At 38.6% G+C, this 576,716-nt stretch overlaps 10 protein-coding genes and 1 long non-coding RNA gene across 20 annotated transcripts in view; 5 read left to right on the forward strand and 6 right to left on the reverse strand.

Moving 5' to 3' along the window:
- Positions 1-33,881: 33,881 nt before the first annotated feature.
- ddc (dopa decarboxylase) lies at positions 33,882-53,038 on the reverse strand. Its single transcript, XM_042490306.2, has 14 exons — positions 52,930-53,038; positions 50,872-51,079; positions 49,574-49,687; positions 49,356-49,475; positions 45,797-45,931; positions 44,742-44,885; positions 44,125-44,191; positions 43,332-43,426; positions 41,470-41,537; positions 40,111-40,187; positions 38,952-38,971; positions 38,733-38,831; positions 36,299-36,400; positions 33,882-35,855 (listed from the first exon to the last, which is right to left on the reverse strand). Exons 2-14 carry the CDS (start codon positions 51,070-51,072, stop codon positions 35,655-35,657), a joined length of 1,443 nt encoding a protein of 480 aa, XP_042346240.1. The 5' UTR covers positions 51,073-51,079; positions 52,930-53,038; the 3' UTR covers positions 33,882-35,654.
- A 4,758-nt stretch (positions 53,039-57,796) lies between these two features.
- On the reverse strand, positions 57,797-136,343 carry grb10b (growth factor receptor-bound protein 10b). Of its 2 annotated transcripts, XM_088084034.1 has the most exons (18): positions 135,908-136,343; positions 134,500-134,608; positions 117,444-117,565; positions 106,812-106,908; positions 100,138-100,432; positions 97,007-97,151; positions 74,669-74,825; positions 68,865-68,980; positions 68,201-68,275; positions 66,353-66,490; positions 65,953-66,063; positions 65,498-65,596; positions 65,318-65,395; positions 64,913-65,029; positions 64,520-64,586; positions 64,332-64,419; positions 64,096-64,189; positions 57,797-62,867 (listed from the first exon to the last, which is right to left on the reverse strand). In XM_088084034.1, the coding sequence occupies exons 3-18, from the start codon at positions 117,492-117,494 to the stop codon at positions 62,721-62,723; spliced, it is 1,875 nt and encodes a 624-aa protein (XP_087940160.1). In that variant the 5' UTR covers positions 117,495-117,565; positions 134,500-134,608; positions 135,908-136,343; the 3' UTR covers positions 57,797-62,720. The 2 variants fall into 2 exon arrangements, with proteins under 2 accessions (XP_087940160.1, XP_042345561.1); XM_042489627.2 differs by lacking the exon at positions 135,908-136,343 and having other exon boundaries at positions 64,520-64,583; positions 134,500-134,754.
- A 3,137-nt stretch (positions 136,344-139,480) lies between these two features.
- Positions 139,481-204,171, reverse strand: cobl (cordon-bleu WH2 repeat protein). Of its 6 annotated transcripts, XM_042490030.2 has the most exons (19): positions 204,022-204,171; positions 203,645-203,772; positions 186,995-187,189; positions 183,610-183,820; positions 180,449-180,677; positions 178,371-178,415; positions 177,495-177,583; positions 177,059-177,130; positions 171,333-171,515; positions 157,113-157,722; positions 153,197-153,355; positions 148,672-148,993; positions 147,246-147,364; positions 146,829-147,020; positions 145,150-146,741; positions 144,802-145,035; positions 144,323-144,439; positions 142,819-143,130; positions 139,481-141,402 (listed from the first exon to the last, which is right to left on the reverse strand). In XM_042490030.2, exons 2-19 carry the CDS (start codon positions 203,671-203,673, stop codon positions 141,319-141,321), a joined length of 4,794 nt encoding a protein of 1,597 aa, XP_042345964.2. In that variant the 5' UTR covers positions 203,674-203,772; positions 204,022-204,171; the 3' UTR covers positions 139,481-141,318. The 6 variants fall into 6 exon arrangements, with proteins under 6 accessions (XP_042345964.2, XP_087940162.1, XP_087940163.1 ...); XM_088084036.1 differs by lacking the exon at positions 178,371-178,415; XM_088084037.1 differs by lacking the exon at positions 177,059-177,130.
- Positions 204,172-204,741: 570 nt separating this feature from the next.
- LOC148188216 (uncharacterized) lies at positions 204,742-228,293 on the reverse strand. Its single transcript, XR_015777880.1, has 4 exons — positions 227,830-228,293; positions 216,001-216,051; positions 214,901-215,012; positions 204,742-204,943 (listed from the first exon to the last, which is right to left on the reverse strand). It is a non-coding gene; the product is annotated as an uncharacterized LOC148188216 (long non-coding RNA).
- On the forward strand, positions 206,049-210,729 carry LOC121945183 (C-C chemokine receptor type 5). Its single transcript, XM_042489223.2, has 3 exons — positions 206,049-206,207; positions 207,378-207,545; positions 207,693-210,729. The coding sequence occupies exons 1-3, from the start codon at positions 206,201-206,203 to the stop codon at positions 208,598-208,600; spliced, it is 1,083 nt and encodes a 360-aa protein (XP_042345157.2). The 5' UTR covers positions 206,049-206,200; the 3' UTR covers positions 208,601-210,729.
- On the forward strand, positions 212,385-217,904 carry LOC121945184 (C-C chemokine receptor type 2). Of its 2 annotated transcripts, none has more exons than XM_042489225.2 (4): positions 212,385-212,579; positions 214,844-214,989; positions 215,170-215,342; positions 216,642-217,904. In XM_042489225.2, the coding sequence occupies exons 2-4, from the start codon at positions 214,848-214,850 to the stop codon at positions 217,347-217,349; spliced, it is 1,023 nt and encodes a 340-aa protein (XP_042345159.1). In that variant the 5' UTR covers positions 212,385-212,579; positions 214,844-214,847; the 3' UTR covers positions 217,350-217,904. The 2 variants fall into 2 exon arrangements, with proteins under 2 accessions (XP_042345159.1, XP_042345158.1); XM_042489224.2 differs by having other exon boundaries at positions 214,847-214,989.
- Positions 218,527-227,011, forward strand: ccr8.2 (chemokine (C-C motif) receptor 8.2). Of its 2 annotated transcripts, none has more exons than XM_042489219.2 (3): positions 218,527-218,704; positions 220,786-220,866; positions 223,196-227,011. In XM_042489219.2, the coding sequence occupies exons 1-3, from the start codon at positions 218,664-218,666 to the stop codon at positions 224,280-224,282; spliced, it is 1,209 nt and encodes a 402-aa protein (XP_042345153.1). In that variant the 5' UTR covers positions 218,527-218,663; the 3' UTR covers positions 224,283-227,011. The 2 variants fall into 2 exon arrangements, with proteins under 2 accessions (XP_042345153.1, XP_042345154.1); XM_042489220.2 differs by lacking the exon at positions 218,527-218,704 and adding an exon at positions 218,787-220,576.
- Positions 228,294-230,656: 2,363 nt separating the features above from the next.
- On the reverse strand, positions 230,657-348,752 carry triob (trio Rho guanine nucleotide exchange factor b). Of its 2 annotated transcripts, XM_042490614.2 has the most exons (61): positions 348,400-348,752; positions 335,553-335,606; positions 305,689-305,763; positions 302,953-303,067; positions 300,080-300,272; positions 298,854-298,958; positions 298,191-298,661; positions 297,078-297,200; positions 287,863-288,054; positions 286,344-286,475; positions 285,432-285,662; positions 283,888-284,010; positions 283,372-283,563; positions 280,705-280,874; positions 280,045-280,219; positions 273,573-273,768; positions 272,299-272,465; positions 269,670-269,789; positions 268,548-268,646; positions 268,337-268,429; positions 267,945-268,094; positions 267,669-267,783; positions 267,336-267,451; positions 265,666-265,788; positions 265,120-265,314; positions 264,512-264,627; positions 263,820-263,886; positions 263,364-263,473; positions 263,150-263,219; positions 262,871-262,960; positions 262,591-262,683; positions 262,311-262,422; positions 261,757-261,947; positions 261,345-261,446; positions 260,133-260,272; positions 258,659-258,758; positions 255,201-255,453; positions 245,123-245,409; positions 244,866-245,036; positions 242,565-242,660; positions 241,957-242,105; positions 241,712-241,778; positions 241,515-241,618; positions 241,285-241,354; positions 241,030-241,119; positions 240,828-240,920; positions 240,660-240,710; positions 240,429-240,506; positions 239,887-240,078; positions 239,492-239,669; positions 238,359-239,245; positions 237,027-237,277; positions 236,778-236,907; positions 236,650-236,677; positions 236,246-236,408; positions 235,978-236,099; positions 235,667-235,745; positions 234,681-234,881; positions 234,424-234,562; positions 233,710-233,896; positions 230,657-233,588 (listed from the first exon to the last, which is right to left on the reverse strand). In XM_042490614.2, the coding sequence occupies exons 1-61, from the start codon at positions 348,467-348,469 to the stop codon at positions 233,161-233,163; spliced, it is 9,480 nt and encodes a 3,159-aa protein (XP_042346548.2). In that variant the 5' UTR covers positions 348,470-348,752; the 3' UTR covers positions 230,657-233,160. The 2 variants fall into 2 exon arrangements, with proteins under 2 accessions (XP_042346548.2, XP_042346550.2); XM_042490616.2 differs by lacking the exons at positions 302,953-303,067; positions 305,689-305,763; positions 335,553-335,606; positions 348,400-348,752 and adding an exon at positions 300,719-300,853.
- On the forward strand, positions 293,168-296,479 carry LOC121946160 (uncharacterized). Its single transcript, XM_042490617.2, has 5 exons — positions 293,168-293,513; positions 293,624-293,704; positions 294,295-294,372; positions 294,610-294,704; positions 294,832-296,479. Exons 1-5 carry the CDS (start codon positions 293,201-293,203, stop codon positions 294,895-294,897), a joined length of 633 nt encoding a protein of 210 aa, XP_042346551.1. The 5' UTR covers positions 293,168-293,200; the 3' UTR covers positions 294,898-296,479.
- A 2,910-nt stretch (positions 348,753-351,662) lies between the features above and the next one.
- Positions 351,663-469,859, forward strand: dnah5 (dynein, axonemal, heavy chain 5). Its single transcript, XM_088084040.1, has 87 exons — positions 351,663-352,505; positions 364,087-364,221; positions 364,888-364,972; positions 365,206-365,387; positions 366,729-366,947; positions 367,419-367,556; positions 369,060-369,236; positions 369,453-369,566; positions 369,776-369,883; positions 370,533-370,655; positions 371,076-371,291; positions 372,158-372,265; positions 372,670-372,755; positions 373,210-373,417; positions 373,549-373,662; positions 373,877-374,083; positions 374,331-374,411; positions 375,878-375,968; positions 376,205-376,350; positions 377,456-377,633; positions 377,953-378,207; positions 378,533-378,729; positions 378,881-378,974; positions 379,521-379,663; positions 380,053-380,129; positions 380,251-380,375; positions 380,565-380,800; positions 381,214-381,432; positions 381,759-381,821; positions 382,170-382,408; positions 383,627-383,774; positions 383,956-384,048; positions 385,310-385,509; positions 385,672-385,825; positions 386,625-386,788; positions 386,994-387,150; positions 387,381-387,593; positions 388,617-388,841; positions 389,908-390,080; positions 391,703-391,773; positions 392,314-392,421; positions 392,563-392,750; positions 394,459-394,653; positions 395,739-395,873; positions 396,181-396,288; positions 396,838-396,991; positions 397,249-397,395; positions 398,984-399,225; positions 399,689-399,865; positions 400,154-400,358; positions 400,598-400,740; positions 407,130-407,264; positions 408,248-408,370; positions 408,649-408,862; positions 409,128-409,351; positions 411,277-411,475; positions 411,622-411,794; positions 412,593-412,723; positions 413,772-413,925; positions 419,869-420,136; positions 420,858-420,981; positions 421,426-421,533; positions 422,442-422,556; positions 423,463-423,639; positions 426,927-427,130; positions 428,692-428,871; positions 431,445-431,582; positions 433,796-433,931; positions 434,388-434,569; positions 434,893-435,027; positions 436,268-436,423; positions 439,798-439,980; positions 441,889-441,993; positions 442,387-442,525; positions 443,525-443,639; positions 445,224-445,414; positions 446,895-447,016; positions 450,400-450,549; positions 451,620-451,865; positions 453,086-453,305; positions 454,837-455,042; positions 457,359-457,562; positions 461,090-461,305; positions 463,501-463,713; positions 464,796-464,948; positions 466,836-467,067; positions 468,183-469,859. Exons 1-87 carry the CDS (start codon positions 352,416-352,418, stop codon positions 468,332-468,334), a joined length of 13,977 nt encoding a protein of 4,658 aa, XP_087940166.1. The 5' UTR covers positions 351,663-352,415; the 3' UTR covers positions 468,335-469,859.
- Positions 469,860-469,993: 134 nt separating this feature from the next.
- The window catches only part of adcy2a (adenylate cyclase 2a), a 116,408-nt gene continuing 9,685 nt past the window's right edge, over positions 469,994-576,716 (reverse strand). Inside the window, exons 4-27 of the mRNA XM_042490759.2 lie at positions 574,196-574,393; positions 560,174-560,335; positions 534,604-534,753; positions 531,436-531,584; positions 531,129-531,240; positions 530,860-530,987; positions 529,908-530,066; positions 529,462-529,594; positions 529,195-529,371; positions 529,047-529,090; positions 528,773-528,853; positions 526,685-526,754; positions 526,344-526,441; positions 526,075-526,159; positions 522,298-522,435; positions 521,086-521,205; positions 520,800-520,984; positions 518,294-518,378; positions 479,245-479,403; positions 477,631-477,777; positions 476,937-477,047; positions 476,700-476,814; positions 475,336-475,460; positions 469,994-471,401 (exon numbers count right to left, since the gene is read on the reverse strand). Coding sequence (XP_042346693.1) covers positions 471,249-471,401; positions 475,336-475,460; positions 476,700-476,814; positions 476,937-477,047; positions 477,631-477,777; positions 479,245-479,403; positions 518,294-518,378; positions 520,800-520,984; positions 521,086-521,205; positions 522,298-522,435; positions 526,075-526,159; positions 526,344-526,441; positions 526,685-526,754; positions 528,773-528,853; positions 529,047-529,090; positions 529,195-529,371; positions 529,462-529,594; positions 529,908-530,066; positions 530,860-530,987; positions 531,129-531,240; positions 531,436-531,584; positions 534,604-534,753; positions 560,174-560,335; positions 574,196-574,393 — 3,084 coding nt within the window. The 3' untranslated portion in view covers positions 469,994-471,248. The remainder of the gene's footprint in view (positions 471,402-475,335; positions 475,461-476,699; positions 476,815-476,936; positions 477,048-477,630; positions 477,778-479,244; positions 479,404-518,293; positions 518,379-520,799; positions 520,985-521,085; positions 521,206-522,297; positions 522,436-526,074; positions 526,160-526,343; positions 526,442-526,684; positions 526,755-528,772; positions 528,854-529,046; positions 529,091-529,194; positions 529,372-529,461; positions 529,595-529,907; positions 530,067-530,859; positions 530,988-531,128; positions 531,241-531,435; positions 531,585-534,603; positions 534,754-560,173; positions 560,336-574,195; positions 574,394-576,716) is intronic.

Raw genomic sequence — 576,716 nt, forward strand, 5'->3', positions numbered from 1 at the left:
TTATGTTTTATTGACATATGACTGTATTTGCGAACACTGGTCTCACACATTTCACTCACAACACTGTATGTTGTACTGTTGTATTTTACTGCATTATATTATATTATTGTATTGTTCGATTATAATACATTGTAGTATAGTATTGTATTATTGTATCATTATATATTTTTGTAATGTATTGTTTGTATCTGTGCTGATGTGAATTAATGGAGATGAACAAACTATTTCAGATTAGGAATACTTGGACATTGTTTGTTTAATCGCAAAAATCCACCCTGCAGTGAACTTAATGGTTGTGGGGTGTATTAAAAATCTCATTGGATGTTCTCCTCTTAAATGAGGTAAATAAGGTTAAATAAGGTAACAAAATGATGTTGTTTATTTTATTAAATAATACATTAAATTAAATGAGATTAGATTAGATAAAATTAAATAATTAATGCAATAAGCAACCAGATGGCTTTTTAGCAATATAATATAAATGCACATTTTTGTAAAACCTCCCAAAGGGTGTCATTCCAATTCATTTACTCTTGAAGTTTCCTTTGTGTAGATCAGATCCTGTATGTCCCAGTGGAAGTTGTATGTTGCAAAAATGGCCTTAAACAGCTGAAAACCACATAAAATAGCGAACCGAGACACGCCATGACATGGAATGTTGCAAAAACGGCAAAAACCCCATAATATAGCATCACAAAAAAACAACTGAAAATACCATACTATAGTATGGCGAAAAATGTCAAAATATGACATGTCCCAAAAACAGCTGAAAACCAAATTAAAATAGTGTGCTGAGGCGCCATAGCATAGGATGTCAAAAAGACCGAAAATACCATATTATAGTATGACAAAAAAATGTCAAAATATGACATGTCCTTTAAACAGCTGAAAACTGATAGCGATCCAAGACACCCCGTGGCATAGAATATTGCAAAAACAACCAAAAGCCCCATAATATACCATGTTAAAAATAAAGCCAAAAATACTACACTATGGCATGGTAGAATTTACATCCATTTTTTGGACATGTCAGAATTTCAGATTTTTCACCATACTATACCATGTGGTTTTTGGCCATTTTTTCAACATGCTAAATGATGACTTTTTGACCTTTTGTTGGCCTTATTTTCAACGTCCTTTTCAATGGCATGTGTCTGTGAGCTATATTAAGTGCTTTTCAGCCATTTTTTGGCCAAGTCAAAATTTGAGAATTTTTTCGCCAGGCTATACTATGCGCTGTTTTGCAATTTCTTAAACATGCTCAATGATGACTTTTTGACCTTTTTTTGGCCCTTTTTTCAATATGCTTTACTAAGGCGCATCTCTATAAGCACTTTACAACCATTTCTGAGACATGTCAAAATTTGAGAATTTTCGCCATACCATACTATGCGGTTTTTTGCAAATTTTTCAACATGCTAAATTATTACATTTTTGCCTTATATTGGGCCTTTTTTCAAAATCATTTACTATGCCGTGTCTCTATGAGATATAATAAGCACTTTTCCACCATTTTTAGGACATGTCAAAATTTGACATTTTTCGCCATACTATACTATGCGTTTTTTTTGCAATTTTTCCAACATGCTAAATGATGACTTTTTGGCCTTTTTTCCCCTTTTATTTCAATATGCTTTACTATGGCGCGTCTCTATGAACTATAATAAGCACTTTTAAGCCATTTTTGGGACACGTCAAAATTTGACATTTTTCGCCATACTATACTATGCGGTTTCTTGCCATTTTTTCAACATGCTAAATGATGACTTTTTGGCCTTTTTTTCCCCTTTCTTTCAATATGCTTTACTATGGCGCGTCTCTATGACCTATAATAAGCACTTTTCCGCCATTTATGGGACATGTCCAAATTTGACATTTTTCGCCATACTATACTATGCGTTTTTTTGCAAATTTTCCAACATGCTCAATTATTACTTTTTGGCCCTTTTTTGGACCTTTTTTCAAAATCATTTACTATACTGTGTCTCTATGAGATATAATAAGCAGTTTTCAGCCATTTTTGGGACATGTCAAAATTTGACATTTTTCGCCATACTATACTATGCGGTTTCTTGCCATTTTTTCAACATGCTAAATGATGACTTTTTGGCCTTTTTTCCCCCTTTCTTTCAATATGCTTTACTATGGCGCGTCTCTATGACCTATAATAAGCACTTTTCCGCCATTTATGGGACATGTCCAAATTTGACATTTTTCGCCATACTATACTATGCGTGTTTTTGCAAATTTTCCAACATGCTAAATTATTACTTTTTGGCCCTTTTTTGGACCTTTTTTCAAAATCATTTACTATACTGTGTCTCTATGAGATATAATAAGCACTTTTCCACCATTTTTGGGACATGTCAAAATTTGACATTTTTCGCCATACTATACTATGCGTTTTTTTTGCAATTTTGCCAACATGCTAAATGATGACTTTTTGGCCTTTTTTCCCCTTTTATTTCAATATGCTTTACTATGGCGCGTCTCTATGAACTATAATAAGCACTTTTAAGCCATTTTTGGGACATGTCAAAATTTGACATTTTTCGCCATACTATACTATGCGGTTTCTTGCCATTTTTTCAACATGCTAAATGACGACTTTTTGGCCCTTTTTTGGGCCTTTTTTCAAAATCATTTACTATACCGTGTCTCTATGAGATATAATAAGCACTTTTAAGCCATTTTTGGGACATGTCAAAATTTGACATTTTTCGCCATACTATACTATGCGTTTTTTTGCAATTTTTCCAACATGCTAAATGATGACTTTTTGGCCTTTTTTCCCCCTTTTTTTCAATATGCTTTACTATGGCGCGTCTCTATGAACTATAATAAGCACTTTTCCGCTATTTTTAGGACATGTCAAAATTTGACATTTTTCGCCATACTATACTATGCGTGTTTTTGCAATTTTTCCAACATGCTAAATGATGACTTTTTGGCTTTTTTTCCCCCTTTTTTTCAATATGCTTTACTATGGCGCGTCTCTATGAACTATAATAAGCACTTTTCCGCCATTTTTAGGACATGTCAAAATTTGACATTTTTCGCCATACTATACTATGCGTTTTTTTTGCAATTTTTCCAACATGCTAAATGATGACTTTTTGGCCTTTTTTCCCCTTTTATTTCAATATGCTTTACTATGGCGCGTCTCTATGAACTATAATAAGCACTTTTAAGCCATTTTTGGGACATGTCAAAATTTGACATTTTTCGCCATACTATACTATGCGGTTTCTTGCCATTTTTTCAACATGCTAAATGACGACTTTTTGGCCCTTTTTTGGGCCTTTTTTCAAAATCATTTACTATACCGTGTCTCTATGAGATATAATAAGCACTTTTAAGCCATTTTTGGGACATGTCAAAATTTGACATTTTTCGCCATACTATACTATGCGTTTTTTTGCAATTTTTCCAACATGCTAAATGATGACTTTTTGGCCTTTTTTCCCCCTTTTTTTCAATATGCTTTACTATGGCGCGTCTCTATGAACTATAATAAGCACTTTTCCGCTATTTTTAGGACATGTCAAAATTTGACATTTTTCGCCATACTATACTATGCGTGTTTTTGCAATTTTTCCAACATGCTAAATGATGACTTTTTGGCTTTTTTTCCCCCTTTTTTTCAATATGCTTTACTATGGCGCGTCTCTATGAACTATAATAAGCACTTTTCCGCCATTTTTAGGACATGTCAAAATTTGACATTTTTCGCCATACTATACTATGCGTTTTTTTTGCAATTTTGCCAACATGCTAAATGATGACTTTTTGGCCTTTTTTCCCCTTTTATTTCAATATGCTTTACTATGGCGCGTCTCTATGAACTATAATAAGCACTTTTAAGCCATTTTTGGGACATGTCAAATTTTGACATTTTACGCCATACTATAGTATGCGTGTTTTTGCAATTTTTCCAACATGCTAAATGATGACTTTTTGGCCTTTTTTTCCCCTTTTTTTCAATATGCTTTACTGTGGCGCGTCTCTATGAACTATAATAAGCACTTTTCCACCATTTTTAGGACATGTCAAAATTTGACATTTTTCGCCATACTATACTATGCGGTTTCTTGCCATTTTTTCAACATGCTAAATGATGACTTTTTGACCCTTTTTTGAGCCTTTTTTCAAAATCATTTACTATACCGTGTCTCTATGAGATATAATAAGCACTTTTAAGCCATTTTTGGGACATGTCAAAATTTGACATTTTTCGCCATACTATACTATGCGTTTTTTTTGCAATTTTGCCAACATGCTAAATGATGACTTTTTGGCCTTTTTTCCCCTTTTATTTCAATATGCTTTACTATGGCGCATCTCTGTGAGATATAATAAGCACTTTTCCGCCATTTTTAGGACATGTCAAAATTTGACATTTTTCGCCATACTATACTATGCGGTTTCTTGCAATTTTTCCAACATGCTAAATGATGATTTTTTGGCCTTTTTCCCCTTTTTTCAATATGCTTTACTATGGCGCGTCTCTATGAACTATAATAAGCGCTTTTCCGCCATTTTTGGGACATGTCAAAATTTGACATTTTACGCCATACTATACTATGCGTTTTTTTTGCAATTTTTCCAACATGCTAAATGATGACTTTTTAGCTTTTTTTCCCGCTTTTTTTCAATATGCTTTACTATGGCGCGTCTCTATGAACTATAATAAGCACTTTTCCGCCATTTTTAGGACATGTCAAAATTTGACATTTTTCGCCATACTATACTATCGTTTTTTGCAATTTTGCCAACATGCTAAATGATGACTTTTGGCCTTTTTCCCCTTTTATTTCAATATGCTTTACTATGGCGCGTCTCTATGAACTATAATAAGCACTTTTAAGCCATTTTTGGGACATGTCAAAATTTGACATTTTTCGCCATACTATACTATGCGGTTTCTTGCCATTTTTTCAACATGCTAAATGATGACTTTTTGGCCTTTTTTCCCCCTTTCTTTCAATATGCTTTACTATGGCGCGTCTCTATGACCTATAATAAGCACTTTTCCGCCATTTATGGGACATGTCCAAATTTGACATTTTTCGCCATACTATACTATGCTTTTTTTTGCAAATTTTCCAACATGCTAAATTATTACTTTTTGGCCCTTTTTTGGACCTTTTTTCAAAATCATTTACGATACTGTGTCTCTATGAGATATAATAAGCAGTTTTCAGCCATTTTTGGGACATGTCAAAATTTGACATTTTACGCCATACTATAGTATGCGTGTTTTTGCAATTTTTCCAACATGCTAAATGATGACTTTTTGGCCATTTTTTTCCCCTTTTTTTCAATATGCTTTACTGTGGCGCATCTCTATGAAATATAATAAGCACTTTTCCACCATTTTTAGGACATGTCAAAATTTGACATTTTTCGCCATACTATACTATGCGTTTTTTTTTGCAATTTTGCCAACATGCTAAATGATAACTTTTTGGCCTTTTTCCCCTTTTATTTCAATATGCTTTACTATGGCGTCTCTATGACCTATAATAAGCACTTTTAAGCCATTTTTGGGACATGTCAAAATTTGACATTTTAAGCCATACTATACTATGCGGTTTCTTGCCATTTTTTCAACATGCTAAATGATGACTTTTTGGCCCTTTTTTGGGCCTTTTTTTCAAAATCATTTACTATACCGTGTCTCTATGAGATATAATAAGCACTTTTAAGCCATTTTTAGGACATGTCAAAATTTGACATTTTTCGCCATACTATACTATGCGTGTTTTTGCAATTTTTCCAACATGCTAAATGATGACTTTTTGGCCTTTTTTCCCCCTTTTTTCAATATGCTTTACTATGGCTGCGTCTCTATGAACTATAATAAGCACTTTTCCGCATTTTTAGGACATGTCAAAATTTGACATTTTAGCCATACTATACTATGCGTGTTTTGCAATTTTGCCAACATGCTAAATGATGACTTTTGGCTTTTTCCCCTTTTTTCAATATGCTTTACTATGGCGTCTCTATGAACTATAATAAGCACTTTTCCGCCATTTTTAGGACATGTCAAAATTTGACATTTTTCGCCATACTATACTATCGTTTTTTTGTAATTTTGCCAACATGCTAAATGATGACTTTTTGGCCTTTTTTCCCCTTTTATTTCAATATGCTTTACTATGGCGCGTCTCTATGAACTATAATAAGCACTTTTAAGCCATTTTTGGGACATGTCAAAATTTGACATTTTTCGCCATACTATACTATGCGGTTTCTTGCCATTTTTTCAACATGCTAAATGATGACTTTTTGGCCTTTTTTCCCCCTTTCTTTCAATATGCTTTACTATGGCGCGTCTCTATGACCTATAATAAGCACTTTTCCGCCATTTATGGGACATGTCCAAATTTGACATTTTTCGCCATACTATACTATGCGTTTTTTTGCAAATTTTCCAACATGCTAAATTATTACTTTTTGGCCCTTTTTTGGACCTTTTTTCAAAATCATTTACTATACTGTGTCTCTATGAGATATAATAAGCAGTTTTCAGCCATTTTTGGGACATGTCAAAATTTGACATTTTACGCCATACTATAGTATGCGTGTTTTTGCAATTTTTCCAACATGCTAAATGATGACTTTTTGGCCTTTTTTTCCCCTTTTTTTCAATATGTTTTACTGTGGCGCATCTCTATGAACTATAATAAGCACTTTTCCACCATTTTTAGGACATGTCAAAATTTGACATTTTTCGCCATACTATACTATGCGTTTTTTTTGCAATTTTGCCAACATGCTAAATGATAACTTTTTGGCCTTTTTTCCCCTTTTATTTCAATATGCTTTACTATGGCGCGTCTCTATGAACAATAATAAGCACTTTTAAGCCATTTTTGGGACATGTCAAAATTTGACATTTTTCGCCATACTATACTATGCGGTTTCTTGCCATTTTTTCAACATGCTAAATGATGACTTTTTGGCCCTTTTTTGGGCCTTTTTTCAAAATCATTTACTATACCGTGTCTCTATGAGATATAAAAAGCACTTTTAAGCCATTTTTAGGACATGTCAAAATTTGACATTTTTCGCCATACTATACTATACTATGCGTGTTTTTGCAATTTTTCCAACATGCTAAATGATGACTTTTTGGCCTTTTTTCCCCCTTTTTTTCAATATGCTTTACTATGGCGCGTCTCTATGAACTATAATAAGCACTTTTCCGCCATTTTTAGGACATGTCAAAATTTGACATTTTTCGCCATACTATACTATGCGGTTTTTTTTGTAATTTTGCCAACATGCTAAATGATGACTTTTTGGCCTTTTTTCCCCTTTTATTTCAATATGCTTTACTATGGCGCGTCTCTATGAACTATAATAAGCACTTTTAAGCCATTTTTGGGACATGTCAAAATTTGACATTTTTCGCCATACTATACTATGCGGTTTCTTGCCATTTTTTCAACATGCTAAATGATGACTTTTTGGCCTTTTTTCCCCCTTTCTTTCAATATGCTTTACTATGGCGCGTCTCTATGACCTATAATAAACACTTTTCCGCCATTTATGGGGCATGTCCAAATTTGACATTTTTCGCCATACTATACTATGCGTTTTTTTGCAAATTTTCCAACATGCTAAATTATTACTTTTTGGCCCTTTTTTGGACCTTTTTTCAAAATCATTTACTATACTGTGTCTCTATGAGATATAATAAGCAGTTTTCAGCCATTTTTGGGACATGTCAAAATTTGACATTTTACGCCATACTATAGTATGCGTGTTTTTGCAATTTTTCCAACATGCTAAATGATGACTTTTTGGCCTTTTTTTCCCCTTTTTTTCAATATTCTTTACTGTGGCACGTCTCTATGAACTATAATAAGCACTTTTCCACCATTTTTAGGACATGTCAAAATTTGACATTTTTCGCCATACTATACTATGCGTTTTTTTTGCAATTTTTCCAACATGCTAAATGATGACTTTTTGGCCTTTTTTCCCCTTTTATTTCAATATGCTTTACTGTGGCGCGTCTCTATGAACTATAATAAGCGCTTTTCCGCCATTTTTGGGACATGTCAAAATTTGACATTTTACGCCATACTATACTATGCGTTTTTTTTGCAATTTTTCCAACATGCTAAATGATGACTTTTTGGCTTTTTTTCCCGCTTTTTTTCAATATGCTTTCCTATGGCGCGTCTCTATGAACTATAATAAGCACTTTTCCACCATTTTTAGGACATGTCAAAATTTGACATTTTTCGCCATACTATACTATGCGTTTTTTTTTGCAATTTTTCCAACATGCTAAATGATGACTTTTTGGCCTTTTTTCCCCTTTTATTTCAATATGCTTTACTATGGCGTCTCTATGAACTATAATAAGCACTTTTAAGCCATTTTTGGGACATGTCAAAATTTGACATTTTTCGCCATACTATACTATGCGGTTTCTTGCCATTTTTTCAACATGCTAAATGATGACTTTTTGGCCTTTTTTTCCCCTTTCTTTCAATATGCTTTACTGTGGCACGTCTCTATGAACTATAATAAGCACTTTTCCACCATTTTTAGGACATGTCAAAATTTGACATTTTTCGCCATACTATACTATGCAGTTTCTTGCAATTTTTTCAACATGCTAAATGATGACTTTTTGGCCTTTTTTCCCCCTTTCTTTCAATATGCTTTACTATGGCGCGTCTCTATGACCTATAATAAGCACTTTTCCGCCATTTATGGGGCATGTCCAAATTTGACATTTTTCGCCATACTATACTATGCGTTTTTTTGCAAATTTTCCAACATGCTAAATTATTACTTTTTGGCCCTTTTTTGGACCTTTTTTCAAAATCATTTACTATACTGTGTCTCTATGAGATATAATAAGCACTTTTCCACCATTTTTGGGACATGTCAAAATTTGACATTTTTCGCCATACTATACTATGCGTTTTTTTTGCAATTTTGCCAACATGCTAAATGATGACTTTTGGCCTTTTTCCCCTTTTATTTCAATATGCTTTACTATGGCGCTGCGTCTCTATGAACTATAATAAGCACTTTTAAGCCATTTTTGGGACATGTCAAAATTTGACATTTTTCGCCATACTATAGTATGCGTGTTTTTGCAATTTTTCCAACATGCTAAATAATGACTTTTTGGCCTTTTTTTCCCCTTTTTTTCAATATGCTTTACTGTATGCGTCTCTATGACCTATAATCAGCACTTTTCCGCCATTTATGGGACATGTCCAAATTTGACATTTTTCGCCATACTATACTATGCGGTTTCTTGCCATTTTTTCAACATGCTAAATGATGACTTTTTGACCCTTTTTTGAGCCTTTTTTCAAAATCATTTACTATACCGTGTCTCTATGAGATATAATAAGCACTTTTAAGCCATTTTTGGGACATGTCAAAATTTGACATTTTTCGCCATACTATACTATGCGTTTTTTTTGCAATTTTGCCAACATGCTAAATGATGACTTTTTGGCCTTTTTTCCCCTTTTATTTCAATATGCTTTACTATGGCGCATCTCTGTGAGATATAATAAGCACTTTTCCGCCATTTTTAGGACATGTCAAAATTTGACATTTTTCGCCATACTATACTATGCGGTTTCTTGCAATTTTTCCAACATGCTAAATGATGACTTTTTGGCCTTTTTTCCCCCTTTTTTTCAATATGCTTTACTATGGCGCGTCTCTATGAACTATAATAAGCGCTTTTCCGCCATTTTTGGGACATGTCAAAATTTGACATTTTTCGCCATACTATACTATGCGTGTTTTTGCAATTTTTCCAACATGCTAAATGATGACTTTTTGACTTTTTTTCCCCCTTTTTTTCAATATGCTTTACTATGGCGCGTCTCTATGAACTATAATAAGCACTTTTCCGCCATTTTTAGGACATGTCAAAATTTGACATTTTTCGCCATACTATACTATGCGTTTTTTTTTGTAATTTTGCCAACATGCTAAATGATGACTTTTTGGCCTTTTTTCCCCTTTTATTTCAATATGCTTTACTATGGCGCGTCTCTATGAACTATAATAAGCACTTTTAAGCCATTTTTGGGACATGTCAAAATTTGACATTTTACGCCATACTATAGTATGCGTGTTTTTGCAATTTTTCCAACATGCTAAATGATGACTTTTTGGCCTTTTTTTCCCCTTTTTTTCAATATGCTTTACTGTGGCGCGTCTCTATGAACTATAATAAGCACTTTTCCACCATTTTTAGGACATGTCAAAATTTGACATTTTTCGCCATACTATACTATGCGGTTTCTTGCCATTTTTTCAACATGCTAAATGATGACTTTTTGACCCTTTTTTGAGCCTTTTTTCAAAATCATTTACTATACCGTGTCTCTATGAGATATAATAAGCACTTTTAAGCCATTTTTGGGACATGTCAAAATTTGACATTTTTCGCCATACTATACTATGCGTTTTTTTTGCAATTTTGCCAACATGCTAAATGATGACTTTTTGGCCTTTTTTCCCCTTTTATTTCAATATGCTTTACTATGGCGCATCTCTGTGAGATATAATAAGCACTTTTCCGCCATTTTTAGGACATGTCAAAATTTGACATTTTTCGCCATACTATACTATGCGGTTTCTTGCAATTTTTCCAACATGCTAAATGATGACTTTTTGGCCTTTTTTCCCCCTTTTTTTCAATATGCTTTACTATGGCGCGTCTCTATGAACTATAATAAGCGCTTTTCCGCCATTTTTGGGACATGTCAAAATTTGACATTTTACGCCATACTATACTATGCGTTTTTTTTGCAATTTTTCCAACATGCTAAATGATGACTTTTTGGCTTTTTTTCCCGCTTTTTTTCAATATGCTTTACTATGGCGCGTCTCTATGAACTATAATAAGCACTTTTCCACCATTTTTAGGACATGTCAAAATTTGACATTTTTCGCCATACTATACTATGCGTTTTTTTTGCAATTTTGCCAACATGCTAAATGATGACTTTTTGGCCTTTTTTCCCCTTTTATTTCAATATGCTTTACTATGGCGCGTCTCTATGAACTATAATAAGCACTTTTAAGCCATTTTTGGGACATGTCAAAATTTGACATTTTTCGCCATACTATACTATGCGGTTTCTTGCCATTTTTTCAACATGCTAAATGATGACTTTTTGGCCTTTTTTCCCCCTTTCTTTCAATATGCTTTACTATGGCGCGTCTCTATGACCTATAATAAGCACTTTTCCGCCATTTATGGGACATGTCCAAATTTGACATTTTTCGCCATACTATACTATGCTTTTTTTTGCAAATTTTCCAACATGCTAAATTATTACTTTTTGGCCCTTTTTTGGACCTTTTTTCAAAATCATTTACGATACTGTGTCTCTATGAGATATAATAAGCAGTTTTCAGCCATTTTGCGGACATGTCAAAATTTGACATTTTACGCCATACTATAGTATGCGTGTTTTTGCAATTTTTCCAACATGCTAAATGATGACTTTTTGGCCGTTTTTTCCCCTTTTTTTCAATATGCTTTACTGTGGCGCATCTCTATGAACTATAATAAGCACTTTTCCACCATTTTTAGGACATGTCAAAATTTGACATTTTTCGCCATACTATACTATGCGTTTTTTTTGCAATTTTGCCAACATGCTAAATGATGACTTTTTGGCCTTTTTTCCCCTTTTATTTCAATATGCTTTACTATGGCGCGTCTCTATGAACTATAATAAGCACTTTTAAGCCATTTTTGGGACATGTCAAAATTTGACATTTTTCGCCATACTATACTATGCGGTTTCTTGCCATTTTTTCAACATGCTAAATGATGACTTTTTGGCCCTTTTTTGGGCCTTTTTTTCAAAATCATTTACTATACCGTGTCTCTATGAGATATAATAAGCACTTTTAAGCCATTTTTAGGACATGTCAAAATTTGACATTTTTCGCCATACTATACTATGCGTGTTTTTGCAATTTTTCCAACATGCTAAATGATGACTTTTCGGCCTTTTTTCCCCCTTTTTTTCAATATGCTTTACTATGGCGCGTCTCTATGAACTATAATAAGCACTTTTCCGCCATTTTTAGGACATGTCAAAATTTGACATTTTTCGCCATACTATACTATGCGTGTTTTTGCAATTTTGCCAACATGCTAAATGATGACTTTTTGGCTTTTTTCCCCCCTTTTTTTCAATATGCTTTACTATGGCGCGTCTCTATGAACTATAATAAGCACTTTTCCGCCATTTTTAGGACATGTCAAAATTTGACATTTTTCGCCATACTATACTATGCGTTTTTTTTTGTAATTTTGCCAACATGCTAAATGATGACTTTTTGGCCTTTTTTCCCCTTTTATTTCAATATGCTTTACTATGGCGCGTCTCTATGAACTATAATAAGCACTTTTAAGCCATTTTTGGGACATGTCAAAATTTGACATTTTTCGCCATACTATACTATGCGGTTTCTTGCCATTTTTCAACATGCTAAATGATGACTTTTGGCCTTTTTCCCCTTTCTTTCAATATGCTTTACTATGGCGTCTCTATGACCTATAATAAGCACTTTTCCGCCATTTATGGGACATGTCCAAATTTGACATTTTTCGCCATACTATACTATGCTTTTTTTTGCAAATTTTCCAACATGCTAAATTATTACTTTTTGGCCCTTTTTTGGACCTTTTTTCAAAATCATTTACTATACTGTGTCTCTATGAGATATAATAAGCAGTTTTCAGCCATTTTTGGGACATGTCAAAATTTGACATTTTACGCCATACTATAGTATGCGTGTTTTTGCAATTTTTCCAACATGCTAAATGATGACTTTTTGGCCTTTTTTTCCCCTTTTTTTCAATATGCTTTACTGTGGCGCATCTCTATGAACTATAATAAGCACTTTTCCACCATTTTTAGGACATGTCAAAATTTGACATTTTTCGCCATACTATACTATGCGTTTTTTTTGCAATTTTGCCAACATGCTAAATGATGACTTTTTGGCCTTTTTTCCCCTTTTATTTCAATATGCTTTACTATGGCGCATCTCTGTGAGATATAATAAGCACTTTTCCGCCATTTTTAGGACATGTCAAAATTTGACATTTTTCGCCATACTATACTATGCGTTTTTTTTGCAATTTTGCCAACATGCTAAATGATGACTTTTTGGCCTTTTTTCCCCTTTTATTTCAATATGCTTTACTATGGCGCGTCTCTATGAACTATAATAAGCACTTTTAAGCCATTTTTGGGACATGTCAAAATTTGACATTTTTCGCCATACTATACTATGCGTTTTTTTTGCAATTTTGCCAACATGCTAAATGATGACTTTTTGGCCTTTTTTCCCCTTTTATTTCAATATGCTTTACTATGGCGCGTCTCTATGAACTATAATAAGCACTTTTAAGCCATTTTTGGGACATGTCAAAATTTGACATTTTTCGCCATACTATACTATGCGGTTTCTTGCCATTTTTTCAACATGCTAAATGATGACTTTTTGGCCTTTTTTCCCCCTTTCTTTCAATATGCTTTACTATGGCGCGTCTCTATGACCTATAATAAGCACTTTTCCGCCATTTATGGGACATGTCCAAATTTGACATTTTTCGCCATACTATACTATGCGTTTTTTTGCAAATTTTCCAACATGCTAAATTATTACTTTTTGGCCCTTTTTTGGACCTTTTTTCAAAATCATTTACTATACTGTGTCTCTATGAGATATAATAAGCAGTTTTCAGCCATTTTTGGGACATGTCAAAATTTGACATTTTACGCCATACTATAGTATGCGTGTTTTTGCAATTTTTCCAACATGCTAAATGATGACTTTTTGGCCATTTTTTTCCCCTTTTTTTCAATATGCTTTACTGTGGCGCATCTCTATGAACTATAATAAGCACTTTTCCACCATTTTTAGGACATGTCAAAATTTGACATTTTTCGCCATACTATACTATGCGTTTTTTTTGCAATTTTGCCAACATGCTAAATGATGACTTTTTGGCCTTTTTTCCCCTTTTATTTCAATATGCTTTACTATGGCGCGTCTCTATGAACTATAATAAGCACTTTTAAGCCATTTTTGGGACATGTCAAAATTTGACATTTTTCGCCATACTATACTATGCGGTTTCTTGCCATTTTTCAACATGCTAAATGATGACTTTTGGCCTTTTTGGGCCTTTTTTCAATATCATTTACTATACTGTGTCTCTATGAGATATAATAAGCCCTTTTAAGCCTTTTTTAGGACATGTCAAAATTTGACATTTTTCGCCATACTATACTATACTATGCGTGTTTTTGCAATTTTTCCAACATGCTAAATGATGACTTTTTGGCCTTTTTTCCCCCTTTTTTTCAATATGCTTTACTATGGCGTCTCTATGAACTATAATAAGCACTTTTCAGCCATTTTTAGGACATGTCAAAATTTGACATTTTTCATATACTATACTATGCGTTTTTTTTGCAATTTTGCCAACATGCTAAATGATGACTTTTTGGCCTTTTTTCCCCTTTTATTTCAATATGCTTTACTATGGCGCGTCTCTATGAACTATAATAAGCACTTTTAAGCCATTTTTGGGACATGTCAAAATTTGACATTTTTCGCCATACTATACTATGCGGTTTCTTGCCATTTTTTCAACATGCTAAATGACGACTTTTGGCCTTTTTCCCCTTTCTTTCAATATGCTTTACTATGGCGGCGTCTCTATGACCTATAATAAGCACTTTTCCGCCATTTATGGGGCATGTCCAAATTTGACATTTTCGCCATACTATACTATGCGTTTTTTGCAAATTTTCCAACATGCTAAATTATTACTTTTGGCCCTTTTTGGACCTTTTTTCAAAATCATTTACTATACTGTGTCTCTATGAGATATAATAAGCAGTTTTCAGCCATTTTTGGGACATGTCAAAATTTGACATTTTACGCCATACTATAGTATGCGTGTTTTTGCAATTTTTCCAACATGCTAAATGATGACTTTTTGGCCTTTTTTCCCCTTTTATTTCAATATGCTTTACTGTGGCGCGTCTCTATGAACTATAATAAGCGCTTTTCCACCATTTTTAGGACATGTCAAAATTTGACATTTTTCGCCATACTATACTATGCGTTTTTTTTGCAATTTTGCCAACATGCTAAATGATGACTTTTTGGCCTTTTTTCCCCTTTTATTTCAATATGCTTTACTGTGGCGCGTCTCTATGAACTATAATAAGCGCTTTTCCGCCATTTTTGGGACATGTCAAAATTTGACATTTTACGCCATACTATACTATGCGGTTTTTGCAATTTTTCCAACATGCTAAATGATGACTTTTGGCCTTTTTCCCGCTTTTTTCAATATGCTTTACTATGGCTGCGTCTCTATGAACTATAATAAGCACTTTTCCACCATTTTTAGGACATGTCAAAATTTGACATTTTTCGCCATACTATACTATGCGTTTTTTTTTGCAATTTTTCCAACATGCTAAATGATGACTTTTTGGCCTTTTTTCCCCTTTTATTTCAATATGCTTTACTATGGCGCGTCTCTATGAACTATAATAAGCACTTTTAAGCCATTTTTGGGACATGTCAAAATTTGACATTTTTCGCCATACTATACTATGCGGTTTCTTGCCATTTTTTCAACATGCTAAATGATGACTTTTTGGCCTTTTTTTCCCCTTTCTTTCAATATGCTTTACTGTGGCACGTCTCTATGAACTATAATAAGCACTTTTCCACCATTTTTGGGACATGTCAAAATTTGACATTTTTCGCCATACTATACTATGCGGTTTCTTGCCATTTTTTCAACATGCTAAATGATGACTTTTTGGCCTTTTTTTCCCCTTTCTTTCAATATGCTTTACTATGGCGCGTCTCTATGACCTATAATAAGCACTTTTCCGCCATTTATGGGACATGTCCAAATTTGACATTTTTCGCCATACTATACTATGCGTTTTTTTGCAAATTTTCCAACATGCTAAATTATTACTTTTTGGCCCTTTTTTGGACCTTTTTTCAAAATCATTTACTATACTGTGTCTCTATGAGATATAATAAGCAGTTTTCAGCCATTTTTGGGACATGTCAAAATTTGACATTTTACGCCATACTATAGTATGCGTGTTTTTGCAATTTTTCCAACATGCTAAATGATGACTTTTTGGCCTTTTTTCCCCTTTTATTTCAATATGCTTTACTATGGCGCGTCTCTATGAACTATAATAAGCACTTTTAAGCCATTTTTGGGACATGTCAAAATTTGACATTTTTCGCCATACTATACTATGCGGTTTCTTGCCATTTTTTCAACATGCTAAATGATGACTTTTTGGCCTTTTTTCCCCCTTTCTTTCAATATGCTTTACTGTGGCACGTCTCTATGAACTATAATAAGCACTTTTCCACCATTTTTAGGACATGTCAAAATTTGACATTTTTCGCCATACTATACTATGCGGTTTCTTGCCATTTTTTCAACATGCTAAATGATGACTTTTTGGCCTTTTTTCCCCCTTTCTTTCAATATGCTTTACTATGGCGCGTCTCTATGACCTATAATAAGCACTTTTCCGCCATTTATGGGGCATGTCCAAATTTGACATTTTTCGCCATACTATACTATGCGTTTTTTTGCAAATTTTCCAACATGCTAAATTATTACTTTTTGGCCCTTTTTTGGACCTTTTTTCAAAATCATTTACTATACTGTGTCTCTATGAGATATAATAAGCAGTTTTCAGCCATTTTTGGGACATGTCAAAATTTGACATTTTACGCCATACTATAGTATGCGTGTTTTTGCAATTTTTCCAACATGCTAAATGATGACTTTTTGGCCTTTTTTTCCCCTTTTTTCAATATTCTTTACTATGGCGCGTCTCTATGAACTATAATAAGCACTTTTCCGCCATTTTTAGGACATGTCAAAATTTGACATTTTTCGCCATACTATACTATGCGTGTTTTTGCAATTTTGCCAACATGCTAAATGATGACTTTTTGGCCTTTTTTCCCCTTTTATTTCAATATGCTTTACTATGGCGCGTCTCTATGAACTATAATAAGCACTTTTAAGCCATTTTTGGGACATGTCAAAATTTGACATTTTTCGCCATACTATACTATGCGGTTTCTTGCCATTTTTTCAACATGCTAAATGATGACTTTTTGGCCTTTTTTCCCCCTTTCTTTCAATATGCTTTACTATGGCGCGTCTCTATGACCTATAATAAGCACTTTTCCGCCATTTATGGGACATGTCCAAATTTGACATTTTTCGCCATACTATACTATGCGTTTTTTTGCAAATTTTCCAACATGCTAAATTATTACTTTTTGGCCCTTTTTTGGGCCTTTTTTCAAAATCATTTACTATACTGTGTCTCTATGAGATATAATAAGCAGTTTTCAGCCATTTTTGGGACATGTCAAAATTTGACATTTTACGCCATACTATAGTATGCGTGTTTTTGCAATTTTTCCAACATGCTAAATGATGACTTTTTGGCCTTTTTTTCCCCTTTTTTTCAATATTCTTTACTGTGGCACGTCTCTATGAACTATAATAAGCACTTTTCCACCATTTTTAGGACATGTCAAAATTTGACATTTTTCGCCATACTATACTATGCGTTTTTTTTGCAATTTTTCCAACATGCTAAATGATGACTTTTGGCCTTTTTCCCCTTTTATTTCAATATGCTTTACTATGGCGCGTCTCTATGAACTATAATAAGCACTTTTAAGCCATTTTTGGGACATGTCAAAATTTGACATTTTTCGCCATACTATACTATGCGGTTTCTTGCCATTTTTTCAACATGCTAAATGATGACTTTTTGGCCTTTTTTCCCCCTTTCTTTCAATATGCTTTACTATGGCGCGTCTCTATGACCTATAATAAGCACTTTTCCGCCATTTATGGGACATGTCCAAATTTGACATTTTTCGCCATACTATACTATGCGTTTTTTTGCAAATTTTCCAACATGCTAAATTATTACTTTTTGGCCCTTTTTTGGACCTTTTTTCAAAATCATTTACTATACTGTGTCTCTATGAGATATAATAAGCAGTTTTCAGCCATTTTTGGGACATGTCAAAATTTGACATTTTACGCCATACTATAGTATGCGTGTTTTTGCAATTTTTCCAACATGCTAAATGATGACTTTTTGGCCTTTTTTCCCCTTTTATTTCAATATGCTTTACTATGGCGCGTCTCTATGAACTATAATAAGCACTTTTAAGCCATTTTTGGGACATGTCAAAATTTGACATTTTAGCCATACTATACTATGCGGTTTCTTGCCATTTTTCCAACATGCTAAATGATGACTTTTTGGCCTTTTTTTCCCCTTTCTTTCAATATGCTTTACTGTGGCACGTCTCTATGAACTATAATAAGCACTTTTCCACCATTTTTAGGACATGTCAAAATTTGACATTTTTCGCCATACTATACTATGCGGTTTCTTGCCATTTTTTCAACATGCTAAATGATGACTTTTTGGCCTTTTTTCCCCCTTTCTTTCAATATGCTTTACTATGGCGCGTCTCTATGACCTATAATAAGCACTTTTCCGCCATTTATGGGACATGTCCAAATTTGACATTTTTCGCCATACTATACTATGCGTTTTTTTGCAAATTTTCCAACATGCTAAATTATTACTTTTTGGCCCTTTTTTGGACCTTTTTCAAAATCATTTACTATACTGTGTCTCTATGAGATATAATAAGCAGTTTTCAGCCATTTTTGGGACATGTCAAAATTTGACATTTTACGCCATACTATAGTATGCGTGTTTTTGCAATTTTTCCAACATGCTAAATGATGACTTTTTGGCCTTTTTTTCCCCTTTTTTCAATATTCTTTACTGTGGCACGTCTCTATGAACTATAATAAGCACTTTTCCGCCATTTTAGGACATGTCAAAATTTGACATTTTTCGCCATACTATACTATGCGTTTTTTTGCAATTTTGCCAACATGCTAAATGATGACTTTTGGCCTTTTTCCCTTTTTATTTCAATATGCTTTACTATGGCGTCTCTATGAACTATAATAAGCACTTTTAAGCCATTTTTGGGACATGTCAAAATTTGACATTTTTCGCCATACTATACTATGCGTTTCTTGCCATTTTTCAACATGCTAAATGATGACTTTTGGCCTTTTTTCCCCTTTCTTTCAATATGCTTTACTATGGCGTCTCTATGACCTATAATAAGCACTTTTCCGCCATTTATGGGACATGTCCAAATTTGACATTTTAAGCCATACTATACTATGCTTTTTTTTGCAAATTTTCCAACATGCTAAATTATTACTTTTGGCCCTTTTTGGACCTTTTTCAAAATCATTTACTATACTGTGTCTCTATGAGATATAATAAGCAGTTTTCAGCCATTTTTGGACATGTCAAAATTTGACATTTTTCGCCATACTATACTATGCGTGTTTTTGCAATTTTTCCAACATGCTAAATGATGACTTTTTGGCCTTTTTTCCCCTTTTATTTCAATATGCTTTACTATGGCGCGTCTCTATGAACTATAATAAGCACTTTTAAGCCATTTTTGGGACATGTCAAAATTTGACATTTTTCGCCATACTATACTATGCGGTTTCTTGCCATTTTGCCAACATGCTAAATGATGACTTTTGGCCTTTTTCCCCTTTCTTTCAATATGCTTTACTGTGGCGTCTCTATGAACTATAATAAGCACTTTTCCACCATTTTTAGGACATGTCAAAATTTGACATTTTAAGCCATACTATACTATGCGTTTTTTGCCATTTTTCAACATGCTAAATGATGACTTTTTGGCCTTTTTTCCCCTTTCTTTCAATATGCTTTACTATGGCGGCGTCTCTATGACCTATAATAAGCACTTTTCCGCCATTTATGGGACATGTCAAATTTGACATTTTCGCCATACTATACTATGCGTTTTTTTGCAAATTTTCCAACATGCTAAATTATTACTTTTTGGCCCTTTTTTGGACCTTTTTTCAAAATCATTTACTATACTGTGTCTCTATGAGATATAATAAGCAGTTTTCAGCCATTTTTGGGACATGTCAAAATTTGACATTTTACGCCATACTATAGTATGCGTGTTTTTGCAATTTTTCCAACATGCTAAATGATGACTTTTTGGCCTTTTTTTCCCCTTTTTTTCAATATTCTTTACTGTGGCACGTCTCTATGAACTATAATAAGCACTTTTCCACCATTTTTAGGACATGTCAAAATTTGACATTTTTCGCCATACTATACTATGCGGTTTTTGCAATTTTGCCAACATGCTAAATGATGACTTTTGGCCTTTTTCCCCTTTTATTTCAATATGCTTTACTATGGCGGCGTCTCTATGAACTATAATAAGCACTTTTAAGCCATTTTTGGGACATGTCAAAATTTGACATTTTTCGCCATACTATACTATGCGTTTTTTTTGCAATTTTGCCAACATGCTAAATGATGACTTTTTGGCCTTTTTTCCCCTTTTATTTCAATATGCTTTACTATGGCGCGTCTCTATGAACTATAATAAGCACTTTTAAGCCATTTTTGGGACATGTCAAAATTTGACATTTTTCGCCATACTATACTATGCGGTTTCTTGCCATTTTTTCAACATGCTAAATGATGACTTTTTGGCCTTTTTTTCCCCTTTCTTTCAATATGCTTTACTATGGCGCGTCTCTATGACCTATAATAAGCACTTTTCCGCCATTTATGGGACATGTCCAAATTTGACATTTTTCGCCATACTATACTATGCGTTTTTTTGCAAATTTTCCAACATGCTAAATTATTACTTTTTGGCCCTTTTTTGGACCTTTTTTCAAAATCATTTACTATACTGTGTCTCTATGAGATATAATAAGCAGTTTTCAGCCATTTTTGGGACATGTCAAAATTTGACATTTTACGCCATACTATAGTATGCGTGTTTTTGCAATTTTTCCAACATGCTAAATGATGACTTTTTGGCCATTTTTTTCCCCTTTTTTTCAATATGCTTTACTGTGGCGCATCTCTATGAACTATAATAAGCACTTTTCCACCATTTTTAGGACATGTCAAAATTTGACATTTTAGCCATATACTATACTATGCGTTTTTTTTGCAATTTTGCCAACATGCTAAATGATGACTTTTTGGCCTTTTTTCCCCTTTTATTTCAATATGCTTTACTATGGCGCGTCTCTATGAACTATAATAAGCACTTTTAAGCCATTTTTGGGACATGTCAAAATTTGACATTTTTCGCCATACTATACTATGCGTTTTTTTGCAAATTTTCCAACATGCTAAATTATTACTTTTTGGCCCTTTTTTGGACCTTTTTTCAAAATCATTTACTATACTGTGTCTCTATGAGATATAATAAGCAGTTTTCAGCCATTTTTGGGACATGTCACAATTTGACATTTTACGCCATACTATACTATATGCTTTTTTTTGCAATTTTACCAACATGCTAAATGATGACTTTTTGGCCTTTTTTCCCCTTTTATTTCAATATGCTTTACTATGGCGCGTCTCTATGAACTATAATAAGCACTTTTAAGCCATTTTTGGGACATGTCAAAATTTGACATTTTTCGCCATACTATACTATGCGTTTTTTTTGCAATTTTGCCAACATGCTAAATGATGACTTTTTGGCCTTTTTTCCCCTTTTATTTCAATATGCTTTACTATGGCGCGTCTCTATGAACTATAATAAGCACTTTTAAGCCATTTTTGGGACATGTCAAAATTTGACATTTTTCGCCATACTATACTATGCGGTTTCTTGCCATTTTTTCAACATGCTAAATGATGACTTTTTGGCCTTTTTTTCCCCTTTCTTTCAATATGCTTTACTGTGGCACGTCTCTATGAACTATAATAAGCACTTTTCCACCATTTTTAGGACATGTCAAAATTTGACATTTTTCGCCATACTATACTATGCGTTTTTTTTGCAATTTTGCCAACATGCTAAATGATGACTTTTTGGCCTTTTTTCCCCTTTTATTTCAATATGCTTTACTGTGGCGCGTCTCTATGAACTATAATAAGCGCTTTTCCCCCATTTTTGGGACATGTCAAAATTTGACATTTTACGCCATACTATACTATGCGTTTTTTTTGCAATTTTTCCAACATGCTAAATGATGACTTTTTGGCTTTTTTTCCCGCTTTTTTTCAATATGCTTTACTATGGCGCGTCTCTATGAACTATAATAAGCACTTTTCCACCATTTTTAGGACATGTCAAAATTTGACATTTTTCGCCATACTATACTATGCGTTTTTTTTGCAATTTTACCAACATGCTAAATGATGACTTTTTGGCCTTTTTTCCCCTTTTATTTCAATATGCTTTACTATGGCGCGTCTCTATGAACTATAATAAGCACTTTTAAGCCATTTTTGGGACATGTCAAAATTTGACATTTTTCGCCATACTATACTATGCGGTTTCTTGCCATTTTTTCAACATGCTAAATGATGACTTTTTGGCCTTTTTTTCCCCTTTCTTTCAATATGCTTTACTGTGGCACGTCTCTATGAACTATAATAAGCACTTTTCCACCATTTTTAGGACATGTCAAAATTTGACATTTTTCGCCATACTATACTATGCGTTTTTTTTGCAATTTTGCCAACATGCTAAATGATGACTTTTTGGCCTTTTTTCCCCTTTTATTTCAATATGCTTTACTATGGCGCGTCTCTATGAACTATAATAAGCACTTTTAAGCCATTTTTGGGACATGTCAAAATTTGACATTTTTCGCCATACTATACTATGCGTTTTTTTTGCAATTTTGCCAACATGCTAAATGATGACTTTTTGGCCTTTTTTCCCCTTTTATTTCAATATGCTTTACTATGGCGCGTCTCTATGAACTATAATAAGCACTTTTAAGCCATTTTTGGGACATGTCAAAATTTGACATTTTTCGCCATACTATACTATGCGTTTTTTTTAAAAATTTTTCCAACATGCTAAATGATGACGTTTTGGCTTTTTTTCCCGCTTTTTTTCAATATGCTTTACTATGGCGCGTCTCTATGAACTATAATAAGCAGTTTTCAGCCATTTTTAGGACATGTCAAAATTTGACATTTTTCGCCATACTATACTATGCGTGTTTTTGCAATTTTTCCAACATGCTAAATGATGACTTTTTGGCTTTTTTTCCCCCTTTTTTTCAATATGCTTTACTATGGCGCGTCTCTATGAACTATAATAAGCACTTTTCCGCCATTTTTAGGACATGTCAAAATTTGACATTTTTCGCCATACTATACTATGCGTTTTTTTGCAATTTTTCCAACATGCTAAATGATGACTTTTTGGCTTTTTTTCCCCCTTTTTTTCAATATAATTTACTATGGCGCGTCTCTATGAACTATAATAAGCACTTTTAAGCCATTTTTAGGACATGTCAAAATTTGACATTTTTCGCCATACTATACTATGCGTTTTGTTTGCAATTTTTTCAACATGCTAAATGATGACTTTTTGGCCTTTTTTCCCCTTTTATTTCAATATGCTTTACTATGGCGCGTCTCTATGACCTATAATAAGCACTTTTCCGCCATTTATGGGACATGTCCAAATTTGACATTTTTCGCCATACTATACTATGCGTTTTTTTGCAAATTTTCCAACATGCTAAATGATGACTTTTTGGCCCTTTTTTGGGCCTTTTTTCAAAATCATTTACTATACTGTGTCTCTATGAGATATAATAAGCAGTTTTCAGCCATTTTTGGGACATGTCAAAATTTGACATTTTTCGCCATACTATACTATGCGTTTTTTTGCAGTTTTTCCAACATGCTAAATGATGACTTTTTGGCCTTTTTTTCCCCCTTTTTTTCAATATGCTTTACTATGGCGCGTCTCTATGAACTATAATAAGCACTTTTCCGCCATTTATGGGACATGTCAGAATTTGACATTTTTCGCCATACTATACTATGCGCTTTTTTGCAATTTTTCAAAATGCTAAATTATTACTTTTTGGCGCTTTTTTGGGCCTTTTTTCAAAATCATTTACTATACCGTGTCTCTATGACCTATAATAAGCACTTTTAAGCCATTTTTAGGACATGTCAAAATTTGACATTTTTCGCCATACTATACTATGCGTGTTTTTGCAATTTTTCCAACATGCTAAATTATTACTTTTTGGCCTTTTTTCCCCCTTTTTTTCAATATGCTTTACAATGGCGCATCTCTATGAACTATAATAAGCACTTTTAAGCCATTTTTGGGACATATCAAAATTTGACATTTTTCGCCATACTATACTATGCGGTTTTTTGCCATTTTTTCAAAATGCTAAATTATTACTTTTTGGCCCTTTTTGGGGCCTTTTTTCAAAATCATTTACTATACCGTGTCTCTATGAGATATAATAAGCGCTTTTAAGCCATTTTTGGGACATGTCAAAATTTGACATTTTTCGCCATACTATACTATGCGCTTTTTTGCAATTTTTCCAACATGCTAAATGATGACTTTTTGGCCCTTTTTTTCCCCATTTTTTTCAATATGCTTTACTATGGCGCACCTCTATGAACTATAATAAGCACTTTTCCGCCATTTTTAGGACATGTCAAAATTTGACATTTTTCGCCATACTATACTATGTGGTTTTTTCTCCATTTTTTCAAAATGCTAAATTATTACTTTTTGGCCCTTTTTTCGGCCTTTTTTCAAAATGCTTTACTATACCGTGTCTCTATGAGATATAATAAGCGCTTTTAAGCCATTTTTAGGACATGTCAAAATTTGATATTTTTCGCCATACTATACTATGCGTTTTTTTTGCAATTTTTCCAACATGCTAAATGATGACTTTTTGGCCTTTTTTCCCCTTTTTTCCAATATGCTTTACTATGGCGCGTCTCTATGAACTATAATAAGCACTTTTAAGCCATTTTTGGGACATGTCAAAATTTGACATTTTTCGCCATACTATACTATGCGCTTTTTTGCAATTTTGCCAACATGCTAAATGATGACTTTTTGGCCTTTTTTCCCCCTTTTTTTCAATATGCTTTTCTGTGGCGCGTCTCTATAAACTATAATAAGCGCTTTTCCACCATTTTTTAGACATGTCAAAATTTGACATTTTTCGCCATACTATACTATGCGTTTTTTTGCCATTTTTTCAAAATGCTAAATTATTACTTTTTGGCCCTTTTTGGGGCCTTTTTTCAAAATCATTTACTATACCGTGTCTCTATGAACTATAATAAGCGCTTTTAAGCCATTTTTGGGACATGTCAAAATTTGACATTTTTCGCCATACTATACTATGCGGTTTTTTGCCATTTTTTCAAAATGCTAAATTATTACTTTTTGGCCCTTTTTGGGGCCTTTTTTCAAAATCATTTACTATACCGTGTCTCTATGAGATATAATAAGCGCTTTTAAGCCATTTTTGGGACATGTCAAAATTTGACATTTTTCGCCATACTATAGTATGCGTGTTTTTGTAATTTTTCCAACATGCTAAATGATGACTTTTTGGCCTTTTTTCCCCTTTTATTTCAATATGCTTTACTGTGGCGCGTCTCTATGAACTATAATAAGCGCTTTTCCGCCATTTTTGGGACATGTCAAAATTTGACATTTTACGCCATACTATACTATGCGGTTTTTTTGCAATTTTGCCAACATGCTAAATGATGACTTTTTGGCTTTTTTTCTCGCTTTTTTTCAATATACTTTACTATGGCGCGTCTCTATGAACTATAATAAGCACTTTTCCGCCATTTTTAGGACATGTCAAAATTTGACATTTTTCGCCATACTATACTATGCGTGTTTTTGCAATTTTTCCAACATGCTAAATGATGACTTTTTGGCCTTTTTTTCCCCTTTTTTTCAATATGCTTTACTGTGGCGCGTCTCTATGAACTATAATAAGCACTTTTCCACCATTTTTAGGACATGTCAAAATTTGACATTTTTCGCCATACTATACTATGCGTTTTTTTGCAATTTTGCCAACATGCTAAATGATGACTTTTTGGCCTTTTTTCCCCTTTTATTTCAATATGCTTTACTATGGCGCGTCTCTATGAACTATAATAAGCACTTTTAAGCCATTTTTGGGACATGTCAAAATTTGACATTTTTCGCCATACTATGCTATGCGGTTTCTTGCCATTTTTTCAACATGCTAAATGATGACTTTTTGGCCTTTTTTCCCCCTTTCTTTCAATATGCTTTACTATGGCGCGTCTCTATGACCTATAATAAGCACTTTTCCGCCATTTATGGGACATGTCCAAATTTGACATTTTTCGCCATACTATACTATGCGTTTTTTTGCAAATTTTCCAACATGCTAAATTATTACTTTTTGGCCCTTTTTGGGCCTTTTTTCAAAATCATTTACTATACTGTGTCTCTATGAGATATAATAAGCAGTTTTCAGCCATTTTTGGGACATGTCAAAATTTGACATTTTTCGCCATACTATACTATGCGCTTTTTTGCAGTTTTTCCAACATGCTAAATGATGACTATTTGGCCTTTTTTTCCCCTTTTTTTCAATATGCTTTACTATGGCGCGTCTCTATGAACTATAATAAGCACTTTTCCGCCATTTATGGGACATGTCCAAATTTGACATTTTTCACCATACTATACTATGCGTTTTTTTGCAAATTTTCCAACATGCTAAATTATTACTTTTTGGCCCTTTTTTGGGCCTTTTTTCAAAATCATTTACTATACTGTGTCTCTATGAGATATAATAAGCAGTTTTCAGCCATTTTTGGGACATGTCAAAATTTGACATTTTTCGCCATACTATACTATGCGCTTTTTTGCAGTTTTTCCAACATGCTAAATGATGACTATTTGGCCTTTTTTTCCCCTTTTTTTCAATATGCTTTACTATGGCGCGTCTCTATGAACTATAATAAGCACTTTTCCGCCATTTTTAGGACATGTCAAAATTTGACATTTTTCGCCATACTATACTATGCAATTTTTTTGCAATTTTGCCAACATGCTAAATGATGACTTTTTTGGCCTTTTTCCCCTTTTTTTCAATATGCTTTACTATGGCGCGTCTCTATGAACTATAATAAGCACTTGTCCGCCATTTTTGGGACATGTCCAAATTTGACATTTTTCGCCATACTATACTATGCGGTTTTTTGCCATTTTTTCAAAATGCTAAATGATGACTTTTTGGCTTTTTTTCCCCCTTTTTTTCAATATGCTTTACTATGGCACGTCTCTATGAACTATAATAAGCACTTTTCAGCCATTTTTAGGACATGTCAAAATTTGACATTTTTCGCCATACTATACTATACGTTTTTTTTGCAATTTTGCCAACATGCTAAATGATGACTTTTTGGCCTTTTTTCCCCTTTTATTTCAATATGCTTTACTATGGCGCGTCTCTATGAACTATAATAAGCACTTTTAAGCCATTTTTGGGACATGTCAAAATTTGACATTTTTAGCCATACTATACTATGCGCTTTTTTGCCATTTTTTCAACATGCTAAATGATGACTTTTTGGCCTTTTTTTTCCCCTTTCTTTCAATATGCTTTACTATGGCGCGTCTCTATGACCTATAATAAGCACTTTTCCGCCATTTATGGGACATGTCAAAATTTGACATTTTTCGCCATACGTATGCGTTTTTTTGCAAATTTTCCAACATGCTAAATTATTACTTTTTGGCCCTTTTTTGGGCCTTTTTTCAAAATCATTTACTATACTGTGTCTCTATGAGATATAATAAGCAGTTTTCAGCCATTTTTGGGACATGTCAAAATTTGACATTTTATGCCATACTATAGTATGCGTGTTTTTGCAATTTTTCCAACATGCTAAATGATGACTTTTTGGCCTTTTTTCCCCCTTTTTTTCAATATGCTTTACTATGGCGCGTCTCTATGAACTATAATAAGCACTTTTCCGCCATTTTTAGGACATGTCAAAATTTGACATTTTACGCCATACTATAGTATGCGTGTTTTTGCCCCTGAAGACATAATTACTGCGATAAAGGAGCTAAAAGCGGAAATCAAGAAGGGCAATGAAGGTGTTAAACATGAGATAGTCGGCCTGAGACAAGAAATTAACGGCAAACTCGACAAACTTGCAACGGAAGTGCAAGGTTTATCTGACCGCGTAGAAGAAACGGAGTCCCGCGTGGGGCAGATGGAGGACTGGGCAGAGGTAGCATCCCGGGCGCTCCTCACCTGCCTGGAACAACAAAGAAATCTCCAGCAAAAAGTTACTGACCTCGAATCTCGTTCAAGAAGAAATAATGTCTGAGTCTTCGGAGTGGCGGAGGGAGAGGAAGGCGACTCGACAATGCAGTTTAGTGAATCTCATCAAGAGTGAGTTGACAATGCTGCGAGATGTGGATCTGAAAATACAGCGGGCTCACTGTAGCCTGGCCCCGAGACCTCCGACTGGTGCCCCCCCGCGACCCATCATAGTGAACTTCCAGGAGTTTTCCACCAAGGAGATGGTTCTGAGAGAGGCTTGGAAAAAGGGGAAAATCCTGGTGGGAAACCGGGCTCTTCACTTCGACCATGACTATGCATCAGATATAGTCAAAAAACGTAAGGAATACAACGAGATAAAGAAAGCTCTGAAATAAAGAGGGATCCGTTTCCAAACACCATACACCCGGATGAGGATTCACTGGGACTCGGGGGTCCGCACTTATGACAGCGCGCAGGAGGCACGGAGAGATCTGAAGAGACGAGGTTTCCAAATAGAGGAACCAGTGGCGACCGAGGGGGAGAGCGGTCTGGAGAAAAAGCTGGCGGAGCGGCTGGGATGGAAGCTGGCAGCGAACACCCGGGAAAGGAGCCCGTCCACGGCGCAGAGAGCGAGAGAAAAACTCCTCGGGTTCCGGAGGAAACAAGCGGAGGAATCAGGAACTGGGACGTAAGTCGCACCGCTTAGTGTGATTTTTTTTGGCCTTTCATAAATACACAACACCTGGGAGAAGCGGCTTCTCTTAAATGAAACTTGTTGGACCTGTAAGATGGTTGAGTCTTTGTTACCTAACTCTTTTACCACTCTTGACTTTGGGCCCTCTCTAAGTGAGAGGCTTCACCCTGGACTCACCAACGGAGTCACAGGCGAGGAAGGCTTCCCTCCATGTTTGGAGACCTGTTTAAGTTCACGTTCACTGTTCTGTGTTCAGATTTTATTTTGGGGGATTTCTGGCTCAGCTGATTTTTGGACTGTATATGATAGGGTCACATGATCTGAGGTGTGCTTCTTTGAATGTGAATGGTCTGAGTAACCCGGTAAAAAGGAAAAAGGTTCTTGCTAAAATGAAAAAAGATAAAGCACAAGTGATATTTCTTCAAGAGACACATATGTCTAAAAAAGAACATGAAAAGTTGAAAACATTTGGTTATTCGAATTCTTTCTTTAGTTCATGTGAAAACAGTCGTAAAAGAGGAGTGGCAACTCTGATTTCTAACAGTCTCAATTTTGAACTGATCTCAGAAAGGTGTGATAAGGAGGGCAGATATGTAATTATTAAAGCGAGGATAGATAATGTACTCGTCACATTTGTTAATATATACGCCCCTCCAGAAAGTGACAGGAAATTCATCAGGTCTTTATTTGATTCGTTAAAATCAGAAAGGGATTTTAGTTTGTGCTGGGGACTGGAACACAATTCTGAAGCACTAAAAAGCAGAAAGTACATAAATCGGGTGACCTTAATTTTCTGATCAAAGAGATGAGTCTATTTGATGTTTGGAGGAGCCTCCACCAACAGGAAAGAGATTTTACCCATTATTCAGCCACTCATCGTGTTCACTCCAGAATAGACTTTTTCTTGATGAACAATATCGATAGACACAGAGTGAAGGATTTCATTTACTATGCCATGTCTCTATGAGATATAATAAGCAGTTTTCAGCCATTTTTGGGACATGTCAAAATTTGAGAATTTTTGCCATACTATACTATGCATTTTTTTGCCATTTTTTCAACATGCTAAACTATTACTTTTTGGCCATGTTTTTGGCCTTTTTTTCAACATCCTTTTCTATAGCACGTGTCTGTGAGCTATATATATGCTACATCATGGCACGACTCTATGAGCAACAATAAGTGGTTTTCAGCCAGTTTTTGGACATGTCAAAATTTGAGATTTTTTGCCATAGTATACTATGTGGTTTTCGGCCATTTTTTCAACATGCTAAATTATGACGTTTGGACTTTTTTTTGGCCCTTTTTTCAACATGCTTTATTAGGGCATATCTCTATGAGCTATAATAAGCGCTTTTCAGACATTTTTTGTACCTGTTAAAATTTGAGATTTTTCGCTATACTATACTGTTCAGTTTTCTGCCATTTTTTCAGCATGCTAAATTCTGACTTTTTGGCCTTTTTTTTGGCCCTTTTTACGTCATGCTATACTATGACGCTTCTCTTCAAGCTACAAAAAGTAGTTTTCAGCCATTTTTTGGATGTGTCAAAATTTGAGATTTTTCACCGTGCTATTGCATGTATTTTTTTGGCCATTTTTTCAACATGCGAAATTATGACTTTTTGGCCTGTATTTGCCCTTTTTTCAACATGCTTCACTATGAGCTATAATAAGTGTAGCCATTTTTTTGGACATGTAAAATTATGACTTTTTGGCCTCTTATTTGCTATTTTCTCAACACGCTATACTTTAGCATGTTTCTACAAGTTATATTAAGCGGTTTTCAGCCATTTCTTGGACAAGTCCAAATTTCAGATTTTTCGCTATAATATGCAATGCAGTTTTTGGCCATTTTTTTTACTTTTTTGCCTTTTTCTGGCCCCTTTTTAAACATGCTATACTATGGCACATCTCTATGAGCTATAATACGCTATTTTCAGCCATTATTTGGACATGTCGAAAATTGAGATTTTTCACCATACTATAATATGCCGTTATTTGCCATTTTTTCAACATGCTATATCATTAATATTTTTGCCTTTTTTGGAACTTTTTTCAAAATCCTGTACTATGGCACATCTCTACAAGCTATAATAAATGGTTTTCAGCCATCTTTTCTCAACATGTTATACTTTTTCATGACCTACAATGAACAGCTTTTAGCCAATTTTACAACATGCAAATAATAATGCATGTTGAAATAAACAACCAAAAATGTCAAAATATGACATGTCCCAGAAACCACTTAAAACTGCATAAAATAGCATGCTGACACACGCCATAACAACAAATGCTGCAAAAACAGTCAAAGCCACCATAATATAGCATGTCGTTAAAATGACTGAAAATGCCATACAATGGCATTGCAAAAAATGCCAAAACGCCATAATAATGCATGTCAAAAAAACGATTTAAAATGCCATACTTTACTATGGCTAAAAATGTCAAAATATGACATGTCCCAAAAACAGCTGAAAACCGCATAAAAGAGCGTACTGAGACATGCCATAGCATAGAATGTTGCAAAAATGGCCAAAAATACCATCATTTAGCACATCAAAAAATGGCCATAAATGCCATATTATAGTATAGCAAAAAATTTCAAAATATGACATATCCCAAAAACAGCTGAAAATGGCATAAAATAGCTTGCCAAAACACGCCATAGCATAAAATGTTGCAAAAAAAGGCCAAAATCACCATCATATAGCATGCTGAAAAAACAACCAAAAATGCCATACTCAAGTATGGCAAAAAATGTCGAAATGTGAGGTAATCATCAGATGGTGCCACTCTGACAGGACCCTCCTAATCAATAAGCGAAAAGCAAAGCAAGATATATTTTGTTTAAATCTAAAAAAAAATAATTCTTTCTTTAGATTATGTATATTTGGTCTATCTTATGACCAAAACACACCAACATTTTTTTTTCCAACTGGCATCATGATACGTACCACAGAGGGTTAGAGTCTCAAATTGATAGTTTAGAGTACTTTATAAGACTGATTTTATTGATCAGCTATCATTTTTCCCTACCCACAAGGTGATTTAATGTAAATTACGTCACATTATTTAACGTAAATAATAATGATTTTAATTATTATTAATTATTTCTAATAGCCATACTTTAACAGTTGGTGACCCTTGCGCGAGGCCTAATCAGATAAAGGGCTGTCCCGTGTTAAAGCCAAGTATAGTATGTTGCCCAAAATGGCCCAGAATCCCATGAAAATGTCATCGTATGGTATGCCCTCCAAAATGGCCCAAAGTCACACAGGAACATCATAGTATAGTATGTTGACCAAAATCACACAAAATGATTATTTTTGAGCAACATACTATACTATGATGTTTTTAGTGATTTTTGGACATCATACTATACTACGACATTTTTCATCATTTTTGAGTGACATGCCATACTATGACATTATTTATCATTTTTGAGCGACATATTTTACCATGATAGTTTTGATTATTTTTGAATGACATACTCGTTTTTGGACCACATATAATACTATGTTTTTGATGAAAATTGAGCAGCATGTAATAATATGACATTTTTGATTATTTTCAGATGACATACTATACTGTGACATTTTTGTATGATTTTTCTGTAACATACTATTTTATGACTTTTGCCACATGCCATGCTATAAGTTGTATGACGTTTTGTGTATCATTCTACTGTATTTACTTTTTCTTTTTTTTTTTTTTTTTACATTTTTTGCAACAAACTTTATTTTTCCTTCTTCATTATGATTTTTGCACCTTAAAACACAATGACATTTTTTCCAATACATTTTCTGCAACATTCTATATTTTCACTTTTATATCACATTTTTTTGTACCATACTATTCTATGACTTTTTTCATCACATTTTTGCAACATCCTATACTTTGACTTTTTCAATGGCATACTCTACTATCAAGTTTATGTCATACTACAGCATAAAATTTTCTTGGTATACTATACAATGACTGTTCATTTGTTTTAGGTTCTCCATCACTGTACACTGACACCATATTTTATATTTCACATAAGCCATAAAATTGTTAAATTAATACATTATTCTGGAGACAATTTTTGTTTATCATAAACAATTCTTGTTTTTAAAAAGTATCTGCAAATCTTAATTCTCTTAATTCTAACAGCTATTTAAGTAAGTGAATAGGCATGTCAGTACTGTTGAGCAGTATCTGTGCTTGCGCTGTGACCCTGCCTTTGGTTGTGCTCATGCTGTGGCTGTACTGATACTGTACCCCCCGCTCGCCCTGATCGTGGTCTTGGTCCTGGTTGCGCAGATGCTGTGATCATGCCTTTGGATACCTCCCTATCAATATATGCATGAGACTTTTATCAACACCCACAATATCATCATAGCGTGCATTTGATAATTTCACACCTATCGTTATTGTAATATGACATGCATCTGCCCCCCCCCCTTTCCTTTTTGCCACAAATGTTTTTTATTTGTTATTTATAACATCTATTGCACATCTGTTCGTCCTGGAAGAGGGATCCCTCTCTCTTCCTGAGGTTTCTGAGAGAGTGAGAGTGACAGAAAGAGAGTCTACACCTGTCATCAGTACTAATGTACTGGGAAACATAATAACTGATTGCATCCAATAAATATGGCTGCTCCTTGATAGTGGTCTTTGTTTGAGCCATAGTTGTGTATAGGGGTTGCAACAGTTGTGTCCAATATAAATATTTACCGAAGTATACTGAAGCCCCGTGGATTCCAAAACTGCAAAACTGAAAACAGCACCCCTTTAAAAAATGTTCATGGCCTACATAGATTGTAAACCTTTAATGTGATTTGAGAAAACAGAGAGATCCAAGCACCATGCAGACTACAGAGGACTTTATTGAAATAAACCGATATCATTGGATGCATCAGACAGCAAAGCCAAAGAAAAAACACCTGATAAGCAACAGCAGCATCCTTTGACACAATCATGTGAATTTAACAACAAGGTTTTGGTGGATTTACATAGTGACTAGATATGTGGATGTGAACAACGAGCAGGAGTCTTGTCAAAATAAAATACAGATTACAGCTGCAAGCAGCAATGAATGGGCCCTCAAACTCCCACGCATGTCGGCGTTCTGGTGAGACTCCGGCTGAAACGGTCATTCAGTTTAGTCAAAGTCAGAAAGTGCATGCAGAGAATTTGGACCCTTGAGTGAGATATTTCACATGGTGTAGTACTTCCTGCGACCACAAGGTGGTGCTGGAGGCCACACAAAAATCATCTTGGTCTACATCGTTTGTGGACCAAACCATGAAAATTTCATGTAAATCCAAGGCTAATTGTTTTAGAAGGCATAGCCTACTTCCTGATGCCAGTAGGTGGCGCAGTGAGTTATTGACATGCTGATGTCTTCAGGCCCACAGCCTGATCTCACCCGAGAAGTTTGGGAGCAATCGATTGATGCACAGTGAAGTTACAACAACTTCCTGTTTGGTCGCGAATACCGCGTCGCCATGGCAACGGCGTTCAAGGAAACCCCATAATCTTCACATGGTGGCATTATCAAGGCCTTGATATAATGGTAATTATGTTATATCTATGTCAATAATAAATTTCCGCTAGAACTGTAATGGTTTGGAATAAGTTCAGTAAAGAAGCAAATAGTGGTTCTGTATACACCCAGAAGTAGCATCATTTCATTCTTATTGAACTGACATATAGTAAAAGAGTCATGGCTTTGTTCTTCAATTTGGGGAATTGCTGGACTTTGAAAAAGACACTATGTAAATTAATAGGAAATATTTAAAAAGAAAAAAAAAAAAAAAAAAGAAAAGAAAAGAAAAAAGGCCTTGCCTGCCGTTTTATATTAAACTTAATTACCTATGTCATAAATAAATAAATGCACTTATAAAACGGATTTGCCCTAATTACTTGGAGTAATGTTAGAATCATTTAACTTCACAGGCTCTATGAACCCTTTCATAAAATATATAGCCAAACTACAGTAAGATAATGTGATAAAGTAATTTTTCCTCAGACTTTCACAACTCATTTGTTTCTAATCCTTCACTGAAACATATCACTAAACATAGACATAAAAAAGCTGTTTCTGTATGGGCTCCCACAGAGAACTGATGACACACAGACTCAAATAATCATTCTCACACAAAATGTGCAATACATTCATTGCAGAATCACAAAAAAATCATCCCATGTCAACCAAATTCTTTACATAAAAGACACAGAAGCGGCATACGCAGTAAAGACATCTGTGCAGCGGAATGACTGCATTACGATGAGGACAAAAACAAAATGATTAGAGACTGACAAATAAAAAAAGTCAATAGAGGGAGAAGTTGCACATAGAAAATGTAATATTTAGAACCTGCCCTCTTTACTTTTATACACCTTTGGGTTTTTTTGTGAAATAATACATTAAATCAGCAAAATATTTACCACTACTTACTAGACTGGATAACCTGGATACCGCTTCAGGTAGAAAGATGCCTGACTGCTAAGATTGTTGTGAAATCATTGTTTATTCCCTTTTTGACATTTTACATTTGCGACATGGAACTCAGAATCTTTGTCCTAACTTTGGTCCTCATCTTGGCATCGGTGTGGACAGCCCCTATTAAGCCTGTTGGTCATTTATTGTGTTCCTGCAAAAGCTCAAAGGTCAGCTGGGTGATGTGCCGCCACGCTTGTTGGATGTGGTATGACTCAGTAGTGCGTGCGCAGATGGCAAGGCGCAGTACAAAGCGGCCTGAGAGCTGGCAAGGCACCAGGTGGATCTCTCTGCTCTTGTTGATCTTTTTCAGCAAGAGCTGGTTTAATTCATTGGAGCCCTGCCAGGCGGGGACAAGGAGATTACCCAAACTTTCCATATTTTTTCAATATGCCATATCACATTCAAAATATAAGGTAATATTTAAACCCCACTGGCCACATCGTAACACACCTGTAGAGTTGCACATGCTTAATAGCCATTGGAATGATAGGTAATGCAATGTGTATGGTAGTATAAAATTCAGTGTATGTCACCTTCTGATACACCATATTCAGTATTAATAAAATAATTTATAGACCTCAGCTTTTCTCTGCTAACAAATGAGGAATTTTGATTTAGGTTGACTTCTGCAGTGGCAGTTGAACCTCCCATTTCAGATCTGTGAGCTCATCCTTAGTGTAATCTATCTACAGTGGATGTGAAATGTGTTTTACAGGCTAATGAAATTCAACACAGGACCACACTGAATTTATCAAGGTCTAAGATGCTGAGTGTTGTTACCTTGAGCCTGAAACAGACCAGTCCCATGATGACCTCAGCGCAGATCTCGAATCTCTTGTCCGCTCGTACAAGACTCTCAAACTCTTTGGCCAGTCCCACTTGCTGTTAAGAGAATTACATAGATTATACTGTGCTATGACTCAAGTACAGTTTGTAAAATGGAACAAAGGATATGAGATGCATGCGGATGAAAGTACTCTTGAACTGTTATAAAGTCCACATGTTTAAATTAGTTTGCAGAAGAATGTCTAATGTTCACTTAAAGGGTTAAAAAAAACTGCATAGTTATAAAATGTAACAGATCATTTCCTATAAAACAAAATTAAACAGTTGCTTGCCTTTAGACATGACCTCTGCAAGAAAACAAGTTGCATGTTAGTGACTCCACTAAAGGCTGTAATTTCTATCATTTTCACTAGATGGCAATGCTGTATCATTACATGCCACAGTGCACTCAACCATAAGGATCACAGGATTTTCCCAACTGATTCACTCTGTACCTTGGTACCAAAACCCAGGAGTGCAAATGTCACCATCTGTAACTATCGATAACCAAATGCATTTGATTTAAAGAGCATGTTGAGTGATATTACACCGCCTGGTTGGAAGCACTGCCTAGGAAATGTACTGGAAAATACAGCCTTATAGAGCCTGAGTAACCTTATGTTCTAGCATATAGACACAGAGTTCTTAATAAGCAAGTGCAGCAGCTTGTCTTGAAGCTTATCAGCAAAGACAGGACTCCATGTATGAGTTCAAACAAATCTGGTGTCTGGATTTGGTAATCATGAAATAGTCTTTATCACAGTCTTTTCTCAAGAAATGTCATTGCATTCCTTTTAAGTTATTTTCAAACGGCACTCCTAATTATCCATTTATGACCAAAGAGCCCACCCAGACACTGAATGAATTGTGAAGTGCTAGATGTACATTGCTGCATCTGATCACAATTATATGGTAAAATTTCAACTACCCTTTTCCTGCCTCTCTAATGAAGCTGAACAGTGTCATAAATGTACAACTGGTTGACCACCACCTTGTTTCCTCATTCCCAGCCAGTAATTCACCATCACTCAGAGGTTTTAACAAGCCAATATATTATAATGACCCCATTTGTCTGTTTGGCTAACTACTGTATATTAGACACGACTCATATTGTGCATGCCTTTGTCATTAAAAAGCTTCATTTTACAACTGTGTTTACTCATGGGAGGATAATTAATTGGCGTTCATAAAGAAAAAGAAGCAAAGTAATATTTTAATAATTTCATTCTGCACTATGAAAGAGGAAATGCACAAGCAGTACATCAAACATACTGCATTTCCACTTGAACACACTGTAGCTGAATCTCATAGAGTCAGACAGACAAACGGCCAAAGCTGTTTTATCTAATCTAAAGGGCGGATGTACAGTAGAGCTGTGTGTCTTGGATTATAGCTGCAGGGATCACTGCTGCTTCTGCCGCTTCATTTCAAATTGAGAATAAACACAAAACAGGCTCATTTGATTGACAGGCCAGACTGGAGGGAGGGAGAGGAATGAAGCATGGAGAAAGAAATAGCTAGGGGGGAAAGGATGGCATGGTTGCTGGTGCTGAGGTCAAAGGAGGAAAAATAGGAAAATATTGCTATAAACAGAAGAAATAGACTAGACATCTATGACTGACAGGATGTGCTGATGGAGGCAAAGATGAGAGCAGTGAGGGGACTTAAGTGTTAAGGAGGATTAGGTGAGGCGAGGTGTTGGAGGGAGGAGGGAGATGACATTTACCTTGAGGACCAGGCATATGGGATGATCAGAAGTGTTTATTTATTTATTCATTTATTTATTTTTTAGGGTTGATTAAGTAAGAGCGAAATTCGCAAAGACTGACTACTTACCAGTACTAGCAATTTGCTATTCTAGTAATTTATTGTCATGTCAGGATTTGGATTAAGTAAATAGCACTACAGGTTTACCACAAGATAGTAAGGCAGTAATTATAATATATATATTAACTCTGTGCTAACTTATGCTTGGCAGTATTTATTTTAATTAAGGTGATTTCTATATGAAAGAAGAATTTTAAAAAGAGCTAAAAGCAGAAATTATTGGAATTTTAACCAGGAACTTAAGGGCAGAGATACATGTTTTATTTGATTTTATTTAACCTATATTTAACCTTGTAAGTCTTGTAAAGATCAACAATCTTTTTTTCCAAGGGATTCATTCACCCTTGTGCTTATGACAGCTTCATCAGGCAGAGACCACTGCTCTACGTTTCAGATATTTTTCAAGGCTATTCAAAGTGAGGAAAGCTGAGCACATGAAAGTTTTCTTTTCATGCTCAGTTAGTTCACTAGAAACAGACCACAAGATTAAATTTTGAGATCTCAGACGAGTCAGATCTCTGTTTATTCAAAGTGTACATGATGTACTCAGTTGGTTGCCTACTTTGCGTATATGAGCCTGCAGGCCATGGAGTCCATAAATACGGAAGACGAACCACATCTTTAGTGAGCGAAACCTTCTTCCCAGTGGGATCTGCCAGTGCTGCAGGAAGAGAGGAGAGTGATTAAAGCTCTACACCTCTGCAACTTTGAGGCTGACTGTAACTGTTTGATTTTCCTTGGAAATTTTGGAAACTGAAATAATAATAATAATTTATCTTACCCTATAATCTGTGACTAGCCCTGTTGAAAGAAGAAAAAACACTTCAGGAAGCAGTCAAAACTATCACTAAAAGTGTGTGCTATTTGTGTAGATTTTTCAAGCTGTCGTATTGTCCATGTGCTAACCAATAAAATATCATGTGAAAACAAATACAAAAGAAAAACAATTTGCATCAATAAAGTTGAATCATACAAGCTCTGACGAAGGACATTATTAACTTCAGAAAATCCATCTATTGTAAAGCTGTTATATTTAGGATTGCCTTCCACTGTCCAAGTGTTGCCGTCATCTTGCCCACCCCCTTTATCTCCCTGATCACAGCACACGTCAGTCCACACAGACCACCGGCTAGAGACAGCTCATCTCTACAGAATGGAGGCTCATGTTAGCTGGTGCTAATAACCACTAATTAGATTGAAGAGTCCAGATTGAATGAGCGAAAGGCTTTTGTGAGGTGCCTCAGTGTGGTGGGAGGTAGCTGTTTGTCTTTCTCTCTGTCTGTTCGCCTTTCAGACAATTATAGTGCAGATCTGAGCCCATCTGCACGCTAGGAACATGCAGACCAGTAAACACAGCAGTAGTGATACATATACGTAGACACTGGATCATATTGTGGGATTTTTCTAATTTGTGTTCAATTAAATATTGATTTTTCAAAATATATATATATATATATTTCAAGACAGAGCAATGTCAGTAATTGGGTGTATTAATTAAATCAGGTAACACATATAGTAAATCATCACAAATTCAGCACTAACATAACTTTTTTGCATTCCGTGAAATTGTAAAACCAAGTCTAACAATCAAAAATGTCCTACATCTCAAGGTCTAAAACTCAGATAAGCCCTCACAAACATAGATGCACAAGAGCTCTCACACACACCTGCCTGGCCATCACAAAGTCACCTTCATGCCTGTGCTTATCTGGTTTTGGCCACACAACACTGCATTTGAAGACGATGCTGCAGTGCTCAAGCAGTTATTGTTGAATTGGAAATGTGTGTATTTTGGCTCAAATGGGTACACTAACCACAGAGTGAACAGTAAACAAGGTCACAGCTGTTCATTGCTGTCAGAGTTGTGCAGAAGACCCCATGTTTATCTGACTTGACCTGTGATCTATGATTCAAATACATTAGGTGAAATGACTCTATACCTGACTCCTGGTTTTCGTGTTTCAGGTAGAGTGGTTCCATCTTGAAGGCTCCGATAATGTCCTGTCTTTTCTTCACCCTGTTTAGGTAGGCAGATTTTTTTTCACACCAATTATTACTGGGCCATTTAACAGAGCCAGAGCAGGGGGGGGGGCTTCTGAGGTTCCAGTCCTGAATGTTTTTTTCAAAACTATATTGTATACTGAAGAAATCTTAGAAGTATCAAAGATTTACTTGGCATTGTTAGGGATCCTTGTTTTGTAGTTGAAGCACCTCAGATTAATATGATATTGATTCAAATGTAGCAGATTCAGTTTGTGAACACTACAAAAAAATAGGTTCCTTTTTAGGAGGCAGCAGTAATCCTCAACATTTGTTGCTTTATGGTTTCAGAAAAATGTAAAATCACAGATACAAAATAGGACATAGGCTCAACAGAATCTTTTTCCCCCTTAGCAACTATCATGGTGCTCAAAAAACTATGTTAAGAACCAAATGATTTTAATGCAAAAAAGTGTGTGTATAGCTGCCATGAATGAGGGAAAAATAAAATAAGCACAACAGTAATAACAGTAATACATTTGCATGTGCCAGACAACTAAAACAGAAAGATATTTCAATGGCAACAGGTATCATGCCAGGGTGACAGACTGAACCAGAGGTGATGGAAAAAGAGTTTAAGAACCTCTTCCCTTCACAGTATGTCGAGGTTTGAAACACCTCTTTTCACATTGTGTGGAGGGTGTCTCACTTTGTTAGCTACTGACAGAAGGGGCAGATGGGAGGCGTAGTTCTATTTTTACTGTGCAAATAATTGAGGTGTAGATGGATATTAGTTAAAAATGGACTACTCATTGTTACTTTATGGGACCATGAGTCACTCTGAAGTAAATTGGTAAATACTCTGGCACATTACAAAAGAAAGAAGATCTTTGATGCTTTAATAAAAAGCAAAACATTGATTAACTCATATTTTTTAAAGAGGTCTTTGTGTCACATAATACAACTGCCAGAATAAAATTTTAGGCATTGTATGTTCCTGCAAACCACGGATATGTTACATTTGTATGTTTCATATGCAGTGGCATATGGCCTTTCAATTTTTAATTTTATGTTCTGACAGCACTGTGGTTATTGTGGGGCATGTGCGGTTTAAAATGCACAGTTTGGTTGCTATAAACACAGCCGACGTGTCCCAAACTCGTCCTGAAACTCAGCTCATATGCATGTAAACTGGACTGTCACTTTAGAAATGTGGATATGATACCTATAACACATGTATGCAATCATGGTTTGCAGAAACATACAAAGCCAACATTTTATTCTGGTAATCGGGCTGTATATTGACAAACATAACTTACCACATTGCAGAGCAGTCGAAGTTGACTAAAAGCCATTTGTGTGGGTTGAAGTTGAAAGAGTCTGCAAACTTTTTTAGAAACAGGGGAAAAATATATCATTCAGCCACATTGTCTCTCTGCTATGAAATGACAAAAGTGAACATGATTTCTTTTAACAACGGTGGCTATCAAAGAGGTATACATAGTAAGTACTGCTGTATTTTTGAGAAGCTGTACGAAGTTGCCTAAAGGGAATGTGACGATCCTGTTTAGAGAGTCGGGTCCAGTGTGCCACGTGGAACCTACTGCATGATGAGGAACACCTGGCCATTGCTCCTGATTGTTTAACCCGTGCTGCTAATGGTCCCATTGTTACTTCTACCTCGCCGTCAGAGAGCCTCACCGCCCTGCACCCTGTTTTCCTGTTACTTTCTTTGCTCCTACAACACGCACCACACATTATCACAGCAGCCACTCACCTGCGGACACCACTGACACACGTCCACACCCCATTACCTGCTCCTTCAGTTATATTAATAAATATTGGTTCGGTTTTGCTTCACTCCTGAGCGCATCTCTTTTATTTGTTTGTAAATGTAATTGTTAAAAAAAAGTTCTAATATTTCTTATAACATTAGCACAATTTGAGAAATGGCACTATAATATGTTTTCATTTGCCATTACTGACGCAGAGACAACCTTTTCACCAACAGTATCATCTGGACTTAAGCAGGCGCAGTTTATTTGAAATGCAAAAGAGGGAAACGCAGTCAACGTCTCGCAGAGCGCAGGGAGAATAACCCTTTCCTGGCAGTGTTCTCTCTAAGAGAGACGAACCTTTCCTAATCTGTTTTCATCTGCTTGTTGGCTATCTTTTGTAATATCCTTTTCTCTATCTTCTCAAATGCAATAACACAGTGTAGAAAGACAATGTGAGACAGATTCGTGGTTGACAGTTGCCATGCTGACTGATTCAAAGGGGGCTGGTTTCCTGCTCGCCTATTACTCATATCCTAGCAACCAACCCTCTGGCAAGGCTGCACTCTCTTCCTAAAATACTGGATGCCTTCTTCATTTCATCACCCAATAATTTCCATTGAACTTGTGATGCATCACAGTTATAGCTATACAATAATCACTGCATAAAGATAACTGCATGTGGTTTTAATAAGTTTGTGAAAAAATACAAGAAAATGTAAAGCTGCAAAATAATGACAGGAAAATATATTACTGTACATATTCAAAGGCTAATTTTAATGTTAACTATCAGTATGAGAAAATATGAAACAACAGTTGGTCCATTTATAGTCAAGTCAGTTTTCTCTGTCTCCCCACCAACATTGTTTGAACTTGTGTGTCTAATAAACAGTGATATATAAAGGTCTAATGCTGCCTCAGGAAATTACTCTGTCCTTATCTCTGCGTCTCTGCACAGCTCAGGGAGCAACAGCTGCCTCGGCAGCCTCAAAAGGCAGATTGATGCTCCTGCGCTAATGCCGATTGTTTGGCCTATTACTCACTCATGCATGCTTCCTCCTTGACATTAACATTATGCCAGTTTCAAACAGAAATAAAGCAGCCGGGTAAACTCAGTATGCCGTTATTGTTTCCTTTCATAGATGCAATGAGAGATATTTTACAACCAACTGAGCAGAAATCAGTTGTCTTGTTATTCAGCAGCAATGTGTTGTCATACAGATGGATGCACAGTTCAGGTTTCTGACCACACTTATATTAAATTCTTATGAAACACATTTGGATTATCAAGGTTAAAATCCTATCATGTCAAAACTTGGTTACCAAGTCACTGTAACTTAATGTGTTATGGTGTTTGTGCACTACATGAACTACATGAACATGAATGCTTGCATATTTTTACACACCTCAACGCCATTCAACAGAGGCCTAAATTCAGGGCAGATGAATGCACTCCCGGCATATGCTGCATCAATGTGCATCCACATATTTTCCTCATTACCTAAAAGTGACAAGAAACAGAGAGGTTATTAACATCTGTAAAATGTTTACTTTTGTGAATCAATATTGAAGTACAAAGCTATAACGCTGAAATAAGTTGCTTTAGCTGGGTGTAACTGAAGATAATTTATTTTGAATATTTGTAGAAGTGACTGAATACATCAATTTTTGTTTCTCAATCATAATTACACAGAATTATGTTTAAATATATCCATTCCACATAATCATGGAGGTCATGTTGGTTTGATTTCAAGAAACTTGGTGGAAGGCTATATCATGGAAAAGGAGGAACCCATCCAATTTTGGAGTGGATCCTAATCATAGGGTAAATACATTAATTATTTTTCACTTTGGTTAATATTGCACAAAAGGGCATTTCAGTTTAAACACAGATTATGTACCTTAACAATATGATTTAAGGATTGAAATTTGCCTCGTGTTTTTTTCTTTCCTCACTGTCGGCCATGCTCATTAAAATCGGGGCATGGCTGATATATATCACTGTGATTACCTTACAGACATCAAATAAACGTGCATTTGGGGGAGTCAGATGACAGTGATAATAGATCTAGACATTCTAGAAAAGTTACCATTTGAATGATTTGGGAGACCCAAACGATTTAGAGTTTACCATTGTAAAACCAAAAAACACAAAAAAAGAAGGAAAATGAGTGTGTGCTGATCCAACAGTTGACTCACATATGGGCCCAAGCTCAGTGATGCGATCAAAAGCACATGATGGCGTGGTGCCGAGAGTGGCACAGAACTGAAATAAACAAATACACAAATAGTTAACACCCTAAAGTGTTTCATTTTCTATTTGCACTGTCACAACAACGAGTTCCTGGTTCATAATAATTTTGTACAAGAAAATAAAATAAATTGCATTGCAGCTAACAAACTGTTTTGATTTAAGCACATTTATAGTTTGTTATTTAAATGTAGAGCTAGATACACAGATAAATTAAAGCTGTTGGATGATTGTAGCCTCTCTAATATTGTTCACTGATAGTGATCTGTAGGTCCAGCTGAGACAGGGATTATTGTCCTTAACCAGACAGATATACATTAGGTCCAACACAAATAATATCATCCTTCAGCAGAAGCCTCAGGGTGCATCAGACACATTATATCATCAATGCTTTCAATTCAGCAAGCAGTTGTGAGGATAGTTGCAAGATTTACATGTGTAGCATGTAATCCAATAACAGATGCATGTAACTCAATGGAAAATTGAATCTAATGTTGGAGATGTATGTATGTATGTAGCTCTGTGATAGTTTTGTGGATGGAACTTCATTTTTGTCTTTTCTTACATAGAAGGGGATGAGTCCAGCTGCTTTGTCTTCCTCCAGCATCTTCTTCAGCATGGCCCCCCCGACAGCATAGCTGTTGTCTGTGGGAACCTTCTTTATCATCGTGCCGGCAATCAGAGACGCACGCTCCACCGAGCAGTGAGCCTTAGGAGGAAAGATGTACAACATTTGTGAGAAATGTAAGCCAGTCATTAGATCACAGGGTTATATCGCAACAGTTTATATGGTGTTACAGTTCGTTCGCTAGGATTTGATAGTGTTCATGTCAAACTTTATACAACCTTAAACCATAAAATGGCATAAAAGTAAAACACACTTGCACACACACACAGACACACACACACACACACACACACACACACACACACAACCACTCCAATTATGGGAAGGACTTTAACTCAGCTAATCAAAGTGACACTTTTATCAAAATTACTGCGGTAATACTGGGAAAAAAAGGACTACAAATTATATCTTCGTACTCCTCCTTGTGACTGTTGAATTTCTTTTGTACCATGTCCTCAGAGCTTCTATTATATTTTTTTAACATCTACATATAGTTTACTAATCAAAAAGAAATACATTCATATACTTTAGAAATGTACCAGCCAGTATTAAAAGGGTGTTCTTCAGTAGGAAAACAACAAACTGCTCTCTCTATAAAGGTCCATGTGGCCCTCAGGCGACTCCCTAACCCAATCACACAGTCAGCCTGGTATTAAACCTGATCAGAGCGAGCTACGAGCTGCCTGGCTGACCCTCTGTCTCACTAAATCACTGAAAAACTCCCTGTTACTGAGGTAACCTTCAGGGATCTGGGTTCACATGGATAACTTGTTGTGCGACACTTTAAACTGAACTTTATATAAACCTTGCCAATTCATGCAGTAAAAAAAGACATTCATCTATGCATTTTAAAACCACATGATGTACTTACAGCTGAAAATTGAAAATAACAAAATGTTAGAAATCTGGATAAAATTAATGGTACCAGAGTTAACATAGCCTTTATATTAAATGGGTAAAAAATACGATTTGAAACAGATTTTTGTGTTTACCTGCTCAGAGGTGTATGCCACCAGTTTGGAGAGGATTTCAGCCTCTGATTTTTCTGGGTTGAGAGCTTGACCCCTGCGGACTGCTTTACAGCGGGCAGCGAGCATGGACATCAGGGTCGCTTCGCTGGCTGTACCCTGTTGGAGAATTAAAGGGAACTTGTAAAGTGATTCTTCTTTACTCTTGCAAATATATAAATCATACTTGATTTTTACCTATGCAAAAGCAAAAATCAAAGATAGGTCGCATTTCAAAGAGCAAGCAGCCTTGATTTCTTTACATCGGCTTAGTGGTCTGCGCTGCCAGGGGGAATAACAAATGCAGAGGGACGTGTGGACTAGCTCAACTGAACCAAATAGAAGGACAATTTGAAACTGTCAAAATAAGCAGACAGTAAGCTTCTAAACTACCCTTTCTAACAAAGTATACCAAGTACTAATTTGAGATATAATAATGAGCATGTTTAGCCTCTGAACCTAGGAGCCTTTATAAAAGTTCACCAGCTGTCATTTGTCCTCCTACCATTTTATGAGTTGTTGCAAATGTTCCCAAAGACAAACTTCACAATAACTCTAAAGGGTAAGAAGTAATGATCCAATGCTAAATATGACGCATGCATCAAGACCATGTCCAGTCAAATTAAAACTTAAATAATCAAACGATAATTTGCTGGATGTCCTGTTGTAATTCTGAGGATTTCCTGTTGAAGACCCATTACCCTTATTCCACACTCATGCTGGCTTGGGCTGTTTTTTAATAAGTTTTTTTTCTTTTAAAATGTATCTAAAAATATATTAATCCAACTCATTAGCAATTATTAGCCAGCACAACAGACCAGCCTTTCTCCTGAAAGCCTGAAGTGCAGCATACAAGCTTTAAGTAAAGGACACTGAAGTTAGCTTATGATTCGCAGCTTCCAAAACAGCAGTTAAGGGGAGATTTAAAGGGAACGTAATTTGCAATGCTGAACAACCAGTTCTCAGCTTTTTGCTCCTCCTTCTGTGGTGAAAGAATGTTTGACGGTTTAATTAAAACCTCAATATCACCTGAAACCGACTTTGAAATCTGTGAAATCTTCTTCTACTTGAAGAGGGTGCACTGCTCTTCAGGCTTTGGGGAGAAAGGCTGGTCTATTGTGCTGACTCTCTGTAACGTTACATAATGGAACACAACTCAAAACGAGGGAATTAATCCATCAAAAATAGAGAATAAATAGACCCAAACAAGGGAGTAAATTAACCAAAATGAGGTAATGAATTAATCAAAATGAGAGTAGAAAATGCATCTTGAAGCCACACAATAGTATCTTGTGCACTTGATTTAGTAAAATGTGGCCTCTATTGTATGTACTCTATTTGTATTTTTGTCTCAATGGCACCTTCCATGCTTCATACAAAAATGTATGAACATTTATTCAGAATTTGGTGCCGTTGGATATTCTCTTGGATATGACACTGTGACACCTCCACATTCTTAAAAGAGAAGAAAGTTACTGTATTAAGAAATTGTGTCATGAGTCATCATCCCGCCAGCCTGATATAATGAGAATTGTTTGAGGCAACATAATGAAGCAAAGTGTCTGAGGTATCTGAAGGCATTACCACCAGGAAGTCAATAAAATACATGCAAGTTATTCAATCAATAGGCTCAAATCACTCACCAGACCAGAATGCCATTAAGTTGTTTGTGTCAAAACAAATGCCAAGTAAAATTAAGCCTTTTTTTTTTAGAGATTAGGGACTCACATAATGGATGAATCAATCAACCTATCCTTTAAATCATTGCTGTTTAAAGGGCACAAGCTCGAAGGAACTTAACCAAATAAAAGCACCATCTGAAACCAACTGCCAAAACAAGAAAACATTCAGCTTCAAAACCTACCCAAGTGTACAACCTGGCCTTACCCTGCGTGCAATGCACACAAAGCAGTAACCCGGGATGTACCCTGTAGCCTTTATGAAAATTCATCATCTCTCATTCATCTCTCTACCCACCACTGGTATGTGGCTGTCCCTGCATGTTCCTGTTACGTTTTTAATATAAGCAGGATTTTTGGCACAATAAGCCTCAAACGTGTTACAAATGTTTCCAAAGACAAACTGCATGATTGCTCTTAATGAGTACAAGTGATGATCCACTGTTAAAGATGATGCATGTATTAAAAGTCCAGTGTGTAAGATTTAAGGGGATTTGCAGATTGCTAATGATCCCGATTTAAGGTCAGTAGTTCAGGAGGCTTTTATTGGGAGCCAAATTATCTGCAGAGGTCACCTTATCTTTGGAGGTCAGGTGATTAAATCCGATAAAAACACTGAATAAATCAGTTTCAAGTTTAAAGTATTTTTCCCATCACAGAGGGGCTTCTAACTGCCGTGACCACGGGAAACACGACTGGCCCTATCTAGAACCAGAGTTTGGTTTGTCCATCCAGGCTACTGTAGAAACATGACGGTACAACATAGCAGACTTTATAGACCAGGACCCACTCCTTAGGTAGATAAAAAATGGCTCACTCTAAGGTAACGAAAACATAGCAATTTATATTTTCAGTTGATTATATACCAAAGAAAACATACTTATTATATAAAATTCAATTTCTGTAATATATCCCCCTACATCCCACACACTGGACCTTAAAGAGAAAAACTGAAAATCTTTGTCTTTAACACTTTTATGCAAATGGAAAAATAGATTGCACACAATTTTTTTTTCGTGTGTGCGTGTGTGTGTGTGTGTGTGTGTGTGTGTGCATGGGGGGTGGGGGGTTATTTATTTTAATCATAGAGAAACTGTCTTTTCTGCTACCAAAGTCCAATGAGTCACACTGGGTTAAAAAGGAAAATCTAAGGTCACCAGAGTGTCTTTTTGAAACCATTTCATTCCCCCTTTGTGTTGGTATAAGCTTTATATTAATAGGCTAGCAAATTCGCTGTCACAACACTAATTAGCCCTGCTGCAGCGAGAAGAGCCCCATCCGTTGCCATAGTGAGCCGGTAAGCTGCACTCTAAAAGGATAGTGGCGAGACAGAAACAAAAACAGGATGAACTAGATGAGCACACACACATAAGCACACCCTCACACTCAGGTGGTGACAATAGAAAAGGCATGAAATGATCGGTCATCAGAGTGCGGTCTCATGCTCCACTACTCACCATCCCACTTACACTTTTACACACACACACACAGATAGCATCCTCTGCTGCTCTGACTGCGTTTCTGTCAATATAACACTAAACTAATGCTTAGCCTTTGCCACACGGAACAATCACAGCCCTGTCATCTCTGTCTGCCTGTGGGTGACTTATTAAAAGGCAATTTCCTGACAATTTTCTGCTTTTGTGAACCAGGGAGGGAAAAAGATGACAAATCAATGGTACACAAATTGCTGATGAATATGGTCTCAGGGGCATTCAGTTGTGAGTCATCCTTCCTATACGCCTATAAAATTTGAGCAGCTGACAAGGTTTCACACGTTTCAGAACCACAGAAGTGTATAAATGTGGGCAGAAGTTGGTTTCATTCCTTGGACTGCATGATACAAAGACTCAGAAGATATTCACCTGGATGACACCTCCTCCGTGGCCATCGGTTCCGGCTAAAAAATGCTCAGGCAGTTTCAGCATCTTCCCCAGCCAGTCTAACATCACTGTCTCCAACTCTGTACAGACTGGACTGGCAGCCTGAAAACACACACCCAAATTACGGACGGAAATCCAAAATGTTTTGTGTTCTCATATAAATATGAAATGAAAAGATATAGAGACAGAGCGAGTGTTACCCATGAGAATCCAATACAGCCAATGGCTCCACATAACATGTCGGCCAGCATGGCAGGGTAAGAGCTGGCAGCTGCAAAGTAGGCAAAAAAGTATGGGCTGTGCCAGTGGGTGACCTGAAAGACGGTAAAACATACAATACTTTATTAAAAACAAATAATTTAAAAACAAGACCAACCTCTGTGCATCACTGGGACCAAGAGGTTGCCAAATTTATTGTTTACTATACTGCATTTTAATAATACAGATACTACCATATACAAAATACTGCTGCTGAATTCTCAGATTGTGTTTTTTTCAAGTGTGATTTATCTGTTAGGAAGAGCATGCCCCAAGAATGAAGTTCAACATCATCCTGTTTTGTTTGAAAGCCAATGGGATTTTTCCATTGGATTCTGGATTATTGCAGAAAATAAACTCTGTGGCAAACAAAAGTTTGTGATATTTACATGTTTAGTTCAGCAAGATGATATCCACAAATAAACAACTTTTTTTTTTTTTATCATACTATGGTCGCATGACATAGCATCCCCATCACAACGACGCTGTAAAGCTATGTTCTATGTGATGACATTCTGTAGTCTCATTTAGCTACTTCTTAGAAACCACCTTGTTATGAGATATAAAAGTTTCATGTCTCTTCTGTTTATATTAACCACAGACCTTACTTAAAGCATCTAAAAAAAAACCCAAAACATTCAAAAAACCCGATGACTTCCAAACGACGGAAGCGTAAATACAAAACTGCTAACTCACCCTCTGGGTTATAGGACTCACTCCTGCACCACACTTTACTGGTGTAAAAGACATTTCCCTTGTGGAATCATGTGCATTAATTTAAAGAATGTATTAAGTCATCTGATTAGAAGACACAGCAGTGTCTCCCTGACTAAAAATAAATAGACATCAGTGTTAGCTTGTTCAGTCCAAATGTTCAATTTACTTTAGCAATTATGCTTTGCAACCAATAAATCCCGTGAATAATGAAATTTATTTTTAAGCATTTCATTGTTCATTTGTGAAGATAATCTTGCTGAAAAAAACCTGTAAGTATCATAAACTTTTGTATGCCACAGAGCTTATTTTCCTCGAAAAACTGAAAATCCAATAGAAAAATCCTATTGGCCTTTTGTCGAGGGAATTGGGGGATTAATTATTTGAGGAAATAACAACTTTATCCCTGCACCACTCTTTTACTTTCCAAAATGAGCTTAAAGACTAATCTGAATTACACCATTAGAAGAGCCTTGGAGTATCTACATCACCATGGTGTGCATCAACAACTAAAGTTTGAACTCACCCCAGGCATTATGACCCTCTCCACATCTTTAATAATTTCATCATAACTGTCTGGCTCCAGTGGCGCCTCAGTGGGGATCAAAGAACGGAGATACCCCGGTTCAACATCTGGGTAGACTGATCGCTTTTCAACATTTTCCAGGTAGTCAGCCACATAGTCGACCATCTCCTTGCCTCTGCGCCGAAACTCTGCTGCATCCATGGCACCACTGGAATACAGCATAGAAACACTTTATTTCTCAAGCACTGTTACCAACACAGTGTCAAAGTTAACCACTTATCTCAACGCAAGGAATGACTCGATCATTGTGGGATTAAAAAGCTTTGTGATGCCAAATGCGTACCTTGAATGAACTGTTGTGGAAATAAAGTCAACACTTACTTGCACTGAAATGTGAATTCTGACAACCAAATTAATACAGACATTTCCAGCTAAATTCAAAACACTTTCAAAACACGGACAGTTTCTGTTAAAGCTGTTTACTACATTGTAGAAAAATGTATAAAGTCACTCTTAAATTGTTAAAACATATTTTCATATAGACCTGACATTTACAACTAGTACACACCAGAACACATTTTTTCTCTAGTTTTAAAATAAAAGCCAATCGTGAACATTAATCACAAAGTAGTAAACACAGAGTGTTCTATCCCTCTTTTTGTATGATGTGTTTTTAAATGGAGAGTGCCGTTAGTTAGATGTAACATTTTTTTATCTGTACCTCTGTCTGAGCTATAACACCTGTTGCCAGATGTTTTATGTTGATTTGCCTCCCAAGTGACTGCTGATGACATTTAGCTATCTAGCTAATTCTGGGACTGTCAGTGGCTGTCCTGTTAAATAAACTAAATAAATAAATGTGTTCAGAGCTTGAGCCATCCCTTTTTTTCATCCTTGCCTTTTTCTAGTATAAACCAAATATATTTTTAAAACATTTTACTCAGACTGTGATATAATAAGCAACACAGAAAAAACGCTAAACATCACAAATGTATCGTGCAAGTGGATATTCGGGAATGGCACGATATGAGCTGATACCGTGATAATACTGAAGCCATCTGTTTTTATAATGTTTAATATGTGCCAAATGATTTTGGACAAATTCATCCAGTGAGCGATTAACACTAAGCTTACATTGTTGACAACCTCAATACAAGAACAAAAAAAAAAACTAAAACATTTGTGGGGTGGATATTTTCAAATATTAGATATAACATTTAATCTGGCTTTTTTTTTTTTTTTTTTTTTTTTTACATTGGAGACAAGTGCCTCATGTAATCCCTATATTCACTGTGGGGACACATTATCAACGGTTGGTTACATCTTAACATTAGAGCAATATACACTACCAGTGTTCTTTTTAGCAAAGTAATAAGTAATTTGATGTTTTCATTTATAGAACAGCAGCAGTGCAGCCACACACAGCCTAAGCCACACTCCTTGACAGTTTGTATAACCTTGCACAATTGTATGAACCCTTGACCCTCTTAACAACACATAAAGCCAGTCTGATCGTAGCCTAGTTTTCTTTCATTTTATGGACAGACATGAACAGAAGTGCTTGGTAGCAAAAAACATTTCCACATCTATCTATGATTCTGTGAATCATGATGCAATGTGCCAAAGGACAGCCTCATAAAACAAATAAAAGCCAGCCTCGTCACAATCTCCTCAGTGCATTGACATACATTAATGAACAAAGGAAAGTTCAGCAGCCTGACCTTATGAGCCTGTGTTAACCAGGAACATGCCATGCATTGGCAAATACAACTGTTGCAGTCCTACATCAATACATCAACTATAATCTAGCAAAAAGCTTTAAACATATTCCTATACAAATAACTGACAGTGTCAATTCAAATGGCACAACATATGAACATTGTCCCTTTTCCAACACTAGTGCCTTGTCATTCAACAAGTGTTTGACCCTGCATGTCTCTTTCCCTCGTTGATAAGCAGAGCCCTTATCCTTTGCCTTATCTCAAATAGGATTAGACATGTTTGCATGTATTCGCGCACGCCAGTTGTGTGGCTGTATGTGTGTGTGCCCATACTTACATTTTCAAGTGAGAGCTTCAGATGCTGGATTTTCTCCTCTTTGTTAGCGTCCACAAACAGACGGGCAGACGGCCAGGCATGTGGTGGTGAGTGTGTTTGTGTGTGTAAGCAAAGAGACATTTGCTCCTTTTATCTTGCCACTAACCACCCCCACCCCACCAACCCCACTAGGCCAGCCAATGGGAACAGGGCTCACGGCCGATACAAGTGTTGATTGATTTACAAGGAGTTCCTGAAGCTATGCATCTGTACACATTTATTCATAAATGTGCATGACACTTGCAGTACATGTACAATGATAGAAATATATAGCATTAAGAACTCACTAGTAGAACCACCAATAATACATTAAATATAATACTGGGGTATTGGCTTTGTGAAATCTGGCTAAATAACAAAACATAATTAAAATGTCTCATAATGAAGCCAGATTAAAGAATAATGTTAATTTGGGGTTTAGTCAAAAAGTTTTCCAAATTGCACAATGCATGGACAGATGCTGGGCAAGATCATTTTTGACAATAGCCCAGTGATGGCAGTTTTGGCTGCTGGAAGTGAGGCAGTTTATTTGGCCTGATTCTGGGGTGTCATTGATGGAAAGTTTCAGAGAACCAAATGCAGCCCAACTTATTGCCTCCAGCATGACAAGATTAGGCTGATGCTGGACCAGGTCCTCCCCCATATGAAGGGAGCAAAGAAGGAAGTCAGGTCATGTATAAGGGGAGGCTGTTGGGGTGGATGGATGGGCCAAACAAACACAGGACTTCGGCCCAAGAGATCGGGGTTCAAGTCCAGTGTTGCTACCTGATATGTTCTGGAAACTCAGTTTGTTCTTAGATTTGCAAAAATGGTTGGGCGTAAAGTCGGGACAGCCTAAACTCAGGGGATAGGACCTGAACAGATCAGGTTTCTAGCACTGCCAAAGCAGTGACATCCAGTGTGAATGCAAAAGTCAATGTGGAGTCACATACATAGTCACATACATAGTCACGTACATACAAAGCGTCATACTGTCAAGTTACAAATGCCCAAACACAATTCTTTTGCTAAGCAGGCTGGAGCGCTAATTTATAAAATATTATAGATTGGTGCAGGGGTGACTTTTTTTGGGATGACTAACCCCTAACCCCTAACCCTAACCTAACCCTAACCCAGCCAAGAAGTGAGAATTTTCAATAGTATTTACTGGATTTTTGATCAATGCAGTATGAAAATCTGTGGTAAACAAAAGGATATGCCATTTACCCATTTTTTTCAACAAGATAACCTTCACAGATAAACACCACTTTCATTGTTTTAAGAAGCGCAGATGCAATTGCAAAGGCAAAAAGCTAACATTAGGTTATTAATTACAACACAGTCAAATGACTTCAACCTCACCACCATAACGAAGCAGTGTTTGGCATCATGACATTTCTCTCTCAGTTAGCCACTTGTTAGCAATGAACATTTTTAAAAACATGTAAACGCTTCAAAATTCATGAGTGGGTTATTTACTGATGCATTTTATGTCAGAACAAAGCATGAAAGCCTCTTAAGGTTATGATAACCACAGACCTAATTTTTTTTAGGCATCTAACCAAGAACTTAAAATGCAAAAATACCAACTAACTTCTGGATTTTAGGATCGATTTTTGCACCACTTTCTCTCATCTGTTGTATGTGGATACATTGAAATTTTCAAACAGCAGTGCTCAGCGACAGTTTTGTGCATTAAGATGATTTCACTCATGGATAATCATTTGAGTAATCGGTTAGACATTATCTGAAACAGTAGACAAAGAAAGGCTTTGTTGTCTTAGAGGCGTGTTTTGTTTTTAAAGGAATCAATATTATTTGAACTTATATGAATGTTCTGCTGTGTGGAGAAAAAAACACATTTAATAACATACACAAACTACACAGTAGGCAGAGGCCAAGAAAGATCGTCTGGGATTGTGAGCATCAGTTATCTGTCTTACGGGACCTTTATGAAAGCCCCATCACTATCAAAACTGTCAGCTACTGTACATTCAGACACACCTATAACATATGAGAGGTGTACTGGTAATGTGGTATGAAATGTGACATAGGACAGGATTACTCTGTCAGCTGAGAGGATTTGACATGTCTACGTTTGCCAAGCCATCGACATGGTTGGGTGACACATCACCACGACATCACCTGTGTTAACTCAATGATGATCAAAACTCAATGATCTTTTCACAAGAAGCTGGCAAACATTGTCACGTCATTTCTCCTCTCAGTTAGCAAAGTAATTTACTTTAATGTCAGTTTTCTTGACCCTAAACTGGTACCTTGGCAAGAGGAGACAATGTGTACTTGGGTCAGCTGTTGAAGACAGTCATTTTTTTAGCAAGATCATTATCCAAAAATTGTGTGTCTCTGCAGAGGCTTTGTCAAAACAAAGAAAATTGTGCTAGATACAGATTTTTGACACAAGCCCTGCATTACAAAAACACGCAGCCTCCATCACAATTGGGTTTAAAGGAAGATGAAGACAGATGAAGAAGGCAGTGACCAATGCATTATTGGAAATGTACAATCCAGCAATTTTTTGGGCTTCATCTCAGTTCTAGGGACTAAAACGTGGGTTGTTTGAGCCTCTGCTGTATTGATTTTTAACCATTCTTTTTCAAAATCTGTCTTTGAGTCCAGAGTACCCATTTTCAGTCTTTATATGTTAATTCTGTGTGTGTGTGTGTGTGTGTGTGTGTGTGTGTTGTGTGCAAGGTACAAGGTAGATTTATTGTTATTTTTCTTAAATGTGGTTTAAGAAGAAATTAAATTGAAGTTGATCCTAAATCTTGCTTCATCTTTTTGGCGTCGAAGGAGGAGTTGAGGAGTCTCACAGCCTGCTGCTCTGTAGTCTGGTGGTTCGGCAGCGGATACTTCTGTATCTTTTTCCAGATGGCAGCACGGTGAACAGACTGTAGCTGTCTTTCAGTATCCTTTGGGCTCTGTGCAGACACCTCACGTCACCGAGGTCACTGATGCTCTGTAGATGGGAACCAGTGATGTTCTGGGTAGTTTTAATCATCCGCTGTAGAGCCTTCTTGTCATGGGCCATGCACAAACCATGCCAGTTTGTGATGATTGTATGTGTGTGTGTGTGTGTGTGTGTGTGTGTGTGTGCGTGTGTTTGAGAGAGAGCGTACACATGACACAAATGATCGGATCAAACTAAATAACAGGGGTTCACATAATACAATAAATAACAGAATTAGAAAATAAAAATAAAAAACAAACAAAAACTTATTGCAATAAAAGCAAAGCGTAAAGGAAACAACACAGTCAGCCTGATCTGATTTGATGGCAGGCTGTTATGCACAAAAAAGAAAAAGATGTCTTTAAAATGTACTTGAAACACAGACATGAGATATGGTTTTTGTGTTATCCTATCACAACATGACTAATTCTGCAGGCGTTATGGGTTTGATCTGTTTAAGGTGGCCAGCCAACAAAGAGTCGAAAGAAAATCTCAGGGACAACCATATACGGACAGAAACACTCTAAATACTCATATGCTGATGAACATGACAGAACACAGAATACAATTCAACAGCTTATATTTAGTCCATTGGAGCTATAACAATACAAATACCAACAAGATTCAAAATAATGCAGCCCACCCCAGAAACACTACAAACTAGAAAGTGACTAGTTAAGTTACTGAACACTGCAAAAGCATCAGAGCTGTTAATCTTTTGACCACAACAAACCTTTAAGCCCTCAAACCTCACTACTTTTGCATGACTGATAATCCAAAGGGTGTGACACAGCAGAAAAGAGGTAGGGTCAAAGGGTCAGTTCTCAGAAGGATCAATGCAGTGTTCTTTCAGTGGGAGCCCCACATTAAACTGATTTCCTTTGCATCAGCATTTTTCTGTCACATTATGAATCATTTGCAGGATTTATTGGTGCATTGTTACTTGTTACTAACTTTTATCAGCCCTTCAACTTGTTGTGATATTGCACCATCTAGTGGAAAAGTGTTACACTTTTGGTGGGCTTTAATTTAACATTACAGTTGGGTGTTTTTTTTATATGTACAAATGCTAACATCCTTTTGTTAAGTCTGTAGTGACATTTACAAAACTCTTAACACAATTAGCACAACTGCCTGTTATGGAAAACACCATCAGCATAATTTATGTGTTTTTACAGAATATGCAGTCAATTAAAACATTTCTAAATTGCTTAAATTTACTTTAAATACAAGCATACCTCATTACAAAATTACGGATCTTTCAAGTTTTACTTATAAATGTTTGCACCTGGCCTTCAAGAGATGACAGCCTAATGTTCAAAATGCTAAATATAGCATTAAGTCTCTATTTCTACAACAACAGCAGCTAAAAAGCTAGACTGAAGCAGCATTTTTAATGAGCAGATCATTGAACCACTGAGAAAAAGCTGATTCAAGCTGTTAGCCAGGTGTCGAAGTTCTTTCAATTACATGGACCTAAAACAGTAAAAAGAACTTTTGGAGCGATGAAGTTCAATGTGGATACAGAACAACACAGAGGGGATTGTATAGATTATAAAGGACTGTTTGGAACTGTTCGTATTTTGCTGTTGTTGTTGTTTTCCCATTTGTATGTATTTGTAAATTTTATTTTTACATATTTGGAACCAATAGCCATAATATTTTTGTCTCACTGGCAGCAATTTTATGTTGCCTTTAAAGCTTTTACTGTAGCAATTCTAAACCACATGTTTTTCTGCTGTTAATCTTATAAAGTAAAGATGACGTGTGGTATTTTGGCATATTTGTGCAAATTTGACAATCAACTAGAAAATGTGAAGTGGTTTACAGTAAAAAAAAAAAAAAAAAAACCCTAAGTAAAGACAAACACACTTTAAGTTTATATATCAATGTATTAATGTTTTATTCTAATTACAATAAACAGAATATATCAGTCCCTTATTTGTACAAAAATACCTGAAAAGGTTACAATTAAGATTTTATAAGCCATTCAACTATTTACAGATTGAAGCAAAGCACATTTTGAATACAGGAGCTCTCTCTTTTAAAAAAAAAGAGATAAGTTACTGTTTTCGTTTTTGCATTCCCTGAAATACATAATAGTTTATATTTTTATATATAGATTTTTTTTTTTTTTTTTACTTTACTCATTTGTACAGCCACGGTATCTTGCATTGTGATATGAAAATGCATGAGTCAAGATGATAATCAATCAATCCATCTTTGCAGGAATCTGGGACACTTTCAAGTCCAAAAGTAAACTGCAACTGAAGAATACAAGCATTCATTCCCAATCACCTCTCGCCAGAATCATTCAGAGTGCTGTTTTCTGTTTTTGAACTGTATTCACTGAGTACTTATTAAAACTGATTGGTTGGTTTCTGAGTGTGAACGGTCCCCTCTTAACAGTAGCTTTGTCTGCCATTTGGTCCACATGTTAGGGGTCTGGTTTGTGCAGAAACAGCAAAGTCATCAGAGGCACCATCTGTGGTTACAGGTTACCTGGCAACCAAATGTGACACTGTGCTCCACTGTGGCTTATTTTGTTTACATGTTTGAGTGTCTAATATGATGAAATAAATCAGATTACAGTTTCTAATTAATTGCTTGATGGCATAAAAATTAAGAATGTTTTATGAATTGGTCACCTGTTGTTGCCAAGGAGAATCAGCTCAGGTAGCCACGCAAGTAATTTCGATTTTCTTTTTTACGCACAATAGGATGAACAACACTTAATTTAAAATAGAACTTTCTAATCCATTTTGCTGCAAGAATATGTTTCAAGTAATCACAACTAGCAGATTGGTGCTGCACATAATGGAGAAAAGTCTAACAAATCTTAACGAAACTAAAATATTTATGAATCCATCATCATCTTGTACAAAACCAGAGAGAGCTGATGGACCAGTAGTTAACAAGCTCCAAGTCAACCCTGAGCAACCAGTTACATTCATTTCTGTTAAGTGTAAAAAATGCGGATATCCCCTGATTGAGTTTTCATGCATTCGCTACTTGGATTTACTTTCTGACTTCGTGCAGTTAGGGTAAGTGAATAAGACCATTTTTTTAAATGCAAACACTCCCTCCATCTTAAAGGCTACCTGCCCCTCACATGTTGACATCTGCTACCATTCACATCAAGAAGAAAAAAACTCATAATATTGGGACTTTGAGGATGAGTGCAGAGTTGGAACTGAGAGGGGTGAGATTAGGATTAACAAACAGCTAGCATCATTATTTCAGTGACGTCTCAATAGCTTAAGATGACTTTCAGCAACTACAAAAAAATGTGTTTTGTGATAATCCAGATTCCTCTTAATGTAGCATATCAGACAGAATATCTACAGAATAAAATCCACATTCAAGCAACTGATAAAAATGTACATACTGAGTTAAGCTCTTCATTCTGATGAACGGAGGTCAATGCCATAAACCATCGAACAATGTTGCTCTGGTGTTTAAATTACACAGGATTATCACATCCCTGTTCATTGCAGTTTTAGGGGTATTTTAAAATGTGACTGTGTCTGTGTGTGTGCGTGTGTGTGTGCAAGGGGAGTTGGTGGGTTTCTGTAATGCATTTCTTTAATTATATCTAATCTAAGCATTAAAAAAATCCAGGTTTTACTTGAATATTAGGGTTTTTTTTCCTACATTAAAATTTCTAAAATTATTTCTTCAAGGCAAAGTGTTTAAACGGTGAATTATGAGAATGTTGTAACTTACTTGACCCAGTTTCCCAAAACATTTGTGGCTTTATTACTTGAATTCTTCTTATTTATTTATTCATTTATTTATTTTTTTGCTAGTTAAGTGTCTTTTCAACATAAAAGGGTTGGAAATCTTAACAGAAGATATTTTTATAGTTGTGGGAGAAATGAGAACAGTAATTAAACTGGCAAAAAAAAAACCATGACGAATGCTTTGGGAAACTTAGTTTTCAATTTCTCAACATTCCACCTGTCATCTACTGGAATGACAACATTAACACCATGAATGCCAGTGTGCTTTGAGACATCGCCTCATAACAATTGTTGATAATGACTAAAACTGATTTTGAATAAAATAAAATTAAAACAAAACAATAAATGCTATGTCATTACAACAATAGTAATTATAATAATAAATCACACTGGTCAATCATTTCATGGTAATGACAATAGAAAATAGTACAGAACAGCGCTGAGAAAAAGAAATCTAAAATTTTCAAGTAATCAGTCACATCCAGATAAATAAATACATTTTGCTGCAACAATACTTTTTAAAAAAATGATTAAGTCATTGCATTTTCGATAAATAATAGTGACCATGCACAGAGAGTCAATATGGTGTGGCTATTCTGCATCTCAGATAATAAATTTAAGATAGCCTGCAGGTAAATAAATCATGGCTATTGATGCTGCATAACAGGTAAGTACAAACAGAACCCAATTGTCTGCTGGCTGGTGACGTAAACAGAGCTACAACTGAAGCTTGGACTAAATAAAACTTTAGAGAGAGACGTTTTAGAAATTTCATCACGGAATAACAAAAAAATTAAGCTATTTGTGGAACAAATGGGGAATTTACCCTGAATATCATCAGAAATGCTTTGAATAACTTGGGGCATGGCTGTGTTTTGCCCTTCATGCGCGTTGTTCCATTCTGCCAGACCTGATCAATGGGTGCTAAAAACAGTATCCCTATCAATACAAATTGAAATTTGATGCAGGTATCTAGATCTAGAATCTAGAGACACAGTGCTGAAATCGTGGTAGACTTGGCCAGAACATAAAGGGTATTCCATTTAATTTTTTCAGGCTTTTTTTTTACTGACTTTGGTTGGCATTAGGAAAACAGTTGATTTGTGCTGAATTTGCACTGTCAGGTACAAAATGTAGGGGTACTCAGTGACCTCAAACTTACTCAGTTTTACATCCCCTGTTTTTGGTCTGATGCTCTCATTATCGCCAATCAAAAAGACAGCACAAGTTAAGATAAGTGGGCACTGTAGTACTTTTGCAGTCAGAGATCCGAGTCCTAAAAGTTTTACGTTGCTGCCACACCACTAACATTTTCACTTTGTCCAACAGCAGGCAAAAGAAAGTATGATGAGACTGGGTGAGACAAGCTGGGAAGAGGAAGAGATAGAGATCATTTCAATACTCTTCCCTCTTTATATATTTACCTTTACATATACTGTAGCAACAGCTAACTTTTGATAGAAAGTCTGCCTGAATTTATCAAGAGGTGCAGTGGGCAGCAGGCGAACTGCTCGCTCACAAGTACTTCCAGGCAGAAAAAGGCCGCATTATATGGAATGTAATGCACTGAGTCTACTAGAGCACACTAAACCATGCTGGTATAGCCAGATTTATGTCTGACAGAATATCACTGACTTCCATCAAATACAGGAGGCCTTTTGTGGAACAATATATGAAGAGAGGGTACAGACCCATGCAGGATAAACATTTACCACATGACCCACTGTATCTCTGGGGGTGATCTAATTTTGCTTGACAAAAATGACAATTTTTAAAGTTCCTTTGATTTGCTATCATTTGAAGAAAACCTGAAGGAAATGCTAGTGGTTATCCTTCCCTGTGCTGTGGTAACAAGAACCTAACAAAGACGGGTACTCCTCATTGTCCCACAGCTTCCACCATGCCTTTGCCTCCCCTTTTAACTTTGTAATCACCAAAACTGTATACCTGATTACAAAATTCATCTAGCTATATTATTTGTTATTTCACCCTGAATGACACCATGGTTTGTTCAAATGCTTATTCGATTTTGTGGAAGTTGCCGGGGACACGCTTTGGGGAAATGGAGCATGCAATAGGATAACAAGTACAGAATGACCTTATTGTAGCATATGTGAATAATGAAGAGTTGCAAAAGGTGGGCTTTAAAAAAATATATTATCAAAGAGACTATTAATAATAATACATAACTGCAATGTCTCAAGAAAAGAAACCCTGCCTGGTGAGATATGAGCAAATAAATTTCTGGGATGGTGAACAATTCAAAATTTGTTTTGTCCCCTATTTAAAAAATACTTTTTTTTCCAACAGTTCCAGACTTTCCTGTAGCCATTTTCATCTGATGTTTCAAAACCTCAAAGAGGATTTAAAAGCAACACTCTTTCTGGCACCTCCAAATCCCATCCATGTTGAATTTTGACATGTCCTTGAATGCCTATGACACTAGGGGGCGGTGGCACCATCTCAAAGTTAAGACAGCTGAGAAGTCATGCACCGTCAAAGGCCACTCCCAGTTCGATGAGTGCAAAACTAAGACAATCAACTCTCCATCTACAGTATATTCTTTGAGGACGTGTGAGGAAGTTTGAACGAGACTACAGTTTGTTCTCAGAGAGCGGAGTGGTCCACACGAGAGTTTGAACTGTCCTGCTGATTGTCCAGTTGAAGGGAAACACAGACTAAAACCGAGCTGTGTGATATGAGGGTCACTGTGTCCAAGCTTATTGATGACTATGGGTAGCAAGATTGTGGAAGATTTTGCGACAGCATTGACACAAACGGCAGTGTTCATTTCCTGTTTCTTCTCTCTTCTTGACCTAGGAGCCTCACAAGCAACTTGTGCATCCGGCTCCTCAAACATCCATGCAAAAGGAATCCAACAAGTCAGCAGTCTCCGGCAGACTCACGACAATATAAACAACGAAATCAGTCAATTCACCAGCTTCTTGTGAAGGTAAAAACAAAAAAAGAACCAACGAACAGAAAGATTCTTGTTGTTTTGTTTCAGGCAGAGTCACGTCAAGTGATAGGAGGTCATGGAGTCAGATAATCCGAAGGTGTCATAAGGCCACGACGGTGCACGGGTGTTTGAGTTTACAAGGCAGCACTCCTCTGTTGAGCTGGTAGAACTCCACCAGCTGAATCAGGTCGGTGAATTTGGTGGCGCCGTCGTCAAGGCTGAAAAAGGCTTGGCCGTCCTCTTCACACTGCAGGGGTCAAGAGCGAGCAGGGACACACCGCAAAGCAAGGACAAAGGACCTTAACAATGGTTCTAGATGTTTGGGCTTTTTAGCAACAAATCACATATATAACCCATTACTACTCGCCACTATATTATCTATCAATCTTTTGATTTAATTCCTAAATTCTAGAGAAATCCTGGATTTGAACAACCTTGTATTAATTCAAGACTAAACATAATTTATCTTTTTAATGGCTAAATGGTTTGCCTTCTGGGACTGACACAGATCACAAATACAATTATTTTTTGTCGACAGTTAGTTTACACTATTGGGCTAACTGATGCACCATTATGATCTGTGAGGGAGTGCAGCAGCCTTTTGCCATAAATCATTTCAATCAATGCATGTCACAAGAGACATATTGATAAATACAACACCTTTTAAACAGTTTTAAAGGTCAAGTGTGCGGAGGGGATATTTGCAGAAATTGAATTTTCTATTTAGTATGTTTTCTTTAATGTATAAATCACATTAAAATAAGAATCTTCGTGTCTTTGTTGCCTTAGAATGAGCTTCTTTGGTCTAAACAAGGATAAGGTCCTCATCCACAGAGTCCGTCATGTTGCACTAGTGTATGGACTTTATTTGTTCTTTCACATCTGTTTTTGCTAAGTCCAGCACCTAGTTTTTATCACTTTTGGGTGTGCGCACTGCTTGAACTTTTTTCCGTCCTGTTGCACTGCCATGTATCTTCAGTAGCTCAAAATGGACAAACCACACACTTGCTCCAGATAAGGCCAGTTACATTTTCGTGTCAGACACCATGGTTAGCAGCCCCGCCGTGACGAGTAGCATTGGAAAAACAGATTTTTAATATGAAACCATTTTATTTAGTGTTTTTAACAGTTGATATCATCTTATATATTCATTTTGGAGAGGAAAACACGTCTGTGGATAATTCAGTGCCCAGTAAAAACCTCCTGACTAATGAACACTGAAGGAATCCTAACCGAGAGTTAAGACTTGGCACATGGGGGAAGTCTGCCACTAAATCCTATAAATCCTACAGACTGTTCCTTTTATTATACCACCTACTACTTTCACCATTCAATGACCATTTTTCCCACTAAATGAATATATATATATATATATATATATATATATATATATATATATATATATATATAAAGTGTGTCTGTGTGTGTGTGTGTCTGTGTGTGTGTGTGTGTGTGTGTGTAAAAGCAATGCATACCGGTAGTATCTGGAAATGTTTGATTTTCTGGTGATGGCACAATGTAAGCACGAACGCCTTGGGGTTACTCTGACTGACTCTCAGCAGAAACAACCTGTGCACCAAGAGAAAAATATTCACTTAACTTGATTTTAATGATGCAGTAAGGAAAAAATTAAAACATTTCATATTTTATTCGTATTCAGTGAAGAGGAAATCTGCCTGTGTAAAATGAGTTTTAGCTCCAGCTCCCTTACCCATCCACTTGTCCCTGTTGGTGGATAATGCGATGGGATTCTTCTCTGGTTATCCTGCCGTGGTACCACAACTGAGCTATGTGGATGACTGCAGAGAAAGTTTAAAATGCATGTGAAATAGTTATTTTTAACTGAAAGAAAAACTGTGAAAAGAAGTTCACAATACACAATTTTGTCTTCGCTTTTACCTGAGCTTAGCGAGGAGTGGTGTAGTGGACTGTGGGAGCCGATTATGTTCATTCGTTGACTCCTCTTCTGAGAGAGATGCCACACAGAGACAGAACAACAGGGATTAGTTCATGGTCTGGTATACATGACAGTTCAAGGTGATAAAGCTTTAAGAGTTTAAATCTGACAGCCTCCAGATTTTGCCAGTCACATCACGGCAATATCACTTTGATGAGTAAACAACTTTTTCTTTAGCTCACAATAACAGAAAAAATAAACACTTATGGCCAGAGGAAAATTAGCTCTGTATGAATATTGAAGCAAAAATAAATAATGCCATCTGTGGAGATGTTTGGAGGTCCGCTCTGAGCATTGTTGACAGAGACAGTATAAAAACTGAGGTTGTGTCTCACCCTCCATGCATGTCCCTCCTCCATGGCGGCGCTCTGAGCTTCTACAGGGTTGTCAATCACCCTGCCTATCCTCCCTGAGAAATCCATTGCCACAAGGGAGTTCTCCGATACACTCCGCTAGGGGGAGACAGAGACACATTATGGACAAAATGTGTGGATACAAAGGCAGCAGCTGAAGTGCAAGCTATGTAAAAATGTAAGTAAAGACAGCGCCGATATAAAGTGGGGTTGCACAATTAGCATTTGGCTTCCCTTCTCCTACACTTGTCATGTGAGTTAGTCAGCTGTTGCTACTACATGCATGACAATAGTATTTAAAGTGATGTTGTTATGCTGAAACAGTCATTTCTGTGGTGTAGGTTTTAAGGTGCTTTAATTGAGTTTTATGCAAAGCAGTAAACTTACCACAGGTGCTGAGAAGTGTGAAAGCAAGGTTTTCCTCTGTTGGGGAATCTTATAATTCTGGTACAACACGATCCCGTACTGTCAACAAAGAGGAACAAACTGGTCAACCAACACTAAATTCTTAATGTGTATTGTACACGTCATCAAAAATCGGCAATATATATTTTGTCAAGGGTTTACCTTAAAGAGCCGGAAGGCAGTCATCCAACAGGTCCTGCCCTGCTCATCCTCTGCACACAGCATCCTCAACTCCTTCAGCTCCCCTCGACATTTGTTGGGCTGCGAAATTAACATTTGTCAGAATCAGAACAGAGATAATCATCATTATTACTGCTAGCTCCACCATCCCTAATAACTAAGCCGATAATGATAATACAACTGTCATATGTTACACTTGGGATATATAAAGCTTAGAGATGAAAGAAAACATGAAGTAAATGTAAAAAAATAAAAAAATAAACATAGAAGTGTATAGTAATACAGAAATAAACCAGAACATCAGCACTAATATGTATGTATAAATGCCGGCGGCCTTTTATTGAAACAGGGATGCACAAGATGTCAATCATTCCTCAGCTCATAATATTTCATTAGAAATCAGCTTCATCTCACTTCATCTGTCATCTGAGACTCACCTTGATGCAGAACCCGAAGTCTGTGGGTGCACCGTGCTGCTTCTTGCCTGTGATGACAGTGAAGATGTTGCTGTCTTCAAGGTCTGCTAGAAACTGTAGATGTCTAGGCTCCTGGAGACAGAAATAATTAATAAGTCAAAACATCACAGGGAGACACAGCCTGGAGGGATACTGACAGACACAGACACACGCAGAGAGACCACCATAAAAAAAACAAAAAAAAAGCAGATTCTTGGGAAGGCAATTACATTTAAGCTGGAATATTTAATATGTTATTACTATAAAATGTCAATGTAGTATGCATTGGAATTCTTTAATGATGAATAATGACTGTAATTGTAAAGTTAAAAAAGAAAAGTTTTTGTGTCCCCTGAGGATGAAAAGATTGAGTGGCTGTTACCTTTGAAGTTCCTTTTGTAGAGCAGTAGAGTCCTGAGCGCCGCAGGAACATGTAAACTTTCTTCCATGACTTCCTGCCCACCTCCTTCACATACAGATAACCCTGAATCTCTGGACAGCTACTAGTTGCGAGGAAGTTCTGTGGGAGGGAGCGAAAAAGACAGAAAGCGGGGGATCAGCATACAAAAGTTTGGATTTATTGGCTTTATAATGTCCTTCATGGAGGAGGGCTCCTCTGCCTCAGAGGGGCAATGCTGGATCAAATCTGAAGCCTCTAAGCTCTCTGTCACCGTCACAGCACGATACCGAAAGCCACAGTAGACACCATCTGTAGAGGCACCACAGACAGGAGATAATTGCTTTTTGTCAAAGAACACAGTGTCATCTGGGCTTCTTGCATCAGCGTAAGACTGACAGCTGATGATGAGATGGGCGGCAGCTTGAATTCTTACACACATTTTGGTAGAGACCACAAAAAGGCCAGACACTGTGCTACTCTCCGAAAAATCAAAGTGTGTAGAGTACTGAAGAGAAGTGAAGAGGACACAAACATCAATATGTATGTTATATACATTATTAACAGTTAAATATGGTCTGCAAGGAATTTCAACATTTTTATTTTCTATTTCAAATAGAAAAAGTAAAATAATATATACTTGAACAAAAATTGACGCGTTATGTAATGTGCCTGCCGAGACTAATACAGTACATACATTGACTCAACATACGGTGCATTCCTTTTGAAAGCTGAAATTGTCTTGTGGGTGTGTAAAGTATTTGGAGTTGGTTTCCATGTTTCACAAAAATATTGCACCATGAAGTGGCAGGTTAAGTTATTAGAGCTGATTTGGACTCTGTGGCTTGCGGCTGGAAGGTAAACTGTTCCAGAGGACTCTTCAATATTTAAAGCACATGTTTCCCAGTGTTTTGGAAAAAACCCACAAAGGGCCTCATGCATGAGCATTTTCCGACATTCGCAGAGTTCACACGCGACATTCATTCAAAAAGCTTTCTTTTTTGAGGCGCTACACCTCGGCTGCTCCGTGTTGACATGTGCTTCTCGCATAAATGGGAAATATTGCAAACACCTGGCTGAGCGCGGGTCAGAAACCGTCTTGGTTTGGAGAGCACACTAATTGAGTGCAAAGGTCTTGTGTTTAGAAGAAGTCAAACACTGGGGATTCCTGACACAACTCAGCCTCACCGCATCCCCATTCATTTATTGACTCCTCTATGTAGAGCAGAACGTCTATATGATCAGCAGGGGAGTTAAAAGCTTTCTGTGAGCGGCAAGGATGAAGGGATGGATTCCACTTGTGGTTCGGTCTCTGACAGCTCCATTACTTGATACAAGAGAGAGCCAGACTGCATGTAAACCCTCCATCCATTAAGACCGAAGCTCTTCAAAGTCCCAAGAATCTTTTTGTCTGGTCTCCTCCCAGAATTGTTTTTGTTTCCTTCACATCTTTTGCTGAAAGCAGTGGATGGCCCGTGAGCAGTCTGTGCAGCAGGTAAGTAGCATGACACAAGTGTGTGAATTTGTACTGTGCAAACAAACGGTAGGTATGTGAGGCACTGTATGTTCTATTTCTGACTGCCTAATTCTATCCATTGCAAGCGTGAGGCCTGCGGTGCGTGTGCCGAGACAGTCGTGTGTCAACAGGGGATCAACGGTAGTTATTACTTCAGGCTCTGACGAGACACACTGTCTAAGGGTCAGAGTTGAGGTATGTCAGCTTGATTGTACAGTATGTCACGGCTGCTGACTCTGAGGTAAACTTAACTGTGTGCATGTCAGGGTGAGGAGACAGAGACAGACAACGTGTGCCATTGTGTGTGCTGCATGTACCTGAAGGAGCTGAGACGGTGGAATTGTACGATTGGTTTCCTGGCACCACGCGACCATTTGCTCCGGGAAAAATGACTGGTAGAAGGAGAAGGTGGAGAGAGGCGGAGAGGCAGACAGACAGAGAATATCAGCCACTGTGACATTAATCATGGGGTAGGAATTAGTGACAGAAAAAGAAACGCAAATCTCATTAGTGCAGTCAGCTGTCATAATATTCACAAGAATAGAAAATGTAGAGATGTTTATGTAACATGTCATTCATTTGATTTATGAAGCAAGTGGCCACTCATTTCACTTGAACATCTCTCATCATTTAACTGAATGCTCTATAAATACAAGAAATTAGGGATGCATGACATTGGATTTTTTGATGATATGCAAAAATATAACAACTCATTAGGCCAATAACCAGTAACGATATCAATATATCTATCCCCACCCCACTTATTTTATTACTCATCAAGTCTCTTCTATAGTGGAGTTAACATCATATTATGCACACTATTATCATGATGCCCTACCAGCAGACACTGAATGTGTGTTAAAAATCACAAAAATAAAAGAAGCTGTTGCCGCAGGAGTTTTTTTTTTTTAAACAAGCAACAGGTGTCACATATTTCACAAAATGACGTCAAGAAAGAAATTTCTTAGAAAAAGCAATTACCAGCGGGTTTCTGAAGAATTCATATTTGGCATAGTTCTTCCTGAAGAGGAATCTGCTGTCGCTGCTCATGGAGGCCTGGACCTGAACCACCAGCTCATGGTCTTCTAGACAGCGCTCTGGTGAGACAGACAGAGCAGAGGAGCAACAACAACGAAGGATGTTAGCATTTATTATTTAAACTATTTCAGAATTTTACAACAACCACACCTCCTGCAAGGTTATACTAATTATAAAAAAATACTTTGCAATAATATAAAATGCTTTGTGACGCTAGTGGATAGAAATATGTGAGTGTTTTATTCTTGTCTGGACACACTGTAGTCCTTAAGATTACAATCACATTTTTCTTATTATGAAACACAAGTGCCATGGGAATCTCTAATGAGCTGTGCAGATAGTAGAATTCTAGGGAAGGCTCTTTATCAGTGTTTCTCATACGACAGAAGAAGAAATGAAACTGAAAGAAAAGTACAGTCCCTTCATCTCAATGAATAATTTACCCATTTTTATGAAGTAAGAATTTTAGTTCCATAAAACAGCTAAACTTTTCTTAAAACAGGTGTGTAAAACCTTCCCATCTTTACATGTCAAGTCAGGTGTTTTTTCCAAGTGTAGCTCAGCCACCCAAAATGTGTCTGACACTTTCCTATTCAAGGTAAATATAATAAACATTAGGGATGCTCTTAACAACTAAGTTCCCTGATGTTTTAATGGAAGTTTAAACTTAGACTAATCGGCAAGTCCAAAAGTAGGAAAACATTTTTTTTAAAGTCAAAACTGAGCTCAATTTAATATGCAAGGCTAAATATTGTCTAAAAAAATGCATATATCATTTGAAATCCCTAATCACATTTTACAACAACCAAATTGTATCTTAAACAATGTTAAAATGTGTGGCACTCTGCACCCTGCATTATGAATATTTCACATGATAACAGCTCACTACATTAAAGTTATAATAAATAAGATTTGCTAAAAAAAACAATGTTCTAAATAATAAACCTTAGGAATAATACCTGATTACTGTAACAGCATTTTAATTGGATGAGAGCAACCTCAGAAAATAATAATTTTATCAAAAGTTTAACCGACTAGCATTTCCGGTGCCGGGCAGCAACGTGTAGTCGACATACCTAATGAGTGCCAAAAAGATCTTAGAGTTGCACACATTTGCACTTGAAAAACAGCAGACTTCAACTCCACCTCAAAACAGGTTTAAAGGATGTACTATATATGACCAGTATGACAACGTGCCGAATTTGACCATGAATAGTTTTGGGTGTGATTCAACTAAAGGTGCGTCCTTGTAAGGATGTGGTCAGTGATTAATATTCTGTGGCTGTGATGCTGCAATCGGTCATGACTCACTCAATTCCAACAGCCTTACAAGTTCTCTCTGTCATGTCTTTAATGAGAGACATCCTTCCTTTCCCCAGTAGGTCTAATTAAAATGCTTTAGCTTAACTAACGTGTGCAATACCAGTATTTGCTCTGATATCTGTTTCTGATGTGAAATGGAGAACATCAAACAATATCTGACTGTACAGCTCTATCTCACATCATTATCTCATTTCACATGTCCCCCTCTTTGTCCCTCTTTATCCCGTCTGTCTCAATCTCTTTAACACTGTCACGACTCTTTCTTTTTCGTTTTCATTTCATCTCGTCGCCTGTCTGATGAGTCACTCATGTTCGTGACAGTGACTCACCCTGGCAACACTACCTCACTGTCCCAGAGCTGTTAACCTTTTCAGGGTGACAAGTAGAGGTCAGTGTTACTAATCTCAAAGGGCCGTTTTATCCCATTCAGCAGCGTACCAGCGAGTGGGCGGCGATGTACGGGAATAGGCTTCTCTATTCAAACACACTATTGTTCGGGTCTCTCTGAAACTTCTATTCTCGTCCACCGCCAAACCACATACGCACACATGGAATATCACAGCACATACATGTGCGGTGCAGGCGTACAGGCTGTGCACACATACACGGACACGTACACAGGCGAGCAGGACTTTCACATCCTGCAAAAAGCACTTCATATATACAACCCTGATTGCAAAAAAAGTCGGTACGCTGCGTAAAATGCACATAAAAACAGTGCGATGATTTGTGAATCCTTCCTAATGTTCAGTGGATGAAATAAGTATCCAAAAAGTCTAGATGTTTTTTACAAATGGAGAAGAAATTGTAACATTGCAGTCTATACAGAATTATGCATAATAAAGTTGACTATAAAGAAGCCTTTGTTTGCAATGTCAGCATCAAAATGCCTCTTGCATGAAGAAACTAATCTCTCACTGTGTTTGGATGGAATTCTGATCTATTCTCCATCACACACAACCTTTGTATCCTTCAGATTTTGTGGGGCATGCTTGTGAATCCCGAGAAAGACGTTTCATTTTCAATAATTCTGAAATGACTGCCCCGAGTTCCTAAATGCTATTATAAGGTGATGTAACACAGTGGTAAACATGCCCCTGTTGTGACTTTTTAGGAATAAAAAGAATGGCTATATATTTACAAAAAAACATTAAAGCTTATCAGTTTGAACATTAATTGTGTTGTATTTGTACTGTATTAAACTGATTATATTTAGAAAAGGATGTGCATATCATTGCATTCTGTTTTACTTTGTTTTTCACAGCGTCCCAGCTTTATTGGAATCGACGTTGCGCTTGTTTCTCAAGTATTGAAGCTAGCAACTCCAGTATCCTGAAAACATTCGTGCACACATCTACAAACACATGGGCACACACACATTCAGTCAGACAGTTGCTGGCTCTGTGGTGGAAAATACCATAAGCCTTCAATTTGAACCATCAACAGTGCCGCTTCATCACATCTCATTTTCTGAACTCCTAAACATAAAATACTACAGGTAGTTATTCCAGAGCTGGAAAGAATACAGTTGCAGTACAGGTGCGCCACAATAGAAGAGAGGCTGCAATAGAATAGAGTCGCTTCGAGCCAAAAATGATGTCATTCACAACAAGCCGACCTAACTGTATTTGGCAGCATGGTGTTGGCAGCCCTGATGAGAAATGTAATCAGATCGTGATGGATGGTGAAATATTACGTGAGAGCTTTGGGACAATATATTTTCCAAAAGTTTGACAGCATAGCAGCCAAAAATATACTGACACAAGTTGTAATTCGTAACGACAGAACTGAAATGTTTTTTACACATTTTTATCCGTCTCTTTCTACAGTGGGTTTCACTACCAGGACCACTGCTCTATATTAAACTACGCCCACCTCTCTCCCACATCTGTTAAACTGTACAGACATGTGCACAGAGCACAGGCTCAACTTGTCTTCCATAAGTGCTTTATAATCGCCCCTCTCCTCAGGGGGAGGTTGGGTTTTCTAACGTTCAGCTGACCACAGCTTTCCAAACTCACTGCTATACGGCCAAGTCTAACACAAGATCACGCTGGCTGAAATGCAAAGCTCCTTTCTTCCTTAATGCAGACACAAGTTAAAATTCCTCTACTAACCTGTGGAGGAGAGCATCTTTTAGCGACTATTGTTCTGTAGTTTTTAGACTTTAGACTTTAGAATAACTCAATTAGGGCTGTTGCGATGCGATTAAGGTCTGTTCATGACGCATTGTTTTTTTTGTTTTTTTGTTGTGTTGATCACCTGCTAACACTCCTGTCTTTAAGAGGCTGTACTGGGTTTTAAAGCTAAAGTGGTAGTGCTGGTATCATATGAAACTGGAAGACCTGAGGAATGATAGTGACACCAACTATGTCATGCTACCTTCTTAAGGACGAGGGCTGAAAAACGCTCTAAAGTTCGGATACATTTTGGCAATGGAAGAACAGCATGATCCCTTGACCTCAAGACATATGAATGATAGTTAGTCATTTGATTCCTAATCAATAGTTCTGGTAAGAATTGCGTTACCTTGTCATTATGGACTTTAAAACTGTTATGAAATGCAAAATAATGGAAATGAAAATATGATAATATAAAAAGTGATTAATCCCAAATAACTACTGAAATTCTGCAATAAATTTAAAAAAAATCATTTGACAGCCCTAAACTCAAGCAACATTTATCCCTAAATACATCCATAAAGAATCTATAACATGCTGCCCCTCTACTGCAAATGACTGGCCAGATAAAATGCAATTAATGTTCTATATATAACATTATTCCTCATTTCTGAGTAGGTCCCGCCATCACCATTTTGACCCTTTTGCACCACATTAGCCCCGAAGTCTGTCTGATGCAGCGAGGGCTTCTATTTTCAGGAGAGTGGTGTCAGTCTAAAGAACCTTTAACATGAAACATAGCCTTTTAAACTGTTCATCAATCATCTCCATCACCTCTCTGCTGTGTCATTTATAGTACTGGATCGATAACATTACACCGTCTCTGACACTGAGAGGAGCACAAGTCGGCAAAGGTTTTGTTACAGTTCCATCGCTACATCTCCCGATCCATAACCTTCAATTATCACCTTCTTTTCCTTCAGCTGCTGACTACCACTCTGAGCCCTTCATGTCGTCCCAATTTTAAAAAAAAAAAAAAAAAAACCATCATAACATAATTTTCTGCATGATAATCATTCTTAAAAAGGTACTTTAGGACACAAAAAATACTATCCTTGTCCACACCCAGTATGATATTTTTGGTTTACTCTGGAGTCTCAAAAAAAAAAAAACCTAATTCCAAGCTGTTTCGTGACCTTAAATGAGTTCCCGAGTTAAATATATCAGTGAAGGGCAACAGATACCATACACGATACTCTCTGTTTCTCTCACCATCCTCTGTATAAGCCATAAACTTTCCTTTCAACCAACAATACCAAATTAAATAACTCTAATGCTCAAACAAGTCTCAAGAGGTAAGCTTCGGGCTATAACATTTATCTATTGCTGTGTTTGTGTAATTTATGAGTGGAGACCAAAGAGAGTTTTTGTCCGAGGTTATTGGTAAACCTTACTGAGGACTTATGGAAAACACTGTATCCACTTATGTTAATTCTGTTGTTTACTTGTATGCAGTAACTTAAGGAAACCTGGAGCTCATGCATACAACGCTCTTTATTCTGCTTTAAGCGTACAACACACTGAAGCTGGAATCTTCATCATCCCTATGTAACTTAGCAGGACGATAATTCAACTAATCTCAACACACCTGTTATCGGCATCAGATTTTTATGAAGACAACTTTTAGGATTATCCATCATCTCACACTCAGCAACCGTTTAATCTCTCCTACAAATGCATGAAGATGCATCCTGCGAGTTCTTTTCTTCCAGTTGCCTCTTCTCTATTGAGTGAAATAATGGCAGTGTTGAAGTAACTCTGACCTCATGTGCAATGCATTGGGTATGTCGATCATTTTGTTTTGCACCAAGTGGATCGATGCGTTTAACCTACATGTTTTTCGATGGCAAGCAGCTCAATGTGTGTGCTCAATGTCTGTCTCAGTTTGTCACGAGGTAACAGTCCCCTGCCTCGTCTGCACTGCTACACTCCAGGAGCGTACTGTGTTGGACTTGATTAGATCATTGGACATTATAGCTCTGTGCGTGCGTATGCTGTATAGTATGTGCATGCACTCATGCTTGAATACATGCCTGCGTGAGAATATGCGCCTGAACTGTCTCCCCGAGTATGCGGGCATGCATGCATGCATACATATATGTGAATGCACCTGTGTATGTCAGTGGTTGTATTGCATGTCTCAGCCCACCCAAAAATCCATGACTTTCTGTGTGGGCATGTGAGTGTCTGATCATGTGTGCTTTTGTGTGTCTGTGAACAGGCCTGCAGGGCTCTGCCCCTTACCTAGCCCTAGCAGCGGGTGGTGTTCAACAAGTGCCCAACTGTTGTCGTCCAAACAATGGCTTTTATAAACCAGAAGCTGGCACAGGTCCCTGGCTGTCATGTCGGCTGGGATCTCCACAACTTTACCCATACCGTCTTCACTGAAGATCTTCACAATCTAAAGGGAGAAAATATATTAGAGTTCACTTATAATACACAGAGACAATTTCAAGGCAGTTTGGGAAACTAGAGACTGAAGTGTTTCTGTTTAAAAAGGCGGGAAAACGACAAAACGCTTTCAAATCAGTTGCAAGGTGTCCTTGATGTGATAAAATGAAGCAAAAGACTGATCTTTCCAACTGTGACGGATCATTTTACAATACGATGACACTTTAAATATGATTTTTTTAAAATGGTAGTCTCACAGGGAGCACTAAGTTGTGATAAAGTCATTTAACACAAACCATTTTTGAAAGCTCAGCCTAATAGGTGGGTGAAGCCAGCTATTTACTTCAAACTCTAGCACAGTGTTTATCATATAGCACCCCGTACACTATAGCATACACAGGCCTGTAATTACAGCACACAATATAAAAGAGAGCAGACATTCAAAAACTGTGTAGCAATTGTGGTGTTAGAAATCACAGACAAGCATTTCTTACAGCAACTTGTTGGCGTAGTATAGAAGCAAATATACAGTAGTGTTTAACAAGTGCCTGCTGTTGTAAACACAAAGCAGGACAGTCTAAACCCAGTGGATATAGTACACTGTAGTGCAGCTTAAGAGGTAGTATGCATGATGTTTCCAATGGTTATCAAGAAAATGTATACATCTGTCAAGAGATAAGACACGGACATCGATTATGCTTTAAGCTCAAATTCAAGTTTTTTTTTTTCATGACTTGATATGCTGCAATCGGGCTAGTAATAATACAACCCATGAATGACAGCTGTTTCCATTAATAAGACTGACTCACGCACGTACTCACACACATATTGAGCCACTACTGATATGCCCTTAGATGCTGTATAGCAACAGTGCATCAAGCTAGGATCTCACCCTTGTAAGATATGTCCACATATTCTTGTGTATCCATACATACTGCGAGAGATCAACAAAAATTGAGGAAATATAACTGCCACTTCTGTTGTGAAATATGGTCCTAAATCTAAGTCCACAGGTTGTCTCTTCAAAGGCAACCCATGCAGTAACACATTCACAAGATACACACCGAACAGCCCACAGAGAGAAACTAGAGCAGCCTTCTTAACCTGCAGAGGAATCCAGCCGTGTTAGCCTACACAGGAATCCAGCCTACTGAGCCTACACATGTCATGTATGCACTCTTCCCACATAATATATCATGACAAAGAAATTCTGTTCTTGAGCAAAGATGCCGCTTACAGCATCACAGTTTGCACAAACCAGGCCTGAGGCGCTCTATCCATCCAAAATTTTCAAGACGAAAAAGGCAAGGGAAGCCTCAATCAGTCAAAGCCGCTGACGTATTTGACTCTTTATTTATTTATTTTTTTAAGTGCTCTGCTCACATCTTAAAAAAAAAAAGACAAACTGTCCTTGAGCCTTTAAGGTATTTACCCATTCTTGCCTCTGGTTAATCATAGCAGTACTTCAAAGAGAAATGGTCTTAACAGGTTAAAAAAAAATAAGAAGAACGAGGCGAAAAGAAGCAGAGACACACAAGGACAGATAAGAGACACAAGAAAGAGAGCGGTCTTACCTCCACGGCCCGCAATAGGCAGCAGTCCGGGGAACACGAAGGCATTTTTTGGAGTGAGCCCGGCTCTCCCCCCCCACACACACACTCTCTCACACACAGTCACTAAAACAGAAACCCTTGCTGTTAATTCTCCTCCAGAGAGAAAGATAGAAATCTGAGTTCCGACAGTTGACAGTTGTGCTACCTGTCACATAGCCTGCAGACTAGTCCTTCAGTCTATCTAAGCTGCCGGCTCTGTCCTTAAAAAAAAAAAAGAAACTGTCTGTGTGACCTAAAGCTGCTGTCTGTCCAGCTCACAGGACAGACACACAGAGACAGTGAGTGATCGGATGGCAGCAGGTACAGTACAGTGCTTCCAGTGCCGGTTGAGTCTGACAACTATCTTTCTTTCTCTCCCTCCCTCTCTCCCTCTCTCTCTCTCTCTCTCTCCCCCTCACAAAGGGTTACAGCCTCAGCCACGGGCTCCGAGGCACACTGAATCAAACCACACGCTCAGCAACCAATCATAAGGCTGCAGCAGGCTGATGTAATCATTCCCACACAGACCCAGGCGAACACGCACACACAGAGGCGCACACTCTCTGAGAAGCATACGCACTCCAGTAGAAACACAGACGCACAGTCATGCACAGACGCAGCCAACTTTTTCAGACCTCTTGCAAGCTCCTCTGCTTCAGCTTCTTTTCAGCAGAGGGTTCATTTGAGAAGGGTGTGGGGCAGCGAGGAGGAGGAGCAGGAAGAGAAAGAAACAGTAAAGGAAGGCGGAAATTAAAAAAAAAAAGTTTGCTTTTGTTGCTTTTTTTTGTCTCCATGATGTTCAAAGTTTTCAAGTGAGGGCTTGTTGGCTTGTATTTTTTTCTCTTCTCCCCTCCCTCCTTTCGTCCCGCCTTTCCTCCCTCCCTGTGGCTTAACTTTGAACTCCCCAGTCAGATCTCCCTTCTGCCTCTCACAGCAGTAACAAGACTCATTACAGAGCAAATGAAATGAAACAAACCTGGAGCAGCACTTGAGCACTCCGACCTTCTCCTCCTCCCCTGGTGGCTAGCTTCGTGCCAACATTCTTTTTCTCTAAAGAACAAAAAAAAAAAAAAACCTGCAGACTTTTGCACACGCATGCACAGCCCCCCACCCCTCCTTTTAACTCAGATATTTAATACGGCATCAGACAGACAAAAGCCTTGACACACCCCGTCTGGGAGAGGTGAGAACAGCTTTATGTTGTCCTTGAAGCAACTTCTTCTTGTTTTCCCTAGTTTTTTTTTCCCGGGAAAAAGAGGGTGTGTGTTTGCACAAGTGTGGGTGAGGTGTAATCCAGGAATAAGCACAGTTCCACTGAAGGAAGGAGGAAATGGTGGTAAAAGTGGCAGCAGTCATTGAGATACGACTTCAGTTACTATAGCGGGAAACTTTAGGGAGGGAGGGAGCGGGGGTCTGTGGCTGGGGAGGGACAGAGAGAGAAAATGCGTGCGTGTGTGTGTGTGTGTGTGTGTGTGTATGACACACACACTGTGCACATGCACACAAGCATGTATGTGGGTGTGTGTGTGGGAGTAACAGGAGACAGACAGACCGGAGAAGTGAGGGGAAAAAGAGTGGGACGCAGAGAGAAGTGAGGGAGAGAGAGAGAGAGAGAGAGAGAGAGAGAGAGAGAGAGAGAGAGAGAGAGAGAGAGAGAGAGAGAGAGAGAGAGAGAAAGAGAGAGAGAGAGAGAGAGAGAGAGAGAGAGAGAGAGAGAGAGAGAGAGAGTCTGGTGACACACTGCAGCAGAATGTGTAGTATGAATGCTTCCTACTGTTAACTACATATCTAGCCTGCACAGCTGTCTTTCCCATCCCCTCCCTCCCACTACACTCACACAGACCAGGACTCACACCCTCTTCTACGTCACACTTAGTCAGCCAGAGGGGAAAGCCCCAAGAAGGCTGCACACATCACATGCTGCAATACAGGTTTTTACACACACATGCTGCAATTATAAGAGTTGTTGAATCAGTCCATAAACCCAAAACCATTTGTCACAGGAACTGAGTTGAAATTGGTCAAAAGGTTTTGGAGGTATGCTCGACCTTTTGCCATGATGTCTAGAGGACATCTGATAATCCAACAATGACAGGTTCAGCATAGGTTCTTATTCAACATAATATCTACAGGATTATCCTAATCCAGAGGTGGGGTCAAGTGTTTGTTTTGCCACAACCCAGAGTCAAGTTTTGCCAGTCCAAAGTCTGGCAAAGGCAGGTTTCAAGCCCTACAGGTTTGTTTAACTCATGATCAAGATGTTTTGTTAACTAATTTGATGCTGTTTTATAAGGTAGATACCAACAAGTCATAATTTGTATTATGTCAATAACATTTTTGCTGGTGTGTGGGTAGCATAAGGGTAAACGCAACAGGTTCAGTATGGCAGTGATGGTTACTGGGAAGCCAGTGAGGGATCACCATCTTATTACTGAACTAGCAGCTCTTACTGGTTAGTCAAAGTGAGTCCGCAGACTGGGGTGGGATCTGGTTTCCTTGCACAGCAGCTAGATTCTCACAATACTGGGGGGCGAGGAGCGTGGGAGCAGAAAATCAGGCTCAGGCTTTAAGTCATGTATTTACTATTAGCACATTGGCAGCTACAGGCATCGTTTAAGCATGTATATGACTGCACCAAGTGGTTAGCTCTGCTCCTGAAAATTGAAGTCAATGCAGGAGTGCCAAAACCTGCGGTTTCTCAAATGGCCACTTGAGGCTGGCTCTAAGAGTGAGGCAATCCCCACAGAATCCCATGTTAAACTATCTGACTTTACAGTAGAAATAAACATGTTTTTGGTACAACAGCCTGGTACAAAAAAGGTTTCGGCCTCAACGGCCAATTTCCCCCTTTACCACAACTGTATAGGGTTGACTTTATATTGACCTCACCCATTTACATTATTAAAGCTTAAAAATACTTTTAATTAGGTGCGGGCTTCCTTGAGTGACAGGCTGTCTGCGAGGTATTGGTACAGTCTGTGAGTCATAATCCCCCTCACTCCTCCACAGCTACACCCTCTGGCCCAAATATGATCGCTTCTGGCTCCAAAACTGGAGTAATATGTTAAAAAAATACAAATTACACAAATGTAAAAAAGGATTCTAGGATTAAATATGAAGTAGTTATACTTTCCAGCCTGGGCTTTAGTGAAAACTGACACAGTCACATGTCAGACATTAGTGTTCGTCCACAACAAAGTGGGCATCAGAGACACATTTAGGGTTATTTGTTGCAAAAGGATGTGTGTGTGTGTGTGTGTGTGACAAAACAGAGACTAAATTGTGTGAACATGGTGCGTGAAAGCATGGTTGGAAAAAAAAACATAAGGCTAAACTCTTCAGTACAGTAGGTAGTAGTACTAAGTACTACTAAGTAGTGCTAATAATAACCAGCATCTGCAGGAGCAGCATGAATCATCAGAAAAGTATCTCCTTGTGACATTAAAAAGATCACCTCATCTACGTCTTTAACTGTGACCGGTGATTTTAACAGTCAGAGGATACTGATCAGCTGAGAGAGTGTGTGACTTCAAAGCCAATGACCAAATGTAGACTAGTTTGGGCGGGAGCCGATCCATCATTAGCTGTGGAAATCTTATCTTACCAAGTGGCAATGCCATAAGACTGCCTCGTGAGTGGAAGGAATGAGGAGGCAGGCGGAGATGACAGTGGACTGACACATTTCAACTGACCTACTCTACTTCTTGTCTTCTTCTTAAAGGCAAAGAATAGACATGCGGGTAGAAAAGGAGGTAGCCAAAGGTGAGAAAGAAAGAAAGAAAGAGAGAAAGAAAGAGAGAAAGAAAGAAAGACACTCTTGACGCTGTTTAATAAAACACCAACAGAAAAAGTGCCTCTCCAATCAACTTCATAAAAACCAACCTCCAATCACCAATACGTGTGTGTGTGTGTGTGTGCTTATGTGTGTGAGCATGTGCATTGGTGAAAGAAAGAAAGAAATAAAGAGAAAGAAAACTCTATCTTCTAATGCTTTTAAGTGTGTCCTCATTTAGATGAAGGAGCAGATGAGAGGGGGGCCTCTCAACCTCTCTGATGACTCAGGTCTGATAACTGCTCTGTGATGTAATCCCCCAGGGAGAGACTGAGAGCTCAGGGCAACACACACACACACACACACACACACACACACACACACACACTGCATCAGACACACAGGCACCCAGATGTGCTCGCTTACACATACATGTCCTGAGATATACATACGAAGACACACATTGCTAAACACATAGACATGTTGTGTGTAGCACAGTATCTGCGTGCACGCACGCACACGCACACACACACACACACACACACACACACACACACACACACACAGAGCCATAAAGACGAAGCTAGACAGAAACTAGACAGAAACTAGACAGACTCAAACAAAGAGAAAGTAAACTGCACTGTATGAGAACACACTTTGTGCAAACTGAAGTATGTACACAAGCGTGTGTGTGCATGCCCAGCAGCTCACACGCATACACACATCCATCTCTTTGAGAATTGGCTGCTGGTCTATAAATAGCTCCACTGGTATTATGTACGAATTACAAGCCATTACATCAGATAGGAGTTACTGCGGCAGATTACAAATCTGAAAGACTATTAGCCATTAGGCATACGATCCTGCACGCACATTAGGATCCATTACATGTGGGCAACGTTGTGGAGCAGGTGAAAAAAAGGCATGCAACCTGGATGACAGCTGCACACAGGAGAGAGAAGTCAAGCTTTGTCAAACAAAAAAGGCTAAGCATCATGAAAAAAATCTAAACATCTAGTGACTAAACACAATGTCTAGTCACACCAAATATTCATATGTAAATTCAACCCTGATGTCAACTCCTCCTGGAATATCGAAGCAACAAGGAAATTCTTTCCAATTAACACGCAACGGGACTTTTTTGCCCTGAGTTCAGCCTTCAAGCTGTGTGCAATTATGGCCTACGCTACCCTTAACCGCTGTCCTTAAACGAACCGTAGCCACCTATAACCTCAACATGTGATCAACAATGCTTGTTGGCAAAAATTTGGAGCAAAAAAGACTTGCTTACTGTTTTCTAAGAGCTCATAAGCTGCACTCTTTTGACCCATTAATGAAGGGGTTACTCATAAAATGATGATTTTAGAAGAGATTGACAAGGTATGATAATGGTTAATGGCAGTTTTAAGATTTATTCATGTGAACAATCCCAGGAGAAAGACTTGATTCTATGAGCAGGAAGCAGGATATAGTTTTTGGAATAAAAAAAGAAAAAGAAAATGGAGGGTATGAAACATTACATTATTGATTATTCCAACAGAACCAAATCAGAGAAAAGCTACAAACTATTATTTCTTTATATAGAAACATTCCCAGTTGTGTCAAGAGCCAAAAATCCACATAAACACAACATTTTGTCTAGTTTCAGATGACTTCATTTATTTATCTTTACAGTGAAATCCAGTGTTGCATTGCCAAGGTTTAAGAGTTTTATCACATAACGTGTCCTGTGTATCAAAACTTACAAGATGCTGGCTTATATACGGTCATAAGTCTTGCCAAGACAAACCCCTCCACTGTCAACATTTAGCTATATCTGCTCTGTCTCCGTCCTACAAAACCCCAGTTAGTGTTGCCAAAAAAGAACTGTAGCCATTGATAAGCTGATTTGGCTCACACGACCCACCCCAGCTTCATATTCCCATTAACAAGTGCTCTCTATAAAGCCCCTCTGACTGTAATGTGGTGCTGTGTGTGGTCTCGGCCGCCCCTGGAAGCTGACGTCCGGATGATGAGATGGAGACACAAAAACCTGAATGGGCCTCGGACAATTGGCGGTCCCCGCTCAGCGCCTGTAGTCAGCAGTAGTGGGAGGCACTAGCCAAGAAAACTCTGCTGACTCATGAGGAAGGGACGGTGAACTGCCCCTTGTCGTCCAATTACCGCGTCAAATTAAGACCCAAGACATAGAGGCCTATCTGGGCTCAGCGAAGCAAAAGAAGGCAGAAAGGGATTTAGTGGGCAGGGGACCCGAGGGAGGAAAGAGGGAAAAGGGAGGAGGGGGGAAAGATGGAGGGATGGTATACATAGAGATGTATGGAGGGAAACGTAGGAGGAAAGGACTCCCAGTGCACACTGACAATACTAGAAAGAGTGGCGGACTGCCATCTCTGCCACTGTGCAGCCATGCATCAAACCATACACTGTATATGGGGTAGTTAGTTGTCCCACAGAGCCTCCTCTGTCTGTAAATAATGGAGTCTTAACACCCACTCTGGGTATTAAGACTGTTCAAGTTGAAGGTTGGATGAATTTGGAGCTGAGCTGGGTCAAATTTAATTAGCAATGCAGGTCAGGTAGCAGGAATTTAGGTCAGACTTTTGGACAAGCCACAAAAAATATTTTATGTATATATATATATATATATATATATATATATATATATATATATATATATATATATACACTGCATCTATTACAACAGGCAAATATTATGAGTCTGAGGGTGGGAGCAAGGTCAAAGGTCTGTCTGAAGTTCAACAGTGGTTGCAGCGCATATTGTATTTCTTGAAAATATTAAGTGCTAAACCAAAGATGGGAAGTTCTGGGATGTGTGTAACCAATGTTCAAGTCTTTCAAGGCCTTTACACACCAGGGGTGGTTTTTGTTAGATTCATTTCAATATCTTTTTTTGAGCTGTTGTTCTTTTTTCACACACTTTCACATGTAGCAGAAATATCATAAAGTGAAAATGCAAGGTCACTTTTCCCTGAACGAGGTCAATTTTTGAGCTTTCACACAACGAAAAAGGCATTAGCCAATCCTGTTGTGCCTATACTTAGGAGAGTTACAAAACAACAACACAGAGGTCCCATAGTCTGAACCAGGACGACAAATGTGAAACCCCATTCAAACTCTACAAAGACCTCCGTTCTTACCTTTCACAGTAAAAGCCCTAGACATATATACTGCATAACTGCTTACCAGAATGCAAATTCAGTCCAAGCATTTAGATAAAAGGAAACTAAAAAAAATAGCTTAAGGTAGCTTAGGCTGTACCATACCTTACCTCATAATGCCAGACACTGCTGTAAGTCAAATCTATCTGACAACCTTTTATTGAAGTGTTGCAACTGTTAATTATTCACACTGAATGCAGTATAAATAGTTTTGATACAAAATGTGCGTGTGTGTGGTGCGTAAAGGCCTTTACTCTTGCTACAATACTTTTAATGGCCCAGTGACCAGTTTTTTTTTTATCTTATCCATTATTGGTTTGTTCAGAGCAGAATCAGACAATTTCAAGATATTTCAATGGAAACATTCTTACGCAGCCACCCTGTCATCCATGTGATTTATTTGTGTTTCATTTGAATGTTATGTTATTACCAGTTGCTTGAGAGGTAAAACGTATCCTTGTTTACTTAATTTAGGTGTGCACATGCACAGTGTGTGGCAACACACTTCCTGAGGGCTGTCAGGACTGGGTTTGGATGATGTAAGAACAATCTCTCCCCTATTTACTGTGACTACCTGCTGAGAGACACCCCGCATGGAGCCAAATATTTTACCAACAGGAGTAAAAGTGGCGGCGGATGCTTAATTGTGCACCACGGCCGATTGCCAGCAAACCCCAGGCAGCGAATGTCCTTTCAGACCACTGCAGATTTGGAGCCATTGTTCAACTACAGCAGGAGGGCATGAGGATGGGACAGGGGAATTGTGATTGGGCAAACAAAGGATGACATCATTGGCATGATTTTGTCAATATACTGGAAATGGTCCACTGGTTGAGTGGCAAGCGTTGGCGCTCTTGCACGGTGGCCTCAGGGCAAGGTTAGACTACCAATGACTACCACACGAGAGATTCGGCTGCTCATATATATTTATCAAAACTTTTAAATTGCAGCAGAAAATTTGTGTTCTCAAGTAACTAGTTCCATTATGGGACTTGACAGTAATAATTGCTAGGTTGTGAATAGGCAATGATTCTAGCTAGCCTGGACATTGTGTTTGAGAAACTAACACAGTAAACATTGCTGTTTATGTTTTTCAGGGATGTTTGCGCTAAACTGTCAGATTTAGGAACAGCCTGCTGAGCTATAGTTAATCTGATGGTTCAGTCACCTCCCGTAGAGACAGTGCACACCAGCTCCATTAAACTGATGGTCAGCTTAATATTTGATGGTGTAAGATTTCTGATATTTCCACAAACTGTTCGCTCAGGTCCGGTTTATGTCTTTCAACCAAACGGTGTTTAAATTATGTTCAGTCTAAGCTGTTTACATTTGGTAATTGTGCTCTATAATTATAGGCTTAGTTTCAATAACACTTTGTAGGTCTAATCTTAGTATGTTATATAGTTATGTATTATTATTATTATTATTATCATTATTATTATCATTCCTGGTATGGGGTAAAGAAACATGCAAGTATTTGCCACTTTTAACAGGTTTTTTGTCTGTAACCATGAGTTTATAAAATATGTCATATGATCATTCTTTGTTACTAACAACAAAAGTGTTTGATGTTTGATGAACACAGAATTATGAGTTAATCTCAAAGACGCTAAAAGCCTCTATCTGAATCTCTGTTGCTCTCTGGCAAAAATGTAGTTTAGCTTTTAAAGATTCTTTAACATCACATTTTCATTATTAAGCTCACATGTAACTGCATAGTATCTTAACTACTAAGAACATAAAGTGACTAAAAATGAAAGCCATATTTCAGCCAAAAGCTGATGCCTGGTTGCCAGTCTGGCAACCACTTTTGAAAGTTAGTGTCGAGCCCTGTAATAATTCTGTGACTGAATGATGATGAAGATCAAATAAAAAGAATAACAGTATTAATACAAGTCCAAAAGGTAAAAGAAAGACAGACATTAGTATGACTGGAAAAAATTTACAGGTTCTTGTGTCCCATGAGTGTAAAAAGAGGCCTACCAGCATCACAGACAACTACAAACAATCATTTCCCATTCAGAGGAAATCACAGTATGTGCCACAGTTCTGTACAAACTGTCCCCAGTAACAGAGAGTTTTCTCTGGAGATGCCAAGATCACAGCGTCACAGTTCTGTCTCTCCCTCTCTCTTTCTCTCTCTACTAAAACAAATCCCAAAGCTGAGCTCTTTGAGTCAGGTCGCCTGTCTGTTTTTGTCTCCAAATGTGTCTGAAGGGGGCTTTGAAGCAACCAAACTTGTTCTTTGACATCAAAACTTTGAAGACTTATGGCCAAAGATACATTTTAACATTATTCTATGCCCCTCCTTCTCTTGTCTTCTGTTTTAAATCTTGAAATAAAAATGACCATCACCTTCTATTATTCTATTAATTCAAGTAAGTGGACAAAACATACTATATTAAAACATGAAAACAAAGTAGCATATTCCTTCACTTTTCCCAGTTGTCTCCTAAGCCAGCTTTGTATCTTGTGCTGTCTCTTTAACCTGATATTCAAGAATAGATTATTTAAATAGCTATCCCATGAATTTGTTAAATAAATTACACACAAGTACTTTCAAACTTCTAAAAATGAATGAACAGTTAAGCAGATAATGCAGTTTGTTGTGGTGCATGCAAGAGGAGCAATTCAGTAATGAAATAATCTAATTAAAATGCATCACGTAACTTACTGACATACCTATTTTTAAAAGTTCCATAACACCAACAAATCAAATTATCACTGCATTTAGCAGTTGTCAGTTTCTCGTTTTCCAATCTTTTTCTGCTTACTCCTCTTTCTTCCCTCTTTTTCTGCCTTTTCACAGCAGCGGCTTCAGAAATCTGAGCTGTCCTACTTTTCCTATGAGAGAGAGAGAGAAAGAGAGAGAGACACACAGAGGAAGAGACAGAGGACAGAGAGGCAGAGAGAGAGAGAGAGAGATGCAGTCTCCATGACCTACATGAGTCCAACAGCTCTCTTCAGCTTTGGCCAGATGAAATGCCTACAGGCAGCAAGACACTGCTCTCTTTGTGAGACACATGGACACACATGAACCTTGATGCATGCGTATACACCTGTGATCAGGCTCATATGAACACAAAACGCACCCTCAAAATCTTTTGCTACAAGAAGGAGGCCACTTGTGTTATTAAAAAAAAAACTTGGTGCAAAGTTTGTCAGACTGTATCATGAAATTTAAATGGCATCATCAAATGAGTAAAATGATTGGGTTTTTTGTTTGGACAATGTTTTGCACAGTCAGTAGATTCCAAATAAATGCAAGAGCGCACACCTTTGATAGTCCGACAACCTAACATATAGAGACAGAGACAGAGGAGAGTGCTAACCCCATCAGGGATTCCCATTAGCTGCAGGAGTAATGGGATCTTGCCCTGTTAGCTGGGTGAAAGTTGTGGCTTCTAATCTTACACTACCCACCCCTCTGGGACATGGGAGTGAGGAATAGACCATTAAAGGTGCATCATCCCCAGTGCCTGGGTGGTCCAGTCAAATTCCTACTGAAATGCATTCATTTTATGTAGCTTAGTCTAAACAAAAACAGATGAAGGTGAAAATGAATTATTGCCCATTTTCTAATATTTAAGGTTCCGTGGCTTCCTGCCAATGAACACTTTAAAATGCTCTGAATAGGATTCCCTGATTAATCTATCATTAAAAAATGAACTGTGATGACATAATTTGATGCTGTATCTGCTGTATCTTTCTGTCAGTCCATCTTCGTGTCTTTATTGATTGTAAAGCATTATTTAAGCTATCTTATGGACTTGCCTGGTTTCCCATGGGCTTTAAGGTGATGATACTCCAAAAGAAGTTTGGAAATGATGTTTCCTCACACTTGAAACACTTGAACACGACTATGATTGTGGTTTTTAGATAGGGTTGGATATTGTTTTTTGTTGGTTTGGCAAGGCTATATTTTGATTCCATAGTGCTCGTGATATGTTGCAGCCTATAGCTGAAGTCACTTTCTGCTACCTGTTAGAAATCGATTGTTCAATTTTGCACCTGGAATTTATTTTATGTGTATACCCCGCTGCTTTTTCACTGGCTCAAGGCTATCATGGGGCATTCATTGCATGCAATTTTCTGCTACAGTGTAGGCAGTGCATGTTGCCTGCAGATGGCTTGGTGGTTGCAGTGACACTGACCTATTTTTGCTGAAAGTGTGTAAATTAATTTAGCATGTAATAGCATAATTTTAACCATTTGTGTCAATGCATGAGCAGCGCACGAAGTAAGTTCCTTTAGGATATTCTTGATTTTGGTGGGACTTTCGTTTTTCTGACATTGTCTAGGTCTTGGTACATTTCACAAGCACTGCCCTTGGTAATATACTAAATGCACACACATGAGCAATGAGATGGTGATCTGCTCCTAAGTAGCTTTGTCCAGTGCCAGCTTTAAAGTTTGATTTATCTAAACTGAGCCATTACTCAGACTAATCACACCAGCCTACTTTAATATTCAGCAACAAGCCATGTACATATGTGTGTGCCTGTTTGTGTGTGTGTGTGGCAGTATCAGGTCGAGGCATGTTTCCATTTAGCAGCAGGGGATAAATATGGCCCTGACACATGAGATGTTCCAGACTCGACCACAACCTGCCTGTCTCTTCTCCAGGTAGCATTTGTTCCAGCAGCAGCCAAATAATTTGTATTTAACAGCACAAAATGCTGAAAATCCACTTAAGTCACTTAATGCAATATGAGTATATGTTGATATATGTCGGCTTGAGAAAGCGAAAGAGAGCAGGGACGTGCATGCTGACAAAGGGTCACTGTACTGCCTGCATGCTCTTTTTACCTCTGCCACACAGAGCATCAAATAACATGCAAGTGCGTGTGCGTGTGTGTGTGTGTGTGTGTGTGTGTGTGTGTGTGTGTGTGTGTGTGTGTCTGTTTGTCTCTGTCTCTGTGTGTAAGTGTGACTGTGTGTGTGTGTGTGTGTGTGCCTTGGGCTCAGAGACTAAATGTAATGTCAGGAAGAATGAGGCCAGCAGGCAGGCATCAAATATACACACATGGATGCACGCACGCACATGCTCAATAAAACATCCAGTTTGAGCACATTATTTATATTCACATCAGTTACAAATAATCACCAAGACATAAACAATCCAAGTGGCATAAACAGTAAAAATCACACACACACACACACACACACACACACACACACACACACACACACACACACACACACACACACACACACCACAAACATATAAACTTGACCAGCCAGTGATTACGCAATACAACAAGTGTCTGTGTGTGTGTGTGTGTGTGTGTGTGTGTGTGTGTGTGTGTGTGTGTGTGTGTGTGTGTGTGTTCCGTATTTCACTTAAAGATCCATTTAAAAGCAAGCTGGCTGCTGGAAGAGTGAGCCAACAGATTTCTGGCACTGTGTCACCTTTGATCTCCGCACAGTGCAGCCTGCAGAACACATCAGTACTACAATGAGAAGCAGAGCGCACACTCACACACACACACACACACAGCCTAAAGCTCTCACATATGCACACACATAAGTATCCCTGCTTGTAAAAACAAACATACATACATTAGGTGCACGCTTACACACGCACAATACACAAAAATTGAACCTACTCACAAACACGCCCTTTTTAAATACACACACCCGTGCACGCGCCCACAGACGTTCCCACACATTGGGGCCAACAGTTTGGGCATCGACAGCATTCCATTCTGCTTTTCCGTTTACAGTGGAAAAATCCACCCTTTGACCCGGAGTATTTCCAACACTGAGGAAGGAGGCAGCCAAGGAATGCCGTGCTCCAGCGTTTACAGAGTGAGAGGAGAGATGGATCGATGCCCATCCTTTATGTAGCGGGTGTTTCTCATTTAAATCCTATTGCCTCATTTTCAGCAACTAGAATATCTGCTTCAAGTTTGCATTGTGTAAAGCTGTCTTGAATCAGTAATCCATTGGTACATAGAAGCTAAAGCTTATACTTTTCAGACATTATTTGGCAATGAACATTTATGAGCAGCTTAAGAGCCATATATTAGGCTTGGGCGGTATCAAAGTATTACAGTACACTAGTGTATTTACAAACCCCTGCTGTATGATTTTCAATACCACTGAAAATACAGGCACTCCTCTGTCTATTTAACTGATACAGAAATTCTGTATTGAGGTAACGTATCGTACTGCACAGAATCTGCCATCAGAGGTCAGTCTCTAGGTGGCAGAGGCACCTGAGATGAGAAGGATGGGTGCTGGGGATAACACAACAGGACTAGGAGGCCTGCCAGCAGAGAGTTGCATATTTTCACATCTATCTCTGTGAATTAAGGTTCATTTTGACCAAACCAGAGTTGGTGATTGATGGAACAGGAACTAGCCAAGATGGTTTTGGTGAGTTTTATTTAGTTTCTATTGAGTTGCAATGAGTTAACATGGCAATTAAGGTAGTCTTAGTTCAGCGGGGGAGAGATAATAGAATTCAGAAGTTGTATGGTTTCTGTTTAGTAGGGAAAAAAAGGTAAAAGATTTTTTCCTTTCTTCACATTTGCTGAGTTTAAGAGACTAAAAAAAACTAGGCAGGGGGACCTGTTTTTTTTTTGTTTTGTTTTTTTTTTTAACACAAATACAGTCATATACCACATACCTCAGTGAAATTTAAGTAAGCTATAAAGAAAAACATACCACCCAAGCCTACCAGATATTTTTCTCACAAAATGGTTGAGACCAAAACAGAACTAAAAGGGAGTGAATACTGAACTTACTTTGATGTGTTTATAAGCCACTGACATGTTTGCCATATCAATTTTATTTAACTGTCAGAGCTGTTTTTAGAGCTTGTTTTGGTCAAAATATTAATTGCTACAGGTTTAAGTTTTGGATGTTATGTGGTGTCTTGGTGTCTATAGGTGGCACCCTTGTGAGAGCTAATCATGCCACCAACACAAGTCATCACATTTTCTCCCTCGACACAGACGCACACAAATGGGGAGTATGTTAAAGAAACTTCCCTCCAATAAAATGTTGCCTACTTCTCACTACAGATTTCTTTCAGCTGCTGGGACGGACTGGCTTAGTAAGTCTATGCAACATTCATATTCTGCAGCATATCAGAAGTCATGATTATGATATTTTTCAGATGAAAGGTAAAGAGACACAGCGTGTTGTCTGTCTCACACTGCATCACAGCTCTGTTACTTCTTTATGCCTAGATTAAATGAATATAGGCTTGTGGTGTGACTTATTCTACTTAATTTACAACATGTTCAGTCTTACACAAACCTTACTGTGGTGTTTAAAATTCGGATTCATTTGAAAACAGGTTGCATGATTTCTGAAAACTGATATGGAAGCTGCTAACATCATGAGTTTATCATATAAATTAGACTTCACTACAGTACAGCTGTGATACTTTTTGATAAGTAGGTGTCACAGCTTTGAAGTCTGGCTTACTCGACTGGAGACACAGTCAAGCAGAGAGACAGGGTGGGTGGGGGGTTGGGGGAGCATCACCATCATGACAGCAAATGTTAATGATCGCTTCAGGGATACTGTGGCTCAGCAAATTCCAATAATAAACTTCAGATATGAAACAGACAGAGAAGGATACTTAGAAAAACACAACAAGTAATCCCACCTGTGGAACATGAAATACAGAAAGCAAAAGAGAAATGTATCATAGCTGTTCCCATTATTGCAAAACAAATATGCAAGAATGTGTATGAACGGGGCGCCTGGTGGCTCAGTGGATACAGGCTGTGTCCTCGCCGCAGCAGCCGCGGGTTCGATTTCGGCCTCGGCCCTTTGCTGCATTTCATCCCCTCTCTCTCTCTCTCCCTTTTTCACACATGTGCTGTCCTATCAATTAAAGGCAAAAACGCCCCAAAAAATATCTTTAAAGAGAAAAAAAAAGAACGTGTATGAAAATGTAAAAATCTATTTGACATTATATAATGTGATTTACAGTTAGTATGTGAAGCATGTACATATAAAAGATTAGAGCAACCTAGATAAATTGCTACAAATATGCACTGTTCAAAAGATGTGTACAAAATCCTATCTAAGCCTGGGTTGGAAGGGGAGAGAAGGGTTAGACAAAAGGGTAACCCCTGGGGTTTCAATACCCACAACATTTGTAAAATATATGTACATGGATGAGATGTGGCTATGTATATAAGAATTATTATTATATTCTGCACAGAAATTAAATAAACATTTGATCACAACAAAAAAGATATCTTCAAAATGCTTCCATGCATATTTTGGCACATTTTGCATCCTGATTACATGCTCCACGTATCTCTGTACATTTTGCTTCCATTTCTATATCTAATGCTTTTATTAGACGCAATACTTGCATAACCCTAAACATTTTGCATACTGTACTTAGATGTCTCCTACTTCCCCTAAAGAGGAAAAAATAAGTGATTATTTTGTTCATGCTAAACAGATTGCCAGCAAGTTTGCTTAAACTTGCATGATACCGAAAGCAGTTGCATTATATCTTAGTCAGACTTGTGCAATTACAACGATGCTGGCACTGAGCACCAACAGCTCATTTGCTAACATTATTAGTGCCAACCCAACCTCCACTGCTTGTCTGGCACCATGCACTATTTTTAGCCTCTTACTTCATCATATGTGAATAAGTACTCATCTAGTGCGCTAATTTGTTACAGGACAAGTGCTTAGTACTCCTGCCTATAAGATCAGCAGGAATTTCAGCTGAACTAAAAGTTTCGGAGTGAAGGACAAAAGGGTGGAGGGATGACAGAGGAAGGCAGACAGAAAGATAAACACTGACATACAGTCCAAGACACACGGAGATAGACAGAGCAATAGAAAGATAATGAAACACAGACTAGAGAGGCAGAGACAGGGCGTGGGGATTCTGCCATACCATAGAGCACTGTGAGCTACAGGACATCCAGTCCAAGCACAGTAAATCCAGCGAGATCTGGCAACCCAGTGATCAAATCAGTGTTCCCACACTAGATTGACTGGGGCAGCTATGGGAACACAGTGTCCGAGTAAGCACAGAACAGCACTTTCTATTGCACGACTGAGGACAGACTGTCGAGAACCTAGACAGGGAATATTAATGGATGTACTACCTAACTGCCTTGAAGTTAAGGCTTCTTATAGGTTTTTCCATTGCACGACATGGATTACACAGGCAAAGCTCCTAGTATTTTTTTAAGTGTAGTGCAGGTTGTAATACCTGCTTTTTGGCCGGTTGGCTCTATGTGGAATGTATAGAGTCCTGGAAAGCCATAAAGCCCAAATTTTGTTTGTATGAATTCTAAGCAGGCACAGGATACGTGCCCATCTGTGCACACTTTCACACGTACCACACTGGACTGGTGCCAGTGCTCATAGATGGCAGCTTTGATGTTCTTAATCATCCTGTAGCTCCCAAATTAAGAAAAAGTACTGATTCTGATTTGACCTATATTTCATTGATGCTATTATTCAGCAACAACAGCGTCATGATTAACTTTGGCACACACGCCTGCTGTCAACACGTCAGAAAACCTCTGCAGGACTGTAAAAAAACGGCTACATTACTTAATCATGCTTTATTTCTAGAAAAATCAAGTCAAGTGACTTTTATGTATATAGCCAACTGTCATAACTAACAAATTTACCACTCTCGCTTTAATTCCCTAAACAGGATACCAAAAAAAGGAGAAACTTCAGGAGTAGCAACAAAGGAGGGGTCCCCCTCCCTGTACCGACAGAAATGCAACAGTTTTTATGTACAGAATAGCCTCAGTCTCTTCCCGAATCACAATTATGTCAGTAGGGTTGCAACAGGTCAGATTTTCACAGAATAACTGTATATAATTTCATGGTATCTCAGCAATACAGAAGTATTATTATTAGTAGTAGTAAGAATAACCATGAAAGGAATGAAAACAGAACAGTTTGTTTTGGTTGAGCAAATGTTTTACAACTATAAATAATAAGACTCTAAACCATTTTTTAATGTAAGTATGTATAAAAAGTCTCTTTTGAAAATGACTAAATAAAGGTGAGATTCTCAGTCCAGACAATTTTTTTTCCAATGCTGTTGATAAGCAAATTTGCACACTATGATGATTGTCAACTTTCATATCACTGCATACCTTAAAACCAGTATATCACTGCAGCCCTATATATCAGCAGAATCCGACTTGACTGTTCAATCCAAATATTCAATAATTTTTTCCTTCTTTTCCATTCAGATTTTGAACAGGTTTCAGCGGGACCTTCAGGGTGAAAGTGGCATTCATGTAATATAGTAAACAAGCCAAGTTCGCCCTCCAAGCTAATGCCTGCAAACTATGCTAATGACAGATCAAAAATGTGCAATAACATTTTTTGCCAACACTAGTAGCCAGAGACTGTATCTAATGAAGATGCTGTGTGCTGTAAATTCACCAGTACATCGTATTGTATCGTATCGTATCGTATCGTACCGTACCGTACCGTACCGTACCATATCTCTGAGCCTGACCGGGAAAAGCCTCTCTTCCTTCCTGTCTCTGTCTCACTCAGACTCACTCTGGGTCTGAGTCTACAGCTGCCTGTTCAGAAAAGCAGTGGGAAAGTGAGGAGTGCTCACTTTGCAGATACATCTGGGGACCAAAAAGTTAAAAAAAAAAAAAAAACAACCGACTGCACCACTTGAGGTATCTCAATTCACTGAGAGGTCTCTGACTGATGATCTGACTCCAACTTTCAGGGGGCAGCCACAGAAAAATCAACACATCTACTAAATTTAAATCACTGAACATACTGCATCCCTATCTGAGATTTGATTTTCTCCTTTAAGAATGTGTAACTACAAAGACAAAAAGGAGAGAGGAAAATGGAGAAAGACAGGAGGGAGAGGAGAGTGGGGGAAAGTGAGGTAATTGGGAGTCATATGGCCATGTCAAACAGCTTGCCCAGCGATTCCTGACAGCCCAGCTCTGCGTCCTCATGCCTCCTGCACAGAGGCCAAGGAGTGAGGTAAGGAGGAACAGAGGGACAGGAGCATGAGATGCTGACAGAAAGCGCCTGGAGGTCGGAAAATTCAGTAAACTAAACAGAGAAACTTCTCACCAGCAGGCTGGCTGGCTGGACTGAATGTTTGGAGGGCAGGGAGAGGGGTAGCTACAGCCACACTGACAATGAAGATAAAGACAGACAAAAAAAAGGGAAAAATAGAGCTGATTTGGTTGAGATGATTATGGTTACAGGTCTTGAGGAGTGGGCTGGGAGCAATAACTGACCTGCCTATTATCCCACTTGTCAACCCTAAACAGATCCCCACTCCTCCAGGTATCTAAACCTGGGGATGAATGTGCAAAAAATCAGCGTCAGCACTGTTTCACATGCTTCTGGACCCCAAAAGCACATGTGTGTAATGAGATGGCTCTGCAGGAGTTTTTTTCTTCTTTTCAATGGAAAGGTGCTGAATTGAATTTCCACTGAAGAACAACCACAATGAGACATACTTTCCATTGCCATCAACAATGGATAGACACTGCCAATGCTTACAGAACTCACAAAGACAAACAGGCAGATGTGAGCGCAAACACACACATGCATCTAAACAACAAAATACACCCATATGCATGGATGGATGCACAGCACACTCACACAAGTTTACGCCAGTGTGAGCACAGTGTGTGCAGAGTAAACACACAAAGGGAATTCAGTTTTCCACAGCTTTTTCTCAGCATTACCCCTCTACATTTCAAAAGTTTGGTGGTCCATGCAAAGTGAAACCAGTAAAAACTTTGTTTTTCCTATATTTAGAAACAGTTTACCTTTAAAGCAGTGCTCAGATCATGGTACATTTGAAGCAGATGTTCGGCAGTGTTTCAACTCATGATTAAAAAAAAAAAATTTACACTCAAAAATTCTTATTTTCTAATATGAGCATTATAAATGTATCTAAATTCATTAAAAATTGGTCAAAACTATCTCATGTTATGCAAACAAACTTTTCATTGTAAAAGGAGCACTGTGCATGTTAGATAAAGTGGAGATAAAGTGGAGTGTGGGTTTACTTAAATAGAAACTGAAAAATAATATATTGAAACGATGCTGATTTGTGGGGTTTTAGTGTGCACACATTTTGTTTTTAGGACAGAAATCCTCTAATTCCTGCTCTCTTAAGGTCTCAAAATGGGAAACAGGACAGCCAGTTGAGTAGCTCAAAACAGCACTCTTTCACAGATATTTCATCATATCACAGAAAAAATTTACCTCTGCCACTAATCTCTAACTCCCAAATCCCCCACTCCACTTCCTGGTTTATACTGCCCTCTTAACAGGCCGTCTGGGAATTCAAAAACCAACAACATTCCCGTCTCAAGCAGGTCACCCTGTCTAATAAATTGGTTTCTGAATATTTACCAGACACGCCTGCCAAAGTTATGCCACAGGCTTTTAATGCAAAACTCATAACCACTTAGTAAGTCATTAATCTTTGACCTCTTTACCGTATGAACTGTGATTTGCCATGCAGTGCTGAATTTATGCCGCAGCTAGTAATTCAAGCCTGTGACATCCCCACAAAGAAAGAAACAACTTTCCCACTTGTGAAGACTAAAGTGAAATCTAATCTTTCAAGACTCCATCCAACATTAACCATTTAGAGGTATACTTATGTCACAGACGGTAATTCAAAGCCACAACTTCCCAACTTTTAAAGCATTTACGGGATGCCACAGGTTTATCAATTCATCCAGTGATTTATGAGCTGACGTTTGAGGAGGCACAGCAGGTCATATTAAACTCAGACTTTCATTTTGGAGAGAAACAGCTGAACTGGAACTGCAGTGTATGATCCCGTACCATAACAGCCGTGACCAGCGCAGGCCAGGATCATAGCCAGGGAGAGTACTTATGAGAAATAGTCCGCCCTCACATTACTGTAAGCTGGTATGTTACTGTTACACACATTGGCTGGCCCCATGTGAAGATCATTAACAGTGACGATGGGGGGAATCCGACTTCCAGGAACAGCCAAACCGGTCTCTAAATCTTTTCAACAAATGAACACACAAATGCAAACAGGCTCGCAGGAGTGCAGCCATGTGTGCAGGTACACACCCACAAACACACGCACGCACGCACGCACGCGCGCACACACACACACACACACATTCTCTGCTCCTCCACTCTTCACCTCGCTCTTTTTCTTCTCAAACAGAGCCCGAAACTCTCTTAAGCACACACATGCATCGCACAGTTCATCGCTGTCACGTGCAAGCAATCAACAAGCCTCAGATGAGCAAAACACAGGGCAGATGTAGAGCAGGGAAAATTCCTAAACGCTTATGTCCGACACACTTGACCACTAAATACAGCTGATTTATGATACTCAAACATTGCATCCTTCAAAACAAGTAACTTGAGTCACATGTCTCAGTTATCAACATAAAAGTAAATCAAAATCAGCTGATGTCTCACATCCTGTTTTCCAAAGGGTAAAGGGTCTGACACGGTCGCCCATATCGTATGGAGACAGTGTTTTGCATCTGATGCAACCACAGCAAATTATAATGTGTAGTAAAATATGAAACCCACAGGAGCCTTGCTGGGAATAATTTACATTTCCTTAATTCCTGAAAAGTTTCTGGAAAGTTTAGGCTATCCAGTGTTTTTGTGGGGTTTGACTTACATATATGCCAGAGGAGGGTTCTCCAGGTGGTAGAGACCCGGGACTAAGGACAGGAGAGCTCGCCGGACTGCAGAGCTCGGGAAAGGGGTTGGGAATGGCCGGGAGAGACGATGTCCTTAGCTGCTGCTCCTCCTCCTGCAGCCTCCTGGACAATCGACAAGGACAGAGGCACAGTCATAAAACATGCTTTCAGTATTTAGCTCATGTTCACCAATAAAAACATTAACTGAAGTCTAAGGTTGTGACCTGAAACAGCCTCCTGAAAAGTGAAACGGGAGAACTTTGAAATGAGAGCCGCTGACACATGTGAAATGTGTGCAGGAGAGAGAGTTGGAATTAATAAAGCATTCCTGTACAGTATCCAGCCTCATGTCTGTTTCCATCTGATCTCACCATAATGAACAGTCTCCCAGCAAGTGGAAATCACAGACCCCCGTAGCGTGCCAGCTAATTTTCTGCAATATTTATCACGCATCAATATTAAATCAAGACTTTAAAGCAGTTTTTAAATTAGGCACATACAGTGTAAGCTTGTGGCCTGGGAGAGGGATGACGATTTAACATCTGATCATGAACTTTTCAGGATCCAGTCTTTTTTTTATTTATTTATTTATTTTTAAATGGGCAGGTCAGCTTGTGAAATTCTAGCTCAGAGAAATCACTGAAGAAGACTCTTTCTCTTAGTGTCTTTCTCTCTTTCTCTATCACACTGTCTCTCTGTAGAACCCAGTGAGTTCAAAAGGGAACGGGCCTTTTGATGTTGTCCCATCTGAGCTTGAGAACAGGGTTATCCAGAGGTCAACCCTGAATAATAAGAACTTCAGGGCCTGAGTCTCTGTGTGTTTGAGAGAGAGAGAGAGCTCATAAGACAGAATACTCCATTACCTGATCATCCCTCCTCTGTTTCTGTCACACACTCCAAATGCGAATAATAGGAGCTGACACCAGCTCTGCTGTGAATGCCTTTGTGTTTGTGTGCACTGTGTGCATGCAGCCATACTTCTGTTGAGGGTATGTGTGAGTGAGAAAACCCACTTTTCAACAGCATACAATAACAGCCTCAAGGAGAATATGGGTTACTACTCCTCAAATTGGGAGAGACATTTGCACTTGGTACTAAAATAAATGAGAAGTTTTCTACCTTTCTCCTTCTGCTGGTGTAGTTTGAGACAAAGAGGGAGTGACAAGGAGGAACGGGTCATTCAAAGGCTACAGATAGGGAGCGGGGAGGAAACGTTATGCCCAATTATCGAGAGGGTGGTGAGGAATGATAGTGTCGAGTGAGGTGCTTCTTTTCCAGTGTTGAGAGAAAGAAAGAACTCTGAATGTGTGTGTGTGTGTGTGTGTGTGTGTGTGTGTGTGTGTGTGTGTGTGCGTGCAAATGTATGAGGCTGGAAGGAGTTGGCTGAAAGTTTAGTGCAAACTTCTGTTGCACTCATGCAGGTATGTATGTGTGCTCAAGTACAACTGACATCTTAATCAGATTTTTTAACTGCTGGTTTATGTGTATTATTGTTATCTGCAAGGGTCTATAATTCATATGGTGCCTAAAGTGTGTTTGATTTCACTGTAAAACACTCAACTGAAGTGCACCTTTTACTGAGGAACCCTTCACTTAAAATTCCCTTCAATCAGGTGTGAAATACATTCAAGAACGGCTGCAGTGAACAACGGTTTTCATTAAAAATGAATCTGCCATTTTTTTTTTGGTTTATTTGTGCGTTTGGTCTGCATTTCAGAAAATTTTGCTAAAGCTCAAGTGACATCAAATTCATCAATTAAATTAAGTGAGGACTGATGGATCATCAAAATAGTCTCAGGTTCATTACATATCTGTTAATTAAGGATTCATTTTGATTAACAGACTATTGATGGCTTTGCATTTTGCAAAAAAAAACTTAAAGAGATACTTTGCTGGCTCAATTAGCTTTGTAGCATATCAATGTGGGCATAAATTAACTATGGTAAACTTCCTTCCATCTTACCAGCTCCCAAATCTGCTGCTCAGACCACAGATAACAGTTCTGCATTGCCCACCACCACAGACACAAAGTGCATAGGAGCAGATCAAGAGAGAAACCCGCCCCTCTCTCTTGTTCTCTCAAACTTGGACCAACTTCTGATGGTAGGACTAGGCAGTGCTGATCAAACATAAACCAGTATTTGGTTACTGTATTGCCTATTTCTCACCTGAAAAGTCATGAAAAACATCTTTTACTGCACTGTCTGGCTGTAATATGAGAACTTATAAACAGGAAGTAGGTACCACATTGTCTTCTGTACTGTAAAAAACAAAAGCTGAAAGAAACTGAGATCAAATGGTAAAACTATGCATAACTGATAAAATATGGGCCATGATGCTGTTGCTTTGTTGCCTATTTCTCTCCTGACATGTTTTCAGAAACATATTTTAGCTCATAGTTTAACTGTTATTCAAGGGTTTGTTACCAGCCAGGCACCATATTGTTTTTTGCGTCAAACAGCCAAGCCTGCATTATGTCACTCAGCAGTGGGAGCATTAATTGGTCCGGTGTGGCACAGTATACTGTACTGTACTGTACTATTGTGTGTACTATTTCTTTGTACTTAACAGGCAGTCTAGTTTTGGGAAAATGTCTTCTTTCCAGGAGTGAAATACTTATTTAACTGTGGTAGTTGTACTCTTCTGTCATATTACAACTACTTTTTTCTTTCTATTTTTATTATTACCACAAATATTTCTGTTACATTACAAGCAAGTTTAGAGATGGCCCCTGTTGGGACACAAAAAATAATGTCTTGATCAAAAGCACTTTGCCATCCAAAACAAGATTCACAGGCTGATGTATATTCCCTTAAACCTTTGGGCTTAAACTTTCAAACCCTGTTTGTGTCACATTAACATGGTAGCACCTATATGTTTTTCCTTAATGCCAGTTTTTTCATTGTGGGAACTCACTATGCTGTGCTGCTGCAGCCAAAAATATGTTTATATACTTTTTCTTGCATTCAAATTGAGAGCTGTCTGTTGGGACAGCTCCCTCTGGGGTTCAGTTCCCTTTCTGTCCAGTGACTGCCACACAACACATCTAACTATGGGCTGCTGAAGCGGGCAAAGAATTACATCAATATTTGCATGTGTAGACACCCACCTGACAGCGAGGATGTGCATGGGTTGCGACCGTCGTAGACTGGTTTGGGGTGAGTCCGCAGACGAGGAGGAGGAGGAGGGTGGCTCCGGGGAGACGTGGCTTAGCGCGTGTGAGTGTTGACCCTGCCGAGGCTGGTTGTGTTGCGTGTGATGATGGTGGTGTTGGTGTGAAGAAGAGGTCTGTCCATTGTGCAGCAGTGGGGTGGACTCTGTCTGCTGACCACTGCAGGTGGAGTACAGACTCTCCAGAGAGGAGTTCATATCATTCACCAGGGCCTCTAGATCGACATCATCCTCTGGAGGAGACAGATAGACAAAGAACACATTATTGACTGAATTTCATCAGAAACTAGTGGTAAAAAGACAAGACAAGCTTCTGTCAAATGAATGAGAGAGGCAGGTTTCCAAACTGTTGAGGACAAGTGGACACAGAACAGTGGAGCAAAAAAAAAAAAAAAAATAGGAGCTGGAAAGAAAATCAAAACCAAAATGCAATAAAACACAATAAAAGAAAAGTGAAAGTCCTATAAGAATGCTACTTTGGTTTTGAATAGTTGAGGCACATACAAAAAAAAGGAAAGTTAAGTCCCTGGATATTGTTGGGACTTTCCCTCTCTATTTCAGTTTCTCTATCATTTGACTGTGGACACAATTTAAACCCTTGACCTCACGTTGCACCACCTTAATTCTAAGTAATACTAAAAAAAGGAGAAAAAAAACACTGGCATGCACAAAACACAAGAGCACACACACACAGAGACACACTGGTAACCAGTTTTGCAAGAGTGCTCAATCAGCAAGACTATCTTGACTGCGTACATTGGGCTGCTGCGTGAGCCAAATCTCCAGGGATAACAGGCACAAGCACAAACCTGCCTGTAACACTTTTCAACTCTTACCACTGGGGTTCACAGCGGAGGCATCGCACTGGCAGCATCTGCTCTAACTTCACCACATCTATCAAGTATTCTGCTTTTAAAAGGTCTTTAAAAGCAGGATGAGGAATCCTCTTCAGAGAGGGGATCTATCCTCAAAGCCTGTGTGAAAACCTCCAGGCACATTTAAATTCATGAAGAGAATTTTTCAACTCCACTCCAGGAGCGTGTTGTATCGAAGTTTGCAGGGAGCTCAATTGAAGGGAAGCTCCCTCTCCCTTTAATTGCTTCATACTGTGAAAATTTTATCATTTGGGTAAACTGGGCACATAACTTTGCTCTTTCTCAATCACAATCTGCAGTAGTGACTCATCTTATGATTAATAATTCTTCGTTATGAAAAGGAGATCTACCTCATGAATTCATCATCAAATCTCTGTAGACTGAGCTGCAGTACACAAACACACCACGAGGGGGAGACAAGCTCTAATTGTACGGCCAAGTGACTCTCAAGTGTGTGGGTTCATGTGCAGGAACCAACACAGCTACAAGGACACTATATCACACTTAAAAAACATTTATTATTATGAAACCCAATAAGGGAAGACATTTTTGATCAGTAATGACTTTGCTACTTATACTAAAGTTTAGACAACTATCTGATCAGATACAGTGTTAATGTACATTTTTATGTGAAGCTTTAATGTCATCACTGTCTGTCCTTTGTTTTTAATTTGATTGTTGTTTGTCAAAGGGGTAGATTTAGGCTAACATTTTGCGTCCTAAGCAAATACAAAAACTTTAACCGCAGTCAGTTATTTATAAAAAAAAAAAAAAAAAAGCTTTGCAAATGAGTACATGAATGACAGATATCAAGCACCATATCATAACTGTCATCACACAGTCCTGCTGTCATGGCTTAAAACGCTCCCTGTGCTGCATGAGTCATGTAACTTCCCTGCAGCTCAGGGCGCAGGACAGCTGACAGCTGGATCATGCGAGGTGGTGCGAGGGTCATGCCACTCTAAAGCAGCTAAAAGTCCCACAGCTCAGCGGAAAGCTGACGTTGGAAAACAGCAATTTGATTGATGTAAAAACTTAAAAGAGCTGGCTTCAAAGTGAGCCCCTGAGCCTGGCGAGGAATCGGTTTCCTATGAAAAAAATGTTCTAGAATGAACAACAACAACAGGAGCCACAGGTTAGCAGGCTAGTAAACATTCCCATCTCTGCACGCAGCAGCATAGCTTTGTGTCCACAAGTGATGCTAAAAGCTCCCTGCTGAAAATGTGGCCTTTGTGGAGCTTTTCCTGAAAACGTGTCAGGTAGCTGTATTACAGGTGCCCGTGAATCACTGGTGGTTAATCTGCAGGTATTAATAGTGACAGGTAAGCTGGAGCAGCTACTTATAGATAGCCTGGAGAGCTAAAGAGCTATATACCACAGGACACAGGGTTCACATGAGGTCATACACAAGGCTAAGGACAGGACAGGACACCTGTAACACAGAGCAACATTACCTGCATTCAGCAGCAGTGGTAACAAAAACATGTCAGAAATGTTTGGGGTTTTTTTTTAAAACCCTTTTCTAGAACAACAAAATCAAATACTTAACAAATGCTATGAGGAAAAACCAGAAACTACATCAAAAGTGAGCAAAATTCTAAAATAGTACTTTTACCCAAACACATCATCTGCTCATCATCCGTTATCCCACTAGGTGAGACATGCACCCTCGAGCTACTGAGAGAAAATAAGTTTCCTCACAAATATGACCTAGTTTGGCCTCTGGAAGGGGATTGGCAGAGCTGTTTGCGCACAAAGAAACACAACCCTTAAACTCAGGCACAGATGTAGGATGTTTGCGTCATTATCAGTCGATACAATCCCAATCACTTGTGCATGTCACAATCGAGCAAACAAAGGTATGCGTCATGCACCCAGGTGTAAGGCTGACAGATTGATGACACAGACAGCATGCAGGCAGGCAGGCAGGCAGGCACGCACACACGTACGTACGCACGCACGCACGCACGCACACACACACACACACAAGATATAAACTAATGAAAATTTAGAGCAGGGAGAAAACTATGGTAGTTCATTCTGACATGAAGGACATAAAACACAAGTTATGCCAGATAATTAGCCATTTATAGATGTCATGGCACACCTGGCCTTACAATATGACTGCATTAATTCAATCTTTTCAAAAACTGCACACAAAGCTACAGATGGTAGAAGAGCTAGAAAATAAACACCTTAGCACAAACACCCTTAAGAAATCCTAAATTCTAACCTTTTTAAACCCGAAGCAACATCGCATTTCTTGTGCTGAATTGCCAGATGGTTTTCACAAGTATTTAAACTTTTGAACGCCAAGAAAATTGGTGGGATTTCTTTCCATAACATGGGAAAAAGGCAATAAGCAACTCGGTAATAAAAGTTTCACAAAATGCAAAAAATTAGATCAAGAAATAAAAAACTAGGGAAAAAAGAAAAACACTGGGGGTGAGCTATATTTGTAATGATCACAATAAAATATTTTAAACACTTTTTCCAGGTCATTTCCTCATTGTTCTTTTTTAAACTTTTTACTAATTTTAGGGTTATTTTCAACTTTTCATTAATTTCTTGCTCATTTTCAGGTTATTTCTCCTGTAATTGCTCATTGCCTTCCTCCCATGTTTTGAGAGAAATCAAGCCAAATCACTCAGGTTTCAAAGGGTTAAGATGTGTGATTATCCTGCATGTTGATCCACGTGGTTTAATTCTTGGTTGATACTGTGCTTTGCTAAGTTAGGGATAAGCTAGGGCTATAACAAACTTACAAGTGATTAATGTGACAATTATTTTCTTGAGTAATTGATTAATCTCTTATAAATTGCCTGTGGAAAATACACATCATGACATCATTATATAGTTTGTTCTGTCTGATAAATGATCCAAAACCTTCTGTTAATTCAGTTTACATACGACATAGAAAACCCATCAATCCTCCACTGAGATGTTAGAACTAGCAAATGTTTGGCATTTTTCCTTGTCCTTGAGTGCCCATATATTATTCTGTTAATCCGTACAGCTCTTAACTGTACTATACACAACACATTTTTCAAATATAATGGCTGTTCACCAAATTTTAACAATAGGTAATACACAAACTACATGAGTGCTTTATCTGTGGTTTAACATGTATAAGTGAAGACATTTGTTTTATCATCAGTCCTCCTCTATCCATTCTGTCCAGATATAAACTTGCTGTGGAAGTCAGCACCAAATCTAAAACTTTGATGGGTCACGGGACACAACTGATATTACTGTTCTCATTTCCCCCATGCTTTAAGTTCATTTACTCCCCTTCTCCTCTGACATGTTTGGCCCCCTCCCTGCCACCTCTTGAACCTATAAGCGGTTAAATTAGGGGTGAATAGGAATAGCCCCAGCTTCCTCTATTGTCTGAGCCACACTAAACACTCACTCCATTCATTCCTGGACCTAGAAAGTTACAGGCAACCAAAAAAAGAGGAGTGCAAATGTCACGACCTCATCACCCCACACAAATGAATACACATATCATCATTAGTGTGTCTGCTGCAGTGTGGAACAGGATGTAACTGCCTCGCCTGGGTCGTACATTCTGGCCAATGAAATTACTAAATAAGCATTACACAGTCACATTTAAGATGATTTCATCTCGCTGTTGTTGGCTTTACACTGAACTCATGACTGAGTATGCTGGCATCTAAAATGCTCACTTATGTCATAACTGAAGTTCAAGACGGGGACCACATCTACTACCTACTCCCATTATCCCTTCTCTCTCGTCTCTATCCGTCTCATTCTCCAGAACAGACCCTCGTCCAGAGGTCATGTTATCCCCAGGGCACATGAAGTCCCAGAACCAGGAGCAAAAAGATCACAGGTTCTTCACCGCCTGCTGTCTTCCTTATACTGGATAATTCAATCAAAATATCTCCTTTCTCGTCCAGGAGTGATTTTCTTGGATGCTGTCTTACTTCAAATATGTTTTACTAACAGAGAAAAGTTGGTAGTTTTTTGACAAAAATCTTAAAGCAAGGTCCATTTACTGTCTTTTTCTGGAGCTTTCAGGTACGTCATGGTCGTTATTGACACTATTTGAATTGACTTTTGTTTCATATTTGTTTGGCTCAGGCATCAGACCATTGGTGTAAGGTCTGAAACAGAAAGGCATGCAAACTGTTGGCTCTGGTGGATCTACTCACTGAACTTTACTTTTAAGGTATGATGAGTAGTCCTGGGCAATATATTGACAATACTGATATGGTGACACAAAACTATTTATCATCTTAGGTTTTAGATATCATATCTTATCCTAAGAGTTTTCTTTTTCTATGTTTAAGGGCTGTATTAAAGTGATGTAATTTTCTGAACTTACCAGACTCTAATATTTGCTTTTACCCACTTAGTCATTATATCCGCACTACTCATATTTTTCTTTTTTTTAAACTCTCTTGTGTACATTTTTTTGAAAGTACCAACAAGCAACCAAGCTTCTCATTCCAAACATATGAAATAATGGCAGGTCGTGTTCCAACAAAGCCGTACTGTTCCCTACAAAACTAATAAGTTTATGGCTGTTCCAGCTTAATGGCAAGCACAGCAAGTAGCTGGTGGCTCTATTGCAGCCTTTTAAGAATGAAAAAGTAGGTTTACTGGAAAACATGTTTAATGGCGTCAGCAAGGATTATAGTCCTAATAATAACACCAAAAGCAGTGGAGCTAAATTCAAAATCTCCTCACAAATTAAACAGACTTTAGGGAGCAGACATAATGAAGCTTGTGAGGCATTCTAAAATGGTAAAAGTATTCAAAAGTGGCAACTAAATTGTCACCCATTACTTGGGGAATTAAAAAAAAAAAGATTGAGACAGGGAAGGAGGAGATCTGACAAAAATCTAAATGGTCTGCAGAACCAGTGCTCATAAATCAGGCTCCCAACACACGTCTGGCATAATCTACTGTTAAAAAAAAACTGGGTATCCATCCAAAATATCATTATTCAGACAGTGTAAGCAAAAAAATGTTCTTTGGTTAAAGTCATCTCTGTTTGTCTGCCTCTCCAGTCCTCCTGAGTTCCCTCCATCCTGGCTGATCCTGAAAAATGACAATGTAATTTCTGCTCCATTTATTTCCCATGCCAGGGCCAAGCGTTCTAATTCAATCGTTGAGTCCTCGCAGACTCCCCGCCCTTACCTCCCATGCTGAGCCAATATTGTGCTTAAATCTCATGCTCCGATTGTCATGGTTGAACCCTGTATGGCACAATTAGATAGACGGCGTAATTATAATGGCACCCTGTGTCCATGCAGATCACCCTTTGAACTGCTGAAATGTTTACAGCGGAAGAGACCCAAATATATATTATCCCCCTCGACCCACCCCTGGCCCCGTGCAGGATAATGAGCATCAAGCCGCTCTCCACACTGTACTGAGACGAGGGACACACACACGCACGAACCTATAGTACATAGTACCAGATTTCCCAGGTAGTTTCTATGACCTTTTTCTTTTCTCTTATGTAGGAAAACAAATAGATCACAAACAGCAAGCTTCTGTTACACCAAGTCAATGTACAAGTCCCAGTAGTATCATATGACATGTCCCACTAATATGTCAAATCATATGTAATTTGATGTCAGAGCATAACCAAGAATGCTTTTCTGTGTCATACAACACCAGTGTAACTCGACTGGTTTAGTGGGCAAGCATCAGCACACACACACAAGCACACACACATTTCCATTGGTGGTGGTGGACCAACCTTGATGGTTAGGAGAACTCCGATTGGCTGACTGCTGGAAGCTCGGACCAATGAGGTCAGCCTGTCTGTGATTGGAGGACCGGTCAATATTGTCCTGCTGTGGGAGAAAAGAAGCAGAAAATAAATGAGCATGTTGCTGCCCCACGGAGAACTCTGTTACATTTAACCAACATTGTTTGATGTGTACAGACAGTCCATGAAGTCCAATGGCATTTTAAAATGGTTCAGAGTTCCTAGACATGGCCTCTCACAAAGTAAACCCACAAACATTGCTCCATTTTAAAAATATGATACGATTTAAAACTATTAGTAGCAGAGGTATAGAAACTTTGGGATTTCTCTGCATGTGAAATCACAATGTTACATTATTTTTCTCTTATTCAAATAAATGAGATTATTTTATTCCAACTAGCTGGCATACATTTAGGGAGACACAAAATTTTTTGAGAAAATGTAGAAGAAACATACATGATGGTAAACAAATTGTCATGCATCGACACATTAGAGCTATGTTACATTGACAGCTGCAAAAATAAAAAATAAAAGATTTGCTGTTATGTTACATTAATGTTAACCATATCTACAGAAATAACTAAAACACTTAATCTTGTTACACATTACAAAATTATGTGACTTTTAGTGAAACTTTTAACTTTCCATGCCTGGAAAAAGAAATTGTGAAATTCCATGACTTTTCCTGGTTTTCCATGAATGTGGGAACCCTGATGATTACATACAGAAACAGAGAATATCTGCACTTGCTATTATGTTTTTAATGCCATTATCTTAAGCGATTGACAATAAATCTGTATCAAAACAAAAAGTAATTATTATTTATTATGTTTAGGATTGTCATGGTAGCATGCGCAGACTGTATCTTGACATCTGTAGAAACTGATATAAGCTGAAAATGTAAGATAAAATGTGATCACATGAACCAACGACCCCATTTTGGGTTCTCCATAATTATATCTAAAAGGAAGAAGCCATTTTTTAATTACATATTATCTTGTTATCTTGACAAATCTGCCTTTTCTTTTCTCGAGTATTGACATAAATTACCCCATTATCACAAGAAAAGAAGCCTTTTTATTTTGAGATAACAAAATAATAAACTCGTGATATAATGCTATTAAAGAAATGACTGAGAGCACGGCTGTTCTCTTTGTTCTCTGTTCTGTCGTGAGGTACATACAACAGTTTTTTTAAGAGAAAAATGCTGTTATGCAGAGATCATAGACCCAGGCCTCCTGATGAGTGCTCACAAATTCAAGCATGTATTTCAAACACAGACTAGTAAAAAAAAAAAAAAGTACTTAGAGCTGCTGTGGTCATAGCAATTGTACAAGTGTACAAGGAAGAAGGGGACACAGTAGTTTGCCCACAATATTTGCTGAGTTTCAGAACCACGTTAAATATTGGCTTTCTAAAGGTAGTATGGCATGCTGGATCCAAAATTCAAAGTGAGGGGTGGACACATGCTGTTTATCAGTACATAACTTAACATTTTATTTAATTTCACTCTTCTGACATTTTTCCTGTTAGAACGCTACAAGTACATTTAAATATACAATTTAGGCTGCACAAATGAAAAAATGTGGTATTGCAATTATTCTAATGGACACTGCAATATACTTCACAATTTTAGACCCATTTCATTTTCAATGAAAAATATATGAAATGATGATGATGTCTGCACTAAACAAGCACGTTACCTCACATCTGGAATATTTTTTGAGGGTCAGAGCATTTCTTAGGCATCTCAGTGCTTCCTTTAAATGTTATGTTGTAATACATTTCACCTTTGTCAAAAAATTGCCGCTCCAATGATTTTGGATATTAAATTCAGCTTTATTGCGATTTTGATAAAATTTGGATTAATTGCGCAGCTCTATATACAACAAGTTCAAAAGAGTTGGAACTAAGATGTCATGTCTACGCCGCTACATCTTACAAACAGTGTGTGAATATGGCCAGGTGTGTATCAGAGCACAGAGGACCAGCATTTTCAGATAACATTTAATGTCCTGGTTTGACCTTTCTTTGTCAAACTGCTCAATAATTATAAATTCAACACTAAAAAGTTTCTAAACACATCTGATTGAGAAGTGGGAACAGCACACGCTGGGGTGGACTAGTGTGTACTCAGCGTCTTGTCCACAGCAGACCTCCTCCAACACCGTAACAAACGCGGTTGCTTGTTCCAGTTAATTTTCAGCAGTAACAGACAATGCAATTTTTTTTTCTAGGATAGATGTTATTCCACCCATCTTTCTATGATAGATGCTTTTTGCCTTGCATTAATTTGAGTTATCTTTGCTGCCTCCGGAGCCTCCAAGTTACACCAATTACATGATGATGGTCCTGGTACCCTTCATGTAATTCTTTTGACTCAAAATCAAATCCATTTCCTGGACAGTGTCTTTTTGTTCATTTTTTAACTGAATGGTGTTTTCCTGCCACAGGAGAACAAAGTTCATCACTGCAACAACTAGGCTTTCTTTACACACTGCCTTGCTTCCCTTGTCTCAGTGTAACACACACACACACACACACACACACACAAACACACACACAAACACACACACACACAAACACACAGAAATCTTGTAATATTCCCGTTGGCAAAATTTTTTATCCATAACAAACCAAAAGAATTGTAAGTAGCAGCTACTTTTAGCTGAATTTGAAAGGTTTTAGATACATTTTACAGCGTTGTGTCTCCTTGCACCAGACAGCTTAAAGACATTCCTGAACAAGCCACTTTCAATGTAAAGCCAAAATTTGTCTACAGACATAATTTCCCAAGTTTTCAAATTAAAACACTTCAAAATTCTACGGAAGCTATTTAAATTTAAAGAAACTTTACTAACAAGACTTAATGAGCAGTTCGAAGACAATGACTCACTGTGAGCATAAAGCTTGAAGTACAATTCCACCCTGATGACTCCATTCTTCAAAATAAAGGCTCGACTAAATACTATGGAAATATATAATCATTAGTGTTTCTCCCTGACGCCTATACTGGTGCCTACATTCGGACTGAACTGGATGTAACTGGAAGTTCAACGTCAGCATATGGTTCTATTCACCACCACCCCCAAACCCCTCTTCTATACCAACTAACCCAACCGCATCCAATCATTACATTGCATTGCATTGTTCAGTCTTTGTATTGTTTTGTGTTCCAGCCGTCTTGGCTTGGATCGAAAAAGGGATCTCGGAGCATAATTAGACTAACCTGCTTTTGAAATAAAAAAAATCGGGAAATAACCACCGCATCACCCCATTTGTTCCCATGACAGCAAACCTCGTCATCGACATGCACCGTCTGGGGGTCCAGCTACCAGACTGTGACTGATCCCTACCCAGTCACCCAAACAGCACTGGGACGCTGTTTGGTTGGTGGGATGGTACAGCACAGTGTTTGTGTGTGTGTGTGTGTGTGTGTGTGTGTGTGTGTGTGTGTGTGTGTGTGTGCGTGTGTGTGTGTGTGTGTGTTCAGGACAGGATGGTCATGGTTCAGCTTCATCGAGCAAAAACGTAGGGACTCTTTCACACCATATACTGGTCTTGAATGCTGTCTTGAATGCTGTCTTGCATGGCTGTCTGGGAGTAAATGAGTTAACACACACACATGCATACACACACACACACTAAAGGACTAAAGGACCTTTAAAGCACACCTTGATCTCTTTTGTGGATCTTCCCAACAAAAACCCCCAAACCCAGACAGCCTTTGATGCCTCTAAAGACAATTCACAGAATGTTAACTTGGGGGTTTAATCCTATAAAAAGTGGCCATTTAGCATAATTCTCAGCCGTGCAACTGGATAACTCTGCATTTGGGTTATAGCTTTATTGAAGCCTATACAATAAAGACCACAAAGGGGCAGAGACAATAAGAGCATAAAAGCTGACATTTCTTCTTTTTTTTGTCTGCTGAAGAAAAAAACACACATGTTCTTGGTCTTTTTTGTTGTTCTTGCATTTTTCCATCTTGCTTCTCAGTGTCTCTCACATTAATTATTTCACGTACAGACACAAAGCATGGGCGTGCGCACGCACACGCGCGCGCACGCACACACACACACACACACACACACACACACACACACACACACACACACACGTTGCTTAAGTTCTTAGAGAGGGGTCAAAGCAGGTCCAAGGGTAGGCCAAGTTTTGACAAGCAGCATACAAGAGCCCTTTCATATTAATGAAGTTGAAAGGAACTCCAAATAAAAGTCAGGGGGTTGAGGGTTCAGCTTTTTAAAAGGGGTCAGTGGAAGGCTAGAGTCAAGGTTAAGGCACTGCAAGCAGGACAGACACAAAGGTCTGGAGATGGAGCATCAAACAAAAAGTTAAAGACTGAGACGCCTGTCAAAGCTACGAGTTTAGAAGAGGTCAGACTGAGGTTAAATGTTATGACCGGGGATTGAATATGAATCAATACTTGGCTTGCTGAGAGACTTTTGGCTATGTAGGGACAATTGAGAATGGTCTTGTTTCATAAGAACATTTCATTTACATTTAGCTAAAACTAAATGTTCTCAGAAGGCTTTAGAGATGCGGAAATCCAATCCAAACAGTACCCCGACTTGGTCTGGCAGAACTTTTTCGTGCTAACAGCGCTAACCATAGACAGTCCTGTTACAACATACATGAACACTAGACAGCAAGAGGAAATCCCTTCTTACATAATTAACTAGAACGAGTTCAGGAGGTCACACTAATGTCTGCTCCAGTGCTTTGTTTATCTGTTTGTTTTTACAGTAGGAATTTAGCTGCTGTCCCTGACCAGCTGAGCTGCTGACAAGCCGTGCTTTGACACTTATTTACATTAGTTCATTTAGGTTTGTCTGATTTTTTTATAAGCTTTTCTTTTAATTCAAATGAATCTATTAAAGTTGGCATCTTTATATATACGTGCATTTAAACATTGGCTTAATGTATAAAGACATCATCTTAAAATACACATGTACTTAAAAATGGCGTATTTATACATTAAGCTAAGTCTGAAAAGCATTAGCTGGAAACGTCACTTCTGGTTGTGCTATTAAATGGCACTTGAGAGAGCTACAGCGTGCAGACTTTTTTTCATGTTTTTTATTGCTATGCTTTTTGTCCAGCGCCTGCCTTTAACAGTTTTTGGATGTGTGCAACTACTTTGCTTTTAAGGATAACTAGGATAGGAATTACACTCCTTAGTTGTCTAAAGATAAGATGTTTTAACAGTGACTGGGTGAGCCTTACCTGTTTTATGTTAATTTATAGCATAAACATCTTGGGTTTATGATGTGAAACAAAGCCCAAACATTTGTTCTCACCTCATTCGGAGTTTGGTGCATTTTTGATTTTGAATAGGGACCGTTTGTTTAAGTGCCACTGACAAAAATGTCATAAAAGCAAAATTAAGTTTTTATAAATGTTGTGATTTTTCTGCTTTCTTTCTTTTTGTGTGTTTTTTAGGCTTCAAAATAACACTTGGTTGATGTAATTATAATAAACTTGTAGATGTGTTATTAAATTGCACATGATGGAGCTAGAGTGTGCAGACTTTTTCTCATGTTGTTTATTCTGGCTTTCCTCAAGTAGGCTTGAAAGAGGAGTCACGGTCTCAGATGATGTCACATAATTTGGGTACAGCACATGCGCAGTGAAATCTGGTCAGCAGTTGTCAGGCAATCAACACATAAGGCCAGGCAGCTGCAGACCACATCTCACTGTGCATGTGCTGTCCCCCCATTATGTGACATCATCTGAGACCGTGACTTCTCCTCTTTCCACCCTCCTTGGTTATCTTACCAACCCTGCAGCGAGAAATTCAGACATATTTCTGCCTATAAATGCAGTGACAGGTATATAATTATGCTGTGATGATCTGTCCGTGACAGTGAACTGTAAAAACTGGGTGGATATGGTGTATGAAGGAACACTTTTGGTGTTGACTATTAGTCACCCCTTCTAACGCTGAGTTTGTGAAGAAAAGGTTGTTTTTCATACTCCATTGGAATTTTTTTTGACCTCTTGCCTCGTACTTTGATCAGTTAGTTATTTTGTGTTGTTGTGTGACTTTGACGTTTTAAAGGGTTAGTTTCAGTTGTTAACGGTCTTTGTTTTGAGGTCAACAGATAAGTTTCACTATCAGTTCAGATCCCAGTCAAGATGGACTGTCTGTTTTGGAAGTACTGTAGCATACGACTGGATAAATGAGACTTGGATTACACTACATGAGTTGTGTGAAAGTCTGTATGTTTTGATATAGTTTTGCTGTTGTCAAACGAGGACCTCTATGACTTGTATTCATCAAGTTTTTGGATTTTTCGTTCCCTGTGGAGGCATGTCAAACAAAAACCCATAATTTTCTTCACCTTTTCAACTTTACACAGGGTGAAAAATTAATATACAAAAAATAATTTGGGGTGGGTGAAGTATTCCTGAAAGTTATCACTAACTGAATCAAAGCTGAAAATGAGTCACCTTGACCTCAAAACCATGTCCACACTGACACAGGATCGAAAGATCTTCTTACAAATGCTATGAAATACTCACATCGCAAAACAAATACAATGTTCTGGTATCTTGGAATACAGATTATGTTATGGGAAAACACACAATCTTGTTAATGTTTAGCCCCAGATAAAACATTATGACTATCTCAGGCTCTCGCATGGCAAAAGTTATGCTCATGTGCTGAACTCTGCTTGTTTATCCAGTGCTCCAGCTTAGATTTCGGGAAGCTTAATACACTGGAGGGCATACAGGACGTTTATACATGACAATATTATTTTTTGGCATAAAGAGACTCCTTGAGCTCTGTTTACACAGCATTTTACTGTGAAATCCACTGATATTTTACTATATATGAGGGCCCAAGTTATTTTTACATTTATGTAACCTTACAAAGTGTATTATTGGAACTGTAGATTTATGGATTAAGGGTTCTTTAATCAGCTATCAACCTGCCACAAACAATCATCATCAGATTTCCATCGCTCCGCACATACCATCATTTATTCAACGGTCACGACCATACAACAGAAACGAGATTAAAGTGGCGATATAATCCCTCGAGTTTAGCATGAATGTTATCTTCACTTGAATCTGTTTTGAATTGCTGCTGCAGTTTTATCGGGGAAAATCTTCCATAAGCCTGGAATTTCACAGTGAATGGGTTTTCTCATTCAGCAAGTCAAGCAGCAGTCAAGGTACATCTGTTATAGCTGAATGCTTTGCAAACAGACGAGTGAGTGTGTGTCTGTGCGCGCGCACGTGTGTGTGTGTGCATGTGTAAACTAGTGTGTGTACATTATGGTCTGTATACTGTAGCTCCAGCAGCATCCATCCAAACCATTGGCAAAGATGAAAGAGCAGAAGGATCCCTCACTATTCAGATTTTAAAGCCACCTTTAATAATGGGATAGTCCATGTCTGCCAAACAAAAAAAGAGTGAATTTACAACAAAATCATCCAAAATGACAAAAAAAAAATGCTGAGGGCTTTGTGTGTTTGAATGGTAGCTAGAGCAGTGTGAATGCAATAAATACATGTGGTGAGCAAAGCAGATTAACCTCCACATATTTATACTGCTCTATTTTTGGACACTATATAGGATTCACTGTGCCAAAGGGGGTGTTGCCTCAGCTTCAACTGAAGAACGATTCGTGGTGGTTTTGTTTTTGTTGGGTCACTTCCTTAAACTGATCTGTTATTAAACGTATGGCTCATTACAAATTATGCACTGAACAACATATGTGGATTAATCTTTGCAGCTGAAGCAATGAGGCAGAAACACAGACACAATTTACAGACAAGCAACCCTGACACGCACACACGCACGCACGCACGCACGCACGCACGCACGCACGCACGCACACACACACACACACACACACACACACACACACACACACACACACACACACACACACACACTGCCTTGTGTGTATCTTTGGTTTCTGTCTCTCTAAGCTGTGGAGATCTGGGAGACTTGAGCAGGCTGAACTCTCTGTCCTCCAGCTCTGCGGTCAGAGGTCACAGATAAAGCCACAGCCCAGATGACGAGCAGACAACAGGCTAACCTCCGATTAGGCTAATAGTGCTACTGCCCTAATACAAATGTTTGGAAGACCTTTGCACCACGGAGGCTGGTGGGAACAAATCAACCAAACCTAAAACCCTATTGATGTCCAGAGGTCAGGTCCGCCCTTGCTCAATTACAAATCAGATCATCAGAATAAAGCTGCTGTAGAGGCCTTTGTTTGTACTAAATGCTCAAAGTAAAATGGTTTACTTTATCCTGAATGTAATCCATATACTCTCATACAAGAATATTGTCAGTGAAAGTTCAATGTAACCAATAAAGACTGGATTCGCAGACAAAGGGTGTCTGCATCTTGATCTCACACAGTGATACAATTTGGTTGCGCACAGTTTTAAAAGTTTAAAAGACATATTTCTGACTCCGAGACTGAATTTAGGAATTAAGAAGAATATATCCTAAATTTATGCAAACTTTCTGTGTCCAGGATACACAATTCAGCACAACTTGTTATTCTCAAGTCTGGACAATGGCTCCATGGTAACAACAACAATAACAATAGGATGCCACTAACCCTGAATAGCGAAACAAAAACAGGAATAGTGCAAGAGACTGAGTGAGCTTCTTTAGTTAATATCTGCAAGTATGTTTCTATCCATATTCACTATGTCATGTGCTTGGTTTTGTTTTGCTATACTGGGGTTTAATCACTACTTTGAAGCTCACAACTGATTATCTTGATTAGCATGTCATTACATTTGGATGAGGTGAATTTCCTGTATCTTTTTGCATTATTATCAGGTGAGCTACAGTTAATCGCCCCACCCTGGAGCAGAAATACAGCACTGTTTGACAAGTGAAAAACACTTGTGTTTTAAGAAAAACTATTACTTTATAGTTATGTTTTTTAAATAACGCATTTTTCATTCAGATCCACTGAGGTAGCTGTTGAAAACTTGGACTTACTCCCGGAACATGAAATAGGATTTCCACTGCACCAGAAAAATACACTCAGTACAAAAGGTCCTAGTGTACGTGCTTGTGTTTGCATGTGTTTGTTTGTGTTTGAGTGTGAGTGAATGGGCTAACCATAGAATCAGAATGAAAAGAGCAGCCGTTACCTGGGGGTGTGTCATCCAAAAGATGCTTTTGTACCTCTGTTGGACCAACACTCTTTAACAGCCGCTGCCCCTGCAGCTCTTTGTGAATTCAATGTGTTCACAGTGGTGGAATGTTATGACCGTATCAGTGCCTTTCACACACTCTCTCCTGAGTACGGACTAAACTTAACAGGACCAACTATAACCAAAGGCCATTCTTTTATTCCCTTCTACAATTCATACATACCATATATACACTTAAAGCAAGACTTCACCCACAAAATGATCATTTGCATATCAGTTATTAACACCATGATATCTTGAATTCATGAAGAAAATTGAACGAAGAATCGAAAACTGGCGGAAATACTTGATGAATTGAAGTTATAGGGGTCCACGTTTAACAAGAGGAAAACTATATCAAAGTCTTGTTTATCCCTGTTTCATACTTTTTTCCAAAACACATGCATTTTTGCTAAACTTTACTATCTAAAACACTTCCACACAAGAGTGCGTCTGGGCAAGCGAGTGCCTTTAAACTGTGCATTCCATTTAGCTGAGTTAAAATGCAAATGCTTGCCCAGATGTGCTACTTTCTGTGCTTGAGACTGTTGATGTTTAAAAAAGTACTGAACTTACGACTGAGGTTACTGAGACTTGGCTTTTACTACATGACTTATATAAGAGTTTGCAAACAAATGTTTTCATACGGTTTTGCTGTTGTCAAACGTGCCCCCCATGACATCAATTCATCAAGAATCTTCTCAGATTTTGGACTCTTCGTTCATTGTGGAAGTTTGCAGGACTACCAAAGTTTTCTTCACGAATTCACCATAACACTGACTACATACATTGATACATACATGATTATTTAGTGGGGGAAGTAGTCTTTTAAGAGCATCTACAGGGCTGATGAAGAGAGGCTGGCAAAGGGTTGACTGTTGGCAAGGACCGTAGTGACCTGAATCCACACCCTCACTATTCCTTAGAATAATACCAAAATCTACATTGCCTCAAGTCCCTCTTGAATAGTTTATATTAGTTTTCCATGTAAAACACATAAATAATAAGGTGCCTGGTTTGTACAGGAAAGAGTTCGGATTTCATAATCTCATCCAGCTAAAATTTCCTAGAAGTCTCATTTATGAATTATGTTAGTCATGCATTCCCTGTAAGAAAACAAGCCCAATGCTGTGACCGGATCCAACATCATTTCATGAGGACACTGGCACATTTCTACTTTAGAAGTATCAGAATTCCTATTTAATAATGTTATTTTGGGTTAGGGATCTCAAACAGACATCCAGTGACACCAACTCTGTAGAATACCTTCTACTGACATCACAGTCTCGATTTGCACACTAAGTCTTGGCTGTTTCATTTCTAGTCTACAATGGCAACATTTCATTTCTACAAATACCAGGTGACCTGTTAGTCTAATTCTGCTTTCAGATAAGATTTCAACTAATCAAAAAAATTGCCATCTACCTGATAATTTGGATGATGCAGGAAATAATCCGGACATCCGGCCACAGCCATGTTTTGTGTGTCTCGGCTCTTCTGGACAATTTGCTCGGCTGGATCAGTTTTGATGCAAGATGGAGCAGAACCTGCGGAGGAAGAAGAGCAAACAAATGGAGGTTAGGGGGAGGGTGGGAAGGCCCAAGAGAGGAAGGATGAAGGAAGGAGAGGAGGATGACAGAGGGAAAGGAAGATGGAGGTTCTGAGTAGACAGATATAGCACAGAGCACTTCTTAACCCACATAGACCCACAGTAAACAACATCAACAAGCAACCGGGGAGGAACAGTTGTTGGTTATAGGTGTGAAGCAAAATAACTGCATCTTATTCAAAATCTATATTAGTGCTGATGTACCTCCTGTTGTACCAAAATTGTGATTTGTAACAGACTCCACATCTGAAAAACAAAGCTCTGCACTATGATAATATAATCATAATTATTTTATAAATGGACCAAAGAAAATTAACCTCTCGGTCACTGGATTTGCACCAGTTGAAATCAGGGGAAAGTGCATGAATCGGAGCCAAGACAAACTGTAATGGATTATATCTGGATGATAAAAGAGCTGATTTAACTTTGCACTGTTGCAAGTTTGCTCTAAAGAAGTTGTACATCTTATGCAAGTCTCTAGTATGGAGCCAGAAGACTCTAAAAATGAGATCCTTCCGTGTAGGTGTTGTCATTTAGAGTTCTCTGAATTATTTACCATTCTGACAATGACCCAACCATCAGTCTCGCCATAGTTCACCATGCTCCGACTGGTGCGGCCTTTGTAAATGAACAAAGCTGTGATAAAAGTTGCTACTCGGGGGGCTTTAAAGGTGTTCTTCTGCTCTATGAAGCCTCCCTCCCAGCCATCCTTGGGTCAAAACAACCACAAATTCAACAACATGGACTTTAGTCTATTTGAACTTCTTAAAGTGGGTATCCTATTAACCTCTTGGCACTGCTGCCGCTGAATAAACACCTGTAAACACTGACCCAAAAATACCCCGCAGGCACCTCTCCAGATCTTAAGTTAGACCCCCGGGTATATTTGGAGCCAAGTAGCTCAGGCTCATAACTATGATGGTCTTTTATGCAGCAGTTCATGACCCCGTGTTGGTATTTTAAAAATATGACCTGCCATTTTATAGACGGCTAATATTATCTCTTGTTTGCATTAGCGGTGGCGAGCGGGCTGCCCTTGTGGCTGTAGAGTGTGTATATGTGTGTGCACTTCTGCCTGTACATGTGTTTCTGTGAGCGTGTATGTATTCTATGTGGGCGTGTGTGTGTGTGTATGGATGTTTACATATGCTGTGCATGTGTGGCTGTGCATGGGTGTGTAAAGGCTCTATTTTTAGGCGTTTTCAGGGTCTTTGAGAAGGTCTACTTCTGTTTACAGAGCTGTGCGTCTCTGACAAGTCAGTATACAATGATAAGACCACTCTGCCCCAGTAGAGCCAAAGACCACATTGCACACTGGACACACCGTTAAATTGCAAAACCTTCTGGCAAAGGCGGTGCAAGCAAATTGACAACATGGCAGTAAATTGAAACAACAAACCAAACCAACACATGACAGCACCTACTGTAAGGAATGAGTTACACTTAAACTTCGTTGACTACGTCAGAAGGCCAAACTCTTTATAGCTCGGCTGTTTACATGAAAATAGCAAAAATGTGTTAAAAAAAAATAAAAAATAAAAACAAATAAGGGGAGTTTCAAAGATATGCTCAAACAATGCATACTTTCTAACCAATAACTGCTTCAGGGGTGACAGTCAGATTGTGGGAAAGTTATGGACATGGTCTGAGGCAATTTTGACATCAGAAATGTGCGGAGAAAGGGGGTCTCTGAAGCGTTTCCAATGAGCCCTTCAGACTGTAAGAAGAAAATTAGAGTAAAGATCACATAAAGACATCTATTTTAGTTGTAATGTGCTACAATCAAGTTAGTTAACTTTTTCATGACAGTCTTTGACATTTAATCAAACCTCCACCTTTTTCTTATTTAAACACTATGCAGGATTTTGCAGTTACTGTTTGTATCACTTGCAAAAGTGAAAGCCAACCCCAAATTCCCTATATTTGCGTTTTTTCCGCCCTGTGTCCACGATTTTCATAGCTTTCTCTTGGAAGCATGCTGCCATTAGTCTGCCACCTGGTCGCTACCTTTTTGTATACCATGCTGGTACTCAATTCTGATTGGCTGCAGGATATCCGTTAAAAACTGATAATGGACACCTAGTAAATTGTTCTGGTGAAATTGTCTGTTTCCTAAATTTATTAGCTGGCTATATAATAGCATAAGCTTGCATCTAAGTTACCATAGCAGCAGTTGTATCCATGATTCGTCCTACTTACTGGACAAGTTAATAGCGTGTCCATAAGAACCTTATGGGTGGGTCATGATTGTTCCTGGTATTAGATAATCCCTTCACAGAGGGGCCACCATTCATGCCTCAAGAGGGCCATTAATTCCTGATAATGGACACCTTGTTGTCACATTATCCCTTACATAAACGCCTGACCTCACCTGCATGCTGTGTCCAGGAACGTCCCAAACATAGCAAAATAAAAATAAAATAAGAAATAAAAGCAGTAGGTAGGGCCTTTTGCAAAAAGATACACCGCCACAAATTCCTGGTGGGGTTTGTATGAGTCTTTACATTTTTTTTACATTAGCATTTCTGCATGATGTACATTATATTGTCTATTGTGGCAGGCAGATATACACTTAACAATGGCCGCCATAAGTTAAGCATTTTCCCATCTATTCCAAGATGTATGTTATTTTGAAAATGAGATAACTAAAACTGTCACTTAGAGCTCTCCCTTTTAAATTTAGGGCTGTTCTTATTTTCATTTTCAAGAACCAAAAATGAAACAAGTTTAAAAACCTCCAAACTTGGGCTCACAAATAATGAACAAACCAATCTAAACCAATGAATGCAATCTAAACAAAGAGCTTGGCACCCCGATCACTGGGACTGCTGAAAGGGCTCGCTTGTAAAGTGTGTGTGTGTGTGTGTGTGTGTGTGTGTGTGTGTGTGTGTGTGTGCGTGTGCGCGTGTGCGCGTGCGTGTGTGCGTGTCTGTTATTGTGTCACTCCGTATGTGGCCCGGCCGGCCGACTGGCATGCAAGGACAGCTCGTCATTTACACATTATTTACAGACACACAGTTTACAACAAAAACAAAACAAATTAACATCAGCCTAAACTCTCTGAGCGGCCCCTCATTAGGCGCCACACACCGGCTGACTAGCTGCAGCTGAACATTATGTTTATTATATTTCAGGAGTCAGGCGATTGTGCAAGAGGGACAGCAGCAGATTTTAACTAACTACATAAGAAGCTAAACGAAATGCCTCACTGAAGCTTAGAGGAATACTTCATCCCCCCAAAAATCAGTTACTCACCCCGTGTTACACTGAATTCAGAAAGAAAACTCTTTTTCTAGCATGCCTCCACAGTAAACAAAGAATCCAAAAACTGAGAAGATTCTTGATAAATTCAAGTTAAGGGGGTCATTTCACAGCAGAAAACCTATATCAAAACACATGATTACAAACTTGCACAAAATTCGTGCAGCATAATCCAAGTCTCATTTGTCCAGTCGTATGCTAACCATATGCGCTACTCGTCCTTGGGTGACCGTGTTTATGTGGAAGTGTTTTAAATTGTAAGGTTTTAGGGAGAATGCATGTGTTTGGAGGAAAACAGAACATAACACTGGATAAATGTGACTTGGATTACATGGCTTACTGAGTTTGTAAATGGATGTTTTGACAATGTTTTGCTGTTGTTACACATGGACTCTTATGACTTCAATTCATCAAAAAAATCATTTTTGGATTCTTTTTTCACTCTGGAGGCATGCGAGAAATACAAAGTTTCTTCCCAAATTCAATATAACATGGGTTGTGTAACTGATAAACAAATGATCACTTGGGGGCTGAAGTATTTCTTTAAAACTTTATGAAAACTGCCCCTTTCATTGAGGATTAAATAATAGTTATTACCTACCAATGAATAGATGTGCAGCCTTTCAACATCACTGGTTTAAATTCTGCTTCATGTGTGCGTGATAAAAAACATGGGGAAAAGCTCAGGCGTTCCATGTAGCATTAAAATACCATGCAACCCAAGTTTCAAAGTGCTCATATGTGCCACAGTGACTCTCAGTGACATATTGACCAAACACACACGCACCTATGCTTAATTGCTCCCTGACACAATCAAAGCCATTCCAGTCCAGGGATTAGACCCTCTCAGAGCCCTTTGATTCGATTCTTTCCACTTGAACAGTGCACTGAAACTTAACCATCTCTGACCTTGACAGTGCAATTATCCGGACAGTGTCGCCGCACTAGAAAGGGGGACTTTGGGGTACGACGGCTGTACCCAGCGGTGAGGTGACTGCATCTGGATTAATTAAAGTGATTTTTGCACAAACTTGCATGAGGGGGAATGTTAGCTTGCGGACTTCAAACGCAAGGGCCTTAATAATTCCTATCGTGCGTCATAAAGCCTTTCCAGCACTATCCAGGGTAAAACTTCACAGCCAATACACGACACCCTAACAGGTGCTCTGGCTCTTAAGTTTTACTACCATCCAACTGATGTTGTGGGAAATATTGGTGTGCGACTAATATTATCTCAGAAAGGTCCATGCTGATGGTTTTAACCCACAACCTACAACTCTCTGTAAATGATGTAACTCAATCTGAGAGATGAGCATAATGCAAACATGATCACATTTAATTGTTAGTTATTCCGTTTATTATTTTCTTGATTAATATATTCATTGTTTTGTTAATAAAATGTCAGAAAATTGTGAAACAGGCCATTTGAAATTTCTCAGAGCCTGAAGTGATATTTCCAAATGGTGTTTTATCTGTTCTTCAGTCCAAACATCCAAAGCTATTCAGTAAATTCTCATGTATGACCAAGAAAATCATAAATTTCTCACATTTATGAAGCGTGAAACCAGCAAATGTTTGGCTTTTCTGCTTAAAAAATATTACCACAATAATTATTCCATTATCAAAACAGTTGCAAATTAATTTTCTGTTGATCGACTTATCAACTGATCTCGCAGCTCAAACGATCTTTGTAAAAAAGAAGAAATTATTCTCCACTGTCAAAGCTCTAAGTGTCATACATCTGAGTTTCACACAAACACACCTTAAAGACAGCTTCTAACTGCTTTTCCTCATGATGCCAATGTGATAATAATGACAATGACTATGATGAAGTCACAAAGTCTCTCTGCTGCCAAGATCACAGCAGATCCCTCAAAAGATTCACCCTTCAGAAAAATGTCAGCAGCAATGTAGTGATATGGATTTGTACTTTATGAGCTAGAATATGCAATGTTATCGCCCGAGCCAATAAGCCATAAAAATCCTCAAAAATTTCATGTAAATGTAATAGTGTTAGTGCATGTATGAACCTACAACAAACGTCCTATAAAATGAGTCACCATTGTTGTAAAACTTGACTTCTGCTGTTAGTAAAAATATACACTTTGACCTCTGATTGTAACACACTGTACAGGACACTGCAACACGTTAACGATGAGTCATAACTACAGCGAAACTAAACAATCATGGCCTTTGCCCCGTCTGTATTTCCTCTGAGTTCTGTAAAAACAATCAACAGATGCAGCAGTAAGTGGAACACCGTAGCTGCTCTGGTTCACGTACTGGTGGGCCAGCGTGCTTAGTCAGTCTAGCGGTTAATGTGCTGATATGTGCTCGCGTCTCAAGGGTCCAGCTTTAACATCCAAAGGTGATAAGCCCCGCAGAGAAGCCAAAGGCGAGGCCTGGGATCACCAGAGCCCTGGGCTATTTAAAGTAAAGCCTAATTGAAACAGTAGAAACATTTCCCTGAACAGTTCTCCTCTTTTACACGGCGGCGGATCAGCGGCTGACCGGATCACCAGACCAAAGATGGATGTTAAGGACTGGACTTTGCAGGACCGTGCATCTGTTTGCAACCTATACCATGACAGTAAATCTGGCATACAAGGCAAATGTACAGATCCAAAAACGAAGAAGGGGATGCAATGCACCAAAAAACAACTTTCGGACACACTTTCGCAAATGATAAATATACATCTAGAATCATGTATATCAACTCTCATTATGGTTTTAAATAGTCATTACTTGTTTAGGCCACAACTTCCTCTCATATTAAATAACAGGGTCATTAGGTTTTTACCCTCCTTAAGCATTTCAAAGGAGTCAAATAAAAATACCTATAGTGGGAAATGGAAATATTAAACTTTTAACCTCTCAAACTGTACGTAGGCCAAACCTGAAATAAATGAGTGTCTTGTGAGCTGCACTGCCAAACACAAGCTGTAAACTAAGGAGTTGGCTTGATTTTTTTTTAACCTGCTTGCCTGCCTGTTGGTCTGGTTTGTCTGTCTCAACTGTCAACCTGTCTGTCTCTTGGGTTTGCATTTGTGATTCTCTGTCTGTGTTCCTGCTTGGCTTTTTGCCAGTCTGTCAGTCTGTTTGCCATCTACTCATTATCTATACCTGCCTGCCAGCATTCACTGCTCTAAATGTATATTCCTGTCCTTTCCTAATTGGGGAAAACATTCTAAATAGTGCAGGTTATTTATAGCGGGGCATCCAAGAAACATACTGTGGAATAAACTTGTGCAGTCTATGAGTCTACTTTGATGCTGGAGGAGCTCTGTTACAGTTTGTAAAAACACATTTATTAATATAGCAGGAAAGAAGGTCTCCAACTTTAAATCTTCCTCCAATATTCAGTGTTACTGAATAAAATCAAATATGTGCCACGTGGCTTCGGTATTGAAGGATCATGTGTAACCAAAGCTATTAATGAACCAAGACAGATGGAGTACAATAGAAACGTTGTACTACAGCATCTGTGTTGTGTAACTTGTTGGAACATAAATGTCTGAATTCAGCGTAACAGGGTTTCAAATATGCAGCATGCACTGATGCATGCAGGGTAAGATTTGCAGAATCATAAACCCGTCTCTAATGTGGAGCGAGCAGCAACCGTTGAGGCTGAAAATTGCCGAAACATGCAGTTCCTAAGATGGCCACTTGAAGCTGGCTCCACCAGTGATTAAACCCCATAGACCCCTTTGTTAAAATGCCCGACTTCACAGCAGAAATAAACATGTTTTGCCTGGGACAAGAGACATTTCAAAATGAATGAAAACTGGAATTGGAGTAGAAAAGCAGCTGTTTGCAGGTAACTCATGCTGGTAATTAATGTACACAAATAGCAAACAGCGAGGTCTGAGAAGAGGTCGAGATCAACAGCCATTTAACAGGGATGGTAAATGATTGTTTTTGACATGTTGTGCCATTATTATTGCTTAGAAAGTGCTGCTGATGCAGATTTTTTATGTCACACTAGAGGCCTCCTTTGCTTCTGGGATGCTGGCATGCTGTCTAAACTTGCACACTAGAGCAGAATGATGCTGCTGTTGTCTGGTTCTGTGTAAAAACGCAAAGCCGGACCTCTTCGCGACCCTATAGCACCATTTCAGTGTAAAAGCCTTATGAGTCAGATCCACCCCTCGCTCCTCCCAAGCTTCACCCTCTCGTCCAAATATGATATGAATACTTGCGACATGCATCTCTAGAATGGGCCTTTGGGCAAAAATAGCACCAGTAACAATAATGAGGCATTCACTCTCAAATCAGATAATTTAGGAGGGTTTTTTTCCCATCAAACCTGTCCCAAATAGAGAGCACAGAGCCCCTGTGGTTACATTTGAAATTGATTAAACCTGTTTCATCCACAGACTAAATCCCAAGAACACTCAATGGTAGCATCTGTACAGCTCAGCTGTGCAGCTGTGTCAACTACGTTCCCTGTGTATAGAATTGTAAAATATGTTCATCCCAGTCAACTTGACTTCAGCTGATTGGACTGGACACAGCTTAACACAGGGCTGCTCAGCTCGGCTCAGTCATCTTTGGAATGCAGAGAGCACATTCTTTCCATATAGGGCACTAAAAAAAACGTGTGCAATATAGCCAACCCCGACCTCACAAAATGGCACGCATTGATTTGTGGGCCAGCCAGGGAGAGGGTGGAGGGTGCTGAAAGAAAGTGGGGAACATATGGCAGAAAATGTCAGTGTGTGCATGCATACAAAATACTAACAAAACACACACTGATTGTAAGCTTCCTACTTAGGTATCATGAGGTCAAAAGGGCACTTTTTTACGCTTCTAGAGGTTAGGTCGTGTCAGGGAACAATTGTTTTATGTCCTACACCCTGGGGTAGAGGTCCGCACGGGTTGTTTTTTTCTATCACACACCCAACTGCTCCTGCAGGATTTCTGATTATACGGCCCGCTAATGCAGATGCACCATCCCACCGGCTCCTGTAGGGGTCTGATCATCCTCTGAGCACATTAGTAATACTAAATTCTGTGTGCCTGACCTGACAAGGAAACTGTGCGTAAAGCGTAATGACGTTTTCATGAGAAATGCTAACAGGGATGCTTAATAAGCCACATTTATAGGTGGTGATCTAAAACAATGTCATTAAAAGTAAAGAGTTAAGCTTCAGCTTGAGGCACAGTGAAGGTTAGAAGGGAAGAAGAGTATAGATCATATCTGGTTCTACTGGAATTTCCTCGACTCATATGATTTCCTAGAAGGCTGCATATAGTATCTTGGAAGACGGTGCATTTACATACAAGGTTAAGCCCAATAATAAACAGTTTCTCATATTTTCATATATGAAATTTCATCCTGTGGTGATAACAACGCTGACGGCACAAGAATGAATATGTCCCACGCCCGCCGCATTTGTGTTGGGTCCCTGTGTGATTTTTGGAATCCCACTGCAGCTCGGGGCGTCACTGAGACAGACAGTGCAGCTGGAACAAGCTCGACATCACTTATCTTCAAATGGAAGTGTCAAAGGCCCCAAGAGAGTCACTACTGCGCCTTGGGGGAGCAGAGAGCATGAGCGTGTCTTCAACTATGATTTAAAGTGGATCTTAACTGTCTGGGTTTGTCATAATTCTTTTAAGAAGTCAGAAAACACAAGAAAGTTACCCCTTCCATTGATGAATGTCCTACAGTCCAACTCCAAACGGTTCCCTACATCTTTAGGTTGTCAGGAAGGTGAGAAAGTAGCATTTTAAGGAATGTTTGCAGCAGAATTAAAAAGTACACTGTGGCTTTTATAATACATCCATGGTTTATACACAAGAGTAGCACTACCTGAAAAAGAGACAACTGTGCTGATAAGACAAGGGCTGAGGTATATGTATCTCCATTAAGAAGACGGCTTTTTAGCTGGCAGCTGGCACTTATGACTTGATGCAACTCTAGCTATAAATTTGATACATTTTCAGTCAACACCCACAGCTAGTTGAGAGCAGCCATTCCTATAATCTCAACAGACCAATCACAGGTGAAATGAGTCGTGAAGGATGATAGAGGATAGCCGGGTGACAGAACAGATGCTCCTCGTCTTACACTGGTTGTTGTCATGTGTATAGGAACATAAATTTAACCATCTGAAACCTGAACATGTTTTTTTTTTTGTTGTTGTTGTTTTTTAAAACACGAGAGGTCGACAAACAACTTCACAAGAAATAGCCCAAAAATTAGCAAGAAATTAGTAAAAGAAGTTTAAAAAAAGACCTCACGAAAAATCTGAAAATAAATAAATAAATGTTTTTTCTTTTTTCTGTAACATATATATAGTTTTCTGGACATTTTTTTCTCATTTTCGATAATATGTTATTATAAAGATAGGATCATTCAGATCATTTTTTGTCACCTTTTACCAATTTTTGGGTTTGTTTTGTTTTTGCAGGACATTTCTTACTAAGTTGCTCATTATGTTTTTCCCATGTTTTTGAAGGTTTCAGAGGTTCAAATGTGTGAAAGGCATCTGAACGCAGCACAACAAAACTGATGTTAATGCACGTGTTTAAGGCTTTAAGCTGCTCTAATCAATATTATTGTGTTAGCAATGGGTCAGTTGACTATGTGTTAATGTGACAGCAGTCATGAGTTGTGACTACAGCCCAGAGAATTATCCTTTGATTCTGTAGTTTCCCTCAGCTTTTTAGCATCTACCAGCTAAACATTTGGTTAAACAGCCTTAGGGCAGCTTGACTGTTATGATTCACTCCCACAGCTGCAGGTCCCTGACACTGGACACACCCCTCTCTCAAGTGCCACACCCAAAGCATCCCTATCCCCTGATTCCCACTGTTAACCCATGCTGCACTGTACCGCAACAGCTACCTCCCTCTCTTGCAAACCCTCTCTCAGCCCCTCCCCTCCTATCCAGCCCTTACTCTCATCCTGCCCCGCTCCAGTTCAGAACATAAACAGTGTCTTAATTCAAGAAATGGCACAGATCCAACTCGGTGTCTGGGGACCTGTGGAGAGCCCATTGAAGTGAATGTACTGACCTTAACCCAACCCCTACAGAGGAGAGGTCAATTATTCTACTGTATATGTTTAAACTAGCCAGACGTCTTAAGTGAGAATATTTAGCCTGACGCTGTGAGTTATCAAAACTTTGTATGTAAGGGGCAACCTATAGAAATGTGCTATGTGAGACGTGGGGTGGTGTGGGTGGAAAGATAAGTTGTCTGTATTGGGTGCTGTGGGCTGGAGATTCCCCCCATAATTCCTACCAGCCTTTGGCTCTGTTATTATATTGTGTGTGTTTTTATAAGTGCAACTGACAATCATCTTGAGCTCTGACCTAAAAATTATCTAGTCAAGTCATTACAGTGAAGTAGAATAAGGAATCTGAAAATGATCAAAGCGTTAGAATTTGCTGTAAGCACTGTAAAGTATGATATTACGCTAACAAACAGCACTAACCACTCATCAAAACTTCTGGTATTCCAGATAACTCTCAAATAATTCCAATTATGAACTTTCAGGCTTCTCAAATGAGCTTGCCAGAGTATAGGAGTGTACGTGGTTGTGTGTGTGGGCTGGCTGTTGTTTCTGCAGCAATGCAACACTGAAAGACGGGAGAGAGAGTCGAACAGAGCATCTCTGTCTTCTGTTTTAATCAGCAGATTAGATGGTAGTCACTCCTCACTGGATGTGCTTGTTGCACATGTTGATTAGTCATTAATTGGCAGCTTTCATTATTTGAGAGCAGCAGCGTAAAGTGGGGCTATAAGAGAGGGCCTGATGTCATGCCGGGGGAGGCTGAATAGCACCAGTCTATGAGAGAAAGGCCTTTTGGAAACATGGACAGTGCCTAATTGGATGAGGATTTCATTGGGCTGCTTGGGAGAACCAGTCTTATGCAATGGCATAGATGAATGGACGGAGCTTGGGAGCAATTGTGCTTGTGCACAAGTTGCCTGTAATGGTGGCCCCAGAGGGCTACGTTAGATGGATTCACCTTCTCATGACACCATCTTAACTACACCTGTTGGTTGCACATAACCTCTTCAAATGACTGATGCTGTATAAAACACAGAACTGTCACACCCGAGAAGTATAGTTCAGAGAAGTATAAAGCTGTCTTGTGGCTAGAGCTGCAATGATTAATTGGTAGGTCAATCAAAGGAAAATTAATCACCAACTATCTTAATAATCAATTTGCTTCAGTCATTTTTCAAGCAAAACATATCAAATATTTGCTCATTTCAAAAGTGAAAATTCACCATTATTCTTTGTGATTTATAAGAAGAATAAAGTCTTTGATTTTTTGGCTGTTGGTTAAACAAAAGAAGCAAACTGAAGATGTCACATTGGGTTCTAGGAAATTGTGATAAGCATTTTTCACAATTTTTTGACATTTTATAGACTAAACCATTAACCAATTAATAGTGAAACACTGGCCAATAATGAGAATAATCATTAGTTGCAGCCCTAGTTATGGTATGGCATCATTTTCATCTCTAACAAAAGGAAACATTACACCCAAATAAAACTGACCATGTAGGTAAAGCATTTAACTGGTATCAGAAAAGGAGTTTTATGTGACCACTTGTGGGGAAAGGGGAACAGGATTTACTCTTAGGAATGCTAACAAACTGACTGAAAAAAAAAATCATATTAAGAAGGACTTAACGAAAGTCCTATTCCTAAGTACCAAAGTACACCACTCTAAGCCCTGATCGCTTCTAAGTCTGGGTATAATACGAGAAAACCAGAGGGTGGAAAATGCAATTATGTACGATAAAAAATACATGCATACCGGGTCAGAAGTGCTACATTCAGAGCGTGAGAGGGAATCAGAGTGCGGTTTAGGGACAGTGCTATAATTCAAGAACAGATAAATGCCTGTATTGTTCTGAGGTTTCACACTGGGATTTTTTTCTGGGGGGAGAAAAGCTCTTTTTGTCTGTAATCGTATGGTACATCTACCAAAGCCAACTAACCGTGGTTTGTTTTGATTTTGCATTGCAGATTTCAGCTGGTACAGTGAGACACAGATCAACAGACAGAGACAGACAGAGATATGGGAGAGAACCTAGGAGAGAGAGGCGAGCCGAAGGAAGAGGGGGGCAGACAATGGGGCAGACAGATGGACAAAGAGACAAAGATAAACTGAGGGATGACAGACATCTAGAGATAAAAGCAAGAGAACATGAGAGCGGGGGTGAAAATAGTGTAGGACATATAAGAGATTTTTTTTTCTGACACATCGCCATGCATCCATACCACATTACCCACCCGAGCATGTGGTCCCTCAGGTGTTCAGTTACCTTCAGAATAAAGGCAACATTCTTGCCTCTCACGCAGGCTTGGGTTTCAGCCACATTTGGACCAACACCAGACAGTGAGAAACTCAATCCACTGTACACTTTGGTGGTTAGACAAGCAAGCATTGCATCACCTTCGGTCACATGTGGAAAGCGGTGAGAAACGGGTCCGTATAGGTCCATATTTACAGTATGGGGGAGGAGGAAGAATAATACCACAAAGTTTTTCCTCTGGCAAGAGTCTAGGTTCTTAGAAATGACTCGGTACAAGGCAGAACATGATTACTCGGTGGTTGAGATACCAAGTACATAAAACATTAATTGGGCTGTAATGTCAACAATAAGTGGTCCCATGAATCTTAGGGACTTTTAAGTTGTGGTTAAGGACCAATTTAAACAACCAAATGTAAAAGTTTGTAGCTTGTTTTAAGGCCAAACCCCAATGTAGAACATTTTAAGTGAAGAGCATCTAGAAATGATGCCTGATTATGCAAGAGAACAAACTTAACCTTTAGCCAAAAACAAATAGCAGTTCCTAACATTTCTGGATAACTTTTTGACCACTGACAGCCCAGCTGAGTCTTTTGGTACAGCTGGTAAAGTTGCTCCACTTTTAGATCCAGGCAGAGTCAGTCGACTGATATGAACTGTGCTGTGGTCCCCCAGCAGGCCTGGGTTAATGGTGTCATGACATCAGGGAGAGGGTATTAACAGTGTATAAGCCTAGACTAACCAGTGCTGAATGACTGCTGGCTGACGCAAGACCCAATGGAATGCTGCCTGGAGCACGACCACAGGCTCTTATACCACCAATACCAGCTAATAGGATATCTCTGCCGCTTTTCCCCACGGATGGCAGCTGAAACTATATGCATACAAGCAGAAGCACAAGGGGGGCTCTCCGACCTTATGTGCATTTGCAGATCAAGAAAAGTGCTTATGTTTAAAATGAGGCTCAGGTTTTAGTTATGCAACAAATCTCTGGGGTGATCCCTGCCAAGAACACAGTATTTCAATCAAAAACCAACGGAGCATGAGCAGCACAACCAAACGTGTTTTAGATTCTCAGGAGTTTCTAGAAAGACCAAACAGGTCCTACAGCGAGTTGAGTATAGCTTATTGTAAGTATAATTATGCGCAATATGTGCAGTCAGCAGCCTTTTGGCAGGCTGTCGTCTTGCAGAGTTCATGCCCCGTCATGCCTGTGCTTACTGAGCATGGACTTGAAATAGCAGAACTGGTGCTGAGGGGGTGAAAGAAACCGCAGCAAGAGCGGTTGCCATGTGCACAGAGATGTGACCACAACATAATTAAATGAAAGAAAGCAGGAAATAATGGGCAGGGGCAAGGAAGAGAAGAAATCCTCTTTGGCTTTGAATGGGAGAGTGTCAAAAAAATGACATGCTTGAAAAGACACAACTATAGCATGAAGCAGACTGTATGTAGCAGCAGCCACGTGATCAGACTACTGCATATTCAACCACACTTTAGAGGTTAACATGCAGAGGGCTGTGCATGTGTGCAGTATCCAAAGTACTGCAGTGTGGGTTGCCAAGTTGAGTGGAATATCAGTGGTTGGCCAGATCATGTGTTTTACTTCGGTGACTCCAGAAAGGTTGCTGACTGGGCTTTGCTTGCCTTCATTCTGATGGTATGTTAAGGGCTACATCTAAGACACAACACTGCATCTAAGTATACAGGGTTTTGATTAATCCAATAATAATGTGTACACTCAAAACCACCAGACACAATATCAAGACATGCTTACAGATTGGTTTTGTCCAGTATTTTCCTAATCACAGAGGTCCCACTAGGGCCAGTCAATATATTGACATTATATCAACATCATGATATGAGACTAGATATAGATTTTGTATAACATAATATAATACAGTAAAATGTTGTAATTTTCTGAGCTAACCAGACTGTTTTAGCTGTTGTATCAACATTATTTATGATTATTTATCAAAAATCACAATGTGTAAATATCGATAGAGATATTTGGACAAAAATATTGTGATATTTGATGTTACCTAGGGTCCAACAATATTTGTCTATATTGTCAGACCTTAGGTCCCACCTATGGAGATGGAAGATCAACATCTCTATCTTCATAGTTGACAAACCCCAAATTTTTTAACACTTGGGACGCACTGTTATCTAAAGATTTCAACAAGTTTGTCTCTTAAAAATGTACACTGACAGAACAGATTTGGGATGCATTACCAACAAAATCTCACCATGTGCATCAGTCCCTATGTGCACTTCCTTCCAGTCTAACCTCACATTCCCAGTGAGAGCCCTGATCTGCATTCAAAACACACGGGCCGACGTCGATAGTTCCCAGAAACAGAATCATAAATTTGGGTGGTTATGCAACCTTCTGCAGAGACCACATGCAGCCAATAAAGGAATTGATTTGGAATAGAGCCCAAATGACAGAGCTGATTAGGCTATCTATGAAGAGTTGCCTTGTCAAGACCTTTACACATAAAGCTAGATTAGATAAAGATCAGGCTCTCTCCCACTCACGTACCCTTTCTATTAGAGTTACCATCATTACACAGAGTTTCTCAAAGTAATCTATAACTGAGAGAAAATACTGTAATATTGAGTGGATACATAAGTTGTGGAAGGCTTTTAAAACAAACATCACAGTGAAACAATAAAGGAGTGGTGCACTACAGCTAGTACCAGTATGTTTACATGCACAGTTAAGTCGAGCTATGGTTACAGCTTGATAAGGCCATTTAATTGGACTAATGTCCTTGTCCCAGTATACAAGTACTTTGGGAGAACTAATTTTATTACTGGAAGTATGCCCTGCTCCCCCACGCTAGGTGGCAATGTGCCCCCTTTCGGCTATCTGCTATTGGACCTTCTTCCGATTGACCTATCACGTCACATGTCAAACAAGTTGGCAAACAGGAAACAAGTTGCATGTCGAATGGTAAAAACAAGGATAACTTTTCGTCACTGTACATTTCATACTCAACCCATGACTTTTTACCTTCTTCTAGTTTTGTTTTCTGCCCTTCTTCTTCTTCTTTTGTTTTTCTCAGCTTTCTTCTATGAATTTATGCACTTTGATTTCCAGGTCAAAGCCCAGCGTAGCAACTAGGAGTATGCGCAGAACACCTAGGCTAGTTCAAGTGCGGTTGAGGTGTATACATAACGGGGGGAAATTGATTTCCAAACTAATTGTCTCAGAGCGCTAGTCTGACTTTCAGAAATTCGATTTAGTAGATTGTAAGTCGGACTAACATTTATATGTATTGGGGGTCAAATTTTAGCCGGACTAAAATAATAATTCAACTTTTTCTAACATCATGTAAACAAACAGAGTGTGCTTTAACTGAATTTAGTAAAAACTTTAAGTTGAATGAGTTGGCCGGGGATTCGTAAAGATTTTTACATCAAGCAACCCACATCACGGAGCCCAATTTGATAAGACTTCCCAGCACACTCCCTGAGGGAGCGCTGTTATTGATGAAGTCCTGCAGACCTGCTTAACAAGTGCACTGATAACACTTTTTACAGTCAGCTCAGGAATAAAAAAAACTCTTCCGCTTACTGTGTTAAGGTATGGTGGCTCTGAAAACTGATTCAATTCCTCACTTTACTTAGTAGGGACCCCCTGGAGCCCATCCAAGGACCACATGGGGGACCTCAGAGCCAACTTTGGAAACCGCTGCAGAAGGGCTCCATGAGTATCCCTGGGAAAACGCCTCTTTCTCCCCCTCCCCACCCCCAAAGCAAATGCTGCCAAAAGGATAAGGCGATAAGGCGAGACTGGCGAAACTCTCACAGTTGAGTTGGGTTGGAGGGTGTGGGGGTCAGCGCGGGGAACTGGAGTCCTACTGGATAGAAAGTAGGCTTTGGGCCACTGTAGACTGCTGTTACGCAATCGTAAACAGGCAGGCTGTTGGGATCAAAATACTGTTCCCCAAGAGACAGCAGGACACAGTAAAGGTTGGGAAAGGTGCAGAAAAATGCACGAGATTCGGCAGCTTTTTGGTTCGCGCACTATAACCCGGAACAGGCTAACGGTGGGAATACAGTAAAGTGAATAAATGCAACAGCCCGCTCCGATGAATAAACTTGTTTTCAAACTTCAATGACTGGCTTGTCAGAGAGGAAGGCATGGACACAGGTCCCGCTGCACGCACATGTGTTCCGAAAACCCGCAAAACAGCGCGTGTCAACACGACAGCACGTTAAACTTTTATTACACGCTGCCCACACTCTCCGCGGACTTTTTTCACTATCCCCCCACGAGGAGCACGAGAGCAGCGTCTTCATCCGGTAACATGCACTCACCTTCCAGCCAGTTGAGGCAGGCTGCGACCCGCAGAGACAAACAAGCAGTGAAGAGATGAAGGGACAGTCGGCGGCGTTGGATCAGGACACGGTGGTCAACATTCCCGGACTGGACAGATAGACAGAGGCAAGAAGAAGAGATGGAGGAGGAGGAGGCGAAAACAGTGGCCGCAAAGACTGCAGGCAGCTCATCTCATGCGGCCGGGGAGGACACACACACATACACGTACGCGCATACAAACACACACACACACACACACACACACACACACACCACACGCTCGCAAACAACTCCTCCCCCCCCAGAGGAGGCCACGCCCATCACCGAGGGGTGATTAATGCGGCGTTCATGTCTTATGGGAATAAGGGCGTGTTCAGAGCACTCCGCTGTTTTTTGAAGAGCTGCATCACTGAGTGAGTGTGTGCTGTTCACAAAACACACAGAGGAGCTGTAGCCTGTCTGTATTTTAAAGTGAATCAAGACGAATAAAAGAGGGCGAAGTGTATAAATTGGCTTATACAATATTTTTACAAGCTTGTGAAGTCAAGCATCCTAGTATGGGATACTTTCGGTAGATTACTAAGAAAACCACCTAATATTGTACAGATTAACAGTGTTACTCTTATTACGTGCTATAGTTCTAGAATTTTATACAAAAAAATACATTGTTGAGTAAAATAATTCAGAAACTTTGGACCTTCAAAGATATGGACTATCTCGACTTCACTCCGATGCCATGTTTAGGTACTATGGGACAACTGGTAAGGTAAAATGGGACAGTCATGTTAGTTTGTTTTTACAGTGGTTAAATTAATTCATCATCAATTCATTAAAAAAATAATGTAGCCTGTGGCTATCCATTAAAATAAGTCATTTTTTTTCTGCCATGCTTTTCCTGTTATTTTGTTGCCTGTTTCCTGGGTGCGATATTGTCTACAATGGACATTCATTCATGTGTAACAATTATGACTAGTTTTGGAGTACTGTGGCTGACACGGAGTCACATCATATTTAATATTTTTTAAGAGACAAAACACTTAAAATGTCTGAAATGTGACAGGGTGGCACACATTAGCATCTCACATGTATGGAAAACACACTGAAGTTCTGCTGTCCCCCATCAGTCTTACAGATGTGAAATTATCAGATTTATACATTTGGTGATGCTGATAATACTCATTTCCCCCTTAGTTTTAGAACAGCTTTTAATAAGATCCTAGAAACGCGTGATCAGCACGCTGCAATTCTAAAGTTAACATTTATTTTCCCGAACTTGCAGGTTAAAGGGACAGGCTACTTAAATGTACTTTGGAGTTAGTAGAGCCCGGCATAGTCGCCTGCGACTAAACTGTGTTCCACTTTATGTAAAGTGTCCTGACCCTGAGACCGTAGGTCGCATCGTCTTACTTTTTTCGGCAGTGTTAAGTTCCCGGCTGTGCCTTTCACGGGGACGTCTCCGCATCGTAGCTCTTTTAGAAGCCTGTCTATTCATCCCTGGAGAACGGGTGTTTTTACGGGATGTTGTTCAATAAATCCGTGATGACAGATCCGATATTGGGTGTCTTCCGTCCATATTTTAATCATATTTCGGTGATAAAAGAATAAAAGCATCGATGCTAAACGCCATATTGGTTTCCCACAGTTCCCCTCGAGAGAGGTCAGAGGTTTGTTTTGGTCTTGTCGTCCAATCGGAAGACCGACCGACGCTTTTGTATTCGCTTTCACTGCCATACGTCATCTGAAGCAAACTGCACTGTGATTGGTCTAATCCTGCTGTATCTATCGCTCTGTGTTATTGGCAGCGCCTCCTGCATTAGAATACACGCTGGTAGCCCCTACAATAATAATAATAATAATAATAATAATAATAATAATAATAATAATAATAATAATAATAATAATAATAATAATAATAATAATAATAATAATAATAATAATAATAATAATAATAATAATAATAATAACAATAATGAGACAAGGGTAGATCAGGAGACAGTGTAACAAGCAGCAGGGCCTCATATGGATGTAAACTCTGTGTTCACTGCAGGCAGATCAGACAGGAGGATCAGGGCCCTCTCTGAAGTGTCAGGAGTGTGATGTGGCCCTCTGTAGCATCACAGAGAGGAGCTGCTTAGCAGAATGGCACAGATAATGGGATACACAAACAACTGCAAAACAAAAAACGATAGTACTTTTTTTTGGAAAAGTGTGTCCACGTTTTGAACTATAATAGTTTTAATGTTTTTTTTTCACTTTCTGATTACCAGCACTTAGGAGAAAGGTTTTCTACAGCAAAAAAAGCTTGCATATAATACTTTTGGGTGATTTATCACTCAAGATCTGTACAATTCAATACAACTATTTGTACATTAAAGTGACATCACTGCAGCCTAAATATTTTTGATAGCCAAGGTTGTCCTGAAAAAAATGTAAATAACTTCATTGTGCCTTGAGAGACTGAGGTTTTAAGTGCATTATTACACAAAAAGTCCAGGCAAACCAAAACTAGGTAAAAACGGCTTAGGGCTCAGAGGGTTAAACCCCTTTTGATATTAATGAAATGGCATCGCACCTAACATAAGCAGCATTAATGGCTTGACTTTGATGTTTACCTTTGTCCAGGTTTAAGTTTTTATAAAGTTTTATTCACAGTTTGCCTTCATTTTATTGTGGAAGGACATGGAGGACAATGTGATTAAAGATGAATTGAACTTTAAGTTGGTTTCCTTTCTGCCTCATGAAGACTTGTGTGACACACTCAGAAGAATGCATGTACAGTAAATGTTTTCAGAACTGCGGTGATGTTTGTGTTAAGTTGTTCCAGCAAGAAGCAAAAGTTCTTGTATCTAAATGTCAGCGTTACAGATGATTAACTGAAAATACTTTACATGACTAAAATGGTAAACCAAGGTGGTAAAATATCGAAAATACTTTTATGGTGCACCATGCGACTAAAGTTAAGGACAACACTTTTAATTTAAAGCCCAGCTCCGACATGCAGTCACAAATATAAAAACTGTTAGCTGTGAGGTAATAAGAAATGTATATTGCACAACTGGGGGTCAAATCTCATTGCACCACAGTAACCTTCCAGGCACTGTTGTGTTTTTATCCTTCTGAGCCTTGTTAGGATATTGCATAAGACCTTCTGATATTATATGACTGACAGCAGCAGGTGTACATTCAGCTCATGTGTTATTGCAATTTAGACTGATCACCAGTTTAAAATACATGAGATTACTAAAATATTTAAGTGTGACATTCACTGAAGGCTTGACTTAAAGCCCACAGCACTGTCAGATAAAGCTCTGCCTCAGGCTGAACCGCCACCAAGGATTACCCAGCGTTCCCCTCATTTTTCAAACTGTGATATTTCTGACTTGGATACGCTTAAGTGATGAGAACACACCATGGGAGTCTCAAGTGCAAAAGGTCATCAGTCCTAAGATATGTGTATATGTCTAGATCAGGACAACAGGGGGCTCACACTGTGTGTCCCCTCACTGTGTAAACACACACTTAAAGAGCATTGTGCAATCATTGCACACCCTTACATACAAACACACAATATCATGTCACTCATATTCATGGTGCCTGCATGCAACAAAGCGTTTTTTCTGTAAGACTGGCACTGAGACATGAAACAAACACACATTATGTTGATTACTCCTCATCAGACATTCAGCATCAAACAGGCCTTTGTTGAAATTGATTGATCAGATACATAGTAGACTTCCCAACATCTGAAAACAAAGTCAAAACAAACCCCTGCTGGTAGTGGGTGTCGCTGTGTCCATCACTCATAAGTCAGTCAGTCAAGACTAACAAAGCTGTGTAATATAAGCCAAGGCAGTGGGGGAATGGCTTTCACCAAAGCGGTCTGCCTCAGGCCTTACATGTGAAACTGTTATGGCAACAAACTTACCCATGAGGTCGGTGAAGGCATAACCAAAGCCAAACCTAAATTAAATTATTTCTGCTGTATTATGTGGTGTGATCTTCTGGTAATTCTTGATTTGGAGGTTGTTTACGTTGGCGGTATGGTTAAAATGGTTTGGAACCATAACACAGGCACAAGCTCAAACTCAAACACACACACAACAAAAATATCACTCACACCAACACACACACACACACACACACACACACATACACAGAGACTAATCCACCCATTTGTACACACCCTTCAGAGATTTAGATTTAGAAATAAAGTGAGCATGAATTGTGACCCACAAATGAGCTTGTGGCCCTCTTTTTTTTTACACTTTCTTTGACCAATGCAACCAAAATTACAATTACGCACTCTCTGACTTATTCCATGGATAGAACATATTTAACATTCAATATCCCTGAAAACCTGGTCATAAAATTGGAGCAATTCATTCATGTTATCTGATAAAACATTTGCCCTCCAAAGAAGACAGGTATTTAAAATATGTGTTATGGTGGGTGAGCTGATAGAAAGTGCACCATTGCACACATGCTAGCAAATGAGATTAAAAGTGATGATTTTAACCGACAGATTTATGACTTCTTAGATTTCTCTACCGACACGTGTATCTACACCTTATATTTCCATGTGATTTTGCAATTAACGTGGATATTGTCACAATTCAATTGTTTCTGGGAGGAGTTGTAGGGGCACAATGACAAGTGTTTCAGGAATCAGGAATGCAGGTTAGGTTCTAGTTCTGTGAGAGTCATTTTGTGTGACCACACTGTGATGAGTCAGGGTCATGAGCTGCTGCCTGGAATAGTAGCTCATCTGTGGTGTGGCAAAGAGAGAGAGAGAGAGAGAGGTTGCAATATATTTCATGAGGACAGCAGGATGACCACAGTGCTGGGAATGGCACAGGTTTCCAGAGCAAGGTTCATACTACCATGTCTCCAATCTAGCTGCTACGTGGGAAGGAGAAAAAAAAGAAGGAAATTCTAATTATTGAATAGAGTTAAAATGCATGAATGTCAGCTGCAAGTCAGTTGTCACTTGATTGCAAAATTATTTATTGAATCAAAATTAGGGTAGACAAAAGAAAAAACTGTGCAACCTTCCCCCCAAAAAATAATGTGCACTTAAAACTTAAAAAGCAATAGCTTATAAAATGTTCACACTATCAGTGAAATACGTAGCTCTCTATCAAAGATTTCAATCAAATCTTTAAAGGCGATGATCTTTAGTTTACAAAATATACAATGCTACAACGTGCTGCAGGCTATTGCGTGTAGATGGAACCATCTAGCAGAAATGAAATAATCTCTCCTAAAAGAAAAATATCATGACAGCTCTTAAGGTTGTCACTCTCGGGGTAAAAACATACAACAATGAAAAGATTTTTTTTGAGTGTGTTTGAGTGAAACTAAATATGAATGAAAATAAATCTCTATTAAACTAGAACTTCAACTCCCTTTTTCAGAGTTATCTCACAATCCACAGCAGCAAGCATTTACACCTGAAATATGGATGCTCTAGGTTTGTCTTCATTCTACAGATGATTCAGCGTGGACATCCTGCTTTATCCATAATGATGTCATTTAATGACAGTGGTCCACTCTTTCTTTATCAACCATAACTACTCCATATTGTAAACTTCACCTGCAGTGGAGCAGAATGCAATACCACTTGCCTAAATCAAGGCCATAGATAATCTATAGTACAGCTTTCCTACAGCTGATGGTTTCTATTATATAGGCATTAAATATTGGTAGTGACTTTTTTATTAGTTAGCTAATCTTTTTGCTCATGGTGTCATCCACCATTAAGATACTACAATAACAGTGCTTCAAAAATGTTGAAATGTCAAAGAAAGGTTCATCTTAATTTTTCTGTTAAACAACAAAGGCACGGTCAGTCATATCGCTACTGTACAAGTTTCTGCACTGCACTGACCATGTATGACAAATTCTTCATACAGCAGCACAAATGAAGGTTAGAAGTTAAAACAGGAGTATATTGAGCTAAAAGGCACGAGTCAGTCACCGCCATCTTAGTCCTGCTTGATCCCAAGAACTGTAGAAGTTGGCATTATGGACCAGATCTGGATTAAAATACACTTTTACACACAAAAAAATCAACATTGTCAATGGATCCATCCATCATTTTCTTAAGTTTTCAGTTAACTAAATTTGTTAAACAAAAATGAAGTAGTAGCAAATCTGGAAACATTATCAGATCCAACTTATTGCACCCCATATAGAATTTTTACAGCAAACATCATATACATAACACTGACTGTGCAATAGTATAAGGCATCCATAACTTAACTGTGGTAAAAAAAAATAAAAGATTAAAAAAAAAGAAAAGAAAAAGGAAATAACATAACATAAACCTTTTAAATTTGCTTTCATTGGCACACATTTAGTACAATATTCCAGTTCAAACTGCTGAATTCAAGTACAGATGGCAAGATATGTTTAGGGACAGCGATATGTTATAAAGATGCACATAAACTTTTTCCAGCAAGCTATTATTAGAAGTTGACTGAGAGATCTGATATTATAAATGGAATTAACTGCAAACTTTTACCTGTCACACCTGTATAAAAACAGATGTTACAGGTTTTTGGCTACTAAGAGAGCCACAGTCCTCTTACACTTTAATCTAGTTTGTCTAGATGGCGTGTAGAAATCATTCTCATTTTATTCTGTGTCATGCATTAGATAAAGTTCCCCCGAAAACTTTCAAATTGCACTTACTCCAAATGTGACTCCAGTCTTCCCAAATGTCTGCTGCAAAAGCACAATGGCAAACACATACTAAAATTAATTAATAATAATGATAGTTAATGTAGTCCTTGCTGCTGTGATGTGGGCTTCCCCTCCTATTGCTGAGGGAGTGTTGAGGAGGTTGCTTGGATTGTTCCCAGTCTGCCATTCACTTGGACTGTCTTTGTGGGCACAGCGACCTAGTTAAAAGAGACACAACATGTCATGTTTGTAATTCTCTACTCTGGTAATGACAGGGGTAATAGTTCATGGCATGCTAGACAGAATATATCAGCTTCTGTGGTGTCTAACTGTTACTGAATACAGAAAAAACCTTAACTAAACAGATTTTATTATTTTTTGCCCTATCAAATCTGACAGGAATGTGGTCAAAACTTCTCCTAACACTACATATATTCTTTACTATTGTCTGATTTAAATGATAATAAGAAATTTTACACAGCTGCTGAACTGAGATTGAACTTCTTGAAAATATTCACACAGCGGTACAGTATGGCTGTCAGATGAGTCTGTGAACGTGTTACAATCTGCAATCCATTTCCAGTTTCCCGGCTGTTGCACTGCAGGAGAGCTTTGTTGTGCCAATAATGTCTTCCAACAAGGCAAGACGTGAGAAACCAGACCAGAGATATGAGAAGAAAAAGGCATACTGGTTCAAATCATATGGTTTGTTTTTTTTTTTTTTTTGTTGCTGACTGTGGCTTTCTTGCCTCTTTCAGCTCAGTCTCTGCATATTTTCCTGTCTGTCTCATTCTTTCTCCCCCTTTCTATTCTTAGATAAGAGTCTCTCTGGGTGACATTATGCCGTCTTGTGCATCATGACCAAATCAAATCATTAAGATATATTTATCACTGTGCCAACGCTAAATCTTAATCTGCAAAGGCTACCTTTGTTTTACTTTTAATTTTTTTCACCAGTTTATGTATTTTTCTCTTTTATGCAGACAGAAATGATGACACAGATAGATATTTGGAAGCCAGTAGCCTCTGATGCAATGTCCCAGCCTATAGGCTACGGTCTGACAATGATAAAGCCACTGGGGGCGACGGCCAATATTTCAGGAGATCCGGTGTAGCCGTTGTGTATTGCTAAGACTCTCTGTTCTGTGCACCATTAATTGTTTACAATATGATTAGCAGCTTAAGACAGGTCGATAAAACATTTAAGTTATCTCTATAGACAGATATCTGCATATGAATGAAAATAAATGCTTAACTGTCAAATTATAGCTAATGAGTTCTGAGACTGCATTTCAGCCAATGCATTTCACCTCTTTTGCTCTCAACACAAACTGTTTACCTGCAGGCAACTGAGGCATGCTCAAACATAGCATCAGTGCTACTCAGAATATGGTAACCAGAATGCTGGCATCATTGCCTGTGTATTCTTCCCACATATGCAGATATCTGCTTCTGGGGATTACCTCTGATGTAATTTGATCCAGCGGAAGGTGTGCAATATTTAAGTCTGTACCCTTTGCTGATTTTGAAGCAACTGTAGAATTGAAAATGCAGAGTGGATACGGGATGTCAGAGTGTTCTGCAACAACTTTCACTCTGGTGTAAAGAGATGGAGTGTTTTTGTGTTTTAGTACCTTTTTTAGCCTCTCAGCAGCAGATCCAGAGCGGATGGCCTCCAGCATAGCCTCCCTTGCCAAGGCAGGGTTCACGGGGGCGTTAGCACTTGGATATGTCACAGTGCTAGGCTTTCCCTGGGGCAAGGCAGGGGGAGGGGGTGGGGGTGCAATCAGGGGGGCTGGGGGTGGGGGGGGTGGGGGGGTAAAGACAGGAGGGGAAGTGCAAGTTAAGGAGGGAGAAGAGGGAGATGAGGGAGTGCTTGCACCTCTCTCCTCCTCCAAAGCCACCTTCCTGAACTTCTCAAGCTCATCAGCAGCCCCAGATTTGGTCTGTAGGACACAAAGAAGAGAAACAATGGTAACTCTAGAAACATAAACACAGGCAGGAGGCCAGCTGCTCTCACAAATGTACATTTGAACGCACACTCACGGCTGAACACACACAAGGACATCTACTAACAACCTATGACATGTACAGATGTAAATTATTTTCTGTTCAACTTTCTCTGCATTTCGTCTTTCTCACATTATATGATTTTATCTTGTTTTTTTTTGCATTGTACAGTTATCTAGTTCTCTTTTTTTATCCATTTTTTTTGAGACGTTTTTGAGTCAGATTTAGTCACGCAGCATTCCTGAGATTCCACTTCTGGTAAGGAACCTCCAGAATAGAACCGCAGATGTTTCGGCTCCAGCAGCACATTTTCTGCCCCTTTCATTCCACATGGGCTCTTACATGACAGCAAACCACAGCTCACAGTCCTCACAGAGGGATGGAAAAAGACACCCATGCCTGCATAACTTGGTTCATGCATGGTTCTTTGTGTTGCTAACTGGCTAACAACAAAGACAAACAGCTGAGAATTTACATACCCTATCAAACCAACTTCTTATGCTAAGTTTAATTGCAATTGCAAAATGTTTGTTCCCTTTTAAGTGCAGCAAGACAAAGAGTATACAGCCAAGCTAGCCGCTCTGTGAGACTGTATTAAATGATAGAGGCAGCGTGACAACATACTAACAATGACAAGGCTAACATGCTGATGTTTAGTAGGTCTAATGTTTATGTTCAGTATCTTAGTTGTGCATTTAGCATGCTAACATTTGCTACTGGAAATGTCAATGGTTTCACAGCACTTTGACCTGACAGTGGCGCTACAAGAAAAGTCAGCGTGTTGCCAAAGCCAGTCGGATTCATCCTCTAGGAACTTTGAATATCTCAACCAAATTCCATGGTTATCCATCCAATAGCTGTCAAGACAATTCTAACGAGACCATAAATGTCAGCCTCATTATGATGTTTATGGAAAAGGCACAGGATCAAAAAAGGGATTGGGATTCATCTTCCGGGGACTATGAATGTCTGTGCAAATGAAGTAGTTTGGCTTAAAAGAATAAGCACTTATTCGAGGATTCATGTGGACACATGTGACACATAAGGAGTCATTCAAGGAGCTGCCCAACCCCTTGATAATGACAGACATAGACTGATACAACGTAATTATCATTGACAGTATTTTACCTTCCGCAGTCTTCCGGAGCTGCTCTGGGCTCTAATGGCAGCCAGAAGTGCAGACCTCTCATTCTCCTCATCAACATAAGATGCTTTCTTCATGTTTCTGGGCTCAGAAGTGGTTATCTAATAATGAAATAAAGAGAGGAAAAATCAATAAACCTTTCTTGTTGTCCAGGCAACAGCATCATTCCCCGTTATAGAGTGTTTTTGGGGGAGTTCTTCCTTAGTTACTATGAGGGTCCAAGGACAGAGGGATGTCATATGCTGTAAAGCCCTCTGAGGCATATTGTGATTTGTGATAATGGGCTTTATAAATAAAACTAGACTGAAGTGAATTATCCTTAGCTGTCATTGTTAATTAAGAATGCATTTCTATTTCTGTTAGTTGGGTAAATGCTACCCCATAGTTTTCTTCCAGCTGGCACCATAATTGCTCTCATTCTCATCCATCCATACATCTATAAACTGTTCTGTGTTTATCTCACCTTTTTAAGCCTGTCCCTGCCTGCGCCTGTCTGGATTGCCTCCATCAGGCTGCCATGCAGAGATGTGTCTTTCTCAACAGATCTTGAGATCACTGGTCTGAACTTTTTAACTGGCCCAAATAATGTCACTGGCGGAGGCCCAGGGGGGACACCGGTGTCTGTCACTGTGACAGAAGGTTGTGGTTCTGCGTCAGGTGTCAGATGGGTGGCGTCTTTCGTCAAGTCCTTCGTGTTCTGAAGACAAGATGTAATGTATTAAGTATATGTATTTTACAGTAACAACACAGCTGTAAAAACTCTATTTTGAGACACACATACCATGAAATATTTTAAACAGGTTTTACTTACACTTGTCTGATCTTGACATACAGTCTTGGGGGCTGTGGGTGGTTTGGCAGATGAATGTGGAGGACTGCTTTGTGCAGGGCTGGGGCTGCTGAGCTGAATATGTTTAATATGATCGCTGTCATTATTGGCGATCGCATTTTTTTGGGTGGGGCCATTAGACTGAATGTGCTTATTCTTGGCTGTTTCTTTTTCCAGTGTATTAGAGCTTCCTTTGGTGAATCCAACACAACTTCCAAATCCTCCCCTGTCTGGTCTCATTTCTCCAAAATCTCTCTGGACATCTGAGACGTACTCTGGGAAGCTCATAGACCTTTTAGGACCAGGCGGGTTGGATTTAGAAGCAGAGTCATTCTCCTTATTATCTGACAAAGATGACTGGGAGGATTGGTGTGGATTCACTTTTATGGACCGACCTGATCTCTGGAAACCGATAGGAGCAGAGGACTCATGTACATTTGGGGTGAGGTTGGGTTTAAATGAGGTCTTTGGGGTGTATTTATTGATGGCAGACGCCACATATTGGCTTGAGGTTCGCCTGGACGGTTTGAGGAAGGATAGGTCTCTTTTCAGGTCTGGAAGAATAGGAGGGGGAAGGGCAGGTTTATTACTTGGCTGTTGAATGGTTTCGGACACTGGAATCTTGCTCTCCACCTCTATCTGCTCTTCTTTCGCAACATTAACGGCTCTCGCTGGTTCTTTTTCTTCTTTCACCACGTCTTTAGGCTGAGCTTTCTCTACATGTTTATCAAATAAGGTTTGCACCGTTTTCAGGTTCTCAGTGTCACTGCTCTTCAAAGTAGTTGCTGAGACTACAGTGGGAGTACTTTTCGGGCCATCTGTTCTCTCTTTAGCCTTATCAATGTGATCTTTGCTATGGAGCACAGAATTTTCTTGTCTCTCATTTGAGCTCCAAAAAGCTTTGGCTTTTCCAAGAAGAGGAGACCCCTCACTGGATTTAACTCCAGACTCTGATGAACCACCTACTCTGTTTTGGGAGATAACTCCTTTCACCATGTTTCCTTGATCATCAATCTTAATGGCACCGATAGTTAATTTGACAGATGGCTCTTCTGTAGCAGCGTGCAAGACAGAGGGTTTGGGAGGGACCACAGTGAAAGTTTTCATACCGAAGCGTGATGTGACGTTACGAGTGATTTTACCATGTGAAGTATTCTGGCTGGAGTTATTTTGGTAAAGTCTGTTCATCTCTTCATTTCTTTCTGAAGACACTGCACTCTGACTGGTTGTCTTCTTCTCTTGAAAAGACTGTGCGTTGCTTTTCACAGATTCAGGTTTGATCTCAGTTCTTTTGCTGAATTTCTGCATGTCAACACTAGATTTTGCCGCTGATGTTGCTTTTTGTTTATCCTCTTTCACACTGTTGGTGTCAGTGATGCTCGCCTTTTTGATTTTTGTCTCTAGCATCTTGTCTTCCTTTTTATCACTTTTAGACTTGTTCTCCTGCGACTTCCTATGCTGCTCAGGTTGAGACTTAGTATTTGTACTGATGCTTTTATTAGTGTCAGCAGCTGTACAAGCATTGTTGTTTTTGTTCTGTGGCTCCAAACTTGACTGGTCACATAAGCCTGGACCTAAGATGGGGTAAGAAAAAGTCAATATAAATAAAATGCATAGCTGTTTATTTTAACTGTATTATATCAATAACACCGAGCCTGTACCTTTGCTGCCAGCTGACTCAGTCCTGATCAGTGACTTTGTCTCATGTTGTACAATGTGATGTTCATAGTCCTCCAGTACTTCATCTATGGCTGTGACTGGCACATCCATGTCAACGACAGACACCGGCACATCATTACTGTCTGTAGACATGGTATAGGGGGTCTCCTTTGCTGAGACTAGATCTATGTGATCTGGAAAAGTGGCACAAATCAAGTTTAATAGGTTAGTAGGTAATACTTTGAGCACATTTTGATATTTAAGATGATATCTATTACTAATCAAATTCCCTTGGAACAGTCACTTTTGGTCAGAGTGGTCATATGAAATGTCTCAAACCCATTGTACTTCAAACTGCACATTTGTGAGATTACTTCAAGTATATGACAAATGACTTGACCTGTGCCATGGTCCCTCACCTGCAAGGTCTGCTTCAAAATCTGCCAGAGTCTGATGGAGCTGGGCTGTGAGCTCTGGGTCGTCTTCATATTGGTCTTTTAACCTTCCTGGCTTTGCCTGTGGGCTGATGTCATCGTGCCTGTGGATGGTAAATACAAAATGTGTGTTAAACGGCACACGCACACACATACATATAAAAACACATGAGAAGAGTGCTACTACTCCATTGCAAAAAATAAAGTGGCCCACAGGAGCAGCCATAACACAAAACTCGCCATGACACCATAACTCTTATTAACAGTCAACCAGTCACCACCTTACAGCTGTTATGAACTATTGTTACATCCGGCACCCTTACCATTACTACACTGCCTCTGCACCAAAAAGGCAAAATGCAGAAGGAAAATAAATGTTAGTTTTAAATATTTTGTGCTTGTTCAAAGTTGAGTTTCATTTTTATTGGAGCATGCTGGCTCTGAAACATGCAGCTGTAAAGATATTATTACCACAGTTTAAACTTCCTTTGCTCGCTTCAAGGGTTCAACAAAGCATTCTCATGACTTACTGGAAGATTAGCCATAACAAATTGCACCAAGAGGGCCAAACCAAATAGAATTTGTCTTCTAAGAGACTTGGATTGGTCCTCTTCTCGACGATTCTGAGAAAACCGGGTTATACTGCTTTCCTGGAATACTGAGGAGCCAGCAGAATCAGGCTCTGGATTCATAAAGTTTCTGTGAGTAAGAGCATCGATCCAGGATCCCTGGTCTGGGCACATTACCATACACATTTCACAACAACTTAAAAGGCAAAACGTGATCTGGGGCAGCCTTCATTTTCCACAAAAGCCTTTGAATGAGGGCCTAGAACCATAACTATAAAAGTCCAGCACTAAAGATTGAGGGTGCCAGCTTTGACTACTGCTCAAATAAAACACATGGTGGGAACTATTGGTTATTACTGCTGGCACAGTAAGAAAGTGTGGAAAGACTTCTATAGTTAGCTCAAACAGTGATGGATCAAACATCAGGTGAAAATGCAGGTGTCAAAACTAAACCTGATCTGCAAATGCAAGAATCTGAAGTAATCATTTTTATTATCTTCCCTGCCAGGAAACCAGGATCTATTAAAAATGGATTTTAACATAAAAGGTGACAGCAATGGGAAAGATTTTGGATAGGAGATAAGTAGGAGTCGGCAAAAAGCGAATAGTGGGAAGCATGAGGCCAAAAAGATGAATGAGTAAGGTAGACACTGTGAGTCATTTCTATTCTCTTGAGGGCAATGCAGCTCTCTTAATGTGCCTTACCATCTTAAATCAGACTTTCCATCATTTAAATGGGCAAATATCACAAATTAGGTAAAAATAGATACAAAGTATATGCCTGTCAACTTTCCTCCCTCACTCTTGTTTCCTCCCTCCTCCTTCTGTGACTTCCTCTCTACCTGTGTCTTGATCCCCAGGTGGCACATCCCTCATCGCTGTCGCTGGAATTGTCCCGCACTGGTCCTAGCATTCTCTCTGCTCCACCTCCGCTACTTCCATCCAGAGACAAACTCCCATCTGGGGATGTGGGCTGGGTGTCAGATGGAGAGCTGACCATGCCTGAGTCCTCGCCCTCTGCCATGCCCTCAGAGGCAGCGTAACCCTGGTCGGGTAGGCTGCTGCCACCACTGCTGCTGCCCAAGGATGCCGTCTCCTCCTCGGGTGTTGCAGTTTCTGGTTTCGGGCAACTGGCTGTGGAGCTTTGCATGGAGTGGAGCCAAGCTGAAAGAGGATAAAGATAAATCTTAGCATCAGTATTTAAAGAATGAAAGGGTTTCCAATGTGTTGTGTATGGTGAAAGTAAGGAAATGAGAATGGGCTTGTATTGGGGTAGAAAAGTTATTTTTACTCATGCCATGCATTAACTTCAAAAAGTTTTAGACGGACTTTGTTTTTCTAAAAATCCACAAACCTTAACACTTTTGATACCTGGGAAAACACTGAGAAAAAACAGCTTAAAAATCATGAAGACACTTGAAAAGAAGCATGCAGAGCAAGCAAGAAGATCAAGAGATGGGAGAAAAGAGGGGAAAAAAAACTAAGCAAGTGTTTACGTTAGTTTCAACATTCAATATGACACCACACACACACACACACAAACCAGAAAACACGAGCCAAATATACAAACACAACCCCGGAGCACAACCACTTGTGGCTTGATAAAACAACTTTAATGATGTGTGGGTGGACTAACTGTAAACAAACCCTTTTAATTAGATTTTTACAGTACTGTTTTAGGTTCCAGTGAAAGATAGTATTGCTTCGTACTCTCTCATCTCTTTAGTACAGTCATGCCCTGGTCAGTCCTGCGGGTTTTGGAGAACTTATTTGGTCTGTTACTGATCCCATTGAACTCTAGACCAAAAGAATTAAAATCAATGTACCATTTGTTAGGTTTTCAGCAGCTCAGACAGTGTGCACAGCACTGGGAACTCAACAGAGGATTCTTTAAAACGAGTTTAACAGTGAGTGACCTTGCTTGTAATACCAGGTGTTTGAGTGTGTGCATGCATGCTGGCATTCATTGTGTTCCAATATGTCTTTCTGTGTGTGTGTGTGTGTGTGTGTGTGTGTACTAGGCCAGTCAGTTTTGGGCCTGGTCCTAATGGTGTGGAGAGAACAGTCAGTTCCAGGAGATGTGGTGATGACTCACAGGGCTGTCCTCCCAGCTCCTTCCCAGCAACAGCTTAGTCATGCCAGCTACAGCCACAATCAGCACACACACACAAACACACACGCACGCACGCACACACACACACACACACACACACACACACACACACGCACGTGCACGTATACACACACTGTATTATGCACATATACACACACAGTATTATGCTCTCATACCTTTACAGACGTATATGCTTGCATTACGAACACACAAGTAAACATCCACACACAGTTTTAAAACTTCCAGTTCAATATGACCTCAGGCACATGCTTCAGTTAAAGCCAAACAAAAAGTGTCCCACGCAAATCAATACCGTGACGTGTTACTTGTCAAAATCCAACCACGGCATCCCGTGCACAAACCAAAAACCAAAGACCTTAAAGCTTGCTCAAGTCTTCAACTGTTTAATTGAAAAATAGCTTTCAAACATACATTCTGTGTTTCAATCACAACACTGATTGCCTTTATAGATAGGTTTGTGTTTATAAGCACAGGGTCAATGAGTGCACATCCCCTTATAAGGTCACACATTTGTACCATAACTCAATTGCTTAGAACTTGCAAAAGACAAATCATATTTTACATACATAAACTGAATAAAATCTGTGACACCACAATAGTTGCATTCATATGGTAACAGCACAAGTCATATGATAAACACAAGGGCTCCACTCTCTAAACACAGTCACCACACAAAAAGAGCATTTTGCTTAACATGAATCTAATAATATGGTGCTCAAAACTGTAAACAGCTTTCATGAAACAGTTTATGTTTTTCAGCCAAAGATCCAAATGATACCATTTTTTCTTTGAATCCCAAACACAGAATGTAACAAAAAAGGGTAGTTTAGGATCCCTACCCATCATATAAAATCAAGCTGTAAAGCATCTATGCAACTGTAAGGCTCTGCAATACAGAGTTCCTACACATTTTCCATTTCAAAATGTCTCTGTATATTTTTCAGACCATATTTGACATCGGAGTACAGAATAGGCATCTGAAAACATACATTTACCTACTCTAACTGTTAAAGCTACACTCCTATGCAAAAAGATGGACAACTTTCCATTGTCAAACATACTTACACTATTATCATATTCATAGTAATACTGTAATGTTTTTCATATCAATAAGAGGATAGAAAATAAGTTAAATAATTTAATTTTCAGGATCTGTGTAGCTGTTTTTATTCACTGTGTCCACTAAAACAATGATAAACACAGCCTTAAAGGTCTCCTCATACATTAAAGACAGAAGTCTTTTTACCTCTCTAATAAATGCAACACTTATTAACTCATGAATGATCAAACAAGCTAAATATTTGGTTATTTATGATGCTAATTATATGTGCAATTCAAAGATATTGCTTTAAAACTAATGTAGTCATGGATGTCTGGATTTGGTATAGTTATATGGCTGGCTTTTGACGACATCCATCTCCCTCTGGTCCACACTGTCTCACATATTGGTAAACATTTTGGCTGCTGGATGCCAAAGCTGCTCACTGAGCAGAATCGTTATTATTTTTAAGGTGGTATTGGAAGATAGAATAGATGTTGTGGAGATGTTCTGTGTATTATTATTATTGTTATTATTTCCCCTGGGGGCAATACTCTGGAAACACAGATATTTTTCCGTAATTTTTCAAATCTAGAAATTACTAAAATAATTCCATACTTTTCATACCTGACAAACGTCCTACAACAAATCAGTGTGTACCTCCATTCTCTTTTCTAAGTACACAGTTATGAGCTTCCCTTGGAAAGAGCTCTTTTATTTCATACACTCATCTTTAAAATACATGAGGCACAACTACCTAAAAACAACATGCCATTGAAAGATCATCCTGTCCACAGTATTGCCAAAGGCAGCATGCATTCAGGTCTCAGATTTCTAAACCAAGCCACAGCACCAAGCACAGAGAGAGAAACATACACTGTCCAACTATTGATCCAGATATCATGTCACCAAAATATTGGCGGATAGATATCGTATGGCCTTGCCTCATAGCCTCATTTGAGCGCGTCACTCATCAATCACGCTGTAACTGATACGTCCAGGATTTAGCTCATCTGTCACTGTATCGTCCTCTAACCACATTCTGTGTTCACTTTTAACTCAGCTCCGATCTCATGCATAATTGATAACAACCAGCAGATCAGGTTGAAATACAAAACCACCAACAGTATATACATACATTTGTAAAAAAGAAGAAGAAATTCAATGCAAAGGTTTAAGAGTGAAACTTAAGAGCACTTCTTGCTTTCACTTCATTTTGTGTCCTCATCAGGATGAAATCTAAACCATCACAAGGACAGATGCAATTAGGCTGCTGCAAAGTGGCTTCTGTGAGGCACTGTGACGCCAAGTCAAAGCAAGTGATAACATAAATGAAACCAATAAAATCATGATAGCAATGAGATCATGACAACATATACAAGAGTACAGAAGAAACAGTGGAAAATTTCTTAAAAAGAGTAGGAGGAGGAGGAGGTGAACATGAGAGGGAAGTCCAGCAGAAATAAGAGGAGACGACAAGAGGCAAAGGTAACGGATTGGATTGGGTTTTCGGATGACGGAAGGGTCAAGCCAGAGAGAGACTTCAGGAGTGTTTGGAGCGTAGACGCACAGGCCCACAGCAGTACACTATAAAGCAGGGTGCGGGGTTTTGGAGTGAAGAAAAGAACAGATGAGATTTAAGATAGATAGATCATGAACATCACATTTAGCGGGGATGGCACTGAAAACAGTATTCAGAGAAAAACCTGTAAGTGAAGGAAGAAATCGAAGACAGTAAGCAGTGAAATGAAAAACAATAACATACAAAGACACTAGAAGTGGCTTACATACAGTTCTCCTCTATTAGAAATCTAATATTCCCCTGTACAGTATAAATGCAACAAAAAGCCACTCCAGCTGATTGGAGCTGACCCCAGTCTTGACCTTTTGGACCCAGAAGAAATAACTAGGCTTGCAGGTTGACATTTATAGATATGAAGAACCTTGACCTCACATGGACCCAGTATCACTTAACAATTCAGCTGCCCAGGTCGTTGATGGAGAAATGGAAAGAATGTAAGGACTGAGTGCACACATGCGCAGAAAAAAAGATTTGGCAGAAAGGGGTAGTTACAAATACAAGCTCTGATTGGAACAACTGAAATAAACGTTAGAGAACCAGGAGAGCGGCTTCTAGGAAAGAAAAGAAGTGAAAGAGTGAAGGAAAAGGAGACGCAGTCCATCTGGAACCTACACTGGGGAGCTGCTTCCTCCACCTCCGTAAGACTCTGCAGGGAGCTGCTCTCTGTGGGCTCAATGGGAGGGGGGGGCAGGGTAGGGGGTGAGACAAGCTGTGGTGGCTCCTGGGCGGGGGAGCGACGAGGTTTGGGTGGCACCGGTCGATCAGCAGTTCCTGGAGGAGAAACAGCATGCAGGCAGGGAAGGCACTGATTGTCATGTTTGTAATAAAATGAAAGAAAGAAACATCTTACATGCAAACTTCTTATCAAACTCAATGTAGCACAGAAAACATTATGTAATCATCAACATCTTTGTGTTTTATTTATTCTGGCAACGTCTTCTGTGTTTTCGTGCTGCATTTTTTAGAGACTGCTTGTTATTCAAACAGTGGTTTCTTTATCCGCGGATTTTCTGGTGATGGAGTTTGAGTTTCTGTGGGCAGAACTCCTTCCTTTGTATGCTGAGCCATGGAGGTTATCATGGCTAGAGTGCTCTTAGCTACTCGTGTGTTTATAGTACATTCATTTGGAAGTTTTTTTTACCATTTCTCCTGTCGAATTTCAATATTTACTTGACTATTTTATGCAGTAGAGGGCCTAACCTTGGCAAGAAAAGTCTGTCAAATATCAGCTGAAGTTTCTAGAAGAGTGACAGCAACAACAGGCTCGTAGCTACATTTCAGCTCAGATAAATCCTGTTTCCTGTAAAAACTTAGATAACAATAAATGTGTGCCCAGAGCAGAACTGTTGCTTTATTTATTAGCTCTATGCTCAGGCCACTTTCCTACTTGTAATTCAAACACTCACAAATGCTTGTGAAACGTTAATACATTTTTGGAATTCATAGTCATTATGATATTGAGAATGAATACATTTTAAATCTGGCTGTTAAAGGGTTACTTTGTATTTTTCTTTTTCATCTGGACTCTATTTACCCATGCTGTTGTTTTCTAAGTGACTAATCACAACAACAAAATTTAAAATTGAGTGAGACCACTACAGCTGGCACCTGCTTATTTTTTGCCGCCAACAGACTCAGATAATTGTTCATAATGTCTGAGAAAGCAACCAGACTACCTTTCAATAAATAATTATTATATCATCATAAAAGAAACTTTGACAAAAACAAAATAAAGCTCACAGAAACGGTCTCAGTTCATCTTTCCATTGTTCTAACATTCACCAACTCTGATATGATTAAAATAAAGCCTTAATCGACCCAGTAAGATATGAAAATATGCTGACTCTTAACATGCTAAAATTACTATTTATCTTATGGAGTCTGGTGATTTTGGAAATGGCGATTTTGGGGGTGTTTGTAGTTAATCAAATCTTACTGTTTAACAAAAAGGTTCATCTCTGTAGGAATCCTATTTATAATATTGTTACACTGCAGCCTGAATTGCAGCTGCTGGCTGCAGTCCTCTTGCTCAATACTGGACTAATAAAAAAAAAAAAGTTTTTCCTTTCTGCCACTTCAATCAAAACTGCTTTGTAACTGAATGCCTAGGTTAAGAAAAACAAAATACAATAGCATTCATGAACTGTTAAGTTGCCAGAATGGCCAGAATAGCTGCAGGTGATGTCCATCAGTAATAGAAAGTAGCCTGAAGGTGAAATCAAAATGTTACACGTGATTATTACTTAAAAGGCAAGCCCACGCCCAAGTCATAACGAAACCAACTGAGTTAATTTAATGAAGTAATGTGGCTGTTAATGTAAAAGAGGCATAAAGAAAGGAAGTAAAGAGATGTGTAATATAGCAGACTATGATACACAAAGCACCAGAGACAGGTGACGCTAAAAGGAGTGTGGACTGATGAATGGGATAAAGTCAATCTGGATAACATATTGCATTGCAGGGGCAAAAGCACAATTACTATAAAACAGCACTGTTGAAATACAGCTACCTAAAAGTCCCTCTAAGACCAGTGATACATCAGCATGCTGTGTCTTAGTCAGCAGGTGCTGTCGATGTGCTAGTTTATCTGTTTACTCTGCTGTCGACAATAGGAAGGAACTGAAACAGCATGGAGGGCTGAGATGATAAACAACACCATCATAACCTTGACAGCTCCTGGAGCGCGCGCGCACACACACACACACACACACACACACACACACACACCCACACACACACACACACACACACACACACACACACACACACACACACACACACACACACACACACACACACACACACAGAGTTGACTCCTTTCCTGTAAAACCCTAAAATTGCCCTGATGCTAATCTTTCAACGAACTGTTTTTTTTCCTCACGTGTTTCTCATAAAGAAAGATCTGAATAAGCACACACGGACATACTCACTGCACTGATGCCTTCACTAAATAACAGTATGCTTAATGTCAACGCAGTCTCAAAAACACAAGCACTATATCATGTTGTCAGTATCAACCAGTGGAGGTTGCTTGACTAGATTTAACCACTTATTTACATTTGAGCCTGTCCTGCTTTAGAATTAGAGATCATCACAAAGCTTTCCCAAAGCAACAACATACAATTTACAGTGTGACACACATATCAAGTCTTGCTTAAATGAAACCTACAGAAGTGAAAGAGTAAATAAAACTAGTAAATGTACTCCCTGCATTTCCTCTCTGCCTATATTGGCATGATCGCACTGCCCTACACTGTACATGCAGGCTGTAGCTGTCTAGCCCTGATGTGTGAAGCAGCACTGCAAAATATGTTCTGTTCATGTATAACAAAGCACAGTTGTCAGATTGCACTGAAGAACATCCAGTTCATAGTTGCTGCATGTGAAAAGTTGATGTTGAGGTTGTGTGTAGGATACAAATGACTGTTTGCGAGAATGTGCCTTTCGTAATAAAACAATTTTTCACTACAAATACACATTTGAATTGGGGAATACTTTCTATCACATTGTAAAGTTAAAGCAAAAGAGAAGAGAGAAGGTGTTGCACTGTCAGCAGTGTCAGCAGAAAGGAAAAAGAGAAGAAGCTAGGTTTATAAATTTATTAATGATCCTCGTGCTGTCTCTTTTATCCTGACTAATGCAATAACCTCCTCATACTTCATCCTTTCTCTTGCTTTCATCCGCCTGTCCATCATTCTCCTCTCCTTAAACCCCTCTAGTCCCCTTGTTTCTACCTTGCTATGCTGTCATGCAGCTGCCAAAACCTTCCCATGCTCCTTTCTCTGAACTCTGTTCTGGTACCCTCACCTTTCTCATCCCCTTTTCTTAGGTCTACGGCTCTCTCATCTCTGCTCCTGTCAGACACCACCGCCCTCCGCTGCAATCTGACTTTGCTACGGAGAAAGATCTAGGTTATATAGAGATCAATACAAGGCCAGCTGAAGTTCAAGTAGATCCGGTTTAAATCTATGATGGCTCTGTCTGTCTTTGTATCTGCCAGCTTTGACGGTTTGTGTGAATGTCTGCATGCATATGAGAGAAATAGAGAGAGAGAGAAATAAAGAAGGGGTTGAGAAAGACAGAAAAAAGAAAGAAAGATAAGTAGAATGTGAGAGATTTATAAAGGCAGGCGTGAGACAAGGACTGTATTGTCTCATAGGCTGTGATGAAAACCAGCTCCACTAGTTCCTGTACTTCACCCATGATGCACGCACACATGCATGCACGCACGCACACATGCACGCTCGCTCGCACACACACAGCACACGCACGCACGCAGTGCACGCACACACAGTCTTTCACCAGGTAATATACGTCATTCTTAGGTTTCAGACATGTGACAGTTCACTTCTCCAGGGGAGAACTGCTTTGCTGCTTTCGAGGGAGAAAATGTCTTCAGACTGTTTCCCGTCTTTGACATACAGAGAGTGTTTACTATCACTGTGATCAACGGCAAGTTCATTTAATCTAAAATCTGTGCCAGGTGCTAGTTTTTGAGTGTCTGTTGTAACACTGTGTAGATATTTACCCATTGTGCTGTGTCTGTTGTTCTCAACTTCATCCAGTTTCAGGTTTATGGCCGACTCAGTCTCCGACCTGGAGCTGCTGGTCGAGGTTGCCTCTTGATTCAATTTGGCAGCTGTGCTGCTGGCCTTTTCCGATCCCTCCACCCTGCTGCTGAAGCTTTTCGTAGCAGGTTGGACGGGCACAGACCCACTCGCTGTGCTGCTGGTGAGGGTGCTGCAGTACGAAACAGCTTGGTCTAGGTCAGCGTCTGAGTCGTCAAGGCCATGGCTGAGGTCAGAGCTAGAATCCTGGACAGCTAGGCTGTCGGTGGTGCTGCTGCTTGGGGTCGGGGAATTGGCAGTTGGGGTGGCAGCGCACACAGGTGGAGGTTGTACTGCTGTTTTCGAGGGGACTGGTTTTACTGTTTGCATTACCACAATGGTAGCAGGGACAGTGTCTGACGGTGCAACCTTGCTACGAAAGGCTGGGGTAGGTGTTTCAGTAACATGGCTATCAGGGGTGGGAGCAGCAGAGGTTGAAGTGTGGCTGAGGCCTGGGGTGATGGAATCTGGGGTGGGTGGAGGGGCTGGAGCCTTTCTTTTCCTCTGCTGGCTTTCTGAGCCAAGGCCCATCTGATAGAAAATAAGTGGTAAAAAAGGAGAGAGACAGTAGAAAGTTAATTTATAAGAGCACCTTGTGTTTGTGCATGTGTGTGTGTGTGTGTGTGTGTGTGTGTGTGTGTGTGTGTGTGTGTGGTCTAACTATAAATCAGCCTGTCTACTATAACTGAAGTAGAGTTTACTACTGAGTAATTAAATCAAGTGCAGTTCTGGCAGGCATCTGAGTCTTCAAATCCATCAGAGTGCCAACATTCCTTTTAAATTATCCTACAAAACATATAAGGTCTGGCAGAGACATAGTTAATGTGACGCAGTAGTATTGCGACAGTACATCGTGATACTGTTTGTGTATTTTACTGCAGTGTTTCTCATAATATTTCGCAGGGACATTAAAGCACGATTCGCATGTAATGCTGTCTTGCTGTCTTGCTACTTGTAACACTGAACCATTGGTCACCTCAGGGGATAAAGCGACAGCTCAGTTATTAGCAAAATTATGTAATTTCTTGTGTGAAAACACAAAACAAAACCATTTAGACACTCTTGTCATGTTGCTCCTGGATCTCCAAACACTCTGTCAGTGCAGCTCAAACACAATTATTTGCAAGGTACAACTTGAGTCACTCAGCAAGAAGTCAATGATAGGGAAAAAGCGAAATGGCATCAAGTGAAATTTGGCTCAGTGGGAACAAGTAGTTCAACGGAAACCTGTCAACGGATATTTCATAACATTAAGATTGTTTTCTGTTTTTCATCATGATTGGGATGGTTGGAGTTTTGGGGTTTTTTTTACATTGAAGTCTGCTGGTGAGGAAGGAGAGAGAGAGAGAGAGAGAGGGAGAAAGAGAGAAAGGGGGGGAGGGTAAAACCATGAATCATCAACAAACTAAAAAATGGGAAATTATCTGTCTTATTCCATAGGGAGATGAGACCATTCACACCTGCCTGTGCAAGTTGATCTCACTCACTGTGAAGTCAGTTTTCTAAGAATTGATTTATAAGTGCCATTGGCAGGTTTCAACAGCATACATGTCCTTATTTCTAAGAAATCCCAATCACTGCTGCTGAGTTCAACTTTTCTTCACTCTGTAACTCTAAAGAGAGAACATGCCTGGAGCTGCATGTAGCGTTGCATCATGCAGCAGGACAAGTGAGAGATCAGGCCACCTTGCTTTCCTGCAGGCAAACTGGGTTCACACATGTGAACTCGATGAACTCTCTGCATGGCATGCTATGGAAATCCAAATGGGCCCCCAACTGGTTGTCTTTCTCTTCCTTGGTCTCCCGCTTCTCTCCCTCTCTGGCATTCATACATACATGAATACAGACATACCAGTGGATGTGGGCCAAAGTTGAAGCTGAAATGGATGACTGACTTGCCTATGAAGATAGATGTGTGTGTGTGTGTGTGTGTGTGTGTGTGTGTGTGTGTGTGTGTGTGTGTTTGTGTTTATGTATGTGTTCCCCTGCAGAGTGAAACATAAGACTGCAGCCAAGCCCTGCTATGAAAGGAAGAGAGCGGTGGCTTCGACTCACTCATGCACACACACTTTTCTATATGACGGTATGAGCACATATGCTCTCTGTGCACACACATGAGAAGGTGTATATCTTATATCTCAGTCTGAGTCAGGGTGTATGGATTAGGGAGTTGTTAAGGGTTGCAGGGTTAAGTGTGTGCTGCTCTCATGGTCTTATTGGCGCCATGACTGGGAACACAGCATGTACTTAAGATTGTTAGAGGCTAAAGCCAAGTCTCAAAACTGTATTATACCACATTCAAGGTCACACTATACATTAAGTTAAGCTGACTGTGTAATATGATTATGAAAACACTGTGTTTATGCGTGTTGTTTACCGATTTTATGTATTCAGCTGTTTTTTTAAATATGTTACACAAAAATAGAACAGTTGTATGTCACCCAGAAAGCTGTTTTTTAACAGCATGTATTGCTGCAAGCTAGAGACAAGATATGGCAACTTCTGCTCATGTCTCAAGTCAACCTCATGCCATGACATCACAAGTCAAGTCACAACAAAGAAAAGGATAACCAAAGTGTCAAGTGGATTCTCAAGTCCTGACGCCTTAAGTACAGTCAAGTCATGTTGCATCAGATCACAGGCAGAAACAATGTCAAATGAAATCAAGGCAAATCTGTGGAAGTGAGTGATGATTTCACTTTAGAGCTGTTTTTTTCACATTTTACTACTAAATAGAGTATAATGATTACAGATTGAAGTGAAGTGATAACTGTGAATACACAGAGATGCTTAACACCTCTTTTCACTCTCATTTACTGGTTTTAAAATGCATCAATTGTATAGTAGGTCAGCCATTGAAATGTTATTGAAAACTTCAGTTTGTTATCACAAGGAGCCAAATTCATGGATCATATATTAAATATCTGCAAGGCTCAAATAATCAAAGTCCTTTCTCACTGTTTATCCTGATAGACTCTTGCTACAAGAAACCCTCAACAAGTCACCAGAAGTCCATTTATTTCTGATGATGAATAAAGGATTTTGGGACATCATCAGCAACCATCTGATTACCTGGCATCTTTGTTAGCATGCCAATGTGATTTTGTTTGTTCTACAGGAACTCCACTAACGAGAGCAAGATAGAAAGCATGATGACAGCTGCTCTTTCCTTACCAGCTTTCCTGTGCTCTGCAGTGTTTTGTCTCATAAATGGTGCTTGGACAGAAGACTGCTTAGATCTATTATTGAGAGCAATGAGCTCTGTGGTTAAATGCTGTTGTTTTGTTTATTATTTCATGCTCACTTATATGTTAGTTAAAAATGTAGTTAAAAGAATGAAACAAATACATTGCAGACATTTTTTGGACAATTTGGACACGTAATCACTCACAACTGGTCAGGACAGAGCACCAACACCAATCAATGTACACATCCTCCACAAGCAGTTATCAACCAACATCCTAATTTGCTTGAACACCTTCTTATTTTTCTCTTCTTGTTTGGTTTTGTATAGCCTCTAATTGAATAATGACTGAGAAACAACAAAACATATGTGGACATGGGCATATTTTAAAGGGAATGCGACTTTATACAAAAGCACACAGAAGGCCATGCAAGGACATACTGGTGTGTCCATTAAATTTTCCACTCCATGGTTTGAGAGGCGAAGGGCCCCATGTTGGAGCATGTTGATCAGATAGGGCCACCCATGGAGGCTTCAACCTGGTGGCGTGACCACTCATCAGTTGTTTTGAAGGACTCTTGATGGGTGAGGGGCTTTGTTACAGGGCAACATTACAACGCTTATGTGGAATGTGAAATAGAGTATGTGTGTGCATGAGAGGGGGTTAAATGGTATATGTGTGTGCTTGTGCATGCAATCATACATGCGTGTGTGTGTGTTCACGGCTGTATGTGTACGTATGTGCGTGTCATTGATAATAATAGCAGCTGAACTGTCTCAGCACAGAGGGCACAGAGGTCAAAAACATCCTAACAGTAGGCTGGAAGACAGTTAGCGTGTTGTAGGATTATTGTGGGTCTGTATGTATTATAATGAACATGCGTGGGCATGTGGGATATATGATGAAAGGAGTTGTTATAAGTCCTAACAATGTGTGTGTGTGTGTGTGTAGGGGGTGGGCCTAGGGGGTGGGGGGAGTGGGGCTAGAAGCGTGGAAGAGGCTAGCTGAGGATAAGGAGACACATGGCTGACCCAGTTCCATTGTCGTCTACTTTGTCCTACTAACCCACTGAAATTTAATGTTTTGTTTAATGTTTAAAGTTTTAGGTAAGGTGTTAGAGGATCAGAGTAGAAATAGCAAGTTTTCACATTTTAATGTAATAATTTTGCTGTGACATATTACATGAGTGATTTATCAACCATCAAATCAAATTAAGATAGTGGATTCAGATAACACGTATTCGCCATGTGGATAACGAAGGGTATTATTCACTGATTGCTTTCTAATTATAATCCATTATAGATCAGTAATTACCTCTCTAGAACTGCAATACATCCTGACTGTGTGTGCCATAAATCCCCCCCCCCCACACACACACACACACACATTAAGATACAGCCAGTTGACACACACATACATAACTTCATTTGTTTGTCCCATCTGTCCTGCCTGGTTTCATACACAAGATGTTTTGACAGCTTCAAGTGCAAATAGATCCTGTCCTACATAGACAGCATGGCAGTGGGACGAGTTTCCCTATCCCAGGCCCCCACCTCACACTTTCACATCTTCAAGGTCAGTGTGTAAGAATAGAAAGCTTGTAGTGCCTACCTACTGTACACTTAAGTCTCCACAACCACAAGACCAAGCACACAACACAGGACACTTCCTGCAGTGATATGAACAGTATTAATGTTTTTAGTAGGCATCTGATGACAAAGGCCCTAATCAGTAACAGTATCAGTAAGTAAATTAGGTAGGAAAAAAGATTATGTATAATATTTAATTAATTACTGTAATTTTTGTCATCTGTGTTATTCCATTGCATCAGTCAACTTTACACCCACACTCCTCTGATGTTCAATACGCGGGGGTACAACAAACACACTGCAAAAGATCTAGTGTTAAAGGAATACTGCACCCCCATGTCTTCATGAAGAAAATTTTGTTTTTCTCACATGCCTTTAGTGAATAAACATCCAGAAACTGGAAAAAATCTTGATGGATTGAAGTCATAGTTGACCATGTTTAACAACGACAAAACAAAGTCAAAATGTCTGTTTATAAACTCTCACACACAACTCGTTCAGTATAATGCAAGTTTCATTTATCAAGTCCTATGCTCATTATTGTTATATTTAGTCTAATATTGTGTGACTTTGGTGAACCCAAACTAACCCTTTAAAACACCAAAGTCTCACAATAAGTCTCGCAATAAAACAAACAAAGTGACTGTGTTCAGTGAAATAAAATTACTGTTTTTGTCAATGGAGTTTGGCTTTGAAGAGAGTATAGATAAGTTTCACTATCTGTTCAGTTTCCATTAGAAAAAGCACCACTGCATAAATAAAACTTGGTTTATATCGCAAGAGTTGTGTGAGAGTTTGTAAATGGGTATTTATCAAGAATTTTCTCTATTCTTGGATTCTTTGTTCACTAATCTTGTTTATATTCATATTATGATCAGAATATAACATTTTATATTACATCTTTTTGTTGATTACATTGAGGGCTTTATATGAGTCGTATATATATGTACATTGCCATACTAACACCAGAGCACCTGCTGTTTTCAGCGATAGAACCAATTAACAAAAACAGCAGCTCTATGGGAAAGATGAAGAAGAAGCACGAGAGGTGAACAGAGGAAGGACTGCCTGTTTGCCCTTGCAGCAGTAGACTCCTTTTGTGCTTTCTTCCATACTGAATACATGCAGAGATACACTGGAGCCTTGTGGCATATGGATAAAAATCCTTCTCAACATAATTCCAGACCTCTACTGATGTCTTACATCAGGAACACCAGAGTTACCTTCCTTCTCTCCGTCTTTGCACTGATTTTCTTACTTTTACCCTCCCTTATTTTCTCTCTTGTTCACACAGATTCTTATCTGAACAAGGCTAAGCCTTTCTAACCACATAATGCAACAGGGACTAACAGCGATGACACCCAACAGCTGACCGTCTTTGTTGATGTTGTAAAGGGGGCCATGAATTCATTGGATGGAGCTGTGACCAGTCAACAAGTGTTGTAAAAGAGACAGAACAGAGGGTGTGCAGCAGAGGAAAGCCACATATCATGGGGGGACAAAATATTGAAAGAAAAAAGAGACAGATGGGTAGCAAAACAAAGACAAAAAAAGGAAGGAAAAAGAAAGAAAACCTTTACAGGAGCACTCGTTACTGAATACAGATGCAGTAGCAATGTGTGTTTTGTCTGGTTGATTGAACCAGAGCTGTGCATTAGAGCAGATTAAAGTTAGCTACCATTGTAGACAATTACAGGACTGATGGATGGCTGTGAAAAACAAGCCTCCCTCTGCTGCCAACTCTCTACTTTCACAAAGTGACAGATCATCAGGAAGAAAAACGTAGCCAGCTCGATCAATCAAGAAGCCACACAGACAGGCAGGAATGCAGCACCTACAAAAACAAATTCATGCAACACAGAATACTGTGGGGACAGTATCGGGCAGAAAGATCCGGCCAGCATATTGTTTAACACACATGTACAACTGACTACAATGCATGCACAACACACATACATCCTGACAACAGCTGTAACAACACAAAAACATCTAGTTTAGACCAAACAGAAAGATTAAGAAGTAAACACCGTCCTCTTAGAGAACTGCAAACTGCCATAATTAAGAGCTTATCAACAATCAATCACATAACAATGTCAGAGCTATCTTAGGCAACCCTTTGTCAGATCTGACAGCTGGAATTCCCTGTAGACCAAGATTTCCCTTGTAATATCATACAGTTGCAACAGTGTTTCTGCTATCATGGTCCACTGATGTTCTTCCAACTGAAAGACAGTCATCAATTTTTAATTCCCACCTCAGGATTCACTCGCCTCAGCTAACAGATGTGGTGTAAATTATGACTTTCTCCAAATGTCTTTCCTCTCCTCTCTGGCTGGAGTCAACCTTCCCTAGCTTTTCACATGAAACTCTGCATAGAAATAGAAATGGTTTTGTTTTATATTGAACCATGCTTGATTGGCTATCAAAAATCCCCTTAAGGCATGTTTTTAAGCAAGCCATACTTACATTTAATGTCTATGTTTTAAATTTTGTTTAACATGGTTTTCACACATAAAAAGTAAAAAAAGGGGGCTTGAACCAGATCTATCTTGAGAAATTCTGGATCTTGCCACTGTTGGAGCAAGGTCTTTGCTTTCATTCTCTGCTTTCTACAGCACTGGTACAGCACTAAAAGCAAGTGTGGAGATGGATATGGCTATGTGAGATTAGGGCTAGGTAGACCAATCAAGATGGCAAACATTATCATTAAAGCATGGGTGCTCAACTTTTTGTAACTAAAGGCCTATTTCTGACCCGAAAAAAGACCACATGATCTAAAGACCGGCTTCCCAAAAACCGAGAAAAAAATGTAGCACAGAAAAAAAAAAGTGTTATGCTTCTATCAGCTGCAATGACCCATATAAATATGCTACTTACATATTTAAACTCACCTATCACTACCTTCCATTATTAATGTAAAGTTAATGTACTCAGGGTCATATTTTCTCACTCTGCGCTTACCTCTCATGTAACCTTTTCATTTTAAAAAGCCAACCCATTTTGTGTGACTGCATCCAATGGAACATTAGCTAGTTAACTGTGGCAAAAACAGTGGTCTCTCCCTTATGATGAGTGTGATGATACTCAAATGCAACTGGTTATTTAGAATTATACATTTTAATCTGACATGTTTTCATTTCTGTGAATTTTTTGAGCACATCTATATATAAAATTACAGAAAGTAAGCTTTGTTATTCACCCCCAAAAAAGTACCATCACGGCTCACTAGATGGCGGTCTGAGGCCCACTGTTGAAGAATAGCTGTGTAAGAGGAAACTATGAAGAATGCATGAAATGCAGTTTCAAACATGTTTGAAACTGCATTTCATGTATTAGACAGGATCTGGCTCTCATATTAGTGACGAATCTAATCCAGTTTGCCAGGTGGTGCATTTGAATCTCAGATTTTAGAGAGATGCACACGTATCGCCCCCTTCAGTAGAAAACATTTTTCTACTGACAAACTTTGCACAAATAAAAGTCAGTAAAATCACAATCATTTTAGGGGACATGAACAAAAGAAAACACACTTTTGAGTGTAGGGGACCTTTAAAGGTTGTTCCAGGTCTACATACATGTATGCTGCCAATCACCTAATTTCTTGGCTGACCGGGGAGATCACTTCATTATAAGTCTGGTGAGAAATGCAGAAAGCCTTGTCACTTGCTGTTCCCTGTTTAAAACACCTGTTAAAATGTGCTTTGGCAATACTGTTTGATTATGGTCATACCAATAAAGCCTCCTTGAACTGAATGGAAATTGCAGAGGAGTTCAAAAATGTGAGTAAAAGTAAAAAATGGGAGCAAAGAAAGTGCAATAAAAAAACTGAAAGTTTGTATTTAGTTGCAGGTAATCCATTTTAGAACACTGGTAAACTTTTCTTACAGACAGCCTGCTTACTGCCGCTGATCTTATTACTCCTTCACCTTCTGCTCTTTAATGCTACTCGTCCTTTGTTGAACTTTTCCCCTGTCGTGTTCTGCTGCAAGGTGAGGGTGGTGCTAAGGGCATGCCAACCAGATTTCACGCTATACTGCTTTCTGGAAATATGATCCCATAGCTTATACATTGTTAATGTTGCACAACCCAAATACATGCACCTTTCTAAGACCTGATGCTACTTCACTTTGACTTTCTGTCTCTCTCTGTGACCCTTTAGGTCACTCAGTTTCTCTCTTTTATTCTGTCTTTATCCACTCTCTCATTCTTTGCTTCAGTTGCTCTGTCTTTATCTCTCAGTCTGCCTGCACACACAACACACATGGGCACAAATGCACTTACTCAAGAAGCACCTTCTGTTACTGTGCAGTGAAGCAGAAAGCTCAGAATTTCTCTGAACTCCTTTATCACAAGAGGCAATGTAGACATGGCTTGCTTTCCAAACCACAATAACAGATTGCCTATCACTGCTGGAAAAAAACACCCCAAAAAACAAAGTTGTGTTTCTCCGAACTCAATGTTCCAAAACATAATTTAATTCAGTGCTGCTCTCATAAAGACAGTCACAGATTGTTGATTGTTAGGCTAAGGAAACTAAACTGTAAACTTCTCGGCCTCCATGATGACTCCAGCATGTGAAAACATTTGATTCTGCTGCAGTCGAAGAAGATGGCTTAACACTCTTCCTGGAATACTGCGTCATCTGTTTTTAGTGCTGTTGCTATTCCCATTCTCACTAATGCATATAGCAATTTGTCCCTCAGACCCGAAAAAGGTCAAACATCTTCTTTCATTATTGTAAATGAAAGAAGAATTGTAAATTGAAAAGTTAAAGTATTTCTTTCAACACCCTGAAAACAATCCATATTGTGAATGAAAGACATGAAAGATAACATAAAACACTGTTAATGGTCACTCACACTGGTTAGTAAAAATATACCTGAGAAACAATGTGCTATTGACAATCTGTATCAATTTTTACAAAACTTATCCTACAAACATCCCCTTTCTTTCAACTTTCAAAAAAGTCATTGCACTGGCATTTCTGCTTAAGACAAGCTGTATGCGACCTCCAGAGCACATCAAAGTTTCAGAGTCGGAGCTGAGATTGCCTGCACATGGCTCTCAACATGGAGGTGGCTGTGATGGTGGCTAATAACTAACGGTGCTAACAGCACCAACAGTGATAACAATGGCAACAATGCTGACAGAGCCAACAGTGTTATTCTAGGATAGAAACAGGGGGTGGGCATTAGCATTTTCAGAAGCAATGTTGTCACCTTTACCCCCAGTAACGAACTGTAACCACCATGTTAGTGCAGTGAAGAGTGGTGGCAGTTAGCCAGTAGGATACACTTACAGGGACTCAGATACACTAATGTACAATCGGACCATCTACCACAAAAACAAAAAGGGAAGCTCAGATTTCAAAACACACAGCGTGATTTCATTACATGCTCAGGGCACCATTACTCCTCTTTAGAAACAGGAATCAAGGGCTGGTTCCAGTTGTGAACCTTTTCCAAATTGAACAATCCATCAAAATCATACAGAGGCAAGCTCATCAATTCCTTTTATCAATGCTGGTATGTTTTTTTTCTGACAGCTGTGTGTAGCAAGACAATAAGTCATGCATCTGTACTGCTTAAAAAACTTGCAACAAGAAAAAGTCACTGCGTAGTGGAAGAAACGGTCCAAAAGTGGCTTGATTTCACTAAGAAAGATGACAACAGAGCTGCTTATAATATCTCTAAAATTGTAATTTTAAGTCAGGATGGAAACGAAGTCAGCTATAGCCAGCTATATGCTGAAACATTGTTCCACACAATATGGGCTTGAATTCCAGGAATGCTATGTGTTTGTCACTCTTCCTATGAGTTCAACTGCTTCCCAACTAAGCATCGCCTCTGTTACCAAGGGTAAATATCCAATATTATAGTAATATTAGTGCCACACAGGCAGTATTAGCAGATTCTGACTGAGACAATGGGTAAACAGTGGCAATTTTGCACATGTGGATCATCTGTCTGCCTTTTATCTGTTTGTTTCTACACTGTGTTAAGACTAAGAAGCAATAAAACAGTTGTGTTGACACCTGGTAGGCCTCTTTTTCAACACAGAAAATTCATCAGGAAACAATAAGGGAATTTATAAAGAACTGGACCAATGGCAATAATGGCATTGGTATCAGTACCACTGATTCTTGTATGTCTAATATAAATAGACACCAACATACAATAGTGTAAGCCCAAACAAGAACATCCATAATAATGCATAAGTTAAACTTAGAGTTATGTTTCAGGTATTTGGTTCATCCAAACAAATTGGAAAAATTAAATCAAACATAAATTTTGCTTCAATTCACAAACATTCGAAAAGCAAAAGCAAAGAATACAAGGGATAGAGCCACACTGAAATGTTACATAAAAAACAACACGTTCACTTATCCTAAACTGATCATTTGAGATACACACAAAGGAAGTAAATCTTGCCCAAAATGTGGCCATGAATACAACAGTTTCCACAGTCGACTGTAGAGAGAATCTGGCCTGCTTAATTTTGTCAATGATATTAATCTAACTATGTTCCTACTACAGTTTAAATGACCTCCCTTACTCATCTCTGCTTTCCCAAAGTCTATTAGAAGCATTTAGCTTCATTATAACGATCTCATCATCTTTATATCTTATAGTATAATGTCAATGTCTATTACTGTGTCTTGTAAGTCACAATTAGTTGACTACCTAAGCTTGTTCTGCTCAGAGGGAGGTCTGTAATGAGGACAGCCATCATAGAGAGCTGTCCTCAAATGACTGGCTATCATGTGCCTAATCCCCCTCTATCTTAAACAGGAACACACATTCTCGTACTTTATAAACAAATAGTATCTCCATAAGTTGGGGTAGACTCTATCACAGACCTGCAAGCACAACAGAATAGAGAAAGTGTTTTTAGTGCATGATACACCTGAGTGAGCAAAATTCAACAAATTAATTTGGTGACCAATTGCGTGGGAGGAGAGCTTAACTTCCAGTCCATGACTTGTGGACAAACCTGCATCTGACCTATTATGTTTGAAAAGGATAGCGTGACATCTGCTCTGGCTGGAGCTTAAACTTTTTGAAGATGATGTGCTCCGTTACTTACAAGAAAAATGTTTCCCAGTGTAGCCTAATATTGCCTCCAGCAGCTACAATACCAAATTTCATGTAAACGTGAAAGTACAACTTGGATTCTGATTGTGATGTGATTTGTTTTGACGTGTACAATTGTTTCACAGATCCAAGTCATGCAGATCCCTTTAATGCCAATGCCCCTGAGAAATTGTCCTGACAAGACCTGGCTGCAATGACTCCCTTCACTGTCATGAAACTAAATCCTTTTTAATCACATTCAGACAACAAACACAGGCCAGGCATGCTGCTAATCTTGAACACCTCACACCTCCATGGTGTCCTCAGATGACACCAGCTATAATCACATTTACTCTCCTTATATAAGAGTATCAACCAATCATTCAATCATTGAAACTTTACATAAAAAAAAATGCACATAAAATTAAGTTCCACTTTTAACAGACTTGGATACACGTGACGAGAAAATTCTGTCAGTCTGTTGACCTCAGACTGAACTGTTGATAAGACCAACAGAACACATCGACAGCCTGTCTTCAATCTCTCTGCTCAAAAAACAACCCTTGTAAACAGAGTGGTGAAACATGAGAGGTGTCCTGCAATGAAGTATGACCTTGCAATGAGTGGACGACGTGCATGAATATACATGAGACTTAGTGTTTGGGCAGGGTAACAGTTCAGAGAAGGCATAAGAGCAGGATGGAGAAATCTATTATTAGACCAGTCATCGAGTCCTCAGATGACCTTCCTAACTCCTGTTCTGTGAAGCTGCCCTTGTGACTCCCAGTGGTGTCTCAGTATCTCAGCTCTGGTGTCATAACTCAGTCTGACTGGGGGACAGATAAGTGACTGTCTCACTCTGCACAACAACAATACTAAATCACAGTACTAAATAATTACAGCATGTATAAGTAGCTTCTTCATAGAGCCGCAATTCAGAGCAAAAACAACAATCATCTAATAACTGATTTGAAATAAATTACATAAAAAACGGACACATGCAGGATTTTAGCAGACAATGAAAACTAGACGTATTTATACTTTTTTAAATGATCTACTGGCAGCTAAATAATTGTTAAATTTACTAAAGTTCAATGGACAGATAATGTAATATTTTGGTTTAGCTCAACTCTGTCTAGTGGGGCGCCTGGTGGCTCAGTGGATGGAGTTGCGCCCCATGTGCAGAGGCTGTGTCCTCGCCGCAGCAACCGCGGGTTCAAGTCCGGCCTCGGCCCTTTGCTGTGTGTCTCCCCCTTTCTCTCTCTACCCCTTTTCACACTCACGCTGTCCTATCCATTAAAGGCAATAAAAGCCCAAAAATATAATCTTAGAACTCTGTCTAGTTAGATTTACCCAAATTAGATTATCTGTTGGGATATACTTGGACTGAAGCAAATTATGACCCATGTGCTTTTGCTGCATTATTCAACTACAGTCCATCGTAGTTGTTTGAAATGCTTAACTTATGACTATTTTTTACTAAGAACATGAGACATTGTAAATCAGGGTTGTGTTTGTGCATTCATTAACTTTCTATTCTCTTCATACATTTCTCAGAAATGTTTTCTGCTCTTTCACTCCCAGTTCAGTTCAGTTAATTAAGCTAAAGAGGGAAACAACACTCTCCATGCCATCCTGCAAGCAAAAAGTCCTCTCAATAACATCCAGCATGAACACTAGCTCCTCCAAAATAACAAAATGTATTATCAGAGGGGGAGAGGAAGGATGTTGGTTGCTTAACAACATTTCCCAGCATGCCGCCATAACACTGTAATGAGACTGCAGGGAGCTGTTGCTCTAATGCAGACGATACAGGTTGCTGTGACCGTGACAAGCTGAATCTAAGGCCAAAACATTGACAGATTACAAGGATGTACTACTTCAGGTCAGTCCAGGATTTCAATATTTTACAAAATAGGACAGTTTCTTAGATGAACAAAATGGGTTATGTCATCATTAAAATCCCAAATATAAACTATTTTTTGGAATTTCTGTGCATGCAGTCAGTCTTCAGACAATCATTAATCCAATGCATTTTTACATGCGTGAGATGGTGAGATTTTGTGTTTGTCATATAGGTATTAATTACCACAATGGGTATGTATTGTAGGTTTTACAATGGAGACAAAAAGTGACTATTTAGAACAAAGTTTTATGTAATGATGTTAAAAAAATGATCCATTATTATTGGAAGTTATCCACGAAGGCTATGTTTTCAAGTTAGAATACATCATACCATGAGCATTTTTTAAACTTACATGCACAAATTCTAAAAAGCTCTTTCATCCCCTCACCTGATAGCCCTCAAAGCTAGTGTGTCCAACGGTGGGGGTTGGAGCCCCAGGTAGTGCTGGGGCCCTCCTTTTCTTGGTCTCAGCCTTAGGAGACATCCTGTTTATGTTCATGGCCGACTGAGACTGGCCCAAGGTGCTGGGCCGATCCTCTACGCTGGGGACCCCTGACGCAGTGGACAGACCCTGTGGGTGATGTCAAAAATAAAGAGGTTGAGACTAGATTTACAAATGTGTATGTGAGTTTATGAAAGCTTTTAGGACATTTTCATACTCTGTTAATTGTTTTCTTGATTAACTGATTAGTTGTTTGGTCTATAGAATGCCAGAAAATGTGTTTCCTCAAGCCCAAGATGAGGCCCTCCAATGTCTTGCTTTGTCCAAAACCTGATATAACTGATATTCATTTTTTTTTGTCATAGACAAGTAAAGGAACCACAAAATGTTCACAACTAAGAATCTCAAATGAAGAAGAATAGTAATGAGTTTACTGTCTCCAAGGCCTGGCCTTACTGATCTCTGCCTCTCCAAAGGCCATTCAAAGTATTTAGCTGTCTTATACCAACGTCATCGTACTTATAGACTATATTATGATGTCAATGTCTATTACTGTGTCTTGTATATACAGTATATATATATATATATATATATGTTACTATTGGTACTATACCTTAAAGACATGATAAAATATACTAACTAACTAACTACCACTAACAATGCCAGGACTCATATAATCGACAGTGAGTTTTTTTGGGGTTGATGTTATCATTAAACTGAATTACAAATGTGTATTCTGTATCTTAATTAATTTTTGAATGGACAGGGAGATCCCCACTCCCCTTATCCCTTAATTTAAGTGTAGTCAGGTTAAAATATTATAAACATGTCCACATACTCATACTACACATTCAACTGATACCCACTGTAGTCCTTTCTCCAGTCACAACAATTATTGCAACATTTATTTGACCATGTTAAAAGTTCAACCCAATTTTCAAAGGGTGGCTGCTCCTGACCAAAGCACTGGAACAAAAAATGGTTCTCAATAACTGATCAAAGAGAGCCCAAAGTGCTCCTGAAAATCTGAATCTCCCCGTGGCTCAGCTTGGTACAGAGCCTTGGAACAACAGGGGTAACCAAACCATGACTCACACGGCCATGATCTAGAAAAAACACTGTGTTTAAAAGCAGATTAATTGATGCATTCAGACAATGTCTGGATACAGCATAAAAGCAGAGCAAAACGGAACATAAAGTTCAGGTCATTAGAATTAATTGGACCCAAGGTTAGAACATCTCACAGTGGGGAGGGATGGGAAAAGAACAGTTCTCAGAAAAGGCCTTGAGCGAAGCAGTCCAGTAGATTTTTTATTTTTTTTTTTTCAACACTGGGGACATTTCACATGTGAGTATATGCTTTGATTGTTGATGATATTTTAATTTTAACAGCATGCTAAAAATAACATTTTATTTAGGACCCCGTGGCGTTGCTGTGAACTTAAAGAGATAGTGTAGCAAGACAGTTTTGTACTTTTTGTACTATTGAGCAAGGAGAAATCATCCACCAGGCTTGTCATATACATCTCACCTCTAAGCATGAGTGAAAGAGGAAAACAACAACTTATCCAAACATTTTCACCTTTGTGTTAAGAACTTATAATGACTACAACACCTAGTATATCTATGATTCATAAAAAAATGAACATTACAAAAACAAATGGATAAACAACACTCAACACTAACATGAAAGTAACCCATAAAGAAAGTACAATGTAAGCCTGCAGCAGAAAAAAATGCCCATCTACAACATTAAATAAAAATATTTGCTGTCAGTGCTGTGTGACTGATGGGGGTAAGAGCAGGGTAAGGGGGAGGTGGGGCAGATGGCAGATGGGGGTCGACAGGACAAAAAAGAAATGTTGGAAGTGAAAGATTGATGTGATTTCTATTTGGGATCCTTAAAAAAGGAGCTTGCTTTCACTTCACAAAAATATAATGTTCAATGCTGGAAATTCACATGAACTCTGTGTGACTTTTTCACCTGCTCTCTTCTACTCCTTCCCTCTGGTAAACAATCTGATATCTGTCAAAACAGCAAGAGGGGAGAAGGTAGTTGTAACAAACGCACTCCAGCAAGAGGGGGGAACCCAAACTCACAGTGTCCTCATGATTACAAAGAGTGCAACTTAAAATGAACGTATTGAACTTCTGCTGAACTTCTTCATAAGGAACATGACTTACAAACTGTATCCCTGGGGAATTCCTTTTAGCACTTAAAGGACTGATCCTACTACAAAACCACACATTCAAAGCTCTAGCGGCCTATCAAAATGTCAGAATCACTCCCGACTAATCACATTGAAAGTTCATCTTACTTAATCAAAAAGGAGACTTCTCTGACACTGGCTTTGAGCAAGAACTTCTCATTTTAGAATTTAAAAAACACATCGCTGTATGACTGTTTGAAATTAGTGACAACTTATCTACATCACATACATGTAATGTATACAGGCTTAGATTAAAAAAAACATGATTGAGGTACAAAAGATGAAATACAGGAAAGATCAGAATGTGTGGGTGCATGACAAACGCTTTAAAGAATAACTTAACACCTGGCTAAATATGGGTTGTTTCACTGCCTGTTACGGCTAAGAGTTTCAGTCTGTTTCACCTCTGACAACGCCCAGCATCACCTCTGGCTGGGTGTGGGTGGGTGTTGTCAGAAGTGTGCAGTTTTGTACCTGTAACCACACCCAATAACGATGTCTTGGTGATTTGATACAGACTTGAGTACATTTTTAAATCACTGCAGCAAAGATTACAAGGACAAATGGAGGTCTTAAAAAACAAGATTTTCAGGGGGTGATAAGTCACTCTTTAAACACAAGCACATAAAAATATATCTATTATCACCAAGTACTTTAAGGAGCCATAAACAAATGACAGTTCACCTGCAATTAAGATTGATTTGGCACTGTCTTGCACACAACATGTGAATGTTTGTTGGCTACAACATAATAATCAAAACTATTCATTCACTTTAATATGCAATCATGTTTGCTGGTGGACAGATAATTGAATATGAGCTGTATTGACGCTTTGGGTAGACTTAATAAACTTCATTAATCTGGTTTACTCCTATCCCTTAAAGTGGGACCAAATTCATACCACTTTGAGAATGTTTGTAAAGGTCAAATTGCTACTCTAAGATATTTGATGAATATGGGCCAATCAAAAAATAAATATATAAAAGTTATCTAAAACAAAAAAAGGCCCATTTTCCCTACTTTAAGTCAGTTTGCAGAATTAGCAATGCCCAACATGATGCTCTCGGACTGTGTTAGTGTTTTAAGACCACACAGACTGACTGACACACACACACACACACACACACACACACACACACACACACACACACACACACACACACACACACACACACACAGAGTAGTTTAGCCCCCAGTGAACAATTAGAGATAAGAGGCTGGGCTTTTAGTGCTAATGTAGCCAAGGTAGGGTAATCTGATGCCTTCAGGCTGATAACACTGTGTGTGTGTGTGTGTGTGTGTGTGTGTGTGTGTGTGTGTGTGTTTGCTTGTGTGCATGGATGCATGTGTGTGGTCCGATAACAGTCACTGGCCGAGAAACAATCATATCAGAGAGAAAAAGCCCAGCTGCATCAAAGCCCACTGGAAAGAGCAACATGGCTGAGAAGAAGCAATAAGGATAAATATATATTAGCTCCCACCGTCTTTCAGAGTTTAGAATATATTTCAGATCAAAGCAAAAGCTACATACTCTGTCTTTTTTTAGGTTGAATGTTTAATTCAGGCTCTGCTGTCTTCTTTTCTTTTTAATTTCCCTGTTGCAGAGTATCTGATGCAGACATTAAAAGATGAGGAAGACCAGACAGAAAAACTAAAAGAAGAGTACAATAATGGTGACGATGAATATGATTCAATGTTGATGTTGGTGCTTGATATCAAAGAAAACACTAAGAACAAAGAGGTAGAAGGATGGGGTAGTCGATCCAGAAGCTTTGTGCTTGGCAGGACAGGGAAGTAAACCTAAGTGAGCCAGGCAGTGTTTTTCCTGCTAATACAATCAAACACCATATTGATCTGAGGTGAGCCACAGATGGCTGCTGCTGAACTGAAGTTCATGGCTTCAGAATCAAATTAATGTGATTGAATTATGGATATAACAGGTAGAGAGCTGCTTGATGCAGTGTCTAAATGCACGTCTGGTTTAACATGGATGTGCGCTCCAGCTCCGCACACACTGGGGTGATTATAGGGAGATAATATTGAGGTTCCAGTTTATTATGAATCCTCCAAAGTTTAAAGTCGTATAATCTGCTATGTATTTGAATCCTTCTGGGTCCTCAATTGTCTGTGAGGACTGACTGTATACTTCTTCATTCATGTGGACTTCAGGATAAAGGCTATTTATGTCAGTATCACGAATTGCAGGTAGCACTGTTGGTGCTCCCCTTTGGACCTGTGAGTGCGAACAGACTGCTGACTAATCTTTTGAAGACACTTACTGCCCTCTAGAGGACCATCTGTGCACGTGATCACAACTCAACAGTCAACTGCACAGAAGCAACAATTCTGTATATTTTTAAAGAAATATTTCAGTCTGACATATTTCCTATAGATTTGGCTTTTGTGTTTCTGTGGTAATGCTTACTTTGCAGCTGCCACCTCCGCTTGGAGACAAAGATGAAAAGTTGACAGAAAAGTTTAACAGGTAATTCATTAATCATTTACTAATATCCAAAATACCAAAAAATGTGTTCAAGTTACTTAATGACAAAAAAAAGCATGTTTAAATTTCAGCAAAGATGTCACAACTTCTAGGGTCATGCTTGTTAAGCTGACTTATTTTTTCATTTCATTCATTTCAAAATTTCACTGATCAGAATGGAAACTTAAGCGAATACATTTGAATACAGGTTTATCAGACTGAGTTCCATCCAGAAACTCTTAGCCAAACGCTATTAAAATCCTGCTGAGGTTAACACAACAAGCAGATTGGTGGAGACATGTACAGCAGCAGCCTCATTCTGTTGAAGCCTACACAACACGCCCCTACAAACCCCGCCCACCACCAGTACAAGACTCTGAACAAGTACAGTACACTATTAATAAAATATTGTGTACCCAGGTTTAAACAGATAAGGCTTTTATATTAATGCAATGACAAAGTATCAGCAACCATGTAAGAAATGGACATAACAACAGGAACTCCCCATTAAATTTGATGAAATCCAACACTACAGACATGCAACCTTTGTTTAATGGAGCTGCATGTAACTCTGAAAGATAGTTGATTGTTGAGTCTCAATTCCAGGTCATCAAATACTGGCACTTTGGGTCGGTACCCAGACAAACCACCAATTTGACAATCTAGAAATTAGACTCAACAATCAACTATTTTCTTCCAAAGTTACATTCAACTCATTTAAATAGTTCAATTCCTGTTGCAAGTGCAACAAAAGTGTCAAAGAAGTTTTGACTCAATCCTGTGGTAATGTTTACGGTTTGTGTTTGTACTGACACTGCTTTTTATTATATTGTACCCATGTTCTTGGTAATCTGTTCACTCATAGTAAATGATTAGAATGCTTCAGGAAAGAGTTAAAGTGATTAGTTTGTTTAAACCAAATCCCACTTTGATTTGATTTATCACATCTGGACACTGTCAGATGTGTCAGTAATACTTACATTGGATTGTGTGTCTGTATTTTGAGTTACTTTATCATCACAGTCATCCATGCCCAAAGATGTTGTTTCTTTCTGCAAACAGAAGGCACAGCTAACATGCAGCATTCAACTGTTCAGCCATGCATTTAGCCTGCCGTGGCTATCAATCTGTATGAGCATGACTGGCATGCACCACTCAAGGTTAGTTTGTAAATTATTACACCATCAGAAATTGCTCAGGGCACTTGTGCAATTAAATCAATGCTAAACTTTGTGGATAGTTCTGGTGAATTTAAAGCTATTCTTAAATTAATAATTCAAATTTAATACTGTGTTTGTATGACCTATAATAACTTTGATAGTAAAACTACACTGTTAAAAGTGAAATAATTAGAGTGAGACAAATACAAAAACATTAAAAAAAGCAACAACAGCAATCAGCAGACAGCAGTCTTACCTTGGTTTTCCTCCTGCTGAACTGAAAGATACCCAGAAGTCCTTTCTTCTCCGCTCTGCCCAAACTGGTAGTACTGGAGCGAAGTGAGTCTATAAAAAAATAAGGAGGGAGAGTTGGGTATTATGGTGTCTGTACCTCATGAAAGCAAAGCAATGGAGTCAGGTTCATTCTTTGACAAAAATATCATGAGGAATTCAAATGATCCCAGCATGCATAGGTTAGTTAATTAAGTTACCAACAAAATTCATAGTGAGTTTGTTTTTACAGTAGAATACAGTGAGTTTAAAGTACACTCTCTCATGTAAGCCAATTTGGTTTTGGTTTTATTCCTATGATGCTTTACTTTATTTGTGTGTACTTTAATTGGTCATTTTAAAACATTTTGCAATGTTCTCAATATACTACCTGAAAAGAATAATCTACCATATTTCAACAGCAGAGGGCGCTATAGCTTCATTTTTCTTAAAGCCCACCCCCTATCTAACCCTGACAGTCCACAAAACAGCCCATAAGAATGTGTCATGATAACAGTGTTGTCTTGAGGACAGGGAGGGAAGGTAAAGTAACCATTAGAAAAATCACGCAGCTATAATACTGGGTTAATTGGATTCGTAAAAAAAAGTGTAAGTACACTACGTTAAAAAGAAATAATTCCAACCTGACCGGCATTGATTATATCAACACAAGTATCAAAATTACAATGACATTAAACCAACAAATTATTTCTTTGAAAACAGGGGGCTAAAAAGCAAACATGCATGTTCTACACAGTAAAACAGCAGGGTTAATAAGCAAGCAACAGTACGCTGGGTTAAACAGCTACATTTGGTTGGAACCGGGAACACTATGACAGACAAGACATTTCATGACTAATACCTGAGTAGTTAAGAGCAGGAGCAGAGGCCATTTTAGGCTGAAGAACTGGAAAACATGAGGTTTAAAAATCACAAGTTATTTATGGATAAATGACCTGCATTAAAAAATAATCTATTGTATTTGCACTTTTATATCACCACAACACAGCTGGTTGTGTTTCACAAGACAGAAACAATCTGTGAATTTCAACTGATCATGACACAAGCTAAATAAAGTGTAGATTTTCCTCGATAGACCAGCTCACATGCTCTTCATGATAACAGTGTAAATTACAATAACAAAAAATAACATTATGTAATAGTTCTTGACCATAAAAATTGCATAATGTTCTAAACATCCTTATATCCTGCATGACCATAAACTGCAAGCTTTTCCTCTAAGATCACCCTCCGTGACAAGGACAGTATCTGTAAATATCAATGGGTGTGGACTGTTACCATGGTAATGAGCCACAATATCAGATCCTAGACAATAATTTAACTTCCTACTAGATTCAGGATGTTGTATTGTAATTATTGTATCCTTGGGGACAAATCGCACTTAGCAGGACTCAGATAAACATAAAACAAAAAACACAAGCCTATATTTTTGTTTCTGCTCTTTTGTACCTGTTGCTGGTTAAGCCAATATAAACTCTAAAGACACAGAACTATGTCAACAAAATATTTACATGCTTTACATGCTGCACAGTAGAATACAATGTATTGTTGGTTTTGTGGCTCACTGCACTGGAATCTTTTAATAGTTTGTAATGTCTGGGTTTTTTCATGAGATCTAAACTTCGCTCAGCTTCCGTACGCCATACAATCTGGTTTAAGGTGGTAACAGAAATTAAAGACTGATGATGTTGAACTTCATGTTCCCTGAGTAAGAAAATTCTTTCCACCTGTGCTCAACCTTGAAAAGGTCACAGGGCAGCATGCTCTGTAGATGGTAGAGATTCAGGCTCAGTCGCAGTGCAGCACATCCTTGTTCTATACAGCCCACCTCTATTTGCAAATCTGTGTAGAACCATGATAATCAGCTTACATTCTGCATGCAAAGCCTGGCCCTCCAGTTTTTTTCATTTATAATGAAAATAAATTGATTCAACCTGGGTTTTTTTTTTTTACTTTGAATGTAAATAAGGTTCTAGAGTTCATTAAAAAAAGTGACAGGATTTGTCTTTGGTCAAAAATGAGTGTGGACAATAAACATCAAAAGGTTGAAAACAATTAATTAATTAACAATTATTTTTCTATATATATATACTGATAAATAATGTTGTTTGTTTAATAACTGACCCCTGGCTTCCTTTCCCTTTGTAAAGTAGCCTCCAGAAAAAGCAAGTTGAGATACCCCGGGTGTAGAGGCTTTGGTTCATAGAGAGCTGTCTTATCACTAGGGAGTGGAGGTGAAAACCAGCATTTGTGCTCATCTACTGTCCTTAAACAATTACTCATATGACAGAGAATAGAGAATCATTATTAAATTCTGTTGCACAACTTCCTTATTCTAATAGATGTCAATAAACTTTTGATATATTCACTGCCTCTTAATGATGATTAATAATAAAGCAGTTTGAAATTGTAGCTTAGTCAAAACTTTAATTTTTATTCCCTAACTTAACTCAATATGTATCTATTTCTATGTATATGTATTAATACATTTTTTCAAAGACATTTCAATTCACTAACAGCATATGCTTTTTCAATTACTATTCAGATGATGGTAATTTTCCAACCAACATCAGATAACAACATAACAACTTGGCAAGCAAAGACACCAATCAGTATCCGTGATGACGTCTTTTATCTGCTTTAATTAGCTTACAAACATTAGCTCTGTTCATATTTAATATAATCAATTTTATTTTAAAAACTCTATAAACAATATAATAAATACTTTCTTTTCATTGACACTCAATCTACAAATTTTTGATATTGTATTTATAATTTTGGCTCTGTTATGGGTACTTCAGTTTCAGTATACTTTGTCAATTGATCTACATTGATTTGATCAGTTTATTAAACTAAAAGTAATTAAACGGAAACAGAAAACAGAAAAAAAACAGACAGAATCAAGTGCTTAAGATTTACCTAGACTCTGATCATGTACATAGAGCTCCTTGATCCCCAGATCTGTCAGAGATTTATTCAGTGGCAACTCGTGGCGACTGATGCTGTCCTTCAGGAGCAGGACATGCGCAGGGTCAAACTCACACTTGTCGCAGATGACCGGTATCAGAGCCTGGAGTGGCACAAACGGGTTGACCCGTACCACTGCCTTCTGGCTGCCGTGGTAGTTCACCATCAAACGCACTGTTTTCTAAAACAGAGACGGGAGAATGAGACATTAGTGTATAACAAATGAATGAGATAAAAGGCTATTTAGGGCTCACTGTTCTAGCCACCGTGGAAATTTTCCCATTCTGGAGTCACAGAAGTTGCGGTGAGCTAGCAGGAAACAGAGAGTAAAAGCTTCACAAAGTCAAGGTCTTACAGGGAAAAAACAAAATGTGTGAAAAGAAGTCATCCAAACACGCAAAGACACTTCAATAATGAATAACTTAAGGTTAGACTTTGGTTGCTGACAGAAAAAAAGGAACATTTAATAGACTAAAGATGATGATGTCTGTGTTTATGTGCATACACTCATACATTCATGTGATCTTGGATATGTGTGCACATGTGTGTGTGTAGGTAGTCTTTCCAGCAACATTACATAGTGTTCTATTATGGCGAACAGCACTTTTCTCTATACAGCAGTCTTTATCACTGTGGTTCACATCAACCACCATAAAAACACTCCGAGGTCAAGAGCTTGAAAATTCATAAAATGCCTCTTCAGCTGGTGGCACTTCAGTGGCTTTTGTAATTCAAATAAGAGACATTCGGTATTATGTATCACCACAGGGAATGGTGCTTCAGATACATGAAAGCACACAGGCTTCTGCCAAGGTCTCATAACTTCTATAGTGAGTCATTTGTTTCAGTCAAAGCTGTTCCTGATTGATGACAGAATAGTAATAAATAAGAGTAGTACAAAAGGAGTCCATTGTGCAACTAAAAGTTGCTTTAGGTGGTTGATGCTACATGAAAGTCATGGGTTTTGCTAAATCAATAGTTCTTTTTAGATTGGGGAGAGTGTGCATATGTGCCAAAATCTTCTGCTAATCTGACAAGTAGTTTTCCAGGTGCTGGTCACAGACAGATAATCAGACAGATAAACAAACAGACTGACAGATGCATGCAGTGAAAGTCCCTCTGCTCCTTAAGTTCTTAGGTGTTTATTCCAAAAGTTAGCAGATGCTTGAGGTTTAAGTTTGTCTTCTATGAAATATTTCAGGGATGCAGGGTTTATATTTGATGTTAGTGTTAGCTGAATCACTTTAGTTGCTTTTCACTTTGACTGTAACTAATGATTATTTTCACTGTCGATTAATCTGTCAGTTATTTTCGTAATTAATTGATTAGTTATGTGGTCTATTAAATGTCATAAAATAATGAAAAATGTCAATAAGTGTTTCAAAAAGCCCCAGATGATGTCTTCAAATGTTCACAACCCAAAGATATTTAGTTTACTGCAACATTGTTGAAGAAACCAGGAAATATTCACATTTAAGCATCTGAAAATGTGTACTTTTTCCCCTTAAATTACTCAAACTGTGAATTGATAATTAGGGATGTCCCACTCAAGTGTTTTTGCCCCTGATTCCAATTTGAGTAATTTGATATTGAGTATCTGTTAATACCGTGTCCCAATTCGATATTTGTATTTACCTAGATAATACAGCATTATAATAAAACTAGTTCACTAAAAAACTGTAATTCAATTTACAGTGTTGTAGCAGCTTAAATTGAACATGAAAAAAGTTTCCACTTGTTGGAGCAGCAGAATCACAACAAAATCTGAATTTCTGCTGCAAATCATGCTCTCCGTTTACAACTCCTGTGTGATGGCTGACGTACACAAAGCATCGGACGGGGTGCTGGCTCAAAATAACCAATCCCGATCCTTAAAAAATGTGTTCATTAGGCCCGATACTTATCAGATTAGTTTGTGATAAACTTAATAATTGACAACCAATCATTGCAGCTCTACTTGTGATGTTACACTGATGTTAAAATCATACTTTCCTGTAATGTGAGGGTAGATACTAGAAACACCTCTAACACAATCCAGTTCAATACACTACAAATGTAAGTCTCCAAAATTATCATTAAGTTAAATCAATACCTTTCTAAAACATTTCCAACAAAAACTGAACATTATAACCTTCATGGAGATAGGATATATTGCACGGCTGTCGTATTAGATGGTATTAACTTTAGCTGAGTGCATCTGATAAACAACTGAGTGTTCAGTAAATCACAGTTAAATAACTTCATCTTAACAGCAGAGACTGGCGGCACAATGCAAGGACAGATAAAATAGAGTAGAAGAATGACTGACAGCAGTGTCTGAAATAGTGTCAGTCTCTGGCCTGAGGCCAGGAGAGTCAAAGGGAGAGAGAGCAGCCAGTGAGCCCTGAGAAGAGCAGAGAAATAATGCATGGTAACTAAAGGTAAGGCACTCATCAAATATTCAAACTGTAGGAGGAGAGCAGAGGAGAGGCAGAGAAAAAGGGAGAGACAAAGAGACTAATGCTCAGTAGAAATAAGTTCAGATCGACAAGTGAGTTAAAAAAAAAAAGATCAAAACAGGATAGATGATAAAGACTAAAAAAGGCACACTTGGACTGAAAAAAAGCAATGTAAAGAATTGATTCAAATGTCATGCTGGCAAGTTATTCCCACAGGCTTCCTACCTTAGCATGGGCTCTTACAGGTTTCACTGGCCTTGCTTTCTGCCAGCAGTCAGAGGTAAAGGGCAGAGAGGCGAGGGACGGACATTACGTAAGGCTCCAGGGTAAGGAGCTATGCATATAATACATGCAAACAGCACAGCAAATATATTAAGGGCTTTTTCACTGGACTACATAATTCTACTTTACAAAATAACATGCATTGCTTTGGGATATATTCTTCTAATTTGTTATCAAATTAACTTGTAACTTGTTATCATGTACACGCTAATTGTTAAATTTGCAGTTGTTGTTAAAATATTAGATTCTCTGTCCCAAAACACGCAAGACCCCAAGCCAAGCCTATTAAAACTAATATCAGCAGGTTTAAAATGTGCTATGACATGTTTTAAATCCTAAATAAAAAAGGAGACAAAGATCCAGTTGACAATATCAGGCTCTTCTGTAACTCACCTCTGGCACTTTGGGTGCCAGCCTGCGTACCACTTTCTCCTCCAAAACTTTCTCCTTGATGAGGACACAGGCCACGTTGAGGGAGCCCAGCAATGCGTTGGGCTTGAACCCCAAATTGTGGCCCTCGGGTGACAGCAGCTCCAGGGTGTGCAGTGCTGGATTCAGGTGGTAGCGGCTACACAGCTCGACCAGCAGGTCCATCAGCGCCTTACTGTGAGAGGAAGAAAGAAAAAGAGAAGGGGAGAGAGAGAAAGTGAAAGAGAAGGGGGAAGAGGGTGGGGAGGAGGGAGGAAGGGAGGGAGTTTAGAAGAAAGAACCACAGGAGGAGATGGGGAGCGAGAGAAAGAGAGGGAGGCAGAAGAGAAGATAGGGTTACAATGCCTACATCGCATTAGCTCTGCTAAAGAGAATAGTAATTACTTCATACAACAAAACCGAGACTCACTCACACCTGATGCACTTAGAAAAGGATGGCTCATTGACAGACGAAAAGGTTATGATTTGAAATACTGAGCAGTTTTACCAGAGATACTGTAGACTGAACAGCAATAGCACTAATGTTGACATTTAGATTAAAAGGCTGTCTTTGTTTTTTTTTTCAACTCCTTCATGAATATTTCTTGGTCATTTTGGGCTCATGATGACAGGATTTGCCTATCTGAAAATCCTCCTAACTATCATGAGCACCCACTAAAATAAATCCATATGATGACTAAAAACTTTGACTGTGACTTTGTCACCAACCGATTTTGGGCAGATGAAGTCTCACTTGTTTGAAGCTGATATCCACTCTTTTAACCTTAAAATATATTATTTGTTACTATGATAATAATGGTGATCTTGGATGTTTGATTAATTTGATTATTCTTTATACATTTTTAATGAGATTTTTTTAGATTATTACCTATTTCACTTCTTTTTCCTCCTAAAACTTAAACCTAAACTTTAATCTCAGTTTATTAAACAGAAAAATGTAATAAGCTGTTTAAGAACATCATATAACTATTTTTCCCTGAAACCTCAAGACTGAATATTTTTTATAATTAAGTAAAGATGTACAACTTTTTTATGTGGTGATCTCTTAATATTTTTATTCTACGTTCTTCATCAGTATTTGTGTCCCTTATATTTTCATTTGCACATGCTGCTTTTGTTTACCTGATTTTTTGATTATTATCCATTCATTTAAAAAGAAAGTGGTACACCTAGATCAGTCTTTAGTTACAATATTGATATTGACTAAAAATTTACATTATGTGAGAGGGGACTTAAAGCTGAACATAGAACAAAATAATATTTAGAAGAAATGTTTTTTTAAAATGATCAAGAAAAGGTCTAGTATTAACAAGGTCTTACTCTAACTTGTGTGGGAGACTTGAAAACAAATGCCAAAAAAAAAGAAGGCAGAGAAGCCACTTATCATATACTGTAGATTTAATCTGTATGGCTTATGTAGGCAGAAAGTCTAAAGAGCCTCCCACAATAAAAGGGCAATGACAAAACATGGAGAAAGAAAAACGACAGGCAAATTGCAGAGTACATGTTGATATGACTAACTACTTCTATCCATTAAACCACAGAAGGAGCTCTGAAGTCTGCTTCGATGCTTTGTGTGTTTGTAAGTCTGTGTGTGCGGGGGGGGATGCAGCTGATGAGGAGGCCTGCAGTACAACCTGTCAATCCTCAGATAAAGAAACCAAGAGACAGTCTCCAATGTTTTCTGGGAACAGCCAGATCAGATGACAGAACTGAGAGAGATACCGCTACAAAGGATACCATTGACAATCACTAACACACAGACAGAGTCTACAACTAAAACGACTGTCTGCAATCAGCAGACCCAGTGTCTTGTGTTACTATGTGCTTCTTAGGCTGATTTTGCATGTCTGTTCATCAAAAACAAGTCACAACACAATCAATATCCAAAAGGAATGAAAAATGTAAAATTAAATGCAACATTATGCATTAAATGCATAATGTTACATTTTAACCTGTTGCCCCCCCCATCCTTGCTGAACTTTAGTTTAACTGCTGTCTGCATCATAAACTGCTGATGACAAGTTACTTTATAGGGGCATATGTTTGAGATTATGCACAAGGCATCTACATATAATTTTTCATTTGATGGACTGTTCCAGTCATAAAAATGACAGCTTGGGTTTGAATATTAATCTAAGTGTAATAATGATATTAGTAGAAACAATCAATGACATAAACAGATAAGGAATGTATAGGAGAGCGGAGGTAATGCATTATCTAACTTTACCGCTACTTAAGGAGTTTAGGTCTCGTCAGGGTACACTGGGGAGCAGAAAATGGCCCCTAATAGAGATGTGCAGCTATAAAATGTATTCTCTGTATGCTGAAGTCATCACACATTGAATGGAAAAGCAAACTATGTACTACTATGACACAATATTAGCTATAATCAGATACGTATTTTACTACAGTATTGGCATCAACTTACAATTATTCCACAACAGAGCTACAATTAGTGAGAGACTGTCTGGGGGGGGGGGGCGGAGGGGTTGTACAAGTTATTATCAGCTACTAATGGCACATCTGTGTGTTTATGACACCTCAGCCAAATCTTATCTATGACCATATGAACTATTACAGTGTCAGGCCCTGATGTTACTGTGTAAACACAGCTCAGTTCTATGCTGTCATAAATATATTCAAAAAAATGCACATATATAAAGGTATGCTATGCTGTTTGTTACTGTTACTGTTTGCAAACATGCACAACAGCAAAACTGGAAGTAAGAGCGAACCCCTGATTCACTCTTGTTTGGCATTTCGCCTATTTGTGGTTACATTGTTTTGAGCTTTTTTAAGAAAAATCCTGCAGTTAAATTTAAAAAAGATACCAACATTCTGTTACTATTAGTGAGAAGTAGCACAGAGACATCTATGGGCCTATAGTTTGTCTATAGTTACTCAAAGAGCGCCACGTTGTTCTGAATAAGGGAGGCATCCCTGATTTTCTGCCCCAAAGAAGAGAGCCTCATTAGAGGCAGAGAGCGTTAGCAGGACAGCCTTCATCTGGAAGCGCTCTGTGACAAAGCTTATGCTGAGACTGGGAATGGGACCCCTTGACAAGGCCCCACTGGCACAGCAACGAAAACAGACCTAGAAGCGACAAACAGGTCTCCCACTGTTTGTCAGGTGACTGGCCAATGAAGGTCAGCCAGACATACAATAAAATCATACTGTACAGCAAAGCAGCACAAAGATCCTCATATTCATAGATAACAATAATTTCATGTAGGTATGGATGGATAGACATTTTGCAGCCCACAGTATTCATACGCAAACAAATGATAACAAGACATTTACAGACAATGCAATGTAAAGACAGCAACAAAAACCTGTGTCCTCTCACCTGCCATCCTCAGTTACAGAAGTCTGATATCCCTGTGGTAGGGTTAGCTGTAAATCCACAGCGGGTCTCAGTACATTCTCCTTGGTGTCTATGCCTGATGTCCCTCCCCCATCAGGTACAGTGTTTCTGAAGATATGGCGTGGGGCAGGTAGAGGGGCCTGTGGCGGAGGTGGGGCACGTGCCTTCATTCTCCTCCTGAGAGATTACAATGATAAAGATACAAAGAGGATAATTTTATTAACTTTTTAGGTGTTTGTTGTAGTTTGCTACATTGTATAATTTTTCCATGAAGGCCTTTAGCACAGCATGCTCAAAAATAAATAAAAACACATATTGTCCTTGGGTATCACGTTTACAATTTGCATATCAATCCGTTATCTGATCCAACAAAGATTTATGATGTTTTGATTATGTTAAGTAAACAGTCTATCGATTATTTAGTAAAACACCTCATTCCATGCAAAGTTTAACTTTCTGAATCATTATTATTAATTCTTAATACAACAAATTAAATTATGAGGTAAATTGGTTCAGCTGAGTCATTTGTCTTTGTCTTGAGTTCAGTCTTAGTTACACAGCATGACACACTGAACAAAACCCACTGCGACCACCACAGGAGCAGCCTGAATATCAATGACTTTCCTCTATTTTTCTGTTTTTGACACCACCTTTTCTTTTCACTTCGATTACATAAAAGTCTACAGATATGCTGATCTGATCCTTTTAGTCATCAAGACGATACAACCCTGAGCAGCTGCTTATTACATCTGTTTCATAACAGATGTAATTACACCCTTTCTAATATCATTTTTGAGCATTCATACTTTTAGAAAAAAATGCAGTGTCAAATAATCAATGTGTGCTTTCAGAAGTCAAAGTCTAAATAGCTTTTTGCAGGTGAGGAAGCTCAGTTTCAATAGTTCAATTGACGGGTGAAATAAATTATTATTCTCATATCCCACTTGACACCATGCAGTCTATCTTTTTAAATAATAATTTGAAAACATAAAAGACAGTTGTCACAGCATAAAAACAATGATTTGATGAAAATCAAAGTCCAACTGAATCATGAATTTAGAGAATCATGTCTGACAGCAGAAGAAACCTCTATAAAACTATATGGGGGGGCTGAGTTGCACAAAATTGACTAAATCAAAATGATAAAATTAGAATTTTCTATTTCTGGTAGCACCAGAAAAACTTTCAAAACAGCAATATTTATTGGTTTGGCTCAGGTGTATACATTGCACAATTTAGTTTTGAAAACAAGGTAATATTTTTTAAACAGACGAGAATGAAAAGCACACTCAAAGCACCGCTCCCATGGGCGGAGATGTGGCAGATGTCAATGACATGCTGCTATCTGCACATTTGACCTCGGCTCAACATAAACTGTACTTAGCCTGACAGAGACAGCTGATTAGACAGAAATCAAACACTTCATTCTGCTAAAAATGACAAACAGCTATTCTATAGCACACATTTCAGCACGCACGCCCTCTCTGTCTTTGCTGCACAAATATTAGCCTTGGATAACAAATGGAAAACACCCCACTCACGTCAAATACAGTCCTTGTGTTGACTGAGTGTCCCAAACGTGTTATGTATCAGGCTGTTTATAAATCCAGTTTCAAGGATAAGGCATGCTCTCGGAGAGAAGGTGAGTGTTAAATCTAGTGGTGTATAATCCAGTCTCTTTCAAGGTACTCCTGCCCAGTGTAAGGGGTGAAGAGAGCACAGCGTAGGAAGAATGCACATGAACATAGCACAGTGAGCGGACTCTAACCTGGCTGAAGTTAACTATTAACAGCTGAGTCGGATATCAACCAGCTCTCACCCACAAGACCCAGAGTCACTGACTCATTATGCAACACATAAAGTGTTTTTCAATGGATGCATTATAGGGATGACAGACTGTACTTCAAGGTTTGACAGCATTGATCATAATCTACTTAGGAGTCACACTGCAGATAATTTCTAATCACAAACTGCAAGGTGCTCTGAGTAAAGATGTGTTTAAAAACGCCTGCTTTGGTCACAAGAAATTAAGAGAGGAAAATTATTTCAAGAGCACCATATAGGAATAATTCACCCCCAAGTGACCATTTGGATATCAATTACTATCACTGTTGTGTGACTTTGGTGAATCCACAGGTCTCTTTTTAAAAAACCAAAGCCACACAATAACACAAACAAACTAACTGAATGAGGCAGCGGTAGACCAGCAGGTTCCATGTTCAGCTAGGTAAAAGTACTGTTTTGTTTTGGGGTTTTTTCTCAGTGAAGACTGGTTTTGAAGAGAGTATAGAAAAAGCTTTATTTTCGGTTTGTAAATTGATGCCTTGCAAGGATTTCACTGTTGTTAAATGTGGGCCAGTTTTACTTAGTTTCATTAAGAATTTCTTTTCATATCTGTATTCTTCAATCACAGGAGGCGTGCAAAAAACAAAGTTTTCTCATGAATTCAACATAACACAGAGTGGGTGATTGATCCACAAATTGTCATTTGGGGGATGAAGTATTCATTCAAAATTATGTATATGTGTGAGATTTTTGTACTTTTCTGTTGTGCGTGTGTGTGTTTCGAAGGTAAACAGAACCAGGCTCTGTGGAGCTGTGGGACTGGGTCCTAGCCAGGCTTAACACAGTCAGCTAGTATCCTTCTCTCCCTCTCGGTTGCTGTTTGTCTCACCATAACATTTCACTCTCCCTCTCTCTCTCTTTCCCTCTCTCGAACACGCACAAAGACTCCTTTAGGAAAAGCCTCGTCTCCCACAGAGTTAGAATGAGCGAGTGTAAACCAAGAGAGAAAGAGTGAGAGAGTAAAGGAGAAGCAGGGAACGAAAAGTAGAAAACCCTGCCCCGGCACGGGGGGGTGGGGGGTGGTAAGTGCTGAGCAGCAACAGGGACTGAGTTACAAATGGGCTAAAACACACACGTTACTAATGGACCTCTCAAAACCACTCAGGTCTTTCCACTTGACTAACCAGCGTTAAAAAGGATATATTTCTTTCACTATATTCTTTTAAAGCTGTTTAAGGTCAAACTAATGTTTCTAAGATTTTCAAAACATCATCCAGGACATCATGTGAGCAGCTATGAAACAGAGTGAACAGAGAGATCTGTCAATACAATTTGGGGTCCACAATTTAGATAAAAAAAATAATACAACCAAGAGCACCCTGGGATGGGAACATACACTAATTCATCAAAGTTTCTCCAGTAAGTAATCCACACAGCATATCATGCTAACACTGGCATACAATATATAGATAATGTCTCATGATTGCAAAGAGTAGGATTATTATTACAGGTGAGCTGCACATATCTTCCATCAACTGCTACACTAAATTTTAACAAAAAAAAGTAGTCCCTACAAGTTTGTTAAACTTGTTATCTATGTATTACACTGAAAGTAGTATATGTGGTTAAAACGTATTCCTCCTTCTCCAGCATAGAGGCGTGGCTGACCTGACTGCCATGTTAGAAACAGTCGAGCCAAAATTGAGCACTGGCACCGGCTGTGGCAAACTCTATCATTTTAGTTTCTGAAAACATTTGAGGCAAGAAATAAGCGATGCAGTAAGAAAAACTTCATATCATATTTGATAAGCGCTGCTACAGTTTGACCACATTTAACGAGCAGTGACTGACATGACTGACAGCTGCGTTAGAGAGACTCCTGTGCTCTCATTGGTAGTTTGCATGGAGCCACTCTAGCAAATGCCATTGGAAGCACTAGGAGGAGGCAGAGAAACCTGACTTCTTTATCATAGATTATCTGTCTCATTTACTTCTGTCCAGATGTAGTGACAGTTTCAGCAAATGAGACAAAGTTATAAAAAAAGTTATTTTTATACAAGTTGCCAACTGTAGCTTTAATCTATAGCTACAGTAAAACGTCTGGCATCCTCTAAAAGAAAAGGCACAACCTGACAGGTCAATCACCATTTCTTAAAAGCAGGGAACTCTATTTTACATTTATTTACCCACGATAAATGTGACTGTACAGACAACTTTGTGTTTTTTTTAATACTCCATGAGTACATAAGATTAATTAGGATTTTCACTCCTACTACAGCTTTCTCACTTCTGAGACAATGCTGGTTGCCAGCTATTAGTGAACATGATTTTATAGTATTATGTTGAAGTAACAATCTTGCAACTTCACAGGTGTCTAGAGGCGCGTTTCCACTACATGGTACCGGCTCTACTCTACTCTACTCTACTCTACTCTACTCGCCTTTGATATCAAGTACTTTTCTGGGGGTCATTTCACATTAGCTAATATCCCCTCAGTGTAGCTGGTCATCATAGCAACACTGCGTGAAACTGTCGTGATGTCATCTTCAACGCAACACACATCCGCACAGACTCACACTTGCTGGATACGTTTGTCAGCCATCAAGGTGAGGAACGTTTGCACCTCCACGAGTGACCACGGCGTGATCTTTCTCTGCCATTTTGGGAAAGAAAAAAAAATGATACAAAATAGCTTGGCTGTTTAAAAATGGTGGGCATGAGTTTGCACTGTTCAGGGTATTCCTGTGCCACGCATTGATGACATAATGACGCAGTGATGCAGTGATAATTCCCTCTGACCAATCGGTGGTCTGCAGAATTTCCACGTCACCTTTCAGTACCTCATAGTACCCGGTTGGCTTTTTTTGGAACCCCAAGTAGCAGGTACCAAAAAAGGTGGTACCAGGTACTTTTCCCTAATGGAAAACCAAAAAAGGCAAGAGTAGAGTAAAGTAGTGGTACCATGAATTGGAAACGTGCCTTAGGTGTCACTCTGAAAAATACAAACTGCAGTTCAATCTTCCAAAACACAACACACCTAAAGTGCGTTTCTTTAAGTCAGTAGGTGGGTTTCCATTATGGATTTCTGCAAAACTTAAGCAATATTTTTGAAATTTTGATAAAACACAATTGTGAGATAACTGCATTTCCACTGAGTGATATCATGCGACTTCTCTCGCAATGTTACGCAACTTTCCTCATGCGATAACATACCAAGACGCATGGCGATGGATGTCCAAAACATAGGTAGCTTTATTTCTATAGCAGCCACTCAATACAGCCAATCTAATATCGCCATAATTTCTTTGTCTTGTGTAAGAATTAAGGAGATTTCTGTCTCTTCCTCCATCCACACATATCGAGCCATGCTTTGTAGAATGTCATGTGACTTTGTTACTTTTTTTCTTCTTTGGGTTTACTGGCAGTTGGCATCCATAAAGTTGCATTACCGCCACCCAGTGTTGCACATGATATGACCTTTAAGTGTTTCCATTTCAGTTTTGTGAAATATAGCTTTTCTGAATCGCCTGAAATACCACCTCATGCGAGCATAAAAAAAGGTTTTTGCGAAAAATGGGACTTCTTTTTTGATTGATTGCCATTTTTCCCTCAGGCGTATTTTGTATTCACAATTTCAATTCACACAATTTGAGGGTTGATGGAAACCCACCAGAGATACTCTCAGTCTGACTGGTGGTTATAAGTAGGAAGACTTGAATGCTGTCTCAAATACACATCCATTTTTTTTTTAAATAAAATAAAAACTGTAAAACTGACAAAATCATTATTAAGCATTTTGTGAACTTTAGCATATTGACTACATACAGAATCGACTATATGTCAGTGCAGTGTCTGAGTGAGCTCAAGCTGTTTTAACCTTTCCTTTGTAAGTAGATGTAGGCCCTACCAGTCATCCTATTTGACCGTCTGTGTGTTAGCCTCTTTAACAGATTAGTCTGAGTGTCTCCATGACTGTCTATGCATGTGTGTGTGTGTGTGTGTGTGTGTGTGTAAGTGTATTTGCAGTGAGTGTCTAAGGTATAAGGCTACCTCCTCCCTGACCCAAATACAACCTTGCTCCCTCCTGATCAAGTCACTTGGGATAAATCAAGCCTGGATGTGTGAGCAGGGCTGTTTGTGCACATGTGTGGTTGTGTTTGTGCAAAGATACAGATCAGTGTGAATGCAGGATTAAATGAAAATTGCCCAAAATTAAAACTGTGCCACGGACAGATGGAAAAGGTGTCAGATGATTTCAGTATGCAAGCAAAACTTAAATCCTCTTCAAATTACAGGTTTGGTGAGATCACTGCACACACAGCGCGACTGAGTGTGCAATGCAAATCCATGAGCTGCACACACTCAGATTGCTGTTGTTAGTGGACAAGTTAAATTACATAACAGTGCTCAGACACACTGGAGACTACCTTAAGGATTTTGCTGGGGAAAGAAATAACAGTCAGTGGCTGTATTTATCCAAGCCCTGGAAACACAGCCTAAAAAGTTCCCACCCTGGAAGTCTTATAAAAAATAATGGAATATATTTGTTTCTGTTCTGAACTGTGCTCTGTCAGCACAACCCTCACCAGAACTTATTCCAAGTTTTTTTAGATGAGAACTATTTTCTGCTATGCCCATATCCTTCTAATCTTCTCTTGAGCCTTAAAAGTAACCAGATACAATTCAATTACTTTGTGTTAATCATATTTATCTTGCTTTCTTAAGGATCCAGGCTAAAATTCTGATATAGTAAAAACTGTCAGACAGTCTGTTACTAATAATAACAATTCGTTGGTGCAGAATGCTATTAATGGGACTGCAACTGAGAAAAGAAGACAGACGGGTGCTGTCTAAAAAAGTCTGCTGTTGATGTGAGTAAACACAACTATGATTAAGGCAGCAGACAGAGCCACATCAACTCATGAAGTCAGTAAGTCAGTCAGAGAGACAAGACGGATGGACAGCCAGACGTGTCTCCAGTCTGGAACATAGACATCCCGTCAGATGGGAGTCTGTTTAGTGTCAGACAATAGGATCACAAAAACAATGAGCCACTATCTACTAATGAAGCCAACCAACTGGGAATGGAGCAGATTAATGGGCCAAAAACACAGAGCCGACTGGCCTACATTCACTATGACGTGCTGTGTGCATCCTTAGAACATAAACAGTGGATGAAACCAAAATTCTATGGCAATAATAAGGGTTGGTGTAAAAATAGTCTACATATCAACATTACATTGTTTGAGTAACAAACAAAGAAAAGACTTCAACACCGGCTGTCTTCAACACCGGCCAAATTATTGCCTAACCTTTTCCAAAAGCTGGGAGAAAGCTGGTGTTTCAGATCTATTCTGTCCTGTCAAACAGATGTTTGAAGAGTGTAAATTCCTAAAACTTTGTAGTTAGCCTTGTGGAATTAAACCGAGCATTCACAATACTTGAAATGATTCTGACTGAAGAAATACGATCACATTTATATACATAGCTCTCTGAAGCAATTTCCTGTCAATAGCTTTAAAGACAGTTTGAGAACAAAAAAGGCAGCAATAGATCTGAGGTTGGCTATCAATTGCAGTGTTGATGGTTTGATCACAGTGAGTGAGACCTATCTTTAAGCAACACCCTGAACCCAAAAGCCTTCTTCACTACTACTGCTAAAGTTTAGAAGTAGTACTGTAGAAGTATACTATTCTAAAATTCAGAGTTAAAATGTAGTCAAAGAAACACTGCAAAATCATTTTGATTTAAAAAAAATTATAGCTCCAATCTGTCAAATTACTGAATGTTTACAAAATCAAAATGGCCTCACTTCATGTTCATACCCTCAAAACTAAGAATATTATTGAGAAGGTAAATCAGTAGAAACATCAACAAAGCAAGCATGTTTCATCCCCGAGTGCCACTTAAAGAGCACACCCACCCACTTGCGTGGAAGTACACACACTTGTCTGCGCACACACTTGAGTTTTAACCTTCCAGTAAGTTTTAACCTGCAATGGACAGAGTGTGGTTGATTCACATCCTGGACCCTGAGCCACTCCCCTCACACTCACACACACTATCCTGCTACCAAGCCAGCAGCATACCCCTCGGGTGTCATGGTGTCACCATGGCAACCTATGTTTACACCTCTTGACTGCACAGAAGAGTGCAGAGCTCAATTTAGTAGCAGCTGTCGATATTGGGTGCATGCACACAAGAGGTGAGTGACCCAGAGACAGAGAGGCAGAAGTGAGCAGGGACAGAAAGCAAGAAGAAGACACAAAGAGTGTGAAAGACTTTTTGCTTTTGAGGTGAGTAAATAAGATATATGAGCTCAGTAAAGTGTTTGTTTGCAGTTGCTAGGCATATATTTTCCTAATTCAGCACATGCCTTAATGCTCATATGCCACACTTGGTTAAAGCCTCACCCCAATGCAATGCCAAGTAAACTGGCTTGTATTATTGATAATGATAGTCTGACCCTCTGTCTTCACACTACTTAGACAGTCCACCACGACTTCACCACTGTCCAAAAAAAATAAATCAAAATATAAGGGCACATTGAATTACATCTGATTTTCTGCATGTTTTACTTTGAAAAGAATGACACCAATTTTGAGGCATTTCAAATTTGTTTGGTAATCCAACATTCAAATTATGCATGCAGTGAATGCCATTTGAGCTAAATCAAACCTGCATCCTCGTACTGGTGAGGAAGGATAGCCGGACCGTCAGACTGGGCTTTCAAATCATAATGGTAAGCTCAGTGGCTGGGGACAGACTGCCATCAGTGATGGGCAGTCGCATCGACCATGGGTCCAACCCTACCTGGTAGAACTATGTATGGTGTCATCCATTCATCAAAAAACAGCTTCATCGCGCTACTAGAGGTCTTAAAGTCTACTGGGAACCTTTTACAATGCTGCATTTGTGGAAAAAAATGAAATTATGGCATAGGAGACCAGATGATATTTACACAGGCAACCATTTCAATAGCATTAACATGACTTGATACAAGATAACCTGCTAAATCCATTTTTGACAAACATACTTCCTCAGTAATAGTTACATAATTCTCTAAAATCGATAAATCCTCCAAAGTTATACAGGTCCACTAACAAAACGGACCCAACCTCAATGATTCTCTGCGAGGCTGTACCCCTCTGTGTAAAATTACGGGCTATTATGCTTTTGTATTGGAACATCAACAACATTTGGCTCCACTCATGGCCAAACTTCACTTAATTACCAAATACCATGCGGTGGCAACAGGCTGTGGTTGCAATTTGTGTGCAATCATAAACCTTTCTTAACATTTGAATGATTAAGTAATATTTTGGAACTGGACTGCCCTAAATGCAATAATTTCACTACATTTGCAAATAAATAACCTGGATCACAAATCATCTGAAGGCTCTGATGGACTTAAAGTGTAGGAAAATCCCAACTCTTTCTTTATTTGTATCAGTGGAGGTACAGTTAAGTTGCTTTTCAGAGGCTGCCGCATTTAGTTTTATCATTTTAAATGAGAATTAGTCTTGAGATGGTTCATCAGGTTGCATGTGACTTCTCTTCTACTATTAAAACAACCAGGTTAGAGCTCAGCACAATCTGTTCAATAGGAGTGCAGCGTTAGTAACAGTAACATAATAACCCTGGGGAGATTTTTTTTTAAAGACAACACCACACCTGAGGTGCTAAATGAACTGTTACTCATTGGGATCAATTAGGTTGCTTACACTCCTTACACTTATTTGAAGGGTTCACATTCAGGATGTATTTGCAATGATGACCTCAGGTAAAGCCAGTGAGTCAGTCAGTGATCCAGAGGTATCTGTTTCACACCTACTTAAAGAAGAGAAATCCACTTACTTTAACAGCACCCCCACCCATCCTCTCCTCCTCTTTTGTCACATTTAGTCATCTTGTCCAATTGTGACCAGTGACACACAGGCATGCCGACAGACATGTTCCAAGACAACAATAATTCTCCAAAAATAGGAGCAAGACGCCAACTTGCCACTCTGTCTGAACAGCAGGAAAAATCCTGTCTAACTTCCCTTTGGAGACCTTACTTGACCAAATATGACTGACCCGTAAACCTTTTCCCATTCCTTTTTCTTAACATCTAAATTGTGTCAAGCCTATTTCATCTTAGTCATCTCAAGCCATATTTTAATAACTGAGGTTTGATTGAGGCATTTGTGGAATGACATCAATAAAGGGCCATCATTTTCACCTGTATATTCCTGGACATTCATGGATAAACCCGGTGTTCTTAACATTTATTACGATAAGTGTACAAATCAGGCACTCAGGTAATGAGCCAATTCCTTTTGCAGATCATATTTATTAGTTGATGTATGGTCTCGATTCTCTGACATTTTAAATCAACTCTAGATCGTCAGTGTCAAAGCAAGACCCCTCGTTTCCTATTTAATACATATTCTAACTTTAAAATGAATCTCATAAGGGGGGCCTAATATATTAATTGTTGAGTGATGTGAGCATTTACAGTGTAATTATTGTTTTTACAGGTACAGCAAGAGAAGCTGTACACTGTGCACCAGCTAAAGAAAAGCTCCTGGGTGGCAAAGGAAGGAGGACAACCAGAGGGGGGAAAGGGAAGGAGGGATAATGAATGTTGGTAAAAGGGAGGGTTAAGGGAAAGCTCAGGTGGCACAAAGCCCCATATGGCTGGAGAGCAACAAGAAAGGGAATAGAAAAGGGTAGATGGGTGGAGTCCAACATCAGAGACCAAAAGGAGGGAGAGATGGAATGTCGAAGCAGAACAGCAGGAAATAATAATTAGTCTGTTCTCTATTCCCTAAGCTGTTTGTTCAATTAGAGAGAGCTCCTGCTGGAGAAACAAGAGGAAAAACACTTAGCTTACAGATACTGTGGTTTTTTTGCAGACAGGCACAGCTTATAAACACCCCAGGATACTTTGATTTGAAAATAATATACAACGTAAACATATTTTCATAGTAACATTGTATGTTTTCTACATATTTGTACACTAAAAATTAAAGTTTGTACCATTTCTTGATTTACAGTAATTAAATATATCCACCACAGGGATAAACTGTTTTGGATTTGATGGTCTTTTATTGTTATTTGCTATTTGACAGTTTTTTTTAACTGTAATTTATTTATCTTTTTTAGATAACTTTTAGCTTTTTGCCTTTGTTACATAGAACACCTTCAGCGTGGACAACACAGCCTTTTTACATGGGGCGCCCACTCTACCAGGTGAGCTACTGGGCACCCCTCCTGTAAATTCTGCAAACATTTTTTTTACAGTGTTCAATAAAATTATGTCCAAAATATCTGCAACAAAGTCTTAACCACTGGATCTAGTTTTGGCAGGGAAAAGGCTACAAATAAAGAAACATATTTTTGCATGGCCCAAGCTTGCTCTTTTACCATACTATCAGGTCTTAGCAAAATACATATTTTTTTAGCATTCATTAACGCTGTTTTAATAGGAGGATGACAAAACAGCCATGCCACCATTATTTCTTGAAAAGGACACCTGTTGCTGATTACTGACAGAGTGGTACAAAGCAGTTATGGTCCACTATAATAGAGATAGCAGCAGTGTTTAAGGGTTTAACACTTACAAAAACACTATAATCTGTGCAGGAGAAAGTGCACTCCACCACCTCTGCCTTATCAGGCGATACCACTGCTATAGCACGTCAGTTAATGTTGGAGGAGTCATTCCAGTCTGTGCACACACACACACATGCAGTCCGTCTGTCTTTCCTCCCTGACAAACCCACATACCACAGTGACTAACATATGACTGCAGGCTTCCAGAAATAAATCTGCGCAGCCCATAACAGCTGCATAAGAAGAGTACAGGGAGATAGACTCACTGTACTACAGATACTTGAGACTGATACACGGGCACACTTTGTTGATAAAGGTGTGTGCCAAAGCTTTCTTTCACCATGGACTGTAGTTTGCAAATAGCAGAAACTAGGCTGGATAAAAGTGGGGCCTAAGGAGCACAGCAATCTATAAATACAGCCAGTCTGGATGTCTCAAATGTTTCCGATGGAGTAAATATATTCAGAGTGCCTGCACTAGTTTGATTTGTGCACAGACCAAGGAGCCATTAATTAATCCTGCTGTGCCTGGCCTTATAATAAACTCCTACTTGGAGTATATAAGCCACACTACACTACAAAAAAGATTGAAAGTTCTCATAAAATGCGAACAAGGGCAGCACTCAGCACTTCATTAAGAAGTTAACTACATTATCTCCTGTGTTCAGCATATTTAAAGGTCTAAATAACACATGAAACAAAGTTTAACCCTTGTAATCCTAACCCTAACCATACACTTTATCAGTTGGTCTTGTGCTTTATTTCTACCATACACCGACTCCTTATTAAACGGACAAATTGAGCAAAGTTCATACTCTATGCTTTTGATCTAATGCAGTCAGTGTATACTGTGGTAAGGCTTCTATCCGTGCTGAACATTGCTAGTGGAAGCATTGCATCCACACCCTGTCTATTTAAAACAGGATGGCCTGTGAAGTGAACGCAGATATTACCAGATACACTCTGTACGGCTGCCAACAACGCATAGCCTCAAATGTTCTCCCTCTTGCCCATCTCAGTTTTCACAGGAGTTAAATTTAACAAGACATAAAATAACCCTAAACAAACAGATGTGACCGCATACACTAAAACATTTTCCTCTTTGCAAAAGTACAGTATAGCCTTCAAGTAAAAGAAAAGAAAAAAAGAGGGAGCTCCCTTAGTCAGCAGGACAGAGCTTGCAACTGACCACTTGAACCTTTAACTTCTAAAAAAGGTAGATGTTGTGAAGGATAGGGTGGGGAGCTTCTGTCTGCATCTGTCTCAAAATCTCTCATCATTTGAGACCCCAGCAGAAAAAGATACAACACTGAGGGATAACATTATCTTACAATACCTAGTCTATCTCTCTAATCTATTTTAAGAAACTGTGTGAACTGACAGACACATATGGCATTCAAATACTATGCAAAGGATGAGACTGACACTTTAGCCCAGTGGGCGCAGCTTTGAATTAATGAGCATTTACACTGCAGCTAGCAAGCGGTGTTGAAATCCCTCCATATACAGTACTCAGGAGCGCACACAAGCATGCATGGACAGGACAGTTGGTAGCCAATAATTATCTCAGGGTGTGTGCTGAGGAGGATAAACAGACCGTTATTTGAAATCCCATACTGTATTTAACTGTAAAATCTGCCAGCCTTTACCCGTGGGTGAATTTTAAAACTGAACAGAAACAGAAATGAGGCTACCACAAACAGCAGATGGATTTTGAAAAAGAAAAAGAAAAAAGTGTGACCTACCAACAGTGAGGCAGATGGCAGCACAAATCAGTAGATTGAGAATGTAGAGGCTTTTTTTATTTAACTATTCTTCGCACTTAATAAGCACCTTGAGGCAAAATTTAGAAATAAGACATGCACCAAGCCAATAAATGGAAACTAATGAGTTTTTCTACATCTGGGTGTGGTGTAGTTGATCATCACTGGGTGACTGAAACATGTGACCAAAGTAAACTCACAAGGCTCTGACGTCACATATGATTGCGCCTCCAGAAAAGAAAGAAAGAAAAAAAAATATCTATTAAGATTAGTAAAACAAAAAATTAAAAAACACAAAAACACAACTGAGTGATGCTGTGAATTTAGAGTTATTTTGAGCAGTTCCCTCTTAATCCTCCCTCCGTTTATTTAAATTAGTCTGTTGCTTTTTTATTGCTTTTGTGGGAGTGCATACTAAAACTAAAGGCATTCAACAAAACCACATTAATCAGAGGCTTGTGGACTAAAGCTTACTCAACACACAAACAAGCATGTAGGCAGACACAAATAAACTCAAGATCCAGACATGTAGAGAAAAACACCACTGTGCTAATTAAGACTATTTTCTGCTGCAGACGAGAAGACAGAGGATTATAACTACACTAGTCTAAATGCAATTACCATAAAAGATGCTCCAACTGACACAGGGGACGAAAAATTTAATCAAGAGACTGTTCAACTCAGAAACAGAAATTTCATGTACCACAAATGTATTCTTGAGTGGATCATTTTTATCTCAGTGCACTGAGAGAAATCAGCACTCATTGGAGATGTTCCAATTCCAGTTTTGGAAATGCATCTGATACTGCCCAAAATGCAGGATGGGATATCAGCACGTGTGGTACTCTAAGCACCAATCCAATACCACTGATAACCTTTTAAGAAGTTTAATAAAAAACAAAAAAAATAGCTGTTTTCCTGGAAATCAGTTCCTTTTAACTGCTTTAAATCAGTCACCTACACAGCTGTTGTGCTGTGCACCAGGGAAAACAATGAGTTTCCTGTAGATACCTTAATGTGAGCCGTTGTCAAAATGTCGGTAATATTAACCGTATTTTACACTGATAAGTCCCACGTGTAACAAGGAAACACACACAATATGTAAGGCTTTGGTTTCATGATTACTAGTATTTTATTATTATTTTTATTTTTTTAAAACACAATGGTATCAGATTAGCACTCTATACTGGGGGGCAACCGATATCGGTTTTTCAAGGCCAATACCAGCTATTATTAGTTAATGAGCACGATAACTGATATTTGGAACTACCATTTACAATAAAATTTAAAATCTTTCTGTCAATATTAAGAATTTGGCATATCAGAAACTCTAACATAAAACTTTGTTAAAAAGCCATTGGCAAATGTTAAATCAAAACTGAGACCTTCAACATCATGTACAGAAAGATCCCAGCAACTTTTTATAAAAGGGGATTAATAACAATAGCTCCCTGAGGTTTTACAAAGTAAAAGTTCTATGCTGACACTTTCTTTGCACTTTTTAATTAATTCTATGGGCGATCATTAAAATATAACGCTGCGACAGAAAAAATATTGGCCCCGATAATCAGCCAGGCCGGTAATCTGTCAACCCCTACTCTGTATTGGCCAAGTTAGTGTCTGGAATGAGAGGAAGATGCCTTTTGTTTTCCATGCTTAATTACAGGCTTATAAAGCTCAGAACTAAGGCTTCATTAAGCGATCTCTCCACTGCTCCTGATGTACACACACTAAACACTGACACATTCACACACACTCACACACCCACTACTCAGATTTCAATGGCCAGGTACAAACAAATTTCATTTCCCTCAAAAGAGCAGTGTCTTCCTTCCTCATTTGCTTGCTTAGTGACCATGCTGTCTGTGTGTGCATGTTAAGTGTGTGTGTGAGGGTGAGTGTGTTTGTGTAGTTTTTATGAGCTGTGTTTCATTAGAACTGGGCGTATAGTAAAGAAGCTACTCCCTGTGTGATGACGAAAAAGAAATCCCAACACAAAGGGAGTTGTCATGGTAATTTATATGGAAAGAAATGTCACACACTGACCGGATAAAAAGGCATTTTGGGTCCACTGCCAGCTGACTCTGTGACAAGTCTACTTTGTAAATTGGCCAAAAGGCTCTTGAGTATCTGAAATCACTGTATTTAAGAGTATCTGGTTAAAGGGACCTTTACTTGAAAGATCAGGGGAGAAATAGACCGAGCCTTAATTCACATCATCAACACTCTTTCTAGAAGTATTACACCCTACTCGGGTTGCCACACAGGAACACCTGTATTGTACTTTTTATACACTGCTGTCAAGCCTTCACCACACACCTGCAGCGTAGATGGACTAGTTTAAAAGGGTCCTGAAGAGCTAATACGATAGATAAAAGGTGTGAGTAATCTCAAATAACAGCACACACATAAACCCCATGTTTAAACCATAATTACAAGGCTGACTTAAGAATTGCACTACGCAGCCATTAACATAAGTAACTTCAGTTAGATGACTACTCTCGCTACATCTGAGCTTACACAAATACCTACATATACCACATATCCCGCAGAAATGTCAGGAAGGTATGATGGTACCAAAGAATAGATACCACCAAGCCCTATGAGAAATAATGAAAAATTACCAGATATGATAACACACACTGTACTCATATTTAACAAAAAAAAAAATCCATAAATCAGACACTGACTATAAAATGCATGTATACTTTATATTAGATTAAAAATCCCTTATTTGTCCAATCACAATAACATGTGAAAGACCAAGAGCTGTTTACCACCGACATAAAACAGCAGCATTGGCCGTCATTTACAGTCAGTGATGATGCTGTTTATGTGATAAGGTGATATTTCTCCTTACAGTCCCATGCCATGTAATTTAAAAAAAAAAATAGGATTCTGTGGTAAAACATCATTACTGTATAACACTGTCCTCACAGCTCATATTGGGATTAAAGTGAAGAGGCACAAACTCTAGCTGCACCCCAAACAACACACCACCAGCTAGTTTCTCTCCACTATAGCAACCAACCACACTGTTGCACTAAGCTTTGCTCCAAAGCTGTTCATGCTTATTGTCTGTCAGAGGCGGAGAGACAGTAAGCAACAGTGGAGCAGGCTGACCTGGCTGCTGGAACACTCTCTGTGTTGTCAGTACTGACTAAAGGCTACAAATGCTTTCTAAGTGTTTGGTCATGGGGCTGCCCCATAATGTAGCCCAAATAATTTCAGTGTCAAGACAAACACCTATCACTGGAGACTTTAACAGTATCTCACAACCAGAAATATATGCATATATGTTAACTGAAAATATGACAGGCAAGGCTTAAGTGGTAACATAATGCAAAGGCAACAAATGTCCCGTTTGTTTAATGGCAAGGCCTTTCGGTTTTTTCCGAGCTGAAATTATTTTAATTCTAAGGTCATTTCAAGTTATGAGAGCATGAAAATAAATGTTCAAAAGTGTCTGTTTTTGAAGGACTTACCCTGAGGGCGGTTTTGAGGACTCAGTCATTGCAGTGATTACGATATCCAACTTCAAATGATAGCTGTCCTCGAGCTCTCAAAATCCGCTGTTGTTCTTAAACTCGCTGGATATCCATTTCACTATCACCTGCGAGTTGGCATATCACAGTTAAATTCATTTGCATGAGTCGGGTTTTCCAACATATCGCAACCGAAACAACGACCTGTATTTTTGGAGAGAAAAGAACAACTTTGTGTTTTCTGTTACAGGTCCAACAAGTGACAGTGCGCAAAGATGACAGTCCACCGTGACCTGAAGCACAAACCGCAAAGTGTCCGTGAGCTCTAACTACGACACAAGAACCGAAAAATGTCTAGTATTTTAAGTCCAACTTACTTTAGTCAAAACGGCCTTGCTGCCTCATTATCATGGACTGAGTTCCTTGTAAAATACACTTGATATAATCTTCGCAGTCCCCCGCGGCTGATTTTCCCTCGAGCATTGTCAAGGCAACTGGATTGACAAAGTGAACTTCCGGTATGATTTTCCAAAGTACAGGTTCATAAACACTCGCATTCACTGTTTCCACCTTTTCACGTTTTCTCTATATTTGCCAAGCCTATATACCCTATATTTGAGGGAATAAAAACTTTTAACAGCACATCTAGCGTACTACAATGACCATCTTATAATCCTATTCGACCACTGAAAATTTTAAAACAAAATTAAAGATGCATCTTTATTTCCACTTACTTTTAGCTGTCTGATGCTCATGCATCTTTTCTAACCGTTTTTAATATTTTCTTTTTTACATTACTCTTGCTTTTATCTCGTGAGTTGTTTTAGCCTCATTTAATTCACCAGAGTTCTTTTTTACTTATTGTATTGCATTATGTATCGCTGCCTTTCATGCACCTTTTACGTCTTTAATCATATAAAACTGTGTTGAGACAGATTCTAACCCATCTGCCTCAACTAGAAAACTGCTTTTGTTTTTTGATTCTGCTATGTAAATAAAAGTGACTTGACTTAAAGAGAAGGATATAGCCAACAAGAGGGTTACAGCTCAGAGAGACATTACATCAAGTCTTTATTCATGTTTTCCGTACTTTGATGTGTTTAATACATAATGTTTAAAACATGCAGTCGGGCTGTCTGTCTCGGTTGCAGCTCCTGAGTGCGTCCTCTCTTTTATTTGGAAGGCAATGCTACGTGGTTTCCGGTAATGTGTGTTCTACCTTGACGTAGATCTCTCCGGCCCGCCTTCGTCAGCAGCTCTAACGTCAATCATCCTCATTGGGAATTCACTGAGCGCCAGCTGGAGAGCGACGGCACCAGTACACAGAGATACATACAAACAAAACGTTAAACATAAATAAATAAAATTCATTCATTTAAAAAAAGGGTTCAAAGCTGAACATCCAGCGATACGCAAACGTTTTTTTTGTTGTTGTTAGTATTATCAATCAGCAAACGTTATTATAATTGTTAAATATTGTTGTATCATTACTAGAAGTAGCAGTTGGCTATCATCATTGTTATTGTACATTGGGTTTATATATGAGATAGGCCAAATCAAAGTTTGAGAGGCACTCTGAAAAAGTTTCTGTGCATAAATGTCTCATTGAAATTCAGCGATGACAATTCAAATCTTTCCTCCCGGCATGTTTCTCCCGGCATGCTTTGGGCTGTCTTGCCCCTCTGCAACACCTCCCTGCGCAACTTTGGTTTGACTCTCCACCACAAGAGGTCACTCGTAGACCATTCTACAAATTTACTCCAAAGTTGATCTGTTTTGGTGCTCTACATGGGTTAAGATTTTGGATAATTAGGGGTGAAAAAAACATTAATAGAATGATGATGGTAGTAAGAACAAGACAAGGTCTAAAACAGTATCATAAGACAGACAGTAATTGCCCTTTAAAAACAGTTCCTAATGATAATGATATATTTTTCATTTAGCTAAATTAAAGTAATACTCTGTGATGTAAATGTAGAAAACAATAGGGTAGCTCGGTCGCCCAAATTTGACAGAAATATGCAATCACTTCCTAATTGATGGTGAGATCTTTTTATAATTATAATGGATATGACTAAATTTAGATTATTACTGCGCAGACTGTACCACAGATTTGTTTACATTACAATGGAGTAAAAAAGTATCTTTGATTCTAACTATAACCAGTTGTTGCACCCATTCATGCTCACTTTTCATTAAATACTCGAACCCTTTACTTTTTATATGAATCTATGTGGTAAAACGTGTTGTTGGAGCTCTTCAGCTAAAATCATTTTACGTAGGTGTTTTTTGGCTGTCTTTATATCAAGGGTGAATTGTGATCTGTGGCTCCTGATAAGGATCTTGAAGTCATACTTGGGGACTTTCAGGAAGTGACAGCTGCATTTCTGCTTGTCTGCTAGTCATAAATAGGGGACTGCAGACTTTAAGACTGTTAGTTCATCACTATTCTTTTGAGGACATCGTGTCCATAAAGATCTGGCCAGAGAAATAAGAAGCCCCGAAGTGCAGCCGCTGACTAGACCTGATAGAAAAAGGGATCACTGAGATATCACCATGTCAGGTGAATGCATTTCAACAACTGCACTTGCGTTGCATAATGTATATATATTTCAACATATTATTGACTTGTAGCAGAAATTTGTGACAATCTTTGATGGTTGCCTAATACACTGCTGTCAGTTGTAAGTCCTATTCTCCACTTAAATGCAAACTCTGTAATGAAGTACACTTAAGAATTTATTTAGATTTCCATATTGATCTTTACTAAAACAGGTCCTGAGATGGTTTTATTAAATTATTATTATTTTATTAAAACTGCCTCAGAGGAAGGAAATATTATGTAGCCATCAAAGTGTCTTTAAAAATTGCTATTTGTACTCACCAGACATATAACCTACAAACACGTACGAACTGAGGTAGACCATATGACAATATTCAAATAAACTAAAATCTGAAGTAATCTTGTTTCCATTTAAATACTCAGTGATATATTTCAAACTATTTTATATATGTAAAACATCTCTAACAATGGACAGTATACAGCAAGTTATGATTGAGACATGTAACCACATATGAGAAACTTGACACCAGTGTTTGCACTGGTGTGATACATTCAAGACCCTTTCCATACAGTCAGTGTTTACATTATTTTGTCTTCCCCTTATAAATTAATGTGCAGATGTGACAAATTTTATTCTGACAGAGGATTAAGTTACCTGCAAGGACCAGCAGAGGGCATAATAACCTCCATTATCCATTCACTTAGAGGGCCTATTTGCCCAAGTAACAAATGATCATACTTTCCCACTCAGTGATTACAATCCCCACAGATCATTTGGGATTTTGTTTGCAGATTTTTATTGTATTTATTTATCTATTTTTATTTCTGTTTTTTAATAAGACAATTATATCTGAGAACTCTGCCCTAACAAAAATACAATGTTTGTGGTGTTCAAAGTATTAAAAAAATTACATCTAGCCCTGTTTAATGAATAATCACAGACAGGTGTGAACAGCTTTCACTGAAACTACTTTCTGCCAAAAAAAAAGGTCCCTTTGAAAACTGCTACAATTTTGCTGTTACAAAGTATTATTTTAATTTTGTGAGCATCAACAATTTCATGTATACATGCAACCTTGCCATTTTAATGTGTATAGTACATCCTAATGTATTAAATCTCAAACAAGGTTTGATTTTTGCAAATTCTGAAATCTGAAAATCTGTCTACAGATGACGGAGAAAATGCCACTACACCGAACTACTATAACTACGATTATTCAGCTTATTATGGTGAACTCGTTCCAGACTTCACTCCTTGCAGCAATGCCAATGTGAAGGAGTTTGGCAAAGTGTTTTTGCCCACCCTCTACAGTTTGGTTTTCATCCTCGGCTTTATAGGTATGTGTGTGCGTGCGTGTGTGTGTGTGTGAATCTGAGTGTGACAGAGAGAGAGAGAGAGAGAGAGAGAGTGAGTCAGAATGCAAGACCATTACATATGATGCATGGTGATCTGACACATTTAACATTTTCCCTTCCTCTATAAAGGTAATGGCCTGGTGGTGTGTGTCCTGGTGAAGCACAGCAAACAGACCAACTTTACAGACATCTGCTTCTTCAACCTGGCTCTCTCTGACCTCCTCTTCGTCCTCACGCTGCCTTTCTACTCTCACTACTCTGTGGTCAGTCAGTGGACTTTCGGAAACTTCATGTGCCGTTTCGCCACTGGCTCCCACACAACTGGGTTCTACAGCAGCATCTTCTTCATGGTTGTCATGACACTGGACCGCTACATGGTCATCCTGCACACATACAAGGTGTCACACTATCGCAGTCTGAGGGCAGGCGTTGCTGTGACCTTGTTGGTCTGGATGCTGAGCTTTTGTGTCTCTCTGCCAGATATCATCTTCACAAAGGTGAAGAATGAGTCTTTCGGGTTGGCTTGCATATACAGCCCTGAAAATTATGCCTGGAGGAATTATAACATCTTCTCAATAAATGTGCTCGGTCTGGTGATCCCCTTGTTGGTGATGATAGTTTGCTACGGCAGGATCATCCCCATAATAATGAACATGAAGACTGCGAAGAAGCATCGTGTTGTTAAGGTGATCATCACCATTGTGGTCATCTTTTTTTTGTTCTGGGCCCCATATAACATTTCTCTCTTCTTGGGGTTTCTGAAATCTGAAGGTATATTGAAGAGCAACTGCAACCTGGAAGCAAATTTAAGACTTGCAGCAACAGTAACTGAGACGTTTGCTTACAGTCACTGCTGCCTGAACCCCATCATATACGCCTTTGTGGGACAAAAGTTCATGAAACGAGCCCTGCATCTGCTGAGGAAATGGGTGCCAGGGATTAACCTTGTGTCCACCAGAGATTTTTCAGATAGCTCATACAGAAAAAGCTCAGTTATGACTAGGTCCTCTAATGCCAGCTCCACTGTGATCATGTAAGAGGTGAAGTGCAGATGAATGTTGTATATGTTGTGCTTTATGGAGATCACTTGCAGATTTGACATGTTTTTATCCAGGCAACCTTATTACTGCTACCACTGCTAATCAGATTATCAAGCAGCATATTGTTTTGTCACTTCCTTTTTCAACCTATGACAGTGTTATTCAATATCAATGTCTATCTTAAAAATTTGCCTGTACCTCTATATATCATTATCTGTAGACCTTATTGATTTTATTTGCACTTTGAATTTACACTGTAATGTTTAGTTTTGACTAGAGCTGCACAATAATATAGCTTTTTATTTTGTTTTTTAAAGTGTCATTGTGATATCAACGTGTGATAAACACATTTGGAAATATCAGACTCTAAAAACAGTAACATATTGATACTATCTGTGTGAAGGCCTATTTTGTATGATATGCGCAATGCTGTTAACTCCCTAGCCAGTCAGAGTCCTTGTCTGATTCCGCATGCACACGAGTGAGGTTTGCTGCCTCACTACTCTGCATGGATGAAGGAGGAAAGTGTGACAAGATGAGTGCAAGCAAAAGTGCAAGCACAGAAAGGAACCAATGCCTAAAAACTAGCACATAGCCCAGAGTCCTGCATCAGGTGACTGACAAAAAAAGGTGATTCACAGATGGCATTTTGTCTTAATGTATTTCTGGTTGGGATCTGGGTGTAAAAATGAACTTGTAGGCTGGGTAGCAGGTGTCCAATAATAAAGAGCCTATATCAAAATAAATATGAATAATTGTAATTTCATTCAATGTTTTAACACTTTCTCTCTCTGACTGCTGATCAAGCGGCAACCTCCTGAATTGAAAAATGAAGCCAACACGGGAGTGCCACAAATTGCAGTTCTTTGACCGGCCAATAGAGGCTTGAGGCTCCAGAAGTGAGTCCATCCCCAAAGTAACCCATGTAAAAATGTCCAAGTGAATTTCATTCACATCATATTAAGACTTATTCAAAATTAGTGGCAGACTAGTTTGAGTGACAGGTTAGGCTCTCTATAGATAGTGTCTTCTGGCTCTCAGTCACATCAGCCATCTGGACAATATTTTGGATACAGGAGAGACGATGAGGCAAAAGTACAGCTACTGTGCAGCTCAAGTACTGAGTGCATGTATCTGCATATTGCAAATATTGTTATCACAATATTCAATAATGTTACTACATATAATATTGTGCAGCCCTAGTTTTGACCATAAGATGTCTGTTATCTGAGGAGTACCATCATCTTCTATATGATCTCAGGTATTTGCTAAATTCTTTGCAATGCTCTTCCTTTTCCTGCTGAGCAACACTGATTGAAACTATGAGCGTCTTGTTTATATCAGCCTGTAACCACAATGTTTGTTTCCCCTTGCCTGATGTGTTGAAACTTTTACACTTTAGCTGATGAGCCTGCAATTTGGAGAAAAACATTCATACTATATGGAAAAGCTACCATTTAGAAGAAACATAATACTTTTACAAGATGAAATTGGGGTATTTTCCACTTTCCTGAGGAAAAAGTTGTTCATTCAAATGTCAAAGATAAATCAAAGCCACAAAGTTGAGGAAACAGGTTATTCGTCACCTTTAGCACTTTCAGCCGTCAATCTTGGGTATAAATCTGTTGATATGGAACAAAGTTTGGCTCATCATGCACGCCTGGAATTTTTCATATATTTTCTTGATATTGTTGTATGCCTAACAATTGTACATATGTACAGTATATTGCAAGTTTGCATTTTTCTAGAGTTTTCATATTGGATGTATTCTTTTTTTCTCTGTTATTTTACTGCCATTTCAGATGTTACTTAAAACACAAAATATATACTGTCAATTTATTCCCATATATCAACTTAATGATCAATGCTCTTGTTTAAGCTTTTGTGTGCATGTTCATGTTGTGATTTGTTGTTATGGTTTAGTTTTCCTGCGGCGATTATTAAAGTTTTACATGTCAAATAATAAGAATACCAATGATATGTCATATAGTGCTTTTCTGAGGACACAGAATCCACAGCACAACCTGTGTTCATTCAAGATAAATCTCATTTTATGCACCTTGGGTTCTTTAATTGTCTATGTGACTGTGACCTTATAAAGATATTAAAATTTACTGCACAGTTAAGTTTTGGGGTTTTTTTGTTGGCGATTACTTTTCACATGCTGTAAATTTTTCATGTTCAACTTTGTCTTATTGTAACTTTTTTTAAGTGAGGTTGAATGAGACACCTCTACCTTTACCACTGCCTAGATCAGTTGTGTTATTGTGCGACTCCAAACTAACGCTTTTAAATACCAAAGTCATACAATAACACAAACAAACTAATCGATCTGTAGAGCAGACCGAAATATATTCTCAAAGTGGTGGCTTTGAAGACAGCATAAACTATTGCTTCAGTTCTTAGATGGAAGAGGCAGTCTGACAGCAAGATAAAGAGGTAAAAATATTCTAAATATGGCAAAAAGCACTTTTACACTTCACATTCACACATTCACATACTGGTGGTCCAGGCGGTCACACAAGGTGCCAGCTGCTACGCAGTAACGATTTACATTTACTCACACACCAATGGAACAGTCACTTGCAATTTGGTGTTCAGTATCTTGTCCAAGAAGACTTTAACACGTAAACTTGAGGAGCCGAGGATCGAACCATTAGTCTTCTACTAGTGGACAAACCGCTTTCCTGGGCCACAACCAGCGAACTCAAACAGATAATGATTTTCTTTGGTGGCTAAAATACATTTGCTGCTTCCCCGATCTACAACAGTACATTGCTTAGCTTCGGTAATACACTTACAGTGGAGAAGTCTTTCAAACAATCCCACATCAAAAAATATTAATTATCGCTTCAATGACTGATCCTCAGGCCAATACAGGCAGCTTTTTAAAATCATATTAAACAAATTTTCGTTCCACAAAGTCATTAAAAGATATTAAGTGTGTTAAAAAAACAAATGATATTGTCACAAATCAAATAAAAATGTAGGCGATTATTTATTAGTGCTGAATAAGTTCCATGATAAGAGCAGCTTGTTATATTGATAGTTGAAGAGAATCTACTGTAAAGATGTCATTAAACATAAACATATTAAAGTCTATAGCTCAGTTGATCCGACTTTATATTAATTAAGATATATATCATGTTTAAATAGTCCAGACAGACCTTTTTTTATTATATTTTATTTATTCATCCTATGATAAAATTACATTACATTAATTGCATTTTGAAAAATACATGAATACATATATTCAGCTGAAAGTTAAAGTCAGTGAAGTGTCATTAGGGTCCTTGCAGTGCTGTGGTATAATCAAGGAAGGGTTGCCATATCTGTTTAAATCTCCCTGCTTTCCCTGACATCTCATATCAAATTTTCTCCATGTATGAAGTATTAAAGAGCCAGGTTTTAAAACAGGGGGATATCCCCCTGTTTTAAAACCTGGCTCTTTAAGATATGGCAACCCTTCCTTGATTATACCACAGCACTCTTTGTTCCAGACTTAAAAGATAACTTTCTTTGCAATGACCATTCCATACTGAATTGACAAAATTTTCCATTGACTTAGAGAGACTGACCTATTTTGAACTAAAAGTCGACAAAATGAGTGAATATTGTTTTTCCTGTTGAGCTGAATGCTATTTTCAAAAGTTTATATCACCTAAAAAGTCAGTTTGAAAAGCACAATGAAACAGAGAAAAGCTCCTCATTAGAATACATCTCTCCCTGCTATTCTTTTCCGCACATGTTAATACACGAAGGGACATTTCTCAGAAAACCACATTCGACACCTCTGTGCCGTCTTAACAGAATGCGGAGGAAACAACAAAACCCAACGTTCACCTTACGAGAAATGAGCCCTGCTGCAGGATTCGACACAAAAGTGAGCAATGCAAGTTGACAGGATGACATGTAAGCTTGGCATGCAGCACAACAGCATACACATTCAAGAGCAGTGATTCTGGCAGACAAGGCGGTAAGCACAATAAAATTTTAATTTTTTAAAAACTTTTACCAGACATCCCTCACCTCTCTTACCTCCAACATCTATAAAAACAGGGGGAGTAGAGGTTTTTATGTGCACGCGCATGTGTATGAATATCAACCACAGGAAGTGAGGGTCGGCATGGGTGTCAAAGCAGGTGGTTGTGTATATGTTGATAGCAAGAAGAAGGTTCGAGATGTGGTTTTAAATAGATGACATGAATATGATTATGGTCAGAGTAGGAGGAAGTTTGTGAAATTCATAGACAGATGAAAATTAATTCAACATCTCCACTGGTGATGGCGTTTGATAATGTTGCTTGTACCTCAAGCACACTGTGCATTCAGTGGGGGGAAAATAAGATAATGTTAAGTTATAATCAGTTAAAGTGACCAAAAAAATAGTTATTGCAATGGCTGTCTTCCAGATTTGGAAAATTGTTTCTAGGTTTTTAGTAACAGCAGACACACACACCTTTCAGACATGACTCATTAAGTGATGATTATATCTGAAAAGTTCAACTTAAAGGGCAGGAAAGTCCACTAGCATCCCCTGAATTCTGTCACATTCATACATAAATGTTTTGTTTTTTCAAATTATTATTTTTTTTAATCTTCTATTCGTACGAAATGTTCAGTGTGGCACATATGGACTTCAGTCATCACAATGATGGAGCATCTATCATGATGAAGGAAAAACACATCTTCTTTTCCTGGGTTTTTTTCTGTGTGTGAGTGGAGGCTTCAGAAAAAAAGTTAAGAAGATAGAAGCTAAAGAGTCAAAAGATCTTATTGTGAAAACGCTGTAATTTGTACTATATACCCCTTTATATTTGAATAATTTGGCCACTTTGGCTTCAGCAAGGTGTCTCTTCATGTTGCAAAAACAGATTTTATTTGGATCGATACCTAGAAATGTCCTAGATCATTTGTGCCCAAACTTTTTCCTTAAGGGACTCATTCTCTATCACTTAGTAAAGTGACAACTCTGTCAAATAACATATTTTATGGATATTTCATATTATATTCACTGCATAACTATTCTATCTAAAAACTGTACAACTACCTCAAATAGTGAAGGCAATAACTACATGTTTGTGTAAAACAAGCTCATTTTGAGCATATTATTTCTGGAAAACACTGTGTTAGAGATACATTTTCCTGATATCTTCATTTAACTTTTTACACTATTATTTGTCTGTATTATGGGTTGTTTTTTTTGGCTTTTTTTAACAATCATACATACTTAATATGTTTCTTTTTTGAAAAATTGAGATATATGCTTACTAAATGTTTAAAAACTTTTTTTACACCTTAAAATCAAGGAGGCCTTGCAACCCCCTGGAAAGGTTTGGAGACTTCTAAAAGGGGTCGGGAGTGAAAAAGAGTGTCCTAGATGGTCACATTTTTCTACTTAACCGTCTTTGATTTTTTTTCTAGTTTATGTCTAGGAGACAGAAGTCCAAGTGAATGGAGCATGGTATTCAAGGCACTGAGAAAAGTAAACAACAGAATTAGGTTTTTGCTGAGAAAAATTGAATTAACTGAAAAAGAAAACAAACTGGTGGGCAATTCTCTTGTACTATTGTCTTTAAAACTTGTTGAATTGAAGGTCTAGGAGGAAGTAAAAATTGCACCCTGAACAACTCAGGGCCATTATAGGTTTGAACTCAAGTGCATGTTGCTACAAGTCAAACAGCATGGCCTTTAGTTTTGATTAACAGCACTGTCCAAACACAACTCAATGTATGACATAGTTTATAACCAAAAAAAAAGCCCCTTGTTTTGTCCCTTAAGGGGAACTTATGCATACCAGGATGGGGCAAGTGTTGTAGACTTGTGGTCACCTTGGCTTTGTACCAAGTACTTGTTCATTTAGGTTGGTAGGTGTTGGGTGTGGGGAAAAACAACCACCAAAAGAAAAAAAAAGTGAAATGGTGGCATATGGAAAACTTTAAAGTGTAGTATTATCATATCCATAATATGACTTGTATGTCACTTAAATGATATATTTTTTGTTGTTTGACTTGGACTGATTTCACTGATGTTAATTCTGGTATTCACTTGTTTGTTCAGTATGATGCCACTGAATCACCCTGACACCTTTTTTTCTAAATTATGTTCTTTACATCATGAACCACAGTGGTTTTATGCATCATTTGAACTTTGTGTGGGTTTGTACCATTTCTGACATCCCTTCTCATAATGTGTTAACCCCAAATAATCTGAGGGTTTTTTTTGTCCCTCCTCACACAGCAGAATGAACACATCAGAGAGTGAGCTAAACTACTTGGACTATGATTACAATGGCACCTGTGATCAGGTTCCCGGTCCAGAGTCGCTCGATGGATCCTCGGTCTTGTTGTTTCTCTACTACACGGTGTTTTGTCTCAGTCTGCTGGGTATGTTCAAAGAGACCTAAATCCTAAACAGAAGAGGAAACATGTATTGCTCTATTTGCACATTTTAATACACATTTGCATTTTAAGCGTTTATCTGAAACTGGAATGTGCAACAGTTCTACAGTCACAAGAAATGATAAGCAACCGAAAGATGATGAACAATTTGAATCAATTTCACAGGCAACAGCACAGTTCTCTGGGTTCTCCTGCGGTACATGAAGCTGAAAACAATGACGGACATTTGTCTTCTTAACCTGGCCCTGTCTGACATCATACTGGCAGTGTTCCTGCCCCTCTGGGCACACGATACTCAGAACCTCGCATCATGCAAACTGATGACAGGAGTCTATCAGGTGGGGCTTCGATTGTTGCCATTGTTTCATTACTTAGAAGTTGTAGGCTTGAGTAACATGATTATCACTCAAGGAAGATTCGAGCCATAAATTTGTTGATATTAGACTCAGCTTGACAAAAAAAAAGACTTGTAATTTAACTTTGACATTGATAAAAATGACTTGTGACTTCACTTGGACTTGCGCGTTTAGACTTGAAAATACTTGATACCTTCCCCTAGCCAAAAAAAAGAGAAAATATGTATTAAAAAAATGTGTCTTGAGTCAACGCACTTTCCTTCATCTCCTGAATCAAGTAACATTAACATTTTCCATTTCCAGCACGTTAGAAAAAAAGGAAAAAGTGGAACCAGAGAGAATTTTGCATTTTCATAAAAAAAAACTACAGTTCATCAAAGACAAACTTCATTATACAAAACAAGCTCGCAGAAAATTACAGACAGAGATGCAACAACCTCCAACAAACTTGTTTTAACAAATAAGTATAGATTTTAAAAGCAATCATGATTTTTTGTAAATTGAATAGATATTATATATTATATATTATACATTAGGCTACTCTGTTGTTAAAATGACTTTCCATTTGTGAAGTGCACATTATAATTTTTTAAGGACTTAGAACTTAAGTTAGGGACATGGGACTTGACTCTGGACTTACCTGTCTTGACATGTGACTTGACTTTGGACTTGAGTCTTGCTTGACCTTCCTCTGCAAAAAAAACAATTAAAAAAATCACTCATTATTTGATATTTGAAACTGGATGTTTAGAGAGCAGATGTAAAAATTTAAAAAAGACATGCAGCTTTCTTTTGTATTTATTTTAATGTATTAATTTACACGTTTACTTAATAAGGACCCTGTATCTGATGACTAAACAGAGATATAGCTAAAAGCTCATTTTTATCCAGGTGAATATGTGTGAAAAGTTATGATTAGGCTAGTCCAGTAACATCCTAACCCTAACACTGTATCTTAACTATTAGTGTATAAATGTAACACTGGAATGTATCATTAATTCTATTTATTTTTGTGAGACATTATGCCAGTTATTTCCATTTCTTGCAAAAAGCCTAATTTAATCAACGTTACTGTACAGTCTGCATGACTAGGTTGTGCAGCAATGTTCCACTCTTCTGGTTTTCTTTATAATAGAAGAGATATTCTGGCAGTAACCGAGGTGAGATCAGGTATAAGGTAACAACAGCTGTGAAACAGCTGCTGTGTAATGTGGGCCAAACCACAATGAGGCCAGTAAAACCTGAGTCTGACTTTGCTTCCACCTCTGCTCCTCTGCACAGTTGGGTTTCTACAGCGGCACCTTCTTTGTGACCCTCATGAGTGTGGACCGCTACCTGGCCATCGTCCACGCTGTTGCAGCCATGCGAGCTCGGACACTTCGCTACGGAATCGCAGCCAGCACTGTTATCTGGGTTCTGTCTGTCATCATGGCGTTACCTGGGGTGACATTTGCATCCTTGGAGACAGAACCAGATAACATCTCCCAGTGCCAGCCACTGTACCCAGTGGAAAGCCAGAACTTTTGGAAGATGATGCGAAACTTCAGTGAGAACACAGTGGGCCTCTTCGTGTGCCTCCCCATCATGATTTTCTGCTATGTGAAAATACTTGTCGTGCTGTCCAAGTCCAGGAACTCCAAAAAAGACAGGGCTGTAAAGCTGATATTCACCATTGTGTGTGTGTTTGTGGTGTGCTGGGTCCCCTACAATGTCATGGTTTTCCTTCAGACGCTGCAACTGTTCCTGGACACTCTGAACGCCTGCGAGCCTTCACAAACCATCAACTCTGCCATGAGCTTTGCTGAGATCATCGCACTGTCTCACTGCTGTATAAATCCAGTCATCTATGCATTTGTTGGAGAGAAGTTTAGGAAGGCACTGGACAAAGTGCTGACTCGATACCTCTGCTGGAGACAAGAGAGCAGAGGGATTCACAAAGACACCACAGAGAAAGAGACTTCCAACACCCCTGTCAAATCAGATTACTAAGAATGATGAACACACCTTGCTGCAAAAATGGCAAAGTGTGTGTGTACAAGTTACAAGGTAGATTTAGAAGTCATTTTTCAAAAGTAGTTTTTTTTAACGCAGTTTAATAAATGAAATTAAAATTTGTTCTTAAATCCTGCTATGTCTTTCTGGAGTCAAAGAAGGAGCTGATGACTCTCACAGCCTGAGGGATGAAGCCGCTCCGTACTCTGGTAGTATGGCACTTACAGATGTCACTGATGTTGATGGGAACCAGTGAAGTTCTGGTCTGTTTTAATAACCTGCTGTAGAGCCTTCCTGTCCTGGGCAAGTTAACCAGGGTCTTGCCCCTGAATTTAGCCTAAGTCTCTGAGGAAGCAGAGCCTTTTCTGTGCTTCTGTTAACCTGGCGTGTTGTTGTGCATGCGTGTCGTTCTTTTGAGAACTTTAAAAATGTACTCAGACTACTGAAAGTGTACAGAATTTTATGAAACAATGATTTAACTTGTATAATTCAAAGTGTAAATGGTAAAACTATATTGTTTTGGTAAAATCAAATAAAGAAAATAAAACTTGATTGCTCCCTTCTTTTAGTGAGAGAAAAAAGTCCCTTGATGTGTGAGTTGAAACCATTTTTCTGACATGTGTAAAATGTCACTAGCAGAGAATCTTGACGCTGTGTCACATCACCATACATCCATTTCAGGCAGCCATTCTTGGCAACAAGTAATTATGTGACAAAAAGTGTTGCAGAGCAGAATCCCTGCGTCATATAACAACAACCTACCTGACTAACAGGCTGGCGTTTGGTCATTCTGGCCTACAATTTAGCTGCTGACTGAATCAAAATGATGCAACAAATTTTTAAGAACTCTAAAATGCAAGAGTCACATCTCAATTTGAGCTTCAGATTTTAGTCAGAGCTTTTTTTTTGCGGTTTTGAAATAGCTATCAGTCTCGACTGCAATGACGGCAGTGTCAGTAGTATCACTTTTGCCAAGCATAAAGGTAAAAGTGTGCTCTGCAAGCCTCCAGCTGCAAGAGGTTGCAGGTTTGGTCCAAGTTGCAGTGCATCTTGCCTAAATGGACCAGTGTCTCTGCAAAGCTGCGGGTTGTAAGCATTTTGAAAGTATCTGCAGGAAGTAACAATACATACATCTCTTACCCACAAGCCCACCTATGGTTAAGGAGGGGGTGGGAGTATTTTTAAAAGGTTAGCAGACCACAAACAAGAAGGTGTGAGAAGTACTGTTCATTTCTCGCGCACATAATGAGCTTGGATGAACAGCTGATAATTTCTTTGATCTGGCCGTCCACCTCAGTCTTTTGATCCGGAATGAACACCACCATCAGCAATATTTTTAACATCACCACCAGGTAATGCTTTTTTTTATTCTTTATGTGACATATCTGTACAATTGTTATTGGATGAAGCTCATGAGCTGAACTGATTAACACTGACCCTAATTTAACTCTGGGTCATTATGGACATAAGGTCATTACTAGTCCAGCTGTAAAAAAAAAAAAAAAAAAAGGTTAAGTTGTGGTTATGAGGTTTTACAATGCAATTTAAGAACTCTAATTCATTTGACTGTGACAAAGTGCACTTTATCCTAATGGCTCTTAAAGACATAGTGATGACTGTTTTTGACTGTGACACTTTCGAGAACTTAATAAGCGAGAAGGAAGATCTCCTCTCAGTTTAGTTTCTGTATTTGAATCATTTTAAGAATTTAGATTCATATCACTTACATTTCTGGGGTCCCCCCCTTCATACTCGTCTTGCTATGAGTCCATGACAGAGGACGTTAGTTCTCCTCACACCATATGTTTAAACTTGCTTTGTAGAAAGGATGCATCTTGATCATCAGTCAATTCTACAACCAATGAACGATCCCTCACTTTAACAATGGATCAGCATTTGATGGACAGCAACAGTATTGAGGCCATCACCTAACACAATCGCACAAAATAGGGAACCTGTAACTGTGCAAAAATAGCAGTACTAACTCTTTAATAGGGGTTGACCGATCTTGGTTTTGCACAGCCGATACTATTATTAGTTGTTAATGAGACTGCTAACATAAATATTTATGACCAATATGCATTTACAATTAAAAGGAAAATCTTTCTGTCAATATTAAGAATTTGAAATATAACAAACTCCAACACAAAACGTTGTTTAAATGCCTTTTTCAAATGTACATATATATACAGCAAGTTCCCAGCAACAGTTTTTATAAAATCATGTGAAAATTTTAAGAAAAAATGAATAAATAAAAATTGCTTCCCAATGCTTACAATTTCTTTGCACTTGCTAATTTTTTTTTTTTTTTTTAAAGATTATTTTTTTGGCATTTTTGCCTTTATTGAATAGGACAGAGTGATAGTGTGAAAGGCGGAGAGAGAGGGCACAACATGCAGCAAAGGGCCATAGGCCAGAGTCGAACCCATGGCCGCTGCAGCGAGGACATTGCCTTCTTACATGGGGTGCCCCAATTAATTAATTTTAACGGCGATCATTACAATAAATTTTACATGTAACACGTGCATGTACATGTGCTGAAAACCATCTTTTAAAACAGGGGTTCACAACTTGGGGTTGACAGATTATCAGTCTGTCCGATTATTTGGGCATATATTTGGCATTTTTGCCGATTATCTGTATCTGCGTTTTACTTTAATGATTGCGGATAAATGAATGAATTCACGTGGCTTGTCTGTAGATCCGTATTCACAACACAACAAAGTAAGCAATGTGATAATAAACTGTGTGAGAAAAGAATCGTGGAGATGTGGCGTTATACCTATGTCATGGAATGCATAAAAAAATTGCTGTGACCTGTGGAAAGCTCTGTAGTTACACCACTTCATGCAAGGATCCCTCGAGGAGAGAGGAGGCGAGGAAGCATAGGTTAACATGATGAAAAGGACTCAGAGTTAACAGGTGAGCAGTGAATGGGGATGTCTAAAGGCCTCTGGTGGACAGGTAGGGAAAGGCAACAAATAATTTCTGAGGAAGTTGGGATGAGGCTGAAGAGGCGGAACAAAAATTGTGACAGGCCCTCGATTGTGATGAGGAACAGATTTTCTCTTCCTTCTTTTACCCCATAATAAAGCTGACTGCTGTGAAACTTAAACACATGGTATGTGGACTTTCAGCTCTGGCACTGCCTTTGGATCCACTATTTAATAGTTATACTTAAAAAAAATTGATATAAAAAAACTGATCCAGCTGAATCACAGAAAGTAAATGGACCTTTTAACTTTATTTTTAGTTTTTAACTTTGATTAAGAAACAGATCTAATCATTTAATGTGGATTCACCATCTCAACATTGCTAGAAACATTAAAATGTGTCAAAGTAGTGGAAAGAAAAAAAAATCCAGGCCAGGGTGTGTGTATGTTTTTCTCTTTTTCCCCCTAAAGTAGGTCATGTTTTTTTTTATCATTTCCAGGAGGCTGACCATGGCTGCAACAACCCCTGCTGTTGTGGCTTTCACCGCAGTGAGTGAGAATTCATTTACGGTCTTACCAAGGTAAGTTCAAACCTCCACATACTACCACTATTTGTTATTTATGTTGCTCAGATCACTCGGTCTCAAAGTCTGCAATGCATCTTTGTAAGTCTGTGCCTCCCTGGCTTCCACTGTTTCTACTTTTTCATAAGATGCTGACTGTTTCAGTTCCATTCTGTGTCATTAATCCTAACATCTGTTCTGCTGATATTTACTCCTAAACTGAGCCGAAAGAGCTCAGCTGCATTGCTTTTGTTGCACTTGTTTGACAGTGCAGCTTATCTTCGTGAAAATGTTTCTTTTTTTTATTGCATTCCCTTTTGTGTGACTAAATGAGAATGGATGAAATTCGGGACAGGGGAGTTGGGGTGGGCTTGACCACATGGCTGTGATGGCCGAGGTCTTGGGTGCATCAGAGCTGACCACAGTAAAGCACATAAAGTCAAAACTCAAAGGGACAATCTATTAGTTTTTATAGATGAACTCAACTGCCTACTATTAGGAAAAAAGAAACAATGACTGTGTCGTATGTAACAGTGTGTAAATCATTTTCTGTTACAGAAAATTCAGGATGATATGAAAGACACTATCCCAGCTGTGTTTACAAGACATTATGCACAGGCGATAGGTAGCCTGGAATCATTCTGAATGTGTTTCCAGCAGCTAAGATTGTCACTGAGCTGTGGGAAATAGCAAACATATTTTATCACTGCAGCTATAACAAATTCCTCCTGCAGAGGCGGCTGCACTCTCAGTCATATGGTTTAAAACAGGTCAAACTAGAAAAGTGCACTCAGCAGAGTGCAGATCTCAGCTAGGGAACCAAGCTCTCTCCCAGGCTGAGCATGGCCACTCTAGACACCTCTTGTAATTCCAGCAGACGCAGCACAGTGTAATATGACGCAGTGCGGAGGACAGAACAATAACAGAACAATAGTGCATGTCCAGTGGAACTGTCCCTTCTGTCTTCCTTACAGTTAAAACAGCAGCGAAAATAACAAAAAATGGGGGTTTATTCATCCCTTGACGTGCCTGTCTTTCATGGATCATGACATATTGGGTATGGACTCAATATGCAGCTGCTCTGGTTCAAACTGAGACCAAATGTTTTTAATGGATGTCAGTTTTTGAGCCAAAGTGTCTTGTAACAGATGGTAAGGCTCATAGTTTTCAGCTGAGACAATTTCCAGAAAACCTGGCCCCCCACCAGTCCACTAAAATGAGTAAGGAGTCAATGACGGCATAAAACAGTCAGTAAGACAAGTTATTAAACAACTGTGAATAACGACAACCACCACAGGTTCTTCAGTATACAGTTATGCTCAAAAAAATGATTATGCCGATTAGTACACTAGATCACAATAGGAGTTGAAAGATTATTGGCCTGGACAATTATTGGGGCAGATATTTGGCATTTTGCTGATTATCTGTATCTGCTTTTTGTTTTCATGATCGCTGCTAAAATGAATTAATAAAAAGTACAAAGAAAGTGTCAGCATAGGAGGAACTTTTACCTTGTCCAACCTGTGGGAGCTAATTTCATTTTTGTATTTAAATTTTCACTTGACTTTATAAAAAAGTTACTGGGAACTTGCTGTATATGATGTCGAACATTTCAGTTTTGATTTAACATTTGCTAAAAGCATTTAAACAAAGTTTTGTTTTGGAACAAAACAAAACTTATATTTTGTTATATTCCAAATTCTAAATATTGAAAGAATAATTTTTGTTGTAAATCAGTTACAAATATCGATTATCGGTCTCATTAACTACTAATAATCGATATCAGCCCTTACACAGCCACCCACACATGCCAAACTCATACACACACAACTAAACGCATGATCCCCTCAAGGCTTATGGCTGGTGGAGATAATAATGACATCAGTAAACTGTTATTTATAATTACCTAATCCATGCAATAGACAAGCATAACACATCAATAATACTCTTACAAATCTTACGAAAACAAACAGGACTTTTTTAAAAAAAAATAACTGCAGGAATTACAGCCTTACTAATTTGTGTAGACTGATAATTTAATGAAAATCAAATCATGAATCAAATCATATCTCATTTCAATCTAAACCCTTCTTTGTTCAGCTTGTTGCGCTCTGAAATAAACAATAGTTCAGTGCAGCATTTTTCAGTATTACTGTCACCAGGTCGGGCGGTCAGGTCATTTTTGCCTTAAAGTTTTAGGTCCAGCCTCTCAGCATGCAGACAGGTCATGTTTTAGCTCGTTTCTATTATATATTAATGAGTTACAGGTCCAACAAAGTGGCCTGACATAAGGGGATCTTCCTAATCATTCTTTGCTCCTTGCTTTTGTCCCTCTGTTTCTCACCAGCTCCACAGCAGCACCCTTCACCGAAATCACCACAGAGAACATCTCAGATTACTACGCTTACTCCGACTACCCTGAGGGTGACTTCGGGAGGTGTGTGTATGAGCATCATGGGGCCAAATTCCTTCCAGCCCTCTACGCCATTTTCTTCATCTTCGGGCTTCTGGGTAACTCTCTGGTCATCTGGGTCATTGCTTGTGGGGTGCGCCTCCGCAGCATGACTGACGTGTGCCTCCTGAACTTGGCGGTTGCTGACCTCCTCTTGGTGTGTACGCTTCCCTTCCTCGCCCACCAAGCCCGGGACCAGTGGCAGTTTGGGGATGGGATGTGCAAAGTGGTCCTGGGTATCTATCACATTGTTTTATACAGTGGGATCTTTTTTATCAGCCTAATGAGCATCGACCGCTACCTGGCTATAGTCCAGGCTGTGTACGCTATGAGAGTGCGGACGAGGTCCTTTGGAATGATCGCAGCGGCTGTCACATGGGTGGCTGGATTTTTTGCTTCTTTCCCTGACATGATCTTTCTCAAACAGCAGACTTTTACTTACTCTCAGTACTGCTCCCCTGAGTATCCCACAGCTGACTACTCTGAAGGCAGATCTCACTTTTGGAGGGTCTTCAGCCTTTTTAAAATGAACATTTTGGGTTTATTTGTCCCTGTCATCATCATGGGCTTCTGCTACTCACAGATTGTGTGGAGGCTGCTGTACAGCCAGTCATCCAAAAAACAGGCCATCCGTTTAGTTCTCATAGTTGCGGCTGTTTTCCTTTGCTGCTGGGTCCCCTTTAATGTCGCATCTTTCTTTAAAGCGCTGGAGCTACTGCACATCTATTCAGGATGCCAAAGCAGCAAAGCTATCAAACTGGCTTTACAAGTCACTGAGGCCATTTCCTACTCGCACAGCTGCCTCAACCCCATCCTGTACGTGTTTGTAGGGGAGAAGTTCAGGAGGCACCTGCTGAGGTTGATAAACAGGGCTCCCTGCAGGCTCTGTAAGATGGTCATGGTCTGCATACCTCAGGACAGAATGGCCTTATCAGTCTACTCGCAGACGTCCAGCCTGGACGACAGGAGCACTGCTGTGTAATGTCTGTTTCTGTCTGTGTCGTCAAGTCATGACGAGAGCATTTTTCTTGTGAAGAAAAAAAGAGGAAATTCTGGCCAATTCTCACTTCTTATCATCTATTTTAGGACTTTACTTTAGTCTACAGTTGGGTGTAGGCTAAAGGCGTGTGCTGCAGGATTTATTGCTTAGTGTTTATGAGAACAACATTCAAACTGGCCCCATCCACCTGAGCTCAACAAGACTGAGAAAGCAGCGAGGGTCAAGCGAGCCAGAGAGTGAGTAAAGAGAGGAAGCAGGAGCAAGAAAAAAAGCAGTGAATCTGAGGCATAAAACATGATTTTCTGACTATTTCAAAGCAGTTCAGCACAAATTAATAGATTTGGGTGAATTCAGCATAAACAAACGCTTCACTGTGTCCGCTTGGCTTCTTTGCTCTGCTCAGACTTCGCCTTTAACAGAACATTTTAGGAACTAAGTGAAGGAGTGAAGGATTATAACAGGGAAGTACATGTGACTATGAGTCAGCTTGGAAACAGGAGCTTTATTGCCTAGTTACATGCAAGCAGCACACCATATATGTATATATCTTTAAATAAGTTTTATTAACATACAAATATATGATGGAATTTTACTGTGAATACGGTTTTTGATACTTTAGAAAATTCTTTTGCATAGTTGAGAATTAAATAGATTGTACCTACACCTGTATTTTTAGTTGAGAAACTGTTTATAAATGAAATGTATCGCTTTTTCATCGTGCCTCTGGCCACAGTTAAATGAAAAACTGTGAAAAATAAAACTGTAATCGATCCACAGTATAAAAAGCCTCAGTAACCTCATTTAAGCTATCGAAAGAAACAATATGTGTACAGTACTGCAACAAGCCAGAGCTGAACTCAGATATTGACCACTTGCACTCAGTCACAAGAAACACCAATAAGAGAAGGGAACTGAATATTATATGTTATTCGCCCGTGACAACCACTCTTACATGCATCGGTTTTGTGTGTATCAAACTGTTGCACAGCAAAAGGTCCCCGCTACAGCTGGAAACTTTTAATGCAAGTTTCATAGCATATGTCACAGCAAATTTGCACCTAACCTCAACATAGAAAAAAACCACAACCAGCACGGGAGGAAGTGTATAACAAAGCTGTCAGCCTAACCTTTGCAGTCTTTCTGCACGAATGAGCATTTCACTGCCATTTTTGAAAATGTTTCTGCAACATTCTTACTGATATTAATCAGCATTTCACACAAAAAAACACCTAATTTTCAGATCACTTCACTCTGTCATGCAGACTGAATAGGCTCCCCGTTCGTTCAACTCACAGTTAGTATTTAATTTATATCAGCCGGGGGATTGTAAACTCATTGAAAATGCAGAAAGTTCCTCCCTTCTTCTGAGCTTGTTCCTCCTATTTTCTACAGAGCTTTCTTTCCTTACTGTAGCATAGTTGCTGGTAAATTTGAACTGTTTTGCGTTTAAGTGAAGATAAATCAAATTTTATGTTAATGTCCTTCATCTCCCATTTTTTATGACACAGGATTTATGTCAGAACCTCATGGGAGATCTTTTTGTGTAGTGTATTTCCCACAGAAATCAGCAAGATTTTTTTTGTAAGAGATTTTCTTTCAGCATTTTTATGCTTGACAAACTTGAGAAAGACTGACTTTAAAAAAAAAAACAACTACTCTGTGGTAATTTGTCTAATTGCTTAAGTTTGACCTGATTAACACTGAGTGAATATGGGGGGTTTTACATAAACAAGTTGTAAATGTATGGTAATATTATTTGTGTTATGGAGACAGTAGAAGTTTAAGTTTTTCTTTCATAACATGTAAATATTTAACAATCTTGTTTATGAGAATTTGTATACTGAGTTATATATTGAGTTGTATGAGTTTGTTATACATTTACTGTTTATTTTATTTGCTATTCTTGTTTTGTTTTTCTCTTATTTATTTATTTTTACACTTGAAGTAAGAAAAAAATTAAAACAAAAAATTAGATCCATAAACATTAGATGCAGGAAGTATCTGGTGTGGTTTTCCTTTGTTTCACCCCTGCTTGGTAAATGTTCTTGTCTGTTAAACTTCCTGTTCGCAACGCAGATGCAGACTTCCTTATAATACATCCATGCACAGACTAAATGCACAGTCTCAATTTACCCTGATGACATCATTATGACATAATCAGGATGATATTCTCAGATTACAAGTACCCACAGACAGGTTATGATGTATACTGCAACTGTAACATCCTGTTATTAATTTGAGCTGGGGATATTTGTTGCATGCGGCCCTTCTCTCTCTCCCTGCATTTCCTTTGAGTAGCTCTACCATCAACAATACATAAACATCAAATAATGGCAAAATGCCATTATTTTAGAGCCATGACATGAGGCAGAGGGAGTTTTTAAGTGTATAAATATTTGTGAAATTTTTAGTTGTAGGCAATGTGAAGCTTAAGTAAAATTTCCACTTGAGTGTACAATGAATAAATAAATATGTCTATTTTATTCTATGCTATTATTTTTTATAATGTTTTTTTATATATTCTTTTTTATAAAGAGAGGCATTACTGTATGGACATTTGTTGTGGTTTTTGTCACAGCAACCACACAGATATGCAGTATGCAGACTGAATGAGCAGACATAAGCAGAAAAAAAAGCAGATATTTTTGAAATGTTGTTGCTGTGCTCAATATTTATGCATCTTTTTTTTTCAATTAAAGATTATAATTATACCACAAATATCTAATATATTTTCTTTGGTAAACTAATGTGTTGTATTTTGGGGATGTCTTCCTTTGAGAATTTATATTATGGTCCCTTTTTGAACTTCATTATTCACACAATATTTGATTTTTCTTAGGTGGTGATTCTACTGAAGCCTTGTGACACCCAGTTCTGTGCAGTCTGGCTCTATTCATGAGGATGTGCTTGTACTGACCAGAAATCAAATAATAAATTGAGGCACATTGTGAATCTATCAATCTATGTACGTTTATGTAATCTATATGATATGACGAGTTAAATAAAATAAATCTGCACACATCACACTACAAAGCAATTATGACCAAACCTAAAATATATTATTTTTCCATAGATGCCACTCGCAGTCTGGGCATACAATTGATAATCAATTACACAGTCAATTTCCTCTGTGCAACCTCACTAGAATTAAACAGAGAAAATAGACAGAACTCAGAGAATTAAACAAAAAATTGCAAAAGAAATGAAATAAAAATTCTATGGACACTGAGGAGGGTGCAACAACAATCATTTAACCAAATCATTTAAATAATCAGCACTTCATATCTATCTTCTATAGAATCAACAGCAGAATAACAAAAACATCACCAGAGCAGACAACATGTATACAAACTAAGCTCCACAGCAGCTACACACACACACACACACGCACGCACACACACGTTTCAAGCAGAGGAGTGAATGTACAGATTTGACACAACTTGCAGTGCACACACATGCAGCTCAACAACGCTGACGCTTCCCTCTGAGGACAGTCACGTATTTCTCACAGGTGGTTTGCAGTACTCACCATGATGAATCGTGCACCACGAAGTCCTCCTTAGTCTAAGCAACATTCAAACTTCAGCCCCTGTTGAAGTTTTCAAACATGTTAAGCTCTGCAGAGGCCAGAGCAAAAGGAAACAGCAGCCCACTGATTCTTCTGGTTCTCGGGCTGTCTGTGCAGTCACAGCTGCGAAAGGGTTAACAGTCACAACAGGAGAAAGGCCTCCACAACGAAACGTTTCTCAGTGGTCGCTGAAATCACCGCCGGGGGATGAATATTTTAACATTTAACATGTTAGCCACAGGCCACAGGCCACGCCCACAAGCCCCACCCAGCATGCACCTGTTGGTGGGTGCGTTTGATATGAATCACTTGGCATGCTGGCTGGGTGGTTAACACACACACAGAATAAGAAGAGCATATTTCATTTTTTAAGCTGACCCCTGTCTAAAATGACTTCAAACGGAGGGATCGAGAGTGGGCTCGTGTAAAAGGAGAAGGAGAAATGCCAATGGTGGTATAAAATCTCCACCATTTTACTGTAAAAGATTGCAGATTGCCTTTTTTGTTAATAAAATTGATTTGACCTGACTTGTCTTGCCCTGTTCTGACATACGATTAAAATAATCAAGAATAAAAACAGACTTAAACTAAAGAATAATCTCAACTAAGGTCTCTTATCAGGAGGAGGAGAGGGGTGTGAGGACAAATTTTCAAGTCAAGTAAGACTAAAAAAAAAAAATCGATTGCCTTTTTGAAAAACTTCTTTATCTATTCTAAATAAAAGTGTGAACACTTGTGAAACTTTCCACTGTGGGACTTACCCTGAATATTTCATATTATATTCAAGGCTTTTAAGTAAACAGGGTGAGAGATTTGAAGCAGCCAAGGCAAGTTGCCTACTTAAGTAATTCACTCAAAATAAAGGGTGCTGTAAGCAGGTGTATTATTATTTCTCCATAATACATCTGAACTCCTTGTTAATCTTAAAATGAAAGCTGACTGGGGTTCTTGTCTACCTCTCTAGGATGTATTGAAAAGAAAAGAAGGAAATGTTAAATGTGTTTTATAAAAATATACTTTTTTCACAGACCCCTTGGGGTTGTATACATATAGAAAATGACACAGTTTGTATGATTGCATCGAAACAAATAAAAACTTAAATTTAAAAAAAGAAAAGAAAAGTGATTGGTTTCTGTTGTTTTCCACCATGTGAGAGACTCTGTCCTCTCTGCTACTGCACTGTATGTACTGCTGACCTCACTGGTGCTACCTTAATCAAGCATGATGATCAACTAGTTTTCGTGTCTGTGATCATGTAAGCATGATATACAACATCAGTTCTCTAGCGCCATCTAGTGGTCATATAATCTAATATAATAATCTTACAGTCCCTGTTTGCATAAGCTGTCTGAGTAGCTGACAATAACATCATTTCCCTGCAGTGAGATTGACTTTCTAAGTATTTGTCAGAGAGTACTGAGAAAATCTGATTCACTAATAGGCTGAGATGACTTTGTATCTTGGAAATTTTACTTTTACAAGAGGTTTCACTTATTAAAACCACAAAAAGCTGCATCAGACAGGGATTTCAGTATATGACTGAATGCTGAATTCAGTGGGTGACAGACAGAAGGATGTACTTAAGCTACTGTGGCAGAGCCGATACAAAATGGGGCAATATTGTTTGGGGGCTGGAAGAAATGTCAAAAAAACAACCCAACAACAATTCGATAAATCGATATTGTTAACATCATGCAGCATTTGGCAACAGGCCAACAATGCCATGAAAACCACTACACCAGGATGTAACAGCTTTACACTTAACAGCTCATGCGTGAAATGTAAAGCACATGATTGAGATAAACATGTCCTCTGTGGTTTCATGCAAAGTATTTGCTGCTGCTGTTCATGAAAAAAACAAAACAGATTTAATACTTGATAAGGAGGTGTTATTTCACACCTCCGTGTACAAACACATTGCTCTGAACAGTTGCTCTACAGAGACAGGTACTGCAGGTGAACTGGTAAATTAGCAGATCGACAGTTAGAGGTAAGCGTGATAAACAAAGCTTCGATTTAGTAAATATTTGAATTTGTTGAATTTGTTGAATTTGTAAGACTAAAACTGCCCATTAAATGACTTTCTACTACAATTTTTGCTGGTCCTTCAAGTTACATCTGCAAGAATGAAAATAATTATATGTACACCAAAGCATAAGAACACTTCTGGTAACTTCTTTTTGATTTATAAAAACACCAGGAGCTGACATTTGAAGTGGGTTAAGGAGGTGGGGAAATTGTACAGTCTACTGATTCATGCACGGCAGCAACATCTGCAGAGGGCCGATAAGATCAGCAACAGCTCCTTTCTGAGTTTTTTTATGGGTTATCATCGACAAAGATCTTCATCAGAGTAAAGACATTTGCATAGTATTGCTGTACACATCTCTGTTCTGCTGTTATCGTATAATCTTGGTTTTCATTGTTGACAATCAAGGATTTCCCCTGACTTGATTTATCAGATTCATCATGGTTTTCTGTGTGCAAAATAAGCCCAAGTGATGCATATGCGTTGCTTTTCTCATGGGTTCTAGTGCAAAATGAAAGCAAATATTAAATATCATGTCACATATTTAAGTTTTTATTATTATTATCGCTCTTTTCATTCATCTTTCTTGACCTGTTCAGGGTTTCCCCTGGCCTCATGCTGGGAATACAGCGACGCCTCGCCTTCCAACCCTTGAAGGTTATGGGAAATTATGAATGAATATCACAAGTTTGAAGCCTACATTTTCATGTGTGGGTGAATGTGAGTAGACTGTGCATTCACATACAGTTTCACAGACACTGCTTGTTCCTTGTACGTTTAATGGCAAAATAACAGAGGACAAAATAAAATATTTACAACACTTAGTAACATGTAAACACAATCTTCTGTACAAAGAAATATACATGCAAAAGTAAAAATAAGTCATAATAAGACATTCAAAATGACATTGCTGCAGTCTTGTTCTATGTGTATTTAAAATAGGACATAGTTATGAGGTTTACATCCTGGGTGTGTGGGCAAACTGCCCAACCCTCTCTGTACATCTTTACATCATGTATAGGCTGGGTTTCCCAAAGGCATTTTATTACTTGGATCATAATTCTTCCATGAATAGGCTTTAATAGGATTTGATAAACTGATTAACACCATGATTTTGGGAAACCTAGATCCACACCAATAAATAAAAATGACACAAAATGAGAGACTTAGACTGTACAGACCATACAAGAGTCATTGAACTCAACACGTTATTGACTTCTTTAACACTAAATCAGACAGCAACGCTTACAGCCTTCAAATAAAATACGAGATAATGTGAGATTTTACTTCCACCCACCTTTCTAGGTTGACTCCCTCAACTGGCACTTAAAAAAAAAACAAGACGTTTTCAAAAACTTTGTAACCAAAAGACATCAACTCAAATGAAAATAAGTAGAAGAGACCTCTATGATGGCGGACACCTGCTAATGCTGAATGCTATCTATCAAAGGGTTTCATTTGAACCATCGGTGGTAAAAGATTTGGGTGTCTCCTCAAAGGTTTACTGCATTCTCCAATAATTTAATTTGTGGTGAACAGGCCACAATAACACATTTTTCCAGAACTTATTGCTTGGAAAAAAATGTCAACCAAGTCTGTCTTATGATGTCAAACTGAGATGCTAAAAAAATCTAGCGACATACACCAGTATCTACCTACAAAAGCCAAACAAAGTCACACAGCAAACCACTTTGTGCACAGCTTCAAAAAAGACAAGTGAATTATTAGTGTTATTTTTTTCAGCAATAAACCACCAAACAATTTCTTATTACAGTAAGAATAAATAAAGCCACACTGAACCAATGTAAACACTCACATGTCCTGGTTCAGTGAGGCCTGTTATAACTTAACATGAGAAATCATAAAATAAAAACACATTTTAGCAGGAAAAGAAAGCATAGTCAACTTTGGTATTGTTACAGAAAATAAAAACAATGACAAAATGAAAGCGTAAGTGCCTATATTTTTTATAGATACACATTTTTTATACATCATTTCTGAAAACCCGCATCAAGTCTGAGAGGGTTTTGCAGATATTAATACTGAACTTAATACATAAGAGTTAACACAATACAGACATCTATTGCAGTACCAGGTACGTACATGCCTTTTTAAGAATACGGCTACAACACAAAGTCTTCATAAATAGTTGCATAAATGTTAAAGCTGCAACATTGCACATGGGAATTGATGCAAAATACGAGTGCATTTCTAGTAGCGGTTTGCTCATAGTGAAGATCCTGCTGGCGTGGGTCCGCAGGGAATGACTCATCTCACCAACTGCACGGACTCACTGATTCTCGGCAAATTAAATAACATTTGTTCATCTGAGACAAATTCTTCAAAATGAGAATGAAAGGCAGGAATACGTTATTTACAAATAAGGCGGATGCAGGTAAAAATCTGAGAAGTTTTGCCAAATAGCTTGTTCAAGTTAATTTAGCTTCTCTTCGTGTCACAAACTGAAATGATTTCACCTTCCAAACTGACCTGGGGGCATAAAGATAAGCAAACTATTGCACTGAATGTAACTATAATGTGTTTCCGGAAAACATGGTTTTGGTCTTCATCTTGTTCTAGAGTAGGCGGACCCTGCTGATGGGTGCCGCTTTGTTCAAACGCTTCATTTGTTTTCTTTCTCGCTAATTTGTGTTCTTTCTCGCTAACTCACCTTTGTTTTCCAAAAGTTATGAATAAAGACAGTTCTCTGTTTCCTCACTGTACATGGTTTCATTTACAAAAAGTAATCTCTCGTTAGAAAAAAAACATATTCTTGTGTTCAACTGAAAGCAGCCTGAATTACTCTTATTATACAGTATTCTATTTCCTCTTTTTTTTCTTTTTTCTTTTTTTAACACTGTCCGAAACGCAAGACTTGCCCAAACTTGCTGAGGAAGCTTGGTTTTCTCTCCCTGCAAAGTCAAGGTTTGAAATCTCAAACAGATTCCATCAGTTCGTTTGTTGTGCAGGCATAGTGACAATATGCCAAGGTTCGGGGGGAGGGCGGGGGTGTTAGGAGAGAGTCAAAGGGTTTATCAGCAGAGGTCGATCAGTCAGCAGCAGCAGGACTTTTGTGGCTTTGTGAGGGAAAAAGGGATCGTTGTGGAAATGTTGCTGGTGGTCCTCTCAGTCACACAGCTCAAATGAACAAACTCGTCCTCCATAGTTTGCTGGACGAGCAGGAATTCCTTCTACACCACATCAATGCAGGAACCAGAGTCTACAGTGCTAGTTGCTGTCACATCTACCAGGTGAGCTATTTGTCAGATGTGGTTGAGCAGGCGGCTGTGGAGGAAGGCCTTAATGGTGGCAATGGGCCGAACATCGTTCTGGTGTTTCCGTCTCTCGATGAAGGAGATGAGTCTGGACGTGTCCAGATGTGAGGTGTGATGATTCTGAGATGTTGGCAGCGCCGGTGGCTGCGTGTGATTCATGGTGGCGTGGCTGACGTCTCTGTTTATCACACTTCGAGGCTGGAGCCAGGGCTCCTGCAGGCAGTACGCTGCAGAGGGCCGTCGCTCCGGCTCGCCCTGGAGCAGCAGGCAGACAAAGTCCCTAGCGGCTGAGCTCACACCCTGGAAGTAGTCCTCGGGGAAGCTGAAGTCCAGGCGACAGATGTTCAGACACGTTTCCTCCAAACTCTCATCCAGGAAGGGAGAGGCGCCGCTTAGTACAACGTAGGTCACCACACCTGTAAATCATCCAGTACACCACTACAGAAATCAGTGCATTGGCCACTCACCATGCATTGCTTAATATGTTTCCTATTATGTTATATAAACGTTACAAACTACTTGTGTTGAGTTACAGACCTAAGCTCCAGAGGTCAGACATCAGACAGGCAGGCTGACCCAGGACCAGCTCAGGAGCAGAGAACTCGGGGCTCCCCAGGAGAGGGTGGATGTAGAAGGAGGGCGGGGTCAGCTGAACGGCATCACCAAAGTCTGTCAGCTTGATCACTGGCTGGGAAGACACATGTTCCACCATGATGTTCTCTGGCTGCAGGAGCAGGAGAATGTAACGTTAGACGGTTAGACCCACAGAAAGATCTTTCTTAACACCAGCACATCCCCTGGGCCAAACTGAGAGAGCTTTTATTGTTTTACAGTAGGTGATTTGCTGACTCTTGTGATGCTTAAATTGCACAAAAAATACAGTTTAGATTGCAGGTATGAAAACACCTAAAAACCATCATCAAAGAGGTTTCTTTACAGTGACCTATTTCAATTCTCAGAGCCCACAGAGATGTCCTTAAATGTGTCTTTTTGTTGACTAGCGCTCCAAAACCAAAAAAAAAATGTCTTTTTCCTTTCACATTAGATGAAGACAATTTGAAAATATTGACATTTAAGAAGCTGGAACCTAAGAATTTTGGCAACTTTGCAAAAAAAACCCAAAAACATAATTAAATAAACTGATGACATAATGAATTATCAAAATACTCACCAATTAATTTTCTGTTGATTGACTAATATATGAACATAATCATCATTTAGCTTTACACTAATTTATTTGTGTGTCTTTACTTTGAGATCCAGGTGTGCTATCCTCCAGCTGTGCAGGTAGTGAAGAGCTTCAAGAATATCTCTGAGGTAGAGCGCCACCTTCTCCTCTGTCAGGTTGCCCCAGCTCACTATGTAGTCCAGGAAACGGCCCTGGTCTGCCCTGCAAACACAAACACATAATGCATTTAAGTAATATTAGCCACTTGAAATTCACAGAGACAAACAATTCATATTTTTCAAACAATGGGGAGTCGCAGCAGCTACAGGGAAACACTTACATCTCCTGAACAAGTACGTAGCTGTTGGCCGTCTCATACGTGTCCAGCAGCTTGACCAGGTGAGGATGGTCCAGAACCTGAAGGAGTCTGACCTCCTGCAGCACCTGCTCTCGGCGCAGCAGCTTCTTGTTAATGTGTTTTGCCGCAATTGTCCGTTTACTTCCTCTCTGGTCACACCGCTTAGTCACTGAGAACCTGCCCCTGGAGAGCAGAAACAAAGGTTAGACGAGCATATGAGTACCTTTTTAAATATTACTTTAGTTACTTTACCCCTGGATCTCAGGTTTCAAAACCATTAGTGAATGTTACGTATCTGTACTGTATCTGTGTTGCATTTGCCTGTTGTGGGTCAGTTCAGAATCAGTTGGGGATACACCTGAATTTGTCGCAATCAGTCCATCATAAGAGAGCAGACACTGAAATTAGCAGGAAATTCAGATTCCTCCTCATAAAAACTTTTCTTTTTCTTCTTCTCTTTTTTCCATTTTTGTATCTCTTTAAATGTATTATCATTGTTTTGTTTTATACCTATAAGTATATGTATGTGTGCATACATGTAAGTATTAGCGATTGCCCTTTTGTGAATTTACATTATTACTACTACCACAAATGGTAATAATGACTCAAATATTTTTTTGGTCCAAATTATATCCACAAAGCAGCTTCCTACAGTAATCATTCAAATCTTGACCATGCACAATTACAGTTAATCTCCCTACTTTGATTTTCTATATGTAACTAACCCGTACCTACCCCCCACCCCCTGTCTGTGTGTCATCCTTTTGCCTTTGTGTCTTTGTTAATGCAAATAAACAAATAATAGATAAATACGTTGAAAAAACGTTCCACTTCACCACTACCTGACTAATACCATTAATGCCACTGGTGACAATTTCAGTAATACTAGGAGTGTATCAACTTTTTTGATCACCATCTGACAGTCAAACAGTGAGTTAAAATGAAAGGGAGTTTAATCAGTATTTTACCTTCCTAGTTCAGTGATCTCTGTGTAGTGAGACTCAAAGCTGCTTTTCCAGAGGACTTCACTGCCATCATCAGGGGTTCCTGAGAACACATTTTACAGCATATTCAGACTGGATAACAAATACAATACAGAAACAAATCAAGCACACCTAATTTGTGTAGGATTTCTTTCTTATTTGTTTGACATAAAGTCAAGTTCAGCTGAATTGATGTTAGTACCACAACATATCCAATAATTTAGCTTTACAGAGCAAATCTCAGTGGAAAATGAATAGTTAAAACCTTTATGTGTTTTACGTGACAGGACTCTCACCTGAGACTCTGAGGCTGGCGGAAGAGGTGACAGAGCCTGCTACATTTGTTGCAACACAGGTGTACACACCACTGTCCTCTACAGACACTCCCAGGATACGGAGAGCTGCCTCTCCTGTCTCACTGCAGAGAGACAAACCATCAAACAACACGCACCACGCTAGAGATTTTCTCCATTTGGCAGCACTTTGCTGAATTGCACGTGGTGAGTTAAAGCTTCCTGTACCACAAACCTGATGCTCAGATCAAGTCACAATATATGCCGTCACCTGTAAGTGATGCTGTAGTGTCCGTTGTTGCTCAGAGTGGTGTTGTCAGGTCCCCGCCAAGTGATGGTGGCCCGAGGTCGACCACACACTTTACACCTCAGAGTGACACTGTCGCCACCCTCACATGCTACATCGCTGACAGGGATGAGGAACTCTGGAGGAGCTGAGAAAAAAAACATAGGTCAGAGATGAAAGAGAAAGTGCACCTTGAACCCTAAATCAGCTTTAGACATATTTCTATACATGCTAACGGACGGGACAAATGTGGGAAATTTTAAAATACCATAATGCTGATTTGAACATGTAGAGCGGTAAGGTTTATGGGTTCATTTTTTCTTTATCTTTCCTTTATTGCACACCCACACTCATCCACTCCATGGTGAAAAACAACAATGTGTACATACCATCATGGATGAAGTTGGGATTTAGAAGCTGTAATGTAAATGCAGGGACACAATTAGATTTCTTGTACAAACAAAAAATGCAAGAAGCAAATTCATTTGGTTCATAAAATGATCTTCACACTCTCTACCTTGACAGAGACTTTGTTGGCCAGGCCATCGTGAGACTTGCGATAGCCATTCTCCAGCTTCCTGCCCTCCTTGTCTCTTTTCTCAGACTTTCGGCGGATACGGAGCGCTGTGTGCCATGATAATGATTTCCTAAAACAAACAAGACCAATAGGGAATAAAACTAATTTTTGGCAATATCATGATGAAGACTGTCATTTGCACTTGCTGGTTTTTGTCTTGAGAACAGGAGAAATGTCTTGTTTTCTTACTTGATGGTTCCTTCAGGGAGTTCGGGTGTGATGGAGGTTGAGGTGTGTCCTAATACATAGCCAGGGATCCAGCCCTCAGCGGCAGGGCAGTGCTCATTGGACGCCCGGTACACCAGGAACATGTTTTGCTGGTTGCTGGCTAGCATTTGGACCACCTCCCCCTGCACCACACTGATCTCATCCTCCTTCACTGCCACGTAGTCCTGGGTCACCAACATGGTGGACACACTGCTGCTGCTACTGCTTTCACTCTGTCAGAGAAAAAGATTGTAAAGTTTTAGATTCATGGATGACACTGTATAACAAAGCACAATATGAGACTTCATATGCACGCACACACACATGCATGCACGCACGCACGCACGCGCGCGCGCACACACACACCACACACACACACACACACACACACACACACAGACACAAATATACACATGCACAAACATCCATGAAACAGTAGTACAGAAGTGAATAAGTAGCTCCAAACCAATCAAATGCAGGATTTGATTGACAGTAAGACACACAAATGACCCTGCTATTATGCTTGATGCATGCAGGACGCATTGTAAAATGCTTTTTTCTTGCATAGATATGGTTAAAGCAACTGTTTACATCTACAGTGATAACTGAGAAATTGTTTCATCAGATAGAAGTTATGTTCTGAGAGGGTGTGAAGCAGAAGTTATGATCCTCAGGTCAGATGCTGAAATACAAAACTTTGTGGTTTCAAGGGCAGGGCAAAGTTGAAGTGTAAAAAACAATTTTGAAGAAGGAACAAAGAAGACATTCTTTAGCTTGAAGAAAGCGAGCAGGTTGAAGTGAAGTAAACAGCAACTGGCGTCTAACCATTACAGGGAAAAAAGGAGAAAGAATGTAATGTATGATAGAGCTCCTCATTCATGACCAAGTTCTGAACAGAGATCACTGATTAACGCATGAAAATGTTTTCACGGAAGTATGAATGAAAGATCAAAGAGAAATTGTGGGTTTTTTTATATTATTTTGAAGTTGTTAGTATCTATTAGCTGCAGTAGAGAAGCAAACACATACTGAAGCTTGGAGAGTTGAAGAAAGCAGATTCAACAGCTGCTCTATGAGTCAGATCCACACTGTTAGTACATTCTTTGAGAGCCAGAAAAGTCTCTGTCACACACATTGTCGGTGAAGTTAGTGCACTCAGAGAGCCGTTAATCTCCAGTGTGGTAGTCGTTGCATGTACAAGCCATTCTCAGAGCCAGCGGCAGGACGACTGACGGACAGCCAGTCAGTGAGGGTTAGTGACTGGTGAGTAGCTCTAGGCCTCGCTACAGCCTGGGCCTCGACTTGGCATCTTACCCCGTTACTCTGGGTGGAGTGTATGGACTGCTCGCTGGTGGAGGAGCAGGTGCTCATGCGGTCTATGTCTTTACTGTGGGTGGAGTGGCGGTGATGAGAGGGCGTCCCATGGCTTCCTCTGCCCAAAGAGTCCCCTCCACCACCACTGTCACTGGGGTAGGAGAAGGAACCAGGCCGGCTGGCGGGAGACGGAGGCACAGCAGGGACCGTAGCCCAGAAAGAGTTGCCTTTATGAGCTGGGCTGGAGGGGACAAATGCTTCCTTTCCTCCGCCTCCAGGGGACTGAGGTGAAATCAGAGGAGAAACTGTCCCGACTCGAGGGCTTTTTAGGGGCAGATTCAGAGGCGCCACAGCCATATGAGGTATACCAGCTGTTTGATGTTTCTGGGTTTCTTCATAGCCCCCCAGACCCGGTCTGACACTTGCCTCCATGCTGTCTGATGGCCTGTTACTGTTATTACTGTTACAGCCATGAGGACTATCCAGCATCCTCATCTTAGGGACCTCTGAGGCAAACACCTCTCCGTTTGTGGTGCTGTCTGAGTTGGGGTTAGAAGGGAGGGACTGAGGGTGGCAGGGTGACCACATACCTGCTGATCGGTCGGGCCCCTCAGGGCCCGGGGGATGGTGGTGGTGGACAGGTTGGGGTAGACGTGAGGATGGCTGTGGGATGCGGGATGGTCGGGAGCGAGGGCCACACAGTGAGGAGGAGCTGCTCCCTGACCCTCCAGAGCCGCCGCCACCCCCTCCCCCTCCCATGTTGGAGGCACTGTTGGAGCTGCTGCCTCCAGGCAGGCCTCCAGTGCTGCTGCTGCTACTGCTGGGTGGACCGCCGGGCCCGCCACCACCCACGTGGTTCCTCTGGTACTCTATCGGGGATGTCAGAGCTGTGGGAGAGGGTGAGAGGCTCATGTCACAAAAGTATACTTGAGTAAAAACTCGTAATTAAAAACCGAACCCTTACTAGTATACGACAGATAATTCAGTTCAATGTGGTTGAAAAAGTTCTAAAATAATCCTGTCAACTTAAAAATAATGCTTAATCAGCACATTGCAGCTAAAGGACCAGGTCCAGCATCATTGTAGTGTAAGCTCGTGATTTTGTATGCAAAGCAACATGTACATTCTCTTACCATTGAGGAAATTTCGCTGGTTCTCCAGTATCTGGCTGACCTGGTGGACCCAGACCTGGCTGACTCCAGGGCTCATTGAGTGGAGAGTGTACCTCTCCAGGTTGCCACTAGATGATCTAGAGGTGAGTGTGAACTTGCAGGGGTCATCCGCATTTTCTTCTAAACCCAACCAGCTCACCTGAAGTGATGAAACAAGAAAGGAGGAAGAGAGAAAAAGAAGGAAGACAGAGGAAGAATGTCAGGGAAAAAAAGTTAAAATAGCAAGGGGAGATGTTTTGATGAAGAGGGTACTGTGCATGAACATGCAGTACATAGATGGAAAAATTTCATCAATTTTGGGGGGCAATAATTTGCTCAAACAGTTGCTGTCTGTGAATTAACTGAGCTGCACTTACCTTGATGCTGTTCTTGAAGAGGTAGCCAGGAGTAGAGAAGCCCTTCTTTTTGTCTATGGGCTCGCTGAAGATGACAATCTGCTCAAACAGGAAGAGTCTCCGCTCTTTCATCCTGGACAGAAGTCCTCCATCCTGGTCTGACACCATAAAGGTGTCTTGGAGGAGCAATCTGCCCTGTGCCACAATTTTACCCTGAAGAAAGAGCAGAAAGAAAGAAAATCAGAAGAATGGGACAGTGCAGGACAGCATCCTCTTCTTTTATCCATAAGTTTTTACAAATTAAATTTTGAATAGGCAAGAGAAAAAAACCCAAAACAAAACAAAAGCAATATCTAATACCAATACACAAACTACCCGCAGAACTTACATCTGCAGAAAATGAGTGCACCCTGCCACCTAGTGGCGATTGACTACATTTATAGTTTGATTTCTGTATTGAAGAAACTATTTACGTTGACACCTTGTTTAATTTAGTACAGTTGTCAAAGCACACACACACAGACACAGACATGCACTGGCTTATGGATGAAGAGCCCTCTTACATCGAAGCCTTGAAGGCGCCCAACATTCATCATGTCATTGCAGCGCTTGGGGACCACACACATAACCTCTACAGCTTTCTAAAGAAGAACAAGAGCATAAAACAAATTTTAGGAAATTGCATGATTAGGAATGAATTGCAAATTTGAATGTGAGTCTTGTCACGTGCAGCTCAGGTATTCACAACAGATTTACATTTTCACTTCAAGAAACCACACCGGGCTTCACATTACCTCCAGCTCTGTCGTATCCACCCCAGCCTTCTTAGAAAGTTTGAGAAGATCCTGTGAAAATGCATGAAAAATGTTGATTATGTTGATATGTGCTGCATGTTCAATATGAAGAGTGCTTTTTATTAGCTTGAACATAGCCAGCAAAGTAAAACCCTATGGTGGATCTACCTTCAGTAGTAACTGGTACTTCATTATACGCTGGACGGGTTTGATTAGCAGGTCAGTGATTTGCAATCTGTGGCCCAATCGCTGCTTGAGGTCCTGATGAAAGATAAAATTATTGTTGTCTGTATATTGGAATACCTATCACCTGGACAATACAACATAGAGGACATTCTATAGGTTCGGGTGGGTGTAAAAACCATCTTACTTCAAAGTAAGTGTCAATGTATTCTGACACAATGTGCTCAGATTTAGGTTTGTTCTGGCAGTACACAATGTACATGTGAAGCCTCCGCTCCTGCAATTGGAACAAAACCAGAAGACAAACAAAGCTTTTAGAAGTGAGAAAAATATGACAGCTGAGAAAGTATTACTTCTATGCACTCTTTTAAATTCAATACATTGTATGTGATGATCAACCTTTCAACAAAAAGATGTAATGCAAAATAGATGTTTCAATCACCTGTTTGACAAATAAAGGAGCCAGCCTGTCAGGATCCTCCAAACACTTCTCAAGCTCTCCCAGGAAAAAACTGTGGAGAGAGAAACATATGACTTAACCTGCCAAGGAACATGGTGTTGCCTGTTTTTTTTAAAATTGTATTATTATTATTATTATTTTTACTGGAACAGATTATACAACTTAAAAAAACATTTGTAGTGGATTTTGTGAGGCAAGACTGCCAGCATTACTCTTTGTGCCAGTCATAGATTTGATGGATGTTTCCAAAGACGATCTTGTCTTTGCCTCTCATGTCATCTGGAACTCCTTCCTCTTTCATCCTGCTCATGTAGCCCTGAGGGGAGGAAAGTCGACTCCTTTGTAAAGCAAACAGTAAACACTGACCAGAAAACAGTCTCTGAAAGCTCATGTTAACGTCTGTTCTTACCTCCACCACTGATCCCAGATCTCTGACATAGTCTCTCTCAGTCTCCACCAGCTCCAGAAGGACGTAACTGAGAGACACAAAACAGAAATTGTCACTGTGTTATACAAACGTTATGCACTCAGCTGTGGATGATCATCAGAAATGTTCCATATAAGCACACAAATGAAGACAGACTTGATTAACGGCTTGAACTCAAGTAGCCTTTGTTTATCAAAACACTAACACGACAGGGGCTCATAACTCACTGTCTCCTCTTGAAGAAGCCAGACTTGCGTTCATCCACCTCATCGATGGGTGAGGAGGAGGAGAGGAGGGAGTTGTCTGAGGGGTTGAGGGAAGGAGAGCTACTGTCACCCTGCTCTACTGACAGAGAACTGGGACGATCCTCAAGTGACTGAGGAAAGAGGACAGAAGAGAGGAGGAACAATGTGTAAAAGGGAAGGAAACATAGGGATGAAGAAAGAAAGAACTGTCACTGAGCTGAAATAACAGACTGAAAGAATATTTTACAGTATGTAATCTCATCTTTTCGACAGCATGTTTCATTTAACTGTATTATCTTAACTTTGGTATGTACTGTATGACAGCCAGTGGGCATGTGTGTGTTGGGGATATTGGCCAGAGTGCAATGCCCATGTGTTGGAACAGTGGACAGCTGGCATAGTGAGTCACTGTCCTGACAGATGACAAGTAGGCCATGATGCCATTCTCTGTCAACAACACCAGGAAAAAGAGTGATTTGTGCATGTGCGTGCGCGCGTACGTGTTTTTGTACTTCAATCAGAATTATGCTGCATACAAATGTGCCAGATTTGTGCGTACTTTTGAGTTTTGTTTATGATTTTTATCTCACCATCTTGCTCTTCACCAGCTCTTCGATGGCACTGACCAGTTCAGCTGCGCTGGGTGTCTCTGAACTATTGGGACGAGCGGACAGACGGGACGCAGACTGGAAAAGAGAGACAAAATGGAGAAAAGAAAAAAATCAAGAGTTGAGGTGTGAAACATGTCAAGTGTAAAACTTGGCAGAGCTGCATGCGTGCAGGAGTCATTCAATCTCAATGGCTGCTACTGTGTATGTGATCAGGCTCACCATTGTTGAGTTTGGACCCCGATATTCCACATGTCCAAATAAGGACTTGGTGGGTGTGATCTCCTTAATAAAAGGGTTAACTGAGGGCCAAGTCGGAGCCAATCAAAGGCTGGTCTCAGGGAAACAGGGTTAACAGTAATGAGGAAGGTTTAGGTCAAGGGTAAACTCTGGGGTTCGACTGCTCTTAAAGCACGAGCACCATGATTGGTCAGACAACTTATATACAGCAAACAGTGTTGCTTAATACTCCATTGGAGGGAAAGTTTGCCTCTGCAACAGAGTCTGAGGCATAGTGGCAGGCATTTCTTTAAAAAGGATCCCTGTTCCAAACCAGACTTAATGGGATTTCACCATTTAGTCCCACAAGCACCTAACCACTGCAGCAACACATGAATGGAGTATTCACTTCAGCAACAGTAGAACAATTACACTCCATGGGAATGACATTTAGTTGGTGAGAGAAAGAAAACAAAAAAGCAAGAAAAAAAGTTCAATAAAGAAGTGGAGATGATGAAGTGGTTTTACATGGAGAGATAGGGAAACTGGGAAAGAAGAGAAGCAGAGCAGAAATCAACGTAATGCTGGAGGAAGGAACATGCAACCATCAAGAAAATAAGAGAAAAAATAGAAAAGTCATTAGTGCCAAAGAAAAAGCTTAGTGATGTTATTGTCTTTGCTTTGACTGGAAGTACAGTCATATTTTTATGAACTAGATGGAATCAAACACAGAAACCTAGCATCTTAAATCAAAATGAATGTGGATAAAATATTTAAGAGGACACCCCCCACCCACCCTTTCTGTCAATTTTTGGCTGTACTATCATTAAAGGCATGAAAACGCCCCAAAAATAATATTTAAAAGAAAAAAGATTACTATAGGCATATAATTACTATAACCAATTGTAATTTTAAATTGTTGTTACATTTGTTGTCATGTATGAAAAGATCCACAATTAACACTGAACGTGGACTACTTGATTACCATAAGCTCATTTTTGTATTATTTAGTATTTGTATAGGAATGATTCTGTCCCAAGCATTTGAGTAATATGAGTGGCTTCCATTGTGTATTTTTACTCAAGATTTACAAGTCGAAGTTTAAAAGTTCAACAGTTACACTGTAAAATCTTACTAGTTGATTTTACTTTTTAAAAAGATCTAGGAAGCCAATAACCTTGAAAATTTTAATTAAATATAACTAAAAGTCTTGATGTTTACTTTGTATCGATTGTTAAGTTTACTTAAAATTCAGATATATTCAATTAGTTTAGTGGAGTTGTTGCAACTTAAAAATGACAAATTCAAATGAATCAATCTTTCTGAGTTTTAGCGACTTCAGTAAACCAAGTTTACTGTGCTATTTTTATGTACTCTGCGGGTTGCAAACTAGTCAATCATATTTGTATTTTCTTAAGTATGTTTATGAAACAGAACTCACAGATCTCTTAACTTCATCATTTGCAATACCTCCTCTGTCATGATTGAGTTAAGTGAGACTAACTTGGTTTATTGAAATTGCTAATACTTGGAAAAAAAACGTGGTAATTTTACTTGTCAATTTAAAGATCGAACACCTTCACAAAATTAAGTAAATACAGCTAAATTTTAAGTAAACATCCAACTTTGATAAAAAGATTAACATAAATTAAGATTTAAAGTTACATTTACTTTACCTTTTTCAAGAAAAACAGTTTCCAAGATTTTTTTTAAGTAAGATCAACTTCAATTTTACAGTGTATCTTCCTATGAAGAGTAGCTTCTTTTGTGTTTGCCTGCATGTTGTCTTATAATGCATGTGCAGCTCTCCTCCCTGTTAACGCACAGAGAATCTGTATTTGTGTGCCACGATATTGTGGATGAAGTAAAAGCATGTGTGGCCCATTTTAGCTACAGTACAAAAACACATAAATCTATTTTGTTTGTCTGGTTAAGATTAAATGCAAACCACAACCCATATGAGTCTTGGGTGGTATTGTGCATTGTGTTTTCTGCATTCCACTGCCTGCGACCAAGTATAGTTATATATGCCTACATGTATTTAGATTGCCCTGTGTGACCAACCTTGTCGTCTTGGGAATCGGGTTGCAGCAGGCTGTGCTGCTGGATTGCCATAGGAGGAGGTAAAGGGACAGCGTCGGCCCCTTCCTCTCCTTCCTCCTCGCCGCAGCTCTGCATGCCTGATGAGGAAGACTTGGAGAGGGTACCGCTGCTCAGCCCCTCATTACGCATACGCTGGACAGAGAGAAGGAGAACAATGATTGTAAGACAGAACCAAAACTGTGTCTTTGAAAGCTTTCTATTGCTTTATCCGTTCTTACCTCCTCAAGTGTCTCGTCCTGTGGTGTGGCGGCACTGTCGTCAGAGTCCTTCTGGGAGCCGGCCATTGCGTCCATGTTCTTCCTTGTGCCATCGCGGTTCTTCTTGTGCTTGTGGGCGAGCTTCTTGACGTGGCCATCAGCCTTGCCTGAGCTCAGCCGCCGTACGGGGCTGGTCAGCCACTTCCTTAAGGTGTTCCCTGGACGTTTGGGCCCCGGTGAGCTATGAGGACCGAGGGTTTGACTGGAGCCCGGCTGAAGGGCGTCGTTACTGGATACAGACAAGGTGTCTAGAGACAGAAAGGGAGAAAAGAAAAATAAGGTTGATAATGATATCATGAGTATCAAAGCATAACCTGATACAAATGTGCACAAAAGGTTCAAAATAAAAAACTCTAAAACTATCTGATTGATTGTCAGGTCTTCTAATTCAAGGACTTACACTAGACAACAACTAACTCATTTAATTAAAGTTGCCTAATGCTTGACTACATCACAAATGCTTGTAAACACAATAAAAACAGTCCTATATTTTGAAATCTATTTAACTGAGAAGTTTGAAATATGTTATATTCCCACCTATATCCTCTTCAGTTATCAGTATACCCGAATATACCATTTGGGCATTGTAGTTGTCAGCAGTTGTAAGAATCCATATGTCTTCTTTCTGCACTAAAGCTCTGATTATATATTAAACTAGATTCTTAAGTACCTAATGAATGCTACAAGTTGTGTAACAGACCATAAACAACACTATAGTCACCATATATGCATATGGGAGTCTGCATATACAGTAGTGAGAGAACATTGATAAAAAAAAAATGTGTGTTCTTTTGTTTGTTTGTGCAGGGCTTGTATGTGTTATGTGCAGTAGGCAGGACGGCCTCCTCCTCACAGAGATGGCGGCGCCTTAGGGAATCTGTAGGAGGAAATCTCTTCTTCGACTAGTTATGGAGCGATCGAAAAATAATACAGGATGAAGGGATGCTTGAGGCTTTGTCTGAATACCTCAGAGTTACATCCACCTGTCTGTCCCACCTGTTTCCTCATTCATTCCAGTTCTCCTCCTCCTCACTTTAACCTCCTCTCTCCTCCATTACCTTGACATTACCAAGTAAGTTGTCTTTGGCATCATCAAAAATGCTGCTACAAACAAAACCTCTTGACTGACTAAACAAGCTATCTGACCAGGGAGTCCTGGGGTGATAATGTGGGATTTCTTTGTGAGCTGTCACACTGTGCAACAGGACTCCATCTCTGACTCCACACAGCATTTCTTGGATAAGACTTCCAGTAAGACGTCACGGTTCAACAACAGGTAACAGCATGATTTAAGAGGATCCCCTACTCTGCTGCCAATACAAGACGCGAGATAAAGAAAATAAGTCTTATGACTACGGGTTCTGGCAATCACCCAAGGATGGGGACAGTACCTCTTATTAACTATCAAAAACTCAGACTGGGACACTTTCCAGGGATGTAGAGCTCTCATCAAAGCCTCCAAAATCACTCCTGAACTGATGTCTTTTAACACTTCAAATGCAAAGCTGATCAAAGTTGCTGCTAAAGTAAATCAAAAGAATCTTTTTCGGTGCAGGAAGATCTCAGGAGATGATGTTCTCCATGTGCAGGTTAGCACATGAGGTCCACTGAGGGTATAACTGCAAAAACAAGTGCATTTCTATGGGGGCTGAGGTTGACTCCAGGACAATACTCTCCTCGTGTTACATCACATGCACTCGTGCATTGTTGAGCTTCCAGGCTTAACATGGAACATAATACAAATATATCTATATTTTAGGGCACCGCAAAGTAGCTTGGTTAAAGAATAAAAGGTTCAAGAGATTCAGGCTTCAGCCTCTTCACCATTTATATTAAAGTGGGTAAAATGATGCAGCTGCAAAGAATTAAACCATGTGACCAAGCTAAATGGCTCTTATGAATGGCAGGTGTGGAAATTCTCTCTTTCTTTACTGGACAGTTTTACACAGCTTGAATGAACACATCTGCATGTGAACGTGCATGTCAGTCATTCAGCCTCTGGGAGACTTATTTTAACTGCGCTGTGCTAATACAAAGCATGTGTTCTAACATTGCATGCAAGAGAAGAAAAAAGCGCGGCTCCCACAACAACAAGCATCTCCTACACTATTAAGACTCTGAAGCCATCTTATCTGAGACTCCTCACCAGCTCACTCTGGCAAAGCCCATGTCACGTGCAGATATCTTCAGTATAACCTGAACGATAATAGTCATGATCTTTCACTGATTCTGCAAGTTGCCTCGTGCAAGATTTTCTTCACCATGAGTCAGGTGAACAATAGCGTGAATAAGTCAAGGCAGAGCAGGTGAGAACACATCTTTTTTTATCCTGTTTTCATCCTGCAATTTATTTTCTGTCAGACAGAAAGTCAGAGGGATACTGCTCCATCTCCCAGGGAAAGGGAGAGCTTGAACTGCTCTGGGGATCTATAAATTCCAAAGGGCATATTAAAAGACTGAAGGGGATTTGCAGGGGTTGTACGTCTTGCTTGAGGGCAAGCTGATGAAAATACCTTTTGTTGGCACAAAACTTTACATGCAACCTCACTGTTAAGTATAGAATTCATGGAAGCTGTATGATTTGCATACATCCATTATTCCCTGTGCGGTACTAAATGAAAACCAGAGTCACAACTGTTTGTTACAGCACTGGCCTGGAATGTTTTAGTCATGGGTACAATCACTGAGGCTATTTTAGGCTGTAATTCTGATGATACAGAATACCTTAGCGTTTACTATTTTTGGATTCCCAGGACTATTAAAGCCTTTCTTTATAAGTTCTGTATATTGTTACTTGTGTAGATAACACCAGCACATTTTATCCATTATTCATACTAAAATCAAGACGTATAAGTGCTGACCATAGGATGTATAAAAGTGGATGTGGCCACTGTGTCATCACCCATTGATTTGTGAACTTGCACTTTGGCCGTCGCCATCTTAGATTTTTGAAGGCAGAGGGGAGCCTATTTTGACCAGTTCAAACAGGAGAGTTACTTAACAATGTACCCCCTATACAATTATTATGCTCGGGAAAATTATATATAGAGAACACTTTTTGGTACCAGGCTGTAAATATGTACGTATGTAAATATGACTTGCTTTCCGAGGCTGCCTGGAGTGGCAAATCAAGGTACTGCAGTTTTTGGCACCTCTGCGTTGGCTTTATTTTTTAAGCCCCGAAGGTTGTTGTGTGGTGCTAATAAGGCCTTTAAATAATTAGGGCTATAAGTCCTGAATACTTAGGGTATTTCTGTAAGTGGACACTTAAGCATCACACAACTGTTATTTTCCAATGCGGACCAGGCCCCTTTCTGCTATTTTTATTGTAACTGGCAGACAACACTGACGACCCAACAGCACACACCTACTTGCGGACATGATTCATGATTTAACACCTAGGTGGAAACTTGTGCTTTTAAAGGGAATGCGTCAGGGAGACAGACACAGGACTCAAGACTTCTCATGTAGACCAAACAGACCATGCTTCCTGAAGACACACTGAGGTCACAACCTAACATGTAACCACGCTGTTAGCAAGTATGTCACAGCTATAACATCAAAGGCTGCGCGGCAAGTTAAGCAGACAAAACTTGTACACTGTCATTTCACACCTATTGGGTTTCTAGAAAAATTCTAAAAAAATACTTTTATCTCTATAACCATCACTAAATGTAAAAATGGGATTGCTATCTTTGTGGTTCAAGTTGTAAGGGTACTCCTCAATTAGTTGCCAGTATTAAAAATAGAATTCCAGTCATTTTGAATATAATAAATTAGTGTAGGAGAAACCTCACTCCTCTTATTTATTCAGAATAAATGCAAATGAATATGAAATATAGTTATAGTAATAATTTAACCACGACTAATGTGGTGCTTTGGGCTAAAAAGCATACAAAAAGCGTAGAAGTCCACCTTCTGTTCTTCATGTGTCATGACTAAATATTCTCACTTAGATAAGCATTGGATGCTATCTATGTGCTCCGATTAGACTGAGGAGGTCGTGTTAACAGGGGTGTGAATGGGTGAAACATGGGGTCAGTGGTCTTGACACATTCCTCCTCAGTAGAATATAACCCCCTGCGACACACACACACACACACACACACACACACACACACACACACACACACACACACACAGAGGGAATGACCTTTGCTCTTTGCCCTGCAGAGTGTCACCTCAGGAACAGCTGGTTAGGCTTACACTCATGGGAAAAAAAAATGGGGGACACATAGTCTGTTACCGGGGGCGACTCTAGATTTGCCGTTGTTCTCATTAGACTTATAAACCCTGCTTTGTAAGCATTAAATGGACATAGAACTTCGAAATAAAATTTAAAAAAAACATTATTTACTGAACTGACATAGAAAACTTGGGAATGTTTCCTTACTCATCCAATATGCTTCTTTAGTTCTTAGGTGGATAATTCAGTCTGTCTGGATATTGATACACAAACTACTGTATTTATATTAATAAAATTATGAGCAATTTCACATTTGGAATTTTCACTCCGATCAGTTTGTAATTACAAATACATAAGTCCCAAATGTGAAAACATTGAATACATATGCAATTACATATTGGTGATAGGCTATCACTTCATACAAACATTTTAGTGTTTTCCTGACAGATATAAGCTGGAAGATACTAAATAAGACGGATCAAAAAATTTGTAGGATAATTTATCAGTATCTCCTCTATACATCTACAGTAGCTATACCTATCAACTATGTCTCACCTTTATCAAGTCAACATCATTATTTCAAAACCTGAGAATTCAGACAAAAAACTCTAGTTTGCCTTTTAAATGAAACATTAAGACTGACTCAATTAGTAAACTGGCATCTCTGCCTCTGGAGCAATATTGGATCTAAGGTGCCTAATTCACTTCATGTTTAATTCATTCGGTTATCTCATTAGAGCATCATAGTGCTGAGACAACTGTTATGATCACTGGAGTCATACATTTTAAGATATCATGTATCATTAGTGTTTGGCACAGGGTACACAAACTGCATGTGTACAATAAGTGCACATGCATGCAACATATACCATACATGCATGTAGATATTCACACTTTAAATATCTACCCATGGCCTCCACCATCTGCTCAAACATGCAGATGTCAGCATTGAACATGCAAAGGCAAATCTGATTGTATTTGACCTCCTAATAATACCATCCTCTCAGTTTAACTCTGTGGGCTGATATTCCTGAGAAGAGACCCACAAAGAGTCCACCAGATGCTCTCCACTGCGTCAGATGTTAATTTCTCTGCAAGCTACTGACACTCTCATAATTCAGTCACTGCCCATTCATGCTACTGCAAAGAGCATGTTAGATTTACAGCTTGGTGTGTGTGTGCCTGTGTCTCAGAATAGGAGGGAGGGGCATTCTACAACTGATCCCAAAAGTCTGCACAGTTCCACAGAAGCATGCCAGGGATTCCAGAGGTGTCACCAGGGGACCATCTTTCGTGTGGTCTCATCTTCCCCAGGAGAAGTGATACAAACACACAGACACACACAAACATCAGTCGGTGTGGTTGGAGATGAGCTTTTTAGGGGTGGAGGTGCAGCGTGTGGGAAAGCTCCAGGGGGTTTGGCTGGCTGATCTGTAAAAATGTGGACAATGCTGCAGCGGGCTTGCCACCAACAGCCGTAGTTAGCGAGGGCGTGGAGTTGGGATGGGAGGTATGGGAGAGTTTAGAGACCACCCGCTACATATTCTAAAACTGGTCGGGTATTTTGTGCTTTTTTTTTCATACTGTACAGACAATAAACAAGAAAAAGGATTGGTAATATAGGGGAAGATCTGTATTTTCCATTTCTATTCTTTCTATTTGACCTCAATATTGTCTGTTCTCTCTGGGGTCTACAATAACGCCCTCTGCCCATCTGTGCAGTACCCGCCGGACTTGCCATACACATAGGCACAGAGATATAATCTTGTAAATGTGATTTCAGTAGATTTAATATCTCATCACATAACGGTGCATTCACCAAATTACTTTCACTGCCATAATGCCATAACATAATCCACACTTGATCAGTGAATGTTCTCTGCATTCAACCACTTTGAAAATAGCTGACAGAAAAACTACGACAAACAAGGACAAACTGTCAAAAAAACATCTTGAACGTATTATAAAGAAATCATATTACCAAGCTGGTAAATTAGAGCAACTTCTCAAATATGTAATTTTCCTGTCTTAACTTTTCTGTCTCTTTCCACTGTCTAGTATTAAAGCAGAAATTGCAATGTTATTGCCATATAAGAAGCAAGTGCAGCATTTTACAGACATGTTTCCATCTTCATACCACACTATACAGCATAGAAAAACAAAATTGTGTTGTCCTCACTGATATAGTAGAAGAACAAGAAAACGAAATGTTCTCTACACATGCTGTTGCTCATGTGCTACACATGATCAGGGCACCTACCGAGGTCCAGCAACCAGAACTTGCAGTTGTCAGTGTGTCCTCCCGGTGCTGAATCCATGGAGCAAAATGGGTTTAGAGACACTAAGGACTCAATTCCACGGGCCATGTCAGACGAATATCAAGCCTCCAGAATCCTGGCTTGAAATATCCCCTCACAGCATCTCCACAGCTGTTATGACTGACTTTCAATTCCTGTGCAAAACCTTAAGTTTCTTTTGAAATGACTTCTAGTTAAAAGTAAAAAATAGTGACTGCGTCGCTTTAATTCCAGAGAGTGAAAGTGTGAAGTCCAGTGTGAGGAAAAAGAAAAAGTCAAATGCAGCATTAGAGAGTATAATGTTTTTTTTCCTCTCTCTCTCTCTCTCTCTCTCTGTATCTCCTTCCCTCCCTCTCTCGTGAGTGGGCTGATGTGAAGATATTGGGCAAGCCTCCACTGTGCCTCTCTTTTCGAAGGGGATGTCTGTAAACATGCAGCACATCTACCGTATTACCCTTTGTAGAAGCGCCCACTCAGTTTGTGTGGGCGGGGGCATTTTTTTTTTTTTATTTTAAACAGGCATTAGGATGCATACAAGTTGTGCAGTATGCTTGGAACAAATATAGACTTGGTTATGAAATCCAAGAGAAGAAAAAATTTTCAGAAGAAAAAATCAGTTTCATATTAAGAGGTTGATTAAAAATTTCAGATCATTTTTCTGGAATTTAAAATCTCAATTGGGGGGAGGGTTTAAGGGTCTGGGCTTTTTTTTAAATGACTACTATATAAATTATATTCAACACTAAACTCTATTTTCCTACATCTTCACTTCCTCTGTCACACTCTGCAGTCCAAAGACGCTATGCAGGCTAGATGCACAAAGATCTCCCTGTTTAACTGTGAGTGTATGTGTGTGTCTCCCTGGGCTCTAAACACACTCTTTCCTGTAAGAACCCGCACACACTTGTGCACACACTGGTCTCCACTTACTCTCTGCTCCTCGCAGAGTCCTTTTATCAATAACACTGTCATTAAGTGTGTACCTTTGTATTCATTTCATTTTGAGAGGCACAGAGAGTCAGTGCTTTGGTATACAGGGGAATTCCAGTAAACAAACTGCAAATGTGATCAGTGTGTAAATGAAAGTGCTCTTAACTTAATTTAAGAGGAATGTGTAGGTTTGCACAGGTTTCAACAGCTAGCTGAACAGCACAGGACAAACACACAGAACACATGCTACACATGTGCACCGTTATTTCACACATCCTATAATCAGAGCAGACAACCAGCTGTCAGCTTTACACTTTGCAGGCTAATCCTACTGTATGTGAATTCGATTCAACTCTATTCTGTTATTCCTGACACAGACATTGGCCCCCAGCAGTCAATTATTTCTGCTTGTGAGACACAGCATGAAAAGGGGAGATTTCCCGGAGAACACTAATCCCCTGAACCGTCACCCCTCCACAACTTTGGACAAAGTGGCCTACATGGTTGGTCAGTAAACACAAAAGGCTGACAAAGTAGCAAAGACATTTTTTGTCATCCTTGTCTTCCTCATCCTCAGCAACAGCCTTTTTTTAACCACAGCAACCCCTGCAGTGAGAGGCTCCTTTTCATCACTCCTACTGGCCACACAAACACACAGATACAAACAGTGAGGGCTGGTTAGGCGCAACCAAGGGAGCAAGGAAAGCCAGATAAAAACACGAGCCTCTGTAAGCAAAACGGAGATGAGAAACACTGAAGGTGCAGTTGAAAATAATTGGGAAATTCTGCTCTCCTTCCTGTGCTGTAATAGTAAATCATTCAGCTAATTCTCAAATTGTGCATCCCTGAATGTATAATCCAAGCATCCTATAATTTTAAATACAAACCTTTCTGACTACAAAGAGGCTGCCAGCAAAATATTTGTATGCTATATTACCATAGAAACAAGCAGTGCAGTTCTCACCCACTCTTTCAGATTAAAGAGGAAAGACAGAAGCAGAAACGTCTGTCAAGACACGGCAGCAGCTCATAATTTCAACAAACCCAGGGTCAAATGCAGGGAAGATCTGTACACTGAGTCCTTTCCTCTTACTTCCTTCTGTTAGCTATATTTATTATTTGTTTAGCACTGCTCAGGTTATGATTTAAAGTATTTCTGGACAAAAGAAAATATATAAATATACAGCATGCATTTGTAGTAAAGTATAGTATGCACAATATATATTTATCTATCTAGAATTTGAGATGAGAACAACATCAGTGTCTTACATGGTGCAGGTGCAGACATGACATAAATATCATGGAAAGGTTGCAATCAGAGTGCGCAGGCTCAGCAAGATGTCCAATAGCAAGACAGCAGATGTTTGTGCATCATACCAGAGCGGAAAACAGACCAGTTCAACCAATGAAGGAACCTTCACAAAGGTAGACCCAACAACAGTGCACAAGAATGTGGAACTGGAGAGCACTGGAGTCTGATATGATCCACACCAACTAGATATAGAAGCCATCACCACTACAATACCTGGTGGCCACCTGCTCCAGCGACCAGGACTTTGGTAGACAACTCAAAGCAAACACATGCTCACAGAGTTTGCAGTAGATTTGATTTTAGCACCAGGTTGACTTTGAAGAATGGGTATTAAATAGGCTGGAGTCAACAAAACACAATTATCATGAATAAACCTGCACTGGAATGCATTACTGTTATTAAGAAAAAAATATTTAACTAACAAGCTAAAACCCGTTATCAATATTCAAAACTGAGGCTTATTGTAAAATCAATCTTGCATGTAATTTATTTTTGTATCCTATTCTTTTCAATAGTCGGATTGCCAAATATTTATTTCAAGTAAATGTATAATGTGTGAGTGAGTACATGCAAAGAAAGCGAATAGTCATCTGTTGTATTGGTAATAATGACAAAGTTAAATGTCTGACCAGATGATTCAGCAATATTTCTGTTACTGTAACCAGAGCTGGTGCGATGTTGACACACACACACAGACTGTGGAAAAAACCCTGGGGACTACCTTCTCAACTTGTCTTAATAAGACCCTGTGGGCATGACAACAGATGCAGACTCTGACATCATCTCTTTCAGGGTTGAACCCTCACAAGGCTCTTTCATGTTTACTGTTTGTTACAATGGATGCTGATGCGTGTTTAGGACAATAAAAGGTTTCTGACAGAAATAAGATTTGCGGATGTTAACAGTGCTGGGAATTCAAAGGTTAAATTTATTTTAAGATAATTAAAAGAGAGCTGTGCTTCAAGCGGGCTTTCCACTGTTGCATAGCAACACCTAGAAATACATGTACGTGCTTTCCCAAGCAGCTGTTTGGTGAGAATCGAAGGTTTTGAAGGTCAACTATGATGTGTTTGCAAACAAAAAATGCATCTTATTAGCTTTCCCTAATGTTTCAAATTTGCATATGTGCATGGATGTGACAAGCAGCTGTTGGGTAAGATAAGAAGATTCTGCAGGCTACTTCAGCTGTTTCCAGCCATCATATACATCCAGTTAGCTTTTCCTCATGTTCTGATGTGTTCAGATGTTCCTCAATATGACAAAATAACTTCCACTCTATCTGCCAGTGCGGGTATGAAAACATTTATATCTTACCTTTGTGGTTGAAGAGCCCTTCCATCTCCATGGAGGATCTGGAGTGAGCAATACAGAGCATGGAGCAGGGTACGATGCCCTCCTGAGCTGGAGAGCGGTCTGTGGTCCGCACCAGGCACCAGTCCGGCTTGTCGTGGAGCCGCTCCAGAACCTCCACAGTCTGGCCTCGTCGCACCGTCAACTCCCCACTGCTGCCACCATTACTGGCCACAAAGTCATGGATCACCACTGTCAACTCACAGCCACCGGACAGCTGAAATGGAAGACAAATGCCAGTGAAAAGCTATTCACAACAGATGTTGGTATTTGTTCGTTTTAACTCTACTGTTGCTCTACAGTTTGCACGTGGCTATCTTTGAGGATAAATTATATCCAACAAGTTGCATAACAAAATAGTGTGAAATTACATACAGTAACCATTTGTGTAGTCGGTGTGCAACAAAACCTCATTTGAATCAATGTTGATTCAGTGATCAACAGCCAATATTATCAATGCAAAGTGAAAACACTGATACATATCATCATCTTCAAGATGTGCATCTATTTAGAAATTCCCATGGCACGTCTGTTCCACAATTATTTCCAGGCGTACCTCCTTTCTTAACATTCAAATAGTGCTAGTGGCTGCATACCAGGGAAATCACGTGAAGCAGCCAAGAAAAAGACAACATGGATATTTACTGATTTCTTCTCGTATCAATCGCAGGCAGCCGAATCAAATTAAAAAAATAAAATCATGGCAGACTTTGTGATATCAGCAAATATTGTATTGTTGTCTGAAAAACCAATACAATATCGTGTCAAGATGAAACTTGTGGTTTACACCCCCAGTTTGTAATGATAAACTGAGGTTTAAAGTTACTGTTAATAACTCTCATGTTCTCCCATCAGACATTCAGTAAAATTACTTTTGACATCAGTTAATGGATGAATACGCTGTCTGAACAAAAAAGCAAGTATTCCCCCACGCCATCCTTTGGTACCAGCACAGGTGCACCAGCAGCACTGTAAAGTGAAGTATACATGCACTGATGACTGGTGACTCATTCTAGCACAACTGAACAAAACGTCACTATGACGAGCTGACTTTAATCATCTAAGTGTCTATGAAAAGAAATGCAATATTATATACGCATGGAACACTGTGGAACTAGTCACTGGCTTTTTTCAAAGGTATTTCTGCCTGAAAATGCAGCCGCTTGTTGCTATCGAGGGTTCGATCTCTGTGCTCACAGGTAAAAAATAAACAGTAACAATACACCAGGGGTTGCACACATTTTTTTATCTACAAATATGAAATACTAAAGGATATACAATTTCAGACTGTTTCAGACATGGTTACAGTTCATCGGCTTTATCAAACAAAAAAAAAATGCAAATGTCCAATAATGTATAGCTTGTCCTCTTGGCTCTGCATAGCAACAGACCTAATTCAGCTTCATGTTTTTACGTTCTTAACTCTTCAATATTTTTCCGCTAATGTTTACCATGGTACATTTTCAAGAAATTAACATTTTGAGGTATAAAACTTTAAACAATCACAATCATCCTGTGAGCATTAATGACTTGATAGCAGATGAGAACAGACTTATACACAAGTTATACTATCAGTCCTACAGCTGATAATACCTGCAAACCAAGCAGTTTATTGCTGCTTAAATACACATGAACATGTACATGAATTTCTTAATTCTAGTGTTATAATGCGTATAGTGTTGCAAGTTTCTTATGTCCTTTATGATTGAAATTGCTTTAATCGTTCCAAAGATTTTCAATGTGTTTTTTTTTTTCTTCTGTCAAATACTGCAAAGCATGTAATTTGCAACATACCCTTTGGTAGTGTGGTAAAGCCAGAGAGCTGAGGAGTTGAGAAACGGGATGTGAGATCCTGTCCTCCAGTCTCTCCATTGTTTTCCACTCCCTCATTGCGAGAGAGAAGTCCCAAAGAGCTAAAAAAAAAAATCTCTACAGCAGTCTGATTTCTACAGCACTTCACTGAAAATGTCCTAAATCACAATGAGAAGTTGATCACTGGATAAGCATAAGCTGCCTGAAAGAATAGTAAAATTGATTTAACTTTTTGTAGAATAGTTCACTTGGGAAAACAGAACCAGATAATTACAATCCTGATCCATTATAACATCCCAAGGCCAGAAGAAAAGTTGCTGCAGTCCACCGTAACGGTCAGCAGCACTCCTCTGTGAGTTCTCACAATCAGACTATTGAAGCTTAAATGATTCCCTGTTGTGTGTCTCCTCCCCACAGCGGAGCGCTTAATCCATCTTTGTCTTTAAACAAGTCTTGCCACAGTTTAGCTCACTAATGTCCATTGATCAATAGAAAACGCTGCAGAAAATTAGAAGAAAAACACAGAACATACCCCGAATATTTCTGTGTTTTTAAGCAAAGTGTGAGATCGATAACCGTGAGGACTTAAAACTCTGCTCGCCTGTCTGGCATACAGACGAGCATCCTCTGTGAAGAGAGCGTGGGAGGGAGGCTGAAGCTGCTGACACACAAGTCAGTCACTAAAGCAAAGACACACACAGGAACAAGGGGGCACACACACTAACACAAACACTCCACTGTCCCTGCCCACTGAATGAGAGGTCTCACAGAGAGTCCCCACAGAGAGAAGCATTCAAAAAGTGAGATCTAGACACAAAATTTACATTTGCACCTGTTACTGTGTGTTTTGAATGTTTAATTAATACTAATTAATCACACACACTAGTGACTGTTTTGACATGGGCAGATTTACATACACATTAAAGCAGACTCTGTTCACCTCCTCACCTTTACAATTTGGTCTTATGCTGCATAAAGTGACCACAGAGCTGAGCTTTGTGCTAACAGTGGCAGTGAATACGTTAAGCTGATTTTCTTATTTTCCTGATTACAGCAGAAATGTATGAGGCAGAGTTGGGGAACGTCCAATTCAAGTGTGAAAATAATGACCTTGTGTAAGAGTCCACCGCTACAATTTATAATTGGTATGACATAAAAGTACTGAAATATTTTTTTATCTATGTGTGCTGGGGTGTGTGTGTCTTAGCTTTACAGTTGCTCATACTGAGCGTAGGAGGACAGGCCTTCTGTGGTGCTATTACCAGATATAACCACGGCCGACTGTCACTGTTCACAGCAAAGATTCTCTCTCTCTGACACACACACACACACACACAGCTTTGATGCTCTGTCAAATGGACTGTTTCTTCCTCCTTACACAATCAATCAAACAAATACTTTCACAGGAAACAACTTGGGGAGAGCTGCCTGCACCAAACCAGCCTGCAGCTTCAGACAGAAGATGGAATCAATTGGAACAATATTGGGGATGAAGAATGCCTGTGTGTGTGTGTGTGTGTGTGTGTGTGTGTGTGTGTGTGTGTGTGTGTGTGTGTGTGTGTGTGTGTGTGTGTGTGTGTGTGTGTGTGTGAGTGTGTGTGTAGTCCAACCTTATCACTGTCCAGTGTGTTCTGGGATGTACGTGAGGCAATGGAGATGGTATCTGGTTGGCTGCTGGCATCTCCCTGGCTGTCCAGTTCCTCTCCGTCCCTGAGGGCAAATATTATCATTACTGTCTTTGTTTTATTACTACGTGGTTACTTGAGATAATCCACAGACCTTGTTTTGAGCAGTTTCATGTCAGACTATTTTCTTTCTACTGAATTATACCTACCAATCAAATCACAGCTGAAAGAAAGCCTGCATCAACTCATGGACGAGAGGCTCCTGCTCATGACAACGTGGCATGTAAACATCTTATGTTTGTAACACACTGTTATGTTAGCTAGCTCAGTTTGTTATCAGTAGATGCATGCTTCCTTTGTGTGCGGATATTTGGTGGGTATAGTTCGGCAGAAAGAATATAGTTCCTCCATGAAACTGCTCACAAAAAGGTCTACAGATTATCTTGAGTAACAGGGTCATGATATATAGAAAAAGACATTGCTTTTGATTTTTCAACAATCCTTTTTTGGCGCTCTGAGCACCACAAGCCGAATGCCATCTGGTTCTATTATACAGGAGAGAAGGCAGACATCCCTACAGTTGATATCTCCAACACTCAACCACTTTTTCCCAACCCAAATGATTACAATCCATCAGTCTTGCTGGACCAATCAGGGATACCCTCTGTAGCTGAATACGTAGGCAGCCAATCGGGAACTGCTTTATAGTTGATGAGGTAGCATGCAGCTGCTTTTAAAATTGTAATGGCTGTTTCCGCAGCAACAAGTACTAACTACAGCGATAAGTAAAGTTAATTCAGTAATAGAGTCAATAACAACAATCAAACAAGGACAAGAGGATGCACACACAGAGTTTCTCAGCAGAAAATACTTCTTCGTCATTTTTCTGACAGGATTTGACAAAAGCTTGATATACTAACTGGCTCTGTTGGTGATGTTGTTCCCAGGTACAAATGCAATGTTTATTGTTTCGCCACTGATTGGCTAATGGAGGAGCAGATAGGAAAGGCTGCAAAGCTGAGAATCCCAACCAGCTGGTATTCAGCAATCCAGAAGAAGCTGCCCGCTGAATGAGAAATGCTAAAATATCTTAGAAACCTCATTGGGATTTTTGTCAACAAGGTACATGTTACATACAAAGGGTAAATATAAATAAACTGTAATTATTAGAGGGTTACTTCCTAACTGACAACGTATTTGTGTAGTAAAGGAGCAGATGTTAATGCTAACAACATGATTGGCTGAAGGAGTTTGTCTGTCAAGGCGAGTAATTCCCACCCACTGAAATAATTTGTTGGGAGAAAGTCCAGACTGACAGAGGGAGAGAAACAGAATGTTGCGTTCATGTGATCAAGATGGTATCACAAGGCTGAAATATCACTACAGGTTAGAGGGAAAAAAAAGTATTTGGATTTTAGGTTAAACTGTCCCTTTGAGTTCAGAGTTACTGTTAGCTTACCGTCTGCCTTTATGTTTAGCTGTGGTGGCTTTAGGGATGTGGATGGGCTCCTTCAGAGCTCCACGCAGGTGGACAGTTCGCTCCTGAATGACCTCCCGAATGTGTTTGATCCAGTCCTGCTTGTTCTCAATACTTGAAGCCTGGGACACAACACATGATCGGGTAAGACGAAGGTTAGATTTACAGGTTCCAGTATATACAGCTGTTATGTCTGCAGCGTAGCCAGGATCTTTTTTACCCTTGCTTTTTTATAAACAGACACAACATTACATTAACAATAACACAGCAGAGAAAAATAGAAGCCATTGCCCTGTTCATTTGGTCTGAATGAACTAATTGTTGACTAATACCACAGTATGGGGTTTAATTTAGCAATTATATACTTCAGTCTGATCCCACATGAGTGCTTTGATCCCTGCAATCTTGTACTGGAGTCACATGTCCGTATTCAGACACAATGTGAAATGACGACAACTATGTCTCCTAAACTCCACTTAGGGTTCCACAGAGAGATTATTATTGTCAGACATGTGTTTATTTACGTCACAGGGCCAATGCAAAACTGTATTTAGCATATGACTACGCTTGTCAGTGGCTCCTCTTCCTCCTTCACTTAGCAACCAGCAGCACCAAGGCTGCTGTGGTACAGTGTTACATAAGACACAATTTAAGATGGTCATCAGAAGTTATGTAATAAGACAGATAGCTGTACAGCACACATTCACACATCGTAACACATTCACTGAGATCCACAAGTTTTTGTCTTTCTCTCAAACACACATACACACACAAACGCACAAACACACACCCTGCATAAAACATTGCTTGTGACTCACTGCATGAGAAGTTGCTTGTGAGTTTGATTATGACCCATCAACTGCTATGCTAATGTCTCTGTGTGATGAATAGCAGAAAGTAACACTCCCCTACAGGGAGTGAACTTTCTTGGCTGAACAGAGGGGACTATGTAGGATTTAGTGGGGGTGGACTACATGGAGTGACTCTTCTTCCTTATGTGTGAAGAACTTGACTCCTCCTGCAAAAGGGGAATCATATGGGGGTCTATCTGAAACTTAAGACAGAGCCGGAAGAGAAACTGAAGCTCCTTATGAGGAAAAAAAATAGTTCCTCATTTATGTCAGATACTGCTGTAAAATATTTAAAATTAGAGAAAGCTGCAAAATATGAATACAATGACCAACATGTTGATACCTTGAGGACAATCTTGTTGTCGGATGTCGGGGTCCTGCCCACCCACAGGGCAAACTTACAAGGATCTCCCTCCACATGCTCTGTCACTCCAAGCTCTGATGTCTAAAGGGTGTGAATAACATATCAGCAAATTTACAAAACACATAAGCACAAAATAAAATGCAAATACAATGTGAAACCAAAATAAAAACAATGTTTGTCAAAGAGGTCCCAAAAGCATGGATCAATCCTAAACCAGACAAGGTCTTAAAGGGGTTCACTGATTCAATAAAGAAATCCCATATGATATTTCCATTGTCATCATTTATGAACATGAGCTATGAACTCTCTCAAAGCCAGAAACCAGAGAGATAATTCTCTGAAACAATCTAAGCTGAAACAATATGGTCGGATTAAACAGCACATTACTTACAAAGAGCTTGCTCTTATACAGGTACTTGCTGCGCCCGTTTGAGTCTTTGACTTCTTTGCTGAAGACCAGGGACATCTCGAAGAGGAAGAGGTGTCTGTCGCGGCCCTTGCGGATCAGAGTCTTGGGATCCCATACCTGGAACGACTCCTGAAGTATCAACTCTCCCTGGGAGTCAATGTTGCCATCAAACCCTGAAGTGGTGAAGGGAGTGGAGGAAAGGAGCTTTTTAGGGGTGTCTGCAAGTGTGTACTGCACAGTATGTACTAACATGTTTGTGGGCTGCTGGCGGCAGGAAGTTGAATGAAGTTCCTGCTGACTCACACTTGAGTACTTTGTGCCAAATGTGAGTGACCTGATTACATTCACACAAGCGGAGTTAAAGTTCAGATTAAAGGAAATATCAGACACTCAGATGACACTTAGTAAGCACTTGTACAGGTGACTATCAAAAAGAAAAAAAAAACGTAATAGCTGAATTGTAGAGGTGTGTGTGTGTGTGTGTGTGTGTGTGTGTGTGTGTGTGTGTGTGTGTGTGTGTGTGTGTGTGTACCCACCATCCAGCATAGAGAGGTGCATGGCATCATTGGCTCTCTTGGGGACACTGAGCATGACTTCAAGACCATCCTTTATCTCACCTTTACCTTCCTCACAGCATGTCAACAACTCCTACAACAAAAGAATGCAAATGGAGACATACACACAGTTAAAGAAAGAAGTAAAGAACACATTCATTTTTTTGCTAAACGACTAAATTCCTACGTGTGCATTTTACTCAAGTGAGTAATTATAAGACAGACATTCTTCCTGTGACATTTATTTAAAGGCCTGCTGTACCTTGAGAAGGAGCTGGTATTTAGTGATTCTCTGGACTGGCTTGATCAGGTAAGATGAGATGGAGTTAGCCAAGCGATGTCTTTGCTGGATTTCCTGTAAATCAAAGCGGAAACAGACACAGGTCTTAAAGAAGCAAGCACCTTCATCATTTTCACTCATGTAGTGACGGACACATCTTCAGAGATAGATTACAAAATGTAAAAAAAAGGGGAAAAAGTCACTGATCATAACTGTAATGACGCAGCAAATTAAAAAGCAAGCAGTATTGGTAACTACTTACATCGAAGTAGGGTCCAGCATGTTCCAGGATTAGCTGAGTGGAGTCGGGCTTGTTCTTACAGTAGTTCACATACATCTGGAACTTATCAGCCTAAGCGGGAAAATTAACACCAGTTATTTACGCACAAGTTACCAAGAGTCTAATATGCAAAATTTTCTACAAGTCTAACAAGCTGTATGTTTTGTTATTGAAATGAGTCATATAGAAAACAAGCAGATGAGAACACAACAAATTAAAATAACCCTTTAACAATAATGTTATTATTAATATATCTCCTACCCAAGTCACAAAACAATGGCCGACGTCCTCTGGAAGCTGCTCATACTTCTCTAACTCCTTCAGGAAGATACTGTATAGAGAACAAAACATTTACAGGAGGACCAATCAGAAGCCGAGGAGCAAATTTTGTTTATTCAATCCTTCTGAAAAGATAATTATGCTTAAAATGTTTAATCTTAAACTAAATCAGCAGATGTTGATCTGCTCCACTGACTTGTGATGAAACTCGTAGAGGTCCTGCATGTTCCCAAAGATGATGTGTTCCTTGTTGACAATACCAGGAGGAATCTCCTCCACGCCACTGGTCATCTCCCATAGGTATGTCTGCACAAACAAACACACACACACACACACACACACACACACACACACACACACACACACACACACACACACACACACACACACACACACACACACACACACACACACCAAAGCAGAATTAATGAAATATCTGGAAATCTGAAACATCTGAAGAAAAGGTGTACGCTATTGGAAAAGTATAATGTAACCAATTCTAAAGGAAAATGTTAATGCAATATCAGAACAGCAGATAAAAAGTAACACTTGAAAATCACAGAGGGGACGATGAAGAAGACTAAATTTGACAACAGTCGATTTACTGCAAGCCAGACAACACCTGATTGTGTAAAATACAATATATACTTACATCCATACACTCCCGTAGGTCTCTGACGTAGGCTTTCTCTGTCTGAATCAGCTCAGCCATTATAAATCTGAAAGGACATGCACGATGGGAGAGGACACACTCATGAAAATGGTCAGGTGCTGTAACTGACCAAATACAAAAAAAAAGACCTGTGGTGAAGACTGGTATGTGCAAAATAAAACAGAAATACTTAATGCTTAAAAGATTTTACTCTGCTTTACAGTTTCTTCATTTTTTGTAACTTTTGCAGCAGCACTGTTGCTGTATGTGGATGAATTGAAACTCCATTATAACTCACCCATGACTTGTGAACACATGTACTGTATGAATTCTCCCCATAAACCATTTATCACCAAAGATACTCTGTACAGCACAAGTTACATTACTGCTCTGCGTCCTCTCGCATGCATTTCATCTCCATTTGTTTATACACTTGATTGAATTTAAGATTTCAGTTTTCACACTGATGTGCTAATGTTAACTGGGTAATTTGACATTAAACTCCACATTATCACAAACCCAAACAATCTGAAATAAAAACCTTTTTGATTGGACTGAAAAAATGATATGTTTTCATATATTTGCAGGAAATTCCTGAATTATTCATCGAAGCCTGTGACAGAAACCTTTGATGTTGAACATCAGGTGGCGATCAGGAGAGAATGTGCAAGGAAAATGTGTGTTACACTTACTCTTTCCTTCGAGCTGACTTCCTCTTCTCCTCATTGAGTTCATGGGCAGCATCCCTTAACTTGACCTCCGACCCCGGGGCACTGGCTGGGATGATGTCCAGTTGCAGCTCTTTACTCTGAAAAGGAGACAGTGGCTTTTATGTTGCGCACAGCAGCCACAGTGTTCATTCACTTGTCAACACACCACTGTGTGACATATTTGCTTTCCCTTAGCACCAGTTCATTAAAATGAACTGTTGGGAGATGGAGTTTAAATAGGGACATGAGTGATATTCACCCTGTATCACTCCAATATTTGACCAACTGCTGCAAGCTCCTACTTTTGAAACTACAACAACATTACAGCCAAAGGTAGTTTGTATGATTAAATTCATCACATAAAACATGACTTAGTTATAATCTCACACTAAAAGACGAGAGGCCAAGATTATATACGTAATTTAAACTCGACGGTATCAACATTTGAATCTTTCTACGGCATGTCATTACTTAGCATCAACTCAAGGTTTTAGAATAAATCATGTGAATAGAATTTGTCGAAACACATCAGGAAGAATAGAGCTGATAACTGTATTCTTTTTTGATTTTTATCAATGGTGTGCACTCACTGCCTTGTTGGAGTCCGAAGAAATGCCAAGTGCTGTTTCCAGGCAGGTTCGGTATTTGTCCATGCGGAGAGAGAAGTCCCTGTAGCGCTTGTCCACTGAGGACACCCATTTCTTTATCTCCAGGGCATGGGCGTGGCCCTTGTCACAAAACCCATCCGCCAGCTGGATCAACAGCTTTACCCGCTCTTTGGTTTGCTGTCAATAGAGAGACATTTAGGGAGGGGATAGAGAGAAAAGAGAGGTGGCCCGCAGAGAGCCAGGACCGGTGGAGGAAAGGTACATAAGAGAAAGAGAGAGGGAGAGAGTTAGGAATCAGTGTGTTGCTTGATGGACACAATAGCTTGTTCTCACACACAATAACAGTGACACAGCAATGAGGAAAAGGGACAATACACTGCCCTGGGAATGGGCCTCACAGAGGAGCGCGCTGTGCAAATGCGCAACACAATGCAATGAGCACAGCAACAGGCACACAAATACAAACATTCAGCCTTTCTTTTCCACCTACTTTCTAACAGCAATTGATAGTCAAATACACATACATACCTTTGCTGTGATCTGGAAGTCTTCGTGCTCTTTCAGCAGCTCCTGTGTGTGGTGAATGCTGGAGCCAGTGGATGTGTGTGTGGACAGGTAAAACTCCCCAGTGTCATGGATCCACTCCAGGGCCTGAGGAAACAACCAATCACAAGTGAGCACATTTACACTGCAGGGATTTTAGGTAAACAATTTAACACAGTCTATATTAACTACCCAAATTTGATGACCTGGTACAAGCTGATACACTTGCGGGTTTTATAACTACAATAAAATTACAGCCAATCAGGATTTTGTATACTTACTATCATGAACTTCATTGTCTTCTGTCTAGCAGGGAATTCATTTAAATTTTAATCTGTCAGTGTTTCGTATGTATGGTATTTTCCACTGCACAATTTATCTTTCAGAACACCTTCATACTGTGCCCCTATCACATTTATTCAAGATTAGGAAAGGTGAAGTCCATATTTTTACAACAAAATGACACAAAAATTAGATCTTCAGTCTGTTACCACCTAATTAAAATATGTAACTGATTCATATATTTTAAGCATTCAGTTTCCAAGGGTCCTACTTAGTTTCTATTCTCATTCATGTCTGTGTACTTTATAACTGGGCCTGCAGGCAGTGACCAGCAGTGGCAGAACTGGTCCAGTCAAACTGTGAGACCAGAAAGCATTTGTGCCCTGGGGATAAAACCTGGATCGCCCCAGAATAGCCATGTCCTAGAAACATCTATGATGTCATCAGATTTTATTGGCTAATCGCACTGCTGTGTGCCTCCGCTGTGCTGTCCAAACACCACAAGAGGGAGCAAAGTGTCTGTATTTAAACAGCCTTAGAGCTGGTCCATAAGGATTTACTTAAGAGCTTAAGTGTCACAGATTTTAACTTGCTCTGGCTTCTTGAAAATGAAGACTTTCCTGCAGTCAAATTCATGTTTAAATAAAACACTCCAGATGTCAGTCTGTGGAGTCTGACAATGTATTGGCTGCTAGTGACAGTGACAGTAATATCCAAACTCTGTCCATCTCATTGGTACTTTATCCTTCAACTATGTCTGATTGGAGACTTGTTGACTGAGACAGATTGAGTGTTTTTGTGACTTGACCTATTGTCCTACCATAGATCTCTTATTCTTCTAAAACAAACAAAAACTTTACAATAAAAATGCCAGTGGTTGAAACATTCTGTACTTCCTTAAGAGTAAAAAAAAATGAATGGTTGGAGACTTATGTTTGGCAATGCTCCGTAGCAAATGTAGTGTTTAAATTTACTGGGCCACATAATGATAGCCGTCTTTCAGACTGTCATTGTTGCAAATGTCTGCCAGCTTACATCATTTCCACTAAATTTGAAATGTATCATTACTCAAAAAAAAACAAAAAAAAAACAGACTGCTCGACTTCAAAAGAGAAAAGAATCAAGATGGAAGTTGCAGCTGTATGCTAACAAGTCAACTTGCTGACTTAGATCCAATTCAAACAGGAGTCAATCATCTCACAGGGAGGAGGATTATTCTCCTTACTGTCTGAATTGAATGACACACAGTGTACCAATCTGCTTTGCCTTCTATCCGAATTATGCTTTTTGCAAGTGCACACACTACCATTCAGTTCAGTACACACGTACACACGAACACACATACACACACACACACACACATAGGCACAAACCTGTTTGGCGCTGCGTTCAAACACAACATATTGCTGGCACTGGTCCAGCCTCCGTTTCCTCATGGTCCAGAAGTGGAGAACTCTGTTCTCTCTCTGCAGCAACTCATTCAAGATATCTGATGAAACAACACAAGCACCAAAATACATGCATTCAGTGTGTGTGTGCATTACTGTGCATCAGCATTACACAGGAAATATACTGAACACCTGTTTTATAATTCTGTGGACAAATTAGGATAGAAAAAGTTGAACAAGCTAATAACAACTTAATAAACATCTTTGTTACAATAAGATGCATGAAAGAAATGGATAAGTATTGACCGCTCTACTTACTCTTAACCTGAGTCTCTGGAGCTTTGACGTGGGACAACATGCCGGGCATGTTGACACTGTTCCTGTGCAGGTACTTCAAGAAGACATCAGCATTACGTCTGGCTAATGTGCAGGCCTGTAAGTGGCAGAAGAGGAACAGATGTCACTTACATTTTATATATATATATGTATATATATAAAATAAAATACTGACAATGGGCTTAGAGACTCACAAATAACTAGTGATCTGACATGTCTTATCTTACATATAAATTGAAAAAACATTTTCTTTCTCACCTTGAGGAAGGCCTCTTTTTGCTCCAGATGTTTGCTGATCATGGGGGTGACGTGATCCGACTCACTGTTGGGGCCTAGTTTATCAACACCTCCACACCAGTCTTCTTCTCTCTTATACTCCTGCTCCAGGCTTTCTAACACACTGCACACCTGAAACACAGACAATAGAGTACATAAAACTACTGCACAATGCAACAACAACCTTTCCCTGATCTAGATTTTCATGAAACCTGTGAAACTGCACATCCAAGGACATTTTTTTAATCATTCCTTGGCTTTCCAAGTCTATTGATGTTCACAAAGGGGAATGTAATTCCTGTTGTCCTTTTTTAAATTCATTTTTGCACACCCGGTTGCATTGGTGGCACCCATTCCCTTACACACACAAGTACCTGTTCAGAGGTCTTATAAAAGGCCACAGAAGCATTAACCAGCTTAAGTCGGTCCTCCATCTTCAGCATCAGTTGCTGCCAGTGGTCTGCCACCTTTAAGTCAAATAAAACAAATCAGTTTACCAACTGGAGCTTAAACAAAAGAACAACCAAGCTACCTACATAATTATTGATGATTTCCCCCAAGAGATGCATTATAACTGAGCAATACCTTTTCTGCACAGTCTCTGATCATATCCATGTCGTAGTGGTTTGCCTGGAGTAAAGCCTCAGCCTTCTGCTGTACCTGCAGTGCACTCTGATGGGTTTTCTGCATGGAGGATAAGGGTGAGATAAAGGAAAAAGAAAAAACAAGTGTCATACCAATCTCTACATCACAATGATTGTTTTGAAAATACAACCCCAGCTTCCTGTTGGACCCTCCAGGGCAGTTTGTTAGAGAGTGGAGAAGTGGGGAGAAACAGAGGAAAGGCTAAATAAATAAAAGTAGTAGCTGTGTCATAAAGAGTGTCCTGGGGTGAGCATTTTGGAGAGAAAATGAGATAGGGAGGTGAAAAGGACAGTATCTGGTGATTTTTGTGGCATAGCAGTATGCCTGAGAATAAGGCTTTTGCTCCTTGCTGGACTCAGAGCATGAAAGGGAAAGAAAACAGAATGCGATAAAGAAAGGATGAAGGGCTTCCTGCCACCTTTGGTAATGTCTGCAGCACCTGCTGGGTAATATCAAGGAAGACATTCCCATATCACTTGCTCTTTTCTCACCACGCGAGACCCATTGTGCATTTCAGGGACTACAATTGTGGCATGCGGGTTAAAATTCAAGTCTCACATAAGCAATAATCATATACACAGCTTTCTTCTGAGCGTGCATCTTGGTATGTGTGTGAGCTCTGTAGAAGTAGGTCAGGCACAGGCCTGCATTAAAATGAGCCAGACTCGACAGAGTTCAAAGGAAATGCACCCTGCATAATCAGTCGTAAAAAGACGAAAGGTAAGCAGAGGGAGAAGAAAGAGCGAGGTAGAGATATTTGTTATTGATCATTCCATTTCATGTGTGACTTGTGATGAGAGGGGGAGGTGGTGGAGACACATATAAACCTGAGATGAGTTTTAGAAAGGAAAAGGTTGAAGGATGAAGGGTGGTAAAAGATGAGGAAGATGCAGAATTTAGGAGGCAGACATGTACCAAGACAAAAATGATAAAAGGGAATAAGAAGATTTTAGGATGAGGGAAAAGAAAGCTTCAACTGCAAGTACAAAGCACATGGACATCAACATGTTGCTTCTAAAATCTCCATGAAGGCTGAAAAGAGAGCAGGAAGAGGAGACTTACCTCTATCGCATGTTGAAATTGTTCATGTTCCTTCTGTAGCTGTTCGGCTTCTTGTAATGAACTGGCTGTGATCAGACCGGCATTCAGCATGGACTCGCCATTTCGGATCCAACCCAGCACCTAAAAAAAAAACAAAAAAAAAAACACACACACACACACACACACACACACACACAGATACACATAGAGTTTAGTTGTTTATTAACTTTTAAAACTAATTGGAATTCTTTTTAAATAGAATCAATCAAACTCAAACATAGACCAAGGTCTAAGATGTTTCCCAAATTTCTCAATATTCTTTGTTTTTCCATCAGCTCTAAAGCATTCTCTCTCCATGTATAGTTGTGTGTGTGTGTGTGTGTGTGTGTGTGTGTGTGTGTGTGTGTGTGTGTGTGTGTGTGTATGTGCGTGTGTGTATAATTTTATCACCACCTCCTCATTCCTTTACATCCTAATAATGTTCCAGTTTAAATCCCTTCACTCCTACAATTTTATCCTGCATACATTTTATCTTGCACACTTTTCACCATCTACCTACTTCATCTTTTTACTTCGTCCTCTCTCCCCTTTGTGCATAATCTATTTAACTGCCACATACCCTGCCTCGCACACACGCTCCTGGACGAGCACAAAATCACATTTGCTCATTGTTTTGTTGGCCTAGTTCTCGCTGAAGGGCATGTTAAATACAGTCTGTCACCTCTCTCTTTCTGACTCAGCATGCACACCTGCTGTGTGGGTGATGGGCAGAACTGCAACTGAAGCTTGGCTATAAAAGTGATGATGTAACACAACTGTGTCTCCTCAGCAACTTCAACAGAGCCTATGTTTCCATTGCGCCTGAGGCAGGACGCGTTAGGGTGTTAGCTGCTGAATATCAGAGGAGTGGTATGAACACATGATATAATTCATGGACAAAATGCTGCAACATCAGGCATAATGAGCACATGTATGATTCATTAGGGTGGCATGGCATCCCTTTAGATTTACATAATATATTCCAGTATGTCATCATCACTTTAATGCACTTGTTTTATCTTAGTTGCTCTATCTATAATCCCTATCTTTAAATGATGCTATTTCATAATGGCATGCAGAAAGCAGTTATAACAAGTCACATTTTCTCAGTTTGGGACAAGACAAAATAACGGAAAACACACTATAGCAATTGAAGTACTGTACTAGCCAGGGTCGAAAGATATAAAAGAGCAGCAGAAATATACAACCTACAATTAGCAGATTATGGTTGTGTCTAACTTTAGCCTAACAGGGTTGCAGAAATGTTCCAGGATGTAGTGCAGGGGGCATAAGAGCCAGGCTTTGTCAGGGAAAGTAAGACTGATGCAGTGTAGATGTATTTTCCTTGGTAATCTGAGAGAATCACGCAATAAAAACATGCTATATTAGTTTACTACGTGTACTTGAAGTGGTTTAAAAGTATTTGCTATCTTAAAAACCAAAAGCCACTGCTTATTCTAATTTATAAATTACTATCAGCTGCATAGACATGAATAGATTTCTGTAACAGTCCGTAGCTGTATATATGGCTCTGCCTCTCCGTGGGCAGATGAGTAAAAATAACACCATCATCATACTGGCATCACACTATCATCATACTGTCAGATCTGTTAGATTAATACAATGGCAGGGCATCCTCTGAAGTGTTTTGCTGCAGTTTTCTCTGGGTATCATTTTGGTTATTTTAGTCTCAATATCATATCTGCCACCACTTTTGTTGAATGTTTCATTAATTCTGGTGCAAGTTAAAACAGAAAGCTTGTAGTTATTCAGCTGCATCACTATAATAACAGGCCTAGTTATGAAAATTGGCTCTATGTTTGTTTTTGTTTTGCTTTCAAACATCAGTAGGCTGCATTTTAAACTTGCTATTTTCTTGCTGTGATTTTTTTCAGCTACTGAGTGAATACTCACGAGTAGAATCACGAGTCAACATGTTCTTCTCTGACACAACAAATAAACTAAGAAATTCTATCTTTTTCCCATCCCATTAAGTCAGATCCTCTCTGGCCCATTTGCCTTTTTTTCTAACAAAAAATTCCATTCATCTCCCTCTCTCTTTAAACCTTGGCTGAACATCCAACCAAACTGTATCATTCAGACTGTTCTCCAAAGTCACAAAGATATGCAGACAGAGAGAGAGAGAGAAAGAAAGAGGAGGGAGAGATGTTGTTGACACAGGATGAGTCATCTACCCATGGTCATGTACAGACAGGACAAAGTTCAGCCTTTTAGCACTTCAACACGCTCTGTTGTAACGTCACAGTATGCTGTGGCAATAAATTGTCAGAATGGATTTCCACTTGTCAGTTTGACCTCAGCACTTCAGATAGCTCGCGGGATGTTTATTTCTGAAATACAGCACATGTGAGCATTCATATATGAACACATTTTCACTTACAATATCTAAATACAACGTACTGTATGTTTGAAGAATATGTTTCAGCTGTTTAAAAACAGACTTTGTGAGCCTAATACAGGGATAATTCTTTCATAAGTAGAAAAACCTTGCCGTTTGGTAGCTTGCTTTTTAGACTGCTTTCAAAGTCTTAAAGCTGTGTCATTGTCTATACTTATTATGCTCTTTTGTCCCTCTCCTTCAAGTACGTACCTGTTTGACTTCAGCCTGCAGATGCCTTAACTGAACACATTGCTCCAGATGTCTCCTGTGCTGCTCTGCTGCCAGGTCCAACTCCTGCTGCTTCTCATGGAGAAACTCCAGCAGGTCCTGGACCCTTGTGGCCATGTCCACATCTCTGTCGCACAACAGCTCCACACCTGAGATAGACATTTTATCAGGTTACCAATAACCATATATTTTGTCTATTTTCTGTTTATGTTTCTAGTTATTCACTCATTATCACTTCCTGTTACTGTCAGGGGTAAATGGAGATTGACGTATTTAGCAGTTCTGTACACATCCCTGCTGAATCCACAAACGTTATGTCAAATTTAAAGCAAAAACTAGTTGACTCATTGATTCGCTGGTCAACAGTAAAATAATTGCCATCGATTTTAATAATCATTTACTCAGCTCAGTAATTTTTCATGCAAAAATTTCAGGAAATATTCTTTTTGGCCTCTCAAATAGGGAGATCTCCTGATGATTTTCTCTGTTTTTTTTTTTTTAAAATCATATTAAACTGAATATCTTTGAGTTTTTGACTGACAATACAAGACATTTAAAGACATCACTTAAGATATGTTTCACTATTTTCTGACATTTTATGGATTAAACAATAGTTGAATAATCTAGAAAACAATCGGCAGATTAATCAACAACAAAAATAATTATTAGTAACAGCTTTAGTGGAATGAAAGGGAAAGGTATAAAATATCTATGTCATGAATGTACTTTATGTTACCTGTATAGAGTAGCAAAAGCCGGATGGATACAGATTAGGCATTTTAAAAATTATTCATATAGAGATTTCAGCCCAGATCTTTTTCTTTTTTGACAAATTTAGCATTGTCATAATCCGCTTTCACATTTTAGTTCTGCGTTCCATTGCAGCATTGTGTGCCACTTGTGACGCTAGCTGCAAAGTTGGCACTGGTAAGTTATTGGCAAACTACAGAGGAACAACTGCTACCATTAAGGTAGCCATGCAGCTAGCAGCAGCAGCTGAGCTGGCTGACTGCAGAGCCAGATTTTTGCATGATGTCAGCGAAATTTGTACTCTCCTAAACTTTCTCACAGACCTTTTGGCCAACAATCTTTTTTCTGTGCACATTAAATTTGAATTACACCTCTATTTCTTTAACATCAGCCTTACCATTCATATTACAAAATATGAGGAGCATAAGGTATGTCAGTGGAACATTTAGTCTGTGCTTAAAAAAGAATACTTCACTGTTATTTCATGTTTCTATTCCCTCACTCACCAGACGCCTGGACCTCTGTGACATACTGCAGCAGCTCTTGTCCCTGGTGGATGACATCAAAGGTGAGGTTGTTCATAGTAAGTGCTTTGTCTGCATGATGCTGTAGCCTCTGCTCAGCCAACGTCAGGTCCTCTGTGTCAAAGTCACTCATCTGCTGGGACAGTTCCTCGTTCCATGACTCTAGGTCTGAGATGATCTGATGAGGGGGACAGAGAGAGTGAGACAGAAAAAAAAGGTTAACTCATGTAGAGAATTTGAAAAAATAGGTAAATAAACTTTTAACTCATTCACTAAAATTACTGAAAGATGATATAGAACATAACAAAAATAAATTTCTAGTTTAAAATGATTTTGCTTGCATTTCTTTTTTTTCCTTTAAAGATTTTTGTTTTTTTGGCATTTTGCCTTTATTAGATAGGACAGAGGATCGATAGCGTGAAAGGGGTAGAGAGAGAGGGGATGACACGCAGCAAAGGGCTGTGAGCTGGAATCGAAACTGCGGCCGCTAGGACACTGCCTTCATATATGAGGCGCCTGCTTTATCTACTGAGCCAATGGACGCCCCTTGCTTGCATTTCAGACATCATTTGACGGTCAAAAGGAAAAATGGGGGGAGAGATAGATTATATGATATGTGTGACAAATCTCTGAATTTGATCCCAGGAGCAGGTTTTATGACGCAAATACTACACGGCTAAGATAACAAGATGTCTTACAATAATTATTCTTCAGCACAAACTGGACTGTATATCACAGCAAAAGTCTTTTTTTATTATCATATACCATATTATTTGATGATTAAGAGGATTTTTGAATACTAAGTCAGACAGTTTAATCGCTGTGACCCAGCACCATGCTGACTGCCATAATAACGGATAACATATTACACTGGTGATGCATGGCTGGTAAAGCAGATGTACTGAGATGTCAGTGCTCGTCTCTGACTGCCCACACAGACTGAATCATGATACTAGGGGCACCTTCATCCTGGCACCATCCAGCTCTGCCTGTCAATGGTTTTCTTCTATGTCTTTTTTTAATATTTTAACTGACTCAGGAAGTTTAGTCTATGCTTAATTCAGAATCACAACCTCTTGCTCTGGGGCATGTGGAGTTACCATATATTTTGAAATAGTGGCTGAGGCTGGCTTTTTTTTTACTGTACCTGAAGAGAGAATGTTACAAGAAAACAAGAAACTGGTGTTAATTACAATGTGCCATTTTGTAAGTGTAAGTACTGTATGTTAAGTGTATTTCAAAATAGTTGACCTATAAATGTAATAATCCCTGTGATTCGCTGTTTGACGTAGTGCATACTGTCACTGCTATGTGATGTTGAGGACTCCCTCTCCTGCAAGGCATTTACAGTGCAACATCTGCAGAAAGTGTAAAGTTTCATTAACAGCAACACAGTGAGCAAAGATGTCAGATTAGCTAGATACCATCAGAGGTCATTTGTGAGTGAAAACAGCTTTTCTGTCAACTGTATGGCATATACACTGATGGAATGTAACTAAGTACACTTACTCAAGCACTGTACTTAAGTATAAATTTGAGATACTTGTACTTTGCTCGAGTCTGTTCTTTTAATGCCACAGACTTTTGCTCCACTACATTTCTTTTTTTTTTTTTTCGATTTTTCTAGAGAAGGTACTTTTGCTTTAATACTTTAATTACATGTTCTTGACTACCTAACTATCTAATTACTCTTACTTAAGCAACATTTCCTACACAAGTCGTACTTGTAACAGAGTATTTTTCAAGAGTGGTTTTAGTACTTTTACTTAAGTAAAGGATTTGAATAATTCCTTGACCACTGGGCATATATTGTACCTAAGGAAATAATGGCATGAAGAAGATGATTGTACTGAACCTGTCGTGTGTAACTGTTGCATAGAAATTGGTACTTTAATTATTTTACTCCTTTTCCAATGCTTTATTTAAGATTGGACTCTTATGTGTTGAAATAGACTGAACCACTAGGTTCTATGAGAGGCCTGGTGTAATGTGACATTATATCACAATGTCAGATTTTATTATTGACATTGACCATTCTTTGGCTATATCTTGATTCACAAAAGACAAAACTGATCAAATTGCATGCTCTTAACTACTTTAGGGACATGGGAAAAAGTCTGAAACAGTTTGAACCTCGTGTCTGTTCTACATTCAGCTGTTCTGTAACCTTATAAACTAATGGAGTTACCATGCCCTGACAACTGGACATCTATTAGAGTTAGTGACTACAGAAATGGGAATGCGTCATGCTGTAGCTCATAACAGTGTTAAAATCTGATCTGTGTACATAAATGAAAATAAGATGCTTTGGCAGCTGTCCTCTTCAATTCAGACACCGCTATCTTGTGCCTTAAAAGACCGCCAGTAATGGTGAAAATCAAATGAATGGACTAAAAAAAGGAAAGTCTGTGAGTTTAAATGTAGCTTGAAAAGAAAACAGGGAAAGAGTGATAATCACAGTCAGAGAGATGTAGAGAGGGACAGAAGAACATTAATATTTGCATGTCTGTAAACTTTACTACAATCAGATAGAAACACAGTTAGTAAGTAAGAAGATTCCTGACATGAAATTTAATATGCATGAGGATGTGATCCTCTCAAGCCAAGCTATATTTAATTTCCAGTATCTCTCAGGTTCTTCACCTGGCTAGAACTAATACAGTCCTGTTGATGTATGTCAGAACACCAAAAGTGCTACAGATAGAGGTCTGATTCAAAGTGCAGCAACAGCACATAAAATGTAAAACTTGGCAAAGGATGGGGCTGCATTTTAGCAATAATAGTTTACTGCAGGCTAACTGTATGTGTATGCTATTTGTCATGCGCAACATTTACAGAAAACCAGGGGATAGCTGCCAAGTGCTCCTAGTCAAGTAAAAGTCAGGACATATTTAAACGCAAACACAAAATGCTGTTTTAAGTATCCAGCCAAAATTGTACTCAGTATACACAGGTCTACAATTAGTATCAATGAGTACATGTTCCAAACAAAACAAAATCTCAGAAAAGTCATTGTTTTCTGACTCTTATCATTTCTCTCTTCCACTTGGTTTCTTTGAGTAGGATAAACTGTGCTTCTCTCTAATTCTCCAGATACGGACAATGAAATCTGAGTCACAGGGAACCAAATAGCTATCAGTGTTTATTCTCAAGTTTACCTCCAAACCCCAGCTGTCACTAAGCTGCAGTTTCACCAAGTACAATTATTCTTGTGGATCCTGTTGTTAGTGCTAGCACAGAGAAATTCCAAGTGTGTGCGACGACTGTGGGCTTTCATCAAAGACAAAATGTACTAAACCACAAACGCCAAAAGCAATAACATGCCATTTGGCTTTGAAGAATTGCTATAATTTAACATGTTTAAATGAAAAGGAAGGTAAACCTTTTTTGCCGTAAAGAGCACTTTTTTCTGATCCAGGAGAAAAGCGTGCTTGACTTATGACACAGTACTCCAGGAATTTGGATTGACACAAAATCCCCCGCTATAAAATCTACTTGTATAAAAACACAATTTCCATGCCTAGGACACCAAATGTTTTTATAGCAGAATAATATAATACCCTCTCCAACCAATCTTGAAATTTTACAAATCTCGCAACAAAGTATAAACTTACCAAGAACTCATTTGCACTCTGCTCTCCTCTCCTCTTACAGTTGAGTAAAATGCCCTCTGTGTGCAAAAAGACCATCTCCTTCAGCTCGCAACACTGTGGAAACTAACTAACGGAGGAGATAATTCTCCTCACTTTTCTTTCCTTCTCTGTGGCGTGCACTGATACAGAGCTTATCGTCCAAGAAGAAAGCGCTGTGAGACAAGTGCATGTCTCACCTCAACCCCATGCTCTTACCTCCAATACACAACCCCATTCAAGCCAAGAGGGAGTGTCACTGTGCGTGTGTGTGTGTGTGTGTGTGTGTGTGTGTGTGTGTGTGTGTGTGTGTGTGTGGGCAGGGAGAGGAGGGAGACAATCCCTCCTCCACCCATCTTCATGCTTCAGTACTGTGTCACATTAATCCGTTGTCTATGTGTGTGTATGTGTGGGCGGACTTCAGTGTTCGACATGAGAGATTAGCAGATTCACCACCATTCCCTGGCTTGACATGCAGAGCTAATGCGAGACTTATCTGTTCTTTTGGACTTTGCAACACAGACACAAAAGACTTGAAACCAACCGAAGAACTCCTATCAGCACACAGCAAAGGAGAATTAACTCATGAGCAGCATGTTATAAAACACTTCCATACCATGCACACTGTGCACATAATGGATTTTGTTTGTGTCCAGAAAGGCACATGACAATGCAGGAAAGGTAAAGCAATAGTTGTAGGTATTAATAGAACCATAATAATAATTAGATAACCATCTGATAATTAATACAAACAAACGGTGCTTGGCCTAAAATTCCACCTGTTAAATCAGGTTTGGCAGGCATTATAACATTTACCTGAAAAGTCAAACTTTTTGCATTTAAAGACACATCATGACAAGAGTCCAAAAGCATGCAAACAGCTCTGTCAGGTTGTATAGGTAGTAGAACCAAATGATGCTTCAAAAGTTATGTTATGTTATGTTATGTTATGTTAACACATCCTTATTTAGCGTGTTGGCATGTTTACATTTCCTAATTAGCAGTGGTGGACGAAGTATTCTTATCTTTTACTTTAGTAAAATTACTCTGCTACAAGTAAAAGTCCTGCATTCAAAATCTTACTCAAGTAAAAGTGCAAAAGTGTTAGCATAAACAAATACTTAGACTACCAAAAGTTAAAGTACTTATCATGCAGAATGGCCAGTTTCAGATAGATACATAACCTTATATTACTGGATTATAATTGTTGAGGCATTAATGTGTGCATTACTTTAATGCTGCGTCTGGTAAAGCTAAAGCTCATTGAAATTACTCTATAAACTGCTGAGTGGATTAACAGACAATAATATACTGTATTACAACCTATTTGCAAATTGAGATTGATGATACAAAATATAAATAAACACAAATAAAGTCACTACTAAGTAAAGCTGTTCAGTGCAGTGGTAAATGTATTTAGTTAGATTCCACCACTGCTAATAAGCACTAAACAAACAAACAAACAAACAAACAAACAAACAAACAAACAAACAAACAAACAAAAACAACTGTGCCTGATGAGGATGTCATTGGTTTTGCCAGGATAAACCAAAAAGTTGTATGCATCAAAATTTTAACTTGATAATTGGGCTAAAGAAAAAGTCAGGAAATTGTCAAAGTGACTACAATTCATCCTAATGGGGACACAAATGTCTGTTACCATTGTTGTGGTAATCCAGCCAATAGTTGTTGAGACATTTAACCCAAACCACAAACATAAACATGCTAGTGGAAAAGTCACTAAACTCATTAGAATTCATTGTCTTCATCCTGCCATCCAGCAGATATTGAGATATTTGACAAGCTATGCTGACACAGTGACACTGCTGTCCCTCGAGCCATGCCACTGGCTAATTAAACTGATCTCACATCCCACAAGGAATGTAATTATTATGGCAAACCATTTTCATACACTGACACTTACTTTCCACCTTTTACTTGTACTATCATCATGAATTAAAAACCTGTGTCTCTGCTTTAAGCTTTTCCTCCAAAGAGACTGAGTGAAATTCATCTGTCAACATAGTATAGTTCAACGAATCTGATTTGACAGCGACGATAAACATCTCGAGTAAAATAATGAAACATATTTTAAAAGAGCAGTTATCACATCTGAGCACCAGCTGAGAAAAGCATTCACTCTCACAGTGGGACATTCAGGAATTAGTGGATACCAATGCCGCCAATTGCTGGTTGGGGAGGGGGAAACCAAATTAGAATGAGTCAGTGTATGAGATGTGTCAAGTGGAACTAAATACTTTTTTAATGTAGCACATGTGAGAGTATCACTGTGAATTCAACCAAGCTTTGAACCAGCAGGAATCCTCACTACAGGACTGAATCTCACTTTAACTGTGTAACAGTCCATCAGCTCAGAGTCACAGTCATTTCGGTTTTCCAGTGTGTCGCTTGCCAATTGCAATTGATCTTTTACATTCAAGGAAAAGTGCATTTTTAAAGACAAATGGGGTAATATGGAACATTTTTAACTGCCACTTCATGCAATTTTAATTTCTAATCTCCTTTTCACCTTGAATTCTAAGGAACCATAAACACATTTGTGTGCTACTATAGGGCTTAATTTCTTCCCTTCATCCACCACCGTTATGCTGTGGGTATGTTTTTCATGTGTTTTCCAGCTATTCTCCCCTTGGACATTACAAGTGCAAGTCCATACATTCCTTCCCTTATCACCCCTTTCTTGCTGTTTAAACCCTGTGCGAACCCAAACCCCATCTTCCCCTGCTCTACTTCATCTGCTCACTCTCACTTTTGCAAAAATAAATATTCATCATGCACCAAGCCTCCATCTCCTGCCTACTCACATCTATGGCGTCCCTCTCAAAGATGCGGAGCTGGAGGAAGAGCTCCAGTTTGATCTTCCTTTCTTGGAACAACTCCTCCATCTGGCCCTGGGCCTCGTCCAGCTGCTGCAGCACACTCTCAATGTGGGCCATGGAGCTGTTGTGGGGAGTCTTGTTGCTCGAGATGGCCGAGTCTCTGTGGAGAGAGGTCAGATTCAGAGGATTTAGAGGGTAGTTATGGTCAAAGATGTGGCTGCCAGTTTCTGTAACGACATCCCTTAGGAAGTCAAAGAAAACTGAATGTTTTCTTTTGGATGATTTTCCCTTTCCTTTTCTCAGTGCAGTCTGTTAGTGAAAATCATTTCTATCATTCTCTGTAGCTTTAGTATTTATTTTCCTTTCACCCCACTACCACATGATTGTCTAATGATCACAGATAAAAAAGTCAAATCAGGCCTTAGGCTATGCATTCCCCTTATATTGTGTATTTAGTAAGTAATTTCAGTGACTCAGGAATCTTGTTGTAATATCGTCACTCTGAACTACTCTGGATAAAAACTTGTGTTAAGAGAGTGTGTTTGCATTTGTTAATGCATTGTGTAAGTGTGGATTATCCTGAGTATCTATTACATATTAACATATGCACACACTAGTATAGCATGTATTATTAATAACTGTCACCTGAGCTGTTGTATGAGGTCCTCTCCCTCCTTGATGACATTGACAGTTGCCTGCAAGGTGGTCTGCTGCTGCTGCCCGAAACGTTTGATCAGGTCCTGCACCGCTTCCACCGACTCTGCATACACATCATCCAGAAGTTCCTTCTGAAGCTCCTCCAACCACGTCCACAGCTAACAGTGATTGACAGGAAAGCCAAGCCAGTTAAAATGTAGCCTCATGTAGTGTTACACCTCCAAGAAGGGAGGGGAAAAAAGCAGGAAGCAAACTAAACAGTCCTGCTGTGAGCAGAGTACACATGCTGAGATGAGGCGGGGCAGACACACAGAGCACTGTGAGTTAAACACAGATGTAGGAACCGATAGACAAGCTGCCAAATGGACAGACAGAAGATGGGAGACAGAAATTAAATCCAACCAGTTCTGCTCAAAGCTGGTGTTTTTCTGAATGGTCATCTTTGTAACAGATTAGCCATCTGGGTGAATTGGCTCAGCGCTCTGAAGCCCTGGCACAACATCCAGGCTGCAGGAGAGAGACCCTGGCACCCACGATTTGTCTAACACCCACACTGCCTACTCACAAACACGTCTACTTTTGGTATTGTTACCATCATCCACTTAGTAACATAAACTATGTTACATTATACCGAACATCTAGATAGACATAGACGCCATTGTTTGTCAACCAAATATGCAAATGCCAATTTAAATCCAGAAGGTTACACCTTCCTTTTTGCGACTAATGTAAATTTATTAACAAAATTAGAAATTACTACGGGACAATGCCTTTTGGAGCAGAGAGACTTCATTTGTGTTTTTCATGAATATCAGTGCAGATGAATCCCCTCTCTTGCAATGTAGTTCGTCCTCTCTCTCCACAGTGAACCGTTTGTTGCCTTTCAACATGCTGGACTACATCCAACGGCTTCAACCGAACTAGAAGAGGTGATGGGCAGGAGAGTTGGAAACATTCAGGCATGCACACATAGACACACACACAGGAGGACATGCACGTGCAAGCATACACGCACACACACGCACGCACGCACGCACGCACGCACGCACGCACGCACGCACGCACACACACACACACACACACACACACACACACACACACACACACACACACACACACACACACACACACACACACAAACATACACACAAGCACAGTGACCTGCACCAGTGTGAGCTGACAGATGGGATGAAGGTGATTAGTCCATATGGACATTAAAGACTAGCTTCATTAATAACACCATGGCTCTGACTGTCTCTGTGAGTCTATGTAAACAGGATGTAGTGTTAACACACGCAGAGCACAGGTTAATTTTGACAGTCAAAGATGTGCTATGCATGACTTTGACATTACCATAATACAATGACAGGAGTGGCTTAGTGAAGAGCACCACAGTAACACAGCATGTACGGATCCCTTCCCTGTCACTGAGTAGTTTGTGTGTTCTTTATTCATTTTTTTAAGGAATAAAGTAAATACAAATAAGGGAAATTAAAGGCATGATTGTTATTATCACAGTGAAGGAGAAGGCAGTTTGGGGCAGATTGCCTTTAATTTGTGTAAACACAAGTGCACTACAGAAGCAAAGGAAAGCACAGATGTTTGCAAAGGGAGAAATGACTTGCAGGAACGAACACACACACACACACACACACACACACACACACACACACACGTTACTCTTACTATGAAGGCAATAACTTAAAAAGTAAATTCTTAGGTATTTTTGGTGCCAATGTACAAAGCACTTTGATTTTGATCATAGCTCCTGAACTTTGTGATATATAAGCAAAATAATTCAAATCTCTGTGGCCCGTTTGACATAAAATACAATTTATCACAGTTAGCAAATGAGACAAATGTCAAATGCAAAAATAAATTGTGATCAATCCTGCAATTTGATGGCATTTCACCTAAAGGTTGTATTAGAAAATTTGATAAATTAATTCAGTCATATGGACATTGTCCATGTAAAAGTCCTTGAAGGAGAATAATCATGAGCACATCACATAGGTTCGAGGCTATTAATTCTATCCAAGGCTAATATTTATTAGAGTGCAGTCAGAGAGTGACAGGAAAGGGGGAGAGAGAATGGGGATGAATGGGTAGAAGGCTGGAATTGACTATCGGCCGCTGCAAAGGACTCAGCAGACATGGGGCAGACGCTCCACTCACTGAGCTAGAGGCCGCCCCCGGATTGACACATTGTCTCCATTACACTTGTGTGTCATATAAAAGTCCTAAAATGGATGGCAGTGACTTATTGCTAGAATTATGCAACTGCAACTTTGATTGCAGAGATCCCTTATGTATGAATATATAAAGCAAAATGACCATTACATCACCATTGTCATTTAGACCTTATCTAAAATGGTAACGATTAAAAAATAATTTCCTATTTGTTTGCCTTATTACCGTGGAGTGTGAAGGCAACAGCAAAAAATACTAATCAGTCAGTTGTTTATGGTGGACAAGGATATGACAAGGTTTTTACTGTCATCCCTGCATATGATGAAAGCTGGAGAATCATCTTCAAATATTAAACCCTCTATCTTCGTGGTTCCTGTCCTCATAAAGTATTAGTAGCATATACTTTGGATTTGTGGTAATTATGTTCATTATGGTTAAAGAGAGGAGTGAAGCAAAAATACACACCTCTTTGACATGTGTGTGGAAGGCCACAGACATGTCCAGCAGGACTTTACGCTGCTCAACACGTCGCACAAAGTCCTGGATTCGATCTTCTAGCTGGTGGGCAGCCTGGTAAATTTCCTCTGGGTCACACTCTCCGGTCTGGGCCAGCTGCTCTGCTGCCTCTAGCAACTTGTCAGCATTGGTGTAGGTGTTCTGAAATGTTAACATTAAGTATGTTTAAAATGAGAATACAATACCTTATACACTTGACTGTTGCAGCTGACTGCATTCAGTCTCAAAGACTGAATTCTTACTGTTTTTTTTAATTGTTCGAGGACTATACACTAATGTCAAATCTAGATCATTATTTAAGCAACTATGTCCTCTGACATATGATTTTGCCATTACTAATTTTACACACTTGAACCCAACTTTTAGACCTTAATTTTTTCTTCTTCAGAGTGCACATTTGTTCCCTAAAGGGAAAAGCCTGTCACAGGATGAAGATCTGCTTATAGCTCTGAACTTAAAACTCACCTGCGCAACCTCCTCAAAGTCTTCATGTCTCTTCTGCAGAGCCCTGGCTCTGTGTAGAGACTTTCCAACACCAGTGTGTTTACTGAGGAAGGCCTCACCGTGGTTTTCTATCCAATCCAGCACCTTCAAACACACACAAATACAATGTATGCACATAGTTAAAATATTCACATCTACAGTACATTAAGAATGCAGTACATATTTTCAAGCAGTAGGGGGTGCCATTGGTTCATATGATTGTATTCAGATCACATTGACAATACAGTAGTCCATAGCTGTCATCTCTCTCTCCCTCACCCCTCTGTCTTACTCTCCTCTCATCCCCGCTTCCTTTACTCTTTCTCTACATCTGAAATCCGCCATGTGTAAATTACACAAGTGTGGACAATTAAGTTTGGCCTAATAGGAAATCCAGCGCAGTGCAAAGTGCCAACATTTCCACTGTGGATGAGATTAGCTGTAAATCTTTGTAGATAATTGCCTTATTATCTACTAAACAGATGGCCATACTTTGTCTGTTTCTATGTGGGGTAATAAAAGGGATTTTCATGATGCTCTCAAGGTCTCCGAGAGAATATTTTGATGGGACAAACACATATGAACATGTGCACAATGCCCTCGACACTTTATGTGACAGTGAATTGCATCACCATGGAAACCACTACCAAGAGGAAAGGGTGATGAAAGAGTGGATGGTAGAGGGGAAAGGCAGAAGTGCAGAGATACAGGAAGACAGAGAGGGGGAGGGGGCTGCAGAGAGGAGTTCATGCCCAAAGGATAGGAACGCAGAGATGACACTATACACCAACTCAGTAGTTTTGATCTAAGAGCTCTGGTCTCCAGACAGTCACACAGAGCAATACAAACTCACTAAAAACCCAGCAGGAAGTGAAAAAAAATGCTTTGATTAAGCAGGAGCTAATTATGGTATATCTTAATATCACTCAAAGCCTCTGCTATCAGGTATCCCTTTGCAAAACAACAAACATTTTTTGGATCTTTATGATATTAAATATTGATTAGACAGCAACATCTAACACGTGTTCCTATTTTATTTCCCTAATGGTTAAACTGCTGCCAATGTGTTAAGTTTATCAACTATAGATACAAGATACATGTGTGTATACATATGTGTACTGTTACCAGCAAAAATGTGTCAAATGTGTCAGCAATATCATCTTTATTCTAAAGATTCAGTAACATCAAAATGAATAAAAACTGCTACAATGACAAGCCTTCTGAAAAGCTCAATAAGTTGATTAATTACAGTAAAATGTTTGCAGGTATAGATGTGCAAACTGGTGTTGATTTATATTACTTTATGGACTAGCTAGACAGCTTTAGCGGTCAGGGTAGTTAATTGAAAAACAGGGACGAGATGAGACAGCACTTTCTCCAGTCTCCGCTATACTCTTTGCTGTGCACGTGTATGTGAAAGTGTGCATGTCTGTCCACGTGAGCACAACAAAACCTGCTGAGGCCCACAGAGCTGCGGGTCTCATTGTGGGTGGACTTTGCTCTGTTTGTCTGTATGCATCTCTTACTTGCTGTACATCCTGCTGGAAGACACACAGCTGCAGCCGTTGGTGCAGGCGGACTTTGCGATGCTGCCAGATGTTTTCCAGTTGCCTCTGGTGATGCAGCACCTCATGGATGATGTCGAGGACGTGGTGCACAGCTTTGGAGTAGTTAGCTGATGCCATCAATGAATCAGCACTTCCTGGGGTCAAAGGACGCTGTAGTTTGTCCAAAAGAGACTTCCCGTCCTGACTTACCTGTAAAAGGCAATGTGTAGTTTGACAATTTTGCAAATATTTTTAAGCATCTCACTTGAGAATGATTAAATGCCCCAAGCCTCTGCTACTAAAATCCTCAGTGAACCAAAGATGGAGAGAACAGATTGATTACGCTTGTAAAAAATAACTAAATTGTTTGGTATAACTAGAAAATTAATTAATTTTGGTTACCAGGTTCAATCCCAGTTATCTAATCTCTATTTTCCCAAACATCTCCCTAAGTGAGGTCAATTTTAAATAAGATATAGGGGCACCAGTTAAGGAAATACTTTGTACTTTTGTAAGTACTTTGTTTGCATTTGTTAAACTTAAAAAACAAACTTAAAAAGCCTAAAATCCTTGTTTTATATGTACTGTTTCATGTCATAGGTATATTGTTTTATATCATTCACCTAAAAACAATAAATAAGCCCTGTTGGGATTGTTTTTCAATCTCCCCATGCATCGGTTTCTACTGTTGGTTTTTATGTCATCTTAATTAAAATCTAACACATATGAATGGATGATGGAGAGAGGTGTTAGTGTATTATATTGATGCGTGTGTATTTTAAAAACATGATTTGTATAATTGTCCATCTTATTTTGTCTTCTACAGAGGTGGAATTAATATTTGCATATTGTGTTTTGCATGCTCTGATGTGTGTGCTTTTGTGTACTGACCTCGGAGTATGCAGTGGTGATGTGCTCATACAGTCCCTGGTGATGGTGGATTGTATCTTCCAGATCCTGGAGTTCAGATGGCAGCTCTCCTTCCCCACATGCCTTACACCATGGTTCCACTTTACTCATGTACTGGGGGAGAGAATTAACACAACTGTATAACACAGACCTAAATACATTCATAAGCGGAGAACATAGGAATACAGTAAAATAAATTATTATATCATCAATCATCTATTATATCTATCATCTTTACACCTGTTTGTTTTCCCTGTTCTCAGAGCTGTCTCTGCTGAAATTATTGCTGCAGAATATACAGTACATACTATTGCATACTATTTGGTATGTAAAATGCAGCATTGTGTGCGCATGATGGAGCTTTTTGATGGAGCTATTTTGCTATATAGTTGACATCAAATCTTACACTGTAATAACATATAACAGATAGTTTTGATTGTTGATTCTATATTTAATATATAATTTAATAATAAGTATTTAATATATAATATATCCATTTATGTAGTGTGCATGCTTGCATTTTTCACACACAACATGGTGTTACTAACAAGGCCTGTGCTATGAGTATGTATGTAGAGTTTAGACCAATTTTCCCTTTTGAAAACCCTCATCATAAACCAATGAAAACAAAGAAAAACAAAGACTGCATTAGGATAGCTCTTAATCGGCTGTCAGCAGAAGCTCTACATAAAGCCTGGCATCTAAACTGTTTTGGTTGGAAAAGGGAAGGCTGACAAGCATAGAAAACGAGAGAGATACAAGCAAGAGAGGGGGAAAGTTCAACAACAAAAAAAGTGACGGCAGAGCAGAGAGCTCTGTAGAAAGCTTTGATAAAATAGCGATTGTAAAAGTATTATTCTGTTTTAGGAAGGGGAGAATGGAAAAGTGAATGTCTCTGGAGCCTGACTCCAGGCTGAGGCTCTGGATGAAAAACATGCTTTCTATCACAGCAACTAAGAAAACCAAGAGTCAAGACTATTTCACAAAAATAATATGAAAACCTACAACATATTGTGTGAATTGCTGCTCTGTCCACTGATATTGACAAGAAAAGTATTTAAGACAGTGCAGAAAAGAGGCCACTCAGCAAACAATAGGTGTCAACAACTAACTAATGCATTGTTACTGCATCCGTAAGCAAAACAACGGAAAGCAGTATTGATCATTTAAATGGTCATTTATGTCTAAGGATAAAGCAACCCCAGTGCATGCTAATTGTAGTAGAGCCAAAATATTTTTTTCCCTTCAACTCTTTCTAAATCTATTTTTCTTTTAAGGTACCTAAATCTATCATGAGGTTTGGACACTTTTATGCTCCATTCCACCTGTGATTCACACAGTATGTGCTGTGGAAATGTAAAATTTTGTGCATAACATTAAACAGAAACTGCTCATTTATTATAACATGCTAAGCAATGCCCAGCCTTCCAGTGAAGATCTGTTAATAGCATTAGAATTTTACTTGTTTTTTGGTGTGCATATCACTGTTGCATGCCTGTACCTGGTCTGCTTTCTGGTGGAAGCTGGCAGACATCTCTAGCAGGGTGCTGCGTTCGTCCAGTGCTGCAGCGAAGGCCTTCCACTCCTGCTCCAGCTGTCCTGAGATCTGCTGGATCTGCTGGGAGGCGTAGTGGCCTGACTCCAGGAGCCGGTTCCCAACTGACATGATCCGATTGATGTTCACATACACATTCTATATTTAAGTTGGAGGTAGAGAAGCAAGATGGCACACATTAAAATACGTATAAAAGTAACTGGTTTATTTTAATTAAATACAGGATATAATTTGTTAAATTATTCTTAGCATAGACAGTCAGTGAATACTAATGTGCGCCAATTAAGTTATTAAAAAGTTGTGCTATTTAAATCTAAAAGACATCTAACCTGAGGCACTATTGGCTCATGTAAACAGTATTTTTCACTGTAATGTTAATTTTTGGGCATCCTGCCCAGGTAAATTAACAGGCTGCCAGTTAAAGCATAGTTTTGGTTTCATTTTGGGTGCCATGAAGCATGAAGCTGACACCAAGTCTTCAAACAACCAAGATTGGCTGCACTTCTACAAAGCAATCAAAGTGTGTTTGTGAAATATAGAAGCCACAATTATATTAACATATACAGTTGAGAGACTAAAAGTCAATACATGATGCTTCCCACATACACACACTCACATAGACACACACACCCGTGTGGACATTAAAAAGTCATTCACTTGGGAGGCATACCCCATGTGAATAATGAAAAGAAAACCATTTACCTCCTATCTTCCAGTCTTTTTTAGTATATGGGCTCCAAGCTGTTTTGTGTAGATAGGCACGGATCAGCAAACGCTAATTAACAACTGTGTTAACAGCCTGTTATTATTCTATTCAATTACTGCTCCTGGAGCCTATTACGGCTCTTAGTTTGCTTGTTTCAATCACAGCGGGGAGGAAAAATGACCCAAACACCAGCCACTGCCCTCAGACAGAGGTTGGATGATTCTGGCAACACAAATTATGAGTTTTCATTAAAACTGCAGACTCTGGTTTGGTGTTTTCTTCAGTTGAAGGCTTTGAGATGATTTCTGATGGTGTCTTTTTTTAGTAATTAGGGTTTGTAAAATGGTTTGGAATAGCTTTACTTTTACTTGTAAAACTTTTACTTTTACCTCTTCCCTGTCCAAAATCCAGGAAACTCTTGGCACTGGGACATAAAAGCACTAGATTAAGTCTGATGTTGGCACGAGAATAATAGAGACAGTGGTGTGCAGAGGTATGGCTCACATGAGAAATCAAGGGAATCCAACTGCTCGCAAATACAAAGCATTAAGTAAGTTGTGATACACACACAAAAAAAAACAGTGCTGCACTACTGCAATCCAACTATAAATTTTAAAAGATGAAGATTATCCCCACACTACTACAGATCTCATGTGGTATTAACGGAAACTATGGGGATTTTTGGAACCCGACACATGCAAAAAAAGACCAAAAGAGAACAAAGACCCATCCATACGTGCACACACACACACGTACAGGGGAGGAGGGGACCAAGGCAGCAAGGGAGAACAAAGCTCCAGAGTCACAACCAATAAAGCCTGAAGGCCTTCAAGCCATCTGTAGGACATTATGAATTAGATTAAATAACAGGCTGGACTACTCGAACACACTGGGCGGTAAGGCCTTAATCCTAAACTGATGGACGGAAAGGGGGAGGGCAGAGATAGGGAGAAGGTATTCCTAACTCAAACCTGATGAGGGTTTGGTGCAAGTGGAAGAGTGAGCAAGAAAAAGGAGTGGAAAAAACAGGAAGAAAGAAAGAAGGGTAAAAGGAGGGCAACACTGTTAACCCAGAAATCAAATCATCTATAGATAAGTAAAACAAATAAAGCCACAATAGTATTTGCTTTGTGAATGAGCTACAGAACAAGATGAACAACAACAGCAGAGCTTAACATATTTCATATCTTGCAAGAGGGCTACTGCACTATCTGAGAGACCCAGCCTGTAAGCAGATCACTCTGTATTTGGTACCAAGTGCATTAGATTTTTTTTAGCCCTGAGTGTCCAAATTCTACAGCCTAAATACTTAGCATACAAGATATACACTACAATAGGGCCCTCAAATACTATCAGGGAAATGAAAGTTAGTGTCCAAAATATGCACAATACCAAAAATCCCTCAAATAGCTCCACCTTAGCTAATGCTACACATGTCAGTAAAGGAAAACATATTTTGTTTTTGTTAAAGATTTTTTTATATAGGGCATTTTCTCTTTATTATATAGGATAGTTTGAGAGAGACAGAAAAGGTGGGACAGAGAAGTGGGTACGACACGCAGCAAAGGGCCACAGACTGGACTCCAACCCGGGCTGCTGCAGGAGCCTGAGGCATAAGGGGCGCACACTCTACCCAGTGAGCTAGAGGTCACCCCATGTTGATTTTTCAGTGTCTAAAATTAAGGGCTGCCCTCTGAAAGCTGCTCTCTGTATTTATTTATTTTTTTTTAATTTGTCAGTCAATATGCATAGGAATTCTGGGGACATTTTGGTCCCCAAATTTAGCTGCAGAGTAAGCTCTTATTGCTTTTACACTGCTCTTTCATACAGGAAGCTGCGGACCCACTCCCAGAGACAGTCTCAGGGAGATGGAGACAGCTACCTGGAGGAAGAGAGGCTTTACCAGGCAAGTCTCAGAGATAACATTATCTTCTCTCTTCTGCTTAGAAATGGTGACTTTACAGCTCACAGCAACGTAATAAGACACAGTCTGTGGTTGTTTTAGGATAAATAGTGTCAACATTTTCAATCTGTTGTTAGCATAGTTAGTATGCATTAGCTCAGAGGGCTAGCTTGGCTTGTGTACTATATTACTTGAACATTACTGTCACCATCACTGTGTTCAAAAATCTAGCAGTTCAATTACGTGTTGCTTGATAGATTATAAGAAAAAAGAGGAACGAATAGTCAGATATCTGTATTGAAAAGCCAAATGCAATTCAACATAATTTTGAGTTGGTTACAGCCCTACTTAAATCTCAATTTACTACTCCTTTATGCTATTCAGTGTTTTGTTTTTTATGCAGGAAATAGTAAATGTGTAAATTAAAGAGTTAAGTGGGCCTCTATAACATTCACTCCAGTGGGAGTCAACAGGCTGCTGGTAGGCTTGTTGTATGGGAATAGATTATGCTAAATGATGTAAAGCAAAAAAAAAATAAAATAAAAAAATACAAATATATATATATATAATAATAATATATATAATAATATAATAATAATAATATATATATATATATATATATATATATATATATATATATATATATATAAAACTTTGATTTTCCTTAGATTCACTGTGCATTTTGAAAGTTGTTGCCCTGCAGACTGTTGTTCAATTGTTAAAAAAAACATTCATTTTAATTTGAAGACCAAATAACATAAAAAGAAATTACTTCCTGTAAAAAATCACCAGCTAATGTGCTATTGTCATTTAGGGCAGGAAAAGTTCCTTTGAGAATGCATATTACAAAACTGAGCTCAGAAGTTCCACTGATGAGTAACTATGCAGTAACACTTTCTATGAAGCCCATGACTAAAATTCATTATTCAAATATAATACGTTATAATGCCTCTCTAGTGCTGTATAATCATAGTTATAAGCGCTCATAGTTATTAGTTATGTTCAGCCTATAATATCCTGTAAAACGCATTGTTTTCTACAGGAACGTACATATGCTGCACTCTTTCTGCTGATGAGCATTTGAAACAACACTTGCCTCAATTTGAACATAATAATACAGATATAAGCATTCAACTATGATTCAGAGGCAAAACTTCTCCTCAGCTCAACAAGGGAGACAGAGAGAGATAGAGGGTGAGCAAGCAGCAGAATGAATGAAGAGAGAGAATGGCAGTTATGTCAATTAAGCAGTTAATTAGAGAAACAAAACCATGTTTTCTGGTTGTGTTACAATGGTAAAACTCTAGAGCACAAACAAAAATCCTGTATGAAGCTGCCTTACTGGCTGGATTTAGAGTCTTGAGCTGGGGTCAAAGCCATCACCCAGAAACCCATAATTTCCCGCTGGAGAATTTTCAGAATAAAACCTTGAATTTTTCAGCTTTGGGGACATAACAAACTACTACTTTTAGGCTACAGAATGATGACTTGTTATAAAATATTCTGAAAAATTATAAACGCTTATAACTATATGCACACTATAACACACAAGTGTGTTCATAATTCATTATAGACATTGGCATCATAAGGAGTTATGATTATTGTAATAAAGCATAATGAAAAGGAGTGTTTATAACTATGATTATACAGCATTATAGAGGCATTATAATGTATTATAAATATGTTCATAATGTGTTATATTGATTATAGACACAGACTTCATAGAAAATGTTACCAAATACGCTGCGACTGACTAGTTGGACTTTTTGCACATACAGATGTCTGATGAAAACAGAAAGAGCGCAAAGATAAAGTCATTAAGCTGCATCTACAGAATGCAAAGGGGAAAAAAGCAGCGTATTAGTCCAAAAAATCTAAACCCTGTCCCTACCCTGCATGTTCTTTAAAATCAATCAAAAAACTAATGCAACACTGTGTTAGCACCAAAAAAAGTGCACTATAGATTTAGAACATCAGTCCATTTGTAAAGTCCAACTCTTCTGTTAACAAGGACGAGCCATCCAAACAACCTAAACCACAGGTGTGAATATTTCCGTGACTGCTTACTGGTAAACTTATTATCCCACACCTACTTCTGCCATTCTACTAAATATCTTCGATATACAAATTGTAGGCAAATCATCTCCATTCCTTCAGCGCTGTAATACTGTTTCCCCTTTTTTTCTACATAATGTGTAACTTGTGTAACCAGTGTTGTGCACATATGTAGCATTTTTGTTGTTTTTGTAATCTATTGCTATACTTGCTACCAAAATCTCCCAGTTTCACCACAAGGTTCATTTAAGTTTTATGGTTGCTATTGTAGGCGTTATATAATAACACACATATGGCAGGGGCTTCAGCCATTACAGATCATAACCAAGCCTTCTTTTTATCTGACATCATTGTCAGGATTTGAACCTACACCTCTATTTTGTCTCCTGGTGATCTGATATTTTTTAAATTAAGTTTATGATTGCATAAGCAAGATGGAACTCTGTAAGTTGCATTTGGTGAGAGGTGGAGCCTCTGCCCTGGGCAAGTGACTGTTGGTTGGTCTCTTGAAGTCCCTCCCGCTAAAAAAAAAAAAGTCTTTGATATTAACAGTTATATGTAAGGTGTGTTTGTTCGTACCTAACACAGTTACAAAGATAGATATAAGGAGATGCAGTTTAATGATGGATGGAACTGTAGCAGCAGATGATGAATACATGACGATGGATGCTGACACATGGTCAGATCCTGCTGACATGTATGAAAACAACTATACCCCTGATTGTGATTTAAAGGGTAAAGAGGGTTCATGGGGATGCAAATCAGGACCTGATTCAAGGGAACAGAAGAAAGAAGAGATGAAAAAAGAGAAAGCTGCTACTAACACCCACAGCCCAACAACTGCACATCCTCCTATCCCTCTATGCGACAGATACATCACTATCAAACACCCTCCAGCAAATGCAAAACAAAGAAAAAGGATATCTACATTAGGTAAGATACAAACTTGAATTCAAATAATGTAAATACAGAATATGCAGACCCACAAGACCACAGCATATTATACTTGTAAATAACATAACATTAAATTATCCTCTGGGTAGATGTCCTCAGGCTTACTACACTCGGCTTGGTGTTGCTGTGTATTCTGTTACTCGGAGGGTTGCTCATTCTGAGCTTTAATTGTGAGTATGAACTTTTTTTCATAAAATCACTACTTGAAAGATGCAGCACGTTTCCCCTGAAGTACAAAAGATGTGAAAAATGTGCATGTTTTGCACACTGTATTGATAATGTAATATCTTGTCTTGAAGTGTAACCCTTTAACACTTGCATGCTCTTTGGGGTAGATTTACCAAATGTATGATAAATGGACTATTTTTGATTGTCAGACCCTTTGAAAATTGGACATAAACTTTTCGAGGAGTGAACTGCTTTGAAGTTTCAGTTGTTCACCGGGCAGGAATCATGGTCAAAATATAAAAGACATCTTTTAAAAAAAATGACCACTGTTACCAAAAATTTGGCCATGAGTCTTATGGTATGTATATTAGAATATTTATTACATGATCATATTACGGAAACTTCATAGTACAGTAGCAGTAGCACTCTGTAAAACCTTTGCTCAGTGCTAGTGTTCAGCAGGCTGAACAGCTGGTGAAAAACGGTTTCACGATATATGTGCATGCATTAATTGTGTCTGTGTATGTGTCTGTGTCTACTTGGCCTCTATCAGAGACCAAATTCACAAAAATTCACACATCTTTTATGACAGATGTCAGATTATGTGAGGAGCAGATAGAACTGGCTAAAAGTCTAACTGAGGAGAAACAGAAGTTGAAAGACAAAATAGGTGAGTGGCCAACAAACATATTATTCATATCAACAGAAATGAAGAATGACTGCTCTTTAACAAGGTATGCAAAATAAATAAATGAACGAATAAATGAATTAAAATAAATAAATAAACAAACAAATAAATAAATGAATAAATAAATAAAATTAGACAACTATGATAAGGAAAATCAACTGACCAATTATTTTATTAATACCATTCAGATTGAACTCATCTATTGTTTTGTCAATACAGGTAATCTGAGAAACCATACCAGAACAGTCTACTGTGTTTCCAGCATACAAGACTTTGATTGTTCCGGGTCTGACCTGCTCATACTAAATCCCGATGTGAGGAACACATATGCTGATTTGTGTGTCTGTTTATGTGTGTCCATGTGTGCATAAATAAAAGCATGAACAAGTTGAGGGTATAAAGTTGCATAATCTTAATTAACAACTTTATTTGCCCTCACAGGAGCACTTCCATAATCTGGGTATCAAGGTGTTCTTAAATGGAACCTGCAACATCTCTTTTTCCTAGACTTGCACTCCACGTCCCCACCTGTTGGTGCCAAACTGGAGACAAATCAACAATGTAAAGGGATAACCATTTGTTCAGATCATATATTCATAACCATGTTTTAATCTGTTTATCATTTCTTAGAGTATGTTTTGGGTTTGTTTGTGCAGCATATTCTACAGGTCTGATATAGTATCATATTTCTTGTCTGCCATTTATTTTTGTTCGTATGTATTTTTATGCTTTTTAACATTTTTTTATACACATATGTCCAACTACATATACTGTATGGTGTTTTAAAGAACACAAGTAATGAATGATTATTTGAATTTCTTAAGTAAGAAACAATGTTTCCAGTTTTTGCAAAGCCAAGAAAATTACTTTTGCATTTTTCTCTCTAAACATCCACCAAAAAACTTGACCACTTCACTGGCAAATTTGTGACAGCTGTCCCACAAAATATTTCTCTAAGTGTAAAATGGTTGCGGTATAAACTAACATATTTTTAACTGATACAAGGGACTCCTTCATTCCCAAACTGTTTTTGTTAAGTAATTCCCATGGGAGGCATAAAAACAACTCCATCTAATGTATTGTGCATGACACAGTCTCACTTACATGATTGCAAACAGTCCCCATTAGCATTTGGTTTAAGTCATCAACTTAAAGTTGATGATGAAATTCCATGCCGAAAGCAATGACTGCTAATACAATATTGCAAAACTACATTGATGCAGCAACGCATCTTTTAAAACCAGTTATGCCAATGACATCAGTGGAAACTGGCACACATGGTATATGTTGTTTTACCTTGTTTTTGTCTCCCATTTATTTTCGCATATAATGGGAAAACACACAGAAACAAGGCGGAGAAACAAAACCACACAGTCTCCACACAAATGCACATAACCACACACGGGCCCTGACACTATGTATTTCCATTCAGCCATGCAGGCAACAGGAACGGGAAACGCTGCTTCCTGTGGAAGAATGGGTGGAGGGGGCGGTGGTCACTCTGCGTGTACCCGACTGTGTATGTGTGTGTGTTTCCAGTGTATTGTGAATGTATGTGTGAGTTTATACTACAGTTCCCTCTGTCTTTTCTACTACTGTTGTCTCAGGGGTTATTTGTTCATCTCAACCCACAGTGTTGACACAATTGGCTTTGGGTGGTCACCAAACCTGAGACCTGATGTTGACACAACTTGTTGAGCATGGTTCCTAACACCAGTGGCACTGTGAAGTGAGAGGATTTGGGGCCCCGCTCCCCTTTGGCTACACTTTTATCACACCAACAAAAGTTACTGTAATACATTTTTTTACATTTTACATTTTTTTCTGTAGATTGTTTCTTTTTTTACACAATAAGAGGTATTGGATTAAATATGTGCTTTCTTTTAAGTTATGATAGTTTAAAGACAATTTTCAGTCCAAAATAAATTTGCTTTGCTGACACATGTCCAACTTGATAGTTATCAACTGGTTCAAGATTGGTTTAAATGTTTTGTCATATAAACAGGTATCATAATGTAACACATTACAATGCCACTGTCACTAATGAATTGTGATTTAAAAAAAATAAAATCTGAAAATATAAGGGAAATAGGGCAGTGTATTTTTTTTGGTATGCGGGAGACAAACACTAACAGGAAGGGGCAGGTATTGAAAGTTTTTGGAGAGCATGACCATGAGGGGTTAAAGGTTTTGATAAGGCCTGAGCACTGTAAGACTGCAGAGTCCACACAGTATAATGTCCTCAGCTACATTTATTAGTCTGCAGCAGAGCTCCACAGACAACAGTGAAGTACTGGAGGGCACAGAGGGTTGTGCAGCGGAGCAGCAGAGGGCAGCACACAGCTATGGGAGGGGCAGGGAGGTAATATGGGTCAATTATGGGAACAGCACTGTGACAAGACATGACAGTGAGGGCAGAGTTAAGGCAGAGTGGAAAACAGCTGAATAATATGAGGGAGACAGTGGCAGGGCATAAAGTATCAGTCTACTGTGAATCCTAGCCCATGGGAGAGGATGGCTGGGGATGAAAGAAGAGGTTCATGTTTGTGAGAGTGGTTGTACAGGGGTGGGAGGCATCAGCTTGTTACTGTGAACGACAGTAATGATGATAGTTTGCGACTGCATCGCCTGTGTCTGAGTGTGTTTCTGTGTGTGTGCACACGCCAGAGACAAAGACGACGTCTTACCATGCAGTTCATGGCAAAGTGGTTGTGCTGGGTCTGCAGCTCCACAGCATGCTGGTGGTTCCCTCCAATCTCTGTGTAACTGGTGAGAAAAAGCCCCTTGTTGTGCATGATCCAGTCAAACATCTGCACCCAGAAAAGGGGGAGAAATTGCAGTTAGTCATACAGAACGCACAACAAATGAAAGGGGTCTTTCCGTCTCTGGTTCACTCATAGCAACAGCAGTGAGAATAAGAGAGGACCTGTTGCTCAGTGTTTGTAATTAACCAAAACCTTTCATCACTGCACTGACTTGCAGAGTGCAGTCATCTAAAAGCTCCTCTATAGTAAGTATGAACAAAAGAACAAGCTCTGTGTGTTTGTATGTGTCATTTATGTGTCACTGTGTTCTTTCTATGTTCTTCTCTCTACATGCTTGGTGTATGGAAAAGGTGTGTTTAATTACAGCTCTGACACTTTCCATAGTTGGCCTCTGAATATGCCTTCAGCTCTGTACAATTTTATACTGTTACATTTCCCAGCACCAGACACGCAGCATCACACTCTGAAACACTGACCACATAAAAGCAGTCAGGCACACACTCACACACATTCATTTCCTCTGTTTCCATGCACACAAACACACAGAATCAGATAAAATGTTACCAATATATAATATAGGGATTGAGTACAAAAAATAACCATGCAGAACTCAATCTTATATTACCAAAAAAGCTTTTAAATAACAAAACCACAACTAGTCACAAATGTAAGAATTTACATTATTAGGATATTGTACATTAAGCTCCTGTAAACACTGGCCAGTAGTTCTGTAACACAATATACATACACAGCCTTGCTAATCTGGGATATACTGGGATGAAAGTTGATCTGGTGACTTAAATATCTGGATTAATTTATTGTTTACAAATATCCAGTTATGACTGGCATGCATGTATTCTCAGGCATCAGATTAGCTCCTGTTCAGCCTGAAATACTTGTATGTATCAAGAAATAAACTGAGCATTAGAGCATATCAACACAGAAGAACCAAGCGGTAGGAGTACGAGGAGGCAGTGAAGAACTATTTAAAATAGACATGGTTTCAAGCATCATAAAAATAGGAATAGCACTGACCTTCTCCGCATCCTGTTCAAACAGACGCAACTGGAAACACTGGTCCAGCTTCAGTTTCCTCATGTGCCACAGCTGCTGCAGATTCTGGCGTGTCCCGTGAAGCTTATCCAACAAACCTGTCACTTTAGCTACTAGGTTGTGGGCATCCGCATGAGCATGGAGGCCGTGATGATGGTCATTGGAATCTCCACTAGCTCCACCACTGCGATTACCGTAGCCGCTCTCACTGCTGCTTCCACCTCCTGCAGTTTGTAACTGTAGCCTTTGTAGCAGCCTTCGTCCCTGCGCATCCAGCTCCTCCACAGACGCCTTAGTGGCCCTTTTTTTCAGCGCTGCATGCTCTTCCATGAGCCTGCGAGCCCCCTCCAGGTCCCGTGGAAGGTCACGCTGGGACAAGGTTTCCTGGAGCTCCTCAAGGCGTGACAGTGCCCGCGCTGCATCGCTGGCAAAGGTCTCAAACGACAGCCGCACCTGGAAAGAGGAAAAGTTAAAATACTACTGGATCCAAAAAAACATTATGGGTAAAAGAGAAGACTTGCTGATAATGTCCGGCTGATAGAGCTCTTAGTGCTAAGCATAAAGAGACTTAAGTCAAAGGCTGGTCTCTTTCTGTGTGACTTTTAAAGAGCGGAAGATTAGAACAAAAAGAGAAAGTATCCAAACCTCAATCCAGTCATCATGGTTGTACTCTAAGCTGCCCTCAAAGTCAGCTGTCAGCTGGGATGGGTCCACAATCTTGGATAAACCCTCTAAGGAGACCATCACCGTCTGGTATGTGGGACAAATGAAATGAAAGGAAGAGGGGTGAATGCAGGCAAAGAAAAGAAGTTAACAAGATTTGGAAATGAGGATAAAAAAGGGCGATAAGAGGAAGATAGAAAGAGAAAGACAACCACAATTTAATTATCATCACCTTAACACACTAATCAAAAGTTAACTTAACACCATATTTCTGACTGCTAATTTAAAACAAAGAATGTGCAGTCTGTACGTGTCCACTGTTTAGATAGGTGGGGTGACCAAAGAAAACATTCCAGAAATTTTAAGCAGCTTTCGTGTTATCATTAATAAGTTGGAAATACACAGACACAAACTCTTAGGAAGTAAAAACAGACACTGCTGAGGTTCACAAGATTAAGGGAAACGCAATGTAGATGTAAAATAAACGATAAGATTTGGGAGTCTGGAGTCTGTTTGTGTGCTAAGATGCTTTAATAACTTGAGTGATTTTTTGCTTCTTTTTCACTGCAAGCACACCAAGACACAATAACAGAAGTAAGTGTAGTAGAAGGTGTGAACCTACACACGTTAGCAGTAGAGAGCTGTGCAATAAAACATCTTGCACTGCTGGATAATTAGCAGCAGTTGTGAAAACTCAACAGTGCTTGAGGGTGAAGAGGAGAACGCATTTCGATTTCGAGACTCAAACCAGTGACCTGCTTATCAGTCTGCCTACACACATGCAGTACATATTTGACATCATAAGAAAACAAGTGGCTTGTCCAAACCCAACTCAATACTGTTGGGATGATATGCTTCGGCCTGTCCTATATATCCTGTTGCCATAGTAACTGGGTCAGGACTAAATATACCACCACCACATGCCCGCACGGGACAGAACAGTGCCACTGTCACCGAGCAGCAGTCCAATTAGAGCTGACAAATTAAGATTGATAGCTATGCTAAACCATCTTGAACTCCAATAGTTTACAACAAAATATAATATACTAATATAATGAGCACAACCAGTGTCTCCATCTCTTGCACTGTATACTCAAAACAGACTATAATACTAATGGTTCTTGTGCTATATCAACAACAACAAAACCAGGTTAGAAATGTTAAAATAATTAGTTTTGTGTATTTTGTGGGTATAGATCGTCACCAACCTCAAATTCAAACTTGGAGCTGCCGAAGTTGGTCCTCTGCTTCTGCCAGAAGTTGTCTGGCTTGATGATGAGGGCGACGTGGATACAAGACGGGAAAGACTCCTGGAGGATCTTCAGCAGAGGCTTGATACTGTCCCACTTAGAACCACGCATGTCCACAATGACTGTGAAGCCATGTCTGGCCACCTCCTCGCTGCAGAAAAAAACAAAAATGTAAATAAAGAGGTCACAACCTAGGACGATGTGAGAAGATACATTCTAAACACGTGAGAAGATATCGCTTTTAAACAACAGTATCATGCTCACTTGAAACCATTAGGGTAGCTTAGAAGAGAGTGTAAACAAATGACAACAAAACGATAGAACCAATCATATGTGATTGATTTGAGTCTGACCAAACCTGAATGAGCTGAAAGAAACAATGTCAAATCAGTGAGTCACATCATTGTCTCTAACCATGATACAGAAATAGAGACACTACAAAGCCACAAAAATAAAAGAACCATTGTAAAAAAGGCAGAACTGCAAATCTGCCAACAAGATTTAAAGTGAAAAGATCCCATGCAAATCTCCAGAGCATCTGGGGAGGGAAAAAAATAGTTAAAACATTCAAGCGTTGAAATTTCCACTGCTGCTTACCAGGAGTCCTGCTGCTGTATAAGTCCATAAAAGGTTGTTTCTCAGTGTTAAAGGCTTTAATCTGAATGTGTCTAGCTAGGAGACAGAAACAGACGCAGGCCCTCCTGCTCTAACTCACTCTGACCTCACTCTCTGAAAACAGATCAGCAGCCAAATGAGTAGAGAAAAACAGAGCGCAGAGGAGGGGGAGAGAGAGAGAGAGAGAGAGAGAGAGAGAGAGAGAGAGAGAGAGAGAGAGAGAGAGAGAGAGAGAGAGGCAGAGAGGCAGATGTAACAGAAAAACGAGGACGACAGGAGAAATATTTAGACAGAAGAAAGAGAAATCTATCTGACCTCCTTCTGAGTTAGTGACACTTCTGAGCCTCAGACAGGATGGCCACCTCTGACGGATCTTTTCTTCCCTCTAGTTTCACCTCTGAACACAGTTCCCAAAGAGTTGAGCTTTTTGGAGGCAAACTGAAAGCAGTCTGTCCTAATTCAAAACAAGCCACTTGTCACGGTTATACCATGTAATATTTTAAGGGTCCAGTGTGTAGGATTTAGGGGTGCATATTTGCTGAAATGGAATACAAATAATAAGTTTGTTTCTTTGGTGTATTATCACATGAAAATAAGAATGGTTGTGTTTGTGTTACATTAGACTGAGAATTTAATATCTACACAGGGAGCAGATCCTCATCTGAAGAGTTCGCCATACTGCACCGCCATGTTTCTACAGTAGCCTGGAACAGACACACCAAACACTGGTTCTAGATAGAGCCATTTGCATTTTTGACTAAAGTTCACAGCCCTTTATGACTATCAGAGAAACACTGATCTTGACATGAAACTGCTTTATTCACTGTTCATAATGGTTTAAATCCCTTGGTCTTTTTGTTTTAAAAAGGAGACCCCTGCGGTTAATTCTGCTCCCGGTAAAAATCTCCTGCATCAGAGAAAAAAGTGAGCACACATAAACAGGTGCTAAGCTAGAGCTCTGTCTGATGCCACTAAGTCTTCCAAAATTGTACACATTATATGCTCCATTAAGAGAAAAGCACTACAAATAATAAATCATTTTTTAATATGGTTTTAATTTACTGCATCTCAAAATGAACAAAAGAATAAAGAAGCAAACATCACAGTCCTTGTCACCCTTCAGTTACTTCATTTAGACTTAATCTGACCTACTTTTTAGTTTCTAAGCAACTGAAAAAATATGAAAAATTGAATACCAAGGTTTTATCTGATTAACAGTTTGTTTGTTTGGACTTTGATAAAGAATTGGAAACTACATTAACAAACATTTGCATAATACTGACAACCGATGACTGAAATATACACAGACCGTGGCTATTTATAATTTTGCCTCGGACATCCCAGAACATCCTAAAGCAGCCCTGAAGAAACCTGGACCCATTTTTTGCAGTAAGTGATCCGGACCACCTCTTGCCTCAAGTAGACAAATCTCCAAACTCTACTGTCAAAGACTTAAAGCACTCGACCTGTAAAGTACTAGAAACTACAGCGCAGGGGGGATCAGAAGCAGCAGAACAGAAGAGTACAAGCTTCCCTCCAAGCTAATCACAACTGACTCCAAACAGAACAGCCTGGAGCTAAGCGTTGAATCTGAGGAATGGGTGCTTCTAGACTTGAACATTAGTATGCACGGAACTACAAGGCACAATGGGGTATAACCCTGCAAGAACATCCTGTGGCTAAATGCCTCCTGCAAACAAAGAAACAGGGAAAAAAGCCAATGTATTTTTAAGGAGGAAAATAGAGGCTGCAATCTACATGACACTTTGTTTAATCAGACCTGACCAACTCTAACTAGACATGATCAACAGCAGAGTGAGAGAGGAAGAATTACTCAAAGGGAATGAGTGGTAACCTACATAAAGGAGCTTTTAAAGCTTTTTCTAGAGAGTTAGGAGGAAATGAGAGGGGGGATAGAGGAGGGGGAGTTGGATCTTCACAGAGAATCCAAAATAAAACCATCCCAGCTCTTTGTAGCCGCAGGTTATGCTTCAGTGTTTTAAATCAAAGCAAGGTGCAAGTCTGACACAAAGAAAAAGATGAGATGTGTGTGTGAGTGTGACTGCATACAGTAAGAGGCCAAGAGGAGGAGTCTGTTTCACATTAACCAAGCATCAAGAATGGGGTCTTATAAGTCAATACATGTGCATATGAGTGTGTGCAGTTAGTAGTTATCTTACACTGAAACTCAGTGCATTTGAAGGTACATTTCCTACCTGGGAATAGTAGCCAGGTAGGCTATGAGCCTGCGTAGGTCTTCAGGTCGTATTCTGTCATGGTTGCTCCGTGCTGGAAAGGTGAGAACGGGACCTCCGCGTCTGTCTCTGCCACCTTTGGGTAGAAAACAGACAAGTAAAATGTTATTACCAATTATGCCAATTTTCAACCAGCTTTGTATCAAAACAATGTGAGTAGTATGTGTAAATAAACTGTGGTAAACTTTCCTCCATCTAACCAGTGCCCAGATATTACTCTTTCCTCCACTGCGAAACTCTGCCAAATGACGTAATTAACGTCATTTGGAAGGGTATCACTGGCTCACGGGCTGTTGCTGGAACTACATGCTGTACTTTTGCATTTTTGTATTGGCCGCCAACCTGCTGCCGCCAGCCGCTGCCTTAAAGAGTATACAGCTGATCAGGAGACCACCCCCCCTCCTTCTCAAACTCAGAGCAAACTCCCATCACACAGTAAAACTAAGCAACTAAACTAAACCAAGATTCTGTTACTGAGTTGCATATTTCTCACCTCCTTTTCAGGAACATGTTTTAGCTTATTGTAATATGAGATCTGGCCAGATGCAATTGTTTCATACTAACCAGTCCACATTGTCCCCCACCGGCGGATACCTAGCATTCTGCTAGTTGTAGGTTTTCTACCTCTTGAGCAATAGCACCCCCTTTCTCAGGTCATGTAGCACCAATTTTAGATTTACATCTTTCTATTGCATAGACAGCCTAGTTTCATCTGAGGGCCTTCTTTATAATGATGGAAGCCTTCTTTATTGCTCAGCTACTGCAGTATGGTATGTGAAGAGTTGTGTCAGTAAATTACATTCTGCAAATATTATATTTAATTCTTTGCTACTGTATCACCAATGTGAGGTGATGGTCAACTTGTCCAGGGTTTATCTGGATTTTCACACAATAATCCTGTAACAGACATGAGCATCAGAAATAAACTCAGGAACTACATGAAATCCAAAATAAACTTTGATCACATAAACTGAAAAACAAAGAAAAAAAGGTCATTTATTTTACCTTCAACCTCTCAGCCTGATGCTACTGAGTTCACATAGGACTACCTTACCAACAGAATACCACCCTAAAAAAAAGATGTAAATTGAGTGTGGTAGCTCTCTGAGATGACAGCAGCTTATTTGTATGGGTACCATTAGTGAATAAGTCATGACTGTAGTGAGTCAAAGTGAAGAGCCATGGGTCAAATTAGTCTCACGATGACAAGACGAGTAATGGCCTTTTACGCAGACTGCAGTGATAAACAACGCTGACAATTAGTGAGCAGAGAAAAACACTCTTGCAAACTCGCATACAATTATGGCAATGCCCATGCAGTTAACACTAATGGGGTAGAGGTCAGGTCAGCACCATGAGAAGTCAGGAGCAGTTCAGAGAAATAAGTGGGTGCATTTAATCAACCCAACAAGTAGAAATCACAGAAAAAGAATATTCATACCCAAGCTGTGCAAGTTGTGACATTTAAGGGACACACAGTTTGTGTTCCCATTAGAAACTATCCTGTCCTTTAAGCACAGGAGCCATTTGAACCTGTTACAACTGGAATTAAAATGCATCTTAGGTGATCCAATCACAAGTGGACAGCTCTAAGTCTCTGTTCTTATGGGGCATTGGAATGTGTCTCTAAATGTCTCTTGAGTGACCACTTCTGATCGGATCTCACTTCCCTGCTTTATATGCTGCAGGAATGATCTTGTCTCACTAAGTTCTTTAGTCTTATTTTCTTCTTATTTTGCTGCATTCACACATTCCTTGGCCGAGCGCATAGGTGATGTAGGGACTTCTAAACAGGTAGCGACAAGGTACTGACACGTATCAGAGAGGAAGCTATGAAGATCATAGACACGGCACCAAAAAAAAAAACATATGGGAAAGTTAGCCAGACAGCCCTTTTGTCTCGCTTATAAAAAGTGTCATGTCCAGACTTTTTTTTGTAATGCAGACTAAGGCAAGGGGTGGCATGAAGAACGCACACTGCTGCATGCACATGCATCCGCATAGCTTCAATTTACCATTTTTGCCTTCATTACCCATACCTGCTTTAAATTCTAACTTAGCAGTGTCTTACATTCCTGTTTATAGACAGATAAATAGACCTACCAATCACAGCAGAATGACACCACATAAATGTGAAATAAAGCTCTGCTCCGCGGTGGCTCCGTTCCAAATCAAAAGAGATCTTCTTCCTTTTCTGTGGCTTTTTGGAAGGCTAGATACTACTCTGCAACATTACTGCCTCTCAGGTTTAAGACTGAAAAGCAGGTACGAACTAAAATTCAGTTTGCTCATCAAACAGTTCAGACTGACCGGGCTGATACCCAATTATAACAGAGTGGCGCCTGGGGTGGCCAATCCGATTTCAGGGGTGGCCCGTGACACCCTACATGCCACCCCTTAGAGATGCCCCTAAACAGTAGTCAAGAATTCCTGCATAGTTGTAACTATGATCAAGGCCATAAACAGCTTGTTGAAAAAAATCACCCAATTTCTGATTGATCTGCATAAACACCACTTCTGAAATAGATAACCATACTTGGACCAGGAGACATTCCATTTCAAAACACTCACATCTCAACTTAGACATGATCCAATATGGAATGACTAAGCAAAACTAAGCAAACTTGTTTCCTTATAACTTCTCCTCATTGAAAAAAGTGTGAATGGCAGATTTTATGAGTATAGTACATATCTGACCTGAGAGAAAGGCGACCTTTTCTTTGAGGATGGGAAGCACATCAATGGCTTTCATATCCTCATTGCGATGAAACCCTGAGAAAGAGAAACACAGATAAAAACAGCAAGGTCAGCAAGGCAGGAGGCAACACAAAGACAAACGGAAACAGACAGCTGATCAACGGAGTGGCAACAATTTTAATCTTTCTATTTATTCCAAAATGACCAGCAGCATGTAGCACATTTGTTATGTGTTGAGTTGGTCAGTGTTTGCTGCTCCCCAGATATGAATCCAAAATCTGTTGGCTGGCTGCAGTATAGGTCATAAAGCCCACCCCCTCCATGTTAGTGGATGAGATATGGGCTAAACAAGATCAAAGTATGCGTCAAATGAATTTTTCCCAAAGATGGTTTCTTTCATAGAAGGTAGTCTTTATCATGCTGATGTGTTTTCAAGTGTTTGTTTTTCTTATAAGTTTGCTTTTAATTCATTATTTGATGCTATATAGAGGGGGTTTGACATCATGATTGACAGCTGTGTGTGCCAATTGGCGTGCTAGTGATCAATAGTGCTGCTTGTGATTGGTTGGAATCGGTGTATGAGCGGGGACTCGATGCCTTTGAGATTCATTCTCTGCAGACTCTGGCTCCAAATGACATCCCCAGCACAAAATGGCAGCTGCCAGATCCAAGATTTTTATATTTATTTTTACTTGATTTATTTTACCTTTAGTTGAGAGGACAGAGCAAACATGACAGAGGGAGAGAGAGGTGATGACATGCAGCAAAGGGCCACAAGCTGGAAGCGAACCTGCGGCTGCTGCGGCAAGGACACTGTCTTTGTACACGTTGCCCCCACACTACCCACTAACCTCCCGGGCTCTCTGATATCTGAGACATTTTAATTACATTTTTATCCAGTCGGGGGAAGTGGAGACATGTTGTCCATCTTTATAGTCACTGATGATGACTGTTAAAGGCTTTTTTATTCAAATAGAATATATTCTTATTTGGTAAACAATACAAATTCTGGGTCAGTGCAACAACTTTATGATTACATAGAAAAAAAAAACCCACACACAAAAGAAAAATAGCATTCAGGACAATTTCATGATAATCATCCAGCAAATGGCAATGCAGAAACCAAAGTGCTGGAGAGCACAGTAATCTACAGCTGAGAGCTATGGTGCCGCAGTTATACACACCAGCCGTGATATTGACAGCTTTAACCACTGAATATATGAGTGCATGCAAGTGAGGAGGTGTGTGTGTGTGGGGGGCAGTGCCTCTCTGCAGATGTAGTTGGCTGGTGATGTCATCAGATATCGCTCATTCTAGCTGTGAGTCATCTCTCACATTTACACATGCACACAGAGTATAGTCTATTCCTTCACATAAGCACACAAGCGTCATAAAGGAGAGTGTATTTGAAGCTGCATGCAAACAGCAAAGCATAATTACAAAGAATGCCATCCGGGGAAGAAAGCATTGAAATATAAGAAATATTTTCAAGCTGTTTTGGTAAATAGAGCTTTGAGGTCAAAAAGGGAAACAAATACTGTTGAGGAAAGAGCTAACAACTTTAGATAAACACTGTGCTGCTTTGACAGTTATAATATAAACATTTAATCACACTGACTACGAATGGAAATAAGCTAATTAGATATTGGCTAGACTGAGTGCTTAATCATGCACTCAAACACACACACACACACACACACACACACACACACACACACACACACACACACACACACACACACACACACACACACACACACCAAATGCCCTCAAATAAATGTCAGTCATAATTCTAAATTCATTTTAAACTACAGCCATAATCTCAAGCAGGAGCCAGTGATTACTCAAAGTTGGGTATTTGCTTTGAAAATTTGAATATTTTTCAGCCCACAGCTTGATACACGGAGCAAAACTGTAAAATGAAGACATTTTTCAACATGAGTATCATTAAACCTATGACTGCTTCTTCCAGGTCGCTAATGAGTTGCAACGTGAGGATATGAGGATGGAAAATAAGAGATGTGACCGAAAGCATAGTAACGATGGTTGGAGAAAAGATAAATGGATCGGAGGTAAATGAGGCACAAAGACAAAGTGTGTGGTATGAAATGACAGGAAAAGACAAGCACAGGCTGATAATGATTCAAGCAAGAAGAATAAAGGGACACACAAAACTGCTGCTTACAGCGAGGCAGATAATAATACAGACAGAGGAGGCTGCAGAAAGACAGAGAGGCGGCTAAATAACTCCTACAGATTTTAATGGCTGCTGTGATATCGATTTCATCCACGGTCTGAAGGAGTTAGGAGCAGTAGTCAGGCCTGGATGACAGCACATTAGCTCACTGTGGGAAGTGACCGGGCTGGACACAACCTGACTCACGGATAATGTCACGACCAGCTGAGACGAGATGGGACTGAGGTAGCAATAATGGTTTCATTTTCATTCCATGGCTGGCGAGAGAAGAGAGGAGAGAGAGAGGCTAAACAGCTGAGTGGGTCCCTCGCAGTCCACACTCATAGTTTTTATGACCACCCTCTCTGTAGCTGACTGTCTCTTTATAACCTGCTGCACCTGTTTCTCATCCAAGCCTCCTCTATCTGTCTCTCACACGCAGAGAACAAGGTAAGAAGATTGAGCATGGCAATAGCTGGAAAGATTTTGAAAACAGAGAAGTAGACTTCAAAGAGTGTTTCAGTGTCTGTGCACTAAACTTCAGCACTAAAGGACCCAAGCAGAAAGAAACAATACTCCTCTTGCACTTTGTGTGTTAGCACTTGTGTGTGTTTCCTGTTAAGTGTGCCCAGACACATTCCTCACTGTGGTGGTTTATGTAAGATACTGGCACTGGAACACAGCCAACACTGACCTCTGTTATAATGCTGCAGCCCTGCAAAAACTGTAGTTCCAGGGGCACAGATGTAGACAGTGCAGACAGTGCAGTTGCACTAGGAGCCGCGGTGTTGGGGGAGCCCAGAGAGAGAGCAGGCCCTCCAACTATGTGCTGGACACAGAACTGGCCCTTACCAAAGTTCCACCTCAGCCATACCCCTATGTTAAAAGAAGAGCTCAGATTAAAGCAGAGATGGCACCATTTGCTATATATGCCTTTGAAAAGGCAAACTCATCTCCACCATGTTTTTTCTGTTTGTTTGTTTTTTGTAAGTCGTCACTATCAATCCATAACAAGATTACTGTGTATGCTTTATCAACATAAACTATGAAATACTAAAAATGTGCTATAAAAGACAGGATTTCCCAAACATTTATTTATTTGTGGTAACCCGCCCTGATCTGCTGCCACATATTTATTTTATACTTTATATTTTTGGAGCTGCCGCATTCATTAGGAGCACTATTGAAATATATATACCGCTAGTTATTGACTGGATTTATATGTGGTGACCCGCCATGATTAAAACATCTGCAACCACGTACTGCTTTTATATTTTTGGCACTGGAGCAGTACTAGAATACTGTTTATTATTGTTGTTGACTGCACAACACTCTCGGAGTGCTGAGTGTACTCTGTTTACAGATGGTGCAGTGGATTATCAGGCACATTGACAATGCAATTTAACCATTCATTGCTTTGGGTCTAAAAAGTCTGTATTAAGCTGACCTGATCAACTCTGACAGGATCGACAGATCAATTATCCACCCTTCAACTCAAATGCCTTCAATGGTTGCTGATGGAAAATAGAACCCATGATGAGTTCTGCCTGCGCTGCATTCAATGACCTGCAAAATTGCCCAAACTTAAAGAGGGGATGATTGCTGGGTATAGTGTCTAATATCAAGGCTCTATTTGACCATGCAATTAGACTATACGATATATGGTAGCTAGTTTAGGTGCAAAATCTGTCAAGGTGGACAAGCTGAGCACATCTGCAAGCTGAGTGAGCAGTCATACTTTTAAAAACAGAAAAGTGGCAGTAGTAAAAGGAATGGTATAGGCGTAAAGATGTGTGTGTGTGTGTGTGTGTATGTATGTGTGTGTGTGTTGGCACACTTCATAACTAGTAACTAACATGCACTAATAATTCTGTACACTGGGGCCAATGACTACCTGACACTACTGTTCAGTTCGTACCATGTTAAACATGCTTTGTTTTATGTAGAAGGCTGCAGTTAGCTAGAAACATATGTGGCTGACATATAAGTTGCACATCTTAATGATGGAAACTGGATTATGAAGATCAGGTTGGGGAATTCTACATAGTGTTGTACTATATGATCATGAAAAAATGGATAGCAGCAAAATATTAACATCTGCATGTGAAGAGCAAGTTGCTTCCACAGTATGATAGCCCATTACTTGTGATGTCAACACAGTAAAAAGGCACAATGCCACAAGTACACACACAACCACGGAGCCTTTCCTAATTTTTCGTCATTTTTATATGCAGCAATAAAGAATACAATATCCCATAGAAATAAAGCATTGCCCTACACACTGTGATTCATGAAATCCCATCAACACCTCTCGCTACACACAGCAGAACACACAAGCGCACACGACAATCTTCTCTCTTCACTACACACAACCCCTCATTTACAAGTCTGCTGAGCATGAAATAAAGCTTTTCAATCACAGACTGCTTGTTCATAACACACTCATAATGAGAGCAATCCATTTTACTGGCAGCCTGCACTCAGTGCCCTGTAAAATGAGGCGAAATGCAAAGTGTTCGTCCAAGAAATAAGGTTCTACAGTAAGCTTTTTTATATGATTATTTTTTTAATCTAGAATTCAAAACAGGAAAATTAAGAGGAAAGGTGCAAATTCATTTCACATCTTTCCTTACATATCTACACAGTACTAGGAAATACGAGGTGATGAATAAGGAGATCAACGGCACACATGATATGACAGGTAGTGGATCACTGGGATGCAGGAGTGGAAGATGACAGTCTGTCAGTCATGACACACAGAGGCAAAAATACGCACATGAACAAGACTGCAACAGCATGTGAACTTAAGTTCTTTTCCTCTTTGCAGCTGTTTTTTTGTTTGGGTTGGCTTGACAACAGATAATGTATGATATAAAATAATACTCTTGCTTTTGTGCTATGCACTCTTAAGTGTGAGAGTGCATAGCACACAAGCAAGAGTATTATTATAGAGTACTACATATTTAAGCAGTTGGTCAGTGATTTGTCCTTCTCATTGTAGTCTTTTTTAATTTTAATAAATATATACAATAACACTTATGTGTCCAAGACAGTGGAATACTGCAGGAAAAGGCCATAAAGTAAATGTCTTTCCAAGAGAAACAGGCAAAACAGAACTTGGATAACTTTTTTTCCCACAACTATGCAAAACTGACACCATTATTTATCATTCATTATTTACGCATGGATATTGTGTACAGTCAGGGTTTGTCCAATCCCATGCTTACATGCATTATAGTTATGGATAACCTAATTTTATTCTAGGCTTGATATTACAGTATTAAGGTTAAGTATACTTTAATATCTCACAGGGAAATTTGTTTTAGACTCAAAATCACCAAACCATACAACACAGATACACAAATATCTGTATAACATATATAAATATATATAAAATAAATAAACACTTGCCTTGACGTGCCTAAATTAATTAATTCCATTAACGATAAAAGTAATGAAAACAGTAGTTCCACTTAATTAAACCAGATAAAATCAGACTGGTTAAAATTAGTAAAACCATAACACAACCATATAAAATTAGCTAGTTTCAAACTATTTATACAGTATACCGTGGTATTTAGATATCACGAAGATACGTTTTTCAGTTTTGCCACAAATACAGGCACTGCTCTTTCAATAAAACTCATTGTTCATAAAGTTCAGTCTCTGGTCTCTACTGGTGAAACAGGGAGCTTAACTGAAGCTGAACTCTTAGCGCTGCACACTGACACCATCACATACTGTCCCTGGTGAAATTTCAGGAGGGTATGAAGGTATGAAATATCACATACCACAAAAAACTTTTTTTGTTCTAATGCAGACTTTGGCTGCTCGATGATGGCAGCAACCTCTCTGACTGTGTGCATTTATGACGCTCAGCTAATTAACCCTTTTGGTTCAGCAGTGATATTCTCATCAAACCAAACACAACCATAGAAGAGAGATGAAAATCTTAGCCTACACTGAGCTTGAAGACACAGAATGAAATGAGACCAAACAGTTTAATGCTCTGTTTTAAAACAATTTCTCCATCTATGATTTCAAAGTCAGTGTGAAAATATTTCACACGCAGCTAGGGCAGTGAGTACATTTTCACTCCTGTTGCTTTGCATAAATTTAGAAAGCAAACACACGCGGCGCAAGAGGCAGAAACACATACTCACTCAGCTCATTTGTCTCTCCACGAGGATTTTGCCCTAAATCCTTAAATTCACATTATGAATTTAACACTGTGTGTAGCAGAGGCAGTAAAACAGGACAACATGCGGAAAGCATGCCAATCCAGTTCCTTTTGTCCTCCTGACTCCAGGCTGGAAACACTCACATGCAGATTTGAATACACTACTAAACAGATTGTGTTCACGCTTTGTTCGAGTTATTTACACCACAGACCGAACACATCCTGCACCCTTTAGGATCCAACTCGTTCAGACTTGTTTCTAGAGGGCTTTAATGAGATGTAATGCACTAAGTTTAGATCAGCATGGAAAAGTTTATAAAATCCCTGACCAAAATTGAAACATGTGCAGGGATACACATAACAACATCTTCACCTACAAGCATCATAACCTTAGCTCATAAACCAAAAATGAACACAACTGCATATTCGTGTCATCATTCCAGTCCACAGCACGTCTGAACAGACGGCCTCAGTTCATTGTGCCAATCCCTTTGCTTCCAATCCTTTCGACCACAGGCTAGACTGTACGTGGTGCATCTGCGCAGCCTGGCACGCCGCATGATGCCAATCCTCAGGCTCATAACCTCGTAACCTCAAACTCAGAGCAATTACAAGCTAGGCTGTACGAGTAGTACAGCAGAACAGACCAGGACTGCCACATAATACTGCAGAAATACTACAGTGCAGTTCCCCTGGCTGTTGTGCTGACCGCCTCAGCATGAAGCCGATAACACATGTCCCAGCTGCCAGCGAGGATAACTGTATTAAGATCCAAAGATTCAGAACAGTAGTCACTATGACATGCATTTTAAGCAATGATGTGCTCCCAGTACTTGACCATTCAACACGCTTTCATAGTACAGATAGATGTCCGTTATTTATTTGTAATCACAGCTGTATAAATGAAAACCTTTTAAAAATTTAGTATCTGTTATATGAAGATTTACAGTGCATGTGGCTGTGATGGATTTCAGATGGCCCTTTCATACTTTTGGTCCTGGGTCAGAGCCCAGTATGTGAACCTCACTATGAGTTTGAGTGAAAAGAGAGAACTGGGAGGCATTTGTCACACTGCTCAGCCTGGTTTGGCTCAGTTTGGCCTGACTTGGACTGACTAAGAATGTGGGGAGCTTTTGGGAGCAGTGCAGAAACAGAGGAAGTGTGAAAGGGGATTGGTTTAGTCATTACTGTGCTATATAGTGTGTGCATTAGCCTTAGTGTATAAAGCCGTGTGTGTATGTCTATCTATGTGTGAGTCTACGCGGGCCAACAGTTGTATCTTTATGTTTCTATTTGTGTGTGCCTGTGTTCTGACCTGTGTTTCACTGTGTTGCAATGTGACTGACATCCTTTGCAAGGCTCTAAGAATAGTGCTCCCTTAGAGAGAGGGATGTGCCACTTTATCAGCTTTTTGGTGAAACTTAACAGAACTCAGGCAGAAAGCAGGCCACAGGCCACTGTAGATTCACAAGGGAATTCACTCCAGCACAACACAAAATCGATATCTCACTCTGAGAAAAGTAACATCATTGTCTTCCAGGAAACTTCTAGCCCTGAATGTATACCAGCAGGGGTCTACAGGTGGAGTCTGCAGTAATAGCAGCGAGATCTTCCGTTTTGTGGTGCTGTTTAAGATTGTGTTTAGATCTTCAACATTTCAGAACCAGCTTTGTTTGACAGAAGTGGTAGGGACCCTACACATACTTTTTTTCCCCTAGCCTTAAATCTGTTGTTTTCAATGTAGACACATGAAAGGTGTGCTCAAAAGTGAGGGTGAAGGCATCACGGCACACAAGTGTTCCCAAGCACCTATTTTTCAGGTTGTTACTGCCGTGTCCTGAGATAAACTAAGTTCAAACTAAATTTGAATTTAGTGCAGGGTTACCTAGAGCTTTTTATCTGTCCCATGCAAAACATTTTAGACCAAAAGAACATTTTAAACAATGCCTGGAAGAAGATGAGCTTCAAACTTGGGATTTCTTGTAAGAAGTCTTTGATACGGTGCTGGCTGTGGTCTCTTAGAAACTTCTAAAACAACCTGCCTCCGCGTTCTTAAAAGTTTGCAGAAGACACAAGAGCACCACCCAGCACCTGACCTCTCTTTTGCCAGGCGGCTAAAAAGACACAGCATGTGTCCCAGCACTTCGACATACAACATGTCAGCTTTTTGGGGTTAAGAAAAGTTGATTCTCTTGCAAATAAAGGTCAAATAACAAACTGAGCGGTCTAGAACACTCAACCTGAATTTACTTAAGTGCTGACTTTCACAGTTTGATGTTGATTTTAAATTAGGATTATCTGGCTGTTCCACACAAGAGACTTACAGGAACAAGTCAGCTTTTATCTCTGTAACCACAGCTTGTTTTTATCTGCTTACAATATCACCTCTCATCATGTGTCTGCCATATGAAGATGCCATGTTGTGTACTATTTCTTCTCAACACCCTAGTGTGAAGGTATATCAGGCTGCCATTGCCCTGAGCCCTCCATGTTGTTGTGGGCAATATAAGTGTTTGGCCTGTGTGATGGGCTGTTACAAGCAGGTTGTTTGTCATGTCCCTTGTGTGACAACCCCGACTAGAATAACAGCAGGCGTACGTTGCCCTGGTGCAACAGGGTGATAAGATAAACAACTTAGAGCTCTATCTCCCTCTTGTTCTGCCTCTTGCTCCATTTCTCCATCTTTTTTTCTCTTTAACTGGATACCCTTTTCATTTATTTATTCTCCTATCTTCTTCTCTCACACAGTCTTTCAATCACCCCCCCAGATACAAAGCCACTTCTAGCAGCCTTTGCTCTACTCCAGTTCTGCGACCTTCAGCCGAAGCTGGCAGGGGGCCTGGGGACTGTGGTGAGCTCAACTTTCATCGGGTTTCTCATATTGTTGTTACAGTGTGGCTTACAGTAAAAATAACACTTTGCTCCCACCACAACCCCCCGACCTGCGTATAACCCTTAAGCACAGCAAAAAAGGGTATGAATAAGTCATAACAAACGGTAAGGGTAGGAAAAAAATCGAATCTCATGGTTCAGCTTTGGCACTGTGTTGAAATTTTCAATCTGTAACTGCAGAGTGGCGCCTTAAGATAAAACAAAACCATCCTGCCACTGAAGAACTGTTATTTTATGTTTCTTCCTGCAATTTGTTTAACCTAAGCAGCAGTATATGGAGTCGCTACCAGCTTCAAATACTTTGTAAAGGTTATGGATGCAAAGAGGTCAAATATCGCAATATTTTTAACCAAGTACGTCAATATCAATATTGTAGGGTTGACTATCGGGGAGCTTGCACAAAAGTTTTACACAATGAGATTTTTGATAAATTATCATCAGTAATGTGGATATAATGACTAAGTGGTAAAGGCAAATAATAGAATAACTAGAAAAGTCTGTTAAGTTCAGAAAATTACATCACTTTACTGCCTTTATTGTAACACTTATAATATTACAATATCCAAAATCTAAGATGATATCTTCATATCATGATATCAATATAATATCAATATTGCACCCTAGCAGCTGTCTTCAAATAGTTTGTTTTGTCTGGCCAACAGTCCCATATTCACAACATACAATTTCCAAATTTATAAAAGAGAAAAGCATCTTCCCATTTGAGACACCAGAACTATGGAATGTTTTGGATTTTTGCTTGACAAAGTCAAAATTGCTGATTATTTTTTTGTTTATCAACTAATCTATTATTCAACTAATCATTTCAGCACCAGCCCTGATCAAATCTTCCAACACAAATTTCTCCTGCACAAGCACAAATGTGATAATTGGAGATGGGTCAACAAGCACTTGGCCACTGCAATGTAACTGTGAAATAAACGTCGCAATGAGAAGCTTTACTGTTAAAGTGAGTAAGCAATGTGATATGTAAAAGTAGCTCATAATTGAGCGTTACACGACAAAACCCAAGGACTGACAGTGAAACAAAATTTTACCTAAATAGATTAAGAGCCCTCTAAATAAACATCTCATCACACAGAGCAGAGAGAACAGAGGGCTCTGTAAATCATGTCCACGCCATTCAAATCTAATCTACCCTAAATATAACTCTTATTTAGTACAGTGTGTGAGCAGCTATGGCACAATGCTTCGAAAAACAATCGTCAGCAGTATTATGCAAGGCAGTGAGTGTGCATGTTCAGGCTGTTTCACTGAGCTGTTTGTGAAACCAGTGAAGAACACAATCAAAGCAGTTTCATTGCTGTATAATGAACTACTGTCTACACCACACACACACTTCTGAAATAATACTTTTATTGCTGCAACATGCGTGAGCTGTAAAAGCAGTCACAATGACATGCTTTAGCAGATGAAATGCACACAACCTGGAGACAGATGAGGGATGAATGCATGCTGTACAAACAGGAATACACATGTTACTGTGTTTGTGTGTGTAGTTGTTTCAGTTGTAATCTGGTTAAAGTTGTAATACACCTTGACAGAATATAAGTATTGTATGTGTTCTTATTATAGCGCTACAGCTGTTTGTCTTTTCCTTTCACACCTCAGTGACCCCGAATAACAACCTCACCTCCGTGTATAATTTACAAATCTCCTCATTTCTCTTTCTTTTCTTTGTCTCTCATCTCTACCACCCTATCTGTCTCTCTCTCTCTGTATTCTCCCCTCCCTCTGCTGACTCTATTGACTTCTGACATACTTAGTGTCCCTCTGGGCCTCACTATTGGCAACCCTCTGCGTCACTTGCCAGTACTTAATGCTGTCTTTTTTTTAAGGAGTTTTGTGTGCACACACTACAACATGGCTAAATTTGAAAGGATGAGTAAATGTTGGCCAGCGTTACACCAACCGCCAGCATTTTGACAGGCACAAGACCCTTTGATTGGGAGCACTTGTCATTATTAACTTGCCACAGCTCCATTCTGCATCTGTTCAGCATTTAAACTGAAGGACTGTCACAACAGTTCATCCTGGGGTGCATAGTAATTAGACATCTACTGTGTCTGTACGTGTATGGAGTCTTAAAAGTCTGCGACAAAGTTTGATGGTCATCTACTGGATGACAAGTTTTTATTTCCCTGAACAATGACTACTGGAACACTAAGTATTTATATTTAGCTTTTACAGGGTCTGACAAAGAACTTCTCTATTGATCTTAACATAAAAGTGAAAAGGTCATATATCGGGAAAAATGTGTCTCAAGTGAAAGGATTTATCAATTGATTGTCATCATCCCAAGTTAGAACTCAGACCTGACTTCATGTTATGTCTCAGGTCTTGGGATATATATTTTAAATTAAACTATGCTAGAGGCTTTATAAATCCTCCCTCAGCTTGCCTTCATGTGATCTCATTCTGCAGTGCTGTCCTCATGATAAATAGCACTATTTCTAGTAATCGCCTCAGAGCAGTCATCTCCTCAGACATCTGCATACATTATCCCTGCAGGCACCAAGTCTTAGTGATTGAGCAAGAGAGGATGGAAATGAACACTTCCAATTTTATTGAGAGTGATGCCCAGAGTATCTTTTAGCTACTTTATCAGAGTATTTGGGGAGGTAAAAGCCAGGTCTCATGTCGTGGACCGTCTAATAATTTAACTTCTGTCCTGTGTTTAAAGTGTAGTCCAGCTGTCCTGGTTGACCCATCTCAACACCTGGCACAGATCTACTGTTGCTGGCAGGCTGAAGCTGCCCAGGATTACAAACTGTTCAAGCAGGGGGTTGTTTTTAGCTAAAATAGCCTCAAAATTCAGTAAATATAAGCTGTACAGTGTGCCTCACAGGCATTTTTTTCTTTTTATATCATAACTAAATCAGTTTTATGTCTATGTAGCACAGCAGAAGCTGAGCACAATGACCCATATACTAAACTGAAAACAGGACACCTTAAGCATGAGGGATGGTGGTAAAGTGTATCAACAAAAAACAATGTGCACAGATGTAGTGGTCATTTGTGTCACCTTCATTTCCTAAAACATCACCTCAATTTCTTTAAATATAAAACACATAGGTTTATACACAGGCATAAATTAGCAGTATGTTTAACAGAGATTTGACCTTAACAGTATTTTTTTAGGCCAACAAGGTAAGCCCAAGAGGCTAACACAGTCAAAGCCTGAGTCAAATTTGTTGCAAACAAAAAATCATGTGTCAGAATTATTCAGGCTACTTCACCATCACAGAACAACAGAAGTAAAGCTCAGCCTCAGCAAAATTGAATGAAAGTAACTCTGCAGAATTTTGCATAACTCCACAAAAACTGCCACAAAGTTAAATTAAAACTTAAACTCCACTGACAATCAGAATTAATTTTTTTCAACAGTTATATTTACTGCAGGATTTTTGTATTGGTTTGCACTATACTGTGAGGCATTCCTATATTTTGTCCTCTTGGGAATTGCAATATTGTTGCTGCATTGCAAAAGACATTTTAAAAGTAGGGCTTTTGTAACAGTATGCATGTTTTTATCATACTACTTTATGTCCAGGAAACAAAATGAGCATGCAGAGAGTTATGAGCAGTCTATTATTAAGTTATGCAGTCATTCACTTCCCCATCTCTTCTCAGACAGAATATAGACATACTATTGTTATTAACTGTAATTCCACGTTTTCTGGCCCATGGGTGACTGATAAACTGCAAGAATGAATCCATCACTGAGAGCTGTGCTTTCCTCAAATGTATAACAAATGTTCAAATGCTTAAGACATGACAGTCATAACTTACTAAATGCATTTTAATAACTCGGAATCATAATCTTTTTTTCTAGCACATGCATGATAAAGGCAGTATTTGAATAACAGGAATGAAAAAAAAAACCCAACAAAGAAATATCCAACCAATTTTCCATTGACTGTAATTTGGTCTGTTTTATTATGGGGGGTGGTTCCCTTGTCTACGCAGGATTTTTCTTATTTGCAATTTTTAATCACTTCCACATATCTTGGTTGAAACAAAATATCATACAAGTTGATGAAGATGCCACTGCGTTTTCATATATGAATCTGCATTTAAGGTTCTTTTTGTCAAAAGTACTGAGGTCACATTGATTTAAAATAAAACACAAAACGATGCATTAATAATATCTAAAATATCAGCACAAAGAAAATATTATGAAGTGGAACAAGAATCTCGATCATTAAGTTTACAGTAAAAATAACAAAACACACTTTTAAGGGAGAGATTTAAGGGAGGACCCTAAATATCCTTCTACAAAAGGTGTTATTATAATCATGTTTTTTTTCTACTGCAGACATTTCAGTTGTACACACGATGTCATTCTGGCTCAGTACTTGTACAAATAGGAGTCAAAATAAACAGGATTCTGAATAAAAGAGACAATACTCTACCTGAGAGTCTGATCAGGGTTTTTCCAGCCTGGGCGTATTGCCAGCTGTGGTTATCCAGCACCGCCATTGAAAACCAAAACCAGTACCAAACTGTCCCTTACAGTCTAGGCCTACACCCTACAGAGGTCTACAGCAGGTCTATCTTCCTGACCATACCATTGTTGTATGGCGAGGAGGCAACTGAACAACTGTCGTGCCATATATTGGCCAACGCCCTGCCACCCACGGAGCTACAGAAAGCTGAAGGCTCTGCCAGCTCCTTTTTGCCCTCACCAACCGGCTTTTCTTCACTGTGTCCCCCCATGTCACTAACCCCTCCCCAAAACAAGATTTAGTAACAAGTGCTGCTTTGCATTAAACAGTTTCTCCCCTTGTTTGTCAGGCTATCTGCTCACAGGGAGAAAAAAGTTAAGCCAGCCAAACAGTTGTCACTGGTGGATTTGCGGGTGAAATAGGCTTTAATAATGATTGGTTGTAATCGTCTCTCTGACTAATACCTAGACTCTGTTGGTCACTGTGAGCTTTTGCACTGTGGCACCTAAGGGTCCTAAATGTAAATGATGTCCTCCATCTATTTACTGACCTTATGAGACATGTTTTGAAAAATGTGACCTCTCAAGTGCATTCATCTTGTTTTCTTCAAATAAATAAAAGATTGTTACATGGATTAGGGCAAGTCTTAAATTATCAGTCTTCTGACAAAGTATTTTTAGGATTGTTTATAAAAAAAAGGCCTAGATGCAAAACAAAAATCAAAGAATACATTTACTTGAGTAGGCATACCACTCATTTATAATCATGTGTAAAGCTTTCATGTTTGAACTTTTACGCCATTTTGACGTCAGTAAGCCTTAAAAACACGCAAACAACATCTTTATTTGTGCATAAATTCATTGAGACCAAATTATCCTACTGCTTCCCCCTTTCATGAGCATGGCTAAATTTGATTCAAATACTCATGACTGGGAGCCAACATCTTTTGAACTGAGGAAACGAAACAAAGAGCTTATTCATTGTTTACTCCGAGAGAGAAATTAAGCTTCTTTGTTGTCTCTCAAAGGGAAAGTCAAGGGGGATTACCATTATTTTTCCAAATAGTGAGGAAAGCTCCGATAAGCTTTAAAAATGGGTTTATGAGACATGGAGCTCAAAAGCAAGGCCAGAAAAAAGTCATGATCCAACTCCTTTGATTTACATGCATGAGAGCTTAAGCTTCAGCAAACAAATTATCTCCACAGAAAAATGTTGACATTATGGGAAGGCTGCAGCAAACAAATTATCTTGATATAAAAGTGTTGCATTAATGGTAAAGCCGCATTACATTATGCACAGACGTTTTTGATCATCTGAAGCCGGTTGATTTGAAGAAAATCAATATCATAAGATATATATTTTTTAAATTCATATCGATATTGTGACAGTATTGTAGGGTTGACTATGGGTGCTTTTGTAAAATATATGTACACAATGAGATTTAATGATGACATGGGTAAAGGCAAATAATAGTACAGATACAACAGCCTGGTAAGTTCAGAAAATCAGATCACTTTACTGTTAGATAAAATATAAAACCAGGAGAAGACAACACTTAATATATTACATTACCCTAAATCTATGACAATATCTGATCCCATATCACAATGTCGATATTATATTGATATACTGCCCATCCTCAATCAAAATATGCCAAATAAATGTCACCGTACACATTCACCTTTCACACAGTACTCTCTCTACAGCACTTTTCTGGACTACCTACCAGCTTTGTTAGCTGTGTGACACGGTTCCATAGTCAGCCGGCCCTTCCTGTCCCTGAGAAAGCCCATATGGTGGAAACGGAACAACATGGTCAGACCAGCCATGTTCTGTGCAACAGATAACAATCCAAAGTGCTCCTATGTGACACAACAGGAGCTTCCAAAAGCAGTGATCCATACACTGCAACTCGTAAAGAATTTAGATCCCTGAGACTGCGGCGTTCTCTAGTTTTTGAAAAGCGGATTCAGTTGTTATAATTAAAGCACAAAGAAGCTGAAAGCTAACTGTGTTACATTGATGCCGTTCATGTCTTGTCTCAGTGTCTAAGAGTTGACAGCCCTCTCTTTACTCTGTGAGTTGTATGCAAGTGGGCCAGGTCACATATCTAAATGATCCTGTTGGAAAAAATAACTGAGAGGGATTGTCACCTCTTACAAAGAGGCATGGGGTCGGGGGGGGCAGCAGCTGTGACAGGAATATACGGTCAGATGAGTCAGTGTGTCATGGTCAGGTCTTTGCAGCTGTAGATGACTTATTAGTGCATTTTACTACAGCATTACATGTAACATCTGTTTTATAATAACATCTATTAAATAGATAAATAGCCTCACCATTACCATTTCACCTTATGTCCAATGGAACTCAACTTTGAATGTAGTTTTGGTGCATCACAGTGCCTATATATTTCCGTCTATAATCTCCAGCCCCTCTCGTTAGCCCTTTGTTAGGCATGCTGACCTTTCATCAAGAGGACTGTTATATTCTTTTCACTAAAACACTTTAGAGAAGCCTGTCTGTCACCTCCATACTCTGTCTCACAGTTGCATGTTGCACTGTTACTGTAGCAGAGAGAGAGAGGGTAGAAAGGACCATGAGAAAAGTGGTGAGTGTGAGAGGGATCATCACTGTAAAAAAGCATAAAAGCCCTTTTCAGTGCTGAGCGTCCATGTGCATCTGTCTGTTTGTAAGCCAACAACAGTATACAGCACAAACTCACTGGGCAGCCAGCTGAGTTCGCAGCAACACATCAATGAAGTAGAGAGGAGGACGCTTTGTACGGCTCAGGGAACACCATTCATCAGCTTCCTCCATCCAAACCGTGCTCCGATTGTCCCGCCGCACAACAAAACCAAGCCAATAAACCACAGTGCGCCAAATAACACTTGACAGGCAGGGTGCAGAAGGGAGAGGGAGTAAGGAGAGTGTGTGTGTGTCTGTGGTCCACGGTGTTGCTAACTGCCTCAGAAGAAAAAAAGGCAGAGAAGGGAAGAGGAGGAAGAAAAACTGTCAGCCTGTCAGCTGCTCTTCATTCATTTTAGACAGTTATGGGCGAAGAGCAGATTGGACTTGAACTGATGATGTAGGAAAGGGAGAAAGAGATGAAAAGAGAAAGGGAGAAGGAAGATGTGTCTCTATCTTCCTGTTTTTATGAGGACTTTCAATGTATCATGTTAATGTGAATGTTATTGTAAGGTAGACAAAGCATTCATATCATGCTGCTCCTCAAATCCATTTTAAGTCCCAACTTGTCAAATATGGACGCTTGGTCAGCGGTTCTACACATCTAACTATGACATTCTCGTTTCTCCTCCAGCATCAGTTTTGGATGCTCAAGAACGGGTCAATTCACGCCTGTTACATGCATTGTGTCTTTTCAGAGCGAACAAACACGCTACTAGCACACTATGTTGCTATTAAAATAACTCAATTGACTTTTGGATTCACACTGGACACTAACAGTCGTGAAAGTCCAGAGTTTGTTTAAATCATCCACATCCTCTTCAGCTCACCCTATGTGGACTTTCTTGCTCTTTATACTACAGCAGTTGCTCTGAGCATCAAAAAATGATGCTGCCAAGTGCATCACATACTGCCGCTAAAGGGTGCCTCAGTATCTGAAGCTGAGGGCCATTGATCAAGCATTGGTATTTGATGAGCTGGGAGTAAGACAGAGTTGGCCCTTCACCATCATGTGCCTCTGTGCCACCAGAAAAACAACAACAAAAAAACAAAATTAAAGAATAAAAAAAAGCAAGGGTGTCAAAGAGTTTCCATCCGCATAGTGGCTGATAAAAACAACAAAGGAAACATGTGAAAGAAGCAACCATTCATTACAACAAGCACATGCCACCTTAAATGGAGAGCAGCAACAAAATGTCACAATGTTTTAATCTTTCCACACCAACTACATTTACTCACATAAATGTAGTTGGTGCATTCACATTTATTGTGTTTCCTTAGTTTCACAAATAAACTTTGCACATGGGAACATTTGAAAGCACTGCCAAAGACAGAGAGAGAAAGACAAGGAGTTCACAATCAAAAATGAACAGATTTGAGAAAAAACTGTAACACAACAGGAGCGAATACCGCATATGCAAAGTATCAAGAGTGTTCCTCTGTGAGACAAAAAATTAAAGGGCCATCAGCCCATCTCACAGCAGAACTGTCAGGTCAGCCAATCCATGACCTCAGCTGACAGCGGCACTAACAGAGCAACAGCTGAGCTCTGATAATAGGATTATTTACTCCTAGAAACCACAGGGACAATACTAAAAATGAACATATGACTTACTTAAAATGTGTGTTGTAAGGACCCTGAAATCTGCACTTCAGAAATGTTTGACTTTGTGGCGGTAAATCAGCAAACAGAAGATGTGTAAGGCGCGTCTAAGAGAAAAATATCAGGGATGCTTAAAATAATCCAGCAGTGACTTAGTGTCTGTTCTTTCCTGTGTCACTTGCTGTTGGAGTAAACAAGAAAGATAAACAAAACCATAAATAAAGAGCATGAACTAATTCAGAACTGTAAAATGCTGCTGAGCAAGCTTGCTGTCTTTTTGAATTTTTTTTCTGAACAGTATCTATAAGGATGCCTCTAACAGTGTTGAATGATAAAGAGGGGATTAAACCATGGTTTCCCAGCAAACAGGCCAAAACCATAATGGCTGGATCCAATTGTTTTAAGTGTGAAAGTGTGTTCATGTTTGCGTGCACCTGCGGGGCTTCCAGCTTGCTAAAAGCAGGATAGTTCCTGTTTACAAGCTCAGCAGTCAGAGCATGTTCCCAGAGGGGGACACACACAAAGACAAACACATGCACAGACCTTTGGTGGTTCTGTACATTGTTTTATTACGTATGCCTGTGTGTGAGGGTATGTATATGTGTCCAGAGAGAGTTGGTGTGGACTGCTAATCTACATATGCGTCACTTTCTCCTCTCCTGTCACCCTCTGCTCCCCTCTGGTCCTTTTCCTAACTCCATCCATTTTCTGTTATCCTCCTCCCTCCATTTTTAAATTCTTCTCATCCATGCCTTCCGCACTATTCCTTTGTTTCTTACCCCTCCTTCCTCTCTCTGACAGTCTGCCCCAGTCATTTCCAATTCTGCCCTCCCTCTCCTCATCTCTCCCCTCTGCCTGTCCCTCTGTCACTCCATTCCTCTGTGAATAGATTTTCACTAGACTTGACCTCAACAAAGGGGACAATGTCCCGTTGAGTACACACACAGCAGACAGGGAACTACAGGCTATGGCTCCACTGCCTGTCTCCAAGCCAGGAGGCGGCTAGTGGATCCCATGGCTATCCACTGTTATTACGGCCCTGAAAACAACTGGCTTATGCAAACAGGGAGCTGCGGGACTCTCGGATGGAATATCTGACTTACGTGCATGGATACACACATGCATGCATGCACAAACACCCCAATAGATTGACAAGAGGTCACTAAAGGGAGCATAAAGGTTACATGTTTTGCTTTGTTTCAGTTTTATAATGTAATCAAAATCCCACTGAAACGTTGGGTTCTCTGGAGCAGTGCCTAATGTAAAACACTCTATTTCATGTGCACAAAATAATGCTTTGCAGTGCCAAAACAACAACATAAAGAAGTCAATAAGCTGTGCTTACTCGTGGGAGTATGTTTGCAACTTGCCAGTTGATTTACAACAGTTTTTCAACAGAGGAAAATATTTCACACTAATTTAGACTGCTGAGCAGTTCCAAATCTAATCTCATCTAGTTATTTTCATATTTTGTTGAGGCTCCCAAGTGTCTCAGCTTCTAACCATCCTCTAAAAGGAAAGGGGGGGGCAGCTGAGAGCAAAGAGATGCAGGGAAACAAACAGAGGTGAGAAAAAAAGTAGAGAGAGAAAAAGAGAAAAAGAGAGAAGCAAACATTTCTTCAGACTGGTTTGTGTCTACTCCCAATTTAGGATGCTCTCTTCCGGCCATTTAATTGTAGGTCTTTTTATGACTTTGGGGCCTGAACTCCAAGCAAACAACACAGAACCACAACTAAATCCAGACTCCACCCATATGCATATAGATAGGATACCATACATAGTCATGTTATACTTTCTGTTTTTATCTACATGATATTTCTATGGGAATTACAAATAAGTGTGCTACCTATGTGTTGTAAATAAAATGGAAATGAAGAGCACAGAGTGAGAACATTATTGTGAGGACTGAGAACAAGAGGGACTTACATTCCAACTGCATGCTCTCTTTGTCTCACACAGTAGGGGTCACTACTTACTCTCATCAGTAAAAAAGTTTCATTGACAGATGAAAGCATACACGTGTGTAGGATCTGTGATATCATCAGTGGGTTTCTGGTATTTAGCAGCATGATTGACTGATACTTCACTTAGTCCAGAAAATATTCTCCTGAATATACTACTCTTTGATCTCACATAGATATTGTTAGGTTTTTGTACCATGACACGTATTACAAGACATTAAAAAGTAATTGAAAACACAACCTGTGAGGAGATGCAGTTCTGGCATTTCTGCATCAGCTTTAGCTTTAAGCCTCAGCAGATTTTTGGACATTACTTTAAAAACACATCCATTATTTTCATTTTACAACTTAAATATTTTTCACACGTAAATTAAATCCTGTCAGCACTTTCTATCTGGTGGAGCACACTGACGACTCGTTAATCTACCATATTTTTACTTGTCAAACACCCGAGAGGAAAAAAAGGGGAAACTTTTTCTTAATTATGCGATGCATCTGCTTTGAGAATCAGTGCAGTTGCACCATCATTATCTCAAAGCTCTTCATCCCAAATAGCAGAATAAGAGACAAACAATAGGAATCCAAATGAAGGAAGCGTTCCCAAGATTCCTGTCCTTCATATTCCCATCATCACGCTGCAGATGAATCCATATAGACGGGCTGCTTAAATATTAAATGCTTATGGGTCAGTACATTTTTTTTCACTGCCATATATTTTTTTAAATTATGAAAAAAAAAGAAAAAAGAAGCTGACTGCCATTTAAAATACACAGTATAAACAGACCTTTTTTGTTTAATATTTTTCTTTTGTGCTGAATTAAATAGGCCCCATTTGACCACAAGTCACACACTTGAAGAGTGGGCCAAAAAGAACATCATGCTATGAGCACAGCTATGTCAACTCCAACCCTCAAGTTAACATCTAACTGACCAGCTGAGGACAAAATGAACAACACAACTTCTCAGTCAATGTCAGGGTGAAGTGAAGGTCATGAGGCACTACAAATGGTGATTCTTTATAAAGAATACTTCACTACAAACTTCTTCAGTCAATTATTTTTAATTCATTCTCTCCACTCCTCTGACGCACATATATTGTGGGAAACAAACATGCCACAAGTAGTGACATTTAATACTAAATTCTTTAACTTCCTTTTTTAAATCTCTCAATTTTGAACATAAAAATCAGTTTAATCAATTAAATAACCAACAACGGCCACAAGATTACATCACAACTGATTATAAAACTCACCAAAATTACTCACTGTTCACATGTCATATGAGATAATCAGGGATAAGGGGAGAGAAAGGGGGAAATTTTAGACTCAATTCAATCTTTAGTCCCTGTGGGATCAGATTAGCTGTGCCTTTGAATTGTGTTACATGAGGAACAAATACACTGGATTTGAGAGTTATTTTCGATTATATAGTCGTCCATCATGATTTGTGAAAATGAACTGCAAGATGCCGAACCAGAGAATTTACAAAATAAAACTGACGCATTAGGTGGACACTATGGATCTATTAAAGAAATAATGAAAGGAAAGTTATGTGGCCGAATGTACATAATATTAGATGTGTTTACTTGTTTGTTAATCAGGTAAAAGTTGGGATCTTTTAATCATTTAACCTTATTATGTGGAAAACAGTAGAGACAGATGAGAAATAAGTGTAAGGAAAGGTGACGAGTCAACAGCTCTGTTCGAAACCATAGTGTGTTCACCATTTTGCGGTCATGTTCGAATTCTTAGCGATTAATTTCATCCACTATATAGTGCACTATAAAATACCCACAACGCACAGCAAATTTGAGTGTACATATGATGTACCCTACATTTTACTCCTGTATACCACAATGCAATGCGGTTGTGTATTTCTGGAAGGAGAAAATTCCAGCGTAGTGTCCAAAATCTCATTTGGTTATTCCCAATGCATTTCACTATTTAATACACACTACACAGAGAATCGAGAGCGAGTGAATGAGTGAATAGTTTCAAGACACAACTAATATCAGGACGGTGTACCTTATATTGTTCAGAAGCAATATAAAAAAATACAGCGTAACTTTGGAGAGACAAAATAACACATTCTTCCACTTATAAGGGAAAGGTCTTAAAAAGAATTCTTAAAGGTATACTATGCAAGATTTCTCTAAAAATGTATAGACTCACACAAAAGTAATCCCTCTTAATCACCACTTATGACCCACTTAAAATTTGTGGTGGTGTATTTATCAGCAGAGAATCTGCCCTCTGCCTTTATTTTATTCTTATTTTTCTATGTTCAGGGTGTTCTTGGATACAGCAAACAGGTTAAGCCAGACTTTATAAAAAGGTAGTGCAACCAGGCACCACATCATAAACAGAGGTAGCTATGGAAATCGTGACACACTGCCCAAAAAACACAAATTTAGTAGGATGCCAAGCAGACAATCTCTCCAAAAACATGACTGAATTGTTTAAAAACAATAACTGACAAGTTATGCATAATATACCATTAACAATTAAAATGCCCCCTTGCTTACTTCAATACATTTAGTTATTTTCCCGCTATAGCCACACTTCATCTGGTATGACCAATATATTATGGTGGCTGTAACTGACATTGGTTATTTGACTGACATTATGACTCTTCTCCACTTGCGCTACTATATTTTACCATTTACCACCATTCTCCTGTAAGCGTCACTTATGGCCACAGTAGCTGGTGCCCAGCAAAAGTTACATATGCCAGCTTTAAGCCCAATGTTGCCAATTACAAACAGTGTTATTGAATTATACTCTGTAGTTCCAGATTCCAGCTGGATCATCTTCACTCTGTGATCTATAGTCCTGGGAGGATTTGTGAGCTCAAGAACACAGTCAGCATCATATGTCAATTATTATATTGAGATGTATTTGTCTTTTATGTTGAGAACCGCAGGCAGTGTGATGTGGTGGTTACACCCCCCTCAGTGTAAACACAAACCTTTGCAGTAGAAGAAGTGAGACCACATGACTCACATGCATTCATTAGTAAGCTTGCAGACCAAAAATAGAGAGAATTGTGTGCAGTCGAAAAGTAGCTATAAGTAGTATAGAGCAGAATTTAGTGGGAGCCAAATGCTATGATTGGACCATAAAAGTTTCGCCGCTATGATAAATGCGTTATCACGTTGCAACACCGTGCAAAGTAATGCACTTTGAAATACACATTAAGGATGTGATTGTGAACACACACACACACACACACACACACACACACACACGAACATTTCAAGTAAAAAGGGTGGCCTTTTTCACTGTTGCTGTATGTCTTGGTCTTCCGTCTAATGTTAAATAATTTAGTCTTACTTACAAGATCCAGCAGAAAGGATCTGGATGGACATGTCTTCAGCTTGTGTCTCCTCCCTCTGTACTCAAACCAGTCAACTGACCAATTAAGCAAGCAGCATGACAGCAGGAGGGTTTCCATCCGTACATGAGCTTCCAAGGGATGAGAAAGAAAACACTTGCAGTTTTTAAGAATTGCAGCCTTTACCCCCTCTGTTGCTTTCCATTGTCAACACTGCAAGTAAGCACCTCTATGTCACCTTTTGTCAATGGCACAATCTCCACTGCAACATAGAACCACTGGGTATGAATCAATCCAACTCTTAGGAAAACAAGGGGAGGGATCAGTATAAGCTCCACTCCATGTGCATAAATATCTAATGTCTGCCCAAGGTGTCACTACAACAGTCAGACTGCCACACTGCAGCTATGGATCAAACGTTTATCTATAACATTTTAGCAGGAAAATGAGCTAAATCATTACTGTATTAGCAGAGATGACAATCGTGTCACACAATCCAATATCATACCCTTGTTCATCTTTTGAATGAATGGGAATCATTCTAGGATAATTTCTTTAGCATAAATTTGCATCTCTCCTGCAGCAGCAGCACCATCCAAAACAGCAAATACATCCATTGAAGAGGATGGACAGAGAATTATGATGATATTCCCTGTCCCTGGAGCAGCCAAGCATCCTTTATATCCCTCGAGTCAAGGAGCGACCAGCACGCACACACTTGCCCCCCCCCAGCCCACCCTTCATGCTAAGCCCTTCCCCCGCTGGCCATCTCTAGCGAGTGATTGGCTGGCGTACGGGGGTGAGGTTGATGGTGATTGGACGGGTGATGAAGCGGAACCTTGCTTTCCTATGCATCAGTGCTCTCCAGGAAAAGACCAGGGTCGGAGAGAGAGAGGACAAAGATGATGATGTGGGAAATAGAAGTGATATGACGGTTAGAGGGGGAGGGAGGTAGATGAAGAAAGAGAGGAGGCAGAGAGAGAAGGGTAGAGGTAATGAGGAGAGGAAAAGACAGAAAGAGAGAGGTTGAAAAAGATACTTTACACCTTTATGTTATCTAAACATAATAATGTATAGGACATCATCACTTTTAACTATTAATATTAAGTCTTGCAGAGAGAAAAGACTGTGTAATGTCGACAGTGCAGAGGAACATGCCGTCTTGACTTCAGGGAAAATACAGTTTACAGCAGATGGAGCCCATTAGCACAGAGCATGGTGGTGTGCTTACGTATTTATTGTGTGTGTTTGTATATGGACGACCAGTTTCAACTATGCATGGTGGAAAGGAAAATCATGAGTAGTGAACCTGATCAGTGGTGCTGGTTGGTGCTGATATATCACTGCATGTGTTTGACTTTGCAAGTGCAATCTGTCTGCCTAAGGCCTTGCTGTGTAGTTATTTGATGGTTTTTAATAATTAAAATGGTATAAAGAAAACAATTATAACATCTCCCTCTTGACCAATGTGTGCTTTCTTTTACATTTTTGCCATTGTTTCATAAGCTATTGAAGGCATCCTATAGCAAAAGAACATTAATACATTCATTGTGGAATTTTGGGCTGATTAAAACTGTCTGGAAACCCAATACACATAATTTTTTATCAGTTTATTTTAATCAGAAAATTCTGATTACATGACACATTTTGTTTTCAGTGTTTGTTTAAAACATTAAAACTTTAATATGTAGTAATAAAGAAATTTAACATGTCCAAAGATCAATATTCAGTTAAAACATCCATTCAACAGTGTGCATGATTTTAATAAGTAAACTGTTTTGATTTAAAAAAAAAAAAGCTCCATATAAATGAACAGATTTGATAGTGTGAAGAAAGACATTTTTAAAGAGTTTTCTCCACCAACCCTTTTTTGGATACGATTGTCTTGTTATTTGCGGCTACAGGAAATATTACTTGGCTAAACAGATATCATTATGTTGATATCCTGTGACAGGAGGATGCAAGCTGTGCTCTTTCTAAAACCAACACAGCCAGTGTTCCACAGCATGATCCAATTAAGGACGTCTGCACGAACACGCAAAAACATAGATACACACAAACTAGGCAAAAGGCACCCGAAGAGGTCAGGATGCGCACGTCCACGTGCACAGCTGCATCCAGAGACACACAAAGGTGCACACAAACATGATACAAACACGCTTGGTACAGAGGCCAGCTGTCTCTGTGTAAGACACCACAGGATGTCTAACTGGCTTTCCTTTCTTTCATCCCATCTCCTTTGTCTGTGCGTGTGAGTGTGTGTGTGTGAGTGTTAGTCAGCGAGATTTACAAAATTGCAGCTGTCAAATATAATAATAACTTTACAGGCTGATAGGAAATTTTTCAAACTGATCGTAAAGGAAAGAAAGTAGTAAATACAGACTACAATGCAAACCTTCCTTTTTCCCACTGTGCCATATTACAAGCATTGCTCAGCGCTATCAGTTGTAAACTGTGATCACACACTCTTTGGAAGACACAAGGTGGATGGTCAGAGCTTGTACATAATACATGCCTCTATGCAAATTATGGTTGGTGCTTCACGTGCAATGCAAGCAAATTAGGTGACAGTACCCTGACTAACTGTCTGCTTTGATGTAAGCCAAGTTGAAATGAAGTTCAGCCAACCTCTTGGTTAAGCTGCGATATTAAACACACACCTCATGAGCTGTGGAGGAAAGGATGTGGAACTGTAGATTACATTATGGCCATATACTGTATATGGTTCAGCGTCTTTATTTCCTTCTTCTTCTGCCTGTTTTTTTTCTTGCATCTGGCTTATTTTATATTTTCTTGCATACATGTTTGTACACATAGATTCATCAAAAATGATAGCTGAAGAAAAAAGTTAATCTCCACCAACTTTTGAAAGATACAACAAAACAGAAAGAGAGAAAGCAACTGGGTGAGGAAAAAGAGAAATGGAACAAGAGAGAAAAGATGGAAAGAGAGAGAGTGAGTAAACAAAATTCACTCAAACAAATGCGCACACACACACACACACACGACCACATCCACAAACACACCATATAGAGTTTGGTCTTCCCCACCCTCGCCTCTGCAGGGGAGAATTAAAAAAAATCCAATGAACTCCAGAGAAAACCACTTCCTCCAGTGCTTAGCTCCACAGTGTGTGTGTGTGTGTGTGTGTGTGTGTATGAGTATGACTGAGTGAGCATGCCTGCCTGCTTGTCTACCCGCAGTGCACATGGTTAGCATTCAAAGCCCAATTCAATAGGAACCACACAGTGAGCTCAGTACGGGTAGAGATGAGAGATTGAGTTCGTAGCTGAATTAAGTTGAACAGAAACATATGGAGGAGAAAGGAAAGGAGAGGAGAGGAGAGGAGAGGAGAGGAGAGGAAAGGAAAGGAGAGGAGAGGAGAGGAGAGGAGAGGAGAGGAAAGGAAAGGAAAGGAAAGGAAAGGAAAGGAAAGGAAAGGAAAGGAAAGGAAAGGAGAGGAGAGGAGAGGAGAGGAGAGGAGAGGAGAGGAGAGGGAAGGAAAGGAGAGGAGAGGAGAGGAGAGGAGAGGAGAGGAGAGGAGAGGAAAGGAGAGGAGGGGAGGGGAGAGGAGAGGAGAGGAGAGAAGAGAAGAGAAGAGGAGAGGGCTCCACATCTCTGTCTCTCTCTCCATGTTCAAACATTCATCTATTTTCAGGACTTTCAAGAACTGCAAATCACTCTCATCTAATTCACCATACCATGCATGCTAAACATTATCAGTGCAGCAAGAGATCAGAATTGTCCTGACTGAGCTAGCATTTGGCTGCTGTTTCAGATTATCTTGGACTAAGAGCTATGAGAGCATATCTGGGGAAGGGTCCAACTATTTACCCTAAGCACGCTTAGTCTGTAAATCCATATGCTGGCCAACAGTGTTTTTGGGACACTTGTGATTTTGTGGTTAAGTGTCTTCTACAAAACTCATCCAGATTATAGGCTTTTTTCATTTCCCCCTCTATCGGACGCGTGTACTGAATAAAATGTGTGTGAGCTTGTCTGATTGCATGTCCATAGCTAATCCAGTTTTAGCTATGGCTTCTTGAGTGTGTACATCTAAGATGAAAAGAGCCTGTCTTTGGATGCAGGATCTGTCTCCGCCCCTTTGTGGCACTGTGTGACATGAGCAGAAAAGATGAGGGCTGACAGAAAGACACGAGAGGCAGGTTGATGTTAGAAGCAAGGGCTGAGTCTGGAGACGTGCTGGTCTGACATGCGACCAATTCTGTGCATGAACTCTATTTGTGCTTTCACCAAACATCAAAAACTAGATCATTAGTTTGGGACCACTGATCATATTGATTCATTCATTTTTTTCCTTTTAAAGCCATCTGTATCCACCAGTGTGTGAAAAAGGCTGCACATCAAGACTTGTTGCTGTTTTATCAGAAATGACTGTATGCATTGTCTTAATTCTGGGCAAGTTATCTAATTCTGCCTACTCTAGCTTTGATTTGGCCACAGATTTAATTCAAACAATCATCTGCATCATTGGTAAGCCTATATTAAGGCAACAAGTAACCATAGAAACAATAATGAAGCTTTATCCTGTGTTAATGGTTAAACTAACTAATTCGATGTAGTGGTTTGATTAGGAAACGCCACTCTACAAACTTTGCTGTTTTTGCCATTATTTTTTTATATCAGGATACCCTGCTAGCCATACTGCCCTACTGCCGACTCATCGACCCACATACACAAGGCGGTTTATCTATATACATTTAACTTTGAGTTCTGTCAAGTACACAGAGTTAAGAACAAAACAAGTCCGAGCCCAGAAAAGACCAATGTTTCTCAAAACATGTTGGCCAAACAAACCAAGTTTAGAATAAAAAAACAGGAAATACCCAGTTGAGGTTATGTCAAATCCTTTGAAAGGAAGCAACAACAAATCTAAATCCAGCACATCTCACGGAGGCCACACCAAAATTCACAACAACATGGATGAGCACATGTAGCTATTGCAGAAAAAGGAAGAGAAAATTCCCAAAAGGTACACAGTACACGATGGTTGGGAGGAGGCGAACAAACATAATAAAGACCTTCCCACTTAGGTATCAATATAGCCAGAAAATCTGTGTGAATTTTTGAATGATTAGTCAGCTTTGCCGAAAGGGTGTACTCATCCACTAAGGCAGATGCACACAGACTAGGACAAACCACACATGTCCACACACATGTCTTTCATTCAGACCATGACAAATAATACATTTTCTGCCGTGGCCTACAGCACACCTCATGTTTTGATTGTGCCAGATCAGCTAATAAGTAAGTGAAAGATGTCTGAGTCAACAGTTTCTCAGAGAGGACTTTGCACACCTGCAATTTCATGTTACAGTGCAACAGAATGCTTCAGGCAATTTGCTAAATCGACACTTAATTCAACAGCAAGTTAATTTTGTAGAGTAATTGAAAATGAACAATGAACAGGAAAAGAGCCAGTCGGAAATCAGCCATAAATGGCTAGTACAACCAGATTGCTCTGATTCACTGTGAGCAGCTCATGAATTTCTGCCCATGTCCAACAAAAATATACAGAGACACCACTGCAGCTTCAATTTTTTGTGAGTCAGCCTCAGGGATGAACTTCAAGGGTTTTTGGGCAAAAGGCCTGTGTGAAGGATTTGGCGGGCATGTCCCAATCGTTTCCCATGAACATCCATTCAAATTCTGGCAAGAAGGGAATAATAGGACAAGCTGTAGATTGAAAACTTGTAAAATGTTCATCCCCAAATGACCTAATTGGAAAACATCAGGTCAAAACTGTGTCAAACACATGGGTCTCACGAGCTAAAGACAACACAATCTACTGACGTTTGGTTAGAGATCACAGCAGATGATGTATGTGTCCCATCCATGCCTGACACTCTCCACTTGCTTCAGTCTAATACTGCAATGCTTACAAAACATGCACGAAAAAAAGTCTTGATTTTTACATTTTTTTTATTTATATTCCAAAACACTTTCTGCTCATGTATGCTGGCTTCCCCAGCACGGATTATACCAAGCCTTTCAATTTAAATGAGACTTTCTATGGAAAAGGTCCAAACACTTACAATACATTTTAGTCCAAGAGGGATTAAACTGAATAATCTATGGACAGGGAACCAGGCACACATTTATTTGGGATAATCTTTGTGCATACCCTAATAAGGGCCCCTTAACTGCGCCATTTATACCCAAAAACACTTCACCCTGGAGAGAGTAACTTGGTGTATTTTTAGCATGTAGGTCCTTGGGGTATTAGGATGTGAACCAACAAGGTCATGGTTGCTAGCTGATGCCACAGAGGAGCTTGAGTCTAATGGGATTCGACGCAGTAGAGCTTCGATGGAGCATTTCATTTTACTGTAAGTGAGTATGGTACATGGTGTTCCTGACGTTTTAGCTTCGTCTCCCTCTTACTCACATAAATACATGCAATATGTAAGACACACTGTTTCATTCATTGTGAACTGTAGAACATTTCAAACATCATCATGGGCAATAAAGAGACCATGTACAAACATCCTGCTCTGAAAAGAGATTTCTGATTGTTTCCCAAAGGCTGTTTGACTATCAGACCTACCTGAGGTTTGACCTGGGCCATCCAGTTTGGATTCACATTTTGGAAGAGCACAATCTAAAAAGAGACAAGAGAAAAAGAGGAATGAAGTTTAATAAAGGAAATGAAGAGTGAAAGGACAGTCCTGTGATCCTCTAGAGCAGAACCACAACCTTCTCCATGTTTTAGTGTCAGAACTTAGAGCTTTGTGATTACTGAGTACAAATGAGAGAGCGAGCAATTGTGGAGCACCTCTTTGATCTGAGTATCTGGATACCCCGAGATAGACATGCTGCACACAGATGGATGTGCGCACACACCCGTCTTGTAAAAGTGCACATTGTAGCTGAACATGAGCTAGTGACCATCTAAATCAAGATTATAGATCCTTATGCTCTTTATCTTTATTCTTTACCTCGTGCTCTCATACTGTCACAAACACACAAAATCAGACACACATACAGACTCATGCATAACTCTCAGCACATCAGCTGATAAGCAAATTAATCACTTGAAGAAAGCAGATGTCTGTGTCACTTACGCCTCAAGAATCATCTTTAGATAGGAGAAATGTTAAAGGCAAAAGACGCCTTTGTTGGATACTGTCTGTAAACACTATCACCACTGAAAGTGAAACCCTATCTTTGCATTTTTTTCTGCACTTTGTCCGTGATTTTCGTAACTTTCTCTTGGATGTGCACTGCTTATAGTCTGACCCCTGGTTGCTACCTTTTATAAAGTCCACCCTTCAACTGTGCCCTGTGCCAGGGAATGTCTCAAACACTGCAAAATAAGAAAAAAAACATGACAATACGGCAGAGGGCAGAGTCTCTACAGATGGTTCATTGCCACAAACATCTTATGGGTTGTAAGTGATGATTAAGGGGGATTTCTTTTGTATAAGTCTTTAAATTTGTGGGCTGTTTTTTTTAAATCCTGCATAGTATACCTTTAAGAATATTCAACCAGCCCAATGACAAAAGGAGAGTTTGTCCAGGGCTTCTAAGTTTGTAAGCAAAGTTGGCATCAGTTTCAGCATCACACTCAATTCAGGATCAATTAATTAATAACAACTGACTCAATGTTGATGTTCTGCTAATCCACACACCCACATCTGACATCTTTTTTTTTTTTTTAAACTGATAAAGGAAGTTATCTGTGTCAATGACATTAACCCTGAAAATAAATAAGAATTATATCATGACTCAAAGGATGCACTGATTTCTAAATTTGAACTGACATGCATCCTGTTTCTGGCAGCAGACTGACAAACTTTCTTTCTGGGTCACTCATCAGTAGGACACTATAGTGGCATGAGATAACAGAGAGGAGAGGCAGGGAATGAGGAACAGGGGCAGCTTAGCTCCTCTACGCTCTGACTTCTCCTGGCTGCCTTTCTGAAAAGAACAACCTGGCATATGCTGCTGCCTAACAAGGATTACAGTGAGCACCTGTTCACACACTATGTTTCATTTTACGCAGTGTAGTATGGATAGAGTGTTTGGTCAAGTTAAGAGTGTTCATCTTGAACAGAATTTTCCAGGCTTTACATGTGTTTGGCATCTGCTTCTTGTTTGCAAGGTGTGTTTGAATCTTAGGGAAAGTGTATGAAAGAAGTTAAAAAATTAAATTATAGTGAATGTTTCATCATTTTCAGCTTTCAGCATACGGCTAGATAATGTCTTGAGAAATCATGGTCAGCATATGCTGCGAGGCAGAGATTAGGTGGCACCATGCTCACATGGACAAGAGGATGTGAAGGAGAGATGGCAAAGGTAATCCTCTCCCAAATAGGCTGACCAAAAGAAAACACCACTAGACAAAGACAAGAGGCAGAGTTTAACTTGTAGCCATGACAAAGTTTGAAAGGAAACAATACCTACCAAGCATTTTCCAAAAAATCTCCTCATATAAACTCCATCTACTTCCGAAGTTTAACAAACTCATATTTCTATTCCATTTTGGCAGCTGATTAAAATACAACAATTGACCCTTTGCTAAAACCCTGGCCCTTTGTGGTGATTCATCAAGGTGCCAGAGCTATCATGGAGCCCACACTGTAACTAAATGCCCATCCTGGAGACATATCATCATTTTTTGGGGAAAAAATGATAAAGCAATATCAGAGAAGAATATAAGAAAGCAGATAGAAGGTCTACAATATGCATTTGAAGGATATATCCAGGATGTCAAACTCACTCAGCAGCTTCAAACAGCTAAAAAGATAAAAAATATTTAGAAGCTAAAGCCTAATGTACAGATCACAGCGAAAAAAGTGAACTATAACATTTCTTGACAAAAGATAATGAAAATAAAGGAAAACCTCACCGACTAAAGCCAACTATGAGCCATTGCATTGTGTGCATATTAACAGCGTTTGGTGTTTGGCTTCCCCCAAGCCCCCCGGAGAACAACATTTATCTGCACATACAGCGATGCCACACAGCTGGTCCTGTCACTGGTTCCTGTAAAGCAGGGTAGGTCTTTCTTCACTGTTATAAGCAAAAGCAGCATGTGTATACATTCAGTAAGCTAGACCTTCAGTAGCAAGCTAGCTAGCTCGCTAGCCCTACACTTTTCAGGGTCTGATTTTGGATTTAGAATGGGAAAGAAATGTATATCTCTTTCAACTTCTCCAGGTAACGAGTGCCATTATCACACCTTACCACTGGCACAACGCAAAGTTTGTAATCGACAAAACAGGCCCAAAAATGAAGATAATCTGAAACCATTGCATGAGGGTCTATGGAGCACAGCTCTAAAGCTAATGTGCCTGGGCCAGTGCTATGCTGTGATTGGCCAGTCTGTGTTTAAGGGTGGGACTTAAAGAAAGGTTAAATGTTCCTGCTGCTTCAATACAAGATCAACATGTGGAATCTAATATTAATGGGTGGAAACCAGTGGAAGGCCCCTTTAGGGAGAAAGTTTTGAAAGTAGTATCTTAAAACATGGGACAGGTTTTTCTTAGAAGATAAGAAAAAACAGCCCATTTCTTCAAAGCAAAGTAAAATTGTGGACTTTGTTTCACAGGTTCATTTTATAGTCGCAAAGTGTGAAATATCAAAATCATTTTATTTTCTTTGATGTGCAAACATTCAGTGTTTTATTGACAACAAGTTTTAACCACAGCTCTGTGTGTGAATGCTATGCTAACAAAATAAACATCTAGCTACAATAGTATATTGGCAGTAAAACAGCACCAGTGTTACAGTAGGTATTTCTGCAAGCCAATACAGTAGGATGGGACGTTAAGTTTGATCCTCAACCTATTTTATCCGAAGCCAGAGAGGCCAAGCGGCAGTTTAGCCTTCCTAAGCCAGAAGAGCACTGGGTTGGCACTGTTCACGCGACAGGGATCAGAGCCTGCTGCTGTCTTCAAAGCAAAAGGGAATGTTACAGTGTGTGTGTGTGTGTGTGTGTGTGTGTGTGTGTGTGTGTGTGTGTGTGTGTGTTTGTGAGAGAAAGCGAGACTACACAGTTCCGTTGGACAGACTGAGCACAGCTGTTGACAGAAGACAGGCAGTCTAAGGCATCACACAAGCTCACACATGTATGCAAACACACACTGCAGGCTGTGCTTTGATTTTACCAAAGCTGCGTCCATGTTCTGCTTAATTCTTTTTTTTTCACACTGACTGAAGTAAGACTTTGGCTTGTCTGCCAAAAAAGCACAACATGCCATTAGTGCAGAGAGGCACAGTGAAGCACACAGATCTGGTATCTCAAGTTGCAAGGATGTAAATGGACAAGTGCAAGAGTGCTATTGTGCATGAGAGAGTATAAATTATTGAAAGTTAGTGCTACACTATTAACCTCATACATCTACAGCAAAATACCACAAAAGAAAAGAAAAAGCCAGGAGTATGAATGAAGTTTATTGACCCCTTCTTTTTCACTTTACACGAGTAGAGAAACTGTCTTACTCTCTATCCCACTTTATGAATGAAAATGATGGCACATATCCTGACAGTTGACTTACTGACACTGCGCTGCACTTTTGAGAGAAAGTTCTTAAAAGACTGAGTGTCTCAGAACTCAAGGGGGGGGCATGGCCTCATGAACTGTGGCTGCTTTTTCAAAGTGCTTTTTCAAAGGAGGCACAAAGCATTGTGGGAGGCTTGTGACTTCAGATACTAGATCCAGATGCTTCCTTGGTTTAAGCTGTTGGGGAAAAGGAGAGGAGACAGGGGAGGAGCTGTGAAAGACGGGGAGGCTTGTAACATCTGCTGAGAGGGCATACGGAGAGAGGAGGAGTGAAGAATTAGGAATGTGGAGGAATCCCAGGAAGTTTTTTGTGAATTAATACATATGTGACATCGTCTCCAGTACAGCGAAAAACTCTTTTAGTTCCAAAAGCTGACATAACACCGTTAAAATGCTTTTGCTTTTCTGGGGATAATGGTGAACTTGGCACTCTTTGAAAGATCTATGCCAAAGTGTTGAATACAAACACCTAAAACACTTAATGGCATTTTGTTTTCTTTAATGTGACGCACAGCTCTTAGTCTGTCAGTAAAATGTAATGAGCTTTATTAGGATGTCTCATTTAATAAATGTACAAGAGAAGAGAGACATGCATTGTGGTGAGAATCACAAACAGAGGACCAGATATTATAAAATAAGGTCATGATTTGAATATACGACAACCCTGAGAGGCAAGGTATGAGGTAATGATGGGAGGCTGTGTGGGAGAGGAGTGGAGGCGATAAAAAAAAATTCGAAAAAAAGGATAGAATGAGAGGGAGTCAGCAGTTGACTGACAAGAGGTTTCTCTCTTATCAGATGGTGGATTTGCAAGAGACATACAGACCAGCCCACAGCCTATTTTTATGACCTGCAATCCTCCTATGCATCCATCCCTCGTTCATTCACTCCATTTCTCCATCCCCCTCTTCCTTGCTTCCAGAGCCCTGGGCGACATGGGTGGGATGTAGTGATTTATACCTCTGTGCGTGTGTGTATGTATGTGTGTGTGTGTGAGTGTGAAGTAATGACGATGTCCCACAGGCTACATTTCCCATCCTACACATTATAAACCTATTGGAATCCCTGATTATCGACATACGGCCAAGAGTCATCTTTCAGGTATATCTTGTGTTAAAGCCGATCCCAGCAATGAGAGCTGGAACAAAAATATCGTTATCAGTAGTGACCATTTAAGTACTAGGAGTGGGAGTGGGAATCACCCGAGACCCCTTGATACATAACATCACAATACTCACAATACAATATTATTGTGATTTAAAACATTTTGCAATATGCTGGTTATTGCGATGACATAAAATGCGATATATACCAATTTATTACCATTTTTCAACTGCAAATTTTGACCCCAAAGATAAACTTTGTCAACATGTTTTATTTAATAAGATAGTTTTCTGTTCATCTCACATTAATATTTTGTATTGCAGCAAAATGTATCTCACCAACTGTAAAAGCAATTGATATTACTGTTCTAGTATACTACCAAAATTTTAATTTGTATTTGCAATATTAATAATTTATATAATTAAAAAAAAACATACTTGGCGTCCATGTCTCAATAAACTATCGCCATGAAAATTATCCCGATACTGTGCTGTATCATTATTTCCCCCCATCCAAAGTTTTTAATTAAGGGGCCTGCATAATTTAATGTTCATCACTTACAACACATTTCTTGCTCCTGCTGGTCTCCAATGCATCATGTGAACTTAAACTCAGATTTGTCTCGTGATTTAGTTCGAGAAAATGAACGACAAGTTAAAATATCTGTGCCATTAGAGTTCAACCTAACTGAAAGGTATCTGCACATTCTCTCTGTTTAAGAAAAGAAAACCCTGGTCCTTGTCCGTGTGTCTTTAAAGTGACCCCTAGTATAGATGTACATGACATTTAGCAACAATCAATAACCTGGTGAGATGGTGGGGGGTTACATGTCCATAAAGTGTATTACGACTCTCTCCGAAAGGTCGTGAGTCTCTGATGAGATCGATCAGCACAGTCTAGCTGTAAAATAGGTAATTGCCTCACCATGCTACCTTCTTGATTGTGCTCTCCATAAAACTCTCCAATAAACGCTACGAGAGAATCGGGCTACAACAAGCACCCAACATCTGGTCCTGATTGGGAACATACAGTAGGCTTTTTATTTAAACTCAGGAGAGTAGGAGAAAACTGCCTCTTGTCATTCATATACAGCACAATGGCATAGAATCAATCATTTTTGGGTTGCAGCTACATACTTATTAGCCATGTGACCATTTATATTTGAATGATTTTATCACTTGTTTCTTTTGTAATTGAAGTCCAAGCATTTAAGCTACAGCACCCTGATTTGTTTTTTTGCATAATTCACTGGCTTTCATATGTAGATATAGATGATGTTATTTGTACGTTGGTTATGTGTATTCAATGTGGTTTGAAATATTGTCATTTCAGGTGAGATTGAATTTAAAACTCCATTATTTGTGAAAGGAAAAATATTTCAACCACTTGTGGTCAACGAGTATCATAATGACATAACCTGCTTGTTATGCTTTGGAATCATTACAGTTAGAGTAACTTTTAAGACATACAGACAATGCCAGGCTTTCATTTTGGTATTTCCCATTATCATGCTGATCAGAACAAAATGTGCTTACAATGCTGCTGGCGACTTAAAATATTGAGCACAAGAATCCAAAGGTTTTTGCCAAGAAGCAAAAGCAACTTATCAGCCTGACCATTGTGGTGCTTTAAGTTTAGCTAATGCAGAAAATGATTTGCTGTATTGTACTGTATCTGTCAGAAAATCAACATAAATACTGTAATTATCTATTTTTCAATAATTATATTTCTATGTCTTTCATGCTCGTCCTCTGATTCTCCTTCAGTTGAATATGAGAAATAGCCAACTGTGCACGCGGGCCTAGGCGATTTCGCAGTGCAGGCAATGCCAATCTAAGCTTATAGTCTTTAACTCTGACCAACTGCCAATTAGGCTGCCCCTGGATGCAACCGAAAGGTTTCAGCCTCATGGAGAGCAGAGTAGCCTACATTTTGCAGGGTGTGCTCCACCCAAGCCTCAGCTCTATAATTTGATGAAAGCTTGTTTGTCCCTCTAAGTATGTCATGTCCTCGCTTTCTGAATCTCACTTTCTTTTCCCTCTATTCTATATTTTCATTGACTTAACTTCTCTGGCTTTACTCTGCCTGTGTCCTCTCAGTACACATTTATCTTTGCCTTCCCATTCGTCCCTCTCACTCTATCAACGCTGTTTACTGTAAATTATATGCTCCAAGATGCATACTGCATGGCCTGTTGAAGGTCTTTTCCTCATCTACATGATTATATAAGATTTCTGCTTGAGTATGCAAGATAACATTAGGTCATTATGCTTTCATCGACTATGACTGTGCTAGAAGAAAATGAAGAATCGCTGCTCAGTGATTTGGCTCTCATTACAGACTGCACTGGCACAGGTCAGTGAGTTCACTGTGGGCACAGAGAAATGCCTCACTGCGTTGTCAATACTGACACTGCCATTGTTGATGCTAATGTCTTGTTTCTATCCTCGCTGCAAGATACAGTGAATGATAGGCTATAGAAGCTTGCATGAAGAAGTGCAACGAACATCACTGATGTTTACCTAGTTGTTTGTTTATGTATCAGTTCACTGTCGTAAGGGTTTCACAATCTGGCCATGCAATCCAAGTATTTCAGAATTATTTTCAACAGAACTACCAATGACAAAAGCAGAACTAATCACTTATACTCCAGCCTATCAATTATTCTCTTGATATAAAAAATATATAATTTAACACTGCAGACTGCAAAGACACTCGTACATGTATAGTTGAAAGCCTGTCTACATTAGTAATGAGTAGGCTAGAAGCCATTTTTCACACAGTAAACAGTAGATCTTTGCAACACCCCTAAGCCCCATACTCTCTGACTGATTACCACTGTCTTGGAGCCAGTGCAGTTATGACTGGGTATACAGCTCTTATGCAAGTTGTTTAGACAGTTATTTAATCTTATTCCAGTATACAGTACATCTGGCTGCAGCTTTTATGTCAATTGAGTTTCACTGTGCAGTGCTGTACAGTAATGCTATTGCACAGATCCAGTAACTTCATTACAAATCACTCAAGAGACTATCTATGAATTAATACCTTGTAAAAATACAACATTGTGCAAATGTTATTTTTGGTTTTGCAAAGATGGCGCTCTACATAGTGCTCCAATATATGTGACAGTGACCATAGCAATTTAGTTCATGTGGTGCTAATGGCTCTGGCATGAAGATGTGACAAGTAGGAGAAAGAAGCTCTGTATTGCAAAGGTTTATAGCACATTAAGGTATGCTGGGCCATCAAATACTGCAGAGTAGCTCAGATTTTTAATACAAAGTAAAAGCTAAGGCAACTCCTCTCAAGCTTTGGGAAAGTTGAAGGGCAATCATCAATATAAATAACTTAGTCTGGTTTTGATTGGTCACAAAATGATCCTGGTTTAGACCATAGTCAAGTTTTGGTGTACTGAGTGCTATATGGCCCATGTTTAACAGAAAACACCAAATCAAAGCTTTTTAAGACAATCTGGGGCTGTTCTCTGTATGAGCACCTACAGGGGACAGATACTGACCCGCATACCATACTATTTATTGGTCATGCATTCATTAAGATCTTTGCTCATTTTTAATTCACATCTACAATTAAGAGGTGAAATGTGGATTTTTACAATGATAAGGAGAGTGATATCCTCACTCATGTACTCCTAAAACATAACTGATTAGGGTACATTTCATTTTTGAGGAAACAGGAATAAAGATATTGATATATAGTGAATCTAATTCAGAAACACAACATTAACACATCAACCAAATATTCCTGAAAGCTACCTCAATTTACTCAGTTCGTGGTTCCTTTACCTGCTGCTGGAAGATATTTGACAGATACACTTCCAGACTCATCCTAATACTATTCTTTACTGTTCCACAACTAGGCAAACCTCTAGTATTTCAATTTGGGGGCATGCTGCTAACTTGTGTAGGCTCAGATCAATCTGCAGGATGTTATTGGGCTGTGATGCCTCTCTATAACAAATACTTGATTAAAGTCCAAATCGCAGTCCAAACAGGAAACAAAGGGGTACTGTCATCATCTGTACTCCAAACACAATCTGACAGCATTAGTCAACTAATTATTCAATTTATATACAACTTAATGTGGCTAAAATGAGTGTTGTATTTCCATGCTTTGAAAGAATTTATTGTGCAAACACTTGTAAAGATGAGATGATATATATGCCTGGAAAGTTAAGCATGATGGGATGATAAAGGTTAAAAAATGTAGTATCTGTCTTAATAAATGTTCAAAGAACCAGCTGAATAGTTCTTGTCAATAGACAAGTTGCCATAATTTTGGAATGGGACTTTAAGTCACGGCATGAGCAACCTGGGAGGAGTGACTCAGCAGCTGAGCTGTGATCCACAGCATCAGTGTGGGACTCAGAGATGGAGCTCCATCTGCTCACTGAAAATAATCAAGCAAAGAGAAACATCAAGGATTTTCAAGGGCCGATGAGAATATCATTGATTCAGGTGAAGAAATTACAAACTAGTGCAGGATCAAAAACTAGGACTTTGAAACACATGGTGCCTGATGGAAATCTCAATTTAGTCATCTAAACAGTCCACCAGCTTTGTAGCTACAAACTTGCGTTGGGTTATTCATAAAGTCAGTAAGTTAGTCTCTAAGTCAGCCTCTTATCCAGTGATCAAAGCAGCTCAGACAGCCAGTCAGTCACTTTAGGTCTTGTTCAGTAGAAGAATCTGACATATTCTAGCCTCCACTAACTAAATAGGGCACCAAAGTGCATCCAGCAAAACAAAGCGCACTCACACATACACAGAGCCCCAGAAATAAAGTGCTTGGGATCAACTAGGATGAGCAGCTGTGTGCCAAGATTTCAACATGCAACAAGCTGGCAGCAATTAGGAAGCCTGCTGGAGAGGCTTCAGGGAGCAGGATGGCCATTACACTACTAGTCCATCACAGTGAAGCTATGGGAAATAATGGGATAAATAGTGTGCATGAATGAACTAATAAAGGACTGACTGACACATCATATGATGTTTGGACAAATTGCTAGTGTGTATATGTGACTGATAATACTTAATCAAAACAGAGTAACAGGAAAAAGTCACGATTCATGCCAAATAAAGGCCCCAAAAAATAATCTTAAAAAAAAGAGAGAAAAAAAAGCAATGCTGAACAAAACATTTTCAGATCGATAAATGAGTTAAGAAGACACATTTAAGGAGCTGTATGCGACATTCAGAGCATATTTATGATTCATAGTCTGAGCCAGTATCACCTGCACATAGCCTTCAACATGGAGCTGGCTGAGCAGCTATCAGCTAATGGTGCAGCTAACAGCTAACACTGCTAACAACAGCAATAGTGCTGACCGAGCGCTACACTTCCACTACAACGCTGTTTCAGCCGTATGCGGCTGCATGAGCATCTTATGAGCGCAGTTCTGAGCGGCGGAGATTAGCTTGCCTGTGGGACACACACACACACACACACACACACACACACACACACACACACACACACACACACACACATACACACACACACACAAGGACTCACATGCTTTATTAGGGATGAACAGCCAGACTGAGTACCACAACAAAGAACAGAGAGGCTTACAACACACACATATGGAGATTACAAATGCACACATATGGAGTGTGACTTCATTCTCTGCACAGAATGCCATTACCTCACTATATCTTTTCATAACAAATAGTTATTTGCTACTATATTAATGCTCTGAATGTTGCATACAGTTCCTTTAAAGTTTACTAAATGAATGGACGAACATTGTTAGGTGTAATCCAGCTACATTAAGTGTGGTAAATGAATGGAATCAATGACACTGACTAGTATTTTCTTGATCTTTTCAGTATGTCCATTTGTGTGTGCTACAAGAGTAACATGAAATAAAACACATCCATCAAACAAGATAACAGGAACTTTTTAAACAATCAGCTCTAATGTGAGCCGGAGACACACAGCTATTTGACATTATTCCCTCAGCATTTAGTGCTATTCTCCATTTTAACAGCCCAGAAACTGTTTCATGCTTTCTCTTCATAATAGTATCTTATAAAAGTTTCCTGAGGCCATAACCTATTTCTGTCTCCATCATGAATACTGTATGAACTGCGTTTGCCGCTATATAAACACCAAGCAGTCCAACTTCCCTGTGAGCCAACTTTCCAGCCTGATACAACACAGCTATAGGAAAATACATTGGCAGGCATCCAACCAACCGTAAGAAAGACTGCAGCATTTGAATACAATTCACTTTGACAACATTCCTAACAGTCTGACTGGCAGAGGCATTTTCTAGGAGAAAGTATGTGATTTAAAGACTGTTAAAAAAATTATTAAGTTTTTGGTTACATTTATTGGTTCATATGCACTTAGGTGCACATGCTGTCTGTCTCTGTCTGCCTGTCTGTGCGTGTGTGTGTTCATTCATGTGTGCAATCTGTGGAGATAGTGAACAGTAGACCCCCAGGCACCAGGTGTCACAGAGAGAAACAGCTGAGAGAGAGAGAGAGAGAGAGACAGCTGCTTCTTGTGGTGTGTATCGGAGGTGGTCCCTCATAAATGGTGGCGACATATTCCCAAATACTGGACTTTTACTTAAAAATGTACCTTCCAGAAGCTGTTATTGAACTCCCTACCCTCCTACTGCCTGTGTCAGATTGTATTAAAGAGATATTTTTTGAGGATAAAAAAAATGGGGGCTTGATGGTGGGTAATACTTAAGGGGATGTTGGCTAAAATATGAAGACAATATCTAATATAAAAACAATTTTGAAAGTTTGACACACTGCTTTTGCACTCTTCAAAATGCTTGTCATAAATGTCTGAAAAAGCATAAAAAAGGCACATGTTGATGGTGAAACATCTTATGATATTCCACAAAGACATACCAATATCACAAAGAAGCATACATTATAGGAATGGGATATACACCATAACATTGCAAAGTCGGTATATGACTATACCTGGTGAAGGATTATTATCATTTGAGCAAGAATGCTTAAGAACATTACACCTTGCACCCTCAACTACTACAAAGTACATGGCATAAGCCCCCAAGTAGCATTGTTTGGCTGACATCTGACAACAGAGCAGCCCCCTGCACTAATTGTTTATGTCTTAAATGCAGAATAATGAGGTAGGCAGGCCTATCCTTATTTGTTAGCATGATGCCATCATATCAGACGGGCCCAGTGCGTTGAGTGCAAGCTATTGCCCATACGTGCGTCCATGGCCTAGCCTCTATCCGTGCATCAGATGTGAGAGACAGGGTGAAGACTAGAATGATGCATGGTCCCAAATTCGTTCGCAAGAGAGTCCAATCTACACGCCTCTGAAGACAGAAATTAGCCTAAACAAAAAAATGTTCGACCCATATTCAGGGGGTTCGTGGTAGATAAAGCCTATAACGTCGAAATACTCGTAAAGCCCGGAGAGACTGTGGTCGAGCTGTAACCATCCACACCTTCTAGCCTACTTGGTCCAACCCAAAATGGGGTCAGTGTCTAATAATCAAACGGACATATTTCAGGGGGTGTTGTTCACACTGTTGTCATCAAAGGCTGCGGGATGACAAGTCAGTGGACTTAAATGTGGTAAATAAGTACAAGCTGTGCGCATCTCTTCAGCACATCCGATGCGCTGTAGGCTACGCATCTCGCCCATAAAACCCGTCAGTGCTTTTTTGTCATTTTGGCAGCAATGTGGCAGACCACCAGCGATCACACCGACAGCTCTACTGTAGCTCCCTCAGAGCCAGACTCGCCCCTTCCCGACTTACCGGATTTGAAAAACGCCGCTATGTCTGCCGCGTCCTTCGCAGCCTCATCTAGTCCCTCTCCTGCGCTCATGGCTGTGGTCGCTTGTGCGGAAATAGCGATCGCTATCCTCGAAAGGTTTTATCTTTCCGATAAGTATTTAACAGCAAAAGCGGACGCCTTTCATTGAAGCAGATCCGCTCATACAATCTGTGCTCCCTTCATTAAGCAAGATACCTCCTCCTCCATTTTGGCCGAGAAGGGAAAATCCTGGCGACCGATCGGCGGCGCTCCCGAGTTGGGACGTGAGGAAGGGGAGGCGGAGGAATGGGGGTGATAGTGAGAGAAGGCGGAGGTAAAAGAGGAGGGGAGGAGGACTAAGGGAGGAGGGCTATTCCGTTTCGAGTGGTGGGTGGGGGTGGGATATCCTGGGATTCCGTTTCGGGGGGTTTTGGTGCATTGTGCGCCACCCAAATTTAGTGTGCGCCACAGCACATCAGCAGCCCCCAGCGTCACTCACTGCGGTGCTGATGCGGGCTGCGTGGGAGTCATTCTTTAGGATTGTATTCCTTTATAGCTCAAGCCCAGATGTTGTGGGAGATGTCATATTGCCAAACAGCATGCTTTTTTAATTAAACGTGTAGAAGTATAGTAGTTTTCATATTTAACCCTATTATATAGGCCCTGATAGCTGAGTTCTTGCGGAAACGTGACTTTAATATTCCCATGAGGTCACTGAGTTCTGGTTTTGCATTATTTAGTTTCCTGGCAGTTATGGTCTGGGTATATGATTGCAAGTCGTTCACAAGGGCAATATTTCTTTTGCAAGTGTGACAAATCGTGTTTAGCGGATAATAGGGTGAAAATGACGACGAAGGAAAAGGATTATTTAATTCTCTCTTCATCTTGTAGTGACGAAGAGGATGCTACAGTATGAGGTCATTTGCCCCACAAATCTAACCCAGTTCTCCCTGACAGCTGCAGCTCAGTTACTTTAACCAGGGACAGTGCACTGCTGCCATCTAGGGGTTGCCTTCTCAAATTGCTCTGGGTAGGTGAGGATTACAATGAAGTCAGTTTTAAAGGTTTGGTGTGTGGGATGCAGGGGCATATTGGCAGAAATAATATATAATATTCATGACCAGATTTTTGTGTTTTCATTAGAGTAACCTATGTGTCCTAGGGATCCGTCATTTCCACGCTTCTCATTCCTTGTCTGTGTATTGCAGACAAGCAATGCATTCTGGTAGAGCTGTGTTGAGTTTTAAAAGATAGAGTGTCTGCTCCGCATTTTCAGAAAGTTAAATCTAGGCTACTTCATGCAAATCAGGGGCAATGGTGCCTCTGGAAACTTCTGAGAAACTTTTAGGCTAAACTAACCCTTGGAGACCTAAGATGAAGACTGGTCCTGCCGCAGCATGGCTTAGTTCTGAGGTACTAAAATATTTTCAGAAACACAATGCGGTAAACTATTTTTGAAATAATAGAGGAAGTTGTCAAACAAGCCACCATGTTGTCTGGTTTGAAATCTGAGAGCAGACAGCTCACATGGCTAGTGGCATGCCCATTAAGCGAACCCTATAAAAAGGTATCAATATGTATCAATCAAGAGTTGGTCCTGTCCCACTGAGGCCGCCATATTGTTCCATAGTAGCCCAGAAGGGACATGTCAAACACTGGCTACAGGTAGGGCCATACACGTTTACGTGTTTTCACGTCGGCCACTGTAGTTTTGGCCAGTGCAGAACACATCTATAAAGCAGCGTCTCTCTATCCACAGGAAATTAAGGAGCTTCAAGTCCAGCAAACACACCCTGTCAATGATCTATAGGACTTCTCTGAGAGTATTGGACAGCCATTGCAAATTAGCTTAGGCTATAAATGCTGTGGTATGTGGCATCAGTTTTATGCTACATAATTTTCCTTATACAAATAAACAAGAGATACTTACCTTTAACATCGTCTCCAGGTATGGGAATCTCTCAGTCAGTCAGACACAGGAACAAGCTGACCCAGGCGGTGAACCAGGCCAGTCAGATCCCTGAGAATAAACAATTGCCACTTCAGAGCCTTGATAATAATCAAAAAGGCAACCCAGGTCTATAATGACCCCACCCACTCTCTTCATTCATCATTCAAGCTATTGCCATTTGGCAGGAGACTCGAGGTCCCCCTAGCCAGAAAAAATGGGTACAAGAAGTCATTTGTGCCCTCTGCTGTGACCATCCTAAACAGAAACATAGGCTTAATAAAATAACCTGCCCCACGTCCATGAACCCTGCTGCTGTTAAACACTCAATTATGTAATTTATGTATTTTAACTGTCCTTTACTATCTGTTTTTATACTGTGCTGTCAGAGTGCTAAAGGCAAATTTCCATTTCATGTAATGTAGTATAAAAAGTTTTCCTATCAACATGCTTGGTGCATGAGAAAAAAAATCAAGTCAACTTTATGGCAGCTTTCATACAATCATGCACACCAAAGTGCTCAAAAAACCTTAATAATAAAGCCAACATGAAGATAGACTAAATAAACCAGTAGAAAGGTGTCTTTCATCATGTTGATAATTAGATTGACCTCCTGTCTTACAAACAAACAGCTTAGGACTGTGACATGGTCAGTCTAACTGGTGCAGCTGAGCAATCTGCAGGCACACCTGGAGCCATATACTTGCCAACCCTGGTGTGACTCTGGTTTTTCACTGCCCTTTCCAGGTGTCCTCCTGACGTCACATTTTTACCATATTTCTCGCGATTTAGAGTCCTTCAGCCATGCCTGTAATATCAATGGGGGACCTATATATATATATATATGTGTGTGTGTGTGTGTGTGTGTGTGTATCGTTATATTTATTCCGCAAGTATGTCCTCTCCACCTGACAGGACATCCTACTCAACATTTAATTACATTTATACAGGAAGTGGTCTATTGTGACAGATAGTTGTACCTGACAGAATGACCTACTCCACATTTAATTAGGCTACAGTTATACAGGTAGGTCCGTGTATCTTTTGGTCATTGGATTTCCGTTCAAAAACGGGTGTTAAACATAAAAAAAAAATAAAATTCAGAAATTAAAATTGAAATACAAGGCGTTTTTCTTTTTCATAGTCAAAAGGGATAAGCGAACTTTAAAAACTGTCTTGATTTTCATTTTCTATTCAGTATATCAAAAAACAAAATCACTTCAAAGCAGAAACGAAAAAAGGCATTTCTTTTTTTTCTGTGACCGGATGTGGTCATAGTCATGAGCGAGCCCGGGATAAAACGAGGGTGAACCGGCTTCCCTACAATACATCCATGTGGTGAACACCGGAGCGGGATCCGTGTATCTTTTGGTCATAGAAAACTGTACCTGACAAAATGAGCTACTCCAATTGACAAAATGGCCTCCGCCCCATTTAGCTATTTCAAAGCTAACACGATAAAGCTAGTCAAAGCTAGCTTTATTACCATGCTAGCGTTGACTAGGCTAGCTTTTGTAATTAACCTACGACAACTAATAAAATCCTCAGTGTTTTGCTAACCATGGCTTATGGCCACTTAAAAAATGAAGACCGAGCAATAGGCTTTAACAGTGTATAAAAGTACAAAAGTGGCATAGAGTTTCCCGCCTTCTAATGGTTCTACAAAAAAGTAGGTTAACTTTAAATGACTTGCCTTCAACTCTGTTTTCCTGCTCCAAGAACTGACTTTGTGGTTTTCTGTCTTGCTGTCCAGCTACTTTTCGTACAGCTCCTGTATTATCTTTGTATTTCTGGTGTTTAAAAAATAGCTAATGTATAAAGTCTCCACTCTCTGTCGGGACCAGCCCACCACCCCGTTTGCCATTTTTTTTTTTTTTTTTTTTTTACAAAAGCCTCGTTACCTTGGAAACCAATGACAACATACAGGAGCCCCGCTGGCTCTAAACAGGGAAGCAAATCTCAGAAAATAGCACCCCGAACGTACAACGCAGCCCAGTTGACGAGGATGAAGCTGGAGATTTAAAGTCTGGTTACACAGAGAAGGCATTTCTGTGAAGGGACGTTGGAGCCATGTCCTTCAGCTCTCGACTCGCCAAAGTCAGCTACAGGAACAGACCCACCCAACCCTCTGTCCAAGTGGAGTCACTCAAGGAGATGCAGGTAATCTGAATTTCATAAATGAGCGTGAGACTTTTAAAATGCCTATCTATGAGAAAAATCCTCGCAGTGTCCCCCACATCCAGAGGGAATTCAGACTCCAGATGTTAGGCCAAAGAGTCATTATAACACACTATGTGTCCGTGTAACCTCTTTGAGTGTGGCAGCCTAGCCTGCTTTGTCACTCTAATGTCATTGGGTCAGGACTGTTTTGTAAATTTAGTCATGCATTGTTGCCCATCTCAGTTAAATCATTTGGACCATGGAGCGACATCATTTTTTTTGGTGCTGCTTTCAGATGCTTTTCACAAGTATTAGTAGTAACTTTGTTTAAACCCTGAGCAAATTCTTGCGATTTCTTTCAGAAACATAGGTGAAAAGGCAGGGAGCAAAAACTATTACACAAATTGCAAGAAATTTGTAGATTTAGAATTGTATTTACTTTTTTAAATCCCGGGAAAAATGTTTAGGCGGAAAACAAGAAAAAAGCTAGGGAAAAACTATATTTATAATTATGATGATTACATATTTAAAATATTATTATAATATAATTTTTTAAGCATTTTTTCCCAAGTAATTTCCTTTTATTCTGATACATTTCTACTGCCTTTAACTCACGTCTTGCAGATTTTTGGACAGTTTCTTCTTTCATAGCTCATTGCCTTCTTCCCATGTTTTAGAAAGAAATTAAGCCAACTTGCTCAGGTTTCAAAGGGTTAAAACAGTTTTGTGTTCATTCAGCGGGCACATTTGCAGTCATGTATGCAAATTATGTTACCATTGATTAGCATTTTGTTGAATTGTAATGTTTTGAAAAGAAGGTCCTGCACACTGCTGTTGCTTAGCATCACAAACATTGATTATACTAAGTCAAACTGTGATGTAAAATGCCACATATGTCTCTCTTACCATTCAGAATTTTACGTTTTAATCCTTATAACACACAGAAAACACAAATCTGGGAATGCTAGAATAAGTTCAGACATATTAAAAAAAAAAAAAAACAGGTCGGTTTTCTTCTCAAGTAATCAAAATGGCACTCCTTCTTAATAATAACATATTTTATTTATAATGCACTTAACATTTGAAACTAAGTGCTACATAAATTAAAGCATTAGCATAAAAACAGATTAAAAAACAACCAAAGTCATAAATGAGAACATAAAAGCAAGTGGAGCAAACAGCAAGAAGTCACTTAAAAGTTAAATGTTCTGCTAAAAAGGAATGTTTTGAGTCCTTTTTTTAAAACTTTCAACAGTCTGTGGTGCCCTCAGATGGTCAGGGAGGGTTTTCCACAGACGAGGGGGGGCAGAACAGAAGGCACAGTCCCCCATGGTGTGTGTCTTAGTTCTGCTGGGATGGAGACTTCAATCACATTCATTTAAAGATTGGCCTTGAAAGTTATGTAGCACAGCTGGACGTGGATGAGTAGGGAGAGTGAAACCTTACATCATGTTTTCCTTCTCTCCTTTGTGAAAAACAAGAGAATGATGAAATTAATCTGCACTTCATTTTCAACTCAAGCGCCCCCCAAGCCCTGATAATTGCTCTAAGAACCACAATACCATTACACTCACTTGCCTTGCAGCTGTAGTCAAAAATAGCCGTAGCAAAACCTGCTGTACTAATGTGTTGGTTGTGTTACAAGCCTTAGTCCACTAGATGGTGGTGTATAGTTGCTCTAATTTTAGATGAGCCCCTAAATGCTGGATGATATCTGACAAAATGTGTTTCACATCTAGTGTTACTTGTTAGTAATAGTCATTGTAATCACTAAGACTGTGTATCTGCTGTGGCAGGCACGTGTTTACTTCACCATATCACCTCAGATTCACCAGTTCAACTGTCATAAAGGTCAAGATGAAACAGGCATGATTGACGTATGTTAAGTATTGTAAGTTATGTGATGTAATGCCTTTTTACAGCTGACAGCTGACAACATTTTTGCATTATAGTCTTTCACACAGGTTATAAAAGAAAGATCCCATGGTTAAATAGCATTGATTCATTATAACTCTTGAACCAAAACTACCTCAAAGATAAATATTTCACTGTGTGGGCTATTGTTATATACAGCAACTCTGCAGTAATGAGCAGTCAGTAGTACTTCGGTTAATAGAAAGTTCTTTCTTGAATTTGATTCGGTCTCATTTAATGCAACGCTGACCAAAACGAGAGAGAAAATATGAATCCACATGTAAATGTCTTCATAAAAGAAAACACAGCCCTCTGTTTTTGCATAATTCGAAAAGGAAAGGACATAATGTCATCCCATATTTCTTTGCAGCAGCAAAATTTAAAGCCATTCACAAAAACAAAAAGATAAAAAAAAGATATGCCTATGTTGCAACATTTTAACAGTCATTTTCTTGCAATCATGCTAATTAGGATTCATGTAGAAGGGTGCGTGTGAGCAACCGTTCTCAATGTGACACGCCACTTTTAAGACTTTTGCCCTATATTTCTTTTTTTAATTTTTAATTTCAGCCCTTGAAAAAGAAGTATTTTTTTATATCTTGTCGACATTTACATAACTTGCATGAAACAAAATTGTGACAATGCATGGGCTGAAATACCTAAGATGCGATTTTAGTTGTCCATCTTTAGTACATTATTACCCACGTCAATAACATGCTAATCATAGCCTGGTGTAAGTGCAGCTGGATTGTCTTAGCACAGTGTTTCATATGTCCTTATAAATGATCTTCCACACCTTTCCTTGACCTCAGGACATTTCATAGAGGATGAGGGAAAGTGTTTTGGAGTAGACACAGGATGCTATTTCTTTTTTTAACAATTCGACCACAGCCTTGGTGTGAACAGCCTTCCACATGGGATGGACCCAGAATATCCTGTACTGTGTGGATATTAGACAGTGTCTACAGTCTATGTTCGCATTCAATATGTACATTTTGTTTTACTTAAGTAATCGACCTTAGATAAAGTAAAATAAATTCAGTCAATAACAGCAATATAAAACAGCAATCATTTATTTGGTTTTAATTTGTAATTTGCACCCAGGACTGTTTAGAACCAAATAGAAAAAAAAACCCATCAAAGGCTAAAAAATGCAGTTCAAAAAGCACAGTTCTCAGAGTTGTTTTGGCATATTGTGCCACAACCTGGTGTCATTTTAACGCCGATTCGTTTAAGCTCTACATGTATGCCAGTTGCTGAGCTTCCTCTGGGAGAACAGTGGACCTTTTCTCAGTCTTGCTCCCTCTCTATGTCTTTCTCTCTCAAATCTCAGACCACCCCCTCATTTATAATTTACAGTCACTCTCCTGTTTCATGGCAGCTCCAAACCAGACAGTTCAACTTAGAAAATCAGTCATGGCATAGTGAAAAATTGATGACCCAGCTGCTTTTAAATGCAAAGCTTCGCAATCATTTCTTCAATATCAAACCGTCAGTAAGATCCTTGTGGAGAGAGCTGTGCTTTTCATCTGCTGAACGCCACAGTAACAGCTAATGGAATTTATTATTAATTGGCAGGAGGTGTGTGTGTGTGTGTGTGTGTGTGTGTGTGTGCGCGTGTGTGTGTGCGTGCATGTGTGCGTGCGTACGTGTGTGTACGTGTTGACTGGTTGAATGATTAGGGTCTCTCCACTAGAGCTGCAGCTAATCATTGTATTAATTATACTCTAATACGTCAATTATTCTTTTCCTGCCCATTCATTTAATCTATAAAATGTCAACAAAGAAAGCCCAAGGTGGCATTTTCAAATTGCCAAATATTACTCAGTCTCCGTAATGGACAATGGAGACAAGAAGCAAACTCTCACATGTAAGAAGCTGGAACACACAAACATTTTTTTTTTTACTTCTGCATGATAAAAAACTTCAAAACAACTTATAAATTGTCAGAACACTTATTGTTGAATAATGCTGAACTTCTTTTGAGTGTGTTGTATTTCTGTATATCTATAGGCAAAAAATTAAGAAACCAGACAGCCTAATAGACCATCAGTGCGATTATGACATGTAACATAAGACTTGGAGCATGAGCAGAACTCCCTGTGCACAGCCGGTGTGATCGTCAGGTACTGGTTGGTAGCAGGAACATTTAAAGTCACAGTACAGTTCTTCAGTGCATGGTGATCAATTTATTTTTCACTTTAAATATGTGGCCCATGTAAGGGAAAAATCACCATGTCAAATGTCACCATTATATTCTTGCTCTCTGTAGCTGTTAATACAGTCACTACAGTCAGTTAGCATACAATGGCAGTGAATACAATATCCAAAGAGGTGTTTGTGTTTTTGTCAGTTTGTTTAACCCGTTGATCTTGAGGAGGTTGTTGTAAGATTTTTTGTTTTATTTGTACTACGAGACACTATATGTTTTATCTGTGAGTTTGCTTGTGCACATTGTGGTGTGTATGTGCGTGTCTGAAAATGTTACCTGCCCACGCCGTATTCCTGTATATCAACAACCTTTCCACTCCCCCACCCCCTCTCACCCCCATCCCTGTCTCTATCCCATTGTTGTAGTAGACGTGTAAGGTGAGAGCAGGGCCTTGATAATTACCTTGCAGACAGATGGTCATCCAACACCGCATTATCTAGTTAGCAGTCCCCTTTTAGGAGCAACACTCTCATAATTTCGGGGCAGTAACCTTTCTCACATGGCAAATAAGAAGGCTAATTGCTCACATACTGTGGCAAAGCCACTTGTTCTCTGTCTTGTCTTCTTTGTTGGAAGCTATAATTCTCAATGTCATGAAAAGCAAAGGCAATTAAGAAGGTGGAATGACCTGAAAAGAAGTGTCAGACTGCCACGATGCTGCATTTTAAACCAGACTATCAAAACAAGGTAAGGTGACCCAAGACTTCTGAAGTTACAGACAACTTGGCTTCTGGGCTATCTGCTTTGGCCAAATGTAATTCATCATTAATGTGTCAGGATTCAGTAAACAGCTGATGTATTTGTATCAAAATGTGGCAGGTAGAAATGTTCGAGAGGGTTTAAGTAAAGGAAAAGCTAAGAAGAAAAACAGGGTTTATTTATGTATGAAAGCCTATGTGAAAAAGTGTTAGTATGCTGCAGGTTACACAGCACCAGAAGGAGCAATAGCGACTGATTTTATCTGACAACAGCCTCAGTCTGGTATATTTATCGGAGAAAGATACGGCAACCAGTAAAGGAGTTCCACTTTTTCCTGAACGCAATAGACCAAAGAGAAGTTATTTGAAACAGCCTTTATATATTTATATAGATCACTGAAGTGCAAGTTCTTCGATGAAAATAACATCAGAGCTGTTTTCTGTATTTTGTAGTTACTGCAGCTCTGAAAATACACCACCACCTCCATGAATTATACATTTGACAAACATTTGCAGTCTTTTTTGAATTAAGATGCAAGTCTTGTTTTTGCTGGGTTACATTTGTATTTTAACTTCTCTGTTACCATCCAAAGGGAGTTCTTTTGCAAGTACAGATTACAGAATTTGTGTGCTAAGTAGTGTCAAAGTGACAAAGTGAGGAAATCTTTTTTTTTTTTTTGTCACGCTTTCTGCCATTTTGGGGGTTTCGCTCTTGCTGCATTTTATATCGGAAAATACAGAAGAGAGTGAAAAACTGAGTTGGCTGTTAATGCAGATCTAAATGTTTTAATAATTTACTGTAAACAGTATTAAAATATCATAAAGTAAGAACCACATTTTTCATTTATTTACAAAGAATTTACAAAAGACTGAGGTCATGAGTTTGTCATGAAAGAACTGAGTGGGACTTTTGTATGTTCTGAAGCTATTGTTCAACAAGGAAAACTATGAAGGCCAAGATGTTTTGAACAAACTACATATCCAAAACACTTTGCAGATTTGAAAAAAGCACAAAGGCATTAACAGAAAACACAAATGCAAAACCACAACACAAATGCAGAGGCCATAACAATAAAACAACTGGTTGATGTCCGCCAAGCAACATTTATCAAAAGTGTTGAGTGACTTACCATAAATCAGCCCTAATATTGCCGTCTCCATAGCTAAATGACATTATTCTAAAGTTACTGCATAGCTATATATATGTAAAATATATATTATATATATTATATCTAATATTATTATTATTTTTAGGCTATTATGCATAGGTATTATATGATCCTGTTGGAGCAGTAATACCTCAGGTGTTGTGCGTGTGTTTATATATGTGCATTCCTGCATGTTGGTTTGTGGATTTGCAGAAAGTGTTTGCATACAGAGCTGGCGGTTTCCTTTCTTCATGTGTGTCTGTTTGTCTTTACCTGTGTGAAAATTGTGTCATAATTCACAATGTTTCACAGTCAAGCATATCATCTACCAGTGCATATAGCTCACAAACTGCCTGTTTGTTTGAACAGTTCAAAAGGGGATCATATTTATCCTGACCACAGCTGGCTGTGAAGACTCATACATTACTGAGGAATGGCTATTAAACCTAAAGCCGGCATAGCTTCAGCTCAGCTGGCTGACTGGTCACCACTGTCAACTTGATAGGGCTTCTCACTTTGAGGGTGAGAGTACACAGCTCCCCTGTGTAGATGTAGATGAGAAAGTGATAGCAGGATATAGAGAAGGTATAGAAGGGCTTTGAGTCGGAGAGGCGAAGAGCTGTCATGTCGCAGGTGTTCAGAAAGCAGCTTTGGAAACAAACTGTTTCTAAGCTCATTCAGGTAAGGGAGAAAAAAAAGGTAACACTGTTGTTGTTTTTGTTGTGGTGTCATTTGAGGATTCTCTCCAATTTTTGTTTATCCATCCACAGAATTCTTGTGTATTTCTACCAAACACTGGCATCTTTCATTTACCACAGTTAAAAGGACAAAACTAGCTGCAAAACTTAATCCGCAATTACTGTGTTGATTTTGCCAATGTGTGTTATTTCTATTCCCCAGAAAGAAGATTTGGATTAAAATGGACTAAATCGTTTCCCATATTTACTTGATGTTCGTCAGGGTGCTGAAAACATTTTTCACTTTTTTAAAAGATAAATTATCTGACTGTATTCCTGCCAAACTGTTCTGCACATTTTTTTGTAGCTGTTTTCTCAATAATTCCAGAAAGCCACAGTTTGTTTATTATAGGGATTTTCATTCTCGCTATAGCTTATCTCAGGATGGGGCTTTGTTTGCCTCTGAAAGCTATTAATGTTGTAGATGTCATTACATGGGTTTGTCAGGCTGGCGTCTGTGTTATGGGAATAACTAAATAAGATTTTGTATGTGCCTGTCTGTCATTGTTGGAGCCGGTTATTTTTGGCTAGTGTAGTTAGTGTGTTTGTGTATTGCATTCAGCAGTGACTTAAACTGCAGCACACTGCATTGTGTCTGTATTGTGAGTCTCTAGGCGGAAGACTGAGTTGACTGTTCACACAATTTGGAGTAAAGGCAGAGACAAGGTGTGAAACGGCCGGTCGCCCGGCAACTGATGGCTTGGCATGCTTTTTCTCTAGGTGACCTGTGGTGTGAGTGTTTGAGTGTATGTAATGTGTGTGTGTGTGTGTGTGTGTGTGTGTGTGTGTGTGTGTGTGTTTGTGTTTGTGTTTAGAGATTTTAACAGGGTTGGTGTTATCCATTTTTAGAGCTCTGTAGTGGTTTACTTAAACTTATTTGAAAGACGTAAATATTTTTCTTTAATTTTGAATGTTTTTTTTTTTTTAATATCTGAAATGTAAAAAAAAAAATAAATAAAAAAGATACTTGATGGAAACATCATTTTTGTGTTTCAAAATTAAGAGTGGAAGCCAAAAACAAATTTTAAATCAGATCACAAGTCAAGAATTTAAGATTGTACACTGAGTGAGTGAGTTTTTCACTGCTGGAAAGATGGTCTTTTCTTTTCATAAATGAAGTCTGTCTATATAGTAAAAAGAAGCAAATACTTTTGAAGTATGTGATCAGATAGATCAGAGAACTCCTTTTGCTCAAGCGGTAAAACCTACAAATATCAGAAAGCGCAGCACCACACTGGACCAATAAACTCTCCTGTTGGTGGGTGATGTAATGCAAATTTGTCAAGTCTTTCTACACAAGGCAATATGGCGGCCAGGTGGCAACAAGCAATCTCGTATTACCGTTAAACAATGAGATTTTAAAAAATGTTAGGCCTGAAATCCGCAGAACAGAAAATAGGTTAATATTTTATAAGTGCTGCTTATTTTTTACCATATGATTTCATTATTTTCAGCCTCCATTTTTAAAATAAAGGTAACAGTATGATACCAGCTCCTTGTTTACAAATTCTCCTATTACAGCCAAACATGCACTGAAATATAACAACTGGCAATACATTCACAGAATCTTGATTTATATTTGATCAGCACTGCCTAGTTTTACCATTTGATCAGAATTTGGTCCAAGGTTGAAAGAAAGAGAGGAGCAGGTCTATCTCCATTAATCTGCTTGCTTTTTGTGTCTATGGCGGGGTTATGAAAATCAAGGAAAACATTTTTATATTTTCTTTGATGAAAATGGAGAAGTACAATCTGTAGGTCAAGCAGTGTTTTCTCTGAGAGATGAGCAGGTGCTGGTATAATGGAGGGAAGTTTACCACAGTTCTTTCACACATTATTATGTTACAAAGATGGTTGAAAATCAGCAAAGTATCTCTTTGAGTATCAGTAGGAAGAAAACGCTTATGCGTGAAGTGACTGAACTGGGTGCCCCAAGAGCCAGCAATTTTGTTGGGCTTAGCAACCAGCCAGTTATCTATTGAAGTGACTTGCAGCCACTGTTCCTGAGAGAAGTTTGTTGGTGCTTGGCAACAACACCATGATCGTTGAGAACGTTAATAATGCTGCAGATTGTGTGGGCGATGCGAATAAACTACAGGTGGACACTATTTTTTTATTTGGTACGTTTTATCATACAAACTTGAATGTTAATTTGGCTGTTGTCTGATCTTTTTCAAAGCTGCTAACAGGCTAATGTGTTGCTGCTCTGCTCTCAAACAGCTTCTGAGGTTTTTGGCATGCTCCACCTCACTCTGGCTTCACATGACCAACTCCCCAGGCTGTAACAAACATGAATCAATACTATGACTCTAAACCACCCTGACTTGTGGTCGAATTATCCCTTCTCCCTTTATATCCAAGTCCATGCCTCTTGCTCTCCTTCCTTAACATGCTCTTACCTGTGAAAATATGTTCTATTCTCCGCTATCTTTCTTCCTCCCTATATTTTCTCTCCTTTTAATTTCTCACATCTTTATATTTACCCCACCCTTTTTTCCTCACTGTGCACAACTTCTGATCCTTTATTTCAATCTCTCACTCTGTCTTGTTTTCAGGATTCAGTCGGTTTCATCCTTTCCTCGGCTCTTTATATCAGTTGTACTTGTTTTTGACCATGTATCCAGCTTTTTCTTTCTCTGTTTCTTCATGTCTGTCATGCTTACCATCTTTTGCATATGACATCTTCCCTCAATATGTTCCTTGTAAGGCTTTTTTTCAGGGTTTTATCTGATCTATGCCTCAAAATCTGTCTCATCTATTCTCTCCTATCTGACTCGATACTTGACTTGATACAATCCATGGGGACTCACCCAGGGTGATTGCATGTACTGTATGTCCTCTGCTGCAGTGAAATCTGCAGACATTAGTAATCAGATTTAAATATATATATATATATCCTTTTTTTGTGGCCTTTGCATTATTGGCTGCTGCCTTATGATTGCACATGTTTCTGGATGGTTCTGGTAATCCATGGTTTCTAGTTGTGGAATAAAAACAGCTGTCTGGTTGCTCCACCCAAAAACTGGCAGCGACTTCACTCTGAAGCCGCCTCTGCAGGGCGTGTAACAGTGACCCACAGCAGGACCAGGACAGTACCTCAGGGTTCTGATATCACACCAGTCCTAATTCACCAATAAGCACATGCCTACTCTCCTGCTCTTGCCCAAGTTGACTGCTCCGTCGGATCGGCACATAGATTTAGTGAAGTTTTGATAAATCAAAGGATAATACATTTCTTAATATTCCATTGAAAACTGATGTAGCATGGAGGTTGTCCAGTTTATTATCCAGTGTCTGTACCATGATAGCAAGATGCTTAGTGCACATACATCCTCATCCTTCCTCTATGTTTAGATCGAGGAAAACTTTGAACTTTGAACTCTGACCTGGCTAACTAGCAGCTAGCCAGAAGAAGTCGGTAGAAGGAGAATTGAGTTGATTTTGACATCCTGATGAGTGACTCTCCGACACACACCACCACTGTGCAAAGCCAACCACAAAAAGCACCAACAAGACTTAGACTGAGACATAAAGTCCTAAATTAAGCACAAATGTAGTGGAGCTGGCAGAGAGGGGTCTGCAAGTGTCCGCACCTACATCACAGCAAATCACTGTTCTGTAAAGAACATGGCAGTCTGGCAGTCTGTCTATTTTTTTTTTTTTAAATTTGATTTAATATAATTTTTTGTTTGTTTGCTGCTCCTCTATTTGTTGTTTTTACGTGTTGTAAGTTTGTCTTATTGAAAATTGTATGTATTTAAAAAAAAAAAGTTGAATCCAGTTGTTAATAATTGTCCAAACAGAGCTAGGTCTGAAGTGTTCTATTTTTAGCATGGCATGTCACAGTAAGATGCTTCCTGCTTTGTAGTAGATGAGGGCCTTTTAAAAGATAGTCTGACCATGGTGACGTCAATGCAAAAAGCATTTTAAGCCAGAAAGAAGTATTCCTGTCATTTCCTCTTTAAAATCTAGACAAAAGGATGGAAGAGTAAATGAGAGAATTAAATGCACCCTGCAGCTGGCACACCACGCAACGCCAGGTTTCATGTAATTTATTGGCTGACCTTGTTCCTGTGTTACCTAGCAACCCATTGTGGTTGACGTTACTACCTCACCATCCTGAAAACAAGCCATGGCCTGTTGTAAACTGGCTGTGTTTTTTGTTGTTCCATTCAAAGAAACCTGAAATGTGCAGACTGTGGAAGAGAGCCAAGGCGAGAAAAAGGACCACTTCTTAAAAGTAGAAGGATGAAAAGGGAGATGGTACATTTGGAAACCTTGAAGGAATACCGACATCTTTTCTGAGAATTTGCTGTCATCTGGTGTGGAGCTAAACACAAAGTTGAGATGGATACTGTGCATTGACAGTACACCAAGACTTTTTCATTTAAGTGTTTTTTTTGGTGGTCATTCATTCAAACTACACAAGTGTGGTTCTTTCAGTGGACTTTTTATTTAATTAATGTCTGAGGAAAAGGTTTAGGACCAAAGGAGACCTTCAGTCATCTATTATTACCAACATGATGACGTACCGAGTATGTGAAAAATTATTTTATGGTTTTGTGTGCTCTCTAACTGTATGACAGCTTAGCTTGTTATGTACTTATCTCACTGAAAAATTACAACACTGCAGAGCACTTTCTTTTTTTTATCATAATTGATTATTATCATTTATCATAATTGAACTAGAGCCGGGCAGAATTTAGCTTTACTTTTGTCACTTTAGAATGAGGACTTTCTTTTAAAAGCATCTTATTCAGCACTCAATCAATACCAAAAGGATAAATGTTCTTTATCCAAAATAAAAGCAACTTGATATCTAATACTAATAATAATTAAAACTGCCTTTTTGTTTTTCTTCTTGTTGTTTAGCAAAAGTTGAAAGAAGAACGTGAAGCTAAGCGGGCTCAGTTAGATGGAAGACATGACTACATCCTCAGCATAGTGGCTTCATGCCTGGGACTGGAGAAAGCTGATGTTGAAGATGCCACTCTGGAAGGAAATCAGGTACCCTGCATTCATGTTACACTTTTCACACATTGTTTTTGTAGAAAACCACAGTCACCTTAAATGTCTAGTGTGTAGGATTTAGGAACATCTATTGGCAGAAATGGAAATATTCCCATATTCCCATTATATAGTTATAATATCTCCAACTATGTTCACTTTAGTATATCCTAACCTGAAACTAAGAAATTTTGTTGTTTTTATGATGTCAGAATGAGCTGTATTCTACCATGTTGTTCTACAGTAGCCCAGAACTGACAAAGAAAATACTGGCTCTAGATAAATCCATTCACATTTTCATGCTTTCACATTGGCCACCATTGTCCTACACGCTTGGAACACAGGAGAAGTTTCAGATTTGCAACCTTATTGCTAGATGTGAGTACATCCTACACACCTGACCTTTAAAACTAAAAACAGTTAGTAGCGTTTTGAGACTTTATGAATCTATTTTTTTCTTTGATTTACTGCCACGTCTACTTTCTTGAGGTTATTTCAGTTTTTGGGGAATGAAGAATTGTATTTGAGTAATTTTTTTGAGGAAATAGGTTAAAAGTTTAGAGTTAAGTCATGGTTGTATAGTAAGCACTCAAACAGCTACATGTTGCTCAGTTTAGAGACTGCTGAAATTGATTGTGCTGAATGTTTTCTTTACATATTTCCCAGATTGACCGCATGGAGCAATTCTTTGTGGCTGACGGTCTCCCGCACCTCATGTTCTACTATCAGGACACAGAGCCAGTTGAAGCAGGTAACATGTGAAAATGCATATTCACTGTGTCAGAAATGAATGAATGTGTAATCCAAGTCTAATTGTTTGCAACTCATCAAGTGAGGTTCTGCCCATGTATAAATCAACCATATATGTCTGCAACAGCAATCGTGGCATGGCATTAATGTATTTGATTCAAACTCCTCAGACACAGGATCACAGTGAGCGATCAAGCTAATTGTGATGATACCTTGTGTTTGACTCTCTTTTAGCAGCAGCAACAGCAGCAGCTGCAGCCACTGCGCCTTCCCAGCTTGTTTCCCAGCAGCCTGGTCGAAGCAAGACGTCCAAAGTGTTTGTGACAGATGGGAGAGATGTGGCGCTGACTGGAATGTGTGTCTTCTTCACTCGAGCCAACACTTCTAAGGCAATCACCTCTGAGAACATCCACAGAGTGAGTCACTTTGTACCGTTTTGTAAATATAAGCATGAAGTCATGACTTTCAACATTTTTTTTACCGTCGGGCACATCCAAACAGACCGATTCCTTCAATGTAACAGAAGATGAAAGTTTCAAATAACAAAGGAACGTTTGATTCCTTTTCCTGTGGCAGTGATTTTTCTTTGAGCTTATTCATGTGATAAATGGTGTCCCTAAACTAAGACCGCCTCTTTTCATCTAGCGCTAGCGAGACAATAGGGTACAATAGCTCTCTGATACCACGGGCAGTTCTGGCTATTGATTCTTGCTGATCACCTGCTGTCAGCAGCAAAGCTAATCACCACTATTGATAAATGGCCATGTTTGCTACAAGATGCTCACAGCAAGAGCAGGAGCAAGGAAAACTTTGTTGTGAGTTTGTGTGTGAGAGAGAGAGCTTGTGTGTACAGGCCCACTATGTACTGTTTACTGTGTACCTGCCATACCAGAGAACAGCGCTAAAGTACAACAGTAGGCTGTTTTAACCAATTTTAAATGTGAAAAAAGAAAAGAAAAAAGCTAAACAAAAGATTTGATATGTTGGTTTAGGTTAGTGATATCTATGCACTCTCCTGAGGTTCTCGGTTTGCTGTTGGAATCTTAAGCCCCTTTCCCACTGCACAGAAACCCCGACAAACACCCACTAACATTTGGCTTTTGTATCTAATGGGAAATGTTTACAGTCGGCATTCACTCAGGAGGCAAATTACTCTGCAGTAGTCACAGGTATTATTGTATTGACTCCAGCTCTGATTGGCTTCCATTTGAAGTAATGGAAATACAACAATCAGGTTGATGCACTTAATTTAGCCCCTTTGCTGGCACAATGCAATGATGAGCCACCAGAAAATACAGTCTATCTCCGTTTAAAGAGCACTCTATCCTTGTTCTAAATGAATCTGTACTGAGTTTGAAAGAGAGACTAAATACGTAACAGATATAAAAAAGGAATCAACCATGTAAGATTTTCACTGGCCTGCATTCTGCTTTCTAATATTTACTAACCTCTTTTTGCGTCCTGTCTGTGTCATCGAATGTAGCACACCAGTAAAAAATCAAACACACAGAGAGGCATACTCATCAGTTTCAGAGCTGTGTACACTGCTCTGGTATACTGGCAATGGGAAAGAAGTCTATTGTCTATTTTTTATCAGGTTTTCTTGTTTTTTAAAAATCAAACCACTAATTTTGGTGGAAAGGGTTTTAAAGGTTGTATCCTCATGTTTTTGAATTCAATAATGTATGGCACTACTGTATGGTATCGTGGAGGTTGAAATGATGTTCACACATGTGTGCCCCTGTATCTCTTTTTAGGATGTAAATTTCAATATGTTGGACACAACAGAGGTGGGTCTGTTAAAAAGTGTGGAGCAGTTGCTCTCTGAAATCTTCATCCCCACACTGAGGAAGATGAACCATGGTTGGGGGGAGCTGGCAAGTCCCCAGGCCCAGGCTGTCAAACAGGACTTCATATCATCATTGGAAAGCTTTGTGTCTGTTTTGGCTGGAGCACAGGAGAGTCTGCAGGAAAAGGTAAGGAACAGACCGCATTAGACATCAAGGATAAGTTTGATTGATAATGCATACGTTTAACCTAAAACATCTAAAAATACCCAATGTAGAAATGCCTGTGACTTGAATCAAAACCTAATTTAAACATTTGTGCACTAACCCTTGCCAGTATTTGGAAACCTGTTTGTTGCTTAGCAAAATCACACAGAAATTCACAATTACTTGGATTAATATAGACAAAACAAGGCTGTTTGAACATATGTAGGCCTTTTTAATCACTGTTTAATAAAGGCAGTAAGACCCTTGCAGATTTTGAGAGCACCATAACCTAACAAGTCTTGCAACTGTAAATGAACTGTAAGCACCCTGTTTTGACCACAGCATCTTCCCTCTTTCATTAAATATGTTTTATGGAAAAATTTGTGTGAGCACACCCAGGCACCTCCAAAATAAATTCTGGACCCAGCAAAAATAAACATGGCTTGCCTCCAGGTTACCTTGAAAGAGTGTGACACATTTGACCTGCGGGTGCTGAAAGGCCCATCAGACTACGTGGCAGCAGCCAACAGCACAGAGACCACAGAAAAGATAGAGGCCTGCATGAAAGTCTGGATCAAACAGATAGAACAGGTGAGACTTGTTTGGTAACAGGTAAAATGTTATCCTCAGACTTATTGCATTGGTTATTCATTGTTAATCATTGTGAAACTTGATGTAAAGTTGTATTCCTATTGGACTTTTATAAGTAGTGACCTTTTTGAGACCATGTGGTTTTTTTCTTTTGTTTTTTTTGTGTGTGTGTGTGTGTGTGTGTGTGTGGGGGGGTTACTCTTTAATTGATAGGAAAGATTAAGCAAAATTGGGGGAATGAGAGGGGGTGACATGCAGTAAAGGGCCAAGGCCACACTTGAACCCGTTGGTAGCGCCCGCTCTACCAACTGAGCTACTAGGCACCCCGATAACCTGTGTTTAAAACAATATGATCTCTGTTAATCACACGTGGTAATATTGAAAGTACCAAAGTTAAAAAAAAAAACAACAAAAAAAAAACAACCAAACAAACAAACAAATTTAAAAAAAAAACAGATCTACAATCAAATCACTCAACCCATGGCAGATGCAACAATGGACAAAATAATCAACTCATCCTTAACTTGATGCTGTTGCAGCACTCTCCCCAGCAACAAACTGATCAGCTGACAGGAGACGCCACGGTCTATGTTCTGCAGCGTAGCTTGTGGAGAGATTTTGAAACAACATTTATTCTCAGATCCAAGTTGGCTTGAAAGTTTTCCTTGAAATGTCTTTTGAATGTGCTTTCAAGCTGAACAGGTTCAGTGGAAGATAAATACCTGAAATACCTGGATATATGCTAAATATAATATGAAGCTAGAGCAACAAATGTCTCAAATGCATGTTCATCCTCAAAAGAACCTTAGCTATCTGGCAGGGCAGAGACAAAGAATATTTTTTTATCATACATTTACTTCATTTAAGTATGGCTGAATAAATGCAAGGCAACTTTATTTGTATAGCACATATCATATAACAGGACAATTCAAAGTGCTTTACATAGCAATTAAATATAAAACATATTCCAAGAAAGAGACTTACAATAAAAGAGTAAATAAAAAATATATTAAAAGTAAAATTAAATTCTAAATGATTTACAATAAAATAAATAAATAAATCCCCATTAAAAATAGCAAAAAGTGCAGAGGTGCAAAGATAAAAAGATTATTTAAAATGATTTAAAATCAACTTTAAAGATAAGTTTGCAGTTATTACCAGGTGGGATAGACAGTGTAAAAAAGAAATGTTTTTAGCTTTGACTAAGTGGTCAGAGTTGGGGCTTGTCTGACATCATTTGAGAGGTTATTCCAGGTTTGTGCTGCATGATAACAAAACGCTGCTTCCCCACGTTTTGTTCTAACTCTTGGGACAGTTAGTAATGAAGTATTTTGGCAGCACACAATATTCAAGCATGTTGTGTTTCAGTAGTATTTTGGAGAGATGTAAAGCCACTACAGTAAAATTACCAAAGGGAATATGTGAGATTCAGGGAAAGCAATGGCTAAACTTAAGAAATGATGCTTAAATAGTGAGTAGATATGACACGCTTCTGTTCTCCAGGTTCTAGCTGAGAGTGACCAGCTTAGAAAGGAGGCTGATGACCTCGGCCCTCGGGCTGAGCTCGACCACTGGAAGAAACGAATGTCCCGCTTCAACTACCTGCTGGACCAGCTCAAGAGCCCTGATGTCAAGGCTGCACTGGGTGTGCTCCTGATGGCCAAATCAAAACTCATAAAGGTCAGAAATTTATGTCAGACACTGCTAAGTTGAAGTAACATGTTGACACTTCTTTGATTTTGCTGCTTCATAGAAATCTGTTTTATTCTGCCATAATCATATCTGTCTATAACATCAGTTTTTTATTATTTTCCTTCAAGATGGTGTTTTGAAGAAAGGCTGTGATGTGCAGTGTGGCACACTTACATTAAATGCAGTTATGGTTTCTTTGTGTAGTCGTGGCGGGAGCTGGATACCAGGATCACTGATGCAGCTAACGAGGCCAAAGACAATGTCAAGTATCTCTACAGCCTGGAGAAGTTTTGTGACCCTCTCTACAACAGTGACCCTGTAATAAAAATGCTTTATTCTCTTCAAAGATGAAGTAGTCTGATGCTTTGAAAGCAAACCAGATGTACTGTTGCCATGTTATGAGTCCAGTTATGAAAATAGCGAGGTACACAAATACTTTTAAATGTTCCATGTGTGCAAGGGCGTGCCATTGTGCAATGTGATGTGCAATTACACAAACAGAAGATATTCTTTCTGTTTCACCCCAGGTATTGATGGTGGATGCAATTCCTGGTCTGATCAATGCAATTAGGATGATTCACAGTATTTCTCGCTACTACAACACATCAGAAAAGATTACATCGCTTTTTGTCAAGGTAGGGGTGGCTGATGTTCCACATAATGCAACAATGAATAAGTGGATTACATTGTAAGCAAAGCTGGCTGTCTGCAGTCTGGATATTGTCTTCATTTAATTCAGAGATCTGTGATTTTCATGTTTTTATAGATGAATAAAATGAACCATTGAAACATTCATTATTTGCCCGCTAAGGGCATTCCGACATGAACCCAGTGTTGAAAACAAGAATGACTCACAAGAGGATCTGTAAAATCTAATTTGTAACATCTCAGAGTGCTAATTGTTGGCTTGGTTTTTGAAACACTAGATGTAAACAGAATATAAACATCATAGTGTTTCTTTGACCATATTTCTTTGACCATAGTAATTCCATTACAGTATTACAGCATTGCACTATTTGCCCCTTTGCATTCTTGTACTCTAATATTTGGCTACTTTGGCTAAATATGTAGTCTCAAGTTGTTTGGGTCCACAAAAATTAAAATGTAATGCCTTCATTTCACCATACCCATCAATAGAAGAAAAACCAAAGTCTGCACTCTTGGATATACTCTCCCATAAATATTTAATACAGTTACCACCAGATCTAGAGTATATCTAGATTTTTTTTGTCATCTGGATGTGTGTGCTTTTGTGAATTTAACCATACCTGTCAATACCCCCAGGTGACGAACCAGATGATCACAGCCTGCAAGGCCTACATCACAAATAACGGCTCTAAATCAATATGGGACCAGCCTCAGCAAGTTGTAGCTGACAAAATCAAAGCTGCTATCCACCTAAACCAGGTACTACTTCCTTGTAAAATAGACTATTTATAATTTCAATCATTAATGTGTCATGTCCTAGTTTTCTAATGTTTTATTATTTTTAGAAACATTTTTTATTTATTTAATTTTTTTCCAGCATTGTGTGGCTGTATTCATTCTTAAAAATATGTTCATGTTAACATATGTGTGTATTGTATTGTTTATCCTCTAAGCAATACAGTACAATGTGTTATCATTAAATGCTTTGTTGAAAGTCAAGCACCTGAGTTGTCCTAAAGAATGCATTAGGATACAGTGGAGAGAACGCCATTGTCTTGTCATGATATAAGAAATTGAAGGAGGAAAGCAAAGTTATTTTTCACCATTACCACCTTGATATGATGGATGGGTGAAAATGAAGGTTACCTGTTTTGTTGGGTGTCAAACTGTGTCCTCCAGGAGTATCAGCGATATTTCCATAAAACCAAGGAGAAGCTGGAACAGACTCCCTCAGAGAGACAGTTTGACTTCAGTGAGATGTACATTTTTGGGAAGTTTGACACGTTCCAGCGACGACTCAACAAGATCCTGGAAATGTTCAGCACCATTTCCACCTACTCTGCTCTGCAGGACTCTAAAATAGAAGGACTGGAGACTATGGCCACCAGGTTTCAAGTGAGTACATTGTTAGATCAGATGTCAAGACACAAAGAGATTGAATAATAATTGAATTATACTGTCTTGGGTCATTGAAAAAAACCCCACTCGAATTTCTTGCATTGCATCACGTGGTGTTTGGTTGTTTTCCCATGAGAGTGTATTGATGTGAGCTGTCTGTCTGTTTATGCTTCCATGGATGTACAGACTGCAGAAATGCAGGGAAAATGGGAGGTAATGTCTCAATGCAGTGTTCAGCTATTAGTTATGCATGGCCTATTGTCATAGTTGAAAGCATGCACTGGCAAGATTAATAGACATTAAATTTTACCAGTGTACACATCACTTCTGAATAACAATTTGACAGTACTAACTGCATGAAACATGAACAGAGAACCGACTCCAAAATGTTTTTTTTTTATATGTTGCTCCACTGACTTGTTCAATTATTTTCTCTAACAATTTACTTGCAACTGTTTTGCATGTCATCCAGTTTACTTACTGTAATTCCATTAGTTGTTAAATGAAAAATAGATTACAGACCTCTTTTTTGCAGAAGCTGACAGTTAACATCTCGGTATATACATAATTTATGTTAAGTTTTAAGATTTGGTGTTATAATTCCACTATTTTTGCTACTACCTACTACCTTTGCTATTTTATAACCCTGATTAACTCTAAGATGATATGTTGTGAACATTAGTGCGATGACACACTTGGTCAAGGCAATTTGAAGAATTCAAAATAGAATAGCAATATTTTCCAGCTCAGGTTTGACTGCATCAGAACAATGAAGATGATTTTTGAGACGCTTTGAAAGTTTTCTTCAGAACAGATTAAAGTTAAAAAATAAGACTGATTGGACATGTGTTTGTGTGTGATAGGCTATTTTGCTGAACATGAAGAAAAAACATTACAGTTTCCTTGACCAGAGAAGAACTGACTTTGATGTTGACTATGAAGAATTCTGCAAAAGCACATCCGAGCTTCATGTAAGATTTACATTACAGACAAAACTCAATACTTTTCTCTATGTCTCTATGTTTTGTTGTACAGTGTGTTTACATGGACATGAATAACCTGTTTAACATTGGGTTCTTGGAGTATCCTGTTGATGTGTGTGAGCATGTAATCACCATATCCTGTTTATGAGAACCCCAAATATGCTAAATGAAGTATTCTGACAGAAAATTAGATGTATACGCAGAATATGAATAACCAGATTTCATGAATATGATCATAAACCTCATACACAGGTTATTCTTGTACATGTTACTCCACTCAGGCATCACCAAGTGTGAACTTTTTCCTTTGAGGGGGATTTTTCATTTATATTTTATTCCACTCCACTGTCTCTTTTGTAATTTTTTTTTGTCAATGGTCTTTGTACTTCTAGAACCAGCTGAAGAGTTTCATGGACAGCACCTTTGAAAAAATTCAAAATACAGAGAGAGCTCTAAATGTGCTGAAGAAATTTGAAAGGTAACCTATTTTTTTGCACTTCATATTATTCAATGCATGCTCTGGTACTCGAAAGCAAAAAAAAAAAAAATACTGGTGAATGTGAGGTCCTCTTGAAGTCAAACTGGTCAACTGTAGGAAAAAAAAATACACAGGGCTTACTTTAGGTAGACTAGCATCGAGCCGAGGACATACAGTTAAAATTATTTTAGGGCATCTTCAAGTTAAACATCACAAAAGGAGATCACCGACCAGTTTCGGCACACAGTTCCTCAAGGCATGAATGGAAAAAGGAGTCAACCAGAGTGGAAAGTCATGATTCCTTTTATAGACAACTAAAGTGCAAGAGGCTTTATTACATTAGCATATGATATAGTAAATATATCCCAAGTAGGCTTTGTGAAAAGAAATGCTCTGGTAATGCTTTTGGTTCTCTATTTTTTAACTATATTATTTTCCAATTCACTAAAAACAGACTTAGCATCCCAGACCTTGGCATTGATGACAAGTACCAGCGCATTCTGCAGAACTATGGCAGGGACATTGAAATGGTCTCACGCATTTACATGAAGCAGAAACTTGATCCCCCCATTGGCCGAAACATGCCTCATGTGGCGGGTCGTATCATGTGGGCTCGACAGCTGTCCAGCAGGATCCAAGGTCCTATGGATCTCTTTCAACAGGTAATATTGAATTTCTGCCTCTCTAGAATAAAAAATGACTGGGAACAGGAGTTGTTTTTGTTGATTTACAGTAGAATTGTCAGTGCATTATACCCCCTGATGTTATATAATATTATTCTATCCCTGTGTAGCATCCTGGTGTCCTTTCAACACCAGAGGCCAAGAGGATCATCAAGAACTATAACAGGGTAGCAAGGGTCCTGTTGGAGTTTGAGATGCTCTACCATCACAGCTGGATGACAAAGGTAAAGGGATACACATAAAATATAAATATTTATAAGCTCATCATACACAAAATGCACACACACATAAATGTTTTTTTCCTCTCTTTTTTCCACACCCAATGCCTTTGGTCTTTCACCAATTTTCCTTTCTTTTTACTTGTTTTTTCTGCTTCACTTTCTGTGTTCCTCTCAACTCTCCTCTCTCACAACCCTTACTAAATAACTTCCTGCCTAGATGGAGGATGCCCGGGTAGGCCTGCAGGCCTCTCTGCTGGTCAGGTCTCCAGAGACTGGAGAACTCTTTGTGAACTTTGACCCGGAGATTTTGACCCAGATCAGGGAGGCAAACTGCATGACAAGGATGAAGTTGGAGATCCCACCATTCGCTGCTCTGTTGCAGCAGAAGCAGGACACCCTGAAAAAGAACTACAACAGGTTACAGGTGCATATTACACACTGTTGTACACATCTGTAAATACATACAACTCAGAAATGCAATTTGAGGGGCCCTTTAAAAAACACAGTATCTGTTGTCCTATTTGTCAGAAAGCCCCACACATATAGAAGTTCTTATGTTCATTATGTATATAAAGGCAGGTCATGTCAATTGCACTTTCTCCACTGAGCAAACTAGTTCAACACTATTGTGAATAAATACACATGCTGTATTAACATCTCTCCTTTTCCAGTTAATGTTGAGTGAGAACACAAGAGTGCGGGCTAAGATTCAGAGTGCTTTTGAACAGCTGGCCATGCCTCATGTAGCTAAGGTAAGATGTGGTTATGACATGAGTTGCATTGAAGCTATTGCCCATATCCTGCATGTTATTTGTTGGATGTTGTTTGTTGGATAGTGGTATTAATAATGATTAATATTAATGAAATAAAATAAAAGTTAATTAAATGGTTTCCTTTTTATGTATTTTTTTCTCGTATTAATGATCATGCCTAATAGTTCTATGATTGTATTAAATAAAAAAAAACTTTTTAGGGCTTCACATGATAAAAGCCATGAAATGAATAACAGTGATTTACAGTGAGATTTAATCAGCTACAGAGGCTGCAGGAGCTATTCAAAAATGTTATTTCGGTTTGGAGCGCAGGTGTGTGTAATTAGCCAGCCCCGCCCCTCCTAGCTGTTCTCACTTCCTGTTTGATTAGTAAAAACAACTGACGGCCATTTTGAACAGTTACTGTGTACTCTGAGCAGGACCTTGTGGACTTACAAACTGAATTTAATCGATTTTCTGCACGTTTATCGGTGTAATAACAAAATGAAAATGTTTTTAGCTAGCTTGCTGGATAGAAAGCCATTTACCCCCTCGTTCAAAACGGAAGACATACCAAGACAGCGCGTAAGAAGAAGGAAAAGAAAAGAGAAGGGAAGGAACGCGAAATGCAGACAGACTTCGCAGTCATAGTGTATTGACTGCATTAATGTTAGTTACAGGTGGGCTTCCAAACATTAACAACAAAACTCATTGGCTTAGTATTCCGTAGCATATACTACCGACGGCTTTTTCTGAATTTTTCACCGGATAAAACACTACTTGTAATAATATGGTTAGCTACTAATTTCATGCTAGCATAGCTCGCGCGGGACTAAATGAATATCGTTTCCAAATTATTACTGTCCATATAATGCCCTTTTGCCGGTGGTGATATATTATTGTCTCTGAAAGCGTGAAATAAGCCTCTGAAACTTTCCGATGCTTTCACAATGTTCATCCTCAGTTATGGGAAGACAGTTGTTTACCACTCCTGCACCTGGAGGTGAACATCAGCAGTTTTAGTTAACAGTTATTGATTAAAGTTATATTTGTGTTTGCCAAAATTGATTGTAAGGGACGCATGTCTTTTGTCATTTTTATTCAAAAACACAAAATGGTAATGGAAAAAATAATTCCGTTTAAGAAAGTCATATAATTTCTTGACTTTTCCAATGTTTTAAAACACTGGATAGTTGTACCTCTTCAGGTTTGTTTTAACCTGTATTAACTGGCTTTAGTTAAGCTGCCTCTTCAGAGTGTGAAATTGGGGTCCACCTAAACATAGAGGGGTTTCCATGATAGGAGGAAAAAATAAATATGTGATGGCTTTTTACAGTTTGGTCAAATAAACCGACAAAATACCAACATTTTCACCAACATTTAGCATATGACATGCTTATAAAATAAGACTGACTGCATATCGGCCACTGTACAAAGTGCCTCATCGTACGTTACTGACTTGACAGGTGGATGAGGCTATACAGCCAGGTTTGACCTCCATCAACTGGACATCTTTGAATATAGACAAGTACCTCAGCCGCATCGACAAGGCTTTGGGTAAGCAAAAAATCCAGCAGGATCAATTAACCACATGCAGAACACATCCTGCAACTCTGCACTCTGGCAGCATCTGTCAAGATTTAACATTAATTGATTTATCGTGTACTCACTGTGTATGTATGTATTCTCTATGCCCCTCTATGCTGCACATCTTACCCTCCCTTCAAGGCTTGCCACCTTCTTTATCTTGTTTTCTGTCGGTCTGTGTCCCTGTCTTTGTCTCGTTTCTCCAGTTGATCTGGAGCTGTTGATGGACAGGGTGAACGACTTGGTGGAGTTTAGGATAGATGCCGTACTGCAGGAGATGAGTGGATCTACACTGTGTGTTTTGCCAGAGGATGAACCAGTCACCTGTGAGGAGTTTGTTCAGACCACCAGGGTAAATACATACATCATCTGTTTCAAATAAAACAGCAGTGTTAGGACAGTATTGATAGTTTTATTAAACCCACCTTCTTAGTTATGCAACACCCACAGCCCTCAACCTGCCCACTGTATTTTGAAAGATGTTATGATTACATAAAAAAATAATTGCATGCATAGGGGATTGAAGACACTCAACACTTTCCAATGCTTAACTTTAAATTACCTAAGGCATTCGTTCCATTACCATCAATTACATTAATGGTGAATTTTTAACAACATGTACAGAATGATATGCCCTCCATTAAGGCTATTGGTATATGATTTTTGTGACACTGTTCATGAATGGGCAAGAGGCACATGAGCAGTCAAGGGCACAGATCATCAGTCATGATTTTTTAGTGTGATGGAGTTGCTGCTATGTTATCACAACAAAGTTGAAATTTAAATGATACACTGACTACAGAAAATGCAGTATATTGCACATAACAGTGACGTGAAGGTACACATTGGCTCATTGTAATCCCAGCCTGAGCAATGGGATATCTGTGGCTGTGTAGAAATCACTGACAGTAATTGAAGCTGACATTATTAGATTTTGTGCCCAGATAACTTCATTACAGTTATGTATGTAGAGTTGAATTACAGTGAATTGAAATTAATGACACATGTTCATGTCATTTTCATTGTTTCGCACTGTAAATTCTGTGCCGTTGGTATCAAGAAAGTAAAAGTTTTATTGTGGTTGAGGAGGCCCTGGTTTAACACATATTTAATGTACATGTCGTACTTACTCTTTAGACCTGGTGTTAGCATGCATCTCAGGTGATCTGATCACAACTGAATAGCGCTAAATACATGTGTAAATCTCCACCAAGACGTAGTGTGATTCAATCACTTAAACCACACTGCTGTGGTGTGGGACGCATTTGACCACATACCTTTTGTAGTAAAATCGCGAATGCCGTCTCCAGCTGTTGTTCAACAAAATTGTCAGCTGGATACGCATGATAGGAACAGTTGCGAACAGTGATGTGTCTGGACTGTCCACTTGTTTTCAGATCACTGGAGTGCTTGTTAATACCAGTTCTAAACAGGCTGTTGTATACATATTCGTACAGGACCTGTGCATAAGACAAGCCCAGAGTCTCCACACTAAGAGCTCACTAGTGGAGGAGGCTGCAAATGAACTGATCAACATGCTGCTGGAGTTTGACCACAATCAGAGAGAGGAGGAGGAGAAGGTTGAAGAAGAAAGCTGCGCTGAGAGCAAGACCATAGATCACATTGACAGTGAAGGTATACGAATGTTATCCTTTTGAGGTCAAGTGGATTGGGATATGATGAGATGCGATGGAACTTACTGAAAGTGAGAGGCTTAATGGCAAATAGCACATGAGCACACATGCATGAAATTATAGAGGTGGCATAACTAATAAGGGCACAGTTTGTTCTAACGGATGTATTAACAATTAATTTTGTTTTACTTTATTTTTTTAACATTCAGTCATTCATCTTTTCTCTTTAAAGACGTGCAAGGCAATCAGAGACCCATATACTGATACAATAGTTATTGTATATATTGTATATAGTGAATGTGGCACCTCTTGTATCTCAGGAGAAGATGATGGCCGCTCAGAGGGTCGTCTCTTTTCCAGAAACACCTTGGTCCCGCCTGCCAGCGTTGGCCCTTCCTCTCCCTTGGTGAGGAGGAGGAAGAAGAGGGACCTGATGGAAGTGATGGAGGAGGAAGCCCAGGAGTTGCTCTCCTACTTCAACCACCGTAACGTGGATGCGTTGCTAAGACTGACACGCAACACCCTGGAGATGCTACGCAAGCGCATCCATGCCTCCTCAGTCATGCATTTCTTGGGTGGGTCTTATATAACCACTTTTCTGCTCTCAGTACTTTGAATTATCTTATTATATTTTTTATATAACTGCTTGATTTTTGTTTTAATTTAATCATAAACCATGACTTGTGTACTGATGTAAATACAGTTTGGGAGGCTCAAAAGCAACAACTAATGAACCGCAATTATTCGTCGTTCTCCATGTCAGCATTAGGATGTTCTCTATGTCAGCATTAGGAGTTACCTGCATAAGTTAAATTGTCTGTTCAGTCCTCTGAGCTCATAAAATGTCCATTGTTGAATCACATCATATTGTATCAGAGCTACTCTTCTCTCACCCTGTAGCTGAGAGTGACTCACCCAGTCGTGGCAAGAGCAGCAGGCAGCAGGCAATCTTCAGAGTCAATGTGACCCTCTCTATCCCAAATATTGCCATGGTTCCAGCTTTGGAGGAGGTCCAACAGGCTCTAAACCGGGCAGTAGAGTGTATAGTCAGCGTCAGCAAAGGAGTGAGCCAGTGGAGCAAAGAAAGGATCTCTAAGGTGGGTTTGATGAGGGAAGTAATAATTTGTGCCAAGTAATGGATTTATAATTGTGACTAATAACTTAGCTCTCTGGACTTAAAATTTAACGGTCCTGTAGTCTGCCGCCCAAACCTTGAGGTGTTTCTTTAAGCCTGTTTCACCTTTGCAGAGAAAAATGAATGAAAGACGGATGGCAGCTCTGAAACAGGACAGTTCTGAGAGTGAATCAGAGGATGGAGCAACAACATACAGGAGCCTGGCCGGTATGAGAGGACATAAGACCTCGGCAGTTAAACTAACAGTTTGTCTATTTGTCTTCTGATTCATTTATCCATATTGTTTCCAATATGCAGACCAGGACATTGATTATTAGCTTCTGCAGCACAGTCCCTTGATTATCAGATCTCCTTATTTCACTGCTCAACAGAGCAAAGCCACATCTGATTAGGGGCAGGTAGACATACATTAATGGAATGACATGAATATGTCAATAGTATTGGAAAGAAGACGTTTAAACAAAAGATAATATAAAATCTAGTTTGGATAGAGCAACCCCTTCAGTCACATTTCACACTGGCTAACGTGAAAGTAATGTTGTGAAACATGATGCATAATTTGCTAAATTGAATTGAAAAGTTGGATATGAACATTTTCTTTGTGTACCTTAGAACACATCAACACTTATCAGAAGATTTCAACTGTGAATAATCCTGTATTGATATATAATTATAAATGAGGGATTCCGAAGCAAAATCTAGGCTGTTTATGTTTAGATTCATCCTGTCCTCCCCTTCTGTTTTCTTAACTAGATGGCAGCACCTCGGATATTTCAGCATCTGTGATCCAGGTGATCCCATTTCAAGTTAGAAACTACTACAAGAGTGTGTCTGAGAACAAGGAGATAATAAAACTAGTGTCTGTTCTCAGCACATCCATCAGCTCCACCAAAAAGGTACCCAACCCTTGATATCGACATGAACATTTCGCTAAAGCATAACATGTATAAAATTGGCCAAATCTGTGTAAACCTAGAAAAAAACATTTAAAGATGCATGCATCAATTTTCCAAAATGATCAGAATCTAAAGTTTACTGTCTGTTTTTTTTTAAACATTTATTATCTTTTTTTTTAAAAACAGTATATCTGTATGTGTATTATACACTGTCTGTTCAACAGCAACATGTTGTTCAGTGTAACTGGATAAAGGCAACAAACATACTTTTCAGTTCTCGATGACCTCCCATACAGATAAATGACCATGTCATTTTATCCAAAATCTATATGTTAAATTTTAAATGCCTCCCATCTGTTATTTAACTTCTGTTTTATATTATTTTGCAGGAAGTGATGACTGCTCTGAACCGTTTGAGCCGTTATCATCACATCTGGAGAAAAGACCATGAAGACACCATGCGAGAGTATGATCAGCTGAATGACGGACTGACATTCATATCTGTGACTTACAGCTGAGAACTATAAGCTTTATTTTCTATGCGTCAGGTCACTTTTGTGTTTTTTTTTTTGTTTTTTTTTTAACAGATTCATCCAGGGCAGTCCCTTGCTATCAGAGTTTGAGAGCCAGATTCTTTTCTATCGAGATCTGGAGCTGGAAATAAACTCTGAACCAGAGTACATAACTGTTGGAGCTTTGGCTCTATTCACAGGTTAGATTAGGTGTCATCACATTGCTGGAACTGTTGCTTGCTTGTCTTTGGTACTTAAAGCACTTTAAACACTTCTTTATCACTGATTAGGCATTTAAAGAAAACTTAACACCAATATGAAATATAAAACTGACTCTAAGCCAATCCATCACTGGTATCTGGATGCTCACATGTTTTTCTTTGTACCAGCGGACCTGAAGATGTCCCTCACTGCTGAAACCAAGAACTGGATGGTGGACTACGGACTTTACTGTAACAGGAAATATCGCTCAGACATGGAGCAGATATTTTCTTTTGTTGATGAAGCAGGAAAGAAACTGAATCGGCAGATCAAAGACCTGGATGACATACGCATTGCTATGGCAGCACTCAAAGAGATCAGAGAGCACCAAATATCTATTGATTTCCAAGTTGGACCCATAGAGGTAAACACCGATTTGTGTCTTTCATACTGCATGGTATTTGCTGACCCTCTTTTTTAAACACACAAATTCACACAGTGGAACCAGGACAAGATGTTTTCAGTAGTGCACAGGAGAGCATTTCAGCAGTGTTTGAATGTTACAGGAGTGTATATAGTGAGAAAGGCTTTTTAATAGCAGAGTGTGTAAATGAAAGTCACTGTAGTGTATATGAACACAAAGCAGTTTTTATAATGTTGATAAAAGCATTCAGGTTGAGTCCTGTATTAAAAGATGAATGGCAGTGCAGAGGAAATGCAGGAATTGAAACTTTTATGTATGTTTTTAGTAATTGCCGAAGTTATGATTTATATATGATTTGTCAACATTTGTAGATGTCAGGTGAAAGACTTAGCATATTTTTTTTAATCTGAAAGGAGTCCTATGCCATGCTTCATAAATATGAGCTGTCAGTGGCAAAAGAGGAGGCTGATAAGGTGGATACGCTGCGTTACACCTGGGAGAAGCTGCTGTCCCGGAGCACAGAGGTACAGAATGAGTTGGTGGCCCTGCAGCCAAACTTCAGAGGAGAGTTGGTCAGCAATGTGGAGATCTTCCTTGAAGACTGCCAACACTTTTACCAGGATTATGACAAGGTAAAGGAGAGAGGAGACAGAAAAGAGATGGTGTATATACTGTTTTGTGCAAATGCAAACCGTCAAACTTCACCACATAGCTGTCAAGGCTCACAGCTGATCCAGCTGTACCATTCTTGTCAGAAAGTGACATTGCTTCAGATGGCAGTTCGGAGAAAAGACATCTAATTTCTCTGAAGTTGTGTTTTCCTTGATTTCTCATACATTTCCTTGCATCTCTCCTCACATCTTCAGTGAAAGGGACTAAGATCAATGAAAAAGCATATGAGGGAAACATGGGTGCATTTAGATGTATACATTGACTTACTTTTGCCTCTGTGTTTCAGGATGGCCCCATGGTGGTGGGGCTTGCTCCTCAGGATGCCAGTGATCGACTCATCATGTTCCAGGTTTGTTGCTGATGTGCTGGCCATGATAATTAAGTTCATAATTTAGTCTGTCAGTTTCCTGTGTTTGAAATTGGCATGTTTTCCCACTAAGGCAGTTACATGATCATTTTGTTTGAAGAGGGACATGTTGTTTTTTTGTTGGTAATTTTATGTTGTTTTTTTTAATCTTTTTCATTTATTGTAAGTGACAGAACTTGTTCTTTTTTTGTTTTTGCTGCGTGTAAAATGTATGAATGAGAAATTGCATATATGTTACTCCAAATTTACAATAACTAAAAAAAGTGTAAACGTATTTAATTTTTAATACTGTACTGATTTAGGTTATTGTGTTTCTATTATACTTTTTAGAATCGTTTTGACAACCTGTTCAGGAAGTACATCACTTACACAGGTGGAGAGGAGCTGTTTGGACTCCCTGTTACCCAGCATCCCCAGCTGTTGGAGATTAGGAAACAGCTGGCTCTGCTGCAGAAGCTGTATGGCCTTTACAACAATGTTATTGAAACAGTCAACGGTTACTATGATATCCTCTGGGCTGACATCCACATTGAGAAGATCAATAATGAGCTACTGGACTTTCAGACAAGGTTAGACAGTTTGCTTACTGTGACATGAATCTCAGTGCATTACAGGTTCCCAGTGGAGATTTAGACCACTAGTAACACTATGGAGTGATTTTTTTTTTGGATTTTTTTTTTTTAGTGGGTCCCCGTTTTGTCTATCTTTACATGCACTCTCACACTAGGGTGATGTCACACTATTCAACAGGTTTTGGTAACAGGCCAACAAATTCTGCAATGTGCCATCAAAGACAGGGAAGAAGACTGTAAGCTAGTAAATATGGATGTGAATAATGCTGGATTTAAAATACTTAAAACATATGGCTTTGCAAATGTTTTATGAGGAAGTAATATGTTAGACATCAAAGACACACACAAAGTGTTTTGGTGCAGAATACTGAAAGTAACCCTAACTTCACTTATCAGTATTTAACCGTTTTAACCCGAATTGTGCTGACCTGAGCTAAACTGGAAATGAAAGCATCAGTGAGACACTTTCAGGAAATAATTCACCCACTAAAAATCTTGGACCAAACAAAACTGCAGCCATCAAGGTGTTGAACAGATTAAACTTAACGTGCCTTTCTCATATAGCAATTAGGTCAGCTGAGTGACCATCAATATTGAATACAACCATATAAGGATGAATAACATCATACAAAAGGAAAATCAAAAAGAAGGAAAATAAAAGGCTTTTTATTTGCCTGCCATCCACCCCATCACCACTATCAACCCTGTTCTGATACAGAGACCTTCCCATGAAATTATCCTATACAATGCTTTTCATACACTTCTCCATAAGTGATCCAAAGGATTTCAGTTTAAACCATACCCATCCATGTTCATCTTTGCATTGTGTCCTCTACAATGATTTATTTATTGTGCAAGTCTCAAATCAGGGAAATTAAAGAGGAAAAGGCTTGGAGAGTTACAAGTTGAAAGCATTCCATCTTCTAGAGGAAAATAATTTTGAATATGTGTCCACTTTTGAGCTCTGACAGTGTGAAACTAGTTGAATGTTTTAAATAATGATGAGCAGTTAGGAAAGACTGGACATTGGAAATGCTGTCTATCAGTTTTAGGAGTTACTTTGCGTTGAGTACACTGCAACAGTGCAGGTGCATTTGTCTCAAAAGGAGGCACATATACAGCTTTTGGACTGTTTTTTTTTGCAGAATTAAACTCCTGTTTGTAAGACTGGTATTAGCCATGAGATTGTTCTTAATTGTATCTTTTAATTACCAGGTGTCGCAAGCTGCCTCGTGCTCTGAAGGAGTGGCAGGCTTTCATGGACCTGAAGAAAACAATTGATGAATTCAGTGAGTGCTGCCCCCTGCTGGAACTCATGACCAACAAGGCGATGATGACTCGCCACTGGAAGAGAATTACTGAGGTTAGTGGTGCAATGTCAGCAACATACCACTGCAATTACCAGTCATCATGCACATCTACTGTTATGCTTTAATAATATAATAATAATAATAATAATAATAATAGCTGTTTTCTTGACATTTGGAATGACTAGACACTAATTACTACACTTTGAATGACAAATCTATCTGGTTTGTGCCAAGGTAACTGGGCACATCTTTGAGGTGGAAACTGACACATTCAAGCTACGCAACATTATGGAGGCCCCGCTGCTCAAATATAAAGAGGAAATTGAGGTAAGAATAATTAGTACTTGGAGCATGTTAGCGAAGTGGAGCGATGAGAATTCCCCCTCCTCCCGCATGCACGTTCTGCCCGCTTGCCCACTCAGAGGCGATGCAGACTGCTTTGCTAACTATCACTCCACCCTTCACTCAGATTTTACCCTGCTCCTCTCAAATCACTCAAGCGCTCGCTCTAGAAAAAGAAAATAAAAACATCTGCCTTGTATTTTAATTTTTGCATGTTTGACTTGTGAGAGCGCAGGTGGTACCTCATCCTCCTCTTCCTCATGTTCAGCACTGCTGCTGCTGGCACCCACAGTCATTTCACTGTCCTCTTCCTCAGTACCAGGGAGGCGGTTAAATGCTTTTGTCATGTTGCTGGCACTGTCAGTCACAACCCGAATAATACGACATTGCAGATTCCAATTTTTCAGTACACATTCATACTTTTCATACTTCAGAGTGAATCTTTACCGACTGAAACAATGTCGCAACATTCTTTTTCTTGTACCATATCATTGTCATCTGTTAGTTGTACAGAATTAGTACATCTGTAGCCTGTGTATGACTTCTCGGCTTCCCTTTTAAAATACTTTCCGGGTCAGACATGCTTCAGACGCATGGTGTGAGTGGTACCAGAGCGGGATGGAATGAGAGATAAGGTGATGCTCCAGCTTTTTATAAAAGGCGCTCCATGCAGCCAAAATCCTCATGCACCCTGCTCTGCTCACATGCGCTGATAGTAGTCTACCTATGCAGGCCAAGAAAAACAAAAAAGTGACATCATTTTCACTTGTATATAGGTGATGTTTTAGTGTTGACTTTAATGCAAATATTTTATTTTAGGAATATTCCTAAATGTTTTCAGTTGTTTCAGATGCAGTGCATGTAATTCATGAGGTTAACATACAGTAACAGTGTTCAAGTATGCCTTAATATCATTCATTGCACCAAATAGATGTTTTTTATACTCTAGCATAATTTTCATACAGGTTCGCAACAATCGGCTGTCAATATTATTAATGTTATTGATGTCTGATCTCTGATGATAAAAATATAGCCACCTTTATAAGAATCTTGTTTGAATTTTTTTTTTAATCATACTTACAGTTTCAATTTTTTTTTAGCAATAATAGTGATTATCTAATGTCAAGTGTGTAAGAATGTATTAATATCCTGGCACAGATAATTGAAAATGATTATTTACTGACACTTTTGCCACTACAATTTGCATTGTTACAATTTTAAAAAAATCTGGGGTGCTCTTACTCAGGATATCTGTATCAGTGCGGTGAAGGAGCGTGATATTGAGCAAAAGTTGAAGCAGGTTATCGCTGAGTGGGACAACAAGACTTTTACGTTTGCCAACTTCAAAACGCGTGGAGAGCTGCTACTGAGAGGAGACAGCACATCAGAGATTATTGCCAGCATGGAGGACAGCCTGATGATTCTGGGCTCTTTAATGAGCAACAGGTATGTCTATGTTGATTATTTTAATTATCAGTATTTGGATACGTTAACATGCATCAGAACACTCTCTATGTGGCTGCAGAACAGCACCATGGAGACTTCACAGCATGTTGTCACTGTGTGTGGTAAAATGTAAGGCTCAGGTGCGTGTAACTTATTTCTCAGGTACAACACCCCATTTAAAGCCCAGATTCAGAAGTGGGTTCAGAATCTTTCCAACACCACTGATATCATAGAAAACTGGATGACCGTCCAGAACCTGTGGATCTACCTGGAGGCTGTGTTTGTTGGTGGAGACATCGCTAAGCAGCTGCCTAAGGTAGATTATGTCACATATTATGTCATATTTGGCTCTTTATTCGTGTCCTGTGTATTTCTTGTATTTCATCTTAGATTGTAGTGTCCTGTAGAAAGAAATCACTGATAATTCATTGTGTTTAAAGCTCCAGTGTGTAAGATTTAGGGGGATTTAGTTGATTGTGGCTGTGAGGATTGTAGATTGCAACTAGTTGAAACTTCTCTCAGGGAGAATACCTTCAGTATTCATTGTTCAGGAGGTTTTTACCACGGGCAGAATTATCTGCTGAGGTCTCTTCGTCTCCAAAACAAATGAACCAGGTATTAAGAAAAAAGCAGTTACACATTATCAGTTAGTGTTTTTCCTACACTGTTGTGCAAGTTGCAGACAGGCTTTTTCAGCCAACACACATGCTCACGTCTTTTCTCTGAAAACTTAAGATTAGGACATTTAGGATGTTTTTATGAAGAGACAAATTATAAAAGACTCTCTCCAAAACAAATGGACCTGGGGACTTAAACCAGTATGAACAGTGCATAAAACAGTTTCATTTTTCAAAAACATCTTTTTTTTCCCAATGCTTTCGTCTCAGAGGGTCTGCTAATTACAGTGGCAGACGTAAAAACTTAAATGGCTCCATCTTGAGCCACAGTTGTGATTCTTATCAGGAGATTATACACAAAATAAATTATCATATTATAATTCTGCCAGTCTATCTCCCTAAATCCCACACACTGGAACTTTAAAACAAATAACCAAATTAGGATTCTTTCTCTTATGTTCAGAAGAATACTTGAATATTTGACTCAAACCTTTTCAGGAAGCAAAGCGCTTCTCTAACATCGACAAGTCATGGGTGAAGATCATGATGCGAGCCCATGAGATGCCCAATGTAGTCCAGTCATGTGTGGGAGATGAGACTATGGGACAGCTGCTTCCTCACCTCCTCGAACAGCTGGAGATCTGCCAGAAGTCACTTACAGGGTGGGTATAAAGGACTACAATCTTAGTCAGCTCACATATCATAAAATATAAAAGTCTGATGTTTGAATAGTCCTAACATCGTTCAAAGGGAGGAGAGAGCACAAAACTTTTACAATAAGAAGTGTTTTTAGTGTTTCACTATTATGTATTTGGTATGACGGACTACTGCAGGTAAGACGTTACTCATTATCATTCTGTCAAACAGCTATTTGGAGAAGAAACGTCTGCTGTTTCCTCGTTTCTTCTTTGTCTCTGACCCTGCCCTGCTGGAGATCCTGGGCCAGGCCTCTGACTCCCACACCATCCAGGCTCACCTCCTCAATGTCTTCGACAACATCAAATGTGTCCGATTCCATGACAAGGTGAATATTTCATGGAGCCCCTTTGAGTGTTTTTGTTGAGTCTGTAACACACTTGGTCAATGTCACACAACGAGGGCATTTTTGAAACCCTCTAATTATTTTGGCAGAAGTGAAAGGTCTGAGAAATATATATGGAGGCCTCACATGTCATCATCTTCTTTTCCACACCTGACAAGTGAAATAGTTTAATCAAACTGTTATTTAAATCAATAAAACGTCATCTTTTTCAGATATACGACCGCATTCTGGCTGTATCATCACGGGAAGGGGAGACTGTGGAGCTGGAGCGTCCTGTCACAGCAGAGGGGAATGTGGAGGTTTGGCTAAATGCTCTGCTGAAGGAATCCCAGAGGTCTTTGCACCTGGTGATCCGACATGCTGCTCTGACCATCCAGGACTCTGGCTTCCAGCTCATCGACTTCCTCAACTCCTTCCCTGCTCAGGTAGATCATGGTTGGAGTCAAAGAACTTACCCACTTATATTTTTAAAACATGAGCCATACCATTGCTCTCTGTGATTGTTGGCCAAGGACTGTTTAGTGATTACAAAAAATCTGTTTGCATGAAATTCTATCAACTAGATTGAAATTAAAAATGTGGAAAAATAAATGCTGTGGAAAATATCTGTTAAACCTAAATCTCGTATTTTGTACATTATTTGATTTCTAAAATATATTCTGCTTCTCATTATCATCTATTTTCCTGAACTCAGTACTTGTAATCCTCACCTTTGAGTCTTTATCCAGTGATGTAATTAAAGTAATAATATTCTTATGGATTGTTAAACAAAGCACTGATTAGAATTTGAAGTTAATGGTCAGTACATTGGATGTCACCTAATCAGTGTTAAAACAAAGACCACCTAAACTTAAACCGAGGCAAGATGAAAGTCGAGATCAAAACCAGACCAGTGTGGGTTCCACACTCTGACACACTTGCAGTAAAATGTGAAAGATGCCCACCATAGACACTCCTGACATTGATCTGAAAGATTCCATAAAAACAATAGAAACAAAAAGCAAATGAAGATTCCTCCTCATTCACATCTTTTATTGCGATATACTGTATATGTGTGTGTATATATGTAAACCGTGAGAAATGTCTTGATAAAATAACCAAAAGGCACTGCAGAGAGACATTTTATTTTGTCTGATTTTATCTTTGTTTTCTATGAGCAAACAAATAGTAAGGAGTTGAAATCAACCTAATCATCTTTATTTTACACTCCATTTATGCACATGCAATTTAGTGATATCCTTGCAGTTGTGGACTTGACCATTTTTGAAATCCAGAGTCCTTTTTGTAGAGACTGAGACAAGACTGGGTAAAAATGTGGTCAATTCTAAGATGAGACAGATAATTTCAAACACTGGTTTTGAGATTGTTCTTGAGACTAAGACCAATCTTGAGTATTACAACATTGCATGAAATAATGTGATTACCACATATCTTTATCCTTGATCAAGGTGGGCTTGCTAGGTATTCAGATGATATGGACAAGGGACTCTGAGGAAGCTCTGACCAATGCTCGATATGATCGCCGCATTATGGCCAAAACCAACCAGCTCTTCCTGGATCTGCTCAACACACTGATTGACATGACTACAAGAGACCTAGAGGCTGTGGAGAGGACCAAATACGAGACCCTCATCACTATCCATGTCCACCAGCGGGACATATTTGATGACCTGGTGAGTGTTTTGTTGATCATTTAGTAGTAGCCTTCTGCTTAGTGTACTTAAGTACACTGGATCATAGGAACAAGCACTTTAAAATATCTTTAAAGGGTTATCTTATCGGAAAACCCCTGCTTAAGATAGCTATCCCTTTGTAAAACTGTGTTTAATATTCTGACACCCAAGGGTTGGGGAGTCAGAACATCAAATAGTTTTTGCCGCAAAGAGTCAATTCTGTTTGACAAAAGTCTTCAAAGCATTATCACTAGCAGCCAAGTGATATTTAGCCCTAGAGAAAGGACTGTCTTTGAAGTCTCCACTGAAGGCACAGTAAATTGCTTGGCTGGTCTTCAAGGTGAACAGAAAAGGTGTGAAGTATTTTTATTTTTATGTGTTTTTGAAAATCATTATTATTGTTATTATTAAATATAATTTGTACCCCTTGTATCCTTATTAATTTATTTCCCGTCTGTATTCTGCCACAAATTTAGCCTTTATCCTGCCCGTATTTTGCCAAACATCTTTTTGCTGTCTTCTTCATGACTTCCCTCTCACATATCAACTCCTAACTGTTGACCCTCTTTTTTCGCTCCTTACGCCTTTTATCTATTTGTATTTCATCTCACCACTCATCACCCTCCATTTTTGCCACCTTTTTGCATTGTATTTCAAATACTCATTTAACCCATCTTCTTGACTTACCTCTTTTCTGCCATCCTCCCATCTCCTGAAACTTCCTTTCACCTCATTTTCATCCCATGACCTCTCACCTTTTTCCTTTCATCCTCCCCTTACCTACCTTTTCTGTTCTTTCCACCGTTTTAATATGACCTTCCTATCACCCTATGCCCCATTGTACATCCTGCCCTACCCCTCCTTCCTTCTTTCTTCCTGCTTTCATCTCTCATCCCACATCGCCTCCTAAATGGAACCCTTCCATTTCATATTTTTCACTTACCATTTTATCTCCCTTCATCCTTTTATTTTGTGTCTTTATTTTGTATCTTCTCCGTCTCTCCATCAATCGTCTATTGTCTTCTCTCTGTTTCGCCTCTGTATTTCATACCCTTTCTCCCTCCAGTGCCGGCTTCATGTCAAAAGCCCAAATGACTTTGAGTGGCTGAAGCAGTGCCGTTTCTACTTCAATGAGGACTCGGACAAGATGATCATCAACATCACAGATGTGGGCTTTGTCTACCAGAATGAATTCTTGGGCTGCACTGAAAGGCTGGTCATTACACCGCTGACTGACAGGTAGAGTGCCATCCGTGAACACAGATCACAAACACACTTGCACAATTAAAATGGTTACAATACATTTTAAGCTAAGTACTCCACCACGTGAGCCCTCCAGCTTCCTTGGTATGGAGTGTGCGCCCTATAAGGACTCAGTTCTTTGCAGAGGCCTAGATTCATTTCCAACCCAGAGCCCTTTGCTGCATGTCCTCTTATCCGACTTTCCTGTCTCTTTTCAGCTGTCCAATCAGTAAAGGCAAAAATTGCCCCAAAAGTAATCTTCTATTTTTTTTAACTGACCAGCATTTGTTGTCATATGATAAAGACACAAGCATCAAGTTTTAACATTTTAAAGTGTTTCAAACAAAGTACTTGTCAGATTGTCTTCTAAAGCCCAAGATGGGTCTCCAGAAGAAACAGTGGATGGGGCTATGAACACTGTCCAAAACATACAACCTAAACAATTATGCCCCTTTTACAGATTGGCCTGTTATGGGGAGATATTAGAGTGTGAATTACTTATTCTTAATAAGACTACTACATCAAGGGTGCGTGCAAGAAGAGACTGTCCGAAAGACTTATTTTCATTACTTTCTCTTAACGTGGATCTGCCAGGAACAACAAAGGCAGAGCACAAACCTGCTTCTGTTGGGCTTTTTACTTTGGTCATCTGAAATGCCCACAACAACACTTGTCATGTTTATCTATGATGTAGTAGGAATGTTCACCATATCATCAATTCATATTTAATGGACCACAGTTTAGTATGGCTGAGTAATGACTGGACTTAAGGAGAAGACAGAGAGAGCAGTGGAAGTGGGAAGAGAAGAAATTAGTGAGGAGGAGTGGGCACTCCTACATCATCACCTCTGTCACTGAAAATATGAGTGACAGATTGAGACCAGAGAATCAGACAGTGGGAGGTAGGCAGAATCCCAGCGTCAGAATATCAGACACAGAGAGGGACATATGAGGTGAGACCGAAAGAGGTGAGACAAGAAGAAAAGATGAGAATAGACAGCAGCTCTCCAAAGAAGTGGCATACTGACCTTATGGCTGAAGGCACCCAAGCAGTCTGGATTTTCTCACTGCTTTCTTTCCCTGCCTGAAACACTATCTGATTCCTCCTCTTTGGCCATTTACTGTCTTCGCTCCAACAAATCGGATGCAGCGCCAGAGAGGATGTAGGACAGAGAATATGAAAGACAAAATAAGTAAAGGTTAAAGTGACAATGGTGATTAAAAAAGATTCCCCTTTTAAAGGGAAAAAATCACAGCATTGATTTGACTTTTTCTGCATTCTCTGAAGGACACAACATTTGTTGCAAGTGCAGTATTACTATGATTTTTGACTAAAAGGCCAGTCATGCAGTGTAAAGGGAGAACAGTGTTTAGCCTGAGGGCCTGGGCCGGGTCCCAGCGTCAGTCATGCTCTCTGAAGTGTCCTTGAGCAAGATACTAAATCCCCACCAGCTTCAGGGGCAGAATTCTCTCTCTGTGTCTGACCTCCCACCTACCAGTGGAGAATCATATCAGATTAGTTTTATTGTGTGATGAATTCAATGTGAAGGGAAATGAAAACTGCTTAGTGAGGAAGTGAATTCTTAACCTATGAAATTTAACTGTTTGTGTTTGGTCAGGTGTTACATCACTCTAGCCCAGGCTCTTGGTATGAGTATGGGTGGAGCCCCTGCTGGTCCTGCGGGAACAGGTGAGACTGATGCCTGAATGTATTTCCTTGAGGAACAACGTGTCTATGAAATACTGATTTTTATCCGACTTCAGGCCTGCAGGAGTACGGACAGGACAGCAACAGTATACTAGTTGAAAGCTGATGAGACTGAACAGTAGGGTCTCGCATATACAGCATGTCATTTGGCAGTGGTAAACTTTAGTGATATAGTATTAAGAAAATGACATCACCAAGAAAAGAAATAAGCCTAACCTGGAGGCTGAGACCTTGCCAAGTGGTCCCACATTAAATGTCAAGGTTTTGAAATAGTTAATTGGAGAACAAAGAATGGAAAGAAGTAAAAGTATTGCCTCATTACACAATCATTACAAATCAGACATAGTGTAGGAAGCCTGTGAAGAAAGGTCACAAGTTGACACTGCTTTATTTTAAGAGATCACAAGCCAAAAATGTTGGGAACCACTTTTGTATTACTTAGAGAAGTTGTTTGGTTTTCTGTTTGCATAAAAATTGTTGCACTTCATTTCAGGCTGTGACAAATCTGCCTTTTGTTATTAGGTAAGACAGAGACCACAAAAGACATGGGACGCTGTCTGGGAAAGTATGTTGTGGTCTTCAACTGTTCTGACCAGATGGACTTCAGAGGTTTGGGAAGAATATTCAAAGGTACGAGACAAATCGGTGATAGTTGAAAAGTTTGGGATGAGTGATGAGACAGTTGGCAATTGGACACATATAATATTTTTGAGTTGTACATTTAATTCAGTTGCAACAGAATGACCATAAAATTGCATGTTTGATTTCCAGGTCTAGCTCAGTCTGGTTCATGGGGCTGTTTTGACGAGTTCAACCGCATTGACCTCCCTGTTTTGTCAGTGGCGGCCCAACAAATTGCGATAGTTCTCACCTGCAAGAAGGAACGTCGCAAAAACTTTGTCTTTACTGATGGAGACAATGTGGATATGAGCCCGGAGTTTGGCATCTTCCTTACCATGGTCAGTGACACGACAGTGCTACTATTTCAAAATTTAGATAGAAACCGTTAATCATGCTGTACTCATATAGTCTTCCTGAGCATTTATTTTTGTTAGATACAATAAATTCTCATGGCATTCAGATTTTTTAAAAAAATGAAGAAAATCAGCTTACTGAGTTGATCATTACTAAACTCAGCATCAGCCATAATTTAATGCTTTGCAGTGTTAGGTTGTTTGCTGTAGGGAATTACAGGTAAGACAGAAACTGGCTGAAGCACCTTTAAACACAGAGCTACTTGGACATTGCATTGAATGTGTAACTGTAGCTGCTGGATTTACAGCACATTAAATTCTGACATAAAAAAAAACCCCTAGTCTTGTTTTTTATAGAGCATGCAATCAGTCCCAGATAATACAGTGTTATACGATTTAATGAGTGTAGTTAAATAAAATCGACCTAGACCACATCTTATTTTACAAGTCAGTTTGAACAATATCAAACACCAGGGTCTGCTGTTTATTAATAATTTTAGCAGTGCTCATTATCATACTCTTCATACAGTAATAGCTATAGATCACTTTATCCCCTTGGCACAGTTGCTACCTCAAGGCAAGTCATTAAACCAAGAACAGTGGAATAATTGTCCCATGTGGAAAGAGAGGTCAGAGATTATTCTCTCTCCTGCTTTTCCTCTGTGTATGTGGACACGTGTTGAGAGACAGTGATCAAAGGCAGGCTCTGTGGAGAGGGGGACCTGAGCTGTGGCCAAAGGGATTTAACTAGCTGATAGTGCTTGTTAAGTACTTTAAGATGTTCCAGCATTAACTTAAATTCTTGTGCATTTTTTTGTGTATAGCCATCATGGTTGAATATAAACTCTGCAGGTGCTAAGGTTTGTTATTTAATTGAACAAATTACATACACCTGCTTACTTGTAAATCTATCCATCAACTTACTGTTTGCATCTCTCATGTTGGCCACAAGCCCAGGAACCAGGTGATTCTGTGAGTTTATGTTTCATTTGCTCTGACAGATGCGTCTGGTCCACATTACATTCAGACAGATTTCCAACCAGCTGTTAATCTAATATGGGGCAGGGTTGATAAAATGATTGACAGAGGATCCAGATTTGAAAAGTCTTATAGCACACATTTCTCTGCTCTGATTGGCTGTAATTGCCTCCAATCTGCTCCTTCCAGTGTAACGCACCAGGCTCATTAAACTTAGATCAAACTGTCAAACTAGACAGAGCTGATCAAATGTTTTCAGAAACACATTTTAGTGTCCCGTTAAGCTGTAATTTGAAGAATTTTGTAACCACACTGTATTTTGCTTGAAAACACTCAGCAATGCCTCAACTTGCATGATTCACCACTTAGTACTCATCAAGTTTTGTTGCTTCGATTGGTTGCAAGTCTATCCAAATGCCTCCAGAGGCATTTTTTCTGTGCCAAGTGATAATGCCCCCTGAAAGTTTAAAATGAAGTGAGAGGTTCCAGACTATTTCACATTTGTGAACTAATTCACTTTTGTAAATCAGTCTAGGCTAGTTGTCCTTGTGTTCTCTTTTGCGGTATTATTTGAATATATAATCAATAATAAGATCTAAATGTTTTATGTAATGAATATGCAGTGCTACATTTCCTCGTAAGAATAATTTAAGTTTGTAACTGTTGTTACCCCTTCTAAACTCCTCATCTCCTGTTTCTTTTCCTGTATTATCAGAACCCAGGTTATGCAGGTCGCCAGGAGCTTCCTGAGAATCTGAAAATAAACTTTCGCTCTGTGGCCATGATGGTTCCTGACCGTCAGATCATCATTAGGGTAAAACTGGCCAGTTGTGGGTTTATAGACAACATGGAGCTGGCCCGCAAGTTCTTCACTCTTTACAAGCTGTGTGAGGAGCAACTCTCAAAACAGGTAAAACAAAGGATGAGGTATCAGGTAATGTGTGACAAAATGTGGCAGTTTCTCTTCTTTTTTCAAATCATTAAAAAATATAAACTTAAGATTCTCCTCATTTGTTGTCAGACTTTAGGTTTTGCTTACTTCTTATCACCCTGCCCATATTTCTACTCAATATTTAAAGTTCATTTAGTTCACAAGCAATGCAAAGATGCAAGAATGCCAAAAACATTAAAGAATGAATAAAAGCAGATCTGACCACTTACGTCCAATACAAGTTAGAAGATAAAGCAAAGCTTTTGTTCTGTGCAGGTACTCATGGGTAATTCAGTTCACAATTATAGTTCCTGGAACACAGCAGGTCCCAAGAATACAACTTATACAAAACCTAAGGATCAATACACAGTGTAATTCTCCTCTGAAAAACTACTTAGTTGATGAAGGTCTAAGAGGAAATAGTCTGGCATTATGATTAAATACTTTATGTGGACCGATGTGAGCAGGTCGTACTTTTATCCATAAGTGCTCCATTTATTCATTTTTAGAAAATTTTACCCTGCTTAAAACTGTAGAACAGATTAAAGGGGAACTACAGCCATATGACAGAACTTTGTGCTGTATAAATTAAAATAAATGGCACATGGAAAAATAACATTAAAATATACACAACAACAACAACAACAAAATAATGGTAGTGAAAATTGCAAAGCAATGTTACTTGTACACAAATATAAAACAAAATGTTGGTAGAACTGGTAAGATCAATAACATAAGTAAAAAGAATATAAAATATTGGAAAACTTGAGCTAGAACTGTTCCATCTACAACAATTGGTGAAATATGTTCTAGGTGACACTGAGAGCATATCCAGACTTTGTACCCTATGAAAACACAAGTCTGAGACTTAGTGTTTTCGTTTCTGGCTTTATGAGAAAAAGTAGCTCATGTTCGCAAATATTAATTTAACTCTCTGAGGCCATAGAAATACTATACTGGAAATTTTAGGTGGTGTTACCCTTTAAAGGTGGTTTTACACAGCTGCTTGCAAAAGTATCATGATGAATGACTGTGAACCTAAATTGCTGTTTGTGATTGTGCAGGTTCACTATGACTTTGGCCTGCGGAACATCCTGTCAGTGCTGCGAACACTGGGAGCAGCCAAGCGAGCCAACCCCAATGACACAGAGTCCACCATCGTCATGAGGGTCCTCAGGGACATGAATTTATCTAAGCTGGTCAGTCAAGCATAGAATAGCATACAATAGAGCACTGGCAAGTTAAATTTGAAATTGCACAATGAAATTGAAGATAGAACAATTGAGATTTTTTTGGGATACATTTTTCATCTGCGGAAAAATTGATTAAAAAAGAATAAACTCAATTTATTAAATAAAAAAATAAAAAAGATTGAATGAACTACATACAAAATTACACTAAAGCATCACAACAGACTGATAAGAATATAATAGACAGATTTAAAATGAATAATTCTGTTTGTTTTTGTACGTTTTTGCTGTGTCTATGGTTACCTATGCTTGTTAGATCGATGAGGATGAGCCGCTCTTCCTCAGCTTGATCGAGGACCTCTTCCCAGGCATCCAGCTTGATAAAGCAGGCTACCCTGAACTAGAGGCTGCCATCGACTTACAGGTAGGGGAGAGAGCGAAGAATGAGTTTATCTGTTAGCACTGGAGAGAGGAATACAGTAGGAGAGAGTAAGGAAAGGACAGAGAGGAAAGGAAACAGTGAGAGAGAGAAAATAAGGAGACTGAGTAAAATCTTCCATAATAGTAATGGGCTGTGAGACCGCTGTATTTTTCATGTCGCTCTAAAACGCCTCGAGATATAGCACCCAAAGGGATACAAATGTTGTCATTTACCATTTGTCAAGGACCTAACCTAAGTTACTGTGACAAACATAGTGCAAAGAAAATAGAAAGTAAAATGTTATGCCTTTAAATTAAAGCATTCTCGTGTGTGGTGTATTATGTGCCTTCATCCCTGCAGTTATGTGTGACACATAATATCTCTGAATGCGTCTTTAAATGGATGTGGACCTGTAGGTAAATCTGTCAGTACAAAACATCACACTCCTAACAGTGTCATCCAGAACATGGCAGAGTATGTTTACACTTACATGTTGTTTATGGTAAATATACTAGAACTAAAGATGTGTATGCTGTAATTGTGCTCCTTTAGGTTGAGGAAGGAGGTCTGATCAGTCACCCTCCCTGGAAGCTAAAGGTCATCCAGCTGTTTGAGACTCAGAGGGTCCGACATGGTATGATGGCCCTGGGGCCCAGTGGGGCAGGAAAGACAACTTGTATTCACACGCTGATGAGAGCTATGACAGGTAGGATTCTGTGCATGTTTTTGTAACAAATGTTTTGGGAAAGACAACACAAACTTGTGAGAAATTGGCTCCTGTTGAAACACTTCGGTCAGTGCGTGAGAGACAGTGACTGACACCTCCTTTTAACTTTAGACACCCCACAAATAATGGTGCAAGGTGTTGTTTTTTGTGTGCATATTTTTCTTTTTAAGAAATTAAATGTGATAGATATACAAATGTAAGGGTAAATGTTTCTGTCAACATGTTTCTTCTCTCAGAATGTGGTCAGCCTCACAAAGAGATGCGCATGAACCCGAAAGCCATCACAGCACCTCAGATGTTTGGTCGATTGGATGTGGCCACAAACGACTGGACTGATGGCATCTTCTCTACACTTTGGAGGAAAACGCTGAGAGCAAAGAAAGGTCAGATTTTTACTTAACTTTGGTTTCATACCAGTGAACTAAGCTTACATTGACAAAAAAATATAGAATTCAGATTATAAATCAGCATTTGTTTCAGAGAGTTCTGACGCCTGCAGATAGTTGCATAAACTAGAGAATATTTCCTCTTTATACTCGTTTGAGCATTTTCATTTCATTGGCTAAAACTTAATATTGAAAAAGGCTTTTCTGTTCATTAGGCATGTTTTAGGACTGACCTCATTATCTTCAGATACCACAGGTGTGGTCCATAGGAACAGCTGTTTAATTGGCTAATAAGGGAGCATGATTACATAACAGCATTTTCTCTGCTAAGTTAGTATAAGAGGAAGAGAGATATCCATGCCAAGTTAATGATTCCTTAAATAATTAGTGCTCATGGTAATCTACTTTTTTTTTTCTCTGGGAACTTTGGGGAAACCAGAATGTTATTAAGTTGTAGAAGTAAGTTTAAATATCTCAGGACATCCTTGCAACCATAGTTCAAAGCAGTACCAACAGCTGTTTTATCTCTCGGCTCAGCCCTAATCCTACACACTTCATTAAAAATGTATGTGCGCGTTGGTATGAATATACATTATGTGTGTTTGCTTTTATGTGTCAAAATATGCATCTGATGTACTCAGTGTATGTTCCCATGCTGTTATGCAAATCCTTGAGCAGGATGTATTTATGTGTTTGCTAATTGTACAGCCACTATGTGCTCATATAGTTCACTTTTGCAGCTTGTTAAATTGAGCAGACACCAATTTACTGTAGAAAAGTAGGCAATGTGGACAAGATTGAGCGAAGAAATGCTGTGTGAAAACAGGTTGACGCATTGTGACTCAACAGCTGCAGCAAAAGAATCTCAAGTGTGATCTATTTTAAAGACGTCTGTGTAGAAATGCAGCTGATATCTCATGTGCATGAAAGCTGCCGTGTAAGTAATAAATTATTTTGACTCCATACTGATTTCTTTGGTATAAGGCCAGGGAATTTAGGTCCGTGATCACAGAACAATGTAAAACGTCTGCATCCGACCAATTGAGCATGCTTATTTCACAGGAGCATGCCCCACATTCATTATTGACCAGCAATTATACTGTATAATTTTTCCCTTGAAAGGTCTCTGTCCTCAAGCTGAGAAGCACCTAATTTGGACACATGCCACTGGATGATGTGCGGAGAACTCTGTTTCAGCCAAAATAGACAATAGATCCAATAGATACAATAGATACAATAGACAGTCTTGTTTGTGTTGTCGAGTTTTTCTATTATCATCATCATATCTGTTGTATTTTGTATGTTTATTTTGGTTCATTCCTTTCTTCAGAAGAGAAAGTAGACTTTAATTTCTATTCTAAAAACATCAAAGAGGTAGAACCAGACCATATGAGCTAGGTGGTATTTTTAAGTCCTTAGTGAGCAAACACAGCAATTCACCTACACTCATTTATTTTAGTAAGAATTGTGTTGCCACCTTTTCTGATCACTAAATGCATATTCAGAGGCCTTTTCAGCCTGCGGACTAGCAAATTGTGGTTGAAAGCTCGAGGTCAATTATCATGTCATATTCATGTCCTCTTAGGAGAGCACATCTGGATAGTCCTGGATGGACCAGTCGATGCCATCTGGATTGAGAATCTGAACTCAGTTTTGGACGACAATAGAACTCTCACACTGGCAAATGGAGACCGTATTCCCATGGCTCCCAACTGTAAAGTGGTTTTTGAGCCACACAACATAGACAACGCCTCTCCAGCGACTGTATCACGCAATGGCATGGTGTTTATGAGCTCCTCTGTGCTCAACTGGAGCCCGATACTGGAGGTAAGTCGACTAATTGATCAACTTATTTCAAATATTTTTGTTTCCCTACAAAGAAATTGTGGCGCCTATGGTTTGCATTATTACAGTATGCACCTGTAAAGTAATAACTAGATTAGTGTTTCTTAAAGTGTGCTCTGTTGCACCCTGGCGTGACTGGAGGTTGTACAAAGAATACAGCAACATTTGTCATATTGTTGTCCATTTTTTGTGTGTTTAATAAGGCTTCACATCATTAGGAGATTGACAACATTGACATGATGTGTTTTCACATGTATCAAAACTAAAAAAAAATAATAAAAAAACAAATATGAGTTGGTTGGTTCAGAGGACTTGGTATTTGTGCTGCATCTAAAAATTCACATCACAAGGCTATAGTTTTGTTATCAGCACATACACACTGCATTGTGTGAGACTAGTGTAATTCCTTTAATCTGAGCTATGATGTTGTGGTTGTTCTTCTCAGGGCTGGTTGAAGAAACGCTCCCCCCAGGAAGCAGAGGTGCTGAGGGAACTCTTCTCTTCCTCCTTTTCTGAGATCTACCGCTTCAGTGTGCAGTCACTAGAGTTCAAAATGGACATGCTTGAGGCCTTTGTCATCATGCAGTGCATCAACATGCTGCAGGGACTCATACCACCAAAGGTAAGTGCACAAACGTTCTGAATTCCCATCCATGGGGCTGACTGCACTCAGACAGCACTCACTGAATATTTTAATTAAGAGGTTAATCCTATTGTGTCTTTTTGGATATTTTATGCACTTTGTTACATGCTCTAGAGGTTGGAACCCATCATTGTTAGTTTCTTAAGACATTAAAAAAAAGAAAACTCTTATGTATGTATATTGTTTTACTTCTGATGTGCTCCCCTCCTCTTTTAAATGTGGTTGTTTAAACAAAGTCCTTGATCTAAAGTAGTTGTTACTCAACAGGAGCAGTGTGGTGAGTTATCCAGAGAGCACCTGGAGCGGCTGTATGTCTTTGCCCTAATGTGGAGCACTGGAGCCTTACTTGAACTGGATGACCGGAAGAAGATGGAAGTCTGGCTCAGAGAAAATGATAATATCTGTCTAAACTTGCCAGACATTCCTCTCAACAGTGACGGCACCATGTTTGACTACTATGTCACAGCAGATGGTATGCATGCCTTGATAAACAGATGTTATCACTTGTAGATTAGATGTCTGGGAATATCAAAGCTGCTCGCTGACAAGCAGAGGCATTATGCCTCATGTTGCACTTGATTTTGAAGCAGATGTACGTTCGTACATTCATCAAACCGTACAGTGAAATATAGAAGTGTCACTGTCATATTTCTTTCTTATGCATACACCAGGGTGTATATTTTAATCTATGCACATTTTTTTTCCTCCAAGGTCAGTGGGTCCACTGGAGCACCAGAGTGGAAGAGTATGTTTATCCATCTGAATTTACCCCAGAGTACAGCTCCATCTTGGTCCCCAATGTGGACAATGTCAGAACAGACTTCCTAATTCAGACCATCGCCAAGCAGGGCAAGGTAAGGTTTGCCAAATAAAAAACTAAACTAGTGTATATCTACATACTGCCACCCTAAACTTAAAGATTTCATTCTTAAAAGAGCTGTTACAACTCATGATGAATTTGAAAATATCTGTTTGATGTCTGCTTGATGTGCTGATATCACTGATATTTTTATTGACTAACAATTTGATGTTTCAAGTAACACATAACCAAAAAAACAGCTGTGAATAGGAACATTTAGTGTATACAAATCCTTCTTCATAATGTCTTTAAGGCTTATGATGAGGGTTTTAGAGAGGCTAGTGCCCGTTCAATCTCTTCTCTATTCGGTGTATAATGCCTCATTTATTCTTGGATACAGCTGAGTAGACACACACATGCACTCACTTCAGATCAATAACATGGTAGCATGTCTGAATGCAGCACGGACCTACTAAAAGACCATATTAAAATATTGTGGTCGATACTCCACTTGAAAGCCCATCAAATGGCACCACCAGCGTGGCATTTATCAATACTGTCTGTGTGTATTTGTATGTATGCATGTGTGTAAGAGTCATTCAGATTCATAATGCCACGAGAAGAGAGTGGGGAGCCTCTGTAGGGTGGTTTGTTTATAAAGGGGTGGTTTGTGTGTGGATGACATTTCATTTTGGAGGCTTCCGCAATTCCATTTACTTTTACCGGGCAAATTTGCATTTCATCTAAATTGTTGGCAAAAATGTAATGATCTGGAAAAATTATTAATTACATCGAGATGTGATAAAAGGCCATAATATTAAAAGCATATGTCTAGTACACAGACAGCGACCTTCCACCTCCAACAAATGGATCTGTAAAACACTATTATTTGTTGTTGTCATAATGATTAATTGACAGTGATTACTAATGAGTGATAAAATTTTAAGTCAGTGAAGTGAATTGTTATCTTGAGACCCAGACACACCAAACCAACATCAAAGAACTAGTGGTGACGAAGATAGACTTTTACACTGCACCATGTTGCCTGTGTCTTGGCAAAAAAGTTGCACTTCAACACAATGCAAAGATTACAGCCAACTAGCACATGTTCTCTGCCTGCATGAGAAGAAATGAGTCTCCATACTGGCAGGAGATGTTTTCTGTATTTGTCATTTATAAAAGGGAAATGGGAAGACCAACATAAATTTATGCCAGTCAGAACATTAACAACACAATGTTAATAGAACAAAGCATATTTACAGTGTGCTAGTGAACAATAACACAAATGATTACAAACCATTTCTTAAAAGAACTCAATGGCTAAAACAAGATCTGACTAGAGCGAAAGATGTGGGACACACTGCAAATACTAGGGCAACAGACGCTCACAGATGGCCCAATGTCCACCATTCCTTGGTAATTGTTAGTTTTCAGGATATTGTCCACGTAGCTATCCTCCTCAAGGATTTGGCACTCCTCTTCCAGGTGAGTGAATGGTGGTAATCTTGCTGTTTCTTGCATAGCCATCTGAGCTGTGCTGGTTGATCACCAGTGTTGACTCTGGTGATAGCATGCTTGCCAATGTCTTCCTCCTTAGTGTTTCTCCAGGGGAATTTCTAAAGGTGCATCTCTTGATCTTCTAGCCACACAGAGTTTTACATTTTCCGAATTACCCCCAGAGTTGCACGCACTCCTCTTCTAAACCTGAGGAGAACTACCTGGATTTGTTTGAGGACATCTGGCCCTTTAGTAGAAAGTCCTTCATACTTCATGCTGTTCCATTCTAGGCGGACTGGTGTTATTACAGAATCAGGGTTTGGTGCTACCAGATGGCTCACATATCAAACAGGTCCTTCCAGTTATCCAACATGTCTTTTGTGAGTTTCTTTGCTGCTCCCCTCTCAACCATTTCATGTGCCAGAGCTGCATAGGCGGTCTGTCAGTCCAGCTCTCTTCTCAGCTGCTTTCCATTTTCAGGAAAGTGGCCGCCACTCTATTTTTGTTTGTGGGAAGAGAAGTTGGGTCCTCAATCCAAGGGTACTCTGGTGTCCCAGTGTGGTGCATCACTGTGGTCATTGGCCTTTACATAGGTGAAGCATTACTTTATAATCTCAAGCTCTTTTTCCACGATCAGCATAATTTTTTTCCCCCTTTCCCGCAATGGCACCCACCCACATCTTAAATAAGTTCATGAGCTTTTTCTGTACCCTTGGGCATTTTGATTCTCACTCTGAGTAGAAACTTTCATAGCCATCCCTCTGACTCCAAGGATGACCAAAGTGATTTTTTCAATCCTCAGCCTCAGTCTGTTTGGCAGCTTTGTGGGTGATGTAAGTTGTGTCTAATGCTAAGTCTGTCGGGTTCCAATTTTTTTGCCTTGCATTGGCGGTGACTTCTTACAACTGACTTACTTTACAAAATATATTTGTTGTACTTTTCTTGTATTATCTTATACAGTAAGAATGCAACAGTTACACATGCAATAGAGACACACACACTTGCACCATCATAAATTAGGATACAAATTGCTCAATATACATAATATACTTAAACACAGACACACACACATGCACGCGTGTGCGTGCACACACACAGAAAACAAAATAAATAGAAAAACTCAAATTTTTCCTCCACTGTTTACAAATGCTTTTCAAGTGAATCTTACATTTTCATCTGTCATGATAGTCATGTATGGTTCCCAGAGCTTGATAAAGTCTTTCTTCTTGCACTTTGCAATGTACGTTAGCCTTTCCAATTCCATATAGCTAGAAAGTCCCTTTATCCACATTCCTAAAGAAGGAGCATCCATACTCTTCCAATAGAGTGCAATAACTTTCCTGGCTTGAAGAAGTCCAAACTGACTTCTAGTAGCATCAAAAGAACAAACAGCTCTTCCAGACCATTTGTTCCCGTCAGGCTGAAGGGATCCTTTTCAAGACAGGTTGCAATTGCTTTCACATCTGCATTTTTCTGCCATTTCTGGGGAGAGTTTAGCTATGAGTTGCTCTTGTTCCTCTGTAAGCTGATATTTATCGGTGGGCTGATGTCTTACTCTGCTGACTCTTCTTCCTCAGTCAGCTTCACCCTTCTTGGCTTACCCCTTTGGACAGAGAAGACAGAGTTTCTGCAAAAGTAGTTACCCCGCCAAGCACCTTTGTCTTGCCCCCAGCTTGTTGACAGCATTCAACTTTTTTGCTGACTTTAGTTGTTTGAAAATGAAAATGATCTCTTATTCCCCCTCATCTCCACAGACAACACAACCTCCATCTTTTCTTTTTGAATCCGGTGGATATATATTTTCACACAAATTTCTTTTCTGTCTTTTCTAGTTTTTCTGTCATTCTCAACTACTCCATTTTTCCATGATTTCTTGTGTTTCCAGGAACTTCAGGAGGGTATTGAAATGGTTGTCAGGTGTGACACTGTTGCTGGGTTAACCCTTAAAACTAGCCAGTCCTTAACAGCGCCTGGTAGCTTGCTCTCCATAGACTTGGTTACAAGGTACAAGGTAGATTTATTTGTCATTTTTTCAAGAATTGAAATGAAATTAAAGTTGACCCTAAATCCTGCTACATCTTTTGGTGTCGAAGGAGGAGTTGAGGAGTCTCACAGCCTGGGGAAAGACACTGCTCCATAGTCTGGTGGTTTGGCAGCAGGTACTTCTGTATCTTTTTCCAGATGGTAGCAGGGTGAATAGACTGTAGCTGGGCTGGCTGCTGTCTTTCAGTATCCTTTGGGCTCTGTGACTATCACTGAGAGCCCATCTTGAGGCTCTCAGTGATAGTCGTTCCAAAGAACCTATAGCTGTTCACCTGCTCCACCGATGTAGACAGGGGTGTGTGTCTTTGCCTCCTTTCTAAAATCAACAATTAGCTCCTTGGTTTTACTGACGCTGAGTAGCAGGAAGGGTGCACAGAAGAGTTCTTGATAGCACCTGTGTTACCAAGCTCTGTAAGGTCAGCTTTGGCTTTCTTCCCAGTCTGGATTAGATAAGTCGCTTTTCTTGACTGATCTGCTTTTAAGACAGGAATCTTTTCAAGTTCTTCAATTATTCTAAGGCAATTGTAGCTTTATTTCCATAGATGTTTTCAAGTACTCTAAGCATGTCTTCAGCAGTGTTCTATGGAAGCGGAGGTCTTAAAATAGATGTTTCCCCCTGCTTATGTAGACTCTACCAGTCTCTCTTTTAGCAATGGAAGTCTCTTTTGCAACCATGGAATTTAGGCAGACTAGTGGGTTTAGGAACAGTAGGAATGGGTTGTGCAGTTTGTGTTGCCCCAACATTTACTGCGACTGCCACAACTCTGCCTCACTCCTTTTCTACAATTCTTTGTGCTACACTGAACCTTGCCCTCCTTGCTTTGAGCTTGTTGTTGTGCTTTCAGGCTCTTTACTCTACCTTCAAGGTCTGCCTTTTCTGATTCAGATATCCATAGCACCGTAGCTGCTAGGCTTTAGTTGCTTCTTGGACCAGCTTCCCTGTTAAAATCAGCTACATCTCACAGCTGTCCAGATTCACAGCTGAGATAGGTGTTGTTGCAGCAGCATCATCACAAGTTCTCTCTGCTTCCTAGAGTGCAGCCGTCAGTTCATTTTCTCCATATCTGGGCCATGGGTTGGTTTGCACTATTTTCCTGACCTCATCCAATCTTCTTGTACAGTCAGTAATTATTTTCTCCATGGTCAGCTTTCTGCTTCTTATCAAGCTATGCTTCCAAAGCATCCTTTGATTCCTCCGTCTTCACTGTCACAGCATCAGGTTTCCAGCTGCAGAGTGTCTGTCGGGTTTCAGCCGAAATGCCTGTCTGAACTGGCATAGATAACCACAGAGGACACTAGACAACTTCGCTAATTTCTTTAACATATTGAAAAGTTGATCTTTGATGTATGAGCGTTAGGTTGAAAACTTCAAAGAAAAAGAAATGTACATCATGTCAGTTAATTCAGCCAATAAATTCACGGCTTGAATAACATAAACCACGTTAGGTATGTCGATAAAGAAATCTTTGTCTTCAATAAATTCACATAATTTAAGTCATGACTAAATCAAAACATTTCTGTCACGTTGAAAACTGTATTTCATTTAATCAGCATCAAGCTGTGCCAGATATTTATTAAATGAATTTATTGCAAATTTTAAATATTTATGATTAGTCTTAAATAATATTTTTGCCCCTGTGAATAAGATTTATGCTCTTTTCAGAAATATTGTCAATAAATGTCAAATTGTCCTTAATCTAACTTTTATTCCAAGCAAAACCAATCAGTATTAATGAGTTATAATCATAAACCGCATCAATCAGTCACTTAAACAAATACTTGATTCAAATATAAATAAATTTAAATCATGGCCTAGTCCTTAAATAATTTAAAAATAATTTAATTTACACCTAAAATCTGAAATATAATTTCTGCAATCAAGCCAGTCTGTCCACAAACAAACAAAATCATATAAATAAACAACTCGACCACAGATGACTGCATTAAACGCCTGTGGACAATCACATTTTATGTAACGCATAAACATACAAATTACAGAAATTAAATGATATGCATGAATGAATGAATAAATGAATGGATTGCTAAGATTCAGAGAGATTTGAGGAAATGGTCAACACTAATATTAGATTTTAGTTCAAGAATTGAGACAGTGAAGTTGAACGTGTTGCCGAGGCTGTTGTATCTTTTTTTGTCTTTACCAACCAGAATCCCAGCTGGTTCTCATTGTAGAGCGATGGAGTATGTGTCTTACTTACGTTGTTTTCTTCTTTGAAAAAAGACAAATAAAAAGTTAAAAAAAAAAAAAAATGAATGGATTGCTGTGGACGCTTGCCAAACACTGCTCGTGCTACATAATTAACATGGCGGTCAGGCATTATTTACTGTTAAAAAACATATAAGATCATATACGTACCAATAGCATGTTTTTCTGAGCATTGATGCAAACTTTTCTCTGACATGTTTCTCTTCTCTTCAGACAAAGGAAGCACACCTGCACAGACAATATTGATTACTCTCTCTCTCTCTCTCTCTCTCTCTCTCTCTCTCTCTCTCTCTCTCTCATTCTCTTGCTTTCTCTGAGTCTTTTGGTTTATGGCTTAACATTGACCAACGGTCTTGCTTGGTGCGTCTGAGTCCAAAGAATATCACAAACAGTTTCTCTCTGTCTTATGTGATTTCTTGAGTTTTGTATTTTGGCCTTTTATTGCATATATGCACAGTTGAAGCTGCTTAGCTGAGGACATCAGGTCACAACAAATAAAGTTTGGTAAACAGTTCAAATCTCAAGCCTACCAGAATAATTAACGGCAATTTCATGTTGCAGTTCAGTCATTTTGACATTACATTGCACTGAACTTGGATCCGTGCATATCGATTTGTCTTACATGCTGAAATGTAACCCTGACAAATAAATACATAAATAAAATATATGTACATTTTTAGGCTGTTTTGCTGATTGGAGAGCAGGGAACTGCTAAGACTGTTATCATCAAAGGCTACATGTCAAAGTATGATCCCGAGGCCCACATGGGAAAGAGTCTTAACTTCTCTTCTGCTACCACACCACTCATGTTCCAGGTAAAGCTGAACTGCATGTTTACTTCCCTCTAAATTAACTTTCCTCATTCTTTGCAGTTTCATTTGAAAATTGACCCTCTTCATCTGTGTTAACTTGTCATGGATTATCATGAGCTTGTGAAGTAATATTGATGGATGTCTGGACTGACTAATAATGTGTAGGCTGGAGAAAGGACCACTCAGTACGATTAAGTAATGTTAGTTATTGTGTTTGTCCAACTAAAACTGGTCTTTTAAAATACATGTAAACATGTAAGTCTCACTGAAATCGGACTAAATCGATTTTTTTTTTCGAAATCGGACTAACACACCCAAATAAATTGATTGGCAGTCAATCTGTTCTGTCATGTTAACACCTCAGATTTTAACTGGGCTAGGCGTTCTGTGCTCCTAGTTGCCATGCCGGCCTCGTCAGTGTTTATGGATAGGAACTAATTGGCACTTACGAGGGGGAAAGGGGTGCTCCAAAACGGGTCAGTCCCACAACATGGAAGCCAAGTGATGTACTGCTGTGGACGGGGTCGCAGCAAAACATACAGACACCTTAAAAAAATCAATATCATTTTAAGTGTAAACTATATTGGAATGTTTTCTCCTCTTACCTTCTAAAATAGCTGAATCAAGGTAGCGGTAAGCCAGCAACTCTGCCGTTCAGCAGAGTAAAATGACTGTGTTTCTCAATGAAGTCACAGGCTTAGGGGCTTTAAATCCCTGTTGGGTAAGTGCTGATTTAAGGCCAGGTAAAGCGGTGAAAATATTCTAAATATAGCTTAGGCTACACTTAAACTAATTTGGAATTTATACTTTGCATGTAAACGTACTGACTGTCTCCCCTGTACTTGGCTAAGCTGCTCATCAGTCAAGCCGTTACTATGGATTTTCTCTGAGTGGAAGTCAGATCTCTCCTTCACTTTTTGCTGTGTTTTTCTTCAGCATTTGTGTTCTCTTATTGTTGTCTTTGCACCCCCTATTTCTCTTTTTAGAGGACAGTGGAGAGCTATGTGGATAAGCGGATGGGGACTACGTATGGGCCGCCTGCTGGGAAGAAAATGTCAGTTTTTATAGATGATATCAACATGCCTGTAATCAACGAATGGGGAGACCAGGTTAGGAATCATTTTAACATGAATTAATTGAAATACTAAAAAGACCTTTTACTGTCTACCTCAGTTAATGGTATATTTGTGGTTATGTACTTTGTTTTGGAATCAAATGCAAGATAATTTCAATTGAAGTCATTTTTAATGTATATTATCTCAGGCAATTTCATCTTTCCCATTTTAGTGAAATGATCTCATGATAACTCCAGATAACTGAATGCTTAAATGAACAAATAAAAAAAAATCCTCTTGGTTTAAACTCATTTTCTGGCCCTTCGTCATAGGTGACTAACGAGATTGTTAGGCAGCTGATGGAGCAAAATGGATTCTTCAATCTGGAGAAACCTGGAGAGTTCACCAACATTGTGGACGTTCAGTTTCTGGCAGCTATGATCCATCCAGGAGGAGGCCGTAATGACATCCCACAGAGACTGAAAAGGCAGTTCTCCATCTTTAACTGTACTCTGCCCTCCAATGCTTCCATTGACAAGATATTTGGTGGGTAAAAATAGTTTATTGGAATAATTATTGATTTATGATTGATTTGAATGAAAACATTTGATTTATGTTGAGGAATGTGTTAACAAAACTTATAGTGATGACACTACAGTGCCATGTTATTAAAATATTACTAATACTGAAGTGACTCAAAATTTACAAAATCTCATGACCCCTACAGTAGTTTTCATGTCTTACATTTTACATAATGAAATGCTTTCACTTTCCCACCCTAAACTGCACTATCATTGACCCAATTCTGTAGGTGTGATTGGTGAGGGCCACTTCTGTGTACGCCGTGGTTTTTCCAATGAGGTTCGAAGCACCGTACCTCGTTTGGTGTCTCTGACCCGTCGTATCTGGCAGTTGACTAAAGTCAAGATGCTTCCAACTCCTGCCAAGTTCCACTACATCTTCAACCTTAGGGATCTATCCAGGATCTGGCAAGGCATGCTGAATACCAGTGCTGAGGTGGTCAACTCTGTCGAGGTGAGAAAACAGAAATGTACACCTAATTAAAAGTTTTTTTGATAAATGTAATTTCTAAAATGTCAATTCATAATGACAAAAGATGGCTAATATGAAGGGCACCTCCCAGGATCAAGTAATATCAAAACCTCTCCAATACACAATACCTGCATTTGATCCTTTATGTACCCCGATCTAGAAAACAATGATCATTAGTCTGGTAGTGCTCGCAACTAATCACAGCAAGCACTGTTCAATTTAATTATGACGTGATTGGTTCGCTACCACAACAGTGACATCAGATGCAGTCTTTGGTGTGGTGAAGTGGAGCGTGGTGTGTTTGACAGAGTTGGTAGTTCAGTGTGCCTTGATGCCATCAAACTGTTGGAAAGTATGGCTATACTGCACAGATGTGGTGTCTGGTATCATTTGACGCAACTGAATGCTTGCATCCACATGATGGATACTATTGGTATCTGTATTGCTGTAAGGGTATTGGTATTGTATTTTTTAACCATACCCGGCCCAAGTTCATAGCTAGATTATACAGGGAAAGTATTGCAAATGTATCTAAAATGATTAAAGCATCTGATTTAAAGCTCAACTGACAATAACATTATTGTAGTCAGTCCGTCAGTCATTTTCTTTAACCGCTTGTCCTCGTAAGGGTCGCGGGGGGGTTGGAGCCAATCCCAGCAGTCATCGGGCGGAAGGCGGGGTACACCCTGGACAGGTCGCCAGACTATCGCAGGGCTGACACATATAGACAGACAACCTTTCACGCTCACAGTCACACATAAGGGCAATTTAGAGTCACCAGTCAACCTGAGCTGAATGTCTTTGGACTGTGGGAGGAAGCCGGAGACCCCGGAGAGAACCCACGCAGACACGGGGAGAACATGCAAACTCCTCACAGAAGGGCCCCCACCCACGGTCCAAACCCCGTTAACATTACTATAAACAAGCCCAAATAAGTCTCTCACAGCATGTGTGTTCTAATAATCCAGCCTTGGCTAAAATATAGGCCATTGCATGTAATTGCAGGTTTTACAGTCACTAGGTTACAGCAGAGATGTTACATCGTTTCCTCCAAAAGTCTGGTTTCTTGTGTATGTGGAAACATATCATAGATAAAAGTAATACAGTATAGAGCAGTGTAGTGTGTTGCAGAGTACTGAATAACAGACAAGAGTAGTGTAGAGACTCTGAGAGAGAACAATGAAATCCTTATGTGGTAGAGCTAATGTATAACTGTTATATATTAACACTGATTTATTTTAATTTTTGGAGAACTACAGAAGTGGTCGTCTGAAGAGACAATAGAAATTCTAGTGTTGCAAGCTCAGTTCTTGCTGAGGTGTCCAACTCCCTGTTGGGTTGTGGCCTCACTGAATGATAGGGTACAATAAAATATATTTTCTACCTTGGGTTGCCCTGAGTCTAGCAAACATCCCTGCTGAGGCTTACAACTCAACTAAGAGAACTTAGACTACACAAGGCAAGAACAGAATAAACTAAAACACTGGAACAGAATACAAGAGAATCCAGTATGTGCAAAACTTTCCCAGGCTTTTATAACATGACCAGGCTGCTCTTATGTGCAGAATTCATACAATCAATACATCTAATTAGTGTCTGACTTAATGGATCTCAGTGCAAACAAATGATCCATTGTGTCTCAGTGCTTTTCTTTGCTTATGTGAATCTTTTTTACCAAGTCATCAAACTCAGTCAATGTTTCCATTAAAGATTAAATGTTTTATGCTACTTGTCATATTGGCTGTGCTCTCTGCACCTTTGTATGCAGCAGAGCTGAATTAGCTAATTCATTTGCAACTCTGACCTGTCCTGCTGGCTTGTATTAGCTGACAGACTGAAGAGAAACTTTCCCCAAATAAGGCTTTTGACCTTACAAGCTTTAATAACACGATTTCAATGTGTTACAGGTACTACTGGCATTGTGGAAGCATGAGTGCAGTCGTGTGATAGCCGACAGATTTACCATGCCTGAGGATGTAGAGTGGTTTGACCAGGCTTTGGCAAAGCTGGTAGAGGAGGAGCTTGCTGAAGAACACAAGAACATAGTGGACTATGGACTTGACAGATACTTTGTCGATTTTTTAAGAGATGCACCGGAGGCTACAGGTACCGATCAATAAAAAAAGATGCAGCACTGGAATATTTCAGCATTGCTGTTGTTCTCTCTTGGGAAAAAAAATAGAAATACAGAATATACAGAAATATGCCTTTGTATTGTGATAATTTTATTGTAAAATGTTTTTTCTTCAAAGGGGAAGAGCCGGAAGATTCTGACTTTGATTTGCCCAAAGTGTATGAGCCTATTGAGTCATTTGAGAGTTTAAAGGAGCGTCTGAACATGTTCCTGAGCCATTACAATGAAAGCATCAGGGGTACTGGCATGGACATGGTCTTCTTTCAGGATGCTATGATACATCTGGTCAAGGTACTTTATGACGTTTTTGATCATTTTGCCAAATTAGGGTGATAAGAGTGATTTAAGTTAATAAAATGTAGTATTAGCAAGGAAAGATGTGTTTTCCATTCCAGATTGACCGAGAAGTATTTTGAAAGGGCAAGTATGTATCTTTTAAAATAGGAATATTAAAATGTGCATGCACAGAAACGACATGTTGCACATGCAGCCAAACTCAACAAACTCAGAGTAAGAGCCTTAAAACTCCTGAAATTGTGTCTCTGACTACACAACAATTGTTTCATAATTAATAGTAAAGTCTTCTGCATTTGAAAGCCCTCAGATGTAACAAGACAGTCCTCAAGCACAAAAATATCCTGTTTGTGACCACACAAACACAGGTTTTGGCCATAACTCAAGAAATCATATGTAATTATGACAAAATTTTGCACAACTGTAAATTGAAGTGGTGACATTTTATATCTCAAAGGTCAATTTAACTGTGACATCAGATTGTTCTGCCAAAACACTTGTCAGGCCATTATTCAGCGACATATCTCAGGATCAAAAGAGGACACCTGGTCAGATACTGGTGAAACTAATCTACAGCAACATCCGTATTTGAAGCATTGTTTACTGTCATGGCTACATATGAGTCTGGACAGACATGGATGTAAACTGTAACTGCAATCTGACTGGACGTGGAGCCATTAAAACCTGTGAGGCAGTATTTCTAGTTTGCTCCTCCTTTTTACACTTGCAACTTGTCACATATAAAACATTCCTTATTAATCTTTGTTTTATGTTTTTGTTTGGTTTTATTTGTAGGTGTCAAGAATAATCCGGACACCAGGAGGAAATGCATTGTTGGTGGGTGTTGGGGGTTCAGGCAAACAGAGCCTGACTAGACTGGCCTCATTCATAGCTGGATACAAGATCTTCCAGATCACTCTCACACGGTAATGCTCACATACTAAAGGCGTGTATACACACACAAACACACACCCACACCCACACACACACACACACACACACACACACACACACACACACAAATATCTGTGACATGTAGTTGTTTACAGCCCATGACTTAGTCGCTCAATCATTTTAACCCCTGCAAAGCTTAATAAATTCTGGAGGGGATGTTTTCAGACTACACTAAAATCAAATAGAGAAACAAGAAGACCTCTGCTCCTGGCCTCTTTGCAAATATTTTTTAGAGTATGTCTACTCTGTCTCAGCTCTGATGTTTTAGAAAGACTTATCATTTATCTTTCAGGAGCTGTACTCAGAATGAATTAATTTCCAGCATAGGATACATTCTGGAAAAAATATATATATATTTTATGATATCTTTGCAGCGCCACCCCCTCGTGAGTTGAGTCTTCTCTTTGAGACATATATATATATATATATATATATATATATATATATATATATAAACTCTCCTTTGATTTAACTCTGTCAATTTACTCAGCTTGCACAGTCCTACACTTTTTCTTTTTCATTGTTCTGTGTCTCACTATGGCCTCTGTCTCGCTCTCCCAACCTGTCAAGTGTTTTTTTCCCCCTCAGTCCCCATGTGCAGTTGTCACTGTCATATTTCCCGTCTGCTCTTTTCCTGACAGATTTTAGTGTTTTGTATCAATATGAATGAGCCTTTGGAGCTTACAGTCCTCTTTGGAGAGACAGTCACCTTTTTGATTTTTCTCTGCTTTTTCTCCTCTTTTTACACACACACACACACACACACACACACACACACACACAGACACACAGACGCATTACAGCATTGCACCTTTTTAATTAAAATAATCACCAACTTTTTAATTGCTATCATGTAAACTATGAAATACTATCATCCTATCTCTGTTACTCAGTTGATTTTTATGCATTGGGTTTCTCACCCATGTTTCTATGTGACTAATTCCACCCATTAATCTTCTACCTTTACACTCTTGCTTATATTTTGTCTCTAAGTGCATATTTATTTAATTGTTTTGTCAGCTCATACAACACAGCCAACCTGATGGATGACCTGAAGGGTTTGTACAGAACAGCTGGTCAACATGGCAAAGGCATTAGCTTTATCTTTACTGACAACGAAATCAAAGACGAGTCCTTCCTCGAGTATATGAACAACGTCCTGTCATCTGGAGAGGTAAGGAGCATGCACATGCATAAATGTTTACAGCCATATAAAATTATCTTATATTTGAACTTATTAACTGTGTAAAAAAACAGACCCCTTCACTGAAAAACAAAATTCTAACCTTTTTGATATACAGGACATATCACCATCTAAGAAATGCCTGAGCATCTTTGCCTTGGAACTGTAGTATATCAATGACAGTCTCAAAAAAAACAGATTTAGACAGCCAGGGTTTGTTACATCACAAATCTAAGAAACCATCCTGGCAACTTTCTAAAAGAGAGGTATCAGAAGTTAAGCCTAGTGCGGCTATGTATCAGTATTTTGAAAGCTAAGTTTCACTTACACTTGTTAGAGCTGGTGTTCAGAGACAAAAGTTATCTAACATTAGCAACACATCATACGCTGTTAGATAATATAGTCAAGGTGAGCAGATACACTTGACCAGGCGAGCATCTGAGAGGCAAAATGATTTGTATATCTATAGATCTGTGCATACTAAATAAGGCAAAAGTATGGAGTCAGATCAGAGCCATTTTAAGGCATGAATAGAGGCCAGGAGAGAAACTTTAACAAGAATTGTAAAAGCAGCTGATGATGCTGGCCTGAGATTCTGAGAGTTCAATGACTCAATAGTCCCCACAGCAGAAGGTTTGTTGCGGTAAAGTAGGAACAAACGTGGGAAATATGCATTATGATTCATAGGGATAAGATGGGTCAACATAAGGGCATTAGCCTTTAATACTTTCAGTAAAATGTACAAAATGCATCAGGTGTGCTAAATGGACACTAAGAATAAGTACAGAGAGCAACTCATAGAATAATGCATAGAAAAAAAAAACATTGTTACTGCTCTGATATTATATTGTGCAGAATTACTGTTCTGAGAATGGTATATTCAGCTAAATATTCTCTATAGCATGCTTTATACACAAACATACCCACATGTTTTTATACTTAAGTCTTGCCGATCAGTGTAATCCACCAGAGATGTATAGTAGGGGTGATAACAAAACTCATAGTTCAGTTCGATACGGTACAGTGGTATAACGGTTTGGTATGTTTCTGGTATTGCTTAAAAGTAGAAATACCACAATAAATTATCTTCATGATAGTGATTCATAAAAATCAATTTCTTCATTAAAACTAACAAAATAAAGTATGATCTCTTTTTGACCTTGAACAAGTATGGAACTGGTACTATACCTGAATGACCCTCTTTTTAGAGGCATATTAAACAAAAATAGCTCCTTATAATAAATAAAATGTGGCATGGTAGTAATAAATAAATACAAACTAACTAAAGAAACAATTCTTTTTATGAAGTACCAAAGAAAATTCTGTTTTTTCTTTTAAATGTATGAATTCTTACATAAATTGGGCTTTTGTTTTCCTTCCTTTACTTTTGAAAATACTTGTTAAAAAGAATGGGAACAGTGTGGGAACTGTGTAGTACTGAGTATGGCAGGCGAGCTACATCCCATGAGCTCTCCTCATTCTTTAAGTTCAATTAACACCCTAATAAACATCTCCGTTAAATGCCACAATCATATAAACAAAAGCTAAATAGCCATCGCTAGCAGACCTTTCCGTCTCTCTGGCAAGCCAGCTATCCAGCCCCCAGCAGTTACAGCTCACTGTGGGTTTGTGCTTTGTGCTTTTCGCTAACGTTAGCTGCTGGTAGCTGCAAAACAAGCAGCTATAGCTGCAGAGCGGCCGTCACTCCCTGGTCTTGGGTGTATGTGCTACAGCGTTAGCTGCTAATAAGAGCTGCACATCGGCTCGTGCTTCAGTTCAGGGGTCATGTATGTTACCGTGTTACTGGGTTAGTTGCAAAAGTTCCAAAATGCCTCCAAATGCCAGACCTGCTGGTTATTGGAGAATCTTCTATTTCTAGTCTGGTAATGGCGTTACAAACCATCTTGCAACGAGCAAGCTTAGCATAGAGTGTCTTCCAGTATGTCTCTCTGGAGTAGTATGTTTTGGTTTCGGGGTGGGAGGGGCAGACAGCAGGTTGCCTGTTGTTACACCACTAATGTATGGAGTGGAAGAAAAACTGATAAATTCATTGTTATGAGTGGTGCTCAGAGGGAAAATATGGAATAATTATGTTTTGATAAATGCACTAGCATGTGTGGTTTTACAGCAGTTTTGATGAACAGTTTGACTCAGATACTAACCGGCACATTGACATGATCTAGCTTGTCAAGCACAAATGCCTCAATTATACTTTTATTGTGTTGCTGAAGCTGACAACTGGCATTCACCCCCAAGTGAAACAAATGTTTCATGACTGTGATACCAGGCAGCAACAGCACAGACCCAGAGAAGAAAAAAACATGTTGTCTCTTTCTGGTTTATGAGCAGTGCGGTTTATCTCAATTCAATCAAATTAAAAAGCAAATTGCATTTTCGCTGTCAATACGATAGCATTTCACAATTATTTTCTCATCGATTTGGATGTAATGAATTGAACCTGTAACTGGCAGGAGGGACAGATACAGCTAGGTCTCCTCTGTACTGCATCACTCTGCATTTGAGCTACAGGATTACCTTTGTTTCTACATTACTCTGTAACAGCAGCAACAGGAGCAGAAAGCTCCAAGGTCCAAAAGTTTACACATTTCTCCACTGCAGTCTGAGAATCATCCATTGTACTGGATCCGGTGGTTGTCGTTTAACTGGGGCAAAAAAAGCATTTCCAAAGTCCTTTCTTCAAAGTATTTTCTAACTTACTGTCCTCTTAAACTCCATCTTTATTGTGTTGTCCCTCCTTGTTCCCACTCATTCTTTTTCTCTTCCTCTTATAGTTGTTTTGTCCTCTGGTTTTTCTCCTCCCTGTATGCCCCAACCATTTTCCCTTACTGCCCTGTCTTTTCCCTCCTCCTCCATTCTTACTTCCTATAGTCTTTATTGTTGTCCGCTTTGTTTCCTCCACCTCTTCTCCCCCTCTATTATCCTTTCTTTTACTCCTGGTTATTCATGGGCCTCTAAGCTCCTTTCTCATCATTCATATTTCATTTACACCTCCTTTCAAATAATCCTTTCTCTTCCTTGCTTGCTCTTCTAATCTATTTTCCTCCTGACTTGATTTTCTTCCTTTTTACCTCCTTTTCCTTCTCCTTCCTCCTAGCTGTCTTGATTCATATTTAAGGGTTTAAGGACAGTACTACAGAAAGCTAAAGCAATGACCTTATCACTAAAAATGCCATCACAATAAAAGAAACAGGGACCTGTGAATGGCAACTTTAAAGATGAAAAAGCTGAAAAAGTGCTGATCAGTGCATGATCATTCAGGAAGCTCAGCCTGGTATGTGCTGATTGGACCAGTCTTTTGTTTGCCTTTACAAGCCACAAAATAATGTAGGCACATTTGAGAACAGCACCTAACATATGTCAGGACATATGTTAGGTGCTGTGCTCAACAGATTTTGAGAGAAACATAATTGTGTGCTAGGCCTCTCTTGTTTTTTTTAATATGCACAAGTGAACCAGTTATGATTTTACACATGCCTAATGTCAAGCTATTATACAGTATGTTGCTTCCAGGTACTTCTCCATCATGCTGCTCCAACTGAAGCTTCATGCTGACATAGGTGTCCTGCTGCTTTTCACCCGCCTTTTCCCAGCTCCCACTGTTCAGATGTTTTGTTTTATGATCTTTATGTAGTTCTAATCAAGAAGCAACAAGCTGTGAAGACAAGGCGCCGTCTTACAACAGCAGCATCTTAATGCAAAACATAAAGCCACTTGCATTTCTTCTTACATTTTACAAATTGAAGACACATCACAAATAAATTTGTATTGCTTACACAAACACATAGAAAGTGAAGAGTATTTTAGGAGGCTCAACTCCCATAGGTGTGATGGTGAAATGTTTTTTATGGATTTTATCTGGTAAATCAATATCAGTAAATATTACATACATCATACATTTTTAATGTCTATGATAGGAATGTTTGATGCAACACAAGTCATTATTGTTGAACTATAAAATAAGCTCCCATTAACACTGAAAAGTCCACAATTATTTCTACAAAGGCTAATTTGATATTATGAAGGGAGGGCAAACTACAGGGGATAACATTATTTTTTAAAAAAGGAAATAGTTTCCCAAAATAAATGAAGACTGTCCAGCAGTTTAATGGAAAGAAATGTGTAAACACTGGATGTTTTTTAAACAACTTACAGATGTAATTCGGAGCAAAATTTTCCCCATTTTCATTACCTATTAGGGATGACAATTGCAGGTGCACAGAACTGTTCTGTCTCATTCATTTCATTCAAGCTTTATTATTTAGTATTTTTATTTTAATATGCAATTTGGCCCTGAAACAGAAGTGTTAGTTTTTCAGCATTTTAGCACTATTGGCAACCAGCCCTCGGTGTTTAATGCTTTTTAAGTGATTTTTTTCCTTTTTACTTTCCCTACACTTCCTAATTTTCACCCAGTTCTCTCAAAAGCTCAACTTTTGTTTACTTTTTGTTATTTACCTCTTTTCTTATCTTTTATTCTTTATCATCTTCTTTTCCATTTGCTAATTTTCCTCTCTAATCTCAGTTTTGCTTTCTTTTGCTCTCCCTGCCTCATTATGATAGCATCCCTATCGTCCCTCCGTTCCAACTCCTCCCCAGTTCCTCTCCCACCCTTCCTGAATATCATTTTAGGCAGCAGCTGCTTCGGAGGCAAATAGAATTGGGGACCAGAGTGTGTGTCTGGGTGTTGTTTGTGTGCAGGTGAGAGGTTTGTGTGTTGTGTGTGTGTGAGGGAGAGAAGTTGGTGTTGTAGAAGTGTTAGGATGACTGTGTGTAAGAGACGGTGACAGAGATGAGAAATAAAAAGGAAGAGCGAGCTGTTAGTGCGAGGTTGTTGTTTATGTGAGAAAAATGCAGCAGATGGTTTGAGACATGGTGCTTCTAACCACAACACCACATGCCCCCTCAGGGCTCTCTCCTGCTCTCTTTTGGCAACTAGGGATTTAGTGGGAAAGGTGCAAAAAGCAAAGTGTGTGTGATATTTCATAATGATTTTTTTTTTTAATTCCTCAACACCAGGATGGACACTACGGTGTCCCTATTAGGACATCCTCAGGTCTCAGAGTCAGGTGTCATAGTTAAGATGAAAAGGCATCAGGTCTTAGGAAAACCTCCGCCAGATGTCAGACAAAATGGCCTCAGGAAATGGGCTTGTGCTTTTCTGAATTTTTGTTTGTCAATAATTGTCTCCATGTGCCTCAAGCACAAATTAATATTTGAAAATTTAAGCTGAAATGGCTCTGCATGAGAAATCCCAGATCAAATAAAGCAATCATAAGCATGCGGTACTTTTGTCAGATTAGAGTAATGAGTGAAAACATTGGAAAAAAGTGTTATGGTGATCTGTAATGTACTACAGCCACAATTACTGCTTACTTGCCGTGGATATTAGAGATAAAGGAGACATCCTAAAATGGTGGAAAGATTAAAATGCATATCTAGGTTTTTTGTACACAGAAACTAAATTTAAAAAAACTGTTAAAATACAGGGATGGATGTAAAACAAAAGCATTACCCACATACCCAAACTGTGGGAGTCCAATCAATACACTGTTTCATTGCTGGTTCCTGCTGTACTTCCTGTCAGCTACTGCATTAACAAACATATCATCAGGATATACACTTGTTTACACCTGATTTTAAAACACCTTTCAGTGATCCAAACACAAATGGACACATTGCTGTTCACACCTGTTTCTATCATGCGTCTGGAACTGACCAATTTTGTTTGGATTTCATTACTGCCTGTTTCACTTAGGCTAGAAGGTCAAAGGGCTCAGTGCACAGTTATTATATCCACATGCTTGTTAGCTGCTCTCTAGTCACATTAGCAGTTGTGTTGGTACAGCTGGCAGTAGAACCCAGAGAGATCATTTAATTTGACGTTAACATGCGATTGTGTGTTTCTATCCTCAGGTATCCAACTTATTTGCTCGTGATGAGATTGATGAGATCCTAAGTGATCTCATTCCTGTCATGAAGCGGGAGTTTCCCAGGCGACCGCCTACAAATGAAAACCTGTACGAGTACTTCATGTCACGAGTCCGACATAATCTACATGTTGTTCTGTGCTTCTCGCCTGTTGGGGAAAAGTTCCGTAACCGGGCGTTAAAGTTTCCTGCACTGATATCTGGTTGCACCATGGACTGGTTCAGCCGGTGGCCAAAAGATGCTCTTGTTGCAGGTACATTTTACTTACAGTTTATATTTTATATTGATATAATCTGCTTATCTAATGGTGGTATTTGTTCCCCTGTGTGTATACATCCCTGTACTCTAATCTTCCATTTGTAGTGGCTGCTGTTGTTTTTCTCAGTGCTGTAAAACCTGATAAAGTGCGATATTACCACACTCAATTATCACACCATCAGCTTGTTCACAGTGTCCCTTGTGCTGTCTAATTACTAAAAGTCAGAACAAAGTTAGAACTTTTCAAATTGTCTTAGTTAGACAACTGTAGTCATGCTGTGGGGATTTACTGACACCATTTTTTCTCATTTATCTTTTGTCTATTATTAATCTTACAAGCATTGCTACAGAATGTTGCTTAGAAATGCCTTTAGCTGATACTGATAGATTGTAATTATTTTTTCATACACACACAATTTTAACAAGTCTAATTCTATTAGTTATTTTAAATCTATGTGGCTCATTTTGTTTTGATAAACATTAGCTTGCAGCTCATTCTTGAAGTATCACCTGCCCTTCTGATTCTTAATGTTCCTTCCGCATTTTGTTAAGTCAGTCGAGAGAATGACACAGATGTATTAGTAATACATGTAAGAAATAATCAGTAATGACCCCACTTGCAAAATGATCAATTGTAATTTCTTACAGTGTAAAGTAATAAGCAGTAAAGAATATTTCCGCACTAAACTCCACTTAATATTTTTCTCCCTCCTCAGTTTCAGAGCACTTCCTGTCAGTCTATGACATTGACTGCTCACCCCAGGTTAAAAGTGAGGTAGTCCAGTGCATGGGTTCCTTCCAAGACGGCGTGGCAGAGAAGTGTGTGGATTACTTCCAGAGGTACAGCATTTTGTTAAATAAACTACATCTCTGTCTCTACGACGGTAGTAATGAACTATACACTTTATAATTGTTCTTGTAAATCGTATGTAGCACAAGAAGATGTCCTTTAACACTAAAATCTTTCTTCATATATATATCTAAACGTAATATTTTTAGGACATTTTATGACTTTAGTGGAGAGCTGACAGTAGAGAGAAGACAGGAAATTAGAGGAACTAGAGAGATGGAGAATGACATGCAGCATCTGGACACAAATTTGGGACGTTCCTATTCATGGTCAGCGCCCTAACCACCACACCTAGAGTTTATGGCTTTAATTTTCTAGAATAAAGGTTCTATTAAATGTGGATTAAAGGTTGAGTTTTGAAACATTGTGCAAATATTTCTACTGCTATTATATATGATATGAAATCAACCCACTGTAATCTAATTTAAATCTAGATACCGACGCTCCACCCATGTCACACCCAAGTCCTACCTGTCCTTCATTCAAGGCTACAAGACCATCTATAAGGAGAAGAGGTCTGAAGTCCAGAACTTGGCCAACAGGTAAACAGCCTCATGGGATTTAGCTAGATATTTGTTATACCTGTAGTGACAATGTTAACATACTATATCACTTTTTACACTTTGTAGACTTTAAGATGGTTTTTCATTTACTTTAGAATCAGTACCTCACCTGCTGTATATTTTCTACTTCTCCTGAAGTTAATGAGGATTGGTTTTTATAGGGTGATGTTTACAAAAATTTTAATATATTAGTAAAGTTGTTGAATCTTAAATCTCTAGTCTTTCTTTAAGTCACCATGAATGGCCAGTCATAAGTGAGGCATTAATGAGAGGCATGTTCAGTGCACATCCTGAAAAATAAAAGCTATTTTCACAGGTAGATTTTTAAAGAACAGTGTCCCAGAATGAACCCATTCTTAGTCAATAGTTATCAAGTCTCTAAAGGCACAGACAGTGATGGATGATCATCTATATCCTAATAAAGTAAGCTGTCATCAAAAGGGCCAGTCTAGAACCATCAATTATGAGTCATTTTAGAGTACTTCATTAAAATACATCACAGATCTCATTTCTGTGCAACTTTTTCATGATCTTGAGCTCTTGTCTGCTCACCAGCTGTCCCCGAGCCTTCAAAGATTGATTGGCAGCTGCTGAAGGGATGTCATGACATTGAGAATTTTGGTCAGTTGCATGCTACAAGCTGGCCACGGAAGAAAACAGTTTTCCTGTGAAAGAATTTACAAGTATGTCCACCATCTGCTGCCCAGTGGACCAAAAATTGTCAGAATAACATGTAGTTCATTTTGAAAGTTTGTGGATATTTACAACAAACACCTCTAGATGTGCAGATGCCTCTCAGATAGTCTAGCACATACTAGCTGGGTCCAAGACATATGCTGGAAGTGCATGTGATTTACCCAACAATGTTTAATATTTCTTGTGTTTAGGATGAACACTGGTCTCCAGAAACTGAAGGAGGCATCAGAGTCTGTAGCAGCTCTCAGCAAGGAGCTGGAGGTGAAAGAAAAGGAGCTACAGGTTGCCAATGACAAGGCTGATATGGTAGGTTTCAGCCAGGAGAGTTTTTTTTTGTTTGTGTGTGTCTTTAGGCTTAGAAAGTGTCTCTCAACATATATACTTAAAGCAGTTGGCTTTTTTAGTTGGCTTAATAATTTATCAGTATTTTAAATAAATCAAGTTGATGCTTTGGATTGAAAAATCAGCACAGCTCATACTGTCTTTGTGTGTCTGAGTATGTGTATGTGTTTATATTAATATTTGCTTTCTGTAGGTGTAGCTTTATTTGCAGGTACATGTGGGTATGCATGACCAGCAGTGATGTTAATGGTGTACCTGCTTCAGGATAAATTACTGAATAAGTAAATGACTGCATTAGTCACTACTATACTACTACTATAATAATTAGAAATTGGAGAATAAAGAGGAAAAGGGTGAATTCCTTTTCATTTTGCTGGATGTTTTTTTAAATTCTGGAAGATTCATTTTTACTTACATGGTGAAGCTCCCGCAGTGTGTGAAACAAGACAACCTCTGTTTTACAATTATAATTATCATCGTTCATGTTCATGTTGACATTCCTGGCTATCCTATGTGTTTTCTTTGAGCAAGAACTGATATTAAAATTTGATACAGCAGAGCCAACATTTTATTCCCAACAGATCGATTTTATTCTGGAAATCTTGCTCCTGATTTTTTTCTCTTAAGCCTGCCACTATTACTGACAGTGCTACTTAATTCTCGACATTTTAACTTTATTCTCTTACTGCAAAATAAAACAAAAAAATTCCCCTTCTCATTTTCCCCTCATGTCTGGCTTAATACTCTTCTGTAAATAAGTGATAACATAAATAAACATGACATAAGCAGTTTTTGTTTTAATAATATTAAAGAGGTAATAAAAGTTGCAGTCAATTCATGGCCATGTTTATTTCTTGTGCATAAATCCAGGTGTTGAAGGAAGTGACAGTAAAAGCCCAGGCAGCAGAGCGAGTGAAGGTGGAGGTGCAGAAAGTGAAGGACAAGGCCCAGGCCATTGTGGACAGCATCTCAGCTGACAAAGCCATCGCTGAGGAGAAACTAGAAGCTGCCCGGCCAGCTCTTCAGGAAGCAGAGGCTGCACTGCAGGTATGTGACTGCAACATTCAGGAGACACTTTGGAACAATGTATTTAACATTCCCATCTCCCTCCTGTGAACAGATTTGTCATTTCCAAATGTGTTCGTTTTGTAAGAAAAAAAACACAAGGAATAATGGGTAGCCCTCACAAATTATTTATAACAATTAACATCTTCTCATCTCGGATGCTGTAATTGAACAGATGTTCTTTATCTTACTTCAACTGGTCTAGTATGCTTTTATTAACAAGACTGCTGTTACCTCATTTCTGCATCATTAGTTCCAGTTACTTGTTAATAATAATAAACAACTTTATTTTTATAGCACCTTTCATCCAAGAAATGCAGCACAAAATGCTTTACAATAATAAAGGCCAGAAAGGCAATTCAGCATAAAAGACATTTAAAAAGCAATTTAAAACAAAAGTTAACTGCTTAAAATCATAACATTATTCGATAATATCCTAAATCATCAAATCAATTAAGATAAAACTTTGTTGGATTCAAAATATACTACTGTTTGTCTACAAAGCACTGCATACTTTGGCTGCATGATCTCCCATCCCAGTATTGCACAACATGGCTGCCAACTGGCAAAAAAGTTACCAAGGTTTGTTAGTAGCTGCACCAAAATTATGGTGTTATCTCCATCTTTAAAATTGATTATCTCAGTCCATTGGTATATACTCTTTGAGTCTCTGCCTTTTAGCTTTGTTTGATTATTTCTCTTAACTGGATGCAAACTGGTGGGGGTAAGACATTTTGTTTTATGCATCTTTTCTTGATTTTCTGCTTCATATGTGTTATTCCCTGTCAGTAATATACTATTATCAGTGGCTATCACTTTCATGTAAAGCACCTTGGATTAGCTGTGATTAAAGTGTTTGATGGCAATGCATTATGTGTTCTCCACAAAATACATACAATAATACGTAAGGACTCCTTTATGCTAATGTGATTATTATTAACTATAACTGGATAACTGTGCGTAATACTGTGGAATGCCTTTGCGTGTTATGAAAATAGTACTTGCATTGTCATATTTTCATGTTTCTCTTTGGCTTACAATTTCATTCAAGCTTTCTGTATCATGTAGTGCCACTCGTCGTGGTGTTCTCTGCTGCCACCGCATCCTCCAAACATAGGGCTTCCCTAAAACATAGCCTGAGGCTCAGAAATTGTCAGTAAACTGCGTGTTGGAGCAGTTTATTGTGCCCTTCTGTGTGGCTTAATGTCTCCCCCACCAATGGTTTTCTTGCTCTCACTTCATGTTGCTTTAGGGTGCCACTTAGAGCACTCTGTGACTTGCTGTGTGTAGCTGCATGCAGGTTCTGCCTACAGCCTTCTCACCCTGTGTGTGTGTGTGTGTGTGTGTGTGTGTGTGTGTGTGTGTGTGTGTGTGTGTGGGTGTGGGTGTGGGTGTGTGTGTGTGTGTGTGTGTGTGTGTGTGTGTGTAACAGCGGGTGTGTCTAAAGTTAGCATGGTGCTCTGGGGCTGGAGCTGCGTTTTAATTAAAGCTGTCCTCCTGGGTAGATGGTTGCGTACAGATATCTTGCTGCTGCAGAAAGAAACCTTATATTTCCAAACAGGCAAACCATGGGCAATATCTCTGGATTGATGAGCTTGCATTGGTGCAGTGGAGGGCTTTAAATAGAGCTGATGGTGCATACGACTACAGTGTTGTTTAGACAGAGATACTCATTCATGAGGCTTCTTCACTTCTACTGGTTACATTTTGAGAGACTGAGACATCAGTAGATGATACACCACAGTGTAACATGATAATTATTATGGTCATTTTCAGTTTGACATACCTGGATGGTTGATATGAAGCTACACAGTACACAAACTGTGTACTGTAAACATAACTCAGTTATGTTTGCAAGTGCATTTTGGAAATGCTGTGAAGTCGCGCTAACAACAACAATCACTTCCAGGTGGACAACTGACTATTGATTTTGAATAATCGTTAAACTTGTTTACTACTGTAACTGTAGCATTTAAAGATACATAGATAAACACAGTGGTCAGACCTAACTGATGTTTCTGTTGTGCTTATTTTTGGTACTTTGTTGTTTTGCAAGTAACTTTAATAAACTAAATCTACCGAAAAAAAACAATGTACTGCTGGGGATGTTGGTCGTAGCAAAATGTACTTTAGCCAGCTAAAAAATCTGTGTAAATGTACCCTATATTTGTAATGTTTTCTCCAATGTACCTTACGCACTTACCAATCCAGAAAGCACTAGACTAGCAACCGCCGTGTTCCGGGAAGTAAAATTACTTTGTAAATGTAAATGTGTTGGTATATACAGTAGCTAATTCAGATGATCAATAACACACAATTCTGAAAGAAAGCTTGGCTCAATAATGAAGAGTCACATTTGGCAGTCTAGGGGGTCTATGTGTAGCAATGTCATCATGCTAACATTTTTAGAAGGGCTTTGGAAAATAGCATTTTGACCCTAAAACAACTGTACTTTGACAAAAATTTTAATGCTCAGATACGCTAAATTGAAATCATGAATTTGAGGTGACCCTTATCAAGACATTTAAATAAAAAACAGTGGAGAGGAGAGGAGTAAATGGAAGTGCAAGTAGAGTAAAAAGTGTCTGCTGGCTCACTCTCTGGTGGGAGATTCACATAAACTCAGGGTGATAAAGCGGAGTAGGGAGGAGACAGCAGAAATGAGGAGCGAAAGAGCAAAAGGAGAAGAGATGAGAGGAGCGGGCAGGGGTCCTGATGAAGGAGCCAAACAACTCTCACTGGAACATTTTCTTTACTCTCCTGCTGCCTCTCTCATTTTAATCAGTCCCTTGAAGTGATTATCTGTCCCTCTCTGCAGAACTGTTTGATTTTATACTTACAGTCTTCATGCTTTCTTTATTTCCCTCTATATTTCATTGTCAGTGCTTTTAGTTGGATTTTCTCTGTACACCTCTTGTGTTTTATATTCTCATGCTGCAGCGTTGTGTACAATTCCCTCAATACGTCCTGTCATAGAAAGGCAAAATGAAAAATAAATTACTTTACCCTTTGCTTCCATCTCAGTTAATTATCTTGTGTTTACATCCAATATGTTTGTTGCTTTACAGTAAAATCTTCTCTCCATTTGTAGAATAGGCAAGTGTAATTGCTTTCTGCCTTCTTCCTTTATTGGTAATTGTTTTCTGACTTGCTGTCTGCGCTTAAAACATGACTAATGTTAACCCATGTCAATTCTCAACAACAAGCTATCCAACCCCATTTTACATTCAGACGAAGCTTAAAGTAATCTTTTCTCTGTATTCACTCAGACAATTAAGCCATCAGACATTGCCACTGTACGAACACTTGGCCGCCCTCCACACCTCATCATGCGGATCATGGACTGTGTGCTGCTGCTCTTCCAGAGGCGGGTCAACCCAGTGAAGATTGACCCAGAAAAGAACTGCAACACACCGTCATGGCAGGAGTCCCTAAAACTCATGACAGCAGGAAACTTTCTGGGCAGCCTGCAGGTACGCTCGCGAATATCAGATTTATACAGCTGGGTTTGAAGCAATATGTAGATGCTCATATATGCTAAACTGCATGATTTGGGAGATATCTGTGGTAACCTACAGAGTTATTTACCATAATAAACATTATAAAAGATAAAGTCATTGTACATGCATTTCTGAAAAAGCATTTTACACACCACACAAAATGAAATTCAGGTTAGACGTGTTGCTCTGGTTGGGATTGCATTGCAGAGACTGATGTCTGCATTGAGTTTTGAAAAGTGTAACCACACTTGGGGCTGCTTTCGGCTTGCAATTGCCCAGACTCACCAGGACTTAAGCAAGCTGCAGTGGTGACATAGTCTTGTTTTCTCTCTTTCTTTCTGTATTCTAAGTTACTCTCTGACCCAGATGTGCTTTCAGGTACTGAAAGTTTGGCACATATTTATTGAATGTGAATTGGGATCAGTGTAATTCAGTCTGTACCCAAAAAGGTTTGGGGTTTGGTACCCAACCCTACTACTTAGGTGTGTTTCAGTATGCAGACAAATCACCGCCTGCAGCTTAACTAATTAGTGAATTGTATACTTTCTATTCTAACACACACTGTGATACTATAATGTAAACTGTAAGAGAAACTTGACTAGTTTGCAATAATTCTAGTTAATGGATTGAATAAAAATTAGATGTTGCTATAGCTTTTTCTGTATAGGACAAAAAAAGTCGACCTCCATTTATTCTCAGTCTTGTAGGCAACTACTTTCCAATAATGATATTAGATGGTTTACCATTTGTTACAGTATAAAAAAAGAAGAAGAACAAGACTACAGACTGCATTTTAAGGTTACATGTATGGTCATGTACATATGAGCTGAAAAGTTCAAAATACTGGTTTGGGGGAAATTTGCAGTAATTCAACACCGAGGTAAAATGATTAAATAAGCATACTGTGAAAATGAGCACAGTCAGTCAGGCGTCATGATCTTGGATGTGACTCCTTAAAACTGAATCCATAACAGTCCACAACTTACTTTGTTGTCGATCTCGCTCCTCTCTCATTGTTATATTTTTCTGTCTACCCATCTCTTTTGCTGTCTTTTCTGTTATTTCTGTGTCATTTCTCGCGTCACCCAGCTACACCAGGTCTTTCATCTTAGCTTGTACAACTGTATTTATTATTTTATATTTTTGTTTCCTTACTTTTTTCTGCCAGTTTTTCTTTTTCACCTACTCTTGCACAATCTTTCTTCTCTTCTGTGTTTGTGTTCCTTTTGGATGTATCTCTCCCTCATTTCTGCATTTGAGCTATTCTGTTTCTCTTCGGTTTTTGTTGTAGTCTCCCACAACACCTGTCTTTCCTTTTCTCCTGGTATTTCCTCCACAGCTTTTGCTACCTGCTCTACTTACTGTTTTTACAAAAATACCACAGCTCCATTCATTCTTTTCTCTTTTTTTCTTCTCTAATTTTATATAGTTTTTTATTCTTATTTTTTGTGTGTTATGTGTTGGGAGTGCTGTTCTTTTTGTACTGACTAAGAAATCTCGTTTTTTTTCTCTCTCTCTTCCCTCTGTATTGTAGCAATTCCCCAAAGACTCCATTAATGAGGAAATGGTGGAACTGCTATTGCCTTATTTTGACGTGCCGGACTACAACATTGAAACAGCCAAGAGGGTGTGTGGTAATGTGGCTGGCCTTGCATCCTGGACAAAAGCTATGGCCTCCTTCTTCTCCATCAACAAGGAGGTCTTACCCCTGAAGGTGATATATGGTGTACATTTCTAACACAGTACTGTTTGTAGTCAGTGTGTGATGCTGAAAATAATATATATGATATGCCAAATGAACTGCAGTTGAAATGAAGTCAAGCACAAACACGCCTGCCATCATTACCTCAACAAAACACATAAAACAGCAGCATGCACACGCTCTCCCTGGGCAAAGTCCATGGTCTTCCACTCTCATGAATAGAGTGGTTGCTTTTCTGCAGGAAAGCCCCAGGCTACAGAAACAGCACAAACTGTCTCTGATATGAAAAGGATTTATTTATATTCTCACATTTTGGCAGCAACAATTTGCTGATGGTATAGGCAATAGAAGTGCCTTCTCACCGGACAGGGTGAGAATTATGCTTCTATACATTGATCATGAGCGTACAAAAATAAAATTGGTAAAATCGGTGCATCTCAAGTCTAGATACTAGGGTATATTTGAATTTAATCACGTTGGTACAAACTTAAAGTGGGTCTCCCTTGGCAGACAGCATGGTCATGCAAGTTGTTATAACAGTCACAGTCACCAAGTAAAGTCCTGAGTGGGACAAAGATCAAATTGGAAACAAACAACTTTTCCTCTCTCAGCATTCCCAAGTGGTATTATAGTTGCTTCCGCTGTAGCAAAGACAACCGGATAGCTTTCTGTATTCCTCAGAGCCTAGCAAATAATCACATGCTGTCACGAATTTATTTTGTCTCACTTTTCAGAGCAAACCAAGCAAACTTGTAATGGAGAAGAGAGGCAAAATCTATTACACAAGGATGTGGGTTTTGCTGTTGGATAGCAATGGACAGCTACCAAGCTGTACAATGGTTGACGCACTTCCTTTATGCCACAAATTGAGCCATTATGTTCCAAGGTCATTGTACCCGGTGGCAGTGATAATTGCATAGTGAAAGTGAGGCTTACAGGAACTCAATCTTAACACAGACCGTGTCATAATTTGGTTAATATTTATTTCTTTTTCCAAGGAGTTATTAATCCCGCACACAACAGAAGGGAGCACAGAAGAATACTCTGTACATAGAATCCTAAATTAATTAGACAGGGCAACACACACACACACACACACACACACACACACACACACACACACACACACACACACACACACACACACACACACACACACACACACACACACACACACACACACCTGTTCACTAAACCCTATGATTTCATGCAAATGTCCCAAATCCTTTTTCTAATTTTTCTTTCTGCCAGTGCAGTCTGTGGGTGTCTGATGCATTGCGATCATTAAAACTTCCCTCCGCAGAATGCAAGAATGCATTGACACTTTTGGATTGTGTTCACTGAAACTTTGCCTGGTGATCACCTCTGTTTTCCTTTCTGTAACTGTGTTGTTCTTTTGTGCCTGATTTCCTTCCTCCCTTGTTACCAGGTCTCAGTTTCTGACTTTTTTTGCCCTCTGCCACATCTCATTTTCTCCACCTTGCCTGCACCTTTATGTCTCTGCTCACCCAGGGTTTCTTTTTCAAAACCACCTTTCTCTCTCTTCTTACTCTCCTAGTTTCCCTTATCCCCTCTCTCGCTGACTTTCTCCCTCTCTCCTCTCATTTTCTCTGTCTCTCTCTTTCAAAGACATTCTGTTTTTCTCTTATTCTCTTCAACCTCCATGAAAACTCCTGCCTTTCCTCTTTGATCCTGATCTTTCGCTTCATCATGGAACACAGCTTCACAAATAAATTTTCTGGTTTCCAGTGCAATGGTGACTTTTCTTTAAGCTTGCCAGCCAGACTGCCAGCCAGATACAGTTAGAAAGACAGACTGGCAGAAAGACAGGCAGGGATAGTCCCCTCAGATGTAAATTAACATTAAATCAATGCTCCAGACTTCCTCTTTGCCAGGCCACCCAAACACACTTAGACATAGGGCAACTTTTCTTTATATCTCTGTCTCTAAACCTCTTTCAATGCTTTCTCAACAGCCCCAGCTCCAGCCAGACAATATCCTCTTTGCTTTTCCTCTCTGATTCAGATTTGCTTTCCTCCTCCCCTCTTCCTTCTAACCACCCCCACATCACTATTTATTTACCAGTTTTGCTCTATCTCACTAATTTCCTCTTGCAAATCTCTTTTTTGGCATCTCTAGTTTAACTTTTGAAGCTTTGAGCCCCTGCTCCTGTGACATGTCTTTACAATTCTAAAATATCACTGATTTTTTTTTTTTTTTTTTTTAATTTACCTCCTACCATTTCACCTTCATGCTTAGGCATTTTATGCTGTCTGACATGAACCAGCACATGTCCCTAGCCATATTTAGATTATTTACACTCCTCTGTTTAACATATTTTGCTCTCCAAATAGGGAAAATTTCTTTCCAATAAACCCACTCATTCCTACCACCTTTTCTCACTTATTTTTTCTGCCAAATCCTCCCCACCTTCACCTGATCTGTTCTCTTTTCTTTTGTCTTTCCTCCATCCCTCTTTCTGTTTTAGCCCTCTCCCCAGAGAACTGACAGTGGTCCCTGTAAGCATTTTATGTGAGATAAAGGCATCACATATTCCTCTGTCTCTGCCCTCATTTCTTCCTCAGGCTAACTTGGCAGTGCAGCAGAATCGTCTGGCCATAGCTAATGTGGACCTTCAGAAGGCTCAGGCTGAGCTGGATGCCAAGCAGGCAGAGCTGGATGTGGTGCAGGCGGAGTATGAGAAGGCCATGATGGAGAAACAGGTCAATAGCTTCACTTACTTCCTCAAAACACAAATCTTTATCAGTTTTCCACACACAAGTACGAGCAGTTTGTACTGAAAAGACGTGTAAAATTGTTGGATCATGTGATATACAGCAGATGTGAGATAAATAGTGTGCTGATGATTCTACACCTGGAGCTTTATGTCAGTATCTTTTTTAGATATATGTGACAAATACTTGAAGCATGAGCCACTTTGCAACGGGTGACATTTTTGTTACTTTTTCTCTCTTTTCTTTTATCTCTCTTTTGGAACCATTTTCTTTATTCCTAACTACACACACCAATTTTATCGCCACACAGAAGAAAGTGTACATCTATTGCTAGCTCATCAAGCACCACTTACATGATTAATGTTACAGCTCAGCTGAGACATTGTTGTTGAGTTTTTCAAATGTATTTTTTTGTGCTTTGAGCACCATCAGACGAATGCCATAAAGTTACATTATATTCAAAAAAAGGAAGACATCTCTAGGAGGCGACTAGCAACTAACACCAAAACACTTTAGACTGATAAATAGCACTACAGGTAAGAAGAGAAATTTGTATTTTTGATTTTTTGTCTAAGACTAATTAATATACATCAGATAACATACAATCGGACATTTAGTGTTAGTCTCTTCCACTGAAGCCTGTAATAGGGAATGACAACATTAACTATAATGAGCAGAGTTTTAATGGCACATAACATTGCGCTACTCGGAACATGTGATCACCAATTTGGATCCAGGCTTTGCTGATTAACCTGCTGTTCCATGTGATCATTTGAATTCATATAGCTGGTACAGCTGTCTTTGTGCTTTTTCTGGTAAAGTTGATGACTTCATCAATTAAATCTCAGTCCCTGTCTCACCTCACGCCTGTTCTTTTACAGCAACACTACATTTGTTCGTGTACAGTGTATTTTTCTGCATAAAGACACGCTAAAGCATTTTGTCCATGAATGAAAATATATATTGAAAAAAACATTAATATATTGAATCTATAATTGATGTCCTCACTTGTACACATTTATTGAAGTTTACGTTGTGCCACCTGATGCTATTTAAAACCAGGTTATGTTTCTTAAAAGTAGTCTCACAAAGCTTTAACTTTGTATTGATTTCTTAACATGCTTATTATACCATAACTTTTTTCTGCCTTTTATTAAATGAGCCACCCTTTTTTAAGTATAGATGATCGACCTTTAAACTGAAATCACAGAGGTGGACTGTCTTTAAACACAGCCTGTGATAACCTCCAACGTAAACAGGAGTTGCGCAAATGTCACTTTATAAATTAATGTAACTAACAATGGTGGTACACTGTTGATTGTTTGTGCAAATTTGTGAGTCTGTCTGTGGGTTTTTCCTCATCCGTACTCTCTGTTCTGTGATAAATAATAGCATGTAAATAGAGCAGTATGTGCATCAGCACTCGCTGATTAGGAAACCTGGACAGCCCAAGTTGACTCTTTTTATAATTTTGTTATTAAGACACAGAGCTCTTCATCTCCAGGGGACAAAATGAAATTAAAGGGCTCGTTACCAGTCTTTATTAATGAGACATTTTTTTTCTATTGGGGAAACAACCTCTTTATTGCCTGTGAGCAGCTGATGAAAAGATAATTGTGGTAAATGGCTAAAAGGTGCTGTTTACCTTTTAGTATGTCTTTAAAAAGCAGAAGCTATTATGATCAGATAGAATAAGCATGCTGTCAGGAACACATCCATCCATGTATTGGGGGGTTGCAGGGGTCTTGAGCCTATGTAAGCCCAACCCAGCATACATGAGGTGAAAGGCAGCTGCCAATCCCTTGGCAAGCACGAAGACAGACAATATTTACACCTACTGCAATTAAATTTATTTACCTAACCTACATGTCTTTGGACTGTGGCACCTGCAGGAAACCCACATAGTGATAAAGGTAACACGAAAGTATATTTGTCATCTCATACAAGCAATCCAATGCCGATTCATATTGTACTGGCATTACAGAACAACTCACGTCACGAAGGATTACATTATCAATAGTGATACAAATGTGCTCACTTTGTCCCTATGTACATACTTGAAATGTGTATAAATATGCACTGATGTACAGAGTATAAATGGTTGAATGAGAGTTGGATGACTCAATGAAGAGACAGTGGGATGGACAGAAAACAGACATGTTAACCTACTAACATGTTCGTCTGCCATCCCATCCCATCAGACCCTGCTGGAGGATGCTGAGCGCTGTCGACACAAGATGCAGACGGCATCCAGTCTCATCAGCGGTCTTGCTGGCGAGAAGGAGAGATGGACTGAGCAGAGCAAAGAGTTTGCTGCCCAAACAAAACGCCTTGTAGGTGGGTTTTGAAACAGGCTTCAAAACATAGCTGGCATTCGGAAAACTATGTCATCAAAGATATGTCTCTGCAAATAAATAATAATGATGAATAAATGATACAGGATCTGTAATAAAAACAAGGATTTGTGAAATATTGCTTGAATTAATGAGACAAGCCTTTACACCATTCTGTTGAGTGATTAAAAAAAGCAAGACACTCTTGGATGATTAATTGGCTAAAAATATAATGTCATAAATATATACCAGTATTTCTAATTACCAGCAACGTGGTCAGAGCATTTCATTTTAGATAGACATTTAATCCCTAGTGTATTGCTGACATAGTACAGTTTTTATGCATTTTACTTTTTATTGCCTTAACATTACCTACCACATCAGTGGCTGTTCTCCATGTTTAATAACAATTATGCACAACAGTATTTAAGTGTTAAACACTTTTGTCTTCTTGTTTCAGGTGATGTGCTTCTGGCAACAGCATTCCTCTCATACTCTGGCCCCTTCAATCAGGAGTTTCGTAATCTTCTACAGAGTGACTGGCAGCGAGAGTTGAGGCAACGCTGCATCCCATTTGGCAACAACCTCAATCTGACCGAGCTGCTCATTGATGCACCCACAGTTAGCGAGTGGAACCTACAGGTCAGTGAACTACTTTTGGAACTACAGCCAAAAGAATCAACTGTTTTAGTGCATATTGATACAGTATAAACAGTATGTGATCATTTTATAATAAAAATAATAATGATTTGCCTAGCTGAAGTGGTTATTTAACTATTGATAATTAACCTCATTCTTGGTAGAACATATTTATATATCATTTAATTGTTTGGTGATACTTTAACTCAAATACTGGATAGCAAACAGAATTAATCAAATGAATTCTTGAAATAAAAACTGTAATTAGCTGGCATGACCAAACATCAGGGTTGAACCTAAATCAGTGTTTGTCTTCTGTCTTGAAGGGGCTCCCCAATGATGACCTGTCCATTCAGAATGGCATCATTATCACCAAAGCTGCCCGCTTCCCCCTCCTTATTGACCCCCAGACGCAGGGAAAAATCTGGATCAAAAACAAAGAGTCCAGGAATGAGTTACAGGTTTGGGATTGCTTTCATCTATTGCTTAAAAATATATTACCTGTGTCGGCTGCTTTATTTTTATAATACACAGTGAGGGTGTATCATTTATTGAAATTATACAAGCGCAGCAACATTATTTTGGGGTAAGTGAGGTTTAACTTATATATTACTGTATGTAAAACCCACTGATGGCTGCAGTGTTTCATCTTATTATTCCTTTATTTATATATATATATATTTTCTGTCGTCATCCATTTTGATGCAGGATTGCCAAAAATTTACAATAAAATAATTATAATAATAATAATAATAATAATATAATAAATAATATATTGAAATCAATAACTACCCCCTGATGTCACTATTCAGTGTCAGTACCTTTTATTCTTCTGTTTCTAAGTACCATATGCATTATAGAATTTAATAATTTATTTTTCCCTTACATAGCTCGTGGGCCAGTTTTTGTCAAGCAAGATTTTGATTTTTAGCAGCCTCTAAAACCTTGACATTACTTAAAACAATATCTAGCTCAGTTTTTACCATGACTGTTTTCCTCAAATCATTTTCCTTGTCCAGCATGTCTTTTCTTCTCTAAGGCATCCTGAAAAAGTACTGCCTATTTCTGCAGATTTAATACAACCAGCCAAGGTCACCGGCCCTGTTAGAGGCAATCTGTGAGCCAAGTGAATGCATTCTGCTATCCTATTAGGAGTGTCCCTCCCGAAAACCCATTTCCCCAAGCTGAGGGTTTAAACCTCATCACCTCGTGACCTCATCAAATCAACTGTATTTGTTTTTTTGAGGTTTTCTAAAAAAAGCTCATCTGTAAAACTGATGTTATTATTTGACATGTCACATTCCCCAGACAGGTTAGCCTTTGGATCTAGGTATGAATTAGGAATAAGTCAACTGTGTCTCCCCTTCATTTGACTGTTTCAGATGCTTTTCTCTGTCTGACTGATAAATTTGATGATCAGGCTGTTGGAAACAGTGCCGAGGTCATTTAGTCATGAAGAAAGTATAATAATAATAAAATGTTATTATCTTCTCTGCTACAATGAACATTAAAACCAGGTTTCATAAAAAGACAACATAAATGTCTGATAGGGACATGGGGCATTGTTGTGGCTGACCACTGATATAGTGTCTTGATTAGAAAGGGAATGCTTCCAGATGACAGTTGCATTACATGTTTATCTCCCACAATTACATTTTTCCATATGCATGTATTAATAGAGGTCTCATGCTCTGATCCCAGATCACCTCACTGAACCACAGGTACTTTAAGAACCATCTGGAGGACAGCTTGTCTCTCGGGCGCCCCCTTTTGATTGAGGATGTAGGGGAGGAGTTGGACCCTGCACTTGACAACATCCTTGAAAAAAACTTCATCAAAACTGGCTCCACGTACAAGGTAATGTGGCAGAAATAACTCTCCTGAGACCCTCATGTACCAGATTTGTAGTTTTTTTTCTCCTTGGGTAGAGGAGTGTGAAATGAGCAGGCGTGTTTTGCACTGGTGGAGGGCGTGATGGGACTTGGCCAAGTCCCACTTGCCAACTGTCACACCTATGCTGATGCAGGTTGATTAGCTCAGACAGGGGAAAACTAGCCCACTCTCTGACACTACACAGAGGGTCTTTGATTTCTCCAACCATGCCAGCTGGAGCACCAGTACTGAATCATGCTAATTGTCTTGGGACACATTAAAGTGTGCTCAGTGACATGATCCGCCACAGAGAGACTGCTTTATTGTGTACAACTTTAGTGATGTTGCAGTTCTTCTAGTTTGTGTTCATCTTTGAAATAATGCATTTCCACTTTTGTTTTGCTCTATGTGGTCATGTAGTAGTTCAGCAACACCACCTCTTATACAAAGTTATTCAAAGTTATTATACACTTAATTCTTGCACTGTAGGCATGTTATTAACACTTGAGGTGCTTGCTTTCTATAACAAATGTATGCAAGAGACTGAAGGGTTTACTTTTATCTCTTACATTTAGATTGTAAATTTTCAACATGGTATAGACATTTTGTATCGTCAAATGAATTTAACTCAATCACTGAATGCTGTTGATAGGATCAATAGTATGAATGGAAAATGAAATTGGTGGAGGTGATTTGGAGATGCAATGCTTGCCACAAATTAACTTTACTTGGGCAGGCCACTTAGGTACAGTAAGTTAACGGTCGCCAAATATACTGCCATTCAGTTTTTATTTTTATTTTTTTATTCGTCTGAGAGGATGACGGTATCAGCAATCGATTAGCTACTAGACAATCTTTCCTTTTTCTTTCCCTCTCATACCTGTTTGTATTGCTTCTACAGCCAAGCCAGAGGCAGCCCAATGCAGTTATGTCCGGCTCGCAATGTGCAGCCAGTTTCAACATTATTTTCTCAGTGCGTGCAAACAAAATTTTGCATGAAGACACATCAAAAGATATGTCGTTTGATATCTGATTATGAAAAATGACAAGATTTGCATTGCATACTTGCCAGCTCTTGATTTTACTGCCCTTCTCGTGCTCCTGGAGTTTCTGTTGTGTTGTTTACCTGAACTTTCTAAATCTGGCACTTCACTAATATATATTGAAAATAGCCTTGTATCACTGCTCTTACGTATTGCACATAGCGTACTTATTCCTTACATTTGTAAGTGGCAGAAAGAGATGAGTGGACAAACACAAAAGCAGACAGACATGATTAAGATTAGCTTAATGTGCGATTAGAAAAGACCAAAATGATGTTATGTGTTTGAATTTAACAAAATATTCATTGAATCAAATTATTGCATGAAAGGTCACACATACCACCTTGTCACATGTAGTAGACCATTTTTCACCAGCTTTTCCACCAGCTACCCCCACAAGTATATCTCGGACCTGTGGGAAACACTGCGATGCAAAAGTTTTTCATGTCCTGTAAATGAAGTATGCAGTTTGTTTCTGTGCTTTGTTCAAGTAACTGTGTTGTATTTTTTCAGTAGCTCCATGTGAGATGAGAAGGAAAGGGAAAGCCAAATCGGGCTTTAAATATCCACATCAGTGAGGTCATTTAATTAGCACTAAAAGTATTTTTAAATTAAATCTTAATAGACAAACATGCTAATCACGCATTTAATATTGAGCCCCACTCAAGCTGATTTCTACCATGGGCAAGTCTAATGAATGAGTTCATAATGAGAGTGTGGCCCATTAAACACAATTATAGTTTGCCTTTATAGAGGGTCTCACCAGCTTCAAGAAACTACATTTCCTGTTGATTGGAAGTGAAATCTAATATTGTGCCTCCATCCTGCCAGATGCCTATTGCTTTTGCTTTTTTTTAATTTGTGGTTGGACCATGAAAAATGGACCACACTCTGTTTCAGCATCCTAATTTCCTGTAATGTACTGTTGGAGTTAGATATTTTTAATTTGGAAAATTGAAGTGCATTGTTTGAATGGTTCTTATTTTGTCTGAATTGTGTTAACCAAAATGATAGCCCAGAGCAAGCTTTGGATGTGCATTCTGGGTTTTACAGGAAATACAGTATTGTACATGACAAGGATGCACTCTAATTTGGTCTTTCTGCCAATAATTCTGCCATAATACTTTTGCAAAAACATTTTTATTGCACACATAAATGTGTCTTTTCTGTGATGGTTGTAAAGATGTCAACAATAATTTCCACAAAACTCAATGGAGAGATCAGTCCCAGTGCATTTTATATGTGACCCTTTCCCATCCAGATAACCATGAATTTAGGTTATTGTCCTGCAGTTCGGAGAAGTTTTCCAAGAGGGCTTTCTACCAGAAAGAGATTTCTTGGTTAAGGATAGGAAATGGAAGATTTCTTTCAGAAATGGCTTTCTGGGTGCAAAGAAAACTTCTCCTATGTGCTATTGTATAGTTCATTACAAAAGGAATGGATTTCCAAATTTGCCATTGCAATCTTCATCTCTAACTTTCCCTCACACACACATGCATGTTCACATACAGAAAAACAATATCAGACAGAATGTAAAAGGTTGTGAAAAGAGTCAGAGTAAAAGTCTGCTTCAAGGCATTTCTCTCTCCCTCTCATTATCGCCTCTCAGCTCCTGTTACTGGCCAATACTGTTTATTCAGCAGCTGACACTGCAGCTGCCTCTATCTCACACATGCATCAAACAAACACACGCATGTACTCACACACACAACAAACATACCATTTAACTGCAGATAAACATGCACACACACTCACACCGTATGTTGATTGCAAGTGAGCATGTGATCCATGGACACATCACATTCAAGCATAAGTCAGATACCTACTGAGAGGTGTTGACGCACTCCCTCCCACTCTCTCCTGAAAACTTTAATTTCTATTAATATCCTGGTGTGAGGAGGAAGTGAAGGTGTCTGCAGCCGACAGCTCCTGGCACAAACGGGCAGATGGGTAATCAGAAGTTTTACTGCCATGAGTCATTAATTGCTGATCAGAGCAAACACAAGATGCACACATCTATGCAGATGTACACGCTCATACAAACATTAACACACAGGAAATGCTTCTGAGCAGCTGTATCTGCAAAGTGTTCGATTACACCAGGATATCTTTACCATGTTTGTCAGTATGGCCTGTTCATACATTTAAACACAAAGATAAGTGACTCTCACTATAATTGTACCTTCATGTCTTGTTGGTTTGGGGATGAATTTTACCCAATGTACTTTTGTTATTTACCCATTTAATGAGATGTTTTGTGATGCTGACTGTACTTTCTATCTTTGTGTCCTTTCTTCTGTCTTTTTCTTTTTGCAGGTAAAAGTGGGTGACAAAGAGGTGGATGTGATGAAGGGCTTCAGGCTGTATGTGACCACCAAGCTGCCTAACCCTGCCTACACCCCCGAGATCAGTGCTCGCACCTCCATCATCGACTTCACTGTCACCATGAGAGGACTGGAGGACCAGCTGCTGGGCAGAGTCATCCTCACAGAAAAACAGGTAGAGCTGCTCTCAAACTAAATGGTAGCCACTATAATGTCTGTATATACAGTATATATTAGCTGTTTATTTTGAATTAATTTATCTGGTAAATGGACCTGCACTTCTTAGTCTTCCAACCAGTCAAAGTGCTTTAAAACTACATATCACATTCACGCACACATTTAAACACTGGTGGCCAAGGCTACCACACAAGGTGCCACCTGTTACTCAGCTTAAAAACACTCCCACACTGATGAACAGTCATCAGGAGCAATTTGGACTTCATTATTTTGCCCAAGGATACTTCAACATGTAGACAGGAGAAGCCAGATTTAAATTTCAGTATGGTTCTACAGAAATGATGTCCCTCTGGCTTGCTTAGATTTTTATAATTCCTTTTCAAAAACGCTTGAAAACCATTAAAATGTGGGGCACCTGGTGGCTCAATGGATAGAGCGGGCGCCCCATGTAGAGAGGCTGTGTCCTCACTGCAGCGGCCACAGGTTCAATTCTGGCCTCAGCCCTTTGCTTTGCTTTAAAGAGAAAAGAAGAAAACCATTTAAATGCAGACCCCCAGCACCTCGTACTGTGTACCTCATCTCTCTCTCTCTAGCAAGCACAAACTGTGTGACAACATAACTTGGGAAGTAATTATTCTGCTTTGAATATTGAACATGGCAATCATTACTGGCCTGACAGTGTGAAGAAACAGCCACACAACAAAAATGAGTGTACGTGTGCACCAATGGCAAAAGTACACACAAAGACACAAACAATCTATAGTTTCAGGGACTAGATTCATTCATTGTGCGCAATAGAAATCCATTACGAATGCACCCAATGCTGAGGACGCATTGATCGGGACTGTGAAAAGACTGGTTGTAACAGCTGATGCTGGGATGAAGGATTTATGCTGGACGGAAAAAGTGGCTCATTATCTGTGTACTAAATATGGATTTAATCACAATGTGAGTTGAATCAGCAATCACAGCTTTAAAACCTGTCTCTTCACAGTTCAGTAACATTAACCAGCCGAACATCATTATTCTGTTATGATGAACTCAAAATATAAAAGATAGATGCAGTTTTGAGTGTCTTTGTTTTCAGGACACAGTTAGTTGTCTTTACCACATTAGTCTTTTTAGTGTACCTGTAAAATCAGACACAGTTTCAAAGTAGCTTATATTTCCCTTGGGTTTACTGTGGATGACTGAGGTTTTGGTTCAGAGGAGTACAGTCCCTTTAATTCATGGACTGTCAGACTGGGCAGTGGCACTTACTACTCCCTGTTACTGTGGTGTTTTGCTTTCATCTGAGAAGACACAGTTATTTTTCTGCTAACTCTCTTTTCTAGTACTTCCTTTGTATTCAGTGGATGCCAATATTCGACCCACTTGATGTGGATAGGCTCATGGAGATGGATGGGCTTATTTTTTTTTTAATTCTGCTTAGATTATTCACAGCAATTAATTGTGTTTGGTAAAAAAAAAAAAAAAAAGACTAGGATTCTTTGCAAAATGATAACCATCATCATCATCATCATCATCATCATCATCATGTGCATTTATACCCAAGCTCATAAAAACCTGCCAGACATGTTTCAGGAAAGGGTGTAGCGTATAGTGTAGTGTTAACTGACCCTGCAAAAGGCAGAATGTGAAAGGATGATAGTGTCTGGCCATGTGTTCACTAATGACCAGACTACCATGATATTGCTCTGGATAACAAGATAAATCTCACATGCTCTTCTCTTTCATTTTATCCACTCTCAGGTCAAAATGTCAACTTCCAGTATCTCATAAGCTAAAAGGCATTTTGGGGATCAAATTCCTGCTCCCCAGGGGGTGAACCCCTTTGAATTTGATGATCCTTTGACCTTCCCTCTAGCACTGTGCTACAGCTATGTAACCTGTTTTTTAACACCAGGAACTGGAGAAGGAGAGGACAGACCTCTTAGAAGATGTGACATCTAACAAGAGAAAGATGAAGGAGCTAGAGGACAACCTCCTCTATCGACTGACCAGTACACAGGCAAGCAAATACTTAAACTTTGATGTATCAGACAACATTTGAAAGAGCATTGCTTCCAACTGAAATTATGAATGTGGGCATGTGATAATGACCAGTGTGGATACCTTAGTAGTGTTGGGAGTTTTTAAAGCTAGTTTATCTGATTCCTGGTGTGTCTTTATTTTCATTCTGTTTTTATAAAGCAGACTGTTGGTTACATATGCAATATGCTCATGTAGAGGTTCATGAAAACATTGGCCAGGAAGTTTATTCCCTATAAAAGGAAGTTACATAAATAAGGCCTTCCAATTAAAGAATTTTAGAAAAAAGTATCTGTCCATCTGTTACAGTCATGGGTATGTTTTCATTTTCATTTATCCTCTAACTTACCCTTGCAAATATGTCACTTTGTAGGGTTCACTGGTGGATGATGAGAGTCTGATTATTGTACTTGGCAACACCAAGCGCACGGCTGAAGAGGTCACTCAGAAACTACAGATTGCTGCAGAGACCGAGATCCAGATCAATACTGCCAGAGAGGAGTACCGACCTGGTAGGGCGTGACAACTGGCTCAGTGACAGAATTTACACTTTTTTGCGATTTTTGCGGTTACAGTGAGCCAGCCAAGTTCAGGTTCAATCACAAAATACTGATCATTTTCAGTTCATAATTCAGCCCAAGCAATGACAAAATGGGAACTATCCAGAAAAGGACTCACTACACACTTTCCTTTAAAACAGACTCTTTGTATGAACTAAATCTAGATTAATCTGTGCCACAAATTCCTTAGTTAACAGAGGTTAAATGGGCAGTTCACCCCAAAATAAAAATTACATACTTTTCCTCTTACCTGTTGGGATATTTATCATTTGAGATTGTTTTGATGTGACTTGCTGGATGTTGGAGACATCTGTCTTCTCTCAAATATAAAAAACCTAGATGGCACTCTGCTTGTGGTACTCAAAGAACTAAAAACATGCATTTGAAGAACTCAACAGCAATGTCTCTTTACAGAAATTATGAACTGGTTATGCAAGATTATCCACAGACCTGAATGTTTGCAGTTTCGTTTCTACCAAACTACATTCGGGAACTGTATCATTGCTCAGAAGGAAGCATGCCTCTTCTTGCGCTTGTGACAGTGCAAGAAGAGGCATGCTCCTTGGCTTAGCTGTAGTGAGAGTTGGCTCAGCAGTGCTAAATGAGCTATCGGTAGATGCACACTATTTAGTTCTATTATACTTGAGAGAAGGCAGACATGTCTGCCATAGAGTTCATGAACTCAAAACAATCTAGATAAATAAATTGCACTACAGGAAAGAGGAAAAATGTGTATTTTTAAAGATGTCCCAGTTGTTTGCTTTTTAACTTTTAGTAAAAATCTTTTTTGCCAATAATTTTATGAAAGTTTGAGACAGGAATTTCTTAAAGGAGTTATTTTTTGATTTGGAGGCTGTAAAGTCAACAGACACCTCTTTAAGTTAAAAACATGAGCTTCAATTACCACACTTCTTTTGTCATTGCTATTGTGATTTTTGTGTTTGTTTGTAGTGGCCACCAGAGGCAGTATCCTGTACTTCCTGATCACAGAGATGAGTATGGTGAACGTCATGTATCAGACATCTCTGAGACAGTTCCTGGGACTTTTTGACCTTTCTCTGGCTAGGTGAGAATAATCTGGTATTTGCTGCTCTCTGTGTGGCATGGTGTTTACCCATAAACTGCAAGCTACTCCATGTCAGCCTTTGTCTTACAAAGCTGGCTCACAAACATTACACCTCTTATTGTGATTTATAAAGTTTTAGTGGGGGACTTGTTTTGGTTATTGGCATCATGACTCAGTGCTGCTGGAGTACTTTGTGCACTTTCTAGGCACCTGAAACTGATTAAAATTCAGATGTCTGCATTATTATATCAGCCTTCCCAAAAATAATGATTTCTAAAAAGTGCAAAACAATATTAAATTTACTTCAGACAGCTAAATCTGTATAATTTAACTTAACAGCCAGACAATCTGTGGCCCAAAACCGACATTAACTCCCAAAATCTTTCTACTAATTACCAATTTACAGTTACTTCAGCTGGAAAATAGATACTGGCATATGTTGTCAGAAATGTTAGTAGTGTACATGGAGCACATTTTAACAGCACAATGAAGTGGTGAATACAAAACGGATAGTCAAACTGCACAACATTACCAAGATATTTTCTTAGTCTTTGTCTGTTTGCTCTTACTTTTAGCCATGAAATACAATTTACATTCATTTTCATCGTACCTTTGTACTAAAAATAAGCTTTGTAATTTGCCGATTATAAAAGGAAGCTACCTGTGTTTCAGGGTTTCTTTTGTTGTTAATGATCATCCTCATACATTAATGTGATTGTGGCATTTTGTGATGTGAAGATGGTGACTCTTGTACTCTCTGGAGCACAAGTGGAGCCATGCACTTAAAAATCTAGAGGAGGATGAAATTAGTGGGGACTTAATTAGCATCTTTGAATTCCAAACAATAGTGTGATTCAATATAGCAATGCTACAAAGATGGCCGTAAGCATTACTATAGAGTTTTATGGTCAAATCTGTTTCAAACGGTGCCACAAATATTGAATATAATTAACTCCATAAAGGTAGTTTTTGATTCAGGGCAATTAAATTACTTCACACAGGCATTTAATTTACTGTATTCACTTCTTGCACATAATTCATGTTCTTCTTAAGTACTATGTATATGTGAGGCAAATATTGGAGAGTGGAGAGATTTATTATTGTAGCCTCTACTTAACATGTGGATGTAAACTGAAGGAAATTATTTTCATGTTGGAGGTGGAAACTACGTTTATGTACGGTATTGAGTGTTAAGTGTTTTGAGTGTCTGAGGCAAACATCAGATACAGTGACAGCCCATTGTGACCAGCTACCCACTGATTTGCCAGCTTGAATGATTTCTCATCAAACCATACAGCTCATTGTGTCAATATTCCCAATAACCTTAATGGCTAGAGGAAGCTTTCACATAATTCACTGTTACCAAATACCACATTACTGACATTTAGTCAGCACCATTTATGCTGAAGCCAGTAAAGCATTAACAATTACGTTAACCAGAATGACCATGCTGTGATCTCTAGTCCATACTTGATTTGTTAGTTAATATTAGTTTAAAGTATGTGACATTATTAAATGGGTTCATAAGCAGCAAATTAATTAAACTTAATATGTGGTGTTTGCTATGAAATTCTACTCGAACAGGTCATCTAGAAGCCCTATTACCAGCAAACGCATCGCCAACATCATAGAGTTTATGACCTTTGAGGTGTACAAGTACGCAGCACGGGGTCTATACGAGGAGCACAAGTTCCTCTTCACCTTGCTGTTGACGCTGAAGATCGACATGCAGAGCAATAGGGTCAAACATGAGGAGTTTCTCACGCTCATTAAAGGTAAGAGGAAAAATTTAAGAGTGCAGGTATTATTTGTAAAAGTTCTGATTTCTCATGTACTTGCATTATGCAAGAAGCTCCAAACTTGGAAACGTGGGAGCTGGCTTTTGAACTACAAATAATATGCATATGAACAGCTTTTTGCATTACAAAGAAATTGTATCTTGATAACTTCTGAGGGCTGCCTTTTGACTGAATTGCACTATGCAGTCACTCTTGTTTGATTTCCTAGTATTTATTTACAGCTTGGTTTCAAAACGGCTCAGAATGTACTCATCGATCCTCATATAACTGTCTGATGTGGGAAGACTCAAGGGATACTAATTAGCATGTGAAATGAACTGAAACTATACTTGCTCTGGTGCAGTGCTTAGCAATGTGTGTTGTCTGCTTATCAGACATCTTGAAACCCAGTTATGTTCGTTCAAGCTAAACTTATTCAGAGTACAATCGTGTGAAGTGGTGAGTTTGAAAACATCTAATGCCTACCATTCACTAGGAGACTACAAAAGACTTTGAGAGGACCCAAGTCTGACACCCTGGGGATTTTACAGGGTCACTATTTGCAAGACTACAACTAGATTCCTTCTCCAATCTCCAATCTCCAATCCTGCTCCTGGTGGAAAGTATTACACCAAACCCCTTTTTAAGACAAAATTATTGAAGGATTGAGCTGCTGTAAAGTCAGTCAGTCAAGTAAAAGTTTCTAGGAAGAATTTTTTTCTTTGTCTTTCTGATCTCTCACCCGTGTTTCATTCACCAGTCTTTTATGTCTCATCTTCAAGGACTGATTTGTTGTGTGAGTACCTAGAATAGATATTGGATACATTTTGAGCTCAGGAAAGACAGTACATATACTGGCATTCCAGATACCCTTCTCTACTGAGACTGTGTTGAAATCTCAGCATACAGAGAAGAGAAGCTACGAGTGTTGTTGTATAGTTAGGACTCTAAAAAACAGCCTCAAGCCCCTTTGATAAAGTCAGAGTGAAGTTGCCATGTGTTTTCTGTGCTGTTTTTTTTATTCTTTATTCATTATTTATTTACCTGAGAGATTTTTTTTAAATCCTGTCTCAAGGTTTACACACACATTTCAAACATATTGGTATTGTAGCAGTTCACTGAATCAGAAATCTGGAGTGCTCCTCGCCGCAGGGATAAAAGCCAGCTATAGCGACTGTCAAGGCCAGAACAGACAGTCTGCTACATGCATGCAGCTTCCACCATCTGTCAGCTCTGACCTGCTGAACATTGACTCAATATGACTTGTGTATATTTTGTGTGTTGTGTGTTTTCGAGTTGGCATTTATTTGAAGCATTGATCGTTTTGTGTTGTGATATATTATTTTGTACAATCAGATTTTTTTTCTGATTGGATCTTCCTGTTTTTGTGTATGTGCATGTGTGTATTGTTGTTGTTGGTGTGTGTGTTATTGTGTGTGTGTGTGTGTGTGTGTGTGTGTGTGTGTGTCTCATCCAGGAGGTGCATCTCTGGACCTAAAGGCCTGCCCTCAGAAACCGGCTAAATGGATCCTTGACATGACTTGGCTAAACCTTGTAGAGCTCAGCAAACTGTGGCAGTTCTCTGATATACTGGATCAGGTACAAAACACACACACACACACACACACACACACACACACACACACACACACACACACACACACACACACACTTTATCAATTGAGACATTCCCTGACAGGTGTATAATACCTTTCTTTTAGCTGAGAGAGTTTTTACCCAGCAGGACTTCTATCCATTAATTGTGCAGATAACAGTGCTCATCTGTCCTACACACACAGATTCAACAGTGGTCTCTAGGTGCTTATTAAATATTTTTCACAGCTCTCTTTTGCTCTAGTAAGCATGTCAATATCAGTCTCACCATGTCTCACTTCATCTCTCTCATACATACACACACACACACACACAAACACTGGACTGTCACTCACATACAAGTACACACATCCTTTTGGGTGACTGACAGCCTCGTTGCTCCCATGGAGGTAAAAGCTCAGTGCTCTGTGAAATGAGCTTAGTTTGGAGAAACTTCCAGTCAATTACTTTTGGATGAGCATATGCACACACACACACACACACACACACACACACACACGCACGCACACACACACACACACAAACACAAATGTGTATGTGTGTGCACCCTTGTTTTCCTTCACATGCACAAATGCAGGAATATGTTTGTGTGGATGATGATGCTTGCGGTGATGATGAGAGAAGTGGATTAACAGTTCTTTGTTTAATGAAATCAATCTTCCCAGAAGAACAATGCGAGGACAGGATTGTGATGTCACCCAGAATAGAGACAAAACCACCTGAGTCTTTGCACTACAGTACAAAAAAAAAAAAAACTTTACTACACACATGACACACCTTATTCACACATAAAACACGCAAACATCATATTCAAGTACCCGAATTAGCCTTGCTATTAAAGAAGTTCACGCAAACTCCTAAACTAGCTTAGAAGTGTGTGTGTGTGGGACATGAATGTGTAACACTTCTCTATAAACTACTATTAATGTGCTCTTCAGAAAAGATCTGAACCCCTTAAACAAAGTGGAGCTGCTCAGTGGCGAAGAGACAAAGACAAGCAGCTCTCAGTTGCGAAAGTGTTCCACTACATAAATGTAAATCAGGTGATTGCTTCACCTTCCTAAATAAATATGCATTAAAGTAGACACACTTCGTTTTAAAATGACCCACACAGCCATTTAATCAAAATTTAACTCAAAGCTTTTAAGTAGAATACATGTCCTGTAGAGATAAGATGACAATGTGATTCACGTAAGCAACTGTCAGCCTTACGTTGCAAGGATTACGACCTGGTTAACACAGCTGTTTCTGTTAAAGAAATCTGATTTCTTAAGCATGTATCTGATTTCACTGTGTTTCTGATAGGGTTATACATATGCAGATTTTCATGACAGAGCCCTCAGACAGGGAATATGTAGCTGTAAACGAGGGCAAATTTGATTACTTACCAGCTGCATGTAAATAACATCTATGAAGTCACAAGGTTATTGTGGTGCATGTACTGTAAGCACAATCTCTGATATCCTGCTTAACCTAATTTCCTCCAGTAGCCTAGTTTCCTGCGTGCATGTAAACACAGTGTTTAGTAGGTTATGTGATGTCACAGAATATTTGCATATGTTGTGCTATGGAGCATTAATATCACCACTTTAAAGCACATGGGCTTTACATGGATTCAAAACAGACTGCTTCCCAGATTACTTTCACTAAGCTCAGCGCAACAAGCATCAACTCAGGACCTCATGTTTATAATAATCTAAGTTACATGGTGTGTCAGTCTGCATTTCTTGTGAAAGGATAAGGAGCATTTTCCGTGAATAAGACATAAACTGTATGCCAAATGCATTGCCGTAGAGGGCAGTCACCAGTATCTGTTTTTTTTTTTTGTTTGTTTGTTTGGTTTTTTTAGCAAGATTAGAAAGGTCTTTCAGGTCCACCCCTGAAATCTGATCAGGCACCCCATAATAATTGGCTATCAGTCTTAAACTAAACTATAAAAAGGAATGACATTGCAATGTTAGAAAGTAAAATAGGTATGGGTAGTTGAGACAAAAATGAATTAATGCCCACGCAGGTGCCTGCAGCAGAGCTCGTACTTCATGCCACCACTGCATGATTCGGCGCTCCATTTGGGCTGCACCAGTAAAAAAAAAACAGTCTGAACACACCACTGGTAATGCTGAATTCCACTGTTCTGGTAAATTGAAAGCATGTGCCAGTTGATCGTGAGTAGGCCATACTGTAGGTTAACGCTCCACAAATCCCCAGTCCATGAAGAGGAAAAGTTCAGAGGATTAAGTCAAGAATGCCTACGGAAAGTCTGAAGAGGATGGAGCACTGGCTTCTAAACTTAAAAAAACATTAACTTTACATCAACATTAAACATTACCATTGAAAAGTGGAGATACTTCTACAGGAAGTGAATGCCAGACAAGTTGTCATACTTGGTATTATAAGGAGTAGATGCAAATGGATATATAGAATGCTAAAAATCAACCACCTAACCTTCAAACTGCAAACTTTATGCATTGTAGTAACACAATTGTCAGGGGTGAGGACAGAGATGAGGACAGACATGAACACAGCAGAGCTGTACAATGTGTGTGTGTGTGTGTGTGTGTGTGTGTGTGTGTGAGAGAGAGAGAGAGAGAGTGCGCGTGCGTGCCTAAGCAGTGACAGAGAGAGGGGGAGAGAGGATGAAAGGTGGCCTATTTCATACATCTGTAAGTTATTAATTACTTACTTAGAATGCTGCTTCATTAATTATTTTGCACAAAAATGTCAGCACAAAATGTGTGTAATTCTGTTCTTACCTTAGAAAAGATGCCAAAATTGGAAAACACTGATGAGTGACAGAATCTCTGAAAACCACATATTTATTTCTGATTTTAAGGAGGACATTACTTCTTAAAATGGGTTGGTAAATGAGGGTCCTTGTCTATACAGTAAAGCATATAAAATATGTTTTTGGTCGATGTTAAATTCAGAGTGCTTTTGTCCATGAACTACATTTCTGCAGCCTGTGTTTCTTTGCTGTTTAAGTTTCGGGGAAGAGAAGAAGGAACAAAGTTGTAAAAATCAGCACTCAAACATGCTGTGCAGGTACAGACAGGTGCAGAAAGCAACCTGTTCATCATGGTCCTTTAGCACATTAGGACAATTTAGACAATTTGTGTTGTGTATCTAGAAGAGTGCACAGTGAATTCATTTTAATGTTTAAACGTAATGTAGCACACTTAGCCATCTCTGGGGCTGCTTTGACCACCAGTTGTGTCTAAAAGTGTTTGCCTGCAGTATTTAATGATTTTTTTCTGCATCTTCTTCTGTCAAGATTTAATGTAATTGAAAAAAAATGACAAAATGGTTGTCCAGTGAAAGGATCTATCTGTGTGTCCCTGTGTTAGAGCTGTTAACACATTTTCTTTCAGATAAGCCGTAACGAGAAACAGTGGAAGTCATGGTTTGATAAGGAGTCCCCAGAGGAGGAGGTGGTCCCAAACTCCTACGACCAGGCTCTTGACTGTTTCAGACGCCTGCTGCTCATACGCTGCTGGTGTCCTGACAGGACCATCGCACAGGTTAGAAAATATATGTGTGTGTGTTGATGTCCAGAATACGAGGATCTTGTGGCTTCAAAACAAATTTTGGTTGTTGAATCAGCTTTATCACACCACATTTGTTTACACTTTTGTACCCTGACTTATTTTGGTTGACTGAGTGTGATATGTCGAGCTGGCTCTTTAAGGACGAGATTTATGCCTTAGCCAGATTCATTGAAAATGCACGGACTTTACACAAGAAAACACTGTATCTGGTAAAATTGTCTATTATTTGTTTGTATATTTTGAAATGCCCCTTGAATAATTTATATTTTTTTCTGTGGATGTATTAGAAAGGTATACGCGACCATCTATATATCTTTTTTGTATTGTTATCCCCAGTATCTTATAAGCCCATGTGGGCTGGGCACAGTAAAGTGCACGACACTTAAATAAACAAATCAATCAATCAATCAATGTAATGGTATAAATCCAATTCCCACAGTTGTACAATGCAGTACTATGCAGTCATTCTATAACTTGTGCAAATGAATGAATATACATGGACGAAATACAGCAGAGTAGCCCGAAGCAGCATATTTTTAATCAGTTGATGGGCTGGAAGAGATATGCTGGTTTACTTGCACTAATGAGAGGAGCTTCAGTAAAGAGTAAGAGTCTAAAAATCTCTTAATCTACAGTAATATCTGCTGTGGCCGAGTCTTTCCTTGAAGGGAAAATGGAATATATTTAGTGAAACAGATTTCTCTCTGAAGCTCACTGAGCCTGACTATCTACAAAGGCTAATGGATATTCACTTTTTACTGATGGGTAGTTTTTTGGTCCATTGCAGACAAGCCGAGAGTGGAATTTATTTTGTTGCACTAACAAACAGTCCAGCAGTTGTCCTTTTCTGACCTCCAGCAGCAGCAGTCTTTACTGTTGACTGAAAAGAATAAACCATAAAGAAAAATTCTTTGATCTACTCTCTCAATCCCCAGCCCCCCAGAAAGTAAATGTATTCCTATATTTAGTTTTAACTTGACCTGCATTATAAAGCAGTAAACAAACATGCATACTTTGCCTTATTACTTTTCTTTATCCTCTAGGCTCGTAAATACATAATGGACACAATGGGAGAGAAGTACACTGAAGGGGTGATTCTTGACCTGGAGAAGACATGGGAGGAATCAGACCCACGAACACCCCTCACCTGCTTCTTATCAATGGGCTCAGATCCAACTGACTCCATCATTGCACTGGGAAAGAGGCTTAAAATTGAGACCCGTTATGTCTCCATGGGACAAGGACAAGAGGTTCATGCCCGCAAGCTTCTGCAGCAGACCATGGCTAATGTGAGTTAGTGTTATAAGCTTACTACTATCTTTGCGCCATTTGATGCTGCTGCAGAGCAGTTGTTTCATGCAATATATTGAACTAGACAGCAGCTGTCTCTAAAAAAAAATTAGATGTGAAATGTCTCGTTAGTTCTCTCATCACTAAAACAGAATAACCTTTTCAGAGCAAATCATTGAATAAGACCTTTTTATTTTATTTTCAGCTCTGCGCAAGAATCTTATTGTAATGCAAGGCATTAATATTATTCATGCGAATTAATTGCATTTTTGAGGGGCTAAAGATGCTCAAAAAGTCATTAAACTTTGCACATGCATGAGAGCTGGTGAAAAATTTGATACTTTATGGGTGTCTTTCTTCCGGTGTGACAAATTGGCAAAGTAGCACCCCCTACAAAATTTAAACAAATTAGCCCTAAGGTTAGTTTTCACCTGGAAATATAAAATTCTAGAGGCTAAAGAAACACCCCAAAACTTAAAAAAAAGTCTTTTTGAGTCATACTCTTAACCCAGCAGGAAGTCATCCATTTTGAATCGAATCAGCAATTTTAGTGTATTTTTTTTACATTTCTAGAAGCTTTTCTTTAACAAACTCGTCTACGGGAATTCATCAGATCGGCATTAAATTTTGTCAGAACAATTTGACCAAACCTTATCAAGACCGTGTAAATGAAAAGATGTTAAAATTTTGTGAAAGGATGTTACCATGTGGCCATTTTGCCTGTTTTGCCATTAAACCGGGTTATGTTGTAACTTTAGTGTACAAAGTCCCGTCTGGCCCAGCTTTCTCATGCTTGATAAGAGTTCTGGCCTGTGGACACCTTCATGTTAATATAGAGTCAAAGTAATTACGTCACCTACTGGCAATAGGATGTATGCCTTGTGTGACAAATATCATTCAATTTACATAAATTTGATGTTGTGTGGTCCACATTCAGCAGCATAATTCATATTAGCGCATGTTCTCTATCACCACATGGTGCTTAAGTTGTATAAAATATGCAATATATACTTTCCAATGCCATGCACTTCAGGAAATAATGTTTTTTGTGGTTTTGTACGATGGTTACGGACACAACACCCTCAATGTGGAGGAAGCTGCAAGGGCCTGGTAATATCTGCTTGCAGCTGTAATTTAATTTTTTTTAGATCTTGACTACATCATAAATTTTGCAGTCTTTGACATGGATGATAACCATTACTCTTATTTTTTTCCCCAGGGTGGCTGGGCATTACTCCAGAACTGCCACCTGGGCCTGGACTTCATGGATGAGCTAATGGACACAGTGACAGAGACAGACATTGTCCATGACAGCTTCCGCCTTTGGATGACCACAGAGGTCCACCGACACTTCCCCATCACGCTCCTGCAGATGTCAATCAAGTTCACCAATGAGCCACCACAGGGCCTCAAGGCGGGGCTTAGGAGGACCTATGGAGGTGGGGCCAGTTCGGTTCCGTTCATTTTGAAGTAAAACATAGTTAATCAAAGGTCAAAAATTTTTAATCATCATTTTACTGAGCCAGGTGAGAGTGATGAGGTAGTGTTAAGAATTAAGACGCATACACCCTGTCCCTATCGATACAGTGGTCCAGTCTGAAAATGCTGCATAAATATGGCGGAAATAACGTTAACTGTCAACAGATTTATCCTCAGTTTATAATTACAGGGGAATCAGACGTGTGTATCTGTGTGAGCAACATAGAGCAAGTTACAGAATGATGGGCATTGAGAGTGCTATTCTCTACATCTGTAAACAACTCTGGTGGATGCACACACACACACAGACACACAGACCTTCAATCTGTCACATAATCAGTAACTAAAGGAATGTGTATGTATCCTAGGGGAAAGTCAGCAGGAGGAAAGATGATAAACAACTGCTGCTCAATTCAGCGTATTTTACACCCAAGTACCAAAAGCCTGTGAGGTTCTTGAATTTTTAAAGAGGCTGAAACACGTGGTTTGTGTTTTTATTCAAAGAGGGAGAAAGAGAAGATAACTTATATGTTTTAGGCAGCTGTCTTTGCCTGGCTCATATGGAAAAGAGATATGTGAGGTTCCTGGAGGGCAGTTGAGAGCCTGGATAGACTCTTTAAGTCTTAATTAAAAATAAATTTCTTCATCAGATTAGGCGAAATCACTTGTTGTGTGCTGTGCATTTAGAATCCTATACTTTTGAGGGCATGAAGATTATTCCTATATTCCTTCAAGTGCAGCGGTTGTTTTTCTTATTTTGTGTGCGTTGTTATAAACGTTACAGTTCCCAAATGATGTTAGGCTAAACCACCTGGATTCAGGAGAAAACAAACTTCACACATGGGATTGCCTGTTAGGTGGATATTGTAGAGATGTTTTCAACAACTGAACATCTCAGAAATCAGATTTGTGGATTTACGTGATTATTGCTGATTATATTTTCTATTAATTATTTTGTAAATTAACATGGGAATTTCATTTGGAGTTTTTCAGATAGTTTTAAATCGCTTCACCACACTGTTAACCTCATGAGCCTGGCAACATGTCCCAAACTTTATTAGTGTTAAGGAAAGCCCCTTTAAGACATTGGCTGTCAAATATTTCCCCAAAGAGAATTGCCAGCTTGCATTGCGCCAGTTTAAAAGTGTGCACACAGTACTGTATGTGTGTCATTTCTCGAGTTATGGAAATTGTTTAAAATGTTTATATCAAATAATAAAAGTGATTCACTTGGCAAGTATTTATAATAACATTTGTTCCTCTAGATTAAAAGTCACCAGCTTAAAGCTGTTCTTAAGTCCCATATTACTTTTTATTTTGTCTTAGAAAGGGGAATCTGCCCTGAGTTTTTTTCCTCCTTTTAGGCTTGCTATTGTAGAAGTAACGAAGCTTGGAGGCTTTGGATTGCAGATCTAAATGTTGACCTCAAAAGCTGATAGAGCCACAAAGATTTCTGAAGCATTTTGTGTTCATCCATGTATTCCTCACCAGGTATAAACCAGGACCTTTTGGATGTCAGCAACATGGTGCAGTGGAAGCCAATGCTGTATGGAGTGGCATTTCTCCACAGCACAGTACAGGAAAGGAGAAAGTACGGACCTTTGGGATGGAACATCCCCTACGAGTTCAACCAGGCTGACTTCAACGCCACCGTTCAGTTTGTTCAGAACCACCTTGATGACATGGACATTAAAAAGGTAGTAGGTGACTTCTCTAGTGGCGGAAAAAGTACCCTCAGAACTTATACTCAAGTCAAAGTAGCAGTACAGCTGTGTAGAAATACTCTTTTACAAGTAAAAGTCATTTATTCGAAAGCGTGCTTAAGTCTAAGTACAAATCTATTAAAATCACAATATAGTGTAAGGGCTACATGTAAAACTATTCATGCAGATAAGCTCATTTCAGAATAATATATAATTGGATAATAATTATTGATGCATTTATATGCAAGGTTTGTTTTAATGGTGAAGCCAGTAAAGGTGAAGCTAATTTTTATTACTCTATATATTGCCAGGTTGCCTACATCATTACATTATGTATCAATAATCTGAATCTGTAAAGTAACTAGTAACTACAGCTGTCGAATCAATGTAGTTGAGTAAAAAGTAATCTATTTGCCCCATAACTGTAGTGGAGTATTGTAAAATATAATTTCTATAAACAAATATGAATACAGATGTTGGCAGCAGGACAAAAGTTTGCTTTCTAAATTGTTCTGCAGTCTGTTTGTAGTCAGAGTAATATTGACCAATCAAGTCTGAGTAGCAGGTAAACAGACTGTGTGGAGAGATGGAAAGCATAGGCCAAAATGGAATCTGGTCTGGTTGAACGACTATGTCATTTTTGGGTGTTTTTTAGCAGTCTTAAAATGAGTCTGCATTCATATGGAGATATGTGTTCATAGAGATTGCCTGAAATGATCGGCATGTGGAAGAGAGAAGTCTTGGCTCAGATATCCGCTGACTACACTGCAGCCCAAAAATATTGGCTCTTGCCCCCAGAGTCTTATCATTCTCAGACAGATAGCCGATGTGTTCTGAAACTTCATAAAGTAGAAATATTAAAGTACCTCAAAATAACTTACTTTAATAAATATTCTTAGCTACTTCCACCACTGCATCTCTCAAGTGCTACAGTGTAAGCCTCTAGGTGAACAAACACATCTTTAAAAGCTACCAACAACACTGAAGTGCAGACATTCAGAGTGATGATGGTTTTAAATGTTGCGTGAGAGCCTTTTTCTGTTGGAATCAGTGTGCACTCCGCAGCTACTAATCGAGCAGAAAAATATGTTTACTCTTAAAGTTTGTGTATAATAAATAAATCATAAAAATCATATTATTTACTACTTGAGTAAATAATCTGAAAAACTGCAATGTTCTGTATCAAAATGTAGGAAATATGCAACTTGTGCAAAATATTATGAATCCATCATTACAAGAGGAAGGGTGTCACCATGTCTGCACTGACATAACAATCAATGCATAATGCATTAGATAAGCTTTTCATGTTATTGCATTGGTTTCAAGAAAAATGTCCATCTGATCCCATTTCAAAAGTTGGTGTTACCAATTTAACCTCACCCTTATCTTCACAGTTTCTGTCATACCTTTATCTGAAGAGTTGATCAATGTTGTCATCTGATATGAAAGGCATTTATTTCGGGAAAGTTTTATTTGCAGAAAAGTTTGACATCCAACTTTCATGAACGTGCAATAGAGAAATAATGACCACACTAGGTGCCTTTCCATCTGTCTCTTTTTATGCACATTTTCAATTTGTGCATTAAAAACAAAAAAAGGGAGTGGAAATGCTAAAAATCTGAAAATAATTTTCAAATGATCTCAATTTTCTTTATACCTGGAAAAGGTTATAAAGTCAGTGTTAAGAAGTCAGTGTATCAAGCAAGGTAAACACAACGAAGTGCACAGATTCAGCAAATAAATGACCGTCATGATGCACCATTATTGTATAGGCCACTGCAAGCTCTCTTCATCATCTCTGTAGGCTTTAAACACTTACACACACAGGGCTGTTACCAGAACTCCTTAAAGGGCATGTAACTGTTCTATTAGTTGTTCTGAACTCTTTGTTTACATTGTCCAATGTGCTTTACATTATCATATACATCCATTGTTTTGTTTCATGTGAGGTTTGACTGGCACTTTTTAATTATGCCATCTCGTTGCACCCTTTTCTGCACTGACACCTGACAGAAATATTAGCATCATCTCCTGCTTATCTCCATTAACCCCTTCTCAATATAACAGCGGTGGATGGGAAAAAATGTAAATTTGTATTTTCTTTTGACAATTTTCTGAAAATTTGCTTGAAATTTGCGTTACATTTGGCTGGAAACACAACCTTTTCTATGTTATTTCCATTCCCTTTACAATATGCTGCACAAATCAGTTAACACATTCTTCAGCTCCTTCTGCCTATTTAACAACTTTAACCATTTCACACCTTGTATTTCCTGTAGTCTTGTTTATCATTATTTCATATCTCTTCAGGGTGTGTCATGGACCACAGTGCGATACATGATTGGGGAGATTCAGTATGGTGGCCGTGTGACTGATGACTACGACAAGCGCCTCCTCAATACCTTTGCCAAGGTGTGGTTCAGTGAGGACATGTTTGGACCTGCTTTCAACTTCTACAAAGGCTACAGCATCCCGAAATGCTCCAGTGTTGACCAGTATCTGACATACATTCAGGTGAGTCGCTCTCAGGTGGATGATGATGAGTACAAAAGATTTAAATTTTGATGACTAGACAAATAGCTGTGAAAATGTCACAGTCATAAGGGCTACTGCCTTAAGGACTTCGTGTATGTTTGCACATTCATGCCCATGCTTTGTACATTTTTGTTAAAATTCTGCACCTGTATGTCATGTTGCTGTTTCAGTTTTTTCTTATGCTGTCAGCGTTCAGTGACATCACAAACAGTGAAAAGAGCAGCGTTTAAGATGTAAGGTTCTTTACCGACTCACAGCTTACATACTGCACTCTTGTCACATCCAGATACAGGCTGCCATGTGTGATTCTTAGACTAAATGCAAGCATGCTCTTTTTATCATAGATTATGTATGATTTATCAGTGTGCTTGTGTGCTTCACTAGTGGGTTTGTGTGTGTGCTGAATGTGTGTGTATTTCTAGGGGCAGTTCCTGAGCTAGTTTCATTAAAGTTAGTTTCATTATGATGTATGCTCAGGGCTGCCAGGCTCAGCAAGCTTATTCCTCTGCACCGCCTCTCAAATAGAGAATGACAAACACAGCCTTGGAGAACACACACACACACATGAACGCACGCGGGCACAACATCCAAACACACTGTGTACAGACAGATGCATGCACATGTTCACACTTTATACACAAACACACACAATGTGTCTCTGCGTGTGTGTCCACACCTTTGTGTATTTAAATTAAATGCAGACAGACAGGAACAAAGCTAAAAATCCCTAAGAGAAAATAAGTGACCACAGCAAGGGACAGAGGCTATTTTGTCCAGAACCCATTTACTCTCTTCATCACTTAGGATTTTTCTTTGTTTGTCATCCTCTGCTGTTTGAGTGTACATGCACAGTGTGATGAATGTTTGAGCGACAGACTAACCAATGACAACATACAGTACATCACAAGGACCTTTATATCCCTAATGCAAACTGAGCTGCTCTCAATAAACAAAGAAACGAGAATAGAAGACATCTACAGAGCCCAGGAGTGGCAATAGTGATAAAACAAAAAATAAATAAAGGTAATATTGTATTTAATTTGTGCACATGAGATGTAATTCATGGCTTCAATTTAAATAGGTTGTTCCCAAACTTTGGTTAATTTTTGGAGGATGGACACAGCGGGTGAAAGACTGTCAGCAACTTACAGTCTGAGGAAGTGATTCACAATTTTTCATGGGGCAGTGTGAACTGTTTTTAATGCGTCTGTCTCCAACACACCCGTTGATGTGCAGAAAAATGTGTAGAATATTTACTCAAAACGATGCATTTGGTGCACACATAGGCATGGGGGTTTTGTGGTTATTTTAACAGTCTAATGCTAGTTGCACAAAATATAACCAGCCGATCTGTCATGCGTAACTGTGCCTCAACAGTGCGCAACATCACTCCTGTTTGAGAATACTGATGGAACAGATACCTGCTACTTTCATATGGCTGTAAATGGTCACCAGTATAAAAAAGGCATTCTGTATATTACAAAGCCATACCAGAAAACACAAGTGGTGATATGTACATAAAAAGAAGATATTATAATGAATACTGGATGTGCTATACTATCTGATGAAGAGCGTGAAGCTTGAAACGTCACCTCATTGCTGTTTTTTTTTTCATCCCCTTGTGATTTCTTGTCCAGCACCTGTTTTTTTTTTTCTTCTGTACATGTGTGCTTTTGCAAACTTTTTCCACCGTACTATCTCTCTGTGCATACATTTATCTCGAGTGCTCAAATAAACCAAAATGTAGGATCGATTTGATTAAGTTGGGGGCCTTGAATTACTTCTCATGCACACAAACTAACCAAAACCTGGAAATGATTTCATTGAACTAAAATAACAAATAATATGTCATGTGCGCAGATGAATAACACAAGGCTTGGATTTTCTCTCATTGCTACTCCTGGACTCTTTAGAAACATGATACATTAACAAAGCCGTCTATCTCAGGCAAGCAGACAGAATAATGTTTGCAAAAAACTTGCTAACATGCACAGATGAAACTCTATTTTCTGTGCACTAATTACAATTTCATATCATTATGCCCTCCTTTATGTGTTGAAGGCAAAGACATATTTCTTTAAAAAATATAGAGCTTACATCATATTGGATCTGTCTTTGGTTTTGAGTGTCTTTGCTTACATGGCATTGTTGATCACAGTAAAGCTTTATGCAGCCATTACAAAGTTAGTTTGTTTGAATTTTCCAGTTTTCAAAAGAACCTCATTAATCACACTGCATTATCAGATGGTCCATCTTCCTGTCATCAGTGAGACACTACCCGCAAGATGTCTTTGAACCAATAAAAGCAACACAGTTTGTACTCGCTGCCTTTGACTTGAAGTCAGCTCACTTCTTGAGTCACTTTAAAAATTTAAATAACAACAACATGCCTCCTGATTTTAATCACCCCAAAACTGGATTTTATCTGAGTTAAAATGTGATGAATGACAAGTGTATAACCCTTATCAGGTCAAAAGTTGTTCAGTATGAATAAACCATAATGTTGCCAGTTTGCTGTTTATTCAGGTCTTTTATGTGGATTTCTTTAAGTCACCTGACCGTATGAAGAAATAATAAATCATAATATCAGTCCACATTTTCACACTATTTATCCTAGACCAATGGGAAAATTGGTAATGACTGCTGCAAAGTCAATGGGGAAATGTTGTTCCTCAGTAGAGGGACATAGTATCCAGTTGTTTTATGAATTTTATGCCTTTATTAGATAGTTACAGTGGAAAGATGACAAAAAAAGAGGCAGGTATGCAACAAAGGTCCCCAGTAATTGGTGCATCACAACAAAGTATTGGTGTCTTGTGTTGATGCTTGAACATCATAAACATCTCACACAGACACATAAGTGGCACAGCTACGTATCACCACAGAGACGGGGGCTCAGTTCACAGCAGTTGAACTTTTGGCTTGGTCGCAGGCCCACTGAGGACAATTGGCTGTGCTTGTGGATGGAAAGCAGGGGAGTGATCCTGTCACTGCTCCAGCAGTTCATACTAGTTGGTGATATGCATTGGACAGGGCAGGATATCATGAATCTCCCTCGTGTTATACCCTCACTGTAAAGCTCTTCACTGAAGGGTGAAAGGAGCAGCTGGTGACACTGTTTGCATCAGAGGAGACACTTGGCTGTGTACACTCTACCCTGACCAACAGTGGCCAAAACTACAGTGCAGGGTGAGGGACATCAATGTTCCAAACTGAAGTTTTTATTTTGTAGTAAGTAACTGATCTTCACACAACAAAACAACAAGAAAACGGCACATAAAATCTATTCCACATCGTTGGAGAGTTTCTCCCATAAGCTTTTCCAGCCTGTTTCTGCCAGCTCAGTGTGAGGTGATAAGCTGCTCTATGGGGGCACCAGGGCCCTCTCACAGCACTTGTTGCGATAGTAGAGCAAATGCATCTCGGCTCTTTCTTTCTGAAAATATTTTCAAAAACCTGTGAGAGCTGGAATGACCTCTGGTTCAATAACTGTTTTTCTTTTACAGTGTCTGCCTGCCTATGACACTCCAGAGGTGTTTGGTCTCCACCCGAATGCAGATATAACCTACCAGAGTAAGCTGGCTAAGGACGTACTGGACACCATCCTCAGTATTCAGCCTAAAGACAGCTCATCAGGTGGAGGGGAAACCAGAGAGGCTGTCGTGTCCAGGCTGGCAGACGACATGCTTGAAAAACTGCCTTCTGACTACGTACCTTTTGAAGTAAGCATGTGTGTTTGTATGCCGTGTGTGTGTGTGCGTGCGTGTGTGCGTGCATGTGCGCAGCACCCGAAGGTGCATCAAAGTAAGAGTGAGAGTGCAGTTTTCCCCCCACTCACCATGTGTGCTGCGCACTGTGGCTTATGTGTTACAGTCAGAGAGGTGGGATGTGTCTTGGTGAGGTGAAGGTGGTTTGTGTATATTTGAGAAAGTGATAGACGGAGAGGAAGGACAAGAACTGGAGGGGGCATGAATGTAGCTGCTTAGTTTTATTTTGGGATTTCTTTCCTTTTTTTGAACTTACGATAAAGTGAGGTGAGAATGTGACTTTTCTGAAGTGAGGTGCAAAGCTCATCATGTAAAACTTGTCACTGCACACAACACCTAGTCTACCACTTCATCTATCTGCCAGTTGTCTGTCTGTCTACACAGTGTATGAAAGCAGTAAAAACTACATTAGTCTCAAATGAATATTTTAAAATGAGGGACAATGGTAGAGAATTGAAATGCCCAAATGAGTAGATGGAAATGCAGATGTTTATCTCCTGGCACTGATTTAAACTCCCAAAACTCATTTCTGTTCATCAAAATAACATATTTATACACCTGTCCTCATTTAATATACATGGCTCTATGAATATTCACATGAGCCCCTCCGCCCCCTCTATCTCCACCCACCCATCAGCTGTTCACTTGCAGCTCAATCATACCTGCTTACCTTTGAACTCTGCTTGTGGCTCTCTACAAGGTTAGAAACCTTGCAGTAATAAATAACACGAGCCTTCAGCTGGACTGTTATGAAACAGCTGATAATGTGTTGCTAATGTTAGGTAAACCTTGTTTACCTGCTCAGGTAAGTTTGAGGTGAAACTTAATAACAATTGTAGCTACACCTGCTTTTTCTCTGATAGCCCTCATTTCTCAAGTTCTATGGATTGCTTTCTTAAGTTAGTGATGTAGCAAACCTTGGCTATCTGAATCTGTATGTTTAAGACTGGTACACTGCGGTTCCAGTGTTAAAATTCTCAGCCATGAGGTTGACTGCTTTTTTCGCTTATGATTTGCCTGGCAGTATATAAAAAACACCGTATGTACATGTTAGCAAGACTGAAGGAAAACTTATGTTTTTCAACCTGGTACCTATTTTCCCATGTTTTTGTGTCTAAGTGGCTAATGGACGAAACAGTTTTTGAAACTAGATCAGTATAGAGAGAAATTGCAGCTTCACCAGCAAAACAGGCCACAATGTAATCCCTACGGGCAATGGTGCACTGTCAATTTATATCCATCAAAAGTACTTATTTTTGCTACTGACATACTAGCTGGTTAAAAAAAAAGGTACAAAATTTGCTTCATTGACTTTTGGGCAAAATAATTGGTCATAATCTGTTACTCTCAGAACCATATACAGGAAATGACTCTGTGGTGAGCTGTCTCATTTATCAATGGTCTCTGTATTTAGCTGATTTTGATAACATGGAAAAGTCTGCAAGATTTCGTCTTGAGCAAGAGGTGGTTACACATGCTAAAAAACAGACCTGATCAAGTGAAGGGTAAAGAAAAGCATTTCCTTTTGTTTTCTTTTGAGTCTGTCTGTTGCAAAAACAAACACCTTTAGTGGACATGAATTCATGATGCACAAGCACCCACTGGAATTACATTGCAGCCTTTTTGCAGTGGTCTCTGTCATTTTGGGACCAGTTTAAAAAAAAAAGTCTCCATTAGTTACTTAGTTACAAAAAGACATGGAAAAATAGGATCCCAGTTTAAAAAATACCAAAATGTCCTTTTAAAAACTTGATTTTCATTGGATGAGGTCCTGAACATGGCTATAAAAGACAAATCAATCATGAAATGACTTTTTAAAGAAATATCAATGAATTCATTGAATCCATCTCTTTTTTTTTCTTTACAGACAGTAGTGACTATAGAAACCTCATAAGTGTATTATCCAAATAGGAGAAAAGCTTATGCAACACTTGCAAAGTTGCAAATAGATGAAACCAATATTTACTTTCCGACAGTTATATGAAGAGTGGAAATCTAATGATTCCAGGTACATTTCCACTTTATGAACATGGTTTTCTGTATTGACATATCAAGCCGGTGTGTGCTCATGCATCCTTACTCCATACATCATAAATTCTTCAGAAGATTCATTAAAGTTTGATCTTCTTATCTGATTCAAACCTAACCAGGTGAAAGAGCACCTCCAGAAGATGGGTCCTTTCCAGCCCATGAACATCTTCCTGCGTCAGGAGATTGATCGGATGCAGAGGGTTATAGTTCTGGTGCGAAACACCCTGACGGACCTCAAGTTGGCTATCGATGGAACCATCATCATGAGTGAGAATCTGCGGGATGCCCTAGATTGCATGTATGATGCACGCATTCCTGCCCGCTGGAAGAAGGTTGGTTAAAGGAACTGGCTTGAATTAAAAATTTGCAAACCCACTTCGTCTCGAACATGATAATAGACTCACAGCAATTCACTGTTGTCACACTGGGTACATTTTCAAGTCATTTGTGGACTTTAAATTCTTTGGACATCACAACAAAAGCAGATAATGCTGTTCATTTCCTGTTTTGCCTCTGCCAGTAACAGGCACATAAGTGACTTTTGTCATTTTGGTAGCTTTTAGATGGCGACTAAAAAAAATTTTTTTTAAATCTGCTTCACATATGGCAGAATGAGGTTCTCCTAATAGGAACAGTCGTATTTATTTCTACTGAAAGCTACTAATACCTTTTGCTTTTAATAGAGAATGCAAGTAAGCCACTTTGCCTTTGGGCACTCGTTAATATCTCAAAGGGGCTTTTTATAACTGTGCAGGTGTATTTTCTCTAATGTTATTGTTGTCTTCAAGTAAATCAAAAATTTACTTGTTTCTGATAAACATCAGATATGTCTTGCTAGCTAAAAGCAAGCACATCATCATCATTAAAAATCTCATCCACACTGACTCTGCTTACCTTTTATTTATGTACTTTAAGATTTTATCCACAGCACACAAATCCATTTCAGTGATGAATGAAAACGACTTTTGTTTGTAACAAACTTAAAAGAAAAAATGCTGTATTATTGAAAGTAAGACAATGGGAGCAAGAGAAAACAAAGAGGTATGAGTTGGCATGACTTTTCCCATGTCTTATATTGGAATAATTCTGTTGGCTTTCAAGTCGTGCTCTTGCAAACATTACACCTTTAGAATAATTTAGACTTTAATGGCTGTCTGGCTGGGATTCAGAGTTTTTCTACCTGCAGCACTATCTGCTTTTGGTCCATTTGCCTCCACTCAGCTGTGTTTTGTATTTTTCTTTTTTTTTTTTTAGAATTCTATCGTGCTGAATTCTTTTTTTTTCTCCAACACACAGTGATTCACAATGCAGCCTTTCATGTCTCCCTGTTGTCTTCATCTCTGATCCGTGTGGATGACAGTTTTCTGTGTTTCATTGTAATGTTGTGTTCATGTTGTTTGTCTTTGTTTTTCAGGCATCGTGGGCCTCCAGCACCCTGGGGTTCTGGTTCACAGAGTTGCTTGAGCGGAACCGGCAGTTCCAGGCTTGGATCTTTGAGGGGCGGCCCAACTGCTTCTGGATGACAGGCTTCTTCAACCCGCAGGGCTTCCTGACAGCCATGAGACAGGTACACACGGCATCAGACTACCTACCTACCCACCGCCGTAGAGGAGACCAGATGGCACACTGAGGGAGAAGCAGGCACATGGCCACATTCACACACATGCAAGCAAGCAAGCATGCAGCCACACACACACACACACACGCACGCACACACACAGACACACACAAACACACAGGCTGGCAACAAAGTGCACACACACGTCCTCTTGATTTTTAATGAATTTCAATTTATGCTAATTTAGGGGACTGAATGTCATTTGAATATTTGACCCTGCCCAATCCAGATCTTAAGTCATGCCCCTGTTGTTCATCTGTCTTATATTATTGCTATTATATATATTTTATTTAATTTGAATTTGACATGTATCTAGATTTGTGATATTTGACTATATACTGCAAATAATATTGACTTGACCAGATTTTTATTTAACATTAAAAAAATTGAAAATGGATGATAATAACACACTCTGTAGTCAATTTTACATGACAAAATATGTTTAAACTGAATGTTTCTATTAACTTTAGGCTCAGCCATTACATCTCACACTTTATTTATTTTCTGCCTTTAATGGAAGCATTTTCTGAGCTGTCCTTGTTTCAAGTGGACTTAATTGAACTCCCATGATTTCACCCCCACTGGAAATCCATCTGCAGCAGTGAAATCGTGTAAAAAGTCGTTTGTTGTGAGGCTGGCGTAAGGATTCTTGGACATTGTGTTTAACAAAAACTCTTATCTTATGCAAAATCTAAAGGTCTAAAAATGCATTTAAAAAGAGGTGAGCTGATTGTGTTACTCTTCAATTAACTCAAGAACATGAACTTAGTTTCATGAATGATGGGAATTCAGTGCATTCCATACACTGTAGATGTGCATATTTGGACCTTAATACTGTTATTGGGAGAGCCTTGCTTTTATACTGAGACCAACAAAATCTGTTTTGCCCCTCACTTTCTATTAAATATGTCTTTTGCTCACCTGTAACTGCTTCCACCAGGCGGGTTATCTACCTTTTGACTCCTGTTAGTCTTTGTGTTTGTCAGCAGAATATCTCCACAACCTTTAACAGATTTGATAATTGGTGGCCTTGAGCTATTGAATTTTGTGGTGATCCAGAGCTGAGGATTGGTTATCTTCACATACAGTAACTAAAAGAGAGCTGAGAAGAGACCTGAGGGCTGAGCAATCTTTTTGGGGCCAACAAATCAGTTTAGTCGTAGGAATTGGAAATAATTTGGAGTCAGATTTGCACATCTGACTGCCTCCTAGTTTTGCTTATTCCACTCAGTTGTAAAATCCCGGTTGCATGCTCGAGACAGAGAAAATATTGTGGATACAGATGTCTGTATTATATTGAGCGGGGATTTGTTGGACCAGTATGTTAGTTACCAAATATAGCTGTCATTTCCTCTCACTGAGCCTTCTCCGGAGAGACGCTGAAGCTTTTGTTGGACCACTGACATCACAAACTGTCTGCAGAGAGCTCTGACTCTGTGCGTCCTTTTCATTTATTATCAGTCCCTATCTGTTCAATTTTGCTCAATAAGGTTTCTGTCTGTTTTTTTTGCCTCTTTCAAAATGAGGATAAAATGACTGAGAGGATACAATATTCACATTTCATTTATTTATTGTGCACTCTGCCCTCACTCCTGGCTCTTTTTGAGTCGTATGGGATTTGTTTACTTTCTGTTGGCACAGCATCTCACAAAACATCGATAGAGTGCACTTCTCTGCCCTACACAGTGTTTTTTTTGTACCTCTATTACAACCCTGTTCTCAAAATTGATTTTTTTCTTTTTTTGTTGCCAAATGTCAGCTGTCATTCATGTGTACTGCCGTGTCATACTGCCCAAATTATTGCCTTAACTTGTGGATTTGTCCCTGCACTTGCAGGAGATCACCCGGGCCAACAAAGGCTGGGCCCTGGACCGCATGGTGCTGTCCAATGAGGTCACTAGGTGGATGAAGGACGACATCACTCAGCCCCCTGCAGAAGGAGTGTATGTCTATGGTCTGTACCTGGAAGGAGCGGGTTGGGACCGCCGCAGTTGCAAACTCATCGACTCTAAACCTAAAGTCCTCTTCGAGATGATGCCTGTGATCAGGATGTATGCTGAAAATAATGGTGAGATTGATTGAGACCTTTAAATGGAAGGAGGCTTCCTGTGATTTCCATTTGCTAAGTTTTTTCAAAAAATATCTGTATTTTGATGACGTTTTTGGAAAAAGTCTGACCTTGTAGAGTAAAGACAGGATTAAAGCTTTTGCATGGTCAGATTAATTTTTCTAGTCTTTGTCAGTCTCAGTCTCTTCTCCTCAGCATTTGCATCCCACGCAGTCATTCAGAATGGATGGATGTAACATTTAAATGTCAAGCAGACTAAGTGCTATTTATTTTGTCTGGGAATAGATTACCGGCAGTATGTTGCACAGTGTTTGTTCTGGATAAGACCAGACAGTATTCAGGCAGGCAGCAGAGAGATGGGCCCCAGTGGACGCCTGCAAGCAAGGCTGCCTGGGAAATGAATTAATGATTCAATGATACGCGTAATGCAGTTTGTGTACACCATGTCCCCTCCCAGCTTTTCCCACAAGAAGGCTGCCTGCTGGGTTTAAGTGTGTGCAAATGAGAGCAGTGAGGGATGTGTCTGTAGACAAGTGGTTGGAAAAGCATCTATGAGTATGTGTTGCATGAATGTGTGGGTGTTGAAAAACCCCTCTACTTAATAGTGACTCCCTTCAAAGAGATAAGATGATGCGTTTCATCTCTAAAGACTGACTGGACAAGAGCTGTTTGTTTGCTTGTGAAAATGATTGTTGGTTTTTGTGCTGATGGGGGGGGGGCATGTAGCACTTCAGCATGGTGTCTCTGACAGGCTAACAAATAAACCACTACCAAGCTGACTGCCTGAAAAACAGAGAACAGTAAGGTGGGGCTCTGGGAGAAGTGAGAATAACCACGTTCCCCTTGTTGTAGTTATTTGGCTGATTTGAGCTGACTTTAACTTCATAAAAACAGATGTTTTGTTGAACACAGTTGGGTGTCCCAATGGCATCTCCTCACTCACTGATTTAAATATTTAATGGATTTGAAATACTTCTTGGTAACAAGATGTTTCATTACAACCTGAATTGAGAGATATTTTTTTTGTCATCAAAAAATGTAATAATTGCTGTTTTTGATTTTATTCCTCAGCAGTGTGTTAGTTGACTCAAGTTTGTTGTTTTTCTGTGTTGCAGGTGTGAAGGATGCCCGCCTCTACTCCTGTCCAATCTACAAGAAGCCAGTTCGAACCGACATGAATTACATCGCAGCTGTGGATCTGAAGACTTCACTTCCTCCAGAATATTGGATCTTGCGGGGTGTGGCACTCCTCTGTGACGTCAAGTAATTGCTTATTGTTGCATAAGGTTAGTTATATCAGCTTCCCATCAATCACATGCCCAGTTTCCTGACAGTCTGCAGGGTGAACAGCTGTTACCATGACTACCACCATGTGTTTTATTTAACATTCAGTACTCAACTTCCTTTTTTATCTTGAACAAAGTAGGAAATTGTAACAGTAGGGATAGCAGTGGTAAGTGCCTGAAAACAGAATGTTCAAATCATCACATGCCATTTCTGTCTTTAGTCTGACAGTTGCGTCCAATCAAACTGATTTCTGAAAGAGAAGGGGATTCAGTTAAATGTAACCAATCACTGGAGACAATTGTATCCGTGTGAACTTAACATCATTTTAAGCAGCCATGTGTATATACTTACTTTGCCAGGGTTATTATGAAATGGAGTCGAGCAGAGTAAAGACTATGATAGATCAGCCTCGATAGCAGTGCCTGTGTTGTCCGAAATGCTCGCTGTATTTCTTATGGGTTCCTGTGTACTGCTTGACAACGGTGTCCTGACTGTGGCGCTGATAGGCTAACAGAGTACCACCGCAATGTTCATTAGTTGTTTTATTTTTATGAGAAACTGCTTTTTTATGTCACGATGACAGACGAATCAATTAACTTAAAGACATTGGAGTGGGTTGAGTCAAAGGCCTGGACTCAAGCAACCATTTACTTCTTCTTTTTTTTTTTCCTTTCACAAAGAGGTAAATTGTGACTGTAGGGGCACCATTAGTAAAACATTCACTTCCAGACAATGAGAAAAGGTCTTTTGAAACAACAGCTTACAGACTTTTTAGGAATAACAATAATCCCTTACAGTCCCTCCTACAGTGTAATCTGTCACTAAGTGAGGGACAGTTTGTTATATTACTGTGCAGCAAATGTCAGGAGTTGAGAGAGAATAATGTATTTAGTTCAGTCAACAGAAGGTCAAATCAGGAATTATCTAGTTTGAAACATCATGTCAGTGTTAATCTGGGGTTTTTTTTTAGGTCAAAGGGGAAAGAGACGGCTGTAGTGTGGTGATCAAAGGTCAGCTGTAAATCAGGATTCTTCAGTTCTTAGATCTATCTGTCTTGGTTTTTTTAAATTACAGTTATTTCAAGCACATGAGAGCAAAATTGCATCAAAGGATATTTCTGTTCACAATAAGTAGCTGCTTCAGTAATCATCTTGAGTGTTCTTACCCTCATTGTATCCAGTTGTTCTTTTAGTTTTAAAATCCTGATGTAATTAAAATATTAGTCTCTTAAAATGGAAACAGCAGTGTAAAGCAGACAGGAAATGGACTGTGTTGCTTCAGTGAGTGATTCAACTTTGGCCATGATGAGTCTAGACATTGTATCCATCTGCTCACCAGTGGCATTGCCCAATGTACCGCAGTCTAGAAGTAAAAACTTGTTGAGCCACAGAGGACTAATTCTAGTTTGGAACCAGGTACCAGATTGATGTCTTAAACTTTTTTTTGATTTCTGTGATGTAATTGCCTCACAAAGAGCAGTTTCAGCTGCTAAAGAGAGTATCGATCCAGTGTGCAGGTGTATTTTCTTCATCCTGCTGTTTATTGTAAATCAAGTGCAAATCACAGCACATTCCTGTCATGGTAATACACTGGTCATTTTTACAGAGCGTAGCAGGCAAATAATAACTCTCAGTGGAACTGAAATACATATAAATTTTAATGAAGTTTTTACAAAAAACAATGGCATCATCAAAACATCAAAACACTTTTTTGGTAGTATTTTCTTTTGTTACAAAACCACTGTACCATATGCACTCTAAAGCTACCCTGTACACAGATCAGGCTTAGGTTTCCCCGGATGAAAATCGTCACACTAAAATCATCTTTATCCCTTTTGTTGTCCAGTAGATGTAAATCTGTATGGCTCAGGTCTGATCCCTGCAGCAACAAACACTGAATTTTTCATTTTCAGCAGGCATCTGACCTATGCCATACAGACTTAGAGAATATTTTTAGATTTTGTGTAAACAGTCAAGGAAGATGATTAAAGTGCAAAGACAGTTTTAGGGAAACATGGCCCTGAATGAATATCACAATATATTCATAGATTCTTTTTTTGTTATGCTCTTCCTTTTAGTGACCGCCTGTAAAATACATCCAAGACTTAGTGCTTCTAACAAGGTTGATGGAGTTATATACACGTATGTGTGTCTCCTTGTTGGCTGGCTGTTTTTAGCTCTGCCTTAGCAACAGTGGTCATGCAGTTTTCTCTTGTAACATTTGTCCTTTGTTTAATTTGAATGATCAGATCTTCCATCTGTGACCTTTTGTATCACCTTTTCAAAATTTGGTTAAATTCAGGGCACGCAGACTTCCTCATATTCATCACAGCAGCATGCCTTTTCTGTATTGTTTCCTCTGAGACATGTTCCTTGACTCTACACTTTTTACTGTACATTATCTAAAATCCAAAATGCACTGTGCCCTGTGCCCTATAAAGTGAACAGAATAAGAAATATTTTTGATGTACCTGTCTGAAGTAAATGCTTTTATGGCAAAGTGACAGCCACAAGCCTCCCAGAACTGAGTCAGAATACTAATTTAAACTATATCAGATTCTTCTCTCTGATTTTGTATTAGAAATAAGATCTGACTGACGTATGCCACTGTGGGTTTCCTGAATCCAACATTCAAATTCCAATATATTTCAGGGCTTGTTGCCTACTAGCTGTACATGCTACACTTACAGTTACATAAGTGACTAATTGTATACTATAGCTGTGGCATAGGGACCTTGGAATGCAATATTAAAATCAGATTTCTATCCTCCTTGCAGCGAAGACCTGATTAATTTGCAATTCACACTTTGTGTTACAACAGCATTAAGAGGGTATAACCTCCACCTGTAATGAACTCCTGTTCTTTGTGTAAATTCAGCATATTCTGAACCAGTCTTACGGCATTACATTCCCTTGGGACAGTGAGCGGGTCATCTCTGTGTGCACAAAGTAGGTCTGGAGCTCTCCTTTGCCCTTGACATTGATGATGCCTCTACAAGAGCACATGTAGCCCAGAGTAAGGAGAATGCGACTTGTCTCCTCCGTCACCTACAGGGAGAAGCAGATGGGTAACGTCAATTTTGCTTATCTTACACAGCTGAATTAAATTCCTGCAGGCAAAAGAACCCTCTGCTCTCTAAAGAAATACATTTGTAGAGGCTGAGAGAAACATCTGCTCACCATTAATTCATAAGTAACAATCTCTCACCAGACCTCGATTGTATTTTACCAGACAAAATCAGAATGTAACTTGGATATAAAGTGTTGTCAGTTTCATTCAAGATTGCCAAAATATCTGTGTTAAGTAGAGCTGCAATCACTGGTGCCTCCCATCACACAGGATGGGAAATATCTGTGCTACCTTGGAATAACTTCCGTATTATTGCCTCTGCACATCTTAAAATATCAACAGGCAATCTTGGAATGCAATTGAAAGCAGCTCTGCAGTTGTGCTGCACTGCACAGCAGATGGCTCTATCAAATGTGCACTAGCTGTGAAGTGTAATACAGCCCTCTGAAGACTGAATGATTCTCACAGCTACATGCCATGCAGGTGAAAAACCATTAGATCTTATCAGTGCCCAGGCAGCGTGAAAATGTAAGATTTGAAGATGTCACATGATGTTGAAATGACGTGATGTCCTTGCTGTTAAAAATAGCATGAGCAGAGACAAGCAGAGTTTAATCTTTTCAACATTCATACTGACATTTGAAATGTCTTTTATAAAAATGAAGTACTGCTGCTTTAAAAGAAACAGTCAACTTCAGACACAATGTGATGGTTAACAGATACAAAGACTTCTCAAACTGGTTTGCTCTTGAATGTGTCATTGTAAACAGCAGCAGCGCCTGGAAAGAAAAATGGCTCATGGTATGTCACTAACAGTTCAGTGGCTTAAGTTGACCCCAGGAATGGTATGCCGCACGTCAAATGGTGTGCCACTAGTGATTCAGTGGCATAAGGCGATCTTTCAGTGTCAGAAGCTGTCTGCGGAGCGGTATGCTGCTGTGTTCCATCAGCACATACAGTTTCCAAATGGCAGCTTTCCCTGTCAGACTGTCACAACACGACCACCCCATGATACTGTACTGTAAATGTATATTCTTTCTGTTTTAGTTGTAGTGCAATATAGCGCCGCAAATAAAGGAATTTATAAATTCAAGTAAAGTCGGTTGTGTTGTTGGGATATGTGCAAAGCTTTTGTAATGACTGAAGTGATTTTATATTGACATTTTCATTCGTATATACCAAGCCCCCAGGAAGTACACCAGGCTCAAATGCAAATTTTACACAGTGGCCAAAAGTGGAATTGCACCGTCCGGGTCCTTCATGTGATGCCCACGGGCTGGAATGACTTTTCCCCATTGACTTATATTGAAAAAGAGATGTCTGTAAAGAAGTGGAGAATTTTTTGTGAGTGTCAAACCCCTTGCGAAATGACTCATTTCACTATTTAGATTTAAGCCATCCAGTTAGATAACATTTGTAAAATCTAAAAGAGCTGAAAATTTTTACTTTTTAGATCGCCATTCAAGCTAGGGAAGCACTAAACCAGAAGTCACTCCGTCGACAGAAGTTACACAGTCAGGCAGGCCATACTTGGCCGCCTAATGTCTGGTGCACATGCCTCATGGGCCCAGCCTTCATGGCTGCTCCAGACTTTCTTTAATACATCCATGCTATGTACCCTTCTTTAGCAAACACGGCTATTGTTACCCTAGCCACTGTAGCCAGTCTGACTAATTGATGACAGAAATTTACAGCCAAATAATAATAATTATATTATTTTTGGCATGTCTACCTTCAATTGTAGAATTAGATCACACTGTACATCATATAATATGCCAAGTCGCAGCACATTAACGGGGCATAATTATTGCATATTTGTTATTCACCATAAATTACTGTGATGAGTAACTGTCGTGGCATAAGTCGATCGATACCAGCAGGCATCATTTAAAAATAATAGACAGGATATTTTCTCACTATGATCTATCTATGAGAAATGACAGTGTGTACTGATTACACCTAATGTAGTTTTACTGTAAATTACAACATTGGCTTGAGTGTGCAAATAATGTTTCATCAGCCAGGGGAGTATTTTTGTGTATTTCAGTGGCCTATGCTATATATCAGCATAGGCCATTGGATCAATGTAAAATTGCATAATCTGGGTCCTTGATGTAACATAAGTGTTTGAAATAAATGAGGGAACATATTTTCAAGTTCCTCTATGAAATAATTAAGACTATGAAAAATGCTGAAAGCTGTGGGATTTAGTGGTCGCTATTATGAATGAGATTATTGACTGTAAGTTACCCCCTCAAGGTTGATGTTACATAATTTGCAGATTCCAGGCAATGTTGTAATTTACAGTAAAACTACATTAGGTGTAGACAGTACACAGTCATTTCAGAAAGATAGATCCTAGTGAGAGAATATTTTGATGTGTATCATTACTAAATTATGCAGTACAAAATGGTCTTTTCCACATCACGACGATTGCAACCTGGTACTCATTCAAAGTATGCTGAATAATAAACAATATGCCATACTTATGCCCAGTAAATGTGCAGCGACTTGGCATTTTATCGTTAATCATGCCAAAAATAACAATTATTATTAGTTAGCTCAAAAGTTCTGTTACTGATTGGTCAGACTGACTATGGTGACTGGGCTAACATTAGCCATGTTTGCTAAAGCAGGGTACAAAGGCAAGGAAATGCTGATATAAAATCACTTTACTGTTATTACAAAAGCAACTGACTTCAGTTCATACTGTCCTTTATTTCTGGTGCAATGTTGTGCTACACTGTCAATAAAGACAGGAAACAAACATTTACAGTACAGCATCATGAGGCGGTCCTGTTGTGATGGCGTGACAGGGGAAGCTGCCGTTTGGAAAGACAGTGCTGGTGGAACACAGCGGCATACCTCTCCGGGGACGGTTTATGCCTCTGAAGGATCTGAATGGAGCTGAACTGCTGGTGGCATACCATCAGCCGCTTTTTCGATCTTAGCCTCACTCGAAAATGATCAGTGTGTGTGATATTCTTTATTTTTTTATTCTCTACATATCCCATGAAATTTTAGCCTCAATACATCTCAATACATTTCTGCTCTGCGTGTGACTCAGCCCTAAGTCTATTCATCAGTGCTGAAGGACAGTGTATGTGAGAATGAGCTAAGAAAAGAAAAAAAAACAATTAGCAATAAACATGTCATCCAGTGCAACAGTTAAGCACTACAAGAAGGCATTTGAAATTTGATTAAAAAAATTTAAAAAGTTCATTTAATGTAACAGTCATGCATAAGGCCTCAACCAGACAGCATGTTTTAGCAGCCTGGGGCAGCTTTTGTAAAAGTTTTCAATAACAGTGGAGCATTTTGCACACTGCTTTTGCACTGCTGAGCGCGGTGTTTTTCCTTGCATTTTTTGCAGGAGCACCAGAGGCTTTAACAAAAAAGGCAGTGCAGTGTATTTCGGGTTTTCAGCCCGTAAAACATGGGTCAGGGTCTAATTCCTAAAATTTTCAGTGCAGCTTATCAAAAAGATGCTGTTCAATGCAACATCTTAGAGTAAATGAATGATGACAACAAATTAATTTGCCATCAATATAGTAGTTTCTAAACATTTGAAATGTAGCATTTTAGTTTTCACAGTTAGAAAACGTATATTTAGTGAGTTAGACACTGATGGAGCAGCGCTGTTGTACCTTTTTTTTCCTAGGCTTTTCGTTCTACCAAAAATGTTTTGTGCTGGTCATGGGGTACATGGCCACTTGGACTTGGAGAGCCACTTATGTATGTGGTAGTTTATGGACAACAGAGGAGCTCTTTGGCACAGAGAAAAACAGTATCAGGTATTGGCAACACAGATGATACTTGTTAGGATCAATTCATTGTTGTTTTTTTGGACTCTTCTTGGGATGTGTTGACAATAAGAAAAACAGACAATATCACCGTATACACTTTTATTACCTGTATTTTTCCCAGGACTCCAGTACTGTCCATTCTGCTGGCTACATTCACTGTGTTCCCCCAGATGTCATACTGTGGCTTCTGGGCTCCAATGACTCCAGCTATCACTGGACCATGGTTAATACCTTAAAAAGGACACAAAACAATCAGTGAACATCCCAGATGAATCTGTACCATGTTTACAAGGTTACAGATAGTGACATTTTCAGAATTCTCTTTTTTGATCTGAATTGGAAATTACAATACGCAGAACACCGTAGAATTTGGAGCACACTAAAAAATTCCAAATGTAACTAAAGTGAATGTCATATTGTATCAATACATTTTTTTACAAGTTGAATTTTTGATATTACTGATCAGTTATTGAGTGCAGTTCCAAAAGGCCTTTGGCAACAGACCTGCTTTCAGGATAAACAAAGCTTTTCACAAGATTTCAGCAGAACATGAGATGAAGTAGAAGCTAAATGCAGCTGAACTCTTAATCCCCAACACTCTCAGCACCTCTGCTGAGCAGGCTCTGGGGCTTTTCACAGTACTAAGAGGACACCTCTCCGCTCCGGCTTCTGAGTCAATTTTCAGATTGTGGGAAATTGCGGTCTGCACACACAGGCACACTGCCAGTGGTTTGGTCCAGTCCCAGTGGGTGGCGACTTGTATCCCTCTCTGGTGGGATGTTTTAGGCCCGCCTAGAAGCAGTGGGGGATGTTCAGTCACACGCACGCACACTGCTGAGTTAATGGGGCATCCCATGCTGCGATCTTCACAGACAGGTTGAAGGTATCGAACTGCGACTCTTACCACATGCTGGGACCTGCCCGCAATGCTTTCCTGTCTTTCCTCTTCAGTTCTCCCTCTATGCTTTAGTCATTCTCTCTGTCTCACTCTCCTATTAAGTTGCCATGACTATACCCATGTCTTGCTGCAAACATGAGTTTTATTTTCTTGTTATTTTGCCGTGCATACTGGTGCTCTAAAAATAGAAAGGCTACATGTCGCTGTCAGAACATTTCATGTCAGTGAAGCATACAGTTAGTCATTCAAGCTATTCATTTTAAGAAGACTCTGTTCCACGTACCAAAGATCCAGTTGAGTGACTCTAAACAGAATAATAAGATATGATTACTGCTCAGCCAATAAGGGTCACAGCTGTCATATTTTATCTCATTATCTGCTGCATTTTGATGTCTGAGACAACTATTAAGTATAAAAAATGGTGTTAATACACGATGCAGTCACCTTTTGGAAACAGGCAAACTGTTGCAGTTAACTGTGGCTTTAAAGTTTTAAATTGCTAAAAAAAAACCCAACTTCAAACTCACTCTTAGAGCACTTTGTTTATAAATGCAGCTTTTTGCGTAACTCACCAACTCTCAGTTTGAAGTCATTGAAGGAGTGTTTGTTGATAACATCCAGTTTCCCCACCAAGGCAAATGCAAACTCCACCATGGTCCCTATGTGCATGTACTGCCTGTCATGCTCCTGGGAAACAGTGAGGAAACAGAAACAGTTAACTCATTCAATTCTCATTTAAAGAAGTTGTGTGAGTTGAAGATAAAAAAATTATAGAGAATGATTTTAAAGTATGTGTGTAAGGAGCTTACCTGTGATGTGTACTCCGGCCCAGGTGATGCATTCAGCCCAGTAGCAGCCATATAAGTACTACCAATAGTCTTGATCTTTTCCACACCACTGAATTTAGGTTTGGACAGTAGCTGTGCACACAAGTACAACCACAATACACACAACAGCTAAAACAAATGAGACCGCGATTATAGCAGAAGTGTTATTTCATGCTGACATTTTTAGAGAATGCATGTATATATGTGATGCAGGGTATGTATTTAAAAGAAGCATTAGGTTTTTTTCTTTCTCCTGTTAGTGAAAGCCTCTCAAAATAGTTCATTGTGTCCAAGCTACAAGTCCAGTGTCTTTTAATTGATCTTGTAATTTATTCTTTTATTCTGTCTTGATGGTGTTCAATTAGGTTATTATTACTATTATTTTGGTGTTTACTGCACATATTCTTTGAATTTTATTTACTCTAATTAGTATGGGTTGTCATTGTTATTTTTGTTTTGTAATTGTTTCTTGCCTGTTTAATTTGAATTAAAATTTTGTCTGGCCTTAGTTCGGCATTATTGTTTGATTGTTGTATTTAGTATTGTTGTTACTATTATTATTATTATTATTATTATTATTATTATCATCACATACAGGAAAATCACCCAGTTTGTCTCTAGCATGCGTGTGCACGTGTAGAATGCTCTAGAGGTTGCAAGAGTGACGTTTATTTACCTCATCAAAATCAGCAATGATTTCGTTGAGGAGCCTGAGGCACTCTAATCCTTCTTTGTTGACGTCAGATTCAGTGTAGAACTCTTTAAAGTCTGGGATGGAGGCGAACATGACACACACCAGGTCATAGGACTGGTGGTAGAGATCCTGAAAGACAAAATACAGACATTAGTTCAGGACTTAATATAGATGAAAAACAGCTTCTGATGTTTTAAATACATGTCCAGAGTTTTCTACATATAGTTATGCTTAGAAACACCTGACTTTATTGACTCTAAAATCCATAAGACCATCACTTTGCTCCTGGATCATGTTCAAGTGCAAGAATAGCGTCATTCTCTTCTTCATTCAGAATTTCTGCAGCAGAAGCATCATTCCTCTTTAACCCCCTTTATCCTCCAGGATATCACATCTTTTAAACTTCCTAAAATGTCAAACTTTTACTTTTCACAGTTGACTTTGTGAGAAGCACTTGGGGGATAAAACAGGATTCAGGATGATAAAGAGTCTCAGAGGAAAGTCAGCAAATTCCCCTAGACTCTCCCCAAATGCTTTGTCATCTTTATAGGTAATTGATCATTTTATTGCTACATTTTGAGTGCCAGTTCCATCTGAAAAGTTTTAGCACTGAATATCTGGAAAACAGCCAGTGATTTAATTTACAGTCTTTCCCAGTCACCTCAAATCACTTTTAAACTCCCTTTAACAACTTTGAATCTTTGTTGAACATTCTGGGTTTGGATGCTTAGTGTTTTCTGCATAAACTCTCGAATTAGACATCACATTGAAGGGCTCAGGATAAGGATTGCCTCAGGTAACCAAAATGCCACATCTGGCTAGTAAATCTAGCAATTCACTTGCCCCACTGGCAAGTGGTAAAAAAGGATAAGCACATTGTTTTTTTTTTTTGATGGAGCTGATGATGGAAGTAGCAAAGGAGTAAGCCACTGTGCCTCTTTCTCATCTCTATAGAGAGTTGCACATGCAAAGTACCAATCAAAGGCAGCGGATGAAGACGGCGTTAATGGGCTGAAGCACATGCAGACATTGCAATTATCCTGGAAACGGGTTTAGTTGGGTGGAGTTAAAAGATGTTGACGGCACTCCCACTATGTATCGTACAGTTTTAGAGCAAGGTGGACAAAATGGTTGTGTTTCATGATAATTAACTTTAGTCTTTGTTGTTATTTGATAACCACTTAAAAATAAATGGAAATGATGAGAAAGTTGATTTCTGGCCCACTTGCTTAACTGGGAAAGTAATGGCAAAACCAAAAAACCCCAAAAATGTTAAACCCTGGATTCTGAAATAGTTTTAAATCAGCATGTCTTATGATATCAATACCCATCCTGGTTTTTGAGTGGATTAAAATGAACATTATTAGCAGGCATAAAATACATACATAGTTTAGATCTATTGTATTGACCTGAAACGCAGATTATCTTTAAAGAAAGCTTCTTCTGCAATGAATTAATGTAATGGACCTTGGCATATTGCCACTGGTGCTGCTAGACCTCTGTCAAACCACAACACATCTGTTCTGCAGCTGTTTGTCAAAACAATATTTGCATGGTCCTTCATATCTGTAATGGAAAGAAAGCATAAGTACCTACCTCATTCTTCCAGTTGCGTGCCAGGAAATGTTCTGCAACGTGTGCCGGCAGGACATTTTCCAACAAAACACGGTTGAGGTTCTCCATGGTTTCAATCTCCTCACACTCCTTCTTGAATTTGTTCTTCCACAGAAAGTCTAACCTACAGTAATATTCATTCTGTTACAAGAGGACACAGAGGTGAAGAGACTGAAGGTACAGCTGTACAGCTTGCTTCCATCAAGTCACAGAGAAAAAGAGAAAAAAATATGGAATCCACCAAAACTTAAAGATAGAAAAGAAAATACAACATTGAAAAGAACAGGCTCTATTTTTTTGTCACATTTGCAAAACATCACACAATTTCTATCAATAGAGACAGGAATAAAGTGTTTTATACGGCTTTGGATAAATCACAATTGGAAAGCTACAGAAAAACATGAACACTTTTCCAAGACGAACACTACAAGATTTTTCCAGGAACAGTTTACTATGCTCTGACGTTGTAATGATTTTTAAAATGTCATATAATATACAATAACAATTTGAAGATTTTAACAAACATACTACACTACTATGATTTTTTTTAATGACATGAGTTACTTTGACATTTTTATGATTTTTTTGGATGACATCATAAATTTTGAATTTTTTTTTGTGAATTATTCGTGACATATACTACTTTTTTTTTTGACTCTAAACAACATACTATACTTTGATGTTTTTAATTTTCTTTCTTATAATATGATTTTTTGTAATGCCATACTATGCTGTATAATTTTTTGAACCACATACTATATCATAACTTTTTTTTAAACAGCATTCTATACTATTGTGTGTTTATATTTTTTTTGATGCGATACTATACAGTGGAATTTTGTTTTTTTTCTTACGACATATGACATTTTGAAGATTTCCGTAAAGACATTATATCATGGCATTTTTATGATTTTCTTTTTTTGGACAACATACTATACTATGACATTTTTTATGATTTTTAAATTCATTTTATACAATGAATTTTTAATAAAAAAACTTTGACACTGTGACATTTTTATGATTCTTTAATGAAATACTACCCAATTTAGTTTTTATGATGTTTCACACGCTATACTATGTCTATATTTTTTTTTTTTATTAATGACAAACTATAATATGACATTTTTAAGATTTTTTTTATAGATATTCCTTTTTTATGATATTTTGGATGACTTACTAGTATTAGTTTTTTATGCTATTTTAGATGACATACTATAGTATGATTTTTTGGGGTTTTTTGGCCTTTTTTCGACATGCAATGCTATAAGGTGTCTCTACAAGATATAATATGCAGGTTTCAGCTGTTTTTTTTGACATGTCATAATCTGAGATTTTTTGACACATGATACTATGTTGTTTTCAGACATTTTTTTAACATGCTATATTATGATGTTTTTGGCCTTTGTTTACGCATGGGATAGTATGAGGTGTCTCTAAAAGCTATAATACACGGTTTTCAGCCATTTTTTTCAACATGTCAAAATTGGCAGTTTTTGAGTCATGTCATTTTCAACAATTTTTTCAGCATGCTATATTATGATGTTTTGTCCTTTTTATCGACATGCTATACTAAGGCATGTCTCTACAAGCTATAACATGCGGCTTTCAGACGTTTCTTTGATAGTGTCACTACTGCACTGAAAACCGCATAAAATAGCTTACAGAATCAAGCCATGGTATACAATCTTACAAAAAGCGCCAAAAACACGTATGTAGTATGTCGAAAAATTTCATGGAATACTATGTACCAAAAACAGCTGAAAACCACATAAAATAGCGTGCTAACACATGCCAACATAGAATGATGCAAAACCAGACAAAAGCAATATGATACTACATGTTGACAAAATGATGAAGAGTATGACAAAGAATGTCAAAATATGACATGTCCCAAAAAAAGCTGAAAACTCCTGAAAACAGCATAAAATAGCATGCCAAGACAAGCCATATCATAGAATGTTGCAAAAACGTCCAAAAACACCATAATAATGCATGTTGAAAAAATGACCGAAAAGGCAAGGCTATAGTATGGCAAAAAGTGTCAAAAATTACATGTCCCAAAATCAGTTTAAAACACCTCAAAACAGCATAAAATAGCACCCAGAGAGACGCCATAGCATAGGATGTTGCAACAACGTCCAAAAACACCATAATAAGGCACATTGCAAAAATAACCGAAAAGGCAAGGCTATAGTATGGCAAAAAATGTCAAAAATGACATTTCCCAAAAACAGTTTAAAACACCTCAAAACAGCATAAAATAGCGTGCTGTGGCACGCCATAGCATAGAATGTTGCAAAAACGTCCAAAAACACTATAATAATGCATGTTGAAAAAATGACCGAAAGGGCAAGGCTATAGTATGGCAAAAAATGTCAAAACTGACATTTCCCAAAAACAGTTTAAAACACCTTCAAACAGCATAAAATAGCGTGCTGTGGCACGCCATAGCATAGAATGTTGCAAAAACGTCCAAAAACACCATAATAATGCATGTTGAAAAAATGACCGAAAAAAATGTCAAAAATGACATTTCCCAAAAACAGTTTAAAACACCTCAAAACAGCATAAAATAGCGTTCCGAGAGACGCTATTGCATTGAATTTTGCAAAAACATCCAAAAACACCATAATAATGCATGTTGAAAAAGTGACTGAAAAGGCAAGGCTATAGTATGGCAAAAAATGTCACAAATGACATTTCCCAAAAAACAGCTGAAAACACCTCAAAACAGCATTAAAAAGCATACAAAGAGACACAATAGCATACATTGTTGCAAAAAACGGCCAAAAACACTATAAAAATGCATGTTGAAAAAATGACCGAAAAGGCAAGGCTATAGTATGGCAAAAAAAGGCAAAAATGACATTTCCCAAAAACTGTTTAAGACACCTCAAAACAGCATAAAATAGCACCCTGAGAGACGCCATAGCATAGGATGTTGCAACAACGTCCAAAAACACCATAATAAGGCACATTGCAAAAATGACCGAAAAGGCAAGGCTATAGTATGGCAAAAAATGTCAAAACTGACATTTCCCAAAAAACAGCTAAAAAAACCTAAAACCAGCATTAAAAAGCATACAAAGAGACGCAATAGCATACATTGTTGCAAAACGGCCAAAAACACCATTATAATGGATGTTGAAAAATGACCAAAAGGCAAGGCTATAGTATGGCAAAAATGTAAAAATGACATGTCCCAAAAACAGCTGAAAACACCTCAAAACAGCATTTAAAAGCATACAAAGAGACACAATAGCATACATTGTTGCAAAAAACGGCCAAAAACACCATAATAATGCATGTTGAAAAAGTGACTGAAAAGGCAAGGCTATAGTATGGCAAGAAATGTCAAAAATGACATTTCCCAAAAACAGTTTAAAACACCTCAAAACAGCATAAAATAGCGTCCCGAGAGACGCCATAGCATAGGATGTTGCAAAACATCCAAAAACACCATAATAATGCATGTTGAAAAATGACCGAAAAGGCAAGGCTATAGTATGGCAAAAAATGTAAAAAATGACATGTCCCAAAAACAGTTTAAAACACCTCAAATCAGCATAAAATAGCGTCCCAAGAGACGCCATAGCATAGAATGTTGCAAAAACGTCCAAAAACACCATAATAATGCATGTTGAAAAATGACCGAAAAGGCAAGGCTATAGTATGGCAAAAAATGTCAAAACTGACATTTCCGAAAAACAACTGAAAACACCTCAAAACAGCATAAAATAGCGTGCTGAGACGCCATAGCATAGAATGTTGCAAAACGTCCAAAAACACCATAATAATGCATGTTGAAAAATGACCGAAAAGGCAAGGCTATAGTATGGCAAAAATGTCAAAAATGACATTTCCCAAAAAACAGTTTAAAACACCTCAAAACAGCATAAAATAGCGTAGAGAGACGCCATAGCATAGAATGTTGCAAAACGTCCAAAAACACCATAATAATGCATGTTGAAAAAATGACCGAAAAGGCAAGGCTATAGTATGGCAAAAATGTCAAAATGACATTTCCCAAAAACAGTTTAAAACACCTCAAAACAGCATAAAATAAGCGTTCGAGAGACGCTATTGCATTGAATTTTGCAAAAACGTCCAAGAACACCATAAAAATGCATGTTGAAAAAGTGACTGAAAAGGCAAGGCTATAGTATGGCAAAAAATGTCACAAATGACATTTCCCAAAAAACAGCTGAAAACACCTCAAAACAGCATTAAAAAGCATACAAAGAGACGCAATAGCATACATTGTTGCAAAAACGGCCAAAACACTATAAAATGCATGTTGAAAAAATGACCGAAAAAGGCAAGGCTATAGTATGGCAAAAAGGCAAAATGACATTTCCCAAAAACTGTTTAAGACACCTCAAAACAGCATAAAATAGCACCCTGAGAGGCGCCATAGCATAGGATGTTGCAACAACGTCCAAAAACACCATAATAAGGCACATTGCAAAAACGACCGAAAAGGCAAGGCTATAGTATGGCAAAAATGTCAAAATGACATTTCCCAAAAACAGCTCAAAACACCTCAAAACAGCATTAAAAAGCATACAAAGAGACGCAATAGCATACATTGTTGCAAAACGGCCAAAAACACCATTATAATGGATGTTGAAAAATGACCAAAAAGGCAAGGCTATAGTATGGCAAAAAATGTAAAAAATGACATGTCCCAAAAAACAGCTGAAAACACCTCAAAACAGAATTTAAAAGCATACAAAGAGACACAATAGCATAAATCGTTGCAAAAAACGGCCAAAAAAACCAAAATAATGCATGTTGAAAAAATGACTGAAAAGGCAAGGCTATAGTATGGCAAGAAATGTCAAAAATGACATTTCCCAAAAACAGTTTAAAACACCTCAAAACAGCATAAAATAGCGTGCCGAGGGACGCCATAGCATAGGATGTTGCAAAACATCCAAAAACACCATAATAATGCATGTTGAAAAATGACCGAAAAGGCAAGGCTATAGTATGGCAAAATGTCAAAATGGCATGTCCCAAAAACAGTTTAAAACACCTCAAAACAGCATAAAATAGCGTCCTGCACGCCATAGCATAGAACGTTGCAAAAGCGTCGAAAAAACACCATTATAATGGATGTTGAAAAAATGACCAAAAAGGCAAGGCTATAGTATGGCAAGAAATGTCAAAAATTATATTTCCCAAAAACAGTTTAAAACATCTTCAAACATCATAAAATAGCGTACAAAGGCACGCCATAGCATAGAATGTTGCAAAAACGGCCAAAAACACCATAGTAATGGATGTTGAAAAAATGACCGAAAGGGCAAGGCCATAGTATGGCCAAAAATGTCAAAAATGACATTTCCCAAAAACAGTTTAAAACACCTCAAAACAGCATAAAATGGCGTCCTGTGGCACGCCATAGCATAGAATGTTGAAAAACGTCCAAAAACACCATAATAAGGCACGTTGCAAAAATGACCGAAAAGGCAAGCCCATAGTATGGCCAAAAATGTCAAAAATAACATTTCCCAAAAACTGTTTAAGACACCTAGAAACAGCATAAAATAGCGTTCGAGAGACGCTATTGCATTGAATTTTGCAAAAACATCCAAAACACCATAATAATGCATGTTGAAAAAGTGACTGAAAAGGCAAGGCTATAGTATGGCAAAAAATGTCACAAATGACATTTCCCAAAAAACAGCTGAAAACACCTCAAAACAGCATTAAAAAGCATACAAAGAGACACAATAGCATACATTGTTGCAAAAAACGGCCAAAAACACTATAAAAATGCATGTTGAAAAAATGACCGAAAAGGCAAGGCTATAGTATGGCAAAAAAAGGCAAAAATGACATTTCCCAAAAACTGTTTAAGACACCTCAAAACAGCATAAAATAGCACCCTGAGAGACGCCATAGCATAGGATGTTGCAACAACGTCCAAAAACACCATAATAAGGCACATTGCAAAAATGACCGAAAAGGCAAGGCTATAGTATGGCAAAAAATGTCAAAAATGACATTTCCCAAAAAACAGCTCAAAACACCTCAAAACAGCATTAAAAAGCATACAAAGAGACGCAATAGCATACATTGTTGCAAAAACGGCCAAAAACACCATTATAATGGATGTTGAAAAAATGACCGAAAGGGCAAGGCTATAGTATGGCAAAAAATGTCAAAAATGACATGTCCCAAAAAACAGCTGAAAACACCTCAAAACAGCATTTAAAAGCATACAAAGAGACACAATAGCATACATTGTTGCAAAAAACGGCCAAAAACACCATAATAATGCATGTTGAAAAAGTGACTGAAAAGGCAAGGCTATAGTATGGCAAGAAATGTCAAAAATGACATTTCCCAAAAACAGTTTAAAACACCTCAAAACAGCATAAAATAGCGTCCCGAGAGACGCCATAGCATAGGATGTTGCAAAAACATCCAAAAACACCATAATAATGCATGTTGAAAAAATGACCGAAAAGGCAAGGCTATAGTATGGCAAAAAATGTCAAAAATGGCATGTCCCAAAAACAGTTTAAAACACCTCAAAACAGCATAAAATAGCGTCCCGTGGCACGCCATAGCATAGAACGTTGCAAAAACGTCGAAAAACACCATAATAATGCATGTTGAAAAAATGACCGAAAAGGCAAGGCTATAGTATGGCAAGAAATGTCAAAAATGACATTTCCCAAAAACAGTTTAAAACACCTCAAAACAGCATAAAATAGCGTGCTGTGGCACGCCATAGCATAGAATGTTGCAAAAACGTCCAAAAACACCATAATAATGCATGTTGAAAAAATGACCGAAAAGGCAAGGCTATAGTATGGCAAAAAATGTCAAAAATGACATTTCCCAAAAACAGTTTAAAACACCTCAAAACAGCATAAAATAGCGTGCTGTGGCACGCCATAGCATAGAATGTTGCAAAAACGTCCAAAAACACCATAATAATGCATGTTGAAAAAATGACCGAAAAGGCAAGGCTATAGTATGGCAAAAAATGTCAAAAATGACATTTCCCAAAAACAGTTTAAAACACCTCAAAACAGCATAAAATAGCGTTCCGAGAGACGCTATTGCATTGAATTTTGCAAAAACATCCAAAAACACCATAATAATGCATGTTGAAAAAGTGACTGAAAAGGCAAGGCTATAGTATGGCAAAAAATGTCACAAATGACATTTCCCAAAAAACAGCTGAAAACACCTCAAAACAGCATTAAAAAGCATACAAAGAGACACAATAGCATACATTGTTGCAAAAAACGGCCAAAAACACTATAAAAATGCATGTTGAAAAAATGACCGAAAAGGCAAGGCTATAGTATGGCAAAAAAAGGCAAAAATGACATTTCCCAAAAACTGTTTAAGACACCTCAAAACAGCATAAAATAGCACCCTGAGAGACGCCATAGCATAGGATGTTGCAACAACGTCCAAAAACACCATAATAAGGCACATTGCAAAAATGACCGAAAAGGCAAGGCTATAGTATGGCAAAAAATGTCAAAAATGACATTTCCCAAAAAACAGCTCAAAACACCTCAAAACAGCATTAAAAAGCATACAAAGAGACGCAATAGCATACATTGTTGCAAAAACGGCCAAAAACACCATTATAATGGATGTTGAAAAAATGACCAAAAAGGCAAGGCTATAGTATGGCAAAAAATGTAAAAAATGACATGTCCCAAAAAACAGCTGAAAACACCTCAAAACAGCATTTAAAAGCATACAAAGAGACACAATAGCATACATTGTTGCAAAAAACGGCCAAAAACACCATAATAATGCATGTTGAAAAAGTGACTGAAAAGGCAAGGCTATAGTATGGCAAGAAATGTCAAAAATGACATTTCCCAAAAACAGTTTAAAACACCTCAAAACAGCATAAAATAGCGTCCCGAGAGACGCCATAGCATAGGATGGTGCAAAACATCCAAAAACACCATAATAATGCATGTTGAAAAATGACCGAAAAGGCAAGGCTATAGTATGGCAAAAAATGTCAAAAATGACATGTCCCAAAAACAGTTTAAAACACCTCAAAACAGCATAAAATAGCGTCCGAGCACGCCATAGCATAGAACGTTGCAAAAACGTCGAAAAACACCATAATAATGCATGTTGAAAAAATGACCGAAAAGGCAAGGCTATAGTATGGCAAGAAATGTCAAAAATGACATTTCCCAAAAAACAGCTCAAAACACCTCAAAACAGCATTAAAAAGCATACAAAGAGACGCAATAGCATACATTGTTGCAAAAACGGCCAAAAACACCATTATAATGGATGTTGAAAAAATGACCAAAAAGGCAAGGCTATAGTATGGCAAAAAATGTAAAAAATGACATGTCCCAAAAAACGGCTGAAAACACCTCAAAACAGCATTAAAAAGCATACAAAGAGACGCCATAGCATAGAATGTTGCAAAAACGTGCAAAAACACCATGATAATGCATGTTGAAAAAATGACCGAAAAGGCAAGGCTATAGTATGGCAAAAAATGGCAAAAATGACATTTCCCAAAAACTGTTTAAGACACCTCAAAACAGCATAAAATAGCGTCCCGAGAGACGCCATAGCATAGGATGTTGCAAAAACGTCCAAAAACACCATTAAAATGCATGTTGAAAAAATGACCGAAAAGGCAAGGCTATAGTATGGCAAGAAATGTCAAAAATGACATTTCCCAAAAACAGTTTAAAACACCTCAAAACAGCATAAAATAGCGTCCCGAGAGACGCCATAGCATAGAATTTTGCAAAAACGTCCAAAAACTCCATAACAAGGCACGTTGCAAAAACGACCGAAAAGGCAAGGCTATAATATGGAAAAAGTATCAAAAATTACATGTCCCAAAATCAGTTTTAAACACTTCAAAACAGCATAAAATAGCACCCAGAGAGACGCCATAGCATAGGATGTTGCAAAAACATCCAAAAACACCATAATAATGCATGTTGAAAAAGTGACCGAAAAGGCAAGGCTATAGTATGGCAAAAAATGTCAAAAATGGCATGTCCCAAAAACAGTTTAAAACACCTCAAAACAGCATAAAATAGCGTCCCGAGAGACGCCATAGCATAGAATTTTGCAAAAACGTCCAAAAACTCCATAACAAGGCACGTTGCAAAAACGACCGAAAAGGCAAGGCTATAATATGGAAAAAGTATCAAAAATTACATGTCCCAAAATCAGTTTTAAACACTTCAAAACAGCATAAAATAGCACCCAGAGAGACGCCATAGCATAGGATGTTGCAAAAACATCCAAAAACACCATAATAATGCATGTTGAAAAAGTGACCGAAAAGGCAAGGCTATAGTATGGCAAAAAATGTCAAAAATGGCATGTCCCAAAAACAGTTTAAAACACCTCAAAACAGCATAAAATAGCGTCCCGTGGCACGCCATAGCATAGAACGTTGCAAAAACGTCGAAAAACACCATAATAATGCATGTTGAAAAAATGACCGAAAAGGCAAGGCTATAGTATGGCAAGAAATGTCAAAAATGACATTTCCCAAAAACAGTTTAAAACACCTCAAAACAGCATAAAATAGCATTCCGAGAGACGCTATAGCATAGAATTTTGCAAAAACATCCAAAAACACCATAATAATGCATGTTGAAAAAGTGACTGAAAAGGCAAGGCTATAGTATGGCAAAAAATGTCACAAATGACATTTCCCAAAAAACAGCTGAAAACACCTCAAAACAGCATTAAAAAGCATACAAAGAGACACAATAGCATACATTGTTGCAAAAAACGGCCAAAAACACTATAAAAATGCATGTTGAAAAAATGACCGAAAAGGCAAGGCTATAGTATGGCAAAAAAAGGCAAAAATGACATTTCCCAAAAACTGTTTAAGACACCTCAAAACAGCATAAAATAGCACCCTGAGAGACGCCATAGCATAGGATGTTGCAACAACGTCCAAAAACACCATAATAAGGCACATTGCAAAAATGACCGAAAAGGCAAGGCTATAGTATGGCAAAAAATGTCAAAAATGACATTTCCCAAAAACAGTTTAAAACACCTCAAAACAGCATTAAAAAGCATACAAAGAGACGCAATAGCATACATTGTTGCAAAAACGGCCAAAAACACCATTATAATGGATGTTGAAAAAATGACCAAAAAGGCAAGGCTATAGTATGGCAAAAAATGGCAAAAATGACATTTCCCAAAAACTGTTTAAGACACCTCAAAACAGCATAAAATAGCGTCCCGAGAGACGCCATAGCATAGGATGTTGCAAAAACGTCCAAAAACACCATTAAAATGCATGTTGAAAAAATGACCGAAAAGGCAAGGCTATAGTATGGCAAGAAATGTCAAAAATGACATTTCCCAAAAACAGTTTAAAACACCTCAAAACAGCATAAAATAAGCGTCGAGAGACGCCATAGCATAGAATTTTGCAAAAACGTCCAAAAACTCCATAACAAGGCACGTTGCAAAAACGACCGAAAAGGCAAGGCTATAATATGGAAAAAGTATCAAAAATTACATGTCCCAAAATCAGTTTTAAACACTTCAAAACAGCATAAAATAGCACCCAGAGAGACGCCATAGCATAGGATGTTGCAAAAACATCCAAAAACACCATAATAATGCATGTTGAAAAAGTGACCGAAAAGGCAAGGCTATAGTATGGCAAAAATGTCAAAATGGCATGTCCCAAAACAGTTTAAAACACCTCAAAACAGCATAAAATAGCGTCCCGAGAGACGCCATAGCATAGAATTTTGCAAAAACGTCCAAAAACTCCATAACAAGGCACGTTGCAAAAACGACCGAAAAGGCAAGGCTATAATATGGAAAAAGTATCAAAAATTACATGTCCCAAAATCAGTTTTAAACACTTCAAAACAGCATAAAATAGCACCCAGAGAGACGCCATAGCATAGGATGTTGCAAAAACATCCAAAAACACCATAATAATGCATGTTGAAAAAGTGACTGAAAAGGCAAGGCTATAGTATGGCAAAAAATGTCAAAAATGACATGTCCCAAAAACAGTTTAAAACACCTCAAAACAGCATAAAATAGCGTCCCGTGGCACGCCATAGCATAGAACGTTGCAAAAACGTCGAAAAACACCATAATAATGCATGTTGAAAAAATGACCGAAAAGGCAAGGCTATAGTATGGCAAGAAATGTCAAAAATGACATTTCCCAAAAACAGTTTAAAACACCTCAAAACAGCATAAAATAGCATTCCGAGAGACGCTATAGCATAGAATTTTGCAAAAACATCCAAAAACACCATAATAATGCATGTTGAAAAAGTGACTGAAAAGGCAAGGCTATAGTATGGCAAAAAATGTCACAAATGACATTTCCCAAAAAACAGCTGAAAACACCTCAAAACAGCATTAAAAAGCATACAAAGAGACACAATAGCATACATTGTTGCAAAAAACGGCCAAAAACACTATAAAAATGCATGTTGAAAAAATGACCGAAAAGGCAAGGCTATAGTATGGCAAAAAAAGGCAAAAATGACATTTCCCAAAAACTGTTTAAGACACCTCAAAACAGCATAGAATAGCACCCTGAGAGACGCCATAGCATAGGATGTTGCAACAACGTCCAAAAACACCATAATAAGGCACATTGCAAAAATGACCGAAAAGGCAAGGCTATAGTATGGCAAAAAATGTCAAAAATGACATTTCCCAAAAAACAGCTCAAAACACCTCAAAACAGCATTAAAAAGCATACAAAGAGACGCAATAGCATACATTGTTGCAAAAAGCCAAAAACACCATTATAATGGATGTTGAAAAATGACCAAAAAGGCAAGGCTATAGTAAGGCAAAAAATGTAAAAAATGACATGTCCCAAAAAACGGCTGAAAACACCTCAAAACAGCATTAAAAAGCATACAAAGAGACGCCATAGCATAGAATGTTGCAAAAACGTGCAAAAACACCATGATAATGCATGTTGAAAAAATGACCGAAAAGGCAAGGCTATAGTATGGCAAAAAATGGCAAAAATGACATTTCCCAAAAACTGTTTAAGACACCTCAAAACAGCATAAAATAGCGTCCCGAGAGACGCCATAGCATAGGATGTTGCAAAAACGTCCAAAAACACCATTAAAATGCATGTTGAAAAAATGACCGAAAAGGCAAGGCTATAGTATGGCAAGAAATGTCAAAAATGACATTTCCCAAAAACAGTTTAAAACACCTCAAAACAGCATAAAATAGCGTCCCGAGAGACGCCATAGCATAGAATGTTGCAAAAACGTCCAAAAACACCATAACAAGGCACGTTGCAAAAAAGACCGAAAAGGCAAGGCTATAGTATGGAAAAAGTATCAAAAATTACATGTCCCAAAATCAGTTTTAAACACTTCAAAACAGCATAAAATAGCACCCAGAGAGACGCCATAGCATAGGATGTTGCAAAAACATCCAAAAACGCCATAATAATGCATGTTGAAAAATTGACCGAAAAGGCAAGGCTATAGTATGGCAAAAAATGTCAAAAATGGCATGTCCCAAAAACAGTTTAAAACACCTCAAAACAGCATAAAATAGCGTCCCGAGAGACGCCATAGCATAGAACGTTGCAAAAACGTCGAAAAACACCATAATAATGCATGTTGAAAAAACGACCGAAAAGGCAAGGCTATAGTATGGCAAGAAATGTCAAAAATGACATTTCCCAAAAACAGTTTAAAACACCTCAAAACAGCATAAAATAGCATTCCGAGAGACGCTATAGCATAGAATTTTGCAAAAACATCCAAAAACACCATAATAATGCATGTTGAAAAAGTGACTGAAAAGGCAAGGCTATAGTATGGCAAAAAATGTCACAAATGACATTTCCCAAAAAACGGCTGAAAACACCTCAAAACAGCATTAAAAAGCATACAAAGAGACACAATAGCATACATTGTTGCAAAAAACGGCCAAAAACACTATAAAAATGCATGTTGAAAAAATGACCGAAAAGGCAAGGCTATAGTATGGCAAAAAAAGGCAAAAATGACATTTCCCAAAAACTGTTTAAGACACCTCAAAACAGCATAAAATAGCACCCTGAGAGACGCCATAGCATAGGATGTTGCAACAACGTCCAAAAACACCATAATAAGGCACATTGCAAAAATGACCGAAAAGGCAAGGCTATAGTATGGCAAAAAATGTCAAAAATGACATTTCCCAAAAAACAGCTCAAAACACCTCAAAACAGCATTAAAAAGCATACAAAGAGACGCAATAGCATACATTGTTGCAAAAACGGCCAAAAACACCATTATAATGGATGTTGAAAAAATGACCAAAAAGGCAAGGCTATAGTATGGCAAAAAATGTAAAAAATGACATGTCCCAAAAAACAGCTGAAAACACCTCAAAACAGCATTTAAAAGCATACAAAGAGACACAATAGCATACATTGTTGCAAAAAACGGCCAAAAACACTATAAAAATGCATGTTGAAAAAATGACCGAAAAGGCAAGGCTATAGTATGGCAAAAAAAGGCAAAAATGACATTTCCCAAAAAACGGCTGAAAACACCTCAAAACAGCATTAAAAAGCATACAAAGAGACGCTATAGCATAGAATGTTGCAAAAACGTGCAAAAACACCAAAATAATGCATATTGAAAAACTGACGAAAAAGGCAAGGCTATAGTATGGCAAAAAATTCAAACATGATGTATCCCAAAAAAAGTCTAAAACACCTCAAAACAGCATAAAATAGCACCCTGAGGCATGCCATAGCATAGAATGTTGCAAAAACGTCCAAAAACATAATAATAATGCATGTTGAAAAAATGACCGAAAGGACAAGGCTATAGTATGGCAAAAAATGTCAAAAATGACATGTCCCAAAAACAGTTTAAAACACCTCAAAACAGCATAAAATAGCGTCCCGAGAAACGCCATAGCATAAAAAGTTGCAACAACGTCCAAAAACACCATAACAAGGCACGTTGCAAAAACGACCGAAAAGGCAAGGCTATAGTATGGCAAAAAGTGTCAAAAGTTACATGTCCCAAAATCAGTTTTAACACCTCAAAACAGCATAAAATAGCACCCTGAGAGACGCCGTGGCATAGGATGTTGCAACAACGTCCAAAAACACTATAAAAATGCATGTTGAAAAAATGACCGAAAAGGCAAGGCTATAGTATGGCAAAAAAAGGCAAAAATGACATTTCCCAAAAACTGTTTAAGACACCTCAAAACAGCATAAAATAGCACCCTGAGAGACGCCATAGCATAGGATGTTGCAACAACGTCCAAAAACACCATAATAAGGCACATTGCAAAAATGACCGAAAAGGCAAGGCTATAGTATGGCAAAAAATGTCAAAAATGACATTTCCCAAAAAACAGCTCAAAACACCTCAAAACAGCATTAAAAAGCATACAAAGAGACGCAATAGCATACATTGTTGCAAAAACGGCCAAAAACACCATTATAATGGATGTTGAAAAATGACCAAAAGGCAAGGCTATAGTATGGCAAAAAATGTAAAAATGACATGTCCCCAAAAAACAGCTGAAAACACCTCAAAACAGCATTTAAAAGCATACAAAGAGACACAATAGCATACATTGTTGCAAAAACGGCCAAAAACACTATAAAATGCAAGTTGAAAAAATGACCGAAAAGGCAAGGCTATAGTATGGCAAAAAAAGGCAAAAATGACATTTCCCAAAAAACGGCTGAAAACACCTCAAAACAGCATTAAAAAGCATACAAAGAGACGCTATAGCATAGAATGTTGCAAAAACGTGCAAAAACACCATAATAATGCATGTTGAAAAAATGACCGAAAAGGCAAGGCTATAGTATGGCAAAAAATGGCAAAAATGACATTTCCCAAAAACTGTTTAAGACACCTCAAAACAGCATAAAATAGCACCCTGAGGCATGCCATAGCATAGAATGTTGCAAAAACGTCCAAAAACATAATAATAATGCATGTTGAAAAAATGACCGAAAGGACAAGGCTATAGTATGGCAAAAAATGTCAAATATGACATGTCCCAAAAACAGTTTAAAACACCTCAAAACAGCATAAAATAGCGTCCCGAGAAACGCCATAGCATAAAAAGTTGCAACAACGTCCAAAAACACCATAACAAGGCACGTTGCAAAAGCGACCGAAAAAAGGCAAGGCTATAGTATGGCAAAAAAGTGTCAAAAGTTACATGTCCCAAAATCAGTTTTAACACCTCAAAACAGCATAAAATAGCACCCTGAGAGACGCCGTGGCATAGGATGTTGCAACAACGTCCAAAAACACTATAAAAATGCATGTTGAAAAAATGACCGAAAAGGCAAGGCTATAGTATGGCAAAAAAAGGCAAAAATGACATTTCCCAAAAACTGTTTAAGACACCTCAAAACAGCATAAAATAGCACCCTGAGAGACGCCATAGCATAGGATGTTGCAACAACGTCCAAAAACACCATAATAAGGCACATTGCAAAAATGACCGAAAAGGCAAGGCTATAGTATGGCAAAAAATGTCAAAAATGACATTTCCCAAAAAACAGCTCAAAACACCTCAAAACAGCATTAAAAAGCATACAAAGAGACGCAATAGCATACATTGTTGCAAAAACGGCCAAAAACACCATTATAATGGATGTTGAAAAAATGACCAAAAAGGCAAGGCTATAGTATGGCAAAAAATGTAAAAAATGACATGTCCCAAAAACAGTTTAAAACACCTCAAAACAGCATAAAATAGCGTCCCGAGAGACGCCATAGCATAAAATGTTGCAAAAACGTGCAAAAACACCATAACAAGGCACGTTGCAAAAACGACCGAAAAGGCAAGGCTATAGTATGGCAAAAAATGTCAAAAATGACATATCCCAAAAACTGTTTAAGACACCTCAAAACAGCATAAAATAGCGCCCTGAGGCATGCCATAGCATAGAATGTTGCGAAAACGTCCAAAAACATAATAATAATGCATGTTGAAAAAATGACCGAAAGGACAAGGCTATAGTATGGCAAAAAATGTCAAAAATGACATGTCCCAAAAACAGTTTAAAACACCTCAAAACAGCATAAAATAGCGTCCCGAGAAACGCCATAGCATAAAAAGTTGCAACAACGTCCAAAAACACCATAACAAGGCACGTTGCAAAAACGACCGAAAAGGCAAGGCTATAGTATGGCAAAAAGTGTCAAAAGTTACATGTCCCAAAATCAGTTTTAACACCTCAAAACAGCATAAAATAGCACCCTGAGAGACGCCGTGGCATAGGATGTTGCAACAACGTCCAAAAACACTATAAAAATGCATGTTGAAAAAATGACCGAAAAGGCAAGGCTATAGTATGGCAAAAAAAGGCAAAAATGACATTTCCCAAAAACTGTTTAAGACACCTCAAAACAGCATAAAATAGCACCCTGAGAGACGCCATAGCATAGGATGTTGCAACAACGTCCAAAAACACCATAATAAGGCACATTGCAAAAATGACCGAAAAGGCAAGGCTATAGTATGGCAAAAAATGTCAAAAATGACATTTCCCAAAAAACAGCTCAAAACACCTCAAAACAGCATTAAAAAGCATACAAAGAGACGCAATAGCATACATTGTTGCAAAAACGGCCAAAAACACCATTATAATGGATGTTGAAAAAATGACCAAAAAGGCAAGGCTATAGTATGGCAAAAAATGTAAAAAATGACATGTCCCAAAAAACAGCTGAAAACACCTCAAAACAGCATTTAAAAGCATACAAAGAGACACAATAGCATACATTGTTGCAAAAAACGGCCAAAAACACTATAAAAATGCATGTTGAAAAAATGACCGAAAAGGCAAGGCTATAGTATGGCAAAAAAAGGCAAAAATGACATTTCCCAAAAAACGGCTGAAAACACCTCAAAACAGCATTAAAAAGCATACAAAGAGACGCTATAGCATAGAATGTTGCAAAACGTGCAAAAACACCATAATAATGCATGTTGAAAAAATGACCGAAAAGGCAAGGCTATAGTATGGCAAAAAATGTCAAAAATGACATGTCCCAAAAACTGTTTAAGACACCTCAAAACAGCATAAAATAGCGCCCTGAGGCATGCCATAGCATAGAATGTTGCAAAAACAGCCAAAAACACCATTAAAATGCATGTTGATAAAATGACCGAAAGGACAAGGCTATAGTATGGCAAAAAATGTCAAAAATGACATTTCCCAAAAACAGTTTAAAACACCTCAAAACAGCATAAAATAGCGTCCCGAGAAACGCCATAGCATAAAAAGTTGCAACAACGTCCAAAAACACCATAACAAGGCACGTTGCAAAAACGACCGAAAAGGCAAGGCTATAGTATGGCAAAAAGTGTCAAAAGTTACATGTCCCAAAATCAGTTTTAACACCTCAAAACAGCATAAAATAGCACCCTGAGAGACGCCGTGGCATAGGATGTTGCAACAACGTCCAAAAACACTATAAAAATGCATGTTGAAAAATGACCGAAAAAGGCAAGGCTATAGTATGGCAAAAAGGCAAAATGACATTTCCCAAAAACTGTTTAAGACACCTCAAAACAGCATAAAATAGCACCCTGAGAGACGCCATAGCATAGGATGTTGCAACAACGTCCAAAAACACCATAATAAGGCACATTGCAAAAATGACCGAAAAGGCAAGGCTATAGTATGGCAAAAATGTCAAAAATGACATTTCCCAAAAACAGCTCAAAACACCTCAAAACAGCATTAAAAAGCATACAAAGAGACGCCATAGCATACACTGTTGCAAAAACAGCCAAAAACACCATTATAATGGATGTTGAAAAAATGACCAAAAAGGCAAGGCTATAGTATGGCAAAAAATGTAAAAAATGACATGTCCCAAAAACAGTTTAAAACACCTCAAAACAGCATAAAATAGCGTCCCGAGAGACGCCATAGCATAAAATGTTGCAAAAACGTGCAAAAACACCATAACAAGGCACGTTGCAAAAACGACCGAAAAGGCAAGGCTATAGTATGGCAAAAAATGTCAAAAATGACATTTCCCAAAAACAGTTTAAAACACCTCAAAACAGCATAAAATAGCGTTCTGAGAGACGCTATAGCATAGAATTTTGCAAAAACATCCAAAAACACCATAATAATGCATGTTGAAAAAGTGACTGAAAAGGCAAGGCTATAGTATGGCAAAAAATGTCACAAATGACATGTCCCAAAAAACAGCTGAAAACACCTCAAAACAGCATTAAAAAGCATACAAAGAGACACAATAGCATACATTGTTGCAAAAAACGGCCAAAAACACTATAAAAATGCATGTTGAAAAAATGACCGAAAAGGCAAGGCTATAGTATGGCAAAAAATGTCAAAAATGACATGTCCCAAAAACAGTTTAAAACACCTCAAAACAGCAAAAAATAGCGTCCCGTGGCACGCCATAGCATAGAATGTTGCAAAAACGTGCAAAAACACCATAAAAATACATGTTGAAAAAATGACCGAAAAGGCAAGGCTATAGTATGGCAAAAATGACATTTCCCAAACACAGTTTAAAACACCTCAAAATAGCATGAAATAGCGTCCCGAGAGACGCCATAGCATAGAATGTTGCAACAACGTCCAAAAACACCATAATAAGGCACATTGCAAAAATGACCAAAAAGGCAAGGCTATAGTATGGCAAAAAATGTCAAAAATGACATGTCCCAAAAACAGTTTAAAACACCTCAAAACAGCATAAAATAGCATCCCGTGGCACGCTATAGCATAGAATGTTGCAACAACGTCCAAAAACACCATAATAAGGCACATTGCAAAAATGACCGAAAAGGCAAGGCTATAGTATGGCAAAAAATGTCAAAAATGACATTTCCCAAAAACAGTTTAAAACACCTCAAAACAGCAATAAAAAGCATACAAAGAGACGCCATAGCATACATTGTTGTAAAAACAGCCAAAAACACCATTATAATGGATGTTGAAAAAATGACCAAAAAGGCAAGGCTATAGTATGGCAAAAGATGTCAAAATATGACATGGAAGAACATTAAAGGAGAAATGGAGAGATTACTGAAATAAGTAATTCCTTTGGATTCGTTTTTACTTTTATTCGATGTATTGTCTGATCACAGGTTTACCAAAAGGAGCGTCATATGCTGCATATTCTGGTGATGACTGCACGAAAAACAATTACCATCAGTTGGCAAAAAACCGAACCCTTCCACGACTGTTCAATGGTTGCAAAAAGTCAAATAAGTTCATATGATGGAGTACATGACATCTCAACTACAACTAAAACAACTGGTTGGCTATCTTGGTTAGAAACTTTATTTTCCTTTCCCTTTGTTTATTTTTTTGTTTTTTTTATAATTTCCATTTGTATATGTTTTTATGTGTGTATGTATTTTTCGGGTGTGTATGTTGGTGTAGGCTTGTGTATATATATGTATATGCATGTATGTATATGGGTATATATTTATGTATGTATGAGTATGTTTGTATGTGGGTATATGTACATGTGTCTGTATATGCTTATATATATATTTTATACTTTTAACCTTATTGGGTTAGTATTTTGAAGCTTGGTCATTCATTCATTCACACACTCCTGCATGTATGCGTGTAGGTACATTATGTAAATCGGCATGTGTGTAATATGCATACGTATATACATATGAGTTATGCTTGGATGTATGAGTATGGATGGATGCATTTGATTGTATTCATGGAGGGTGTATACATGGGTGTGTATGTGTATCTTTATGTGGGTGTGTCAACTATTGTGGTGTCATTAATCTTTGCCCAATTGTACAATTGTGTAGAGTACGTCGCATTCTCAAAGCGTTTGATCTGCAATGTTAATTGCCTATTTTTTCATGTAAATATCAATAAAGTTCAATAAAAGAAAAAAAACATGTCCACAAAGAGCTGGAAAACTGCATGAAATAGTGTGCCAAGACACACCATGGCACAGAATGTTACAAAAAGGCCAAAAACACCATGATATAACATATTTAACAAATGGCCGAAACATTAAGGCGATACTATAGTAAAAAATGCCAAAATATAACATGGCATGCCAAGACACGCCATAGCACAGAATGTTGCAGAAAAGTTATAGTATGGCAAAAAATGTCAAAATATGGCATGTCCCAAAAACAGCTGAAAACACCTCAAAACAGCATATAATAACATGCCAAGACATGCCATAGCACAGAACGCTGCAAATATGGCCAAAAACACCATGATAATGCATGTCAAAAAAATGACAGATAAGGCAAGGCTATAGTATGGCTAAAAATCTAAAAAATGACATGTCCCAAAACAGCTGAAAAATTCTCGAAACAGATTAAAATAGCTTGCCAAGACACGCCATAGCATACAATGTCGCAAAAATGGCCAAAAACACCAGAATAATGCATGCTGAAAAACTGACCGAAAAGGCAAGGCTATAGTATGGTTAAAAATCTCAAAAATGACATGTCCCAAAAAAGCTGAAAAATCCTCAAAACAGCATAAAATACCATGCCAAGACACACCATAGCATAGAATGTTGCAAAAACACCATTGTAATGTATGTTAAAATAATGACCGAAAAAGAAAGGCTTTAGTATGGCAAAAAATGTGACAAATGACATGTCCCAAAAACAGTTTAAAACACCTTAAAACAGCATTGAAGAACATACAGAGAGATCCCATAGCATAGAATGTTGTAAAAATGTCCAAAAACACTATAAAAATGCATGTTGCAAAAATGACCGAAAAGGCAAGGCTATAGTATGGCAAAAAATGTCAAAAATGACATTTCCCAAAAACAGTTTAAAACACCTCAAAATAGCATAAAATAGTGTCCCAAGAGACGCCATAGCATAGAAAGTTGCAACAACGTCCAAAAACATCATAATAAGGCACGTTGAAAAAATGACCGAAAAGGCAAGGCTATAGTATGGCAAAAAATGTCAAAAATGACATTTCCCAAAAAACAGCTGAAAACACCTCAAAACAGCATAAAATAGCGTCCTGTGGCACGCCATAGCATAGAATGTTGCAAAAACATCCAAAAACACCATAATAATGCATGTTGAAAAAATGACCAAAAGGGCAAGGCTATAATATGGCAAAAAATGTCAAAAATTACATTTCTCAAAAAACAGCTGAAAACACCTCAAAACAGCATAAAATAGCGTTCCGAGAGATGCCATAGCATAGAATTTTGCAAAAACGTCCAAAAACACCATAATAATGCATGTTGAAAAAATGACCAAAAGGGCAAGGCTATAATATAGCAAAAAATGTCAAAAATGACATCTCCCAAAAAACTGCTGAAAACACCTCCAAACAGCACAAAATAGCGTCCTGTAGCACGCCATAGCATAGAAGGTTGCAACAACGTCCAAAAACACCATAATAAGGCACGTTGCAAAAATGATTGAAAAGGCAAGGCTATAGTATGGCAAAAAATGTCAAAACTGACATTTCCCAAAAAACTGCCGAAAACACCTCAAAACAGCACAAAATAGCGTCCTGTAGCACGCCATAGCATAGAATGTTGCAACAACGTCCAAAAACACGATAATAAGGTACGTTGCAAAAATGATCAAAAAGGCAAGGCCATAGTATGGCAAAAAATGTCAAAAATGACATTTCCCAAAAACAGTTTAAAACACCTCAAAACAGCATAAAATAGCGTCCTGTGGCACGCCATAGCATAGAATGTTGCAAAAACGTCGAAAAACACCATAATAATGCATGTTGAAAAAATGACCGAAAAGGCAAGTCTATAGTATGGCAAAAAATGTCAAAAATTACATTCCCCAAAAACTGTTTAAAACACCTTCAAACAGCATAAAATAGCATCCTGAGAGACGCCATAGCATAGAATTTTGCAAAAACGTCCAAGAACACCATAAAAATGCATGTTGAAAAAGTGACCAAAAAGGCAAGGCTATAGTATGGCAAAAAATGTCAAAAATGACATGTCCCAAAAACAGTTTAAAACACCTCAAAATAGCATAAAATAGCGTCCCAAGAGACGCCATAGCATAGAAAGTTGCAACAACGTCCAAAAACACCATAATAAGGCACGTTGCAAAAATGACCGAAAAGGCAAGGCTAAAGTATGGCAAAAAATGTCAAAACTGACATTTCCCAAAAAACAGCTGAAAACACCTCAAAACAGCAATAAAAAGCATACAAAGAGACGCCATAGCATACATTGTTGCAAAAACAGCCAAAAACACCATTATAATGGATGTTGAAAAAATGACCGAAAAGGCAAGGCTATAGTATGGCAAATAATGTCAAAAATGACATTTCCCAAAAACAGTTTAAAACAGCATAAAACAGCGTCCCAAGAGACGCCATAGCATAGAAAGTTGCAACAACGTCCAAAAACACCATAATAAGGCACGTTGCAAAAATGACCAAAAAGGCAAGGCTATAGTATGGCAAAAAATGTCAAAACTGACATTTCCCAAAAAACTGCCGAAAACACCTCAAAACAGCACAAAATAGCGTCCTGTAGCACGCCATAGCATAGAATGTTGCAAAAACGTGCAAAAACACCATAATAATGCATGTTGAAAAAATGACCGAAAAGGCAAGGCTATAGTATGGCCAAAAATGTCAAAAATGACATTTCCCAAAAACTGTTTAAGACACCTAGACACAGCATAAAATAGCGCCCTGAGGCATGCCATACCATAGAATGTTGCAAAAACATGCAAAAACACCATAATAATGCATGTTGAAAAAATGACAGAAAAGGCAAGGCTATAGTATGACAAGAAATGTCAAATATGACATTTCCCAAAAACAGTTTAAAACACCTCAAAACAGCATAAAATAGCGTCCCAAGAGACGCCATAGCATAGAAAGTTGCAACAACGTCCAAAAACACCATAATAAGGCACGTTGCAAAAATGACCGAAAAGGCAAGGCTATAGTATGGCAAAAAATGTCAAAACTGACATTTCCCAAAAAACAGCTGAAAACACCTCAAAACAGCAATAAAAAGCATACAAAGAGACGCCATAGCATACATTGTTGCAAAAACGTCCAAAAACACCATAATAATGCATGTTGAAAAAATGACCGAAAAGGCAAGGCTATAGTATGGCAAAAAATGTCAAAAATGAAATTTCCCAAAAACTGTTTAAGACACCTAGAAACAGCATAAAATAGCGCCCTGAGGCATGCCATACCATAGAATGTTGCAAAAACGTGCAAAAACACCATAACAATGCATGTTGAAAAAATGACCGAAAAGGCAAGGCTATAGTATGGCAAAAAATGTCAAAAATGAAATTTCCCAAAAAACAACTAAAAACACCTCAAAACAGCATTAAAAAGCATACAAAGAGACGCAATAGCATACATTGTTGCAAAAACGTCCAAAAACACCATTATAATGGATGTTGAAAAAATGACCGAAAGGGCAAGGCTATAGTATGGCAAAAAATGTCAAAAATGACATATCCCAAAAACAGTTTAAAACACCTCAAAATAGCATAAAATAGCGTCCCGAGAGACGCCATAGCATAGAATTTTGCAAAAACGTCCAAAAACACTATAAAAATGCATGTTGCAAAAATGACCGAAAAGGCAAGGCTATAGTATGGCAAAAAATGTCAAAAATGACATTTCCCAAAAAACAGCTGAAAACACCTCAAAACAGCAATAAAAAGCATGCAAAGAGACGCAATAGCATACATTGTTGCAAAAACGTGCAAAAACACCATAATAATGCATGTTGAAAAAATGACCGAAAAGGCAAGGCTATAGTATGACAAGAAATGTCAAAAATGACATTTCCCAAAAACAGTTTAAAACACCTCAAAACAGCATAAAATAGCATCCTGTGGCACGCTATAGCATAGAATGTTGCAAAAACATCCAAAAACACAATAATAATGCATGTTGAAAGAGTGACTGAAAAGGCAAGGCTATAGTATGGCAAAAAATGTCAAAAATGACATATCCGAAAAAGAGTTTAAAACACCTCAAAATAGCATAAAATAGCGTCCCGAGAGACGCCATAGCATAGAATTTTGCAAAAACGTCCAACAACACTATAAAAATGCATGTTGCAAAAATGACCGAAAAGGCAAGGCTATAGTATGGCAAAAAATGTCAAAAATGACATGTCCCAAAAACAGTTTAAAACACCTCAAAACAGCATGAAATACTGTACCAAGAGACGCTATAGCATAGAATGTTGCAAAAACGTCCAAAAACAATATAAAAACGCATGTTGAAAAAATGACAGAAAAGGCAAGGCCATAGTATGGCAAAAAATGTCAAAACTGACATTTCCCAAAAAACAGCTGAAAACACCTCAAAACAGCAATAAAAAGCATACAAAGAGACGCCATAGCATACATTGTTGCAAAAACGTCCAAAAACACCATTATAATGCATGTTGAAAAAATGACCGAAAAGGCAAGGCTATAGTATGGCAAAAAATGTCAAAAATGAAATTTCCCAAAAACTGTTTAAGACACCTAGAAACAGCATAAAATAGCGCCCTGAGGCATGCCATACCATAGAATGTTGCAAAAACGTGCAAAAACACCATAATAATGCATGTTGAAAAAATGACCGAAAAGGCAAGGCTATAGTATGACAAGAAATGTCAAAAATGACATTTCCCAAAAACAGTTTAAAACACCTCAAAACAGCATAAAATAGCATCCTGTGGCACGCTATAGCATAGAATGTTGCAAAAACATCAAAAAACACAATAATAATGCATGTTGAAAGAGTGACTGAAAAGGCAAGGCTATAGTATGGCAAAAAATGTCAAAAATGAAATTTCCCAAAAAACAACTAAAAACACCTCAAAACAGCATTAAAAAGCATACAAAGAGACGCAATAGCATACATTGTTGCAAAAACGTCCAAAAACACCATTATAATGGATGTTGAAAAAATGACCGAAAGGGCAAGGCTATAGTATGGCAAAAAATGTCAAAAATGACATATCCCAAAAAGAGTTTAAAACACCTCAAAATAGCATAAAATAGCGTCCCGAGAGACGCCATAGCATAGAATTTTGCAAAAATGTCCAAAAACACTATAAAAATGCATGTTGCAAAAATGACCGAAAAGGCAAGGCTATAGTATGGCCAAAAATGTCAAAAATTACATTTCCCAAAAACTGTTTAAGACACCTAGAAACAGCATAAAATAGCGCCCTGAGGCATGCCATACCATAGAATGTTGCAAAAACGTGCAAAAACACCATAATAATGCATGTTGAAAAAATGACCGAAAAGGCAAGGCTATAGTATGACAAGAAATGTCAAAAATGACATTTCCCAAAAACAGTTTAAAACACCTCAAAACAGCATAAAATAGCATCCTGTGGCACGCTATAGCATAGAATGTTGCAAAAACATCCAAAAACACAATAATAATGCATGTTGAAAGAGTGACTGAAAAGGCAAGGCTATAGTATGGCAAAAATGGCAAAAATGACATTTCCCAAAAAACAACTAAAAACACCTCAAAACAGCATTAAAAAGCATACAAAGAGACGCAATAGCATACATTGTTGCAAAAATGTCCAAAAACACCATTATAATGGATGTTGAAAAAATGACCGAAAGGGCAAGGCTATAGTATGGCAAAAAATGTCAAAAATGACATATCCCAAAAAGAGTTTAAAACACCTCAAAATAGCATAAAATAGCGTCCCGAGAGACGCCATAGCATAGAATTTTGCAAAAATGTCCAAAAACACTATAAAAATGCATGTTGCAAAAATGACCGAAAAGGCAAGGCTATAGTATGGCCAAAAATGTCAAAAATTACATTTCCCAAAAACTGTTTAAGACACCTAGAAACAGCATAAAATAGCGCCCTGAGGCATGCCATACCATAGAATGTTGCAAAAACGCGCAAAAACACCATAATAATGCATGTTGAAAAAATGACCGAAAAGGCAAGGCTATAGTATGACAAGAAATGTCAAAAATGACATTTCCCAAAAACAGTTTAAAACACCTCAAAACAGCATAAAATAGCATCCTGTGGCACGCTATAGCATAGAATGTTGCAAAAACATCCAAAAACACAATAATAATGCATGTTGAAAGAGTGACTGAAAAGGCAAGGCTATAGTATGGCAAAAAATGTCAAAAATGACATATCCGAAAAAGAGTTTAAAACACCTCAAAATAGCATAAAATAGCATCCTGTGGCACGCTATAGCATAGAATGTTGCAAAAACATCCAAAAACACAATAATAATGCATGTTGAAAGAGTGACTGAAAAGGCAAGGCTATAGTATGGCAAAAAATGTCAAAAATGACATTTCCCAAAAAAACAACTAAAAACACCTCAAAACAGCTTTAAAAAGCATACAAAGAGACGCAATAGCATACACTGTTGCAAAAACGTGCAAAAACACCATAATAATGCATGTTGAAAAAATGACCGAAAAGGCAAGGCTATAGTATGACAAGAAATGTCAAAAATGACATTTCCCAAAAACAGTTTAAAACACCTCAAAACAGCATAAAATAGCATCCTGTGGCACGCTATAGCATAGAATGTTGCAAAAACATCCAAAAACACAATAATAATGCATGTTGAAAGAGTGACTGAAAAGGCAAGGCTATAGTATGGCAAAAAATGTCAAAAATGACATATCCGAAAAAGAGTTTAAAACACCTCAAAATAGCATAAAATAGCGTCCCGAGAGACGCCATAGCATAGAATTTTGCAAAAACGTCCAAAAACACTATAAAAATGCATGTTGCAAAAATGACCGAAAAGGCAAGGCTATAGTATGGCAAAAAATGTCAAAAATGACATGTCCCAAAAAACAGCTGAAAACACCTCAAAACAGCAATAAAAAGCATACAAAGAGACGCAATAGCATACATTGTTGCAAAAACATCCAAAAACACCATAATAATGCATGTTGAAAAAATGACCGAAAAGGCAAGGCTATAGTATGGCAAAAAATGTCAAAAATGACATTTCCCAAAAAACAGCTGAAAACACCTCAAAACAGCAATAAAAAGCATACAAAGAGACGCAATAGCATACATTGTTGCAAAAACATCCAAAAACACCATAATAATGCATGTTGAAAAAATGACCGAAAAGGCAAGGCTATAGTATGGCCAAAAATGTCAAAAATTACATTTCCCAAAAACTGTTTAAGACACCTAGAAACAGCATAAAATAGCGCCCTGAGGCATGCCATACCATAGAATGTTGCAAAAACGTGCAAAAACACCATAATAATGCATGTTGAAAAAATGACCGAAAAGGCAAGGCTATAGTATGACAAGAAATGTCAAAAATGACATTTCCCAAAAACAGTTTAAAACACCTCAAAACAGCATAAAATAGCATCCCGTGGCACGCTATAGCATAGAATGTTGCAAAAATGTCCAAAAACAATATAAAAACGCATGTTGAAAAAATGACAGAAAAGGCAAGGCTATAGTATGGCAAAAAATGTCAAAAATGACATGTCCCAAAAACAGTTTAAAACACCTCAAAACAGCATGAAATACTGTACCAAGAGACGCTATAGCATAGAATGTTGCAAAAACGTCCAAAAACAATATAAAAACGCATGTTGAAAAAATGACAGAAAAGGCAAGGCTATAGTATGGCAAGAAATGTCAAAACTGACATTTCCCAAAAAACAGCTGAAAACACCTCAAAACAGCATAAAATAGCGTCCTGTGGCACACCATAGCATAGAATGTTGCAAAAATGTCCAAAAACACCATAATAATGCATGTTGAAAAAATGACAGAAAGGACAAGGCTATAGTATGGCAAAAAATGTCAAAAATGACATTTCCCAAAAAAACAACTAAAAACACCTCAAAACGGCATTAAAAACCATACAAAGAGACGCAATAGCATACATTGTTGCAAAAACGTCCAAAAACACCATAATAATGCATGTTGAAAAAATGACCGAAAGGACAAGGCTATAGTATGGCAAAAAAAGTCAAAAATGACATTTCCCGAAAAAACAGTTCAAATCACCTCAAAACAGCATTAAAAAGCATACAAAGAGACACAATAGCATAGAATTTTGCAAAAACGTCCAAAAACACTATAAAAATACGTGTTGAAAAAATGACCGAAAAGGCAAGGCTATAGTATGGCAAAAAATGTCAAAAATGACATTTCCCAAAAACAACTAAAAACACCTCAAAAAAGCATTAAAAAGCATACAAAGAGACGCAATAGCATACATTGTTGCAAAAACGGCCAAAACACCATAGTAATGGATGTTGAAAAAATGACCGAAAGGGCAAGGCAAAAAATGTCAAAAATGACATGTCCTCAAAAGAGTTTAAAACACCTCAAAATAGCATAAAACAGCGTCCCAAGAGACGCCATAGCATAGAAAGTTGCAACAACGTCCAAAAACACCATAATAAGGCACATTGCAAAAATGACCGAAAAGGCAAGGCTATAGTATGGCAAAAAATGTCAAAACTGACATTTCCCAAAAAACTGCCGAAAACACCTCAAAACAGCACAAAATAGCGTCCTGTAGCACGCCATAGCATAGAATTTTTCAAAAACGTCGAAAAACACCATAATAAGGCACATTGCAAAAATGACCAAAAAGGCAAGGCTATAGTATGGCAAAAAATGTCAAAAATTACATTTCCCAAAAAACAGCTGAAAACACCTCAAAACAGCATAAAATAGCGTCCTGTGGCACGCCATAGCATAGAATGTTGCAAAAACGTCCAAAAACACCATAATAAGGACCGTTGCAAAAATGACCGAAAAGGCAAGGCTATAGTATGGCAAAAAATGTCAAAACTGACATTTCCCAAAAACAGTTTAAAACACCTTCAAACAGCATAAAATAGCGTCACGAGAGACGCCATAGCATAGAAAGTTGCAACAACGTCCAAAAACACCATAATAAGGCACATTGCAAAAATGACCGAAAAGGCAAGGCTATAGTATGGCAAAAAATGTCAAAACTGACATTTCCCAAAAAACAGCTGAAAACACCTCAAAACAGCATAAAATAGCGTCCTGTGGCACACCATAGCATAGAATGTTGCAAAAATGTCCAAAAACACCATAATAATGCATGTTGAAAAAATGACAGAAAGGACAAGGCTATAGTATGGCAAAAAATGTCAAAAATGACATTTCCCAAAAAACAACTAAAAACACCTCAAAACGGCATTAAAAACCATACAAAGAGACGCAATAGCATACATTGTTGCAAAAACGTCCAAAAACACCATAATAATGCATGTTGAAAAAATGACCGAAAGGACAAGGCTATAGTATGGCAAAAAAAGTCAAAAATGACATTTCCCGAAAAAACAGTTTAAATCACCTCAAAACAGCATTAAAAAGCATACAAAGAGACACAATAGCATAGAATTTTGCAAAAACGTCCAAAAACACTATAAAAATACGTGTTGAAAAAATGACCGAAAAGGCAAGGCTATAGTATGGCAAAAAATGTCAAAAATGACATTTCCCAAAAACAACTAAAAACACCTCAAAAAAGCATTAAAAAGCATACAAAGAGACGCAATAGCATACATTGTTGCAAAAACGGCCAAAACACCATAGTAATGGATGTTGAAAAAATGACCGAAAGGGCAAGGCAAAAAATGTCAAAAATGACATGTCCTCAAAAGAGTTTAAAACACCTCAAAATAGCATAAAACAGCGTCCCAAGAGACGCCATAGCATAGAAAGTTGCAACAACGTCCAAAAACACCATAATAAGGCACGTTGCAAAAATGACTGAAAAGGCAAGGCTATAGTATGGTAAAAAATGTCAAAACTGACATTTCCCAAAAAACTGCCGAAAACACCTCAAAACAGCACAAAATAGCGTCCTGTAGCACGCCATAGCATAGAATTTTTCAAAAACGTCCAAAAACACCATAAGGACCGTTGCAAAAATGACCAAAAAGGCAAGGCTATAGTATGGCAAGAAATGTCAAAAATTATATTTCCCAAAAACAGTTTAAAACATCTTCAAACATCATAAAATAGCGTCACGAGAGACGCCATAGCATAGAAAGTTGCAAAAACGTCGAAAAACACCATAATAAGGCACATTGCAAAAATGACCAAAAAGGCAAGGCTATAGTATGGCAAAAAATGTCAAAACTGACATTTCCCAAAAAACAGCTGAAAACACCTCAAAACAGCATAAAATAGCGTCCTGTAGTACGCCATAGCATAGAATGTTGCAAAAACGTCCAAAAACACCATAATAATGCATGTTGAAAAAATGACCGAAAGGGCAAGGCTATAGTATGGCAAAAAATGTCAAAAATGACATATCCCAAAAACAGTTTAAAACACCTCAAAACAGCATGCAATACTGTAACAAGAGCATAGAACGTTGCAAAAACGTCCAAAAACACTATAAAAACGCATGTTGAAAAAATGACCGAAAAGGCAAGGCTATAGTATGGCAAAAAATGTCAAAAATGACATTTCCCAAAAACAGTTTAAAACAGCATAAAATAGCGTCCTGAGAGACGCCATAGCATAGAATTTTGCAAAAACGTCCAAAAACACCATAATAATGCATGTTGAAAAATGACCGAAAAGGCAAGGCTATAGTATGGCAAAAAATGTCAAAACTGACATTTCCGAAAAACAACTGAAAACACATAGCATACATTGTTGCAAAAACAGCCAAAAACACCATTATAATGGATGTTGAAAAAATGACCGAAAGGGCAAGGCTATAGTATGGCAAAAAATGTCAAAAATGAGATGTCCTCAAAAGAGTTTAAAACACCTCAAAACAGCATGCAATACTGTAACAAGAGACGCCATAGCATACATTGTTGCAAAAACGGCCAAAAACACCATAGTAATGGATGTTGAAAAAATGACCGAAAAGGCAAGCCCATAGTATGGCCAAAAATGTCAAAAATGACATTTCCCAAAAACTGTTTAAGACACCTAGAAACAGCATAAAATAGCGCCCTGAGGCATGCCATACCATAGAATGTTGCAAAAACAGCCAAAAACACCATTAAAATTCATGTTGAAAAAATGACCGAAAAGGCAAGGCTATAGTATGACAAGAAATGTCAAATATGACATTTCCCAAAAACAGTTTAAAACACCTCAAAACAGCATAAAATAGCATCCTGTGGCACGCTATAGCATAGAATGTTGCAGAAGCATCCAAAAACACAATAATAATGCATGTTGAAAGAGTGACTGAAAAGGCAAGGCTATAGTATGGCAAAAAATGTCAAAAATGACATTTCCCAAAAAAACAACTAAAAACACCTCAAAACAGCTTTAAAAAGCATACAAAGAGACGCAATAGCATACACTGTTGCAAAAACGTCCAAAAACACCATAATAATGGATGTTGAAAAAATGACCGGAAGGGCAAGGCTATAGTATGGCAAAAAAATGTCAAAAATGACATATCCCAAAAAGAGTTTAAAACACCTCAAAATAGCATAAAATAGCGCCCCGAGAGACGCCATAGCATAGAATGTTGCAAAAACGTCCAAAAACACTATAAAAACGCATGTTGCAAAAATGACCGAAAAGGCAAGGCTATAGTATGGCAAAAAATGTCAAAAATGACATATCCCAAAAACAGTTTAAAACACCTCAAAACAGCATAAAATAGCATCCCGTGGCACGCTATAGCATATTATGTTGCAAAAATGTCCAAAAACACCATAATAAGGCACGCTGCAAAAATGACCGAAAAGGCAAGGCTATAGTATGGCAAAAAATGTCAAAAATGACATGTCCTCAAAACAGTTTAAAACACCTCAAAACAGCATAAAATAGCATCCTGTGGCACGCTATAGCATAGAATGTTGCAGAAGCATCCAAAAACACAATAATAATGCATGTTGAAAGAGTGACTGAAAAGGCAAGGCTATAGTATGGCAAAAAATGTCAAAAATGACATTTCCCAAAAAACAGCTAAAAACACCTCAAAACAACATAAAAAAGCGTCCCAAAAGACGCCATAGCATAGAAAGTTGCAACAACGTCCAAAAACACCATAATAAGGCACATTGCAAAAATGATCGAAAAGGCAAGGCTATAGTATGGCAAAAAATGTCAAAACTGACATTTCCCAAAAAACAGCTAAAAACACCTCAAAACAGCATAAAATAGCGTCCTGTGGCACGCCATAGCATAGAATGTTGCAAAAACGTCCAAAAACACCATAATAATGCATGTTGAAAAAATGACCGAAAAGGCAAGGCTATAGTATGGCAAAAAATGTCAAAAATGACATGTCCCAAAAACAGTTTAAAACACCTCAAAACAGCATGAAATACTGTACCAAGAGACGCCACAGCATAGAATGTTGCAAAAACGTCCAAAAACACTATAAAAACGCATGTTGCAAAAATGACTGAAAAGGCAAGGCTATAGTATGGCAAAAAATGTCAAAATATGACATGTCTCAAAAACAGTTTAAAACACCTCAAAACAGCATAAAAAGCATACAGAGAGACGCCATAGCATAGAATGTTGCAAAAACTGCCAAAAACACCATAATGATGCATGTATAAAAAAATAATCGAAAGGGCAAGGCTATAGTATGGCAAAAAATGTCAAAATATGACATATCCTAAAAAAAGTTTAAAAAACCTCAAAATAGCATAAAATAGCGTGCCAATACACACCATAGCACAGAATGTTGCAAAAAAATCCAAAAACACCTTAATAATGCATGTTGAAAAAATGACAGAAAAGGCAAGGCTATAGTATGGCAAAAAAAATGTCAAATATGGCATTTCCTAAAAAAAGTTTAAAACACCTCAAAACAGCATGAAATAGCATTCCAAGGCACGCCATAGCATAGAATGTTGCCAAAACGGCCAAAAACACCATAATTATGCACGTTGAAAAAATGACCGAAGAGGTAAGGCTATAGTATGGCAATAAATGTCGAAAATGACATGTCCAAAAACCAGTTTAAAATACCTCAAAACTGTGTAAAATAGTGTGTTCAGAGAGGCCACAGTATAGAATGTTGCAAAAACGGCCAAAAACACCATAATGTTGCATGTTGAAAAAATGACCGAAAAAGGCAAGGCTATAGTATGGTAAAGTTTAAAACACCTCAAAACAACATAAAATAGCATCCCAAGGCACGCCATAGCATAAAATGTTGCAAAAATGGATAGTATAGAATGCTGATAAAACAGCCAAATACATCATAATACAGCATCTTCAAAAAATTACCTAAAACGTCATAGTAGAGTATGTCGGAAAAATGTCAAAGTATGACGTGTCCACAAAACAGCTGAAAACCACATATTACAGTATGTCAAGACACGTCGTATATTATGTCGAAAAAACGGCCAAATGCATCATAATATAGCATGTTAAAGAACAAAATAAACAAAAAAACACAGTTTAAAAAACGAAATTACAATTATTCTTGATCCTGCTACATCTTTGGAGTTGAAGTTTGAGTTAATAAAATCAGCAGCTTGTACGAAGATTCCATCCAGTTGCTTGGTGATGTTGCTGCTGATGGCAACGTTCAATTCCTGCAGTGCATTTTTTGGACTTGCATCAGAGTCTTGTGTCCAAATGGCCCCCACAAGGTCAGCCCATCCAGTGCAACAGCTTGATCCGGGATGTCAGGTGTTAACCATGTCTCTGTGAAGATGTCCACAGAGCAGTCAAAGATATCCTGTTGCTGAGAGAGCCAAAATCACATCTCATACACTTCACTCTCCTGCGATCAGACACTTGACAGAAGATGGCTTGGTAGAGGAACAGCTCCCGCTCAGGCCAGCCCACCATGATACTAACTCTTCTCCCTCTTTTCGTCTGGCACTTTCAATTTCGTTTCTCCCCTCTGGTCCGACCGGCTTGTTGGCATATGCTGTCGGTGGGGACCCTTTTGCGGTCTGCTGCATTAAGTCCAAGCCCCACACAACTTTTTCCAATGCTGATAAGTGCCACTTTATTGTAGAAAAGTTGTGCTTCAGCACAAGGGGCCATGGTGATAAAAAAAAAAAAACACTGCTGAATGAGCCTTAATCACATCTCAGACAGAAGAAGGCTTGGAAGAGGAACAGCTCTCGGTCCAAGTCGGGTCAGCCTCGCCTTGATACCGGCACTCCTCCCTCTCTTCGTGTGGTGCCTTCAGTTTCGTTTCTCCCCTCTGGTCTGACTCGCCATTCGGCACAGGCCACCAATGGAAATCCTCTCGCGGTCTGCTGCATTTAGTCCAAACCCCACACAACTTCTCCAGATGTTGATAAGTGCCACTATATTGTAGACAAGTAGTGCCTCAGCAAAAGGGGCCATGGTATCGAAAAAAATAGACAAATATAACAAAAAAGTAGCACGGATTTGCGGAGCTACCGGCTGCTGTATCAACATGTGCTGCTGTCGTCATAGCCATAATTTTTTTATGATATTTTGTATGACATACTATAGTGTGACTTTTTTATACTCTTTTGAATGATATACTATTTTATTATGTTTTTATGATATTTTGGATGACACTACAGCACGACTTTTTTGTGATTTTTGGTAGACATACTATAGTATAACTGTTTTATGCTGTTTTGGACAACATAATATGGCATGACTCCATTATGATAATTAAGATAAGTCCAAGCTCCATTGGAAAATGGTGGCTGAGATCGCATGTTGTTTGTTCTCCAGAACAAAGGGACAGCCATGTGCCTTAACCCCCAGTGCTTCACCTTTTGCACCTTAGCCAAGAAGAGAAGCTTCTGCTGATCTTCTGGCTCTTGCTCTAAGACCTCTTCCAAGGAAGGTTGTGGGTCCAGGGGGACCTGCTCTGCCCTTCCCCTGCTTTCACACCAAAACTCACAGCAGGCGCTACAACCTGGTCTCGGCTCTTCTCCTCAAGCCTGAAGAGACCTTCAAGAAGTTAGAAAGCCTGAACTAACTTCTTAAGCCACAAGGAGAACAGAACCAAGATAGCGCTGAACTGCTATCTTGATAAGGACACCAGGACCGGCCAGCCTCATCCTGGATCCTTGGAACTGCACAGTAGGATTGAACCGGAACCACTTTTCCTCAGACAGCAACCCAAAGAACTCTTGGCAAGTACAGTAACATCTGGGCATAGCATTAGGACATAAGCACAGGCTGAGCAAGACTGTTTTCTTGGTCTTTGTCATATCATGTTTGTCATGTATTGACTTAATGCTATTGAATGAGTAATTGTTGTGATATATTGGTAATTAGGTTATTGCTTGGTGTGGAATTTAATTTGTTAATGCTACACAGACAGGGTCTTGCATGCAACTACACATCCATTTTACTAACCATGGCACCCTTTTTACATATTAGTTCACCTACACTCACAAATTGGCTCTCAACAGAAGCACACATAGAAGGAACTTAAGGTTCCTGCCTTTATCTCTGTTTCTTTATGTGACCAACCACATGGTCAGCAAAGGCCTTCCCTCCTCTGCAGCCATCTTTGATCTAGCATCTTGAATCTTGGATCATCTTATTGTAGCTTCTGTTGTTGGTCAATTCACCTCTGCCTCTTGGTTTGTTACATAGACTATATAACAAGGATGGACGACATTGCCCCAGTTACCCCAGCTATGCTGACATGAGGTTAAAATATCCCAGATGGGGGAGTTCCGGCCAAAACACCCGTCCGACCATTCATGAGCAGCTCCATTGAATGTGAGCGCACGGATTGGCTGTCACAGCTGTCAATTATTGCGAAAAAGCCCCCATCTGTGTTATTTAATTACTCATTAAAACCAAACTTTTCATAAAAACAAACACTTGAACAAACACCAGGATGATGAGAACTACCTTCAGTGACAGAAACCATTTTTGGGAAAAAATTTATTTGGCGTGTACTTTGAGTTTTTAGTTTGGCCTATGTCCATTCACTAACATGGAGGGGCTGGCCTTAGGACCTTAGGACCCCCACCCCATCCCCACCCCCGCCCCCCTGTCTCTCTCTGTCTCCCTCACACACACACACATTTACACATCTACATTTGTATACATATTTGTGTATATTAGTAGCTTGGATATATTGTGTGTTAATGATTTTGGAATCATACTTGCTGTCTGCATAATATTGTACAAAAGTGAGTGAATCACCAACTACTGTTAATGTGATAATTTTGGTTATAGTACGTACTATGAAATTTTTATAGTTTTTTTTAAACAACATATGATACAATGACGTTTTAATGATTTTTTTAGTGGCATTCTTCTGGCGTTTTAATGTTTTTTTTAGTGGCATTCTTCTGGCGTTTTAAAGGTTTTTTTAGTGGCATTCTTCTGGCGTTTTAATGGTTTTTTTAGTGGCATTCTTCTGATGTTTTAATGATTTTTTTAGTGGCATTCTTCTGATGTTTTAATGATTTTTTTAGTGGCATTCTTCTGGCGTTTTAATGTTTTTTTAGTGGCATTCTTCTGATGTTTTTATGATTTTTTGAATGACAAACTATACTATGATGTTTTTCTAAACAACATTCTAAACAATGACATTCTTATAATTTGTTAAATGATATACTATATTACAACTTTTTCATGATTTTTTTAAATGACATGCTATATTATGAGATTTTTTATGAAATACTTAATTATGACATTTTGCTGATTTTTTTAACCACATACTATATTACCACATTTTTATGAATTTTCTAACATACTTTGCCATTATATTTTCATGATTTTTCAATGACAAAGTGTACAATCACCTTTTTGATTTTTTGGCAAGACATTGTAAACTTTGACATTTTCATTATTTTTTGAGGACATACTTCACTATTAAATTTTTACAATTTTTTGAACAACACAGTTCACTTTGACATTTTTATGATTTATTTAAACAACATACTATCCCATGACTTAACGATTTCTTAATGACACACTATACTATGACATTTTTATGACATATTATAACGTGACATTAGGATTTTTCCTTTATTATTAAGTTTTTCCGATTTCTTTAACAACACACTATACTATGACAATTTCAACCTGCCTAATCCAGCAGTACTTATTGCAGGAAGCGTATCATCACATTTTTCACATTTTGTAAGACAGAAGCCTCAAGCATCCATAGAAACCAAAGTTCCCAATGGGAGTTCAATGTGTGTCCACAGTTGTGGGACGTAACCAATTAAAACCACACTGAATAATGCATGTAGCACATATTCTTCGTGTACTGTGATACAAAACAAGTGTCCCTACACCACTGGTATACTTAAAATGCCCAATTTATATCTTGGTGGGAGTAGTAGTTTGGCAGTGTCACAGGATGCACATAGTAAAAGGTGGTGCTTCTGCTTACACCTGTATATCCAGTCATGTAGTCAGTATGCTTTTTCTGGACACATTTCAGTCCCCACGGAGAAAGAAAAGTGTAGCAGCCATGCTATTATTCCAGTACACAGTTGAGCTCAGGGGATCAGCTGCATCCAATTTAATGATAAGCTCTGATATAAAACAGAAATATTAGTCTGCCCATGTCCTCTCTCACTGACAGTGCGACAGTGAGTGCTGGGACTTCAGTCTGCATGCACATGCACACAAATATAGTCACAAATCTGGTATCCACATTACTACGTTAATACAGGGCTCGTTACTGGCCTGAAGCACACATTGGACAGAGAGTCTGTGACAGCAAGCCTGTGCTGTGAGCACGTTTTAGAGGATATCATCGTTTTCAAAACACGCGGCCAATCAAATGCTTTGGGATTCACTTAAATACACGTGGGGAAACCAAATTGTGTTATGGGATGCGCTCTTGACTTGCCTCTTACCAGTAGTCAAAACAAAACAAAAAAAAGTCAGCTAAGAACTTATGGGACCATTAAAGGAAAACAGGCTTTCTACCTCAGTGGAAACAAGTATATGCCTAGGTTTTGTATAGTTTTATATATTAATATTACGTATAGAAAACCAAATCTAGGATGGGCTTCTCTATTGTACACATTACACATTATAAATCACCATAATAATGGTAAAAAACCATTTTCATTTTTTGGCTGCAGGTCCAGTGAAAATATACAAGGGGCCAGTAAAACTCTGATCTACTGGCAAGGTGGACTAGTGGGGAAATACATGTTAGGTTGGACACTGATACTACATGTACTATATTGTCTACATGTACTATTATCTGCTATATGTTACCACAAGTTTAAAGTGTAAAGATCTGTTTAATCACAATGTAAAGAGTCTTACAATGAGCTGACTACTGTAACTTTAAATACATGCAGTTAATGTTGGTAATTAAGACTGTACTTAAGCTCCAGAGGACAATACTGCCCCAGTTCTGGATCACACTCAAGGACAGGAAGTACCCTGCAGTGTAGCATAACCCCAAAATAGCCAGACTAAGAACCACACAACTCTCCAGAAGGACCAGCCTCTGGTCACTGCATCTCCTGGCTAGTAAATCTCTAAGTCCACCAGTGTAACTTTAGACTTGCCGATGTAAATAATTGGCCCAGAGTGGATGGAGGGAGGCCAGATAAACTGGTCTCATGATACCTCTCTTGCACAGTGCAGCACAGCAGCCAAAAAGCTTTATCGTCTCTACTTTATTTAGTTTATCAGCTGTGCAGAGTAGCTATATTTCCCCCAAGCTCTGAGGTAATAATGGTACATATAAAGATAGACATCAAAACTGTAGTGTCTGGAGTGCAATTAGGTCTTCATTCACATGAACTATCTAAAGGTAGTTCATGTGGCACTGAAGAAAAATACTTGCCAATGACCCCACTGACCCAGGTGCAATCCCCAGCTGCACTGCTTCTTGTGATTCCAGAATACATCAAACTCAATTATGTTCACGCATGGGAGACATCAAGGGTTAAAAAGATAAAGGGACTGTGGAATTCCTCTATGGCATGGATGTGACAGGTATGTAGAAGATACAGGATGAACTTCAAGGCAATGCAGTGCAATGGTGATGTTAGAGTAAAGCAGAAAATTAAATTATTTCAGACCTGTGAAGGTGAAAATGTGCAGAAGACAGACGATAACATCATTCTAACTCTTATAGTGTGGACTTACCTGTCTGGCAAGCACAAGCAGAGTGACGAAGAAGATAAAGAGGGAGATAGAGCCCATAGTCTTCAGGTCTTTGAGGACTCCTGGTCTTGAAGGGCATACAAAAAAAAAGAATGCATTTGTGCATGGAGAAAGAGACAAGGTAAAAAAAAAAGTTTAAGACAGAGATAAAGGATGGAAAGTGACAAAAATTAAAGCAGGTGTGAAAAAAGTTGAAGACAGAGAGAAAAGTGTAAGAACATTTAATTAAAAATTCAGATTACAATCAGTAGTCTGTGACATGTTTCCCATGATTGGTTAGCAGACCAGTTTATTCCAAGCTGTCACTTAGTTAAGACTGTCACTTCTGCTTAGTTGTGACAAGCACTTGTTTACTATTTGCATTCCAGTTGGTGAGCTTCCTTGCCAGGGCTGCATTCACAAGGAACATTTTTTGAGAGCCAATAAACAACGAGATAGTGCTCACCCTGTGCAAAGATTTTGCACCATGAATACACTTTAAGCCCTCATGTTTCCACCATCCTAGCCCTAAAAGTAGGACACCTGTCCAAGACAGAATCAGGCAACTAACCAAGCTCCAGCTATTGTGTGTCCATGTATTGTACTGTGCATGCCAACATACTAATCTCGCTACTGAATATGCTCAAACACACCCAACACCCCCAAAAAAACTTCAGAGGCACTGCTTAAAAAGAGATTAAAAATGCCCCTATTACATCATATAAGTCTACACTGAAACAGACATTTTCAAGCAGTGAAGTCTAAATTTTTCTCTAAACTCTGAATGTGTGAGAAGGCTCAAATAGGACTATTGCATCCTAATTTGTGCAAGAACAGTTTGCATATTAATGGACTCTGACTCTTATCTAGGGCAGAGCTCAGCAGACAACTGAGAAAACAGCCTGCAAGTTCTTCACTTGCCTGGTTCATTATCTTATCAATTCTTTACAGAGTGAATGGCAATGACTGAGGACAGACAGTCTCACATGAAGATAAAAGATGGAAAACACACAAACGGGAAGCAAAAAATCATTTGGCTTCTGACAAAAACTCTTAGTATTGACAAATAAAAAGTTTTATAACTACAGAAAGGACCAAAACTTTTGGAATTGTCATGTCTACCCTCAACACTTCCCTGTTTTGTGTTACTGCTGATCAAAGCTGTACTTTTTGCTTTGGACAGGAAAGTCAATAACTAAAAAGACAACATCCTTGAACTGGATATCAGACAATTTAGACTTGAATTGCTGACACCATGCATTGATGCCACATTTGCCAATTGATAATAAATTAATGATTGACGCTGCAGGCTCCAAGAAGTTTTGCTTTGGATATTACATCCATAAGATTTTTTGATTTGCAAGGAGGGCCTCCAGCAATTAGTCAGAAAATCTCATTTTCCAGTAAGACCACCATGAAATAACATCAACTTGCATTTAAATGCATCATTATAATTATTTTCATTAAAAGGAAGAAACTGTTCTTTGGGAAAAGATGAGAAATGCTATTTTTCTCAGATGAGTGGAGGAGCGTGTCGCCGTGTGTTTGAAGGTGACAGGCTACCTGAGTAGAACACTAATTATAAGGCCCCATCTAAACTCTGATGACCCCCTAGGGTGTATGCTTGTAGAGAGAATATTTTTACCACTTTATCTTGATAGACTCAGCCCATTCCAACAGGAAAGACGTTAACGGCTTTAGTCACCCATCTATTTATAAGTCACCAGACTCCACTGACACTTGCTGCAACACAAATTGCCCTCTGGGACAAATAATAAAATTGAATTGAAACCAACTGAAAAACAGTCATTTTAACTTGCTGAACACAGGGCTACTGGTCTCAATCAGTTGGTTTGTTTGTGTTAATGTGTGACTTTGGTGAATCCAAACTAATCCTTTTAAATGCCAAAGTCACACAAGAACACACACACACAAAAACTGATCAAGGCAGCTGTACCCCGCAGCTACTGTGTTCCTTGATGTTAATTAGTTTTTCTCAATGGAGTCTGGCTTTGAAGAGCATAATAAAACAGGTTTAGTACCCCATTGGAAATCATTGTCTGATGGCAATGATAAGCATAGAAAATATTCTAAATATTATGTATACTTAAACTGATGTCATTTTCGTTTAGGTGGGACTTTTTTCTAGATGGCTCCCGTCCAAAACAGTACATTGCTCAGCTTTGTTCGAGTACTCATGATTGCTTCTCCAAATTGAGGACACTCTGATTATTATCTAATGTACATAACAGAATGACTAAGAATGAGTACCTTGTAAAATTCTGGCATCTGTAAAGGATGCCCTCTATAAGCCTCCATTTGGAGATAATCTTGACTCGACTAACTGGAAGACGGCCATGAGGTGGAACCATCTTTTTCTCCTTTCTCCACATATTGTAGTTTTCCATTTACTCAATTCTCTTCTCAGGCTACCTCAACTTTTTCTTCTCCCACCTTGACTCTCTATACCCTTCTTGGTCACTCTCTTGAATAGTATCTGTGCACCTACCTGTCCAGGCTTTCGGTCTTGTAAAGAAATCTGCTGTATTCATCCAGCAGAGAGGCATGTGTTTGTAGGATAATGACGTTGTAAACCACCACAGCTGTCAACATGATAATCATCTTCAGCTCGTAGTTTATCCTCAGGAACACAGAGCAAGAGATTAGGCCCAGTATACAACTGTAAATTAAATACTAGACAGAGAGAAAAAGAGACAGATTGGTAGGTTGATTTATTCAAGTTATAAAAGACAAATTATTAGTAAAGAATCATGGTAATTATTGTCTACACTTACTGGAAGGTAGAAATTGTTTTTGCCAGTGAAGGTGATTAGTTGTCCATTGGAGTAAAACTGTGTTTCATTGGATGAATTGTAAAAAGGAACAGGGGGCAACTCGTTGTCTTCCAAAAAGAACTAGAAAAAGAACACAAGGTCAACAGATTTAAGGGTTTGTGACATCTTTGGTCAGTGCTAAAAAAGTATTTCCATTTAAATCCACCACAGAGAAAAAAAACACACAATTCACATGCAAATTACTCTTTTCCGGTCTGCTTGCCTTGCACGGCAGCATGTGAAAAGACAAACTAGTCTACATTGTACTTGCAGGAGGAAAATGGAGTTAGATAAGAGGCCAATAGTGACAACCATTCAATAATGTCCTTTAAAGTGAACCTGCAGGATAAGATGAGGATTGGCCCACTGAGCAAAGCCAAGTTAATTTGGTCCAACCGCCCTGAGCGACTGACCCACGTCAGGTGCAAAACAAGATTATAATCTCTGGAATCGATTTGTGTGAAGGTCTAAACCAGGGTCCTGACACCGTGCTTTATCACGCAACCCCACAAGCCTCAGGCTACTTTTTTTTTCCCCTAACAAAAGTAAAACTCAGTCAGATAAATCTGAAAACTGATGGAGAAGAGTAAAATGACAATGAAATTGCTAGGTACAGTATTTCCTTATCACTACATGAAAATGGCATGGGCACTAATATGCAGGGAATGTATTATGTTGATATTTGAAAAAGCTAAATAATATACTGCTTTGCAAAAGAAAAGAGAAGAATTTAGTTGATTAAGAGGTGAAATATCCAGTTATTTTGAGGCAAACTAAAAAAAAAGAAATGAAAAGCACAGAGATAAACACTTCATTAAAATGCTAGTGCATCCACAGCCCCTAACCCTGATGACCGAGACATATTGGCACGCAAATATTTTTAACCATTGCAAGAATTACAGATTTGAGATGTTTTTATAGTTAGTACACTCTGTAAGACAGCAGAATGAATTTGTTTGTTTAAAAAATCTGAATATAATTTTGCAAAAACACTAAACATCCCAGGTTTCTGTTTGTTTACATCACAAAAGGCAGATTTATTTATTTTATTTGTGTGACAACATGTTACACTCCATTACATTCTAATTACACTGCAGTTACTATTTCATACCTAGTGAAGCCTAATTGGTATTACCCCTCCCTTATTGCAGTACCTGCAAATAAAAAGCTTACCATGTTGAAGACTGCCATTATGAGTATTAGAGTTGTGGTTGCCATGGTGAGAGTGATGCGGGGCCATGGCTTATTGGCAATAATGACTGATGACCTCAGCAGCCACATCCAAGAAGTGGAGGCGCTTTTACTGCAGTGCTGCAGGGACACAAACACAATAGCACACTAATACAAGAATGTATGAGCCAAAGTACAAGATAGATACTATGGCACTAAAAGGTTGCAAACAGATTCAAACACACACACACAAGCACCAAGGAACACAAGCACACATTAACCAATTAAAATAAGTAAATAACACACATATGCACATGAGCAGAGACATGCAAAAACATGTTAAGTATTTCTCCTAAGTAGGGACAATTACAGTGAAATATATTAAACAATACATAACAAGTTCACACACTGAAGCACCTATTACTGATTATCTCCTAATAGCCTCAGCAGTGCCAGAGAACAAGTTCAAGAGGCATACAGTTATGAAAAGAGGGGTCCTGTCAACTTGGGCATGCTGCAATATATATCAAACTAAATGCAATAGAAGCTCTACAGAATGATCACTACAAGTAATTTCGTCATGTATAAAATGATGAAAGTTAACCATGTACATGTATAGCTTCTAACAAATCATTCAGTTTGTCTGCAACAATAATTTTCTAACCTTTATTAGAACCAAAGGAAATCTACAGGGGTTCCACTTCCTGCATGTACAATCAAATCATTTTCACTCAGGGCACAGTTTGTATGTATTCAGAAGCAGAACACACTGTACAATACTATTCATTTTAACCCAGTAGTAACCCAATATTACCTGATAGGCAGCAAACTATACAGTATTATGATTTTATGTACTGTTTATTACTGAGTTTTTATTAATGCAATAATGAAATCTTCCAATACTTCAACAAATACTAACTGGGCCTGTTACAGTCAATTACTAGTCGTCTTTGCAACACTGCTTTCAGCTGAATGTTGTTCATTGCGAGACAATGACTGTGAAAGCCTACATCATTTGCTTGGTCATCTCAGAGCAATATCTGAGCATCGCTGGGGCTGAGTGAATGTGACATTTGAATTGCTCAAGGATGTGCATAACAATACAATGAAGTATGGAGGGCAGACTGTATTATGCACCAGCAGGATTACCGGTAATTTTGAGCTAGAGAGGCACATTCTGTTTTGAAAACAAGGCATTCGCACACAATTTTCACCTCAGGTCCAGCAGTTCAAATAATAATGACATGAATAAAACGTGAGGGTGAAAATAAAAAAAGACTAAGTAAGAGAATCTGCTAGGGTTGATTTAAGCAGAAGATTTCAAGTCACAGAACCAGCAGAATATTTAAGTCAGTTCATCAAATAAGCATGTCTTTCCTTTCTAAGGTACCAATCTTCTTTCCCCCCAAAAGAGTGGCAAGGTTTCCCCGAGAAATGTCATGTAGGTCAAAAATTTATTTGCAGAGTGAAGCAAACTGGGGTTGTTTGAGAATTTACACACTGTCTGATTTTCAAATTCTGCTCAAAGTTTTATCAAAGGAGGAATGCATGTATGAATAACTTTTATTTGGATGTCAAATCTTACCATCTTCAGCCAACAGTTATCGAATAAAACAGGATCACATGAGTGATGTTTAAATTACACAGTCCTCATAGGCTTAGGCAGTTTCAAATTATTACATCATACCAAGGTACTTAGAAATCAAAAAGATATGATGTTCAATAATGTCAAAGTTACAGATAGTCCTCTTTCTGTTAAACTGATTTGGCAATGCTGTGTTGAGGCAATGTAGTGTACAGCATGTGCCACCAGGCCAGTCTCTACTGGTGGAACCACTGCCTGTTTAAATAATGGACACAGCTACCGTGATGTTGCCCATTGGTTTGTGGACTACTGTTTTAAAGCCTCGAGTTCGGCATTTTGGCCATAGCCACCTCTGTTTTTCAGAGTCAAAAGTGATCATATTTTCAGAGGATGGAGCTATGAGGGGCGGATCTGACTCGCAGACTGTTGCGACACCTCACAGACAGTCATTCAAGCGACTCTGTCTTTAAATACGCATAACTTTAAGCCTAAATAACTTGTAAAAGGCTGAATTATAAAAAATCCTGTCTCAAGTGGAACAGAAAGCTGAGCTGAAAGGGATGGTGACTGCGAGTGGTGGGGATAACATTATAGGACTAGTGAAAAACAAGAATGCCTTTGTGCCTGTTTGGAGTTGTTTCACTTGAAATGACTGATTCAGACTACAAAAGCAGTTTATGAGCTACATGATTTTATTTAACACATCAGCCGGGTTCAGCCCACTGATGTATAGGCATTTGCCACAGAACCAAATGTGATTGGTTCCTCTAGCAAGAGGAGTTCTTATTTTAATGGGAAAGACTTGAAATTTGAGTCACACTAAATATGTTTACCAAAATATTTGACATGTTACATGGATAGCTTTTCTGAAATGCTATATTTGAGATCAAGGAACAATTTGTTGTTATCTTGTGACATCATGCTGGGACAAAGCAACAAAATGTGCTCTTGAAACTGAAAAAAACTATAACACTGCCAAGGACAACGTGCATATTGATGATTGAATCTAATGTTCCCATTCACAAAGGATTCAGGGCTACACACAGGCTGTTTATTTTAGAGGAACCTGATAATTTGATGTGATGTGTGTGTGCAAATTTCATAGTGGTAGACAATGACATGACACGCAGTAAAGCAAAGACCGAGCTATGCCAAATAAAATTGACAAAAGACAGCGGGGGTTTCTCAGCAGCTATTGAGCGTTGCCTTTTGTTTTTGAGCCTTGGGTTACATCCATGGGGAGCACAGTTCAGTGCCAAGCAGCAGATTCTCACTTGCAAAGAACTTAAGATCAGACATTGGGTGGAATGGGTTGTAGAGAAGGCCTGGGGCTTGTGGACTTTTATAGCACCTTTAATGTTTTAATAGTCATTTCTTTTTTCTTTATCCCTCATTTTCTTGTCTTCTTCTGATCGCTCATTCATTTTTACTAGACAGCGAATATTACAGAAGAGAGCTCAAGTAGCGTTTGAAGCCCTAGACTATCACCAGTGGATAGATACAACTGCAGTGACAATATCTGAAGACAAAACTGCCCTCTATGTCAAAAGGTGTAAAGACATTGTTAGGAAGTCCATTGTTTAGAACTATTTTAGAGAGACTTACCCCTATTGAATGCATCACCTAACCACCCAAAGATTAATTAAATCCTTTTTCAAATTATTTACAATTCGAATATATGTAGTATGCTGTAAACCCCAGAATCACACAATCTAGTATGTTTGCTATGTTGGGAAACAAATGAAAAACCATAGATTGACATTTCACTAATTGATCTAAGCATGTCTTTACTGCCCAGAAATGAAAGGATAATTGTCTCTTGAAGCATGCAACAAGGCAGTGGTGTAAACAGACTGGCTAAAGGGCAGTGGGGAAAATGAACAGCACCCACTTCATGCACAGGGTCAGGATTAATTTTTGCCTCATGGTCACACCAGAGTGGCTTGTGTTAACCTGAGTGGTACTTAGGCCATCAACAGGGCCACTTAATGGGCCATTAAGATGGCCAGAGGGGCACTTGTACCACTCATGTGCCTTTGGTATGACATTAGGACAAACATTGAGCACAGAAGTGTACCATTAGAGAGTGGGCATAAACTGATTAAAGACAGGTTTTAATATAAAAGGACACTTAAAGAACACTAAGAAAAGGCACTACTAAAACAATTGTGTTTGCAGTAAAAAGATTTACTCACCAGGAAGTGTCCAATAAAACATATGAAGAGGATCAAGGAAAGGATAAGAAAAGCCATTCCAAAGGATATCCCCAAGACAGTTGTCCTAAAAAATACAGTATTTCATTAAGTTCACCAAGTTCAGGTCAATGAAAGTTTGATAAGTTTAATTTTGTACAAAATGTTAGTAGCCCTATCTTTGCCTCAAAATGACTTACCAGGGCACAGAAGCAAGGACAAAGTGTAAATTGATTTTGCTTGTACAATGCTGTGAAATAAAGCACACTTACTTTGGAAGGACCAGAATCTGCACAATGAAAATGCAGAAGAAGATCAAACAGGCGCAGGTGACATAGTATTTAAAGGCTGGCAAGGTTGTTGCTCTGTACTAAAAAAGATAAAAAAGGTCAAATTTCAACAAAAGGCTTTTAAAACTGATATCAAAACTACTTCAAATGCCTCTCAACTGTGCACTCAGATAAGTCAAGGCTCCAAAGAATTTACAAGATTTAAGGGTAGCTAAGTGTTGGCTAAGGAAAAAGCACTATGTTCTGCTGATTCTCTTTGAAATAGCTACTCTGTTATATCCATTGAGGGGTGAAGGATACCATTTTACTGTGTTGTCTCTTACCTCCTTCTCTAAGGATTTGTTGTGAAAGAATAACGATATTCTTTGGATGTCTTCAGACTTGAGCCACTGTCTAAAAGTATAAAGACTTAATTATTAGTTACAGACCAGATAAAACAGAGAAAAAACAGGTACTGATAAAAGTAAATTCAAGTCCAGTAGGAATATTGAGAGGCAGGTTTTCAATACAATTTTCACTATATTTCACTACAGTATATGCCATTATTTGTTTTAATTGCCAAGTTTGCTGTATTTCTTCGATTAGTTTTAAAATACTTTTTGCATATCACAGGGTTAGATATAGTTAGTAGTAGGGTTAGTATTAATCATGGGTAAAAGACCTCTGTGACTGCGTCACATACATAAAATGAAATGGCGCTGAGCTACTTGCCAGTAAAGTCAACCCGGAAATGTAGAGTACCCCGAAGTTTTATGTTATAAATGCATGTGGAATTTATGTGGCATGCCGGATGCTAACTTGCTGGGCATTTTGCATAATTTACCTAGTTTGCATAAATGTGCATAATCACATAAACTGACAATATTTCAGCCACTGCTTGGCCAATTTGGACATTATCTGGTTGGTTTTGGGGTTTGTTTGAGGATGATGAATCAATTTCTGATCAGTTGTTATAACATGTGTCAGAGAAGTGTTTATCTCTGTGCTTTTGTGTACATATAATTCTCTGTTCTTTTAAAGGATTATTTTTTGGGCTTGTTATGCCTTTATTTCATAGGACAGGTTAAGTGTGAAAGGGGAGACAGAGAGGGGATGACATGCAGCAAAGGGCCAAGGCTGGAATTGAACCCGCCGTCACTGCGCCAAGGACGCAGCCTCCATACATGTGGCACCCACTCTATCCACTGAGCCTCCGGGTGTCCCACATAATTCTCTGTTCTGATATTTTTGGATATAATGTTGTTTAAAAAAAAAAAAAAAACACTTAGGACTTGTGTGACCAGTTAAACATGACTTAGTTCCTTTACCATGCTACCTGCCTTTCTTACCAACATTTACGTATCAACTCAGTGTGATGGTCTGTGAATTCAAATGTTAACTTCAAGCACTGTTCTATTCATGTGTTTAGAAATACAGTAATATTTATAACTAATTTGAAGTTATTTCAATTATTTCAAATAAATTAAATATACAGAGTAAGTTATCTGTCTAAGTCAATTCAATGTCCTCTAAAATGTCTTCATTTAATTAAAAACTAATTCACTAAATAAATAAACTATGCAGACTTCTGGTTTAAAACATACATTTTGAATTTTGAAAATATCAGAAATGGATTCAGCATCCTTAAAAACCCCCAAAACCATCCAAATAATGTCCAAATTGGACAAGCAGTGGCTGAAATATTGCCAATATATGCTATTATACAAATGTATGCATATTAGGTATATTATGCAAACTACCCAGAATATGCAAGTTAGCATCCGGCAGTTACCAAATGTTGGGGACCCATACTATGCAATTATAGTAAAACTTTGGGGTTCTTTACTTTAGGATCACCTAAAAAAGAACTCACATAAAGAACACATAAAGAAGTCAGTGGAGTTTTAATGTTTTCACGGCTTTACTTTGCTGTGAACAAGGAACTGATGCCGTAATCTCAAAGCCACCAGACTCCATTGACAAAAAGACCAATTTCACTTCACATACTACAGGAGCTGCTGGTCTACCACTGCCTCAATTGGTTAGTGTGTGAGGTTAAGAGGAAAAAGTATTTCAAATACAGCATACCCTTACACTGCTACTGATTCTTTTAGATGGCATTGCTCAGCTTCTGTGCCAGTAGATTTGGTTAATTAAAAACGCTAGCAAAGCAACAAAGTACATAATAATCAGCACAGGAGAAACATCAGGCAGGTTAGACCATCATGTTTAACTATATATATTTAAATATTACAGTTATGGCTGAAAATGACTACAGAAAAATAAAAATGCCAATCATACATATCTCCAATTTAAACCAATTGCCAGTTGTCTATCTGGAATTGATTGCTGTTAGCACGACATCACTGTGATTTGGTCTATACTTTACTTTTTTGCATATTAAAATCAAACAGTCAATATTTGAGTCTTACTTTTGCGAATTTATCCCATCAAAGGTCCTGATCATCCTCTCGTTGAGTTCCTCCTCAAACCGTTTCTTCTGAGACTTTGTTCTTTAATTGGCAACAAGAATAAAAAGAGACAGAATATCTTTTCTGTTCACATAATATTAGTCACACACATCAAAGCCTTAAGCAGAAGTCTAGTCTTATTAAACATCTTGTCGTCTGCCTTTATACTGTTCAGGGATGAGGATAATCCTGCCAAAGAAAATTGTGCTGGAGCTGTAAAAATGAGACAGCTTGCCTTTCTGATCTCCTCTGGAAGTGATACTGCCCCATCGGCACATCCTAGACACAGAACAAGAGCAAAGAGATGGGTAACATGCTACAGCTGAACTTTCTCATCATGTAAATCCCATTAACATACATTATATGTGGCAAAAAATACACACAGCAGTGTTGATCTTGCCGTTCTCATTGGTCATGCTGTCTCTGTGGTGCAAGTTGGCAAAGGGCTTGGCTGCTCCCCAGGACTCCAGGTATCGGGTCATCCTGACAGAGGCTCTCATCTTTGCTCCATCTAGAGTGTGTCTGGGACGATAGTGATGTTGTGGGCTCCGACGCTCCACCTGGAAAAACATGGAAAAAGTATAATTTTATTGTATTTTATTCAATGTTCAATATTAATTTCACTGAATGTAACTGATGTGCTTCAGTACCTTTGGGTTGATGACCAGAAAAGTGATGACTCCATGTTCCTTCAGGTAGAGGTCTCTTTCTTGCCCATCCCCATCTTCCACCTTATAGGCACCATTCAGATGCTCCAGTGTCACTGAGGTGATGTGGACTCGCCTGGCAATAAACAGTGCTATCACTAAACAGCTTTCAATGAATAGTAGGATCTAAGTATTCTCTTGCTTAATTCTTCTGCAGATAAACTGTCACAAACTGCACCACAATATTACACAATGTCAATAGTGGTGTTATGATTTCTATTCTAAATTAGAACCAACAGAAATGACCTTTTAATATAGATCATCGAAATCAAAAGGAAATGCGAAAAAAAACCCCACAACACTTTAAATACAACAAAGCGTAGCTTTCGATAGCCTGCAGTTGCACTTCAAAAAATACCTCCTGCTTGTTTTACTTCCAGTTCACTCACCCCGGTACACCTCCTGCTTCCATATGATTGGCCAGCGTGACATCATGCGACCACACATCATATTGCCATTTCTGAAGTCCAATCACACCACACAGGACATTCCCAGAATGCACACCGACCCTCATGTTGATGTCAACCCCAGTGGCATCTCGCACCTTCCTGTCATGAACCAAAAACAAGAGAAAAACGTGTTAATGTGGAGTAACAGAAATCACCTCCTGTATATCTTGTTAGAAAAGACAGATATGCCTCTCTGTGACCTTCATGGTGCTTTATGGTGACTTCATTTTCTTCTCACTTAAATTTTATTTGAGGTCTTTCTCTCTTCATTAATTCTGTCGCAGTTCCCTCCCCTTTGTCTCACACTGATGCCTCAAAATGAGATAGGACCTCGCACTTTCCACCACATATTTGATGCAATTAAACTGACAATTAAGAAAAAAGTCTCTACATCTGAGCTGATGGTAAGTAAGCACTTATCATCATTATGGGGTGTTTCATGTAGTTTAAAAAGCACTGTGTAAAGACCTATTCAAACTAAATCTGAAATGCAGGTAGGCAAATGTAGTACAAAATTCCAGAAGTGTAATGAGACTCTTGAGAGTGTACAGTGTAGCTGAGTTAACAGACAAGAAACAGCATGAGGTTTTATGTTTTTTGTTTTTTTACTGTAAGAGACATTTAATTTCTATATTCACTTCCCATGTGGTTGCACTATGATAAATAAGCTACTGCTCAATGTTCCTTCATCATTTATTTACATCCATTTAATTTCTGGTCAGATATTTTAACATATTTAACATCAGTGATGCCGAAGATTTACTCAACATTACTACTGCAGAGTTGGGGGGTGTTTTGTATGGGTCACTGAGATATACTGTATAGTAAAAGACGAGGAGAAAGCCTTTTTAAAAATTTCTTTAACAGCACTGTTATGTACCCGAAAACTTACTTGATAGCCTCACACATGTCCAGACCCATTTTCACACAGTTCTTGGCATGGTTTGGCAGGGACTCTGGCAGGCCAGACACACAGTAGTAACAGTCACCAAGGATTTTGATCCGCATACATTCATTTTCCTGCATATAAAAAGGTGGAACACAGGGTCAGATAAAGTTCCTGCTGACAGACAGTACAGACAGCTTTTTAATTTATACACATAATAACACTTTGAGAGAAAATTACTAGGAAGTTTTAATTAGTGACAATGAAATGTTTACCTTGGCGATTTGATCGAATTTTCCGAACAGCTCATTTAGCATGTGCACCAGCTCTCCAGGTGAGCAGTCACTGGCCAGCCGTGTAAATCCTACTATATCAGCATACAGTATACTAGAGATGGAAAAATGTATAAATCAAATAATTATAGTATTTATAGTTTTAAATTTGAATATACATTTGGGCTACTCTACATTTAAATCTGTACTCTCAAACACATAAACACAGTAGGTGTCACATATGTGTCTTGCAATACAGGAAACTACAGTGTTGCCTGGTTATATAATTGGTAATCCAAATAAAACATGCCTGACATTGGTGTGTCTCTGGACATAGAGGTTGTGAAAATTGTTTGTGTTTTCAATCTGGCCAAAGTTTGGGCCCTTCAGTCTCTGGATGATTTCAGCTTTCATAACACGAGCAATATGGGCTGGCAGCAGAGACAACAAGAGACGCTCCTAATGGCAGAAGAAAAGAAGTACAGGTAAGGTAAGAAAAATCAAGAAAAATATTAATATTATTGCATCATAAAAAAACCCTCAACAATATACATTACAAGGTATCATATCATAAAACATGTCATTTCGGATCAATAAGCACTTAAACATGTGCGCTGAAGTCTTGTATAATCAAACAACAGTGTAGTAAAAACCCAAGGCTGACGCATCAAACAATATGCCCAACAGTTCATTTATTTTACCATTAGAGTATGTACTTTCTCACAGGGATTCACTGCACCAAATAATCACTCAGTTTTTGTCAGCGGCTTGAAAAAATTAAGTGTGATTAGAAGTTATGCAAATGCCAAGAGCAAAGCTATGACTTTAGTAACAAAACAAGCTTTCACATCCAAAGTTTGGATATATTTATGTGACTGAAGTATAGTCGCCAAGGACCTTGAACTGTCAATGAAAAAGGTTTTACATTTTCAGTGAATTGCTATTTAATTGAATTCAGTCCTAATTTGATTCTGAAGCAACAACCTCTGACGACAGGAGGAGACAAAAAGCTATCACCATTACCATGTCGCCAGAATTCAAGAAAGTTTTAAGTGCTAAGTGAAGGTTAATTGGGCACTACACTGTATCGGGTTGACTTGGTATTCAAAATTATGATCAATGTAAAGAAAAAAACTTTTTACAGTGCTTCTTTTATCGACAGCCACCAGAAGACAGATTGAACAGTTATTCGCCCACAACTTTTCTTTTATTTAGTAGTAGGTTAACCATCTCTTTCTGCTTTTCTCTGAGGCTACTGTGCCCACTTCATTTAAGGTCCAGAGTGAAGGACTTAGTGGCATCTAGTCTTGAGGTTACAGAAGCAAAGGTTAGAGAACTACAGTGGCCGATGCAAAAATGTGAATGGCCCTATCAAAAGCCAGCGTTTGATTTGTATGTTCTGGTTTACTGTTGAACTACATAGCAGACTCTGTGGAGATTCAGGTACAGCTCTAGTTATGAATATTAACAGATGCCCCTAAATCCTACAGGCTAGACCTTTAAGCCAATGTCACCTGCAACTCTGATACATTTTCTGTACCATTGATAATCTCTCTGTACCACTGCTTAGGCTCAGTGGGTTCAACGTGAGAGGGAAAGGTCTAAGCTGGCTGCGAACAAACAAGCCAGGGCTTTCAGTTTATGATGAATTCACGTGGTCCCCCTTGGACTACTCTAACCAAAATGTATGCACTCACTGTACTGCAGGGCACTCTGGATAAAAGCATGCACCAAACAGCATATATTATGAGCACCCAAGAGAAATGCGTCTGCACAGTTACTACCATCTGTCGCAGGCAGCAGTAGCACTCCAGGGCTTCAGCCAAACGCTCTACCCGAGGCATTCTCAGTTTCGCTTATGGTTGTAGCAACACAAGCTGGATTCACCACAGGGATAACCAGCTCCACCCCAAGCCTGTACTTTCATAACAGCAGTTGAATTCACCCTCATCTGACTAATCCCAAAAGCTACAACAGCAGCAGCTGTAGTAAACAACGAGCTACATCCCAGGCTCGCACAGCAGTAAACTTTAATCAACACCTTGCTATTTTCACACAGGAAGCCATGCTGCTGCTCAGCAGCAGCACCGCCTGCATTCACCTGCATTAATCACTAGCCTGTTCCAATTTTGCACATAGCACGTGGAGAGAAGCACAAAGGCATAGACATACATACAATGCTGCTGGTTGCCTATCATGAGTAAAGGAAAGTACCGTTGGCACTGGCATCTGCACAAACAAACAGCACTCAAACAAGATTTTAGAAAAACAAAGGGCTTTAAAAATTACACAAATAATAACAAACACAAAGAAAAGTAAAGAGGAATCTGACAAACTTATGTGGACAAACATATCAAGTGGAACAAAACTATGCGTATCTCAAATGTGTACAGTAGGAAAAAGAAAAATGCAATGTGACAGTGAGGTCACTTACTATCAAAGGTTTTGTAAAAATCTTTATTACCCATTGTTGAGATAATGTATGTGACCAATGACACATTTAGCAAATGCTGTAGGTCCACCTTGCATTAAACAATGTATTTCTGAAAATGCTGTAATGTATGAATCACATATAATTGCCTGAAGCTTTACCAATACTCACTCATTGTCATCCAAAATGATGCTCAGGACAAACACACTCCCGCAACAAAAAGTACTAATGAATGGATGTCCATGGTCTTATTGTAAAGAGACTCATTTGCTGCAGATGTTCTTAAATTTTGTCAATCTGCTGCAAACATTTCAGCCAGCAGCCATAGGATGCTAAAGAAATATTACTACAGAGAATTTAGCACATACAGTAGGCTCCAGGGACTCAATATAATCATCACATTAACTGAGGTCATTAACAGAACCACATTCTGTAAAACACAACTCCTGACATGAAGCCTCAGTGGACCCCTTCCCTCTGTAAACCACAGGAATCAAGCACTGACAGCTATGTGTAGAGCAGAGTCATATGACTCATACATTTTGGGTAAAATACTGTAAGAACAGCAAGAAGATAAATAATAATGCCTGCATATACAGTAGAATGTATAAGACAATTGCGACACAGTGCAAGTGTACGTGAAACATACCTATTGATATAACAAAGTAGCAATTGATGATGTCGCAGTGACAGTTTTTAAATTAAAAAACTCAAAAACCTTTTCAAGATCAACATCAGTTATTTTTCTTTGGATTGCTTAATCTCCAAGGCCTTTTTGAGCCATATTGTTTTTATTTATCTACTCTATCATTTGTTACTTTACAGACATTGCTGTTGTCATAATCATCATACCCATCATTATCACAGCCACTCTCTCCTCATTTATCTTACATAATATATTTCTCATTTTTATACATTTTCATCATCAAAGTAATCAAAATCATCATCATCATCAACAGCAGCACAACTATAATATATACTCAATCACTCAATGCCTGCCTGACTTTCACTGGCACACTGGTCATTAAGACTCATTGCCCACTTTACCTGTTGTCTCTTCTCAAACTCCAGTTTAATTGGGGACTTGATGCAGTTGCAGGTGTCTTGGTATGTCTGTTTGAGTGCCAACTCCATCAGATGTTTATGGTACGCCCCCGCCATGTTGCCACACATGAAAATGATTATGTTGGCTAAAGTCTGTACAGAGAGAGACAACAGACAAAACTGATATTAGACAAAATATCAAACAATGGATAGTAATAGAGTTCTGTGGAATACACGATTCAACATTACTATCTGCTGGTGTTTTATAATACATACATGAAACAGTTAATATCAGAAAAGCTACTGTATCTCGTGTGAACAGTTTAAAGACAACAATCAGGTCATACAGTCTGTGTCCTGAGGATGAAATTAGTCTTTACTACATGAAACCAAGGTCAAAGAAAAATCTCTCAGTCAAAAATAGGACAAAAGCTGTTCCCAAGGGTAGTTAGCTGTGGCAACTGAGATGCTGCAGTGATGTCAACTTCCAGCATTGCACAATGTATTCAAGGGCCATGTGGCACTCATTAACAATACAGCTAAAATCATTTTCTTCAGTCAATCAGTTCTTTAAAAGATAAAGTTTCCACAGCACCTCAGCAATAGAGAAATACGGTACAATGGCAAGATATGGAAATTAGATGTGTGTGACCGTTATACTACCCCTTCTCAGTTGATTATTGCCCAAAAATAGCATTATGTGTCCCCCACATCAGTTTTTCTGTTGCTCGATCAACCTTCCCTCTTCCCCAGCTGAAAAAAATGTAAAAAAAAACTAAACCATAATAAACCCAGTGGCTCTTGTCTATATATATAGACTTTCCCTTGAGTTCAGGTTTATTGTACACAAGGAGGCCTGTCTGTCTTAATTAGTGTTCTAACACACACAACAAAAGAAAACACACCCCACTAAAGGCTCTATTGGACTTTGGCATGGCTGAAGTGACAAAGCTGCTGTTAATCATACTCATGCTGTACATGTATTTATTGTAATAAATGTGTAGGTATTCATGGCATCTATCAGTGAGGTTGTAGATTCGCAACCTACTGAAACCTGTGTGCCCAGCATGGAGCAGAATTGTTGTGGCTGATGCAAAGATGCAAATGGCCCCATCTAGAGCCAGGGTTTGGTTTGTCTGTTCTGGATACTACGGAACGACATGGCAAATTCCTTGAAAAAGGAGCCGCTCTGTATGTAATATGTAAGGCTCATTCTAAAGTACCAAAAACACAAGGATTCTTAGTTTCAGGTGATTATAGATGTATGAAATCATAGTTATTAATACTATATTCCATTTCTACGAACATATAGTATTGCTCACTTGCCCATATGTGCACCCTCTATTAGACTGATAAAAGCAAATTCTGATAAAGCTAAAACTCAGCCCGATAAGATCAAAACTTCACAGAGGGAGATCACTCAGTTTGATTTTGCTGACTTGACATTCCCCTCAGGATAAACTCAGCATCCTCTGCCCCACTAGTTCTAATGATGTAGAATATTAGCAATGACGTCCCCATTTTTCATCCATTCAACAATTTTGTTTTCCACTGTGTGCACTGGATCACAGCCTCCCAGGGCCACAAGCATCACAGGATAATTGTCTTGTATTCACATTTTCAGACCGAACTCCTGGTCCAACCGGTAAAGGGAAGGTCAATGATGCATTAATGGCACATACTATACATGATGCTCACAAACAAGTCATGCTGTATTGTATTTAACGAATTATGGCAAGGAATGGATGAAATTATCAATATTATGTGGAACTCATCACATACACTGCCCCCTTTTCTCAGTCAGTATCGCTCTATAACAGCAGAGAATACAAAACACTGCTGTGTTAAAAATGTCATATAAATGCTTACTCCAATGAAAGCTCTTTGCTATATAGAAAGCAAAATGAGATCTGTCAAAAGTGCAGTCTGTTCTCTTTATTTGTATTTCATAACTTTGCTTTACTTTCATTCACATTCCATGCATCCCTCATGCTAGCACCGCGCAGGAAGCTCCATTAGAGGAGCTATTATGATAGGATGTGACCCAGTGATGACAGGTGAATGTATAAAGACCCAGGAGTCCTAATAACCTTGAGCTCAATATTTTGCAATTTAAAGCAAATGGACAATTTCATGGTCATCTCCCACTGCATCTCTAAAAAGAATATTTTCTCGGTCCCCTTCACCCTCTGTCACTTTTGCTCCCATTCTCTCTCATTCCTATGCCTTGTGTCATTCTCACCTGTTTCCCTTTCACTCTCACTCTGTCCTCCTTTCCAACATAATGGTGACCTTCTTGACACCCTGACCACTGGCAATTTGCTCTCTCTTTTCTGACGTAAATGTGCCCAGCAGATTTACATTAGGGGACATTAAGCCTGTAACCTTTTGCACAAAGAACAAATACTTTATTTCAGTAAAAACACTCAAACAGAAGTATAAAATTGCCAATGTCATGTATTTTTTAGCTCACAGAAGTTTATGTGAATTGTTTGGTTTATGTAATTCTAACAGTGAACTGCCAGTAGACAACAAGGGTAGTAGTAATTGTTTTAAAAGTTTCATATCAGACATTTTAAAACAGGAAACCTACATCTGTGAATATTTCTGTTTCCACTAAAAAGCATTTCATCAGTATATTTTACAGCTGCAAGCCAGGCCAAGGCAAGAACAAATAGACAGACACACACACACACACATAGGCCTATAAGTAGCTATACTTTTGAGTACCTCTTGCAGATCACAAATATTATTTTCATATATGGTCACAAATATTATTTTCCAATTCTACCATCAGCATCAATGCTTACAAAGTCTCCTTTAGCAAACCATGATGACACTTAGTCATGTTCTATCTTGAATATCAACAAGATTATGATTATTTATCAGGACAGCTTATTACGTGTTTTATATCAACTATAAAATGTACAATCAGAAATACCAATCAAACAACTAATAACTCTTGACTATGAGAACAAATGAACACAATATTGATGAGAAAACAGGATCTGATCTGTATGCTAAGACACACACTGTTCTAAATAAATATATGAATGTAAACACTGTAAATGTATCTGCCTCTCCTTTATTTGACAAAAGCAAACATGGGGGGCAGAGGCCAGGTGCATGTGAGGTCTGCTGGCTAGGTTTATGTTCACAACTGTATTTGGGACAGACATCCCTCTAGCTGTCCACTGAATTTATTATCACCTCTGCACATTTGCAAACACTGACAGTTCTTTTTCCCAAATTGAAGGCAATACATTTGCAAGCCTGGCTTAGTTCACGACGGCTCATTCTCCATAGAAAGCCTGACAAAACAGTCTGAACTTTGTGTTACAGAATTATGTTCAGAGCACGGGGTGCAGACAAGTGCACTGAATGACTGTAAGCAGGCACAAGAGGATGGACTGTTGCCTTTGTAAGCTGCTATATAAAAAGGGTTTTCAGCAACCCATATATTTATGCAATATTTTATAATCTCACTTTATATAACATTAAAGCATCCTCATGATTAACTAATAATCCAGTTACCCATTCAGTCTGTCTTTGTGTCAGTTAAAAAACAGTTTCACTAGACAGCTCAAAAATCAGCTAGAAGTACCTGTTTGCAATTTTGTAGTCCTCAAAACTAATGTGATATTAGAGGCAAATTGCCGCTTTTTTTGTGGTCACTGAGGGTGGAGGTGGTGAAAAGGAGTCTAGCTCGTGGTCGATTGACAATTAATTCACTGGATTTAAGAAACTGGCTCTTACTAAAGTTTGACTCTCTGCTTTCTGCGGACACAGAGGATTTCTTTGAAGTGGTCATACTTTATACCTGATCTATTAGATTTGTTTAGAAAAACTAAAGTCTGGTATATTTCCAATATGCTTCAAAAAGCTTAAACATGACATACCGATTTTATATGTTTGACAAACCCCTGATCTAGCAAATCACATATAAAATCATTTAAGTGTCCCACTGTTGATATTCAGTTAGACCTGGGTGCAGCTCTATTATCTGACATCTGTTAGACAAGACACTGACAGCAATCCAGGTCATCTCAAAGGTCAGCTGTGTGAATCTGCTGGCTGTGTGAATCATCCGTACCTCGCTGGTACCAAATTACAGATAACAGCAAGGTTAGGTGAGGATGGCCTCTAAAGGGCTTTGAGCCCCACTAGCGAATTCTGGGATTAAGTAAAACAGAGAGCTGATCCCTATGTGGGCTATTATGGCTGTTATACTACTGGGAATAAGGCAAGACAAGGATCTAAGATCAGCATGGAGGTGAGTCCTGTTTTAATGACTTGTTGGCAAAAGATATCCAACAGATGTGCTTTCATGATACCTTCAACAGCACTGCTGCACTCGCTACCTGTTCATGCCTTGAGTGTTTCTTACTGAAAGCTTGTTTATTATAGATATTTTCACAGATTTGGGGGGGTGGGTGCTTTCTTCATTCATTTTGATAGTTTAATCACTCCAGTACCTCAGTTAAGTTTTTTTTCTTCTATTTATGATCCCTTCAGCAGAAATTACCGCAAGCATAGCTGACTGTGACTCTTCCCACTACAATTCTCAAGAGAGAAATGTAGTTGGAAATCTAAATCCTAGGTGACATATAAATGAAAACATATGAGTTTACTCTATTTTCAAATAAAAGTGAGAAGAAATGAGAAACTAATGAAAGTCAGGTCAGCAAAGGTAAAACATTTTCATTTGGATTCAGATGAAGCCCTACTTTCCCTCAAACAGGTGATATGTGTAACATGCAACAGCTGAGTCTATTTGAAAGTCTATCAGAGATTGCTTAAATAGAGTGTGAGTGCTGTGATGAATTATTTATGAGCTAACACTCAACAATTAATAACAAGAATGCAAATGAAAGTTGTCTGGGGTCTGAGAGAGGAGGCTGCGATATAAGGCACATTTTCTGAATTTCTATGAAGCCAATCAAGTCACTAAGTTTAATGTCAGTTGGAGTAAAATCAGAATATTACAAAGTTTTACACATACCTTTATTGAAAATAGTTAACAACTTGAAAATAAGGGACCCTTGTAACAATATCCATATTTTATCCTTTAAGTGCATTCAATGGTTGTAAAGCAGAATTCTGTAGAAATAATAAGACTTGTTAAAATTCTTACATTGAGAAGCCATCATCATTCTTCCCACCTTTACGTAACAGAAATGACCAATATACTAATGTAGCAATAAATCACTGTTGTACACACTCCATGCAAGGAACAGTTTAATTAAATATTTTTAAATATTACATGCACATAAATTTGGACCCAACAGGGAGCTTTCACCTCCTCTATAAATGAGCTGGTTCATTAAGACTCCAATGAGCCTGCAGTGTAAAGTTTAATGGACTTGACAAAGTGGAGATGTCAGCATGGTTCCTTCTCACTTAATACTCCTTGGGCAGTTTGTATGCATACTAGAGCAATGCGCAAGAGTGTGGACATTTAATGGCTGACATTTACAAATCTCAGTTGGGATAGACTGGTATTGCTGTTTTTTTCCTACAAATCGCTGAGTGTGAAATATTTAAATGATCTGAAACGAAAGTCAATGAAAAGTCAAACAGCCCACAAATGCATTCATACTGAATGTGACCATGTGTGTTAGGGAATGTGTCTATGTATGCACGAGAGGGCTTCCATGGCAATAATGTGACATTTTGGGGAAATATGCTTATTACCACTTGCACGTCTATGGTAAACATGTAGCCAGCAGCCAGTTAGCTGAGCTCAGCAGGAAGACTGGAAACGGGGAAACAGTCTCATCCACTCAATACTCATAGTGTAAAAAATGGGGCTTTGTGTGTTTCTTAGCCAGGCACAGTCCCCTCCTGGAGTCCTGTCGTCACCGTGGGGTTACCAAGCAACCAGGGGAGACACTGTCTGCTGGTGCTAGCTTCACATTTACTGTACAGATGTGGTGGATTTTCTTATCCAACTCTCAGCTAGAAAGCAAACAAGTATATTACAAAAATGACAAAACAGATCCTTTAAAGGGTCTTCATGGTGTGCTTGAGCAATAATATACTATTTCATTTCCATAAGACAATATGTTTTGTTTTGTTTTTTTTTTAAATTGTGTCTGAGTTAAAGATAATCCAAATCTGCCTGGTACAAACAGGAGTCTACCCGAACCCGAACCTCACTACTAGAATAGTTATGGGATGCACATGTGTAGATCAACAATTGTTAGTATGAATATAAGAATTAAAACAAAAGTAACTGCCCCTTTTTGTTGCAGTCTCACAGTGCTAGTGCCTCTAAACAACTGCAGCTCTTTCAGGGTTAGCCCAGAATTTCTCATTAACCTTCTCCATCAACTTCTTCCCTGCGGATTACAATATCTGAACCAGTGACCTTAACATACACAACTCTGTAAGCAATTAATGGAAATGTAGTAAGAGCTACATTTTATTTACAATTCAAGTTGCAGTGCAGTCAAAATAACAAGTCTAAAACTCAAATGTAAGGATTGACCATTGGGTCTGAGTTGTTTGTCTATCAAAATAAGTAGTTTGACAGCAGCCTTTGCCTTTAGCCTGTTTAGCTGTAGTCTAGCTGTAGAAAAAAACACTATCTTTAGAGGTGCTTATACTATATTTAGAAGGGTGACAAATTAAAGAAAAAACCTGAAAAAAAATGAGTGGAGCATCATAACAAATGCAGATGCTTCCACACAGGTGCACTGCACGGTACCATTAAGCTATTAACATCCAATAATGCTCTGTGGCATTCACAAAAATACTAAGCAGGCCCAGCTTATTCTGATTTTGCATTAAGATGGTAAGAGGAAAAGATCTAAGACTTTCAAAGAAGGTTCATTGTTGGGCCACAGTTGTCAGGAGCTTCTGTCAAAGACTAACAGTAACATTTAGAGCTAAGGTAAAGACATCAATAAATAGGGTCAGTTGACAGTTCACATGTGATGACCACGATGCTCGTGCATTAGTGCGAAACATGACGAATAAAAGAAGAGCCTCTCTTCCCCAGGTGACTGACATGTCAATTCAGGACGCTATCAGAATATGTTAGCAAGGGTAGTCTGTCTTCAAATGGATTGTACTGTAGGGTTGCAGAACATAATCCTCTAAGTACAAACGTGAATGCACATCTGAGAGTTCAGTGGTGCAAAAACCACAGGCACTGCTCTACAGAGATGTCGGAAAAAAGTGATACGGTCAGATGAGTCATCCTTCACTATATAAAATCACTGCTGTTGGACTCGAACCTGGGCCGCTGCTACAGAAGCCTCAGCCATATGCTGAGGCTTATGGCCCACCCATGGTCCTTTTTGATGTGTGTTTTGGGTCATTGTCCTGCTGGAGGACCCAAGACCTTCAATGGAGATGAAGCTTTTCAGCACTTGGTGGAATATTGTATTCCAAAATACCCTGGTAATCTCCAGATTTCACAATGCACAGATTCCAGACACCCCGTATCAGAGGCAGCAAAGCAAAATCAGGGAACCTTTCAATTTTTGACTGTTGGTATCGTGTTATTTTTTCTGAAAGCTTCAATTTTTTTCCTGTAAAGACGTTATAAGATTTACCAAAAAGCTCTAGTTGGATTAGATTGGATGAACTGGATTTCCTCTGTCTCTCTCAGCAGTGGGGTCCTCCTAAATCTTCTTCCATGGGACCCTGTTTCGTTGAGTTGGGGATGGAGATTGCATTTTGAATGGCAGTATCTTGAGTCTAAAGGTCAGCTTGAATTTGTTTTGCGGTTGCCCAAGGTCCTTTGCAGAAATCTTGAACAATCCTTTGCAGAAATCTTTTGTCGACTGTACTCATGCGTTCTGTTCTGTCTTGTTCTCCATCTCCAGGAACAGGCGAGTGGGCCCCTTCTTGCTTTGCGCACAGAAGACACAAAAATGAAGGTCTCTGGAGATGGACTTGTAGGCTTGAGATTTGTCCATGCTTGGCTACAATCTTCCCTCTGATCTCCTTAGACAATGCTCTGCTTTTTTCTCTTTTCTTCATGCTCAGCGTGGTACACATGGTGACACAAAACAGCAGAATGAGTACTTTGCGGCATTTAAACTAGTTGAATGAGCAATTACTAGATTGCAGGCACCTGTGGCTCACCAAAAGTGAGTTCAAGGTAAATCATCTGTTTCGAATCCATTTATTTCTTGCAATTTCTAAAAAGCTGCGAAAAATTTCATGGCCATTTTTTAGATTTCTCTGAATAAGCTAGGATTCAGTATATTTTTCCCCAGCTTTTTTTCTGTTATTCTTGTGATCTTTTTTTCTCTTCAAACACCACAAGATGTTTAATTTCACAAACTTCTGAAAACTCTGGTGTGGTAGGTGTTATTAAAAATGCAAGGGTGCTCATATTTTTGGACATAACTGTATATATATGATGTCTGACCAGATGTAACTCTTCAGGGAGGTCAGAATAAAGCAGGTAAGCCAAATTGTCATCTGATTGAACAGCAAGTTGTAGTGCTACAAATCCATCAGCCTCACCTTGGCAAATGCTACATAGAAAGCTGAGAAAGCTGGAGAGGTTTTCATAGCTGTTGTACAGTAGTTACCCTCTGACACATAAGCCTTGGAGCATTCTGTTGCCCAACCTTGCTGCTCTTATCTTAAAAGGAGCATGTAAGCCGGAGCCTGTCTCGACACAAAGGGTTGAACCAAAACTGGCATATTGCCAGAGAGACACAAAAGAGGAAAATGCATGGATTCACTCTCTCCATCTGACACACACAAAAGCACAAATATAAAGTAGGCAAACAAAGACAAAGACACACATGCGGCACACAAGGAGTTGGAAATATGGATAAAATCCTCTCTGACAGTATTTATAATTTCAAATACTAATATTGAGACATATCATAATAAAATTACTTTTTTGGAAAAACAACTGAGAAGCTGTCAATGGATACATGTCCAATTGACAATTTAAGTTACTTCAATATATAGATGCAAAAATCATAAAAATCCAATATTGCCATTAGGGGTGTAATAAAATATTGACACAATTGACTACTGCAACACTATGTTTTGTTACACTATATATATTCTAACAAAAAACTATCAGTTTTTAATTTAATAGTTAACAAGATTTGTGGCAGTGGTTTGTTTTGTGTTGATTAAACCCCCAAACACTAGATCCTTCAGTGTTATAATCGATCTTCAGCCACTTCTCATAAAGGGTATATGGCTAGCATTGACAGTCTTCCTAATACTAGATTTTAAAAAATCGCAGTGCATCACCTTATTTACAGTATTGAAATACTACCCTGCACGTCAATGCATATTGTATTGAACAGTTTTAGACAAAACACAGCCCTATTGCCATACAACAGTCCAGCTCTTCATTTTATTTAAATAAATAAATAAATAAATTCGAAAACTTTTCATTAGGGAAAGTGGGACAAATGCAAAGTGCATATGCGTGTATGCAGAGCAGCTTGCATAATAGAAATACACTGTTAGCAGTTTCCCAGCTTCATGCCAAAAAGGCTTCTGATCAAATTTGGCCCACAACAGAATGGAAATCCAAGGTCTTATCTCAAGGAACAAATCATGGTTCATAAAATAATTAGTGGTAAATTACTCAGATGCCTTTGTACATTAGCAGTTAGTTTGGAATACTGACAGCAGCACCACTGTGTTGCATGTTTCAGAGTCAAAGACAGATATCAGTCATTCAGAGCTACAGATACAGCTGAGATACAGAAAGATCATTTGATTATGATCATTAAGGCCTGGTTTCCTCAAGGGTGTTTTTTCTTTTTATGCGTGGAGTTATTTGTTTAAGTGTTCATATGACAGACCAGCATTTATATTGGAATTCCAAAGTACTTGCCTAAAATGAGTTTTGGAATGCTTTGTAAATTAATTGTAAATATTAGAACATTGCTCCACGTATTGCTCCACAGGATTGGCTGTAACGCCTGTAAATAAATTAATTTGGATTGCATAACTGGGTCTGATTCTCAGTTTTGTGTCTTAGCCACATGGCACACATGTACATCTATGTGTCTAACACAACATAACAATGAGACTTATGCTGCAGTAGTGTCGGATACAAAAATGACAGGTAAAAGGAGCTTGAATTATTTGATAAGTGTAATGATTAAAATCCTGTTTTATAAAAATCCTCAACATAGGGAAACATAGGGAAAGTCAAGTATCATCACAGACAATTTCATCTCAGAAACAGCTTTCTGAACTAGTTTTAACTGCTTTCAAGCTATGGCATGGCTGGCTTTCATTTGACTCCAGATGCTGTACACACATGCTGTATTTCCACCTGAATAATGCCCAATTCATCCCTTGTAATCATCGTAATCACATATACAGACTTGACCCTTAGCAGAGTCATCAAACTGACAAAAAATGAAATACTGATAACCAAACATCAGCAGCCAGGATTTGGCGGAATGTGTTTACTAGTGAGCATTTCAAACCTTGGCAAAGTCATATCTAGCCCAGCATGCCATCTTGACTGCCGATTGAGCAGCAATCTGTCTCATCCCAACAATGCCTTTCTAAACTGACACACACACACACACACACACACACATACATGCGAACATGAATAATAGGGGACTATCTAAGTGTACTATCCAAGAGGGAACTTTTATTAGCAGTCATTTTAAAAATACAAAACTAGAATTGAAAATTTACTTTTGAGGTCTTCTTTCACAATATTACTGCAAATGTGATTTTTACAATTTTTTAAAGAAATTGCCAAGAGGGGACCTGAAGCCTTGAGCGACGTCTGCCTATCAAAGGGGGGACATCCATATACTGCAGTCAAACTGGTTTATCCTGGTTCTCTCACCTATAGAGTGCTTCTTTTTCACTAAAACTTCATTTGTATCTTTAAAAATGGGTATGTAAACTTTATTGCTTGCAATATATCAACATTTTTTGTGATAATAAATATTACAGAAATAATACTTGCCAAAGCAAAGTATATCTTTTAAAGAAGGCTCCCATAATCCTGTGAATTCAGTTTTATCTTACTATTTACTGTTAATAACTTTATTGTTGTCTTTGTTTTATATATGTATATATATATATATATATATATGTATATTTAGACCAGACCAATTGTAACTACCAATATATCAACAAAAATTCAGAAAAATAAATCTATAAACGAGTAACATTATACATAAAATGATCAGCAATATAATTACTTATTTTAATAAATAATATATTTATTTTAATTAGTTAATCACTATAAAATGATTTAACACAAGTCTGTGACTAATCCTTAAAAGCTGTTTGCTTCCAAAAGAAAGAAATCAAACTGTGACATGACAGATGAGCTCAGGTCCAGAGGAGTAAGTGGCGCTTTCTGGATTTTGTTGAATCTGGCTTTCACTTAGCATAGTAGAGTCTTAAATTGCATTTATAGATGCAGTGATGAACTGTGTTCACTGTCAGTGGTTTTCAGTGTCCCCAAGCTCATTTGTGATATCATGTTGGTATTTAATGCAGTGCAGCTTTATGGGTCAAAGGTCATGGCCATTCATTTTGGTTTTTAGCCTTGTCCCTTTTATGCAGAGATTTCTCAAGGTTCTCTAAATCTTTTCATGCTATTATGGCAGATAGTTAATGGATTTGAACAGCAAATATCTTGTTTTGTAATGTATTCCTTTGTGTTCACAATAGTTTTTCAGTGATGGATGAAACACCTGTGTTTGTTAGTGTATTTTAGCATTATCTAATCTAGACCCCATTCAAAGATGTTTGTTTTTTAATGACTACAGTCTGTAACATACTACACACACTGGCATGCAGCATTGTCACAGTGCACAGAGAGTGTGCGTGAAGTGAAAGGCACATAATAAATGTTACGATAAGTTCACAATGACACTCAGCTTTACAGGACTTTACATTCCAGTATTGTAAACTGAAACTTTTCTTTAGCACTTAAAGTTTAACTGGTATGTTAGTGTTTTTGATGGGCATTGAAATGGTGATGAGCCACCAACAACTCATCTCAAAACCATCACAACAGGATACACATCTATGAATGGGCCTTCATAAGTCGACTTCTGTTTGTACTCTTTGAACTTTGCACTCTAAAAAGAAAAAAATGTCCACACTCCATTTCCTTTTGTAAGAAAAACTAAAAAAGGAGTTTTAAATTAAAATTATGTAACATCAAACTTTGACTTGACCTTTAAAATTGTTCAATTTCCAAAATACTTACCTGACCAGTTTTCACAAGTAGTGAATGTCAATCAAGTTTTCAATATACTTGTGTTCTCAGTCTGTACTTAAAGAAATGCAACTTGTTTGTTGGTGCACATTACAGAAGAAGGTCCACCCTTGAGTAGGATATAATGACATGAGTCCACTGTTGGCTGGTACATAATGTCACAAGTTCCTTCTTAGATAGCACGAGACGTTCACACTCAACCATGTAAAGCACATACAAACATATTTAATAATACTTGTGAAAAAAAATCTCATCTGAATAATGTTACATTTCTTCTTCAAATATGATTTGTTAGTATGTTTGTGTAACAGAATATAAAGGCTCAACTTTAGTGGCTGGCTTAACCTTTTTATGGCTTGATACTGTATTAATGGGAAATTATGCCCATTTCTAAAATACATACATATTATTTCTATGATCTAAGGCAGTCTAAAAACATTAGTAAACATGGGCAACTCGCTCCCATATATCCAAAAACTGGAGTGCTTGTGATGTCATGTGATATAAAAGTGTAGAGTTGCTCCATTGATATGAAATTGTGAAAGATTTTCTAGATGACACTGAGAACAGCCAGAACAATGTTATAAGTATATGGGAACATTTTCTGTTACCAGAACTGACAACACCAATATAATAAAGTTCATTTGGGTTTTAAGGGATAACAAACATTCTGTTGGTCCCCAAAATTAGGCTCTCGGCGAGCAGAAGGGCAGCTCCAGACTTTATACTTCATGACATTACAAGTCTGAGACTTCTTTCTCTAGTGTCTAGATCAGAGATATCACACATACTGGCTGATCCCTTGGCCATGGAAAAACATACTGGAATTCCTACTTTAGATGTTCACCTTTACAATGAAGGGTTTCCAGAAAGGACCAAAACGATATAAAGGTCAGCAACAGTATTTGCTGATTAATCATAAAAATAGATTTATTATCAGACTTTTACTGGAAATTCCATTAAGAGTTATTACAAGCACAGGATCTCTTTTACAATGTATGTGCTGCTTTTCAATTTATATGCATAAGAATGCATTTTCTTTTGTTGATCAACATTACAGAAAAAAGGGCCACACATATAGAATAAAGCTACGGTGGTCCCAAGTTGGCTGGTACATAATGACACAAGTTCCTTTGGATAGGATGAGTGATATTCACACTCCACCATAGATTAATGAAAAAGAAATAGAAAGGTGCATTTGTAAAGAGAAAATATCTAATACAAAAAATGTATCTATTCAGTAAAGCTTCTCATTGTTTAGTAAATTGGCACCAGAAATGTTGCCATTGTAGCTTTTTAAAATAAAGGCTATAATGTGAACACAATTATAACTTGTCTTAATATTCACTGTGACGTGACAGATGAGCTCAGGTCCGGGGAAGTTGGCAGTGTTTCTGGATTTTGCTGATATCTGGCTTTCACTTTGCATAGTTAAGTCTTAATTTGCATTTATAGATACAGTGATAAACTGTGTCCACTGTCAGTGGTTTTTAGTGTCCCCGAGCTCATTTTGTGATATCCTTCAGTCATGTTGGTATTTAATGCAGTGCAGCTTTATGGGTCAAAGGTCATGGCCATTCATTTTTGGTTTTTAGCCTTGTTTCTTTTATGTATTTCTCAAGGCTCTTTTCATGCTATTATGATAGGTAATGGATTTGAACACCAAATATCTTGTTTTGTAATGTGTTCCATTGTGTTCAAAATGAATAGTTTTTAGTGATGGATGAAACACCTGTGTTTGTAAGTGTATTTTAGCATTATCTAATCTAGACCCCATTCAAAAGATGTTTGTTTTTTAATGACTACAGTCTATAACATATACTACACACACTGGCATGCAGTATTGTCACAGTGCACAAAGAGTGTGCATGAAGTGAAAGGCACATAATAAATAATATAATAATCGATAAGTTCACAATGACACTCAGCTTTACAGGACTTAAATTCAGTATTGTGAACTAAAACCTTTCTTTAGCACTTAAAGTTTAACTGGTAGGTTAGTGTTTTTGATGGGCATTGAAATGGTGATGAGCCACCAACACCTCATCTCAAAACCATCACAGCAGGATACACATCTATGAATGGGCCTTCACTAGTTATCTTCTGTTGACCCCATTCAAAGAGGTTTGTGCAACCCAGAACTAAGTTTTTATTATTGTTATATCTATTTTTTGGTTGTTTTTGATAACTATAGTTGGTAACACATAGAGTTGTAAATTAGTTGGCAAATACAGGGCTGGTATACAGCATTGTCACTGCGGCACAGAGAGTGTGCATGAAGGCATGTGAGATTGCTAAAATAAGTTTACATTGACACTCAGCTTTACAGGTCTTTACATTCCAGTGTTGTCAACTGAAACAACTCTTTAGCACTTAAAGTTTAACTAATGTTAATGTGTTTCTGATGGCCATTATGCTAAAAATTCAGACAAACAGAGCCACTGAGAGCCAAGATGCCCTACTGCTTTAGAGGGCCACTTTAATAAATAATTACTTTTCAATTATTTCAGTGATATTACATACATGTGGTTATTATGTCACTTCCCAGCAGATGTTTCTTCATGGAAAAACATGTTTAACTTTTTTTTGAATAGCTTGTAGTCAATTGTGCAATTGACGACAAATGGAATTCTGCTTGTATTTCTTACTCTTTACAGTTTAACATTATCTTACCCAACATCCACTTGTTTAACACAGGAAAGAGGAAAAAGCCATGTTTCAGTCAGATACAACATCTAGGATATGAGAAGTAAGCAACCCTGAAGCCCAATGTAATGTCCTCACGACCATAACGACCATCGTCAGTTAGAAGAAACCATCCCCCGCACTGCAGGGAATCAAGGCCTGACAGATTTTCACAGGCTGACTTGCAGAGAATCAAACCCCTCACCCACTGCAGGTCACTCACTTCTCAGTGGCAGCAGTCTCCACTGTTCAACACTCAAAGTTAGGGATCTGAGAATCATATGGGTGCTGGTCACTCCACCTCTTCAGTGTAGAAAAATTACATATTTTTGTCCACTTCATCAACTGAAGGCCAAGTAAATATAAAAATATATCTATAAAACTGTGTGTGAATGTAATAAAGACAGATTGCTTTCTAAAGAATGCACAAAGCCATTGAATCAAATGTACATAGATCATACAGAGATGAATAACATTTTTTCACACATATGAATACTCAGCCTCTTTTAGGGATGCATCTTACTCCATAAATGTGGTAATTTTACGGTCGGTATCATCTTTCTGAAGCTGGCAATACTGTATTATAGGCATCATTAATAATTTGTTAACTGACTGTTAATTATACTTTTGTCAATACTCCTTGATAACCAATGAAGAAATGATAACTAATTAACTTTACCCATTATAAGTAATGTTATAGATTGTTATTTTATTAGTCAAATACCAAGACTTATACAGTCTTGTATAAATACATAAACTAAGTATTAATGGTTTCCAACTAATTTGTAAACCTTTGTAAAAACAAAAAAAGTAAATTATACAATATAAATATCTCTTGGATAGATAGACCAAATATTTATAACACTTTGTTAACTATTAATAGTTGGTTTGAAAACTGTTTATAAACATTGTTTGGATGGTTTCTATAAAGTTGCAAACTGCTAATGGTAATAAACTGTTAAACTGTTAACAAATACCACCATGTAGCAGATCTTGAAATACTATTTTGGAAGACCATTATAAAGTTGCAGTTGCTATTTAAATCTTTTGAGTCACTTAATAAATAATGTCTTTCTAAGCACTGTAAGGTATACATACATGTTTGCCCTTCATTAAATTTTTAATAGGTTACAAAAGTTGCAAAACAACAATAACCCACTACATTTATCTTTGGCTCAAAGTTGCATGTCAACATTGACTTTCTGTTCATATATGTGTTTAAAATGATAATCACATTGGGACACAAACATGTACTCTTATGTAGCTCACCTATAAAACATTTAAAAGGGCCAAATTAGTTTTTATCCATACAATCAATAACCATTGACAACATTTTAACTATCTAAATAATGTTTGTAGATGCTTTACAGAGTATCTAATTCTGTAGTATTGTTTTACCTCTTTAGTTAAAACAGAACCTTTTATTATAATTAGAATAATGAAATGTAAACTTGAGGCAATAACCTGTGCAACATCAAAATGGTATGTCATGAAATAACAGATGTAATCATTAGGTAACTGAATATGTTCAACTACTTAAATATCCATAATAGTACAAGTTTTGAAAAAAAAAAAGTATTTAAAATGGAATTAAAGTGGAGAATTGTATGCCTACTCATACAATTTCAGGGGTGTTCTTCCCAATAATCCAGGGATGTTGTACTAACCAAGATAAGCAGTGTGTGCTACTTGTTAAACCCAGGATGGGGAATAAGCCACGTTTCAGTCAGTCTAAATCAGATACAACATCATGGATATGAGAAGTTAGCAACCTCTCAGCTCAATGTGTGTCATGCAAAGCTAACGACCATCGTCCAGCTAGAAGAAACCATCCCCGCACTGCAGGAATCAAGGCCTGACAGATTTTCACAGACTGACTTGCACAGAGTCAAACCCCTCACTCACTGCAAGTCACTCACTTCTCAGTGGCAGTCTCCACTGTTCAACATTCAAAGTTAGGATCTGAGAATCATATGGGTGCTGGTCACTCCACCTCTTCAGTGTAGAGGAAATTACATATTTTTGTCAGCTTCATCAACTGAAGGCTCATAAATCTAACAATATATCTATAACACCATGTGATTGCTTACTTAATAATGCAGAGCACCACTGAATCAAATGTTTAACATCTTAGAGAGATGAACAACAATTTTTTCACAAACAAATGAACATTTAACCTCCTTTAGGGATGCATTTCGCTCCATAAATGTGCTGATAATTTTACATGTCAGTGTCATCTTTCCTAAGCTGGCTGTTAACAGACTGTTAATTTCACTTTTGTCAATACTACTTGATAACTAATAAATAAATTGCAACTACTGATGGTACGCTGATACACTGATACACTACTGATGGTATATTGTTAAACTGTTAAAAATACCATGTAGTGGATCTTGACATATTATTTGGGAGGTCATTTTAAAGTTGCATTTGCTGTTTTAAATCTTACTGTCACTTAAAAAATGCTTTGTTTCTCAGCGCTGTGTTAAGCATGCATACACGTTTGCCCCCATTAAATGTTTTATAGGTTAGAAAACTATTTATTTTCATATATAAGTTCAAACTGATTTATGACCAAACCTTTTAAATTTATATCACTGCAGCTCAAATGAAAAGGGTTCAGGAGGTGAAAAATGGACTACATAAATTCAACATTACAGATCAATAACAAAACCTATGTTACAAAACTACAATAATCCACCATGTTTTTTCTTTGGCTCAATGTTGCATTCTGACATTTTATTTCTGTTTCCTGAATATGTTTAACATGATGATCAGACGATCACTCTTACTCTTTAGTTTTGTTTTACTCCTATAGTTGAAACCAAACCTTTTATTATGATTAGAACAATTAAATGTTAACTTGGCACAATAAACTATGTAACATCACAATGGTTTGCCATGAAATTCATGTAATTATTAGGTGATTAAATATGTTCAAATATTTAACTATCCAGTAAAAAGTACTACTTTTGTATCAGTATTCAAGCTAGTGGGAATTTGGTGGAGAATTATATGCCCAATCTGTAAACTTTTAGGATGTTCTTCCCAATAATCCAGAGATGTTGTACCAGCTAAATAAGCACTGTGTGCCACTTGCTTAACCCAGGACAGGGGACAGACCCATGTCTCAGGCAGTCAGAGTTGGATGTAACATTCTAGCTAATACAAATTAGCATCTCTGAAGCTTAATGTGGAATGGCCTATTGACCATCGTCAACAACAAAGAAACCAACCCCCACACTGCAGAGAATCAAGGCCTGGCACAGAGCTGCACACGCTGACCCCTCACCCTCTCCAAGTCACTCATTTCTCAGAGGCAACCTTAAAGGCACATGGGTGCTGGACACTCCACTCAGTCAATGTGGAGGATTGTTTAATGCTTACATCATAAACTAAAAACCCTTTAAGGAATTTGAAATTCTTCATAAAACCAAAACTGTGTTGAATAATAATAAGTCCCTCTGGTCACTGCAGCATGCACACAGAGAGATGGCAAATCATTTAATCCAATACAAAATGAGTAGTCAGCCTCTGTTAAAGACACAATCCATAAATGTGCTGGTAATTTTGCATGCCAGTACCCATTTAAAAACTCTCAGTTCCCTCTCCTACAACAGAAGACTTTAAAGGTCGTACAGCAGACAATCCAATCCAAATCTCTCAGCGTTATTTTTATTTTACTTGAAAGTGAATCTTATTTTGATCCTAGTTCTGCAGTTTTTGTATTGTTGGCTGTTTTATATTTCTTTAGTTGTTTTAGTAGTTGTAGTTGTTTTGGTTTTCTTGAGATCTAGTAATGTGTATATACAATTTTGTCTGTCTAATGCAGATTTAAGATTAATTTAAAACATTGGAGAAAATATAAAACAAAACAAACAAAACAAGAAGTGTCATTTGTACAGGCCAAGAGGGATAAAGTGTGGACTGACTTTCCTTTTTAGAATTTAAAGTTAAAGTACAGCCAAAAAGTACAGCCAAAAACCTATAGAATTTGAAATAGTTCATCTCAGCAGTTGAACAGAGGGTTTCAGAGGTTAATCATTCCTCTAACTGACTTATCCCTGTAACTGAGACAAACTGATTGCTCACAAAACCTCCCATATTATAAATACCATTAAAGATTGCTCTAGTCATTTATATCATGATGGGTTGTCAATGTGTTTTCAACACAAGGTAAAAAGGAGCACACTCTTAAACAGCAACTCAAAAAACTTATTCAGGTGCACGATTCAAAAAGCAATGTACTAAAAAAAACTAAAATGATATTTCTATCTCCAATTTCCTAAAAAAATAAATAATTTTATTATTACATTTTTGTAAGATTATTTTCTTTGAACAATAATGCATCTAACTTCTTTTTTTCCTATTCTTGTTCATTTATCCATGTTGAAATGTGAATGACCCTCTATACACAATATCTAAGAAGGAACTTGTGTCATTATATACCAGCCAACAGTGGACTCATGTCACTTTATACAACTCAAGTGTGGACTCTTTTCTGTAATGTGGAGCGACAAATAAAATGGATTCTATAGATGGGCACACATACATTGGATTTCAACCATAACAATAAATGCCAAATTCAGCTGATTCCTGTGAATTCTGGGAGACCCTGCAATTTTGTCAAATCACTGCAACTATACAGAATTCTTAACTATTTAAACCGGTTAAAATCTGATTTTCACTGTATGTCTGCCCACAACTAATCCACTCAGTTCCTCAGTTGCCCTCTAAGTATTTCTGAGTGGCTCTGATGTTTTACAAAGAAGACTTTGGACCAGCAAAGCTATTTTTAAATTATTTGCTTCATTTTATGCAAATATTGGCTCTGAAAAGGCATCATTCAATGATGATGAAACTTTATTCCTTTTTTTTAAAAAAAAATAACATTTTTGTTTTAATATTCTTTTCCCAATAGAAAAAAAAACTTTAAATCCTCAAAAATAAAACCTAAAACTTGCATGGCATTTTTTTTTGCTTGTAAAAACTGTTAAATGGAAGTTTTGAGTACGCGATCCATCCATATTCTCAAGTGATGCTAGCCACGCAAGATGTATGCAGATGTGCCTCGGTGCTGTCTGGCTGTCTACTGACGATAATAATAACAATGCATGGCTCTGTCCGCTATGTTCTCATCTCACATCATCCTGCCATGATCCAGATTGATGCAGGTATGCCAAAAGCACTGACAGAGGGAATGTATTTGAAAAGTTAACAATGAGAATGGACTGGGGTAGCTCCTTTAAACACAGTGTCAAGCTATAAAATGGTAAAGACATCCACAACGGCTGAGCCTTTATATTCAGTTACAAAATACATACTTACAGATCCTTTTAGAAGCAAAAAAAATTACATGATTTAGTTTAGATATATTTTACAAGTAACTTGTGTCATTATGTACCAGCCAACTGTGGACCCCTGTTGCTTTATACTACACAAGTGTGGACCTTTTGCCTGTAGAGTAGATCAGCAACAAAATGCATTCCTGTGATTATAGAGAAAAAAAACATATGTACATTGTAAGATTGACAGAAATCTAGTGCTTCTAGTGCATGTAAAACTCAAAGGGAGTTTTGGAGGATTGAGCTTTCAATCTCAAGGTTAAGTTAAATTCTGATAATAAACTAATTTAAGCAATTCAATTAAAATTAGTAAAGATCTTGCTGGTATTTTCTCCACATTTTCTTCCTACCCTTATTATTATTATTATTATTATTATTATTATTATTGTTGTTATTGTTATTTCTCCTTTCTTTAGATTTTAAAATATTTCCTTGCCCTCTGGGGCAGCCGATTGTAAAAACAGTGTCAAGCTAGATGGTTAAGCCATCCACTAAAACTGAGCCTTTTATAGTTTGTTATAAAATATTAGTTATAATTATAATAATCACAGTCATTGTAATCATAGTTGAGGAATAATTTTTGAATTATTTAGGTGAGATTCTTTTGTGTAAGTCTTATCTATCTCATTTTATTTATTCTTTACATGGTGGAGTGTGAACGTCCTCCATGCTATCCAAGAGGGAACTAATTGTCATTATGTACCAGCCAACAGTGGACTCATGTTGCATTATCCTATGTTTGGACATGTTTTCTATAATGTGCACCCACAAACAAATTACATTTCTATGCGCATACAGACTGAGAGTGTATATTGAAGTATATTGAAAAACTGATTGACATTCAGTGCTCGTGAAAACTGGTCAGGTCAGTATCGTCAGGGACTGAACAACTTTAAAGGTCTAGTCAAGGTCTGATGTTACATCATTTTACATAATTAAACCTAAAAAGAAAAAATCTTACTGCTGATCATTTTATGTAAAGGTTTATTCTGCTTGGATTATAGTTTTCTTGCTTTTTTTAAGGCTCTAAAATACTGATTTCTCTCCTGCCTTCTGGGTAGCCCTTTATTTTAATACAGTATAGAGCTTAAAACTTATGAAATCACCTAAAGCCAAGCCTTTTGAATTTTTTAATGCAAAGACTAATAACAAATCCTTTTCAGGAGACTGGTGTCTTTATTAACCCTATCATGCTATTTGTATCATATTTGATACATTACATTCTGTGGCCTTCATGTCACCCACATTAACATTACTAAAGCCTGTTTAACGGCCCATCTGCAGTCTGAAAGGCTGCTGGGGAGAGGAGTGTTAAAAGCGACGTGTGTGAATGGGTCGTTCAAATACCAGCTCCAACCAGGAGGGAGAGCTCTGAATATGGATATAAACACTCACACACACTTTGGTCCCCTCTTGGCAAAATCTGAAAAATTTCACCAGAGGCCATAACACATGATTTTATGATGATTTAGAGCATGTCCAAGTGGGGACTTAAAAAATGTCCCCTGTTAGTTTTGCCGTTCCCTGTTGGTGACTGTGTAACGATGAGTATGTTCCCTGTTATATATATGCGCGAGTGCACACACACACACACACACACACACACACACACACACACACACACACACACTGTACAAAATGTTGGGAATGTCTTCCTAATACATCTGTCAATCATCTCTCACAGGTAAAAGAAAATAGCCACTAACAAAAAAAAAATCATTAGCAGAGGGAAATAAAAGGCATTACAGTCTTCATTTACAATTATAAATTAAAGTGTTCTGTTTTCTTTCTCTCTCCATTTTCTTGAAAAAAAAAAAAATCCTACGCAAGTAAATCTGTTCCATCAGATTTTAAAATTAATAGCCTTTGCTCCTGTTTGTTGCCATAGTTGCAACATGAGCTGGCAGCCTTGCTGCATGTACGTCACATGACCGATGGAGCGTAACATGATCTAGAATTAACTGCGTTCCCTTAGGTTCCCGGATGTCTACTCTGAATTTTATACCTCATATTTTGGCCTATCAAATTTGAAATATATTAGTTTAATTACCTGGTATTTTTTATACCTGGTAAATATTATTTACATTTTTTTTAATTTAAATTCTTTTTGATTTGTAATGCATGTGTTCTGCTCCTTTATGCTGGTCACAATGGTTATTTTTGTTATGTCATCTCTATTGTCTTAAATTTCCTTATCTATTTCTGTCATTAATTTTCATTATCCTTCAATCTAAGTATCTTTGTCCATCAAACTTTGTAGTGTTTTGTGTCTTTGAGCTATTCAGCTGTCACTGACAACGACACTGCCTCATAAGTTAAGTCTAATTTCTCAATGTTATCCTCTATCACATAATGGCATAATAATTACATACTATATTTTAATTCAGCTGCCATTGTGTGTTATTGTCTTATTAAAGAATTGTACCCTTCTTATATATATTCTTTTATTGATGGATAGAAGGGTTTTTTAGTTCCTTACTCTGAAGAAATTCCAAAACATGCATTCTTTTTTTGTTGTTTTGTTAACATTTTAATGATGGAAGAAGCATATTAATTTATTGTTCTATAATTCAATTAGAAACAAATTAATGTCTCCAAAAATCCTCTTTATGCTTTTACACTTTCCTGATAACCAACATTTCTACAACGGAGATTCTCCTAAAGGATACTCCTCTCTGGCAAATTTTCCACTGAAATTATGATGACATGGAAACTGACCTGATGCACACGAGGAGCTGGCAGATAGTGGCCATGTAGTTTACAGCCCCAGGCTGTCCAGATGCCCATATGCCCATGCTACAGTTACTTACGAAAGAAAAGTGGCCCAAATAACAGGCCATCACGGCAGAGTTCACAGACGCAACAGAAAATGTTTGTGATGGTTTAGAAATATGGGATGAAAATAGAGATGAAAATACAGGCATAAGAATCATCATAGAGTAATGGAACAGAGCTCTAGCTGCACAAGCACTAATATTGACTGTCATCACATGCATAATTATGTAAGTCCATAGAGCAAAGGAAATGTTTTCCTGTTATGTCAAAGAGCTGTTTATCTTACCAAACTATGTAAATTATTCTTTTGATTTATTCTTTAAGAGAAGTTATTTTTGTCCTCATGCTTGAAGAAGTCTTAAAAGCTCTCTCAATCAGCATATTTCCCCAGAAGACTGGACTGCTGAACACAGGCTATCAATTATTAGGTCACAAATCAAGTCATATGGTATGATAGATAAATTGTAACATTAGGATGAATAACTGTTAATGATAAATTCAATATTGTGTAAAAAAAAAACCAAACAAACAAACAAAAAAAAAAACAGTCACATTGTAACTGAACAAGGAGGTCACTTGACCTCATGACCACTTGAGGTCCACATGAAAACATAGCAAAGGCCTTATAACAACTACTAGGCCTCTTTGTACAAAAGAAATGCCCTGTGGCTCTGAAATGTAAAATTGCATCCTGGACTTTAAAATCTATGATTATCAGTAAGGTGTGGCTTTTGTGACATGCTTTTTTAACCAATGTTGTTTCCTTTATACATTACTTTGTCATTAATTTGCTGTAGGTCTTTTGAGTTTTTGAATCAGGTTTGAATGTGCTCAATATGCTCAAATTAATAAAGTCTGCATTAGCCTGATAACTGGCTTCTTGATATTGGTCTATCTTTCTTTTTCCAGCACATGCCAACTGCCTGAACATTTTGTGCTTGAAACTGCAATACTGCTGGAAATAGGGTGACCTTTTAATAAAGTGTAAAAAGCACATTAGAATTTCTATCGCTCACATGCTATGCTAAATCAGTGTTAGTTTAAAGGTCACATTTGTTTGTTTGCTAAAAAATACAGACTGTATGGTTAAAATGACCAGAAATGGTCAGAATGGGGAAACATTAAATGTCTGGAAAGGAAAAACAATTCCATAAAGATTCAATATGGATAATAAAACAAAACAACAGTGATTAAAATTCTCAGGAAATATGAATACAACAGGATGTAGTGTAGCTATGTCTAACTAAAACAATATATAAAGGTAACAAGCTGATATTCTGACAATAAACACACAGAGTATGTTTATATGTTTCATAAACCCCTGATAGAAAACTCAACCTGCATTTTGGTTGCTGGTAGCGGGATGGCTGTTTGCAGAGTATGACACAGTTTTGTGTGTGTATGTTAGCTACAGTGGGCCCCATCGGTGTCTATTGGAAAGCAGTGCTCACAGAGATGTGAAGACACGTAAACCTCTACAGGGATTTAGGGCCGGGTACTGTTTAAGAAATTATAATACCAGAACAAATAGGCATACCCTTAAAGACAGACAGATACCAATAGAGTACTTTATTTGTTACCTTTTGTTTTTTTTCTTCATACAATATCCATCATGGATGCATTTAGTTGCTTAAAATGTCACAGGTGTGTAGCATAAGTATACTTAGAAACACTCTGCTGCCATCTAAACTGAACAGCTGAACAGCTAACTCCATCAAATCGACTGCGCTCGATCACCACGCCACAGATTGCCTGGGTTGCAGTCGCTGCTGTAGTCGGCCAATACGACATTGCATTAAATTAAAAAAACGCTTGCTTGTAACCAAAACAACACAAATAGCCATTTCTTTCTAGATTCTGAAAGAAAAGAAATTGAATGCAGGTATTGTTTGACCAGAGAACTTTTCATACTATTTTTGGTCCTGAGTTAATCTGGTCAGTACCTTTAAGGTATAGAGCACCAATAGCCAGTTATACAGGGAACTAAGAAGGAATTTTTATTGATTATGGCCACACATAGCAAAAACTTTTTTCTGGTGGTTTACTTGTTTTTAATGACTATTACGTGAAAATACAGGTCTACTGAATGTTGGAAAATGACTACCATTTCTTTGTATCATTTTTATTGTAAGGCTATACACGAACTACATCACGGTCACACAATGTTAACGTCTCCACCAAGGCTAAAAGCCTAATGGACATCCGCATTTTAGGACTCACAACTACACCACTCTATGCCTAATTATAAGAGCCAGGCTGTTATCCCCCGTTATCAGTCTTTATGCTAAACCAAGACAAGCCATTTTAAATGGCTGCTGACTCCAACTACAAGTTGAGGGTGTTATTAATCCTCCTTTTAACCCTTGGCAAGAAAGCAAGTGTTATTGTTGTGACACCCAATTATACACTAGTCAAGTCACTAATTAATAATGATTAATAAATAAATTAATTGTGTTGACTTCAAGCACACTGTGGTGTGTGTATACTTTCGTGGTTAGCCAATCTCTATTGTATATCAATGTGTCTTCTTCTATAAACCCACACTTATGTTTCTTTACCTTACCTGCCACACTACTGGTTCCATGCGATCAGCTGTGGTAGACAGGCAGACACCCAACACAATGGTGTGAGAGACGGAGGTCAGGACGCTGGCGATGATGGCGTCCCGCATAGAGAACGGCAGCATGGTGTAAACCACAAACACAATGAACAGGAAGAATGACACCTGTGGAGAGAGAGAGAGACACGTATAACACACCTGCAGAGGAAAGTGGCAAAGAGAGAATGAGAAAGAGAGCAAGAGAGATGGATGAAAAGAAGATACAGACAGAAATAAAATATCAGTGCTGACAGTCCTGTGGGGAAAGAAAGAGCATGACCTACGTCTGATTACCACCAACGCTGCTTGCTAAAATGAAGTTTAGATACGCACAGGTGAAGAATATAAAAATCAGGCCGGCTCAGATAAGTATTCGATATTAACTTAGACACTGAATTATGAAAGAAAATGGGGGGAAGGAATGTATATTTTTTGCCATGAAAGAGTTGTGCAGTAAACAGTCGATTCACTGTAACATGCTTAGTGCCTTTAGCTCACCTCAGCTCTCTTGATTGCAACAAGCAGAAAATGGGACAATCAGCTCTTACACTTCAAACCTCACACCTCTAATGTAGCATGTAGAGTGCTTCCCTTTTTACCCAAGCTCCACACACCTACAATTACCTACACACACATTTTTTAAATACACCTTCTGCTGTAGGGTTAAAGCAGCTCATCTGCTGCTGTGCATGGATAGAAAGGGGCTAGTGTTCTCACAGGCTGCAGCCAGGTGCCAGTTAACCTTTCCTGGGTTGTTTGCAGGGCCAGTTGGAAAGCTGGGTTAGGGTATGGGGGGTGGTGAGATGGAGAGAGGACAGGAAAGCAAGAGAGAGGGAGAGCAAATGAATAACAGTACCTCTTCTGTTTAAGCTTGGGTGACTAACATGCAGTTCTACGCTGCTACATTCTAAATGGCTGACTATGGTAGTGAATGCAAATCGCAGTTATCAAAGGATCATTTGTTTCCTTTTGTTTATGTTTTTAAATTGTGCTAAAATAAGGAATATGACTTCTGCATTTCTTTTGAAACACTAAATTACATTAATGACTTGTCGGCTGAGAAGCCAATTAAGATCTCATACCAGGGGGAGCGTCCCTGTTTGTTTTTCGCACACTATTATTGTAGGTGATTGTTAGAGTTTTAATCACTCTATTCCACTCTTTTAAGACATAACGTACCAGATTAGGTCTAATGTTTGTGTTATCAACACACGTTGGGTACACTGCAAACTCTGAACTTTGATTTGTGGCCCCACCTAAATAAACAATCACATTGACATACACACCCATACAATACAACAGACCTTGTTTTAACAAAAATTATAAAGTTTCATCTACGTACATGTAGTACAATAATAAATACAATTACCTTGGCTTTAAAAAAAATGTAGCAATGTGATTAGTTAGGGTTTTGAACCACCGATTCGGAAATTAAGATGAAGTCATTCTAAAAATCTCTTGCTTTTATTCTTTGTATTCGTCCAGGTCACATACATTCAATGTTCCATTGATTGTTGTACATTTCAAATATGGCATCATTTAAGCTGTATCCCATCCATAATACTAACCTTGGGTGTCACTCACTGCCGAGTATAGTATGATCTTTTCATAAATTACCAGTAGCACCTTGATTTATTGACAACCTAATATATCACTCTTACCACAATTCCCTGCATGACTGCCACTAGAGAACAGCTGCAATCCTTTGCCAGTATTTTACTGCACTGTGGGGCTAAAAAGGAATCAGAATACAAAGAAAACCTTTCAGTAAAGAATTTGTTAGACATGCCCTCATAATGTCAGCTGGTCCATCTATTGTTTTTTAACAAATGAAAAACAGAAGGCCACTCAAAACAAGCCATTACTGCTAAGATTACTTCAAGTGTTCAAAGTGTAGCTTGGCCAAAATGGAGAGAAAGGTCCCAGCAATTTCTCTGAGAATGGCACCACATAAATTGTTACTCTCAATGAAGACCATCATATTAAATATTATTATTAATATCTGACTGTTGGACAAAGCATGTTGCATTAGCACCATCATAGGGCTCTAAATCTAATATGGAGGATAAATATTTGGTGTCTATGCTGTTTCAAAGCATTAATAATAACAATGTGAAATACAGTGACATTAATTTTTAAATTAGAAAACATTATCATATACAGTACACAACATTCTTAATGATATATTCTGTATGTTTCCCATTGTAAAAGCTCCTCTTTTCAAATGACTGATGCAGTGCTGAACTGTCACATAGATAACGTGATGATGTTTTTTTATACTTTTTAGTGTGTACATGACAAATTGTGACTAATTTGACTCAATCATGATGCATGAGACCAAATACACTAATTAAAGATAAACAGCGCATATGACTGCTAGCAGGCAGTGAAGCACTGATAACTTAACAGTGAAATTGGTCTTGGGAGCCTGATATTATTTCACTCAGTATGAAATTCTGCAGCCTTCTTATAAATACATATATTGCCCTGAGGCTTTCGGAGAATTTTAATTTGTCCCAAAAGCCACAAAGTAAACCATACAGCATATAATTCCTTGTACACGAGAAAGGAATGGCTGGCTTGGTTAACCAGCTGTGTTTAATTGCCAGGTCTATACCTCCTTTCCTCTGTGGAACAATACTATTGACGAGACAGCCCTTTATTATTATATTTATTATTTTATTACCGTAGTAAAAGCAAACAATAATTGGAAAGGATCCCACTTCCAGGTGTCAACTCACATATGTAACCATTTCTTTTATTAGTTTGTACTAATTCATATCTCTGGGCAGGCAATATCTCTTATTGGCCATCAAACTGTACAGCCCCTCAGCACAACCTTTGCAACAACTGTCCCTTTTTCACAATCAGTGAAGCTTATCTTTATAGATCTGCACTCTGGCATTTCCATTTTTACTTCTATTTAAGCCGTTTACATGACTGCATAAACCATTAGCTCCCCACAATAATCCCTCCTGTGTGACAGAAAATATAATTGAGTATCCAGTGGAAAGGTATGTTCTGGGTTTCTTTCTTTAAACAAGCAAGGGTGGTGCAAAATATCTGAGACTTACAAAAAGTACACTATTCTTGCCTTCACACCTCTCACCAGCCTTGCACCAGTAAGAACGGCAGTATGCTAAATGCCTCACTAGAAAGTAACAGGAAACAACATTAGCTGTCTACTGGACTACGACTTTGAAAGCAAAAGTAAATATCAGGCTACATTCATTTTCGCTCTTCCTGTCTGTGTGTAGGTCTGGTTTGGAGAATTGCAGTTGTGATTGCAATTACAGCAACCCAAGAAAGAACAGTTTCTGATCTTCTAATCAGAAACTGCCTGACCGCGCTTTAATTGGTCTTATTTTGTTCTTACATTGTCACGGTTCAGCAATATTAGCAAGAGAAGTTAGGATCCAAATGCGAATGCTAAGTTATCAAAGCTGTTTACTGAAAAGCTGTTGCAGTGCAGCATTAACAATATGGCAAAGCAGAGAGCATGATCTACTTATAGCGTGGAGCAAACACCAAAATTAAACTCAGCTGTGGATAGTAAGGTTAAGTACTGTAACTGTTCACAAATACACCAATACCAGTACCTTGACTTTGGTATCCAACATTATCCTTTTTACTTCACTCTGTTTTTACTAACAAAAATACATTTTCAACAACTGGCAGTCAACAAGTTACCCTGCTCATTTTTGATCACACAGAGCTAAGTGTCTGTCTTCTGATGTGTGTGTGTGTGTGTGTGTGTGTGTGTGTGTGTGTGTGTGTGTTTGTGTTCCTGCTCATCTCTCTTGCTGTGTTGTTTAAAAAACATTATCACAAACAGCAGTGATGTGAGGCCATTTCTGAAATTAAATCTAAAAGAAAATGGACCACACTGACCAAAACTATCAGCGCTGCAATACTGACAGAGCTCCATGGATGGCATCCCAGCTACGGGGCGCTTTCACCTTTTTTTTTTAATCTGACAGCTCAAAGAAGCTCCATTGTCCCTGCCTTGAGGTGACCTAAAGTATGGAAGACAACCAGAGTTTTGTGGGCGACTTCCGAGGTCGAAATTCGGTTGGTACTCCTATAAGAGTTTGGTACCCAACCCTAGTGGAGAGGTCTGTCTGGTGACTAGCAAGAGTGAGCAAACTAAATGGGTGACTAGTGGACAGGTGAAGAATGTTAGAGGTTGTTGCGAGACAATGCGGGTTTGAAAATTAGCACCAGCCGCCAGTCAAACACTACTAAAATATGCCAGTGGCTCTAGATTTTTTTTTTTACTCACCAGCCATAAAAACAATAGTAATCTCTTAAGTGGCTGTTAGATTGTAGAACCCACCAGCCACAATGGCAGATGGACAAAAAAGTTCATTTCAAACCATGGTGCACACACAGTAATGGTTAAAGTATTTCTGATTTTTGGTCAGGGTTAGGATTATGGAAAAAGTACTAGATTGGCTGCAGCTTTCTTCTGCCTGCTCCCTGTACTTACTGTGTCAAATCACTACAGAGCCATAAATCCTCTAAACGCACAATAAATCTTAAAATGAATAGATGCAAGTGCAAAGTCAGAACAGATGCAGAATGCACCTACTAAAACACCACCAGTTTGAGTATGTTTGTAAACAATTCAGTGAATATGAACCCACAAGCAACAGATCATCTGGATATGACTCCTCCGTGGATGAGTAAGAATGGCGTCATTTATTCACAATGTCAGAAGAGGAGTAAGTATTAACTTACTTCCTAATACAAGAGAGAGCAGATAATTGCTGACAAATGTCATCTGCCACAGCAACATAATTTGCTTAGAGTCCATAAAGTCCTTTTCTAAATTAATGCTCTGAAATCCAATGCGACAACTGAATCATGAAACTGTACCACGGATAATGGAGAGGCTGCAGTGGGAGGGACACCTGCTGAGTTCCTCTGCATATTCAATACTTGATGCAGTAATAAAACAGTGAGGAGCTTCCTTAAGCATGGTAAAAGCAAGTACATAAGGACCATCTCTCTGACAATTAACTGGACAAGGCTTTTTTTGTGGTCCATCATGGTAGTCAACTCTGCTTCTGCCCCATGAATCACTTCCTTGATAATGACACTGAGGAGGGTTCATAAAACAAATTATAGAGATGGAGTGTCAGATTACATCAGGCTTTTAGTCTACTGTCTGTGGCAGAGATTAGTTTACAGAGTAGATTTACAATGCTGTGTGTGTGTGTGTGTGTGTGTGTGTGTGTGTGTGTGTGTGTGTGTGTGTGTGTGTGTGTGTGTGTCTGCCATTTAACCCCCACAAAAGAACAGATATGCAATTTTCATTTCCAGCTATACTCACTAAATCTAAGCAAAAGACAAATTGGCCATTAATAGAGCAGATGATTAAATAATTAAATGCATTTTATAAATATACAAAGTTTTTGGTTTGTAATTTTCGACTGTCAATCTGGGCATGGATTAATTAAATAGTTCAGCACAAAAATACATTCTTCTTCACTGTGCTTGAATCAAAACTCCAACCTGATTTAAGCAAATGGCTAAATTACTCGTCCTCTTCACACGTTATCTTACATCTCTCGGTGTCTTCTCTCTCTCTGCCTCCTTTTCTCCGTTATATCACCCCTTCTGTTCTATCATTATTTCTTGTATTTCCTGTCCAACCTGGCAGGCCTCTTCCTTCGCCCCAACTCCGCTTTCCGCACTTCTTCTGTCCTGAAGCCTAATGAGGCTGGCTGTATACTCACAAGGGAGTGAGAGAGTGTGTGTGTGTGTGTGTGTGTGTGTGTGTGTGTGTGTGTGTGTGTGTGTGTGTGTGTGTGTGTGTGTGTGTGTGTGTGTGTGTGTGAAGACACAGAGGAGACAAGGCAGGGTCCAGACATCGCTCAGTGAGGGGTAGAGGCTGGACCACACAGATAAGCCCATCTCCCTACCGTCAGCAAACATAGAGGGCTTTGTGGGCAGAGGATAAGCATCCAATTGATTTGAGGTTTAAAAAATGTAAGGTGTACTGTATGCAAACTAACTGGGAAAGTGGGCATGGTGAGTGCAACACAGCTGAGGAAATATTTTGAACCTATGTGCTTTTTCTTTTACCTGACAGTGTACTGTACTGAAAGTGCAGTTTGTAATGTAACCTGTCTCCTGTTCTCCTCCTGTCTTGCTATCAGTGAGGATGTCAACACAAATAATACATTTATTTTGACAGCTGGCTTCATACCACTGTAGTAAAAAAACATAACACTGAAATGAGAGGTGGGATATCAAGTAGTCTAAACCAGAGAAGAAGTCATATGTGTGTATATATATATATATATATATATAGATATATACACACTGGACTGTTTTGGCAAGGGTAACTGACAACATAAAAAATATCTTATTAAATCTGTAAATAATGCACATTAGCCTGTCAAGGGTGGTAAAATCAACAGCATGTAAAAGGGCAAGTTGTAAGAAAAGTTTATTAAAACAGCTGCATCACTGAGCATCCACATCACACTACACATTACTGACCTCATCTTACCAATTCAAGATGAGGTTATCAATTATATAAAAAGTAACCTGTATGTATTTTTGGTGTCATTTTAGTTCTCCTTTAACGAGTTATTACTGTGACATGTTGCTGGGATTTTATCTGTTGAGAAGGACACTGGGAACTTTTGTTAAAAGACAATTTTTGGAGGCATTTTTGCCTTTATTGGACAGATGACAGTGTAGAAGCAGACTGGAAATGGAAGACAGAGGGGTATGAGATGCAACAAAGGTCCTACAGCAGGAATCAAATCAGGGTTCATGCATGCACTCATGCATGTTGTGCTACTAAGACTCTACGCACTGGACAATTTAACCTTTTAGATTCACCCCTCTAAAATCTATATACCAATTACAGTTTAATTAATGACTTTTGTGTACTGTTGTGTTTCCCCAACTGTCGCACTGTTCCCTTGTCAATTTCTTTCGGTGGTAATCCTCTCTCATTTCATTGCACTCCCATCTTATTCTGTCACCCTTCAACTGCAGCTCTTCTTCCAGCTGATTCCCTCCCACAGATTTATGACATAATAGCTTCTACTTGACATATGCAGAAATATGTTGTTAGATTTTGGATCATTTGCACATTTACAAATCAACATATGTTGTTATATTTTACTGTGGTGCATACCCATGTGTTGCATTTTTAAGAAGTGAAGCACTATATTTAGACAGAAGCTATGTCTGCTTTCAGAGACTATATCAGTGTAGCATTTATCTATTTAGTATCAAATCAAAATTTATTGTCAATGACAGTCAGAAGTCCGCCTCTGGTATGGAAAATCGACTGTGGATTTAATAATACCAGATACAGCACACAGCAATGAGAAATTGTCATCACTGTTAACTGCTAAAATGTTTTGAGATAGGAAAAATTGAGGAAATGTATCATGATCTTAACATTTTTTTTATCTTGAATGATCACTGCACAAATACTGAATGAGATTTACAAGTAACACTGACTCATTTCCATTAGCTGATTGGCGGTCTATAGAAAAAAAAGGAGTCCTTGTGCAGTGATTTAAATTTTCTTTTGTGTTGAATTAAAAACAAATCTGTATACAGTAAAGAGTCCATAAGCATAGACTCTGCCAATATATGTTTAATGTAACCCTTTTCTTATTTCTGACAACTGACTCAGACTGACACAGAAGTAGAAACCCAGGTTCTCTTCAAAAGGTTTTATACTCAGTGAGGGAAATAACAGACATGCTATATGCTTGTGATAAGCATGATGAGCACATCCTGCATAACAAACCACTGTCATAAGTGATTTTTTTAATAATCTCAACACTTTGTCTTCTCATTTTCTTCTGGTAAGTATGTCATTATCATTATCTCATACTCTTTATGTCATACACAAACCTTAACTGGCAGTTTTGGAGAAAGAGTTAATTTGAAGAGCCCTTGATGGGCACCTCAACTAAGATTTCATATGAATTTTAATTACTTATTTCTTCTTCTCAAATTCTGTCTCATTCAAAAACATTTGCCAAAGACAGCTGGTTTCTTTGGTATTAGTGCCCAGTAACACCAGCAAATTTGCCCTTACAAAATGGGTAAACCTAACGGAACATTAACACGTTGATTCAAAGGAACTTATTTGTACTGTCCACTGTCCATCTGTCTGAAGACTGACTGTAAACTATGCCACGTCTCCTTTGTGGAGCAATTTATACTCGAAGCCACTTAAGTTAATAGACGTTGAGTTCTGCATACCACAAAATTGCATATACTATTGTGACGATATAGATAACACTTAATTTTATTTCCCTGCTTATTATTTCATTGCATAGCAAGCACTGCCATGTGCAAGCCTACATGACTGTGTTAAAATGCAACATTTTAATGAAGCAAAAACCACAAACAAGAGGACTGAAAAATTAATTATTCATACATTCCATTAAAATGTACACTACAACTTAACCACAAACCCATCACTGTATATCAGCATGAAACCAATAAGAAAGGAGAGCTCAGATACAGAGATCTTAAGATTTAAAAATAATTTATGCATTCATGTCTCCATCTCTGTCATCCCATTTTTCTTTTGTGCTCTCCCATTTACTACATTTGAAACCGCATTTTTTTCCAGCCATGATACTGCCACTTTGTTTATTATTCAGACAAGTCGGTTATTTAAAGCACATTACTGTACATGCTGGTATCTTAGCAACTTATGAAGTCTTTTGGTGTATGACAATTTGTTCTTGTTTTTTTCTGTTCTATTTAGTTCATGTTTAAAATGGAATTTTAAATTGTGACCATGGGCAGCAACATCTTCATCCACTGACTAACAACAGCAACATAGTATGAATGACATGGGACAATAGCCATCATCCTTAATGAGGTTAGGGCTATACATGACAGGAGAGGCGGTGGGAGAGCGTGAGACCCTCCCTCTAATCACTATTTCATTCCCCTACTTCTCATGACTACCACTGCGCTACAGCACAGAGAGCATTTAATTAAATCTGACTTTTACTATGCCTCCCTACATTTCTTTTCTGGTGCAGACATCCACTTAGCAACTGCACAGTAACACCAGGGTGACCACAGATACAAAGACTTGGTTATTAGTATAATTGGCTGATAGCCAAATGCTCAGCATGCTCCACATCCAGGATTACAGATGGAAGAACTTAAACAGTGCAGAGGTAAATGTCTCAAAATTTTACTGTAGGTTTACACACAAAAAGGTGTGTGGAATCAATTCTCTTGTAAATCCACATGTCAAAAACTAACCTACATACACCAAAAAATAAACATATTGATCATAAGATACAATTAGGGTGCATGCAAAACAGAGCATTTACAAAATGGACAGCTGGCAGCTTTTTTTTTCATAGTCAACTATTTTCTCAAATAATCGATAAAATGTTTCATCTATTAAATGTCAACATTGTGAAAGAGCCCAAGACAATGTCACACTTAATTGATATCAAAAGAGAAGCTGATTAATTTTCTGTCACTTGATAATAGTGTTTTCTGAAGGATGACTAGCAGTATCCACAATCACTCCCTTGTTCACACCTCACTATATAACAGACACATGATCATTTACTTGATGCTAAGCAGAAAATTAAAATGTTTATAAATCACCAATTTGCAGTTCATATTTCATTTCTATAAAATGTGCAGCATTTGCTGTTAGCAGAGTTGCAAGGACAGTACTTTTTTGTTTCACAGTGGGAATGTTGTGGGCATTCAAATAAAATGGATGACAGAAGTATTTAACAGGATATTGCAAATAAATTGTGGAAAATGGAGGGACCTTGTTGCAGTTCATTTCATTTTCTTTCCTTTTTTAAGAGCACCTCAAATCAGGTTCTCTCTCTACTTGACATGCTTCTCCCCCAAGCCTGACAGCTGTAAGCACTAAGTGTTATTGGCACGGGCAAATTGTTGTTAACTGACATAGACGGTATTGCTGGCAGCAATGGACCAAGAAATCAATGGTATTTTGTTTTTACAGATTTGCCTTCTTTGCTCTCCCTCCTCAGATTCACAGATGAAATTCAGTATAACCTTTTAACGCTATTTTCTTATCATTTTAAAATCATGTCACTCTGCCAAACACATAGAAATATCCTCATTATCAATAACTCATCTGACAGTCTCGCAGTGACAAGATGTGTTTAAAGCAGAGAGCGGCTCATTGGTATACTGGATTGTTATTAGGCTTGATGGTTACAGGTTAGTCAATATGTTGAGACCAAGTGTGTCAAACCCATAGGTGGAGAATTACATTTTGTAAATTATAATTTGGGTCCTCAGTTAAAAATGAGGTGACAGATTTACAATGGTATTTGGTAAATATGGTGCAGAGAGGACTCTGTCAGGTCTTTCAAGCAAAACAGCAGAACATTGAAACAACTGAACAAAGGAAAGTCACTTTAAAGCGTAATCATAAGATATTTATCAGTGGGCCCGTTCCCCTCAGTCTGGAAAATCTAAAAATGTAAAAAAAAAACTATTCCTTTTAATATGGTGGCTTGTGTGTCTTAAGGGATGCCTATGCGGGTTAACAGAATGCTGATTCTCTTTTTCATTTATCTTAGGTTATTGGCAAACAGCACATATATATTATTCAAAGCTTTTTCATTACTGACTGCATCATAAAATGCAACTCACATTCATTTCACCTAAAGTAGGTTCTGTTTTCCCCAGTGGCAAATTTGATAAAAGCATAGGCCACTGAATACACTGTATCCTAAGAAATAGCGACATGAGAACACTTTACTCACAACCTTAATCTATATATCATAGGCAGCAAGCCCCTAAAAACACAGAGAACGATGCCAGTCAACAATTATGTCTCTTTGGATAAGTATTAATTAACATGGCTCAGATGCAGCAGTCAGAGAGCAGTAATGGCATAATGGCCTGACATTTCCAGTAAGCAGAAGAAAGGAATGAATGGAGTGGTGTGTGAATCAGTGCATCTTTAGCTACCTCTTTGTGATAGATGAGGCCACACTAGACATCTGTCTTACCAAGTGCTGCTGAATGAGTACATCTCTCAAATGATGAAGACCTAATGTACTGTGCTGCGTTCAATGAGCGCTGTTGCACACATATGGCTTTAGCAATGAAGATGCTGTTGTTTGTTCGACTTGCTACATTTAACTGCAGATGTTATCTGGCCACAGAATGTAATATACATAGTATATACTTATATGTATGTGTTTGTCTGAGAAACACACATACAGGTACACTGTATGTGCATATATATATACAACATATATGCACAATTACAACAAAACATCTGTTATTTAATACACAGCTGGGCATTTATGATTTATTTAGACATGTGCTTTACTTTTACAATAAATCCCATCAAAAATAATAGTTATAATTACAAAAATAATGTCATAGAAAAATAGCAAAAATAGTTTATACAAACCTCATGGGCAAAATGCTCTGAGATCAAAAGCGTTTTAATGCATTCTGACTCATATGCTGCTGTATGGTATTGAGAGGGCCATATAGGACAGTCTGCAGTAGTGCCCTAGAAGCTTGATGAATGCATGGGCTGAAAAAAAGTATTGATTTTATACATGGTAATTTACAGCAGTTTCACACAACACATCTGCCAGGCTTCTTTCTGACCAGCTGACTGCATTTTTCCCCACCAGTGTGACTCTGATATATGATCAGTTTGTGGCTTTCTAATCAAACAGTAATCATACTCCATGTGGCTGTATTCATGCATTTATGTTGTAATCCCATCTCTCTGACACATGCTGTGGTACCCATCCAGTCAAATTCTGTACTTTTAATTCAGCTTTTCTAGATAACCAATGACAAAATGAAAAAATTACTGACGGCTCACTGGCATCATAATATTCATGGCCTTTGACATCCAGTTTGTCAGACTCTTTTTTCCCCATTCTATTTTCCATCACTTGGACCCCTTATTTGGCAGGACCGTAGCATGCAGTTGCAGCGCTACACATGGGGCTTTCCGTCAGTGAGTGAGAGTGTTATAGAGCTGGCACCATTGGTCAGTGTGACTGACATGTGACACAGCTGTTTCCCTATTGGCCGCTGTTCTTTCAAATTAAATAGGCGCGTAAACGGTGGACAGGCTGACAGAAGCTGACGGTCCTGTATTACTGTCACGTTATTCCTCATTCTCTTTAAGCAGTGTAACATGGCAGCATGGTGAAAAAATAGCAAGATAGACAGCTAACGAGCCATCGACAGTCGTTCTGTCAGTTTTGGACGGAGGAGTGAGAGGATCACCTCATCACTTTGTTTCAGGAACAGCTGTTTCTTTAACACACGAGCCTACATTTATTTAAACGTTATTAACCGATAGGTGTCACAGCGTCTGAGCAGCTGGTGCTGCCATTATAAAGAGACGAAGAATTCAGACATTGGTTGAAAACTGAGGTGAATATTACGTGTTGGACTGGGTGTTGTTGCAAAGACAGAATTCCCCATTTGTTAATCAGCGGCGAGAGAATGATTCACAAACTATCAGTATCAGCGGAGCCTGGCTCTGATAGTGTCTGCAGGCAGCACAACCTTTGCTGATCACAGGGACGTTCATCTCCGGATCCGACCAAAGCTGCAGAGGGAGGATGTGTTCATGATCAGCGGGTATAACGCCGGAGGAAGCAGCTCCCCTCTGCTGCGTGTCAGTGTGTAATGTTAAGTGTATTGTTCTGCATTTTAACATACTTCAGGGTTGCCAACTCTCATGCTCCTTGCATGTGACACACACTTTCACCATCAGTCTTGCGCTCTCATGACACCAAAGCAAATCTCACACCAAAACACGGTGACAGCTGAAGTGTTGATCAATCATGTAATGCAGTGAACAACTTTGAATGTAGAATACAGCTGATCATTTGACAACCGAGCGGCGTTTCATTATTGCGGATCAAACAGCTGACGGTCCGACACTTCAGTAATGATAAAAATAGCCATAACTTGTAATATAATGACACCCTTTTCTATCTTATTAATATATCATATAATCCCAAAAGCTATTTAAAGTCAAATAACAAATGACATCTATGTTTCTTTACCAAAACTCATTGAGGCAGAAGCATAAAGCAAAAGACAAAAAAGAAAATCTGATGAAATGTTAGGAAGCACTGAAGCTTGTGCGTGATCAGTCCAAAACTTTAGACACTCTGTTTCAGAATGTAGGTCAGAAATCACAAGAGATGAAATAAAAGCTTAGAGAGATTTTTTTTCCAGGCCCCCTGAATCCCTATGTCTTGTTTCACATTTATCCACATTTGTAACTACACTCCACACTATAGACAAGAGACACTCCACACAATCCCACCATAAAGACGAAAAATTTTTGGTCTGGAAAGCATCTTTGTGCGTTTAGGTTTTAGGGAGAAGCCGACCCAAGAAGTAAATTAGTAAAAGAAAAACCCAGGTCTAATCTTTACTTCCTCCTGCTACCAGATTTTCTGCTGTTGTCCGGCAATCTGAGAAACTTTGGACAGAAATGTCATATTTGTAGACAGATATGTCTAGGTATGCATATGGCTTGGGTTATCTGGGTAACTTTTACAAAATGCACACTTCTAAAGCCGACAAAATCCCCACAGATGTTTTCGTTCACCAAAGGAGAAGTCAGCCTATGAGGAAAAAAAACAGCAAGGTATTGAAAGAAGAAACAAGCATTGGCAACATCTTTGGCCTAGATTTCTTTCTTATCCCTTTTGTGGTTACATTTGGACCCATGCTTGGTTTGGTGAGATACTATGAAGCATTTAATTTTCAAGCGATCCTATGAGGTCTTAGGAGTGAGCCATTGACGAATATTCAAAGTTGTTATTTACAATCTGTTATTTTGGTTTTTCCTTAAGCCACTAGAGCTCGCCCACAACTACCCAATAAAACAGGAGCAACATATAAATCACAGAATGTACCACATGTTCCTCTACAACAAATAAATTCCCCACAGATAACATCTCTGTGTCTTACCTGGTCCCACGGACAGATGATCCCACCAGAAAACATGAAAAGGTAACCCATGGCAACCAAGCAGGCCCAGATGACCAGGGAGAAAACACGCAGAAGCTTCTTAAAGATGGACTCAATGCAGACAAGTACAAAAACGGCAAGAAAGATGGCCAGCGCCGTGGGCACAGTGATTACAAAGGCCACGTGGTCCTCAATGTTCTGAAAAAGGGAAAAAAAGATTAAAAGCCTTGGAAAGTGACAGTGAGACATGTAGACAGACAATTTAAGAGAGAAGGGAAGAGATATACAATTTATCAGAGAAAGGAAGAATAATTAATTAGAGGGAAAACTAGATTTGCCTAAGATAGATATATAAAGGAGCAAATTTAGAAAACAGGGACTTCAAGGGGGCATGAAACAGCCTAACTGTGTTATAAAAGCCACTCCTCTAGCTCCATCTTTCCTCTTTAGTGTCCTGAAAATAAAAACAACCAAGACAGACATGTGACTCACCCAGAGAAGGAGTAAATACAGAACAAAAGAGTTCCTCATGGGTTTTTTTTGTTGTTTTTTAAACATTTTTTTAAGCATAAAAAGGTGTCACTACTGACACAACCCTCTTTGCTAGATGTAATATGAGAAAAGAGTCTGTGACAAGATGAAACAAATGCCCTTTTGCTCTGTATATCCTTCAACAGCTGTAACTCTCCATTTGAGCCATGAGAAATTGTGACAATACTCAGAATGAATGGCAGACTGCAACTACAGACTGTGAAGTTTCATATCTCGGCAAGATGTGAGGAGTCTTAAAAGGGTAAAAGTGACAGCGGACAAATAGAGAGAAGTCTATGAAAAATAGATAAACGCTTAAAAACGTGCCCTCCAAATTCCCTGGTTTAAACCCAACGGATTTATATGGAATAGAAGAATGATGTTTATGGGCATGCATGCATGATTTTCAAACTTTTCTGTAATTCAGTGATTGATTTTTGTTGCTAGATAACTGCTTCTCAAGCTTGTCTTTTGAATGTTTATTTAGTACACATTTAACAACAATAAGCAATGTATGTGTAGTATAACTATGCACTATTTGCCTGTCATCCTAAGGAAGAAAAAAATCAAACCCAACCGGTTACTGTGCATTATCTCTATGAGCAAGGTATTCACTTGAGACCACAGAGTAAAATCAGGCACAGCTGTAAGTTGTCTTCATTAAACTGGCTTCTCTTATTCATCTTCATTGAGTTACAGTTTGCTGGGGATAGAGTCTAAGGCTAAGAAGACAGCACAAGGTAGGAAATATCGTGAGAAAAAATGAACGTAAAACAAAATTTAACTGATTAATTCAAAGGCAAATTTAGAATACTGGAGGGCTGAACAATGTGGAGAAAACCACAGTATTTTGAGCAAACACCTTGGTATCGATATTGCAGGTACATTGTAGAGTTAAGTCTTAGTGCTTCACAAAATATTGACACCGTGAGATTTTGTGAAGCACTAAGAGCAAATAATTAAAGCCCTTTAACAGTCTGATACATGCCCAATCCTAGACAATTGTTTAGAATTGATTTACTCCTTAGAATGGTGCAATACATAAGAACTAGGCTCTTATAAAATCCAATCATGACAAATGATTAGGCATTCCAATATGTGTAAGTACACAATATACAATCAACTTAAGGTTCAAAACAAGTCAATATGGCTGAATATACAAACAAGGATCCATATCTTCTTGTCAATGAGTAACTGTAAAGGGGAGAAAAATGACTTTATACCAAGAGAACATCCTATGGAGTGAGGATAAACGCTAAAAAGCCCTTAGTGTTAACCAGTAGCAAAGTTGAGGCCACATCCATAATGGATTTGCTGCTGCCTTTTTGAAACACACTTAGATCTGAAAGTTCTAATAAAAATTTCAGAAGTTTCTTCAAGGTGGATGTAGGAGGATAGCTCAGTGAAATAAGTCATTTGTGCTGCCTGTCTTGGCCAGGTTTCATCCCATCATTGCTTTCCCTGTAGTGTGACAAGGGATGAAAAAGGGTCAGGATATGGTAACAGATGTGTCACATCTTTGCTGGCACTTTTGGCTGTGTAGTTAAGGAAATGCGTGAATTACTTTGACATCTACAAATCAAACTTCAATTCTAATTCAACCTCAAAAAAGCCTTGTGTCATATTGTTATTTAATGATAATTCCAACTTTCAATTTAGTTTCACAAAAGGGCTAGTAATTTGCTGAATCTTGTTCACTAAAAAGCTCCACTGCTCAGTGACACTGTATCCCCAACCATAATGGCAGCTTTGTTATCTACCATGGAAATTACTCTTCATAATAAATATTAATGAATGGCTTTTTCAATTTCTCCTCTGAACTAGTGTTTTAAATATTAACAGAAATGCTTTTATATTAAAATGGAATAATATGTCGCTTTTTATTCACTGCAGTCACTTATCACTAAAAACAAATTCTAACTAAATCCATCATCGTTTTCGGAAGCGGCCTAACCATCAAAGTGTTTTATGCCAGTCCATCTGACAGTGC

The sequence above is a fragment of the Plectropomus leopardus genome, chromosome 11 (assembly GCF_026936395.1).
Source record: "Plectropomus leopardus strain MGB_pleo_1.0 chromosome 11, ASM2693639v1, whole genome shotgun sequence".
NCBI lineage: Eukaryota > Metazoa > Chordata > Actinopteri > Perciformes > Serranidae > Plectropomus > Plectropomus leopardus.

Bases quoted from the DNA above. Each gene is read 5' to 3' on its own strand.
- ddc (XM_042490306.2), bottom strand. From the start codon at position 51,072: ATGGATGCAGCAGAGTTTCGGCGCAGAGGCAAGGAGATGGTCGACTAT. The intron at 45,932-49,355 runs GTGAATATCTTC...ATTCTCCAACAG, and splicing joins ACGGAGGAGGTGTCATCCAG to GGTACAGCCAGCGAAGCGAC. The intron at 41,538-43,331 runs GTGTGTAAAAAT...TTTCTAAAAAAG, and splicing joins CTCTGTTGAATGGCGTTGAG to TTTGCAGACTCTTTCAACTT.
- grb10b (XM_088084034.1), bottom strand. From the start codon at position 117,494: ATGGCTGTGGCCGGATGTCCGGATTATTTCCTGCATCATCCAAATTAT. The intron at 65,597-65,952 runs GTGAGTCTCAGA...TTAATTTCGCAG, and splicing joins ACTTCGGGTTCTGCATCAAG to CCCAACAAATGTCGAGGGGA. The intron at 64,190-64,331 runs GTAAGGGAGCTG...CTTGGTGCACAG, and splicing joins CAACAGGGACAAGTGGATGG to GTTGTTTCTGCTGAGAGTCA.
- cobl (XM_042490030.2), bottom strand. From the start codon at position 203,673: ATGACTGAGTCCTCAAAACCGCCCTCAGG. The intron at 153,356-157,112 runs GTAAATATCTAC...TTTCTCCTCCAG, and splicing joins CAACAGACACAGCACAATGG to GAACTGCTGATCGACCGGTG. The intron at 146,742-146,828 runs GTACAGGCTCGG...ACCCCATCTTAG, and splicing joins TGAGTCAGCTGGCAGCAAAG to GTCCAGGCTTATGTGACCAG.
- LOC121945183 (XM_042489223.2), top strand. The intron at 207,546-207,692 runs GTATGTGTGTGC...TCCTCTATAAAG, and splicing joins TTTCATCCTCGGCTTTATAG to GTAATGGCCTGGTGGTGTGT.
- LOC121945184 (XM_042489225.2), top strand. From the start codon at position 214,848: ATGAACACATCAGAGAGTGAGCTAAACTACTTGGACTATGATTACAAT. The intron at 214,990-215,169 runs GTATGTTCAAAG...TCAATTTCACAG, and splicing joins GTTTTGTCTCAGTCTGCTGG to GCAACAGCACAGTTCTCTGG. The intron at 215,343-216,641 runs GTGGGGCTTCGA...TCCTCTGCACAG, and splicing joins TGATGACAGGAGTCTATCAG to TTGGGTTTCTACAGCGGCAC.
- ccr8.2 (XM_042489219.2), top strand. From the start codon at position 218,664: ATGAACACCACCATCAGCAATATTTTTAACATCACCACCAG. The intron at 218,705-220,785 runs GTAATGCTTTTT...TATCATTTCCAG, and splicing joins ATTTTTAACATCACCACCAG to GAGGCTGACCATGGCTGCAA. The intron at 220,867-223,195 runs GTAAGTTCAAAC...GTTTCTCACCAG, and splicing joins TCATTTACGGTCTTACCAAG to CTCCACAGCAGCACCCTTCA.
- LOC121946160 (XM_042490617.2), top strand. From the start codon at position 293,201: ATGATGGATGGAACTGTAGCAGCAGATGATGAATACATGACGATGGAT. The intron at 294,373-294,609 runs GTGAGTGGCCAA...TTGTCAATACAG, and splicing joins GAAGTTGAAAGACAAAATAG to GTAATCTGAGAAACCATACC. The intron at 294,705-294,831 runs GTGAGGAACACA...TTGCCCTCACAG, and splicing joins TGCTCATACTAAATCCCGAT to GAGCACTTCCATAATCTGGG.
- triob (XM_042490614.2), bottom strand. From the start codon at position 348,469: ATGAGCGCAGGAGAGGGACTAGATGAGGCTGCGAAGGACGCGGCAGAC. The intron at 234,563-234,680 runs GTAAGTGTTTCC...TTGTGTTTGCAG, and splicing joins TACGTACTTGTTCAGGAGAT to GGCAGACCAGGGCCGTTTCC. The intron at 233,897-234,423 runs GTAAAGACACAC...CTGCTCCTGCAG, and splicing joins TAGCACACCTGGATCTCAAA to CCAGAGAACATCATGGTGGA.
- dnah5 (XM_088084040.1), top strand. From the start codon at position 352,416: ATGTCCTTCAGCTCTCGACTCGCCAAAGTCAGCTACAGGAACAGACCC. The intron at 372,266-372,669 runs GTAAGATTTACA...TTGTACTTCTAG, and splicing joins AAAGCACATCCGAGCTTCAT to AACCAGCTGAAGAGTTTCAT. The intron at 379,664-380,052 runs GTACCCAACCCT...ATTATTTTGCAG, and splicing joins CCATCAGCTCCACCAAAAAG to GAAGTGATGACTGCTCTGAA.